Raw genomic sequence first — 519,189 nt, forward strand, 5'->3', positions numbered from 1 at the left:
GATTTCTTTAAAAAAATCCTGTTGAAAAGTATTGGGGATAAGAAAAAACATGAGATGATTTTGAAAGTTGGACACTAGAAGCAACCAGAAATTAATTACATTTAAAAAAGAAAAGACCCACTAATATATAATAAAATATTTTAATTTTGGCAAAATTCAAGAATATTTGGGAACAAATTTCTATAATTTGCTACCATTGTATTAGATAATTATATATACATTTGTAACTGTTTATTGTTTTACAAACATACTCTGTCTTATTACATTTTTAATTTTTAAGAACATGTATTTTTCTGATAATGTATATATTTTTTAACTTTTCAAAATCAACATTATAATCTCCCTTTTGCTGTTTATTTCAGAATATTTTTTAAAGTTCTTACAGCCACATGATCATGATTTGGTTTGGTTTGGTTTGGTTTCTTTTTCTTTTTTGATAATTCAAAAAAGATTGTCTACTACTATAAAATGGGTTTAAAAGAGGAGATAGAAGAGGATGCAACTGAGAATCAAACAGTTTTGGATTTGAATTTAAAAATGACAAGTTACAAGAGAAAAAATATTTTACACTGGATTTACTAATAAAACTGACTGATGCCTTAATAACTAATAGGACACACAAATAAGAGTTACTTGGACAACTTTCTTCTCTTGAACTTATAAAAGAGATGTGTTATACCATAAATCAGTTTTGAGAAAAAGCAAAATGAAAAGAAATCGATTTTTGAGACACTGTTTAAGAATAGAATAGAATAGAATAGAATAGAATAGAATAGAATAGAATTTTTATTGGCCAAGTGTGATTGGACACACAAGGAATTTGTCTTGGTGCATATGCTCTCAGTGTACATAAAAGAAAAGATACGTTCATCAAGGTACAACATTTACAACACAATTGATGGTCAGTATATCAATATAAATCATAAGGATTGCCAGCAACAAGTTACAGTCATACAGTCATAAGTGGAAAGAGATTGGTGATGGAAACTATGAGAAGATTAATAGTAGTGCAGATTCAGTAAATAGTTTGACAGTGTTGAGGGAATTATTTGTTTAGCAGAGTGATGGCCTTCGGGGAAAAAACTGTTCTTGTGTCTAGTTGTTCTGGTGTGCAGTGCTCTATAGCGTCGTTTTGAGGGTAGGAGTTGAAACAGTTTATGTCCAGGATGCGAGGGGTCTGTAAATATTTTCACGGCCCTCTTCTTGATTCGTGCAGTATACAGGTCCTCAATGGAAGGCAGGTTGGTAGCAATTATTTTTTCTGCAGTTCTAATTATCCTCTGAAGTCTGTTTTTCTTGTTGGGTTGCAGAACCGAACCAGACAGTTATAGAGGTGCAAATGACAGACTCAATAATTCCTCTGTAGAACTGAATCAGCAGCTCCTTGGGCAGTTTGAGCTTACTGAGTTGGCGCAGAAAGAACATTCTTTGTTGTCCTTTTTTGATGAAGTATTTGTTGTTAGCTGTCCATTTTAGATCTTGCGATATGATAGAACCTAGAAATTTGAAGGTTTCTACTGTTGATACTGTGTTGTCAAGTATTGTGAGAGGTGGAAGTATGGAAGGGTTTCTCCTAAAGTCTACCACCATTTCTACGGTTTTGAGTGTGTTCAGTTCCAGATTGTTTTGGTTGCACCACAAGGCTAGTCGTTCGACCTCTCGTCTATATGCGGATTCGTCATTGTCTCGAATGAGACCAATCACTGTTGTGTCATCTGCGAACTTCAGTAGCTTAACAGATGGATCATTGGAGATGCAGTCATTGGTATACAGAGAGAAGTGGGGAGAGCACACAGCCTTGGGGGGGCCCCTGTGCTAATTGTACAGGTATTTGATGTGATCTTGCTTAGCTTCACCTGCTGCTTCCTGTTTGTTAGGAAGCTTGTGATCCACTTACAAGTCTGTTCCGGTACCTGTAGCTGGTTTAGCTTAATTAGAAGAATGTCTGGAATGATGGTATTGAATGCTGAACTAAAGTCTACAAAAAGGACCCTTGCATAGGTCTTTGGAGACTCAAGACGTTGTAGGATGTAGTGCAGAGCCATATTAACAGCACATCTGTTGATCTATTTGCTCGGTATGCAAATTGCAAGGGGTGTAACAGCGGATCCGTGATGGTTTTCAGGTAGGAAAGCACTAGCCTTTCAAAGGTTTTCATGACTACAGATGTTAAAGCAACTGGTCTGTAGTCATTTAGTTCCTTGATGGTGGGCTTCTTCGGCACTGGGATAATGGTAGAGCGTTTGAAGCAAGAAGGAACATAGCACATCTCTAGTGATTTATTGAAAATATGGGTAAAGATGGGGGCCAATTGGTCAGCACAGACTTTTAAGCAAGAAGGAGTTATCTTGTCTGGGCCTGGAGCTTTTCCTGGCTTTTGTCTGTGAAATAGGTCCTGCACTTCCTTTTCTGTGATCACTAGGGGTTGTGAACCCAATGAAATGGGGTCAGTTGTAGGAGGCTTGACTGTTGTTGGTGTGTCTGAGATGGGGGTTGTGGAGATAGGTGGCTGTAGTTTCCTTTCAAACCTGCAGTAAAACTCATTCAGGTCATCTGCCAGTTGTTGATTACCTTCAGTCTGGGAAGGAGGTTTGCTATAGCCCAGGGGTGTCCAAACTACGGCCCGCGGGCCAACTGCGGCCTGCGGGTCAGTTTTTATTGGCCCGCAGCAAATTTTGAAAGTATAACTGAATATGGCCCTTTTCGGCCGCCTCCCGGTGCTTGCCCGGTGGTTCGCTGAGGCTCATGCTCCTCCCCATGGGCGGGGAATAATGAAGGGAGGGGGTGGAGGAGGAGGCGAGCGGGAAAGAGGCTGCTGGCCGTGCCCGACCCCAGCAGTTCTACCCTCGCCTTCCTCGGGCCGCCTGGTGAGGCTCCTCGCGCCTCCCCATGTCGGACACGCGTGGCGGCAGTGACAGCCATCGAGAAACAGGTGGGGGGGCGGCGGCGGAAAGAGGCTGCTGGCCGTCCCCGACCCCAGCAGTTCTACCCTCGCCTTCCTCGGGCCGCCTGGTGAGGCTCCTCGCGCCTCCCCATGTCGGACACGCGTGGCGGCAGTGACAGCCATCGAGAAACAGGTGAGGAGGCGGCGAGCGGGAAAGAGGCTGCTGGCCATGCCCGACCCCAGCAGTTCTACCCTCGCCTTCCTCGGGCCGCCTGGTGAGGCTCCTCGCGCCTCCCCATGTCGGACACGCGTGGCGGCAGTGACAGCCATCGAGAAACAGGTGAGGAGGCGGCGAGCGGGAAAGAGGCTGCTGGCCATGCCCGACCCCAGCAGTTCTACCCTCGCCTTCCTCGGGCCGCCTGGCAAGGCTCCTCGCGCCTCCACCCCTTGGGCAGGGAATAACAAAGGGAGGGGCGGAGGAGGCGGCGAGCGAGAAAGAGGCTACTGGCTGTGCCCGACCCCAGCAGTTCTACCCTCGCCTTCCTCGGGCCACCTGGCGAGGCTCCTTGCGGCTCCTCCCCATGGGCGGGGAATAACGAAGGGAGGGGGCAGAGGAGGCGGCGGCGAGCGAGAAAGAGGCTGCTGGCCGTGCCCGACCCCAGCAGTTCTACCCTCGCCTTCCTCGGGCCGCCTGGCGAGGCTCCTCGCGCCTCCACCCCTTGGGCAGGGAATAATGAAGGGAGGGGACGGAGGAGGCGGCGAGCGAGAAAGAGGCTGCTGGCCGTGCCCGACCCCAGCAGTTCTACCCTCGCCTTCCTCGGGCCGCCTGGCGAGGCTTCTCGCGCCTCCACCCCTTGGGCAGGGAATAACGAAGGGAGGGGGAGGAGGAGGAGGCGGCGAGTGAGAAAGAGGCTGCTGGCCGTGCCCGACCCCAGCAGTTCTACCCTCGCCTTCCTCGGGCCGTCTGGCGAGGCTCCTCGCGCCTCCACCCCTTGGGCAGGGAATAACTAAGGGAGGGGGCGGAGGAGGGGGGGCGAGCGAGAAAGAGGCTGCTGGCCGTGCCCGACCCCAGCAGTTCTACCCTCGCCTTCCTCGGGCCGCCTGGTGAGGCTCCTCGCGCCTCCACCCCTTGGGCAGGGAATAACGAAGGGAGTTTCAAGTTCATACCAAATACAAAACAAAGTTAAGATCAGGGTGTCCAAACCTGGTCTTTAAGACTTGTGGACTTCAATTCCCAGAGTTCCTCAGCCAGCTTTGCTGGCTGAGGGACTCTGGGAGTTGAAGTCCACAAGTCTTAAAGAGACCAAGTTTGGACACCCCTGGCCAAGATGAATGAATATGAAACATTTTCCCCCCTTAAATGAAGATGATATCCACATATTGTAAACTGCACACTTCCCTGCGCTGTCTGAAATCAAGTCTGCTTTTCCAAAGGCAGACCTTTCTGCTAAAAAGGAGAAATATGTTTCTGTAATTACATCTCTTGTGACAGAATTCAACCAGCGTTTTCAAGATTTTTCTGTCATTGAAAAACAAATCAAGCTGTTCTCGACCCCCTTCCTGGTGGATGCAGAAGAAGTGGAGGAGAGTCTGCAGTTAGAACTGATTGAAATGCAATGTGATGATTCTCTGAAGAGTCAACATCAGCTTCTCTCCCTCCCTGACTTCTATCAGAGTTTGGATCATGCCAAGTTTCCTCTGATGAGACGCCACGCAAAAAGAATGATGAGCCTGTTCGGCTCAACATACATATGTGAACAAACATTTTCTCTGTTAAATCAGAACAAAAGCAGACTGAGATCCAGAATGACTGATAGCCATCTCTGTGAAGTCCTTCGTGTCTCAACCACCAAACTTTCGTATACTTAAGCCTAAACTGTGCATAGGGACTACCCAGACGGCTGAAAAAAGTGATTTCTGACAGGTTCTCACACTTTTGACCAGTCCTCACACTTATGACCGGTCATCATTTATGCCTGTTGCAGCATTTTGTGCATAAGGACTACTCAGAGGGCTGAAAAAGTTATTTTTGACCTGTCCTCACACTTTTGACTGGTCCTCACACCTACAACTATCTTTACATTTTGCACCCTATCTTGTAACCGTGGTGAAGAGAAGCAGTTGTGAAATGAGTGATATGGTTGTTAAAAATGCTGCAATGGGCATAAATGTGAGGATGGTCATAAGTGTGAGGACTGGTCAAAAATTACTTTTTTTAGCCCTCTGAGTAGCCACATCCACTCAGTCACATGAGCAGTTAGCCACGCCCACCAGTCACATGACCACCAAGCCACACCCCAAAATAAGCCACGCCCACAGAACTGGTACGAAAAAAAATCCCCCCCCCTGTTCAATGGTGTGGCCCGGGCCTTTGCTTATTTTTCTGTATTTGGCCCTCACCAAAAAAACTTTGGACACCCCTGCTATAGCCGGTGATAAAGAGGATAAACATCAAGATTTTTAAAAGGAATGTTAAATTGGCCTATTCGATTAAGGTTAAATACATACATTATAGTTTTCTAGTAGCCCTTAATAGACTTTTCTCAGCGAGGACTGAGTGACAGAGTTTTAAAGATTTGTTTATACATTTATAAGATATGGGAATAAGGGATTTTTAATTTTATTTTTAGAGAAAATGATAGCCTACGTGTGAAAAGTAAAGGAATGTGAAACTGATTTATTTGAGTTAAAATTTATGTTATTTCCGATAAAGTTAAATGATTAGGATTGAATGACAGGGTTTTATAACTTGTTTATAGTTAAGAGGTGGGAGATGAGATGAGAGATCCTTTGTTGAAATGTTAGAGAAGGTGACAAGTTACTGATATTGTTTGTACTTGTCTTGATGAAAGGGGAGTCATTTCTTTATATATATATTATTTTTCTATGCACCTTTTTCTTTTTACATGTTATATTTTTCTTAGCTTTTAGTTTCTTTGTATTTTTAAACTTTAATAAAAATGTCATAAAATAGTTTGTAAAGTTAATTTTATAATAAGTAAAGCAGAGCATGTAAATTGCTATTAAGGAAAGAATAGCAATGCACATGGCCAGAATATTGAATAGCCGTTAAGGTGAGGGGTGAGGGGTGGGAGAAGGAATCCTACTTTCAACCAAACTCAGTTTAGAATATGATTAACTCTTAACTATTGAGAAACTAGCATGTTTGTAACTCTAATGGGAAGTTCAGTTCAGCTGTATTAATAAACCTTCATAAGCCTTTTTTGAACTGGGATAATTCACTTTCTACTATTTATTTGCTTTGTATTTAAATTATATGTAATTGTAAATTATACCATCTATTCTTCTGTAATATTCCTGATTAGAATATTAATACACAATGTGCATTTATATTTTAGCAACTAGTCTGTGAAGGCCACTTTGGAGTAGTGTTTAAGTCTCCAGGCTACAAACCAGGAGACCATGAATTCTAGTCCTGCCTTAGGCATGAAGTCAGCTGGGTGATCTTGGACAGTCACTTTCCAAGTCCTAGGAAGAAGGCAGTGGCAAATTACTCCTGAAAAATAGTGCATAAACTTGGCAGGCAGGCACCAAGTATCAACACTTGCTCAAAGGTACTCATCTCCCCCATTAAAAAACCCACTATTTTTGTACTGTTTTTATTTTGACTTGTAGACTGTTAGTTTTTTTTTTTATTGTGGGAGAAGCCCTAGGTAATGTAGAGTAAAAACACAATTAGATGAATAATTATACTTCATTTTTATGTAATTAATACATTTATATCCCACCTTTATGTTTATTCCAACACTCAAGAGGCTTACATTTTTGTAGCATAAAATATATAAAATGAAACAATTAAAATTCATTAAAAGTTGGCAAAGAATTTGTTTCTGTTTTTTCCCTATCTTCCTGAATATTGGGAGAGTGGGAGCTAAATGTACTTTCTTAAAGAGAAAAAGCACCGAAATAGATAAAGATAACTGTCAGACCAGCTCAGGAAGGTTACAGTTGGTATATTAGCATAATTCTGTAATTACAGAAATAGGGTTCATTCTTCTTGCTGCCATCTATGAATCCAGTGACAACTTAAAGTTCAAGATTACTTCCAAAGGGCAACCCTGCTCTTTCTACGGGAATTAACCACATCCAAATCAAGTTTCATCTCAATCCAATCCAGTAGTGGAATTCAATTTTTTTTAGTACCGGATTCTGTGGGCATGGCTTGGTGGGCATGGCAGGGGAAAGATACTGCAAAATCCCCATTCCCTCCCCACTCCTGGGAGAAGGATATTGCAAAATCTCCATTCCCACCCCACTCGGGGGCCAGCCAGAGGTGGTTGTTGCCGGTTCTCTGCACTATTCAAAATTTCCGCTACCGGTTCTCCAGAACCTGTCAGAACCTGCTGAATAGCACCCCTGATCCAATCCCTTTCTTATCAACAGCACTTTCACCTTTAGTTTTAGCTTGTACTCCCTCATCTGGCATTATTGAGATTAATGGCATTCAAGGGTACTAAGATTTGGGTTGCTTTAGAAATAATGAATGGATGGATCGATAGATGAATGAATGAAGAAAAATAGTTACTAGAGAGCTGAGAGATAGATTATAGCAACATGAGTCCATTATGCACAGCATCATCCCAACAGGAAAAAGCAAAACAAAATCATTCCTCCAATGCTTAACTCTGCCAGAGGGCCCAGATAAAGTGACTGATGCTACAAAAAGCTTCCAAATATAATCTCCCAGCATGACCAAATAGGTCTCAGACGAAACCCCAATTAATATGATTGCAGAAAATGTTTCATCCAGATGCAACTGCAGCTGAAAAACACCATTTTAAAAATCTCCTTATCCAAGAACAGAATATTTAACTGACCTATAATTGGAATAATGTTCTGGATGAAGGAAAAGCTTTTTCAGTAAAGGTCTTCTGTAGGACATAACACACTGCACAGGAAGATATTGATCATCACCCAACCTCACCTGACTGATTTAATCAGCCAGAAAGGGCAAGGATCGAGCAAAGTCCTTGTATCTGTCTTCTGTCTTCATCTTTCTGAGCGGCAAGTTGAAGAATATTCATATGAACCTGCCAAATGGTTACCAAGGTTACTTTTCTATGATCTATCCTAATATTGGAATCCAAATTGAGGGGAATGATAGATTTTCCAAATAACAATGAAACAGCTCAATTTTCTGGCTTCTCTCGCCCCACATCACAATGGAGGATTTCTGCCTAATACAGAAAAGTATCGCTGCTCCATTTCTGTGCAGGTGCAATGGAGACGAAGCTCAAGGCTCTAACGCTAAGACAAATTTATCTACTTATTAATAAAATAAATGTGGAGGCCCACATGACTCCACAATGACACCGTGGTTTAGAAATCCAAAAAGGCCAATATCAGAAAATAAGTTGCTAAGAGGAAAGAATAAAAACCCTCTGCCTCATAATACATCTACTCTAAAAGGGCCTGACAATCTCCAAAGGCTGGAGAAGAGCCAAGTTTCTAAGGCTCACTGAACGGCAGGCAGGATAGAGGGCATTTCAAAATTATTGAAAACTATTCTAGAATCTGATTTCCAGTAGATGACATTGTTTGGACTTGGTGCATGCCAAATGCGACCATACAGGGCAGATAAAAACCAGAGACAAGTCATTCTTCAGATAATCAGGCCCTATGCTATAGAGGGCTTTATAGATAACAAACCAGTACCTTGAATTGCACTTAGAAACCTATTGATCATCAGTGAAATCAGAAGAGGCATTATGTGAGCATTAACAAAACTTGCCCATTACAACTCACACTGCTGCTTCCATATAGCTCAGTGGTGGCTTGCTACCGGTTCGCCCCAACTTGGCAAATGGGCTGTTTCTGGCCTCCAGAGGGCCTCTGGGGAGTGAGGAAGGCCGTTTCCCACTCCCCAGACCCTCCACAGAATCCTAGAGAGGCACTGGAGGCTAGGGACAGCAAAAAATGGGCCTTATCCCACTGGAAGTTGGCAAATGGGCTGATTCTGGCCTCCGGAGGGCTTCTGGAGGGTCTCCGGAGGGCGCGAGGCCATTTTTGCCTTCCCCAGACTCCTAGAAAGGCTATGGAGGCTGGGTACAGCAAAAAACGGGCCTTCCCCACCACCACCCGAGGCCTTCCAGAGACAGGAAACAGTCTGTTTCCCTACTTCTGGTGGGCTGAGGTTGCACGCCCACTGATATGGCTATGCATGCCACTGTTCACCAACATGGATATAAAAGGTCCCCGAGAGAGCAAAGAGGACTACTCAATACCAGCATTATCAATCCACACAAATAATTCCATCTCAGGTTTATGCTCTACTTTGAAATAAAACTGAAACTTTGGATAAATTCATGCATAAAAACTGCCTGGAGATGGTTTAAAAGAAAAAAAAAGTACAGGTAAACTTTATTACAAAATATGAATCCCATTAAGTTTTGAGGAAGATTTTCATGGATATGCTGCTTTGTCTGATAAGGTAATCCTGACAGGAAGGTGAGATTCCTTTGTACCTTGAGATCTGTGTAGAGACTAGGAGGAACAAGAAGGATGTGTTAAGGCCCAGCAAGATTGTGCTTTCGTTTAAGGGTGAAACAGGATGGGTTTTTAATTACTATAAAAAAGTATGTGAGAACAGGCTTTCTGCAGGGCTCATAACTTTGAAAGGTCTCCTTTCTCTCTTTCAGAGACAGAAGAGAGATAGACATTGAAAAAAATACTCATGGTCTTTGGTATCTCTTAGCAGCAGAGATGTGATCTTACTTTCCTGTATTACCTCTTTTCAAATGAGACACTTCATTCAATGTACTTGGCTCATTTGAACACAAAATAATTACCGCTTAGTACCACTTGGCAGCAATTACAGTTGCAGAAATGCAGATGTTCAAGGCAATATATTTAAAAATGAAGTACATATGTTTAAAAGAGTTTGGGACATTTATTTTTCTAAAAAAGTATATGCAAATTGTTACATAAAAATGACTTGTTTATTTCAGTATAGGCAACAGTATAAAGATATAAAGATATATACTGTTATATACAATATATATATATATTGGAAACTTCACATATACATCATCACCAAAAAATGTTCAAACTTACAGACCTGTATTCTGAAAACCCATCAGTGTACCTATCAAACCATCATTATACAACAATAACGTGAAGATTAATTGAATTAATACAGAACAATTGTTTGAACCCACTTGTGCATTGTAACAAAATTAACACAAATGTAACAGAATGTCATTTGTTTGTTACGTGAATGAACCACGTTGGGCCTCAGCCTAAAATTTTATCAATCCATTCAAGAATCACACTGTTGTTTAATCCTGGCATGTTGTAAAGCTTCCTGAACTGAGGAATCATTGAGAACTATATCGTTAGGGTAAAACTAGAAATCTCTTCAACTACTCCACAAAAGAAAGTGGACATTAAAGTGGATGATCATAACAGTTTTCATATTAGGGTTCTCTAACATGGCTTACAACTAAGCCAGTCTTCAACCTTTCACGTGTTGGGGAAAAAACACAACTTTTCATGTGTTTCACTTATCCAAGCAAAAATTGCCACTGAATATTACAGTTTATGTATTTTAGGCAAGTCACACTAACTTTGAAGTTTGTTAGTTAAACATGAACCAGACATCTGAATTGTAATTATAATTTGCTGTAACATTGTGAAGAAAGCTTGTTTCTGTTCTTCTGGGTCATTTTTAAGATCCTCAATCGTTTTCTGAAGATATTCTGGGAGTTTCTGAAAAGTTTCAAGCTCTTTAAAATATAGATCTATTAACCAATGATTAGAAGAGTTCATATCAAGCTTATAACAGTCATCTGTCACCAGGTATGGATCTGAGAAACCAAGCTTTTTAAAGGTAATAGGAAAAGGTCTAAATAAGTCATATACAGAACAAAGATTTAACAACATCTTGCAAAATAAGTTTATCCATAATTCTTTGCGTTGATTATAGAAATTACTTTGTACTTGAGCATGAAATTCCTCAACTGTCTGTTCTGGCTTCACAATATTCAAAAGACGTTGCTTGGTTGCTGGACATTTTATGTAATCAAGTGGTAACTTTCCTTTAGAATCTTTTTGCTGTAGTAATATTAATCCTGTAGGAGACAAAACATCAGTCAGAAATTATACAGACATGTAGATAAAAAGTGCCTAAGAAAAGTCTGGACTGACTCTGAATCTTAAAGATGAGCAACACAACAAAATCAGATTTTAAAAAACTAGATAAATAACATAATTCAAATCAAGGTTAGATGATGTTTTATAATGTGATTTTATCCTGTTAAGACACTATACCATGACTATTAAAAAGTCTGTTACTGCATGATTTATATCTTTTTTTTCTGAGGGGATGCTTCATTGCACTCCCTAGAACCTCATAATCATATAACAATTGAGTCATTTTTTTCCAAAACTGAGGGCTCCTTTGTTTTAAGTGGCACACAATTTATTCCTTAAAACCCTCTAATAATGCAAATAAAACTTGTCAACAACCAGGCTTGATGCAGACTCCAGCTGGGGATCCAAGCCCCCCCCCCCAACCAAAAAAAAAACACACAAAAAAAACACAACAACTTTCCTGTTCTGAGCAAAGGTTATTTGTTGTACATAGTTGTATGTATAAAAACAGGTTACAATTCTAAGCATATTTTCAGTTGTTTGTAAAAATGTAAGCATCCTGATGGGATTGTAGTCAATGACCTGAAACAAACAAGCCTCCAATTCAACCATGTAATAATTACAAGAAAGAAAAATAATGGTTTTGGAATAGGCTTCACAGTCCTCTAAAGTTGACCATTATTGAAAGCAATCTCAAATATGTAAGGAGAACCAATAATATTTCTGTTATCAAGGTGTTCTGTTAATTTTTACTTCCATGCACCCTTTAACCAAGCAACTCATATTAGTTCAATTAAATGTCTTCTGAATAGACGTATGGAATGCAATAGGGATACAATAAGCATACACATCCAAAATTATTGTAACTTGGTTTTCATCAGCTTACATTATATTACAACAGGGTGTCCCCTGGGCAATGATGATGTCACCGGCTGACATCACCACTAAGCACTTTGGTGCTTCTTACATGTAAGTATAGTATATTACAATATAATCCATATCTCCTTGCTGGGTTTGAAATAAAAGTTCTAGAAATCCTAATTAGCAATAATCATGATAGCTAAAATTCTAGGTTATGATCTCACTAAGCTAAAGAAATTTGATTACATAGAAGGAAGTGGGGGTTTTCCTCATTTTATATGATAGGGCCTCACCCTTTTGGGTTGCTGGGAGTGATCTTGGTGTTTGTTGATTAGACTGTTGTTTACAGTTAGCTTGTCTATATTGGTGGTTCCTTCATGGGGGTACTGTTTACTTCTTGAGTGTTGCGCTAGTGTTAATTTTAGTGTTACTTTTTGCTAATCTAGGTGTTGATTCCTAATGAGAAGGTGTTTGGGTCTTTTTGTTTCCTTTTTGGATTTTTGATTGTCTCTCTTGAGTGGTTGTAGATGTTGTTAATCTTTACCAACACTGATAGAGCAAACACTAGCATATAAAATGAGAGCAAACCCCACTCCCTTGTAGTACTGACGATGTTACCTAGTTTGGTAATAAAATGTCTGCAAGAAAACAGCCAAGCTCAGAGAGCACTAAGGACCTCACAGTTCAATCCTGAGCTACAAATAGTCTCTTCTATGCGTAAATCTGATTACAGTATTCATTCTGGATGTAAGTATACGTTTAGTCTATTTTTTATTGAACTTTCTGTATGTAGCTATGATCGATGAAAAGCACATTGTCTCTACTATGTTGATTTAAAAAAAACAGCTGACAAAATTTATTCCTTTTATTCTGGAAAACAATCTGGCTCATGCTGCAGCCTAACTATGCTGTGAAAGGGATGAGTTTCTGCACTTCTATTTAATCTGGGATTCTCTCTATGCACCATGGCAACTTATGTCTGTATAGGCCAGAAATTTGGACAATGATGTAAATATCTGTAATGGCTTTCCATTATGTTCTTACTTTGTAGAAAGTCATGCAAATTACGCTAATATAAAAGCTTTTGATACGATAAAATCTCAACACAGTCAAAGAACATATGATTTTTTTTGCTTCTACATGTCTACACTGAGTAGCTTACCTAGCATGCATTTATCTTAATTCAGCAAGTATGTAGAATTTGTAGATATAAAAGTCCATATTTATCAATGTTTAAAAGCGTGCATCCAGGACTTACTAGAAAGTAAAAGGGAGTGACTGAAGTAGAGACCTCTTTTTTCTTAACAGTGATCACTGTTCATATTTTGTTTTGTTAGAATAGGGAAAAATATTACTATGTAATTCACTGCCATATAGACATTATTTTGGTTAGGGAAAACATCCCATCAATTTAGATTTTACAGGATTGCAAACCACAGAATAAGAAATACATACTTTTTGGAATTGACAAATAACATGGGTAGTCATAAAGAACCTGTTATCTACATTTAACTGGAATGCCCTTTTCTGCCTAAAAATGGTTATGCTAAAACTAATACAGTACATGGAGGTAAGAAAAACGTTGTTGGATAATCCTGGCCAAATTATCATCTTTCAAAGTACCCTGTTTAATAGAATTAGAATTTAATGAGAATTAGAAGATGTGCAGAATATGGTGCACTAAAAAGATTAATATTAGTATAACTGTGGTGAAAGTTTATAGAGATGAAATTAGCTCGAGTAGTACAGAAATGTTATTAACTCTAAAACATTGATACTGCATTGTAGTTAGTTACTTAAAAAAATAAAAGGCATATGGATGAAGAGAGTGAAAGTTTTGAATGGTTCTGAAGAAGAAGAAATGTGAGTAATTCTACCCTGAATATGCAACACAGAGTTCTTGTCAAGCTCTTGTCAAAACCTCTGACAGGCCAAAGCCTGGCAACTGACAGCGAAGATAAGTCTGAGCACACAGCCTGTAAAGTTGCCAGAAGACCTTGATGAATGAAAGAGCAAGTAGATCTTCTCCCTTAGGACAAGGGGATCATCCAGTGGCCATTCTTCATTGACACACAGGAAAAATGCACATCTGTCAGTGGAATGCCACATTCAATTGAAGACTTGGACTTGCGGTAATATTGGGTCTTGCATCACTTAGACCGATTGAAGAGAAGCCAGGTATTGGCTGGGCCTGTCATCTGCATGGTGCAGTAGATAAATAAAACACCTGGGAGATCATGTTACTGTTCTGGAAAATATACACTGAGAGGGAAGAACAGGGATATATTGATTGGGAAAGAATGTCAGACAGAGATCAAGCAAATAGCCTTTAGGGGGCAGGAGACAACTGCAAATACAAAGGAGCCTTCCAGAGCAAACAAAAAACAGCATTAATTTGTAATTTGGGGTAAGTTTAGCTAAAAAACCAGGTACAACACTTTTTTTTTACTCTATGCAACTGAGTTATATAAATCTGGAAACAAGATAAAACATGAAATCACAATGACACCATGGCATAATAAAGATAACAAACTATGCTATGCATCTACAGATATAAAATGCTCATGCAAATTTAAACAGTTATGCAATGTAAGTAAGATACAAAAGGTCATATAAATGGCATCTACAATAGTGTTTTGCTATTAAAATAAGACACCTTTTTCAGAAGAAACAACAGATATTTGTTCAACCCAAATAAAAGCACTTGGTTATTAAGGGGCACGAAGCAATCAGCTTAAGCATACTGCAGTTCATTGTAATATAATGTAAAATCAAGTTTTGGGATAGTACGAAATGCAATCTATACTATTGTTTATTAAGATAATCTTTAAAGCAAATCTGCAATTCAGCAAATATGAAAAAACAGCCACAAATAATTTAACTGACAAGATGAATGAGTATAAATATGGCAAGATACACATCAATATTTATGAAAAGCTCCAGCTTTCAAAATGACATTCCAAACAGCCTCCAATTTTAATACTCTGCAATTTTTAGAGATTCAAATTTCTCTAAGCTTATTTAGCATAAATGCACTCACCACCATGCTGAAGTAGAAGCTCAGCAATCGCTACATGTCCGTTTGACAGTGCATCATGCAAGGGAGTCACCCCATCCACTTGACTGAATAGGTTTACCTCTGGACAATGCTGCAAAATTTCACGGACGCACACTGTGCTACCATGGTTACAGGCTTCATGCAAAGGTGTCCAACCAGCATAGTCTGAATCATAAATTATGAGGAGTTTGAGGAAATAACAAAATCCATATTGGGATGTTCATAAAAATAAAAATCAAATTTCTAAAAAAATAATAAACACATTTCTACACAAATAAACTTCAGTAAAAATCACATATAATTTGGTACTTTATTTTAAAAGAGGAAACATGACTTGAGAAGAAAGATGCATTCACTGCAATTTTGCAATAATCTAAAAATAAGTTTTCCACAAAGCAGATTAATATTAATAGTATTATTAAACTAAAGATTTTTTTAGAAGTTAAAATGGGGCTGGTCTATTAGAATTTAAACAAAATTCTTATCCAGGTTATCACTTTGAATTCATAATTATAAAATGGCCAGGTAGGAGTAATTTTTAAATAATTACTGTGGTTAATTGAAAATCCCAAGAATTATACGAAACAAATGACTGGTTCAACAAGCTTTCATTCCAAACTACCACTCAAGTTTTGCTTTTAATGTATTTTTATGGGTAAGAAAATCATTGTGAAGAACGTTACAAATACATACCTTTCATAGTTATTTGGAAGGCTTATGGTATCTATTTAATGCAAAAAAAAATAATCAGCCACTTACCTTTCACATTAATATCTATTCCTTGTACAGTCAGAAGATGAATCAATTTCTTCACATTGTTGCTTTTGCAAGCAATATGCAGAGCTGTCTCCCCTAGAATGCAAAATTCATACAGTGTAAGCAAAACAGAAAATCAAGGCAATAAGCAAAGTGAAAGGAATTAGGAGTGCTATCTGTCAGAATATTTATTCATCAGAAATATATCCCCTTCCCAGTGCAAATATCTTTAAAGAACACTTTTAAAAACCACCAAGCTTCTCTTCAGTCACAGATCCAACAAGGATTGCACTAATAAAGGGTTAACTTAGGAATTATCTCTCCTCCCCCCCACCTTTAGTTGTAAAATGTTTCAGTCACATAAAAGGACCAAATGATCATGGAATACATGCACAAAATGCTTGGATTTGAAGCCGTAAAAGTTTAGAATGCAGTTGCCCTGCCTTAATTATATTCATGAACCCACATTAAGTGCATGGCTTTTTTTGATACAGCGTTTGTAGCTTAATTCAAATGAATGTTTCTGTCCAAGCACGAGTGCCTCTACACACTCAAGTATAATACGAAACTTCAAATCTGGTAACAGATGGTTTACTGTTTCTCAATAGGCTGTCTGGCTCATGTACAGTACCAGAATGAAAAGAGGGGGATGGGGGAAATGGAAGAGATTAAAACGAATGAAATGATCTTTTTTTTTCTTTAAAAACAAAACACAAAACCACACATGCAACCTCATTTAGAACTAGAAAAAGATTAAACAACAAAATCTGCCACCCTGAAATATGAATTGCAAACTTCTAGGTAGTGGTGTAATTGCAGCAGGCCAGGTAATAAAAAACTATTAATCTACAATATTTTGGTGAACTGATTACATCAGAACAAGAGCATATGAAAAACATGTTGCCCAACATAAATAATGAAACCTTTTTTAAAAACCGTTTGCGCCATTGGATTGGATCATTATTTACCTACATGTAGGAAAGATAAAGTCAAGCTGTTTATGCTGCATGTGGCTGAATCCATCATAAGCCACTTTACCAGGCCTTGCTTTGTATTCAGAACATTATATTTATGCAAAGAACATTTGGTTGTTGTTATAAGAAAGTACAATATCCTGCCTTCAAATATTTCTACATTAAATGATAATTATGTGCCAATTTATATTATGTACACTCTCATTAATCAAGAAAAAGATATAAATTGTAAGTAATTGTTTCTGACACAATTCTTGAGAAATTGGCACAGACCGAGAATAAAATATAAAAATCCACGCAAATTAATTTTTTTTTAAAAAAAATCCTTTTATTTCAGGCATATAGTATAGGAGGAAGACCATTTTAATTGCATTGCTCTTACCTTTCCTAACAAATGTCAAGCTTAAATTCATCACCATTTTATCACAGAAACCCTATCACAATTGTACTGTATTTCACTGAATTGTACACATTTCACTGAATTTGTGCTTTAAGTAGAACTTGGGTAAATTACTAAACTGATAATTTAAACCCTCAACATTTGTCTTTCGATATAATGAACAGTAAAGCCTGGGGCTGAATGCCGAGAAGAAGAAAATACTCCACATGCTTAATAAAGATATATAATACAGCATGCACTTCAGTCTTTGTTCACAAAATGTCTAGGAGTGGAGAGGAGCAAGAGAATTAGACTTTCAAATCAGAAGATAATGCTGATCCTTTCCAAGCACAGGTTGGGGTGGATTAGTGAAATAAGACAGTCAGGACCCAAATGGATTTATTTAAGGTATACTCTCAATTTAAAACTTGGTGTGTTTGGAAGACGTAGGTAAAAGAGGGGGAAATCCTGCAAAAAAAAAAAGGGGGGGGGGCATTTACTCATATATGTGACTTCCCATATTTAAGCATCTGATGATGTGCAACATGTAAAGCAGGGAAGGGATGTCTGGCTTATGTAATTATGTGACACTGCTTTATTGCAAATTCTTTTATGATTTTTCGCATTAGAAATGCACAATACCTTTAAGATTAATCTTATGGACATTCATCTGGTTCGCTGAAGAATGGCAATTTTCTTTGCCATGCAATATGGTAGGCTTGGTTTTCCGTTCGAGATTTTTTGGTAGATGAGCAGAGTTATCCTTGGTTTGTACACTGCAAATAAGCAAACATTGAAAAGAGGACATTACATGATATGCTTACCTTAAACACAACCACTGTGTATTACAATAATAAAGTATTCACAATTCTAACTGCTCGCAATTAAAACAGAAAGCAAAATTTAACCCAGCAGCACATAACTAGCCCCAAAATTCAATAAAATTAGAACAATCAGTATGTACAGTAGACTATATGTGTAGACAGAAAGATACACATACCCTTGTACAAGCACAAACATGCTCATCACTGAAACAGCAAGGCATAATAATTTGCAGATATCACAGGTCACTTAGAGTTCAAGAAATGGGTCAGGTCAAAGCAGAATCCTACTGTAGTGGTATTGTAGATGTTACTTACGGTACATCAGGCAGGACTTTGGTTTGGTTCTGCTTATCGCCACTTAGCATCAGAAATGCCCTCTGAGACTCAGAGCATGGCCATTGCCCTATTTTCTTTTTCTTCCCTTTCTCATACACTCCAGCTTGTAAAGTAGGCAGATAGCAAGAAACCTGTTGCAAGAATGACATTTTGGTCTGAGCATGTTGAAAGATTATAATAGCATTACCAGTCTCCTCTTCTTGCATCTAAAGCTAACATCTTTAAATAATATCTTTCGGATAAACATGCTCTTGAGTTTACATAGCAGTTTTTAATCATTCTTAATGCCAAAGTAATTCCCATGAAACACATTTCTTATGCTTTTATACCCATTATTGGGAATTCAAAATGGCTTCTTGCTATAGCAGAAAAATACAAGCATGAGAAATTTACAGTCCTGTCCTTCCATGACTGTGACAACATTGTACTGTATCTATATACTGTAATGTAGCCTTCGGTCTATTGCATTAAGGAATCAAAGAGGGCCGAATCTAGGCTTTTTACTGATTTTTTTCCCTACACTTTCTTCTAGAAGGAGAAAACGTGATTTAGCAACACCTAGCTTTTGAAAAATTAACATTTAAACTTTTTTTTATACTTTCAGTATTTTCTGTTCACAGGATTTTTGATTTAGTGGAGATTGATCAGATCAGGACTAAGAAAAAGGATGGTTTTTATTTCCGTCTTTCCTTCTGTAATTCTGTAATGCTTTCCTCCATGCAATTTGCCCCACAATACACACGACGTGGTGGGGAGTTGGCAGAAAAGAAGTAATTGAAAATGTTGCCTACTGTAGTCTCAATTGAACCAAAGCCTCTCCCAAGCCTTCTATTGACAGGAAGGACACAGTAGATGCAACTGAAGAAAAGAAGGAAAGCGCTCGTCTACTGATATCTTCTCCGCTGGCAGTTCTACCATGATGTTTATCTTACTGAAAGATGCCAAAACTGGGGGAGGGGGGAGGGGAAATCCTTTCACTCAAATATACAGAGTGATTATTTGCTCAGCTGGAGCAGGGAAATGCAATGTTACTTTCCTCTGCCTGCCTAAAGTCCAGGATTATTAGCAGCCCAGGTGAGCTAAACACCACTACGTCAATAATATCTGTTGGAAACTCCATCTCATATATTCTAGCTTTAAGAACAATAGTAAAAAAGGTCACTATTTTTTGACACATTAAAAATTGTGAACTATAGTTCCAAACATTCAGAGCACAATGTGAAATATGATGTCAGAAGTATGGGCATTTGCAGGAAAGGTGTCAGGCAATGACAACACGTGTGTCATGACCTGCAGTACATACTTTACTTTCGTATACATATGTAGCATATAACTGCACATAAAGAGAAAATATGTTCTCATATTTGGAGAAAGCTGTTGTGTTTACTTTGTACCATGTGTACTGAGGTTGCATTAGCACTGAGGTCACTCAGGAAATACACAGTTTGACCCGAAGTACCTAAACTTCCACATGGAACTATAATTATTTAGCCTCTTTCCAGGGGCCTCTGGTGGTTCAACAGGCTAATGCAGTCTGTTATTAACAGCAGCTGCTTGCAATTACTGCAGGTTCAAGTCCCACCAGGCCAAGGTTGACTCAGCCTTCCATCCTTTATAAGGTAGGTAAAATGAGGACCCAGATTGTTGGGGGCAATAAGTTGACTTTGTATATAATATACAAATGGATGAAGACTATTGCTTGACATAGTGTAAGCCGCCCTGAGTCTTCGGAGAAGGGTGGGATATAAATGCAAATTAAAAAAAAATGAAGGCCACAGCAAATAAGAGTATGAGCAAATAAAATGGCTTAGATAAAAAAAGATGAATAAGAAACACAAAGTCTCAGATCAGGAAATCTGAAGGTGCAACAGAACAGCTAAGTCACTAACATGGAAAGTTAAGAGATCGTAAGTTTCCTCTCGAAGTCTTTTGAATTTTTACCCCAGCCCTGCTTCCTATTTCACCAAAGGAGGTGGATCGGCCATCATCTCCTTCCAGGCATCACCTCACTAGTGCATGAGGGAAACGGATCCCGTCAACTGTGCTGCCTTTTTCATGGTTAAAAAATGTAAAAAGTATAGTAATTTCCATTGTGCAAACTCATGGCTGAGCAATTAATATAGAAACAGATGACTTGGTCTTCCTTCCCGCAACAAGCAAAATCAATCTTTATTTAAAGAGAAAGCATCATTTCCTTTTTTAATTTTATGTATTAATATACAAATAATCAGTGTTGGAACAGTGCAGACAAATGATACAGGTATCCATATCAGAATACCTGCCCTCTCAAAAGGAAAATTCCGAAAGAAAATGTGATGTTCTACTGTAGGTAGACCACAAGATGGGAATGATCTGATAGAGATACAAGGTTTTTGGGTGGAATTTTAAAACAGACACTGCAGGGATGTCAATGTATTACAAATCATAAGAATGTGAAGATATGCCAAATACAAAGATATGCAAAATGCAAATAATATTTTCATGCTCAGTTGGTTATCAGCCTTTCAATGCAGCCCAGGTCAAGATACAGACTGCACGAATAATGGAATTCTGGTTTTCTTGATATAGGGCAGGGGTCTGCAAACTTGGCTCTTTTAAGACTTGTGGACTTCAACTCCCAGAGTTCCTCAGCCAGCTTTGCTGGGAGTTGAAGTCCACAAGTCTTAAAAGAGCCAAGTTTGCACGTCCCTGATATAGGGTATAGCAACAGGATTTTGAAAGCTTGACAGCATTTTTCCTTCCCTCCCTCATACACTCAGGAGTTAAGGCAAAGCAAATTTTGAGTTTCTTTCTAGTATTCAAGAGTCTCCAAACTTGGCAATTTAATGACATGTAGACTTCAACTCCCATAATTCTCCAACCAGCAAAGGAGTTGAAATCCACAAGTCTTAAAGTTGCCAAGTTTGAGACTCCTGTGTCAAATCATCTCTAAGTATAGACTTAAATCATGCTAATAGCTAATTGCTATCATACTGTTTCTCCAAGATCGTGTTTATAGTTCTCCATACTTTGGTAGCTTCTTTATGTACTGTATATGACAGAGAGCATGTTTTCCTTGAGAAGATGGGGATTGGGGATCTTGTGGCTCCAGCCCCACCCCCGGGCCTGACCCCCTGCCAGAAAGTGACTCAGAGAGTGAGGGGGAAGGGCCATCAGGGCTCCCCTTTGCAGGGCCGGCCTCTCTGGCTCAGCTCCAGGAGCCAGAGGCAGGCCAGGTGGAGGAGGTGACAAGGCCTCTGTCTCCTGTATCTCCCCCCCGCCCAGGCAATGCTTCCAGACTTAGCTGTGGATAATCAGTCCTAGTTAGATCCCCGGTTTCTTAAACAAGAGAGGCGGGAATAACAGAAGAAGGGGTGGAGCAGGCCTAGAAAGTGCTGTGTCACGGAGCCATACCCCACAGAGTATAAAAGCAGGAGGGGCTGCTCTACTACTTCATGACGGACAAACCAAACTGACTGGAGAAAATTTGAGCTGAACTATTTGACTGAGCATTTGGCTTGGATTGCTGTTTGTTCCTGACTTCCTGGTTGCTCCGGTAATGAGCTTCTGACACGCCGGCATCAAGGAAGATAAAGAAAACCTTGGCAGACGCTTGCTGGTTTGCTGCCAGAGCTGATAGCTGCCGTGGACTAAATTGCCAGCTAATTGAGTCAGTTCACGTGCCTCGCGGACTGAGGTGTGGGGACAGAACAGGGGACTTCCACAATCCACACACTAGGACTTCTGATAATCAGGCAGATTCACAAGAAAGAAAGACAGAGATGAAGCCAACAGTAAAGGACAGGTCAAAATAAAATTAAATGAGCAAATAGCACTTACCATTTTTTGAAGAGAAAGCAGTTCATTAGAAAGAAGAGAGCTGTTCTGGAAATACAGATTTTTAAACACAGCTTCTGCGACAAACATTTCAAGCCACAGAGATGGGATAGAAGAAATGAATACTTTTAATTCCTCATATGAAAAATCTAAAAATAAGGTGAGCAAAAAAAAACATTAGTCCAGTAATCTGGAAAAAAATCCCTTGTAATATTTGCTAAGCATCACATTTTTGTAGTATTAATAAATAAATAAATAAATAATATTTTAATTATCACTCATTTAACTATCTGAAGTAAAAACTGTTTAAATTGATAAAAAGAGCAATATTTCTAACACAATTTTTAAGAATAGAATAGAACAGAATAGAATAGAATTTTATTGGCCAAGTGTGATTGGACACACAAGGAATTTGTCTTGGTGCATATGTTCTCAGTGTACATAAAAGAAAAGATATGTTCATCAAGGTACAAAATTTACAACAAATTGATGGTCAATATAGCAATATAAACCATAAGGATTGCCAGCAACAAGTTGGCAATCATACAGTCATAAGTGGAAAGAGATTGGTGATGGGAACTATGAGACGATTAATAGTAGTGCAGATTCAGTAAATAGTCTGACAGTGTTGATGGAATTATTTGTTTAGCAGAGTGATGGCCTTCGGGAAAAAACTGTTCTTGTGTCTAGTTGTTCTGGTGTGCAGTGCTCTATAGCGTCGTTTTGAGGGTAGGAGTTGAAACAGTTTTGTCCAGGATGCGAGGGATCTGCAAATATTTTCACGGCCCTCTTCTTGATTCGTGCAGTATACAGGTCCTCAATGGAAGGCAGGTTGGTAGCAATTATTTTTTCTGCAGTTCTAATTATCCTCTGAAGTCTGTCTTTCTTGTTGGGTTGCAGAACCGAACTAGACAGTTATAGAAGTGCAAATGACAGACTCAATAATTCCTCTGTAGAACTGAATCAGCAGCTCCTTGGGCAGTTTGAGCTTACTGAGTTGGCGCAGAAAGAACATTCTTTGTTGTCCTTTTTTAATGATGTTTTTGATGTTAGCTCTCCATTTGAAATCTTGCGATATGATAGAACCCAGAAATTTGAAGGTTTCTACTGTTGATACTGTGTTGTCAAGTATTGTGAGAGGTGGAAGTATGGAAGGGTTTCTCCTAAAGTCTACCACCATTTCTACGGTTTTGAGTGTGTTCAGTTCCAGATTGTTTTGGTTGCACCACAAGGCTAGTCGTTCGACCTCTCGTCTATATGGGGATTCGTCATTGTCTCGAATGAGACCGATCACTGTTGTGTCATCTGTGAACTTCAGTAGCTTAACAGATGGATCGTTGGAGATGCAGTCATTGGTATACAGAGAGAAGTGGGGAGAGCACACAGCCTTGGGGTGCCCCTGTGCTAATTGTACAGGTATTTGATGTGATCTTGCTTAGCTTCACCTGCTGCTTCCTGTTTGTTAGGAAGCTTGTGATCCACTTACAAGTCTGTTCCGGTACCTGTAGCTGGTTTAGCTTAATTAGAAGAATGTCTGGAATGATGGTATTGAATGCTGAACTAAAGTCTACAAAAAGGACCCTTGCATAGGTCTTTGGAGACTCAAGATGTTGTAGGATGTAGTGCAGAGCCATATTAACAGCATCATCTGTTGATCTATTTGCTCGGTATGCAAATTGCAAGGGGTCTAACAGCGGATCCGTGATGGTTTTCAGGTAGGAAAGCACTAGCCTTTCAAAGGTTTTCATGACTACAGATGTTAAAGCTAAATGTTTATCAAGTTTTCACGCTTAAAGTAAAAGCTACATATCTCCAAACAGAATCTGCATCTGTGCTATGTTTTAAAGTAAAACATAGATTCAGAAAAACCAATGAGTCAATTTAACATTTAAGGAAAAAAATACAAGGCAATATTCTTGCAACTAATATTGTTACAATTTTAACTACAATCTCAAAACCTGTACCAGGAGAACCATTGCCAAATGCTTCTATGTATTTAAATTTATATTATGTCTACCAAAATTTAATATATGGTATAAGCTATTAGTAATCAATACAATTTTCTACCTCCAAATCTTGGATGTAGCAGATAGTATCTGTTGTAGTTCTATATTGTCACTTTGAAGCTGATACAAGAATATAGGTCTTAATTACAAGCTCTATCATCTAATTATAGAGCATGTCATGCAAAGGTCAATTTTAAGAATTCATGACTTAAAATATTTTTAGCCTTATAGTTCACCATATACAAAAGTTCAAAATAATTCATTAGGGAAGTATGGATGAGAAGTTCATTTTTTAAACATTTTTGATGGTATATATAATCAATTTGTATTCTGCATACTATATAGCCAGGTGTAGTGGTTAGAACATGGGGCTAGAAACAAGTTGTGAGCTCTAGTACTGCCTTAGGCATAGAGTGAGCTGGTTGATCTTGGGCTAGTCACTCATTCTCAGTTCTAGGAAACCAGCAATGATAAACCATTTCTGCAATTTTGCCAAAAAAACTGCAGCCAAAAAAACTGCAGGGACTCATTCAGTCACCAGGAGTCAACATTGACTTGAAAACGAAAAACACCCGAATTAAAAATGCATACTAAGATGAAAAAAGAGGAAAGTTTATGTTCCATCAGTGTGCATATACACAGTGGCAAACTACATTCTATTTTTGTATAGTTTGCTGACCTTTGGTTAATATTAATATTAATAATACATGTGGGTTTTGTCTCCTTGGTCAATTTGTGATATTAAGGCACTCAGAATGTCTTAGAATGATAATGATTAATCTCATTTAAGTTAACAGTTACAAGTTATAGCTTTTTATAGCATCAAATTGTTTACTGTCATAGTTGGTGACTGTACCTAACTGATTTGACTGGTACTGAAAAAGGAAAGCAGGAGTAGTTCTAATTAGTACATGGGTGAAAGACCACCAGGAATCTCAGGTCTGTAAACAAGGTGAAGAAATTAAGAAAAACATCCCCCCCCCAAAACATCCAGTAATATACCATCTCCGTATGTTTTGAGGAAAACAATATTTGACAAGGGAGATTTCAGTTTACAACAACTGCTAACCAATTTGGCCTTTTTAATGGACACAGATAGTCCTTGCTAAATGAATGTTTAGTGACAGTTTGCAATTACAGCAGTGCTGAAAAAGTAACTGGTCCTCACAGTAGTCCTCACACTTACAACCGTCTCAGGATCCCCATGGATACATGATCAGCATTAAGGTATTTCACACCTGTGGGTATTATGACTGTAGCAGCATCCCCTGGCACAGTTTGTGTATTTCATAGTCACCTTTTGACAAGTAGAGTCAATGGAGAAGCCAAAAGTTAAACCATAAGTTGCGGTCACATGATGTCTTGTTTAATAAACACACAGAAGTGAGTTCTAAGTCTGTTGTGGTCAAATGAGGTCTCAATTAATGTGTTGTTTAGTATTATGGGGGAATAACCTTGGGGGGGGGGAGGGTAAGAGGTGGGAAGCCTGCAGCTACATAACAGACAGAAAAAAAATCCTCTCTATCCTATCAGGTTTTAAAAGGAGACAAAGGAAGGTTTGTACTTTCTGAAGTACTTAACAGAAACATTCTGCTAAATGCCTTACAATATATTAGAAATAACTCATTTGGTGACATTTCCTGTCTGATCTACCTTGGGAAGGCTGACAGAGAGAGTTGCTGGTCCCAACTGAGGTCATTAAATGAGAATTGCCTGTAATCAACACCTTAAAGTTACAGTATAAATGATAAAGAATTAGTGTAATGTTCCACAAATTCAAGGGACATAGCATGGGTAGCTTAACAATGTCAATCACTGGATTCCCGAGATAAAACAAAAAAAAAACCTTTGAGAAGGAACCTCAAGGAGAAAAGTTGCAGAGAATTAATAGTAGATGAAGGCTCTACTGCACATATTCAAAAAGTCAAACAGGTTTTTCATTTATATATAATATAGGCTATAAATAATAATGGGTATAATGCTTAATTCTTAATTACTAATTATTAACATTACCATCACACGAAATGGCAATATAAGAAGCAAGGTCATCAGCTACAGACGGCAACATATTTCTGTCCATTATGAAGCCTGAAATAATCCAATATTCCACAACAGCTCCCAAAACTGCATTTAATAGCTCAGCTATTTCATGTTTGAAGACCTGAAAAAGAGTACAAGTTCCATATTGTTATTATTTACTAACATATATTCATATTTATCTGTATATTATTCACTTCAATAAATAAAATGTTTTCTAAGTTGCTAGGAATAAAGAAATTACTCGTTCAAGATGATGGGCCCAATCTGAAGCTACAAAAACTGTCTGATGTGGTCCAGATTATTTCAAAGGTAGTTCAATATGATACAACCCTCTGCCCTTCAAAAGATCTATCTATCCATAATCTAGCAAGGGTAAAAAATACAAACACTTTTAAATTTATTTTTCAGCAGAATAGGATCTTTTTAAAGGGAAGTTGGAATTAATGAGTGGGCGAAGCTTACTGAGCTTCATAGAAATTGGGGGGTGGGGGTGGGAGGTTGAACCTCTTTCAAATCAGGTTGGTTGTTTTAGCAGGCTGTGGGATGACACAGAACACAATTATCATTTTTGTGAAGAATATATATGACAAAATTGAGACTGTGGGTCTTTTGTGCAAAAGAATGGGATATTCATTAGGAATAACAATTCTTTTTCCTCATGAAATGCAGGTAATTGTCAGGTTTTCATTATATCAAATTAATATAGTCGATGCATATTTTTTTTTACTTATGTATATATATATATATATTCTTCAAGATATGTTGTTTTATCTATGACAATTGTTTGTGTATACTGTTGTGACAAAAAGAAATTAAAAAAAAACATAAGGGATTACTTTGGTGTTCTTTTCCATAAAAGCTAGCTAATACAGTTAAGGGAAAAAATATCTAGGATTAGATTCCGATAACAATGAAGTAACATATATGATAAAACTAGAATGTCTCTCAGCTTTTTTTTTATTCAAAAAGTTTTACAGAAAATTTCCCCCCCCTTTCCCCCCTCCCCTCCCCCCTCCCTTCACAACCCCCCTCCCCCCCCCAACTTCCCGGAACAAGCACAAGGTATAGTTAAAAATAAAACAAACATATGCTAAAAAAAATTCGTCCCAACTTAATTATACCCCTACAATCATCAATTCCTAACTTCCCCCGAAAACAATCAAAAATAACACATCATAATCATTCAAAAACAGTCTGATAACTCTTAAGTCTGATATCTACTTTGAATATAGTCAATCCATTTTTTCCATTCCTTTAAGTATCTTTCTTGCGTATTGTCTTTCAAAAAGGCTGATATCTTCGCCATCTCAGCCAAAGTCTCTCAGCTTTTAAAGATCTTTTTATCTTTCCACATGCTGTCAAAAGGAGGCTGGTCACAAGGATCACTATGAATGGAGGATGGACCTGTCAACTGTAAAAACTATACTTGCATTAGATATGGTTAACAGCACAAGTAGCATTTGAGTTATGAAAGTTGGGACTGGGACAGCTATCACTAAGTGATGCAGTCATAAAGCAATCCAAGCAGTCCCGGTTGCTGCTGTAACCCCAAGATGCACAGGTTGTTAAATGGGAAGTCCTAAGTAAAAAAGCACAGGAATATGACAGGATGGCATGTATACAAGTGGAGGGAGACTGAGAGATGGAGGACTTGGGTGTATGTATGTTAAGTGTAGAGAGGCCAAGGGAAGGACTGGGTGCATGTGTGCGAATGCAAGGAGACTGAGGGAAGGAGGGCAGGGCATGGCGCTTAGGAAGGCAGGAAAGACTTGTCAGATCAATTTGTGGCCTTCCCTGCAGGCTATCTCACTGACTGAGAAAAAAAAAAACGGTGTGTCTGTACTGTTGTCAAGAAACAGTCGCTAGATGTATGCTTCATATGCACAGGCATTTATATAATAATCTGTCCAATGCTACAAAATATCAAGTCTGTATTACATTGAAGGTGCACAACAACAAATATTTATTAACAGAGCCTTTCTGAAAGTGGGACGTCTAAAAATATTATTTCTCCTTCTTTATATTTATATTAGGTAAATCACTTACATCAATTGTCCTGTACTTTTCTCTGTATGAATATATAACCCAGTCTATTAGAATATTTATCTGTTTGTTGAAAAGCACTGAATCGTTTCCTAACCAAAAGGTGTTCAAAAGAATAGTCTGTGGCATCACTAGTGGATTATTTGAGTCACTTCCTTCATAAAGCCTGTAAAAGAAAATTTCATTTCTGGATTTAACTACTTAATTTGTTAGACTTCAGTATACTGCATATTTTCTGTCAAAACCTGTAGAATTTAACAGTATAACAAAGAATCTATAGAATGTGTGATAAACAATGAAGTGATGTTTTAGGCTTTATTTAAGTCATATAAAATGTAGAAGCTTGCTATCTTGTCATTCAGAAGCGGCTTCTTGAAGAACAAAATATTTTAACTCATCTGTTATTTCAAACAAAGGGCTATAATAGCTGCAGTTCAATAGCTCAACCACAGCATGCAATAAATATGAGTACTAAGACTGCCTATTAGCAAAGCTGTAATATAATATTCTTCTTCATGGATTACTGCCTTGTCGTGGTGAAGGGGCTTGCGTAGCTCAATGAAGCTATGAGCTATGCCGTGCAGGGCCACACAAGATAGACAGGTCATAGCAAAGAGTTCTGACAAAACGTGATCTACTGGAGAAGAAAATGGCAACCCACTCCAGTATCTTTGCCATGAAAATGCATGGACAGTACCAAAAGGAAAAAATGATATGACGCCAGAAGATGAGCCCCTCAGGTCGGAAGGTGTCCAATATGCTACAAGGGAAGAGCGGAGGGCTAGTATTAGTAGCGCCAGAAAGAGTGAAACGACTGGGCCAAAGCTAAAAGGATGCTCAACTGTGGATGTATCTGGTGGTGAAAGGAAAGTCCGATGCTGTAAAGATTTTTTCTCCATAGGAACCTGGAATGTAAGACCCATGAATCAAGGCAAGCTGGGTGGGGTCAAACAAGAGATGACAAGACTGAACATCAACATCTTAGGAATCAGTGAACTAAAATGGACAGGAATGGGTGAATTTAATTCAGATGACCATCAGGTATATTACTGTGGGCAAGAATCCCTCAGAAGAAATGGAGTAGGCTTCATAATCAATAAAAGAGTAGGAAAAGCAATACTGGGATACAATCCCCAAAATGACAGAATGATCTCAGTTCAAATGCAAAGCAATCCATTCAATATCACAATAATCCAAGTCTATGCCCCAACCACTGGTGCTGAAGAGAATGAAATTGACCGGTTCTATGAAGCCCTACAGCACCTTATAGAATTAACACCAAAAATGATGTCCTTATCATTATGGAGGATTGGAATGCTAAAGTAGGAAGCCAAAAGCTAACCGGAATAACAGGCAAGTTTGGCCTTGGAGTACAAAATGAAGCAGGGCACAGGCTGATAGAATTCTGTCAAGATGATACGATGGTCATAGCAAACACTCTTTTCCAACAACCCAAGAGACGACTCTACACATGGACATCACCAGACGGTCAACACAGAAATCAGATTGACTATGTGCTCTGCAGCCAAAGATTGAGAAGCTCTATACAGTCAATAAAAACAAGACCAGGAGCTGACTGTGGCTCAGATCATGAGCTTCTCGTTGCAAAATTTAGGCTTAAATTGAAGAAAGTAGGGAAAAGCACTATGCCACTCAGGTATGAACTAAATCATATCCCTGATGAATATACAGTAGAGATGACAAATAGATTAAAAAAATTAGATCTGATAGACAGAATGCCTGAAGAACTATGGACGGAGGTTTGCAACATTGTACAAGAGGTAGCAACTAAAACCATCCCATAGAAAAAGAAAGGCAAGAAAGCAAAATGGTTGTCCGAGGAAGCTTTGCAAATAGCTAAGGAAAGAAGGGAAGCAAAAGGCAAGGGAGAAAGAGAAAGATACACCCAATTGAATGCAGAATTCCGGAAAATAGCTAGAAGAGATAAGAATGCATTCTTAAATGAACAGTGCAAAGAAATAGAAGAAAACAATAGAATAGGGAGGACCAGAGATCTCTTCAACAAAATTGGAGATGTGAAGGGAACGTTTAATGCAAGATGGGCATGATAAAGGACCAAAATGACAGGGACCTAACAGAGGCAGAAGAGATTAAGAAGAGGTGGCAAAATTAGACAGAAGAACTATACAAGAATTAGTTAACATCCCTGATAACCACAATGGGGTGGTCACTGACCTCAAGCCAGATATCCTAGAATGTGAAGACAAATGGGCCTTAGGAAATCTAAGCAACAAAAAAGCTAGTGGAAGAGACAGTATTCCAGCTGAGCTATTCAAAATCTTAAAAGACGATGCAGTAAAAGTGCTACACTCAATTTGCCAGCAAATTTGGAAAACTCAACAGTGGCCATAGGATTGGAAAAGGTAGTTTACATTCCAATTCCAAAGAAAGGCAATGCCAAAGAACATTCAAACTACTGCACCACTGCACTCATTTCACATGCTAGTAAGGTTATGCTTAAAATCCTACAAGCTAGGCTCCAGCAGTGTGTGGATCAAGAACTACCAGGCAGGATTTCAAAAAGGCAGATGAACTAGACTTCAAATTGCCAATATACACTGGATCATGGAGAAAGCTAGAGAGTTCCAGAAAAACATCTACTTCTGCTTCATTGACTATGCTAAAGCCTTTGATTGTGTGGATCACAACAAATTGTGGCAAGTTCTTAAAGAGATGGGACCATCTTATTTGTCTCTTGAGAAACCTACATGTGGGTCAAGAAGCAACAGTGAGAACTGGACATGGAAGCATTGATTGGTTCAAAATTGGGAAAGGAGTCCAACAAGGCTGTATACTGTCACCCTGCCTATTTAACCTATATGCAGAGCACATCACAAGAAAGGCGGGGCTAGATGAATCAAAAATTGGAATTAAGATTGCCGGAAGAAATATCAACAACCTCAGATATGAAGATGATACCACTCTAATCGCAGAAAGCGAAGAGGAACTAAAGAGCCTTTTGATGCGGGTGAAGAAGTAGAGTGCAAAAATTGGCTTGAAATTCAAAATTAAGAAAACTAAGATCATGGCATCCGGCCCTCTCAATTCCTGGCAAATAGATGGGGAAGAAATGGAGGTAGTGACAGATTTTATTTTCTTGGGCGCCAAGATCACCACAGATGGGGACTACAGCCAAAAATTAAATGATGCTTCATCCTGAGGAGGAAAGGTATGGCAAATCTAGACAGCATATTAAAAAGCAGAAATATCACCCTGCCAACAAAAGTGCGTATAGTCAAGGCTATGCTTTTCCCAGTTGCAATGTATGGCTGTGAAAGTTGAACCATAAGAAAGGCTGAGTGTCAAAGAATTGAGGCCTTTGAACTCTGGTGCTGGAGAAGACTCCTGCGAGTCCCTTGGACTGCAAGGTGATCAAACCGGTCAGTCCTAGAGGAGATCAACCTTGACTGCTCTTTAAAAGGCCAGATCCTGAAGATGAAACTGAAATACTTTGGCCACCTAATGAGAAGGAAGGACTCACTGGAGAAGAGCCTAATGCTGGGAAAGATTGAGGGCAAAAGAAGAACGGGATGATGGAGAATGAGGTGGCTGGATGGAGTCACTGAAGCAGTAGGTGTGAGCTTAAATGAACTCCAGAGGATGGTAGAGGACAGAAAGGCCTGGAGGAATGTTGTCCATGGGGTAGCAAAAGGTGAAATCAACATTAAATAACTCTTTATTGTTTAGCTAATCAAGGTTCAACAGCCATGTGCCTTTGGATACAAGACCTGTAATTCTCAAGCAACAAAGAAAATGATACAGTTAATAATTTCTGGAGGATATCAGATTTCCCATATCTGAGCTAAAGTGGACTCTCATCCCACAAATATGTCCTTAAAAGTTGTGGGAAACATTATGATTTTTATAGTAACCAAATAAAGATTATACATTTCACAGGAAAGAACTGCATTCTGGAAATTTAGACTGGCTAAATTGTAATATGTAATACCTGTCTCTTAGTTCTCCAATGCACTTTACAGTGTATTACAGCAAATTGTGACCTTTATTTGCAGGTTGTATAAAACAATTTTAATTTGCTAGTTAAAATTTCAAATAAAACAGAACACCTTCAATACTTAAAAACATTATTTTTAAAATAATTTAAATACATGTCACGAAATAATTAATTATTGTAATAGGGCTGTACACGTCATTGGATTTAAAGCAAAAAGGTGCTCTGCAGCACACATGGACAGAAATGTGGGCCCTTGCCTGCAACTCTTGAAATCAAACATGTCTTTCCTGGGTTAAATGACAATGTGCTGGGAAGCTGCACAATCCCAGGAAAAGGCATAACTGAATCCAAAGTGATGCACAGCCCTAATATTTAATGTATATATTTCTAAGTAGAACAGCCTATCTTTGAAACAGAGAACACATTTACTATAAAGCGAGATCCACTTTAAAAATATAAATAGAAAGGCTAAAAGGAAAAAAAATACCTTCTTTTTAATGCCAACACTTCAGCCTCAAACAAATTCATAACAAATGTCAGCAGTTTTTTGTGAAAGGTTCTGTCCATATTTGTAGTTTTTGGGTCCATGACTGAATGACAAATATTATTGTAATAAAGACAAGACCTGTAGAGGGGAAAAAACCCACACAATTATTAAGATTCTATCAATTTCACATATTTTCATGTACCTTTTCTATTTAGCACCCAGACATTTACATTTAAGTCCAATTCTTTGTGTTCTGAGAGAGTTCTCTTTGTGGTTATATCTTACTGGAACAGAGATCTAATTTTGCAAAACACTGCTGAGCGTGAAAAGGGGTTGCTGATAGGTATAGAAAGGACATTTCACAAGGATACTTTGAAAATAAGGAATGAACTAACTATATATAGTTTTTTATTGCACTGCTGTTCAATGTGTATTGAGAAATATATAAAATAATATCTACAGCAAAGTGTCATAACTCAGGAAAGTACAAGGTGCTTCAGAGATCATATATTTTTGATGATCTATTGCTCTACAATTACAGGCTCCACTTATTATTGTGAGGTTGTTAAAAATCCAATATTTGTCTGACAACACAGATAAGCACAGCAATAGATTTTTTTAAAAAAATAATCCTTGTATCTTTGTATACACTTGAACTATCATTTTGACAGTTTTAAATTACTTAAAAATGGTTTTGCTCATGAACCTCTTCATCTTAGAAAATGTGCATCTGATAGTAAAGCAATTAACCTTTTTGCTAGCTTTGATTGCGCTCAAAGCTTTTTAAAACTTCTTTTTCATATCTATTAATAGTAGCTGCTCAGCAGAAAAAAAATTCTTAACATTCACTTCATGAAAATCAAAAACCAAAACTCTATTTGCTGCTTCAGCAATGATGTAATAATTTCGTTAAGGTTTTACCTGACAAGCGTTTCTATCAGAGACCATGTTCCATTCTTACAAACAGGACATTGAAGAATTTCGAGGTAATACCTTAGCACAGAAGGTGATTTCCAAGGAGGATTATGTTCGAGGAGAGTATACATTATATGAAAAAACTGGACAGAAAGGGTAGGATCTGAATTACCCTGTAAGCAAGCATGAATGTGTATCAGTTTCATGTTCTTCACCAAACTTAATCTGATTATTATTTTATTTTAAAACTGAATGTCTTGAAAAATTTAAGAGTGATTTATTTCACACCCACACCCACACCCTGTATCTTTCTATATTTATCAAATAATATTCTTACTTTTGGGAATCTGTCATTTAAGCAGAATCTCTACTTCACCGCAATCCATTTTCTTTATAACAAAGTTGAAGGTAGTATTACAGATGATTTTGACAAAGTTAAAAACTCTTACCCCTAACCCAAATACCATATTCTCGGGGGGAAAATGAAGCACTGGCTTCGCTAAATGGTATTAAATTGGCCAACTGTCCCATTACAAAATCTTTCTCAAGAAAACTATATACTGTCAGCTAAGCCATCTAACATTTAGAAGGCGAAGTAATGCTGATAAGCTGTGAAAAGTTACTGGAAGATGACCAGAACTTGGGAAAGCAAAGGAAACTAACTCTCTAGACCAGGGGTGTCAAACTCGCGTTATCACAGCATCCTCATGTGACGTATCGGGACTTCCACTCCCTAAACCAGGAGTAGGTATGGCCAGGAGTAGGTGTGGCTCATCTGGTCCACGGGCCACGAGTTTGACAGCCCTGACCTAGACAATATTCATTACATATTGCCTCTTTGTTCTTTCAAAACACCACTCTCTTTGTAGTCCTGCCCTTATTATCTCATAGTTACATCCCAATAGTCTCACTGATCTCACCAAGCACATGAGATTTTATATCCAGTGAAATGTCTGTCTAATATAGCCAATCGTATATTTAGTTTAAGTCTACAAAGAGGGTGTGCAATCCCAGCTTTTTTTAAACCTCTCTTTGGATCTGCCTCTGTCAATAAACCAATTTATGCTTAATGTAACGTGTCTTAGTCTTTGGTTTAAATATACACCTAACAATTATATCACAATGTACAAAGGTACAAAGATTACCACACAATCTTAATTTTCACAATCTCAACATAAATAGTTGAGTTTCACTGTGGTTAACACTTATAATTTCAAGATGTGATTTTTTTTTATAGTAACAAGTAAGATGTTGTTCTCACCTGGAGGATAGGCTCTAAAAGAGAATGAATTAGTTTATCAGGAGGAATACAATCTTTTCCAGAGAAAAATTCTGTGATTGCAATTGGTAAAAAATGATCATCCACTAGTTCTTCCAATATATTGGATCCCCTGGAATAGGGAGCATTTTCAAGCTAAGAAGTAAAACTTTTAAGAATTATCATTAACATACTTTTTATTAGGTGTTAACAGAAATAAACAAAATCTTTCTTGATTCATAATATGAATTTGTTGACTAATCAATTATAATTCCATATGAACATAACTTAACAGCATAAATAATAACTTGAAATTTGGGTGAATGAGGAAACAGAAATTCTATTTTGACTAGCTGATAGCCGCTATCCACAATTTTACAAGAATCTTCATTAACATTTCTTTTTATCTTATACTTGATTATACAAATTAATCTAAATTTTCAGACCTAAATTGTTTTTAAGACTTCACTTTCAAAAAAAGTTATAGATATACACTATTTAGATTAAAAAATTGAAATTGTGAACAAATCTGTTGTCCAAAAAATATTCCTACAGGAGTGCTAGTACTGTAACTACAAAACATCTGAGACAAGACATTGTTGTTTGTTATCACTATGTTTAAACCAGGAATTTTCATGTTCTGTCAATATTAATTCACTGAATTATCTAATGTTATCATTAATTGCAGGAATCTCACCCTAAACAAACATTCAATTACTGTGAAACATGCATTTGTATTGAGTTATTCCTGTCAACATTTCAATAGTCATAAAAGATAAATTTACAATAGTATTCAAGCATATTTAATTACTCCACAGTAGATATTTTGAATTAAAATACAGAATTTTGTGCATTTTTTGTACATGTAGGCTCTTTAGTACTTGGGACTGCAATTATTATTACTGTTGCTGAGCATAACCAGTTCTAACCAATGAATAATTAGTTCACATTTTCATAGTAACGAAGTTTATTATTCCTTCAAGAATTTGTACATTAAACTAGTTGGTTTTTTTTAAAGTTAGGAGCAAGCAGTTGCAGTTCAATACTTGCTTAAGCAAAAACCTATGGTTCTCACTAATCTATATTATCGTATCATATATGCTTAGTATCTCTGGGTAAAAAAATCCTTCCAGAATAGCATTTATAGTGAAACAAAAGGAAAAGAAAAATATGTGAATGGATACATTTTGTGTGTCACTTTTAAAGCATTCCTTCTAACTTCATTTTTCAGAATCTTACCTCTTTGTTGCATTCCACCTTCTGGCCCATTTGAGTGTACTTGCTTAGCATTGCCTGTCAGTTAAAAACAAATTGTTCTTGTTATATTCAATTTGTTAAATGTAATGCATAGAAATATTACATGACAAATTAAATAAGCATATGGTTTATCAGTCCTGCTAATTTCTAATAAAAATACTGATAATTATAGTGAAATTCATTTAAAGGACTTTGCAGCTGATTCCTCCTAAGTCTATTTTTTTCTGATACTTTATATTAAATTTCTTGTAAAATACTTATTACGTGCATATGTATTACCTTACTGCAATTTTCTTATTTGACAAAGTTTCCAATAAGCAGACTTATTTTTAAGTGAACTGCTAAAACAGATAAAAACAGATCTATATATTTTTCCCTCTAAATGTGTAGCCTCTGATATTAGAATGTCAAATAAAGTATAATGTTATATTCATTTTAGATTAATTCTTTTTTAGATTAATTTCTATAAACACTTTTGTACAATTTTTAGCAACTTTACCCTCCAAAATAGTTCAAATTGTTCAGAAATGCCCCCAACAACCTGAAAAGACTTTGGAGTGTTCTAGAGGAGATAATGTCTTTTAGGTTTCCATTGTTTAAAATAGGTATCAAATTACCTGAAGTAACAAGTGTAAGACTGAAACAACTTTCACTATATTCAGTTCTGTCTGAAAAATACCTCAGTTGTTCTTGAATAGTATTCACACTTACTGAATAGGTTTTAATTTAAAGAACACTAGTAACTAAGTATCTTCTTTAAATACAGGCGGTTTCCAACCCCTTCCACTGGCAATCCATTTCTGGGATTTCATATCTGAGGTTTAGTAAAATCTCAGTGTAATATCTCAAGCTTCCTATGCTTAACTCTTCACCCAAGGTCATCAATGGATGTCTTTGCTCTGGTTATTTTTAAATCAGAGTTGGAAACCTTCACTAAATTGAAATTAACAATGACAGCCAAAGTATGTTAGAATAATTTTGGCTCAACTCTATTTACATAAGTTGCATTTGTCTATTTGCAGTTGCTTTTGTTCCTGTTCTTTCATACCATGACAGCAAGAGGTTTTTAAAGATTAGTGCTTACCTGTTGATAAAATATATGCTTGATAAGTGCATTTTTTATTTCATCAAATTGCGTATCAATCATTGCTTCTCTCGATTCTTGCTCATATTTAACATTTTTCTTCTGGTATTCTTCAATGTTGCTTTTAATTTCATTCTAAGCATTACATATAATACATTATATTTTGTACAAGCAAGGTGTTAGCCAGCATAATAGTATGGACTCAAAAATTATAGTTAAAATATAATTAGAGCAGAAATACACAGCTTAATATAAAATAGTACTGTTTATATTGAACCAATCTGAGGGAGTAAGTTTGAAAAGAACCTGCTTAAACAGTCAACATATACAATACGTATCAAATATCAATATTCTATATAGTAGTTTTGAATATGGGGATTGAATGAGGAAATCTAGGCATAGAAACATATATCGTACTTGTTCAAGATTAAGCCCTGATACATGAAAAAACACAGCCCATCAGAATATATTTTACCCTTCTAATTACGTATATTACAATTTCCAGAAATGAATTTATCATAACTTTCCATTTGCTAATAAACAAGCTATTCTTTGAACTAATATGCTACAAGCCAAAAGTTATGAATAAAAAACTTGATTTAAAGCTGGTTTCTAATTGTGCTGCTTCTAGAAGCAATTTGACAAAATTCTGGATTTTCTGATTTTACGATTACAGGGTTTTTATTGTTGTTGTTCATTGGTATGAATATTTTAGATTGGCTTTTTGCCAATCATTTTTTTCAAAACCATTAGTGATACTGCAGAAGGAGTTTGCCTTGTCTAAAACTGGGAAATAACTACATTCAATTAAAACATCTTTTGATTTTGCAATCTGGTCAAGTTATATTCACAGCAATTATCATTCCTGGATTATTGTTAGTATTGAAACATGTTTTGGATAATTTTGAATGCATATTTTTAAACAAACAATTAACAAATTATTAAGATTAACATGGATTAATTTAAGAGATTTAGAATAAAGAACTGGAATGCCTGACATTAACAACTTAATAGATATGAGTCAAATAGTAATAAATATATTTCATGTGATCTTATTATAAGTTTTATTCCACATTAGAATGTTCATGTTTATTGGACACATCAGAAATTCTTAGGAAAAGGCTGGTGGTCAATTTCATTATGCTCCAAGCATAAAATCACGGAGGGAATACTTACCTCTATATGGGCTTATCCTATCTAGAGAAGTATCCACAAATTTGTTAATATGGTTTTAAGAACAAAAACATGTTAATTTTGAAAGTCAGTTTGGTTTAGCAATTAGGAGAGACCAGAAGACCATGAGTTCTAGGAAGGTGTGCTGGGTATGTTCACTACCTTATTTGTAAAAATAATAAAGGTGGAATATAAATAACATTATATAAATAAACAAAATAAAGAATGTAATGTTAAATATAGTGAGCATGGAACTTTGGGGCATACCAAAGTTATTTGCTTATGACGGAAAGAGAGATCCACAATACTTAATTCAGTGGTATGTGTTCATTCTGTTGTGAGTAAAAAGATAAATAAATTTCTGAAATGATAAATTATTCCATATGATTAAGGTTTAATGCTCTGTTCAAATATTGAATTGCTTTCTCTATGTATTTTGATGTGTTTATATGCCTTTTAAAGCAAATAAAACAAGAAAAAATCATAGTCCCTAATTTGTTTGTAACAGACAACTGTGACTAAGTGTATCTTTTGAATTTATGTGCTGCTAACATGAAGGAAAATGTAAAAAAACTGTGTATGTGTATGTGTGCCAACTGTATTCACATTTAACAAGTTACTATTTAATTAGGCTGAGGCTGTAATAACTCTTCCCTCCAGTTAAGCAATTCTTGAGAGTCAGGATTGGTTAATCTCAAACATACAAAATCACAGGCATGCCCTGAATGGTGCCATATTTGATTCAACATAAGCAAAATAATGAATGTAATGATATCTAATGATTTTCACTTTAGAACCGTTATCTACTTTTTTTTATGTAAAGTTCAGAAACTATGATACAGTTGGAACTATTACACAATGACAATTTAACTTAGAAATAGTTGATCATGACTCATCAGCTATGTTTAAAGCATGAATTTTGTTTATATACTTGCCTCTAAAAGATAAGTTCCTAAATAACAAATTGGGTAGCATGGAGCCCCAAAGAGATGTTTCAGTTTTTCTTGATTTAATATTGTATTATTAGTTAAAACATGGGTAATATCCTTTGGTGTGCTTAGTGCTGTATAAATATTGGCCTCCCCAGCTTTTAGAACTCTGAAAAAAAGGGAAAGATAAATATTTCAAATGTAAATATGTTTCTATTTCAAAAGCTAAGTTTATAAAAGTAATAATTCTTTCCCATAGTCTTTCCCATAATCACAAAATGGATATGTGTACATATTGCATTTTTCCGAGTAGAAGATACATATTCGGTTGTGGGGAGGAAAACAAGAAAAAAAATTCTGCCTACCATTTGGCTAGCATCCTTGCAGCAAACAGCAAACAGCTTGGTCAGCTTCAGCACATTATCGCAGCCTGATTCAGCACAAACAGCTGATTGGCAGTTGGATCGGCCTCCTGGAATACCGCCAATCAGGTGTTCCAGCCTGTGGGGATCGCCTCTGTGCATTGTGTTTTTGGCCTCAGTGTGTTGTGTTTTCAGCCTCCACAAGTCATGTTTTCGGTCTCCACACACTCCATTTTAGATCCGTTCCAGTCTGCCAGGATCACCATAGCATATCGCTGCGATCACCGCCTCCGAGTGTCGCATTTTCAGCCTCCATGCATCGCGTTTTTGGCCTCTGCGCATCGCATTTTTGGCCAGTTCCACAGAAACCAGCCAAAAATGCGCTGCAGAGGCCAAAAACGAGGTGTGTGGCAGCCAAAAACACAACGTGTGGAGGTGGCAATGATATACTGTGGTGATCCCAGAAGCCTGGAAAGGGTCTAAAATGGAGGATGCGGAGACTGAAAACGCGACGTGGAGGCTGAAAACGGCCAAAGGGTGGGGGCTGGTGGATGGGGCTTCGGTGTGTACATGTAAGTAAATCTCTGTAATAGTGCTTCATTACCTATTACAACATTCTATCTATTCTTATTACTATAAGTGAATGTCATGAGTTCTCATTGTTCAAGCTCTATTAACTATTTCAGGTAGAAACGATGCTAAGGGAAGAAATAATACTGAAGAGTAAAACACTGAAAGCTAAATAATTAAAACAACAATAACACTCAGACATTTTCTAACGCTAAATTTAAGTGCTCTCAACCTATTCCCAAATCAACAGAAAACTATTTTGGCTTGAAATTTGCCCTCCCCATAACCAATTTCTACCCTCTCTTGCCTCTGTTTGGAATCACTGAAGTCATTTGACTTTCTTTATCAGTAATGAGTGACAAAATCAATCAGATTTTATATCTTCTTGTTGCATTTGGAATAGTATCAAAATAAATGGAAAAGTACTACTTGAATGTCAGTACATCTAAAGATAACTTACTTCTGTCTCATGGATGGCAGTGAGACAAATATATCATGGAACATGACAGGAAAATGTTGCCATGGTAAATTTGTGTCATGGTTTGATGTAAATGAGGAAAGATCCTTAAAATAAAACATTGGTATACATGCATGTGGGTTTATATACACTTGTATACCATCCTGCCTAAGATTATCATATTTACATCCTACAGCATACATTTTGCACCCTCTCCCTGACCTGCACATGTCTCACACACTGCCTCACACATCTTGCCCGCACCCCACCTCTTGCTCAAACTTCTGACTCTCCCACACACCTTTGTGCATTTCCTCTCTGTAATGGCATATGGGGATAGGATAGCTGGAAAATATGCTCAGGTAAGAGAGGGCATACTCATAGATGCATAAGGGGCAGAGGAAGACATTCAGAAAAGAACTAATTTCTCAGGATGTAAAAGAGATGGTAGATTTGTACCATCAGACTTGCAATGTAACGTTACTATAAATAAGGTTGAATTGGATTATCTGGTTATGTATCCAATCTGGTCCACTTGAGAGAGTGACACTCCCCCACCAAGCTGCAGCCACTGACTATCGCCTAGGGCTTGCAATTTCTTGCTGGCTCCCCCACCTGACTTTGGTTGCTCCAGCTACCGACTATGGGATTCACTTAACAATAGCAATTGGGACTACAGGGATTGCCATTGCTAAATAAAGCTGTCCTGCTTTATGACCACATTGCTTAGAGATTGAAACGCCAGTCCCAACTGTCATCTAAATCAAGAGCTATCTATACAGAAACAGAATTTTGTTCCATTGCTTTGTGCACTAAAATATACCCACAATTAATAATGATATGTTTAATTGCAGAGATTAACTCATATTAAGAACCTTTTATTAGATAAAGAATGCTATTACAAAAGAACTGCTATCCAGCTTAGTAACAAGAAAAAAAATACAATTATTTTCTAATGACTTAATCATTCATTAGATAAAATTTCAGCTCTTTTCCCTACCTTATCAAGGAATCCTTTCGTTTATTACCACTCATAATAAACAGAACAACATTCCATCTGCGGAAGGCTCCTGTAGCACCAGAATGACTGAGTTTTTCGCGCCATCTTTTAGGTGCAGATTGCATTTGAGGTGAATAAAGAGAATCGTTTTTAATTTTATAACCCCATTCATAAGTTGTTTCATCAAGCCATCTGCCACTTTCAGCACTATTAATTACGTAGTCCTTAGTTAGTACCCATTTTCCTGAAAAACAAATGAAGTGACAACCAACCATTTTTGTGTAAACAAACTGCTGTCAAAGGTCAAATATAAAAAAAAAGCAAAAATTCCTAAGAGAAAACAGTTAGAGATTAAATGACATTTAACATTACTATATCTAACCATTTTTTTTCTGGCCATCATTAAATCCTGATCTTAACTTAAGACCTATACATCTATTTAATAGCATATTATCATATTTAATAAATAAATACTGTAAGGCTATGGAAATATATTCAGAGGTAACACATTACCTAATTTTTCATTATTTATTCATATCTGTGGCAGCAATACCATGTATTTTACATAAAAACAAACTTTAGCTTGCTTCGTACAGCAGTTTGATGCCAATCAGTTTCATTGGCGAGCAAAGCAGATTGTGCCACTGCATAGTATATTTTACCAGATGGTATTTCTATAGGTGCTAGCTTTGGATGCCAGCAATCATCTGATGGAAAGGTACTTTCAGCCTCTTTGGGACAAGCTATTACATTATGCTATAACACAGAATGCTCTGATTGAAATATGTTATAGCATATAATGAAATAAAATTGATAAAAATAATGGTGGTGGCTTGGATGAATGAAATCATAATTATCAGATACTTAAATGCTATAACTACATCGTGCATGTTATTAAAAATGTGTACATGTTATTAAAAATTCAGAACTAATTGAGAGACATTTGCTCAATCCAGAGGGAGACATTGTGGAATAAATATATGTGGTCATCTTTAAGGGGAAGATTTTAGGAGATCTCGAATTTGTTAAATACCATGGTATTTCCCAAAAATGCTTTTTCAAAAAGCAACTGGACTTTGTTTTTTCCTTGAAGATGTTTCACTTTTCATCCAAGAATCTTCAGCTCATTTCTAATATAAGAAATTACTTCCAAAGTACATTCTGCTTCCTATCTAAACTCTGATTAGACAATTTTCTCACTAAGAGATTGTAATTTTAATATTTGAGCAGTTAATAACTATTAACAATAGAGTTGAGAAATGGAATTTGTGCTCAAGTTATTTTTGCGCAACCATGATTGGAAAAAAGTAGACGAAGTCCTTTTAAGCATGAACAACACTAATGTAAGATACTCTATTCACATATGGATAGTCAAAGACAATGTATTGGATTGCTAGAAGAAATATGAGAAACATTAAATAATGTAAATATAAACAGTAATAGCAAGGATTCCTTAGCTGAGTCACAAAAGAGAAGAACAGGAACAGGCTAGCAGATTTCAAAATATTACTAATTCACAAATCTTCTTACACAATTGGTACTTTTTAGAGTACAGGTAGTCCTCACTTAAACAGTTCATTTAGTGACCGTTCAAAATTACAATGGCACTGAAAAAAGTTATTTATGACTTTATAGATACTAGTACCCAATTTCCATTCAGAGTTGGAAAGAGTTATTTGGCTTTCCCCCAATAAGAAGATTGCATTGGTATTTAAATACCCAATTACTCCATAGATTTCTTTCATCATGAAAACGAAGGATTTTCTGACGAGTCTGAATAACAGACTCCAAATTTTGAGAAGCTGGGCAAAATAACATCAAATTATGGCATAAATGTAAATGTAAAAACTACTGGGACCATCAAGTTGAGAAGTTTTTGAAAATGAGTAGATAAGATCTTACAGGATTTTAAGGTTTAAACAGACAAGCAACTTATTCATAACATGCCTCATATAACAGTTATTGAAAAGAAGAAAATCTGGTTCATTGATGTTGATATACCAGACTATACTAGGATTAAGAAAAAACAAGTGGAAAAAATTATGAATTACCAGGACTTCAATATGGCATCAGAACTGAATATAATGAAAAATAAATCCATTGTTATACCAATCATGACTAAAGGCCTTGGAGTGATAATTAAGGGACTTGCTCGATATCTAGAAATACTGAATTTACCAGACCTCAACACCTTATTTAAAAAAAAAAAAGCCAATGCCTCTGACATAGCCAATGTTTTCTGGAGAGCTACCCAAATCTCCCTATCAGTTTAGAGGGATACATTCCTCTTACTAGGATAAACTCAATTGGAGGCAAGTCATTATGCATTTATTTTAATGGAGGTTATTAGAAATAACATTATTACACAATACATTTGGAGAAAAATAATAATAAAACAGCTTTAAAGGTAATAGAATATAAAAAGAAATAATTTCAACAGTTTTGTGTTTTCAGGTATAGAGAAAGAATATCATTGAGCTGAATACAAGTAGCCCTTGACTTACAACCATTTGTAACTGTTTGAAGTTACAACAGCACTGAAAAAAGTGATGTCACCATTTTTTACATGACCATGACTATGGTCATGGGATCAAAATTGGAATGCTTGGCAATTGGCATGTATTTATGATAGTTGCAGTATCATGGAGTCATGTGATCACCTTTTGAGATCTTCTGACAAGCAAAATCAATGGGAAAGCCAGATAGCAATAGCACTTAGCACATATACCGCTTCATAGTGCTTTTACAGCCCTCTCTAAGCAGTTTACAGAGTCAGCATATTGCCCCCAACAATCTGGGTCCTCATTTTACCCACCTCAGAAGGATGGAAGGCTGAGTCAACCTTGAGCCAGTGAGATTTGAACTGCTGAACTGCAGCTAGCAGTTAGCTGAAGTAGCCTGAAGTACTGCACTCCAACCACTGCGCCACCTTAAGAACTACTTAACAACCATGTTACTATCTTATCAACTACAGTGATTCACTTGCACCAAACTTCCTTTTGTAAGTCAAATCATAGCTCATTCTATAAAAATACAAGGTGATGTTATGTTTGGGGTGACACAAAAATTAAGCATTGGATATATTTCAATTTCTGCAGTATTAAATCATTTGGAGCAAAAGCCACTCTACAGCTGGTTCTAGGATGACCTTACTATGCATTAAGTTAACATGACATCTAACATAATACTGCCATCAACAATCCATGTTTAGGAATGGAAGTGAGAATGGTTTGAAAGCTAAGGAGAGGAATAATGAATAAGTTAACATAAACTATGTCTTGAATTTTGGTCTTTAATTCATTCAACTTAGCATTTTTACTTCCATTTCTGCACTTAATGGTGAAGAAGCACATAATGGTGCTTACTTTCAATGTATGATAATGTTGGATATATACAAAGAATAAAAGATAAAATGTATGTTAGGTTTTTGCTTTTTGTTTTACTCAGACATGTCAACTTATATTTTTCTTCGTATATAAGCAGCACAGAAATCCATGTCAAGGTCACTGCTATATTTTCATGTGCCATTCTTTTCCAAAGAATCATTATAAGCAACCGGTCACTGTACTATCTGAAATAACTACAGTATATTGTATTTACCTGCTGCACATGCTGCTAGAAACTTTTCACTCTTGCAAGGCCTTTTTGCTATAAGATGAGTACAATTTTTATACTGCTAAAGAAAAAAAAAGAATTATTAAAATGTATGTGTGTTATTTAAGGATTAGCAGGCATCTTTACTATGGATCAGCATATTCCATTAACAAGTGGGATGCACACAGTAGTATGTTGGCTGCACAGAATATTCTAGCTTGCATAAAATAGTAGGGACATGTTTGGAGTAAAACTGAGCTTTGATTGTATTTGTGGCAATGTGCCAAAATTACTACTGTATCCTTACTATTAATAAGAAATACTACCAGAGGTACAGGCATGGCTAAAACTGATAATTTAGGTTCCACCTTATCTTATTGAAAAACAATATGTGAAAACTTATAATGATCAAAATCATGATAAGAGTCATTGGCTAATGTCTATGAGTCCACTTGGTACTGTGCTTCCTTTTCTCATGCCTTAATTTCTTTTTCTTATATTCTGTAAATGATACTTATCCTGAAAGAAAATAACATATGTATATATGTATCCATTTATACTAAGACAAGAAACTGAGTTCATTTTCCAATCAGAAACTCTTTCCAATAAAACTGCTGCAGGCCCATAATTACCTTATGTATTTATCAAGTACTATCACTTACCTCACTATTAAAGAAAACACAGTCTAATTTCAGAAGCAACTGGATTAGAATCTTCTTTTCTTCATTCTTAAATCCAGTTAACTGAATCTTTGGTTTCCTTTCCATCTACTTAAAATGATTATATGAAACAAAAAAGTATGACTAAAACTTCAATTATATTGAGATCAACGAGTTTCTGTTCAAATGTTAGTAACATTATATATAGATAAAAAGGGTCAGCACTAAGGACATTGCTTCATATCTTCTAACCAGACAACATATAGTCAGTTTTGACTAGTAGACTGCAGGTATGGAATTGCAGCACATTTTCAATTTATGAGTGGCCAGAAGATTAATGGCCATCAAGTACTCCCCAAATAAGAAAGCCAACAGAAGATGTTCCCATTGGATATGAGTAGGAGGAAAACTTATTTTCATACATACCTCCAGTGTGTGTGAAATTGTGTGTGTGTGTGTAAATAACTACCCAGGGCAGGTCTGCTAAGTAGCATATCTTTGAGGTCTGGCAATTTTGCTCTTGCTAGCTGAAGGCTCCCGATAAGCAATAATCAAGGAATTCAATGCCTGCGGAGTGACATTGTTCCTAGTCAGATCCCCAATAGAAGAACTTGGGGGCAAGCAGACATCTGACTGGGAGCAAATAGTGACTGGAGGATGCAAAAATGACATGGTAGCACCTTAATTCCCCCCCCAACACTTTATCCAGATGAAAAGCTACCCACAGTGATTCTGAATGCTTTCTTCATGGTAGACAGTCAAACAACCATTCTTTGACAAAGCCCTCCGGTTCTGGTGAATGTGGTTGCTTTCACAGGACGATTAAACCAGCCCTCCCATTTAATTTCTCTGATGCCTACTCTCAATTCTTAGTAACCCATCATTACCAGATGACTGCTAATTATAGAGCTGACATAAATGCGAGCTTAACTGCCAGCACTTGTACTTTACTTTGTCAGCCTGATGGGAAGTCCTGTCTACTTTGCTATACAACTCTGTGAAAACTAAAATGCACCAAATAAGCCAGCCAGTTATGCAATAAGTAATTGCTTCATATGATGCCAGTGTTCTTTCTACAGTTACGGGAATTATGTTTATGTTCATAGTTAAAATAAATATTGGGCTGTATTCAGGCATCTCACTCAAATTAAGAGGATGAAAAAGGGTTATGCAAAACTTGACCTGCAATAATTTTGGTGTGATTACCTGAAATAAAACTAAAGCAGGACCTCAACTATTGTGACCAACAGAACAAATCTTTAATCCTATGTAAAAAATACTAAACAACAAACTCAACCTAAGCATGCACTGGACTAGATTCCAAAGCCAGTGACCATAGAAGAGCGATTAGCCAATTTGTTAATGATCTCGCTCTCCTCAAGACATTTCAAATCCAACAGCAATAACTATAGAAAGAAAGAAAAAACAGACTTCACAACATGTCTATGGAGATTCTCAGTCATCCAGGCCAGGGGTCTCAAACCTTGGCAAGTTTAAGCCTGGTGGACTTCAACTCCCAGAATTCCCTAGCCAGCAAAGCAAAGCTGGCTGGGGAATTCTGGGAGTTGAAGTCTGCCAGGCTTAAATTTGCCTAGGTTGGAGACCCCTGATCCAGGCCATGGTTGTCCCAAAGGTGCTTTTTTTTTTCAAGAGGCAATTGGACTTTCTGTTTTTTCTTTGAAGACATTTTGCTTCTCATCCAAGCAGCTTCTTCAGCTTTGACTGGAGTCTTCTATTCCCCACCATCCACTCCAGGGGTCTCCAGCCTTGGTAACTTTACGACTTGTGGACTTCAACTCCCAGAATTCGTCAGCCTGTTGAAGTCCACAAGGCATAAAGTTATAAAGGTTGGAGACCCCTGATCCAGTCAGAGCTGAAGAAGCTTCTTGGATGAGAAGTGAAACGTCTTCAAAGAAAAACTAGAAAGTCCAGTTGCCTCTTGGAAAAAAAAAAACACCTTTGGGGCAGACTTCACAACCATTTCTACCTGGAGATGGAAAGATCAGAACCTATCCGGCGGTGCCTTCAAACTTCTTCACCTTTTAAGTGCCGTTGCGTATCCCGCTACGCCAGAAGCGTAAGGGGAAAAAAAAAACACCGCTTTGGGACAGTGGGAGATACCGGGAGTTCGATATCAAGAGCCGCCGAAGTGAGGCGCATCTGCCTTCTTTAAAACGGCGATTCCTTGTGAGAAGTGAGAAGGTATTTCTCAACCGCGGGTATCGTTCGCCATCCCACCAAAGGTTCAAAAGTGGGAAACATTCTGTCCACCGAGTCCAAAAAGCCCCTGAAGGAAAAGCAGCCAATCGTTTGTTTCTTCCCCCCACCCCGCCGCCCCCAGTTATACTCAGCTCGCCGCTACGAAGTCATTACCTCGAAAAGTTCCTTCCGGGCCCCGCGAGCTTCTTCAGTCTCCACCCTCCTTCCCGCGCGCGGTTCAGGCTTCACTGGCTCCTCCCCCCCCGGATGTTTGAGCCGTTCCGGGCCGTCGCTAGTAACGCTTGTTTGGTCTCCGGGGTTACCAGGCTCGGAACGCAGGGGCGGCTGGCCTACCTGGTGAGTGACGTCGGGATGCATTTCCCTCGCAGTGCGGGGCGGGAGGTGAGGGGAGGCGTAGGTGATACGTCGGAATCTGTGGGCCGTTTACCTCCCTCTCTCCCTCGATCTCCGCTGGGTTTTCGTGAACCTCTTAGTGTTCCGCGCCCCTCCCTGAGATTCAGGTTCTTGACCTGCCGTAAAAAAAAAAAAGCGTGGCGGCATTTTGAAAACTGTCCCACCCATTAATCCTTGCGCAGGGTTTCCGTCTTCCTTCCCTGCAGCTGACGAAGTAGATCCTAATCCATGATATGTTGGGTGTTTAAAGATGTCTCGAAGATTATCGTTGCATCCGGAGTAAAAGCTACCCCTCGTGAGGGCGTATTTACATTGTGGCACAGGCCATGGACTCGCTGTTTCCCATTCTCTGCCTTCCTCCTTCATGCTTGTCAATGCATTGAATGCAACAGTTTATTTTTCAGGAGTGCACAAACTCACCTCTTTGAATAAGCCTCTATTGTAACTTTCTAGAGAAAAATGGGATAGGAGCTGCCTGTTCAATATAAGACGGGCAGCTATATAAATGTTTTGAATAAATAAAATACAGTGTAATCAAAATATACTTGGGTAGTTAGTATTGATTCACTGTTGTGCGAACTCTAGAAATAGAGGTACCATAGTTTAATACAGTGGTCACCAACTGGTGGTCCGTGAGAAAATTTTGGTGTCCCCAGAAAAATTATTTGCATTTTTTATATTGCAGTAAATCAGGGGTCCTGAAACTACAGCCCCTGGGACAGATATGTGCAATGAATGTTTGTGTTGCTGCAAGACAGTCTCCCCCTTCGAGGACTTTTGTGTGGGTCGGAGGGCGGCAGAAATTCTGACTTGGGATCTGCTTCAGACTCCTGGTGTGGGGCTGTTGGAAGAAATATCCATCTGGGTTCAGTTCCAAGTGGGGACAAAGACACTGGAAACATGGAGGCTGCTTGGAAAGATGGTTTAATGGTGGTCAGGATCACATGGCTTGAGTTCCTGAACAGAAAAGGGCTGAGATCCTGTGTGCTCCCTGGCTTTATGCTTTTTCTGAGCTTTGAACTTTCTGGGGCACAGGAAGAGTATCCTGATTGGTTGTCAGACTCCCAGGGGGTGGGGGTCTTAGCTAACAATGTAGGTTGTACCTCAAGCTTGCCTGAGCCTTGCCATGTGGTGAGTTTCTGTTGCTAAATGGGTTCTATTATGATGCAGATGATGATGGCCCATTAACAAAGGTGGGGAGAATGAGTTTCTACCTCTGACCTATTGACAAAGGTGGGGGGTGGCAGGAAGTTGCAGGGAGCTGCTTTGTCTTTAAAACATGTTTCTCCATTTCTCATCCAGGGAAATATATTCTGCCTTTTAAATATTTTCTAAAATATTTCATTCTTCTAGGAGGGGGGTGGGTGCTAAATTCCTACAGGGCTTTGGGCAAAGGCTGGGGTGGGGGGTAAGAGCTGCTGGTGGCGAAGAACCGGAGGACCTTGTTCCAGTGGGACTGCACCATGGCCTGGAACTGGCTGATCATCTCAGCTGGCTGAGCCTCCAGGCACCGGTACCTGGCCTTGCACTCCTGCAGGTCATCCCTCTGTTTGGAAAGCTTATGTTCCTAGTCCTCAGTGAGGTGCTTCTGCTGAGCCTCCTTCTCAGTCAGTTCCAATTGGAACTGAGCCAGCTGTTTTGCCAACTCTTTCTCGTGGTGGCTGCTTAGCTCCAGTAACTGCTTCCCATTGGGGCCCTAAAGAGCCTGGGCGGGCAGGCGAGGAGTAGCAAGTAGAGGCTGGCAAGGCACTCCTCGACGTTAGTGACATCAAGTTGGCTACGCCCACCCAGTCACATGACCACCTTGCCACACCCACCCAGCATTAGGCAGATTATATTAGTGGTGCACGGGATTTAAAATTATTAATTTAGTGGTCCCTGAGGTCCAAAAGGTTTAATAAACTACAGATTACATACATAACTTTTACTGATGTAAAGGTTCTCCTCGCACATATGTGCTAGTCGTTCCGGACTCTAGGGGGCGGTGGTCATCTCCGTTTCAAAGCCGAAGAGCCAGCGCTGTCCAAAGATGTGTTCGTGGTCATATGGCCGGCATGACTAAATGCCAAAGGCGCACGGAGCACTGTTACCTTCCCACCAAAAGTGGTCCCTATTTTTCTACTTGCATTTTTTACGTGCTTTCGAACTGCTAGGTTGGCAGAAGCTGGGACAAGTAACAGGAGCTCAGCCTGTTACATGGCACTAGGGATACAAAGTAAATATGAGATGCTCTTGCTTATAACTATTTTTGCTTCTTTCAACACTCATTCTTCACACTATATGCTGCCTGCTACTTTATTATCAGCATATGCACACCTTTCTTTCCCTATTCATTTTTCTAACTTTTTACTAAGATATTTACTTACTCTTTTTGTTAGTTATGTATAATTATAATAATAATAATAATTTAATTTGTATACCGCCCTTCTCCCGAAGGACTCAGGGTGGTTTACAGCCAAGTAAAAATAACAATCAATAACACAATACAAATAAAACAATAACTAAAAAACTTATTCAAATTTGGCCCCAATTTAAAAAATACATTTAAAAACCATAAAACCCAATTAAAAATTAAAACCCAATAATAACATCTAAAAATTCTATGCCAGTCCTGCGCGGAAAAATAGGTACGTCTTCAGCTCGCGACGAAAGGTCCGAAGGTCAGGGAGTTGTCGGAGTCCAGGGGGAAGTTCATTCCATAGGGTAGGAGCCCCCACAGAGAAGGCCCTTCCCCTGGGGGCCGCCAACCGACATTGCTTGGCTGACGGCACCCTAAGGAGTCCCTCCCTGTGAGAGCGCACGGGTCGGTGTGAGGCAAACGGTGGCAGTAGGCGGTCCCGTAAATAACCCGGTCCTAAGCCATGGAGCGCTTTAAAGGTGGTAACCAACACCTTGAAGTGCACCCGGAAGACCATAGGCAGCCAGTGCAGCTTGCGCAGGATTGGTGTTATATGGGAGCCACGAGCAGCTCCCTCTATCACCCACGCAGCTGCATTCTGGACCAACTGGAGCCTCCGGGTGCTCTTCAAGGGGAGCCCCATGTAGAGAGCATTGCAGTAGTCCAGGCGAGAGGTAACAAGAGCATGACCTGCAATAATTACTTACACTATTCTTTTGTTAGTTATGTACTTACTTACACTATTTTGTTATATGTATAATTTGCAATCATTCTATTTTCTTTGTCAGACAAAATTATTTAATGTCCTTAATTCTTTAATTTTAGGATTTAGACTCTTCATTGCATCATACAATCTAACATTCACTGAGTTTATTCGGGTTTTCATTCATCAGTTATACTGAAAGCTATATGTTGATTCATATCCACAACTAACATCTCTAATGTCAGCACAGCATTCCCTATATATTTATAATTATGTACTGTAAAACCACCAAGAAAGCATCATAAATTCATGTATTACCCCATACTCGATGTACAAACATCCATTAAACTTTGTTTATTCACTTGCATGCTTTTGTTTCCACCAGATGCATTTATTTATTTATTACAATCATGCCTTTATTATTTTTACAATAATTCAAAGCTGTGAATATATGCAACATGTTTTCCTCCTATTTCCCCACAACTCCATGAGGTGGGTTGGGCTGAGAGTGACTATCCCATGGCCAACATGGGACTAGAATTCACTATCTCCAGTTTCCAGCCTGATGCCTTAACTATTAAGAAGCTAATGTTATATGAAACTGGCTGTTATACATTTCAGTAATCAATGATGAATTTCAATTTGCACAAAATTTCATAATTTCAAAATTTCATAATTTCATAATTGGATTTACCGTATTTTTCGGAGTATAAGTCGCACCTTAGTTTTTGGGGAGGAAAATAAAAAAAAAGCTGATTGGCAGGTGGATTGGTCTCCCGGAATACCCCCAATCAGTTGTTCCCAGAGGTAAATTTTAGCAACAGGTTCCTTGGTTGTGAGCTCTGTGCCTTGCTTTTTTTTTTTGCTTTTTTTTCCTGCCTCTGAAACTCTGTTTCAGAAAAAACTTTTTTCTGCCTCTGAAAGCCTCCAAAACAGAACTTCAGAAAAAAAGCCTCTGAAGCTCTGTTCTGAAGCTCCATTTGGGGCTTTTTTCCTAAACTCCATTTCTGATGTTTTTTTCAGCCTCTGAAACCTCCGTTTGAGAAGCTGGGCAGAACTACATTCGGAGTATAAGACGCACCCAGATTTTCACCCTCTTTTTGGGGAGGGAAAGATGTGTCTTATACTCCAAAAAATACGGTACTTCTTTGTTTTACCTGAATCAACAAAGATAAACTTTCTCACGTTGACAGATATCTCAATGAGATATTGAAGAACATTGTAGAATATTTAAAAAAAGATATGTTACAAAAGAAAAACCATATATGGCTAAGAAACCAGGTTGACTTCTCTTTCCCCTATCCCTTCCCCTTTCCGCTATTTCTCCAATCCCAGATGTATCTGATGTTCCATCACTTCTTCAATGTTACAATTCTAACATACCTTCATATCTGACTTCTTTATCACTGTTGCTTATCTTCATCTGTGCAGAAAATATAAGCTTCACTTGCTGGCTTCTATGTGGATTGAACTGCCAGTGCCTATTTTTTCTTTTTAGGAATTGTCCTGTGGAAAGTATTTTATTTTCAAAAAATGCTGTAGCTCAGCATTGAAATGAGGGGCCTTTGGTGCTTTCTGATCTTCATTGTTTACTTGCAGACACTTCATTACCCAGATTACTGTATTTTTCGAACTATAAGACGCACTGGTGTATAAGACACACCAAGATTTCGAAGAGGTAAGTAAGAAAAAAAAAGTTTTTGCCATCCCTGGCCCTCAGGAGCACTCTGCAGGACTCCCAAACCCTCTGTGCGCCTGTTTTTCGCAAAAATGGAACAAGTGGGACTTTGGGATGGCGCCAAAAATGGCGGTATTCGGTGTATAAGACGCACTGACATTTCCACCCTCTTTTGGGGTGGGAAAGGTGTGTCTTATACTCTGAAAAATACGGTAGGTAACATTGTAAGAAATCATCATGATGATGTTATCTAGTTTGGGTAATGAAACATTTGCGAGAAAACAACCAAACTCCGAGAGCACCAAGGACCTCACAGTATTTTATTTTAATAATAATCATTATAGGGAATTCTTTATTCCAAATTAATTTATTTCCCTCAATGTACTGGCTACCGTTTAACCTTAACACAAATCTAGATTTACTGAGTCTGGAAACTATAGAAAATTCATTGTGACAATAAATTTCTAAACTGCACCTCTGCTAAGCTATCATCTGACAGTAGAAAAACCAAATACCTGGAAAGAGTAGTTAACCAGACAAATAACTTCTTCAGTCACATTTCCCCACACCTACAAATAGGCTGCCTGGACACCATCTGTATACAATGAAAGGCAAGCCAGTAAACACCAGGAAGGACAATTATGTTTGACCTGGTGACAGAGTCACATGCTAGAACCAAAACGTAGGCAACCCACACATCCCCAAGCTCACACCAATGACCAGTCCCCCTATAAAAAGTTTCAGAACCCCATTTTTCTCTAACCCCTAAGAACAAACCCCTTGTTGGAAAATAAACTGATCAATCTTCAGCAGAGTGCCTCGTGTCTTATTTGCCTATGTTCTTGGAGAAAGGGACCCAGAAAAATTCTTTTAACACTAACTTCTAGCAAAAACCTACCTGATAATGAAGGATTCAGCAAAAGGGGGAACACTAGGCAACTACAAACCAATTACCTGCTTACCATCAATTTTCAAATTGTAAACTTGTGTAGTAGCCAATGCAGTACAACAGCATCTAGTTGAAAACAAGCTCCTTCCAACTGAACAGAAATTTTGGTTGCACAAGACCAAACCTTAAGAATGCATACAAAATGCAGTAGTTATGTGGATTCCTAGAATGGTGCATGTTACGCTTTTGCTCTACAAGCTTCTCAAGATTCCAAGGTGCTGGTTTTGATCTCTTAAAGATTTCATAGGTTATTTGAAGGACATCTCTCCAAGGGGTGAAATCTACTTACCTTCCTTACCAGTTCGGAAGTGCATGCGTCATCACCAGGAAGTAATGATACCCTATCCCAATCCATCGCTACCGGATTGCCGAACCATCGGCCATGATCGCTACCGGATCGTGCAATCCGGTCCGAACCAGGAGCATTTCACTCCTGATCTCTCCCCAGTTACATCAGTGCACTCCATTAGATCTGCCAGACAATGCATGCTAGGATACCATCAGATAAGGTCTATATTTGGTGGGTCCCAGAAGATATAGTACCTTCTTTACTGTGAGGCTTGTCTTCTGGAATGTTCTTCCCTGCCAGATTATATTATCTATGTCCTTTTGATATTTCTGAAAACCCACAAGATCTTGTTAGATTAGGCTTAGATGGCTCCATTACTGAGCTGCCTATTTTTATTCCCTCTTCACCTAAAATCTGTATCTTTATTATTAATGTAATTTTTATATTTTTTTTATACCTATGGTTTTTAATATGTGGTTTTACCCACTGCTTGTTCATCATGCTGAATCACCTTGGGCAAATGGCCAACTATGTAAACTTCATTACTAAAAAAATGATAAAAATGTGCATTTTATGTATATGTTCTTTATGGTTAAATATTAAGTTCCAAAGGAAAAAATTTATTAAATATCTATATGGGAATTGCTAATAGCTAACATTTGGTGCCATTTGTTATTTAGGTCCCCATGTACTGTATGTGACAGCTTAACATCTTAGGCTTATGTCTCATAAACGGCAACATCTATATAATTGATGCTAAAGTTGGCAAGATCATGTTTTTCTTCCTCATAAGTATCTGTCTCTTCTTAAGGCAGTTAAACTGAATAATATATGTGAATCATAGGTAATAATCACAAGAATGTTGTTTTCTACCAAGTATTGTACCTTTTCTTTGATATATTTGAAAAAAATTGCTACATTTGGTGGAATCCCTGAGAATAACAGTTCTATGTAATTATGGTTTATTATCAGAAAAACATATTTCTGCTCCAAAGCCCACCTCTGAATGGGCTTAATATTGTGAATGGGAATCTTCAGAGATGCAGAACTCTGTTTGGTGAATTCCCATGTAACTGCTAAAAATACTCTAGAGTTACAGGTTAGCAGCCTGTTTTTCCTAGGTATTAACAGAATAGATGCTGCCAACCCCTCCTCCCCAAAAGAAACAACCACCACTGAGGGAAAGAAAAGAGTATTTTCATTTTTTTATTTGCTAGCAATTTTACAATCAAGTTTTTATACCTATGTCAGCAATCATAAGGAGTTGGACATTTTATTTTCTATTTTTATTTAGAAATGGAGTGGAGAGGTGATTTTTCTCTTGATTCTTTGAACTTGGATTGTTTGCTAAACACATTTCCTGGAAATCTGGAAGTTCAACAGGTACTTGGTGACATTGATGAGAAAATAAAGGAAAATACTTCACGGTAAGCTGTTTTATTTTTTCAATATTGTATATAATCCAGCGACAAGAGTTTTCTGAATGTTTTTTAATTACTGTATGCTGTTTATTCATTTATGAACTTTACATAACAGTTGTTTGAAACATGGAAGAACACAAATGATATCTCTCTTTTCAAATTGTTAGAACAACCAAATTTTTGCAAGGCTTATATGGCTGCTTCAGAAGCTTTTCCTGGTTATCTTTGCAGAACTGTGCAAGCATAGCCTTTTTGATTCAAGTCAAGAGTAGTTTTGGAAACATGACAAATTAGCATAAATGTCACAGCCCAATAAGGTAGTATTATACAAACATTATAATTAACTTTATTTATTTGAAATATGGATACTGCATTTTCTGACCTTCTGGAATGAGATCAGCCCTGGGTATGGTAGTAGTATGGTGACGCTATTCTAATCCATACAACCTTGCTATGCAAATACTTCCATATGATATTCCTAAACAAATATTACCTACATTGGTTAATGGCCAAACTGAATTCCGGGAGTTGAAATCCAGACATATTGAAAGTGCCCAAATTGGAATATAGCTAGTTGTTTCAAAAATTATAAAGCAATGACATTAGTCTTCTTTTATGACAAATTAAGTAACAAAATTATAGGGTGACATAAAATGTTGACATTCAGCAGAAAATAGGTAATTTACTAAAAATAATGAAAATACTTTTTTTTTCTTTTTTTGGTTTAGTGTGGATCAATGCCTTAAGGAACTACAACTGGAATTAAATGAAACTTGTTCTAATGAGTTGTTGCAGGACACAACGAGTTTTCTTCATTGGCTAGATAACCATGATTTCAGTTCAACCAAATTCTCTTCAACCCATCAAGGAGAATTAATCAAGTTTCTCCAAACACTGGTGAAAATGCTACTTTTTATGTTTGTGACAGAAAAGTTTTATAGCACACTTGTCTTTTTTGGGAATTTAGTTGCTATTTGCTAGTGTAAAACGCAGTGAAACTTTAAAAAATTGCAGAATTTTGTATGTTTCACAAAACACTGTGGAATTTTGGACAATAATATCTAGTTTACAAGGTTTCCAATCTTAATGGGCAAATTTTAGAGTCATGTAGATTTTTCATTTCGCTACTTAGGTCTTGAGAGTAGATCAATACTGTTTGATACAGTTGCATCCAGGCTGCACATATTTTAACTTGTTCTTAGATAAGATTAAATTTGTAATTAGTTAAAAACATAATGCTAATGATACTTAAACCTGTATGGATAAATGGCCTGTTTCACTGGTTTCATATAGAGGTAAATAGGAATGAGGAACAGAGGTGAGCCTGGGGCACCCTGTAAATCAGGCAACTTATGGCTAGATTCCACCATCCCCCACCCCCACCCGACTAGTATTAACTTTGGAGGAAGGATGAGAACCAATGAAGCATAATGCTCCTCATTCCCTAACTTCTAAACCAGTTCAGAAGTATGCTGTAATTGGCATGGAAAGCCATTATGAAATCATTAAGGGCCAGAGCTCATCATGAAGGGCTAAAACCATCATGAAATCTATCCCATCAGAGCTCATCCACAATGGCAGTTTACAATAATCCAGTAAAACATATTGTTCATTAAAATGTTCACAGTAAACATTATTAAAGTAAAAATGTATGCAATGTAGAATAATAATGAAAAAATAACTAATCAAAATACAAGAAAAGTGCAGCATATCACTTAAATTGAAGTTAAAAAACAGTGAAAGTCACCCAATGCTCCATGGACAACGTTGATCTTAATCAGTTTTTAGAATTTGATTTATTTATTATATTTTTATGTACCCATGTTACTTTATAAGTAACTCAAGGCAATAAATATTCCTTTCTCTTCCTATTTTTCCCACAACAACAGTTCTGGGAGGTGAGTTGAGTTGAGAGTGAATGACTGGCCTGAAGTTATCTACCTTCTATTCATGCCTAAAGTGGGATTAGAACTCACAGTCTCCTGGTTTCTATGCACGAGTCTTAGTTCCTAGGAGAGGACATTCCATAAAGCAGAGCACTGGTTAAAAAACATTGCCTCCTGGCTGCTATTCCCTTATCTCATGAAGGCGCAATGCAACTCAAAGAAAAGAACATACCAGAAGGGCTGATTTAGAAAGATGAGAGGAGTTTGTTTTTCTTAAAAATATGCACTGAAGAGAACCTGGAAATTTTTAATATGGAATGTATAAAATATATATACTTATGCTTGTTTGTACTGGCAAAATAAAAATGAAATGTATATATATTTGAAAAAAAATCTAGATTTTAAGAAATAATAATGAAGCTTTATTTTGTAGATAAATATTATTTACTTTAAATAGTTATCCATGTATTACATATATCATCTGTCATTTATCCTTTCATAGCAAAAGTTATTGAAGAATAAAGAAAATCAAGAAGAAACAATTCTTCAATTTCTCCTTGAACTCTCCAATCAGTGTGGTGTCTTATTTCCCTGTACCCCAAGTGGAGCATCTTTTGAATTCGTATCCAGTAGTTCCATTCATGGTATTGAAGATGATACAGCAGTGGATGTTCACTGCATTTGGGATGATATAAGATTACATCTTCGACGCTACTTAGTACATCAATTGCAAAGTAATCAAGAAACAAAAACTGGTACTTTACAACATCAACTGCAATTTAAAACTCGGTGTCTGCAGCATCTCTTATTTCTTTATCCTGAATCTGAAGTTCTAGTCAAGTATCAAAAAATGCAGAATAAATTGGTTAGTGATCTTTTGCAGAAATGTGCTCAGGGTAAGAGTGATGAAATGAATTTTGAAAAGATTGTTCATAATTACAAAAGTTCCATTCCTGCCTTCTGTGCAATGATAAAAGAAGATTTATGTATTCTAAGTGGAATTACTGATCCTTCTTCTGTACTGAAATTTATTAATGAAACTTACTTGGATACCTTCACTGAAGAAATCACTTTTGTTCTTCACATGCTTTGTGAGCTTCAACTTAAAGAAAAGGCACTACATGCTATAAAGACAAGCAAGAACTCAAAGAAAAACAGAGGCATGGTTCAAGTTGGGGGTTAGTGACATTTTCTTTATGGTCATTAATTGTTTTCTCTTTATAGTTTAATTTCTGATACACATTTTAACTGTGATTCAGCAAAAGATTTAAGTGCAGGAATGTAATGTCAGGTTATATATAGTATATTGCCATATATACCTAAAGAAATGCAGTCCTAAATTTAGAATTAGAGTTCTTCCCAACCCTGGCAAGATTCAGCAAGATAATCTTGCTTGCCTCCATTAACAAAGAAGAAACAACCTTCCAATTTTAAAGAAAAATTTAGTGGGGAGGGTGTGGAGTTATCTTTTCTTTTAAGTACAATGCATTTATTACCTGCAAAAATGTCAAAGGTATAGGTTGACAGAAATCTAATTTCTGTATTCTCTAACTGCTTTTATACATATCAAAAGACTGGGCTTATTTCGTTTTTTACCCACTAATTACATCCAAATTGAAGTAGCATATTTATTAAAATTATAATATGGATTATATTGAACTACAACATTCACTGAATTGTTTGAGCATACATAATTTGAAAAGAGCCATATGCATTTGAAATAAAAATAGAAATCTATTTCTGAAACCTGGACACATTGTTCAATATTGTTAAAGTAATTAGCATTTCTTATTAATTGCCAAAGTAATATAAACCTTTATCAAATTATCTTATTAATTCTATAATATGAGAATATGTTTGGACAGAACATGAGCTGCATAAATGTCCTGTCTCAGATTCTTATTTTTACTGCTGTCCTGCTGTTTCAAATTCCAATCTCTGTCACTACAATTGTATAATGGAAATGGCATGTGTAGAGATGCTGCTTGAGTATCTTCTTATCCCAGCACAATTGGGATCTGGCAGCTCACCAGATTACTGGTTAGTTTGTTGACAGTCCGAGTGGGGTAGATAATACAACATATTGTTTTTTTCATTTCAATCATGCATTCTCCCACATCCTGCTGACTGGCAGGGGAGACAGATTGGAGCACAAGGAAGGAAGCTTCATATTTTCTTCTTTCTGTATGCTGAGCTGTATGCCCAGATAAAGAAAGGAAAAAGAACACATCAGCTATTTTTAGGTGGAAGGATATTACTTTAAATGAATATTCAGTTGGTGCTGTTATCATATAAATGAAAAAGTTTTCCATGTGTGCTCTTGGGGAACATCATCTGTAATAATTCTAATGCGTGAAATAAACAAATCAGCAGATGATACTTCTAAATCTTTATAAGGAAAATTGGGTTCTGTTTTCTAAAAAAATGAAAGTTACAAATCAAATCAAAATAACCTTTTCAAATATATTTTACATAAGTAAACATTATTGAGTTGCAATAATTTTTGACTTATTTGTGAATTTATATAACTGAAAAAAATAAGAGAGAAATATAATCCTCTTTGTATTATAATTGTATGGCAGGAAATTTTATGTTCACTTTAATATGATTTATTCGGGGTAGGGTGAGATCTTAAGTGACTAGATGTTTGCATATATGTGTATCCTTGAGTTGTTTCTTTGAATCAATGGGGTTATACTTACAGATATAAGGTATATTGTTATAAATGGTACCTACCTATGAGCATGGATTTATAACAATTAATGAATAATCTATAATGGCTTGATCTGAACATAATCTATATTTAGGGACACAGCCAAAACATACATCCTAATATAATAAACTACTGGCAATATGGTCTCATTCTGCAGAAACAATACTAGAGCCATCAGAGGAATATCAATTATTTTCCCCTTCTCTATTTCAATAAAGAATCAATAAAAACCATTAAGCATATAGGATAATGATCATGGTTAAACTTAATAATTAGGAGGAATATAGCAGAAAATGAAAATAGGATATAAAAATCATAACTTAAAGTTATCCAAACTTAGCAATAATTTGAATCACCTTAAGCACCTTTTAGCATATTCAGCCTATTATGCTTAATAGCATTAGAATAATGAATGAATTGCATCTTGGGAGTGGTTTAGAGTAAACTAATGAATAAAGAGGAAAGAAAGAAAGCATAAAAAGTAGGAATTGAAACAGGAGCCCTGTGATGATAGATAATCACCCGAAAGGTTGGAAATTCTATGGTTGATTGCACTCTCTGTCAGTCATATATTTAGACTGGATTTTGGCATTTTTAACCACCTATTAAATCCTTCCCAAAGACTTGAGATAAGCAGATGCTGTTTGATGGTGTTAAAAGTGTCATCACAGGATGTAAACTGTTCCAAGTAAAGCAGTTGACTAATGATGATTTCGTTAATGCTGATGATGTTCAAATGATGCTCGATGTTTGGGGATTGCACCCAAGGGTTCTATTGGTACCACCTTTGCTTTCTTTTGCCATAGTTATACTACTTTTACTTGCAAGTCTTCGTATTTTGTGATTTTCTTCAGTGCCTTTTTTCCTATTTAGCTGTCTCCATATAATGCAATATCCACCATACAGGCCTCTTTGTCTTTCTTATTGGCAATTGTTAAATATGAAGTGTCATATGTCAGGTGTTTGTCTGTTTGAAGTCCCAGCGCACTTTAGCTTTTTATTTTCTATTACTTTGTCTATTTTGTAGTCCCATCAGTTCTTGTTTGCAGACAAATGGTATTTCTTGCAGATATTTTTATGCATTGTTAATAACTTTGTCATACCATAGTTTGGGGTCATTCTGTGTGATCTTCTTGCAGCAGCTAACCTGGTGGTCCACTGTGTCTTCAACTTCTTTGCATAGATGGCGCTTGCTGTCTGTTGCTGTTTTCTCAATTCAGTTTTGTGTACTTGTTCTTAAAGCTTAGTCTTTCTTAAGCACTAGTCTTAGAACTAGTCCTTCTATTGCCTTCTTCTCTCTTTCTTTAAGTTTCTTGCTTTTAACCACTGTCAGATATCCTTATTATTTGCTTTCCCTGCTATTTTTTTAAATGTGCTAGCCATGCAATGCTTTCTCTTCCCATATCACTTTTTTGTTCTTCATCTGGTTTTTCTCATAGACCAGTTTGGTCACTCAGTAAGTATTCCTGCTGTACTAGCCTTCAGTATATATTCTTCACTATCCTTCAGATATTCTTCCATTCCCCTTTTTTCTTCTTTAATTTCTGATTTACTTATAACATTCCATGCCCACTATTTTCCTTGCTAAATGTCAACATCGCTGCAAGGATGAAGGGCATGATTTAATGTCATTATTTTTCTGGTCTTCCTATCCAGAGCCTTCAGTTCTGCTTGAGTCCAGTTCACTGTTCCAGCTGTGTATCTAATGACTGGAATTGCCCAGATATTGATTGCTTGGTGGTGTTTCTTCCACTGAATTTAGATTTTAAGATATTCTTCAATCTCTTCATGTATTAGCTTCTAACCTTTTTCTTGACTACAGTTCACTTGTTGTGGTCAGTTTGAAGGATGCTCAAATATTCGTAGTGATTATCTTCATACAGAATTTTGATGGTATTTCCCTAAGACATCTTGATTCTTTTAGTTATCACTGGTTTTCCTATTTGATCATGAATGTGACACATTTCTATTGCAATATCTTGACTAGATATACAGACAGTGTGGAGCAGCGATTCTATTTCAGATGGTGTTTTTCCATACAGCTTCAAATCATCCATGTAACGGAGGTGGGCTAGCCTGGCAGATGTTTTTCAGTTTTGATAGGTCTGACCTGAATTATTCAGTTTATTAGTATTGTTGACAGAGGAGTCAGTGCCATCACAAACAGTAGAGGTGATAGTGAGCCTCCTTGAAAATTTCCTCCTTAATATTAACCTCTTCCAAACTATGACCATTGACCAATAACTGTGCCTTCCATTTTGATATCTCTTAATCTTTGTGCTAAGTGTTTCTGTGGAACAAGCTTCAATGTAGGCAATCTTATTCTGTTTTTGTGCTGTTCTAGATGCTTAATGATTCTTTGTTTCAATTTTTCTTTTTTAGTTAGAGTGTCTTGTTCTTTCTAAGGCAGAGGAGAGGGTGCCTAATTTTGCAATGAAAACTATCCTGGCATCCTTTATTGCCAACTCCCCCCGTTTTGCCTCTACAATCTGAATTACTTCTGGCTTTCTTTTCTTTTCCCTGAATAGACCTTTGCAATTCTTCCAGTTCTGCTGATTCTTCTTGGGATAGATATGTAACAACAGATCATTATTTCTTTTTTATATATCTCTGTTTATTTGCAATGGGTAAACCGGCTTCTGGCCCTGATTGCTCAGCCAACAATTTTGAGTCCTGTAGACCATTCTTGATTTGATGTCCAGGAACCTAACACAGTCTTTGGCCTTCTATGGACAATCGCCAAGCTGGAATGTGTTTCTGTAGTTAATGTCTCAGCATATTTTTTATGGGAGAGACAATCTTTGGCTGATTCCTCTGATGAGATCTATCCAGTATGATGGAACCTATGGCATAGCTCTCATTTTCCTCAGAGCACATAAGCTTGACAACCATGTAAAGGAAGTACCTCACTGAAGATGGCAATTATTATTATTCAGGATAAACTTTTTTCCTCATCTCAACATAACTGAAACTGGTTCTCCTACTTTTAACTGTTAACATAAAAGTATTGAAAGAGAGCTAATTTATTGCTAGAGAAAATATTTGCCAAAATGTTTTGACTTGGAATCAATACTCATGGAAAATGTATTGAACATTTTGGCTTCTGTTCTTGCATTTTATAGGATGTGATCTACGTATATGGGTAGTCCTTGACTTACAACAGTTTATTTAGTGACGGGTCAAAGTAACAACAGCACTGGAAAAAGTGACTTATGACTGTTGCAGCATCACCATGGTCACGTGATTTACATTCGGATGCTTGACAAGTGACTCACATATATGACAGTTGCAATGTCCTAGGGTCGTGTGATCCCCTTTTGTGACCTTCTGACCGGCAAAGAATAGAATAGAATAGAATAGAATTTTTTATTGGCCAAGTGTGATTGGACACACAAGGAATTTGTCTTGGTGCATATGCTCTCAGTGTGCATAAAAGAAAAGATACGTTCATCAAGGTACAACATTTACAACACAATTGATGGTCAATATATCAATATAAATCATAAGGATTGCCAGCAACAAAGTTACAGTCATACAGTCATAAGTGGAAGGAGATTGGTGATGGGGAATGGCCAAGCCAGATTCTCTTAACAACTGTGTTGCTAATTTAACACCAGCGGTGATTCACTTAACAACTGGGACAAGAAAGGTCGTAAAATGGGGCAAAACTCACTTAACACATTTCTCATTTAGCAACATAAATTCTAGGCTCAAATGTGATCGTAAGCCAAGGACTACTTATAGTTGATCAATCACTGTTGTTGCACTGAGTTTGCCAAGTCCCCTTCATGCATTTTTTAAGGAGAAGTTTGCCATGACCAATATTTGGTTGGAATTTTCCTTGTGGTTTAATTGTTGTTTTGTTTTTGCTTTTTGTCGTGTGTTTTAATACTACTATCTGAAAACACACAATTATTCAGGAAAATAATAAATGGCTTATAAAGATAGATGGACCTTAAACATGATCTGCTGTTTGATTTTTTTTCAGTGACCTTCAATACCTTTGACTGTAGATTGCTGATAACTCTTCCAAAACACCTGAATCAAGAGAGGCTGTACAAGTCCTGACCCAATGTCTAAATGCAGTGATGGAATGAATAAAGATCAGTAAACTGAAAATGAATCCCAACAGGCAAAGAGCAGGGCAGGTGGTTATCTGGGTTATGGGAGACAGGAGCGAGTAGGTTGCATATTCTAAATGCTATTGCATTCTTCCAGAAAGAATATTTACATATTTTGAGAGAGCTTCCCCAACTGTAACTGCCCCTGGCAATTTTAAGTGATTACAATGTCCAGGAGTGCATATTATCACTGTGCCCTTTCCTGGGCACGACAGCTACAGTTATCCATGCAGTGCTAGGTTACACTAGCTAGTGTAATGTCTTCAATGGGAACTACCTGTACTTTTCCACTTGGTGCAGAAGGTGCAAATGAGGCAGAATGTAGTATCTAGATTGCCAACAGGACACTTAACTATTCTGAAGCCACACTTCCTTTGAAATAATTACAGTGGCCAACTACCAGTGTCAAGCCAGATTCAGTTCCGCTTGTGAGAACTAAACACTTGAACAGGCTATATAACTGACTTTCTTCTCCATTGCGGTCTGGTTAATTACTGAGATCATTAGGGGAATGTACTAAGAGTTGCACAATGCCATCTGGTGGTTATTTATAAGTTGGTCTTTTCCATTGTAGTACCTTGATTCTGGAAGGCTTTTTCATCTGAAATTGCTGAGGTGCCTATTATACCTTTAGGTGCCTGTTGAAAATGCAGACCTTTCATGTACCGATGGTAGGGGAGTGGGTCTGTTGTTACTTTTTTGTCAACATTTGAATCATTATAGTTTATATTGCTATATTATTGCATGTTGTATTTTCTAAACTGAGTACGGATGTATTTGCATAGGAAGCAGTATAAAATGGGTGCAATAAAGAATGAAACAAAAGCTTCAAGGTCTTAAAAAATTAAAAATTAGAAATATTTTTCTTGATGACGCGATTAAACTTTGGGAAAAAGTTAAGGGATTAAACTTTGTAAAAAAGTAATGCCCAATCTTTCATTATTTCAATGGAAAGTTTCTGTTTCTTTATTAGAAGGGAAGGAGTTTCTCACCTTAGAAACTGACATATGCTTTGAAAATGAGAAGTGGAGAGACTTTTACAAACAGAATTGTTTGAGCTGAAGAAAATGTTTCATTATGCTCATACGATGTTGAAATGCTTGCTTCTTTTCAGCATAGAAGATAAAATGTTTTCAAAGTATTTGTGCTAAAAAATTTTTGAAAGTGATACTATGAATATCCTACTATTCAAATCGCTTATTAATGCCATTATTTGAAAAGGGAATCTTTTCATATTCAGATTTAGGACATCGGTAATCTTGGACAGGGTTACTTCATTTTTTAAAAGTTATACATAATTTATAATATATCTTATGTTTAAAAGAATTGTATTATAATTTTATTTTTTCCTACATATATTGTGCAATAATACTTTGTTAAATGTCAAATTTAATTTGCTAGGAAGATTTTCCAAACAAAACAGAATTTGGTCATTTTATCTAAATATTTCCAGTTACAAAAACTGTTTTTCATCTCAAAGCCTCTTTTGCACACCTGGGTGTTCTTCCTATGGTTAGAAAAAAAGGGTAACTCACCATGCCCCCTAATTATTGCATTTTCCTCCCAAGCATAAAAGATAAAAATGATTTAATTTTTAGTCTGATTTCTCTTGAGCGGTCTGAACTCAATATGAGATCTATGTATTAAAGTACCTTCTTTAATAGAAAAGAGTGTGACAAAGAAGTGAAGAGAGAATTATTAAGTTACGTTTTCTTAAAAACATACTGTAGTGTGTAAAGGAAACCATACATGCCTATGAGACTTAAAAGAAGAAGGACTTCTAAAAGTTCTCTTGAAGAGATTCCTAAGGCACTTACACTATTGTTTGAGCAAAAAAATGTTACATGCCTCTTTATTAGACTCTTTTCAACACATATCAACTGTCTCCTGTGCAGAACTTAATTAAGTGCTCCTTGCTGAGATACTATTAAGCTGTGTGGCATTGTGCATGCTTTCAGTAATATAAAGTTTGGTTAGCTTTAGATTTTTTTTCTTTTTTGTGAAATAACCTCATTAAAAATGGTGCACATTAAATTGGCATCTATGAGAGAGACATGTTTAAAATTTGAATATTACTTTCTGATAGTTCAGATTAAATTTTAAAACAATGGGTTTGAGGGTTCAATTCTCAGTTTCAGTTTACTATTGTCATACTGACCCAGATGTTAATTGTCTGTCTTTTACTGCAGAATAATTTATTCCTTTTTTTTTTTTGGTTAACAAAGGATCCGATCCATTTCATCTTCCCAAATCCCAATTCCCCTCCATTGTATATTCTGCTAGGTATGTTAATATGTACCTGGGCCTTTATACAAATCATGGGCTTTATGAGCTTTTCAGAAATCTGAATTGAGGGGAGGCAGACAGGCATGGATTTGTGTTTTTATTTTGAATATGTCTTATTTTGAAATATTACTAAAATGCAGAGAGTCTCTTTTTATATTGCAGTATGTTCACCAGATGTCAGTCATTGGGATAAAAACTCTATAGATTTGGAAACCTAGTATAATCAGGGTTTAGAATATTTTCATAATATTGCTCAGTCTCATAATTGAAAATAACTGTGGTTCTTTTAAACATGTTCCTGACAATGTTTCCTGAGTTTAAACAAATTATTGTATTTTGGTTTGTGTTTCTTATATTTTGTACCTTCCAGCCAATTTTAAAAAAAGTTTGCAAATTAAAAAAACAGTTTGAATATTCAGATGCACTTTTATTTATACTTTCTAACAGATCCATTTCTATAATATTTTTTTCAGTTTTCTTAATGTTTTTGTGAGCCTACTCACTATTTCTGAAAATGTACCCCAATGTATACATTTGAATAGACTTGAATAATATAAACATTTTAGTATAGTATATAGTTTACTGTAGACATGTTTGAAAACAAACTTTAAGAAGCAAAATACAATGGCCAATATATATCCATTTCTTTAATTTAGAATGTAACTTTTCTTTTATATGTGTAGATTTTATCCGTAAAGAATTTAGATTATGATTCATATATCTTGACCTATAAGTAACTGGTAAATATTAAAGATAAATTTTGGTATTGAAGTTCTGTCACAAAAGAAGCTAGGATGTGGTATAGCTTTAGGATTTATAGTTAATTAATTTTTATAGTCAGATATATTGTTGGAAATAATGGAGGACGTTGTTGGTGGAAAAAATTAAATACTTTCCTTTCATATTTATTAACATGTTCCATTCAATGATTTAACTGAAGTATTTAAAAATGTCCCAATAACATTATTTTGTAAAATTGTTTTGTTAATCTACTATTAAGGAATAGCATGCTTTTATAATACATTGTGAGTTTAACACTTATCTCTATGTTATTTTCTAAAATGGCTCTGGAAATAATTTTCACATTTTATTTCTCTTTGCCACAGAAGAGTCAGACAAGACAAACATAAAATGTATGATTGTGTTTCCTATAATTCAATTGTTTTGTACTAAAAACCTGATATTGGTGGCAGTATATCTAATATTGATATTAATAACACCAGCATCAACTTTCAAATCAATCTTTGCATTTAGAAAATTGAGTTTTATGAATCCCAGTTATAGATACTTCCCCATAATATCACAATACTTTATGCCAAATGTTTTGTTTTAAATTATAATATGGTTTTTTTATTACATTGAAGTATTCTAAATGACTGGATAGTTTACATTTCTTCCCATAAAGAAAGGCATGTCCAGTGAGATTGTATTTTCTTTAAATATAAAGCCCATATTACATAAGAACCTGCTTTTTGAAGTCCATGTGCTTCAAAACTGATTTACCATGTGGCATGGCAGCTGCTATTCAAGAAACACATGCTCAAAGCTCTCTAGTGTATGTGGAACTAATTGTACTGCTTTTTGGATCCCAGCCCATACTTTCACTCTGTTGAATTGACTTTATGGAACATGGTTTCCTAAAAATCCTTTTCAATGTGATTATATAATCTCATTGTGGGGATTTTCCATATAACAACATTCTGAATTTTCTGATTTTTTTTTTGCAGAGGTTGAAAATATTTTTCATGCGATATAGAAATATCATAGACATAAATACCTACTTACTGGTGCGAGGATAATACAGTTTTTCATTTTGAGAAGAACTAAATCTAAATAGCTCAGAATGGATTGTTTGCTCATTTTAGTCGTTATTTTTTGTCCTCTAAAGCACATTTTTAATATTAATAGGTTTCAGTGGTTCAAAAAAGAACTGAAAAGCAGCAGTATTTTAAAGTTTAAATACTATGATAATTATTTACATCAATGTTGTTTCTTTTAGCATTTTAACATTTTTTATGATTCCATCTCTTTCAATCATCAAAGAACACTTATGATTAGTATATCTGATAAACTTGTCAATGCCTGTTTAAAGCAGAATCTCCTAGTCTGCTTTATTCATCCCCCTCTCTCTTACATCATTTCAAGTATAATCTTGATAAGACAGAGATATGTCCTGGGCAGCTGTGTATAGCAAGCTCAGACGACAACTAATTTGTGAAGGAAAAAATTAAATCAGGAGGTAAATTATTTCATGATTGCTCATTCCCAACAGACCTGGGCATCATTCTGAAGAAAATATCAAATAATTGGTTTCAGACCGTGTCACACACATGCAATTCCCTTCGCTAATGGCTGTGTGAGGTAGCACTAGGCCTCAGGGGTCATGAAAGAACTGAAAATAGCTTACTGCCAGGCACAGCAATAGAGAGACAGTGCGAGTAAGAAATGAAGTGGCAATAAGTGCAATCCATAGGGGAAATGTGCTTCACTTGGAGTTTAATATATTGGTTTGGAATCTGGCAGTAAGCCATGCAACAATTGTTTACCTATTCGTCAGCATCTGCATCTGTTCTGTTTGGTAAATAGCACTTAAATCACTGCCCACAAATACCAAGATCAATACCTATTACTGGGTCTTCTTTCTTTTTCATATTTTATAACAGATGCAATCTGTGAACAATATTTGCATTAGATTAACAAAGTCAGAGAGTGAAAACACTTTGTAGTTTTATGAATAGACTGTACAGTTCAATCATTTTGTGATTCGAAACCCTGTTGCCTTTTAAAATCCAGCATCTTATAAAGATGCTAGTTTTTAAATTCTAATGATTAAAATTGATGTGAATTTTTAAACCACTACATCAAGTTATATATAGAAGACCGTTATCATTGTTCCTAGCAGTTTAGCTTGAAACAGTACCATAGCAACTATTCCAAAATATTAAATTACATAAATTATTAGGCAGCCATACATAGGTTGTTAAATCTAGTTTAAGTTGTTTGTATATATAACAAAATAATTTTAATTCTCTACCTACTCATTAACAGTATTTTTAGCTTAAAATGAATGATAGGCAAATATGATTAATATATATAAAATGAATACAGTATTTCAGAAAAAATGGGGATTAATTATAAAGATAGCTGTTTGAAATGAGTAGATTAAAAAGTGATAAATGCAAGACACAACAATAAACTTAATGGAGATTTTAGAAATTGAATTATTTTTAAAGATTTTAGAAGGCAAATAGTGGCCTTAATCATAATGCACACTGGCCACTTTGTGATGTTGAAGCATCTGGTGGGCTTCTCATGAAGGCTGCTAACGAACGACAGACTCATGGACTTCTCGGGGTGAGAGTCTAGAGAAAGTCTGGGATGAGAAGGCCCAGAGCAAATTCCAGAGCAAATTCCAGAGTGTTTAGGTAAAAATGGGTGGTTACAAAAGGTAAGCAGGGGAGGTTACATATTAGCATATATTCAACATGTGAACACGTGACTGCAAGCACATCCACAAGCCTATGATTTTGGAAGAAAGCTCGTGATTCTTGGGAGGAGTTTTGCCATGAGGTGGCTCTTTGTTCTCCGCCATGAGGTGGCTGCTCTTTGTTCTCTGCTTTTGCCTACAGCTGCATAGCAACCTACACGGGTTACAAGGACATCACTCCCACACGTGTCTAAGGCGGTCTACAGTTATACTATTCATGCTACACGTAGCAAACAGAAATATATCTTGAAACATCCTGGCTCTACATGTTAACAAATCTCATATAGTTGTATGTATAAGAAACTTCTAAGAAGCTTTGTAAAAGGAATCTTATCAGAAAAGGAATGTCCTGTGGCTATCACAAAAGTGTTGATACATTTCACACCATCATAGCGCAAACATCTTTGCAGCCTTGACGTGACTGACATAAAACAAGTTTCTGCTTATTTCTTTTGTACGTGATAAAATTAGCCAAAGTTACTTATGCTGATCTTTGCACATAAGCAATTTCTCAAAGGAGTTCATATGGCTTAATATTGCAACATTGTGAGATGTATATACTGAAAAGAATCCATATGAGTCAGAGAAGACATCAAGGTTACTTCACTCTGTCGTTTCCCAGCAGTAGAGTCCAAATCAAGGCAAATCTGATCAAATTAATGTTCAAAGAATTAGGCAAATTGATAATAAAAAGTCTCTATCTTTTCTAGCTTTCCTTCTCTATCATCTTATGGAGGAATTACTATATGGTACAGAAAATTGTTGTTGGCAAACACAATGGAGACACCGGAATAAAAAAAGGATGGAAGACTCCTGTTTTTATGTTCAAGCCACTTTCTCACAAAGGGTTCCTCCATTTGCACTCAACCCTCTACTTATCTTCTTCATTCACGTAGCTCCCCTGTAAACTGAAGTGTCCAGGTGTTCTGCCAGAGGGAAAAGGGCGTTTTCAATCAATCATGTCAATGGCTCTGGTATACCCTCCTTTCATTACAATGGCCAAGTTACAGCTTTTCCCTATATTTCCCCTGCTATAATGTTTGTTCCCAGGCCAAATTCTATTTCCCAATCTCCTGTTTTTCTAACACATTATGCAGACTAGGCAACAATTAACTGTTATTTCTGCTGTTAGGAGTTCCATTTCCCCCCAATATTTATTCATGGGGATAAACAGTTTTAGAACATAATAAAAAAATTCCTCAAATTATCTAACTTTAGTGAATTCTTCCTCACCCTCTTCATTAATTAATGCTTATTAATTGGTAATATTAAAGTAATATCAAATTCATTGCTAAATAGAATGTGTCCTTTGTTGTTGTTGTTGTTAGTTGCAAAGTCGTGTCCAACCCATCGTGACCCAACGGACAATGTTCCTCCAGGCCTTCCTGTTCTCTACCATCCTCAAATCCATTTAAGCTCATGCCTACTGCTTCAGTGACTCCATCCAGCCACCTCATTCTCTGTCGTCCCTTTCTTCTTTTGCCCTCAATCTCTTCCATCATTAGGCTCTTCTCCAGTGAGTCCTTTCTTCTCATTAGGTGGCCAAAGTATTTCAGTTTCATCTTCAGGATCTGGCCTTCTAAAGAGCAGTCAGGGATGATCTCCTCTAGGACTGACGTGTTTATTCGCTTTGCAGTTCAAGGGGCTCACAGGAGTCTTCTCCAGCCCCAGAGTTCAAAGGCCTCAATTCTTTCAGAGTTCATATAAAAAAAGCCATTTACTGTACATAGATGTTCAATACTGAGATAATGTCATTGACAGCTTACAAGTAACGAAGACATAAAATTGCAATTAGTGAGGCCAGAGTGAAAAAGGCTTAAACAGGGCTGAAAGAGTCAAGTCATATCAAGACAGAATCAAGAACAGATTCAAATAAATGTAAAAGAAGAATAATCAGTCTATATATAGTATCATTTTCAAAGGGGCAGGAAATAGTAATTTAGATAAGGATAAGACCAAAAACTAAATATACCGAGATTCCAGACAATAAATTGACATTAACATCACACAGAAATAAAGATATCTCCTTTCGTAATTTTGATTTTTGTTTTGCAAGGCATTAAAACATGATTGACAAACTCACTGCGTCACATTACCGTCGTGACATTTTGTAATGTTTTTCCCATTTGCGGAACGGGTGGGCGTGGCCTGTGCATGACGCATCCGGCCTCTGGGCCACCAGTTTGACATCCCTGCATTAGAATAATAAAGATTTTGGTTTGAAGTCTTCATTTTTACTGCTTTATATTATGTTGCTAAATGCTGTTAATATTTTTGGCATTTAAAATTGTTTTTAACATTATTTTCTCTGTTCTTACTGAATCCAGGATACACAGCAATTTAAAAATACTAACTAACATACTGTATTCAACTATGACCAAAACCTGGCATCCAATATATGAGAAAATCAGAGTTTGAATGTCCTCCAAATTATCTGTCTAATAAGGAGGCAAGCCACTATATTTTGCAATTTTTCAAGGCTGAATTCTTATAAAATGTATTTCCATAACAGCTATTCAAGAATGCTTAGTAATGGCTTATAGTTGCCATTATTATCAGTACTACTGAAAGGATGTCAGATGATACAATCAGGTGTTCTCGACACAAGATACTACTGGTTCAGTCCCTCACCTGAGTTTTAAACAGACCCTGCTGGTTGTAAATTATTATTTGTGGAAATTCAACAACAGGCATTTTTTTACCAAATGTTATCCAAAATCATTCTCTTCATCTTCTGTTGATTTTGTCTTTTTTACTAAATTAGAAAGCATCTTATATTTTTAAAATAATAAAATTAACCAGATGTTTTAATATACTATTATATTTGTAGATAAACCCTTAAAATATTGTGAATGAGCTATTAGACTTTATTGTCATAAACCTGAGAAATAGCTCTAATTTCTCAACATTCCTACATAAAATACTAAACATTTTTTCACAAATATCAGAACAGCTTTCTGTTTTATTCATATGTACATAAAACATGCACATATTCTATCTGTCATTTTAGAAATAATCAGAAAAGTTAATTGCAACATATACAATTTAATGATATAGTTGTCACATAACCCAAAAGGACTGCATTTCCACAGCCAGAGTAGCCTTTTAATCCCATGAGAAGGAAAACAATGAAAAAGATCTCACCTAAAAGTTCATCTAGAAAGCAAATGTGACACATGAATCTGATTTTCTTTCTCATTATTTATAGTTGCTGAGGAACATTCCAGGAAAGAAATGAACCAGTGTTTAACATTACATCAACTCAAGTGCCTTTCCCAGCTTATAAAATCATTTTTGTTGATGGAAGAAAATATCGAAGAGTTATCTTCAGGATTACTGTTAGTATGTAAATCTGAGAACAAAAGTATTCAAGGTAAAGTATGGTTATATTTTCCATATACTGTTTTCTTCAAATAATTGATTTGTAGAATTTCAATAGATACAACAAGAAAACAACAATAACATTCTCATCAACCTTGCAATATCAAATTATTTTTGATACAGTCCTTTGAAGTATTTTGTTCTTGATGGTTAATTTTCCTTTCTAATTGATAAAATTATTCTGCCCAAAAACATATGAGATAGACAATCATAAAAATTGTATAAATAAATAAAATGTCATGTGATTCATTGTGAAAAAATTATCTGATATGGACTTTCAAAGGAAAAACGTACCAGCAATGAACATGATGACTTAACTCATATAGACTTCACAGAAGAAAATGTTGGAAAAGCTCTTCATAACATAAAACCATCGCTATCTATTGGACCCGATGGACTATGTGCCTACTTCTTAAAAAAACTTTCCACTAATATAGCAGAACCCCTAAGCATATTCTTTGATAAAGCTTTCACTACCAGTTCCCTTCCCAAACTGTGGTCACTGGCCACAGTCATCCCTATCTTCAAAAAAGGAGACCCCAGCTTAGTCGAAAATTACAGACCAATCTTTCTATGCTGTGTCACCTGCAAAGTCATGGAATCAATCATCAACCAATCCATTACCTCACACTTAGAAGCAAACAACCTACTCTCCAATAAACAATTTGGTTTCAGGAAAAAATTATCATGCAACTTACAACTTCTCCACTGTAAAAACATATGGACTACAAATCTTGATCAAGGCAAAACAATAGATGCAATCTACATAGACTTCTGCAAAGCTTTTGACTCAGTAGTACACGATAAACTTCTCCTAAAACTAAAATCCTATGGCATTTCAGGACCCCTTCACAAATGGATATCTGCTTTTCTGTCTAACAGACAACAAGTGGTCAAAATTGGCAATGCTCTATCAAATCCTGTTCCTGTCAAGAGTGGCGTTCCTCAAGGCAGCGTCCTTGGACCAACATTCTTCATACTATACATTAATGATCTTTGTGACCATATCTCAAGTAATTATGTTCTCTTTGCTGACGATGTCAAACTATTTAACACCACTGATAATACATCTATCATTCAAAAAGACCTTGATCATCTAACCGCTTGGTCTAAAACTTGGCAACTCCAAATCTCAACCAGCAAATGCTCAGTCTTACATATAGGAAAAAAGAACCCAAACACTAAGTACTTGCTTGATGGACATTACCTTACAGATGACCCCCATCCCGTTAAAGACCTTGGAGTTTTCATGTCAAATGATCTAAGTGCCAAAGCCCACTGCAAATACATAGCAAAAAAGGCTCTAAGAGTTGTAAACCTAATCTTGCGTAGCTTCTTTTCCAAAAATACTACACTACTAACCAGAGCATATAAAACATTTGCTAGACCAATTCTAGAATACAGCTCACCTGTTTGGAACCCTCACCACATCTCTGACATCAATACAATTGAACGTGTCCAGAAATATTTTACAAGAAGAGTTCTCCATTCCTCTGTAAACAACAAAATACCTTATCCCACTAGACTTGAAATCCTGGGCTTGGAAAACTTGGAACTCCGTCGCCTTCGACAAGACCTAAGTTTAACTCATAGAATCATCTATTGTAATGTCCTTCCTGTCAAAGACTACTTCAGCTTTAATTGCAATAATACAAGAGCAACCAATAGATTTAAACTTAATGTTAACCGCTTTAATCTAGTTGCAGAAAATATGATTTCTGTAACAGAATCATCAGTGCTTGGAATACTTTACCTTACTCTGTGGTCTCTTCTCATAATCCTAAAAGCTTTAAACAAAAACTTTCTACTATTGACCTCACCCCATTCCTAAGAGGACCATAAGGGGTGTGCATAAGTGCACAAACGTGCCTACCGTTCCTGTCCTATTGTTTTTCTTTTCTTCTTCATATATATATGAGTTTGGCTTTGCTCTGATTGGACCCACACTCACTCTGATTGACCCACACTCACGAGGTCCACACAGGATGTCACCACCGCACATCCACCCAGAAAGCAGACCCAAACCCACACTGATCATGAAGCACGACCAAGGACCAGAAACCAGACCGCAGCTGCAACATTAGCCATTTCAAACCCCTCCAATCCATACATGCAGCAGACTGACACCCACTATGAAGATGTAGCACAACCACAAAGCCAAACAACAGCTATGTAGCTCACCAGCTCAAATCCCTCTGCAACACAGACTAAACTGAGCACAACCAAGCCCCCACCCAAACAGGACACACCCCCAGCCAATCAGAGCACAAAAAAACCCCCAGCCAATCAGAGCACAGCCAAATTCCCACCCAATCAGTTCAAACCCCACTAGCAGTTAAAGGAAGAAACAGCTGCGATCACACACTGCTCCCAGAAGCACGGTTGAAGCCTGAAGATGACGAATGAGACTTCAAACGTCGCCAAGACACTTCCAATTTTACACGGGAGAAAACCCGAACAACCAAAGACCTATATATATATATATATATATATATATATATATATATATATATATATATATATATATATATATATATGTATGTATGTAGGTCTTTGGTTATACCTTTATATACTATATAACCTTTCTGTATGATAGTTACATATATTGTTGTGACAAATAAATAAATAAATAAAAATAAATAAAAAAATAGCAAACTGAAGATGGCTGTGCAAAAAGCAGAGCCAACAACTGCAGCGAAGAGACAGTGAGTAGACTGGCTGTTCAGAACTTTGCTGGATAAAGACAGCCATGTGACCACTCATAAGTGCTCCAAACAATTGCTGCTTGCAAGATTGCAAGACAGTTGTCCCTGGTGGGTTTTCAGCACCAGGAGACAATCTCTTGACATGAGAATTGAAAAGATGATGCTTTATGGATTTGTCTGTAGATAAGAAGTGGGATATGGCATGAAGCAATCATTGGTTGTGTAAATAAGAGAGGGTGAAGAGTTGCAAAAATTATTTACACTTGTGATGAAAGTTGGACTTTACATATTTTTTCTCTTTCTTATTATATATTTTTCTTTTTATGTTCTACTTTGGTCTTTAGACCTTGTACTCTTTCTTTCTATTCTTCCTTTCACTTTTTATTAGATTTTACTATTGTAATTAAAATCCTTAATAGATAAATAAATGAAAAATTACCTGATATACAACATTGATTACTCAGAGAAACATGAGTTGAAAACAGGTTTTAAAAATAATCAGTCTATAGGAAAATGAAATAAAATTTTGATAGAGGACAAATGGGAATGTAAATTGGTGGTACAATAGTGGCTATTTTGATTATACCATGACATTTCTATGTATGTTTATTAAAAGATAGTAACACAATGGGTTGTTTTAAATGAGTTAATTAAATACTGATTAAAATAGAAATAGATGATAAGGAGATCTATATGGAAATTATGCTACTGGGCTGATTTTTTGCTGATTTGAGTTAAAGTTACATTTTCCTCTTCTTAAATTAGTTATGATAAAAAATTAATAAAAGAAACTTCAAACTGTTCTCTTTTCTTCTTTCTCTCTCTCTCTGCCCCCCACCCTTTTGCAAACCATTTTCCCATTTCCTCTGCCATCCCTTTTCTCTGACCAGTCCTAGGCTAATTCATAACCCAAAATGACCTATTTCTGCAGCTAGAATAAGCTTTTAAGCCTATTAGAAGGAAAACAGTGGAAAAGATCTCACCTAAAAGTTTATCTAGGAAGCAACCTCAATGAGGAAGCTTTCTTTACTAGATGAGAAATGCAAGTATGCCATTTTATAGAATAGAATAGAATAGAATAGAATAGAATAGAATAGAATACAATTTTTATTGGCCAAGTGTGATTGGACACACAAGGAATTTGTCTTGGTGCATATGCTCTCAGTGTACATAAAAGAAAAGATACGTTCATCAAGGTACAACATTTACAACACAATTGATGATCAATATATCAATATAAATCATAAGGATTTGCTTCTTTCAATATTCTATCAACACTGGAATCCTTAGCTAGGCTGTCTTGTCATGACTTTGCTTTACAATAAAAGAATACTTTTTCTTTCTGTTTAAACACTTATCTCATTGCTCAAACCATGTTCATGAATCAGATTCTTTAGAATTCCCATCTCTCAGTGCCTAAGTATATAAGAATCACTGTCTTTCTACTGTTCCAGGTCCCTCTTTTTTGGAAAGCAGGTACCCGATGATCATTGAATGAAGTCTGGCAATTTCTCTTCCGTGTTGTGCTCCTTTCTTTGACCAAAACTTCCATGACATTAGTATCAAAATAAAATGGATTGCCAAATAAAATTTTACATCACTATTGGTGATGGGATAATGCCATTTGCCAGAACTGAAAGGTAGCAGGCTATTTTTATAGACATAAGTCAACAGACAGATAGTATGATACACATAGCTCTGTCTTCCTATTGGTATTAAGGATCATTGGGCTAAGGAAGAATGTTCAGGGAACCTTTTCATATCTGTCATCTTTATGGAATTGCTTCACTGTACGTCATTTTGCTTTGTACTTCCAGTTAATTTATCAAAAAATAAAAAGAAACTGGTGTTGTTTAGCTGTTCTCTGTTTGGATTATTGTGTTAATATTTTTGGTTTGGTGTGCAAAATGTTTGTAAAATTTCATTTAAAAACCTAAAATGTTCTTTTAAAAGTTCCTTATCTTTTATTTTAGTTTTGCTAAAGTAATGTCTGGTTTTTAGCTATACCAGAAGTTTCCTTGGCCATCATTTTTCTCGAGATCAAGTGATGACAAAGAGCAATGGCTGCATAAATTGGATGTAAGAAGAACACTTAGGGTTTATTTTAAAAAAAAATCAAAGATGTCAGATCTTCTGGCAGATTGTTTGTAGTCTTAGAGGTCTTAAGAGGGGTCAGATAACTTTCAAGATTTCCTTAGCTGGATGATTATGGAACTGTATTAGGGAGGTGTACATAGTTAAGGCTAAAGTGGCTCCCAGGGTTTGTAAAGCTCATTACACTAGAACTGTAGCTGCTGTTTGGGCGGAGAGGTCGAAGGCTTCCATGTTGGAAATCTACAAGGTGACCACCTGGGCTTCTCTTCATATGTTTCCATAGTGTTATAACTTCGATGTAACCTCTTCTGCAGATTCTCTTTTGGTAAGAAGTTACTTATGAACCAGAAAGAAAGAGAGAGAACTTTGAAGAAAAGAGAGACACTTAGCGTACGCTGTTTGGAGCTACCATTAGGACAAGTTCTTTGACAGCTTGCACAGTGGAAAGCTGTGAAAATCAATTTAGATAGATGAAAATAAACGTTACAGCTCAAGCCACTAATGCTTTCTGACGGTAATCCCAACAACAAATGATACCGTTATAAGACATACGGTATGCAAAAAATATGAAAATATATATGAAATTGTATTTTTAGCTTAATAAAAATTAAATTTATTTGGTAACTTTCTATAATTTAAAACGCCTATTTCAGTTCTGTTTATTTATTTTATACCGCCCTTCTCCCGAAGGACTCAGGGCGGTGTACAGGCAAATAAAACAGACAAGACAGTATTATATAAAATGCAAGATTAAAAAACTTATTATAATTTGCCTAAAAATTTAAAAAATATAGAAACTAAAACCCCATTTAAAATTAATAATAAAAACTATAAAATCCATAAAATTTAAGCCAGCCCCGCGAATAAAAGATGTGTCTTCAGTTCGCGAAAGGTCCGAAGGTCAGGTATTTGGCGTAAACCGGGAAGTTCGTTCCAGAGTGTGGAGCCCCACAGAAGGACCTTCCTGGGGCCGCCAGCCGACATTGCTTGGCGGACGGCACCCTGAGAAGTCCCTCTCTGTGAGGCGTGCGGGTCGGTGGGAGGCATATGGTAACAGCAGGCGGTCCCGTAAGTACCCAGGCCCTAAGCCATGGGCGCTTTAAAGGTCATAACCAAAACCTTAAAGTGCACCCGGAAAGCCACAGGTAGCCAGTGCAGTCTGCGCAGGAGAGGTGTTACATGGGAGGTACGCGACACTCCCTCTATCACCCGCGCAGCTGCATTCTGGACTAACTGAAGCCTTCGAGTGCACTTCAAGGGGAGCCCCATGTAGAGAGCATTACAATAATCCAAGCGAGAGGTAACGAGTGCGTGAGTGACTGTGCACAAGGCATCCCGATCAAGGAAGGGGCGCAACTGCCGAACCAGGCGGACCTGGTGGAAGGCCCCCCTGGAGACGGCCGTCAAATGATCTTCAAACGACAGCCGCTCATCCAGGAGGACACCTAAGTTGCGCACCCTATCCTTTGGGGCCAATAACTCGCCTCCAACAGTCAGCTGCAGCTGCAGCTGACTGAATCGAGATGCCGGCATCCACAGCCACTCCGTCTTGGAGGGATTGAGCTTGAGCCTGTTTCTCCCCATCCAGACCCGTCTGACGGCTTCCAACCACCGGGACAGCACTTCAACAACTTCATTGGGGTGACCTGGGGTGGAGAAGTACAGCTGAGTGTCATCAGCGTACTGATGGTACTTCACCCCAAAGCCACTGATGATCTCACCCAACGGCTTCATGTAGATGTTGAACAGTAGAGGCGAGGGAATCGACCCTGCGGCACCCACAAGTGAGGGCCCTCGCGGTCGACCTCTGCCCCCTGTCAACACCGTCTGCGACCGGTCGGAGAGATAGGAGGAGAACCACCGATAAACGGTGCCTCCCACTCCCAATCCCCAACCGGCGCAGCAGATACCATGGTCGATGGTATCAAAAGCCGCTGAGAGGTCTAATAGGACCAGGGCAGAGGAATAACCCTGTCCCTGGCCCTCCAGAGATCATCCACCAATGCGACCAAAGCTGTCTCCGTGCTGTAACCGGGTCGGAAGCCGGACTGGAACGGGTCTAGATAGACGGATTCTTCCAGGTATTGGGGTAGCTGACGCGCCACAGCACTCTCTACAACCTTCGCAACAAAGCGAAGGTTGGAGACTAACGATAATTCCCAAAATAGCCGGTCCCAAAGATGGCTTCTTAAGGAGGTGTCTCACCACCGCCTCTTTCAAGGCGGCAGGGAAAACCCCTTCCAACAAAGAAGCATTTATAATCCTCTGGAGCCAGCCTCGTGTCACCTCCTGAGTGGCCAGCACCAGCCAGGAAGGACACGGATCCAGTAAACATGTGGTGGCGTGGAGCCTCCCCAACAACCTGTCCACGTCCTCGGGAGCCACAGGGTCAAACTCATCCCAAACCGACTCAACAAGACGTGCCTCCTCTCCCTCGCTTGGATCATCCCAATTTCGGTCCAGACCATCCCGGAGCTGAGCGATTTTGTCGTATAGATAACCACTAAACTCCTCGGCACGCCCCTGTAAAGGGTCATCCCGCACCTCCTGATGAAGGAGGGAGCGGGTCACCCGAAACAGGGCGGCCGGGCGGTTATCTGCCGACGCAATGAGGGTGGAGGCGTAGGAACGCCTCGCCTCCCTCATTGCCACTAGGTAGGTCCTAGAATAGGACCTAACTAGTGTCCGATCAGCTTCAGAACGACTGGACCTCCAAGTACTCTCTAGGCGTCTTCTCCGGCGTTTCATCTCCCTCCGCCCCTCGGAGAACCAAGGGGCCGGACGAGATCTGCGCCGGGTCAGAGGCCGCAAAGGCACGACACGGTCCAAGGCCCCAGCCGCGGCCTGTTCCCAGGCCGCAACTAGTTCCTCAGTCGTGCCGTGGGCCAGATCCTCAGGGAATGGCCCAAGCTCCGTCAGGAACCTCTCAGGGTCCATCAGGCGCCTGGGACGGAACCAACGTGTAGGTTCCGTCTCCCTGCGATGGTGGGTGGCGGTTCGGAAGTCTAGGCGAAGGAGAAAATGATCGGACCATGACATTGGTTCTGTTACTAAATCGTCTAGTATCAGATCATTTAACCACTGACCAGAGATATAAATCAGATCCAGCGTGCCTCCCCCCATGTGCGTAGGGCCATCATTTACTCGAATCAGGTCCAAGGCCGTCATGGAAGCCTGGAACTCCCGAGCTGTAGTCGATAATAAGCCAACTGATGGCAAGTTGAAATCCCCCATGACTATAAGTCTGGGGGTCTCAACTGCCACAGTGGCAAATAACTCCAGCAGCTCGGGCAGGGCTGTGGTCACGCAGCAAGGAGCCAGGTACGTGATCAGCAAGCCCAACTGATTCCTATGGCCCCACCTCACATAGAGGGATTCACAGCCGGCAATCTGAGGAACAGTGGCCTCCCTCGGCTCTAGATCTTCCTTAATGACAACCGCCACCCTCCACCCCTACCCTGGGCCTCGGCTGATGGAATGCTCGGAAACCTGGGGGCACAGTTCAACGAGGAACCCCCTCTGGCCCCAACCAGGTCTCCGTAATGCCCATAAGGTCCGCGGACTCCCCCTGAATAAGATCGCAAATCAAGGGGGCTTTATTTACCACGGACCGGGCATTACATAACATCAACCGAAGATCCAGGCTCTGAGGATCACGGCCGCCCGAGGAACGGGTAGGGACTAAGGGGCCGGAGCACGTGATCGCTTTCAGACATCGAGCACGTGCTCCCCACACTCGATACGGCCCCCCCCTATATGATGACTTAACTCATATAGACTTCACAGAAGAAAATGTTGGAAAAGCTCTTCATAACATAAAACCATCGCTATCTATTGGACCCGATGGACTATGTGCCTACTTCTTAAAAAAACTTTCCACTAATATAGCAGAACCCCTAAGCATATTCTTTGATAAAGCTTTCACTACCAGTTCCCTTCCCAAACTGTGGTCACTGGCCACAGTCATCCCTATCTTCAAAAAAGGAGACCCCAGCTTAGTCGAAAATTACAGACCAATCTTTCTATGCTGTGTCACCTGCAAAGTCATGGAATCAATCATCAACCAATCCATTACCTCACACTTAGAAGCAAACAACCTACTCTCCAATAAACAATTTGGTTTCAGGAAAAAATTATCATGCAACTTACAACTTCTCCACTGTAAAAACATATGGACTACAAATCTTGATCAAGGCAAAACAATAGATGCAATCTACATAGACTTCTGCAAAGCTTTTGACTCAGTAGTACACGATAAACTTCTCCTAAAACTAAAATCCTATGGCATTTCAGGACCGCTTCACAAATGGATATCTGCTTTTCTGTCTAACAGACAACAAGTGGTCAAAATTGGCAATGCTCTATCAAATCCTGTTCCTGTCAAGAGTGGCGTTCCTCAAGGCAGCGTCCTTGGACCAACACTCTTCATACTATACATTAATGATCTTTGTGACCATATCTCAAGTAATTATGTTCTCTTTGCTGACGATGTCAAACTATTTAACACCACTGATAATACATCTATCATTCAAAAAGACCTTGATCATCTAACCGCTTGGTCTAAAACTTGGCAACTCCAAATCTCACCCAGCAAATGCTCAGTCTTACATATAGGAAAAAAGAACCCAAACACTAAGTACTTGCTTGATGGACATTACCTTACAGATGACCCCCATCCCGTTAAAGACCTTGGAGTTTTCATGTCAAATGATCTAAGTGCCAAAGCCCACTGCAAATACATAGCAAAAAAGGCTCTAAGAGTTGTAAACCTAATCTTGCGCAGCTTGTTTTCCAAAAATACTACACTACTAACCAGAGCATATAAAACATTTGCTAGACCAATTCTAGAATACAGCTCACCTGTTTGGAATCCTCACCACATCTCTGACATCAATACAATTGAACGTGTCCAGAAATATTTTACAAGAAGAGTTCTCCATTCCTCTGTAAACAACAAAATACCTTATCCCACTAGACTTGAAATCCTGGGCTTGGAAAACTTGGAACTCCGTCGCCTTCGACAAGACCTAAGTTTAACTCATAAAATCATCTATTGTAATGTCCTTCCTGTCAAAGACTACTTCAGCTTTAATTGCAATAATACAAGAGCAACCAATAGATTTAAACTTAATGTCAACCGCTTTAATCTAGTTGCAGAAAATATGACTTCTGTAACAGAATCATCAGTGCTTGGAATACTTTACCTTACTCTGTGGTCTCTTCTCATAATCCTAAAAGCTTTAAACAAAAATTTTCTACTATTGACCTCACCCCATTCCTAAGAGGACCATAAGGGGTGTGCATAAGTGCACAAACGTGCCTACCGTTCCTGTCCTATTGTTTTTCTTTTCTTCTTCATATATATAAATATATATATGTTTTCTGAGGTTTTCACGGGTGTTTGTATGTAGGTCTTTGGTTGTTTGGGTTTTCTCCCGTGTAAAATTGGAAGTATCTTGGCGACGTTTCATTCGTCATCTTCAGGCTTCAGCTTCGTGCTTCTGGGAGCAGTGTGTGATCGCAGCTGTTTCTTCCTTTTAACTGCTAGTGGGGGTTTGAACTGATTGGGTGGGAGTTTGGCTGTGCTCTGATTGGACCCACACTCACTCTGATTGACCCACACTCACGAGGTCCACACAGGATGTCACCACCGCACATCCACCCAGAAAGCAGACCCAAACCCACACTGATCATGAAGCACGACCAAGGACCAGAAACCAGACCGCAGCTGCAACATTAGCCATTTCAAACCCCTCCAATCCATACATGCAGCAGACTGACACCCACTATGAAGATGTAGCACAACCACAAAGCCAAACAACAGCTATGCAGCTCACCAGCTCAAATCCCTCTGCAACACAGACTAAACTGAGCACAACCAAGCCCCTACCCAAACAGGACACACCCCCAGCCAATCAGAGCACAAAAAAACCCACAGCCAATCAGAGCACAGCCAAACTCCCACCCAATCAGTTCAAACCCCCACTAGCAGTTAAAAGGAAGAAACAGCTGCGATCACACACTGCTCCCAGAAGCACGAAGCTGAAGCCTGAAGATGACGAATGAGACTTCGTCGAAACGTCGCCAAGACACTTCCAATTTTACACGGGAGAAAACCCGAACAACCAAAGACCTATATATATATATATATATATATATATATATATATATATATATATATATATATATATATATATATATATATATATATATATATATATATATATATATATATATATATATATATATATATATATATATATATATATATATATATATATGTATGTAGGTCTTTGGTTATACCTTTATATACTATATATATTGTTGTGACAAATAAATAAATAAATAAAAATAAATTAAAAAATAGCAAACTGAAGATGGCTGTGCAAAAAGCAGAGCCAACAACTGCAGCGAAGAGACAGTGAGTAGACTGGCTGTTCAGAACTTTGCTGGATAAAGACAGCCATGTGACCACTCATAAGTGCTCCAAACAATTGCTGCTTGCAAGATTGCAAGACAGTTGTCCCTGGTGGGTTTTCAGCACCAGGAGACAATCTCTTGACATGAGAATTGAAAAGATGATGCTTTATGGATTTGTCTGTAGATAAGAAGTGGGATATGGCATGAAGCAATCATTGGTTGTGTAAATAAGAGAGGGTGAAGAGTTGCAAAAATTATTTACACTTGTGATGAAAGTTGGACTTTACATATTTTTTCTCTTTCTTATTATATATTTTTCTTTTTATGTTCTACTTTGGTCTTTAGACCTTGTACTCTTTCTTTCTATTCTTCCTTTCACTTTTTATTAGATTTTACTATTGTAATTAAAATCCTTAATAGATAAATAAATGAAAAATTACCTGATATACAACATTGATTACTCAGAGAAACATGAGTTGAAAACAGGTTTTAAAAATAATCAGTCTATAGGAAAATGAAATAAAATTTTGATAGAGGACAAATGGGAATGTAAATTGGTGGTACAATAGTGGCTATTTTGATTATACCATGACATTTCTATGTATGTTTATTAAAAGATAGTAACACAATGGGTTGTTTTAAATGAGTTAATTAAATACTGATTAAAATAGAAATAGATGATAAGGAGATCTATATGGAAATTATGCTACTGGGCTGATTTTTTGCTGATTTGAGTTAAAGTTACATTTTCCTCTTCTTAAATTAGTTATGATAAAAAATTAATAAAAGAAACTTCAAACTGTTCTCTTTTCTTCTTTCTCTCTCTCTGCCCCCCACCCTTTTGCAAACCATTTTCCCATTTCCTCTGCCATCCCTTTTCTCTGACCAGTCCTAGGCTAATTCATAACCCAAAATGACCTATTTCTGCAGCTAGAATAAGCTTTTAAGCCTATTAGAAGGAAAACAGTGGAAAAGATCTCACCTAAAAGTTTATCTAGGAAGCAACCTCAATGAGGAAGCTTTCTTTACTAGATGAGAAATGCAAGTATGCCATTTTATAGAATAGAATAGAATAGAATAGAATAGAATAGAATAGAATTTTTATTGGCCAAGTGTGATTGGACACACAAGGAATTTGTCTTGGTGCATATGCTCTCAGTGTACATAAAAGAAAAGATACGTTCATCAAGGTACAACATTTACAACACAATTGATGATCAATATATCAATATAAATCATAAGGATTTGCTTCTTTCAATATTCTATCAACACTGGAATCCTTAGCTAGGCTGTCTTGTCATGACTTTGCTTTACAATAAAAGAATACTTTTTCTTTCTGTTTAAACACTTATCTCATTGCTCAAACCATGTTCATGAATCAGATTCTTTAGAATTCCCATCTCTCAGTGCCTAAGTATATAAGAATCACTGTCTTTCTACTGTTCCAGGTCCCTCTTTTTTGGAAAGCAGGTACCCGATGATCATTGAATGAAGTCTGGCAATTTCTCTTCCGTGTTGTGCTCCTTTCTTTGACCAAAACTTCCATGACATTAGTATCAAAATAAATTGGATTGCCAAATAAATTTTACATCACTATTGGTGATGGGATAATGCCATTTGCCAGAACTGAAAGGTAGCAGGCTATTTTTATAGACATAAGTCAACAGACAGATAGTATGATACACATAGCTCTGTCTTCCTATTGGTATTAAGGATCATTGGGTTAAGGAAGAATGTTCAGGGAACCTTTTCATATCTGTCATCTTTATGGAATTGCTTCACTGTACGTCATTTTGCTTTGTACTTCCAGTTAATTTATCAAAAAATAAAAAGAAACTGGTGTTGTTTAGCTGTTCTCTGTTTGGATTATTGTGTTAATATTTTTGGTTTGGTGTGCAAAATGTTTGTAAAATTTCATTTAAAAACCTAAAATGTTCTTTTAAAAGTTCCTTATCTTTTATTTTAGTTTTGCTAAAGTAATGTCTGGTTTTTAGCTATACCAGAAGTTTCCTTGGCCATCATTTTTCTCGAGATCAAGTGATGACAAAGAGCAATGGCTGCATAAATTGGATGTAAGAAGAACACTTAGGGTTTATTTTAAAAAAAAATCAAAGATGTCAGATCTTCTGGCAGATTGTTTGTAGTCTTAGAGGTCTTAAGAGGGGTCAGATAACTTTCAAGATTTCCTTAGCTGGATGATTATGGAACTGTATTAGGGAGGTGTACATAGTTAAGGCTAAAGTGGCTCCCAGGGTTTGTAAAGCTCATTACACTAGAACTGTAGCTGCTGTTTGGGCGGAGAGGTCGAAGGCTTCCATGTTGGAAATCTACAAGGTGACCACCTGGGCTTCTCTTCATATGTTTCCATAGTGTTATAACTTCGATGTAACCTCTTCTGCAGATTCTCTTTTGGTAAGAAGTTACTTATGAACCAGAAAGAAAGAGAGAGAACTTTGAAGAAAAGAGAGACACTTAGCGTACGCTGTTTGGAGCTACCATTAGGACAAGTTCTTTGACAGCTTGCACAGTGGAAAGCTGTGAAAATCAATTTAGATAGATGAAAATAAACGTTACAGCTCAAGCCACTAATGCTTTCTGACGGTAATCCCAACAACAAATGATACCGTTATAAGACATACGGTATGCAAAAAATATGAAAATATATATGAAATTGTATTTTTAGCTTAATAAAAATTAAATTTATTTGGTAACTTTCTATAATTTAAAACGTCTATTTCAGTTCTGTTTATTTATTTTTTTTTTATTGAAAAAGTTTTAACAAACAAAAACATTTCCCCCCCCCCCACAAAACCCCCTTTCCCCCTCCCTTCACACACACACACACCCCCCCGGCTTCCTGGGTCAATCACAAGGTATTGTTATACATAAACCAAACATAGAATAAAATTTTCCCTTCTAATCCAATTAACCTCATCCAAGTCTTTTCATTTCCTAATCCCCCCATTATATAAAATAATACATCCTAATTATTCAAAGGCAATCTGATACCTCTTAATCTGATATCTGTTTTGTAAATAATCAATCCATTTTTTCCATTCAATTAAATATCTTTCCTGCGTATTGTCTTTCAAAAAGGCTGAGATTTTAGCCATCTCAGCCAAGTTAGTAACTTTCAATATCCATTCTTCTATTGTAGGTAACTCTTTTTTCTTCCAATATAGTCCAATCAACAGCATTGCTGCTGTTATTAAGTTCAAAATCAATTTAATCTCAGTCACTGTACAATCCGTTATAATTCCCAAAAGGAAAAATTGCGGCAGGAACTTTATCTTCTTTTTCAGGACATTTTGAATAATCCACCAAATTCTTATCCAAAAGGCCTTGATTTTCTTGCAAGTCCACCAAATATGAAAATATGTAGTGTCATCACAGTCACATCTCCAACATTTCGCTTGGATATCAGGATACATACATGATAATTTTTTGGGATCTAAGTGCCATCTATAAAACATCTTATAAAAATTTTCCCTTAAATTCTGTGCTTGTGTAAACTTAACATTTCTAACCCAGATTTTCTCCCATGTTTCCAACATTATTGGTTCCTGAATATTTTGTGCCCATTTTATCATACAGTCCTTTACCAAATCCTTTTCCGAATCTATTTCAAGCAACACATTATACAATCTCTTTATATGCTCCTGGGTCTGATTTCCAATTTGCTTTACTAAATTTTCCTCCCTTTGCATTATACCAATTTTTTGATCTTCTTTCCATCTAGCACTTATTTGCCCATATTGAAACCAAGTATAATTCCTCCCTTCTTCATTTAATACCTGTAATGATTTTAATTGCAAGCTACCTCCTTCAGCATACAAAAGTTCTTTATAAGTAATCATTTCCTGTTTCTGTTCTATATTTATATTCTCTATTGTATGTCTGGGGCTCGCCCATATAGGAATCTTATAGTCTAGTTTATAGGAATATTTTTTCCAGACCCGCAAAAGAGCACTTCTCAACACATGACTCTTAAAAGCCCTATCCACTTTTTTTTCATAAAATAAATACGCATGCCATCCATATAATAAGTCATAACCTTCTATATTCAAAATTCTTTCCTCGGTTAAATTAAACCAGTCACTTATTACTGAAAGGGCTACTGCTTCATAATATAGTTTAAAATTAGGCATTTTTAGGCCTCCTCTTTCACATAAGTCCTGAATTATTTTCATTTTAACCCTCGCCTTTTTACCTTGCCATATAAATTTATTAATCCCAATCTGCCAATCCTCCAAATTTTTATCTTTCTTAATTATTGGTATCATCTGGAACAGAAACAAAAATCTAGGTAACACATTCATTTTGATAGCCGCTATCCTCCCCAATAGCGATAGCTGCAGTTTTTTCCAGACACTCATGTCATTCTGAACTTTTTGCCATAGCAAGTCATAATTATTTTTATAAAGTTTCTTGTTCAATGAGCTAATATAAACCCCTAAGTATTTAACCTTTTTTACCACCTCAAATCCTGTTATTTCCTCTAGTTTTGTTTCTGTTGTTTAGACATATTTTTGATTATCACTTTTGTTTTATTCTGATTTATTTTAAATCCTGATACCTTTCCATATTTATCAATCGTTTCCAACAAAGATCTACTTGAATTTATAGGATTTGTTAAAGTAACCATTAAGTCGTCTGCAAAAGCTCTAACTTTGTACTCGTATTGTCTAATTTTAATTCCCTCTATTTTCGTTAACTCTCGTATTTTATCCAATAATGGTTCCAGAGTCAAAACAAACAATAGTGGTGATAAAAGACATCCCTGTCTCGTTCCTTTCGCAATCTTAATAACTTTTGTCAGACTACCATTTATTATAATCTGAGCTGTTTGCTCTCCATAAATCGCTTTAATTATTCTAACAAAGCAATCTCCAAATTGCATTTTCTCTATTAATTTAAATAAAAAATCCCAATGCAATCGATCAAAGGCTTTCTCCACATCCAAAAAAATAAGTGCTGCTGAAGTATTCTTCTTTTCCAAATATTCCAATATATTAATAATCTGTCTAAAATTATTCCTCATCTGCCTCCATTTTATAAAACCAGATTGATCAGTATGAATTCTTTGTTGTAAAACTAACATTAATCTATTTGCTATTATTTTAACAAAAATCTTATAATCATTATTTAAAAGTGAGATCGGCCTATAATTCCCGAGTTTAGAGCAATCTTGCTCCTCTTTTGGTATCAGTGAAATAAAAGATGTTTTCCACGATGGGGGTATTCCCCCTCCTAGTTGTATCTGATTAAAAAATTATTTAAGTGGGCCTAGTATTTCATCCTGTAATTTTTTATAATAACTTGCTGTAAGTCCATCTGTACCGGGGGTTTTCCCCATTTTTAATTGTTTAATTGCCTCCACTATTTCTCCAGTAGCTATCGGCCGATTCAACTCCTCCCTTTGTTCTAATGTTACAGTATTAATCTTATAATCTTTCAAATAATCATAAATGTCCCTATTCGGTATATTTCAGTTCTGTTTAGTTTAGGAGAATACCATTCAGAAAATTATTTCAGACTGTTTATTTGACTTCTGTATATTTATCTTATATTTCTAGAGTAGTTCAAAAACTACAGGCTATATTCGTGTAAAATATCAAATATGAAATTAATAAAAATATGAACAACTTTCACAACAGAAAGGTTAAAGTGGTTGTGCTGTTGGCCTAAAAACCAGGAGACTATGAGTTCTAGTCTGTCTTGGGTATGAAAAAACTGGAGGTGACTGGGCCAACTTTTCTCTCTCTGCCCAACACACCTCATAGGGTTGTTGTTGTTGGAAAAGTAGGAAAAAGGATTATTGGCTTGTTTGCTATCTTGATATATTATATTATATTATATTTATTATATTATATTATATTATATTATATTATATTATATTATATTATATTATATTATATTATTATATTATATTATATTATATTATACTATACTATACTATACTATACTATACTATACTATACTATACTATACTATACTATACTATACTATACTATACTATATACATTGCATTGCATTGCATTGCATTACACTACACTACACTAATATACAATGTGTTTCCCGGAAAATACGACCTACCCCGAAAACAAGCCCAAGCTCGATTTTAACGCCTGTTCCTAAAATAAGCCCTAACCCCCAAAATAAGGCCTAGTTAAGCCCCGCCCACCTTTTAGTTGTACTAGGCTTACCTGAAGTCCCTCCAGGCAGGCCATCAACATCCTGACAACTGCCTGGCCTTGTGGTGGTGACTTCAGAAACCCCATCCAGAACCCCACATGGTTGTCGGCCTGCTTCTCCTTGCTCAGCTCAGGAGGCTGAGCTACGCACGTGGGGTCCTGGAAGGGATTGCTGGAGCTGCTGCAAGATGAGGCAGTTGTCAGGATGTTGATGCCCTGGCTGCAGGGTGCTCAGGTAAACTGGTGTGGGGGCAGCTCTACACCCCCCCACCTTGCTTCGTTCTCCAACCCCCCGACCACCTCGCTTTGTGGCCGCTGCACTGGTGCGTCACTCAGCCTCCTGCTCCGTATTGGAGGCGAGCTAGGAGAAAAAGTGGTGAAGAACGAAAAAAAATGAAATGAGGGGGTAGGTGGGAAGACAAAACAAGGCAGTGGGTGCAGAATTGCCCCATGTGTCCTATAGCGGCTTACCTGAGGGCCCTTCAGCCAGGCCACCCATGCCAAATCTTCACACCCCACCCAACCCCAGTGCAGCCACATCACTTCACTAAACTGCTTTCCAGCTCCATTCACTGCCACCGCATGCAGGATAACAAAAGTAGTCTGTGGGACTATGGTAGAAAAAATTGTTTAGACCTTCCAACTTCGCGAGATCAAAATTAATTTGAAAAATATGATTTTTTGTAAACATGAATATGCTTGATTAGATTAATCAATGAACTTGAGAAAACAATAAAGCAGGGATATCCAAACTTGGCCCCTTGAAGAGTGGTGGACTTCAACTCCCAGAATTCCCCAGCAAGCAACTTGCTCATGTTTATAGCTCATGCTGGCTGGGGAATTCTGGGAGTTGAAGTCCACCATTCTTCAAAGGGCCAAGTTTGGACACCCCTGCAATAAAGTTTCTCAAATGCTAAGCTAGTTGATTGAATTAACAAAGTAAAAATAATTCATCTTGAAAGCAATGTCACTCAAAATTTTATATTTGTTATTTGGGCAAAGATTTGAGAGATATTTCTAAGAAAGGAAGGGTGTGTCTTGATTTCCTACCTCTGCTTTCCTAGAACTAGCAGATAATGGAAGAAAATATGACTGGTAAATCAGTTTTGGTCACTACTGAGAAGAATGCTTCTTTTATTTGCTGATTCATTGTTCTCCTAAATGTACATTGCAATTAAATTATTGGAATATTTTGTACCTAGTACAATCTTTATAATTGGTGATAAGATCCTTTGAAAGTACTTGGAACATTTTTGTAGAGATCAAGAATACTGTAAAGCAGAACATCTCTATTGAAAATGAGGGATATTTGACCAAATAATGTTTTCCTCCCTTCTAGTAGGCTTCCTCATTCCTCTGATATTTCAGAGGTCTCTTGTTAAGATTTTCAAAAACATCTAACATACTTTTCATCTCCCTCTCACCTTTTTTCCCCATTTGTTTGAGAAAGGTGAACTTTAGACAGATCTGATAATGAGCTCCAAGAATAGCTTTTTCCAGTGGAGCTCTTTGAAACCACCCTGGGCAAACTTCTCAAGACGAGTTTTCAAGCTTTGCTTCAGGAAGCTAGAAAGATTTGTAACAGTCTTTCCTTTGTAGATAAGAAGAAATCTGTTACTGTACATAAATCACTTGTTAAAAATAATGCACTTAGATATATCAATTGCTTTAGCTGAAGCCAGTTTAACATTTAGATTCTGTCTGGATCCTAAAAAGAATACTGTAGCAAATCAAAAATATTATTTTTTTAGGAAACATGGTAATAGAGGAATAAAACATTTGCTAGAATTTTGCTATATAACCAAACCATAGGAAAGAATATAGGTTTACAAGCGAGTGATCACATTATAAATTCTTATGCTTCCTGGATGCTTATTGTCTTTCTTATTTCTAAAATATCATATTCATAATTTTTTTGTTGTGGAAGAAATTTTGAGTTGAATGCCAAATAATGATAAAAACAGTGATTGGAAGATTAAACATACAGTTATAATCCTTATCAGGGCAATAGAATCATTTCTTTTAAATTTCTATGAAAAAAAAACACTATTTCAATCCAGAATGGTTATCCCTTATGTTCTTTACCCCAGGTGGGAATCATTTTTAAGCTGGGGAGATCCAATTTCTTCAGAAAAAAATATTTTGCATAATTAATTAATGATGCTGGAAAGCTGAAATTCCTATTCATTTCCTCCTGACTTTCTTTTCTACATTTGTTTTCTCCTTCAGTCTTTATTCATTTCTGTTCCTGCTGAAAATCTTGAATTAGATTGGTAGGTAGGGTGGGGAAGAAGGAACAGTTTCCATTTGTGCAAATTGTATAGAGGATTTATATTGTGTGGATGGAGGGGAGAGAACTCCAGCATCAATATCTTCTCAAACACCAATAGAATCTCCTATTGAAGAGGCTTGGGGACACTCAAGATCTACTGTTTAAGAGCCTATTTAGTATGACTTCTTTTGCCTTTGAGTGTTCATAAGCATTCATATCATGCCACATGTATTTGCTGTGAATTGGTTGATAGATGATTGATTGATTGCAAAATCCTTAGATAAATAAGTTGTAGCAAGAAACCAGATAGATAGATAAATAATAGCCAGAAACAGCAACAGAAAAGGAGAATCATGTTCTAAATGTTGCTAGTTATTTTCTTTGGACATCGGGACATGCATTAGGAAAGGGAGTGCCAGCTTGAAATCCATATTCTGGAAATATGAAATCTGCCAACTAAATTGATAGAGTTAGTCTCAAACATCAAGGATTGCCAGAAAAACCATTTTGTATCACCAGCTATCCCTGGTAACAGGGCATTTTAGAATAGAATAGAATAGAATAGAATAGAATAGAATAGAATAGAATAGAATAGAATAGAATAGATTTTTTAAAGTATTTGTTTTGCTAACAGCTTTCAATTAAATTCAAAACATCTTTATAGATATACTTATGTTTCAGAAAGTTTGTAAGTTAGAAGCTTTTTCACAAAATTAATCTTAATTTTTACTGATATTTTGCAGGAGTTCTGAAAAATACTTGTGGGGAGCTTTTTACAGGGGACAGTAGAGCAAATGAATCCAGCGAATTTCCTGAGCAAATTCTTAAGGTTAAAAAGGTGTGTAAAATAAAAATTAAAAATACTTTAATTCTGAGATATAGTTTTTTTCTGTACACATCATTATAGATTATTAACATATTCATTACAAATCACTTATATGTAGATGTTAGTATCAGCACAATAACTAATTTAAGCTTGAGTGATAATATTAATTTTGAGAATATAGAACACTTTGATGTGCCATTTTAGCCCTACTAAAACATGCAGAAATATTTTCCCATGTTTTTGTTGATTTTTAAGAAATTAACAAAAAGACTTTAAGAAGTCTGTTATTTTGTTAATTTGGGATAGTTTTTTCCTATTTGCAGTCTGTACAGCTTACTACATTTCTTGTGGTTGGCACAAAAACAAAATTCTGGTATTAGTGCTACCACAATCTAGAATTGGTAGGAAAGGGCAATTGTTTGCTCACTTTGCATGAACATGTAAAAGCTTTGGTAAAATAATGGGCCTCCCGTCAATTCCATGCACCATATTTTGGGGCCTAGGAATGACAATCTTAAAAATTTGTCATATTATATTATATTCCAAATTAACTCTGGCTTTTCCTTTCCTTCTCCAAGCCAGTCCAAAATTTATCTGAACGATATTGAGACTTGACATCTGTCAAGTTCCCAAGAATAAATTTTGTAATGGGTAGGGAAAATACAAAAGTAATTGCCTATTTTTTGCTGCTGTCATTTCCTTTCAGATAATCCAAATAGATGTTTAAAACTGTCATAGATATTCGAAACTGCACATTTGTATGTTAAATATTTATCGTATAAATTTGTATTTCAGTCTACCATGCTGGAGTTTGGATGGAGAAATGTTTTTAAAGACCTGTCCTCTTCAATAGCACACAGTTTAATAATTGCAGTTGAAGATTTTTCCGGTAAAACTCTTGAACGTGAACAAAATGAACAGTCTTCAGCTACTTATTATATGATGTGTCTTGTAAATGTACAAAACATGAATGAATCCTGGAGTGTTGTCCATGAGAAAGAGCAACCAAAACAGATTTCAAAGGCATGTATCCAAAAATATGGAGGTTTGAGGTTCTATAGGACATTATATTTGTTGGAAGTACCTCTAAAACCAATAATACTCATAAATACTATCATTGGTCTTGTTTATTTAACAATCAATTAATTGGAGTTGTAAGGTATTACTGTAAGCATCTTAGAGTATGCTGGAGATTCTGCTTGGAATGGAGTGAATTAAGATTTAAAAGATGTTTTCCTTTTAGGGCTTTGATTTTAAAGTTCCTCTTTATTTTTTATTTCCTTCACTTTAAATTAGCCACTAATTTCAAGTTGGGACTTCTTTTAAACTTTAAAATGCTTCCTTCTTACTTGTGAATTGGCCAATTACTCATCCGGTAACAATACTTCATTCAATCACTGCTCATGCTCAAGTCTTTTGTGTGGCCGCCCTGGCTTTTGACAGCTCCTAATGGCTGTCTTCCCATGCCGCTGGGTCGGAGGCTAATGCCGGTGCTCCAGGGAACTTGCAACTTCCCTGTTCGCACCAGCCTGCGCCTCCCTTCTTCACTGTCACTACTGGACAGCTATGATCCACTAGGGATCCCCTATTCGGCTGGGATATCGGCGTTTTCCCAGAGCCTTGGAATCTACGCCGTACCGCCACAATGCTGGTCACGCCTCTCCCCTGTTCTATAGCCACGGTTTTTCTTCTACTGCTGTTGAGATGTGGGAGAGCAATATGTCTGAAAATAGTTTGTGAATAAAAGAGAAAATTGTTGATATATGCAGATGCAATTAATTTTAGGTAGCAATTGTTAATTCAATTACTGAAGATTATTTTCACCTATCCCAAACCTTTTGGAATATAGGTTCTGATGCGTATGTTCTTGCATACATACACACACATACATGTATGTGGCATATATAGTCATTTGGGGAGGAGAAATTGCTAAGATTAGTTTCAAGTGGAAGTTATGGGGTTTTTTTTACAACTTTGGAGAAGCTGGCTACCGTGAAGGGTTTTTGTATGGATTTGAATATATAATTTTCTCTATCAGCTCTTTCTTTGAGAGAGAGAGAGACATACTTAAATTTGAGTTGTCTTCCTGTTTAATAAGCTTGGCATATTGCCTATTTGAATGTAATTAGTTTTGTCTGCTCAGTCATTGGAGAGAAATTAATGTATACAACAGCAGATCAGATATGTTTCCATTAAAAAAATGTCACAGGTGACAGGTTTTTTTAACATGTGCTTGATATCTACAAGATATATTCCTTCGTACTTCATCCATGCCTTTTAGTATCAGAAAATAAAATGATTTCAAAATGGATTTGTTTTATATGTCAAGTATAGATTTCAATGATACGTAGTATGCCCTGTGTTTCATTGAAAATATTTGGAATTAAAAATAACTGAATCCTAACTTTTATATTTATTAGTTTTGTTCTGATGTCATAGAAGTACTTGACATGCTGCTCCCATTGGCTCTGGCATGCACAGTTGAATTTTTCCAGGAAATTAGAGCAAACTTTATAGAGGCTTGCAGCAAAGTGGCAACAGCTCTCCTGACGAGACTGGAAGAGAGAAGTAAAGATGTTCCTACAAGAGCTCCACTTCAGAACTTATATATCATTCTTTCTACAACAGTACATGTATATCAACGTTTTAAAATGTATCAAAATGTAATGAAAGTGGACTCTGGAAAGTAAGTCTCTTTTCAGTGATAACAACGTGTTTTCATTATTATTTTTCTTTCAACTTCCTTTATGATCTATTCTGGCTAAATTTTGACCTAATTTGCTGCTAAAACTGAGGGTTGGTATTTAAATGTGAAGTATTCCTTGGTGGATATTTGAGGAACCTCCCCTTCCTAGTTACATCTACCCATTTCATCAGATCTGGCAAGAGAGGCATTTTGTAGGTCCCTTCTATTAAGGTATGTCATCTAACTTAACTCCATGTAACTGATTTTCTATGTAAAGGAAGGGCTCACTTTTGTCTTATCCAATCAATTTTTTTCTTGTAATTTCCTTTGATGTGTTAACTATAAGTGGGGCTGAAAGCTGGGTCTTGAGGTTCCATCTTTGAATGAAAGGAATCTCTTTTAATCAGAATGTGCGGAATAAATTGAAATAAAATGATTTTCCTTTCTCAGTCTGTTTCATTAGATGCTGAGGCATGAGCCTAGTAGTCATATTTTGGCTCCAAGGCTTCAGGCAGTAAAAAAATACCACCTGATAATTTCCCCCAAGTTGCTGATATTTTTAAAACTGGCATTTATTGTAACAGAATAATTTCATTATGGATGAGTTTCAATAGCAAACAGTTATTGCAGGAAATTTAGTAGTATTATAAAAGCATTCAAAATCAGAAAAATCTTGTGCCAGAAACCTACGGATGCTTGCTTTGATAAGTTTATAACAATAATATATTTAATGACATTTCAGCATTTCTTCTAGACCAATTAATTAAGGAACACAAATCGTTTTCATTCTTACAATAATAAATATAGCTCTGCTCATTCCCATTCTTGCAACCAATTGGCTGATTGGTTACTTAGTAAAGTACTACTAAGTAGTACTTAGTAAAGTACTACTTAGTAAATGATAGGAGAAATTAAAATATTCCTAGACTAGAAAAAGCAGGTATGTCAGGGACAATACTGATTTTTTAAAAAGCTTTTAATTTATTATTTTAAAAAGTTGAAGTTAAATTTTGTAGCTAGTTAAAAATTAAATTGATAATTTTGAAAAATTAAGTTAGCTATTAGTAAAAAGTAAAAGTTTCCCCTGTCCAGTTGTGCCCGACTCTAGGAGGCAATGCAATAACTAGCCTTTATGACTTCCTATCTTTGCTTAACTTTTCATATTTTTGCATTTTATATTACTTATGCTATATAGTTGAAGTTAAAAATTATTCCCATAACTTGTATGTTTATATCACATGTATGGATAGTGTGTGTTTATATACTGTATATACTTATATCACATGCATGGACATGCATTTTTCTGACAGTTAGAACAATTAATCTGTGGAACTACTTGCCTCCAGAAGTTGTGAATGCTCTAAAAGCATGGAAGTTTTAAAGAGATTGGACACAACCATTTGTCTGAAATGATATAGGGTTTTCTGCCTGAGCAGGGGGTTGGACTAGACAATCTCCAAGGTCCCTTCCAACTGTGTCATTCTGTTCTTCTGAGTGTGTGTGTGTGTGTGTGTCTGTGTGTTACAAGGCTAATATTTATTTTAATTTTAAATTCACATTAGTGTAAAACTAACATTTTGTCAGTCTGAATAAAAATGAATTATACATTAATAACCCTGTTGTTTAGAGGTTTCAGGTATAATAGTAGTATGCCTTTTAATAACAGCAAAATAAATTTCTGATTATTTAGCTAAGTATTTTTTTCTTTATTAATTCTTCTTCTAACCTTATAAATAGTATAGATTTGTAAAATTACATGTATTTTCAAAGGAGCCTATGTAATGAAAACTAGATTTTAAAGTTAATGTGGAATCAATGGTAATGGATAATTGCTTATTTAATCATCCAAACCATTTGTAGAATTATAGATTGCTGTATCTTTACAGCAGTGTTCTTAAATCGTTCTCTATGATCTTTGCACTTGAACAGGCCCTTATTTCTAGCACTTCTCCAGCGATATAAGGAATTGATCAGCATTCTTCAGTTTCAAGTTACAAACTATTGCATACAAGTGTGTGTTACAAGCATTTTACAGGATGCCGAGAGTCATTACTGGGATGACAACAAAGCTTTTTATGAGGTATGAAAGTAACTTTACTATCCTTCATTTTTATACAGATTTATTTTTGACTGATTTGAAAAACATAAATTCAGAAAAGTCAGATGGAAAACAATATGGATTTAAAATGAGGTTTTAAGAATGTATCCACCCATCTAATTGCCTGCCTGCCTGATGTATCTTTCAATGGATCTAAGACGCAAGGCCAGTAAGCTTCTTCTGATTCCCAGATATCCTGTTATATCTCTGCGTTAGGTGTGATTCCACTGTTTCTAACATAAATGTCACCAATTTAAAAAGGAAATAGTCCAGGGTAATTGGACTTAATTAAGATTACAGCAAATTGTATCCTAATTTGCTGTAAATCTTATGGATTTAATTTATATTTTAAGATCACGACTGATTAAAACAATCCCTGAAGCATTTTATCACTGAAAATGTTTATTTACAAAAAGTATAATTGCATACTGTTTATTAATCATTTCCCCAACTTAATGAATTATCTGAACCATCTAATTCATAATTCAATAATTGAAGTGGATAAGAATCCATAATCTGGAAGTGCCGTATTTTTCGCACTATAAAATGCACCGGATCATAAGACGCACATTAGCTTTAGAGGAGGAAAACAAGAAAAAAAATTGCCTCTGCCTCCCAGCATTCATCCGGTATTCATCTGGCTAGTGTCCTTGCAGCAAACAGCCTGGTCAGCTTCAGCACATTATCACAGCCCCAGCATGTGGCTTGTCAGAGTTCTGCTCCATTGTGCCCACCAACTGAGCTGAGCTGTTGCCGCTGCTGGGGAACACTGGAACCTTTGCTGCCAAGCGGCTGATTGGTGGTTTGATCGGCCTCCCGGAATACCACCAATCTGCTGTCCTAGGCGGTCGGGATTATTGCCGTCGCTGCCTATTGCTGCAGATCACCTTCGCTGCCATCGCTGATTGCCGCCATCAGCTGCTTGGCAGTGAAGGTTCCAGCTTTCCCTGGTGGTGGCGAGTGGTGGCAGCAGTGACAGGTGGCGGTGGCGAATGCTACCGCTACACCAACCCCCCTCCTCCCCGTTGTTCTATAAGATGCGCAGGCATTTCCACCCACTTTTGGGAGGAGGAAGTGCATCTTATATTGTGAAAAATACGGTAAGTGGTTTAGGGAAACTGGAGTACCTAAAGATATATTAAGTTTACTGAAAACTATTCTCAGCAACAAAAACATAAATAGGAGCAACTATCCCATAGCTTCCTACATTTTACAGGGAAATTTGCTTTCATCACTGCAGAATTGGTGTTTGGATACATTTTAATGACTAAAAATTTAGTATTGGCAATCATTTTAAATCTGGAAAAATTGTTTTATAGTAGTTCAAATTTCTGTTATTTGGATTAATGTAAAAATGTTGACTTCTAACTAATAAAACATAAGCTGTTGGGTTTTTTAAAAGTCAAAATCTGTTTTAAATATTGTGAGGAGTTTAAGTCAGCATCTTTTGTTCTTCAGCAGTTTCTTTTCAGTCTGAATACATTTTATTGAGAGAATCCAAACTGATATTGAGGAAGATAGATTTCTATTGTTTAATCTTTTGCTGTTTTGCCAGGGAGAAAGATGCTCGTTTTCTATCCATATGTGGCATTATTTCTGCTATGCTCTTCAACATGACCTATGGACTGTTCTGTCTCCTGTATTAGCTCAGGAGATTCTAACAGAAGTTCTGGAAGAATCATTAGCACTTTTGGCTTGCAGATATTTTCAGGCCCAGCCCAGTTACAAAAGGACGCCACAAATAAGGTAACAATTTAGCAAAATTATGTACTTTCAATGAAATGATAGCAACAGTAGCTTATTCTTAACCAAAAAACAGGTATTAGAAATGAAAGAGGAGTGTTACAGTTAAAATAATATTAAAATGATATTTTAAAAAATTTTAAAGGCAATTGATTTAAAGATAAAAACAAAAAGAAGACATTAAAATTCTGTTGAAATCAAAATGTATAAAGTAAAACAGCCAGATGTTTGATCATACATTTGATAGAAGATTATTTTACTTTATTTATTTCTATTTTATTAAATTCTAAGGGTGTTCAACTTGAAATGATTCTGGGTGTTTTATGTTTTATTTTTTAACATTAGAAATTGTTAAAAAATAAAGACAATTTAAAAAAAAGAAAAAGGTACAACCCCCCCCCCCAAAAACAAAAAACAATAGGGACTTAGAAGCTACCTGTTGTGGGCCACCAGCAGCTTGCGGAGCTGGCAACAGAGTTGGACAGCGATAAGACTGAGGAAGGACATGGGCCAGTCCTGGAGGCTGGGGAAGGCCCGGATGAGGGCTCTGCATTGGAGGCAGAGGTGGGGCCAGGGCCATCTTGGAGTGATGTGCGGACTCTGGAGCCTCCAGAGGCTGACAGTAGTGAGGCAGAGGAACAGGAGGAGCCTGTTCCTAATGCACACATGAGAAGAGCTGCCAGAAGGCAAGAGCAGGTAAAGCAAAGAGGATGACTAGGGAGTAGGGCCAAGAGATGATTGGCCCCTCCCATAAGGCTTAAAAGACCAGCAAAGGAGTTTGGGCTGTTTGTCAGAAAACAACGTTGATAGCCTTGCTCCTTGTCTTGCTGCATTTATTTCTTGTTGGCATCTTCTGTTATTGAACTTTTGCCAAGAAAAGCCTTTGGCAGTTTGCCTAATTAGACCAAGGTTGGTGATAAGACTGAAGAATTTGCTTTGATTTAGTTTGGACAACACTGAGAATGAGTTAATGCTCAGCTGTTCTAATAAATTCTGTTTGTTTTTGAACTGATTGCATCTACTACTACCTACTTGGGCCTGGATCACAACACTACCATTCAACCAGGCCTAGGAGTAAAGCTAAATTTTCTTTGGAACACTAACAGGGTAGGAGTTGTATGGAACTCTGTTGGATGCTATTCCAGAGAGCAGGCAGCATAACAGGGAAGATGCATTTCCATAACATGGCATTGATTAATTGAAAGGACCTGGAGCATGCCCCTATGTCTGATTATAATGGATGGCAAAAACTAGAGACAAGTGGTCCTTGACATATGAAGGGTTTTATGGGCAATAACCAGAATCTGGAATTGCATCTAGAAGGCGACTGGTAAACAGTGCAACAAATGTCGCAGTACTACAGACCTCAATCTTGATTAATACAGGTCCAGATAATCTACTTCATCCAGGGCATGCCACAGCTGCAAGCCCTCTGCCCTTTCAGCAACCTTCGCAAAACAGCAAAAGCTGGAGACTGGATGGTAGTTATCCAAATCTTACACATGGTCACTCATCCCTTAGTCACCTCCCAATTGGATTATTGCAATACACAATAAAATAAAACTGCCTTTGAAAACCAACCAGAAGCTGCAAATGGTCCAGAATGCAGCAACATGTGCAGTTGTGGGCACCCCACAGTTTGCCCAAATTACAACAGTATTATGTGAGCAGCACCAGCTCCTGTCAAGTAGAAGAAATCAGGAGTCCAGGCAGTCCAAATGAATATATACTTATTATATGCTAAAGGTGAGCAACATGATGGCCTATAAGTGAAGACACTTGCTTCCCATGCGGAAGGTTGAGAGTTCAGTCCTAGGCAGCAGCAGATGTTTCTGTATCAGGGCGCATATTACAGTACTCAGTCTTTTTAAAGAAATGATTGCAGATATGTAGTTTTGCTCTCACGTTTGCTGTTTTGAGATAAAGCCTTTGCCAGTTTTATCAGTGAGATACAGTTTGTCATCTAAGTATATGGTCTGACTGTCTTTTAATTGCCAGTTATTCTTGTGACAGCCAGAGGTAGGCATCCTAACATAGTGCTGTGTTCTATGGAGAACCAGATAACATTGAAAGAAGGAACTAGAAGAAGGAAAAAAAATCCATATGAAAATATATTTTAAAAAATGAATGCTTAAAATTGCAAAGCAAACATAGAATTAAATAATTTTAAATCTATAGGTGAAATCCATAAATATTACGTATTGTATTTATACTTAATATTGGCTTTGAAAATTTTTAAGAGGCAGTGATAAGAAATGACATCCATTACTAAACAGATTTAAAATGTAAATAAGTGTTGATTGTATTCATTGAAACAGCTTCATCTGACAACATATATGTGGAATAGGCAAGTTAAATTATATTGTTGAATGTGTTTTTAAAATAAAAACTAAATGTTACCTAATAAATGTTAGCAAATAATAATTCTGATCCAGAATTCAACATGTATACAAGAAAATTGCTTTCCTTTTCATCTTTATGGAGTGAGGTGATCCATGGGTGTAGAGCGAATATTACAAACTATATTAATTACATTTTGCTAGTGAATTGTTTGAAGTAATATGATTCTAGTTCTGTTTTTTTTCTGGGGGCATTGCTTTATAAACTGGGTCTCTTCTACTGTATTATTCTACAAATAGTCTTCAGCTTACGACCACAACTGACCCCAAAATTTCCATTGCTAAGTGAGACAGTTGTTAAGTGAGTTTTGCCAGTTACCAAACGTTTGAATTTTGATCATGTGGCCACTGGGATGTCAACATTTGTCATAATAAGCGTGAAAAACAGGCAGAAGCCACTTTTTTCAGTGCTGTTGTAACTTTGGTCACTAAACAAATGTTTGTAAGTCAAGGGCTACTTATAATCATTTACTTTTGCCTAAGAATCCTGATAATTTTAAGAGTAAAAAGTATATTTTTTGTAATATGGCAAATAAGTCATGATTATGGATTGTATTATATTGCTAGATTATTTCCAGAGTTTTTATTTTATCTCTTACAGAACAGATGTCACAGCAATACTGATGACCTGTAAAAACATGCTGTGGTCAGTTTGTGGTTCCATGCAAGAACTTTTAAATCCACATAAAGACAGAAATACTCGTATTTATAATATCCACAGATACTGTAATAATTTACTTGCAGCTGCTCTTGTTTTAACTTCACCACTAGAGAATTTGTACACGTAAGTGTGATGCTTCAAGATTAACATACATTTAGCCTATAATAGGAGTGACAATTGTCTCTCTTTGTTTAATGGCTGATTTATAATATGATAATAAAGCCCCAAAGTCCAAGCATTGATTTTTTCCATTAATTACATAATACTTTAGTAAGTGTAGTTAATTTGCATTCAGTTTTTACATCTTAATTCCTTAGTATGTGTTAATACTTGTGAATCATCTGGCAGTAATTGACTCAGCTGTTTACATTGCACATAGGGCTTAGGCTAATAGGCCTTGTATCTGCAGTCATTTAGACAAGGGCAGAACAGGTAGAACACTTCTGAAAAGGGAAAGTTTAAAAACTGAACCTACAGATAGAAAGATAAATTAAAAAAACCCAGAAAAATATAAATCCTAGAAACTTGAGATAAAGTATAAAAATATAACAAGAATTCTGTGCAAAACAAAATTATATCAACAGTAGCCAAATGTATCTGTACCATCTTTAAAAGGACATGTGACTCTCCCTCTCCCTCTCAATTATATGTTGTATGTTATGTATATGGCTTTTATGGTCCTCATCTGTTGCAGTGCAGGAAAAGATATTTTTTTCTTTTAAGTTGCATGAAACCAAGTATATGGTCTCAGAGACCAAATGGCAGCATTTCCTTTGAGACTAGGATGAACAAAATAACATACCTATTTCTAAACTTAAATCCAATGGATATTACTTTTTGGTAACTGTTACTATTGATTAATAAATACTTGCACAAATAATACATCTAACATCCTGTTACACCTGCTCTTGATAAACAGTTTCCATTCCTCAGAGAACTGAGGTATGCTTTTCCACAATCAATAAATAATGTTATGATAGCGACCAGTTTGGCTCTAATTCATTTTGAAGCCTTCAAGCTTCAGACTTTTTTTGTTATTCTTCCAGACAAAAAATTCCTTTTATTAGTAGAGTGCCATAATATACAGTAAGAAGATAAAGGAAAAGAAAATGTTAATAAATCTTTTTAAAAATTGACATACTGTACTTTGCTTAGCATTGCTATCGGGGAACATCAAATATTACCTAATAGTTAAATAATATGATTGTTCTTTTCTGACTGATAAAATACTAATAGAATTGTGTATTTACTGACTTCTGTAAAATTTTCACATCAGTTTTCTTGTGTATTCATGAATAAGTTAACTTGAATTAAAGTCTTTGTAGTTAAATACAATTCACCTGAAAATTGTATGAACATTTTGGAGGAAAGTGCCAGCCTTCTTGACCAAAATTCAGCAGAAAAATATAGCTCTCCTGACATGTTCAGTTTGTTGCCTTGGTATGACTTGATAGGAGAATTAGAGACAAAGTTCAGCTAATTTAGAATCTTTATTGTAGACAAGATGAAGGCATACAAAACAGTTGATTGTTGATGAGAAGATGGAAATATTATATCCTCAGGGATTTATACTTGCTTCTTCTGGTCACTCTTTAAATTAATAGATAATTAATATGGATATTTTGGAGCCTTAAGGAGGAGTTGCTTTATATTTAGTACAAAGAATTACTGGATTGCTTCATTTGTTCAAGTGTGAACCATTAGCTTTCAAACTTTAATTGAAAGGAATGGCACTGAATGAGCCTGTGCAACACTTTGTATATTGTAATCAACACTTTGTATATTGTAATCAAATTGGGTGTTTATATAGCCAAAGACATTCAGCATTTTCCATACAGAAATACTGCTTATTGAGTATGACATTGTTCATATTCTATTTCAATTTTTTTTTAAAGTTGGGGTATGCTTCAGGTGTTGTTTCTCAAGTTTTATTGTATTTTTGACAAAATAGGGCTCTTCCTAAATTTTAATGGTTTTTTGACACTCAATCATTAAGGATGTTGTTACAATAGAATCTTTTTCACTTAGTGATTCACAAGCTATGATGATTTGCATATGTAAATAAGCTATCTAAATTAAATGGCACCTGGGCTTTCTTGGCTTTTGCCTTGAAAAGTTTCATTTTTCATCCAAGAAGCTTCTTCAGTTCTGATTGAGAACCTCCATAGTTATCTGCATCAAATGGGTGCTGTACTGTTCTTTTTCTGTGGGAGTATTTCTTCTCATACGAAAAGAATGGGAGGATATATGAAATTGCAAGAGTTAAAATTTCTTGTGAGGTACTTGGTCAATCATAATAAAGAAACCAGCCAACACTTCAAGCAGCTACTTGGCTGCTAGTAACCCTCCAGCTGCATTTCTTCTTTCATATGACCAAATAAGGCATCAGTGTTACTAAAAATATAGAAGATAAAGAATATATGTGATCTTAATGAGTAGTAAAAGAATGTTAACAACTGAATCTCTATCCGGAAGGACATTTGTACAAAGGAAATTTATTCAGGGACAAATAGAGTAATAATAGCTAAGCAGTTGTGATCAGTTTTACTAAACTGAATTTATTACATTCCTTATTTGACCAGCTGAAAGAAGAAATGCATTTGGACAGTTACCAGCAGACAAGTAACTGCTTGAAGTGTTAGCTGATTTTGTTATCATTGACCAATACATTCATAAGAATGTTGATGATGCAATCAGTTCAATTTTGCCTGATTTCTCAGCAGTTTTATGGATCAGTTTTCTGCACATTTTCTTATATTTGTTTTAGTTCTGAAGTGAATGCTTAATTGTAATATTTTTCAAGGGTTTTTTTCTCTTTTTTCTCTTTTTCTCTTTCCACACTTTTAAGTTCCACCAAGTAAACTGAACATCAGTTTTCCAGTGTTTTGCTACAATAATCTATTGCTCTATATTAAATCAATTTCTTATGCTGCCTCAATATGTTTTAGGAAAAATGGAAGGCTAACCAATAGTAGGATTCATTGTCAATTTGGTAATTTTCCCAATTTCTTCAATTTTTTAAAGAAAGATTTCTTGGAAGTTATACTACTGTATAAGAGGAATTGTAAAAAAAAAGAATGTAAAAATCTGTGACCTCATATTTAATGTAAGGCAAGATTACCTCATCCCCACACCCTCTCAATCAAAATCGCATCATTTTCTCTCTAAGAAAAGCATTTAGCTGTTCCCTGTGCCCCAAAGTTTAAATATCAGTCTGCTAATACAGATAATCCTTAACATAGGAGCACAATTGAATCCAAAATTTCTGATGTTAAGTGAGCCATTTGTTAAGTGAGTTTTGCCCCATTTTATGACCTTTACCACACTTGTTAAGTGAATCACTGCAGTTGTTAGTTATTCAGTTGTTAAGTAAATCTTGCTTCCCCAATGACTTGTCTTGTCAGAAGGTAACAAAAGTTGATTATATGACCCCAGGACACTGCAACCGTCATAAATATGAGTCAGTTGCCAATTGGCTGAATTTTGATCACATGATCATGGGGATGCTGGAAGTGTGAAAAGCTTTCATAAGTCATTTTTTTTCAGTATTATTGTAATTTTGAGTGGTCACTAAATAGAGTGTTGTAAGTTCAGGGTTACCTATACCCTGGAACACTCGTTTTACTATAATTCACATTAAATATGATGAGGGAATTTAGGGTTTCTAAGCAGCTGTCCATTTTTACACCATTCTGCTCACCTTGCAGTCTTCCATTCATAAAATAATTTCCTTCAGAAAATTAAGCCCCCCTGCTCCAAAACACTTGGAAAACAGGATAGATAAGTGTGCCTGAAAATAGCTACTTTGCAGTATTTCTTTTAATTATTTTTTTATTTTTTTAAAAAACAAACATAAACAGTACATTTTTTTTGAATAGCATATTTGACCGAGTCATAATTTACAACTTATAACATAAGTACTTCCCAAATATAATTTATATATTTCAATTTCTGCCATAATATTCTTTTTTTTCTACTTTTTTATTTTTCAAATCTACTTAATATTTAATTTATAATCAATATTACCATCCACCCTAACCTCCAATATTAATCTTATTTCATTTCATTATCTTATTTCTCCATTTATCACATATATTTCTCAAAATCACCACATTTGTAAATTATCATCAATTTGCTCCCTCTTAATTCTTTTTTTCTATTGAAACCCTTTGATTTAAACAGTCATTTCCATCCTTAGTTTCTATTTCTTTAAATTACAGCTTAATATTCCACATTTATCTCTTAATGTTAGTTATTTTCTATGGCGGACCAATTTGTCATTTCTTATTTCCCTATTAATCATTTTACCATTTTACCAAAAACAATATATTTCTTCTGATTTGTTTTTCACACCACCTTTTTCAGATATAAACATTATCTTAATCTCTTAATCATCTTCTCTCCCAGCAGTATTTCTATATATTATTTCAAAGAAAACAAATGAGGTATCAATGAAGTCACCAGGAGTCAGGTTGAGTCAAAAGAAACTTTTTATTTAGCCTGTACTAAAGATACTAAATACAGTATCTTTCCTTTTGAAAAAAAATCAGTCTTAGTAGTTAAAAGTATTTTTGTGAGTTTTAAAAAATAGTCTAAATTCATGAACCTTGATACCATATGTAATTTAAGGAAATTTTTAATAATTTAAATTTTATGAGGCACCTATTAGATCATTATTTAGGCAATTCATAATTTCACACCAGTGCTGAAATTTACAAGATCGCTTCTCACCTTGTCACATACTACAGAAGAATAACACCATCCTAATATGGAATTTTTTCTTGATATCAGATACTTCCACAGATGCTTCCCCCAGCTTTGAGACACGAAGCAGCTGCTATAGCATATATTATATATAAAGAACATCTATTAACTAAAGTAATGCATTAACAATCAGCAGAGCAGGAAAATGAAACCAAATGAGCCAGTGAAGCACTAGAGCTGGGTATAGAAGGTGAATCCCCTAAAAGAGTCTCTCCCTTGATTTACTCATTGAGTACAGCCCCTGCTACTGGTAAATATCTAAATTCTGATCACACAGAAGTATCCTTTTTGGGATGCCCATCATCATTTGGTCTGGCTGCTGGACTCCCCGATCAGTCTAGCTGGAATGTAATGAGGGAGAAAAGAATGAAGCAAAAAATAGAGCCAGGTCTGTCTTTTTTCTGTCATTTTAGTCTGGTTATAAGAATTGCACTCAGACTTCTTCTTATGCAACAAGTATTATATCTTACTGCTATAGAGTCCTGGGGTCCATAAAAGCCATTCTTTACCTTGGTTGATCCTTTGATGTTCTACAGCATGCTGAGTGGGACAGTGGATTGAACTAAAATACAATACCATGGCAGTAAGCCAAAATATTTCCATTAAACATGAAGCTGTTGGAATTGAAATCATTTACCTATTTTCTCTTCACCGACTGTTAAAGGAATATGATAAATTCTGATTTTGAATTGCTTATTTTTTTTCCAGAACAGTTCAAAGCATTTTTGATCACTTGTCTTCAGATATTTTGGAGCAAGCTGTTTACCAACCATTGCACTGGCTATCTGGCATATCAGAGTTTTCCTCTTCATTGTTAAAGTAAGTATTTTTGTAATATAGACAAGACTCAAGCCCATGTCTGTGTTCCATATTGTTGCTTTTACTGATAAATTGAAATGAATTATACCACTTTGAAACATTTTGTTAAGATATATATTTCATTGTCTAGTTTCTTTAAAAAAACTTGTTCTTGCTTTACAAATTTTATACAGCAATTGTTTTTATATTTGTTTTTTGTACTTGATTTAACTTCGAAAAAGTAGCATTGAGAATTGGTGAAGCTACTAAAGCTTACATTTATTGCTTTGTTCGTATTTGGTATTTTTAGAAAAATGGCATGTTTAAAAGCAAATGCATAATTTTCTTGCTGTTTCAGTAAGTGTAATAACAATTTACATATGAGACATATGCTACCAGCTGTACTGCCATTTCTTTTCTAACTTTGGATCAAAGTCCTCTCACATCCATTTCAAAACCTGTTTGAGCTTCTCACGATATTTTGTGTCCCTTCCTAGTAATCTTTAATTTCTAATTAAATACTAGATTTTTTCATTCATATTATGAAAGAAAAAAGATGTTTAGCTTTATTATTCATGTTTTGTAGTTGTGATTTTTAGTTTTTTCTCTTCTGCTTTATACAATTGCATTGCTCTAAAAGGAAAACTCAGTAATTATATTATGTAGTTTAATAAAGCCCCAATTTGGGATTAGATAATTCTGGTTAGCTAAATCATCATCATCATTTTGTAAAGAATATATAGAAGATGTTGATGCTGCCAGAAGTCTGTATGTGGCACTATGAGCTACTCTTCAACTGCAACAATGTTTTATTAAGATGGATGCAAACCATAACTTTCCTCACTACAGAATTGTTTATTCATGTCATATTTTATATGTAGTGAATCTTCTGCTGTATGTGGGTGTAGCTAGTCTTACATTTGTGGCTATATGAGCTTGGAAAATGAAGTAACATATGTTTCTCCATATGACCAGTGAAAAAGTTTTCAGTAGTTTTATTAGTATTAACACAATGACTGAGTGAACATTTCAATTTGCACTGTGCTTTAAGAATCTAGAGCAATTGCTAAATACTGAAAAATAGCACCCCATCTGGTTAGGTGTAAGTTTGTATGAACTCCATGTTACAAAGATCCAGCTCTTTTCTAATTAATAATTGTACAGTCAATTTGCTGCTAAATTATATTTTATGATAGATATTGAATTATGAATAGGTGTTTAGGCATTGTTATAATGTTATGTTTTATTCATTTTTTAAATATCCAAATAAATGTATATGAAAAAGATTTTATGTATTGTGATATGAAGCTGAAGAATAAGCTGTCTAATAAATAACCTTGGTATTGAATATGTTTTGCAAGTGTGCAATATAAAACTATGTGCTAGTATAATTACACATTTAACTGTAAGACATGCTAAAAGGCTACAGTTAAGTTTTTTTTATTATATAGCACAATTTATTTCTAACCAAGAAATTAAAATCCTAAAACAAGGCCAAAAAAGCTTCATTTAAAATTGTAACCAACCATTGTATATTTTTCTTTCTTTCATTATGTGTCAGAAGAACTTACATAGGAACACAATATATTAAGAATTTCTCTTAAATAAACTTTGTTTAAATAACTTAAATTGTTTATTTGTTTTATTATAGAGAACTTATATGTGCCTTCATCCAATATTGCAGGATATATTGTAGTGGAAGATAAAATATTCCCAAATATGCTCCTTGAAGCATTCTTATTTTAGAGGCAGATGTCTATTAAATACATGTCTCTAATATTGTGTTCTAATACTGATCTTTAGGTAGAATAGATATTTTAAATCAGTACCTCTTGTTATTACTATATATATATATAGCGTGTGTGTGTGTGTGTGTGCTTATGACTTTAGACTTCATTTCAAATATTTACGGCAATAATTCTAAACATACATAACACTCAATTATACTAAAAGATTTCATATTTATATAAGCATTAAAACAATGTCTGGCTCGTGAAACAAGAGAATTAATAATCCCAATAAAGAAAGTAATTGAGGTTGCCTTGTAACTGTTATAGATGTATTATTCATTTAGCATATGTTAAATGAATTTTAAGCTTTTAGGGTGTTAAGATAAATATAATTCCTTCGCCCAATAGCATCAAGTATATAGTAAGCAGACTTGAAAGCATTCATCAAGCTGTGGGGATTTAGAGTTTAAAGGAATTAGCATTAACCTAAACTTTTAGGACTGTTGATTTCACAGGTAAATTAAATATATTATTCTGTATGTATCTTTCATTTTGAAAGGACTCCATCAGCTGGCGAAATGACAACTCAGGGTCATCTGAAGCTACTATTATCCCAGCCATATTGTAACTGGAACTTGCTTTTGCGAACACTGCTACATCATAATTGCCTCTTAGTGAAAATTTTGCTGAGAAGTTTTAGTAAGTATTAATTTTATCATGTTTCTAATAATGTAAATGTGTAAACATAATTATATTTTCAATAGTTTTAACTCTAACCCTTTAAATTATTTGAATATTAATAGGAGGACTTTATGATATTGTGGAATCAAAACAACAACTAATCAAAGCTCACTGCATTGTTTATTAGGCTGTACATACTGAAGGGGTCTCTTCTAAAATTATTGTGAAAGACCCTCCTGCAGACAAAGAGATGCATATTTATACATTTCAGAATGGAGGCAAAAATGATGCAGGCACACGTATATTGAACATAAGTAATAGATGATATAAGATACATATTCATAATGTAATAAATCTTAAGTTACTACTTACTCTTACCTACGTAAAATAATGAACTTAGTTAGAAGAAACATTTGCATTTTGAGATTCAAATACTGCTATGGGTCTAATAATAGCAGGCCACTGTACAGTAAAATTCCGTAGGTCTCAATTTATCTTAAACTATTCCATCATCTGAAAACTGATTTTTTTCACAATCCTACTCCCTCTTGAATATAAAGCATTAAATGATTTTTGAAGTAATATCAAGGCCTTCAGATCTTCCAATTCATTTTAAGAACTGCTTCCGATGATTATATTAGCATGTGTACTGATAGTGAAAAAGACAGATATCTATTGTAGTACTTCATTTCTCTCTTCCTTGCTATTTGCTTAGTTCTGAATTACTCCTACAGATTCTAAAAAATAACCTCTAATTACTAATAAGGGTTCAAAAAATTTGATCCATCCTCTGAAGTTCTGAAACACCATTATTATACTCCCTAGTTTAAGTGGCAGGGTATCAATCCTTTCCCTCTACCTTGTAAGATTTTAGATCCTATGTAAAGAAGCCTTATGAAAAAAAGTACATTGGACTAAGTCTTCAGTAGGTGGTTTGCTTGCTTGTGACTTATGTGTGATTATTCTCACACGCCAGTAGCAATATTTGTCTCACCTATGTTTCTTCAATCTGTAAAGATGCTTAGCTGTGCCCAGCCTCAGCCACTTACCTGCAAGAAGATGGACACCCTGTATTATTTGTAAAAAAAAATTCTTCTCTTTCTGCATCTTTGTGCAAATTCTTTTGTTGGGGGACACCTCCTAGAGAATAACAGAATAACAGAGTTGGAAGGGACCTTGGAGGTCTTCTAGTCCAACCTCTGGCTCAGGAAAGAAATTCTATACTATAAATAGCACTAATTGTTTTTGAGTTCTAGTCACTGGGAAGGAAGAAAAGCCATAAAGAAACGAGCCTAATTTACAACTGCATTCTCTTTGAAGATTTAAAATCATTAGAATAGTTTGGCAGCTTTTCCTTTGGGAAAAAACAGACCAATTGCTCATTTTCTTCCAGATACCAAATTTTTCGCACTATAAGATGCTCCAGACTGTAAGACACACATTAGCTTTAGAGGAGGAAAACAAGGGGAAAAAATCTTCCTCTGCCTCCCATCATCCATCCGGATTCATCTGGTTAGAATCCTTGCAGCAAACAACAAACAGCCTGGTCAGCTTTAGCACGTTATCGCAATCCCAACATATGGCTCGTCAGGGCTCCATTCCTTTGTGCCCACCACTGATCAACTGAGCTGAGCTGTTGCCGCCACCAGAGAACGCTAGAGCCTTCACTACCAAGCAGCTGATTGGTGATTGGATTTGCCTCCTGGAATACTGCCAATCAGCTGTTCTAGGCGGCAAGGATTGCCACCACCTATCACCGCCGCCTATTGCTGCCTATCGCCACCGCCCATTCGCCACTGCCCACGCAAACAGGTGGCAGAGAATGGGTGGCAGCAATAGGTGGCGATAGGCAGCGGCAGCGGTGATCCCCACCTCCCAGAACAAGTGATCAACGGTATTCCAGGAGGCCGATCCAACCACCAATCATAGCTGCTTGGCAGCAAAGGCTCCAGTGTTTCCTGGTGGCGGCGGCAGCAAATACTAGTGGTGGCGGCGGCAGCAACAACCCCCCTCCCCGCTGCAATATTTACTCTATAAGATGCACAGACATTTCCACCCACTTTGGGGGGAGGGGAAGTGCATCTTATATTGTGAAAAATACGGTAAATGAGAAGCTATAAGTATTTTTGTCTCATAAAGTGTATGTATTTTATAAGTAGCACTTGAATGAAAAAAAACATTAAGGTGATTATATATTTAACCTGAATCTTTTACATTGTGCTTACATGAATTGTTTATGTTTATGTAATCAACACATGACACCCAAGCTAATAATAGAATATTTGTCCTTTAAAAGTGAGAGATTGTTTAGCATCTGAAAAGATAGTGTTCCCAACAATGTTAAAAACAATAGTAATAAAGTGTAATATTTATTAACCATTATTTTATTAGCACAATGACTATTCATGCACTTTCATGGTTTGAAATCATTCATAGAGATCAAGAAGTTTCAATTTGGAAATATGCAAATTGACTTAAGACTCTGCAACCACTGTAAATGTGAATTAGTTGCCAAGCACCCAAATTGTAATCATGGAATCACAGACTGAAATCGGTTTAAATATTTGATTACCTTCTAGCATTTAAAGCTGTTGCCCACTGAATGTAAACTTGGTGTCCTTTTCTCCTATTCTTGTCATGATATCCTGGACATCCTGCTTTCTTGTTCTTACTGTATCTTAGGTGGCTATTAGCTACTTACATGTTCAGCATACCTGCCTTGGGAAATTTTACCTGTGTGTGTTTTCCACAGGTAACCCCATTCATTAGGCTTTGCTTACAGATCTTTAAGAAATAGTTCCTTATGTTTCGCTGTCATATACTGCTAGCTGTCATCTGAGATGTGTGTGGGAGTTGGAATGTGTGAGAGTTTCTCAGCTTTGGACATATGTTTACAGACCGCTACTGCTCTCTATTCTGCCCACTATTCCACCCAGTTGTTATGAATACCTTAACAATTATTTGGAGTATTTGCTCAGGATCTCTCTGGGTGAACATCTCATGAAAACCTTGTGAACAAACTTGCCTCTTCATTTTATAGAATTGCTTGTGGTTTATAGAATTGCTGTCTGTTTTTTCAGAACTGCCCTTTTATATCATGTTCTTCAGTTTTTGAGCAACAGTATTACCATATCAGTAAGCAAGATGCAACATATTTGTGATTTTTGTCTAAACTGGTCTCTGCACCTTTGAGATTGGTGCATCATCACTGTATTTGTGTACAACATTTCATATTTTAACAACAGACACAAACATTGCAGACATTACAAACATTATCAAGTATCATAGTACGCTATTTACATCAGACAGATGAAAATACTGTACTATGATTATATGTTCTGTTTATAATATGGAATTGTCCAGCAATTGATATTTTTGCATTGGTGGACAGTAGCAACTGCCACTGTTTTTGTGCAGGTCTGTCATCTCATGAGCTGCCTTCTTACTGAATCATATAGAACTCCTGCTTTGTGCACTCCCTATGCATCTACTTTTGATCAAGTTCTTAATTTTGTGATGAAGAATCAATAATTGGTATTTGGTTACTCCCAGGTTGCTAGCCAAATAAGTTCTTCACTCCTCTGTAAGCAGCCATTAGTCATTGTAGCTGCTTTTCACAGAATCCAGGCTTCCTAAAGGTAGACCATACTGGTTTCTAATCCCTGCATCTCACCAGTTTTCAGAATTATTGGCTGCTCTAAAGTTGCCATTACTGTTTCTTTGTTGCAAAATGGGACAAGTACATCTTTGAACATAGAGCCTTGTCTCTTATAATAGATATTTCAGTAATTGTTCTCTTTGGGATCTCTTTGGCTTGGATGTTTGTCAGTACAGATTGACTTAATTGCTATTTCAGTATTGCAATATTTTACTTTTTTTCCCTTTCATTTATTCATGAAACATTTCTTTAAAGGGTTATCTGATGTTTACTTCCCATAAAGCCTACTATACTTCATCCTTATTCCTCAATAATCCTTTTAAATCAGGATTTCATTTATGTTAAGGTGGCCTTACTGGCGGTTTCTGTTTTGGCCAGCAGGTCTAGTTTAAGCACTTTGTTGTGATCATTTATTTTCTTGAATGATGAGAAAGATATACTGTAGCAAGGTATCACCTTCATAAGGAAGATGACGTCTGATTCTCATATTAATATTTAATACTTTTACCCATTACCCAGCTATGCCATTAGAATCTTCTCTCCATGTATTGGCTGGCCATAGGACCTTATCATTTAACATCTAAAACTCAGCCCTTTTCCAAGTTACTGCTTCTATTTATTGATTGCTAGGACTGGAATAAAACCTCGCAGTCTCAATCTGTAGTATGGTTAGCATTCCTTTCAGGGGCGGGTTCCAAATCCTGTCACTACCAGTTCTCTCGTGCTTGCACATGCATGTGGCGCTTCTGTGCAGAAGCTTCTGCGCATATGCAGAAGCGGGTGGGCAAAGCCTTCCTCCCCCACCTCTACCGGTTTGCCTGATCCGGTGTGAACCATAGCAGCCACCACTGATCCCTTTCCTTGCAAAACAGCAACCTAGAGATAATCTTCCACTTTCATCCAGGAGACCAGTATTCCATTTTCATCCAAAGCTACTGACCCAGGAGGGATACCAGGTTTAGCAGGAATACCGTTTTTTTGTCTTTATGTAAAATCATACCGTTCCTTATACCTGTATGTGAATATAAGATCTTTCAATTATGTTCTCAGCCAGTCCCTAAACAGCAGGAGGCCATATGGAATTGTAACCATTTATACAGTAGTCACCTATTTCCAAGTCTCTTGATATAATAAGATTTCAAATTGTGTAAAATTGTTCATGAATCTGGGGAACATAGATCTTATCATGCAATATTCCATGACAGCAGCATTACAGAGTTTTTTTTTCCTTAGTTACTTCCTCTGTGGATGATAGAGAGTCATATAAAGCCATACTAGGGAGCAGTTAGAAGTTGTTATGGACAGTAGGCAACTCAGTAAATGTATGAGTGAGAAGTTAGATATGTAAAGATATTTTAGGTAAGTTGTCTGTCGGTTTCAGTCACTAACAGAATCAGTCCATTTGGTGCATTTGTGATGGTGCAACAAGCTCAACTGGATGTAGTCATCAACAGCTGAGGTACAAATAACATTGTTCTCTGATAAATTGGAGTAAGAAGTTTCCTATAAAGCACAAAGAGCTATTAGAGATGTTGATGAGAATACTACTTTTCAACTTGTAAAAATAAAAGACAACTATGCCTAACCCGCATGCCCATTTGAATGATTTATACATCAAAATTAGTGCATTCATTATGTGCAAATGCCCACAGTACAATTATAAAGCAGACTGAGCTTAAATTGCCCTATTCATGTAGAATTTCCCCAAATGCATGCACAACACATTGGGGATAACAATAGCCCTTCCTTGGCGACTTTAAGGTGATCTTCTACTTCTTACTTTATAGGAAAAAAGTCCTAATTGTTCTGTGGCTGCCATGAGGGATTTTTAATTATCTATCTAACTAAGGATAAATTTTCTGAATGATGGAGAGGGAATTGCCTCAGCTTTGATGTTATCAGCAGAGCCTTTCTGGCTAAAGCTTGGCCTTGAATAAGAATGGCCACTATGGATACTTGATTGTTGCCTAGCAGCCTTGCAGAGTCATTTGCTTTTATCTTGTATGCTCTTTCCATTCCACTTTATCTTTCTAGCTTCCAACAAGGAAAAAATACCAATGTCCTTGAAAACACAAAAAAGTGTTTATGGAACCTTCCCAGATAAACCCACATTCTCAAGAACATTAAGGGAAATGTGGCATATTTGAAGGTAGGGCTTGTCCTTGTAATTTTAGCATGGTTAGGTGGCCATTTGCTAAAAGAAACTCATGCCTTCTTACCTGTTTCCCCCCAAATAAGACATCCCCTGATAATAAGCCCAATCAGGCTTTTGAGCACCTGGCAATAAGGCCAAGCACTTATTTCAGGGTTCAAAAATATAAGACAGGGTCTTATTTTCGGGGAAACACAGTAGTAGCAGTATGATGCTCCTCTAGAATACTTTGTGGAGTTGCCCCACTGTTGACACTGATGAATCAGGGGACTTTCTATCATTGTAGACACAACTTGCTGTATGAGAGATTTTAAGTTACAGCTTTTAATGTTAGCCATTAAAAGTTAATCATAGATGGATATTGTTAGTGCAGTCTGGAGGCAATTATTGACTACCACATCCATATCTAAGATTTGGGATCTAATTTTATTTTCTAGTTCAAGTTATAACTTTTCCCCTATCTTCATTTGGAATGTATCTTCCAAAATAGTTAACTCTCCCAATCAAGTAAGGTATGATTACTGGTTGAATTACTGCAATTGACTTGAATTGTGGATTATTGCTGTTGCTATTGCTGTTACTAGAACACAGTAGACTTTTATGAATGAAGGTGCGTCCCAAGATAATGTTACAGCATCCAAACTGGGTCGGTCACTGGGATGAGAGGTTTTGTCTTCTGAGCTTTGGACTCCTGTTGGAGGCCATCTTCAGGGAACTTCTTTCTAGCAGAGTGTATGCTGTTATTATGTGATACTTATAGTGCCTGTTGTAAGTGGCTTTTTAGATTTGATAGGGATGTAGCTGGCTGTCGGAGGCGAGTTATTGGCCCCAAAGGATAGGGTGCGCAACTTAGGTGTCCTCCTGGATGATCGGCTGTCGTTTGAAGATCATTTGACGGCCGTCTCCAGGAGGGCTTTCCACCAGGTTCGCCTGGTTAGGCAGTTGCGCCCCTTCCTTGATCGGGATGCCTTATGCACAGTCAGTCATGCGCTCGTTACCTCTCGCTTGGATTACTGTAATGCTCTCTACATGGGGCTCCCCTTGAAGTGCACTCGGAGGCTTCAGTTAGTCCAGAATGCAGCTGCGCGGGTGATAGAGGGAGCTACGCGTAGCTCCCATGTAACACCGCTCCTGCGCAGACTGCACTGGCTGCCTGTGGCCTTCCGAGTGCACTTTAAGGTGTTGGTTACGACCTTTAAAGCGCTCCATGGCTTAGGACCTGGGTACTTACGGGACCGCCTTCTGTTACCACATGCCTCCCACCGACCCGTACGCTCCCATAGAGAGGGACTTCTCAGGGTGCCGTCCGCCAGACAATGCCGGCTGGCGGCCCCCAGGGCAAGGGCCTTCTCTGTGGGGGCTCCCACACTCTGGAACGAGCTTCCCCCGGGTTTACGTCAAATACCTGACCTTCGGACATTCCGTCGCGAACTGAAGACACATCTCTTTATCCGCGCGGGGCTGGCTTAAATTGGATTTTTAATGTGAAATTTTATGAATTTTTAAACGGGGTTTTTAGTTTATGGTAATTTTAATTTCAGGCTAATTTTAAATAAGTTTTTTAAATGGTATTTTAACCTGTATATTGTATTGTTGGTTTTATCTTGCCTGTACACCGCCCTGAGTCCTTCGGGAGAAGGGCGGTATAAAAATCAAATAAATAATAATAATAATAATGTGTTGATGTCTGGCTTTTAAGTCATTAGCTGTTGTTTGCTTCTGCTGTCCAGCCCTCACCTTCTAAAGACTTGAAAAGGCTGGTGGTAAATCAGCACTTCTGTTGATTGACCTATTTCCCAGACTTCACTCACTTCCCTGGCTGTTTGGTTTTTTTTTTTTGAATTTATATCCCGCCCTTCTCTGAAGACTCAGGGCAGCTTACAATGTTAATCATTGTGCCTGCTTGTCTTAGTAGCTGCAAAATTGAATGTGTGTCCTTGTTCATTGCAGTGTGAGGCTACCAATAAGTTCAAGTCTCTTCGTCTGACTGGTTGCTTATGTTCTTGCAATTGGGTGGTTAGCTTCGCTATCCTACATGTCACAGAGGCAATCCATGCAGAGGATTTGATACATTACATTTGAAGTATCTTCCACTTCCAAGTGATCTTTACAGTGCATAATTTGTCCTAGTATGGTAGGCTCTGGGAGGTGTGTGATGCCCATTTGCAGATCTTGGAAGCTGCATTCTACAGCTTCCGAAATGTTTTTGATGTATGGCAGGGTATGCCATGCAGTTGATCTTGTACCTTGTTTCTTCCTTTTTCTCCAGTCTTTCTGCCTGGAGGAGGTTGAGGAAAAAAGCGAATTCTGTAGTTAAACTCTCCTTTACTTGACCCTCTCATTCCCACCCACCCCAAATGGAGAGATTAGGAAAGAAGAAATTTCAAGAGAGTAAGTATTGTCCAATGCAATAATGCCAGTGGTGAGAGATGGTCAGGCAATGGAGAGATTGCCTATAGAAATTACTTGATTTTTTTTCTCCCTGACCTCCCTCACAGAGCAGAACAATAGAGACAAAGGGATTTCAAGAGAGTAAGGTATTTGCATAACTTGCCTGTGGCTCCCAACCTTGGGCTGTGGTTCAATTACATAGTTTTCAATGTGTGCAATCAGGCACTCAAGCATTTCAAACATTGGAGGAGTGGTTAAGAAGCAAACAAAACCAGAGGTGTGAAACTGGCTAGTCTTGTCTCTTTCCAACCAATAAGCACAATTGAAGCCATGTGATTTCTCATTTAATGACTGCTTTGAATAGCGGCAGAGTTGCTTCTCCCAATTGGAGCCATTAAGCAATGGCTATCTGCATCAGTTGATGCCTGTTTGTGGTACTCCTTTTTTTTAATTGCAGGCTTATTCAGATTAACTGGGAACCATACCTATGAGCCCTAGACCAATGCTTCCTGCCAAATCTGCTACAGTTTTAAAAAACCCTAATGCAAGTTTTGTGCCTAGATTTTCCTTGGCTCCTCCTCTTGTTCCCTTACCTTTTGTAATATTTCTAGACAAATTAATCAGAGAAGAAGAAATAGTAAAAGTACAATCTTACAGTACTTCAACTCTGTACACCTTAGCTACCTAAACTACGTTAAGAACTGCAAGGTGCTAGAATTGGCCAAAGCAAGAGAGAAAATTGGCCCCTTCTACCAGTTCTGAAAATGGCCCTGGAAAGGTTAAAAAAAAATCCTGTCTCAAGTGAGCAGGTAATAGGAGAGAGAATAAGTTATAGGCAGGTATTTCTAAGTGTTAAGAATTATGGGTTCAGAGAAGGCAATTCATCCATTATACAGAGAAATTATCAGAGAATGTGAAAGAAGAAAGGATATGTTTTCTCTTTTCTATGCTGACCATACTACTACCCCCTAATGATATATTAAGCTGCCTTATATCAGCTTGCTTGTTCATTTATCTGTGCTGTCTCTTCTTACTGATAGCAATTCACAAGAGTGTCAGGCAGCTACATCATCTATTATCTGATCCTTTAAAGCAGTGATAAGCAACATTTTTAGGAGACAAAAATCTGTTCCAGCATTGGATGTTGCCATTTCATGTACCTACACATGACTAAATATATTTTTTCTCTAAATTTACAGAATAGTTAGGAGTTACTTTATTTTTAAAATTGTATTATGCTTCCTTTTTGTTGGAGGGTCAAATCCAATAGCACTGATTCTTTAGCACATTATCATTTATTGACCACAAGGGAAAACTGAGTGTAGCTAAAGAATTAAGGATTTCCTATGTGTATACACTTTGTCTATCACTGTGCATGCTCTTGTCCAAGGGATTCTTAACCTGAGGTCAATTCCTTCTGCTTTTATTTCCAGACACATACCAGATTAATAACATGCTCTTTTACTCTCTCTGGTAAATACAATTGACTACATGCTAAACTTTGTATATTCATACAATATATTCTGTGGAAATAAATCTCCTTTCTGATATAGGTATTAAACCTGCCTGTTCGTTTAACCAATTTCTAAGGGCACATTTAATCCTTGGTCAGATCAGATTCCTACTCTCAAGAATGCTCAAACTGCACACACAGCACAGTTTCTGACTGTTCCTTACAGTTCCCTTACCATTTTGGGGTAATTTTTACCTCAAAATAAAATAATATATTCTCAATAATTATAGACAAACGTTTCAGGCACCTCATAAAAGAAATCTGGATATATTGTTTTTGTCTGCAACTCTTGTTACAAAATTATTAGCTGGCTCTTATTTCAGGACAACTAAAAGCTTGAACAAAACTATTTTTGTTAAGATCTAAGTATACACACATATACTCACATAAAGACACACACACACACACACACACACACACACATATGTAAGTACATAAACCACACACATGCACAAAGTATATGTATGACAACGAATGCTCACAATCTTAAACTGATTGGGTTAACAGAAGCTATTCTAATTTATTCCATTCCATATTTTTTTTTAAAATCGAGCTACTTGACATCTCCGCTTTTGAAATGGCATATACAGTATAACTATATGAGTTTACATTTTATTATTTTGTAATTTTAAACACAACACAATATACTATATAGTTTGTTTGTTTGTTTGTATTAATTTTTTATCCTGCCTTATTTTTGTTTAACTCAAGGAAGTGAGTTTAGTTTTAATTCCTAGAAACAGTCTGGCTATAGTGGTATTTGAATAGATACTGAAAAAATAAATGCGGGAGGCGGGATGCATAGAATTATGGGTGTGGGCACATGCACGCACGACACCCCCTCCCCCCACTTTTGGCACACAATGGCAAAAAGGTTAGCCATCACTGTCCTAGATTCATGACACCTGTTCAAGGAGCAGGTAGCAGTTGTGGCTAGGAGACCCTTTACAGAACTTTGTGGCTAAAATAGCCTTTTCAGAACTTTCAGAAAATTGCACCTTTTCCTGAATCCCGAGGAAATGCACTCAGTCATTCATACTGTGGTTATCCCTCATCTGGATTATTGCAATAATAATGATTCTTGGGGTTATATTTGAAGAACATTAGAAAACCCCAACTGGTCTGGAATGCAGGGATACAGCCAACTGGCAGAATCAGATTTTAAAGGTTTTATGGAAGGCCAAGAGGATGAGATGGATCTCACTTGGAAAGGTACTTTTCAGAGGGGAGAAGCCACAGCAGAAAAAGGCTTTTCTCCTGGACTCCACAGCTGGAATTCCTTGGCTGACAAGGTCTGCAGGATGCCCTTTCTGCCAGCATGAGTAGAGCAGGTGAAGCCCATCGGGGTGAGAACGTTTCTCAGGTAGCTTGGATCTATGGATCTCTTGAGTAAAAGCATTTCTTCTAAAAAGAAATTAAAGTATGCATACTGAAATTGAGACAAAATTACGATAAGTAATTAAGAATTAAGGAAGGTTTTATTGACTAGGATTTAATCCTAATTGATTGATTGATTAGGATTGAGTTGAATGGGAATGCTCCTGTGGAGTTGGGGGGGGGGCTTTCATAGTTTAGTTGTATTTCTGCAAACTTGAAAATTCCTCAAAGAGATGATATCTTGCTCTTGTTTCTTAATTACTCAATTGAGACAAAATTAAGTAATTAACTTAATTACTTAATTTTGTCTCAGTTGAGTAATTAAGAAACAAGAAAAATGGAAAGAAAAATAGGGGGTAATGGACTCTTGGATGCTTAGTGATTATTTGGATTAAATCCTAATCAACCATAGTTCTGTAGAATATATGGACATACTAGAACTTTTATTATATGCCTTTTTCTTTTTCTTTCTTTTCTTTTTCTTTTCTCTTCTTCCAGAATCTGAATTGTCTAAAAGTAATGAACAAAGTACTTGCTTAGACATGAAAGAGAACAATGAAATCAATCTAGCTGAAGCAATATTTACAGTATTATCTTATTGCACTTTATCTCCCAAATCTCTTGGTGATGCCCTTCAGAATTACATGGAAAAAGAACACATGTGGGATTTCTTACATAATATATCAGGCATGTATAATGTAATAAAATATATCTTGAATATTATATACTCAGTTTTCTTGGTTTACAAGATGTATTAAAACATAGATCTTAGATTATTCAATAATACAAGCGTTCTCTTTCCTTCCAAGATGCTATGGCAGTGATGGCGAACCTTTTCGGCACCGAGTGCCCAAACCAGAACGCGTTTGCACGTTCTTGTGCTGGAGGGCCAAAAACCCAAAGTAGCTAGCCGGTGCACGCATGCCTGTTTTCTGGCCAGTTTTCTGGCTTTTTTCAGGCCGTTTTCTGGAGCTCCGGCACCCGCAAAGACCAGCTGGCCAGCGCGCATGTGTGCGCCAAAAACCAGGAGAGCAGTTGGCAATGGTGCGCGTGCCCACAGAGAGGGTTCTGTGTGCCACCTCTGGCATGTGATCCATAGGTTCGCCATCATGGTGCTATGGTATAGTAATTAGGGCAAGGTAGTGTTTTAGACCTGAGTTGATACTGTTGAATATTACATTTGTTTTCATCAGTGAAAACAATTTGATATATAAAATATTAATTCTGCAAGAATTAATGTGGCATTTGGACAGTAACATTATTTCTCAGAACATTATTTATTTATTTATTTTATTAGATTTTTATACCGCCCTTCTCCCGAAGGACTCAGGGCGGTGTACAGCCAAATTATAAAATCACACAATATACAAATTAAAACAGAAACTTAAAACCAAGCATATTACATAAATGGCATTTAATTTCTGTCTTTGAGATATTTTGAAATACTACAGAAATTATTTCCTACTCATCTTGATATGTAGCACCCCTTGGCATTTTCAATTTGAACTTCATTTCAGGGATAAACTATATGAAACATTAATCATGTAGTTTGTCCTCAAGTGCAGGGCAGTTTTTTTCACAAATAACTGTCACAGTGGGATGGATTGGGACACTAGCAGGGGAGAACTTTAACTCTTTGTTCTTCTGCAGTTCTCTCAGATTCACCCCATGTCTGAGTTTTAACTTTTCATTTATGTCAGAGAAGCTTACATAACTTCTTTTTCAGTAAAATAGTATATTCTAGTCCCATAAGATTTGGGATTGTGAGGCTGAGAGAACAAAGTCAGTCTGGTGGTCTGGAACAAGTATCAGGTACTTTTTTTTTTTTTTTACAAATGTGCTTTATATTTAATTTTTTGAACTTTTCCTTTTTTTAGCCTCTTACCAAATATCTCAAGAGAATGACAATACGATGATGATAATAATAGACATTATTTTTCTAAATGTATGTCTACCAAAAATATTTAACAGTTGAACCAGTCATAGAAGCATTTTTAAATTTCAAACAGACAAACAAATAAGCAAACAAACTAACGAACAAACAAAAGAAGTATTGTGTTGGATGCTCGTGGTAATCATTTTTATTTTTTCCTTTAAAGTATTCTACTGAGAAAAATAAATATTTAAAGTTACAATAATTATGCCATACAGAAATTTAGTTCCGTGGGTTCTGTTTATGATAAGAATCTAGCATTAAAAACCAAATGAAACTTTATAAAAATCCTAATATTGAAATTTACTCAACCCTGAGTTTACTTGTTTCACTACCATCAATGTGTTTTGTTTCTATAGTTTCTAGTTGCAGTGAGTCAGAGCCAGAAGTTGTCAAATGTTTGAAATCGACTTTGATTAATTCAGTTAATGGAACAGTAAAGGAGGTAATCTCTTTGATGCATTCATGGGAAGCAACAGAGAAATATGGTACCTATCTGCCTAATAAAACTGTTCCTGAAAGTTTGCTGAGTACAGTTCCAAAGGAATGGAATTACATTTATAAAGATGTAAAAACAGAAGAATCTGGGAAATGTAAGTATCTTTACTTAAACCTGTCAAAATATTAATTAACCATTTAATGAGAATAAGTAAAAATTTTCGATCATGAATATCTTGGTAACCATGTTATTGTGTTTTTTTTATTTATTAATAGAATAGTTGACTTATTTTTTTTAGAAAGTTAATGGAAAAATAGGTATAATTTTAATAAAGAGGATGCAGCAAAGTAAATCATGTTCAGAGGGGAGGAAGAAAGAGTTCTTTACAACTGAATATTGTGACATTTTTCCTAGAATTCTCTGTTGTAGTTGAGCTCCATCATTTCTGGACTAAAGAACTACTTTTACTCTCAGTATGTTGAGTTGCTCTATCTGTTCTATTGTAGGAGTTAATGACAGTTATTAAATGTTTGTAATTCACTTAAATGGATGTGTTAAAAATATTGGAGAACATGCTAAACCATAAAGCACAGTTAAATAAAAGCATTTAAAATGTTTTGGGAATGTAGTGTAAAGTAGAAGCAATATGTACTCTTAGAATTAGTAATGTAATTGAATGAATGTTTGTAACTAGGTTAGACAGAATAAGAAGTATTTTTTTCAATACAATCCTTGCAGCAAATGAAATATGCCTCCAAGTACACTTATAGACTATCTTGTATTCATATTGCTGTAAGTTGCATTTGCTTCCAGGCAACCAGAAAAAGTATGTCAATGAGCTGAGTGGCTACAAAAATTTAATAAACAAATAAACTAATGATATTGGCTGTTGTGAATTTGTAACACTTTCAGCAGCACGAGATGGATACACTATTGAAAAAATATGATATGGCCTATTGAAAGGAAAGAATTTGCTTTTACAAGATTTGCACACACATGATAAAAAAATCATTAATTTTACTGTTCTGTAAATATTGTACACTGGAGCGTTATTGAAAAAAAACTACAGTAAAACGTGTCCTGTCATGAGAGCTAACTAGATAATCCAGTCTAAACATCTGAATTTATGAAGAGCAGATTAATCTTTCTAGGAAAGAATAAAATAAAAATAAAAACACATTTCAAATTGGCCTCTTGTTCACATGCAGTGCCTAGTCTATATCAGATTTTATCTGCATGGTTGAAGCAATAGTGATCAGGTTGGCTCAGTCTCATAAGCCATAAAGGACAGGTGAGTGAGAGAAATGTGTGACAGACACAATTAAATTAAATTAATTTACATTAATTTTATAGATTGTGACTCATTGTAAAATAAAACTGTTTAATCTAAATTATATCTGGCTTCATTTTTCTTTTAGGTTTCACAAGGCTTGCTGCTCAAGTTCTATCTATTGTAATCAGCAAGTTACCTTCTGTAATAGCATGTTTGCCATCCCCAATTAAATATTTCTTTTTAATATCTGATGAAAAAATAGCAGAAAATTTTATTGAATCAGAGAAATATGGTTTTCTTGTCAAGACTTTGATTATAATTATATGTCAGATATTTGAAGATGGAAACATCACAGAACTTTTAACGGGTGCAATTCTTGACAGATGGAGCAAAGAAAAGCTCAGTTTAGTTTGCATATGTTTGGAAACTATTATAGGAAAAAAGAAAAAGAATCCTAAACAAATAATTCATAAGATAATTCAGAGCATTGAACAGGAGAAGCCAAACTGGATTGAAAAGCAACTAGTAAAAGCAAAAAAACTGAGCACAGAATGGTAAGAAACATTTTTCTTTTTTGTTCTTGTTACTACTACTGCTGCTGCTGTTGCTTAAGTATAGTTCATGTTCAAATAGTTTATAATAAATAGTTAATTTTAATTAATTATAATAAAATTAATTATCATAATAATTATTGGGCCTCTGTGGCTCAGACTGGTAAGACAGTCTGTTATTAACAGCAGCTGCTTGCAATTACTGCAGGTTCAAGCCCCACTAGGCCCAAGGTTGACTCAGCCTTCCATCCTTTATAAGGTAGATAAAATGAGGACCCAGATTGTTGGGGGCAATAAGTTGACTTTGTATATAATATACAAATGGATGAAGACTATTGCTTGACATAGTGTAAGCCGCCCTGAGTCTTCGGAGAAGGGTGGGATATAAATGCAAATAAAAATAAAAATAAAATAATTTATAATAGGGTCATCTCCAGAGAGATGGGTTGCACATAAGTCCAATAAACAAACAAGCAAACAAACAAACAAAATTTGAAGTAGGTAATACTGGGTTCCAAGAAAGCCTTCTTAGAATAAATAGAAAACAAGAAAAATATTTTCCTTATTTGTCCTTTCATTACTTAGAGTTTGACCATGAATTTTGCTTTGGAGATTAGACGCCAATGGCAGTGCTTTACATAGAAGCTTTCTATTAGATTATATGATTGGTATTAATGAGAACCTTTAATATTGTAATATAAAAATAGACTTAAAGGAAAATTGAAGCATTTCAGAAAAGCATTAAAATATATATTTCACAATCAGTAGTTGGAAGATCTGTTAGCTGAATGAAGGTGAATATTTTATGCCTTTCTGACTGATGTATCTTTATCATCTACTGATGATGATTATAAGAATACATGTGGCATGTTGCATACTTTCCAGATGATACTGTATGATCCTGGAGTTCACTGTACTTTATTTCTGTATTTTTAGGGAAACCACTTTAATTTCTGAGAAAATAATACAAATTCTCTGGGGAAAAAGCATGTGGTCATTCTATTTGAGTCCTCCTAATTATTTAATGGGGTATACTCGGGCTACTTCCACTTCCAGCTATCTGTAGCCTGGACTATAGGAGATGTCATCTTTTAAACTCTCTGTGATGACCCAGGTGTGACACAAAGGCAACATAGCCAGAGAACCTATATGAGTCCCTTTATTATCACTAACTGTGCCCCCAATGTCCCTTTCAACTCTCCGGCCTGGAGAGAGCTCTTCCACCAATCTGTAATAGTCTTTGGCTGGCAATACTTCAGTCTCAAACATTGTAAGCAGAAAACTAAAAAAAAATCCAAAGGCAAGACAAGGTAATTAATCCAGCAGGGCAAGCAAAATAAGGAATTCCACAAGTAAAGTAGCACAGCAGTAAATCAAACCAGTTGGGAGGATGCCAGGATTCAAATAAACACCAGATAGCATTTGTTCCTAACAACCGCCCCTCCCATTTGCCTTTCCTTTTAAACTCCATCAGCAGCTGTGCCTTGTAAAGAGGATTGGGTCCCTTTCCTCCCTCATAAGCCACACAACCCATGTTGCTCTTTTCTCTGTTTCTCCCTGCGCTGCCTAGGATGAGGAAGGGGTGGGCCTCTCCCTTGTCCTACCTGTCCCCTGCTATGCCCAGCCTGACTTTGCACTTCCCCAGTTTCTTCCACAGCCAATGGATCCACTCTCTCACTCTCTGTCAGTGGTTCCTCTTCCCCTTCGGATTCAGACTCCGACAGGGGCATGACACTCTCTTATGTCTTTCTGGTCCCTTGAAGTAAATGTGTGTATGTGCATTGTTATGTTTCTGTATCTTTGGGTTTCTTTCTTTCTGCCAAGATGTAAATGCCATTGAGTCTCAGAGATCCAGGGGAAATTTATAATCCAGTAAATCCAGTTTCTTTTTTTGCTGATGTTCCAGACAGATTAAACTAAAAAATAGTGTTGAAAGAAATATCCATCTGATTCAGTTCTAAGCGTGGAGAAAGACACTGAAAACATGGAGGCTGATTGGAAAGATGGTTTAATGGAGCAGAACCATCAAGCACATAGTCCTGGTGCAGTTGAACACATGGAGTGGAGAGTAAGGGTTATTTATACCCTCTCTTGGGTGTTGCCCTTGAGCTTCCTGTGCAAGGGCATGCATTCTATTGGTTGCTGTCAGATTCCCATGGGGCTATGTAGAGGTCATAGCTAACTTTGTAGGTGCTGATGTAATGAAGAGGCTTGTTGTGCAATTCCTAGTGTGGCTGAAGGCTAAGCCTACCTTTGTTCAGAGCCAGACCTTGCTGTGGGCAGTAATGGATTACCAAATCTGCATTTCTAAAGCTGCCCCAGCTCAGTATCTGTTTGGGGGGCAGGGGGCAAGGAGCTGAAGTTCTCAGTTTCTGTCTCCCTTAAGATTTCTCTTTCTCTTTTAGGGAAATAGAATAGAAATAATATTCTGCCTTCTTAATATTTCTCAAAATATTTAATTTTTCTAGGAGATGGGTGAGTGCTAACTTTCTACAATAGTAAAATATAAAAAAATCAACTCACAAATTCCTCAATATGACCAGGTCTCACTTCTAAAATCCTTTTGCATTTTTTGTGTTTATTGCAATTTTCATTATACTTTTTATTTTGCAATAGGCTACTAAATTTTCCTATTAAATAATTGAGTTTTGTAGTGATATTGAAACTTTGGCTATTTCCCAAATAAATACATTGAATTCTTTCAGTTTGCTTTATATATGTGAAAGGTCTTAACTGAAGAGATTGTTGTATTAGAGATATAGGGTTAAATTCACAAAAATGTATTTTTGGTCAATGTTTAAATATCTACTGTGATTATGTATCGGGAGGTGGTTTAATATCTGAGGCACATTCCTGTTTGGTAACATAATTTAAGCTCAAATGATTCAACATGATTTACTTTCATCTTGGAGCCATAAAGCACCATTTCAAAAGTGTGTCTGATGAGGCAATGTTCTCTCACTCAGAAAAGAATCCTTGGCCTCCTGTGCTTCGGGGAAGGGCACACTGATGATGCTTATAGTTCTTGCCACATTTTTCGCAGGATAATCTGCTTGTAGGTTTTATTATAATAGCAACCCTTAGAATTCTCACCTTCCCATTTCATTCTTTTCATTCTGTTTCTTCTACTGTGGCCTCTGTGGCTGCACCACTAATTTGAAGACACACTCTTCTGTGAAGGTGAGAGAACTTAATTATAAGTTGATGGGATCTTCCATAGTACATTCAGTCACGTCAGGCTTGACATCAGTGGATTCTGCCACACTTTAAGGAAAAGTATTTTGTGTCCAAAATAAAAGCACAAGTCCTTTCTTCTGAACACTGAAAATCTCTAGAAGAAGGGAAAGGAAGTGAAGCATCCACCAAAGTTACATTTTCCCTGATATAATAGAGCTACCGGCAGTGAAATTATTAGATTAACCAATGTTGTGCCTTTTCTACTCATAGGATTGTGAACTTTGCTCTAACATTTTCTTGTATTAGTGTTAGTGTTCTACTTCAGGAAAAAAAAATTGGAGCAGTTTTGGGAGCAGTCAGTGGAATCAGTAGATGTGGTGCTTGTCTCCTTTAATCTGCTATCAGTGGGTGATTATCTGGATGGTCATCAAAGGAGTTTATTTTATTTTCTGCTGTTGTTGATACTGATTGGATATGATGATGATATCCATTCAGTTGTTTTCTGACTTTTGGTGATTCTGTAGGTTTCTCCACATCTTCCAATCTTGCACTACTTCTTTGAGTTTTTCTATGACTGATTTCAGCTTTGATGATGTCCAGCCACCGTGTTCTTTTGTGGCCTGGTTTCCTTTTACTGTTCCTACACTATGATCTACAAAGATAAAAATTAGGTTGTAGATTTAGTTACTTAATTAGATACTTGTATTTATATTCTGCCTTCCATTGGTCAATTTTTCCCACTAGAACTTTGCAGGGTAGATTGGGCTGACATATTGTGACTGGCTGCAAGTCTCTCTCTCTCACACACATACACACACACACACACACACACACACACACACATATCCATTTTTTTCTTGTATCTTTTTAAAACCATTCTTAAGCTCTACCAGATCTTGCTGGATCGGCTTCAAAATTTGTACTTGAGCCAGGATCTTTTTTAACAAGATAATTGAAGATTCCTCTTCTGCCATCTTTTCTGGCTCAGCAGATAATGACACACACAGTTGGAATTTAGCTAGGTGTTATCTATATGAGTCTCACTTAAAACAATTAATTTTTAATTTAAGTTTCATTTAAAACAAGATAATATATAATACAAAAATTTAATTACCCAGTGATCAGAGTCTTTATGCAGAGGGTCTGATAATACAGGAGTTTGAAAACCCTTAGTCAGGAAAGAAGCGAGAGACAGGCCTATAGTGCCATCTCAAAAGTGGAAGTCTAGCATTGCAATTGTGTTAGTGCAGAACTCTGTGATAATCCTGGAACTCATTGTTACTAGAGATGACGTTCAAAGAATATATTTCCTATATTACCCATTTATCCAAAGAACATAGGCAGTTGTTTTGATTTCCATTAGTGGGCATGGATAGAAAAAAGATGACTGTTAAGCAACTGTCCAATAGAAACTGGCTTGTTTAGGACTAATTTCCTCAGATTGGGAAAGTGTCTTTGGAAATAAGACACTGTGTGTTCTGGTTGGCACAACTCCATTTTGAATAAATGGCTACTTAAAAAAACGCAGTTATAGTTTTCATCTAAACCAGGAAAAATGAAGCAAAAAAAGAATGTTTGTATTTAGGATATTGCTTTTTTACTATCCTCCTGAAACATTTATTAAATTTGATTGTGTGTAATTTTATAAACTGTGTAGTATATTTTTGGATATGTTAAGAAAATTAAAGTATCAAATGTAGTTTTGATTACGGTATATTTTAAAGAATATAATCTTTGCTTAATACAATACTACAATTAACAGATATAAATTTTATATTCGTAGAAATAGTGGTCAGAGTTATGGGAAAAGTTACAGTTTTATTCATTGTCTGTCTTGTAACTATTGCTAAAATAACCTTCACTTTATTGTTACCCCCCCCAAATTATAACTTGTCAACTAAGATTGTGGAGAATACACAGTCTCAAAAGAAATGTCTGCTTTTCAATATAATTTGTTGAGTTGAACATTATTATTTTTCATTATGGTGACCCTGAGTTGCCTGACTAGGTGCATATAAAGATTAAGATGAATGCAGTTATTCCTTGGCTGAGGTCTGCCTCTTTCAGGGCACATTCTCCCTAATGACATGATTGATAGGCAGTCCCAAATCTAGAGAGGAACTCATTAATCACAACACTGACTGAATCCAATCATTTGCTTCACCTGCACAGTGATGGACAGGAAAGGATACAGTTTGTGTGCTGACACTGAAACAGTCATTTGTCAGAGGGCCTCAACTTTTTCAATGTCATCCTGTAAGCAGCTTGACATAACATTCAGCTGCACTACTATACAACTTCAAAACACTACTTTTTAATTTTACTATGCTTGTAAAGATGTAGTTCTTTGGAAACTTTTAGATCAAATATAGTGATAGCTTATATCTGTAGAATTACATTGTAGTAACTATAATTTCAAATTATTCAGTGCTTTGAGTATTCTGAAGTGATGTATTAGATTGTAATATTAATTACTGGGTTCTATGCATGTACATGCATCATGCAAATAGATTTAAATATATATACATATATATATTTATGCTATGGTCCTATGTATGTTTATCTGAGAATGGGCCTACCTGAATTTAATGAAGCTTAATTCTGAGGTGACATATACTAGAGTGCAGATTAGAATAAATACTTGGTTTTCTTTGAGAATGTTATACTATCGGCTCTACTATAATTAAAAATGTTATAATAGCTTTTGGAGTTTCTAAATTGCTAATTGAGGATGGATGCAATGTTGTGATACAGTTTGAAACTTACAATCAGATCTTAATATATTGAATAATTAATATTAGAATGGGAATAGTTAGGTAAACCAGCCCAGGGGTCACATACAAAAAGAAAGTGTAAGCTTTTAACAATTTGTTGTTTTCCCAATTGAAAATTCATATAAGATTATTCAGTGAGTAATACCTTAAAATTTTTTAAAAGATTTTAAAAACTGTAGTTAATATAGTAACTATTTGTGTGGTGTGTTAATTGGGATTTAAAATAATGTAATAAAATAAGAAACCAAGGTTACGTTACTGAAAGTGTGCTTTTTTGGTTAAGAATAATAAAAAGCATTTAATTGTCTTTCATTTTTATATTAAACATGTTTTTAATATGTTTTCTTTTTATTAGGATACTATTTCATAAAGTGAGGAGAGTTTAGCATGTTTTTAATTTGATGTATTATTTTTTCCTTTTAATGGGGTACTTGTTCATAAAGAGGACCCATATGTTTAAAAACACAAGCAGAAAAATAATTGTGAACAGTAAAAAGATACCTGCAAAGTTACATTTTTCTCTTCTTTAACTACACAGGGACTTTTGCAAAATGGTGTTTCTATCATTTTATCATATAATCACACACACTGTACAGACTGAAGAGCTCAAATCAGGAAATGTAACTATATTGGTCTTCTAGATTAAGACTCTATCTTTTGGCAATATTCATTGTTTCATATTGTAATACTTGTGCTTTCTTTTTAGTACAATTACTACTGCAAAAGATAGTAGGACCTCAGAAGAGGAAACTATTGAGCTTGAATTGACTGAGCAGAAAATAAACATGATGGCCTTGGATATCTGCCACAAACCAGGTGGCAGTGAATACCTGAGGCAAATTTATCACATCATCCAGCTCAATGAGGTAGGGAAACGGCCTTTTTTACCGAGCAATTAGGTGTGTAGTGGCCTGAGGCAGCATCTGCTGGCAGCTAAGGGTTACTCAAGGAGGTGATAATGCTTCCTAAAGTCAATACCTGAGTCAATACCTCACTGGGTTACACTATCTGCTTTAAGCTTTTCTGCATTTTTTCATAAAAGGTTATTTTAGGGCATTGTATACTTTTTATTTAGGTATATAGACTCTGTCATGCTTCATTAATTGATTTCTGATTTCTAAAACTGACACAAAAAACTTTTGTGTAAGTATGTTCAAAATCATTTTGTTTCCATTTATTTTTGTTTTGTTTTATTTCTATTTTATTTCAAGGAAAAGTAGATTAATGTAATAATTAAAAGAATATGGATGTGTACAGATCATATTTTTAAAAATATAAACTTATCAACCATAATCATTGATTTTTTTTCTTCAGTGAAAGAGAATTTGTTTCGGCTTTGTGCTGATTGTCCAATGAGTAAATCAGATACCTTTTATTTTATTGACTTCTGAAGCATTTTTTCTTTGTTACATACAATACTGTCATTGCTCAGTTACAGGCCACTACTGACTAATACATTAGATTCAGGGGTATACTTGTACTCCAAAATTATATAAATGAACAAGATTGCTAGTGTTTTAATCGTAATTTTTTTTTGTCAGCTTTACATTATATGTACTAGTTTCTGTGATCATTTCATTTAGGAGCAAAGGTTAAAAAAGGAATTTGTAACATGATTATTCACTGTAACTTTGAATACAGTTTGTTAATTGTTTGAGGAATTGCCATTTTGATTTGGGTGTAAATAGGTGGAAGTAAAAATAAAGAACCAACAATCAAGAACAATCACTCAACTCCATAAAGGACTTTTTAAAACATCACCCAGAGTCACTGATTCAATGTCTTAGTAAAATGCCTAAAGTCCAAGGATCATATCTCTAGGGATTTTCAAAAAGCAAATAAGGTTGGGCCTGACTGAATTTTAGAGAAAAGTGGTGCACAAAGCAGATGCCACTAGAGAGAAGGATACTTCTTGGGTCCCATCAGATGACATTGCTTCATTAAAAGATGTTAGAACATGCCAACTTCGTTGAATCTGGTGATCAACAAGAATTAATATTGGTCAAGCAGGTAAATCAACTCTGTGCCATAAATCAGCGGTCCCCAACTTTTCCGGCTTGGCATATCAGCGGGAGTGGAGAGGGAAAGTTTTGTGCGAGTGGCAAGTATGTGTATGAGCACGCACAACTCACCGCTCACACAAGTGGAGCTGCTTGCGTGCGCACACTTGTCTGGCAGTTGTGCAGCCTGATTCTGAATGGCAGTGGTAGTGGGCCACCACCCAAAGTTGGAGATCCCTGTCATAAAGAGCTTTACAGATGACACTCAGCACCTTGAATTCTATATGGAAATCTATTGGCAGCTCATAAAGTGGTTGTGTAAGTGCAATGGTATGTGGCTATAGCTATCCATACTGGCATATTCTCAACTAGTGCAGCTTCTGAATGATACTTAAGGACAGATCCAAGGCTGCTATCTGGTTCTTAAATAGGAGCCATAATTCGAGGAGGATTCCCAAATTATATTCCAGTCCTGCCTGGGGAAGTGGATGCCATTCTATCCAGTACTAAAGATGGAAGGTTTCTCAAAATATTGGTCCAAAAACAATTCAACCTTATTAGGGTTGAAACTAAGCCTATTTTCCCCCATCCAGATTCCCCAGAGTTTCCAGACACCAAAGAGAAACCTTGGAATCAAAAGAGGCAGAAATGTACAATTAATGACAAGGGGTAGAGATGTACAGTTAATATTACCAGAGTTCAATGACAGTTCAACTCATGGCACTTGATGACTTCACTCAGTGGTTGTATATAAAGTTTCAATAGAATTAGGAGTTTACAGCCTGAAGTAGCCTACAAAGCAAGTTCGTATGGTTTAACCTTCCTCTCCACCCAACAACTGGAACAGCCCTTTGAGGGAGGAAGAAAACTACAATATCACACCATCCCTCTAAATCAGTCCAGAAAGATAGCATGATCAATGGTAATTAAAAGCCATTGTCAAATCAAGGAGGGCCAGGCTGAGAATACCACTGACTTCCTGACTCCTCCAAGGCCATCTACAAATGCAGTCAATGCTGTCTCATAGCTATATTCAGGCCTGAATTCATTGAAGCTGAAACTCGACTACCATACCCATAATTTTTTCCCAAAGAGGAGGCTGGAAATTGATTAAAAAATATCCCGCATGACAGACCTAGTGGTGGTTTTTTGAACAGGGAAAGATTGCCCTTAATGCCTTGAGGTAATCCTTAATAAAGGCTCTTACACGTTTTGCTTTCGCCAATGGTACTTAGGCATCCCTTAGGCTATTTCATCTCCCATAGATCCTTGAAAACCAGGGGGTACCATCTGATCTGTCAGCAGCAAGGCAATGTCAGGTGCAAACCAATCTAAGACCATTGTTGCCCTCTCATTCCAAGTTGCAAGCTAGGCTTCTGTTGAGCTATGCATCAGAGCCTCAGGAATAATCCCAAACTCCCTTTGAAATATTTCATGGTGGGAGCAGTTCAGAAAAATCCAAAAGAATCAAAGAACCATGATTGGGGACTGATTTGAATTCCCCCTGTATCCAGATTGTGTTGCTATTGTCCTGAGCCAAAACCAAATTCAAGCATCCCCTCAATGGATGAATCTCAGTCTGAATCTCATCATGACGATCTTAGCAGATGTACCTTATCTGTTGCAACATGTGCCCTGTGGAACAGCTTCCCCATGGACATCCAGATGGCCCAAGCCCTGTTGGCTTTCTGGAAGGCTGTAAAAACCTGCTTTTGCCACAAGTGAGAGGGCCAGGCCATGACCTCACAAGTTATTTCTGACTCCATGCTCAAGAAAAACAAGATAAAATGCCCTCACACTATTGTGATGTAATCCACTACTAACTTTGCCACAATTTCAAGCAGCTCAAGCAGGGAAATCACTATACCTCATGATACTGTAGAGTAGCCACAATCCCATCAGTATGAATTATCTAAAAGATTTATTTTAGATACAAAAGATACAATTATTTAATTATGTTTCTGAAAAATATATAGGAGGAATTTAAATCCTTCATTCATTTACATAACAAACCTCTTTGTTCTTCTCCAATGTAATTATTACTCAGTTGGAATTCTTTTTCTAAAGGATTATTTGAATGAACAGCTATCTTATGAGGGAGCTTCTGAAGAAGACCCAGCAAACATCAGACATTTATGTCTAATGTTAAGAAGCAAAGAGCAGCCTGTTTTTGACCCTTTCCAGGTGCACCACTGGTATTGCACTAATGTGTTAAAAAAGGTTAGTCGTTATATGAAGTACCTAATGTTGTTTAATATTTAAATCTGTTAACAAAAGAAATCCAATGCCTAGTTCAGATTGCTTTTGAAAGCCTTGCAATTATAATTCTTTGGATATACATTTGCACCATTTGATAAAATTGAGGGTGCTGTATATACTTGTCTTCTTTATTTAGAAGCTATCTTTCATATGGATGCAGCGAATTTGACAGCAGTGATTGGGAGATCAAAAGAAAACCTGATTCATTATTAGGAACTTTGAAACCCAAACTTTTTGATTAGAAATAGAATTAAAACAGCCAGTTATAATTTCCCCAAAATGTACTAAGTTACTTCGCTGAGTTCTATGTCTATTATTGTTGATCTTATTGCCAGATATCTTTATTGCCCAAATGTATAGTTTTTGGAGGATGAGACAGGATGGGATGGGACGGGACAGGAAAGAAAGAAGGAAGGAAAGGAGGAAAGAAGGCAGGCAGGCAGGCAGGCAGGGAGGCAGGCAGGCAGGCAGGCAGGAATTTGCTTTCAAGTTCCTAAAATACAAAATACAAAAAGGATAGTAGTGGCATTTATCTTATACAATTAAATAAAGCTTTTCATACAGTTCCAGCACTAGGAACTAGCAGAGGAGATGTACACTGATAATCTACTGCATGCAATAATGAATCATGCTTTTAAGTGATTGGTAGAAGCAAGGATTGGTATCTGTACTGGCAAGGTTTCTCTTGTAATAGCATCTTCCTCATGTTGCCACCTCATTTCATTTCATTCTCTTTCATGTATTGTGACTGTACTCTTAAGATTTCATCCAAATACTGTAAGTTGAGTTGAGAAATAATACTGACCAGTATGGGATGGAATGAATACTTTTACTAGAAATTGCTTCCAGTTAGGTACAATATTACATGTTAATTGTTTTCTCACATAATAGCAATAGCATTTAGACTTATATACTGCTTCATAGTGCTTTACAGCTCTCTCTAAGCAGTTTACAGAGTCAGCATATTTTTTTAAAATTTACATTTATATCCCGCCCTTCTCCGAAGACTCAGGGCGGCTTACAGTGTGTAAGGCAATAGTCTCATTCTATTTGTATATTTACAAAGTCAACTTATTGGCCCCCCCCCAACAATCTGGGTCCTCATTTTACCTACCTTATAAAGGAGGAAGGCTGAGTCAACCTTGGGCCTGGTGGGATTCGAGCCTGCAGTAATTGCAGGCTGCTGTGTTTTAATAACAGGCCATCTTACAGCCTGAGCCACCACGGCCCTTGGTTTTGCCCCCAACAATCTGGGCCCTCATTTTACCAACCTCAGAAGAACGGAAGGCTGAGTCAATCTTGAGTTTGTGACATTCAAATTGCCGAACTGCTGGTAGCCAGCATTCAGCAGACGTAGCCTGCAGTACAGCATTCTAACCACTGTGCCACAATGGCTCTTATACATAAGCACATCTATAAATTGATAAAGATAATAAAGATTATTATATAGAAATTTTGAACTTGGTTCAATCATTGTATCTGATGTAAGGGTTTAAGAGCTCCTTTAATCACCACTTGTGTATTGTTCCCTAGAAGTTTGAAAGTTAAGGCTTTGGGTGTTTTATTGATTTCTAAAAATTCTTAAGAAGCCGTAGATCTTTTACCAGAATATTATTGTCTTCTTTTGCCCTTATGCCTAGAACTATACAACTTGGAACTTTTGGCAATCTTACTAGCTGGAACATCTAGATCAATCTCATCTCATGGAGAATTATCTTCTTGACTCAGAGCAATAATATAAAAAAAAGTGTAACATTCTTGGTGATATTATGGTTTCAAGTGAAATTGACATGTAGCAGATATTTGAAGTTAATATTTATGATTTACTATATGAGGCAAACAATAAATCTGTTCCCAACTTATAAAAGGATTGTATCAGAGAGGATATAATAAATCCCAAATTATTTTGGTTTCTAGAAGTAGTTAAAAAATAGATTATGGAGATGTTACCCTATGGAATGGCTGTGTGAAACCCTGCTCCTTTTTTCCAACATGAAACCCTCATTATAGTCTTACCTAAGCAACCAAATATTATCTAACAATTTGACACAAATCTCAAAGAATGGGATCCTTGCATATAAATTAATTGCCAAAATCTGTGTGAGATGGTTCTGTGGTTAAACTGATGGCCTTCCACTAATTAAGTAGGATTAATTCATTTTAGTGGTACTCATCTTGATTCTCTTTTTACTTTTGTAGAAAAATCCTCTTTGAATTTCCCCTTTTAATTAAAAAATAAAATGGTTAAGATTGTTTAACCACCGAGCCACCTGGATAACATTTTATAGTTGCCAGAAGAACCAAACAACTCAGTATTTGTGTCTCTGATTTGCAAGCATCTCCCTTCTGTTATAGAAGACAATATTAAAATATCTGAGAGGGCTGTTAAAAACCCTCCATAAATTATAGTTGCCAGGTTTTAAAATTCTATTTTCAGAAATAGCAGATTAAACTCCATGAGAAACATAAATCAACATAAACATTAGAACAAGATGGATAAATCTATTATTTGCCTGATATAATAACTCATATTGATTTCTTGAAATTTGTGTTTGAGGGGGGGTAGAAGCCACCTCAACATTCTAAAAATTCTTCTTTCAGTTTTTATTTTACAAACTCTTCAATTATGCCCTCTCCCCTGATTTCCCTCTAAATATCATGAAATCCATGAACTTTTGTTTTCTTTACCAGAAATATAAAAATCTGTCTTTTTTTGAAAATTTAGTAATTCAAATCTAGAGATCTGCTGGCCAGCAGTTGGTCAGTGTTTAGAGCTCTGATACACCTAATTGTCCATTGCAAAAGGAATTGGATTGCTATGAGCCATGCCCCAAACAGATAATCAACATTCTCTGAGTTAGTAGTACTTTTATGAGGCTCAATGGTGCACGCAGATTCTGAAGCAGCAAGAACGTTGCAATCATTGTCTCATATGCTGAATATGTTGTCTCTAGCACACAAACACACACACACACACACAAACCTTGAGGCAGCCTTGTTGTTTTGTGTGTCCAGGAAAATCATACTACAGGGTAATTAACAACAACATTATCTCTATTGCTCTATAGTGCAACTTTGTAAGATGGCCAACAAGATATACGGTATATATGTCTTAAAACTCAAAGGTTTCATATCTTGAGGGAGCCAGTATGGTCACATATGACCTTCTCTGACTTGACTTTGAGCAGCTTGTTAGGCTAACAGTAAAGCTGTGCTTGAGTGTGCTAAACCATCAGCTTGTCAGAGCCAGTAGCCTGACATACTTGCTTACATATTCAGAGCTGAATTTGACCGGAATTTATGCACAAAATTCTGTTACTTTTTTGTTAATTACTTTGCTGCAGTTGGAATTATTTATAATCCCGGTAACGGTGTGAGAGCTATTCCCCATACTGTTCTAGGAAATATTAATAGTGGTAACCTTGACAATGCATGCATGAGACATTAAGGAAGGAGAAATGATAACTTACTCCTGGGAAAGAGAAAATGTGAGAAAGAACTTAAACTGACCTCTCCTTGATTCTGTTTGGTATAAGAAGGGGCTAAGGGAAATTCTGGCAGGCTTTCAAGATTGTGTTTATTAAACCCTGTAACAATAAAGTAGCATTCCACTAAAATTTGTGGCATCTGTTTGCTCACTCATCCTGCCTCCAAAGATTGAGAGGGCAGAGGAAAGAAAATTGAAAATATTGGCAAAAATTAGTGTGAACATTTAATGAACACATATTTTTATCATATTATATATTTCTATGAAAAGTTGATAAAGGTACTTATGAATGCTGGCTAAGCTGATTAACGTTTCATTTCAGAAAAATTCAGTTCAAACTGAAGATTTGTCTTTTGGATTTTCTGCTGAATTAAATATTGCTTGACTAAATGGTTAAGTTAAGGTAGGCTTTAATTTGGAATGCGGGTAATTTTTTAGCTGTTACAACTGACTCCTCCATTCATTAATACTGTAGTACTGTAAGACCTTCAAAAGCTGACAACTCTGGGTAGAATTCAGTCACCGTGTGACAGGACTGCATTGCTCTATTAACCTGCAAGTGACAAGCAATTGTTACTGTACAATAGCTACAACTTTGGAAACCTTTGTTATACTACCTCGACTTTGCAACTAAGAGATTTTTGTAAAACATTCTTTCATTATGCTATCATATAAAAATAATCCAGTAAATTGATATTGTTAACAAGTGATCAGATTTTTCTTCAAAATATCCACATAGTTATATCATGTTTTACTACCTTTATTGGTGACTCTATGTTTTTTTTTTGTCATAAGACAGATTGCAACTAATATTTGGCCAGTTTTGGATATAATAGGTAACTTGTGCCTTATTCTACTAATGACAGTGTAAGGAAAGAGAGAGATTATTGTTGTTGTTTCTTTTTTCCCACCATACCTTTTTATATTATCTGGAATTCTTGGAAGTGTTTTCTTCACTCATTTTTTAAAGCAGGGGTCTCCAACTTTGGTCCCTTTAAGACTTGTGGACTTCAGCTCCCAGAGTTCCTCAGCCAGAATCTCAGAGGGACTCTGAGAGTTGAAGTCCACAAGTCTTAAAGGGACCAAAGTTGGAGACCTCTGTTTTAAAGGATGTGACCCAGGAAGAGTATAGTGGTATGTTTAGATCCTGAGAGATATCCGTATCCTAAACTTCTGAATATTTCTACTTTGTTTGTTAAAACAGGGATTGTGGGAAAAAAGAAAGCCTCTGCATTCGGAGCCTGAATGAGGAAATTGATTTAAATGGAAAGCATTCAATTATTGAGTATTTTGTAACTTTATCCTGTCCCTTTTTAATAAAACTTGTTAAAGAAACTCTGGAAAAATCTTGCTATCTATGGAAGTAGGATGACTAAGAATTTGATAATGGATGAGTAGGTATTCTAGAAGTAAGCTGCTGGCTATCCAGAAAGCCTTAATGAGAAATATTTCAAGATGAGGAATTCCTGCTAAGAGAGACCCCCATGGGAGCTAGGAATAATTTTTTTGGAAGGCACCATGCAAACCTGATTCAAAATGCTTTGAACTAAATTGTGTGAAGGAGGAGCCGAATCTAGAAAATAATGCAAAGCCAAGCCCTGGACAGGACAGAGAAATATACAGTGTGAAGAGACCAATACTGAGCATATAAATACAGGAAAGGATAGGCCAAGTTACATGCCCCCTAGAATCCCAGTATCTCTATAAAACAAAGAAACAGAACTAGAAATCCTAACATTGAAAGATGAACATAATTTAGTAGACATTATTGAAAACTGTTGAGATAAAATCTCATGAATAGAATGAAAAGACTGAAGAATATAACATTAAAAAAGGGTCTGGGACAGAATTAAAAAGGGGGAGAGATGAGGAAGAGAGGCAGTTTATGAGGACCCAATAGTGAATCTTAGAACGAACTGACATACCATCTTGTGGATCAGAATACTACAGAAAGAAATTGGAGCATAATTAAATATGAGGGCAACTAATTTCATCTGGTTTAGAAAAGTATTAGGTGGGATTCTTTAGACAGAAATCCTCAAAGGAACTTAGAAAGATCCTGAAAGTAAAATTACACAACATTCCAGTGAAATGAAAATGGGGGCTGCTTAGGAAATTATAGTGAATACATAGGAAGTTTTTGACTGTGCTAGAAATGTATAAGCAGTGGAAAATAGGTATATCATTATAACTTTATTGTCATTGTACGTATATACACAGTATACCCATACAATGAAATTCACATAACACCCAAAGACCAGACCCAATACACATAACAATCCCCAAACACCCCCACCCACCCACCACAAATTCCTCGCCCCTGAACCACTCAAACATCCAACAGACCAAATAATGCTTTCCAACAGCTCACTGATGGTGACCCTTTAGTTCATTGTTGAGTGTAATTATAGCTCTGGGATAAAAACTATTCAGAAAACGTGTGGTCCAAGGTTTAATTATTCTGTATCTTCTGCCAGAAGGCAACAGTCCAAAAATAATAATAAAGAAAGTATACTAGCAAAGTGCCTAGCATTTGTAGAAAGCTGGAAAGATTAAAACACAAGAAGAACTTATGCAATGAAAGTATAAAGAAACAATATAAGTAAAAGGAAGAAAAGGGAATGTTAGATCCATTATTAATAGAAGATAGAGAACAGTAAACTGGTCACAGGGAAATGGCAACAAGACATGATAGACTGTCATGTACTAAGATAGTCAATCAAAGTTGTTTCTGAAAACAGGACTGCTATAAAATAGACTGCATTGTAAAGTAGTAGACTCTTCTTCACCAGAATCAATGCACTATTCTGGATGATTGGACTTGGTTTAGGTTATGTTCAAAGATATTTTAAAAAAAATCTTCCCACTATGCAGCTGCGGGCTATGCTGTCATCTAACAGTCATCCTTAAGGCATTCCCTTGTCTCCCAAGGTCTTTCCCACATACCATTAGGAATGGTATTGTTACAGCTGAAAGATTTAATTTCAGGGACTGTTCCCATGGCCCCTATTTTATGAGAATATTACCCTGTTTTCCCCAAAATAAGACATCCCCTGATAATAAGTCCAATTGGGCTTTTGAGCATATGGCAGTAAGGCCAAGCGCTTATTTCAGGGTTCAAAAAAATATATGACGGGGTCTTATTTTCGGGGAAACACAGTATAGTGTTTGATAAAGAGCCAAAGTCTGAAAAAATAGGAGTGTATGTTTGCAGAGAAAAACTGTAGCATGAATTGTATTGTTCTTAAATTGCACAGGCATTTATGTATGTATGTATGTATGTATGTATCCATCCATTTATGTGTTTAGTAAATTTTTATTCCACATTACACTCAAATGCTCAGATTATACACTGCATTCCCTTCCATTTTCCTACAACAACCATGTGAGATACGTGGGAGCGAAAGACAGTGAAATTATCCATTAAGGTGGTTGAGAATACACTTGAATCTGAGTCTTTTTGGCCCATACTACAAAATCGTACTCGATCTCACAATGAGGTCTTAATGAGGACTGATAGGTATCACACACTCGCTGGGATTGTGCAGAGTCTGAACTTTAAGCGCTGGAACAGCTTCCTTTACAGTTCATTCTCCTTAGATTAGTGGGGGTAATGGAATTCTTGTCCCTCTGCTTCATCTTGATCACATTTCTGCCTTGCCTTGTGACATCTGCTTACCACCTTATGTTTGCCTCCTGCAGTTCTTAATCGCCCATTTTGCCCTTTGAATCCAATTTACAAATCTCTATGTTTTGACTTGATAAATTAGATTAATGACCTTGCCTTGCGTGAATTTTTGAGATGGTTTCATTAATTAATGAAAGCCAGTGGACCAGGATATTAAAGAAGCCAACCACCTTTTGAGGATCTTTTAGCATATCTGAACTTAGCAATAGCTCTTTCTAATATTTTTATATGGCCTTCCTTTTGCTGTAATTATATAAAATGGAAGCATGATTGTAATTATGTAAAATGGAAGCATGATTGTAGCTTTCTACTTCCCTCCTTAGAATCAGGATGTTTAAATCATGGCAGATAATATGCAACTTTTAGAATGGCAGTCTGAGCTGGTGTTTGTGATTAGGGCTACCTGATCTGTGATATAAAAATTTGTATGACAAGTAGATTTTTATATAGCAAAGATACATGTGTGCTATTAACTCTTTGCTGCCACTTCATGGTTGTCCAAAATTTGGAAATCTTACTTAGTTCAATCAGGTAAGTGTACTAACCATTCATATTTATGATGCAAAATGATGATCTCCCAAGAGAGATAGATGGTTCAAAAATGGGATAGATAGATTTTTTTTGTGATAGGTAGACAGACAGTCTGTCTGACAGATATAAAGATAGTTTTCAATTCAATGGTGAAAAAAATAAGGTTCTACATTTAGGCAAGAAAAACCAAATGCATAGGTACAGTATAGGTGGTACCTCACTCAATAGTAGTAATTGTGAGAGGGATCTTGGAGTCCTAGTGGACAATCACTTAAATATGAGACAGCAGTGTGCTACAGCTGCCAAAAAAGCCAACACAGTTCTAGGCTGCATAAACAGAGGGATAGAATCAAGATCACATTAATACCACTTTATAATGCCTTGGTAAGGCCACACTTTGAATTCTGCATCCAGTTTTGGGCACCATGTTGTAAAAAAAGATGTTGAGACTCTAGAAAGAGTGCAGAGAAGAGCAACAAAGATGATTAGGGGACTGGAGGCTAAAACATATAAAGAATGGTTGCTGGAATTGGGTATGTCTAGTTTAATGAAAAGAAGGAGTAGGGGTGACATGATAGCAGTGTTCCAATTTTTCCAACATTGGAAGTTTTTAAGAAGAGATTGTTCAACCATTTGTCTGAAATGGTATATAGCCACAAGCATAGTTTTATATGGTCAAGAGAAGAGAAATGGCCTTCATACCTCCATACCTAACGTAACTCCAAAGGTATTAAAATAGATGTTAAATAATGTTGGGGCCAAAATACAGCCCTGAGATTCATTCATAGGAATAACATTTTTAAAATGCCTCTTTGCGACATCTTATTTGCAGTTGATTATTTTTGTACAAGCTTTTACAAGGAATATTTACTTGTTGGATACCATTGCATTGAGTTTTTGCCAGAATTTGGGTCTAGGCATCAAATTTGGCCTTAGATCCATAAATGCAGCAAACTGTTTCCCTCCTTGAGAGACTGGAATGCTTTTCTGCAACATGAGAAAGGACCAAACAATAATCCAGAGTAACAATGATTCACAAAAGCAGTTTGGGCTTCTGCGGTTAAGAATCCTTTTGTAGAAATGATGCCAATTTATTATTTAGAAATCTAGCATGCAGTTTCCATATATTGGATAAAAATCTTAAACATCTGTAGTTTGCAGGGTTTATTGGGGATCCTATTTTGTAGATTGGGGCATTTATAACTCTGTTCCAATCCAAAGGAATTATCTTAAATTGGTAACAGCCATAAATAGTGCTACAACTAGAGGTACTTACCAAGTCAGATTTTGTCTATACTAAATCAAGGGAAACAAATTGTTGTACCAGGAAGTTTCCCTAATTTGAATTGTTGTTCAAAAAGTTTTTATTGGTCAAAAAAGGTTTATACAAATACATATCAGGTATGGTAAATTTTCATTTTTCTTATTCAAGATAAGAATTTTACTCAAATTTTTTAACACATACAACAGCCATATGGCAAGCAGGTGACACGAAGTAGATAAGTTTACAAATCTTACATACGCAATAAAGAAGGGTCAAGAATAAACAGAATATCGTACAAAAGAGAATAAGGAAAACCAACACAATACCAAATATCTTTATCACTTCCTAGTTTTGGATCTCAGAACTCTGGGTTCAGCCTGACCCAACTCCAGGGCCGCAACAGCGGCAGCCGCCTCCGCCCCATGGTCTATAACCTCCCCTTCTTCAATTCCTGGGTCATCTGATTCCAGGAGGGCTTTGTGTTCCTCCACGTAGGCCGTTGCCTCCATAATTGTACTAATTTTTTCATAATGCCCTCCCGGAAAATCATCAATCCCTCTGGCATCAGCCATCTGAAGCCTACTCCCTTCTGGTACAATTTGCTTGACAAAAAGTAATATTTCTTTCTCATTTCACGTACCTGTCTGGGAATCTGCCTCAGAATGGCTATCTCCCTGCCCCTGTAAGTCAGTGCCCCACTCCTATGTTTTCTAAGAATTTCATCTCTCGTCTCTCTTCTCACAAATTTGACATGAACCTCTCTGGGAACTGCATGCGTGCGTGCATATTGTGAATTAACTCTATAAACTCGATCCACATCCCAATTCATAAAATCAACACCTCTCCCAAGAAATTCTCCCAACAATTTAGTCACAACATCTCTCAAATCTTCTTGGTCCACTTCTTCCAAATTTTGAAACCTAAGGAAATAAGACATTTTATCCATCTGTAGTCCAAGCACAGCATTGCCTGTCGTCTCCTCTCTTTTCTGCACTGCCCGCATCTCACCCTCAGACCTTCCACTTTCTGCTTGTTTTCTGCTGAGACTTGTTGAGTATCCTTTAAATCCTTTTGGATAGTCACAATTTCTGCTCTTATTTCCGTTTGGCCTCTTTGCAAATCATCCAGTTTCTTGTCCATATTGGATAACTTTTCCAGAATTCTCTCCATCTCTCCAGCAGTTGGTCTCTGACCTTTTGCCATTAAAAAAAAAATTCAAAATCCTCAGGCAAGCACAGTATCCTTGTAATTTCCTCCGGATCCACCAGGGGGCACTCACAGGAGCAACGAGTCCAGAGTACAGTTAGTCAACCAGGAAGCCGAAGGGAAGTGATGTCATCAAAATTCTCATAGTGAAGGCGGAAGCTGGACGCCACCACTGTTCCCCAGAGGAGGGGCCTCAACCCTCCCTCCTAAATTTCTCCATCACCTCTTCTCTCCAGAGCTCCACAAAACCGGTAATCTTCTTATTTTAAGTTCTCCTCTCTCCAGAATGACTCGTGCTCCTTCCAGCCGCAGGGGAGAAAACCCCCCCCGCACTCCGGAGCACTCCACTCGCGTTTACCGATATCCCCTTCCCTTCTCCATTCCTCAATTCTTCTCCGTTCCCTGTTCACCACCAGGCTGCTGCAGTTATAAATCCAAAGCCCGGTGTCACGGGCACAGCGGCCCAGGCGACGACCAAAGTAATGGCCGTGGCCCGTGGCCTCCAAACCCCGCCGAGCCTAGGACGCGCCAGCATCGGTCCCCCCAGTCCTGTATGTCGGCTGGGAGACCCCTGGCGAGCCGTCCGTGCGGCAGGTGTCCTTTTCGGAACACCTGGCCCCTGGGGGCCTCGGCGGCGGCCGGATTCGGGCGCTGGGGGCAGGAGAAGCCTCCAGACGACCGTTGCCTCTGGACACCGGAAGTCGTCTCCCTAATTTGAATTGTTGAACAAGGGAATAGATAGCAGTTCCAGTTATAGGATCCCAAAAGGAGAATTGATAGTATTAAAATTTACATTGTCTGTGTCAAAAGTCTGTTTAAAAAACAAGGTTTTTTTAAAAAAACTGGATAGGAACATTATAAACCAATGAGTTGGAAGTTCAGGAAGATTGTTTACATCATATGAAATATTGACTTCTCTTAATTTTCTCATAAGAAAGATACACTTTTAATTAAACCAATTATCTATATACTTCATTTTGCTATTGGATTATAAATTTTAGATCTCTCAATCAATAAATCTTAATTAGAAATGACTATTTATTAGAACTATTTATAACATCTTGAGAATTCCTATCTCAATTATGATAGGTTTAACATTTAGTAGCTTATAAAGATTTAAATGAGCCAGCATAAAGTCATTTAGATCTGGTGACCATTTCGATTTGACTACTTTGTGCCCATGAAACTATTGGGTAAAATCATTTAGTTATTCTTAGGTCACATTTGAGAATTAAAAGATGTGTTCTTAGACTTAATTTTAAAAAAACCTGAACTAAACTGGTAGCATTTTGGAATGCAGGCAATAATCTATCACACTTTAATCTTTTCAGTGTCAGAAACCGCCTTTCAGTTCAAGCACTCTGTCTTTCCACCTTCTCATTATGACATTTGATTTTGCTATTACCTAATGACAGTTAATGTTGTTTAGTGACATATTGCTTTGGATGGCATTCTGTCTTCCATGAAATCATTCAACAATCTCAAGGAAAATGTTTGTGTAAAGTGGATATTACAAGAGTTAGCACTGATTATATAAGTTTTCAGAAATATCCAATAATCTAGTGAAATATGGATTATTTTATATAACAGTAGATATGTAAAGTGATACTGTAGCGGGGTGAAATGCTCCCGGTTTGCACTGGCTCACCCGATTAGGTAGCGATGGCAGCTGCTGGTTCAGAGAACCGGTAGCAAAAATCCCTGCCCCTGCCCCCCCCCCACCCCGCCTCTGCTGAGCTGCACCATCAGCAGAGTTGGTTTTTTTTTACTTTTAAAAGTTTTTCTTAGCCGAAACATGCCTTTAAAAGTAAAAAAAAAAACCTCTGATGATCGTGGGGCTGGGCAGAGATCATCAAAACCCTTTAAAAGTTTTTTTAAAAAAATCCTCTTCAGCTGAAGGGAAAAAAGAAAAAGAAAAAAACCCGAAGTTTTAAAATCCTCCTCTGGCGATCCCAGAGGAGTTTCCTGATCCTCACAGGCTTTTAAACTCATTTTTTAACAGCCCCCACTTACAAGAGCTCCCACCCATGCCCAGCCAATTCCCCCTCCTCACTTACCTATAATTACTGCTCTTTCGGGCTGGCAATGCCATGTTTTTTTCAGCTATTGAAGAAAAAAAAAACTTGCTTTGACTTCCTGCTTTGCTGAATGAGGAACTCTGAAAGTTGTAGTCCACAAACTAAATTACTAAAGTTGGAGACCCCTGTTCTAAAAAAATAAATAAAAATAATAAAATAAAATATTTGTGCAGCTTTCTGAGATTTGGTGTGTTTCTGTAGTGTTTCACTCTAACTACACAAACACACAAAATCTCACAAAGCTGTATGTGGCATTGTGTGTGTGTGTGTGTGTGTGTGAGTGAGTTGTGTTGTGTATGCGTAAAGTGTGAAAGTGTGAAAGTGTGAGGTTCCTGCTTGTTGCAGGGGCCATTTTGGGTGAAGTGCAGCTGCTTTTACATTGTGTGTGAGTCAGTTGTGTTGTATTGTATGTGTGTAAAGTGTGAAAGTTGGTTTTTGGTACCTCTTACTGTTTTGTATACCTTATTTATTATTTTTATTATTTATTGTTATTGGCCACACCCATCCAGTCATCTGACCACCAAGCCACACTCACCAATTAAGCCTCGCCCACAGAACTGGTAGGGAAAATTTTTAGATTTCACCCCTGTATTGTAGTTACACTAAAGTCTTTCTGTTGGTATAATTTATGTCAGTAAAAAGTTAATTTGCTAAAATGCATACAAAATGTATAATCTTTCAAGGAGAATGGTTTAGTAAAATGCCATTAACAACTGGAGAATTCAAAAATTGATTTATCTTTATATAAATAATGGCTACATCCCCAAATGGATTTATAAATTAATTGCTGACTTACTAGAATAAAACACTTCCTCTGTTGATAAGATTGATGTTATCTGTGTAAGTCCTTGCTCTAGCCCTCACTTCTCCTTATTTAGTTTATCACAGCTGGAGTTTTAATTTGCTGATCATATTAACTCTGATTAATAACTAAGCATACTTTCTTTTTTTTATATCAACAGTGTGCCATTAATGAGTGGAAGTGGGATTGGTCAGATCTGCTGCCAAGTTATTTGGGACAAAATAGAATCACCTTTGGGACACTGCTAGCACACAGGTATTGAAATACAGAAGGGGAAAGTTTTCTTAGAGTTTGATAAGCTTTGTGTTGTTTGATAAAGTGTGAAATGATAAAATGTGAAACAATGTAAAAAGTCATTTTAACTCATGGACTAAAAGTTTAAATATAAACATCTGTTTCTATGCTGATGCTCATTGCATGTTTTTCGCTATCTTCCTTTTTGAAAAGATACTTCTGGAAACAAGAGGTGCTACCTTATATGGAGTGTATTGTGGGAATTCTTTAAAAAACACAGAAACTGATATTCTTTCCTTACATGTGAAATTGTCTTTTAAATGCAATAAATAAACTAATAAATAAATGGCAGAATAGAAGAAGGATTCATGTGTGATACTACAAAGAAGCCACATGGAAAGAGTTTGTGTTAATTGAGTTATAAATGGTGAGAAAATGGTGAAAAGTAGGATATGTATGTATTATTTTCCTAAAGATATGACTTTTTCATGATTTTATTGGCATTAATGTTCACTTACATGAAAAGATGCCAGATTAAAAATGTTTCTAGAGAATTTCTATCATAACAAATGACCATATAATTGATTTGCTGTATGGCATGTTAAATAATGGTAATGAATACTAAAAAGAGTGGTAAGTTATGTATTAGTGAAGAGATTTTTTCCTCTCCTATGCAGTATAGTACTAAAATAGAGACATATGGGCCTCACAAAGTCTCTTGTATAAGAAGAGCTACAGCAGATTTCTGTAACAACCAGCTCATAATAAATTATGCTATTTGCAGATAAAAGAAAATTCTGATATGTTGCCCAAAGATAGCCTGAAAGAACGTTAGAGGCAACAATAACAAATGAAAAATGTTAAATTACTATGCAATATTGAAGACTTGAAAATGATTTTATTTGAGAACTACTGAAGTATCGATTTGATATTCAGGTATCCTCGACGTACAACCACAATAGAGTTCAACATTTCTGTTGCTAAGTGAGACAGCTGTTAATTGAGCTTGGCCCCATTTTACAATCTTCCTTGCCACATTTGTTAAGTGAATCACTGCAGTTGTTAAGTTAGGAACATGGTTGTTAAGTGAATCTAGCTTCCATATTGATTTTGCTTGTCAGAAGGTTGCCAAAGGGGATCACATGACCCCGGGATCCTGCAACCATCATAAATACATGCCATTTGACAAGTGACATTTGGATCACATTACCACAGGGATGCCACGACAGTCATAAGTATGAAAAATAGTCATAAGTCATTTTTTCAGTGCTGTTGTAACTTTGAATGGTCACTAAATGAACTGTTGTAAGTTGAGGACTACCTATACCTGTTGTGGCGAACCTATGGCACGCGTGCCACAGATGGCATGCAGAGCCCTCTGTGTGGGCACGCACACCATTGCCCCAGCACAGACAAAACACTGCCAGACATGCACCGAAACAAGCAATGGGCAGAACAGGGCTCTGATTAGTGGATGCGGTTTCATTTTGCGCCTCCCGTTTAAGTTGATAGACAGCCAGGGAACTGTTTGCAAATGGTCCCTGATCCTTTCCTTCTATTTCGAAAAGTCGTCCCCAGCCTTTCACTTTTTCCACCCCTGATTCTTTCCGGTAGTTGTCATTTACTTGCCTTTTTTCAAAAATTACACAGATACACAAGCAAATAACCTGTGCATTGATGAGACCTAATTGCAAAGAATGGTGTGTGTGTGTGTGTGTGTGTGTGTGTGTGTGTGTGTGTGTGTGTAAGACTAGACTAGAGGGATCTTGCACACCGCTCTCTAGCTCTGCAGCAATAACGGATCCCTCGCTGCCCACCTCCTTGTTCTGTGCTTGGTCCCCTTGATATGTTCTTTAATGGTTATATATTGCACCCAATCATCGGTAAAATGTTAGTTGTACATATTTAATATGAAATAGTATTACTATTCTTGTTTGAACTGATCAGACAAGAAGACAATGAATGGGATGGGATGGGATGGAATGGAATTCATTAATGGCCAAGTGTGATTGGACACACAAGAAATTTGTCTCCGGTGCATAAACTCACAGTGTACATATAGGCAGCAAGTAATAGGTCATAGGTCATAATGTCTGTACATATATGTCTATACATATATGTCATATATGGCTATGGATAGAAAAAATGTTAATATATTTATAATATTGCTGATTTTCTCTAGCAGCATCCTTTAAAACCTTTATTATTATGGTATGAACAATAATTTCAACAATTTTCCAAAATATATTAAATGATGTTTTTGGCACTAAGGGTATCGGCATTTAATCACGTAATATAGAAAAGAAATACAGTCTAGCTCTACTTCTTTTATCCTTTTTATAAATATTATCTTTAACAAATGATAAAGTTGTGCTATAAAAAGACTCAACTGTCATAATATTCCATGTTTGAATGTCTCATCTATTAATAGTTAAATTCTTTCATACTTTTTTCCCTCTAAATTAGAGCCTATTTGAAACTGAATGTTAGCCCTGACAACAGCCTTTCCTTTCTGTTCTATTGATCCCTTCTCTTCCAAATCTATGATGAGGTTGTGTGCATATGGGGCATACAGTTGTGACAGCAATATTTCTTTGGAAACCTAAATTGAAACCAGTTTCTTTGCATGTCGTATGCTACAGTAGAAACATATCAAATATAAAAAGTCTTGTCAATGTTCCTTGAAGCCTATAAACCTATATATATATTCAAGGACCCCATAATCTTATTTATAATTTTTTCAGGTAGTGAAAGATTAATACAGGTTTATTTATCCCCATTTAAATGCTTGGAAGCTGTTATTTAGGGAAGTATTGCCTATAATGCTTGAGGTAATATGTAGTTATTATGATTAGTAACTCTTCATAGCTGTATTCTCGTTTACAAAGGACAGTTATATTGATAGATTATATGCTCTTAATTGTTTTGACTTTTAGGAATGAGATAGTTAGTTCATCTCCAAAATGAACCAAAATTTCCCCAACCTGTCTCTTCAGAACTTTCAATAGTGCATTCATTGTCTTTATAATCAAATTTGTACACCATGCTACTGGTTGTCTTGCTTTCTCTTTCCCTCTACATTTCCCAGTATTATTGATTTCTCAAGGGAGCAAAGTCAAGGGAGCAAATAATGACTTCAAAATATGGAAATTTCAACTTGGTCATTTTTGCCTTATTTAATAATCTATTTGTTTTCTTGGTTGTGCATGGTGTGTCAGGCATCTTGTTCAACACCAGTATTCAAAAGCATCAAATACCTTTTCTATCCGGTTCATTTAGATTTATATCTATTGTCAAAGATTGAGGGGTTGTTATATTGTTCATTCATAAAATTAAGTCAGTCTGAACTAATGCTGGTGTTACATTTGTGTCTTCTACTGTTAAAACTAAAGAAGCAATATCCCATGTTTTGACTAAAACTAATTACTTTACAGGGTACTCTCAAATGAAGAAAATAAAATAATTTTGTGTTTCAGCATTCTATAATCTAATTTCATAATTAAAGTTGAATAACAACATAGTCTTCTACTATTTTTTGTGTTTGGCAAAAATAATTTATCTATCTTGGCTGCATCTTATTTTGTATAACATGGAGAAAAAAATTGCTTCCTTCTTAAGCATTTTTATAATTATAGCCTATTTTTCTTTCCTCCAAAGAGGATTTTTTGTCTTAATGAATGAATGCAATTATTTTCAGGACATTGAGCCAATTATAATTGCCTTCACACCTCATATCATATTTTGTTAAGAAAAGAGAGTTTGAAGACTACAGACAGCTCTATAAAAGGAAAAAGTTTATCTAGTTAGCCCAAAGCATTGATATTTTGGCTCATTGGGTAGTTATCTTTATTGCCTACGGATTCCTTTTGGTTGAAGCCAGTTGTTCTCCAAGGAGATATTTAAAATATTGCGATACTTATAGCGATCTGATTTGTAAAGTTGGCACTTACTTCATTGTTTCAATGTATTATTAATTGCCAGAGACATAAAAAAATGTAAATTACAAGTTCTTCAATATAATGGCAGCATATGGAAAGATTTCTCTTGAATCATGTAGCAAATTCTTGTTTTCAAATGGAAATTTCTTTGTTACAGACCTCCAGATTGTTGTGAAGAGAGACAGTGTCAATCCAAATAGTGTCAATCCAAAAGTTTGCAACATATAATATATCTCTGAGGGAGGCTTTTTAAATAAATCTTTAGGTTGACAGTTATGATACAACTGTATTCCCTTTTCTTCAATTCATTTTGTTTAATTTTACATCCTTTTTGATCTGTCTAAAAAAAAATAACATATTTTCATTTCCTTTAACCAGGTGTGGGTTTTTTTGTACAGACGCTAGCACGGTAGGATTGCAGTTGAAAGTGAATGAACCAGTGAAGCTTGGAAAGGCCATGGCCCTTCTTCAGATGGTAGCGATAAGTTGAAAGACTCATTAATCAACAGCAGAGTCACAGGTGTGGTGGCTTTCCTACAAACTGCCAGCAGACTGTGAAAGTCATATCTACCACACAATGCTGTCAAAATGGGATTGCAAACACTTCTGCCTTTTTCGCTTTCAACTTGAAAAATGCTGTTGTTTAAGTAAGGGAAATAAGCATTTGCACTAATTTTTAAAAACTGGTTCTATTTTTATCTCTAAGGACTGCAGTAATAAAATGTGACTACATCGATTTATATGCACACTAGCTTTGCTATGTACTAGTTATTGTTTTATAATCCTGAAAGGATCCAGTTGGCTTACAATAATAATTTGTAATTATTAATTACAAGCTTCATTTATAATGTTAATGAAAATTTAATGTTAGTTAAAATCTAAGCATCAGGAAATTAATTTCCATCCAAAGACTGGTTTTAATGTAGGAGCTGGTATTGAAAATGTTAGGAATGTGATATGCCAGCCATGTTAAAATGTATACAGAAAGAACATTAAAAAATCATATTTATAAGTTTACCTCTTATTAAAGAGGAGAGTTTTTTGAGGGCCAAACTAACATATTTTTCTCTCCTAAAACAGCCTGCTCTGTTTACTGTAGCAGAAAGATTTACTTTTTCATGATCTTTGCTATATCAGAGCTATTGTTATTAATATCGTGAGGAGTAAAATTGTCTTTTTCTGACCTTTATTTTTTTATACTTCTTTTTGTTATTCTTTAATTTAGTAATTGCAGCCTTTTAAGAAAATTCACAGTAAAATATCATGAATATGTACGTATTAATTGTGCTAATAAAGAACTTTTTAACCACCTGTAAAGAACTAAATCTTTGTCAGTGAGGTTTTAATAAAATTAGCAGTAAAATGATATAATTACTTCTGAAATAATTGTATAGGTTATTCAATGCTACATTTGATTAAAAAAATGAAGTCACTTCTATGCATAAAGCCAAATCTTAGTAAATGCTATATTGAATTCAATAACTTATTGTTAATGAAGTACAATGAATTCTTTTTGTATGCAGAGCAGCAGAATCTCCTTAATCAAATTTTCTTATCACCAGTCCCATTTTAAATAGCTAATGTAATACTATTCCACTTGTGGTTTTATTTTCTTTTTTTTTTACTTCTCGCTATCTCCTTTTTTGATAAAAATAAGATATAATTGAAGACAGTTCTTTTCTTAGGACTTATCCTGTATAAATATCTCAATTTTTACAGGATACTTTATATTAGCATAAGAAACTAAAGCAAACAAAAGCATATGTAATTTGTAATCTTAATTTGTAAGTTTCAATTTCTTGCATATTGCTATAATAACTTTTTAAACATCTCAGATCACTAGGGCACAATAAATGTAAAATGCCAGTCAAAGCATATAAGATAGGCTTTCAAGCACCTACCAGATATTTCTGAATCTAAAATGCCAGCAGTTTGAAATTCTAATAATTTGACCCTTCTATTTTTGGATGGATGGATAGATGAATGGACTGACCAATAGAATTTTATATTAATTCTTCATCCCCAAGAACTCTGAACTCCTAAATTAAATGACCCAATTAGGGAGGAGATGAAATATTAGAAATAAAAACATTTGGGGCTTTGCTCTTTATGGAGTGGCATGAATAAATTACAAAGTAGCTACATATTTCTTTTGATTAAATTCACTGGAAGTTACTTGAAAAACATTCCAATAGTTCATTCCAAATCTAAGAGGGTATTATCTTGTTGTACATGATAATCAAAGGCAAGTTAGACCAATGGACAAAACAGTTATGAAGCCTTGTTACCTATTAAGATCACCAAAGTTTATGATTACAGCAGAATCATATTTTCATACTTTTTTATTTTTAGCTCCAAACATTTATTATCTAGGAGTTCCAGTAAATAGTCAGCAAGCTTTATTTGTTATTCTGCCTATTATGACGCATGCAGATATATCCCTAAGACTTTTGCTTGAAACCTGATAAATATCCTTCAGTCCAGATATCCATTGTACTGCTCTTATTTGATTTGTTGCCCAAATAATTCCTTTTTCTAGAATTTGGCTTTGGAACTGGATGCAATATTCATATAATTTTTTATTATTGTAGGAGATGACCAGGCTGAGCCCAAGGGAGGGAGTCAAATGTGTCACCAATCATGAGTTCCTTCACGACTACAAGAGATCTAAGTCCAGCCCACCTTGAATTCCTTTTATTCTTATCTCCCAGTAACTTCCCTTGGCCGTTAATAGTTCAGATTCTTGTAGAGAGCTCAAGTTTACAATAAATCTTTATACACATTTGAACTATCTGGATTTACTGATTTTCCTAGTGCTTGACATGTTTCCCGGCACTTATTCTAACTTATACTCCTATTTCCAAGTCCAGAATCTCACATTCTTTTTTTAATTACTTGATTGCTTAATCATCTGTAAAAAAATCTATTTTGAATTGCCTTTTGCCCGAAACATGTTCCTCCTGAACAGATAGTTCAGTTCTACAAACTATATGGTTTCAATTTTAAATCTTAAAGGAGCCTTTTAGTCCTCTGTTACTCTGTCTTTAACTAAGATGCATGGCTTCATTTGAAATTTGACTCTAAATTGAATATTCTAGAACAGGTTCATAATTTTTTCCTTGTTTGAGAGCCACACTTTTGAAAACTTTCCAAGTGTTTGGATTTGAATGTGGTAAAAACTACATCAAACTGAAAAAATTTTGGAAAGTTTTTTGATGAAGTTCTTATGAAACTGTGAGGTCCAAACAGTCAGGAATCTTGTCCCTAACAAGAAGAGAGCCATAACGAGAGCCAGTTTGGTGTTTTGGTTACGTCACCAGGCTAGAAACCAGGAAACTGTGAGGAGGATATCTGAAAAGAATATACCAGTACTGGAAAAAACAACATCCAGAATCAGTAATAATAGAACAGAGCTAGCAGATCAATGTTGATTTATAATATAAAATATTCACACAAGCAGAATTGGAAGAACTGTGAAAGTCTATCCAGGGCAAAGAAATCAAAGCCTTGCCAGAAGTAGCTAAGGCAAACCACAGATTGTCGGCAGCAAAGGAAGGCAGCATATTATTAAATCATTTTCATTTTCAAACCAGGCATCCACTTCTCTGCCTTCTCAGAAAGAACAAATTAATTAAAAAAGAAGAATTGAGCATATAGAACAGCATCAAAACAACAGAATAAGCTTGCTTGCACTGAAGCTTGTACCAAAGAAGCAGCTAGTACAAGTATTAAAAGATGCTCGTACTGGTAATCCTCAATTTACGACCAGAAGTTATGTCATTAAGCAAGATAGTAGTTAAAAGTTACCTCCAATTTTATGAACTTTTTTGTCATGGTTGTTAATTGAATCACTGCAGTTACTAAGTGAAGCACACTGTCGTTAAGTGAATCCAGCTTCACCCATTGCTTGTCAAAAGCTGACTGGAAAGATTGCAGTTGGTAAACACATGACTCCAAGATGCTACAATCGTCATAAATATATTGCCAAGCAGTTTAACAACATGCTTCAAGAAGAGAAATTGAAGCTTGGTTAAAGAGGCAGCACCAAGCAATTACAGGCCAATTACCTGTTTATCAGCAACTTTCAAATACCTAACATGTAATTCCAGACATTAGATATATAGCTGGAATAGTGGATGGGATCCATGCAGAACTAAAAGTAAGAATATCTGGACGTGAGGGTGATCTGGCTGCAACATCTGTTACCCCATTGATCGACAGGTTGATTCAATTGATCTGGCTGGCTAGGCGGGTGTCCCCTTCCTCCCTCACCACTTCATGTGTGTCCCTCTGAAGCTGCGTGCTTGATGGAAGACGACAACCATCCCAAATAGAAGGAGTGTACCGATCTTCGGTCAAGGGTATACGATAGCTGCGCTCCCCTGCTAGAACCTCCAAACAAGCTCAAGGTCTAAAACTAAGAATATTACAAAAATAGTGATGATGATTTGAGAAGACAGCAACTGAAGAAACAACGTACCACCCACTTAGTTGCTGCAAGGAGATTGCACAGACTAAAGAGAAACAATGGCATGAATAATAACAACAATGGTCTAGAATATTGGTAAGAAATTCCAATTGTTTGCAAAACTTGTGGGATCAAAAAACTTGTAGGAAAATTAATAGAAAATGAAGAAATTAAAATGTTCTGGAAATTTTAAATTTAAACAGACAAGAGCTTCCTATATAAAATATCCCAGACTTAACAATTCTCAATAAAGTCTAGCTATGTTGCAGTTCCTAAAGACAGCAGAAGAGAAGAGAAAAAACTTGAGAGAATCACAGTATGCAAGGACCTGCAAAGTAAAACGACTATGGTAAAAGAAAGCAAAGATACTACCAATAATAATATGTGCCTTGGGTGCAATCCCAAAACATGGGGAACACCACTTGAACACCATTGGCATTGACAAAATCACCATCAGTCAGTTGTAAAAGGCAGCTTTACTTGGAACAGCTTACATCCTGTGACGATACCTTTAACACAAGTATTGCCTATCCTAGGATTTTGAGAAGGACTCAATAGATGGATAAAAATTCCAAATCCAGTCTAAACATCTAGCTGACTATATGATCAACTTAAATGCCTAATTCGGACTGAAGAAAAATCTTACAGTACTATATTAGTTACCTCAGTGAGGACTCAGGTTGTTTACTATACCATAGTAGTAAGTTAAATGAATGTTTTACTGAAAAGCTAAATTATAATGTTTTCATTATTCTTTCCCTGGAATTTTTGTCTATATGTCTTTTCTTTGATTTTTTTCTTCATCATTTTTTATTTATTGCTAGTATAATTTTCCGTACTAATGTAGCAAGTTTTCTAATGTAATCAGATTCCTATTAAAATAAAAGCTTATGTTTTCAGCCATGTATAACCTTTTATATAGAATAGAATAGAATTTATTTTATTGGCCAAGTGTGATTGGAAACACAAGGAATTTGTTTTGGTGCATATGCTGTCAGTGTACGTAAAAGAAAAAGAAAAAAGAAAAAAAATACATCAAAGGTACAACATTTACAACACAAATGATGGTCATAGGTTGCAATTTAACCCTTAATGATAGCAACAAAAAGTTACAGTCATACAGTCATAAGTGGAAAGAGATTGTTTAGCAGAGTGATGGCCTTTGGGAAAAAACTGTTCTTGTGTCTAGTTGTTCTGGTGTGCAATGCTCTGTAGCGTCGTTTTGAAGGTAGGAGTTGAAACATTTTATGTCCTGGATGTGAGGGATCTGTAAATATTTTCACGGCCCTCTTCTTGATTCGTGCAGTATACAGGTCCTCAATGGAAGGCAGGTTGGTGGCAATTATTTTTTCTGCAGTTCTAATTATCCTCTGAAGTCTGTGTCTTTCTTGTTGGGTTGCAGAACCGAACCAGACCATTATAGAGGTGCAAATGACAGACTCAATAATTCCTCTGTAGAACTGGATCAGCAGCTCCTTGGGCAGTTTGAGCTTTCTGAACAGTCTTTGTTGTCCTTTTTTGATGATGTTTTTGATGTTAACTGTCCATTTTAGATCTTGCAGTATGATAGAACCTAGAAATTTGAAGGTTTCTACTGTTGATACTGTGTTGTCAAGTATTGTGAGAGGTATATTTATATAACAAAGTTACTATAAAGTTGGTTTCAGTGTTTTCATAATATTGTGACCTTTTTGCCCATCTGAGATGTATGCCAGATATTTCTAAATAATACATACACAAGATGCTTTTCCAAGTCATAAATGTTGAATCTTAATTTACTTTTTTTCACTCTTATTTTGTATATGACATAATCTAAGAGATACCTGTTCTTTGTACTACTTTGTAAGGGCTGGAAAAAAACTGGCATGAATATTGAACTCATTGAAAAAATTCTGTAGTTCTGCTCATTATCACTGAGTTTCCATGAGCAGGTAACAAAAGTGTTCTATCCTAGTTCTGTCCTGTCTAATGACTTATTGCTTTCTTGATATGAAATGTTGGAAACATAGTTTAATGAGTTTTTGTTTTGTATTAAAAAACACAGCATATATACTGGATGTCATTAGACAACCCATTATCCACAATCAAGTTTAATGTATTTGAAAACAGAACTTTAATAATTTTACAGTATGTTCTATTATAACTTGATTTCCCTTTTGCTGAATGCAAGCATTCTTTTAAGGTTTATTTTTTTTGTTGCTATGTGTGAAAGTGAAATAATATCCTCTTTTAAGATTATTTTTGTATAAATTACTGTAATCAGACAAATTCTCTGTACTTAATATTTAAGACGATTCTGAATTAAACCCAAAAGTCTTAGATTAGTCACAATGTTTAATACACCAATAGAACTTTTTTCCAATGTGTTAGAAATAAATGTATTCTATCAGGCAAAATATATGAAAATTGGTAATAGGACGTGAATTCAAACATAATTTGATTTAATTTTATTTAATATCACTGAAACTTTATTTCAAATATTTTGGCTGAGCAGACATGTTCTTGAAACTCATATCGTAGTTTTCAAAATGCCCTTCTATTTTTCAGAAGGTTCTTAGCTGCTAATGCATTTGCCACTATCATTATTTTTCACTGTAAACATCACATATTCTTAAGTTCTGTTGGGAAAATGTTTTTTTTCTATACCTGCTTCTGTAAAATGACTATAAAAAACAGATGTTAATGATTAGTTGTTCAAGTTAGCCATATTTATTTATATTATGTTGGCATTTAGTCCATACAAGCAGTTCAAATTAAGCAGTTATACTACTACATTTAAAGAAAGGTAGAATGTGATATATAAAAGATACATTAATATCTTAAGATTTCATGTCTGTTTATTTATTATTCAGAAATTGTTAATAACAAAATGGTGCTATTAGATATTAAGACAATAATTTGAACACAAACATTCATAGATTTTATTTTCATTCTTTAGCATTTGCACTTATTGTTTTGACTGATTTTTTATAGTTTTAAATGTGTGGGAACATTTCATGAAGATCTTTTTTATATTTAAATGTGCAGGCTTTCTGTCCAGCAAGTGTCTCATTGTCGCAATGTCACTACATCTCAAGATCTGACCTTTGCACCATAAGGATTCATGATAGTCCATGTTTTTTTACAAACTAGATTGCTTTTGTCCTCCCGCTAGGGGGTATCAAAGCCTTTTGGAGAGCAAATTTCAAGTACTGATTGATTTGTAAAAACAAAAGTAATTTTTTGCATATACTTTGTACCGCCAGATGTCGCAAAGGCTTCATTCATTAAATGTTTTTAATCCAAAATATGGCACTACTAATTTAGTGTTTAAAGGGCCATAACAGGTCAGTAGATTGTCCTTCAAAGATTTGATTTACACATTCACAAATATGTCAGCATGAGAAGATAACCACAAGTCGAACCTAGATGTTACTAGCATTAAATGACTGATACAACTATTTTAATTAATATAATCTTTTTAGTTGGAACTATTGTGACCCAATTTCTCCTATCTCTATCCAAGAGAGAGAGAAAATCCTTTATAGGTTGAGGTATGACCAAAATATATAACTTTAAAAAGAAAATCTAGAATAATGAGGCATAATGTAGAATATATTTCAACTGAAATTATTTATCTGAGTACTAGTTGGCACTTCAACCACTAAAATGTGAAAACAAGAATTTGATCCTTCTTTAAGACTAACAAAATGAGAAAGGGAGATGAAATTGAAAGAAAACAGGATGTTTTTCAACGTATCTCCAGAATAAATGAGAGGCCTGTCAAAAAATTGAGCTAAACTAAAATCTTTTAAAAGATGAATTAACATAAGTATATTATTTAGTTTAGTTTATTGATGATATGCTTTGTTTTTCTGTTCAGAATATCATACACTTTAAATTGTAAAATCTAGTTTTATTCAGTTGTATTTGGGGATGTGTTTAGTAGAAACTAAAGGAATGTCAAATTTAAAAAATGACAAAAACCATATTCCACCTAACCAGATTTCACAGAACTTGAAAGGTCAATGGATAATTTTGCTATTCAATTTTGTTAATCAAAATTATTTGATTATTATTTATATCAATTTTATATGCACAAAGAGTTTCTTATGGCAAATAACATACGTTCAAATTCACTTTTTTCTGTCCAGTTATATTTAAGATTACATAACCAATTATCCTCTACTTTCCACCAATTCATCAAATTAGCCTAGATATTAATTCAATAGAACTAAAATTGTATTGCTAGTGTTCTCAGGAGATTTGCATGCATGAGTGCACATCGTGATTGTACTTTCCCACATTGTATCTATGTATCTGTGCAATAGATAAATAGATAGCTAGGAGCTATCTAATAGGTAGATACTGGCAAGTTTAGAAATCTTAACAATAACATTTTTTAATTTATCTGCCATTGTCATTTTCCTTTTTTTAAAAAAAATAAACGTTTTTTAACAAATGATTTCTACGGACATTTGCCTGATCTGAAATTTGCAATATTTTGCAGTCAAGGAACACAGTTTTTTTTTCACCAAAGATCTTAATATTTTATTATTTCATTCTTGAATTTTGTTTACTATACTTAGGGAAGTGGTATAAAGCCATTTTCAATTAAGTCATTATAATAATTGATTATGATACATTTACATTCTCTATAATTATACAGATAAATGATTATAATAATAACATAACAGATAATGAAATAGATATAAACTTATTTTTAAATAATATTAAAATATTTAGATGTACATTAAAATATTGTTTATTGTCATAGTAATTCTCAAGATTTTTAAAGGTTAAATCTAAAGGTAAGTGTTTCACTAAATCTTGAAATGTTTTTATTATAATTTTATGCCAATAAGAATTCATATCAAAACACTTTATTTTGGTGAGGAATAGGTCATGCACCTAAATACACAAAATTTATTAGTATAATAATACAAATAATACAAAACCTAAGAATAATAAAACAAATTAAAGAAAATTAGAGAAGTTTCTTTTTACCAATCAAGAGTCAGACATGTTTTTCTACTACAGGCCACTATACAGAATTTAGCTACCTTTAAATAAATAAACACATACACACACACACACACAAAATTAATTTACAAGCAAAAAATTAAAGAACACAGTATATCTCTTCAGATAGGAGGGTATCTTCTGTTCATTTGTTGATTCCCTGGGCTAAGTTCAAAGTGTAGTATCTGTTCTTATAATTTTGGCAAGAGTTATTTATCATACTTTATGTAATAGGAATGTTTAAAAAACAGACTATAGAATATAAATATCTGTGGCATTTCTTACTGGGCTTCTAAGGAATTAATATGTATAGGTACTTACTAGCATTTACTAAGCATCTTGAATTTACCATATCATTCAAATCAAATATATATAAAAGGATATATATTGGTTTACATACATAATTTATGATAGAAATTCAAAAAGTATAGAGAACATACAAGTAAGACTAAATATAATAAAGAGATACAAAGAATTTCTAGCCTATAAATTGATGTTTTGTTATTTTTTTATAACTTGTTTACAGCAGTAGGTTATCGCTATATAAATAATACACAAAACATTTTGTCAATAAATGAAATTTTCTGGATTAGGTCCAGAGATACATGAACCTGAATTTTCGGATGAATGTGGGAAAGTTGCAGTAATTTCAGCCAATTATCTGTGTAACTACTTTGTCCTCCAAAATCTGCCCTCTGAGGTCAGTTGGGCCTCTACATCAGATAGAAGTGTCTGCAATTAGGGAGGGGGTGGAGGAAGAAGAAAGGACTGGCCAAAATTATTCCCATTTCTTCCACTTAGTATTTTTGCTGCATTCAACTTCTATTTGCAATTGGATCACAGAAAAGAAGATTTGGACCCCCAAATTATTTTTATATTTATGAATACATTTATTTAAAAAGTATTGTTAATTTATAGACCTTCCATATATATTTGATTTGTCATCTTTACATCTGGCTGGGAATATATATGAGAGGAAAACTGAGATGCATAGGATTGGGTAATACAATGTTAGAACAATAGAAAAATGAATACTTTCTGAAAACCATGTATGTTTCTACTTGCTAAATCATTCCATGTATTTCTTTTAAAAGAGCATTCACTTACGTTACAAAAACACTGAGTCACATTTGGATTTGGGTTCTGTATTTGTTCTGTATTTGGACTCTCTCTCTCTCTCTGTCTCTGTCTCTGTCTGTCTGTCTGTCTCTCTTTGTGCGCGTGTGTGTATATAGTTACACACTCTGAAATTCATGATCTCTCATGATATGCTAGGGGAAAAATGAATCCATTTCAATAAATTAATAGGGATGAAAATCCCAGTCCATCCTTCTTTTCAGAGGTTCATATGCATTGTAATGAAATGCATTAGTAGTTTTGTTCACTTGAAATCCAAATGAGACCCATTTTGGCTCACACCCTTGACAATCTCTTTTATAAGCACTGTTGTCTCTTGTTCATGTGTGGGCCCAGTAAAAGGGTTTCTTTGTAAGATGTACACAGACAATATAATGCCACGAAAGACGAAGATGTCAAAACAGAAAGTTGGAGGCAATCTAACCAATACCTCCCAATTTTTGTCTTTGAAAGCTTTCTTCATTAAAACTATTTAATTGTGAAGCTTATCTGGAGGTAGAGCTGTTGCTTAATATTTTCCAGTGTCATTCCTTGGACAGTCATTTGTAACTTTTTTATATACTTTCAATCTTCATTGTTTAGTAAATTGGATGCCTTATTAGCAGGATAGTACTAAAATGACTTCTGTTTGAATTATTTGGGTGTAATGAGGTACAAATGTTTCATACTTATCCCTTCTCTTTTCCCTCTTCAAAGCTAAAAGAGCGTTATACAACATGCAAAAATTACGTATTATAAAATATATTTTAAAATATATACAGTACTTTTCAATTATCTGCTTTCTGTTTTCAATGAATTTATATTGTCACCAATAATAATATGATTAAATATACAAACATGGATAATTTCCAATATGCCCAAATATAAACACTATTCATTTATACAGTTTTCCTAGAAATATTGCATTAAAATAAAGCTTAATTGCTATTTAATATATTAATATATATTGAAATGAGCCACAGCTAATGTGCATGTTTATTTAAAAATGATCATATATTTATGGACAAATATACTTTTGCAATTTTTCAGAAAAGTAGTTGAGCCCCTATGGTTTTATTAAATTACTATTATGAATATTAATTTGGTAAAATATGTTAGAAATAGTGAATTTTTAGTGTACACATAATAAGAATGAACAGAAGCAACTCTCGCCTATGCAGCGAGTAAACTTAGTAATTGTTTTTGATAGGTGGTTTTTTTGAGTCCCATTTGTATAAAAGCTCCAGGCCCAGCTATCTCATCTGCTGGCAAACAGATTTTCCAGGTGCTGAATATTAAATTTTAATATATTATTTAAATATTAAGAGATTCATAGCTTCAGTAATTTTATTTTACAATTGTACACAAAATATACCAGAAGTAATAACTACCTAAGAAGGATATATTTGTTTGGAATAGTTTGCAACAATAAATATTTGATTTATTTTATTGTTTATGTAACATAATATATTAAAAATATTATACAATTGTTTATTCATGTAGTTCAAATTACTTCGTGAACAATTTTATGTGAACACAATGAATGAAAGCAGTAGAGTTCAAAAATACGGTCAGTAATATGCCTAATTCCATAACTGCAGTTGCACCCTGTTGCTGACTTAATGTCAGTCATTCTAGATTTCATGTTGATAGGCCTTTTTTTGGAATCAGGGAATATTTGTAGGGGGATAAGGTTTAGTTATTAGTTACGATTAAGGAGTATTTATTTATTTATTAATTAATCAAATGTATGTAGCTGCTAATCTCTTTCCAAAGGGAAGATAACTTTTTGTGCAAAGTTGCATATAATAAATTTGTAATCATTATTATTATATAAATATATATAATACTCAATTGTATCTATATACTACGGAACTAAAACTCTTGTGTCTCAAAAGGAGTAAATTACAGAATATTGGGACCTATACTCCCATGCAAATAAACTTTGTAAGTTCTTGACATTTCCATGCTACAGTACTGCTGCTGCTGAGCACTGTGGCCAAACTGCTGTAATCACATGATCCTCATTTGCAACATTCCCTGACACAAATCAATGGGGAAGCTTGGGAAGCTTGCAGGGACAAAGTCAATGGAGATTAAATGACCACAGCTGATAGTGGGAGCACAAAGGCAAGTTTGGATTTGCAACTTCCTTCCTGGGAAGCTGGCAGGAAGAAAGCCAATGACGAACCTTATGAGGAAGGTAACAAGTTCCTTGGGAAATCTCTTACACTCAAGCAATCTGTGCTCACAAATATATCTGATGAAAGGATGATCCAACAGGTCGCAGTTTGTCTAAAATTATTATTGTTTATAACATTTACTGTTATTGTTCATATAGATAATGAAGTTTGTTCATTGTATTCATTGTATGACAACATCATAGATAGATCTTATTGACTGAAATCCCATTCTCTGTATTTATTTATTATTATTTATTTATTTATTTTATTAGATTTCTAGACCGCCCTTCTCCCGAAGGACTCAGGGTGGTGTACAGCCAGGATAAAAATAAACAATGTACAATTAAAAACTTAAATTAAAAAACTTATTATACAATTTGGCCGAAAAATTAAAATATTTAAAATCTAAAAACCCCAATTTAAAACTTAAAATAAAATTTAAATTCAAAATCTAAACAGTCTAAGAAAGCCCCGCGGGAACAAACAAGTATGTTTTCAATTCGCGGCGAAAGGTCCGAAGGTCAGATATTTGGCGTAAACCAGGGGGAAGTTCATTCCAAAGAGTAGGAGCCCCCACAGAGAAGGATCTTCCCCTGGGGGCCGCCAGCCGACATTGTTTGGCGGACGGCACCCTGAGAAGTCCCTCTCTGTGCGAGCGTACGGGTCGGTGGGAGGCATAAGGTAACAGCAGGCAGTCCCGTAAGTACCCAGGCCCCAAGCCATGGAGCGCTTTAAAGGTGGTGACCAAAACCTTGAAATGCACCCGAAAGGCAACAGGTAGCCAGTGCAGTCTGCGCAGGAGAGGTGTTACATGGGAGTTACGTATATATGTATAGCTTTTTTGATATGGCTTTCAATCTGTAGAAGATTGGGAGATTCCTAGAATACTTTGGGGTTAGTGCAAGAATCTGCAGGAAAAGAGAGAATGAAAACTCCTTTAGTATAGGTATTATTAATACTTATTTAATACTTAATTTAATCCATTGTATTCAATACTAGTAGGAAAAAAGCAATTGAAAAAAACAGGTGACATTTTATCTGCAGTATTATTTCAAATTTTTATGAGTGAACAACTTCCCTCAATAAACTATCATTTTATTTTGCAAAAACATTTATTTTAAAATAATATATATGTACTAAAAGTAGTATCCATTTAAAAAAGCACTTTGAAGTAGTTGCTTCAGTCTTTCAGTAACCTGCTACATATATTAGTTACATAGCTTCTGAAATGTAACCTTAGTTCTAATCTGTGTCCCCCACTTTGAAATAGTGTAATAAACTCGTTTTTAGGATGAAAAGCAAAATATTTAGTGAGATCATTATATTTATTTGTTGGTATCAGAAAAATCACTAGCTCTGGACTCTGTTTTTAAATCTTGTGAATATTGGTCAACAAGCTTCCACTCTAGCACACAACAATAAGAAAGCAAATATTAAAATTGAAATAATATTTACACATCTTTTTTTATTAGCAGGAGTTTTTTCTATTTCTAGCAAAACAAAGGTCTATTTCCATTCTTAACCTACATCTACTTACAAACGGGACAAAAATTATTTTAAAAATAGCAACTTTAGACTGAAACAGTTGCCCACCACTATCCAAAGCTATTAGCATTTTATGAAAAAGCTGATTAATAACATTTTCACTGATATCAGGAGTATTGGACCAATCATTGTCCTCTGAAAACTGTGAAAAAATGTAAGGCCCCATGATGAATTGCTGGTAAAGACTACATCAACAATTATGTGAAACCCTAAAAGCAAGAAAAAATAAGTTTCTGTTAGGTTCCATGTGTGGGAATCTGTACAAAAAATCATTATTGGAGATATGGATGTGCAAAGGGCTGAGGTGTTTTTTTTTCCTTCAATAGTTTCTTGAAGAGTATTAATGTGTTTTAACTTAAAGAGAATAGTTTTATTTTAAATAGCATATGTTTTCTTATAAATGATAAACAGATAGACAAGATTTGCTGTACTCTTTTATTCTATATTGTCCTGGATAAAATCGCAATAGTGCTTTTTAATGCATTAAAAGATGATTTCTTACAGCAATATTGGATGTCCAAGTCTGAAAATCAAAATTTATTTATTTATTTAAACGTGCTATGACTGCTCACTTCTGCAGACTTTGGGTGGCTTACAAAATCTAAATTATATGCACCTTAATTTCACATTTTTAATTAGAAAAAGGAAGATATTTTACTCAGGAAACATTATAGATCCTAAATAAATCTTTGCAAATTTGTTACATCTGTGTATGTAACGAATTGGTCAATTGGTTGTACCAACAACTGTTAAACCCAAATCCAGTATTGTTTTTCCACCAAAGATAGTGCATCCCCCCTAGGCATTCTTCTGGCAGTATGGGAATACTTCTGTATGTGGGAATACTGGTTTTACATCACTTTCTCTGATTGTTATTAGAAGTGAAATATGAACCCAATAATTGTGGTTTATTTAATAAACCATAGTTATACTAGCTATGGTCTGTTATGGTGGTTCAATCTGACCAGTGATATTTTGCTAAGTCATAGGGTGAGGGGTTTTTTGTGCAAATGAAGATGTTCCAGTTTATTTAATACTGTAAATGTAAAGCTTATAATCATGGTTATGTTAATATCAATTCCTAATATTTTAAAGAAATATGACCTATAGAGGAGGCATTTACAGTTCAGTATCATCTATAGTATATAAATTGCTTCTTGTTCTCTATGTCGTAGAACTGTCCTCCCAGAAAATGGGATTTTCTTTCCTGCAATGTGTTAGTATATAATATTTTAAAAATGAAGAATCTAATTTCCAGGGACAATAATGGTAGTGTAGAATTTAAGATATAAATCATAGCTATCACTCCTATCAGCTAAGCTATTTTGTTTTTCAGGTTCTTTTTGCATTCAAAATGAATATAGGAATTAAAATCCTGTGTTTCAAAGATTGTTGAGGCCTACAAAACATATGTTCAAGACTATCGTTTTCCATGCTCAGCAATTAAAAAATGGCTTTGGGCTTTTTTACCCTCAGAGGTTTGCCAACTGCTATGCCTTTCAACATTTGTAAAATGATTTCTTCATTTGCTGAAATATGAAATTAATTGAATGTAAGAATGGTTTGAAACACTTTCGAAAAAGTTCATTTCAGGGGTTCTGGTTTTCTGTGCATAGAAGTTTGGTCTGTTATTTTTCAGATCACAAAGACAAAAGTCATAAGTCCTTTGTCATGGATAACAAAGAAACGATTCCTTTTTAGTATTTCTATGTTGTCACGCCAGGCTTAGGAAATTAGCCTAATTTATTATTTAAAACACTGGTGGGATTTCTAATTGCATTCATCTTTAGATATGACATGTTTAGAACCAAGAACTGTATCCAGTGAGAATTTTTCATATTGAATTTTGAAACAAAAATATTTTTCAAGAGATCCCTAGCTCTTCCTTGTTACCATGACAACAGTTCTATTTGTGTGAGAGCTCAGTCCATGGCCAATGAGAGAGCAAGCAGCATCAACTAAACATACGAATACATCAAAGACAAATTCATATACTCAATCTGATCAGCTCAATTAATGTAAGAACAGAAGCTGAAGGGGGTTAAAAGAGGGCACCCATTCATGATAGATAGAGCTCCTTTTAGCAGAATATCTACATTGGCCTTTGGGGGGAGGAATTTAGCGCACTGTCAAAAACATTATCAGAAAGGAAAGTACTAGGCCTCCTACACCTAACAGATATGAAGCTGTCAGACAAAGAATAGCACTATTCATTAAATGACACTTATTTTCTCCCACTTTACAAGAATACAGTGAACAAAACAAGCAGGGGAGCAGCTGAGAAAGACACTTTTTTCTTTTCCTAGTGATGACAGACATGCAGCAATTATGGTGATAACTAAGGAATACTAAACAAGAAGCCAGCTTCCATTCTGTTTATCACCTCAAATTTTATGTTACTAAATTTGCATGCAACTCTTGTTTTCTTTTATTATTTACGTCTGGGGGAAAATTAGATCCTTTTGTTTTTAACATGGCATTTTCAGTTTTGGTGAAGAGTTCCTCTGAACTATAGATTTGCTCTTACTTTTCCTTTTAAATGGTGATATCAGGCCTGAAGTACTTTTTGAAGTGAGGTATTTTCAAAACACAATAAAAATGCTGTTCTCAATGGCAGATGGAGGAAAGAAATAGCATTAGTGTAACGGCAGGTAAAACATAAATTTATTGTGTTAAATTTCAGCTACTCATAGTGTAAAGGAAATATAGTGAAGGTCTTATTAATTGCTGCTTTATGAATGTACAAAAAATAAAGGTATATGTGTGTGGTTGATTTTAATAGATTCATTTAAACTATCTAGAAAAAAGTCAGTAATAGAAGGTGCCAATCTTCTGTAGTTTGTAATAGGTGGAAGGAAAAGGGAGTTCCCTTTGAGTTGATAGGTTTTATGAACCTTATGTTTAAACTAAAATAGCTTGATTCCAGATGTATTATCAGTAGTCTGTTACTTATATCTGCATGATCTTGGACTGATTGAATCAAACCCTGGAGCCAAGTGCTCTATAATGTGCTGTCAGGAAAACCTGACAATTGTAATGAAAGAACAATAAATGTGGGATAGAAGTAATGTTAGGATCCAACTAGAGTGTATGAAAACTGATAGCTGGGATATTGGCTCTTATGTACTCACGTATACTAATCCCTTTGAGAATTTTTTTTTTGAATGAATTAAAATAGTCCCCTGATTCAACAAAGAAGTATGAAGAAAATCATTTAGTGAACCTGTGGCTTTTGCCACAAATCCTGTACTAAATAAATGCACACAAGCTTGCAATTCTGGGCACATGTAACATCCTTTAAAATTTTCCAAGTTGACACTTGGAAACATAATGTGTGCGTGTGTGTATGTATATATAGTATGTTTTGAAAAATGGTGAAGTTACTACTTTAGACAGAATTACTTAGACAATCATTGCTCTTCTGAATAAAGATATTTGGACTTTTTATATTCTGCTTTTGATTATTGATAGGCAGAACAAACCTATGACCCAGCTTTTACCTGTAAGCTGGAATTTGCCTAAGTGACTAATAGAGATCTTAGTATGTTAAGACTAGTAGAAAAGATAATTATAGTGATAGTTACTTATACTGCATGGATGTAAATTCTGTTGGTATTCTCACTCATATTGCCTATCTGAAATAAATACCATAGAAAGCAACAATCAATATGTGGCGGTGATTTTAAAAAAAGGGCAGTAATATTCTAAAAACATGCTATACCTTGTCATAGATACTGTACTTAACTCTTAATAGACAACTGATACAAGCTACTGAATATCCAAAGTTAAATTTGAATTCTCTGGCACCCCAGACAGAGCTAGACGTAAGGGATAAATAAATCCTTTTGACAGAGATATAGTCAGGATAGAAGAGAAAGGATGTCATTCCAATCACAACAGTCAGTCAGTGTCATGGTATAAGTGGCCTGTGCATAACATCCATAAGCAATAGGTCTCTAAGAAATGAATCTGAATCTGACTGAAGTACAAAAACACATATAATCCAAAACAAGAGTCTCATTCTACTATGTAGTCTGATGAAACCAATTTTTACTGCCTAGATTTAAAATATATTCATTCTGCTTATGATATTTTATTTTACTGGTTTTATGATGATTTATGAATTTTACTTATTGTATACAGTCTGGATCCTTAGGACACAGGTGGAATATACATAAATATAAATAAATAAATGGATGGTTGAATATGGAATCAAACATCACTGAAAAACACATGATGCTGCAGTTTTGAATCTTAATTAGAGCTTCCGAGTCAAACTTGCATTCTTAAGATTAATTGGAGTGACAGGTAGATAGACCAATGGTGTTATCCATCTAATAATACTTTGTATTAAGTGGTAGGTATTATTTGTGGGAGGAATGATTTGGCAAACGCAAGTTTAAATGTCATCATGAATCTCATTAGGTGACCATGTGCAACATTACTATATCTTGGAAGAACCAACTTATAGGCTTGTTGTGAAGAAAAATGACAAGAGTTACATCACACTGAACTAGTCAGAAGAAAATCAGGGCAATATTTATAAATAGCTAATTGCTTTATAATTTGAAGTTCTTTCCCATTATGAGCTCCATCATAAGAATAAGAATTAGGAGGCAAGTCTTTTATGTCAGTGTAAAAACAAAAGACAAGTAAGAAATATTTCTTTTGTTGAGCAGCATCAGTAATCAAAAGTCCTGTGTCTTGAAGGTTAGATGATTGACAAGTCTTCCCTATCAATTACTATCCATCAAGCATTTAAAAAGTCATAGCAGCTTTGGAAAGGAAATTATTGTATTCTTTAAAAGAGTGTCTACTGCTGCAAATCAGAAGTTAAAACCCAAAGAACCTCATTCTAAGTGTTGAAGACAGTAAAATTAATCTTATTTCAAATATTCCTTTATTGTTTTTCCTTTATATAAATATAAAGATTGTTATCTATAGTTTGAGGGGATAAAAGTAGTTTGCTGTTGTATATTATATATGCAATGACATAAACCTATTGCACACTGGAGGTCACCCTTGTTACTTAGTCTACATTTCTGCAAAATACAGAGATTGTATTTTATACATACATTGGTGAAATGTCAGTTATCTGGATTTGAATGTTACAATCACCTAATAAGTAGAGAACACTGAGAGAAATGTCTATAATTTACATTCAGTGATGATGAAAATAGCAAGTTCTTATATTATTAAAATATTAATATTGACTGCTGATTGAAAGATACTGAATTATTTGTGAATATTACATGATCTGCAATTTATCCTATGTTACTGAACAGAAATTATTTGATGCAGAAATATTTTGTGCTATGCATGGTAACATCACATGTAAGAGGCTTTCAGCTGGGGCTTTTAATGAGTAGGCTAGGCCTTCTCATGTAATTCCAGATGACATCAGAAACAAATTATAATCCTCTTGTATTTTCTGCCTATTTTCTCATTCATTGAAGGAAGAAAATAATATACCAATAGCTTTATTGGAAATGTATAGCAAAATGTATAATTCAGAACCTGCAAAAGAATTAAAGCTATTGATCAATGATGTATTTGGGATGCCCCTTTTTCTATTACTTAATATGATTTTTAGTTCTCAGTGCTACCTCATGTGGACACTGCAAATCCTTCCTCCTAACTACTGGCATTCATTGTTAATTCATCACATTGTGGCATTAGACTCCATCAATCTACACACTTCAGTAATGAGTAGAATAACTGAAAACAAAACACATTTTAAAAAAGTTTACGTGCATGGGGTCTGGATTTAGTCTTTTAAAAGTGCAATGTTATTCCTCCCTAAAAATGTCTCTAACTGAGCTGCTTCCAGGAAACATCCAGGTTCTATCTATTTCCCACAAATAAGCTTTACCTGGACAGGTGGTGTGTTGGAAAGTACAATCTTACATTAGTCAAGAGCGAAGTCATCGCATTTTATCTCATTTGTAGTTTAATTGTATTTTATAAAATTATAATTCCAATATTTAAATATTAATTAAAGATTGAAATTATAATTATATTTAATTAAATATGCTTACAATTTAAATTTAATACATTGATATGTATTATATATACATATCATTTAAATATATAGATATCTAAATATTATTTAAAACCTAATTAGAACCGTGTTGTTTATATTATTTGGGTTACATATTGTTTAGAACTTATTTTACCATCTATTTCATTTATTTCAATTTACTTGTAGTTTCCAATATGTTGTTTAGTGAGATGATTTATTCAAATAATCATATCATATTTAATAAAGAGCAGTCCAAGGCAAACAGAGCAAATGTCTTTATCCATAAGCAACCAAATGAGAAATGGATTTTTATTCAGTCAAATCTTTTTAGTCAATGAAACTGCACTTTCATGCATACTGCACACAAGTGATAATTAATATAGTCTAATTCAGGACATGATACTTGAATTGATGTACTGTCATTGATACCCCATGTTAAAATCAAACCTTGACAGGAGTTTAATACCCTGGAACAGGTCATCATATGATAATGCTTCTTTTGCTTTTCAGTATTTGCCTTCAGTCAAGCAAAGTATTACAAGATAGGTTAAAAAAAAAGAAATAATTACAAATGAAGAATGACGCAGGCTGTGAATAGAACATATGTTAGGCTAGGCAGAGGCATCAGTGAATTATATCATTTTGTGATGAAGCAGCACTGAGGCTGAACGGACCTATTTCAGACCTTGATGTATTTTATCTCTACTGTATTTGGACTGTCATCTTTAGAGAAAGACTTTGTGTAATTGAGAGTCAACTCTAATCTTCATGACTCAAGCATGAAGCATAGACTAGATGAAAGTATTATGGAAGAAAGAGAAGCATCTAATAATGTATAAATGAGTTATAACCTGTTAAACCACAAACTTTCAGTGATGTACAAAATATAATTTCCAAAGACATTAATTTCAAGTGTGATACATGTAACTCTTTAAAATTATATCAATTACAAATTTATTTTGATGTGTTAAAGTAATTTTTATATACATCTTTATAAATACTTTTGACTGAATTTCAAAGCCTGAACTACATTACTTTGATGATCAGTCAAGTCTAGAAGGTTTTAGATTGTCATATTGACTTAAAAACTATTTGATGAAAATAACAAGATTACAGTTTTAACGCTTGCAGTTATTATTATTATATACACAGCAATGTGAAATTACAGCTGCCAGTTCTTTAGCTAGTGTTAGCTGGTGTTGACCTTCATATGCCTTAAGTTCTTCCCAAGAACCTAGGATTTAGGAATGTATGGTCGTAATATATGTGCAGTGCAGGGGTAGGTTCTACTTACCCTTACTACCGATTCACAGCAGGCTCAATGGAAATGGAAATTTCCAATGGAAATTTTGTCAATGCACAGATTTTCTCAGTGCTGCCCAAGATTTTTTGGTGTGAGATCCAGGTTCACTGGGATCATCATGACTTGTTTATGCCATTATCTTTCAAATTTGATTTTCAGATCTCCATCCTTTCTGATCTTTTCCAATTCTTTGTCTTCTATTTTACTGTCCCCTGATAGTTCCATATCAATTATTTAGACTTTCTTCTTTTCAACCATAGTTAAATCTGGTGGTTTATGAACTTTTTGCATCAGTTTGCATCTGGAAATGCCACATTATTTTAATTTTGTAACAATAATTTTTATTATGGTTCATCAAGCAGTAGATGTTTTGACTGGGTTTGGCATTTTTATTCACTTATCAAGTACTTCCCAAGAACCTGGGATAGGCAGGTGTTGTTTACGGTATTAAAATTATCATTATAGGATGTAAGCTGTTCCAGGTAAAGCTGCTTTTTGCAATTGACCGTTGGTGATTTTGTCAATGCCACTGGTGTTCAAGGGTGCTCCAGATGTTTTGGGATTGCATCCAAGCACCTATTACTGTTAGTACTATCTTTGCTCCCCCCCCCCAGTTCTACTTCTATTTGCAGTTCTTCGTATTCTCTGATTTTCTTCAGTTCTTTCTTGTTTGCTGTCTCCTCGTTTTGCTATGTCCATTATCCAGATTTTTTTGTCTTTCTTATCAACAGTTGTTAAGTTTGAGGTGTTATGTAGCAGGCACTTGTTTGTCTAAACTCCAAAGTCTGAAAACATTTCAGCTTTTTTTTATTACTTTGTCTATTTTGTGGTCTTGTCAGTTCTAGCTTGCAGGTGAATGTTATTCCTTGCAAATATTCCAGTGCACTGTTGCTATTTTATCATGCCATTGTTTGTACTCAGTGATCTTTTTGCAGCAATTAATTAGATGGTCAACTTCCATTTCTTTGCAGACACGTTCAGTATCTGTTGCTATTTTTTCCATTCTGACTTTAGGGAATAACCAGTATAGGGATACTATAGGCTTATCTCATTCAGCTGGCACACTAGCTGTTGCTGGAAGAAGCACTTCTTGAAAGTAGATAGTGATACTTCTAAAATCACTCCCAGATGTTCATTTGTTCTTTCAGAGGAGGTGCAGTCTCATTCAAAGCAGTTAACATCCATCCAGTGGTATAGAAGAATGATTCTAAAAACTATTGAGAAATCATGGAAAATCAATGAGGTTGCATTGAGAAACAGTGACAAATACTTCATCAATCCTTATGCAGTCCTAAACCCAGAGTGGACATCGTTGTTGTTTTTTACAATAGCATCTTTAGCTGTTCTACCCCTGAACAATTATCTAAAATTGATTTATTGGTTAAGTGTGTGTTTGAGCAGCAGTTTCTGATCTTATATTATCTAACTGCTACAGTTATGTATATCTCCTTCCTTAGACTAGATCAGATTATCCATAAAGGCAGGTATCAAGCAGATATAAGATCAGAAACTTAACTTTAAACATCTGAGGTCCACAATTTGGACCTCAAAATCTAAGCACAAATAATATGGGAACTTGGAGCCTCAACTGTACTTGCATCAATTGTGGCATTCTACTCAGCACTTGGAAGAGGAATTTTATCCATAAAGTTATTTGCAAATGAGTCACAGCAGGTATTTTTAAGCTCCAAAATAATGTACTGTATGGCACAATAATGGATTCTCATTTGTGTTTGTTTTTTGTAGTGAGGCCTCCCTCATTTGCGTGTTGTAGACTGCCAGAGATCCTTGTAGATGGGGGGTGGAAGTGATATAATGATAGCAAACAAATGTAATTTGTATTTCTATAATCTCTTTGCCTGTTTTATTATCTCTAGGATAATCAAGGCTGTTTGCTGAGCCCATCACCAATGCAGAGATCGGGTAGTAGTCTTGACAGGCATTGGAATCATAGCTTGTTTGTTAATGGGAGCGTTTATCTTTTTTCTGTTAGTGTAGTAGGACTGACATCAGACAGATACCTATGGGGGGGGACTTCAACCTAATTGTGCCAGCAAAGCATTATTAGGAATAACATGGAAGTACACTTAGCAAGCATTGCTGTGGTAAAAACCATGTGTATGAAATTTCACTTTATCACTTCATAATGAATTTTCTGTATGAAGTATCTTGAAATGTGAAAAAATGAACTATCATAATTTATAAATGTATTTAATTTAAACTCTCTATATTAATTTTTATGAAATTTGGCAAGTTTTATGCTCTTATTAATGGATTAATTTCATCCAAATAATCCATTATTGTAAGAAACTGTAAAGGTAGAAGTATAGTTAGTTGTTTGTTTTCATCAAAACCTCTAGTTTTCCTGAGTGGGAATAAATCAGGCGTACCTACACTCCAGAACTAATATAAGTTGAGTCGAGTGCTTTCTGAGCTGATAATCAGTTTCTTTCTCTGAAGGATGCATTGGGTTCTTTTGCTCAGATAAGCTTCTTGGCTTTTATTTTGTATTGTGCTTAAAGATTGAAAACCTTGGCAAATTATATAGTTTCAGTGCAAATTATTATATGTGTAGGTTAATGCAAAAAAAAAAAAAGCATCAGGATGTGAAGATTTTAATTAGAAAACACTAGATGAAAATTGCCCTATTAAAACCTCTTGGTTGCTGGATTTGTCTTCTTTGAATAGGGTTGTAGATGGATTCTTATTCAGTTTATTATGCCATTCAGAAGAGTAATGCAGCTGGACATCTTTCTAAGTTCCTTAAAGAACTGCCTGCATGTGGTTTTTTAAACTTTGTAAAGTAATTAGATTTGTTAACCAGCATATACATATGTGTGCTGAGTGACATCTGAATTTAGTATCAATGCATAGGGAAAAAATCTGTATGGAAAATGAGACATCAGCTCAATTTGATGATATATAATATGCTGATGATACTCAGTTTATGTCTCAGCCCGCGGTGAGTTAAGTGATGCCGTGTCCTCCCTCTCACAGTGGATGGAGGTTGTTAGGTGCTGGATGGGGAGCAATGGGTTGAAATTGAACCCTGGCAAGATCGAGTGGTTATGGGTTTGGGGTTCTTTGGCCCAGGGAGAATTGTCTTGGATGGGGCGGCACGACCCCAAACATATCCTGTGCGTAATCTGGGGGTTCTCCTGGACTCGCAATTCTTGCACGAACAGCAGGTGGTGGTGGTGGTGGTGGTTGTGACCAGGAGGGCCTTTGCGCAACAGCGGGTTGTGCACCAATTACGCCCTTTCCTGGACCAACAATTTCTACTCACAGTCACTCATGCCCTAGTCGCTTCCCATCTTGACTATTGCAATATGCCCTTGTAGAGCATCCAGAAGCTCCACTTGCTGCAAAATCCAGCAGCCTGCATTGTTTCATGTAGACCTCAATGTGCACATGTATCACCTCCTGCGGGAGCTGCATTGGTTGCTAATTTGCTTCTGGGTGCAATTCAAGGTGCTGGTTGTCACCTTTAAAGCCTTTCATGGCTTGGGACCAGGTTATCTGAGGGACCATCTCTTGCTGGTCATATCTACCCGACCTACCAGAGTGGGGAGGCAAGGAATGTTGTGGGTCCCATTCCCTAGGGAGATACCTGGTGGGACTCAGAAGAAGGGCCTTCTCCATGGTGGCTTTCTCTCTCTGAACATCATTCCACCAGAAATTAGAATGGCCCCCACTCTAACACTCTTCTGGAAGGTGCTGAAGACCTGGTTCTGCCAGTGGGCCTGGGGAATGCAGAGCGGGATGGAGCCCATTAAATGGCTCGTGTGATGTGTTGTCGCCAGGGAGTAGGGGTGGGGGGTTATTTTATTATATTATTAATTTATTATATGATTATTCTCTTTTATTAGTTTTATTGTTTTATATATCAGGTTTTTATATTCCTGTAAGACACCTTGAGTCGCCATATGCATGGAAATATTGCAAGTCGTGTAGATGGCTCTGGCTACTATGCATTTAGTTGCAAGTAACTCCTTTTCGATCAAATGATTAAATTGAGAAAGCTAGCTATTGCCCAAACTATTTCACCTTCCAAGATGTTCTTACCTTGCTGGCATGTAAAGCCTATTCAAAGAAAAAAATTTTTTTCAAATAATTGGGGGTAACCAAAGTAAATACGTATTTAACAACTTCCCTCCATTTTGGCCTTTATTAAAAATTTTTTTTTGCACATTTAGTATGCAAAATGTGCAAGAAAATTAATATATTTCATAAGATTTGAATTGATTAAGTGCCATAAAGTCATTGTTGATTCTTAGTTACTACATAAATTTTCTTGCTTACAATGTCACAACGCGTTGGGCAACCCTGCTGAGATATACTCTTGGCACACATTCTCAAGATTGTTCACTCATCCCACCAAAGAGATCCCACCATCACCATTACTGCAGGATCTGGGAAGACATTAAAGAAGAAAGGGATAAATCTGAGTTTGATTTTGTTCCTGATGTGTTTGGTTTACCTCAAAGCTTTGGGATGAATATGAATCTAGATGTTTTTGTCTAGCCTTAAATAAAAACAAAACTTAGGAATTGCCACAATTTAAGACCTGTACTGTACAAGTATGTCTTTTATCCATTATGCTCGTATTACTTACTTTTTAAAACTAGAAATGTGTCATAATATGGCATTTTAAAATATAGCATATAACTATGCAGAAAACAGCAATGGATCTTATTACTTTTTACATAATTAATGTATTGTTGGATAATATAGAAAATATTTTAAACTTTTGCATATTTTTTCTGAACAACACAGAGTGTTGATGAAGTGCAACAAACTAGTTCACTATTATTCAGTTAATTACAGGATTTCCTTTCCAGATTCCAGTTTTATATAGCAGCTGGTCAAATTTAAGTTACTGTCTGTCTAATCTTTTAGCATTAAAATTAATTTTCTTCATTTTGGTGTACGAAGAACATAGAGTGCCCCCTTACCTCATTACCTCAAATTTTACAGTGGTAGCAACAGCAGTGGGACAATTTTTAGAAATCAAAAGTAGAAGCATTGGGAGTACTAACATTCATAGGCTCTGTTGATACAGCCATTTAATTTTCTAACTGTGATAATATATAATTGTTCCGTGCTAGTTTATTTTTCTGAGTAAAGCAACATGTAGTTTATGACTATTTTACTTTGTAGCTTTTCTTATATCAAGAGAAAAAATAACAGTATATATTTAAAATCTATCTCTAGTATACTAATTGATGGCCTTAGTGACCGTTTCCAGTTGGAATTCGAAATGGGACAAGTTGAAATGGGATAAGTAATTTAAATTGTTCTTTGCTGAGATGGGAAATCCCATGAAATTAAGAAGAGAAATGTTAGACAACAGATAATAATGTGGGTTGAGTAACATTAAGAAAGAAAAATATGGCTTATGAAAGATGAATTTGTGTTCATAAAAATGGATATTTACTAAATGCATCCAATACCAATACTGATTTTTCCCAAAACAAAACTTAATTTAAAATACTACATATAAGAATTCTGCTGTTTAGTTGTATTGAAAATGTTTTGGTGCAATCATATATAAGCCTAGCCTCAATGGTATCAATAATTCCATTTCACATCCTGTCAATTGTATTTGGCTCATTGAATCATTGTAAATATATAATTTGCTAGCAAATAACTAGAATTAGGCACAGAGGATGAATTCAGAATATCTGATTCCACACAAGTCTTACAGATGACAGAATTGAAAATTATTCTGGGCATTTCTAATAGCAGAATAAGAGATTTTTAAATAGCTTCCTTACGTAATCTATTCATATATCCAACATTTTTTTCAGAGGCTCTACTAAGCATTTCCTTTGCTATTTTAAACCACTATGTTAAACCTTTCTACGGGTTCATATGTCTTACCTCTTAACATAATGTGTACAATACAGTAAAAATAAAAAACGATTTATCTAAAACAAATCTGATGATTTCTCCTCATAAGCACTGCAAACTGCTCTCCCTGGTTTATTTTAAAACGAAGGTGTTAATGTGAATTCAGAATTATGTCTTTTCTATACAAAATAAGAAATTCAAACAAACTTTAATTAACAAGATGTTTTCTTTTTGGTTATTTAGATTAAATAAACTATGGTGCTAGATTCAGAGAACACAATGTTTAAAGAAACCTCATTTGAATGATTTGTAGCAGGTACCTCTTAAATGCAGGAGCCATTAGAAATGCTTGCAGTTAAAACAAAAACTGATGTGGCTATATCATGCCTATGTACCACAGGGTGTTTTCAGGGTGTCACAGAAAAAAAGTATTTTCGGTGATACTTAAGTAGAACTTTAAAAGTTTTTGAACTCTACAGATGCACACACATCTTGCTAATCCTGTCTTTAACAACAATGGTAGTAACTTTTAAACTTTTGTCAGTATTGTTCAGTGAAACTGTACATGAAAATGGCTTTCTTGCCATTAATTAAGTATAGGCAGATGGAGAATATTAGGTTTAGTTTTCTCTGGGATTGGAGCAGCTTGAAAAATTACACATATTTATTTCACGCACACGCAGACACACAGAGGGATACATGCACGCATACAGCTGAAAATAGCTTAGCTTATTTTTCAAGACAGTCCAATTTAGTATACATACAAAAGTTGGTCAGAATAAAACTAATTGGATATCATATACAAACAAAGCGAAACAAATTGGAAGCAGCTACTTCAACAATTTTTATTTTGGCAGTCAGCTTATTTTGAAACAATCTTTTTAATCAACAAAGAGTAGTGATTGTGCTACAGATTATTCCTATTAGGTAGAAAACATTTTATATAATGTAGTACTTACCCTTTGTAAACTAAGAAGAACAAAGTTGGAAGGAACCATTTAACAAGCCTCTTAGTTACTGGTGTAATCCAAATTAAAGCGTCCCAAATGGCTATCTAGTTTCCACTGGAGCATATACGATGAAAACTAGTCTACCACTTACCTGGGTAATTGATTCCACTATAGATCTACTCTTTCTATTAGGATGTTGTTTCTAACATTCATTTTTTCCAATCTACTTCATTTAACTTAAATCAATGATTTGATAATGTCATTCTGAAATGAAAAAGAACAGGGCTTAACTTTATTTTATATATTATCTTTTCAATGGTTGAAGATATTTTTACTCAATTATCTTTTCTTAGGACTAATGTATAGAATTTTTCTTCATAAGATTTGGAATACATAGAAAGGTAGTCTCCTGATCCATTTTTATTTATTTGATTTATCTTGCCTTTATTTTTTTGTGAACTCAAGGCAGCATACATACCCAGCACTCCCATCTCCTATTTTCACCACAAGAAAAACTCTGTAAGGTTGGTTCGGCTGAGAGAAAGTAATTGGCCGAGTGTCATTTAGCTGTGCTAGAGAAGACTCCTGCGAATCCCTTGGACTGCAAACCAGTCAGTCCTGGAGGAAATCAACCCTGACTGCTCTTTAGAAGACCAGATCCTAAAGATAAAACTGAAACACTTTGGTCATTTAATGAGAAGGGAAGGACTCACTGGAGAAGAGCCTAATACTGGGAACGATTGAGGGCAAAAGAAGATGGGGATGGCAGAGAATGAGGTGGCTGGATGGAGTGACTGAAGCAGTCAGTGTGAGCCTAAATGGTCTCTGGGGGATGGTAGAGGACAGGAAGGCCTGGAGGAAAGTTGTCCATGGGGTCGCGATGGGTCGGACATGACTTCGCAACTAACAACAACAACATGTTTAAGGAGGACAGCCCAACACCTTAACCACTACACCAAACTGCTTCTAATCCCCAGCTATTCCATCTATTCCAGTTTCTATGGGTTTTTTTTTGTTTTCAAGTGTGGTGGCCAGAAATAGACACAATACCTCAAGTGATGTCTGACTACAGAAAAATAAAATGGAACTATTGCTTCTATGATTTCAATATGACACTTCAGTATGCAATTTAAAATCACATTTGTCTTTTTGCAGCTATATCACACTGCTGACACATATTCAGTTTGTAGTTAATTATTATTTCAAGGTTCCATTACCAAGCTAAGAATTCTCCATCTTATTCTTGTGCATTTGATTTTTTCTTCCAACTGCATAATTCTATGTGTTTCTGTGAAATTCCATTCTGTTTCTTCCAGCTCATTTCTCCAACCCATGAAAGTCATTTGGATTTTATTTCTATCTTCTAGTATGTTACCTATTCAAACTGGGTTAGTGTTATTTACAAACGGGATAAGTCTTTTCTCCCACCTCATCATCCAAATTAATAATACTGAAAAATAGGATGATCAGGGATTGTTACTAGTGGTATCCCATTTGATACCTCCCCAACTTGATGACGAACTATTTATGAGTATTCTTTGAATATCATTTTGAAGCTACCAGGGGATCTACTAAAATGTTATATCTTTCAGCTCACATTTAAGTAGCTTGCAAGTCCACAATTTCAAATATGTTGCTGAAGTTAGGGTTTGCTATGTTAGAATAGAATAGAATAGAATAGAAATTTTTATTGGCCAAGTGTGATTGGACACACAAGGAATTTGTCTTGGTGTATATGTTCTCAGTGTACATAAAAGAAAAGATACCTTCATCAAGGTACAACATTTACAATATCAATATTGACCCCTAGGCAGCTCACTTGTGGGGTGCCACAGGGGTTGATTCTCTCACCCCTCTTGTTCAACATCTATATGAAGCCACTGGGAGAGATCATCCGTGGTTTCAGGGTGAGCTGTCAGCTGTATGCTGACGATACTCAATTGTACATCTCCACCCCGAAGACTCGGTGTCTTGAGGCTGTTCGGGTCTGGATGGGGACGAACAGGCTCCGACTCAACCCATCCAAGACAGAGTGGCTGTGGATGCCGGCGTCCCGGCACAGTCAGCTTACTCCATTGCTGACTGTGGGGGGCAAATCATTAGCCCCCAGGGAATCGGTGCGCAATTTAGGCGTTCTCCTGGATGCACGGCTGTCTTTAGAAGACCATTTGACAGCCGTCGCCAGGGGAGCTTTTCATCAGGTTCGCCTGATTCACCAATTGCGCCCTTTCCTGGACCGGGACGCGTTATGCACGGTCACTCATGCCCTCGTCACTTCCCATCTGGATTACTGCAATGCTCTCTACATGGGGCTCCCCTTGAGGAGCACCTGGAGGCTCCAACTGGTGCAGAATGTGGCTGCGCGGGGGATTGAGGGAGCTCCTCGTAGCTCCCATGTAACACCTCTCCTGCGCAGGCTGCATTGGTTGCCGGTGGTCTTCCGGGTGCGCTTCAAGGTGTTGGTTATCACCTTTAAAGCGCTCCATGGCATTGGACCGGGATATTTATGGGACCGCCTGCTGCCGACAGTTACCTCCCATTGTCCGGTACGTCCAGTGCGCTCCCACAGGGAGGGTCTTTTTAGGGTGCCGTCGGCTAGCCAATGTCGGCTGGCGGCCCCCAGGGGAAGGGCGTTCTCTGTGGGGGCCCCGGCTCTATGGAATGAGCTGCCAGTGGGACTCCGTCTCCTCCCTGATCTCCGGACCTTTAAACACGAGCTCAAGACTTTCTTCTTTCACCAAGGGGGGTGGCCTGATTGATTTTAGTATGGGGGGTTTTAGTGGGTTTTAATAGGGTTTTGTTAAGGTTTTAGTTTTGATAAATTTTAGCTAATATTTTAAGTATACAGCGATTGAATCAGTTTTTTAAACTTGATATTGTATTTTAATTTGTGAGGTTTCTTGACGTTTTATTTGCTGTACACCGCCCTGAGTCTTCGGAGAAGGGCGGTATAAAAATATGAATAAATAAATAAATAAATAAATAAATAAATAAATAAATCATAAGGATTACCAGCAACAAAGTTACAGTCATAAGTGGAAAGAGATGGGTGATGGGAACGATGAGAAGATTAATAGTAGTGCAGATTTAGTAAATAGTTTGACAGTGTTGAGGGAATTACTGGTTTAGCAGAGTGATGGCCTTCGGGAAAAAACTGTTCTTGTGTCTAGTTGTGTGCAGTGCTCTATAGCGTCGTTTTGAGGGTAGGAGTTGAAACAGTTTATGTCCTGGATGTGAGGAATCTGTAAATATTTTCACGGCCCTCTTCTTGATTCGTGCAGTATACAGGTCCTCAATGGAAGGCAGGTTGGTAGCCATTATTTTTTCTGCAGTTCTAATTATCCTCTGAAGTCTGTGTCTTTCTTGTTGGGTTGCAAAACCGAACCAGACAGTTATAGAGGTGCAAATGACAGAGTCAATAATTCCTCTGTAGAACTGAATCAGCAGCTCCTTGGGCAGTTTGAGCTTACTGAGTTGGCGCAGAAAGAACATTCTTTGTTGTCCTTTTTTGATGATGCTTTTGATGTTGATAGCATTATCCCAATGAAGAGAATAACAATATCAAAAAATGAGATAAAGTTAATCTGGCAAGATTTGCTGTTGACAAACCAAGGTAACTACTGTATTTTCAAAGACACCCTTTTATGATTTACTGTTGAACCTTTCCAGGCAATAGGTCATCACTATTGTGCAGTCATTGTTTTGTTTTTAAGTTAAAACAATGTTAAAATGCCTTGTAATTTACTCTGGGAAAAAGCTTTTATACAATGTCCTACAAAAGAAATAAAAAATTAATAATTATCCTGAAATTCAGCAGAAGTGGAGGTCAGGTGGAATATTGTAAAGAAAATACTACTCATTCTTAAAAAATTATGAACCAGATTGAGAAAGTACCTTGGGAAATATTGTATGTGTTTATGATCAAGTCACAAGTGAAGCCTTATGTCTTCAGATTGCTCCATATAGTTCTAAAATCTACTTAACTGCACATCTTGTTCCCATGTGAGGTAAAGTAGTGGCAAAGATAATATTGTAGCCTGATAATTTTGCTGATCTTGCAATTCACGTTACCACATTTATTTGTTTGTTTATTAGATCTATATTTGACTTTTCTTCCAAGAGCTCAAAGCAATGTCCATAGCGTTTTCTGAAGTATATGTAGCCAGGAAAGAGAACAATAGTAAAGATGCATCCCAGACGATCAAGCAACTTTGTTAGTATTACAGTATTGTAAGTCCTATTCTGTATGAGCTTAGGTGTTATTTGAGAGTCAAGCCAAGTAAGAAAGACACAGTCACATTTGTAGTTTATGTGTTTGTCTCAAGCACTAAAAATAAATTGCACTAAATAAATAAATAAAAATAAATAAATTCTGAGGAATGAAACAGGATGCTTGGATAACAAGAACCCAATCCTTTGCCTTCTGCATTCTACTACTGAAACATTTTTCTAATAGACAAGTTTTCTTGTATTGGAAACATTATGATAAATTCTTTTTAAAAATGCCTTAGTTCATCTTCTTTCATATCCCAATTTCAAACATGAACAGGATGAAAGCGCAAACAGCAAATCTGACTATGCTTGTCATTCTGACTCAGTGCTTAGAATATACTATACTATTTAGAAGCTATTAGAATAAGAAGTGTAAGTATGCTCAGTAAATTTTGTAAAGCCATTACAGAAAAACAGTTCACAGACTTACTAAATAATGGAATGAATAGTTTCTGTATATAATCCTAAAAAATATAGGATTATATTTTAAAAATATAGGAAAAATATATGGTATTTTTAATATATGGTACATTTTATATATGGCATTTTTTCCATATTGAGTAGTCGGTTGGTGCCAGAACAAACTTTGTTTCTTTCAGATTTGTTGAGCTTCAGTTCCTACACCTTACCAGAGAACACTGCTATATAACTCTAAAAGTTGAAGACTATAAATCTATAGAATATGTTGAGAAAAGTTGCTTTAAAATTACCATATTGCTTTTGTACATTATTACATATTCTTCAAATCTGTATCAACTCAAAGTCTCAATGAAAAAAAGAGCTATTAATTTGAAATTTGACAACTGTTGCTATAAATATGATTTACCATAATTTATGTATATTAGCATAGCATCAATATAATTCTCAGATATGACTTTTGCATTTTAGAAGACACTTCTTTGGATTTAAAGATGATAAAACATTACCTTTATGTTTATTTAAAAAGTTATTTATTAGAAAGGATTTTAGTTTATTATATCACCACCAGTAAGAGAGTTTCTTTTTACTCCCAGATATTTCCAAAGAATGGCATGATGTTTGACAGTAACAATGTCATATTGCAGAAGCTGAACATGAATAATTAATAATTTTAATACTTATTTTTATCTGGCTCTGAATTATTCTTTTTATGTTGCCTTGTTATAAGTATATTAATAATAGAAGTAATTCTTACTTTTTTAAAGTCCTTTGTTGTTACATTAAAATTCCTTTGAGTTTTCATATTACATATCTATATGTTAGTGAAAATATTTCATTTTCCTGGTATACTTCCAGAGCTGTATCATGTAGTGAAGGTTTTATAGTCAATATACAGTGCAGCAGATGTCATTCCATTTGCTTAAGTCCTGCTGACATTTGGAGATGTGGATTAATTGAGCTACAGAATGGAATTTAATTAAAACTAAATACAGACTTGGCCATTGTATCTGTTCATTTCCAGCACTCTAGTGTGTACATTTGTAGTCAGTGCCATAGTTAATTTGTTTAATCAGGATGCTATGTAGGAGAAACTGTACTTGGTTTCAAACTGAAAGACAGAAAGCATGGTAAATGCCAAGTTGAAGTGTTATCATGCTAGTCTCTGTGAAAGGTGAGACTGATTCATCTCTTGAAACCATTTGGAGGGTGTAAGATACTAATTTTCTGAGATTCTAGAAAAAAATGACTGTAATTATTATGGATTTTCTATGAAAAGGGTACTTAAAAATGTTTGTTGTAGGTCATTGGTATGTGGCAGGGTATGTAAGGATGGCATAATAGTAGAAAGTATTTTTGATAATTTTACACTAGTTCTTGGTTATTCATATTCTTTTGGCTTCAGCATTGCATGTATGGTACTGTACAAGGCATTATGCCAATCTGACAAGTATAGTAGAACAAGTTGGCCTTCTTTCTATTTAGTGGTATCTGAAGGCTTTTTTGGAGTCATGGGGTTGTCTTGTTGTTTTAAAGATATATATGTTTATAGTAAGCAATGTAATTTAACTAAAAGGCTACGTTGAGCATCAACCTGTGCAGTGAAGTATATGGGCAATAACTAATGGTAACAGAATCAGGATGATCTCCATATTGAACTGCTAAATATAGCTATTTTTTGAAAAGAATAGATTCATTCATATAATAAAATGTAAGCAAATAAGACAATAATTTAAAGAGAACTAGCTGTAATCATTCTGTTAATTTGTCAATTATTCACTTTAGTGTTTATTTATAAAGGAAACAAGAGTGCATAAAGTAATGTTTAAAAGCCAGAATTATTTTATTGTAGTGCTAGAGAAAAGCCTTTGTATAAGTACTAATTGCCGTATTAGCTTGAATATAATAACAGGATTGTAGAAAAATATACGTGGAATACAACAAATATTTAATAGAAGAGTAAAATCCATGTTGCAGATGACAATCTGACAACAAAAATTTATTGAGCAAAAGTAAATAAGTGGAGGTCCATCTTAAATTGGAATAGACTCTAAGTGATAAGCTGTAAGTCAAGGACTATCTATACACTATTAAAAACTAAAAGGCAGGTTTCTTTGAAATATATGAAAAACATGTATGTAAAATACATATCATCTAAGAAAAGGAAATCTAATCATGGACTGGCCTAAAATTCCATAGCATCAGTCCTTCGTTTTCTGAATATGTTAGCCCATTAGCTCTTTAAGTCCCCACCCCTCCATCAATCCTGAAAAAACTACCATTTTTACCCCAGACTCAGACTGATCAGTTAGTCTTTAGACTGGAGTTCCCCAACTTTTCCAGCTTTGTGGACTGGCAGGGGAGAGGGGTTGTTTTGCAAGCGGCTGGCAAGTGCATGTGTAGCTCCATTTGCGTGAGCTGTGGGTATTTGTACATGCCACTCACGCAAGTGGAGCACATGTGCAGATGCTCACCCGTTGCTCATGCAACCGGGGATGCGTGTGCACGCACATGCGCCCACCATTTCTGCACTCCAAGCACCTCATGGCCCACTATTGGGGACTCTTGCGTCAGACAGAGAAATTAATGAATAATTAGTCACTTTAGTTTCTCCAAAGGATAAATATTGTGTTTCATATAATGAGTTATATCAGATTTGATTGTTAACGATCCTCTTCTCTTTATTCATGCTGATTCCTTAGTATATTGTCACTTGATTTACTTTTACTATTTGCTAGTAGTTGAGATTCTTATTTACCAACTATTCGCACCCCATTAAATTCTGTACTGTTACTGTTATTTGCATGATAATCATTAGATGATCCATATCAACATCATTTTTGTCTATAAGAACAGCCTTGAAAACTATTTCTGCTTATAGGTCTCCTCAGCATCAGTAATGGCTGTTCATGCTTTTAACCATTCTTCTCTATTTATATTATTGAAGATTCTTTTTCTCATCTGTTTATTTTCAAGACAAATTCTGCAAAATGCTCATTTTTTCAGCCCTTGGAAAAATCAGATGGGCACAATTTGTTTTATTTTTACAGCTCATACATTCCAAAGCAAACTTCCAGACACCCTTTCACATCACTAATGGGTGAGGGCTCATTGTTATGGGATGTCCATCTGGAGCACTGATCAATCTCAGAATCAAAACTGATAAATAACAAATTCAGCATACGCATCTAGGAAGTAAAACCGAATACTTCATGTTACAAGTGAACAGGTAGTCCTTGACTTACAACCACAACTGAGTCCAGAATTTATTTTGCTAAGTGAAAAAATTGTTAAGTGAGTTTTGCCCCATTTTATGACTTTTCTTGCTACATTTGTTAAGTGAATCACTGCAGTTATTAAATTAGTAACTCAGTTGTTAAGTGAAATTGGCTTCCCTGTTGATTTTGCTTGTAGGAAAGTCACAAAAGATGATTACATGACTCCAGGACACTGCATCAGTCATAAATATGAACCAATTGTCAAGCATCCAAATGTAAATCACATGACCATGGGGATGCTGCACTGGTCATAAGTGTGAAAAATAGTCTTAAGTCATTTTTTTCAGTGCCATTGTAACTTTAAACAGTCACTAAATGAACTGTTGTAAGTGGAGGACTACCTGTATAAATTATGTAAATATTGAGTATATTTAACAAATCACATAGCTTTCTACTGAATTTTGGGAAAGAAAATATTAAGCAATATGAGTTAAAGTTTTTTGGAAAGTTCTGTAACTTGAAGATACTATTTACACGTGTGTGAATGTTATTAGAAATTAACACAGAAGCTGATGCTCAAGTAGTATGTTTTTGGACTTTCCTAAATGATAAGGATGAGACCATTTGTTAAATATAATGTTTATTATGCCAAAGAATTGAGGGCTTTGAACTCTGGTGCTGGAAAAGACTCCTGCGAGTCCCTTGGATTGCAAGGTGATCAAACCGGTCAGTCCTAGAGGAGATCAACCCTGACTGCTTTTTAGAAGGCCAGATCCTGAAATACTATGGCCACCTAATGAGAAAGAAGGACTCACTGGAGAAGAGCCTAATGCTGGGAAAGATTGAGGGCAAAAGAAGAAGGGGACGACAGAGAACGAGGTGGCTGGATGGAGTCACTGAAGCAGTAGGCTTGAGCTAAAATGGACTCCAGAGGATGGTGGAGGAATGTTGTCTATTGGGTCGCGATGGTTTGGACACGACTTTCCAACTAACAACAACAACAACAAATGTTTATTATAAAAGAATAAAGTGAAATTTTTAGTTTCGTACTTCTTGTATGATGTTGCTGGAGTACATTCTCACTGTTTTCTTATCAAATTTGTAATTAAATCTAATATAATTTGCAATATAATCTAATCTAATATAATTGCAATATAATTAACTAGCATTATATAATCCTAAACCCTAAGAGACATATAGTAAGCTGAAAACATTTTATACTGTTCATATGAATACATTAACTGCTCCCCTTCAATATCTGTTCATAACACATTTATAAATTGATTCACAAGTAGATCTAATATAGTCTACTTAGCTATGATTTGATATGATTATTTTATGGATCGCCACTTTAAGTGGTTGTCTTTTCTGATTGTATTTACTCTGTTTTATGAAAGTTCTGACTTCAGTCTTTAACTCATTTTCTTTTCTCAGTGTGTTTACAGAGTCATCAAAAATTAATGAGGTAGCATCAAGAAATTTCTCAGAAAGTCATTGACTGTTTCATTTTTTCCCTAATTAAATGTTTTTAAGTATGATAAACCATGATAACTGAAAAAGCTCACTAAAAAACTATGGGTTTATAATATAGGACTAGGTTTTTCTCTCATGTAACAACTAAAACAAAAATGGTTTTTCATTATCTTGGAATTACTTTATTGTATGATTAACACTTAGTTTAACAATAGGATTAATGTAATGGTGGGTTTCAAATTTTTTTACTACCGGTTCTGTGGGTGTGGCTTGGTGGGCATGGCATGGCTTGGTGGGTGTGACTTGGTGGGCGTGGCAGGGGAAGTATACTGTAAAATCTCCATTCCCTCCCCACTCCAGGAGAAGTCACTGCAAAATCACCATTTCCTCCCGACCAGCTGGGACTCGGGAGGCAGAGTATAGATGGGAGTGGGGCAAGTCAGAAGTGGTATTTACCAGTTCTCTGAACTACTCAAAATTTCCACTACCTGTTCTCCAAACTATTCAAAATTTCTGCTACAGGTTCTCCAGAACTGATTAGAACTTGCTGAAACCCACCTCTGGACTAACGGCAACATACCTGTATGTTAGCATTGATCTGCTAAAGTCTATTCTTGTCAGAAAAGCTATTCCTCCACCTCATTCAGGTGGATATTCAGAAATAGGTAACATTTGGATTTTGGAGGAATTTTGAGAATCCTCTTATAAAATGCTGTTATACTAGAACATGTCTTCTTCATAAAACAGCTGCTGTGATGACTGTCAGTCACAGAATATCTAGGCTGCTTGCTATCCCTTAGTTTTCATCAACACTGTTAGTTATACTTCTCTGTATCTTTCGATCTTTTCAATTTATTATTCTATTAGGGCAGGGGTGTCAAGTGGCGGCCTGCGGGCTGGATGTGTCATGCACAGGCCACACCCACCCCAGTTTCATGAAGGGGGAAAATATCACAAAACATCTAGGGATGGCAACATGGCGCTATGAGTTTGACTACTGTGCATTAGGACCATATGTTGATTCATACATTGTCATTTGTTCTTTGAACTGCTCTTCCTCTTTTTCTGAGGAACTTATTAATTCTATTCAATCATAGTTTCCCCAGGCTTCCCTTTTCTTTGAGCCAATTCACTCTTCCTTCATGTTTGTTTTGCAATTTGATTCTCACTCAAGACAACCAAATCACTGTACAGAGTCAGTCCCTTTTGCATTCAATGACTTTCATCCTACATTAATTGCTGATCTTTTGTAATTTCTTCTTACTTACTACATAGATTCTTAAGTAACATATCCCCACTGCATTCAACATGTTTGCCTATGACATAATTTACGACATCTTGCACATTCATATAAATAAAAAAGGCAGAAACATGCTCTTAGATACATTGACTTCTTTCTATAAAAAACATTTTTTGCATAAGACCACATTCTATCTACCATTTTCTACCAATATCTTAAAATTTCTCCATTTTCTATCTTTATTCAATATAATTTCAAGGTACTAATATTATTGTTCTACTTTTCCAATTGTTTTGTAACAATGCATCCTAAAAATAGTATATTCTGTGATGAAATATTCTTTGAATTTGGTTTTATTATATGATTGTGTTATTGCAAGTTGCTTTTTATTATTTTTTTACAAAAAGATTTTTTTTAAAAAAAAGAAAAAAGAAAAGTTAAGAAAATAAGATGGTTTGCAATGGTAGAAGAGAAGGAAATATTCTTGAAAATTAGGATCAATCAATATGGGTTCAGTCAAAATATTGTTCTAAAAGATACTTTTCTTTTTGCCAGAGTTTGCTCTAGAAGACACTAAAGGGATTTAATATTTTTAAAAGAGACATCAAGCCACTACAATAATATAGATACTTGTTTAGAGGAGCTCACTCTACTAATGTGAATTGTAAATATTTCTCTGTTCCAATTTTCTTATAATAAGGTACTCTAGGAAATTAGGAATTACATAATTATATCTCCAGTGGGATATTTTGTATGTTGTTGAAAGTTCAGGAATGTAGCTGAGAAACAGAAAAATTTAAAAATAATGTAAGAACCCATGCAGCTGTTTCTTAAAGCTGCTGAGTATATTTTTGAACAGTAACAAGGAGATTTTTGTATACTGTTCTTCAGAGTAGATCCAGTTTTATGTAAGAAATATATTTAAAAAGCTAATTTCTTTTCTCCTTACTCCATTGCAATCCACAAAGCATGACTAATAATAGATTTAAATTTGCTAAGTGCATATATTCCTTTGTGCCATCATAAAGAGAATCTATTACTGCAAATTGAAGCTTAGTTCCAAATTGTGCCATTATGAAGTTTTCTTCCAGCAATGTTTTGTCTCTAATACACTTCCCTCATTGTAATTCTATTGCAAACCTGATGTCTAGCATCAAGTCTCACAATAATTATTTTAAATTGCTACTAGGAACAGTAGTCCTGGTGGGATATATTACTACCATTCTAACAAGATGAATTTCAATGCACTTGTAACCATGTTATAGAGTATTGAAAGAAGTAGGATCTTTAAGTACTCAGTAGACAAGCATATAAACAACATTGAAAAATTATATCAACCTCATTTTACACACCATGTTATGTTTTATAAATTTATTTAAATATCTAAAATGATGTAGTCATATGTAATAATGCATCATAAATTCTACTGTAATATTTTCCTGTAATAATTATACGAATTAAGTGTTTCTTGTAAATTGTATTTTCATGTGCATTATTATTATTATTATTGTTGTTGTTGTTGTTGTTGTTGTTGCTATTGTTATTATAGCTGATTTTATTAATATTGAGATATTAAAAGGCTAATGGATTAGAATACGGGTGTCAAACTTGCGGCCCACAGGCCGGATGTGCTGGCCCCAGCCCCGCCTGCTTTAGCGACGCGGGGGGGAAGTCCTGATTTGTCACATGATGCCACCCTGATGCTGCGACCTTGAGATCCCTGGATTAGAGAATAAAGGAGCCAGTGATATAGTGATTAAGGCATCAAGTGACAAACCAGGTAACCATGTTCCATCCTAGGCATAAAGCCAATTCAGTGACTCTGGGCCAGTCATTCTCCTTTAGCCCAACCTGAAGCAAGCAATAGCAAACCATTTTTGAAACCTTGCCATGAGAATTACAGGGGCTAGTCCAGATGGTTGTGAGGAATCAATCAAAGGCACCCCACAAAAAAAAATATTAAAGAAAAAACCATTAAGAATTTCTAAATAATAATGGTAACTAATCTTCAGATATTTTGCAACGTATAATTTCATACTTGAACTAGTGTCATATTAACATTATAATGAAATAATACAATATATATAAATGTGTTTTCATATTTAACATCTGCTTAAAGAACAGCTGTTTTTTTTTTACAAAATATAGAAGTATTCCAGTTTCAATCATACTCATCTATAAACTAAGATATGAACCAGCATTACAAATGGAAGATTGAATATAGAAGTTCTGTATGTATAAAAGTGCCACTCATGAGGAGCATGGATATGGAATACCAATCTTATTATACCCTGTTTTTGCTATTAGCTGTTTATAAATTGAGTTGGCCTGCTTGAACAAAAACTTAAAAAGTAACATAAAAGGGTTAATTAATGAATGGATAATGTAATAGATATGGGGCATAATGCTTTGAAATGGCAATATAAAATATCTGGACCATCAACTGAAGTTCTAGTTAGCTCAATATTATTTATGTTTATGTGTAAAATATGTGTGGCCAAACATACAAATTATGGCAGTGGTGGGGCTGAGACATATTGAGGGGGCCTATGATGAGGAGAAAGTTCTTACAAAGAAAGGAACTGTAATCTTAGTAAAATATTGTTTAACGCAAGGGTGGAAAAGAAGTTACTGAACTGCAGTTCTAGACTTCTTCAAGCACCTATAATCCAACATCTGTATGGCCATGAACTCCTATATTATATATCTAATATTTACAAGATAGATAGATACCCTTCTCACGCTTACTGGTGGTATGTATCCTCATCTATTTCGGCTCTTCTACCAGATGCCTGGGAGTTTGAGGGTTTTATGCAGTACCTTAGCTGTTCTTAGCTGTCGAAGTACTGTCCCGGTGTCTGGAGGCCGTACGGGTCTGGATGGGGAGGAACAGGCTCAAACTTAATCCCTCCAAGACGGAGTGGCTGTGGATGCCGGCACCCCGGTACAGTCAGCTGCAGCCGCAGCTGTCTGTTGGGGGCGAGTCATTGGCCCCAATGGAGAGAGTGCGCAACTTGGGCGTGCTCCTGGATGGGCGGCTGTCTTTCAAAGACCATTTGACAGCCGTCTCCAGGAGAGCTTTCTATCAGGTTCGCCTGATCCGCCAGTTGCGCCCCTTCCTGGACCGGGATGCCCTATGCACAATCACTCATGCTCTCCTTACCTCTCGTCTGGACTATTGCAATGCTCTCTACATGGGGCTCCCCTTGAAGAGCACTCGGAGACTCCAGCTAGTCCAGAATGCGGCTGCGCGGGTTATTGAGGGAGCCGTTAGGAGCTCCCATGTAACACCTATCCTGCGCAGACTGCACTGGCTGCCTGTGGTCTTCCGGGTGCGCTTCAAGGTGTTAGTTACTACCTTTAAAGCGCTCCATGGCTTAGGACCGGGATACCTACGGGACCGTCTACTGCCAACGTCTATCTCCCAACGACCGGTGCGCTCCCACAGAGAGGGGCTCCTCAGGGTGCCGTCAGCCAAGCAATGTCGGCTGGCGGCCCCCAGGGGGAGGGCCTTCTCTGTGGGGGCTCCTACCCTATGGAACAAGCTTCCCCCTGGACTCAGACAAATATCTGACCTTCGGACCTTCCGCCGCGAACTCAAAACCTACTTATTTCATCTTGCTGGACTCGCTTACATTTTAAATTTTAGATTTTATATTATTAAATTGTATGGGTTTTTAAATTTTTTAGTAAATTTTAGTGGGAATATTTTTATCTATAAGTAGCCAAATTAAATAGGTTTTTTAAGAGTTGTTTTTAGTTTTGTACTGTTGTTTTCTTTCTGTATTTTACTTGTGGCTGTACACCACCCTGAGTCCTTTGGGAGAAGGGCGGTTTATAAATAAAAATATTATTATTATTATTATTATTATTATTCTAACACTGCATTCTTCTGGACAGAGAGCTCTGATATTCTCCTTGGGATCTGTTGAATCCATTTTTCCAGTTTAAGAGTCACAAGTGCTCCTGCCACCACTTTGGCCTTTATTTTCTACATCATTTCTATTTCCTCTTCAGGCCAGGGGTGAAATCTTAAAATTTTCCCTACTGGTTCTGTGGGCGTGGCTTAATTGGTGGGCCTGGCTTGGTGGTCAGATGACTGGGGGCGTGGCCAATAACAATAAATATAATAATAATAAACAAAGTATACAAAACAATAAGAGTACCAAAAACCAACTTTCACACTTTACACACACACAACACAACAAAACACGACTCAAACACACACACACACACACACACACACACAAAATGCCACATACAGCTTTGTGAGATTTTGTGTGTTTGTGTAGTTATAGTGAAAGACTACAGAAACACACCAAATCTCACAAAGCTGCACAAATATTTTATTTTATTATTTTATTTTATTTATATTTTTTTAGATCAGGGGTCTCCAACCATAACTTTAAGGTTTGTAGACTTCAATTCCCAGAGTTCCTCAGCCAGCAAAGCAGGCAGATTCAGTTGCTGACTGAGGAGATGGATTGCAGGCAGGCAGATTCAGTTGCTAGCTGATGCAACTGATGTAAAGCATGGCTTTGCCAGCCCGAAAGGAGCAGTTAATTAGGTAAGTGCCTTATCGCAGCCCAGAACCTCTTAAAAGGAGGTTTTCTACAAGTTCTTCAGCTGAAGAGCTTGTAGAAAACATGTTTTTTAAGGTTCTGGTGATGAGGAACTCAGCTGGGATCGCCAGAAGAGCCTTTTAAATCTTTTTTTTTACAACCTCTTCGGCCAAAGAGGTTGTTTAAAAAAAAGAATTTAAAGGGTTCTGATGATCGCAGCTGAGCCATGGGATCATCAAAGGCTTTTTTTTTTTTTTTTTACTTTTAAAGGCATGTTTTCGGCTGAAGAAAAACTGCTTTTAAAAGTAAAAAAAAAAACCTCTGATGATGGCACGGCTCAGCAGGGCGCAGGGCCAGGGATTTTTGCTACCAGTTCTCCGAACTACCCGCCGCCATCGCTACCGGATCGGACGAGTCGGTCCGAACTGGGAGCATTTCACCTCTGCTTCAGGCCCTGGTATTTCTCCAGCTTCTCATACTTCTTTCTGATATTGCTGTTAGTTGGCACATCTACATCTATCACCACCACTGTCTTCTGTTCGTTGTCTACTATCATGATATCTTTTTGTTGGGCTAGTACCTGCCTATCTCTCTGGATCTGGAAATTCCACAGAATCTTAGCCCTCTTATTCTCTACAATCTTCTGTTTGGATGCTAGATGATCTACCTTCACTACTCCACAGTGTGAAAATATTCCTCTGCACAATGCCAGTTACTTAGTTGTGCCATTCAGTGTGTGCTGTACCCACCTGCATCTTATATCCTGCCACTACAAGTTGGACTGCCTCTGAAGCCTGTCTGCATAGTTTACACTTTGGATCCTGTCTAGTGTTATAGATCCCTGCTTCTATGGATCTGGTGCTTAGTGTCTGTTCTTACTCTATTATGATCACTGCCTCAGTGCTGTCTTTTAAATCCAGCTCTTTCCAGCCACCGGTAGGATTTCCCAGTGTCTGTTGCCTCAGCTGTCTGTTGAAGGTGTATCCCATGAAGAGTCTTGCTTTGCCATGGCACTTCTTCTGCTTGAACTTCCCTCAGTAATTCATCTTGGGTACCATCCTACTGATGTATTCCTGGGTACTTGTCCAGGAAAGAGGCTTTGACACTCACCAGACCCAGCCTGCCCTCTTTTCATCTGATGTACAGTATCTGGGTGTTGGAGTTGGAGTAGAAACATCAGTACATTGTGAGGAGCTTCCAGGTCTTTGCATCAAGAGCTCCCATGTTTTGCTTTGGCTAACTCAGTATAGAGGCAGGGTGTCTGATGACTGGAAGGGCATAAGTATTGATGGATTGGGTCCAGTACTGGGATTTGAGTAATTTAACAACCGGTTCTCTGCCTTAATGATTTCTTCCAACAACCAGTTTGCCAGACTGCTCAGAAAGCTAAAAACCGGTTCTCCCAAAGTGGTGCGAACTGGCTGAATTCCACCACTGGTTGGGTCTTGTTTTTCCCATCTCAATTTTGATACTTGTATGCTGCTGTCTTCCTTGCTTTCTCATCATGGTTCCTATGTGACTTTTGAATACCAAAGTACTTGCAACTGTCTAAATGTCTGCTGTATGGCCTGCTGGTAGTTTCACCCCATCAGTCTTAACTACTTTCTATCCCTTGAGTATCTTCTCTGGGTACACTTCTCCAGATGATACCCCAATGTCCTCACTACAGATCTGTATCTGGTGGACCAGCAAGTCAATATCTTATTTACTATTAGCCTACAACTTGAACTTTTATGGGTGTATGTGGCTTACTTCGAGACTAGATACAGTCGATTACTATAGATAACCACTTTATAAGTGTTATTTCCATATAGCTGTTACTAGACCCAAATGTTTTTATGGTTGATCTGAACACATTGTTAAGTCAAGGCTATAGGATTCCTTTAGATAACTTCTCTGGCACATAATTAGTTCAGTTTGGGACACAAAGACTGAAGCAGTAAACTTAAATATGCCTGTGCTAAGAATCTGCTGATCTGATTCCTGATCATAACTCAGCTTACAAGCAACAATATAACTTATAGCTGTTCTCTCTGTGGTTCCACTAAGCAGAGATTTCACTTATCTACAGTATTAGTTACCTGCTTGTGCAGACAGTAGAGTTGTGGTCCAGATTCATCTTCATTAGTCTGCTATAGCTTCTAATCTACTTCTACCTATATGCCTTTGACCAACCTGACTGAAACTATGCATGCCTTCAGTTTCATGTGTAATGATTGCCAGAGGTCAAGGCCATTGACTATAACTATCAAACTTTTTAAATTTTGCTGTCCTGGAAAAAGTACTGCTCTTTTTTTACTGAAAGGATTTGAATAAGTTGTTTAGGAAGATAAATTATAAATGCCATAATAATTATTCTTATCAACCTTGTCATCATCATAATTAACTTGTTATTTTCTATTCCTGCCCTTCAGCATAAAAGTGCTTGTAGGAACAATTGCAATTTAAGCAACTAGAAGCACTGGAATTGCTTAATATTAATAAAATAAAAACACCAAGTAATGTAAATCAATACCAATTTTAAAGGTTTAAAAAGCCTGACAAAATATTTGACAAAGTAACATTAAACTACATTTAATCCAGAATGTTCTTTTAAGAAGGATAATTTTTATGGTATACATAAAACTGATTAATGCTGTGTGGGAGGGAAAGGAAGTTATTAAAATGTTAAAACTCCAAGTCCTACTTAAATTTTAAATCCTCCTAATATTTCAGCACTACAGTATATATTAATAAAGCAACTATTTTCCTTCTCATTCTAAAAGTTCCACGGTGTTTTTATTGTAAGATCTTTTCACTGTAATTTACAATTTTGACTTCTGGCTAAAACTGAAAAGAAGCGCAAAAATATAAACCTGATTTGTTTTCCTGTTCCATGTCCCATTATATTGTCCCCGTGGAAGTATTTTGAAACAAGTATGTGAGCTTTGCAAATGCTTTTAATGAGCAAGTGAGAGGGTTTTATTTGTACTACACTTCTGTGGAATGTTTTGCACAACACTATAACATAGTGAGCCAATGAAAGTTTGAAACCTGGGTGAAACTACAATTAATGAACAATATAAAAAGTTTCTTTGTAGCTAGGTAGAATATTTAGAGTATTAGAATAGAATAGAATAGAATAGAATAGAATAGAATAGAATAGAATAGAATAGAATTTTATTGGCCAAGTGTGATTGGACACACAAGGAATTTGTCTTGGTGCATATGCTCTCAGTGTACATAAAAGAAAAGATACCTTCATCAAGGTACAACATTTACAACACAATTGATGGTCAATATATCAATATAAATCATAAGGATTGCCAACAACAAGTTATAGTCATACAGTCATAAGTGGAAAGAGATCGGTGATGGGAACTATGAAACGATTAATAGTAGTGCAGATTCAGTAAATAGTCTGACAGTGTTGAGGGAATTATTTGTTTAGCAGAGTGATGGCCTTCGGGAAAAAACTGTTCTTGTGTCTAGTTGTTCTGGTGTGCAGTGCTCTATAGCGTCGTTTTGAGGGTAGGAGTTGAAACAGTTTATGTCCAGGATGCGAGGGATCTGCAAATATTTTCACGGCCAAAGTGAATTGCTTTGTATATATTGTGCATTACCTGAGGCTCTTTTTTGCTTTAATTTTAGTGGTACTAAGCAAGAGTTGCTGAAAATGAGTGATTTTACCTTTTTTAATTGCTTCAGTCCCCTCCTATGAATCAGTTTGGATCCACCATGCTGGACCAGTGCATAGTACCTCTAGTAAACGGTATTACAGACATTTGGTCTGTATTAAATAACACGATCAATAACCATCTCTTTGAGATAGATGGGAGGTTTAGGAATATAAGCAAACAAATAAATAATATCTTACTGAGTTCAGTGTTAACACAGAAGTAATGGAATTAGGATTGTAGCTCTATGACTGTAGAATCAGAATCAGATACATTTCCCATAGTGTGAAAGTAACCTGTCTTTGCATCATGACTGTTTGCCTGGAAACATTTTGATTCTCTACATGGAAAAATCATCCAGTTCATGGTTGTCCCAAAGGTGGGTTGTTGGTTTTTATTTTGTTTTTTGGATGAGAAGCAAAATGTTTTCAAAGAAAAATTCCCAAGAAAGTCCAGAAAGCAGTTCTCAGTTTGGACATTATATTGGATCTGGATCAGTGATGGGCTGCAACCAGTTTTACAACCGGTTCTGTGAGCGCGTGCCTAACACGCTTGCACACAGCATTCAAAATACAGCAATACAGCAAATACAGCAATTTGAAGCTCAGCTGCTTACCTTCTAAGGCAGCCCCAGCAAAGGCTGAAATCAGGAAAAGTCTTAAAACCTGATTATGCTGACTGGCATGTGGTCCTAAAGGAGAAGTGTTCTAAACTCTTGTGGTTTTTTTTTAGTTTGTTTTAACTTTTGTAATTTTGATTTGGTTTTATATTAATAGTTGTCAGATATCTGTATATTTATCTTTCTGTAAGCCTCTCAGAGACACGTTGAACTATGAGAGGGACGTCAAATAAATTTGATAAATAAATAATCATTGGCTTTTGTCCATTCATTCATGATACTTTTTAATCCAGTTTATTATTTTTAATTTCTTCTCTTCAGTCTGCATAACACTGCTTATGTCAAAAGGAATATATATCCATCTACATATGGATGCATGCTAAGGAAGTTAAAAATGAAAATACATGCTACTACCAAATGCACTTTTAAGTGTTAAATGTAAAAAGTCTTAAGAGTGAACTCATACCATCACCTATCACTTTCTGGGAATCATCATGCCCTTTGATTTAAAATATGAAGTAAGCCTTAATAAATAAAGTTACCATTAAGATGGTTTATTTCTTTGCATTTGCAAATGGATTTATTTGCTAGTTCATGAAACGAACAAAAAGTAGTATTGTAATATGTCAGTATGTACTTTAAACCCACAAGATATTTATATTTTTATATTTAAAAAATACGGAGTTCTAACAGAATACCTACCTATTTCAAATTCTGCAGCTTCTCGATAGATTTCCTGTTGAGAAACAAGCAAACTGAAATTTAATGGAATACTGGAGCTGGAATACTGGAAACTAACTCCATGATGTATTAACCCTAATAATAATGTTCCTGACATAGGGGAAAATGATGGAAATTAAACATCTAGTTATGCACACTGTGACTGCACAATGTGCTGCATGCACCGCATGTGTTAGAATTTCTTCTGAGATCTTTTTTTAATCTTTTATTCATAGCATTGCAGGTGATAAAAAATTTATGCTTTGAGTCTGGCACTGAAATTAAATGCAAAATGAAAACAGAAGCAGTTTATTGTAACATTTTAAATATCTTCATCTAGCATACTATTGTGCTATAAAAATCACAGAATGACACTTAAAATTTCCAAGTGCAAATATGTAAGAGTTGTGCAATAAAAAATAATGGGCAGTGTACATATTACCAATAAATGTGTATATCATTATTACTAATGGATTTAAGGGATTGTTACAATTTCCCATCTATATTATGTCCTGTATAGGCTGATCAGTGGCAAATCATATGAAAATCATAGTGACATATACATACAAATAGTGTGTATTAAACTTGATAAGCTGGATTTTTCTGTAAATCATATGAACAGCAGATCTTGAAATCTGAATATAGATACCAGACAAAGTCTAATTATTCAGGAAGTGGACTAAGTTAAAATTTTGTCACATTTAATTAAATTTTCAGCACACTTATGCTTAAGAATGTCATCTGTTGCTATTTCAGTTTACTTTAAAGCAGACTTGCATTATAAAGCAGGGGTCCCCAACCTTTCAGACCTCAGGGACCACTAAATTCATAATTTTAAATCCCATGGACCACTAATATGATCTGCTTAATGACCAGCTGGGTGGGTGTGGCTAGATGGTCATGTGACTGGGTGAGCACGACCAACTTGATATCATCACATCAAGGGGCACCTCGCCAGCCTCTACTTGCCCCTCCCCTCCTACCCACTCCTCCCCTGCCTGCCTGTCCTCCTTAGGGCTCCAACAGAAAGCAGTTGTTGGAGCTAAGCAGCCACCATGAGAAAGAGTTGGTAAAACAGCTGGCTCAGTTCAAATTGGATCTGACTGAGAAGGAGGCTCAGCAGAAGCACCTCACTGAGGACTAGGAACATAAGCTTTCCAAACAGAGGGATGACCTGCAGGAGTGCAAGGCCAGGTACCGGTGCCTGGAGGCTCAGCCAGCTGAGATGATCAGCCAGTTCCAGGCCATGGTGCAGTCCCACTGGAATAAGGTCCTCCGGCTCTTCGCCACCAGCAGCACTTCCCTCCAGCCTTTGCCCAAAGCCCTGCACCAGGAGGCTGAAGCAGACCCCAACCCATACAAAAAGACCCTGAAGGGGGAGATTCTCTGAAGCAACACAAGCGTTCATTGCACGTATTCAGTCCAGGGGCCATAGTTTGAGGAGCCCTGATTTAGTGCAATATAAAAAATGCAAATAATTTTTCTGGGTACCACCAAAATGTTCTCATGGACCACCAGTGGCCCATGGACCACCAGTTGGTGACCACTGTTATAAAGGGTTTTAGACCTACTTAAATTTTACCAAACTTGCGTTCATTAGCCAACTTATAAATTATATGGTGTTATGAAGTTTATATTGAGAATAGGTATTTAAAAAAATGACTTTTTACTCAATTGCCTTTGTTTGTGACTACATCAATTTGTTGAGAATTCTGAACGGATTTATCTATTAATATTGCTGCTTTCTTTAGTGAACTTTGTAAAGTTAAAATTACACCAATTAATAAAAGTATTTCTACAATTAAAAACTAAAGTTTTAAGTTTTTGGACCGTAATCAGATAAGCAATAAATAATTCAAAAATGAACATTAATGTATTGCCTATAATTTTACTACTACTTTATGAATTTGTATGCTTTTATATTTTCTTTATAAAATGAACATGCATTATTCTGTAGATAATGTTATACATTCATAATTGTCCTAAGACTACCTGAAAATATATTTAATTCAGTTAGTGATTCATATATTAGTGATGTTCATAGTATCAAGTTATGAGGTTAATTTGAAATATATGGGATTCTTTAAATTTTAGGGTGAGTATTATGATAATTTTATTGTTATTCATAATGAGCATTAGAGAGACAGTTAAAAGTACAAAATATTTGATAATTAGTAGCAATTTTAATTCAAATCTTTTTTTGCCTTTAATAATTTTTCAGCATTAATACTCAGAACTTCTATAATAATATTTTTTAAAATGTGCATATTTTGAAATACAAGGCATTTTACCAGAAATATTCGGCATTGTTCTGGTAACTGGATATATTGTTATTTGAAAAGTAAAAAAAGTCCACTTTGAAAGCACCTATGAGAAACAGAAACTTGTCAAGTTAAATACATTATATTGAGCTGCTTTTAGGAGCAGAAATAAGTTTGCTAATTTGTACATATACATGAATTAATATAGTCCACTGGTCTGCAGCTACTATGTTAGGTTTTCTGTGTAAATTCCTCTCATTTCCTTAATCATATACAAATTTAATATCTGCATGAATGAATCTAAATTGTTTGCTTCTTTCTTCCTAATTCCTGAAGCTGTGTAAAAGCCTATAGAGGTTTGAAATGACAGGATTACAAGCAAGGTTTTGCATTCAAGGCCTTAAGGGAAGAGCGGCTACCTTGCATCTAATAAATAAGAAAGTGAATTCATTGAATAAAAATTAAGCAGCATAAGTTGGGATAACAAGGACCAAATGAAACTTCTGATGAATGATATTTGCTTTGTGTGGAGGTATCTTGAGAAAGCTGAAACAGTGCCAAGAGAGCCTGAAAAAAAAAGATCATTAAGATATTTTTTTTGCAGAAAACAGTGAAAACACTCTTACAGAAGATGTTTTATTTTTGTTTTTAGTGGGTGCATTGCTGTTGCCTCTTGGACTATGGCATTTGTTTTATCAAATGAATCATGTCCACTAGGAAAATCACTTTTTTTAAAAAAAATTTTTAGATCTTTGGAAGTAAATTCTAGTGAATTTTAGTTTAGATAGATCATTATTATCCTATAATTAAATAAAGATGTCTAATTGGTTGAACCATACTAAGGTCATCATCTGATCATAAAATATGGCTAATCATAAAAGATAGGTAGTAGTGTCCAGCTTGTATGTGGCTTTTATATTGTTTTATTATTATTAAATTGTTGAACTGCTTTGGTATTTTTATATTGTTTTTAATTGTTTGTAAGCTGCTCAGAGTCACAAATTGAGATGGGTTAGGGTTAGGGTTAGCGCTTTGGGCACTCGGTCCAGAAAAGGTTAGCCATCACTTCCCTATACCATTTCAGATAGGTGGCTGTCCAGTCTTTTCTTAAAAACCTCCAGTGATGAAGCCCCTATAATTTCTGAAGGCAAACTGTCCACTGGTTAATTGCCCTCGCTGTTAGGAAGTTTCTCCTTAATTCCAGGTTGCTTCGCTCCTTGATTATTTTCCATCCATTATTCCTTATCTTGCCTTCTGGTGCTTTAGAAAATGAGTTGACCCCCTCTTCTTTGTGGCAGCCCCTCAAATACTGGAATATTTCTATGATATCATCCCTAGTCCTTCTTTTCTCCGGACTGGCCATTCCCAATTCCTGAAACCATTCTTCATATGTTTTTGTCTCCAGGCCTTTAATCATCTTAGCTGCTCTTATCTGCACTTTTTAAATTGTAAATGCTGTTTAGTTTATAGTGAAAATCTCTTCATGTGTCTACAGTTCATTCACAGGTATTATTTGACTGTATAATGATCAAATAGAAGTTATGAAAATAAATTCAGGTTGTGCACAGAGAACAAATTTGTCATGAAAATGCATTATTGTAACAATTTATAGCAACTTAATGAAAAATGGGATAGCAATGCTCCACTTCTTAAGTGCATTGGCTTAAAATACATTTCTCTGATGTGGAATAATAACATTTACTATTCAAATATTAGGTCAGTACCCAAAAAAAGGATGTTTAGATTTGTTATGTTTTGTTCCTTAGTACCCAGTTGAACAAAATACTGCTTTTTAAACAGTGGTGAAGATATCTGTTGACAATAGTAACAAATTTAATTGTGATGATATTAATGTGAACTATATAATGAAGATAATTTACTGAAAATTACTGTTAATATAATCTAATTTTTCAAGTAGATTAAGTTACAGAGATTAGCTGAAATACAGGTTTTGAGAATTAAAGATGAAAGCTGCTCAACTTTTTTCAGTTGTATTTTACACTTAAATATTTGTTTAATTTAATCAGAATTAAAGCACAACAGCACAGAAAAAAAAATAGATGATAGTTAAATGTAAAAAGTATGGAGTGGAGGCTTTGCATTCACAGTATATTCTCTGACTGATTTCCCTACTTTGTTTAACTTTTCTTCTTTTTTTCTCTGCATGGCCTTTGCCACAACACAGTGCAACATTCCCCATCACTATGATCCTTTTCAGTATTCTCTAGATGAATGGGATTTGATTGTAATTTGTGCATATATTATGTATTATCACACAATATGTTTGTCCATTTTGGGGCTGCTTTGTAGATTAGCAATGAAAGGCTCATTCAATGTTTCTAAATATGGTTATTTTACCTGCAGTGTCCTTTAAATTGCTTTAAACAATATTAAATATTCTTAGGATTATATTCTAAAAATATTTATTTAGAATATAAAATATTTTAGATTTACTGTATATTATAGTCAGTGGTGAAATCTGAACTTTTACTACCGGTTCACTGCGCACACATCTGGAATGCGTGCACATGTGCAGTGCACACACATGTGTAGTGTGCACGCATGCACATTGTGCAGCATGCACCAAATGAGAGATACACGCATGCACGCAGTGCATGCCAAAAGGAGGCATGGGGTAAGTAGAGCAGAGTGGGGGGGAGTGATCAGCTGTGGCACGCAATCTTTTTTTTTAACTTTTAAATTTTTTAAAAATGCTTTTAAAAGTAAAAAAAGGCTCTGACGATCGCGCAGCTCAGCTGTAATTGTTAGAGCCTTTTTTTAACCTTTTAAAAGCATTTCTTTACAGCCTATTCGCCTGGATAGGTTGTTAAAAAAATGCTTTTAAAAGGTAAAAAAAAGGCTCTAACGATCAGGCAGCTCAGCTAAAAAGAAGCAGCAAGCAGGCGACCGGGGAATTGGGTGGGCAGGGGCAGGAGGAAGGGCCCCAGGGATTTTTGTTATGGGTTCTCCGAACCACCCGACACCATCGCTACCGGATCAACCGATCCAGTCTGAACCGGGAGCATTTCACCCCTCATTGTAGTCCATATTTGTGTTCCCACTACCTTGCATCCTAGTTTAAGTAGCACCAACATTTTATTCACTTTTTTATTTGTATTTATTTCAAAATGCATTTAGTTTTTTAGATTTAATGTCAATTGGATGTTATGTAATATTTGGGAAGGCTACCATAGCATGGATATTTTTATTGTACCGTGCCCTGCTTTATGTTGAACATTGTGCAAAATATAATGAATTCCACCGATGCCGTATTTTATGACAGAAACATTATAAAGCAATCCCAAAAATATATTGTGTATTTTCTGAAACACTACCTTTTTCATTCATTTAATTACTCAGTATTTAATTATTTATTTGATTTTTTTTTACACTGCCTCAGTCATACAATGTTCAGTAGTTAAGGTTACATGATTTGTCAGGAAAAGATTTTATGTCCTAATTTAGGACGTAGGAAGCTGCCTATATAGCACAGACCACTGACCTCAATTGCTTAGCATTATCTATATGTGGACAGCCACTGTCCTAGAATTCAAATGAATTCTTCCTAGGCTTAGGTAGAGAAGCCAATATTAAGTATGAGATTTTCTGTGTGCAAATGAGAAACTCACTGTGGACTTATAGCCTTGAAACATTTATGAATGTTCTGTGTAGAGTCTGTTGCAGGGGAACATTAGGGAGAAATGGATACATTTGGCCAAAACTTTACTGTGATTGATAAGATATATACCCAATGGCATTTTTGAGAATCAATTAAAAGCTTCATCCACAATAAATAAACTCAATTTAGCTTATGAAAACCTAGGTAGTTTAGAATATTTCCTCAATAACTTATCTACCTGAAGAGAATATTTATCTGGGATTTATATTAGAATATATAAATTAATAGCAGTTCTCAGGCTGGAGAGAATGATGATATGAATATAATATTTAGGTGCCTTCCAAGGCTATAAAAAAACAATCAGGTATTCAGAAATACAGAAGGAAAAAAAGTTAAGAGTTTGGAGCATACTGTAGACCAATATCATGTTTTTGAGCTTCACTTTGCTTATTTTATTTCCTTTACTGCATGTAAATCTTCATTATTTTATGCAATAACAATTCTAAAGTATTCAAATTATGACTCAGAGACTTTTGCCAAGTTAAACCAATTGCTGAAGAAAGGTTAAGTTTCCAAAGAGTTATAATTTATTTCTGGTGTAAAGCTTGACACCAGCTGTATACTGAGTTGAAGCGAGTTACATTAAAACAAACTGCCAAGATTCAAGTATAGGTAGTTCTTGTTGTTTCAATAATGTTTCAAAGTTATGTCAGAAAAAAATATTTACAATCTGTCCTCAAAATATTGACCGTCATATCATGCCTGCAGGCTTGTGATCCAATTCAGACTTTTGGTAACTAGGTTGCATTTATGACAATTGCAGCATCTTGTAGTCATGTGATTGTAATTTGAAACATTAGCAACCAGCTTCTGCAAACCTCATTTGTTGAATCATTTAACAGCTATGTGAGTTGCTTAATGACCATGGTTAAAATGGTTATAAAATTGGGTCTGGTCACTTGATGCTCACTTAATGACTGTATTACCTAGTGAATGAAATTCTGATCCCAATTGTGGTTGTGAGTCTATGATTAACTGTAGGGACTCCCACTTGTGAAAATAAAGGGAACATCACCCTCTGGACAAGTATATCAATATGTCCATGCAACAAAAGCTGTTCCTTGCAGATTATTCTTTTTTCTAAGTGCTTATTAATGTTTCTAAAATGAAGGAAAGTACTTTAACCAAGTTGAAGGGCCTCTGCTTTGATGACAGAAAAGTCTAGTTTAATTTCAAGTTTTATGGGATTTTTTAAATTTACAAGATATTCTGTATAAGATTTTGAAGATATTTGTACAACAGAATACCTACTTATATTGACTATTGTGGTATAAGTATTGTCAATGTATTAGTAGAGTAATCAGAGTTCCTTTAGCTACAATAACATAAGTGCGTTCTTGGCTCATGAAAGAGTATGGTTTGCTTTCTCAAGCCAGCTATCCCCCTTTTGATGGTAAATGTCATTGCCTGGATTTCCCTTTGACAGTTTGTCAACCCTGAACCTCTGTTATAGTATCTATTTATTTGTCTTGTTTTGAGCTACATTAATCCATTCTGTTTTGACAAGTAGACTGATGGGTAATTGATAACTGTGATAGACACAAACAGAAGAGTTAGATGCTGAATAATTCAGCACTTTTCAATATCAATAAGAGAACAGGTTGAAAAAATTTTGTCTCTATTTACACTTAAACTGAACTAAGTCAGTCTAGACATTTGTGCTGCCAGTCTATCAGAAAATCAACAGTGTACATTGGTTTCTACCCAACAAAATGTTTTATAAGCTTGTAACAATATGTGTGAAGCTGCCAGAATAATAAATAGGTACAGCAGCCCATGCATGCTAATGTTATGTTGTAAGCAGTTTTGTTGACAAGTGCTAATACTTCTTTCATACTATCATCAAAAGCAGCTAATACAACAGCCATTATTTGCTGGCTTTCCAAGCAAGACATGATGGATTGTGACCTTAATATGGGTTAGCCAAGTTTTGAAAGTTAAACAACTTGCAATAAATCATAGAATTATTACAATGCAGTTTAATTGGTTAAGGACTGTTTATTTCCTAAACAGGGTGAAAAATTTCTGTTTCGGCACTTCTAATTTGCAAAGTGCATTTTCATTATGAATGGCAGTTTAATATTCACCTCTTTTGTCATGCAAAATATGCAACACACAGGCAATCTATTAATTGGATAAAAATGCATTGCAAGCGTAAATTATCCTTTATATCATCACTTGTGAGCTTTTACATCTATTAAATGTGCTAAATGGAACTTACTTAGAATATACAGCATACAGTTAATCCTTAAACTTAATTCAGTCTCAAAATTATTTTAATGACCTTTTTTGGCAAAGTAAAGTAATTAAGCAATTGTAAACACATAGAGCAATTACCTTTACTTAAAGCCCTTGGTGGGTATGTTTCATTGACTTGGCAGTTTAGGGATATGTATAATTTTCCAATATGTAACAAACCTGTATTGTTTTCATTCAGACAAATGTTAATATAATGTATCCATATGCGAACAGAAAATGCTCAAAATTGATGTAGGTCTGTACTATATACTATGCATAGCATCTTTTCAATCATATATAAAATATTTTGTGCATAGAATATTGTAATAAATATATTATTTCTAGTGTATCCATCTAGGCATTTCTGTGCTGTATGGTGATTCCTGTTTTATCTTAAAACTGAAATTTTTTTTGCTGCATCAGGGGTTTCTTTATATGGCCACCTAGTTCTAAATATTTTTCACAAATTGGATAAGTACTTAACTTGTTATATTTATAGTTCTCCAAACTTGTTTTCTTTTGGAAAAATACATTTATCACAACTAGAAAACAGATTTGTATTGCATGGACACTAAGTCTTAATTCCATCTTTGTTAGTTATTCATTTTTAACAGAGTTTCAAATTGCCTTTTAAATTTGTCCTAAGAAGTTACTTATTGGCATTGATAACTGAATCCTACATGTGGGGGAGAACCAGAATGGAGTACAGAACTGGATCCTGGGAAGGGGATCTTTGGAAAACTGGATCCTAAGTCTGAAGCAAGGAAGAGGGATGAATAGGGCCTTCTCTGTGGGGGCAGTGACGCTCTGGAACGAACTTCCCCCTGGCCTACGTCAAGTGCCTGATCTTCGGACCTTCCATCGTGAGCTCAAAACATATTTATTCATTCAAGCGGGACTGGCATAATATTGTTGAATTTTAATTGGGTTTTCTTAATATTTTAAAATTTTAAAACTAAATTTTTAATTATCAGCCTTTCTAATTTTCTATGTTTTAAATGTTGTCTTAATTGTATATACTCTGTTTTTTATTTTGGCTGTACACCGCCCTGAGTCCTTCGGGAGAAGGGCGGTATAAAAATTTAATAAATAATAATAATAATAATAATACTTGGACTGAAGTTGTTAAGGGTGATGGGGACAGGAAATGAGCAGGGGAACATAAAAGAAAGATTGCAATGGCTGTGCACTGGCAAGGGAGAATCACTGAAAAAATGGGAAGAGGAAAAAAACAAGAGCAGGACTTGAGAGAAAAGGAAACTGATTGTGAAGAAGACAACAGCAACATGGTTTGCAGACAAAGAAAGAACAGAAAACAGATTGGGAAATTTAGCAAAGGGGCAAGATAACTCAGAGACTGTGTCAGCCTCTTTAAAAATGAATGAGCATTCCTAGACAATTTTGCTTGTCTCTTCTAAATACTATCCTGTGAAAATTGAAAATATTTAATTGTTCTGAACAAGGATCCATCCCACCACTAAAAGATTCCAACAACAAAGAATACAATGACGAAACAGTTAAAGCTAACCTCTTCAACATTTTCTTTGGCTCAGTTTTTGTTAACAGCAATAACACATATCCGACATTCCATAAACGCACCAGCAATGAATATGATGACTTAACTCATATAGATTTCACAGAAGATAACGTTGAAAAAGCTCTTCATAACTTGAAACCATCGCTATCTATTGGACCTAATGGACTATGTGCATACTTCTTAAAAAAACTTTCCACTAATATAGCAGAACCCCTAAGCATAATCTTTGATAAAGCTTTCACTACCAGTTCCCTTCCCAAACTTTGGTCACTAGCCACAGTCATCCCTATCTTCAAAAAAGAAGACCCCAGCTTAGTTGAAAATTACAGACCGATCTCTCTGTGCTGCGTCACCTGCAAAGTCATGGAATCAATCATCAACCAAGCCATTACCTCACACTTAGAAACTAACAACCTACTCTCCAACAAACAATTTGGTTTCAGGAAAAAATTATCATGCAACTTACAACTTCTCCACTGTAAAAACATATGGACTACAAATTTTGATCAAGGCAAAACAATAGATGCAATCTACATAGACTTCTGCAAAGCTTTTGACTCAGTAGTACACGATAAACTTCTCCTAAAACTAAAATCCTATGGCATTTCAGGACCCCTTCACAAATGGATATCTGCTTTTCTGTCTAACAGACAACAAGTGATCAAAATTGGCAATGCTCTGTCAAATCCTGTTCCTGTCAAGAGTGGCATTCCTCAAGGCAGCGTCCTTGGACCAACACTCTTCATACTATACATTAATGATCTTTGTGACCATATCGCAAGTAATTGTGTTCTCTTTGCTGACGATGTCAAACTATTTAACACCACAGACAATGCATCTATCATCCAAAAAGACCTTGATCATCTAACCACTTGGTCTAAAACTTGGCAACTCCAAATCTCAACCAGCAAATGCTCAGTCTTACATATAGGAAAAAAGAACCCAAACACTAAGTACATACTTGATGGACATTACCTTACAGATGACCCCCACCCTGTTAAAGACCTTGGAGTTTTCATGTCAAATGATCTAAGTGCCAAAGCCCACTGTAACTACATAGCAAAAAAGGCTCTAAGAGTTGTTAAGCTAATCTTATAAATAAAAGAAGCTAAGCGTAGCTTCTTTTCAAAAAACACTACACTACTAACCAGAGCATATAAAACATTTGCTAGACCAATTCTAGAATACAGCTCGCCTGTTTGGAACCCTCACCACATCTCTGACATCAATACAATTGAACGAGTCCAGAAATATTTTACAAGAAGAGTTCTCCATTCCTCTGAAAACAACAAAATACCTTATCCCACCAGACTTGAAATCCTAGGCTTAGAAAACTTGGAACTCCGTCGCCTTCGACAAAACCTAAGTTTAACTCATAGAATCATCTATTGTAATGTCCTTCCTGTTAAAGACTACTTCAGCTTTAATTGCAATAATACAAGAGCAACCAACAGATTTAAACTTAATGTTAACCGCTTTAATCTAGATTGCAGAAAATATGACTTCTGTAACAGAATCATCAGTGCTTGGAATACTTTACCTGACTTTGTGGTCTCTTCCCATAATCCTAAAAGCTTTAACCAAAAACTTTCTACTATTGACCTCACCCCATTCCTAAGAGGAGCATAAGGGGCGTGCATAAGCGCACAAACGTGCCTACCGTTCCTGTCCTATTGTTGTTTTTTCTTTTCTTCTTCCTATATATATATATATATATGCTTATACCTCCTAATTTTTTTTACTCATATATATGTTTATATACTATATAATCTTTTATATGATGTTGTGACAAAATAAATAAAAAATAAAAATAAAAATAAATAAAAGGAGGAAATCTATGAGAGCCTTTGTGGTGGCGCAGTGGTTAGAATGCAATACTGCTGGCTAATTCTGCTGGCTGCTTGCAATTTGGCAGTTCGAATCTCAGTGGCTCAAGATAACAGTAACAGAGTTGTAAAGGTCCTTGGAGGTCATCTAGTCTAACCCTTGGCTCACGCAGGAGACCTATACTAGGAATTTGAACCGCCAAACTGCCGACCTTTCTTGATCAACAAGCTCAGTGTCTTAGCCACTGAGCCACCTACTCAGCCTTCCATCCTTCTGAGGTCAGTAAAAGTAAAACCTAACATATTACTGCTCATATCATTATAGAACAATAAGTGCAGGACATCGAGTCCAACCAACTGAAGAGAAATGCATTTGAAGAGCCCTTCCCAATGTGTCCTTTCTAGTTGCTAATGGACATTCCTTCCTTCTCCTTTTTTACAGGATAGGAAGGAGAACATTGGCTCAGATTTCACTGACATGGATGATATGCTAGATAAAAAAACTAAAAACAAGTTTTAAACATTATTTTAGAGGCAGGCTTAAGCCCAATACATAACATTTTCTTTCTAGAGGCCCATTCTCTGATTCTGTTTCCACCGAGGCAGAAAGTTTGAAGTAGAAGGAATTAAATGAATAAAGGAAAAACTCACTGACAATTGTATATCAGTATTGGCCTTAACTTGCCTCCATACCTGTTTTTTCCAACTGCTGATTGTCTTCCTGATTCCACTCCTTATGTACAGACCTGGGAGTCATACAAATAATATGAGCATGGCTGCTCAGATTTCAGACCAATGGATGAAACGGCTGGGACACTGAGAGGAAGTTGTTGAAGCTGTGACTGACAGCCATTATCCCCTGAGGTTCTCAGAGCTCTGAAGAGGGAATTAAGCTAAACTCTTGAAGGTTTTCAAATCCAATTGCTTAAAGAGCAGAATAATTAAGAGCTCCTAGCTGTTGATCCAAAGGTGGTAAACTCAAATCCCATACAGATTGGAATATTTTAACAAAAAGAAAAAATATGCAGAGATGGGTTGTTGTTTTTTCCTCCAGAGGTTTTTCTTGTGCTGCTATCAAAAGTATGTAAGAATTACCCTTGGGAAGGCTAATCCAGCAGAAATACCATTTGGGGACAGAGGAAAGCGACCACACTAAATTAGTCTCTTTGTCAGAAGTGACCAAACTTTGGTTGTTTTTCCCCCCTTCCCATTCTTCCTTTGAATAATTTTGAAGGCAGGGATCATAAACTGAAGGAAAATGGCCCCATAGGTCAGCAGCCCTAAACCTTCTGGCACCAGGGACCAGTTTCATAGAATACAATTTTTTCCATGGATTGAGGGCATGTGTGCATGTGCAGATGAAGCTTCGCTCACTCACCCGCTGCTTGTGCAGCCCAGTTCCTAACAGGCCATGGATCGGTATTGAGCCACAACTCAGGGGTTAGGTTAAGTTAGGTTAGGTTAGGTTAGGTTAGGTTAGGTTAGGTTAGGTTAGTTTATTGTCATTGCACATGGTACAACAAAATTAAATGCAGTCTTCAGTTTAGTTTAGTTGATGCACTTTAGTCTGCTGGCTGCCATTTTAACATGATATGATCATGAACATAGTTAGATAAGCTACACAGAGTCACCTTTTTGGGGAGGATACAAAGGCCTGCAAATAGAAATAGAATGACTGTGGCAAAAGAAAGCAAAGGCAATAGCAATAGTAATAGGCACCTTGGTTGTAATCCCAGAACAAATGCAGCATCACTTAGACAGCATCAGCATTAGCAAATTCACCATAAGTCAACTGCAAAAGGCAGCTTTACTTGAACCTGTGACGATACCCTTAACACCACAAAACCTCCACATCTGCCTACCCCAGATCCTTAGAAAGCACTCAATAGATGGATAAAAATGCCAAATCCAGTCTGATCATCTGACTGTGTGAAAATCATAATAATATAAACTTGCTGAGTTATGAATTCAGATTCTTCCTTATTAAAATTAATCTTTATGAGACACTGTAGATCTCCTCATGGTTCCCGCTGATTGCTTCCGTTCTAGTTAGAACAAATTCATTACATAAAGAAGAGTGCACAGATCTAGAAGATAAATTGGTGGAGGCAGGCATACTTAATAAATTTGGTACTGTAGCATCAACTCTTTTCATGTTTGCTGCTAATTTCTGTTGTTTCCGATGCCTTATCTATCTCCACAACCCCCATCTCAGACACACCAACAACAGCCAAGCCTCCTACAACTGACCCCATTTCATTGGGTTCACAACCCCTAGTAATCACAGAAAAGGAAGTGCAGGACCTATTTCACAGACAAAAGCCAGGAAAAGCTCCAGGCCCAGACGGGTCCTTCTTGCTTAAAAGTCTGTGCTGACCAATTGGCCCCCATCTTCACCCATATTTTCAACAAATCACTAGAGATGTGTTATGTTCCTTCTTGCTTCAAACGCTCTACCATCATCCCAGTGCCGAAGAAGCCCACCATCAAGGAACTGAATTACTACAGACCAGTTGCTTTAACATCTGCAGTCATGAAAACCTTTGAAAGGCTAGTGCTTTCCTACCTGAAAACCATCACGGATCTGCTGTTAGAGCCCTTGCAATTTGCATACCGAGCAAATAGATCAACAGATGATGCTGTTAATATGGCTCTGCACTACATCCTACAACATCTTGAGTCTCCAGAGACCTATGCAAGGGTCCTTTTTGTAGACTTTAGTTCAGCGTTCAATACCATCATTCCAGACATTCTTCTAACTAAGCTAAACCAGCTACAGGTACCGGAACAGACTTGTAAGTGGATCACAAGCTTCCTAACAAACAGGAAGCAGCAGGTGAAGCTAAGCAAGATCACATCAAATACCTGTACAATTAGCACAGGGGCCTCCCAAGGCTGTGTGCTCTCCCCACTTCTCTTCTCTCTGTATACCAATGACTGCATCTCCAATGATCCATCTGTTAAGCTACTGAAGTTCGCAGATGACACAACAGTGATTGGTCTCATTCGAGACAATGACGAATCCGCATATAGACGAGAGGTCGAACGACTAGCCTTGTGGTGCAACCAAAACAATCTGGAACTGAACACACTCAAAACCGTAGAAATGGTGGTAGACTTTAGGAGAAACCCTTCCATACTTCCACCTCTCACAATACTTGACAACACAGTATCAACAGTAGAAACCTTCAAATTTCTAGGTTCTATCATATCGCAAGATCTCAAATGGACAGCTAACATCAAAAACATCATTAAAAAAGGACAACAAAGAATGTTCTTTCTGCGCCAACTCAGTAAGCTCAAACTGCCCAAGGAGCTGCTGATTCAGTTCTACAGAGGAATTATTGAGTCTGTCATTTGCACCTCTATAACTGTCTGGTTCGGTTCTGCAACCCAACAAGAAAAACACAGACTTCAGAGGATAATTAGAACTGCAGAAAAAATAATTGCTACCAACCTGCCTTCCATTGAGGACCTGTATACTGCACGAATCAAGAAGAGGGCCGTGAAAATATTTGCAAATCCCTCGCATCCTGGACATAAACTGTTTCAACTCCCACCCTCAAAACAACGCTATAAAGCACTGCACACCAGAACAACTAGACACAAGAACAGTTTTTTCCCGAAGGCCATCACTCTGCTAAACAAATAATTCCATCAACACTGTCAGACTATTTACTGAATCTGCACTACTATTAATCATCTCATAGTTCCCATCACCAATCTCTTTCCACTTATGACTGTATGACTATAACTTGTTCCTGGCAATCCTTATGATTTATATTGATATATTGACCATCAATTGTGTTGTAAATGTTGTACCTTGATGAACATATCTTTTCTTTTATGTACACTGAGAGCATATGCATTAAGACAAATTCCTTGTGTGTCCAATCACACTTGGCCAATAAAAATTCTATTCTATTCTATTCTATTCTATTCTATTCTATTCTATTCTATTCTATTCTATTCTTACTAGAAATGTGTGGTAAGATTTCTGAGCCAAGCTCATTGGACATTCCTTATAAAAATGTATACTTTACTGTTGTCCATAATAGTGTATATTACAAAACATTAGTAAAATGATTAAACATTTCCTTGTATGTTAGAAATTATTCTGGATTCTCAGCTCTTAGTGTATATTGAGTTATTTAATTCCAATGAGCAACCCCCAAGATGAATAGGACATGATCAACAACTATTAATAATGATTCCACATATATATCTGCTTCTTTTTGAACTCCTCAGCGAGTTCTGCCACAAACTTTCCAGACATCCACACTCAGTAACACTGCTTTCTCAATGAGTTTCCCAGAGAAATTAGTGCCCTAATTGGGGAAAGTTGCTAGAAATGTCTCAGTGTCTTCCTGTTGTAAAGAGACTGCATGGTCAGGTTAGTACAGGTTACTGTAGTATGGAAAGTAAGCACAAGCAATTTACTTAGAATTGCTTAATAGTTTTCATCTGTTCATATTCTGTTGCAACGTGGTATCTAGCACCTGTGATGCTTGGGTGAGTGTAATTGTCACACAGCCACTTATTTATTGGATCATTACACCACAAAACAGGTTAGAGGTGAGTCACCACTGTAATCTTAACATAATTTCAATAAATCCTCAGATAAGAAGCAAATCTGGCCTGCCATCAGTTTATTATGGTCAGTCTGTGCTGGAAAGTAATTCCCTTCCCTTGGTACCAATTTTCACTCATGTGTCACATGGAATACCTAGCACAGCAAGAACAATTCTTTAAAATAGCTCGTTTACATTTACATTTACATACAGGTTATGTATGTAGATAGATAATCATCCTTACAACATTAAGGGCTTTGCCTAGTTGTCTTTCAGAATCATTAAGGTAGCAAAGGCTAGTGCATATTAAGGTTCTTTTTTTCTGTGCTAGCTAATTTTCAGCAACTTTTCTTTCCCCAAAAGTCTCAGCTGCTTTCCAGGGATCCTTCCTTCCTAAACTCTATTGTGCTCCAATTATTCACTGCTCTGAATTTTCTTCCAGAACTGAGTTTGTGTAGTTCTTAGTGCTCTCTGCTGATGTTTCATTACCCAACTAGATAAACTGATCAATGTGAAGTTCATATACTGTTCTTATACAGTAGTTTGCCCTGCCAATTTTGGTAGGGTGTGGTTTTCTCCTTGGTAGTTCCAAATATTTTTTCCTTGATTGTTTGCCGGATGTCAATCCCTGGTTACTTAGGTATTGGGTACTGGAAATGATGCATTTCTAGTCTTTTTGTTTCCTTCTTTTTGTCTTATTTGAATGGTAAATATGATTTATTGCAAGAACACAAGCGAGTGTTCTTGCAATAAATGTTCAGATCAGACAAGGAGCCCTGAACTCATTGGTAGCCTCACATTTCAATGAACAAGGGCATACATTTAATTTCACAGCTACTAAGATTGTTGGCTGTGAAGGTACAAAGATAGTCAGGGAAATTATTGAAGCCTGGGAAGTGGGCCCCTTGTCAGTCAACAGGAATTCTTATCAGGTATTTAGGAGCAAAGGCTTGGCAGCACAAGGAAACAACAGCCAGTCACCAACCATCCACACACCAATCAGCTAATAGGAAGGCACCACACAAATACAACTCTTAGAATAGCCCAAAGCACATATTCCAATAGAAAGAAGTTGCCTGAGGATAGACTCCAGCACAAGTCTGAAAGTTCAGAAGACTAAACCTCTGGTCCCAGCTGATCTATGATTTATTTCTGTATTTCTATTGATGACTGATTTGTCTGAATGCCAAGCTTCCAGGAATTCTATAGAGCTTTTAGATTTAGCTTCATCTAGGATAATGACAGTTTCCCAGTTGAAACTATGGTTCTGTCTGTCTATGTGTTGTGAAATAAAGGAGTTTTCATTGTGTCCTCTGATTGCTAATTCATGTTCATGGAAGCGTTCTGTAGTTTTCCGTCTATGTGTCATACAAAATGGTTGCTGCAGTCTTCACGTTGTTATAGATGACTCTTGGTTTTTCCTCTTGGCTCATTGGTCTTTCAATTTATTTATTATTTGTAGGGCTTTAGTTGATGTGCACTACAGTGATTCCATGTGGTTATAATAGTCTGTTGGTTGTCTCTAAAATGTTTTTAATGTATGGTAGTGTTATCCTTTTCATAGCTTTTATGGATTTGCTGTAGAGAGATGAGTGATCAAATACTTTGGAAAAGTTGTGTGGCTATCCATTTTGTTAGAAAACGTTGTATAATCATTCTTGTTTTCTTTCTCTGGTTTTCTGTATTGCTGCAGTGGCTCAATGGCTTAACCAAAATTATCTTTTAGCATGCAATGGGAATATTTCTAGCGGATCTGGGCACCTTTCAGGTTAGAATTTAATGGAGATTTTGTCAATGTTTTCAAAAGTAATGTTGGTTTTGGGAAGTGTTGACAAATCTCCATTAAATTCCAACTTGAAAGACATTAGCTTTTAAAATAGTTGAATTCAAATAATTTTGTAAATGTTACGGATGGCTGGATGTGTTAATGCTAAGACAGTCTTATTACAGCCTGAGCAACCACTCTACCGTAGCCTTAATCTTTTAATTTCCATTTATTGAGTTGTAGCTTTTCTAGGTCTACCTTAGAAAGAGATTGTCTGTCTGATGGATAGATGAATCTTCCACAAAGATTCCTTGCTCCAACTCTTTCAGGTCCAAGTAAATAAAAATCACAGTGAAAATGTTTACCTTGAACTATCTTGGCAATAATCAGAAATGAGGTGGAAAATGCATACAGCAACCCTCCTAAACCATGATACCATGGAAACATCTACTGTCTTCTCATTATTATTATGGAAACGTGAAAAGTATTAGTCAATTCTTATTTAGCCAAATTTGTCCAAGTGTCAAAAGCCCCTTCTTGATGACAAATTAAAGAAAATCATCTGAATGAAAAGAGATTTCTCTGTTAGCTATCCACTGGTGTCTCAGCCAAGCTGCCTGGACGTTCATGTATATATATAATTTATCTACTACCTGAAATCTGTTAGACTCTAAATGGCTTGAGATAAGATATTCTTTAATATATTCCGATGAAATGAATTTCAAATGAGAGTCTGACTTCTCAATCAGCGAGTAGTTTCTACTGGGTATTTTGGAAGCATGATCTTCTAGTAACATGTGCACTTTTGTTGTCACTTCTGGTCAGATCAGAACATGTATATTTGAATTCAAGTGTTATTAATTCAGATAATGGCTGTCAGTTATGGTAGATTAATAAAATGGAATTCTCCTGTTGTGACCACTTTCCTTGGATTACTTTGCTACCTACTGAGGCTTTCCATTCTGAGAAACATTATGATCTGCAGCTAAACTCCTTCAAGTGTATTTCTGAAAAAATAGTCTGCCAAGCAATCCTGAAGCAACCAGATAACCCAGAGGGAACACTATAAGCTGTGTGGATTTAATAGGGACAATGAAGTTTTTGCAATGTCTTGAAACCGAAATAGATCCAAGCCACTGGAGCTGCAATCCCTTAAAGCTGTGAGAATGCTATCAAATAAGCAAAGAAGAAACCCTTTAGAAACTCTCCAAGAATTTGGTCATTCTTTTGGAGGACACGCACAAAAATTATCTTGCGTAGTACAATGTTTACAGACACTCAGAAATGAAGAATGTGTTGGGAAAGTTGCAAGAAGCTTTTGGATTAATTTACTAAAAAGCATAGTTCTGTAAATGTAATAATGTCTATTGCATGTTTAGAACTGAATTGGAGAGGGATGGAGCTATGATCAGCAGGCCTTAGTGCTTAAAATTTCCCCCAAGGCCACTATAACCATAGAACACAAATAGAAGCTAGATATTGACCACATGTATCTATTGATATAGATACCGTGTTGAGCCATGTGCAATCCTCCTGAATCCTCTTTTCACAGGCTGATCAGAATATAGAGATGTTCCTCCATCAGAAATCCCCAAGAAAAAAGCCTTTGATTTTAGGGCTTCCATTAGGAATTAGTGTGAAATTTATGGAACAATTTAACTTTGGATCCAGCAAAGCTTTTACAGGAAAAGCAAGCAAAATGGAGAAAACTCTATGCTTTCTGTAATCAAAAGGTATAATCAGAACCACTGATTCTGGTTTGGTTTTATTTTTTTATATAGTTGTTTTGTTTTTAAAAGAAACAGCACAGAGAAATAATATTCTGAAATATTTTAGCTTATAATAGTTTTAGTGCTGTTCTTCAGATGTTTTTACTAATAAATTAAAACTAAATTTGGTATTTTAGAAGTTATTTTATAATCTATACTGTTTGATCCTGTAAGTTGAAAATGAAACCATGGGTATTTTGTATAAAACCAAGATCATCACTCTTTGCTACTGCTATCAAGTTATTTATGCTTAACCAAGCATTTATTTATCAGTTCTTAATGACAAAGTCTAACAAGGTTATTACACCTGAGAGAAAAATATGTAAGACAGGTTTACTAATTAATCACAAGAAGGATTCAAGAAGGTCCGGCTATGTCTGTCTATAGAACATCTTATGATGTTATGATCTTATAAAACTCCTGCTATTACATTGTTTTAAATTATTGCAGCTTTTGGGGATGGGTGTTAATGTAGTCTTTCTATATCAGAACATACAAATAAATGTACCTAGTAAATTGTGGTTATTAATTATGCTTATTAATTGTGAGTAATTATAATCACTCTTAGCTGAAAAAAAATAATATAAGAAATTAAAATTAAACTCAGACAACATGCAAAGTAGTTTTACATCAAGATACTTCAGCTTTCAAGGTTAAGACAAAAATCCCAGCTTGCATAAAACAGTGTGGGCAAGAAAGTTTGGAGTATAGCTGGGCTTCACAAGCTGCACTTGTGGTTTACTGGCAAAACGTGCCCAATCTTTTTAGTAGTGTTCTTATTCTTAGCAGTGAATTCTGTAGGACACATGGGTATAGCAAAGGCAGATAATCTGATTCTCATTTTTCCTACTTTACTGTAAAGTGTTATGTGAAATCCTTGATTGACCAAAACTATCATGAGAAATAGGAGAAATAAATATGTATGTATGGGCACAACTGGTGATGATCAAGTTTTGCAGTCTAGAGATTGGTGTGAAATAGTAGTGGTATATTAAAGAATAGAATTGAAACAAATATTTTTACTTTAATCAAATAAACGAACTTTATATTCCTTCCTTTTACTTTTAACAATCTTGATTTTTAGTACTTTCAGATGAAGTGCTAGAACTTGATTTCTTTTCATGTTTTCTTGTCCCTTCTCACAAAATTCCTCAAAATTTTAACATGTCTCTTTTGTAAACCCACTAAGGGAAAATTATCCAGGCCGCTCTCCTGGTTTGTTATTTATATATCCATTTTAATTATTAAGACATCAGCAGAGTTTCATTTGTATGTCCAGCATAGCATCTTTTTACATATCATTCTTGTAGCCTGTCATTCTTAAATCCACTTTCAGATCATGCTCAATCTTGGAAGGTTAAACTTTTTACTCTTTTATTATATCCTTTAACTGTAATCTATCTATAGAGGCAAACAGTCTTCAAAAGAAACAAGCCCATTGTTCAAAAATATCCTTCAATCTTTATTCTGTATTAGTATGTCAAATCAATTTAACTTCTTTAATTGCAATCTTTAGTTTCTTCTAATTCCTTCTAATATCCAACCTTCAAAGTCTTATCTTATCATTTTTTCTAGAGGGAATTCAAAACAAAAGCATTTTTTCCACAAGAAGACTTCTTTCAGTTAGTTCCAAAATCTTATTTAAAATCCATCTGCACCCTTAGTCTGTTTGTAACTTGCCAAAATCAGTCACCTTTTTGCTGTTTTTACTCCTCCTTCCCATTTTTTTTGGAGTCTTGAAAGCTGTATTTAAAACTTACTTTGGTAAAGATTTTTTTTGCTAAAGAGTTTTTGGTAAAAACTTATAGGTGTTTTCAGACTTGTCGATCCAAAGATTTCTAATTTATAAATAGCTGTATAAATAACTGTATATCAGTATTACTAAAACATAATCTAAATTAACAATAGATAGTATACTCTTTAAGGTTTCCCATCTGCAATGTACATTTGCAGTTTAGAGCTAAAATAGTATATCCAAATTACTGTATTCTCTTCCATAGAAACCCTACACAACTAAATCATTTTGGGGAAGGTAGAGCAATTGTCTAAGGTAGCAGTTTTGTTCCTCTGACTTCTTTAAAGTTGGCTTTTTTCACTTCAGGTGATTTTTAAAAAGCAAAGCTGACTGTTGGGGGCGAGTTATTGGCCCCGATGGAAAGGGTGCGCAACTTGGGCATTCTCCTGGATGGACGGCTGTCTTTTGAAGATCATTTGACGGCCGTCTCCAGGAGAGCTTTTTACCAGGTTCACCTGGTCCGCCAGTTGTGCCCCTTCCTAGACTAGGATGCCTTATGCACGGTCACTCATGCGCTCGCGACATCTCGCTTGGATTACTGCAACGCTCTCTACATGGGGCTCCCCTTGAAGGGCATCCGGAGGCTTCAGTTGGTTCAGAATGCAGCTGTGCGGGTGATAGAGGGAGCCCCTCGTGGCTCCCATGTTACACCACTCCTGCGTAGACTGCACTGGCTACCTGTGGCCTTTCGGGTGCGCTTCAAGGTTTTGGTAACTATCTTTAAAGCGCTCCATGGCATAGGGCCGGGTTATTTACGGGACCGCCTACTGCCACCGATCGCCTCCCACCGACCCGTATGCTCTCACAGAGAGGGACTCCTTAGGGTGCCGTCCGCCAGGCAGTGCCGACACCCAGAGGAAGGGCTTTCTCTGTGGGGGCTCCCACCCTCTGGAACGAGCTTCCCCCAGGGCTTCGACAACTTCCTGACCTCCGAACCTTCCGCCGCAAGCTTAAGACACATCTATTTATTTGCGCAGGGCTAGCCTAGGGTTTTAGTTTTAAATTTAGTTTTTAATGGGGTTGTATATTATTTTATTTTAGTGATATTTTTAATTGGGCCTAATTAATAAGTTTTTTAATAGTTGTTTTTACTTGTATTATTCACATGTTTTTATCTGGCTGTGAACCGCCCTGAGTCCTTCGGGAGATAGGGCAGTATAAAAATTCGAATAAATAAATAAATAAAATAAATAAATTAAATTATTAAGCTTTTGGTGTTTATTTCATATAGTCCATAGTGACATATTGTTTCTGTAGCTTTCAGATTGTATTGCTTGGTGTGGTGAGTTTTGGGTTATGTGCGTGGCCCACATGCATGTACTCTACTGATGCCCTTCTGCAGAGTGCAGATGCCATTGTGCAAATATATATGAACATACACACCCAGCTACTATGCAGATCACTGTGCAACTGTTCTAGAATTGGTAACTAAACATGGAATCAGGTACTGCGTCAATCTAAGAAAATACAGAATTCTGAAAGCACATTTTACATGGACTTTTATCATGGAGATTAGATTAGATTAGATTAGATTAGATTAGATTAGATTAGATTAACAGAGTTGTAAGGGACCTTGTAGGTCATCTAGTCCAACCACCTGCCCAAGTAGGAGATCTTACACCATTTCTGACAAATGGCAGTCCAATCTCTTCTTGAAATCCTCCAGTGATTAAGCTCCCACAACTTCTGAAGGCACGTTGTTCCATTGGTTGATTGTTCTGTCAGAAAATTTCTCATTTCTAGGTTGACTCTCTTCTTGATCAGTTTCCATCCATTATTACTTGTCTGGCCTTCAGGTGCCTTGGAAAATAGCTTGACCCCTTCCTCTCTGTGGCATATATATATTTTCTGTATTTTTCAGAGTATAAGACGCTCCAGACTATAAGACGCACCTACCTTTTTTTGGGAGGAAAACAAGAAAAAAAAATCTGCCCTTGCCTCTCCCTCCTAGCAATTTGCCTCCTTGAAGCAAACAGCCCGTTTCAGTTTCATTTTCAGCACAGCCTGATTAGCATAAACGCTGATTGTCGGTTGGATTGGTCTCCCGACCACAGCTGTTTCAGACTGCAAGCATTGCCATACCCTATTGCAGCCTCCCTGCGCCCCATTTTCTGCCTCTGTGCGTCTATTCTGGCCTCTGCGCACCCCATTTTCTATCCATTCCAGGCGGTGGGGATCGGAATGGGCCAAAAATGGGGTGCCCGGAGGCTAAAAACGGGGTGCCCGGAGGCTGAAAATGGGGTGTGTGGAGCCGGCAATAGGCAATGGCAATCCCTGCAGCTGGAAACAGCTGATGGTCGGGAGGCCAATCCAACCGACAATCAGCTGCTTCTGCTAATCAGGTTGTGCTAAAGCTGAAACTGAAACAGGCTGCTTGCTGTTTGCTGCAAGGAGGCAAATTGCTGAGAGGCAGAGGCCAAAGGGTGGGAGCCGGCGGGTGGGTGGGGCTACATTCGATGTATAAGATGCACCCAAATTTTCACCCTCTTTAAGGGGGGGGGATGCATCTTGTACTCCAAAAAATACAGTAACATAAAATATAAGGCTTATTACATTTTCAGAATTACTATCTACGTATATCCAGCTAAATCTTTAACTATACAGTCCATACAGATAAGAATATTGACTTGAACATCTCTTATAATTTATTTTCTATTTCTGTTTTTCACATAGTATTGCTATTTACAGTATTCACATATGTACAGCATATAGAACATGATTTTGTTCTTTAATCATAAAATAAAATAATTACAGAATGTAATTCCACCCAAACTCATGATATTTTATCTGATTCATATGAGTACAAGATTTAGGCATATGTACATTATAGGCATATGTGCCTATAAATTATGACAAAATTAATTCTACAATTTGTATGAAAATAAAATTGTCTGGGATAAATTTTCAGAGTTATGATTGTTCTTTTAATCATAAACCAAGTATTCCATATTGTCAGTAAGATTTGGACCAAATTATTACTTATTTGGACAGCAAATTTAATTTAATCTTTGAACATGCTAATATAATCCTAAATAAGGTATGTGCCAGTTATAGATTTAATAGACTTATCTGAAAGTCACATTGTTAATTTGGAATAATATAAATTGAAAGCTGGCAGTTCAACTCACAGAGCCAGGATTTTAAAATGAACAGATTCATTTAACTTGAGCTGGTATATGATCAGATTTTGCCAGCTAATGCTGCCAAAATAATGTAATATATTTTGGATATGCTAATAAAGACATTTCTGCTATGGACATCTCTGGAGCTTTCAATACTAAGTTCTGCTTTTTATGTAAATGAAAATAGCTTCTTGGCATCAGTTTCTTATATTTCTGGATTTCTTTAAACATAATAATGCAATTACATCTAAGAAGCATGCAAATTATACTTGATATGCCCCTAGGTTTTCATTTTAGAATCAAATTTTTATCACTCAAGTAGTGATAGACATTTTCAGCAAGTATAGAAAACTGCTACTGAAGATGGAGCTCTTACTGAATTGAACTCTCTTATGATTATTTATAACTGGATAAACAGCTTGTCATATAAGGAGTATCTCAGTGACATATTTGTGTTACTCAATTTCACAAATACTTAAATGTTTTATTTTATTTTTTAAATGTTTTATTTATAGTTTATGTTTTATGTAAAACAGGAAACTTATTAAGATAAATACCGTATATACTCGAATATAAGCCGATCCGAGTATAAGCCGAGGTCCCCAATTTTACCCCAAAAACTGGGGTAAACTGGGGACTCGAGTATAAGCCGAGGGTGGGAAATGAGGCACCTACCGGTTGGGGAAACCCTCCCTCAGCTGAGAAGGCTGGGGGCTCCCCGCCCGCCTCTCACTGCACCGGCAGGGCTTCAGTCCGGTAAAATGTGAAAAAAAGAAAAAAAAAAACTCGAGTATAAGCCGTATATACTCGAGTATAAGCCGAGGGGCTTAAAAAAAAACAAAACTTGAGTATAAGCCGTATAGACCCGAGTATAAGCCGAGGGGACGTTTTTCAGCACAAAAAATGTGCTGAAAAACTCGGCTTATACTCGAGTATATACGGTACTTCAAATTAAGTTTGTGATCTCAAAATATCTGAGTCATAAATTCATATTATGTTTATTAGACGTGTGCGATTCATTCTTTGTGATACAACATGGAGTAGAAAAAGAACTCTGCCTGTTAAATTAATGTATTTCATGTGAAATTATTGAAGAAGTGACATATCTGTCTGCATTTTCTGACTTTTCTTATTTGCTGCTTTTCTGCTGCACCCTTTTCTCAATTTTCATGGGCTCATTGAGCAAGTACCTCCTACTCTAAATTAACATGCAAGATATTTGTGTGAAATCTAGTTTTCATTTAATCAGATGCCCAGAGTCATTTTGTAGGGAAGATGGGAAGCATAAAAGTTTAATTTAATTTAATAAATAAATAAAATATATTTAATACATTTATTAAAATAAGTAGATACATGCACATAGTATCATTCCAAGTCTGTCCATTACCAAAACAATAGACAGGTGGAAATTGTCCATTCCATCCAAGAGGGAGCGTTACTTCAATCCCTGTACATAGAGCAGGCTTCAAAAGAGGAGCACAAGATTGAACATTGCAGTGTAAACAGAACTTGAAACAAAGCAGTCACTGAAATTATTTTGTAATGAGCTTTTTAGCTTCTTCTTCATAAATCAGAAATTATTCCATCTTGGTTCCTTTGTATTCTTCTATCTGTTCAATCCAGCTTGCCCAGGAGAAGTCTGGCAGGTTATATACAAGTATGGCTTTGTTGTTCTGCCTTGACAGCAACGAATTAAATAAGTGAGAAAATATATGCATTATTAATAAATTGGTAAAATGAGTACCCAGAAGATTATATCTCTCACAACTATGCTGGTGTAGCTAACATTGCAAAGGTCAGAAGCAAGTGAAGTCGAGCAGTGTGCAGAATAATAATGCTAAACATGGACACTTAGCTGACTCCTGTGCAGAGTTGGCTGGCTGGCTGATTCTGGAATGAGTAACCTTTGCTTAATAATGGCAACTCAGCAAAGAAATGCATGGATATAAGTTTTTTTAGTATTTATATAGCCTCCTCTCTATATTGAGACATAAGTGTCTAAGACATCTCTCCTGTCTGTAATTACTGTAGGGATAAGAGACTTCTAGTGCACAGTCAGAGATATAGAGAGCTCAGAATCTATTATGTGTTTGCTGACAGGCACCAAAACACAGAGGAACAAATTCTGCTCTATTTTGTTTACGTTCCTTTTTATAATATTTAGTAGTTGCTCTATACGCTAATAAATAGATTCAGAAGAGAACCTGAACATAATAAAATTGAGAAATTTACAGAATGAAATATTCTGAGTGTGTTTTTTTAAGTACACATCAGTGTGCTAGACTTGTAAAAAAAATAGTTGTACAAAAATATAAGAAAATTATATGCTCAGTAATAACCTAACAATTGTAATATGTTCCTATATAATAACAATATTTTTTTTATTCCAGTGTGGCTAACATAAATACCTCATATATTTAATTTCAGATGGGAGATGAAAGAGAAAGAAACTCTGAAAGAGGAAGAAAGAGCGATGGTAGAGGAATTACAAAAAAAATATCTCACACCACTTTCTCTTGCTTCAGAAGATAAGGAATAACAGAGAATTTGATAAGAATATCTTTTAGTTATGCATTATTTTTGTCAAAGAAATAGATTTTTCTGAAAGATGGCATTGCAAAAGAAACACAACCCCAACTATATAATTTGTACATTTTCTATTTTATGCAAGGAACTGCTGCATCTTATATTTTATAAATGTGTTTTGATTATTTTCTACTAATATTTTGTCAGATACAAAATGAGAAGTTTTAACAATTGTTAATATAAAGGTAAATTATATATAGTGCACAGCATAATATACTAAAATCTACAGTAGAATCCAAACATACTTTAAATCTGTTATATATACTGTTTTTGGAACATTTAGAAAGCATATCTTAAACATGAAGCCTTTCCTTGTATCTTCTATACTAACTCTTAGATAAATATTAGATAAATAAATAAATAAATAAAACTATTATATGGTTCTTTTCTGGATATTTTCTAGATAGCTGCATATGTGTTAGAAGCAAAAGTAAAAATGACAGATGAATTGCTTTGCTTGATTTACTGCCATTACCATTACAATAGCGACCAAGTGATAAAAAGTAATTTTTTGATCAATCCTCACATTTACAACCTTCACTGATCTGTAAAGCAAAGATAAAGTACAAACATAAACGCAGTTTCACTTAGGAACTGCTTCATTTAGCAACTAAGTTGCTGATCCCGCTTGTAGTTCCTAAACAAGGACTGCCAGCATAGTTACATTCACACATATAACTTCTTTCTTTTTACATATAGTCCTCAACATGCAACCATTCGTTTAAACCATTCAAAGTTGCAACTGTACTGAAAAAAGTTATTTCCAGCTGGTCTTCACTCTTATGACCATCGCAGTATCTCCATGGTCAGCTGATCAAAATTTGGTTGCTTTACAACCATTTTATTTATTTTATTTTATTTATTTATTATATTTGTATACCGCCCTTCTCCCGAAGGACTCAGGGCGGTTCACAGCCAATAAAAAACACAATACATAGAATACAAATTAAAAACTATATAAAAAACTGATTCAATAACGGCCTAAAAATTTAGATACAATTTAAAACCCCATTTAAAACCCCCAATTAAAACCCATAAATTTAAAAAACTAACCCAGTCCTGCGCAGATGAATAAATGCGTTTTAAGCTCGTGACGAAAGGTTCGGAGGTCCGGAAGTTGACGGAGTCCCGGGGGGAGTTCGTTCCAGAGGGCGGGAGCCCCCACAAATACACAGATGTATTTATAATGGTTGCAGCATCTCAGGGTCATGTGATCACCATTTGTGACCTTCCCAGATAGCTTCTAACACGGAAAGACAATGGGGATGGACAAATTCATTTAACAACCATGTGATTCACTTAACTCTAGTGATTCACTTAACAACTGCAGTGATTCACTTAACAACTGTGATAAAAAAGGGTGGTAAAGTTGACTTTGACTCAATTATGATCCTAATTGTGGTCATAAGTCAAGGACTACATCTTGTGTCTGTCTATGTGTATTTTTTCTGTATTTTTTTAAAGAAGAGCACAAAGGATAAAACTGAGAAAATATCACAAGCTACCTTTTTGTCATATTGAAGTAATATGCATTTCAGAGACTACAAGGATGTACATCTCATAATTGGAGGAAATTCTTGCTTATGGACTGTCTTTGTAGAAAGGTAGCGGCTAGACACACTTTGGTTTTATTCAAACGGAGATTTGATTTTTCTTCTTACGAGAAACCAACACTTTGGAATAATTCTTATTTGATAATGGCTACTATTGGCATTTAAGAGAATCATCAAAATCAGCTACTAAATAACAATTTTAAAACTATCAACACTCTACAAAATGTATATTATTTACATAGAAATGGCAGTTAAAACTCTACACTGCTCAGCCTTGATATCCTTCTTCCTTAGAAATTGCAGAGATTTTAAAGTTATTGGAGATGGCCTTTATGGAACTCTAAGCCAATAATTGATTATTAACTTAAATATTTCAGATATATATTCGAATAATCTCCTGGAAATTTGGAATATCAAATTGGAGTATCCTATACAACCAAATGAAAGGCTCCCAGTTTTAAAGAATATAGGTAGTCTTTGGTTAATAATGGCAATTGTGACAGGGGTTTCGATGACTAAGAAATACTGTCAATAAAGAGCGATGTCCCATGACTGCGCCACTTAGCGATGGAAATTACAGCAGTTCTATATAGGAACTGCAGCAATATTTTAGCTTCAAAAAGTTTCAAAGCAGTTGGCGCATTCTATGTGTTTCTGGATAAAAAGACTGAAATCCTCCTGAAGTCTCTTGAGCATTGGGATAATATCAGACATAAAAGTATAAATTCTCTGAATTGGGAAGCAGAAAACCCAAGTACTCAAAACAAGATTGTTATTCTATTTTGTTATTTGAATTGAACAGAATTTTTTGAAGTCCCTCAGAAATTGCACACACATCATTTTCTCAAGGTATATTTATAATGAATGTTCCCTACAGAAGTGAACCTGTGCTCCCACAGATCTCTAAAGACTTTCCAGGTTGAGATAGTATGAAACAGAATGTGCATGAAGCAATATATACATCCATTAGCCAGTTTGGAGGATGAAAATTCCCAAATAAAAACCACTTAAAGCCATAAAAAAACATGTTCTGCAGAAGATCACTTCTACAATTTGATGGGAGCAGGAGAGGGGTGCCTTTTTGAGTAACTGTTTTTAGTAACAAGGAGTGCCTTCGATTAATGTTTCTAGTTTTTTGAAGTAACCCACAAAAATATGAAATTCTGATAAAGACTGGTCCAAACTGGCCAGAGACAAGAATTACTCAGAGTTGAACTTTAATCATCTGAAAACTCACACCTACTGAATGTGTAATTGGTCATTAACAAGATCATGCTAAGAATATAATGGAATATTATATGAACTACATATAAAGTTACTGAAAAAGCACATTATATCACAGATGTGTCAAATTATGCTGACCAGTGGATGAACACATTCAAAACCCAGTATGTATGAGCAGTGATATTTTCTTTAGAAGGGGCCTCTCTTGAATCCGGGGGGGGGGATTTCTCTTTTATTTATGCAAAAATAAATATTAATATACCTTTCCAGCTCAAATCCTATTTTGGCAAAGCCACACCAAGCTAAGGACCTTTAACAAATTTTCCTAGAATTATAGCCTCTTTGCAGCCTCCGTACTTAAGATTACCAGATCTCCGGGTCAGATGGCAAAGTCATGTCATCAGAATCTTGGGAAGGCCAGGTGACTTTTCTCCTGGGTCCTGTCACATGATATTCCTTTGTGGATGGGACCCACGTCTCCATTCAGAAGGGATATGATTGGAGAGGGGTGGTCCCTCACATAACCCAGCTCATGACATGTAGGGCTTTACAGATCATTACCAGTATCTTGAATTGAACCTGGAAGCAAACTGATAGCCAAAGTAGCTTGCAGAGTAGAAGTGTAACCTTTGCTGATATACAGGCACATATAACTGCCGATGCGACTATAGTTTGTACCAGCTGAAACTTCTAGATGTTAGTAAGGCAGTAGTGTAGTATTTGTTACAGTAATCCATGTGGGAGGTGATCAGGGCATGAGTTACTGGTGTAGGAATTGATGCAACTGGTGCACAATCTGAAGTCATGCAAAGGGCAAAGACTATCTAGCCACAACTGCCATCTGCTCATTTCGTTAAGAGTCATGAGTCCAAAAGACTCTGGATTGTGCACTTCACACAATGCCTACAAAGGACCTCACCCAGCAGTCAAGTAATGTTAAATAGGAGTGGAGAAAGAACATGTGGCATCACACAACATGAAGTAACACCTCAGAACTCAGCATGTTTCATTCCTAGTTCTTTCTGAATTCATCCACTATTACTGAATCCGCTTGTCAGCTTCACTTTACACTGTATTCTGATTTGCAAGTGTTGACTATTCAATAAGCCGCGGCTATGCAAACTATGATTCGGTTTATCTAAGTCTTCTCTGATCTGGGCTGCAAAAATGCGGCTGACCGCCAGACGGCAGTAAAAAAAACCCCCAGGCCTGCCTTTGCCATTTCGCTGCCGCCTAATGCCTGACAGCGTTTCTGCAATCCCAGATTCCACAGCCCAAGATTTCGGACGCCGCGTGAACTCAGCCGAGAGGACAGCACTTCCGATCCCCGATGCATCAGTTCTACGGTCAGTCACTTTTTTTTTTTTTCCTGGGATAACGAATGGAAAGATCGAAGGCCTCATTCCGCACCTACAGAAAACACGCGTGACATTCAAACGCCACTCAGCCCCAGCCCTCCAGAGCAGGATGCTGCCGGGGAGGGGATATCCGCGCAGGGGAGGTGGGGGGGGGGGAGGGAACCGCGAGCAAGAGCGCGGAAAGCGCGAACTTTCCGACGCCCCGGCTTGATTCGGTTCGCGTCACCGGAACCGGAAGTGGGATTGGGGGAGGAACGGAAGGGGCGGGACAAGCCAAAGCCAAACAGTAAAGAGGAGAAGCGGCGGTGCGTCTCTCGGTAACAGTTTTGGCCCCGCCCCCTTTCCCGGAACTGCAGGTACGTGTAGCCGCTGCGCTTTGCTTTTTGCGTACGCCGACGGCAGGCATGGCCCCTTTCCCCTCGGCTCCGGCGACGACAAGCCCTCCCGACCCCCCCTCCTCACCCCCACCCCATTCTCAGGTGCGCGTGTTGAGAGTGAGGAGGGAGGGGCGGTGCAGGAGAAGGAACCTTCCCTCCACTCCTGCTCTGCGTCCTTGGCCTTAAACGTGCCTGGGAAGCGGAGGGCTCCCCTACCGGCGCTATCGACGGGCACGGCTCGGCTGTGGTTACCTGCCACAGGAGGAGCGGAGGGGAAACCCCTGGGGCGGGGACGGCCCCGTGTCCCTTTTTGAGGTGGGGCTGTGGGGGGGGGGTCGCCTGTCACGAACAGGAAGTACAAGCGGGCGTATCCTGGAGAACCGACGCAACTGCTTGTCCTTCCCCACTTGGCCGGGCGCCTTTTCTAGATGCTTTTTTTTTCGGGGTCTCTTGAGAGATCGAACCTGACCTCTCAGGTGCTTCCGAGGAGCGTCCTTTTTTAAAACTAGGCACTTAAAAAGAGACGACTCGGCTTGAAAAAGAAAGAAAGAAAAGCTGCCTACCTGGATTGGGGGGCGTCTGATCAATTTTTGTTGTCCTCAATACGGGCAAGCGTTGTGTTTGAAGCCGAACTGGAGGTTTCAAAAGTGCCAGAATGATCTGCGTTTCCTGCAGAATAAATAACACCTTGAGATCAGTCACTTACAAGGTTCACCGACGTGGGTTTTTGTTTTTTTTTAGTACTAGATCTCCCAAAGTCCCTCACTGAGGTCATATTCGTCAACGTAAATTAAGGATGGTGTAATAAAGTATTCTGTTCCTAATTCAGCTTGCAAAATGGTAATAAAAACTAGGGTAATTATCTTCTGCACTAATATTAGTGCTGTTGCTATGGAAACCAGTTGTAATTCTGCAGGATTAGAACAGATATGTTTACCATTGTTTACTTAATCTAATAGTTGGGATTCACAAATAATGCAGTCTGGTTGATTGACCCTATTCTAAAAGTAGGTTGTGCAAATTGAGCTGTCCATGTTGTAAAAAAAAACTATAGCTCTAAGTGGAATGTAGGTTTGAATGCATCATTGAAAACTACTGAATTATGCTTTTTTTCTTCAGTATGCCAATAGAGAACAAAGAACATTCCATTCTATAATGCCACATAATCATTTTATCTAGTACATTTTTCTCCAGCCTGGCACCCTTCATAGTTATTGGATTGTATTCTTGTGAACCCAGACATTACTTTTAGCATCTGTGATGATAACAGATCGTAGATTCCCATTATTAACTTAACAACTGCTGTGATTCATTTAACAGCTGTGTTAAGAAAGGTTGTAAAATGGGGCAAAATTCACTTAATAACTGTCTCACTTAGCAGCAAAAATTATTTGGGGTCTTAAGTCGAGGACTACCTGTATATGTGTTGTTGTAACAACAGGACACAACAGTGTAACAGCGTAAAATACAACAAAGCAAAATAAGGAAATGGAATGCTGGTGTATAAATGTTAACGCCTTTTCCTATGAGGCACTGGTAATATTAATCAGATATTGAGGAGAAGCTTTTATGTTTTTTTATAGTACAGTAATAGTATCAGGATGAATATTTACATAACTATTCTTCAGTTTCATCTTTATTGCCATCTCTTTCAAGAAGCATATCTGATGTTCTAACTCTTCCACGGTCCCCAGAGAAAATAGAGAAAAGTCTGGTACACTGGTTTCCAGTGGTATAAACCAGTTTATACCATTTTTTCCATTTGGAAAAAATAAAACTTTGCAAGGTGGAGTTCTTGCAGTCTTTCTATTTTCTTATAATGCCCCAAAGTACAAGGTGTAATGGAAAGTTACCCTACATAGATCCACATATAAGTAGCAGGGGTGCATCTTCATTGATGTTCCAATTCCTTTGGAATTGAAAAACTTAAGGATAATACACTCACTGTGCATTGGGCAGTTGCTAAAACGGTGGATCAAAGTGTGTTCCTGTAAGGCAGGGTGTCATTTGCTTATTTCTACCATGTTTCTCCAAAAAGAAGGCCACTTATTTTCTTTTGACCCCCGAAAAAACGGCTAGGCCTTCTTTTTGGAGGATTCTAATTATTGACTCATCTTGTGGCAGTGGCACTGACAGCCCCCGCCAGCAGGAGTCCGCTGCTGGCCCATTTCTTTGGCTGCTTGCTGCCACAATAAGCAATCGGGAAACAATATCAATATAAATCATAAGGATACAAGCAACAAGGTTACAGTCATTCAATCATAAGCCATCATAAGTGGAAGGAGATGGGTGGTAAAAACGATGAGAAGATTAATAGTAGTGCAGACTTAGTAAATAATTTGACAGTGTTGAGGGAATTATTTGTTTAGTGATGGCATTTGGGAAAAAACTGTTCTTGTGTCTAGTTGTTTGGTGTGCAGTGCTCTATACCGTCGTTTTGAGGGTAGGAATTGAAACAGTTTATGTCCAGGATGTGAGGGGTCTATAAATATTTTCACAGCCCTCTTTTTGACTCGTGCTGTATACAGTTCCTCAATGGAAGGCAGGTTGGTAGCAGTTGCAGTTCTAATTATCCTCTGAAGTCTGTGTCTGTCTTGTTGAGTTGCAGAACCAAATCAGACAGTTACAGATGTGCAGATGACAGACTAAGTAATTCCTCTGTAGAACTGGATCAGCAGCTCCTTGGGCAGTTTGAGCTTTCTGAGTTGGCGCAGAAAGAACATTCTTTGGATTAATGTATCTGAAATGATATACACTAATACAGTGTTATGTGAAGTTTGCTTATTCACACATACCTTTCGCTTGTACAACTTCATTAAAATTGCTCTGAATAGTCAATTAGAAGTTACCATATTAACATTCTCTAATATACTTTTCCATCTTTAATACATTGTGAAATGCATAAACATTTTCTCAGTATCTATTTATCACTTAGTATTGATGTTTAAATAGTGTATCAAAATGTAAGAAATTGTCAGCTTCCTTTTTTAGAATACATTCATTTTAAAAGCAATTCATTTTTTATCTGCCTCGAGTCGCAAAGTATATTATTGTTTTATAAAGAGTTTGTTGGAAGCCTTTAACTATAGATATGGTCATTGTTGGGTGTGATCTGACTTATTATTTATATTGTTTAAATCCTGAAACCCTTAAACAGCTTCCAGAAATTTTAATTCAAAATCTTATACACATTAAAACAACACTAATAAAATGAGAAAATAAGATGTATCTTATAATCTCATAAAAACCAAGATATAAGCATACATATACATGCATTTATAATTCAGATGAAACTTGTTGAAATTCAGTGTAACAGAGCTAAAAGAAAAGTACTGTATAATGAAGTTAGTGTTCCAGATTTTTATTCTTATTAAAATTGTTGAAATGCATATATTTGCTACAAAAATCTTAATGTTTGTTAGTACATAACAATGTGAACATTTATTTTCACTCCTGAACATAATTAAAACTTCACACAAGGCAAGATTAAAAATGAACATTTATTATCCCTACTGAAAATGTGTTATCATAAAAGCTTGAACCCAATATTGAAAAAATAGTTTCTGGCAAAAAAATGCAAAGTTTCTCACAAAGATTTTGACTCTTGTGATGGTGACATGTTTTGAAATGCACATTTATGCACATTTTTATAGGTAGCTCTTTGGTTATCACAACAGTTGGGACCTATAGTGCTGTTACTAAGCAATGTGGTTGTGAGGTGCAATATCACTTGACTGCACTGCTTAGCAATAGCAATGCCACCAGTCCCAGGTACCATCATGTCGGGACCATGGGGTTGTTAAGAGGGAAGAGCCAGGTTTAATAGTCTTTGGGAATGACCTTGGGAGATGGAGCAAAGAATGCTGTCTAGGAACAGTCAAATAATAGACAGCATAGTCGGCAACTGCATAATTTATTTATTTTATTTATTGATTGATTGATTTTGATTTTTATACCGCCCTTCTCCCGGAGGACTCAGGGCGGTGTACAGCCAAGTAAAAATTCAATATATAAACATTAAAAGAAGTTAAAAAGAAATATTATACTGTGGCCGAAATTTTAAAACCATTTAAAATCTTAAAACATAAATACCCCAATAAAATTTCAATCCAGTCCCGCTTGAATAAATAGGTGCGTTTTCAGCTCACGCCGAAAGGTCCGAAGATCAGGCAATTGACGTAAACCGGAGGGAAGTTCATTCCAGAGCGTAGGAGCTCCAACAGAGAAGGCGCTCTCTGTGTGAGCGTACGGGTCGGTGGGAGGCACAAGGTAACAGCAGGCAGTCCCGTAAGTACCCGGGTCCTAAGCCATGGAGCGCTTTAAAGGTAGAAACCAAAATCTTGAAGCGCACCCGAAAGACCACAGGAAGCCAGTGCAAGCTGCGCAGGATTGGTGTTACATGGGAGCAACGAGTTGCCCCTACTATTACCCGCAGCTGCATTCTGACTAGCTGCAGCCTCCGGTGCACTTCAAGGGCAGCCCCATGTAGAGAGCATTGCAATAGTCCAAGTGGAAGTGACAAGGGCATGAGTGACCGTGCATAAGGCATCCCAGTCAAGAAAGGCGCAACTGGCGCACCAAGCGTGCTGGTGGAAGGCCCTCTCTGTGTGAGCGCACGGGTCGGTGGGAGGCACAAGGTAACAGCAGGCAGTCCCGTAAGTACCGGGTCCTAAGCCATGGAGCGCTTTAAAGGTGGTAACCAAAATCTTGAAGCGCACCGAAGACCACAGGAAGCCAGTGCAAGCTGCGCAGGATTGGTGTTACATGGGAGCAACGAGTTCTTCAGTCGTGCCGTGGGCAAGATCCTCAGGGAACGGCCCAAGCTCCGTCCGGAACCTCTCAGGGTCCATCAGGCGCCTGGGACGGAACCAACGCATTGGCTCCGTCTCCCTGCAGTGGTGAGCGGAGGTCTGAAAGTCCAGGCGAAGGAGAAAATGATCCGACCATGACACCGTCATTCCGGTTCCGTCATTAAATCTCTAATGGGGAAAGCAAGAGGCTTCCCTAATTTCTCATGCTGTAAAAGTGATGGTGAGAGGATTGTACTTTCAGACTTGCAAGATTCTATTAACATAACTTTAGAATAAAGTAGAATTAGCTTATCTGTTTGTGTTTCCTTCCTGATTTACCTTGTGAGGTTGCTAGTAGGAGTCCTAGACTAGGAATGCGGGGTGGGGGCTGCTACAGGTGATGCTAAGAGCAGGTGGGCTAGTGAGGACTGCAGATGGGTGCTACAGAGTGAAGCTGGGCCAGCAAGGACTGTAGGTAGGTGCTGAGGAGCTGGCAAATTCTGTGGGTGGGTGGTTGCTGGTTCTCAAGGAGTATTGTAATCTAATTTGTCCTTTTTTTAAACCTTCTTTAGCCTTCCTGTTGATAGTTTTCTATTAGTATGAATGCATATTGAATTTGGGGGAGGAAGAAGATACTGGTAATCTAGATGTACCAGGAAAAGATAGCTAACATTTGAGAATAAGCACTGCAGATCTGTGGACTTAAAAATGATTGAGAATCAAGCAGATTTAATCTGATATGTCAGGAAAAGCGACTACAGAGGCAGAAAAATTACAATGATGAGTAATTTTTTTTGAAGTAGTAGGTTGTAGTAGGTTGTAGTAGGTTGTAGTAGGTTGTAGTAGGTTGTAGTAGGTTGTAGTAGGTTGTAGTAGGTTGTAGTAGGTTGTAGTAGGTTGTAGTAGGTTGTAGTAGGTTGTAGTAGGTTGTAGTAGGTTGTAGTAGGTTGTAGTAGGTTGTAGTAGGTTGTAGTAGGTTGTAGTAGGTTGTAGTAGGTTGTAGTAGGTTGTAGTAGGTTGTAGTAGGTTGTAGTAGGTTGTAGTAGGTTGTAGTAGGTTGTAGTAGGTTGTAGTAGGTTGTAGTAGGTTGTAGTAGGTTGTAGTAGGTTGTAGTAGGTTGTAGTAGGTTGTAGTAGGTTGTAGTAGGTTGTAGTAGGTTGTAGTAGGTTGTAGTAGGTTGTAGTAGGTTGTAGTAGGTTGTAGTAGGTTGTAGTAGGTTGTAGTAGGTTGTAGTAGGTTGTAGTAGGTTGTAGTAGGTTGTAGTAGGTTGTAGTAGGTTGTAGTAGGTTGTAGTAGGTTGTAGTAGGTTGTAGTAGGTTGTAGTAGGTTGTAGTAGGTTGTAGTAGGTTGTAGTAGGTTGTAGTAGGTTGTAGTAGGTTGTAGTAGGTTGTAGTAGGTTGTAGTAGGTTGTAGTAGGTTGTAGTAGGTTGTAGTAGGTTGTAGTAGGTTGTACATTTATAATTCCCCGGAGCCAGCCTCGTGTCACTTCCTGAGTAGCCAGCACCAGCCAGGAAGGACACGGGTCCAGTAAACATGTCGCATGTAGCCTCCCCAGTAACCTGTCCACGTCCTCGAGAGCCACAGTCTCAAACTCATCCCAAATAACCTCAACAAGACGTGCCTCTGCCATCCCACTTGGATCATCGCAATTTTGGTCTAGACTATCCTGAAGCTGAACGATTTTATCGTATAGATAACCATTAAACTCCTCAGCACGTCCCTGTAGGGGGTCATCCCGCCCCTCCTGATGAAGGAGGGAGCAAGTCACCCGGAACAGGGTGGCCGGGCGGTTATCTGCCGATGCAATGAGGGTGGAAACGTAGGAACGTTTCGCCTCCCTCATTGCCACTAGGTAGGTCTTAGTAAAAGATCTCACTAGTGTCCGATCAGCCTCGGAACGGCTAGACCTCCAGGTACTCTCTAGGCGTCTTCTCCGGCGTTTCATCTCCCTCAGCTCCTCAGAGAACCAAGGAGCCAAGTGAGATCAGAGGCCGCAAAGGCACGACACGGTCCAAAGCCCCCGTCGCGGCCCGCTCCCAGGCCGCAACGAGTTCTTCAGTCGTGCCGTGGGCAAGATCCTCTCAGGGTCCATCAGGCGCCTGGGACGGAACCAACGCATTGGCTCCGTCTCCCTGCGGTGGTGAGCGGCGGTCTGAAAGTCCAGGCGAAGGAGAAAATGATCCGACCATGACACCGGTTCCGTCATTAAATCTCTAATGGGGAAAGCAAGAGGCTTCCCTAATTTCTCATGCTGTAAAAGTGATGGTGAGAGGATTGTACTTTCAGACTTGCAAGATTCTATTAACATAACTTTAGAATAAAGTAGAATTAGCTTATCTGTTTGTGTTTCCTTCCTGATTTACCTTGTGAGGTTGCTAGTAGGAGTCCTAGACTAGGAATGCGGGGTGGGGGCTGCTACAGGTGATGCTAAGAGCAGGTGGGCTAGTGAGGACTGCAGATGGGTGCTACAGAGTGAAGCTGGGCCAGCAAGGACTGTAGGTAGGTGCTGAGGAGCTGGCAAATTCTGTGGGTGGGTGGTTGCTGGTTCTCAAGGAGTATTGTAATCTAATTTGTCCTTTTTTTAAACCTTCTTTAGCCTTCCTGTTGATAGTTTTCTATTAGTATGAATGCATATTGAATTTGGGGGAGGAAGAAGATACTGGTAATCTAGATGTACCAGGAAAAGATAGCTAACATTTGAGAATAAGCACTGCAGATCTGTGGACTTAAAAATGATTGAGAATCAAGCAGATTTAATCTGATATGTCAGGAAAAGCGACTACAGAGGCAGAAAAATTACAATGATGAGTAATTTTTTTTGAAGTAGTAGGTTGTAGTAGGTTGTAAATTATATTGATGTGAGAAAAATGAAAAGTGAGGTTGTAAAACTTGAAGCTGTTGTAATCCCAGTCATAGTAGACCCTCAAACTCTAGATATTAGATTACAGATTAACAATTATTTCTGTGTTACTTCTAGTATATTATATGATCATCATATTTGATTAAGAGGTTTCTTAAAAATGAATTATTTTTGAATTATGAATTAAGACCTGTGGTGGCGCAGTGATTAGAATGCAGTACTGCAGGCCACTTCTACTGATTACCAGCTGCCAGAAATTTGGCAGTTCGAATCTCACCGGCTTAAGGTTGACTCAGCCTTCCATCCTTCTGAGGTCAGTAAAATGAGGACCCAGATTGTTGGGGGCAATATGCTAACTGTAAACTGCTTAGAGAGGGCTGTAAAGCACTGTGAAGCAGTATATAAGTCTTAAGTGCTATTGCTATTGCTATTCCTATTATATGCTTAAGAAATGAAGACAGATGACCAAGGACAGAGAATTTTGGGGAATGGGATAAAAATTCATGCTGACTGTTACTGATTTTTTTGAAAAAACTGCAAAAGCTTTAGCAAATATGGAGAGCACAGGCAACTGAGTGTATTTGCAAAGCAAATTGGGAATGGAAAAGAAAGTGCAAAAGCAATCCCTTAAATTAAGAATTATTGTTAGGGAGGATATCTAGAATTATATGCCTATGAGATACATTTTATGACAGATGTTGGAAATATTTTTTCTTGAGTCATATTATTTGTTTATTTAGCAACACTTCTAGCCCATTCCATTCCATTCTAGCACCTTTTTTTCAGATAATGCTGATTTTAAAAAAACTTCGATTTCTGTAATGATTTTTCCTAGTCAGGATATTTCAGGAAAATAAATTCAGCATTTCTAATTTATATTTTTTTTTCAGGTTATCACCTCAAGATTGATGCATGTTTTCATCATTGCCTTAAGCTTGCTGAGAGTTTGGATAAACATGGCGCAACTCCAACAAGGAGGTCCTGATGAAAAAGAGAAGACTACAGCATTAAAGGGTACAAATTAATTTGGAACTTCTCCTCCATAGGCACTCCGTAGACTGTGTTCTGATGAACTATAATTTTGTGGTTAGTAAAACAGGTGAGCAAGTGCAAATGATACAACCCACATTTCTTGGCTGCAATAAACCTCTTACATATATCCATAATCCAGAATTTTTTATTCTTTGCTTCCAAAAAAGATATATCAGCATGCAACAGGATTGCTGTTAGCTGTGATAGAGATGCCAGTTGGATCCCCTTGATGGCAAAATCCTATTATGGAAAGAAAAATGCTACAACTTACGCATGTTAGTCAACACACAGAAGGAACAAAGTAGTATGCAGGAAAAGCTTTAAAAAGTAAACAAACATACCATAATTGTTTGCAAAAGTTGATACTGAATTAATGTAATAATAATTTCAAACTTATTTCTGTGGAAGGACATACAAAATTCCACAATGGCAGCCTGGTTGAATTAGATTTCTCTCCCTTTCTCTCTCTATTGGGAGGAACTGTTGCTTATTTGGTTCACTTTTAGATTTATATAACTTTTAATCTGATACAGTTTGGGATTTTGAATCCTAATCCCTGCTGAACTCTCTTCAACATGCCTGTTTTTCTTCCTCTGAACATAAACTGGAATACTATATCCCATTTTATATGCTGTTTTTAGTCTTCAGAAATAGAGTGCCATATAAACTGTCAATCAATGTATGCTATCCTGAATTATGTAGAAAACTGACAGGACACAAATATAATCAATATGCTCCTTGGAGGCAGTATTCACACGATGGCTTCAGACATTTTCACTCTGTAGGAGGCAGGACAATTGAATCTCCTCACTCTTACAATGCTGTCTTCTTTTGCACTTTCCCTCAATCAATTTAGGTGCAAGTTCTGCCTCATGTATTATTGTTATTATTACAATGGATTTGTATCACTACTGCTTATCTTTGTTTTGTCCAGAGAGAAAGAGAGTATGTATGTGTGTGTGTGTGTGTGTGTGTGTGTGTGTGTGTATGTATGTATAAAATTGAAGTTAGGTGGTAAATATTTACATAGATTTGTTTGAATAGCCTTCCAAGAATAATTCAAACGTGCTTAGTGGTTTACTCATTTAGGAAAACACATTTCTCATCTCCAAAATTACTGTGGGTGGCTTGCAAATTTAAAAAGATAAGCATTACAATGTGGGTGGGGGGGAATCATAGTTTTTGAAGGAGAGTATTCCATAACGTTGGAATGGCCATAGAAAAAATCTGTGATTCTTTTCCTAGCCAGTAGGTGTTAAATTGGGATAAAATCAATCTGTAAACACATATTTAAAGAACATCCTAACTCTTTCCCAAAAAGAGAAAAGTAATGTTTCTTAAATCAATTCAAATTTAAATGTTCAGCATAAAAGAAAGCTTTGAAAAATAACAAAAATACAGAAGTGAAAGATTTTTGCCCCAGCTCCTGCAAATCTAGCAGTTCAAAAGCATGCAAATGCAAGTAGATAAATAGGTACCACTTTGATGGAAGATGATAATGTTTTGTGTGCCTTGGCATCTAGTCATGCTGGCCACATGACCATAGAAGTGTCTTTGGAAAATGCTGGCTTCCTCAGCTAAGAAACGGAGATGAACACTGACCCCTAGAGTTGGATATGATTGGACAAGGGAAACCTTTTCCTTTATTTTTAATATTGAAGTATCTTTTATTGCTTTTGTTAGTCATAGATTCATGGATTTGTCAAGTCAGAAGGGATCTTGGAAGTATTCTAGACCAGCTTTCTGCCAAAATAGGACTCCTCAAACATCCTAGTCAAATTGTTGTTCAACCTTTGTTTGAAAATCTCCAGTTATGGCGCACTAGCAGCTTCAGATGGCTGTTATTATGTTGCTTTACAGCTATCACAATCAACAAATTCCTTAGCTTTCTCTAAAACTACCATCAGTTGTTTTTTGTAAATTGAAAATAAATCCAAACTCTCTTCCCTGTGATAACATTTCAAGAATTGGAGAACTATTATCATGTTTTCCCTTACCTTTCTTTGCTATCAGTTATTTTAACCCTTCTTCATAGAATTTATCTTCCAAGATCCTCACATTTAAGAGCATACTGTTGCTCTTCACTGTTGATTCAGCCCAAGACTGCACTTGCTCCTTTGACAGGTACAGCACAGTGCTAACTCATCCTTAATCTGTTGAAATCCTCCTAACAAGTACTACTGAGAAGTGAGGTGCTGTTTGTTCTATACATGTGCATTTTTTTTAATCTAGTTGAGTGCAAAAGTTAACATTTCTCACGATTGCATAGGATTTTGTTGAATAGGATACAATATTCAAGTCTATCAAGACCTTTTTGAACCCTGAGTGTGATGTGATCTCTGCAGATTTGCTGAGTATCCCTCCTATTTCTTCATCTAAGTCATAAAAGTATTGAAGAGCAGTGGGCCCAAGTTGAAACCTTTCCATGTACACATAAATCCATTAAGGAGCATGTATTATGCATGATTGTTTAACCAACTGTGAATCCATCTGGTAATAGGACCATTATTCCATTTTATTAAGAGGCTGTGGCCTAATCCTATCTCAACCCTTACTGAAGTTGTGAAGCTTAGGTGTATTATATCCATATAATATAATCCATATAATAATTTTTTGGTTTACTAATCTCATTACATTAATCCAAAGAGATTGTTTATTTTTCACATTTTTGAACAGCCGAGAATTCTTTGACAGGTCCTGCAATGTATCTTCCCAGCCTCACCAGTTGAAATGGGCTAATGTAAGTCACAAGCTTTGAATTGGACCCAGAAGCAAACTGGCATCCAACACAGCTCATAGAATAGAAGTGTTACAGGATCCCTTCTTAGGGTGTCTAAAATTACCTGTGTGGCCACATTTTGTACCAGCTGAAGCTTGCGAATACTTTTCAAGGTTAGCTCCATGTAAAATACATTGCACTAGTCTAAATAGGAAAGGACCAGGGTATGATTGACTAATGAAAACCTCCATATCCAGAAAAGGGCATTCAGTTTCCCATCCAGGCCGCCATAACCTCCAGGCACCATGATAAAATGTCCACTGCAAATTTTAATGCACCTGGGATGGAGACATATAACCGGCTATCATCACCATACTGATGATACTTCATCCCATAGTGATGGGGGATCTCATACAGAAGTTTCATGTAGGTGTTAAAAAGGAGTGGAGAACACAGAACCCTGTGGCACCCCACAAAACTGGATCTCCCTTTTAACATTGATTGGGACCAACCTCAGAGGAAGGAGGTGAACCAGCACATAACTGTGCCACCCACACCCAACTCCCAAAGTCAGCCAAAAAAAATACCATGGTTGATGGTAATGAAAGAAGATGCACTACCTCCACCCTGCTCCTGCCAGAGATTATCCATGAGTGTGACGATTGTTGTTTCAGTCCCATATCTGGACGTGAAACCTGACTGATAAAGGTCCAGATAATCTATTTCTTGTAGGATCCTCTGAAGGGGCAATGTCAGCATCTTCTCCACCACCTTCCCAAAAAATGGGAGATGGGAGAGTAGACAAAAATTATCCAGAATGGTAAGATTCAGCGACGGCTTCTTGAGAGGGGGCACAGCAACACTAAAGGAGCTGGAAAACTCTGTCTAACAAGGATGAATTCATCAACACTTGGATACATCCACAGGACACCTCAGGTCCAACAGAATCAAACCATTCCCAGATAACTGGGTAAATCTGCTCCCTGGGCATCTCCACAGTACTTGCACTGTGCTTCACATTCAACTGGGAATGAATCAGAGTGATTTTATCCTCCAGAAGCATGGAAAATTCTTCCACATGGCCCTTCAAATGGGCCTCTGGGCTCATTTTCCTGAGAACTGTCTGGGTAACCCAAAACAGGACCACTGGGTGGCATTCTGTGGATGCAATAACAGCGGAGAAGTATTGTGATTTGTTGAACATGATCTATTGTTAACCAAACCAAGCTGGCTTCTAATAAATATATTGTTGTTTTCAAGTACTTGCAATATTTTCTTGATTTTTTTTCCTCCAATGTATTCAAAGCACTGAGATGTTCTCTGTTCCTTGCCTGTTTTGACCTGCATTTCCCTTGTCTCCCCACCCCCAATGCTGCATCTTCTGGCAAGTTGTGCCAGTTTTTCCTTTTGCAAAAAAGACAGATGCAAAAGATGACCTTAGTGTGTGGTCATTTATTTGAAGAATAAACTCTGGCTGGTCATGAGATTGGATAAAAATGAAACTACCGTATATACTCGAATATAAGCCGATCCGAGTATAAGCCGAGGTCCCCAATTTTACCCCAAAAACTGGGGTAAACTGGGGACTCGAGTATAAGCCGAGGGTGGGAAATGAGGCACCTACCGGTTGAAACCCTCCCTCAGCTGAGAAGGCTGGCGGCTCCCCCGCCCCGCCCTCTCACTGCACCGGCAGGGCTTCCCCGCACCGTCCGGTAAAATGTGAAAAAAAGAAAAAAAAAAAAACCTCGAGTATAAGCCGTATATACTCGAGTATAAGCCGAGGGGCTTAAAAAAAAAAAAAACTCGAGTATAAGCCGTATAGACCCGAGTATAAGCCGAGGGGACGTTTTTCAGCACAAAAAACGTGCTGAAAAACTCGGCTTATACTCGAGTATATACGGTAAGTCAGGTCTCTGTAAAACTAATCATACTGGTACTACCGTAGTATATTTCTTGAAATTCCAGCATTTGTAAATATACCAAATTAAGTTTTTAATTAAGGGGAATTCTTCTAAAGTAACCCAGTAGTCTCAAAAAATTGAATGTGGGTTGAAAAAGAAAATTGGGACATTTGAATTCGCAGCCTCAAAATCTTTTTCAGTGTTGGTAGCCTGAAAAAAAACATAACTTGATGGAACTCTGTAGGAACAATATATTGTCAATATTTTTATAGTTTTATTAAACTTAAATGTTTTATGTATATGGGAAGTTGTGGAATATGTTTATGATAAACTAGCAATTCTTTTAAAATCACTATTTTTGTTAAAAGTAATAACTTTGAGGTCTACAGAAAGACTATCTTCTTCCCCACCATTTTTCCCCAGACTTGTTGTCTAGAATAGACTTGGATGAACTGATGAAAAAAGATGAACCACCTCTTGAGTTTCCTGATACTCTTGAAGGATTTGAATACACCTTTAATGAAAGTAAGTAATAGTTTCAGAAAAAAAAATCACTTAGAAATAAATATTTTTCTATACCTTATTTTTAGATCTTGATACTGATTATTCTTTTACAGCTGTATCAAATAATTAGTACAAGCAATAGTCTGAAATAAATTTTCCCTGGTTAGAAAAGTACAGATATTCACATTCTTGCTATACATGAATAAAAAAAGAATTGAAATAACATTGTGAACTATACCTTAACAACTGATCCTTAAGATACTGCAGATTTTAGTTTAACGAGATACTAAAAATAGAAATGTTACCTTCCTTTCACATGTTGCCTTTTCCAATTTTATGGAGGATTTGTTAAAAATATAATCATATATATATAGTACTTTGAATTGTCAATTACAATTACATTGTCTATGTGATCTAGAAATCCTATGAATTAATTAAGTCAGGGAGCCAAGTGAAGAAATAGAACTAAGATTACATATAAAGAAGTCAAAACTAATGACAGCAAGTGTAAAAACTACCCTTAGAATTGACAACAATGATAATGCATTAGTACATAGTCTCTAGCTTTTAGATTCAACCATTAATCATAAAGAAACCAGAAAAGTGATAGTTGCAGACCACTACTTGTTAGGGTAGCAATAAAGGCTTTGGAAAAAATATACCGTACATATGTTGTGATTTGTTTCACCTACCAAGATCACAATCATGCAGTCAATGTTTTTCCCTGTGGTACTATGGGGAAGCAAAAGATGAACATTCAAGAAACAGGATAGAAATTTTTGAAAGCTAATATTGGAGAAAGTACCTGAAAATTCCATAGATAATCAAGAAAGTGAACGAAATGGATCATAAGAAAGATCACTCTAGACTTCTTATATTACCATATTTGATACTCATGGTGCAAAGACCTAGTTGTCTTGAGAAGTCTGTAACTTTGGGAAAGGTGGAAGGAAAGAAGGAGAGGATGACATCAACAAGGTGTATGGACTCAATTACATCAGAAAATGGGTGCATTGTTGGAAGACCTGAAGGGCCAGATTGGTGACAGATGATCCTAAAGAATTTCAACCTGAAAAATTTCATTAACAATAACTTCATGACACATAAGCAATTAAAAATATAACGCTTAGCTTTTCAGTAACCCAAAGAGTTTGGAGAATATTACAAAAATCTTGCTTGTTAAGTTTTTAATTCTTTGAAACAAACAGTTCAACTATTTCAAGCAGTATTCTTCTGCCTCTTTCTAGGACTTCTCATTTAATAATGCATATTAGCTTGCTCAAAGCTAGTAACACATAAATGTTAATGAATGATGTTGAAAGGTTAAAAGTTCAACCATCCTTATGTTTGAAAGGCACTGCTATATTCTAAATAATTCTTTATTCTACATCATCCTATTGGGGCTGTTACTAGAATTTTTAATATCCTCACTCATGGTTTTGTGATTTGGAGGGAATTTTATTCTGATTTACCAAAAAAAAAAAAAATCTAGTAGATTATGACTCGATGGAAATTAAGAGCACTTCAGAATATACTGCCATTCAAAACAGTGCTCTGATTTCCTGCTTTAAAAATAAACACAAAAATTGAGCAGGGATTTAAAAAAATACATGTGCTAGAAGAAACAATTGGCATTAAGGAAGGGATATTGGAACTGGATGTGAAGTTGGAGTGGAACATTTAATTGGCAGTTGGTAAATACATTGAAATTGATAATGAATAAAAAGGCTACTGTAGAAAGAATACTTTTGCTTGATTAATATATTAACAGGCAGAAATCGGAAGATAGCATAAAGTACACACTTCATACTAGAAATTATCTTCTCAAAAGATCTTATTATCTGTTCGCTTATTTAGACAAAAATATTGAACTGTATATAAGTCAGTAAAATTTCTATGAATGTAAATTTTGCTCTTATATCTATTTGTTTTCATCAATAATTATTATGCAAAATAAATCCATACTCTATGAAAAATATTCTATGTGTGTGAGAGAGACTCCTGGTGATCACCCGAACTAGTCACTGCAGTGATTTTTGAAAATGGCTTTATAGTGAATTATCATTTTGAAAGTTGTGTTTTAAATTTAACGCTATTATTTTTCTTTATAGAAGGGCAGTTAAGGCATATAAAAACTGGAGAGCCATTTGTTTTTAACTACCGGGAGGATTTACATAGATGGAACCAAAAACGCTATGAAGCTCTTGGAGAGGTATATATTATTTACAAATAATGTAATAATCTATACAGTGTACCTGTTTTATATTTGGCTAAATAAAGGAAATAACCTTAATATTGGAAGGATAGCATAGTACTGATTAGCCTTAAGAGCAAGGAATAAATCTATCAGAAAATTACTTTAAGGGTGAACTAACTGTTCAGTGAGATGTAAATGTATATGACTAACTATAAAAAAGAATATATCATGTTCTCTGTAGTTTACAAAAACTTGCAGTTATTATGTCAGAATTTTTTGTTGCAAATTCAGGTATGAATAGGAGCAGGCAATTCCATCTATATTTATTTGTTGTATAGTTTTTAACACATTTAACCCATTTGTGTTGATTTTGAACTTGTTAATATTTTATCAATATCAAACAAACGTCAAATTCTTGTTTAAATAATGTTTTAGATTCTATTTTCATTTTGTTTTCTCATGTAAGTATCGATATATTTTGGTAGCTTGCAGTTTGTCATTTATATATTTCATTTATGAAAATTGATTTTTAGTAAGACATTAACTTTATTAAAACCAGCATTTATGCCAGGTAATGTATTGATCTTGATGACATTAACTTATAATTTTAAAAGGTCTTAAAATGTCTATATTGAACTCTAACCTTTTTCATTACTGTGATCATCAGGTTTTGTCTTGTGTACAGGTAGTCCTCACTTAACAATGTTAAGTGGGACTGGAATTTCTGTCATTAAGTGATATTGTTGTAAAATGCAACATAACATGACTGCCACATAGCAACAGAAATTACGGAATTGCTGTAGTTAAGCTGAATGTTAAGCGAGGTTGTCACATAGTCACCATTTTGCAATCTCCTGCCAACTTTCCCAACTTTGCTTGTAAGAAGCTAAGCAAAAAGATTGCAAATGGTGATCACATAACTGCAGGATTCTGCAACAATTGTAATTGGAAGCCAGTTACCAAGTCCCTGAGTTATGAACATATGGGAATACTGTGACAGCCTCTATTAGAGACCTAATTGAGTGTCCCTCATTCAATGCCATTATAAGTTCATCTGGTTGTTGAATGAGCGGCCATTAAATGAGGACCATCTGTTATGGATGATGCAAGAGAGACTATCAATTCTAGCATAGCTAGACATTTGTTAGTCTCTTATTCATTGCTTAGAGGAGTGGCAGACTGAGCAATGATAGTATGCATTGATGTTAAAAATAGCAAGTCTGATACTGAATGTAATTAATAAAAATTCAAAGGTTATGTTACCTTTTCTTTTGTTTTTGTGTTGAAAGTATGTGAGAAATAAAGAACCTCTGATGCCATCAGTTTAGTACGGCAGAAAGATTATCTGTAAGTGTGTCCATGTAGTCATTCAAGTAGGTAGGCTCTTCAAGGAGCTATGCTAGGTCTGCAAGAGGGAATACCATTGGATCTTTCAGTCAGCAGGCTCAGAAAGTACTCATGGGAGAAATAAGAAGCCTTCTTCAGGCAGCAAGTTCCAAAATGTATACAAACTCCCCCTCAAATCAAATCACACAGCCCTATTTTTCATTGGAGTAAAGTTTTCAAATAAAGCTGAAAATGTACCTTGTTTGAACATTAATATGGGAACTATAAATATCAATGAAAAAAGTTGGCTCTTGCCCTGCTGTTGATACAACTAAAACATAACAGGATATGTTATCTCATTGTAGCTTCCATAAAAGTCTGATAATCGAGATGCTGAGAAATGTTAAATTGAATCTTAATATATTTGGGGAGGGAAGAAATAAAGGATGGATGAACATAATCCATCAATTAAAGCATAAAAGTGATTTAAAAATGTAATAGAAGCATTAATTTTTGAAAATGCAGTGTTTTTCTCCTCCTATTAGGAAAAGTGCCAAGAATGAACAGATGGAGTTATCTTTTTCAGGAGAATGGACAGGATCCCTTTTATTCAAAATACTTAATACTTTACTTTTTAAGAGATTCTTGTTTTTGACTAATTTGTTATTCATAGCAAATCTCTCACCTCAGGTACTGAACTTCTCATGGCATTGGCTGTGACTTGTTTACATCTTAGCAATATGGTAGGCTGCAAATGAGCTAAAAGGTTTTCAAACTACAGGTTTCAAACTATGTTATAGATTATTCAGCATAATTTAGTACCATGCTAAAAAATTAACAATTTAAATAAGGCACTCTTTCTGTAGCAGCAGCAGCTGAAGCCTCCATAGCTTTAGGAGTGCCTGGGAGCAGAGGCATCTGGCTACAGATGGTACAGAACTAGTTGTGGAAATGGGGGAATGAAAAATAAGAAGGGGGAGAAAAGTATTTGAATTAGGCTATTCTGAGCTCTTGCACAGTTCTTCCATTATTTGACATTATGTCTTGTTTTAAAGTTCAAAACAATATAAAGCTAAAAGTACAGAAAACAAAATCACATCCCAGCTGGCAGTTGTAATCCAAATAGTGAATATCTTAAAAGATGTCCCTATCAGAAGTAGTATTGAACATGTTATAGGTCAGTCTCAGAATTAAATGCTTGTTGATCGTGTTTATTTTACCCACAAATGTTTATTTCCAGCTTTGATGCCAATCAAAGATAAAAATGGAATGTATTAGTTAAGTAAGATTTCTGGAAGTTTTTATATTGGGATAACTGCTATTTTGGTGCAGAGTGGCAGAGAAAATATAAAAATAAATAAATAAAGGAGCTGGAGCACAACCTAACTCCCCCAAATCCCTAAACACACTGAAATTATTACTGAGAACCAATTATATTTAATCTGATTTTTTTTAACTTTACAAACAAATCAGGTACGAGTCCAAACTCATGTTATCAAAATAAAATTGGGAATAGACATTTCTCATTGTTATAGAAAACATCATTTGCATATAGCAGAATCTTATACTTTGCTCCCCTACTATAATCCTTTTAATATTTTAAGAAGTTCTAACATGAGCAAAAATTTTGAATGCAAATTGAAAGGGAAATAGTGAATATTTATCACAAAAACTGAGAAGAAATGACTGTTGGAGACATACATTAATTAATTAAAACAATGTATATATAAACAATTATTAAAATATAAAGCATTTATAAAAATATTGGAATGGTCATTGCATAACTTTAAAATGAAACACATAGTAATAATGCTTGATTTAGGTTTTTAATTTTATACTTGATATAAAACAATTCAATCTAAGCTTTAAATTTTTGAGAAAATTCATATTAACTTTTGCTTACTTTGAACATCTCCAAGAAACTGTATTGAAAGCTTTCTTAACATTCAGAGAAATAAGAAACACTGGATATTAAGATTCCAGATTCTGCCTATTTTAAACAATTGTATGAAGCATCCAGTAGTATTAGAACTTAGATGATTATATGTAAATGCAGCATTTCAGCATGAAAAGCTGTTATTAAAACATTTTATTCTATCAGCAAAAATGCTATTAATAGCTAAGCATTCATATTTATCAAATAAATGTATGGATAATTGATACCAATACTAACATCCTTACTTTACTTGGGATGAAAAATGTTTGCTTCATTAAGAGATGAAAGTTGATTTAAAAAATCTTGAACTGAAATCTCCAATAGAAGATTAAAATCCAGTCTGCTTTGTTGCAGAGAACTAGAAAACTACTAGGACCAAGAGAATTTTAAACTTTCTTACAACTGATTGTAGAAACAATTCATTGAAGAGAAAGTAATAGACAGAGATTGAATGCAGTTCTAGGATAGCTGTAGAGAATGAATTTAATCTTTTGATAAAAGATTTGAATTTTACAATTTGGAACAATGCTTTCTTTAAAAAAACTATTGCTTGATTAATATAAAGTTGGTATATATTTTCCCATATATATTAGAAATTGAACATTACTTCTTGCTTAATTTGTTTAAATCTCTCGAGATAGGATAGAATAGAATAGAATAGAATAGAATAGAATAGAATAGAATAGAATAGAATAACAGAGTTTGGGACCTTGGAGGTCTTCTAGTCCAACCCCCTGCTCAGGCAGCAAACCCTATACCATTTCAGACAAATGGTTGTCCAATCTCTTCTTAAAAACTTTCAGTGTTGGAGAATTAACATCTGTTGGTGGCAAGTTATTCCACTAGTTAATTGTTCTAATTGTCAGGCAATTTCTTCTCAGTTGCTTCTCTCCTTGATTAGTTTCCATCCATTGCTTCTTGTCCTGCCTTCAGGTACTTTGGAGAATAGCTTGACTCCCTCTTTGTGGCAACCCCTGAGATATCAGAACACAGCTATCATGTCACCTCTAGTCCTTCTTTTCATTAAACTAGACATACCAAATCCAGCAACCGTTCTTTATATGATATAGCCTCCACTCCCCTAATTATCTTTGTTGCTCTTCTCTGCACTCTTTCTAGAGTCTCAACTTCTTTTTTACAACATGGTGACCAAAACTGGATGCAGAATTCCAGGTGTGACTTATCAAGGCATTATAAAATGGTATTAACATGATCTTGATTGTACCCCTCTGTTTATGCAGCCTAGAACTTTGTTGGCTTTTTTGGCAGCTGTAGCACACTGCTGGTTCATATTTAAGTGATTGTCCACTAGCACTTCAAGATCTCTCTCACAGTTACTATTATTGAGCAAGGTACCACCTATACTGTACCTGTGCACTTGGTTTTTCTTGCCTAAATGTAGAATCTTATTTTTTTCACCATTGAATTTCATTTTGTTAGACAGCACCCAATGTTCAAGTCGGTCAAGATCCTTCTGAATCTTAAGCCTATCTTCTGAACTGTTGGCTATTCCTGACAGCTTGGTGTTGTCCACAAATTTAATGAGTTTCCCATCTATCCCCTCATCCAAATAATTGATGATGATGTTGAAGAGTACTGGGCCTAAAACATACTTCCCTCCATGTAGAAGCAGTTCTATTGAGTGCGGTTGGTCAGCCAGTTACGAATCCATCGGGTGGTGATATTGTCTAACCCATACATTTTTCTATCTTACAGATACAGGACATGATTAAAATGTTAATTCTTTAACTTCTTTTACTTGAACCTTAATTTTACAGTAAATGCCTTTGTATTTTTTATATATGAATATAATGAAGAAACAGATCTCTCGTTTTAATAAAATTATTATTTTACAGCAATTATATATTTAGTCAATTATAGTTACTAACATCACAAGAGTATAGTCTGAAATATTACATATCTTAGTGTTAAATATGTTAATATGAAGTTTAAATGAAAAGTTTTATGCATGAAGAAAGGGACGTATATCGGAAGCAATTATAATGCCAGATACCTGTTAAATTATATTTGCATATAAAAAGTTGCAGAATTTATTTGTATATATCATCTTGAGACATTTCTTTAGTCAATTTATATGGCTGCCTAACTCACAGGTTATGGCCGTCCAATAATCTATATTCCAAATGTTACAGATGTCTTTATTCTGTGCTTATAACAGTTAAAAATAGCTGTTTTAATTTTTTTTAAACCAAAAAATATTTAAAAATAAAAATAATTATTTTTATTTTGCTTCAAAAATTATGCATCTAGTTTAGTTTGTACAACGTTGCCATATGAAGTATGCTGTGTCTGGCAGATACCAGACATATCATTGTTAATATGTTAAATACTGATCACTTTGGTTTAATAGCTGAAAACATGAATCAATTCTGTGTTTGGGATAGAATAATTGCTTGGAAACAAGTTTAGTTAAAATGTTTTTTTATATTTGAATGTGAAAGAGGTTCAGAAAAAAATTGTAATGGTTAGATTTTAAAACAAAAATACATATTTTTCCATAGTTATTTTCTATAGCTGTTTAATTGGTTAAGTTTAGTATCTTACAACCTGGAGACTTTTGGTTTGTGTTTGTTTAAAGTCCCAGATGTTGTAGATATTCTTATTTATATGTATGGTTAATCCATTTTGGGTTATGGTTTTCTCTTTGTGCTTTTGAGTCAGCCATATGTTCTGACGATTAAAGGGACAACTTCCTGCAATTTTCTCAGCAACACTTTCAGAAGAAGTTTGCCCTTGTCTTCTTTCCTGGGCTCAGAGATAGTGACTGGCCCAAAGTCACTTAGCTGCTTCTGTGCCTGAGGCAGGGCTAATATAACTTACAGATGAAGTGTAACAAGGGCTGCTTGGATTAAAGATATTTCAAGTAGTACTCAGCCCAAGGTTTTCATTCTCCATTGAAAAAGTGTGACATCTGGAATGTCTTTGTAAGAAAAATAATTAAAGTATCTTTTCTGTTTCTTTGTGGGATTCTTTTTTTATCTAGGCTTTCCTTCATTTGTCCCTTTTGTTACTTATTGTTCATGTGGGCCATGATTTGGATATGCCACAATAAAAAGGAATTGTTCTATGCTTATTGCAAATTGTTTGAAATAGTTTTAACAAATTAATCCAAGAGTTCTCTTTTTGCCATTAAATAGATACTTTTTTTTATCCTTAATTTTTAACAAAATTATTCACATAGCAGCAGGAAGCAAAATCCTAGATTATATATGTTTCTGGACATATTTATTGAGGCTATAAGGCAGAAATTTTTGCTTCTTAACTGGAAGATTTAAAAAAAAACATTTACTTTGCAGAATGCATTGTATTTTTCTAAACAATAGCTTGATAAACCATTTACAATTTTTACAAAACTTACAAAAAAGACCTATTTGTAAATATTATACAACCTTTTTCTCTTGTAGATCATCACTAAATATGTATATGAATTATTGGAAGAAGAATGCCATTTGAAAAAAGTATATGTTCCAGTAAGTTATATATATGCATTTTTTTCTTACAGTACATTAAATTGTAAAAACAAATGTAAGGAAATAAATTTTTATTATAACTTTCTTTGTGAGGGCATGTAAAAACCCCATTTCTTAACAATGACGTGCGAAATTATTCATGTTAAAGAACTCATTTGGTTTGAATTTTTTCTTAATTTTATGAATCTCGCTGGGAAATAATCCTTTATTTTGTTAATAACTACACAAAGAGCTATTCTGGATAGTGGTGGGAGTATAATGCAACCAATGCTTGCCTCCAATTGCTGCTTCATTTTAGCTTAGTTTGGAAAAGGAGTGGGACACAATACAAGTTAAACATGCTGTGAATTTATTCAGGTGCATGTAATACAAGTTATATTTAATTTTCGAGCATGACTTCAAAGTTAAATGCTTTATTCCAGATGTAACGTGTACAGGGTGTAATGTGTATCTATTGTCCAGATAAGTCTCCAGATTAAGTCTCAACTGTTGTGCAGATTTCATGATGGCAAGACCTATTTTCTCCTATTTGCTTTAATTCATAACCCAGCAGTGCTCCAAATGTGTTATATGTGCTTTAAATTAAAAAATTCTGAAGATAGAACACAGTCTTGAGTTTTTGAATGAAGTAAAATTTGACATTGAATCAACTACAATTAATGATCTATGCCATAAAAATCCATAATGGATATTCTCCATTAACTTGTGAATAGAAAATCTGCAGTTCATCCAAACTTCTATCTGCTTCTCTGTGATCAAAATGATGGTTTGGCTTTTGAGATCACTTGATTATCTCATTTTCTAAAATAGGTGAAGCTTCATGACGGATACTGTTGCAAATTTTATTGCAGAAAAGGAAAGATGTTTTTGACAAAACAACAATAGGTTTTATGACTGAGCACATGTCTGATATTTATATAATTATTCTTTGATTTTTTTTAAAAAAAAATTTTTTAAAAAAATCATGACCATAACAATTTGTGCCTAGTATTAGGATCATTTAAAAGAAAGGAGATTCATATCATGAAAATAAAAATTGCTAGAGACACTCTCACCAAACTAATTTAATTTGTCAATAAAGTGTGACTGTGTGCTACTACTATGACCATTTTATAGCTATAATTTAGTGAAAGTTTCATTTGATATTTGAAGACAATTTGGCTTGAAGAATTTCCAAATGTAATTAAGATTGAAGTTGTAAAGGCTGATTCTAAGCCTTGGTACATATTCACTAATTTGTTTGTACAGATAGATTAAGTAAACATTTTGTAATGCATGGATCTTTATAATAAATATTTCTCTCATAATTTTACATTTGGCTCTTCATTGGAATTTTTGTTATTACTGATATGTAAAGCTAAAAACGTCAGTCTTAAATATCTGCAGAGGGTAAGAGGAAGATAAAGAAAGATCAGCTCACAAACCTTTAAGGCAGGGGTGTCAAACTCATATCGTCATGGCATCATAATACATTGATTCACAATTGAACAAACATGATCTAAAGCTGGCTTAATTCATAACTAATATTCTTTCTTGGTTCATCAAGTCAGCTAACTTGTAGTAGAAACACTTCACATATATTTATTATTTATTCAAAAAAGGGCTTATTGGATGGTAATGAGTGTGTTGGTTTTACTGCCTTTTTATAGAGTGGAATTACTAAAGAGTTACTCCATTCCTTGGGAATCTGCAACAAATTATTAATGTAGGCAAATGCAGGTATACAGATAGAGGTCCATTGGTATCTCTAGAGAAGTGATACTCCCCAACCCAGAGCTTTCTATTGCTATTTCTAATAAATGGTTTAGCACACCATTTATTGTAGTAGTGACCTCTACTACTGCATTTTATTAAGCATGATCTGTAAACCTAGCCATTCTCTCAATCTAACTTACCTCCAGTATTCCATTCTGGGCTCTTTGAAGAAAAGATAATGTAGAAATCAAACAGCCTAATAAAAAGATGCCTACTGATAATGACTTATGGAAAATGATAGGTTTAGCCTGCTGTTTGCTATTGAGGACGGTGTGCTCTTTTTTTCTTTCTTTCTTTTGCCTTAGAATAAGGCAGTATTGGTTAGAAGTTTATTTTTATATCAATCATAAATACAGTCTGAATGGTTTGTTGCAGTCACTGTTTTCTTTTGGTAGCTGTTTGTTATGTGACCCTGTGTAATTGTTTATATTCACTAAATTTGTTCTCATTTTAGGTAGATGCAGAAGAGACTGAACCTAGGAGTTTCATCTTTATGAGTGAGGATGCACTGATAAATCCTGATAAACTGATGGTTTTAATTCAAGGCAGTGGTGTTGTCAGAGCAGGACAGTGGGCAAGAAGGCTTATTATAAATGAAGATCTGGATAGCGGCACTCAGATTCCTTATATTAAAAGAGCTATAGAGGTAAGATAATTATGGGTTTTCCTAAAACAGAGGTGCACAACTCATCCCAAACTATGTGTCATGCTTTGGTTTCTGAATGGTATATAGGTAGTCAACTTACGACCATAATTTAGCCTAAATTTTTTGTTAGTGAGACATTTGTTAAGTGAAGTTTTGTTCCATTTTATGACCTTTCTTTCCACATTTCTTAAGCACATCACTGCAGTTGATAAGTTAGTAACCTGGTTGCTAAGTGAATCTGGATTCTTGGTTGACTTTGCTTGTCAGAAGGTCACACGCAAAAGGGGATCACATGACTTTGGGACAGAGCAATAGTCATAAGTGTGAACCAGTTGCCAAGCATCTGAATTTCGATCACATGATTATGGGGATGCTACAAGCGTGGTAACTGTGAAAAATGGTTGTAAGTCTCTTTTTTCAAAGTTGTTGTAACTTTGAATGGTCACTAAATGAACTGTTGTAAGGAAAGGATTACTTATACTATATTGGAAGCCAATCTTCCCAAGTTGCTAGAGTCAAGAGAAAAATTAAACATGGTTGTTTTGAATTTAAATTGCATTTCAATTTAATATAGTAATTGTACTTGTACAAATTTAACAAGTGACCACTTGTATTACAGATTTAAATTTTACAACAACTCTTAGAATTTTCTGAGAACTGTGTATAAAGCTTTTTAAGTGAGCGTACAAGGCTCAAAGGGTTCAGGGGAACCTCTTTTTAATGGGGTAATTTGGGGGTTAGTGTATACAATTTTGGGTATTATGTTGTCTTAATGCATATCAAATGTGTATTTATTGTTTTATTTTCAAGTCATGTATGCAATTTCTGTTGTGTTTCAGAATCTTTAAATGTTGTATTGAAATTCATTGTTACATATATGGTTTAAAACAGAAATCAATTAATGATTTGTTAAATTGGATCTTTTTTAAAGAAATCATTTTACTAGCTTAAAAGGTTTAACTTCGTTCTGTCTCAATTAAAAATGTCTACCTATTATAAGAAGTTGATCCTAGAAGGCACTTAGGCTCCTATGGTTTTATAAAGAAATGCATTTAAATACAATATGTTTCTGTAAAGTATACAAGTGAACCACATGGACTGTCAGATACTTAATACTAAAATTTGCATTGCAGAGTTTTATAGTAATGTGTTGCTATTGATTTATGTAGGGCAAAAATCTGTGATTGAATTTATAATACCCCATTACAAGGGTTTTCTGATTAGTGGCAATTAAGTTTCTGATAAATTGATAATAAAACTTAATTTTCTTGAATTTTCTAAAAACCCATCCTTTGCCACACTTGTATTAACAAAATCCAGCAATAAAATTAACAGAAAAATATCAAGGCAACGCAATACTTCTCATCAAATAATAACAATTTCTAATTATTAGTATCTACCAAAAAATCAACCCATACTGACCCAATTCAACTCAAATCACTCAGAAAGAGTAGGAGATAATAGGAGGAGATAGCAATAACAGGAGGCATGAAGGTAAGATTAGATTCCCTACATACCAAGATGGAAGATTAGGGATAGGAAAATAAAATTATACCCACCCCACCTATTGTGACCATCTCAGCTAGCAACCATTTGCAAGTACATAGGTAATAAAAAAAATTCAACTAATGCATGCATTTATGACAAAATTCATGCACCTGACAACAATGAATGCTAGAGTGAGAACAATTGTGGCATAGGTGTATGAGAGAGCTTTATCTGAATAAGACTACAGCAAGCAGTGATCATTGCAGTCTCCTCTCTCTCTTCATCACATGATCACTTAGCAACCCTTTTGCTATACGACCTGGTCACTGCATTAGAACTTGATCGCTAAATAAGGATGGGTGTATAAAATATGTCTTTACGAGCAATAACTACTCCCTAAGGAAAATTTGACAAGAAGTGAAAATCCTAGAATTTAACCCTAGCAAGCAAGTATACATTGCATCAGTCACTGTACCCATATAATAGGATGGATTCTGTGGAACCCCAGGATTTTATGAGGGCTTGAATGAATTCCATGGGACTGGAGGCAGAACATTGTGCAAGGGACTAAGGGAATCAAACCCACTTCTCTCTGCAAGAAATTAAGCTTCCTTTCCCCTTTAGCTCCTTGTGGAGAATTTTTATCTTGCTTCTTCGTCACTAAGGTATAACTGAAGGGCAGAAATTGTTAGCTGACCTTTTATTGCGATAAGTATTTAATTGTACGTATAGTAGTTCATATCAATCTCATTTACATAACAACATAGAAATGAATATACATGACCAAAGGTACAATTGAAAATCGGGAAAATTAAATAAGCCATTTTAATTTGGGAGTTGCAGTTTAGATAGAGTGAAATGCCATAAACATTTACTTTTTTGCTTATCATTTTCTCCAAAGTATCTAAGTAGAATTACAATAGGTATCCTTCTAAAGATATAACAATCTTAATCTTGAATTCATTTTAATATTTATTCTATTCCTTAAATTTTTACTTATTTGTATTTTCAGTCATCAGTTACCTCTGAGGCTAGGTGATACAGCTCATAGTTTTCACATCTATTAACGAATGTTTTTCTTGAAAAAAATATTCTCAAATGTATAAGGTTCTAGAAAATAACCTTCATTTTTGCATATTTCTTTAAAAACTTTTTTGTTGATTGGCAATATATTAGATTCATTGCAGTCTATTGTATATCCAGTAAAATCTGTCATAGTATACAAGATTAGGTAAAGCATTTTGGTGATTATTAATAAGACCCGACATGTCATCTGTATAATAATAATAGTGCACGTTCAGTTCAATCCACTAGTACACTTTGAATACCAAGCTTCCAAAATCAAATTAAAACAACAGTATGTAAAGGATCCTTGACAAGTTGTATGATACATCTTAACTTGTAGTTGATAATGTAATTTGTAAGAACTTGAGCAGAAGGAATAAAATCAAGAAATAATGGGAAATTTTCTTTCTCACCATACACTCCTGAAATTTAGTCTGTACATGTTAACGCTTTCTCTAACCTAGCCATGAGTGTTATTTCAAGATCTCAGGGTGAATTGCTGAAATATATGCTAATAATTTAATATTAGATTAGAGGCTTAGTATTTCTCATAAAATCAGATTGTGCAGAATATATTATTTGTTTGATTTATTTGTATAATGCAAAGTCAATGATTCATGATACTTTACACTTGTAAAAAATATAAACTAAATCACAACATCAATAGAAAATACTGCAGTAATGCAGTATAATAGTATTAACCTGCCTTGGATCACATAGTTGTCAAAGGACCTATGGAATGATTCTGCCTTAGCAACCTTCATAAAACACACCAGAGTTGACACCAATCTGACTTCTGGGATAGGGGAACTATTATAAAAGAATATCTGCTCTAATTCTGTTCGTTCTTGTGTTTTTACCTCAATGAAATCATTCATCTTACAACGGTCTTACTTTATGTATTTACACAGAATGTCCATATAATATGGTTTGTCTTGAAGTACTCTTCTGTATACTTTTGGAGTTTTGGAGGCTTACGTTAATTTATAGTAATTGTTCTGTTATTAGTTGGGGGTAGGTAATCATTTTATGCATTGATAAATGGAGGAATATGGTCTTATTCTTGTACACAAAGATTTTCTTCTCTCTTTTCAACCCACATACGTTCTCCATTTTTATTACAGACAGATTTTGAGGATATATGAATGTTGGGGGAGTGGGGAAGAGGGGTAATGAGACTAAGAAGGAGTTCCATTGCCAGAAAAACCACTTGCATTTCAACTAGCAAGATACAAATATTAAGGAAATAAATTTTATGAAATATGCAGAGCATTAAGTGTCAATTTAATAAATACATTTTTATTAGGAATACACAGCAAGTGTCTGTGAAATTTAGATTGAATTAATGAATTTCCAAAAGACAGCTACATGGATATTTCTCACAATTGGATTTATGTTGAGAATTTGTCATAGTTTTGGGTATGCTTAGAAAAAGTGGCTCACAGAAAAGTAAGGAGAATAGTTAAATTCTCATTGACAGACTATATGAAGCCACATTGCCCCCCAAGCTAGTAGAACAAAACAATGAGATGACAGCTCTAGTGTTTGAAGAGAGGTTGTTAATGACAGCTTATTCCTTTATGATTTCAACTCTTGACAGAAGACAGGTCTGCTTGTTGCATCACGGCAGATGTATCATTACCTCCTGGCCCTGTCATGACTGAATTGGAATAAAACCACTTGCAGTTCTGAAAATCCAATTACTTTGTGGAAGTTTGGGAACACTGTCTATGATTCATGTGCAAAGTAGCATAAGTCTCATTGCAGTACTGTACTTGAATTTTAATAGTGGTGTAAAGTTTCTGATTTTGACGATAATGGGAATAAATACATGATGGTCTTTTCTCTCTATATTAGTGAATCTGTTATAATGGGATGTGATTTGTAGTATTGTTTTGTTAGTATTCCTGCACAGTCTTGATTTTTTAAAAGTATTTCTTCAGTTTTAATAACCCTCATGTTTAAATATGGAAAAAATATTCCTAGCAACTACTGATATTGTTTTAAAAATTAGATTGTATTTTCCTTAATTCATTTGGATATTAGAATTCTATATTATTAATACTTTGTAAGATACCTCATAGTGATTTTGGATATTAAAGAGAGAGGGGTGAGATATAGATTTATGTAGGTATATAAAAAGCCTTGCTGATTTAGGTATGATTAGAATTTCAAGTAAGTGAGATGAGTTTAAATGCAGAGAAAGCAAGTATAAAAACTGTATTTAATTTCTATCATATTGTTCATATTTAGGCATTCCGAAATCTTTTTCAACTCTGCTTTTCTCCCTAGCTTTGTCCTATCATATCCATGATTTGTGATCTTTCTGCACTTCATATTTTATTTTAACAGCTGGCCTCTTTTCTGTACTACTTCTGCCTTTCATATCATCTGATGTGGCTTAAATTGATGAATCAAAGCCAGTTTGGGAAGGAGACAGTGTTTAAGATTGTAAAGGAAATGAATAGGCAGAAGATAACCCTTCTTGCAGTTACAATCAATGCACTTGACACTTTCAAAGGCAAGAGAAACTATCATTTGCTCAGGGGTTAAACTTTTTAAATAACTTCCACAGGGAAATCTGCTGTCAATAAAGATGTAATAATTAATTTAACATTTTTATTAGCCTTGCCTAATATTATTTTTTTTATTTTTTAAAAAAACAATCATAAACAGTACATTTTTTCTGAATAGAGTATTGACCAAATCAAAATTTACAGCTTATAACATAAGTACTTCCCAAATATAATTTATATATTTCAATTTCTGCCATAATATTCTTTTTTTCTACTTTTTTATTTTTCATCTTTACTTAATATTTAATTTATAATCAATATTACCATCCGCCCTAACCTCCAATCTTAATCTTATTTCATTTCATTATCTTATTTCTCATCACATATATTTCTTAAAATCACCACATTTGTGAAGCTCTATATCTTTATATTTCACAATTTATATCATAATTCAAATTTTACAATACTGATATTAATACAATTCATTTGATTCTATAAATATATAGCATATTTCCTTTCCTCCTTTCCCTTGTTTTTCTCCATTCTACCGTTCATATTACACAATGTATTTTATATTGCAATCACAAAGAATAATACAGTTCACTCATAACTATAGGTATATATCATAATACCCTTCCTACTTTCCATTAATTACTCCTTTTAACCAATTTCTCTTGGTCCATCCAGCAATCCACCTCTTAAAATTTTCCATCCTTTATCCCATTCTCTCATTTTCTTTTTTTCTTTTTATAATTATTATGTCTTTTCTTCTGTATCCTTCCTTTGACTTTTAAATCCTTTACTCATCTAGTTTGCCCTAAGTTCCCATCTGATCTATTCCCATTTTCTCCTCTCACTGTTGATCTCAGTGTAATCATTAAACTTTTTTGTGCCTAATCCTTTCCCCTTTCTTTTGCTTCTTCCTAACCGCTATTTTTGCCACTGTTAATCCCAATGTAATCATTAAAAATATTTTCCTCTAGCCTTTTCCCCTTTCCTTTTCTTCCCTTAGTTTGCTTCTTTTTGTAGGTTGTTTTCTCCTATCCCTTCTTTTTTTTCATTGTTACTCCCTATGTAATCATTTAATTTTTCATCATCAATGTCTTTACCTTCAGTGCTGTTTTCTTGCTTCTTGTTCTTAGCCTCTTTATCCAATTGAATATGTTCGGACACAATTTCTCATTTTCTATCAAGATTAAACGATACATGCATCATTTTAACTATCTCAATTAGTTCCTGCCACATTTAACGTTCTGGTTTGTTTTTAACTCCAATTTAAAGTTTTGTTATTTTCTACCTCCTGTGGTTGTCGAGATCAAACAGCTTAAAAGAAAACAAATGCTTCTTCTTCACTGTCCCTACAAGACGGATCCGGTCTGAAGACCCCCCCGTCAGTGGTTTGTCTGGCTGGATTTTCACCAGGCTCAACAGAGCCTGCTATTTTCCAGCCAGTCTCGCCACGATGCTTCCGGTTCTCCTTGTTTACATTCTTAATTTTTTTAAAAAATAGAATTTTTTCTGCTGTGTGAAGTTGTAATAAAATAATCTTTATTCCTTCTGTAATCAGTACTCATGCTTTTCATACACATGGCAGAATGCATTGTCACTAAATACAATGTGGAAACTAATGCAAATTATTTTCTGCAACATTTAGCAAGATTTAAATGGATATTTGTCCTGATAAATATTAAATACAATATGGAACATGTAGAAAATATAAAAATGGGAAGGTAATCCATTTTGAAATAGCTGCTTCATTGTTTGAACATAGCCTTCTGTTTCCTTCTACATTTGACATGAAGCGTATGGTTTTCAAATTTCAGAAATACATACATTCCTCAAAATAATACCTGAAATACACTAAATATGGATTACATCATGCAAGAACTGGTGAAAGAGTCCTGCCAATCTTTATTTCTTTAATATTGCACTTTTTAGAAACTCTAAAAAAATTTCTAATGTGGTTTGAAAGAGTAACCCTGCATGTTTCAGTAGATATGCAAGATGAATATTTCATAGATTCAGAATTGATTGCTTTATCTCTGTGATGTTTTAAAACAGTTAATAAGTATACATACATTCACTGCCTTCCTGTCAAAAAGTACCCAGTGAAATGCACAGTTTCATAATTGCACAGCAACATCAGAAATAAGAACAAGATTAACAACTCAGGACAGAAAGCTAATACTAACACAGTTTCACAGTGGCAACGGTTTTCCACTGGTTAGATGACTTCACAAAGAACTGGTGGCTACATATATAGTATAGAAGCAGTGGTGGGTTGCTACTGCTTTGCCCCAGATCAGGCAAACCGGTAGCAGCAGGAGGCTCTGCCTACCTGCCCAAACGCTTCTGCACATGCGCAGAAACGTGTGCATTCGAGAGCATGCACACGCACCCACGAGTGAACTAATAGCAACAGGATTTCTATACTGTATAGAAGGTATAACAAATAATTTCCTCAACACTGTCTACACTACTATTAATCTTCTCATCGTTCCTATCACCCATCTCCTGTCACTTATGACTGTAAGACTGTAACCTTGTTGCTTGTATCCTTATGATTTATATTGACTGTTTCCTAATTTGTACCCTATGACTATTGTTGAGTGTTGTACCTTATATTCTTGATGAATGTATCTTTTCTTTTATGTACACTGAGAGCATATGCACCAAGTCAAATTCCTTGTGTGTCCAATCACACTTGGCCAATAAAGAATTATATTCTATAAAGAATTCTATTCTAGAAGGTATAACAATTTGCAGAGGATTTTGTTGTTGAGGTTGAGATTTGTGCATGCTATTAGACTCTGCTTTCCGAAGGTATGTTGGTACCTTCAGGCAGTGGCAACTAGTGCTTTCATTTTCTTTCTACAGTACTTCAGAAAGGATTTGCATTTTGGCTTTTAATGGCCAAGGCCAGTCCACAGGATGTGGTCAGAAAACTGAAGATGGCAGCTGGAACAGTGTGTTTGAAGTTTTTCTATTTTTAATATGCATTGCATGTACAAACAGTGGGAGTTTTGATCACACAGTGACAGCTTAATTTTTTTTTATCATACCCTGTGGATTCCCCTATATATAAAACTCCTAAATAATCCCCTTCTTTTATTAATTTTGGATCTGGGGAAGTCACAAGAATTTTAATGCAAATATTTTGGTAATTCACCCCCCCTCCCCATATGAAAAGTGGAAAGGAGGATTGTTTGTTGTCTTGTTCTCTATGGAACTGCATCATCTTCATTATTGCAGACCTTTTGCAAGTGTTTATTAAAATTTCTCAGAATGAATAAGCCATGAATCAGATTTCTGGCAATGAGTTTTATAAAGTTTCTTTGGCAGACCTGTAATCTGGAAGACTGTCAGTTTATAATACAATTCATTTTATTCTATATTCAAAATATTTGATAATTGGCTAATATTTCTCATAGCTGTTTAAATGCCAATCCCAATGAACCATGTTCGTAAATTCAGGATTTTCTGTAGCTACTAAAATGAAAATAAGACCATGGAATTCAATAAAGAGATAAAAATATGCTGATTGAAACCATTGAAAGTATAGCTGAAAAACATTCTTTGATCTATTAGGATATTAGTTGTGGAATAAAAATCAAGTATTTCTATCTCCCATTGCAAATTCCTTGCTGTAACTAATCACGAAATAAATCTGCTACAGGGATTCTCATACAAAAATTATGTAATATCATAATCATCTGAAAACAATGTCCTTTTAAAGATAATCTGTCATCTTTGATTTAAAAATCCTTTATAAAATCAAATAACAACAGAAGAACAAACTCTAGGTGTTGATAATTGTCTTTTTTTTCTTGAAATTACCAAATTACAACATGAAAACATTTCCAGTGAGACATGTAATAGGTCATTTGCAGCTGCAGGCATTTTTTCTCCTTCAGGATGGGCTTGTTTAGTTTCTCTCACTTTCTGCCTGTGGCACTGTATAGTGAAATTCAGATGTGTTCTTCCTCTCCAGGGAATCTCTAGAGTTGAGGATAATTTATACAAAATTAATAAAAAGTGCTGCTTTTCCATTATAAACATTCCAATGGTATTGCTATAAAATTTCTTGCAATAAAAGAACATTATCTAGAAAACATATGTTACATGAAAGCAATATCCCTGCTTTCAAATTTAGAAAGTAAAAGGGTAGCTTATGGAGAGGGAACATATGATTAAGAGACATTACAGATGATTCCAAAGCCCAGGTAGTGAAGTTCACTGAATAATAATGTTGAAAATGTAAGAAATGTGTGGACAGTAGTCATACTAAGAAAAAAATTCTCAAAATGTACTGACTTAGCAAGGTGATTACCAAATCTCAAATCTATCTATCAACTTTGGCTAAAATAAAATTTCTATTTGTATCTAAAAGCTGAATTATACTTGTCCAAATGTATTTATGAAATAAAAATTCCACAACTCCTACTATAATCACCTAAGATTTGAACCACATTGCTATGAATTGTCATAATTACTGTTAGGAAAATCTTGGCATTGAAGCATTCTGAAAAGAGTTCTGGGAACTCTTTTTCTACCAACATTCTATTTTCAGAATGGGTACTTGTTTTAATGTTAAATAAAAGGTGAACAGAAATAAATAGCTGGATCATTTGCAGTTTATATTGTAACTGTGATATTGTTGATTTCTTTGTCTAGAAAAAAAACTTCTGCTAGTAGGTTGAATTTGAAAATTTTTACGATGGCAGTTAATATTTTAAGTTGATTAAATGCCAGGTTGGTAAATAGTAAGACTGCCTTTAGTTTTCCTGGATGGGCTTGGTCATAATCAGAAATCCAGAAAATTGAGCCAAAATGTAGTCTGAATTAGTCAGAAGGGCATAGTGTTGCTGTGAAATCATCAACTGGTATGGTTTAAAATGGAGCAGAGGGCTTATGGTGAATGGAACAGTTGTTCCAAATAGGGAATTCTGGGCAGCAACAGCTCTTAAATGGAATTTGCATCAGGTACAGATAATCAAGGGGTACCTTTGCAAGAAACCTCGCAGATCTCTTCTGTTCTAGTGCTTTAGTCCTGGATCCACCCCACCCACTCCATGTACTATAGCTTCCAGGTGATGTGAATGTTTCACCCACAAACTCATGTCAATCTCTGGGAGCCTGAACCAACCACCACAAGAAAAGATCTAGCTACAGCTTTAGAAAATTCTGGAAGAAATGAACTATCTGTACTCTTCAATCATGCTGGGCCGGAGCCCTAAAACAGCATTGATTTATCTAGCATAGCAGGAATAAGGGTGGTGCAATCATCTTTTCTGTCCTCAATTTCCCAGTGGTTCTCAATATTACCGACATGGTATCCTTTTGGAATGACTGTAGGAATTGACTCTGGGGGATATGGTGTTGCATTGGATCTCCCCTTTTGTCCAAGTTTCAGTTGATATTGATGGAGAACAAATTGAACCCCAAATCCTTGATCTCTTGGTTGCCACAGAACCTGATTTTCTTGCCTCTCTATTTAACATCTATATGAAGCCACTAGGTGAACACATCTGTCAGCAAAGGAGCAGGGGCCATCAGTACACTTGTGATATCTAGCGATATATCTCAACCCAGGCTGTATGACTAATTTTGTCAGGTTATTGTTCCAGTGATAAAAGCTGGGGGTTGGGGGGAAGGAATAGGCTTAAAATCAACCCTATCAGGATTAAGTGGCTATAAACCCACTGATCCATAGAGATTCCAGTTCTAGTTTAAAACGGAGTAGCAGTTCCCCAGATGAAACTGATGTGCAGTTTGAGGGTCTTCCCAGATTTGTAGTTCCAGCTCAAAGAGGAGTTAGCAACTGAGTTGTGGAAGGTTTTGCAGAGATATTTTGTGTGCCAATTGTGCTTAATACTGGAATGAGAGCCTCTTCTCTCTGATACTGGTCAATTTCTTTGGTTTTCAATGTACTTTATACATCTCTCAAGTTGATTGGCTTTAGAAATGTCAATAGGCAATCAATCAAGGTCAGAGAATATGAATATTGGTAATGCTATATTAGGCAACACTACACACAGTGGATGCTTAAATTACTTCTTTAAGTTTCTGCAATTTTCAGGAACTTTTAATGCAACATCACAAGAATTGGCAAAATCACTTTAATTTCCCCAACAGGACAAATCATCGCAGATAATGATTTTCTAATATTCACAAAAACTTTACCCATAGTTGAAATATGTTCAGTTCCTTCAGTCTCTTTATAGGATTTGGTTTCTAGTACCTGATTATTATTAATTTTTTTATCAGAAATTGTTTCAGAGTGTTTAAATCAAATTTAAAGCAATATATCCAGAATTGGATGCAGTACCTGGACCAATATAGAATAAAGTGTAAAAAAAAAAACACTAATTCCAAGATCATGCATTCTCTTTACTCCAGTATTCCTGCTCTTTCTACTCCCTTGACTAAGTTTTCTCTACGGATTAGTATCAATTCAAGAATAGCTGATTGTTGCATGTCTTCTCTCTGAAAGACAAAGTTGTCAGCAAGACAAATAAGACATTTTCTGCAAGGACCAGGTTTGAAAGAGTTTGGCTCCCGGCAGATGAAGGGATAATTAAAGTTTCCTGTCACTGTTACTTCATACGGTACAGCATTGCTACTAAGATTTTCTGTGTTTCTTACTTCTTGATATTTACTCATTTGTTTTGAAGTCTTCCTTATGGAGAGTTGTTTTCACTGTCAGTTTCTGTTGTAGAACAAGGTTTTTTTTGGTGTGTTTTTTTAACTGATAAATCTTCCTCTGTCTCATCAGATGTGTGCTGATAATGTTTGTTACTCCAAACCTTTGTCGTTTTGTTCAAGGACTGCCACAAATTTACACTGAGTACACTGGGTACAAATAGATAGCAGGGTCTTCTCAGACAGAAAGATAAATGTGCCATGAACATTGCCAAGTCATAGCTCCTGTTTTATCTTCTCTCCTGTTTCTTAAATCATCACCAGTATATTTTTATCTTGTTCCTTTCTCAGGTTATAAACTATTTGGAAGGAAAATTGGCTGTGCATTCTGACCTATAAACATGCTCACCAACCTTCAATGGAAAATTCTTTTTAACTATTTCCTTTTATTGCTTAATATGTGGTTTAGCAAAATTGAAACACAGGATTTTAGAGACTTCATTTATTTATAATATTTATAAAATGTTTCTTTAAGAAGAAATTTGTTTTTATTATACAATAGTAGGAAAGTCAGCCAAATGCAGTTTTAAGTGGCGACTTCTTTCTAAAATAATCTCTAGAATTGGTTAAATAAAACAATCTTCCAAGATGCATAGTCCAGTAAGAAGTTGTTACATTAAAATTGTAAGAAAACCTCTAAATTATAAACATTATACGGTTCTTAGTTCATGTAATTATCATTGTTCATAGCCATGCACAAAAAAGTTGGAACATTCCTTAATCTGGTGAATTTATGATCTAAAATCAATCTTATTTTAATATTCAGTTTCACTGGAAAAATCAGTAATGTAAGAATATTAATAAATGTGCTAAATGTGGAAAAAAATTGAGTTTGGGATTCTAAATTAGAAGCTAACAATTTCTAATCTTGGATATATTTTCATGATACACTAAGTAAAGCCTGGTGCTAATATTGTGTAAATTGCTGACATATAGATGAGCAGTAGTAGCTTGCTATTCCCTTTATTTTTCACAAATGCCTCAGTTACTTTTATTTAAATTAAAAAATCCTATTATCATTGCATACAAAGTTAAGGAAGGATCCAATCTGGGTCGATCACCAGGACCACAGGTTTTGTCTTCAAAGCTTTTGGACTTGTGCTGGAGCCCGTCTTCAGGGAACTTTTCTCTAAATTAAGAAAAGCTGGTATCTTATTTTACTACAAGATGTCAACACATAAGAAAGTATGTTGAACATCTGGATAGCAAAATGGGCAGCATATAAATTAAATAAATAAATAATATTGCAGATGAAAGTAGTAGCAATCATTTTGTAGTTCTGCTTTGTTTAGATTATTTAATTCACGTTCATCAGCATTTTGGTTTTGAAATACATTTTTAAACATTAAAAATAGCTAATGATTAGAACTGAAATACTGGTTGCGAACTATATTTAGCCAGTTTTATGACAATGAATGAATGAAACTAAATTAAAATAAATATTTACAACTCAACTAATGTCATTTTCTTAAAATATTTTGAAATTTGAAAATAGTAGAAAATGTAGTAGAAATAGACCTGGATTACATGCACCTTAAATTGAAATTGATCTGTGATAGCCTGGATAGGAAAGTTTTCTGCCTGAAATATAGGCTACATTGGTGAGTGTACAGCAGAAATAGATTAAATGGACAAAGCTAATCTATTAATTTTCTAAATCTTGAATCTTCACTTATTTTTGTCTTTGGGCGTTCATGAATTTTCAGGTAAAATAAAAAGGTATATATTTCCTAAAAAGCAGTAAGAGAGATTGACTAACTTGGCAATAATCATTTTAACTATTAAAAAACTTCTAAGAAAAAAATGTAATTGAATCTGGGATTTTTAAAAAGAATATTAATAAAAAAACATTTGGAGACATAGAAATCAAGTAAACTGATTTTTGTAAAAGAATTAATTTTACTTTTAAAAAATATTTCTGATATTGTTTTATGTTAATAATCATAGGGCTTGATTTTTTATATCAAATAAAGTTCTTGTTTTAATCTTTTATTTTAATCTTTTGCCTCCCTTATATATGTAGTCATGTGGAACTTTTAAACTGAACTGTGGCAAATTTACTCTATATTGCTGAAGGCACTAAGTAGAAGAGCTCATCTACTGATTTTATATATGAAAGCTTTTCTCATTCCTATAATTTTTTTTAGCAGTTGATAAAAGAGATGCTAATTTTGGGCTTTGTGGCCTTTTTCATTGTTTTCCATACTAACGAGTTGTACTTTCAGCTATAAAGAACCATCTCCATGCTTTGACCTTTGTAACATTTTCTTTGTGTTATCTGACATTCAGGCAGTGGTAACTGAGGATTCTGCCATTCAGCTATTGGCCTATTCCTTCAGAGATGAGTTCCCTGATGTCAATCTTGTCAGTCAAGTCACTTTGTATTGGGGGAATGGTAGTTGAATGACTTTTGATATGCTTTTCAGCTGTTACCAGCAAAGTATTTACTGCTTAAACACTGAAGTAGCTTCCTTACTGTTTTATTTTGAAAGACTATAAAATTATCATAGTTAACAAGATTGGTTTAGCTTTAAAATCAAACTTATCAAAAAGTTGTATCATGGGGAAGTGCAGTTTTTAAACCAGGGAAGGTGCTTTTTTTGCAAATTTGCTGCATAGGGAAATAAACTATTCCACTAAATAAACAAAACTGTTTTATTATGCAAGAGATTTCTCGAATACAAATCATTTTTTTCCTCTTAAGAAAGTTTTAAGAATGGTGTGAAAAATCATTGAGACTGATAGTCTCAAATTTCAATCTACTTCCCAATTCCAGTTATCAAGTTGCAACACTACATAAAACTACAAGATGTTTGGGGTGTGGGGGAGGAATAGGACTCTTGATAGTTGCTGAATAGTTTTTATGCTTCAAGAAACAAAATCAATTAAATAAGAGGCAGGGAAAGGTTGTGCCTGTTCTTGATGTTTCTTAACTATTATTAAAATAACCCAGATAGATAGATAGATAGATAGATAGATAGATAGATAGATAGATAGATAGATAGATAGATAGATAGACAGACAGACAGACAGACAGACAGACAGACAGATAGACAGACAGACAGACAGACAGACAATGTTTAAGTGATGTAACTGATTACCTGTATAGCTTGTGTCAAATTATATTTAATGTAGTGATCTAGTTTTATGATTTTATTTGGCACAGGCAATCATGGTGAAAAGTAGTTCCCTATCAATGGCATATATAATTGATACAAGCATATTTAGAAAAAAAATTCCTATGAAATTGTGCTAAAAAAACAAGGTAAAACAAGAAGTGGACTACACTCAAAGACCTCACACTTACTATTTCGAATGCAAGAAGTCCCTAGTGGATGACATTCTGTCAAACTATTATTTGGCCAAGATTTTTGTTTGTGTGTATTTTTCTGGATTTTAAGAGGAGGAGTTTTTTTTTTTTCCTGTTTAACTTGGCTTCATGATTTTCACATGCAGATTTTTGGTTTGTGCTTTTGCCCAATATAAGCAGAAAATTCTGTCATTGATTTTTAACAATTACAATTTCGTAACTGTTGGCTCAGGAAAATAACTATAATTTGTTTATTCTGCTTTAATAGAATGGAATTCATATTTGAGGGAAAGAACATAAGTGCTTACTTGCATTTTTTTTACCATTTCGTTTCTGATACTCAAATCAGAATTCAAAAATCCCTGATGAATCTGGAGGTTTTATCTTACCTAGAATTTTATTTTCAACATGTTAGAAAGTAATGTATAAACTTAAAAAAATATCTAATATCTAACCACTAAGCTTGGTGAATAGGTCCAGTCAGAGACATGCAGGAAAGTTACAAATATCTAGATATTTCCCTTTGTATCTTCGATGTACAAGGCTTAATTAGGGATTGGAAAGATTGATTCAGATATTGAAATAAAATTTCTGGTGTTGTGATACTTTTAGATGACTCTTCGATATAGAATTTAAGTGTTTATAAAGTTTGTGTTCTGTATTAAGAAAAAAATAGCAAGAATTGGGGCTAGAGAACTGGCTTATGAGTTAAGGGAATTTTTATTTTAAGGACTAAGATGTATATAATTAGTGTGCTTAGTGCAGGTGCCTTTCGGCCACAATTGAGATCAGAATCACAGTCAGTAAGAGAGACACCATGTGACTCCTTCACTCAGCAACCACATTCCTGACTTTTCCAGGTGTGATTGTTAATCAGTAGCAGAAAGGGGTCTCAGGCCTCCAGAGCATAGTATGGCAGAGAAAAGGATCCAGGCCAGAGGTGGGTTTCATCAGGTTCTGACCAGTTCTGGAGAATTGGTAGCAGAAATTTTGAATAGTTCGGAGAACTGGTAATTGCCACCTCTTGACTGGCCTCGCCCCATCTATTCTCTGCCTCCCAAGTCCCAGCTGATCGGGCGGAAATGAGGATTTTGCAGTTATCTTCCCCTGGAGGGGGGAGGGAATGGAGATTTTATAGTATCCTTCCCCTGCCACGCCCACCAAGCCATGCCCACCAAGCCACACCCACAGAACCGGTAGTAAAAATTTTTGAAACCCACCACTGATCCAGGCCTTCACCTTACCCCACTTGGGAGAACAATTGCAAAAATGATGGCATTCACTAGCTTTTTACCATATTTGATATACATGCTTCCAGTGTAATAAGGGATTTTCCCTCTGGAGGAGAAATCCCTTCGTGCATTGCAGAGATGGACATTACATCTGGCAAAAATGCTAGTGAATGCTATCATTTTGGAAGTCTCAGAGCCTTAGTCTTCATTAGTAATTTCTCCTCCTCTCCAGAGGTGAAGTGAAAAATGCTAGTGAAGGCCAGTGTTCCGAACCTGTCAAAAAACTGATGTTTGGAGTGAAAATGCTAGTGAACACATCATTCTAACAGGCTCAGAATGATGTCCTTCATTAGGGTTTTAGCTAGATTTGATGTCTGTTTTTCTGGGCTGGGGAAGGACTTCCCCTCCCTGCAAGAAAAGAGGGGAAATCCCTCAGTGCACTAGGAAATGGACCTCAAATCCAGCATTCCAGGACAGCAAATGAATTAAATTCCAAATTTTTATACTACTCATATTTACTTGATGGAATTAATTACCACAAGTTACTACAGACCTAGTACCTAACAATATTAACTTAAAGAGAGAATTAGCCAGATTTGTAGAAGATACATAGCTGCTAGTTATGAAATCTGTATGTTACTATCAGTTTGAGTGGGCCTCTGAACACAAGGTGTTCACAAGGTGAGGGCTTTGGTGTTTTGCATGAACATTTTTGAAAAACTTCTGAAGCTTTACATTTGTGTAAAATGTTATTATATTTAACTAGTATATATCTCTCTTCTGACCCATGAAGGCTGTTCTTCCAATGTCATGACCAGTGATTTTTATCTTTAGAACCAAATACTGTCATTGTACTTGCAATGTGTGTAGCTCTTAATATGATTGTTCTGCAGGCTACCCCGAAAAAAAACGTAAGTCATGCTGACAGCAAACGTTATTTACTCTTTTATGCTTGTTAGTAAAGAACTTCAGTGTAGTAAACATTAATGCTCCTATAGAAAAAATAAATGATATACGGTATATTCTTGAATAAATGGTGAGACAATTCTATGTATCTATATTTATTTGTATTTGTATCTAAATATCTATAACCTTGGAATGGTGTTCTAAGGTATATGTTTTAATAGACCTTTGACCATGCAAAAAAGGTGAAATTTAGTGAGTAACTACATGTAAAAAAATCAATTAAAAATAAATGAAGTAGTTTAATGGGCACACATTCGTAATACAAAAATACTTTGTTGGGGGAAAATCAGAAAATCTTACAGAGAATCATTTAACTCATACTGAACAAAGATAATTGAATGATTAAATTAAACTTTATAAATCATAACTAGCAAATGAAGAACTTGAATTAACATCATCACACAATTATTATAGGAGCCTATCTGCAGCTATTAGCAGTTTGATCGGGCTCTTAGGAAGATAGACTTTGGACAAATTGAGGTATAAGGATACTTAAGAAAAGTGAAAAGAATTCCAATAATGTGATAATAAAAGATAATGTGTGAAATTTGAGGTTGCTGTCAGTATCTTTGAACAGTCCGTATCCCTGGAAATGTTTGGTAAAACTTAGCGACCTGTTTTGCATCTTTAAATAACCTAAACTGGTATTACAAAGTATCCTTCAAGGGATTAGAGAGAAAATCAGTACACCATATCAAGAGCAGAATTATATTTATTGAGTATTAAGTGATATCAAATAATTAGAAACACATGTGGAGAGGTAATAATGTAAACATTCAGTAAAGCGAAAATGTAGAGAAAGAAATCTGTACCAAAAATAACAAAATATTTAAAAAGATCTATTCATTTGTCTGAATTAGCTGGGGGAAAGGGTATTAGATTTTTTCATCGTTTTCAGCCTTTATTATTTTTGTAAATTACTCAAGGCAGTGAACATATCTAACATATCTTCCTCTTCCTATTTTCCCCACAACAATCCTGTGAAGTAAGTTGGACTGAGAGAGCGATTGGACTAACATTACCCAGCTATCATTCATTCTATGGCAGGATTACAATTCAGCTTCCTGGTTTATAGCCAGGTGCTTTAACCACTAGACCATTACTGGTTATTGCTTGAAATGGAAAAAGTCTTGGTTCTTTGGGATTAATTACTGGAATTTGAATTGAATGAGAACTATATAGCAGAATTTTTCCCCATAATATTTCCTTTTGGAATGTTGAAAGTTTAGATATTTTCTTTCTGTTCCCTGGTAATCTCTCTACAGGATTTTTACTTCAGAGACCCAGCTGAGCCAGTCAAAAATGGGTACCCCAAACAATCAAAAAGGGTTAAGAAATAGATCACTGCATAATTTTTTAAGTATTTTTTTCTGCCTAGTATGGTAGAGATTGTTTTTCTTAATTCTTGTTCTCTTTGGAATAGTCTGGAAAAAAGAACCAAAGGGGAACCTTACTTTGGCTAGGCAGCAGCAACATTTGTATTCTGCTTTTTGATTTTTGGCCATGTTTGAGAGAATCTTGTATTAAATGTACACAGGTCAAATCATCCAGGTCTTGAATTAATGCTTGAATTAATGCATTTGAAAGGGGCAAAAAACATTCTGCTTGTTTAATCAGCTTTTAGAGGAAAATGAAGGAAAGAAGACTTAAAAGAAAGGATATTTTGGAAATAAATGACCTTAACATGTTTGGGAAATTAACATTCAAATGAATTGCTGTTTTTTAGCATCATTGATAATCAGTCATCTGAGCTGTTGCTCTTGAGAGATTTATGCAACTTGTAAATTTATTAGAATTGATTAAATGTTGGAATGTCAATTTTTCTAAAAATCCAGCATTATGTCTGTTTAATATGTTGCTAATATGAATGTATAATTTGCTATCCATTATTTGTTATAACTCTTAATGATAGCATCCTTTTTTTACCTTCTAACAATTTGTCTATGTTATTTTATTTTCTATTAAATATGTTTTCTTTTGTGAATATAGATATGCCTATTAGACATGCAGACATTGTCCTGTTGTTTACTTATGTTGGCTAATTATTTCTCACTTATAAAACAAAAGAAAGAAAAAAAAAATAGACCAGTCAAAGTGCTCTGCTCCTAAATAGCTATTTGTAATAATTGCTGGGCTGTCCATGCATTACTGAAACATAATCTATTTTGTTTGATTGCTGTATTAAAAATCTGTATTCTGTTCTAGAAGATATGAACTCCATATCTGGAGGGGTCTTCCAGAATCAGTGATAAGGTTTTTTTTCCAGTTTAAATTAACAGCTGCTCTTTTTTTACAGGCAGATCTACTACTCTCTTGAAAGATAGCTGAACAAATGTTTAACAAGAGTTTTGTGGATTCTGGATTGTTCCAGAATCCAGTTAATGCCCAAGTAAGACCTTGTGAATCAAAAGGCATATGTTTCTGTGGAAACGTGATGTCTAGTCTCTCCTGCAATCCAAGTTGAAATGAGTTGCACCTCATAGCTGCTTGAAAAGTTTAGTCCCTGACTGCATCATCACCAAGATCATGAATGAGATGTCATAGAGTGTCTGCCAAGATGTGTTAGGAGAAGATGGAAAGTGCTACTTAACCATTAAAAGCAGTTTCTTAGGCTGCCTCCACAGTGTCTTGTGTATGAAATAAAGAATGCTTCATGAGGCTGTGTCTTCTAAAACAGCTATGAGTGTTTATTCCAAGATTAGCAAAACATGAAGATAAACAGTTTGAAAGTTAAAGGAACCAGCCGCAGCCTGAAAATGTGATGATTTCCCAAGTGTAAAATACATCCATTGGTTACATCCATTTTTCTAGGAATTTTGCAGGCAAGACTAAACATGGGTTGGTAAGACCTGCATAAAGAAATTTCACCCATGATACAAAATAAAGCCAAATATGAATCCCCAGTACCATCATCAGTAGCATGTGTCCAGGAAAACAGCTTGAAAATTTGTATCAGTAATTGGGAACATATGACCTTACAAGACATTTTTGGACTACAAAGAGTGTCCAGCCAGCATAATCTTGAAATTTCATATATTTGTATTTCATTTTATTTATTTTATATTTATTTATTTCTGAGATTAGAGGCTGCCTGACTGCAAAGAAAATAGTGATTCTGGCCGGAATCATTAGATCAAATAAGGCCAGTTAAGAACAATAACAACAAAAAGGAAGTCTCCTGTGTCTCCATCACTACCTTACCCCAAGGCCTGGGAAAACAGCCAAGTTTTTAACGTCTTCCAGAATATAATCAGGGTGAAAGCAACACAGATGGGCAGAAACTATGGGAGATAGTTAGATAACTTGGTCCTGTGCCATGAAGTACTTTACTAATAACCAGTGCCTTGAATTGCAACCAGAAGCCCACCGGCAACTAGTTTGTATTCTAGACCAGCTGTAGTACAGAGAGATTCCCAATCACTACACTATATTCTTGATCGTTTTATATTTACTTGATATTTTTCATACATTGGGCAAGTTTATGTGTCACTTCCTTTTATCCTTTTTAAAAATTTATGTTTCATTACTTACCTCAAAATTCTCTTTTAGTTTTGTTTTTAAAAAAGTTATATATTATATGCTTATTCATCTGAAGGTATGTTTTTGGTCAGTAGTGATTTCTTAATTATTAATTTGTTAAGCTGAGTATTTAATCTTTTGTCATCTCAGTTTAAGTTCTTCAGATGCCTTCCATGAAAAAGTTTGAAAATATTTCTCCTGCATTATCTACTATGAAGATAAATATATATATATTGTTTTCTTGCTCTCTCCAAGTACATCTTTAGAATAGAATAGAATAGAATAGAATAGAATAGAATAGAATAGAATAGAATAGAATAGAATTTTTATTGGCCAAGTGTGATTGGACCCACAAGGAATTTGTCTTGGTGCATATGCTCTCAGTGTACATAAAAGAAAAGATTCTTTCATCAAGGTACAACACTTACAACACTTAATGATAGTCATAGGGTACAACACATAATCATTAACACTTAATGATACAACACATAATGATAGTCATAGGCTACAATTAAGCAATCAGGAAACAATCAATTACAGTATAAATTGTAAGGATACAAGCAACAAAGTTACAGTCATAAGTGGAAGGGGATAAGTGGTGATGGGAACGATGAGAAGATTAATAGTATGCAGATTTAGTAAATAGTTTGACAATGTTGAGAGAATTATTTGTTTAGCAGAGTGATGGCGTTCAGGAAAAAAATGTTCTTGTGTCTAGTTGTTCTGGTGTGCAGTGCTCTATACCCTCATTTTGAGGGTAGTAGTTGAAACAGTTTATGTCCAGGATGTGAGGGATCTGTAAGTATTTTCATAGCCCTCTTTTTGATTCGTGCAATATACAGGTCCTCAATGGAAGGCAGGTTGGTAGCAATTATTTTTTCTGCAGTTCTAATTATCCTCTGAAGTCTGTGTCTGTCTTGTTGGATTGCAGAACCAAACCAGACAGTTATAGAAGCGAAGATGACAGACTCAATAATTCCTCTGTAGAACTGGATCAGCAGCTCCTTGGGCAGTTTGAGCTTTCTGAGTTGGTGCAGAAAGAACATTCTTTGTTGTGCTTTTTTGATGACATTTTTGATGTTAGCTGTCATTTTAGATCTTGCAACACGGTAGAACCTAGAAATTCGAAGGTTTCTACTGTTGATACTTGTTGTCTAGTATTGTGAGAGGTGGAAGTATGGAAGGGTTTCTCCTAAAGTCTACCACCATTTCTACAGTTTTGAGTGTGTTCAGTTCTAGATTGTTCTGGTCGCACCATGAAGCTAGTCATTCAACCTCCCATCTGTATGCGGATTCATCATTGTCTCAAATGAGACTGATCACTGTTGTGTCATATGCGAACTTCAGTAGTTTAACTGATGGATCATTAGAGATGCAGTCACTAGTATATAGAGAGAAGTGGGGAGAGCACACAGCCTTGTGGGGCCCCTGTGCTAATTGTACAGATATCTGATGTGATTCTGCTTAGCTTCACCTGCTGCTTCCTGTTTTGTTAGGAAGCTTGTATCACAAGTCTGTTCAGGTACCTTTAGCTGGTCTAGCTTAGTTAGAAGAGTGTCTGGAATGATGGTGTTGAACGCTGAGCTAGTCTACAAAGAGGACCGTTGCATAGGTCTTTGGAGATTCAAGTTGTTGTAGGATGTAGTGCAGAGCCATAGTAACAGCATCATCTATTGATCTATTTGCTCGGTATGCAAATTGCAAGGGGTCTCATAGTGGATTCGTGATAGTTTTCAAGTGGGACAGCACTAGCCTCTCAAAGGTTTTCATGACTACAGATGTTCGAGCAACTGGTCTTTAGTCATTCAGTTCCTTGATGGTAGGCTTCTTCAGCACTGGGATGATAGTAGAGCATTTGAAGCAAGAAGGAACATAGCACATCTCTAGTAATTTATTGAAGATATGGGTGAAGATGGGAGCCAATTGGTCAGCACAGACTTTTAAGCAAGAAGGAGTTATCTTGTCTGGGCCTGCAGCTTTTCCTGATTTTTGTCTGTGAAATAGGTCTTGCACTTCCTTCTCTGTGATCACCAGGGGTTGTGAACCTAATGGGATAGGGTCAGTTGTAGGAGGCTTGGCTGTTGTTGATGTGTCTTTATGGGGGTTGTGGCGATAAGTGGTTGTAGATTCCTTTCAAACCTGCAGTAAAACACATTAAGGTCATCTGCCAGTTGTTGATTTCCTTCAGCCTGGGAAGGAGATTTGCCGTAGCCGGTGATATTTTTAAGAGTTTTCCACATGTTTGCTGGTTCATTTGTTGAGAACTGATTCTTTAGCTTTTCAGAGTAGCTTCTTTTTCCTGCTCTGATCTCCCTTGTTAATACATTTTTGGCTTGATTGTACAGCATTTTAATCACTTTATTCAAATATCTGTTTGTCTGTCTGTCTGTCTGTCTGTCTAGTAAAATTCAACCTCGCATTCTCCTGGCAAGGTCAGAATGTTGCAGTTTATGACTTTAAATAACAGTAATTTCGATTAAATTCTTTGAGAGGCAAAGGAATTATGGGTATTGAAACTGCGTAATTTGAAATTCTGTTTTTCAGCCAACTGTTTGGTTTGGATGAAAAAAATTGGGAGTTACTGGGAAACATAGCAATTATGTATTTAAAAAAGGATTACCTGAGATTTGGATGATATGGGGTTTTTATGGTACAATAAAGTTAAGGTTAATTTAGATTTTAAAATCATGCCAGAAATGTCATACTCAAAATATGGAATAGATATTATCCCAGGCTGTGCTCAAAAATGACTTGTGGATTACAGCACCAGAAGCATTTTATTGAAAAGAAACAGCAGACAAAAAGAAATGGTTGACATATCAAGAATTGTTCGAACAAAAACATGGAGAATAAAAGATGAAGTCAATAGATCCACTGATCACAAAAGGATTTGGTTTCCAATGGTTTTCATACGTACAGCCAAGAAAAAGATTTAAAGTAGACAAGAACATTTGGAGCTGAACAACACAAGACAGAATTTGAAAGAGAACATGTAATTGCTAAAATGTATAGGTGTTTGCTGAAATTTGAAATGGAAGAACAAGTTTAAAAATGTATTATAAAATAACCTAACAATTTTGGTTATAACACACAGATAGATCAGTGGAAAAATATGTGGCTGAAAGGACTGGAATTCATATTGTTATAATTTAAAAGAGAATTCTTACAAAATGATGTATTATTGGCATATGACACTAGAAAAACTTTCTGGAATGTACAGTTTAAATCTATGTTGGACATGTGGAAAACAGGAAAGATCATTTTATTATGCTTTATAGAATTGTACAAAAGCTAGAAAACTTTGGGTTTAAATACGTGCAATGATGTAAAAAAAAGTTAAAGTTTAACATTTAACTAAAACCAGAACTTTTCGTGCTGGGACTAACAAACAAGAAAAGACTTATGAGTAATTCTTTGTGTACATGATAACTGTAGTGAAATTATTACACACAGAAACATGAAAAGACTGTAAAATATGCACAACAGATTACCAGAAAGTCTGGTTAAGAAGACAGAAGTTGCAGAGATGACAAAATTGACTTGCTTGATTAGAGAGAAAAACATTCGTTAGTGACCCTAGCCCTTTATAGCTGAGAAAATAATAAAAAAAAGAACCTATGATTTATGGTTTTGATGATTAGATAGGGTAGACTATGGAAAGAAGGGAGCTGTTTTATTTATTTATTTATTTATTTATTTAGTCAAGCATGTATAAAATAACATATAAGTATAAACATGATTATGACTACAGGAATGGATATGAATAAATGGGGACAGTAGGACAGGGATGGTAGGCACGTTGGTGCACTTATGCACGCCCCTTACAGGAATGGGGTGAGGTCAACAGTAGACAGCTATGATGTAACCTTAGAGATAAAATATGAATGCATTTATAACTGCTGTAAAGATTGGAAGTCATTACTTTATATTTATTTTACTTATTTACTTTTACTTTATTTTCTTTTTTCTTTAAATTTTTATTTTTATTTTGAAAAAAAATCATAATTTAAAAAAATTAGTAATAGTAGCATTGGATGTTGATAGAAAAGGAAAATAGACCTGACTACCATTTTCATCAAGATAGCATTCAGCTCCTGGGAGCTTCATATAGGTATTAAAGGTTTTTGAGATGGAATAGAGCACTTGATGGCTAAGTTCTTTCAAAACTACCATTTCAGACTGATGAACAAGATGGGAATGAAACCTCAAACCATGTTTTCAATATTCAGTTCTCTTATGTGGCCCAGGAAGATGACATGAACAATAGCATAAAAAGCCAATAAGTGATCTGGGGGCATAAATTAAGATATACTGTCCATCACACTCTGTCAACACATCATCCATTGTGGTGAACAAATTTGTATATATTCCATGTCTCAGCCTTAAGCCCCAAACTAGATTGAAATTGTTCTAAATAATATGTATCAGTCCAGACACATACAGATGCATATCCACAACCCAGTTGAACAACTTAGTTAGGAATTGTAAAATAGAGGTAGTCTATATCAGGGCTATCAAACTCCTGGCCTGCTGACTGGATGCATCACACACTGGCCACGCCCATGCCCGGTTTAGCAAAGGAGAAAAAAGTCCTGGTACATCACATGACATCTGCCGTGACGATGTGAGTTTGATACCCCTGGTCTATATGAATCAATATTTTTATTACCACCTTTAAAGTCCCTAGTATTACACCCTCAGTAATATCAGGGAAGATTTTAATGATATTTTCTTCCAGTATAAATCAAAATAGAAGAAATAGATAGCAGCGTAAGTTCATTCAACAACCCTTTGTATATTCTCAAGGAGAAGTAAAAAAATTGACTAGAGACTGCACTAGCATCTTTGCTATGTTCTTTGTAATTAAAACTGCCTTCAGTCTGTTTATGGATATGAGAAATGAAAAATGAAAGTTAAAATTCATTGATAATTTTTTCATTTGATGAACTAGAGTGAGCTCAAGACACAGTGAGAATTCTAATTTAGTGTCCTTTCTGGCCAGATTGGTTTTAAAAAGTGTTTATATTCAGTCATAATGCACTACATTATCTCAAAATAAATAACTTTCTAAAACTAAATACCTTCAAGAGCACATGAAAACCCTCCCCAACAGTTTGGGTCAGGTCCATGCTATCCTATTATTCTTTGGACAATTTTTATGATGGTGGAAGAAAGAAAGTCGTCTTCTCTGCTACCAAGATCATAGCATAGATCAGTGTTGGCGAACCTTTTTGGCACCAAGTGCTGAAATGGGAGTGTGCACGCACGGAAGAGCAGCTCCCTGGTGCTCATGCTCTGGAAACCAGAAGAGCAGTTCCCTGGCACAGATGCGCACGCTGGGAAGCTGAGCTTCTGGTTTCCAGCATGTGCATGCGTGCCAATCACCTGGTTGTGTACACACATGTACACAAAGACCAGTTGCCCGGTGTGCATGCATGCCAGGGAGCTGCTCTTTTGGTTTCTGGCACTCCTAAGTGCGCGAAGACCAGCTGGCCAGCACGCATGCGCATGGCAGAACCCAGAAGAACAACTGGCGATGGCTGGCATGTCCAGAGAGATGGCTCTATGTGCCACTTTCGGCATGCGTGCCATAGGTTCGCATCATGGACATAGATGTTCTAATGGCTTCTAAGCAGTGCTCAACCCACACACTAGCCATCTATCAGCCCAGTTCATTATCTCCATGACTTTGGTAAACCAAGGGTCTCTATGTATTTAGTGGGAAAGGACATTCCAGAGCCGAAGCTTAATATCTAAGGACAGCTAGATATTCTAGTCTGCTACTAAGCTTTCCAGCTATAAGGTGGTGATGTGCTTTTAAAGTTCTGAATTGTATCTCTTAAAATTAATTTTACATCATTTTCAAATTATAGGTATTTTGCCAGAGTTTAATAATTGATTATCAATTATGAGTGACTGAATTTTTTAAAGAGAATTTTTTCTTTGATTGTCTTTTCTACAATGGTCACAATAAACAGTAATGTTGTAATCACACATTCCCCCACCCTCAGCATGATACTTCCAAGTAATGAAAGTAAAGTGAGAGCAATTAAAGGATAAACACAGCCTAGTTTGACTGTAACAGTGAAAGATCAAAAATAAATTACAAAGTGAATTTGAAATTAATATGCTATTAATACTTTTTAGATTGTGGATTTCAAAAAATTGTCATTTATGAAAATTCTTTATTTTATACAAAGTTCAACAGTAAACCATAAAAAAGATGTTTTTTATTTTGAGATAATGTATTAAATTATGATTGAATGTAATACTGTTTTTTAATCTGGTCAAAAAGCACATTAAATTAGAATTCTCACTGTGTGCCTTGAAGCTTACTCTATCCAGCTCATCAAATGAAAAATTCATCAATTAATCCTCTGACAATAATGATATATAGACAAAAATCAATCTGAAATTGATTTTTTTTGAATCAAAACATGAAAACCAAGCCCTGACCTGCTCATAATTTGAAATTTCTCTTCATTTCAGTGATATCGCTGTATAGAAAAGCTGAAGTAGTTTTATGATTGATTGTTTTTTAGACTAATGCAGAAGGTATATGTTTGAATAATAGTATATAAGCTGGTGAGAGGTGCTGAATACTTTTAAATTAGTAAAGTTATTAAATACATGTAAGAATCAGAGACAAGAATTTTTCTGTAATACAGTACTGATAAAAAGAGAAATCATTAAAACTCTTGGGGACCACCCAGTATGCCTGAGAGAGAGAAAGCATGAGAGTATGTACAATTCAAAAAGATTTAAAAAGACTGTAGCTAAGGAATAGTTTTCACGTATCCATGTTGTGTGGCTTTTTCTGTTTCTTCTTTTTGCAGAGTTTTTCAAAGGTTTTTGGGAAGAATTGCATAAAATTACATATTTCAATTTGAATGTATCTTAAGTTATATAATAGAATTAAAAACAAAACAACTGTTTTAAAGAGATCACTACCCTTCTGCTTTTATAGTTGTAAAAATGGTTTTGTAGTGAATCAAAAAGATTTGTATCTGAAAATGCATGTTTTTATTCTCCTAGCAACATTTTACATAAATATATTTAAGCTTCTACTGTAGAAGTTTATTGTACTTTACTGTAGTTCATTGCTATAAGCTATACAATCAGTTTTTATTTCATAAGAAGGACCATCAGGTAGATATATTTATTGTCCTTGGATATAGGAAATACCCTGTTACATTTTATAAATTTTCTATCGATATTTTTGTGCAGATTTCTTAGGCAGTTTTTTGTGGGTTTTTTTACATTTCTGAATTTATCATTATTGTATTTGTGGCATTAAATGTTTTAAAAATATTCATATTGTTTGTCAGTAAAGTTTTTTAGTTTCATTACGTTTTTAAACCTACAATATGAGAGAAAGGATAGAATTTGAGGCCCTGAGTACAGTTTAGTTTTTTATAAACAATTATCTGTAGAACAAATTAAATATTTTGAAATTCATTTTTAATGGAGAATATACATTTTAATTAATTTGTAAGCAAAAAATATGCAATATTCATTGTTATTTGAATAATTTATTGTACAATATTGTGCTTTCCTTTCTTATGGCAACATTTTGGGGTTTTTTTGTAAATGATTCCATTAAATTATTTTTAATAGTTCAAGCAGGTGGTAGTAACTTTTAAAAAACTGAGGAAAGCAATAACGATCAGGACTCTGAAAATCATTTTAAATCTGTATTGGATTTTTCTGATTTTTAAGCTATATTCACCCCTGATTTTTTAATACTGTTAAAATTTGTTAGAATTCCTCTTTGCATAATATATTTACTGTGCTGTTAAACACAGATGATGTAAATGCTAGTATCTTAATACGCAGATAGATTTGAGCCGTTCCCTTCAAAACTTTTCCCTAGAGTATAATATAAAAGGATCTGTGAAAGCAATAAAGAGTTTTCACATTTAACAATTATTTGTTAGTCTCTTCCAATGAATAAATGGGAAAATACAATCATCTCAGTGGTACAATGCTGAGTATTTGACCCTATGAATATGGTATTTTTGAGGTGAGATTAATATCTCTAAAAATCCTTTTTTCCCCCCACGCTGCATAAGTATTATGTTCAAAGTATGTCATAGGACTCAATGAAGTGGCTATTCCGCAGGTTTTAGACACATCTTCTTAGCAGCATTCTGCTGTTCTGACAATAGCCTCTTCATTGAGTCCTATGAGGAATTTTTTCCTCACCTAACTCTTCAGCAGGAGTAGAATAAAATAAAATTCAATCACAGCATAAAAGTTAAGCAAGTTATATTGCTTAATTGGTACAACTAGCAGATACCATGCCTTGTAAAGGTAAAACTGCATAAGAACAACATGAATCTATTGATGAGAAGAGGCATGCTCTTGGCTCTCTCTGCCTGCCTCCAGAATTTGGGTGTTAAGTGTGTATATAGATTTTCCTTCTATTTAGAATCTCTGAAATAATAGTCTTTTCCCCTCAGTAATTGTGTTTATGCATTATCTGATTAAAAATTAGCCAACCAATTTCTATCTGTGAATGTTAGTTTGTGCTGTTTATGTATACATTTGCTAAATTCATATCCAATCTTTATTTAGATTTTAGATTTTTTTTATCCTGCCTTTATTATTTTTTGTAAGTAACTCAAAGCAGGGAACATATCCAACTCAAAGCAGGGAACATATCCAACTCATCATACTCAGCTGTCGTTTGAAGATCATTTGACGGCCGTCTCCAGGAGGGCCTTCCACCAGGTTCGCCTGGTTCGGCAGTTGCGCCCCTTCCTTGATCGGGATGCCTTGTGCGCTCATTACCTCTCGCTTGGATTATAGTAATGCTCTCTACATGGGGCTCCCCTTGAGGTGCACTCGGAGGCTTCAGTTAGTCCAGACTGCAGCTGCACGGGTGATAGAGGGAGCTTCGTGTAGCTCCCGCGTAACACCGCTCCTGCGCAGACTGCACTGGCTACCTGTGGCCTTTCGGGTGCTCTTTAAGGTTTTGGTCACTACCTTTAAAGCGCTCCATGGCTTAGGGCCTGGGTACTTACGGGACCGCCTGCTGTTACCGCATGCCTCCCACCGACCCGTATGCTCTCACAGAGAGGGACTTCTCAGGGTGCCGTCCACCAAGCAATGTCGGCTGGCGGCCCCCAGGGGAAGGTCCTTCTCTGTGGGGGCTCCCACACTCTGGAACGAGCTTCCCCCGGGTTTATGCCAAATACCTGACCTTTGGACCTTCCGCCGCGAACTGAAGACACATCTTTTCATTCGCGCGGGGCTGGCTTAAATTTTATTGATTTTAAATTTTCTATTATTAATTTTAAGGGGTTTTAGTTTTATATATTTTAAAGTTTTTTAGGCCAATTATAAAATAAGTTTTTTAATTTGTATTTTAATTGTATATTGTATTGTCTGTTTTTACTTTGGCTGTACATCACCCTGAGTCCTTCGGGAGAAGGGCGGTATAAAAATCGAATAAATAATAATAATAATAATAATAATAATAATAATAATAATAATAATAATAATAATAATAATAATAATAATAATCTTCTTCTTCCTCCTGTTTTCCCGAGAACAACAACCCTGTGAGCTGGATTGGGCTGAGAGAGACTGGCCCAAGGTCATCCAGCTGACCTTTAGGCAGGACTAGAACTCACAGTCTTCTGGTTTCTAGTGTGGTGGCTTAATTACTAGACCAAACTGGTTTTCTATTATGTCTGTCCTGAATGTTTAGAAATAATAACAGTAGGAATCCTTGAGCGGGTATGTGTGATAGGGTAATGCCATCTTTTAAACCACTTATCTAAATAGCCATTTTAAAGCCTGAAACTTTATTCAAAAATAAGTAAATAAATGCTAGGAGGTATTTAAACAAGGTAACATGCGGTGTGAAACATCTACACAGTGAAACATTCAATTGAAGAAGCTGTACCTTCAGCTGAGGAGATCAGCATGATTCTCCTTGGGAAAAATTCCAGATGGTATTCCTTTTGCTGAAGGAAACAGTCTGGTCTATATCCTTCACCATTTTCAATAGACCTAAAGAATCTTAATGAAGATAAAGTGAATAAGCAGACAAAGAGCAGAGGCAGATATAGCTAAAATCTTTGTTTCTGCCTAGTAGGTGCTCAGATTGTACTTCCTGTTGTGTCAGTTTTTTCCATTCATTCAACCCGGAAATTACTGAGGTGGTAATCCAGCGTATCTTGGAAGCATTTATTTAGAGAAGCTGACATTAAAGGAAAAGCAAATGAGTTATTGTTCTCTTTAAGTCAAAATTGGAACTTTACTTTGAAGAAAGCTACGCAGCATTTTACATTTGAAGGCAAAAAAAGTGGTTCAAAGTGCCTTTGTAGCTTCTCTTGTCAACATGTCTCTTCTGGCATTGCACTGCAATTACACAATCTCAGAAGAAGATACAGGGGCTTTAAGTTACTGCCAGCAGATTCTACATGAGCTTCCTTGGGTATACTGGAATACCATTTCATTTTTGAAGTGGCACACTATTCTAAAAAATTATGTTAGCAATCAAGGTGTAAGTACTGTTTTCTTTTCCAGAAATAATCTACAAACAGCAGCTGCTCAGTGCTCATACAATTTATGTAACATTTCTAAAAATGAAAGGGATTTTTGTCAAGTAAAAAGCACCATCCATATATTTCATATAACTGAAATCTGAATACTTCCTTAATATTCCTGAATATGTTCATATAATATATTTTTGAAAGTGAGACAGACCTATGTTTCTTTTTTAAATAAAACGTAATTCTTTTTGATATGCTTCTATGTCTTTTTGAACAGAATAGAAAGTTAAATTAGATATGGTTTTAATAGTTTGACACGCTATTTGTTTAACATGATTCTTTTAAATCTAAATTCTATTAACTCCATATCAGTGACAGTTAGCAGACACAAGAAAAAGGGATTATTTTTGTGCTAAAGAAAAAGAGAACTTTATTTAGGATTTATTTCTCAATCTACACTGTTACGTTTTACGCCCTTTTTTCTTATCATTTTGAACAGATACTATAATTTTGAACCCTTTGCTTTTTTGGTCTTTTATTATTCTCTTTCCCTGATCTCTATTAATGATATCTTTTAAAATTAGTGTCCAGAGAAACTTTGTTATATTTTTAATCTTTATTAATATAGTTGTTTTCAATAGAAATTGATATATTCAACTAAGTATAAGTACTTCTGTTTTCCAGTCTTAAATTATCATTGATGACTGAAATGCCCAATAATTCTGCCTGAACTGTATAGTTTTATTTTACTACTAACGTCATAACACATTCACGTTAATTTTTATTCAAAATTTCTGACTCTCTGATCAGTAATGCAACAATTGGAGTAAATAATTGAATGTCTGGGGTATGCCAATTCCTTCTTTATATGGGCTATGATGTGCCATGAACAATTTTTCATTTTTTTAGGTAGGAAATCCTTAATTGTATTTTACATTCCAAACCATGTTCAAGGTTACAAAGAAGATTTCAAAACATAATACACCTAATGTTAACAAATTCAGAAAAGAAATCATTCAATTGGGACATCCAAAAATGTTCAAACTTTAGGAAAAAACTAGGACATAAACAGCATACTAAGATGCAAATTTAAAAGCGAAATGCATAAACTTTGACAATATTCAAAAGGTAGCATTCAGTATCGATATAAGAACTGTTCCTCTAGAGGATAAATCTGCCATTCTGTAAATAAGAACAGTTATGAAGTTAGAGCTCAGCATACAGTATTAAAGTTAAATGTATAGTAGAAAAATGTATCATATTTGTAATTATTTTATAGAGCTGGCAAAAGATAAGTGAAGAAGCCTCCTCCCACCCCTCTTCTTGAAGTGTTAAACAGCTACATCCTTTGGAAGGTTTGTGCAGCTGTTTCAAATACTGACCCTTGCTTGTATTTGCACATCCAGACAACCCTTCTGCTGAAATTGCCTGAATAGTAAAGTGACTGTGCATAAACACACAAACAAGTAGACAGTTGGTTAAAACCTTTGAAGCAGTTTCATAGTCCTCCAAGTGTTAAAGCTTTAAGACTTCAGGGAGTAGCTTCAGTTGCACGAGCAGGTTTTGTGAAGTACATTTTAAATTATTGTAATTATTGTAGAACAATTTATGTCTGCAAAGTCAGACAATTTGATCTGCTTTTCTAACAGGATGTTTAACCAGTCTTTAGTTAGAACTGTAGGGATATAAATAATAAAAATATGACATCTCTATCAGTTCTAACTAACCTAATCTACATGAATGTGCAAATCCCTGTAAAACAAATTTACCTTACAATTAGAAATAATTAACATAGCTGGTAAATCTGAATCCTGTTATTGTTTTGACAGGTCCTTTGTGGCTACCTCATAACTTCTGAAGTGAAACTGATGAAAAAGGCCCTATTTAAATGTATATGGAATATCCATGAACCACTATTCTTTGCTTTGTAAATCTCTGATAGTAAATGGTGTTTAAAAACTAAGTTTTAAGTAATTTAGGAACTAACATTTTAAATGTAAGAAGCGTGTCTTATATTATCAGTAATACAGAAGGAGTAGAATATGACATAACCTGTGCTTTATTTAAAATTTTATTATGGAATACTGAATCAGCAAACGTCTAAAGTGGAGCTCTGTACGAAACAGAAAATAAAAACATTCCTTTGTATAACTCCCAAAAAGAAATCAGTCTGTCACCTTCTGTGGCTGAAAATAAATGAAATTTTGTTTACATATTTGTGGAAGATTGTACCACAGCCTGCTCACACTAATTATTAAATGAAAATTGTCTGTCTTGAGATTGCTCAAGAATTTAACCAGAATGCCAGGATTCTAAGCACTTTGCTTTTCCATGCTTCAAAATTAATGTGCTCCATAATAATACTAAATCTCTAAAACAACTGCATTTTTCTTATTTTCTCTTTTGAATAATATGATTGGCTTGATTTGGGTGAGGAGCTGACATATCATCTATTATTTATATGGCGCCATCAGTATACATGTCGCACACTGAATATAAGTGGGAAGGTCTCTGCCTCAGGGAGCTTATAATCTAAAATTTAACATGGAAATCAACAAAAGTGGAGGCAGATGTAAATAGTGAAATGATGAGCTTAGCTACAGGTTGACTAATAATGTGGCATGGACAGCAGAAAGTTATACTAAGGTTTTCATGAAAATAGATCCGTTTTAAGAAAGGATTTGGAGATTTAAGTGAAATGACATCATATAGGTGTTCAGGGAAGCAATTGCAAGTATATCTATTTAATAAGCCTTCCATCACTGAAATGCTTGTTGTCAAGATCCATTACCTAAATTATCTAAAATCTAGCCCATTCTCACATCTTAAAACTTTTATGCATGGGTGAAATGCTCCTGGTTTGGACCGGATCGTGCAATCCATTAGCGATGAGAGCGGGTAGTTCGGAGAACCGGTAGGAAAAATCCCTGCCCCCTTCCCCACTCATGCCCACCCAATCACCCTGTCCCCACTTGCCTACTTGGCAGCTTCCTGCTTCTTTCGGTCTCGCTCTCTATTCTGGCCTTGCTTCGGCTGCTGCAATCAATTGCATCAGCTAGCAACTGAATCTGCCTGCCTGCAATCCATCTCATCGGTGAGCAACTTAGTCTGCTGGCCTTTTTCCTTGAATTAGGTAAGTAAGGGGGGGGAGCTTTAAAAAAAATAGTTGAGGTTTTTTTAGTTATTGTTTTTTTAGACATAGCAATTTAAAGTTAAGGAAGTTTTAAAGTTAAGGAAGTTTTAAATTTAGCTGCTTTTATCTAAAAATATAAATAAAATAATAAAATATTTGTGCAGCTTTCTGAGATTTGGTGTGTTTCTGTAGAGTTTCACTCTAACTACACAACCACACAAAATCTCACAAAGCTGTATGTGGCATTTTGTGTGTGTGTGTGTGTGTCTGAGTCAGTTGTGTTGTATTGTGTGTGTGCGTAAAGTGTGAAAATTGGTTTTTGCTACCTCTTACTGTTTTGTGGACTTTATTATTTTTACTATTTATTGTTATTGGCCATGCCCACCCTGTCACCTGACCACCAAGCCATGGTCACCAATTAAGCCACGCCCACAGAAGTGGTAGGGGAAATTTTTAGATTTCACCCCTGCTTTTATGTAGTGTAGCTGTTGGAATTTGATGTTCGTATGATTCTTCCAAATCTATTCATTATAGAATTGATTCATGCTCTTTGATGCTGTGTCTGTTTAGCTTTAGACAGAGAAATTGAAAACAAGGATATCATGCAGGTATCTTTGCCTTTTTGTTAATATTCATGTAGCATTTCTGCCAGACATATTACACAAGCTTATATAATGAAAATTAATGATTATGAGTTTTATATCATTGCATAATGCTCTTATCTGTTGTATAAATAAATGCTTATAACTAAAGTCATAAATGCAGATAGCCCATTGGTTTTTAAATTTGCCTTTTAGGTGCCATTTTTCCTACGTTTATTTATATCTTGAAGAATACCAGTTTGTCTGTAACAAAGTCAGTTCACATAGTTTTAAATCAGGATTGTAGAGTGTTACTTTTATTTTTCTCTGAACTAAAGCACCCAAGATTGCCATTTGATTATAGAAAGAAATAAAAGAGACCAGTAAGAATTATGTATTTGCAGTAGATATAATAGATAGTGAAGCATATTTAGTATTGGGAGATCTCTAATTGTAGAATTCCTCAAAGAAAATTTGCTTTTACAAATACATTTGGAATCTAAGCAAGCAAAATGTAAAAATTGCTTTTTCAATTAAGATTTATCAGTTCTCTAGAGTTCATACTTTCTTTGTTCTTGTGTTTTATGAAACTGGAAACCATAGCCCATTGGTCATACTAGGATAAAAAATAGAATGATTTCATTTCACATTAACCCGCAGTAGGCTGACTTGCCACTTACTGGAGTACTGTCAGGTTTGATAAAAGAAAGCTATTAGCTTTCTTGAATTGTATGCAATGTAGCCACTGAATATAAGTGGGAAGGTCTCTGCCTCAGGGAGCTTATAATCTAAAATTTAACATGGAAATCAACAAAAGTGGAGGCAGATGTAAATAGTGAAATGATGAGCTTAGCTACAGGTTGACTAATAATGTGGCATGGACAGCAGAAAGTTATACTAAGGTTTTCATGAAAATAGATGCGTTTTAAGAAAGGATTTGGAGATTTAAGTGAAATGACATCATATAGGTGTTCAGGGAAGCAATTGCAAGTATATCTATTTAATAAGCCTTCCATCACTGAAATGCTTGTTGTCAAGATCCATTACCTAAATTATCTAAAATCTAGCCCATTCTCACATCTTAAAACTTTTATGCATGGGTGAAATGCTCCTGGTTTGGACCGGATCGTGCAATCCATTAGCGATGAGAGCGGGTAGTTCGGAGAACCGGTAGGAAAAATCCCTGCCCCCTTCCCCACTTATGCCCACCCAATCACCCTGTCCCCACTTGCCTACTTGGCAGCTTCCTGCTTCTTTCGGTCTCGCTCTCTATTCTGGCCTTGCTTCGGCTGCTGCAATCAATTGCATCAGCTAGCAACTGAATCTGCCTGCCTGCAATCCATCTCATCGGTGAGCAACTTAGTCTGCTGGCCTTTTTCCTTGAATTAGGTAAGTAAGGGGGGGGGGGGAGCTTTAAAAAAATAGTTGAGGTTTTTTTAGTTATTGTTTTTTTAGACATAGCAATTTAAAGTTAAGGAAGTTTTAAAGTTAAGGAAGTTTTAAATTTAGCTGCTTTTATCTAAAAATAAAATAATAAAATAAAATATTTGTGCAGCTTTCTGACATTTGGTGTATTTCTGTAGAATTTCACTCTAACTACACAAAATCTCACAAAGCTGTATGTGGCATTTTGTGTGTGTGTGTGTGTGTGTGTGTGTGTGTGTGTGTGTGTGTGTGTGTGTAAAGTGTGAAAGTTGGTTTTGCTTGTGGCTGTGTGAGGTTCCTGCTTGTTACAGGGCCATTTTGGGTGAAGTGCAGCTACTTTACAGACCAAGCCATGGCCACCAATTAAGCCACGCCCACAGAAGTGGTAGGGGAAATTTTTAGATTTCACCCCTGCTTTTATGTAGTGTAGCTGTTGGAATTTGATGTTCGTATGATTCTTCCAAATCTATTCATTATAGAATTGATTCATGCTCTTTGATGCTGTGTCTGTTTAGCTTTAGACAGAGAAATTGAAAACAAGGATATCATGCAGGTATCTTTGCCTTTTTGTTAATATTCATGTAGCATTTCTGCCAGACATATTACACAAGCATATATAATGAAAATTAATGATTATGAGTTTTATATCATTGCATAATGCTCTTATCTGTTGTATAAATAAATGCTTATAACTAAAGTCATAAATGCAGATAGCCCATTGGTTTTTAAATTTGCCTTTTAGGTGCCATTTTTCCTACGTTTATTTATATCTTGAAGAATACCAGTTTGTCTGTAACAAAGTCAGTTCACATAGTTTTAAATCAGGATTGTAGAGTGTTACTTTTATTTTTCTCTGAACTAAAGCACCCAAGATTGCCATTTGATTATAGAAAGAAATAAAAGAGACCAGTAAGAATTATGTATTTGCAGTAGATATAATAGATAGTGAAGCATATTTAGTATTGGGAGATCTCTAATTGTAGAATTCCTCAAAGAAAATTTGCTTTTACAAATACATTTGGAATCTAAGCAAGCAAAATGTAAAAATTGCTTTTTCAATTAAGATTTATCAGTTCTCTAGAGTTCATACTTTCTTTGTTCTTGTGTTTTATGAAACTGGAAACCATAGCCCATTGGTCATACTAGGATAAAAAATAGAATGATTTCATTTCACATTAACCCGCAGTAGGCTGACTTGCCACTTACTGGAGTACTGTCAGGTTTGATAAAAGAAAGCTATTAGCTTTCTTGAATTGTATGCAATGTAGCCACCTTAGAACATTGGAATTCTCTCAACATGCCCCAGTTCAGCGGTGTTAATTTTTCTCTCAAGTAGAAAACTAAGATTAAATACGATGAAATATTGTACTAACATTTGGTTTAGTTTTTACAGTAAACAAGAGGTATTATTTACTAAATCTGCACTACTATTAATCTTCTCATCGTTCCCATCACCAATCTCTTTCCACTTATGACTGTATGACTGTAACTTTGTTGCTGGCAATCCTTATGATTTATATTGATATATTGACCATCATTTGTGTTGTAAATGTTGTACCTTGATGAAGGTATCTTTTCTTTTATGTACACTGAGAGCATATGCACCAAGACAAATTCCTTGTGTGTCCAATCACACTTGGCCAATAAAAAATTCTATTCTATTCTATTCTATTCTGATATTTCAATTAAGATATTTATAGTTACATATAATAGTTTATATCTTTGTTGGATCTTTGATACATTTCCTTCCTTCCTTATGATTCTGTACTGTACTTCTGTTAGAGGAGCCCAAAGTGATTTACAAAACAAGAGGAAAAAGTTATATACAAACTTTCGCAATCAAAATAATGAATATAAAAATTAAAATCAAAGTTCATTTTCAAACAGAAAACCAAACTAAAAACAAGCAAACTTAAAGGAAGTCTAATGCTGGAGTTACCTCACAACTACTGAGCAGTATATATGTCTACAATTTCTTTTTGAAAGAAAACAGCATTAAAAAATTAAATCATAGAAATCATGGAAATTATGAATCCCCTAATATGAATGATTGCAGCGATGAAATGGATTTAGTGACCTACATGTATACCTTAGAACTAGAGATAGGAACGTTGTTTGGTATGGGAATTTCTCATGAAATTGGAGCATTGGTGATCTAAACACTTCTAATGTTTCTAGTTCTATCACCCTTTTCTAATGTGAATTCAGACAAAAAACTTAAATTCCTCAATTGCTATAGTCCACAAGGATTCTGTTTAGGAATTTCCCTATTACAGTAATGCTGGTGGAACTGTTCTGAAGACTGTATGAGTAAATATTTTTGAAGTGAATCAAGAATGTGATTAAAAGTATTAGACAATCAGTGAATAGTTTTCTATGTATATGAGTTGTATACTGTATGAGTATCAAAATCAACTTAAAATTGAAATTTAGTTTCATAATACAATGTATTATAATAATTGCATTTTTTTGACATATAAATGTATTCTCAGAGCTTTCTAACTCACATATCCCAGTAAATTTCATGTTTATCATTTTAATGATTGAAGGTTAAAACTTATGACCTCACAGTTATATCCTCCTAACAGTTGAGTTTACGTTTTTTGCTGTGTGTGGCGAGTTTGTTTATGATATCTGCTTTATTCTAACTAGATTAATAGATTGTGCATGAGTATAGAATTATGAACAATCTATTTTATTTGGTTATTGTTAAATCTAAATCATGTGTTTATAGATTTTTAATACAGACATATGTGCCTGAAACAAAAAATCTTCAGTGTTTTATGCACCTTTTTTAATGCTATATTATTTCATTTTCTTTTGCAAAAATCTAATATCTTGCTATCCATAAGCTTTCCTACCTGGGAAAAAAATCTCTTACATAGCCATGATCAAAAATGATGGCCTGAAGGTTGAAATAATTATCTCTGGTGGCCGTGCAGATCTCAATGTCAAAGCAAAGAAACATAGGGCAGCAGAATTAAAGCATGAAAACTGGCATGAACACAGACAACTGCTTGAGGCTCTTTATTACTGTTTGATACAGGAATTCTTCGTTGGAAATCTTGTTGTTGTTTTTGTCTAAAAGCAACTGTGTGTGTCTAATCTCAACTTTTCCTTTATCATTAAATCCATTTCTGTGATATTTACAAATCCAAGCAACATCACATGTGTTTATCTTGATTTATGAATTAGTGTATCTGAGGCTTTCTGCTAATCTGCAGATAGGTGGCACCGTTCATACAGATTGGAAAAGCAATGCTTTGCCTGTTCACACTATCCCATGTGTAAATTAACCTGTCACTTTATTATTTGACAAGATCTTCATTTTTATTCATCAGGACTTGGACCAGGATGGGTGCATTTATGGCCATTTGCTTTGCATGGCTCTCAGCTGAGTTTGTAGGTATTGTAAGTGAGATCCATTATCCCTGTTACAAGTGCACACAATGCAGATGCTGATCTGCGATGATGATGAGAAACCAAAGTCAGTAAAGACCACATAAGCCGCCCTTGATGAAAAGATAAATGAATGCATAAATAACATTGTGCTCTGCTGTGTTTGCTGAGATCAAGGATAGATTTTGAAGGTTTTGAGTGATCAGACATATAAAACCTGAAGAATTTTATCCTTCCTTATTTTACATTCAGCAAGCATTTTACTTTATACAGAGGGACACAAAATAACACTTTAATGTATTACTAGAAGATCAAAAATGTTTGGCCATTTCTGTGATATTTACAAATCCAAGCAACATCACATGTGTTTATAGATTTTAATACAGACATATGTGCCTGAAACAAAAATCTTCAGTGTTTTATGCACCTTTTTAATGCTATATTATTTCATTTTCTTTTGCAAAATCTAATATCTTGCTATCCATAAGCTTTCCTACCTGGGAAAAAATCTCTTACATAGCCATGATCAAAAATGTTTGGCCATTTCTGTGGGTTTTTGTTTTTTGTTTTTTAAGTGATTTCATGTATGCGTGAAAGGGAGAGAGAATTCAGACAAAAACTTAAATTCCTCAATTGCTATAGTCCACAAGGATTCTGTTTAGGAATTTCCCTATTACAGTAATGCTGGTGGAACTGTTCTGAAGACTGTATGAGTATCAAAATCAACTTAAAATAGAAATTTAGTTTCATAATACAATGTATTATAATAATTGCATTTTTTTGACATATAAATGTATTCTCAGAGCTTTCTAACTCACATATCCCAGTAAATTTCATGTTTATTATTTTAATGATTGAAAGTTAAAACTTATGACCTCACAGTTATATCCTCCTAACAGTTGAGTTTACGTTTTTTGCTGTCTGTGGCGAGTTTGTTTATGATATCTGCTTTATTCTAACTAGATTAATAGATTGTGCATGAGTATAGAATTATGAACAATCTATTTTATTTGGTTATTGTTAAATCTAAATCATGTGTTTATAGATTTTTAATACAGACATATGTGCCTGAAACAAAAAATCTTCAGTGTTTTATGCACCTTTTTTAATGCTATATTATTTCATTTTCTTTTGCAAAAATCTAATATCTTGCTATCCATAAGCTTTCCTACCTGGGAAAAAATCTCTTACATAGCCATGATCAAAAATGTTTGGCCATTGTTACTTAAATCCCATTTTATTTTTTCCCCAATAAAGGATGTCTAATTGTACTTATTACTGTGATTTGAAATATTTAGTTATGCAATCATTGCATATTGCTCTGAAGTGTTGTATATGTGTTTTGACGTTATGATCTGCCCAATCTGTGTGATTAATTCTTTCCCACTTGGTTCAAATTGGGGGCAGCTCAATGCACAAAATTGGGATGCAGGGGCTGATGTGTGTCGAATGGGCAGGTGCTGATTGTGTGAAAATGTATATGCTGACAGTATTTGTGTGTGCAAACAGTTGCTGGTATTGTTCTCTTCTCCTTCCAGTTGATCTCTACCATTGATCTCTCTTGTGGAAATGAGATTTGTAGAACAGATATCAGAAAGAAAGGAAAGAAAGCAGACTGTACAGTGTGCAACGCTAAACTTTCTGACTGTGCATTTTCTTATTCTTGTGTAGATCACACAACAGAGCAATCATATAAGAATCAGCAATGTATAACCACAAGAACATACAGCTTTGCAAATTTAAAGAAGAGTGCCTCTAGCTGGGTATATATTCTATTTGTGGAATGTTGTGTTCAAAATATAGTGGCTGAGAAAACTATACAGATACTATGTTGCATTGCCCCCAAGTCATTTAATTTTAGAATAAAGATATTAGAGGCCTGGCAATGGAACTTAACTGTTTTAGCCTTTTCTGTCAGAGAAACAGACTTTTGTTAGGCATGATGATATTGCACTATTACCTTTAAAGCTAAATTAAGATGAATGAATATCGGTTTGGAAATCAAATGCTTTCTCCCTGCTTCCAAGTAAAATAGCAGAATTTATCTCAAATGATTCCTGGTATTGTAAAATACCTATCTATTAGAAAAAGCAGAACAAGAAAAACAAGTTTTAATATTTCTATGCATGAAATATTGATTGAAAAAACAAGAATACTGCAAGAAAGAATAGATGGGAATGGCTTGATAAATCCTAAAATAGTAGCCAAATGATGTCCAGAGAAGGACATGAAATCCTTAAAAGAAGCATTTCTCCCATTAGACAGTGACACATAGTGAAAATATACTATATGTTTTGTTGTAAGGTCTAGTTATTATTTCTAATTATGAATGTAATGTGAGTCCCAAAAACCCAAAGGTGCTTTTCAAAAGACAACTGGACTTTCTTGGTTTTTTTCTTTGAAAACATTTTACTTCCCATCCAAGAAGTTTCTTCAGTCTTGAAAAGTTGCTACTGAGTTAAGAAAAGTCATATTTTAAAAAAAATAGAAGTAATAAGCATGCAAAACACTGACTCATGGAATACTTAATGTCAATTTGACAAAAAGGAAAACACAAAATATAATTGCTTGAACTGAACTGCTAAAACTTCTCAACCATATCCTGGAAAAAAAAGAGACAGTTTGGTGTGACATGGTTATGGCAGCAGGTTAGAAACCAGGAGATTGTGAGTTCTAATCCAACCTTACGCATGAGAGCCAGCTGGGTGAGTTTGGACCAATCATTATCTCTCAATCTATGACATCAGATTCATAGACAAGCTGATCGGTCAATTCCTGTTGTAACTAATGGATCAAAGCTTAGTTGATCAAAAAAGAAAAACCAGAAAATGCTAGGAAGAAATAATATCCTGCAGAAAGACTGACTGACTGTAATACTCAACATAAGTATTTGTTACAGTTTGCAATTGTCACACTAGTAAGAGAGTTTCTTTCTCAGTTATTTCAACTATCTGAAAACCCTTTCACCTATCACATATTTTTGTCATTTAGTATATATTACTTCACATATTAGAAATATACAAGTTATTCTTAGAATTCATCTAGAATTTATTTATTCCAGTCTCTGCTGGTGAATGCATGGAATCCAAAGATATTTTGTTTTTACCAAGGAAACCGTTGATAAGCTAGAAATATGAGGATGACTCTTATGTATGTTTCTATTTATGACAATGAAACACCTATATTTAAATATACGATTCTTTATAGCTTCTTTTCAGTAAAACTAGTAATATCTTATAATCCATGCAACATTTGAATTCATTGTATATCCATAAATCTATAGTCGATAGCCCTGCTGCAATATACTTAAATTTAGAAATGTGCAAGGTATTTCAAACATGAAACATTTTGAATTTAAAATAGGTTGTCCTGACCTTATTAGAAGTATTTCAACATTGTTCTGACTATTCTGGATGCTGGGAATAGTATCAGAACACATCCTTAAGGTCAAAACTGAGCTTTTTGAGCTTGAAGTGTTCAGAATTCAAGATATTTCAAACATAATATTGCTTACCTTGTTCCAAAGTTGAAGGCTGAGGCTTAAGGCTGAATGAAAAACTGTGGTTTTATGCTGACCAAAGATCAAAGTAAAGATTTTGTATTGTAATGAGCTTGTCTAAGGCCATTTTAGAAGCAATGGTAGAAGAGGTAATCAAAGTGAGGAACTTCATATTTATTGCAAGAAATATTATAAACCAATCTTTATAATAAAAGTATATTAATACTTATTAGACAATAATGTTTTCCTTGAATATCTGCTGTATTTGAGCTGTTGCTCAAAATGAGGTACTCAACATATTCTATAATGTGTAAATATGTAGCAACTTGAAATTATTTATTTATTTATTAATCAATGCATTTTTATTTTAAAATACACCATGTTTTATGTTTTTGAAACATTGTACCTCTAAATCTTCATGTTTTATAAAGCTGTACTAACTCAGCATTTTTACATCCAATTCTAAAAATGTAATAGCAGTGAGTTAAGTTGCATCATTTTATTTTGGATTCAAGTGATGTCACAGTCCCATAAAATTAAATTTCTTAATTATTACAGTAGCATGCTGTATGGTATGAGATTATTCCCATTCAAACTGACAGCATGTCATTAGTTTTATTTTGCCCATGTTATAGAAATTAAGATTAGAGTTAGCTGAAATTTATTTCTAAGACTTTAAAAAGATTCAGAATTCTCAGATCTTGTCTTTTGTATATAATATGATAATAATTCATAATAAAGCATTGTTTTTAATATGAATTTTATAGTTGTATAAATGCTGTGTCAGTATCTTACCTAAATTTTATTGTGTTTGAGAAAGTTTCATGTACTATATATATAATTTATAGCAATTTAAATGTATACATGTTTATGATAAAATAAAAAGGGAAAATAAAACCAAAACCCAGATAACTGAGACATTTAATACATTTAAGTAGTTATTAGGCACTGAAACTTTTTTTGTTTAGTTATAAATTTTCAACAGCCATTAAAAGTTAGTAACACAGCAGGTGATTGTATGGGTAAGTGCAAATGTTCTGAAATAAATAGCAGTTGGTGACCTGGAATGTCAGGGCTCTAGACAAGGGTGTGTGTTTGTCAATATATCCTACATGTTTTACAGAGTCCTTGGGGAATACGGGAAGATACAATTTCACCTTTTCTGTGCCAAAACATTTTAATTATATCTTCTTCCAAGTACTGCGGTTCAGTAACCAAGGAGCTGACATTGATGCATGTGTTGATAAAGCTGCAAACATTCAAAATGAGATTAGCAAAGATTTTGAGGAAAGGGTGACAGCTAATTTTGCACACTATTCTGCATCTAATTCAGGTCAGTGTAATGATAGAATATTTTATAACTCTTGTGTCATCCAGAAGGACTTTTATGATGCTTTGTGTTAATGAACATTTGTGGTTTTGAAGAGTATAATTTCAATACTATTTTTTATACAAATACAAAGATTTTATTATGATTCTATAGGCTATACCCAGAAAATGGAGGTGGGGAAATGTTCAACATAATTTCTTTAACTGATTTGCTTGTGATTGTTGGATATTTGTATGAAATAATCAAAACATGTAGTGATGCTGTTTATTTCCATTAAAACATCTAAATTATATGATATTTTTTTAAAAAATGAAAATATAGTTTCTTTATGTTACATAGAACATTTCTGAGCAGATTCCAGTGTGTTTTGGTTCTATTCTGTGCTTTATTTGAAGGCAGCTGACACTCTTCTTTCACTTTTCTTTTTGTTTGTGAAGTTTTCTTTCTTTTTTATCCACTCACTTCTCCATCTGCTTTCACTTTTGTTTGCTTGAGTCGTCTCTCATCCCAACTTGATAATGAGGAATGTGGTGTGACCCTGACCTCTATCAGCCCATGAATGACCTTCTGACTCCCTGTGTAACCTTTGACCTTTTCTTTGACAGCTTGATTAATTACCCTGTGTTATGATTTATGAGTAAGTGCTATGTAAAAATAATAGACAACAGGTGGTCTCCTAAAACTTTTTGTGGCATGTTTTCTTGCCTAAGTTGATGAACTATTTTAGGTTGGAAACTTTGTGGAGCAATATGAAGTTTGGCAGTAATATAGCATTTTTATACACTTGGACACAGCAGTGGAATGCAGGAGTCTAAGAGATGTGGTGTAACTGGGATGAAAATATTACAAAGTGTTAGCAGGGTGCAGTTGCCAAAATGCACATTGGGTGAAAATACAAAAAGAAGTCAACTGACATTTTAGGCATTTCAGTCTCAGGTCACGTCTTGAGAAAATTGCTCAAATAATGGAGGGGGCATTTTTCAAGCTGAGCTGCATCTCCAACAGCTATGTTTACTTTTACGCTTCACTAGTGACTTCTGATTGGTTGTCATGACCTCATCCTACTGTTGCATCTAGGTTGTTGCAACAGTGACACATAGGTACTCTTCTCATGAAAAAGATCAGAAATAAACAGATCATACATCTTTAAAAACAACAAATAGTCATTCCTATGACCATTTTAAACATATATAGATCTAGGTTACTGATCTAAACTCCTAGGATTCCTTTCCCTGCAGTTGATTCTGCTTCAAGTGTTTTAAATAGTTTTTTTTTTAAATCAGATTGATAAAGCTCAAGAAAATTATGTGTTACACATTTTTACTTACAAGCCAGAAAGATAGACATATAGATCAACATATTCCACTCTAGGCTCTGACCTCTCTGATCATATACAGCAGGCTATGCTAGTGGATTAATATGCTGTGCTGAACGCTTATAGCTCATTATTCATTTCAGCAGATTTTAAATAAACTCATATAAATTTAATGGATTTCTGCATAATTACTAAATGTTAGACAATTGTTACTTAAATCCCATTTTATTTTTTCCCCAATAAAGGATGTCTAATTGTACTTATTACTGTGATTTGAAATATTTAGTTATGCAATCATTGCATATTGCTCTGAAGTGTTGTATATGTGTTTTGACGTTATGATCTGCCCAATCTGTGTGATTAATTCTTTCCCACTTGGTTCAAATTGGGGGCAGCTCAATGCACAAAATTGGGATGCAGGGGCTGATGTGTGTCGAATGGGCAGGTGCTGATTGTGTGAAAATGTATATGCTGACAGTATTTGTGTGTGCAAACAGTTGCTGGTATTGTTCTCTTCTCCTTCCAGTTGATCTCTACCATTGATCTCTCTTGTGGAAATGAGATTTGTAGAACAGATATCAGAAAGAAAGGAAAGAAAGCAGACTGTACAGTGTGCAACGCTAAACTTTCTGACTGTGCATTTTCTTATTCTTGTGTAGATCACACAACAGAGCAATCATATAAGAATCAGCAATGTATAACCACAAGAACATACAGCTTTGCAAATTTAAAGAAGAGTGCCTCTAGCTGGGTATATATTCTATTTGTGGAATGTTGTGTTCAAAATATAGTGGCTGAGAAAACTATACAGATACTATGTTGCATTGCCCCCAAGTCATTTAATTTTAGAATAAAGATATTAGAGGCCTGGCAATGGAACTTAACTGTTTTAGCCTTTTCTGTCAGAGAAACAGACTTTGTTAGGCATGATGATATTGCACTATTACCTTTAAAGCTAAATTAAGATGAATGAATATCGGTTTGGAAATCAAATGCTTTCTCCCTGCTTCCAAGTAAAATAGCAGAATTTATCTCAAATGATTCCTGGTATTGTAAAATACCTATCTATTAGAAAAAGCAGAACAAGAAAAACAAGTTTTAATATTTCTATGCATGAAATATTGATTGAAAAAACAAGAATACTGCAAGAAAGAATAGATGGGAATGGCTTGATAAATCCTAAAATAGTAGCCAAATGATGTCCAGAGAAGGACATGAAATCCTTAAAAGAAGCATTTCTCCCATTAGACAGTGACACATAGTGAAAATATACTATATGTTTTGTTGTAAGGTCTAGTTATTATTTCTAATTATGAATGTAATGTGAGTCCCAAAACCCAAAGGTGCTTTTCAAAGACAATTGGACTTTCTTTAGTTTTTTCTTTGAAAACATTTTACTTCCCATCCAAGAAGTTTCTTCAGTCTTGAAAAGTTGCTACTGAGTTAAGAAAAGTCATATTTAAAAAAAAATAGAAGTAATAAGCATGCAAAACACTGACTCATGGAATACTTAATGTCAATTTGACAAAAAGGAAAACACAAAATATAATTGCTTGAACTGAACTGCTAAAACTTCTCAACCATATCCTGGAAAAAAGAGAGACAGTTTGGTGTGACATGGTTATGGCAGCAGGTTAGAAACCAGGAGATTGTGAGTTCTAATCCAACCTTACGCATGAGAGCCAGCTGGGTGAGTTTGGACCAATCATTATCTCTCAATCTATGACATCAGATTCATAGACAAGCTGATCGGTCAATTCCTGTTGTAACTAATGGATCAAAGCTTAGTTGATCAAAAAAGAAAAACCAGAAAATGCTAGGAAGAAATAATATCCTGCAGAAAGACTGACTGACTGTAATACTCAACATAAGTATTTGTTACAGTTTGCAATTGTCACACTAGTAAGAGAGTTTCTTTCTCAGTTATTTCAACTATCTGAAAACCCTTTCACCTATCACATATTTTTGTCATTTAGTATATATTACTTCACATATTAGAAATATACAAGTTATTCTTAGAATTCATCTAGAATTTATTTATTCCAGTCTCTGCTGGTGAATGCATGGAATCCAAAGATATTTTGTTTTTACCAAGGAAACCGTTGATAAGCTAGAAATATGAGGATGACTCTTATGTATGTTTCTATTTATGACAATGAAACACCTATATTTAAATATACGATTCTTTATAGCTTCTTTTCAGTAAAACTAGTAATATCTTATAATCCATGCAACATTTGAATTCATTGTATATCCATAAATCTATAGTCGTATAGCCCTGCTGCAATATACTTAAATTTAGAAATGTGCAAGGTATTTCAAACATGAAACATTTTGAATTTAAAATAGGTTGTCCTGACCTTATTAGAAGTATTTCAACATTGTTCTGACTATTCTGGATGCTGGGAATAGTATCAGAACACATCCTTAAGGTCAAAACTGAGCTTTTTGAGCTTGAAGTGTTCAGAATTCAAGATATTTCAAACATAATATTGCTTACCTTGTTCCAAAGTTGAAGGCTGAGGCTTAAGGCTGAATGAAAAACTGTGGTTTTATGCTGACCAAAGATCAAAGTAAAGATTTTGTATTGTAATGAGCTTGTCTAAGGCCATTTTAGAAGCAATGGTAGAAGAGGTAATCAAAGTGAGGAACTTCATATTTATTGCAAGAAATATTATAAACCAATCTTTATAATAAAAGTATATTAATACTTATTAGACAATAATGTTTTCCTTGAATATCTGCTGTATTTGAGCTGTTGCTCAAAATGAGGTACTCAACATATTCTATAATGTGTAAATATGTAGCAACTTGAAATTATTTATTTATTTATTAATCAATGCATTTTTATTTTAAAATACACCATGTTTTATGTTTTTGAAACATTGTACCTCTAAATCTTCATGTTTTATAAAGCTGTACTAACTCAGCATTTTTACATCCAATTCTAAAAATGTAATAGCAGTGAGTTAAGTTGCATCATTTTATTTTGGATCCAAGTGATGTCACAGTCCCATAAAATTAAATTTCTTAATTATTACAGTAGCATGCTGTATGGTATGAGATTATTCCCATTCAAACTGACAGCATGTCATTAGTTTTATTTTGCCCATGTTATAGAAATTAAGATTAGAGTTAGCTGAAATTTATTTCTAAGACTTTAAAAAGATTCAGAATTCTCAGATCTTGTCTTTTGTATATAATATGATAATAATTCATAATAAAGCATTGTTTTTAATATGAATTTTATAGTTGTATAAATGCTGTGTCAGTATCTTACCTAAATTTTATTGTGTTTGAGAAAGTTTCATGTACTATATATATAATTTATAGCAATTTAAATGTATACATGTTTATGATAAAATAAAAAGGGAAAATAAAACCAAATCCCAGATAACTGAGACATTTAATACATTTAAGTAGTTATTAGGCACTGAAACTTTTTTTGTTTAGTTATAAATTTTCAACAGCCATTAAAAGTTAGTAACACAGCAGGTGATTGTATGGGTAAGTGCAAATGTTCTGAAATAAATAGCAGTTGGTGACCTGGAATGTCAGGGCTCTAGACAAGGGTGTGTGTTTGTCAATATATCCTACATGTTTTACAGAGTCCTTGGGGAATACGGGAAGATACAATTTCACCTTTTCTGTGCCAAAACATTTTAATTATATCTTCTTCCAAGTACTGCGGTTCAGTAACCAAGGAGCTGACATTGATGCATGTGTTGATAAAGCTGCAAACATTCAAAATGAGATTAGCAAAGATTTTGAGGAAAGGGTGACAGCTAATTTTGCACACTATTCTGCATCTAATTCAGGTCAGTGTAATGATAGAATATTTTATAACTCTTGTGTCATCCAGAAGGACTTTTATGATGCTTTGTGTTAATGAACATTTGTGGTTTTGAAGAGTATAATTTCAATACTATTTTTTATACAAATACAAAGATTTTATTATGATTCTATAGGCTATACCCAGAAAATGGAGGTGGGGAAATGTTCAACATAATTTCTTTAACTGATTTGCTTGTGATTGTTGGATATTTGTATGAAATAATCAAAACATGTAGTGATGCTGTTTATTTCCATTAAAACATCTAAATTATATGATATTTTTTTAAAAAATGAAAATATAGTTTCTTTATGTTACATAGAACATTTCTGAGTAGATTCCAGTGTGTTTTGGTTCTATTCTGTGCTTTATTTGAAGGCAGCTGACACTCTTCTTTCACTTTTCTTTTTGTTTGTGAAGTTTTCTTTCTTTTTTATCCACTCACTTCTCCATCTGCTTTCACTTTTGTTTGCTTGAGTCGTCTCTCATCCCAACTTGATAATGAGGAATGTGGTGTGACCCTGACCTCTATCAGCCCATGAATGACCTTCTGACTCCCCTGTGTAACCTTTGACCTTTTCTTTGACAGCTTGATTAATTACCCTGTGTTATGATTTATGAGTAAGTGCTATGTAAAAATAATAGACAACAGGTGGTCTCCTAAAAACTTTTTGTGGCATGTTTTCTTTTCTTGCCTAAGTTGATGAACTATTTTAGGTTGGAAACTTTGTGGAGCAATATGAAGTTTGGCAGTAATATAGCATTTTTATACACTTGGACACAGCAGTGGAATGCAGGAGTCTAAGAGATGTGGTGTAACTGGGATGAAAATATTACAAAGTGTTAGCAGGGTGCAGTTGCCAAAATGCACATTGGGTGAAAATACAAAAAGAAGTCAACTGACATTTTAGGCATTTCAGTCTCAGGTCACGTCTTGAGAAAATTGCTCAAATAATGGAGGGGGCATTTTTCAAGCTGAGCTGCATCTCCAACAGCTATGTTTACTTTTACGCTTCACTAGTGACTTCTGATTGGTTGTCATGACCTCATCCTACTGTTGCATCTAGGTTGTTGCAACAGTGACACATAGGTACTCTTCTCATGAAAAAGATCAGAAATAAACAGATCATACATCTTTAAAAACAACAAATAGTCATTCCTATGACCATTTTAAACATATATAGATCTAGGTTACTGATCTAAACTCCTAGGATTCCTTTCCCTGCAGTTGATTCTGCTTCAAGTGTTTTAAATAGTTTTTTTTAAAAATCAGATTGATAAAGCTCAAGAAAATTATGTGTTACACATTTTTACTTACAAGCTAGAAAGATAGACATATAGATCAACATATTCCACTCTAGGCTCTGACCTCTCTGATCATATACAGCAGGCTAGGCTAGTGGATTAATATGCTGTGCTGAACGCTTATAGCTCATTATTCATTTCAGCAGACACAAGAGCCTTCTTGTGTCCCAGAATATATCTCAAATATTTTTGCTGTTGCTGTCTTTATTTTATTCTATGTGAGTTATGTATCTGTACACAGTAGTGGAAGGATCCCATAGAAGATGTTATTAGGGTTTTTTCCTTATTGATTCCATATTTTACTACCAAGCACACTCATGAATTTCCTGTGATCTATGATACAGAAAGTCTTGGTATTATAAGTACTTTTCAACATTTCTCTAAGCTTGCTTGTAATTTAATCAATATGAATAAATAAGCAGATGTACAAGATTGGAAATGAAGTCCATCCTTTAAATGGTTTCTGAAATAATTGACAAGAAGTTTAACTTGTTAGCAAAATCAAGTAGATTTTGGAATCATAAAGTTATAATGTTATAATATATAGTATAATCTTAGTGGATTGGTTTTTGGAATGGTTGAATGATATAAAATTGGTTATCCAATTGATAATTGATAATTTTGAGTTAGGACTCAAAATTTATTAAAGACTAACTTTAGTAACTTTAGTAGAGACTACTTATAAACTGTCTCATTTATTTTTTCCTAACTTGTTTGTGCAGATGAACTTGAAACTTGTTGAATAATGCATTGTACACATAGCTGAATGCTTATTCTACACCTCTCTGAAAACATTTAATTAAAAAAATGAGTAATGTATTATATTGTAGATGTATTTAATTTCAGATATATTTTTCACATTTAGTATTTCAATTATACCATTTATTTTAAAGAGAAATTATTAATTAATTGATACAGAGTTAAATAGGCATGCCCATCTGAGAAAGTGAATGTTATAAATCGTATCAGTTGTATGGTTTAATTTTGTAAAATGTATGTTACAGATTTTAAGGATTATTTTTAACAAAGTATAGATGTGTGGATGTGATGTATAGATTGTGACTGCTTAAATCTTTGTTTAAGTTGGTTTCTACATTCTGTATGTATTGATGATGTGCCAAAATTAGTTGCCTGTCATTTTGACATTAAAATTTAGTTCATTTTAAAAGTCTCATTAATAAAGACTGCAGGTTAAAATTTAAATACATTCTGATCAATTTTAAAAACATCTTAATCTTTTTAAGGTGAAAAGGAAACAAAAGGTCATATTAATTTATGATAATGCTAGGTTGGTCTCATTTTAGCAACATTGATAGAGGTTAAATTCCATTCCAGTTATATATATTATATTGTATTTCTACCTCCTTTCATCTGTTTAAGTATTGTCTATTATTCATTATATTCTTTCTTGTGCCTATTTTTCCTCATATTATTTAGGGGAAGTGACTGAAGACAAATGAGGAAAAGAGTATGACATAATGTCAACTTTCTCTTAAGTAGAACAAGGATCATAATGCACTTTTTAAAAATACCCATAAAACTTCTTATATAGATTCCTGAAATATTTCTATTTTAATTATATCTTTCCTTTAATAAATACAGTATATTAAAAAAAGTTTTTACTCATGCCAAAGGATGGCTTGTGCTATTTAAACTTAATTGGTAAAAATCCTTTAATTTATTTATGTAGTTGAGATTTTTAAATGGATTCATTTTTCATCTGTTGATGTGTCTGTGAAAAATTGACATTATGTCCTCATAAAATTGGACAAATGAGTCATGTAATTTTCAGTTACATAATCAATAACTTAGACAAATTTTACTTCTTTGATGATTTATGTGTATCTGTGGTTTTTTTGAGAGTAGCAAAAAATGAACGTGGTTTCAGTTTCACTAATACCTGTAAAATAATAACAAATACATGAATTTTACATCTTGCATTGTATAGAACATAACATGAATCAATATAAGGCCCATCTTCAAAGAAGAAGAAAAAAAAATCAAGTCACAAACGGGACCAGCAAACCAAGACACTGAATGCACAATGTACAAGTTTTTTTTAGGGTTGGGGAGCAATTAGTTAAAACAGCAAGAAAGTCTCTTCAGAAAGTTTTGTTATTATGGTAGTAATCATGAAGGCAGGAATCTGTTTTTCAATGTATTTATTATTATTATTTTTAAACTCCCAATCCTCATTTTAATATAAATTTCAATTGAGTTTTTTAATACGGAAACTAGTATAATATTAATTAATACATTAATCTTTTGTAAAAGCACACAGTGTAATATATGGGTTTTGTGCTGAGGAGAAAACTGGAGGAAAAAATGACAGGAAGAAAAAATGACAGGAGATCACTTACTCATGGTACAGAATCTAGAAGGCGGCAATTTTCTCTTTGACCTATGGTGACCTTTTTACCATGTTCCCTTATACCATAGACAGTGAACTGAATGCCTCTAATTCACCCTGCTTAACAGAGTGCAACAGTGTTCTTTAACTTAGTTTTGGTGGGAGGAGAAGGTATAGTAGAAATTTGAGAAGGGCGTGAAAACTTGTACAGGCACAAGGAAGAGTAAGAACTTTCTTCAAATGTGATTTTAATAGCTAGTCGAGTGTGTCCAACTGTAGAAAAGCACCAAGTGACAATCTGTCTACCTGACAGTTATCACAATGCATTACAAGGTTTTTGAATAGCTACACAGATTAGAATAAAGCAACACCAAATAAAGTATCTTTTGTTATTGTCAAAGATTTACTTAGCATTGATCATCTACATAGGTGGACTTCTTTTATTCAAGTGAAGATTTTATTTTAAGTAGATAGACATGTATTTTAGTATGTTTTTTCTCCCAAAAAGTTATAAAATTTTTTTGAAATAATGTTAACAACTGGATTTGGTTTATGTGAATTTGACTTCTCTTACTTTCTTTAATGAGGATTATTTTCTTTGATGCAAACAAAATATCTCAAATTTTAGATCTTATCCCTTTACATTTCTTATTGATTTATAATTTATATTCTCTGAGAAGAATCTAATATTTTTCCTTTGTCTGAAGCCTTTAAGTAAATTTTTAATTCCAATAAAAGTTCTTAAGTCTGAACTTGTAACTAATTTATTATGTTCAAAACAGTATCAAATAATCACAATTGAAATGGATTCATTGTTATTGCTGCTATCAGTTTTTAATTGAACAAATGTTTAATGGTTTAATCTCTGAAGTTTGCTAAATCCTTTTGCAATCAATAGTATTTAAGCAACTTACATGTAACAGTTTTTTATTAATTAAGCATCAAGTTGGTAATTTTGGAATCCAGTGTGGAGGAAGCCGTTTCACAATTTCTTGATGAACATAAATAAAAGTGGTCATTGTAAATTTGGACACAAAGATAAAAAATTTCAGCTACTACTTTCTTTATCATTGCTATGAAAATCACTTTAATCAGTACATTTGAACCAATAAATCTCCCCCCCCCTTTTCATCTGGAACAGGAAGGCTATGGAGTTATAGTACTGAATCCGAATGAGAACTATATTGAGGTTGAAAAGACAAAAGCTCAACAACAGCCGTCTCCAGATAGCTCAGATGAACCTGCAGAAAAAAAAGAGAGAAAAGATAAAATTCCAAAAGATACAAAGAAGCGACGAGACTTCTATGAGAAGTACCGAAATCCACAAAAAGAAAAGGAAACGACACAAGTCTATATTAGAGTAAGTTGGTCTTCTTTCTTTTGTTTTGATATTGAAGAACAGAAAACAGTTTTGTTTTTACTTATTTGCACTTTTAATTATGTTTTAAAATGTGTTAAAATAGTGATGTGAAATATAGTGTATATAATGGTTTTTTAAGTAGACATGTCTATTTAAAAATCTTTTAAAACATAGCTTTGTTTACAACTTTGCAAAGTATTATGGGAATATGTTTTTGGGGGAATAGAGTAACATAAATCTCTATATTTTAATTTATTTGTCTGGTAAACTAATAACACAGTGGACAAAATGCTGATTTTCATCTTATAAGATTATATCATTGACTTGTAATATATTGTTTCCATTTAGGCATGTCTGAAGAAAGATAAAGATAGTTACTAATAGCTTAATAAATGTTTAAGTCAGAATCGTTTAAGAACAAAGCAGTGAAGAAATTCTGTCCTTTGGCCTTGCCTTTTCTTAATCAATGAACCTTTGCAATTTGTAATACTAGCTGCATAGGATTGTTGTATCAATGCCACCCAAGAATTTTTAATTCTTCAGAGGTACAAATAATATTATTCGTGCTTTGACACATTCTGCTTTATATTCGAATGATACATTATATGTTCAGAATTCTTTACCATTGGGTAGTTGTTGAACAATGTCAATTGGGAGGGAGGAGATAATCTTTAAAGTTTTGACATGTGTTAATTATTACACAGGATGAAGTAATGTATTGAGCTAATATAGCTTAGTGGTTAATTTTACAGTGCATATTTTTTTAAATGGAGACAATATTTCTAGGAATGGATGAATGAGGATTGGAGAAAAAGCCCAAGAATGCAATATTTGCATTTAAAAATAATTGGAAAATTTTTCTTTCTTCTATTTTTGACAAACGCATTATATAATAAATTATTCACTAGTCAATTCTATTCTTAGAGAAGCTTTCGTTTTTTGAAAGGACCGTTGGGGGCTTTGTAAATTTGCCAGAAGCAATTTTCTATAGTATTAGGCCTGCCGAGAATAGGTGATATATTTAGTAGATATTAAACAATTGCTAATTTCTGTCAATTCCTACTAGATAAATATCAACCTAAGAGTTGGGCATGTCCCACAAACTTACTGGTATAATAGTTAGAAAAAAGAAAAGAAAAATAATGTATGTTAGTTAGTATATGTTTATATGACAAGGCAGTTCAAAGATTAGTCTCATGTGAGAAAAAGCTGCTTTCTAACTGTACACACTTAGCAGCTTTCATGTTCATTATTCAGAATTTCATATTAATAAAATTTCATAATCATATTTACAACCATTACGCTACAGTATACTAATGTATCTAGCAAAACTTTCTGTGAAAAGAGTATAAATAACAGATAACATATACCTTCTAAAGCTTTAAGAGCAAAGCTTGAATGATCAAAGTACTTATTGTTTCAAATCGTAACTCTTTTTAAACTATGACATAATGTACTTTGCCAATGCACCGTATACTACAACTTGTTGAAGAGATTTGGTCCTTGCAATAAACTTCATCTGACACAATATGGTAGAAAAGATTCCTTATATATTCTGTGCTAAGATATTTTGTTTGAAATATCTGCCAACTGCGTTTAGTAGCCAAAGAAAAAGTTCATAAAATTCTATGTTAGTGAAGCAAACACCTACTTCAGATATTTTCTATACAAGAAAAATATTTCACATGTGATGTTTTAACTGAGATATTATACAAGTAATATATTCATATTCATTCCTGTTCTTACGGATACATTGCTTTATTCAGACCACAAGAGGTTGCTGCTGCACATTTTGGAGAACATCTCTCCCATTCACATAGAACCCAATTTAGTAAACACTTAATGTTTTTATTCATTGCCGAACGTGAGGCAATGTGAAGATTTTCTTAGATCAAAAGGTTGTGCTCATTCTCTCTCTTTCTCTCCTTTTAAGAAATTACTTTTGTGGCAAATAGCAGATTTCTAACCCTCCTCTCTCTCAAAAATACTTTTAAAAAAGTGAATCAGCGTTAAAACTTATAGCTCAAGGATCAGCTAACATAGTTTTTTTGTATTGTAATCAAGGTTTAAATATAACATTTATTGTCAAAATACTACATAGCATGCACTTTCTTATTCTTACTCCTACTGTATTTCCTTTGCCGTCAATATCTGCTTTGGAGGTTCTTTAGAAACTGCAGTGTCCACCAAGGGTATATTAGAATTTATAAGAAGAATTTTATCAAATTATTAAACCATTGAATGATGCTGTTTAATATTTTTTTCTTTAGTTCTAATACAGGTTTTATTTAGTAATAGATTTATTGTTCAGGCATTTACAAATGTAAAATAATTTTAGGCACAAACCTTCATAGAATATTAGAAAGACATATCCAATTCATGACTTCAGGACAGCATGCAACCCTGGACAACTAGTAATATGACCCCACAAGATTATAAACTTTTAACATTATGCATATTTATATACATTATCTATATTATATATTTTATATGCAGTCCAAGATAATTCTTCACTCCATGCAACCCAGGCAAGCCAAAAGTCTTGAAGCCTTTTTATTATCTGTAGACTGCTCTCATATCTATTCTTAGCTAGTTCTTTTGCAAGATGTCCATATCCATTAATCATTCCTCCTAAGCGTGGTTTTAAATACCTTATTCTGGTATTAATCCTCTGAACGTTGTTCTCCACAATATTTTCTACAAGGTTGACTCAGCCTTCCATCTTTCTGAGGTGGGTAAAATGGGGACACAAATTGTTGGGGGCACCATGCTGTCTCTGTAAACCGCTTAGAGAGGGCTGTAAAGTGGTATATAAGTCTAAGTGCTATTGCTGTTGCTACTTCCCTGTCAAAGTGTTGTACCTGGAATCCACCATATAGTCATAAATCCAAAATCCACCACATTGTCATAAGTCCTAACCAGCACAGGATAATTATTTTCCATGATTTAAATTGATTCATGTTAGCATTTAGGCAGCTGAAGACATGTTAGACATTTTAGCTGCTGTCTTATAGCCTATAACATCAGCTTTGTCACCTTCTGATGTACATTGCCATTAAGCCAGTTCTCAACATCTCTGCACCAATACACTTGACCTGTGATTGTTAATATTACTTGTTGGAAATGGCCCAACTTATATCATAGTGTTATGTGTATTTTAATATTGGCTGTACACCGCCCTGAGTCCTTGTTCAGGCAGAAACCCTATACCATTTCAGACAAATGGTTGTCCAATCTCTTCTTTTAAACATGTGAGCAGCCTGCCAATTTTTTTTATTGAGATCAAGGCGTATTACATTCATAGCATTCCCTTAGTTTACCAAATCAGTCAATTCTGTCATGAAAAGAAATTAAGCTAATTTGGCATAATGTGTTCTTGACAAACCAAAGCTAATTCCTAGAACGATAGCATTCTTTTCAAAATTGTTGTAGACACATCTTAAATGTGACTTTAAAACAAACATATTGATAGAGAATGGGATTGTGCAATTCATTCAGAGAAGTCAATTCTTAAAGCATGTTAGCACACACAAAAAATTCTTCTTCAAAGCATTAAATGAACTACATTCTTGGAAGACTGCTTAAATTGAGCTTTAAACATGTAGTAAATATGGAAGAAACAAAAATTAAATTAAATTAAGGAAACTGGTAAAAGATTATTGTAGAGTTTAATTTGAGAGATGAGTTTTTCATGACAGATAGGTGATAATCAATTTCAGGGGGAAAATAAAATGTGAGAAAGATGAGATAAAGAAGTGCCAAAATTAAACTGTAGTGGGTATTAGTAAAGTATTGGAACTTCATGATAAAAATATATATCTACTGCATAAGGAGCTTATTTCTAGAGTTTGTAAAGATTTGCATTTAGCCACACTTGTGTTGGAGAGCCTTAAGCTGACTAAAAGCCTAGAGCCAACCCATGCCATACCAAGCATCTAGAAAATTTTGCTGAGACCTTGCCAACAAGTTTGGAAGTTATTTTCCTTCATTTTCTACTTGCTGGTTATATGCTTGATCAGGAATTAAATAATTGTAGTTTTTATGTGAATAAAATAAATATCCTTTTTCTTGGTATATTGATAAATGAAATACTGATTAATGTAAAAGCACTGGGCGGGGGGCGGCAGTCAAGAAAAATCTCTTTGTAAACTAAAGGTGACAACAGCAAAAACCTGCAAAATGAAACGGTTGCATCTCAGAAGTCCATAATGCTTCTTAAATTGTTCGATAAAATTAGGTTTTGCTCAGGGCAGCAACATAATATTTTGTTCCATAATTATAGAGGTGCCTTTGTTTATCACATTCACACAATATATTGATGTAACTATTTCATTTAATTAGCCAGATATATACTGTTTATTTATTGACAAATGAAGGTAGAGCTATGGCCAACTGGGTCTTGGATGTTGCCTATTACGGGTCTTTGAGGACCAGGAATAATTAATGTCCTTTTTAACTCACAGATAGACTTTGAAGACAATTCAGAAGGAGGACCAAATGCAGTATTAGATTAAGTCATAAACTGCTAGCTGTTCTACATATTACTAAAACTCTCCTGTTTACAGGGTACAATGGTACATTGTAGAGCAACAATTTTTGAACCAAACTACCTCAAATGGGCTAACTTTCAGAATGTATCCAAAATCCAGGATTCATGACTTCTGTGGAATTCAAATTTGACAAATTTTATAAAACATTTTATAAAACAATACCAAATCTCATAAAATATTTCCTGTGGTCAGTTTCTGATGTTTGTCTGTGTTATATAGCTCAACATTGGCTATTTTCAAGGTAGATATTTCTCTGAATATTTCCCCAAAAATTTAAGAACTTTTCCAATGAAGGCAGTATATTAGAAACTTTGCCATTGTTGAAGACATCGAGGAATCTAGTGAAGAAATTTCTCTGAAACAAAATAACCCAATAGGCCATGACTTGTCCCTAACTTTCTTGATTTTTAAGAAAGTATGTAAGGTTTTATTTTTCCATAGTAAGGTTACTAATGGCTGGAGGGATGCTTAGATATTATGAAATCTGTCTGTTTACCTACTTACCTACCTACCTGATACATGACCGCCATCTCGAATGACTCTGGGTGGCTAAGAAAATAAAAAATAAAAAGAAACATAAAAAGAAAAACCCATAACAGCCAGAAGGTTATAAAAACCAACACTTAGGATAACCAGATGGGCATGGTCTTATACCTGGGGTCCCATATTCAAGCATAAAGCCACATCTTCAGTGTCTTACTACACACCAAGAGGGATCGTTGTGCAGCCCTTGGGTCTCATACCTCGGCTGTCAGCTTTGCAGCTGATAAACTCAGCATCTTTAACCACTGCACCATCACAACCCCTTATAGCTGCCTTGAGTGCAAGGTGGTATATAGAAATATTTGTTGCATACTTGCTTCATTTGTTAGATTTCTATCTATATTTCCCCTAGCTGTCAGCATTGCAATTCCTCTACCAGTTTTTCCCCAAAAAATAAACTGAGAGTACCTGACCCAAAATCAACCAGTGAACAGGATTCAGGGCTGAAGGTGAATTTGAACTTGGGTTTCCTTAATCCTAGCCCTACATCTTAATCATTAAAAATGTATTATCTCCAGGAAAATCTATAAATTGAAATACATTTCAAAATGCAATGTAGACTTTCCCTTGAAAAAGACCATAAAAAGATAATAGCCACATAACTTGATATCAAAATTATGATCATTGAATAAAATTATTGACATTTCCTCACTGGCAGTTTGACACAAATTAATATAAATTCAGTAACTTTGTAAATGATGACATATCTATTTATTATCACAACAAATTGAGGAACAAAATTTAATTAGTTAATCTTCAGGGTTCTCTTTTTAAAAGAATCCTCTTGGTTTCTATGCCACTAGTATATGTAAAATAAAAATACCAACTATTCAGAAATTGCATAGCTATTCACTTATAATAATAATCTGTTTTTATTTTAGAATGCTTTACTATCCCCCATCTCTCACATTTTGTAATTACTTTGTGAAGACAATATGGGTTTTAATCCTGTGAGACCACTTAAACCAAAGATGGCTTATCATATTGGAAATAAATAGAAAGCTGCCACTCAGAGTTTCCTATTTCCCAGTTCTCTGTCAAGCTTAGAAATCTGTGGCTTCATTTTTGGGTAACTTGCGGATATTTACATCTTTATACTTGCTTACAGGCATTTTCTTGGCTCTAAATTACATTGCTTAGGAAAGTTTTCTTAGGAAAACTTTTAATCCTCTTTTTCCTCTTTTCATTTAAATTGATCACTTAAATAGTTGTTCACAGTGACTGTATTACTTTAGTTGACCCTCATCATATAGCTTTTTTACATAAGTGATAATGAAATTTGTTTTCATTTAAAACAATCTACTTGAGATTCATCTTGTTATATTTCCCCCAGGATTACTGAAAGAACACAAGTTATAGCAGTTAAATTTAGATCTGTGGAGGCAGACATCTATCAATGGATACCGATCCATTGGCTATTGCAAAATAATCTTCTTCTACCCGATAATACCTAAATGTACGGAAGTACAATTCCTACAATTCCCAACCTAAAATTATTTACAAAAGCCATGTTTCATTGTAAATTGCCGTTCAGGACACCAGGTTCTTAAAGAATGAAAAAATTCTGATATTATTTATTCACCAACAGAAATCCTGAATAAATAAGCCTATTTATTTACAGTTTTGTGTTAATAAATAATTCTGTTGCCTACACATTTATTTAATGTTTTCTGTATATTTTATATGTATGTCTTTGGGATTTAAATACTGTAACAAATGGCCTAGGTTTCTTCAGATTTAAAAAAATAGGCTGTTTTGAAAATGCTCCACTGTTTTTTGACTTTATTATGCATTTGTGCCTACAAGGGAGTTTCCCTGTTTAGTTTTACTGAAATTCATTTCAGAACTTTGGAAATATATAATCCATTACACTTCCCCAATAGATGGCACTGGTGGAATAAAATTACACCATAACTCAATTAAGGTTCTAGCTTAAACACATTCAGAATATGTAGTAAAATATTTTTTTCATGTTCTAAATATTTTTAATATTTTTTGTTTTAATATTTCATGTTTTAAATATTGAAAGTAAACTAATCAAAAGTGTGGTCGATATTTAGAATGTGTGTGTAGTGATATGATATCCAACCATTGGAATAGTGATAATTTAATAATAGGAAATGGAGAATTTGCTTCATTGGAGGAACATGTTTGAGCTATAATATATCATTACTACTTCAATTTAGAATGGCAAAAATGCCCCCTACTTAGCAGGATTTTATACTGAAATTTAACAAACTACTGTACCAATTAAATAAAAGATATAAAACTACTCTGAGTTTTAAGATTTGTATTAAATGACAACTGTTAAGTTGATATATAACTACGTGTTTCACAATTTTTTTTATTTACAACAGTCTTTGTAAGGGAATGTCTATCATGTTGGATAACCATTTGTCTGAAATGGTATAGGGTTTCCTGCCTGGGCAGGAGGTTGGACTAGAAGACCTCCAAGGTCCCTTCCAACTCTGTTATTATGTTATGTTATGTTATCTCTTTCTTCTACCAACTCTAAAGGTTGATAAAATACTGAGAATTGTCCATCTCTGCTTGATCTTTGTTTTCCAGAATAACAGGTTTGGAAGGGACCTTGTAGGTCTTTTAGTCTAACCCTCTGCTCAGGCAGAAACCCTATACCATTTCAAACAAATAGTTGTCTGATCTTTTCTTAAAAACCTCCAGTGTTGGAGTACCCACAACTTCTGGATGCAAGTTGTTCCACTGATTAATTGTTCTAACTTCAGGAAATTCCTTCTTAGTTCTACATTGGATGTCTCCTTGAGACATCCATTGTTTCCATCCATTGTTTCTTATCCTGCCTTCAGATACTTTGAATAATAGATTGACCCCTTCTTCTTTGTAGCAGGCGCTTAGGTATTGGAACACTGCTATCATGTCACCCCAGTCTTGTTTTTTCATTAAACTAGACCCAATTCCTGCAATGTTCTTTAGGCACAAAATAGCTTATATTTGCCTTTACTTTTTTCTTAATTTTTCCTCAGTTTTTATCTTCTTTGAGGGTAGGGGCTTGAGTTTATTTATAACAGGGGTGTCAAACTCAAAGCCCGTGGGCCAAATCCAGCCCGCAATGTTGCAAGATCTGGCCCGTGGAGCTGCCCTGGAGACAGCAAAGGACTGGCACCTGAGCCCCTGCCCAGGACAGCTAGGCACTAATCTATAACTTGATGATGGCCATCCAGGCCAGAATGTGATGAGCCTTATATCCTCGTGGCAGTCCTGGAGCTGGCAAGGAACTGCTCAATTACCTCAGCCCTGCCCCTTGGGCATTTGCCGCCTCCTGTGCGCATGCCAAGCTGGCTCCAGGGCTGGCTCGTGGATATAAGGCTCACCATGTTCCAAGCCGAATGGCCACCTTCAAGTTATAGATTAGTGCTGCGACCATCACCAGCACCTCCATGACCTGCTTGCCAGCTCAGCCTTGCAGCCCGTGCAGCTTCACTTTCACTGGGACTACCCCCACCCCATCCTGCATAGGAAAGCCACAGCTGTGGTAAGCACGGGCACCAGCAGCACTTCCTTCCTAAGTGCAGATGAAGGAACGAGATGGGAACGAGAAGGAGGAAGGCAGGGAAACAGGAAGGAGATGGGCCATGCCCACTTGGCCCCTGGAGGTCAACCACAACCCTGATACGGCCCTGAAAGAAATTGAGCTTGACAACCCTGATTTATAACCTGGCTATCTTATCAAATTAAGAAATTTAATTGCTAATTTGATTTTCAACCAATTGTTACTCAATGGTAGGACTTCATTTCTCATAGTTTGGGATGTATTCCAGAATATTTTCATGACAAATTTTACTACATTTAACTGGAATTTGAGAAACATACAGTACGTTTTGAAGTTATATAGAAACAGTTTACCAAAAGCAAAATGGATATTTATGAAGTGTCTCATGGTGCCCAAGAAGGAAAGTCGACACGACAATCCTGATAGTCATGAACGTTGGTGTTTTTGTTTTTGGTGGGGGGTTTTTCGGGGGGAGGGGCAACTTATTAAGCAAAGTGGTTGCTAAATGAAAACACTACTGTGATTTTACTTCAGCTTTGCTTTCCTTTTCAGACCTACGAAGGTAATAAGCATGAGTATTGGTTGCAGAGTTACTTTTTCACCTTTTTTTTACCTTATTTTTTAACATTCTTATAACAAAAATCAGTGGAAACAAGGCTACATTCTGGATTTTATCTTCATCAATAATAGTACTTCATCACCAAACAGCAAGATACTCTTAGATTCAGTTGACATTCCCAATATCATTCTATTGCTGTTTATGCCACAATGACATTAAAGATAATATCTTCTTGATATTGGTTCAGGTTCAAAAAAAGTATATGACAAATTTTCTTGGCAGAGTTTTAGGTGGACATAAAAACATATCCAGAGAAATATGAAAACCTATAAAATTCTACTTGGGGAATGTATAGCAAGAGGCTGAAGGATGAAGTCCAGGGTCTTATAGCTTACTAGCCTGTATATATATTGCATATATTTGATAAAAAGCCAATTTGTTTATGAAAAATATATCTGTACACAGAGGAGCCTGCAGCTGTTCTGTTAAAGAACAATGTGGGACATGACAGGAATTGATTGAGATTGTAGACATAGTTCACAACTGTAAATTATTAGATTATTAGAAAGTTGAACTCAAATAATTTTGAACACTATCACAATGTAACAGTCATTTAAGCAGCAATACTGCTTGCAAATCCCCCCCAAAAATTACCAAAAAAATTAAATGAAATAAAATACTAATCAGCAGAATTACTTGATTAATATATTATATTAATAATATATTAAAATTGTTTTTAATGATGGAGCTATATGATGCCATTAAGCATACAAAATCTGTCTTTTTCCTTCTGTACACACTGAGAACTTTGGACTGGATACAAAAAAATAGGTTCCTGTATGTTCAACCAAGAGGGATAAAAATAAGGCTTGTAGACAGTTGTGTTTTGTAGCATTATTGAAATTGACTCTCTCTTATGCCACTCATACACACTGTTTCTAACCACATCTTAGGGAGAAATGTGACTGATAGTATATTCAGAAAAATTTATTACAAAAAGAAAGTGTGCTGGTGCAGCCCCTCTTTAACCTTAATATGAATGACCAACACAGAGGTGAAATCTAAAATTTTCCCTACCTGTTCTGTGGTCGTGGCTTAATTGTGGGCATGGCTTGGTGGTCAGATGATTGGGTGGGCATGGCCAATAACAATAAATAAAAACAATAAACAAAGTATACCAAACAATAAGAGGTACCAAAAACCAACTTTCACACTTTACACACACACAACACAACACAACACAACTGACTCACACACAATGTAAAAGCAGCTACACTTCATCCAAAATGGCCCCTGCAACAAGCAGGAACCTCACACTTTCACACTTTACACACACAACACAATACAACTGACTCACACCCACACAAAATGCCACATACAGCTTTGTGAGATTTTGTGTGTTTGTGTAGTTAGAGTGAAACACTACAGAAACACACCAAATCTCAGAAAGCTGCACAAATATTTTATTTTATTTATTTATTTTTTATTTGCATTTATATCCTGCCCTTCTCTGAAGACTCAGGGTGGCTTACACTATGTTAGCAATAGTCTTCATCCTATTTGTATATTTATATATAAAGTCAACTTATTGCCCCCAACAATCTGGGTCCTCATTTTACCTACATTTTACATAAAGGATGGAAGGCTGAGTCAACCTTGGGCCTGGTGGGACTAGAACCTGCAGTAATTTTATTTTATTTTAGTATTTTATTAAAATTTAGTATTTAGTAGTATAGTATTTTATTATTTTATTATTTATTTATTTAGATCGGGTCTCCAACCTTAGTAACTTTAAGGTTTGTGGACTTCAACTCCCAGAGTTCCTCAGCCAGCAAAGCAGGCAGATTCAGTTGCTCACAAGGAGATGGATTTTAGGCAGGCAGATTCAGTTGCTAGCTGATGCAACTGATTACAGTAGCTGAAGTAAGCATGGCTTTGCCAGCCTGAAAGGAGCAGTAATTATAGGTAAGTGAGGAGGGGGCATGGGTGAGGGCTCTTGTAAGTGGGGGCTGTTAAAAATTTTAAAAGCCTGTGATGATCAGGCAACTCATCTGGGATCGCCAGAGGAAAAAAAGATTTTAAAAGCTCCTCTGACGATCCCAGCAGAAGTTCCCTCATAGCAGCCTAGAACCTCTTAAAATAATTGTTTTCACAAGCTCTTCTGCTGAAGAGCTTGTAGAAAACATGTTTTTTAAGGTTCTGGTGATGAGGAACTCAGCTGGAATTACCAGGGGAGCCTTTTAAAGCCTTTTTTTTTACAACCTCTTCGGCCAAAGAGGTTATTTAAAAAAAGAGTTTACAGGCTCCAAAGATCTCAGCTGAGCCGTGGGATCATCAAAGGCTTTTTTTAACTTTAAAACTTTTTTACTTTAAAAGTAAAAAAAACCAAACCTCTGATGATGGTGTGGCTCAGCAGAGGCAGGGGGCAGGGGCAGGGATTTTTGCTACCGGTTCTCTGAACCACCCACCGCCATCGCTACCGGATTGGGCTAGCCGGTCCGAACCAGGAGTATTTCATCCCTGGACGAACATCAGAACACAACAGTTTCATCTATGCTGACAGAGGAATTTATCCAGAACAATAAGTTACTACCAGTAGCATAAGAAAACCTGACCACCTATTTTGCTGTCAAATAATTTATAGCAAATGCAAATAAGAATGAGGTCAACCTTTTCCACTTGCGCAGTCAAGATGCAAACCAGTAACTGAATATTGACTGGAAGGGAATATGATTATATCAGAATGAAAATCTGGCATATTTTAAAAGATCCTGTACTATATACTTTCTTAGGACTACATTTAGAGAAATTGAGAAACACCTAAGCTCACAACACAGCAAATTCTCAAAGTTTGCAAACTCACATAAGACTGTTTATTAAGCTACCATTAGTAGCTTTGCCTTTGCTGTGTCTTGTGCATAATGGGCATACAGGTAGTCCTCAATTTACGACCACAATGAAGTCTGCCTATTATAGTCATAAATCATAATAGTCATAAAATGAGTCACACACATGACCAACCTGAATTTACAACCTCTTTTTTTGCAGTGGTCATCAAATGAATGCTGCCATCATAAAGTGAACCCTTTCTTCACTATGGGCCATTTTTTCCAAAAACCATAAGTAAATGTCAATTTTCAGCAAATATGTTGTAAAACATGGTCACATGACTGCAGAACATTGCAAACAGACATAGATGTGGGCTGGCTGTTAAGCAGCCAACATGTTATTTGACCATAGGGGTGGCCATCAGAACTTTGGAACCGGGTTGTAAGTATCCATGGGGGTTCTGTCATAATTTCAGGCAGTCACTAAGCAATCAATCTTAAGTCTATGATTACCTGTATCTAATTTGAAATCCTATTCATAAAAGAAAAACTGATCAGTTTTGAACAACAGCTATTCCAGAAAACTGCCCAATTAGAATGAGAGAAATGACAATTGAAAAATGCTAGAAATTATCCATAGAATGACATAACACAGATTGTGATTGTAAAATCTTTCTTTTGGCAATTAACAGACTAAATCAACTTCTAAATCAAAAGAGGAACTATGTCATACACAACAAAGGAATATTTCAGATAGTAATATAGATAGTAATATGGATAATAGGATGAAAAATGTTTTAAACGGGGCAAAATGGCGACCACCATCAGTTTTGTTAGGGGTCCTATTATCCTGTAGTGTCCAAATGATCCCACCATAATTACCATGTAATAATAGGTTTGAGCCCATAGGTTGAAAAGTTAGAGATCTCAAATTTTCTGATCTATAAATCGTCTGGATATACATTATCTTCACTATCACCTCCTGAGTAGGTATTTTGCTTGCTGCTACTCATGTCTTTCATGGGCATATCTTTACCTGAGACCTTTTCCCCCTAACTTTAGGAACTCAGAGAGATAAAGCCTATTTGAACTATTTTTATTTATTTATTTATTTATTAATCACATTTATATACCGCCCTATCTCCCGAAGGACTCAGGGCGGTTCACAGGCAAGTAAAAACATATAAATACAAATTAAAATAACAATTAAAAAACTTATTCTAAAAGGCCAAATTATTAAAAAGCAGTATAAATAATAAAACCCATTAAAAACCAATATAAATTTAAAATCTAATCCAGTCCTGCGCAGATGAATAAATGTGTTTTAAGCTCACGACGGAAGGTTCGGAGGTCCAGAAGTTGACGGAGTCCTGGGGGGAGTTCGTTCCAGAGGGTGGGAGCCCCCACAGAGAAGGCCCTTCCCCTGGGTGTCGCCAGACGACACTGCCTAGCTGACGGCACCCTGAGGAGTCCCTCTCTGTGAGAGCGCACGGGTCGGTGAGAGGTATTCGGTAGCAGTAGGCGGTCCCGTAAGTAACCCGGCCCTATGCCATGGAGCGCTTTAAAGGTGGTTACCAAAACCTTGAAGCGCACCTGGAAGGCCACAGGTAGCCAGTGCAGTCTGCGCAGGATAGGTGTCACACGGGAGCCACGAGGGGCTCCCTCTATCACCCGCGCAGCCGCATTCTGGACTAACTGCAGCCTCCGGATGCCCTTCAAGGGGAGCCCCATGTAGAGAGCATTGCAGTAATCCAGATGAGACGTCACGAGGGCGTGAGTGACCGTGCATAGGGTCTATGCATGTTATTGGACAAATACAAAAGAAAAAATAAAATTGAAATAAATTCTATACTACCATCTTCAGTACTTGAAGCATTGAGGTATAAGATCAGAGAAATCAATCCATCTCTCTCTTTGAAAGGCAATGAGAATAAGATTAATTATAAAATCAGATCTTATTTTTTGAAAAGTAGAAAAGAAAGTTAAAGTAGCCACCTAAAGCGTTCACTGGCAAAGATATAAAATTTAGAACTGCTAAATTCACAAACAACAGTTTAAAGGAATCTTCCCGAAAAACCTATATAGCACAAGATAAACATTCTAAACAGATTCAAGATGAAAAATGTGCTGCTAATGTAGAAGTCATTCTGATGTAGAAGAGCCAAATTCCATAAAAGTGTGTACAGTATATTGAGTATGAATAGAGAATGCAAGTATCAGAAACCAGTTAAACAGTAACTAGCAGAATTGGAAAAGAAATTGGACCTAATGTACTCCTTAGTTTTCCTTGGTGCCAATTTTGTAATCTGGATTTTCCTGCTTTCTACAAGTTCTATTCTAAATCTGAGATTGATAGCAGATAGCAATTTTCCCTTGTTTCAGCCTCTGGTCTAGCAACTTTTGGTTTTAGACTGAAAAAATGTTGCCCCTAGGTAGCAGAAACGGAACGGTTTGAAGGAATCTAGTCCTGTTTGAAACAAAAGACGTTGATTCTCTATCTGAGAAATAGGTGTCAATCTTGTGAATGTCAAGAAATTGATATTGACAATGTATGCTGCACTTGCATACATTGGCATTATTGAGGATGGAGAAAATGCTTCACCAAATAATCCCATCTCTTTGATTTCTGCAAAGCTAGCAAAGCAATGCAAATTGATGATCTTTTCCCAAGCAAACCTACTAACAAGGAGGCAGGAAACAAAAGGATAAAATAAATTAACCTGTCCAATATTAAGGTAGATCTCCTTTGCTCCTCAAGGACAGTAGCATTTATGATAGATCTCTCAGACTAACATTGTGCAACTCAGTGTAGTACATCCATGTGGTGGGCTAGGACTTTAAAAAAATCATATCCAGATTTGATAGTCTTCTATTTAAGGAAACTTGGTGAACCATAGGTATGGAATTTAATGGTTTTGCTTCATATGACTAAATGCTTCAGCTAATATTAAGGATGACACTGCCAAATATTGTTACCCATTGTTTATTCCTACAGGGTACAAATTGATGTGGTTGAACTTTTCCAAAACTATGATGGAAATAATTGCAGATGATAAATAGTTACAGAGTATTGCTTATCAATGTGTACCTTCTTCCACAGAAACTACAAACTCCTGCATAATAACTCAATCTCACTAAGGAAAAAAATATTATTTATTTTTTAATTATATTCTCAGAGTCTGAGCATATATTGTGTGCAAGAAATTTAATGCTAGAATGGAATTGAATGATTCTGCCTTATTTGGAACCTTCTTTCACTATCCATCTGATCTAGCCTGCCAAACTCATTACATCCCTGCCAAATGCATTATATGTGACTGTGCTGGCTTGTGTTTAGTCCAGTCGGTGAGTCAGTTGGATATTTTTGTCCTTCATAGTAATTAATTACTTTAATGTGTCATTCATTATGGGTGGGCTAAAGAGCCACTGCTATGGACTATATAATTTTCTCTCAAAGCCTACTTAATCTGATTGGTGGGTGACTAATCCCACTGTGACCACATTTTAATGGTGTTATCACTGAAATCTTTTGCCAGAAATTTAAGACAAGCTATGTTTCACCAGATTTCTCAGCAGCAAAGAGGCTGATTAATACAAAATCATTGCCTGGAATGAGCAAGCAGATTTTAGATCCTCTGACTTCAAAAAATATTCTATATCTGTTGTGGCTTTGTATTGTGATACTGTCTGCTAAACCCAGCCATTCTGGTTATGGAACAAATCAAAAGTTAGTATAATTATTGTAGATATATTTTGCTAAAACTAATCTAGGTAGAATTCAGTGGGATTTGCTCTAATGTAGATAATGTAGATAGGATCTCTCTTTTCATTAAATTTTGGTTTTATTCACAATGGTACCAACAAACTTGCTATGAGTCAGCAATCGGCTATTGTGACTTCATTCTCGTTTACAATCTAAAGTAGTTGAACTGCCAAGTTTTGCTGAGGAGTCAAGCTAAGTCATGAAGAATCAAGCGTTTAAGATTTACTATTGAGTCTGAGAGTTGTACAATGCATGATTCAATCTATGATTGCAAGGGAATACATATTTAGAAGAAGACAACACCATCTGAGGTTATTAAATGTTTTAAAATTATAAGTTGATCAGCTCATCAAAAAAATTGCAAAGGGCAAATATAAATCTGCATGTTTTTGTCAGAGATTTTCTTCAGATTAGTCTATAATTAGGGGTTTTTAATTTTTTTCTGATTGTGGAAACTTACTTAAAAAAAAATACTGGAACCCCCAATCAAGAGGCAAAGTACTAGTGATTTTAAAAAAAATTGGTAATAAAATGTTGAAATATTACAAAAACTTAATTTGTATAATGAAATGATATTTCTATCTTATTTGAATTTCACAAAAATGTATGAAAATGGATCTCCCAATTAGCATGTTGGTATTTTCACTTTTTCTGTTTTCACTTGGTGTTATGCGGACTGCAACTTTTCATATTTGTAGCCAAAGGGTTATATCTGAAATCACATTGCACTTGTGCACGAAGGCACTTCCAGGTTGAAAGAATTAGACATCACTGTTGCGGGGGTGGGGGTGGGCACCCAGTTGGGAGATGCTTTAATGTCCCTAGCAGGATCAGGAGCAAATTATGGGAACTCATTCTTCCCATAGTAGCATTCAGGTCTTGAACGCAGGCTTGCTGCTTGTCAACCCAGTGTTCTAACCACACAAGTCACCATGTTCCGCTATCTGGAATGTTCACATTACATAAACATTTATTAATCAAAACACAAAATAAACGAAATATGCCTATAATGAAAGGTGTATATCTCAGATGGGTATGACAGTTAAATATTGTGGAAATGAAAAACTGCAAGAATATTACAATTTGGGATGTCACTTAGAATTAATCCCTTATTTAGGACTGTGGATGTCCTGGATTATATAAACAAGATGCAGTATAATCATATAGTCACAAATAATGGATTAACATAGTAAAATTAGATTGGGTTTTTTCCATTGTGAATGCCTGGCTGAAGCCTCTTAAGAATCCATCTTCTGCTGCCTTCCGACCTTCCCAGACAAGTATAATTTTCATGTAAGTTTATTCCAGAGAAAATCCTACTCTGAAGTGCAAATTTGCATTGTAGCTGAACAGTGCAATCCTACATGTTTTCATTAAATCCCATACAGCTGAATGGAGTTTATTCCCATTTTACCCTTACCCTTCCTTTATTTTTTATTTTTCTTGTTTTAGTTGTTAGGAGTCATCCTGAATCTTTGAGAGTCAGGTGTCATATAAATTTATTCAATCAATAAATCTGCCAATAATAACCCTTACAGGATCCCCCCCCTTGATTATTAAGCAGACTTCTTGGGGGATACATATGCATACATGTGCATTGTCTGCAGTGTGGTAGGTGAAGAGGAAGGACAATAGCTCTTGTAGAGTTAAAATTGTTAGAATTTGTGGCAGGCAAGGAGTTGGGTTTTGTGTATGCACATGGCAAGGGAAAGGCAGCTAGTCACCTCTTGTGTGGACTCTCACAGATACTGGTGACAATGCAGCAAGTGAGGAGAAGAGCAGCACTGATGCAGAAGACAATGGTTTAGTTCATTTGAGAGGGTTTTTCCTTAATGCCTTGCAGGTGGTTTTTTTTTCTCCCTTAGTCCTGCAGAACCCATTCAAAGCCTCAAAGACTCCCTTCCCCCTTTAATACTTTCTTTCTCTTTTCTTTATTCATTACATTTGCGGTATATGGTTGCCTACTTGCAAGCAACTCTGGATGGCTATCAATTCTAAGAGTTTATTATTTCTCCTCTAAAAGGATTTCTTCTAAATTCTGTGATGAGAGCGTTTCTCTTTGGAAAGTGTAAAAAGCTGAAATGTGTAAAGTTATAATTACAGTGTGTGTAAATAATCCACTGGTTTTAGGTTGTTTATCAATATAATGTTTGGCAACTTCAATAAATATTCTCTAAAACAGAGATAGGATTATTTGATAGAACCATGTGATTTTTCTCATTTATGTTAGCTGCTGTTGGCTGGCTTTGACAGAAGTATGTAGTATCCATGTTTAATGAATAAATACACTGATGAATAAAAATACATTGTTTTAACAAAAATTCTCCACAACATGGGACAGATGTTGCTGCAAATAGCATTTGTGTACTGCAACAACATTTTTGAGATTTTCATTTAAAATTCAGGAGAATAGGTAGCATTTAATTTAAATTAGAGAAAAGATTAATCACTCATCCTTTGTGTGCTTATTCTGATCCTTTTCTGTAGTTATTGTTCTTCTAAAAATCAGGACAGTGTGTTCTTTGACCTTGTAATATATAAACATTTAAATAGAAGATAAACGATAGAGTTATGATACAATTTTGTGGATCAGGTAATGTATCACAGTGGCTGAGCTGAATGCATTTTTTATATTATAGTTTTCACTTTTACAGTGTATAATAAATAAATTTCTTACCTATTCTTGGAGCATTTTGCTATAGTATCTCTGGAATTCCTTTCCAGCTGTTCTTTAATATATAATCCAGTTCCAATAATGGCTTCCCCTCCACGTATGGTTGCCTGTGTTAGAGGATTTGCTCCCAATCTTCCAGTTAGGTCAACCAAAAAAATTAAGATATGATAGGGGGTCAGTAGAAGAAATTCATATCAAAACAACTACTCACCATGTCATTATGACAACTGGCTGTAGCAAATGTGTTTCTGTTTTAACTTACGACAATTATTTGCTTAAAGTAATTTAATCTGACAGTAGCAGGATCTTGAAAGACTTTTGAAGATGTCATAAAAGCGACCTTTCTGCCCATGTGCAGTGAAAAGCCATTTTTAACAAGAAATCTCAGAAACAGTACAACTTCTTTTGTACTTTGTTAATTAGTTATTGATTTGAAACAATGCACTAAAAAAAAAAGTTAGATTAGCCAGACACCAACAAGGTCACAGTGTGACATTGTAATCATGATAATCTTAGAGTAGGTACCTTTTTTAATATATGAACTCTTTTATTTTTCTATTATCAGGATATATTGTTATGAGGTATACCTTAACAGTGGCATATTATGCAATCTCCCCATAAATAATAAGTTTATAATTTACAAAATGTCACGTCACCTTAAAGCTATACCTAGATTTCATTCATGATGTTACAGTTCTTGTGCTATTCTTTTCTATTTACTGTATTATGTCTGCAAGTAATAATGACATTATGGTAAATTATGGCACTATATTAATTACAAATTAAATTATTACCAAAAGATTTTATAGCTAGATGTCTATGGAGATTCTCAGTCATCCAGATCGTAGTTGTCCCAAAGGTGCTTTTTCAAGAGGCAACTGCCTTGTTTTCTTTTTGAAGACGTTTCACTACTCATACAAGAAGCTTCTTCATCTCTGTCATTTTATAGCTAATTTTTAAGGACTTTGTACTGCAATTCCTTTATAGGAGAGTAAAAGTTGTATTTGTACCACTGTTAGAATTTTAAATCCAGTTCCATTTTTAGTAGTATATAATAAACAGGAGCAAAAATAATAAAGTAGCATTCTCCAATTTTCTGCTCCCCAGGTTGTGGTAAGCTTTAGCAACCAGTGTAGCTATTGACCAAGCTGGCTGGGATTTCTCAGAGTTTACATCCCAATACATTTAGTGGAAGTACTATTGATCTTTCTTTTCACTATGTTTAATAGAAAGCATTCAAAAGTAGAGATAAAATATATCATTATCAGTTCAAGACTATACATGCACTATATTTCTGCTGTAGAAGAATATGCTTTTTTACCAAACCTCATACAAAATGGAACTAGAGTTTATAATTTTTAATATGTAATGTTGACATTTTTGAATCTGAATGAAATAGTACAATTTACGTGGGGCTGTCTTCAAAGAGCATCTGTCAATTACAGTCGGTACAGAATGCAGTACCCGAGCAGTCGTGTGCTCTTCAGTCAGCACGTTACATCTTTGCTTTGCAAGCTGTACTTATCAGTATGCTTCTAGATTCAGTTCAGGGTGCTTTTTGTAATATAAAAAGCCCTTCATGGTAGGGGCCCTAGTTATTTGAGGGCTGCTTCTTCACAGTTATGTCTATAAGGTTATGTCTACCTTCCCATTTGGTCTGGCAGAAGAGGAGCTAGGTCCCATCTATTAGGCATTGCCATCTGGTAGGACTCGGGATGAGAGCCTTTTCTGTTATGGAGCCTGCTTAGGCCCAAGCATGTTGGCCTTTTACAAGACATAAAGAGATGGTTTTGTAACTAGGCCTGAAGGTTAGGAGGTTCGGCTAATGATCAGTTTGTTTTTTTACCTTGACTGTGGTTTATATGCATGTTGGCATTGCCTGATTTTATTTTTTATGCTGTTTTTAAACTATTGTCCATTACCCAGTTATGAACTTGAAGTGGATGTTCATATTAATTACATGAATGAATAATATTCCTCCCAAAGTCATATTAATCTATTTATTTAGGAGGACTGAATGAAAATGAAAAGTAATGCTTCCAACCACTAACTGCTATGATATATTCTTTAATATCTGTTCTTTCAGTTTAGTTGGCAGCAACTTGCTGTGAGAAGTGCTGTTGTTTGTCCTGTAGTGCTAGTGTTTGTGCAATGAAATCCTGCTGTGAGGTTTCATCAGTGTGCTATAAGCAATTCCCTATGATTGGGTTTTGACTGTTGAAGGAATCTCTCCAATTAAAATTCACCACTAAATGCAAGTGGTTTATAGTGATGATTGTATTGATGTGAGCACTGTGTGTTGCTGGACCAAAAAATATAAAAGTGGTGAACTGGGAAATGCTGATTTATGTACTCAAAAGCAGTAAAGTATAAGGGAGATCATACTGAAAAAAATATGCAAAAAGTGTTACCAAGGCAAATAGGAAGGCTGAAACATTTTTAAGTCCTGAAGAACAAGAAAATATTTGGAAGCAACTCAGGTAAATACCTCCTTGGTTCACTGACACGTAAGAAACAGGCAAGGAATATAGTACAATCAGAATTGCAACTGTCTAAAGTAACAGAGACAATCTCAATAAAGATATTTCTAGCCTTCCTCTGGTGTTGATTTCCTGCTCTGGTCTACATATTGGAGCTAATAACAGCAAAATGCATGACTTGGGACAGCAACCCATGAGTTTCACATGAGAAAGGTTGTTGGCAAATCACTGAAATAGCTGTCAAGCTTGGCATTTTACAGGAATGTATGGGTCACATTATTGACATTCTTCAATATTGAATGGACTTCTCACATACTAACATTAACTGAAGTTGGATCTCACCATCTTATCCCATCTAACATACATACTTGGTGCAATGCAACATCCACCTTTATTCAAAATTGAAGGGCTGACTTTCTGGCATCTGACTCGAAGAAAGAAATGGAAAGGAATGTTCCATCTGATTAAAGAAACTGTGTGTTCTTTTATGGCAGCTTTAAGAATTTTGTTCATTGTTGGTAAAAGTGTATAAGCAATGGTGATGATTATATGGAGAAGTAAATACAGCTGTTCATTTATTAAAATATCCCTATATAAACTAGAGTTATGGGATTGAAAGCATTACTGTTTGTCTAATATCTGTTAACCCAAAGTGGGAAGATAATGGGATAAGATCATAGCATTATCAATGACATGCACTACTATTAATCTTCTGATCGTTCCCATCACCTATCTCCTTCCACTTATGACTGTATGACTGTAACTTTGTTGCTTGTATCTTACGATTTATATTGATATTGATTGTTTCCTGATTGCTTATTTGTATCCTATGACTATCATTAAGTGTTGTACCTTATGATTCTTGATGAACGTATCTTTTCTTTATGTACACTGAGAGCATATACACCAAGTCCTTATGTGTCCAATCACACTTGGCCAATAAAAAAATTCTATTCTATTCTATTCTATTCTATTCTATTCTATTCTATTCTATTCTATTCTATTCTATTCTATTCTATATGCTTTACCTTCCAACATAATGAGTTGACAGCCAAACATTCTTTAGCATTCTCTGAGATATCTAATAAACATCAATTTTTGTTGTTATAAATTAAACTTACTTTATAATAAGAAACACACTCAATATTCTTCGAGATTCTTAACTACTAATTTGTTAATCTGGGGTAGTCCTACTCTTTATTCTACAAAAATCTTTTTAATAACCTTTTAATCTTGAACTATCTTAAAAGTATTAACTGGAATCTAAGTACTTATATCAATTTTGAAATGATATTAATTTTTACAATACTTTCTTAGTAAGCTCATTTTATCCCAAGATTTATATTGGGATCATTACTCAAAGATCACCAAATGAGGTGCCAACTTTAACCATACAGGAATTATGTGAGATTGATACAGTAAAATGAGTGTTCTATTAGCTTTCCAACTGTTGTACAACTTCAATACATATTTATATAGAACATTCCCATTATCACTGATGTAATATATATTCAGCATAAAATATAACAATTTCTGTTTAACTCCAACCACAGATTGGCTGACAAGAGAGGCCAATAGCTCAATGTCAAATTAAAGGAAATATGACAGTCATTTTAATGAGGCCTATAAAAATGTTTTGATAAATGAGGAGATATATTTAACGTGAGTTAGAATAGTTTATTTATTGAAATTAGTTTTTTAGAAATCCATATTTGGCCAAAACATGTTCCAAAAATTTAAACTGTACTCATATAAAAGACCCTTTGTGAATCCAAAGAAATCATTACAGTTCAAACTGAAAAAATTATTATCTCCTTCACATTTTATCTAAAAAAACTGCTTCCAAGATAAATGCAGAATACTATATGGTCTCATTTGTAGATCTTAAATATGTAATCACAATAAGGCTTGGTTTCTCTTCTAAATGGAATGAAAGCCTCAAATACAGTTTCAAATTCCAACTTGTTTTCTGCCTGCACTGAGTTAGGTTTTCTCCAGGAGGACTGATCTTGCTCAGCACTGTGAGTAATGTTTAGAAAGAGTAAATTATTTCTATGAAGCAGAAATAAGTAGGTCACTTCATTATCTACTGTACACTCTACCAACATCTATGGTCCATTTATACTAAAGTTTCAAAGTGGGTAATTCTATTTTCATGCGAATCAATCACTAGCTTACTTAAAGTTTTCATTTTCTGATCTAGAGAATCAGTCCTCCATAACAGTTTTTAATCTGTGTTCATTTATTCATTATAAAAGATTGTATCACAAGTGAGATCTTTTAAATAATAAGCAACTTTATATTACTTCATTTCTGTGTGACTATTTTTTCTTATAGATAAGGAATAACTTTAGATTTAGGCCATTCTTTTGCTTAAGTCTAAGAAACTGATTATTCCTTGAAGAAAAGGGAGATAATTCTACTTTCTCTGTTTTATGAAATGTGGATCCATATTTTTTTTTCAATTCAGAGTACTAATTTAAACAAAGACAAAAGAAGTTAACTCTTATCAATTAACCAATTTTTAAAACTCAAAAGATTAGTAGATAGCTTCTTAAACTTGCACTGAACCAATATTATAAATCAGAATGTTGCCATTTCATGAAGTCTTACGTTACTATTTTTTCCTCAGTTAAAAATTTTATTGGATTTTTTTTAGCTTTTATGAGTGGATTATTACATATAATTGTATTTACTTCTCTTAGTATAATTATTTTATTGAATTTAGGATTAGTGTTAAGTGCCTTGAATTGTCAGGAATGTAGGATATAATTTGTTAATAGTTAATAAACCTATTTGGCTTGTGATCAACCTGCTGTCATGTTAATCAGCACATAACTTTAAGTAATTTGGGAAGGCACTTTCAGAAGGAAACTGTTTTATTCATTCATAAATTGTAATTTTGGAAAATTTGTTTTAATCTGCCTAACACTATATGTGTATGCATATATGTTATTTTTGTGTAGCAAAAAAAAAAAGATTATTGTAGCATCATTTGCAGAAAAAAACAAAAAAATTAATAGAACAAAATAATAAATTCTATCCCAACTTCCTACTTTAATAATATAACTTCTAATTTGGATAGGAATATATTAAACAATATGTGTAAATATATAGATTATTACTGAATTATCAGGGAAAATATAATGTTATACATCCTTTATGGAAAAAATCTGTGTGATCTCTAGGAGTCGAAAATGATTTGATAAAAACCAGACATCCTTTACACTTCTGAAAATTAGTGTAAAGTAAATTAATTTTTATAAAGAATTATAAAGTGTGCATTTCTATATTCATCACTTTGGGTCTGCTTATTTATCTCCCAATCATTTTCTCTCTTATCTGTTCTCGGAGCAATGCAGAATTTATGTATTGCTGATTTAAATGAGTGCACAAATCATAAAGGAGCCTAACAGCTGACAATGATTATAATTGTGCAACACTTTGTGGATATTTATTTTTCTGTTTCCTTCTGTTACATCAGCAAATCCCGTCTGGACCTTACTACCTGAACAACTGCATAGAATCCTATAGTACGATTAAGAAAAATAGTCTAAAAAATGTTGCTTAGTTAAAAAGCAAACACATTTCTGAGTAGTTGTAAATTTCATTAACATTTATCCACAGAACAGTAACTGTTTAATAATGTACATTTTAAAAACGAAGTATCAGCAGACGTAACTTACAGTAATTTCAAATAACTGATTTTTGTTTGTTTAGGATATTTGTTATTTATTGTTTTGTTTTCTTGTATAATTATGTAGAATGTGTTTAATGTTACTTTAATCATGTAATAAAAGATCTTTCTCCAGCAGGGCGGGACCAGCAGCCAGGCATGGGAGTGACTCGGTCTGTATCCAATGGGATCGAGTCTGCTAGTTGAAAAGCACCTCCTCCTCCTGGTGCCTTCCAGCTTTCAGACTCGATCTGATTGGGAACAGACGCACTTCGGAGCTGCTTCCCTTTGAATTCTTCCCAAAGTAAGCTTTTCTTAAGTAATTAGGAGGGCGATTCAGCCCTATTTATTCCTTCCCAGCTGCTGGTATAGGGGTTGAGGCTCCCATTGTAGGTGAGCTCTCCCCCTCCCCAGCGAGAAAGGGCGATTCAGCCCGATACCGCTGGGGACAGCATAAGAAGCTGCTGGAAGAACGGGGAGGCTGTTAGGCCTCAATTACGCCTCCCCGTGGCTGGCAAATTCGGCGGCTGCCGAATTTAAAACACAGCCGCGTGGCGGCTTTAATTAATATTAAGTTTGGGCGCTCCCGGGTGCTTCCCGATCGCCTCGGCCTACCCATAAAAGGGTCTAGGCCGCCAGCCTGCCCTTACCTGAGCTCTGGGCGTCTTTAATCAGGCCATTGATGGGCCTATTTTCCAGTCACCGGATCTTCGTGGGCGCTCCGGGCTTCATTCCCGATCGCTTGGTGACTCAGCAGGGCCTCTGCATCGATCTTGACTGGCTCTCCGGCCACTCACTGAGGCCTTCAGTCTGTGAGTATGATTACCCTTTAGCCACCTCCGGTTTTACTAGCCACGTGGCAAAATACCTAGTAGGCCCTAGAGAATGGAAAAATTTCCCCACTGAATTTTTATTTAAATGGTAATTTAATTATAATTTGTCCTAGGTCATTTCTGTAATAGGCCTTGGCTTGGGCCTCTAAAGGCTCATAGGCCTCGCATCCAGGCCTTGTCCACGTGGGGTTTGAGGCCTAACTATCGGTTAGGCCTTTCAAGATGGCCGCCGTTCCTCCAGTCCGGCCTAGTAAAAGGAAGCAACATCAGACCAGTCCAAGCCCAGGGCCTAGTGCTTCGAGCTCTCATGCACCCACAAGGTCAGAGACACTTCAATCCTCCATTTCTAAGCCCCAAAAGGCTATTTCTAAGACTTCTGAAAGAAGGCCCTACAACGCCAGAAGGCTATGGATAGGGCCATTGCTAGGGCAGTGAGGGAATCTGCTGATACTATACAGGAACAGCAATCCACCTCCTTACCAGTTCAGCCTCCTGTGCAGTCTCCTGGGGCTCCATTAACTTTATCTCCTGATATATCTGTAGACTCATCCCAACCTCTGCCCAATTCTGATTTATTCTGTCCTATTTCTGTATCTGAAATGGAGGTTTTACCTGCAGCCCGCCAGTACTTGAGTCAGCAGAGGTTCCTTCTAGTGCCACTATTCCAATGGGGCCTGTGAGTCACCAGGCAGTTGCCCCAGTGGCTAATGACCCTGCAGTTATGGCAGAAATGATTGCAGCTGCTGTTCAGAGGGGTATTACTGCTTCCAGGCAGACAAGAACCCATTCATGGGTTTCAGAATATGTAGCATCCCAAACTAGTCACGATTTGGTGCAGGACTACTCCACACCTCAAGCTGAAGATTTCCAGGCTCATTCTCCATCTCGGGCCTCACTGGGGGATGAAGGGGACCTTAGGGATGAGAACCTCTCTGAGGATGAGGATTTGGTTCCAGACCAACCCTCCTTTGTGGGTCTCTTCAACCCACAATTATTTCGGTCTTTGCTACACAAGGCCAAGGTCACTCCCGGCTGGGAGTGGCCCGACCGGCCCCAATTCCCACCTCAGAGACCACTGATCCACCCATGGACTTGTTTTCAGTTCCGGTGGTCGAGTCAGAAGAGGTGCCTGCCCCCAAGCTCTTTGTGGAAGTAGTCGATAGGCAATGGAACACTCCTATAACTGGTCCTAATCCTAATGCCTTGGACCGTCGCTTGTATAATTTGGAACCTAACTTCCTTAAATTACTGCAAATCCCCACAGTTGATGCCCCAGTAGTTGCATTAGCAGGGCCATCTGTGGTCACAGGTCCTCCAGAGGAACCCCTCCGCCCGGAAGACAAGCGGGCCGAACAAACCCTGATTAAGAGCCACCAGGCGGCTGCCTGGGCCGTTAGGGCCTCTTCCTCGGCCTCTTTCTTTAATAGAGCGGCCCTTTTATGGTTAAAACAGTTGCGGGACCGTTTACCAGTCACTGACTCCCGGTCACATCAGGACTTAAACAAGATTATAGCTGCCATCGAATACTCAGCCGATGCCACCCTGAATGCTTCTCGATTTGCTGCCAAATCGATTGGTTCCACAGTATCCTCACGCCGCCTTCTCTGGCTTAGGCGTTGGCAAGCCGGCGCCAAAAACAAATGGAGGTTGGCCTCAGCCCCTTATTCGGGGACCTCACTCTTTGGAGCAGCCTTGGATCCTTTACTTATAGAGACCAAGGACAAGCGCAAAATCCTTCCAAGCATGTCCCGCCGTTCAGACTCCAGACCAACCCCATATTTTCGTCCCTTCAGAGCGGCTGATTCTAACTTTGGAAACTCCAGAACCCAAAGACCCTTCTCCCCCAGACAGGGTAGACAGGATAGGCAGGATAGACAGGCAGGTCAAGGTCAGAGGTTCCTTCAAGCGGCCCTTTCGGGGAGAGGTCGCCCATTCAGACGCTCACGTTGACTGCTTGCCCGTCCCTCCCATTGGGGCAGACTGGCGCTCTTCGCCAGCCAATGGGAGGAGTCCACCTCGGACTCCTGGGTCAGGAGACAATCAGGTTCGGTCTATCCTGGAATTCCTCTCCACCCCGGGCCATTTCGTCAGGTGCCCGTTATCTTGCAACCCGACGAACGGCTGCTCGTGGCATCGGCCATAAAACATCTTCTCTCAATTCAGGCCATCCAAACGGTGCCACGAGATCAGCACGGTCGGGGTTTTACTCCCGACTGTTCATAGTTCCAAAGCCCTCGGGGGGATGGAGAGCAATCCTCGACCTGAAGGCTCTGAACCGCCACATAGTCTACAGGCGGTTCAAGATGCAGTCACTCCAGTCCATCTTGGAGAGCATCAGGAGGGACTTCCTCACGTCAGTAGACCTGACGGAGGCATACTTACACGTCCCTATCCTTCCGGCTCACAGGCGATTCCTCCGCTTCTGCCACGGGGTCTCCATTACCAATATTGTGCCCTTCCATTCGGGCTCTCCTCGGCCCCAGGGTCTTCTCAAAGCTAATGGCCGCTCTCACAGCGCATCTCCGGGCTATTCAATCAGAATCCAGGCTTATCTGGACGATCTCCTTATTCAATCTCGATCAGAGACCCTGGCGGCAGCGGTTGTCCACAACCATTCAGGTTCTAGAAGCCCACGGCTTCTCGATCAACAAGGCCAAAAGTCACTTACATCCTACGAATCGAATCCAACACTTAGGGGCCATCATAGACACGATAGAGGGCCGGGTCTATCTGTCACAGGAGCGTCTCACCAATTTACAGAATCTAGTCAGGGGTAACCAAGAGACGCCTTATTCCTTTAAAGACCCTTTCCCAACTCTTGGGAAACTGGTCTCCTGCATCGGCATTGTACCTTGGGCTCGTCTCCACTGCAGGACACTGCAGTGGTTTCTACTCCCTATCAAAAGGCACACACAGCTCGTCACCAATACTTGTCCAACTTCCACAACAAGTCAGACACTCTCTTTTATGGTGGATCTCCCAGCCCTGTCAAAGGGCAGAGAGTTCAGGAACCCCAACGCCTAATCTTGACAACAGATGCCAGTCTTCATGGCTGGGCGCCCATCTGGGATCAAACATGGCTCAGGGTCAGTGGTCCCCAAGGGACCTGACCCACAACATAAACTGGTTAGAACTCAGGGCCATTCATCTGGCCTTACTATCGTTCCAGGACATTGTTCTCAATCAAGACATTCTAATATTAACGGACAATGTGGCGCAAAGGCTCATGTGAACCGCCTGGGGGGAACCCATTCTCAGCCTCTCTTGCAAGAGGCAGTGCAACTGGGTCTCTGGGCGGAGGCTCACCTGAGGTCCATACGGGCCTCTCATATATCAGGGGTGGCAAACACACAGGCCGACTGGCTCAGCCGAGTCTCAGTCGACCAGGGGGAGTGGCGACTGAATCCGGATATGTTCCTCGAGATCACACTCCGCTTCGGGAACCCGCTGGTAGACCTCTTTGCCACTCGAGACAATCGTCAACTGGATCGGTTCTTCTCAAGGTACCCAGTCCAGGGGGCGGAGGGCATAGACGCCCTGCGCAGCCCTTGGCCCCCCGGCCTCCTTTATGCCTTCCCTCCCATTCCGACAATACCCAAGGTTATCAGGAAGATGCTGAGGGAACAGGCGGAACTCATCTTGCTGGCTCCACACTGGCCTCGGCGCCCGTGGTTTGCGGACCTGGTGGCTCTCTCAGTGGCTCCCCCGTGGAAACTTCCTCAGACCAAGATCTCGCTCAGCCAAGGGCAGCTGACTCATCCGGACCCTCAGTGGTTCAAGCTGACCGCCTGGCGCTTGAGCGGAGCCTCCTGAGGAAGAGACATGTACCTGCCAACGTCGCCAACACCATCCAGGCGTCTCGTCGTAGTTCCACCATTCGCATCTACGGCTCGACGTGGCGCACCTTCTACACCTGGTGTTCAAGCAAGAACATAGACCCTACCACGCTTCTCGATCACTATCCTGATCTTCCTTCAACACGGATTGGAACAAGGTTTGGCAGCGAACACGCTTGACGACAGGTAGCTGCTCTCTCTTCTATTTTAACTTGCGGTGCTAAACGCTCCCTAGCCCACAGCCCCTCATCCGTCAATTTCTGAGGGGAGCAACCAACCTTTGTCCTCCGGTAGTCCACAGGTATCCATCTTGGGACCTCACGAAGGTTCTAACATCCCTCACCAAGGGCCCCTTCGAACCTTTGCGGGAGTGTGGCCTGCAATATTTGACATATAAGGTGGCCTTTCTAGTAGCCATTACTTCAGCTCGCAGAATTTCTGAACTTGCTGCCCTTTCCACCAGGGCGGATCTCTGCGTTTTTCACTCAGATAGGGTGGTCCTCCGGCTAGATCCTACCTTCCTGCCTAAAGTTAACTCACTGTTCCATAGATCACAAGAGCTCATTCTTCCCGACTTTTCTCCAGATCCGGTACACCGGCTGGAAAGGTCCTGGCATACCCTAGATGTCCGGAGAGCCCTCCGTATTTATATCAAGCGTACCGCCTCTCTCAGGAGGACGGAGGCTCTCTTTGTGTCCTTTCAACCAACCACCATCGGCCTTAAGGTATCTTCCTCTACCATCGGTAGATGGCTTAAGGCATGCATTGCCAGAGCATATCAGATTCAGGGAATTCCTGTTCCAAGTCGCATCACTGCGCATTCTACTAGAAGCGCGGCTACTTCAGCTGCGTGGGCCACTCAGGCTCCGTTAGAGGAAATCTGCAAAGCAGCCACATGGTCTTCTCCGAATCCATTCATACGCCATTACAAGATCGATTCCTATGCATCTGCTGATGCGGCGTTCGGCCGCAGGGTTCTCCAAAGGGTCCTAGAAGGGGGTTCTAACCCGGACCGGGCGGATCCCTCCCGATAGGACTTGCTTTGGTATGTCCCATGCCTGGCTGCTGGTCCCGCCCTGCTGGAGAATGGACATTGGTCCTACCTGAATGTCCTTTCTCTGTTGGCGGGACCAGCAGCCAGCCCCTCCCTGAACGCCCGGTTCCTGTCTTCTATAGAGGTCATTCGGGCTCTCATGGTCATATGCCGGGGGGGGGGAGGGCATAATAGCATATTCTTGCAGTTCCTGTTTTACAGCTCAGTGCGTCGGTCTGCCGCATCATCCTCGTCCGAAAGCTGGAAGGCACCAGGAGGAGGAGGTGCTTTTCAACTAGCAGACTCGATCCCATTGGATACAGACCGAGTCACTCCCATGCCTGGCTGCTGGTCCCGCCAACAGAGAAAGGACATTCAGGTAGGACCAATGTCCAGTTTAAGAAACCTAGTATATTATATAATACACTTTTAATATTATAAATGATTTATATATTTAGTTTAATAAAGCCTAATAGCAATTCATTTTTAAACACTAGCCAGTGTATATGTAATAAGGAGCAAAAAGGATTATACTAGACTATCTCATGTAATGGACCCAAACTTCAGTTCTGATTCAAGAAGAAACCCATGCCATCTATGCCACTCTGTACCACTACCGCCTTTTGTTTTTCTGCCCCTTACATCCACAGCTTACCTTTATTGTCTTCTTCCTTCTGCTGCTGACAAGGTATGAGTGACCTGACTCCTCATGAGAACTGCATGTGGCCAGCAATTGCCTTATGAAGGACTAGGTTAGGCATGCCACAACAGCAGGAGTTAGAAGACAGCAAAGGATGGCAGAAATGGTAGCGGGCAGTGTAGTAGGATTAGCAGAGCAAAGGGTAACTTGCACAGCAGAGGGGGTCAGTAAACTGCAGGGTCACCAAAAGGCCCGAAATGGAGATAGGCATAGGTGTTGTGTATACTTCATCACTGGAGGTTTTTAAGAAGAGACTGGACAGTCACTTGTCTGAATTGGCATAGGATGTGCTGCTTGAGCAGAGGGCTGGACTAGAGACCTCCAAGATCCCTTCCAGCTCTATTGTGATTGAAATTCAATTGAAGCGCACTTAGTGGTTGTAAATATGGGCAGGCTTCTGAGTGCCCAGATTTTGATCATATGAATATAGGAGCACAGCAACCACTGTAACTTTGAGAAACAGATATAAGTGTTCTGCTTCAGATATCAATCACCACACAAGATTGGTATGAAGATTAGCTATTTTACTTTGAGGCTGAAGAGGTAAATAGCGTAAACAAAACAAAACAGAAGCTTGCTTGAGTTTTTTTCAAAAGGAGTGCGCAGAAGAACATTCCATATCTAATCCAGAATTCTGAGAGCCAGGTCAGGGTTGTCAGCCAGCTCAGAGGCAGAGGTTTATCATATCTTTTCATTGTTGTAATTAAAATTCTTAATAAAAAATTATATTCCAAAACTAAGAGTTTAGAGATGGAACAAGGAGTACTTTTCTTTAAATTCTCGATTTTTTTCTTTTTCCCTGTCATATGTATTGACTTTGAGCTTCTCCCTTTGAATTTATCTAATTGTAAAACAAACATGCCCCAGCACTCTCTTTTTATTTCTTTTAATAATGTTCACCTGATCCCATACCTGAGCTAAACTGGTGTTAAAGAACTTCTTTTCTTTCTTAGCCTGGAATAGATTTTGCTATAGATATCAGCTGCTGAACTTCACTGACAATTCTTTTAGTGTGCAATCAGATGAGTTTTTCTATTGAAAGTTACAATTAGATCTACCAACCATTTATTTTTAATTCAAGTGTTTTACTTAGCATCTCTCACTAGTTCATCTCTTGTGGTGGATGCCTTTATTTATATATCTAAACCTGGATTTTACTCATTTCTACCACTTATTTATCAAGCCATTCTTGTGTTCCTTTTGTTCTGCATTGCCTTCTGTACTAGCCTATACTTGTTCCAACTTCCCAGGCTTTCTCTACAATTGTGGCAGTATGTCCTATCTGAACTGGCACTGTAACCCTCTATTATGTTTATTCTATTCTGATTCTGTGTCAAATAGGAATGAAAAACACCGGCTTAATCAATAACTTAATTACAATGAAAGCGGACTAGAGTAATGATGATTAACACATTCATCACATGTCTAAATTTAAGGGACAATCCACAGTTTAAGATTTTCAATAAATGTAATACAAGAATTATTATAATAGTAAATTACATGAGTAAAACAAAACTTAATTAAATATTCAGTGTAGTTGGATGTTGACTGCAAAGATTTAAAGAATGAATTTATTTCTGCACTCATACAATGTTAAGGTTTTAAATACATATGTTAGGCATGGTTATGAATGACCAAATGTGGCTGCTAATATATGAAAGTTCAAGCTATTACTAAGTGAAATTTCTACAGGCAAAGATACATGTGCTTAAACTAAAATTCCTTTATGATCAAATCAAAAAGGAAAACAATTTTCACAAGTCCAACATAGAATTTATTGTGTTGATGTGGTGGAATAGAATTCTATAGTTTATTATAGAGTTTATGAAGTGAATTTTCTGCAAAAATTCCCATAGCCCAGTGTTTTTTCTGGTAATTTATTAAATACAAGTGTTCCAAATATCAGTGTCCAAATGTAGGTAGTTCACCACTTACAACAGTTTATTTAGTGACCCTTCAAAGTTACAACAGCACTGAAAAAAGTGACTTATGACCATTTTTCACAACCTTTGTAGCATTCCCATGATCATGAGATCAAAATTTAGATGCTTAGCAACTGGTTCATACTTATGACCATTGCTATGTCCCAAAGTCATGTAATCACCTTTTCACAAGCAAAGTCAATGGGGAAGCCAGATTCACTTAACAACTGGATTACTAATTTATCAATTGAAGTGATTCACTTAACAACTGTGGCAAGAAAGGTAGTAAAATCGGGCAAAACTTACTTAACAAATGTCTCACTTAACAAGAGAAATTTTGGGCTCAATTGTGGTAGTAAGTTGAGGACTACCTATAGTACACTTTGAGTTCTCAGCTGTAGATGCAAATATATCCATTTAAAAGTTTTCTAAATTTAAAATGTCTTGAGTTTTAGAGCCAAATATCAGTCTCCTAAATTATGTAGAATGACCATAATGATGATGCTATTTCCTTAAATTCATTCATATGCATAACAATATTTTTGATATGCTTCATATATGAACATGCAGTAATGTATATTTCCCAAATTCATCAATGATGACTCTAAAGAGGCATGTCTACTCATGTTCAGTAGAAATTTAGGAACAGAAAAACTACCTAAGGCTCTTGGTTAATGTATTATTTGTATTTATTTATTACAATTCATTCTTTTTTTTAAAAAAACTTTTCAATATGTTAATCCACCTACATTTCTTCTTTATTTCCAAGTAATTTTTAAAACATTACCAAAATGTAGTACTGCTAGTTTTCATTTCAGTACCAAAATGCAGTCCTGCCAGTTTTTCATCCTAAAATATTGTACACTAAGCACAAGGAATAGTTTAGTTTTGAATATGGAGCAGCAAAACTTATATGACTAAAGAATTATAGAAGTTCCAAAGCTTTTTTCTTTTTCTCTGCTATAAATTTTTCTGTCATTATGACTTGTCGTCATTATCAGCCATTCAGTTTGTCCAACCTTCAGCCACTCTATGAATCAGCACTCAATGCCCCTTTGTCTCTCACTGCCTCTTTCAGATCTGCTATGCTCATCCCAGTTTATAGTGTCCAGCCAGTGGGTACTAGGGCAGCCCCTTATCCTTTTTCTGCTGATCACTCCCAGCATGATTGAGTTTTCAAGTATGTCAGCTCACATGATACGGCCAAGGTTCCAAGCGTGGACTACCTATTCAGATTTGTAGTATGAAAGTCTAAATTTTCAAAACAGTGCAGGCTTTGAAACTTGCTAGCAACAGGTTAGCTGAGCAAAAAAAACCAAAAAAACCCTCTCTGTATAATTTGGCATCAAAACACGAAATATGTGAACCTGTCACGGTAAGCAGTCTCAAAGGGCAAACTGCTTTGCTGGAGCTAATTAACCTTAGGAAATAATTACACAAATATGCAAATGTTGTTTAGATAATTCCATGTGTTATCAGCTCAGGTAGTCCATCATAACTGCAGACCTTGCAATGTCTAGGTATTAGTATCTGGTGTAGTTGATAAGGCTTTAGTTTCTGCTTGCCTTCGGCTTGGTATTTAAGAATTAATGATGGCAATATTCCATTCATGATTTTAACCTGCATTTTGAAAGCTCCAGAAAAGAGAGTATATACTATATGCAAACTGCTTATCTATGGACACTGATGGCTTTGGCAGTAATAGCTTACTGTCAAAGGATACTGTATTTGTTTTTAAAAAAAACCAGAGTAAGTTAACTGCTTAATTTGTTACATTCCAAACAGGCTTAGTAAAAACATTTCTAGAATACTTATTTGTTACACAAAGAATTTTAGTTCATTCATCTAAAGTCCAACTGATTTTTTCCCTAAAAAAATAGTTTTAATCTTAATATAATTCTTCAATTCAATGTGTATTTCTCATTGTTCTAAATAAAAACAGTCATCCATACTGCATTGGAATCAACTGTGGAAGAAATCTCAAACAGCTCAGTGCATCAGGTATAGGAAAGTTGTTCCTCAAATCTTACCCTCCGAACATGAATGAACAGTTCTCCCATTTTAAATGTCAATCTAATCAGTTTCACAAATTTTTATTGCACGAATAAATGTTGACTTTTCCTCTTCTCAGGACAATAGCCTGAAATTCTCAATCTATACTATGAAACAGGTTAGTTTGATGTTTTGTGATCCAAGGTATTTTTTCTACTTAGTCCCCAAAATAATGAAGCTTCCTGAAGGCTAATATATATTATGTCTTGCATTACAAACTATTTTACATCTTCCTCATTTTTGTGATTAGGTTTTGGAATCTAGCTGGGCTTCCTAATTAAAATATTAAATAGTGCTTTGAATGAGCAGATCAGCTTTCATTCTAATACTTCTGCTTCATTTCAGAATACATTATATTCGGATCCTTTCCTTAGCACATGATGCAGTTAAGAGATTTTACACTTGAAACAAAGCATGAAACTTCTATCATTTTAATTATTTTTAAAATGTATCATTTTTCAAATGAATTTAGATCAGCCCTCTGATCTTACCATATCAGAAGCTTCAGAAACTGATTGAATACCCACTGAAATGAGCAAGCAACACACAAGAAGAATCAGTAAAAGTTCTAACCAAGCTGTATCAGCAGATCTGGGAAATATGGCCAAACACAGCAGCCAACAGATTGGAAGGGGTTAATCTATCTTCCAAAGAGACTCTGTGCAAAGTATTATATAATATCCTTAATTTTCACATGCTGTTGTGTCTTGCCCGCCCTCAGAGCAGCCGGGGCCTTCTTACCTGCTCCCGAACACTGAGGAATGTATGCCTCCCGGCCCAAGTCCTGGCTCCATGCCCACACAAACTGCAGAAGAAGGAGCATCTCCCGGCCCCAGCCCTGACTCCATGCCCAGGCAAACGGAGCAGCTAGACCCCTCCCCCTCCTCCACAGCATGTGAGCCTGAGGAGGGTTTATTCCCAACAGCTGCTGATTGGTGTGACCCTCGCATCAGAAGGCTGGATAGGTGGAGGCAACAGAAGGAAGGGAGGGGCAGGCCTTAATGAGTGCTGAGTCATGGAGCCACACCCCATGGCCTATATAAAGGATCTGCTTTCTGGCAGTCTCTGAGTCAGGCAAAAGTCGAACTTATCTTGCTGAAGTCACTTACTGGTCTCCTGCCTGCTCTGAGGACTTTGCTAGGACTTTGGGCAGAGCTGCAGAGGCAAGCCTGATTCGGATTTCCCTGACCCGGCCGTCAGCGGAGGAGTGGGACACGACACATGCTAGCAAAATAATGCATAGAATAAAGGTAAAGGTAAAGGTAAAGGTTCCCTTCGCACAAACATGCTAGTCGTTGTCGACTCTAGGGGGCGGTGCTCATCTCTGTTTCAAAGCCAAAAAGCCAGTGCTGTCCGAAGATGTCTCCGTGGTCATGGGGCCGGCATGACTCAACGCCAAAGGCGCACGGAACGCTGTTACCTTCCCACCAAAGGTGGTCCCTATTTTTTCTACTTGCATTTTTACGTGCTTTCAAAACTGCTAGGTTGGCAGAAGCTGGGACAAGTAACGGGAGCTCACCCCATTACACGGCAGCACTAGGGATTCGAACCATTGAGCTGCTGACCTTTTGATTGACAAGCTCAACGTCCTAGCCCCTGAGCCACCATGTCCCCACAATGCATAGAATAGTCTAATGCAAATTAGTGTCCAGTATGGAAAAAGAGATGCCACATGTTCAAGCTACTTTTATAAAATACCAAGAAACCCAAAGAATTATTGCTGACACACACTGCTGAAATGATATGTGAAAATGACCTTCAGGACAGGAGAGATGCCAAGTGGACAACTGGCATGTCAAAGATGTCTTGGCCCACAAAACGGGAGATGGCATAGGAAATGTTTCAGAAGGGACCCTCCCAAGATTTCTGAAGAGTAAAAGGAAAGGAAGGAAGAATAAAGAAAGAATAAAGAAATTTTTACAGTTTTGCAAAATTATGTTAATATAACCTAACAATTAAGATAGAGCTAGTACTCCTGATTGTGCTTCTTTTCTGGACTATCTTAAAGGAATAACAACTGAATAATTGAGAATACTCAATAGCAATAGCACGTAGACTTATATACTGCTTCATAGTTCTTTACATCCCTCTCTAAGCAGTTTACAGAGTCAGCATATTGTCCCCAACAATCTGGGTCCTCATTTTACCCACCTCGGAAGGATGGAAGGATGAGTCAACCTTGAATACCAAAAAAAAAGTTACTACCGTATGTGCTTCCTTGATTATAAAATGGCCTTTCTATTGATCATATTAAGTTGTGGAATATCCACAGGAAATGGGAATATCCGAACATGTCATTGTCGTCATGAGAAACTTATGTACATATCAGGAAGCCACAGTATGGACAGAACACAATGAAAGAGACTAACTCCAAGTTGACAAAGAAGTCCAACAACTATATTCCCCTTATTTATACAGCCTATATGTGAATATATGATGAAAGTCTCCTGATAGCCAAAACTGCAAAGGGTATGCAAGCGCTAATAATAAAAGTCAAGAAGCAAAGTGAAGAAAATGGGACTAAAACAAAATATCAAGAATGCCAAAATTAATGACAATAGATATAAGAACCAGCCTTAGAAGTGATAATAAATATATTTATTTTTATCCTGCCTTTATTATTTTTATAAATAACTCAAGGTGACAGATATAGATAATATTCCTTCTTCGTCCTATTTTCCCCACAACTACAACCCTGTTAAATGGGTTGGGCTGAGAGAGAGTGATAATGAAGATATCAAAATGGTAGATAGCTTCTGCCTTTTAGAATCAACCATCAACAGTAAATGAACTAGCAGTCAAGAAATGCACCACAGACTGCCACTTGGTAGACCAACATGAAGGCCTTGGAAAAGATAAGTAAATGACATGATGTCACTCTACTTGCAAAAACAAGAATTGTGCAAGGCAAGGTCTTGGGAACAGTGACCGTCTATGTAAATAAAAATTGGATTTTTAAGAAGCAAGATAAGAAGAGTTTGATTGAAAAGATGAAAATTAAATAAGGGGTCGAAAGGATTTTTGGAATAGTTAAGACGGAGAGAGACAATGGGCTTGTTAAAATCTGTTGAAGAGAAAATAATTTTATTTTGAAACTTCAGTTTATTTCTTTTTTCTTGCACTTTTTCTCCTTTTTGTAGGAAATTCAGGTCCCAATTGCCATTGTAACTCAAGGGCTAGCTGCACCATATAACCATCCTACTATAACTTACTGCTATAGGTTTTGACTGTAATATTGATAAACAAAAGTACATTTAATCAATATCCAGACATGTCAGATAAAGACAAAACAATTATAAACATTTTACACTGCTTTTGGACTGGATTAAAAAAAAAAGAACTAGCAAGAAATTGTGTGATTAGAAGAGGAATTTCACTCACTTCACTCCCACCTATGAATTTTGAATTCAACAGTGATCATTAGATATTTTCTTCCTTTTATCAATGAAAGAGATCATTTCTGTATAAACTTTATCATTTCAAACAGATAATTAAAGCCTATTTTGTTAATTCACAATATTTACTAATGTAATGGAGTGTGGGGTTATGAATATTTTGTTTTATTTTTTTTAAAGAGCTTAGGAATTTATCATATTAAGTATGTGTGTTTTCTATAAATTATATGTAAAGAAGAAACTATTGGAAGAATACTGTAATTTTCAGTTTATAAATTTGTGTTATGGACAAAAAAAAATCTTATATTTCTAACTACAAAATTATTTTATCTTCAGAGTAATCTTTCATTTAATTTCCAGCTCAGTGGAATGACAAATGTTTTAATAATTACTGACTTATAATAAGATATATGATTCTTTCTTTTTCAGTAATATAAGAACTAAAAAATCAAAATTAAGAACAGCACTTTTTAATTTTTCATTGTGTTAAATAGTATATTGAATTCTATTAATAAAATATTTCATTTTTGAAAAGTGGCTTAATTTGTCAGATTGTGCATGAATTTTATGTTAAAAGCAGTTGGCTAGATAATGGGGAAGGAGAGGTAGAGTAGAATAGAGTAGAGTAGAGTAAAATAGAATAGAATAGAATAGAATATTCTTTATTGGCCAAGTGTGATTGGACATACAAGTCATTTGTCTCCAGTACATAAACTTTCAGTGCACATACAAATAACAAAGTTGTATCATCATAAGATACCAATAATAAGAAGGAATGATAAGGTAATAGGAAAGATGAGAACGATAATAATAATACAGCCCTACTACATGGGTAAAAATCCTTAGGCATAAAACAGGGCTGTGGGAATTAGGTGTTCAGTGGTGATGGTATGGGGTTTTTTGTGTCTAATTGTTTTGGCATGCAATGCCCTATAGCAGCGTCCTGAGGGGAGGAGTTGAAATAATTTATGTTGAGTATATTTATATGTATTAAACAATTTATTTAGAAATCAACTATTGTTGCTAACTTATTTTAACCATAAAATTAACATTACCAGCAGTTAGTCCTTTTTGTCACCAAGTCGTAATGAAAGTAAAATATATTGCTATTCAGCTTTCCACAGTTTGTCCTTTCAACTCCTTTACTGCAAAGGATTTTGATGCAATTAGAAATCTGCTTCTCAAATTTTCCGTTATAATATATCTGATTTTCTTCATTTTTCCTTTAAAGCTTTGGAATATGTCTTGTAGTTTCTTTGCCTCTACTGGAAGTAACTAGTTTTGTAAACACAAGTTTGCCAAAGTGTGTGACATAGTATTTAACAGGTTTGATGTTTTTAACCTCATTTATTAAAGTGTAATAATTATGTGAGAATAAAATTTATGTGAGAATAAGCTGAATTCTTAGTGAATTATCCAACATTGAACACATAGTAAGACAAGGATATGCAGTATCCCCATAATTGTTTAATATTTATGGATAAATGTATAAGGAATGCTTCAAATGACATTAATTTTTTTATTATAGATGTAAATGCAAATGTTCCTCTGTATAAAGAAAATGTCTTGCGGGTATCTGAAAATTGAAATAAAGTCAGCCTGGAAAAAAACCAATTGATTTAAAATTAAAATATTTGCATAACTCTGGGATAATAACCTTTCCCATTGGACTTTGGGCAAGTTGCCAAATATCTATCTCCTCAAGAAGTTAGATACTGTAGGTGGGGCAGTTTTTTACTTTGGTATGTGTTAAATTTATACAATATCTTGGCTTTCATCCAGGAGTTCATATTGATGTATATAGCATCTCCTTCTCCAGTTTCCCCCCACAAATCCCTGTGAGATAGATTGAACAGTAATAATTGTCTCAAAATCATCAAGTGGACTTTTGTGACCAAAGGAGACTACATCTTATAGCAGTGAAATGTTATAGCCAAGAAATTAATGGACCAAGATGATTTTTGAAAAGTTACCTGCTTGTACACTTGGTAATTCCTTTGACTTCGGGCACATGAAAATAGAGCATTACATATAATTATTCTGAAGCAGCCTCTATTCCCAGTACAGTTTTTAGAGCCCATGGTTTACCATATGTGTAAAATATGTATGTGAACTATAAGATGGGAAGAAGGGTACAAATCTATGTTGGGGGGGAGTGGTCCCCCCTCCTTTTTTGTTATCTTTAAAAAGATTGAAATTGAGGCATCTCAGGAATATAGGGGAGGGAGAGTTATTGAAATTGTGACACAATTATGATACAAGCATTGTGTAGCTACAGTAATTACTGCTGTCTACATAGTAGCTATTTTGAACAGTACAGAGCTCCCTCTTATAACTTTGATTGGCTATTTTGGCTTATTAATTGTATATTTCTCAGTTTATTATTGTAAATGTGAAGAGCTACGAGAATAAAGTATTTGCTGGATGAGAGATAATTTTTTTCTCTGTGTATGTAACTGTAGCACAGGGATTTTTGCGTTCATTCTTTTTTATTATGCAGTGCCGCAACAGTTTGTATTATCTATTAGAACTGAATATGATCTCTGAAAGCAATGTTTCTTAAGAGTAATTCAAGAAAATCTAGGGCTGTGATGGTGAACCTATGGCATGTGTGTCACAGGTGGCACGCGTAGCCATATCAGTGGGCACACCAGCTCAACTCCGGTGTGCATGCGTGTGCCAGGCAGCTGATTTTCAGGCCTTCTGGGCCCACCAGAAGTAGGGAAACAGGCTGTTTTCTGCCTCCGGAAGTCCTGGGGGGGAGAAGGCCCGTTTTTCTTTCTCACCTGGCTCCAGGTCCTCTCTATGCATCTAGGGAGGGTGAAAACAGCCTTCCCTAGGCCCTCTGGAGGCCCAAAATGACTCATTTCCCAACTTTTTCAGTTGGACAGGACATTTCCCAACTTTTTCAGTTGGACAGGAAGTGACGTTGTTTGCTGTCCCCAGCCTCCAGAGACTCTTAAAGAGGCTCTGGAGGCTGGGGACTGCAAAAAAGTCACTTCCTTTAAAAGTATTTTAAAAATACTTTTAAAAGCCTGTGATGATCAGGCAACTCATCTGGGATCGCCAGAGAAGCCTTTTAAAAGCTTTTTTTTAACAGCCTTTTTGGCCTAGAGGTTGTAGAAAAAATGCTTTGAAAAGGTTCTGACAATCCCAGCTGAGCCGCATGATCACAAGAGGCTTTTCTTTTTACTTTTAAAAGCATTTTTTCCGTCGAAGAAAAAATGCTTTTAAAAGTAAAAAAACCCTCTGTTGATCGCACAGCTCAGCTGGGCATGCGGGGGGAGGGGGGCAGGGATTTTTGCTACTGGTTCTCCGAACCACCCGCCGCCATCGCTACCGGATCGGGTGATCCGGTCCAAACTGGGAGCATTTCACGTCTGATCTGGAGCCAGGTGAAAAAGAAAAATGGGCCTACCAGGCCGTTGCGTGCCAGGAGCAGGGCGCAGGGCGGGGGCACATAGAATTATGGGTGTGGGCACGCGTGTGTGTGAACCTTCCCCCCCCATCCCCAGGTCCTGGCACGTGATGGCAAAAAAGTTAGCCATCACTGATCTAGGGAATCTCCTAGATGAATTCTCTAAAATCAAAATTATTTACCAGTTATTGAAGTCATTTGCGTATTTTGGAAGCAACATCACTCATCTCATTGTTTTTTTACTTGTTGTTGTAAATGTGTTAATTTTACAAAAGTCAATAAAAGAATATTCTACAAAAGCTTCAATTTTAATTATTAATATGGTAAATACTAATAAATGTAATCTATACAATCAAACACTCTTTTGGGATTCTTCATAAGTTTTAAAAGTGGGAAGGGTTTCTGAAAGGAAAAACTTTAAGAAACACTGGTTTAAAGTATAGCAGAATAAAAATAAGGAAGAATGTAATTACCTGGTGAAAATGTTGATTTTAGCATAGTAAAAAAAGCATAACATACTGTCTAAATCAAATATTTAAATGAAGTCACTATAGAACAAAATCCTTGAATCCTGAATAGTCATCCTCAAAGTTTGAATGGTGATCTTTTTTTAATGTATATCAAGAAAAGGCAAATCATTTTATGCTTGTAATATTGATATGCTAAATGGTTATGCTTGTTGAATTTTATGCTTGTACTATTGATATCCTAAATGGTAATTAATTTTGATAATATAAATATTGATAATCTTCCCATTCCCTATTTTCAATACTACAAGCTATCTAAATAATAATATGTTAATCTCTAATCATATCATACAGCAGCACTGTATACTATTTTTTAACAATATATATTTTTAGTAACTTATAAACGTTATAAAGTAAAAGTATGAGCAATCAATAGCTCCTAAGCTAGATTTTAGTGGGGTGTCTAGCTACCTCAGACTTCAGGACAGAACAAACAACATTTCCCAATGATTTATTCCTGTCCATCTCTACCAAAGACCCCTCTTTAATTTACCCAATTTGTTCTCTCAAGGAAGCTATTTTTTCTAGTAGGACACTGAAACGTAGATTAAAGAAGGGGAAGAATAGCACTGGTACCCCATCGGTTGATCCCAAAAACTGTAATTTATTTAATTTAATTTAATTTCAGTTTATTACTATGTTGTATTAATAAGATAGGCCAAAGTTAGGATCATAAAAAGCTGTCAAGAATCAGTATCCAGTATTTTTATTTTGTTTGGTTTTGTTCTGTTTTGTTTTGTTCTGAGAAAATTAGGGTAATCCTAACCTGTTGTAAGTCCCTAAAAAGCTTTTGTATCTTGAATAGGGATTAGAATTTAATATTTACTATATTATATCATATCAGAGATGTACTGGTCTTTAAACCAGGTTTGTTGTTCTCCACCACTTAAAAAAACTATTCTATTTAATTTTCACAGATGTTTACATTTTAAATTTTACATGCTATTACATAATTCTGGCTGCCTTGTATGTAATATCTTCCTTCTTGTAAACTTACATTATTTAAGTTCATTTTATGGAATGTTTTAATTGCTGGTTTTATTATGCACCTCCCACAATCACTTAGGATGGGATGGACAGCCATATAAATTTGACAAACAAAAAAAAAACACAAATGTACAACAAATTAAATGTTATTTTCCACTTTCTCCTTTTAGGAAAATGGTTCTCCTGAAGAACATACAATTTATGTATGGGACCACTTTATCTCCCAGTCATTAGCTGAAAATGTATTTGTTGTTGCTCATAGTTATGGTGGATTGGCATTTGTGGAATTGGTAAGTTATATCATTTTGTGATTCCATATATTGCTTTGAGCATATATTTGCAATAATTAGGCTTTTCTTTTTTGTTTTACAATATATATGCTTGCATCTGATTCTTTTCCATGTAGAGAGTATATTCAGTGCTTTGCTAATTAGAAAAGTGCAAGTAACTGCATAAACTGAAGATGTAAATCTTAACATTCTGCTGTGGACTTGATTTCTAAAAATACTTGTCTGGTTTATTTATTTAAGAAATGTATGTGGTCACCATCCTCAGCAAATAACGCTGGGTAGCTCACAATAAAATACAACAAAATAACATAAATACAAATAAAATACAATAAATGAAAACATGAATGAAAACAATAAAAGTAACATAAATGCAAATAAAATATAATAAGCATATGTTGAATGCAAAATACCAAAGGCATAATCCTCAATCAACATATTTATCACTATTGGGGTCTACTAAGAACCTGGCCATATGTCTGCGAGAAAAATAAAGTTTTTACAGACTTTTGGAAACCCAACAAAATTAGGCCAACTGGATCTCCAGGGGTAGGATATTTGCCAGGCTAGGTCCGCTTCTCCCAGGTCCAGGAAGATGGAACTGTCTCATTGAGTAGACCCAGAACTTATCCACTCTGCTCAGTAGATAAAAACTTATATGTAAAATGTATAAATGTCTGTTCTCTTTTCTGTTTCACTTTTATAATGCTTCATTGATCGCACTAGTTGTGTAATCTGATTTTTTTCTATGCTTCTATGCAAAAAATGAAATAAATTCTTCCACATACAATCATTTTTATATAAAACATTATAAAAGAAATATTGCATTAACAGTAGCAATCCTTTCTAAAATAATTAAGGTGTTTAGTTTAAACAACTTTGATAAGTTTAATATGTGCTATTTAATTTAAATTAAATTTAAGCTCCACTTTTAATATAGAGAAATTATTGCCATAGTTACTAATATATTAGTTATATAGATAAGAAATTAAAATACAGCTTTAAAACTCATTTCTATTAGGATGTTGGTATAAGATGCAGTTCTTTTTTTATATATGTAGAGATAATCCAGTTAAAACATTTGTGTGAAAACATTTTTTCAATTATTCTTTGATTACATAGTAAATGAGATGAGATGAAATGAGAGAACACAGAAGATTTTGCTATACTCGTTTGCTGGAATTTACTAAAGTATATATCTGGAACTACTAGGCAAGACATAGTAAAAGTTTCATTTTACAATTTTAGTTATTCAATACATATATCATTCAATAACTAGTTTTTTGTGCAATGTTCAAATCATTTAATATACTAAAACATATAAAAGTGTATATAAATACTTTGAAAGCCACCAATAAAGACTGCAGGACTAAGTTTGCTATGGCTTCCAGTGTTTGACAAAATTATCCTTTTCAAAATGTTACATGCTGTTCATATTATGAATTGTGGATAGAAAAATATTAATTATTGGATTAGTGACATAAAGATTTGGCTGACATGACTAGCTGTTTTTATGTTTACATTTCTAATAACCAGGAAACGATGCCTAATCAGTAAGCAGCTGTAATATAAACTTTTATTTAAATTTTGAATAGCATTTTAGGTGACTCATATGATTTTCAAATTTTTGTTGTAACCTTCGATTTTAGTTTAATCTTTTAAAAATAATATAAAAATCTGTAAGGAAGATGTATAAAATACAGAATGTGATTATTTATGGACTCAAGTATAAGAAATGCTTTGAATTTGCATTGCTTCTTTCATCACCATCCATCCATCCATTTGCAGCTCTTGGCTCGAGATGGCATGGCTAACAGATGACCAACGTGTCATTCCCATTTTGCTTGTTTCTCTTGTCATGCTGGTGGATATCTCTTCACTTTTGTTCTTCTTTAATATAACGCTTACAGATGTTTCAGAACACAATTTGACTTCTGACCTTGGGGCTTCTAAGGTCAGGGTACTCAGGGCCTGTGAAATTATCACAAGCAGAGCTAAAAAAAAATTCCCCATTGCAGAAAATAAGCAATAAGTAAGAAGTTAAAAAGGAGCTTTGTCAGATAGACAAGATGGTCTCAGTAAGGGTCAGCTTCTATAGTCTGCTGTCTCTGCAGGAGGCATGTGCATGGGAAGAAGAATTTAATATACAACTCTGGCACATCACGAATCTATCACAATGCAAAACTAGATCTAAAGAATAAATTTGAAAGAAGAGTAGGTTTAAAGTCTAAATATGCTATGAAAGAGGATCAATACACTTAATAGGGATTGGCAAACATTAAGCGGCAAGCATATCTGGGTTTTTTCTTTGACTTAAAAAAAACTATAGATGCTTACTGAATAAAACATATACTTAACAATGAAACTACAGTGACTATATTTTTCAGCTAAGGACAATCAATATGAAATGAACTTTTTTCTCTACATAAAACCCAAGTTTTTTTAAAAATATGGTTCTTGGATGTCAGAAATATTCCAATTCCCCTTACCAAATAATAATACTAAAACAAAAGTTTTAAGAAAGATAGTCCTTCGGGAGATAGGGCGGTATATAAATATGATTAATAAATAAATAAATAAATAAATAAATAAATATGAATTTTTTAAAAAGCAGGAAGGAAAAATGAAATCAGGCATTGAGAAAGAGTTTGTATGGTTAGCCCGGGATTTGAGATAGTACCAGGACAATTGAGTTTCAGGAAGATCCTTCTTCATATATCTCCCAAGAAAGAGAAAACAGTCTGATTCTTAATGTTTACAGGCATCAAGGAAAAGCAAAGCTACTTGATTTCAATTTTGATAATAGCTTTGTAAAATAAGAGGTTATATTCTTTACCAGAAAATTGTGAAGAGCATATGAAGGGGCCGGATGAAAGATTCAGATAGAATACCTTTTTACATTGAGTTTAAATCTCCAGCATCACATGAATTACATTTTAGGAGACTGAAGGAATTTTTTGACGAACCAGTCAAATCCCAGATGCTATCTTTAAATGTTATCCCTGTGTTTTACAAGAAAAAAAATGAGTCCAAGGAAGTATAGTCAATCTGGTGTGTGTATATATATATATATATATCTGGGAAAATTCTAGAAGATTTCATAAGCAGAGCTATAATTATCAAGTTAATTAGCAGAGGTCAGCCTGGATTTGTCAAGAACAACCTGCCAGACAAATGTTAATACAGCACATCCTTAGTAAACTATGGGAATACTTTAGATTTTGTTTTGTTTTGTTTCAACAAAGCATTTTGGCAACAAAGCATTAACAACTCTGTTACAGAAGTCATATTTTCTGCAATCAAGTTTGAAGTGATTGACATTTAGTTTGAATCTATTTTTTGCTCTTGTAATATTGCGATTGAAGCTGAAGTAGTCTTTTATAGGAAGGATATTGCAATAGATGATTTTGTGTGTTAAACATAGGTCATGTCGAAGTCGACGGAGTTGTAAGTTTTCTAATCCCAGGATTTCAAGTCTGTCGGTATTACATTAAGAGGAGTGTCACAAAATTAAGTACTCAGCTCTCTCCACTTTAATGTTTTTATAAATAACTTGGTTGAAGAGGTAGAAGAATGCTCTCAGAGATGCAAATAATACAAAATTGGAATGAAATAATACTCTGGAAGAAGGAAATAATTCAAAATGAACCTTTTTAAGTTAGAGAAAGGAGACAAAAGTAACAGAATAAAATCTAACAAAGACAAATTGAAATACACATATACCAGATTAGGATTAGCTGTGTTATTAATGAATTATGAGTCTGGGACAACTTCCCCAACTAACAAATGTTATTAAAAGGCATAGACTTTCGTTTCATTAGATGCAGAGTAGTTGAATGATGCAGGATTTAAATTGGGATGAGGTGGAGGAAATGTTTGGGGGGAGAGATGTAGATAGGTTCATTATGATTTCAGATAAAGGAGAAATTTCAGGGGTAATAGTTGTGAAAGTATTGCTTTAGGAGAGCCATCTATTTATCCATTGCTGTGTCACTGATTTGCAGGTATAGGTTATTGCCAAAGATAAAATAGTTATGGGTGACTACAAAATCACATAGATTGGTGATAAGGTATGCTATGTTTGTTTATATGTTTATTCATTTGTTTTAATTGATCTGGTGCTGCCCAATTTTAGAACAACTCTGAAATTGAGATTATCTTCCTAGCTTAAAGCCCATGTTTAATTTATTTGATTAGTTGCTACTCAACTCCAAACAATCTGTTTATGGTGTGTGTTTGGGAAAGATTGCTATGTAAAGCTTAAACATCCATGATAGCTACAAGGATGTTTGTTGTGGTAGGGGTTGCCAATGGATTTCCATTTTCTTAGTTAATAAACTGGTGTCTCCTACGTAGCTGGGAGTGTTGGTAGTATAAGGTCTGAATAGAGTCCTTGAAATGTGATATTCCAGCTGTGATGATTTTCATCCCAGAAACAATAGGGATGGCCTTGGTTTCCTGATTTGTGTATTTTGGGATGTAGATAGAAAATACCAGATTGTTGCTGTAGAATGTTTTCATTAGATACAGTTTTATATGAAGGAAATTCTTAGGAAATTCTTTTATCAAATTGTGTAGTTTTTTTGTACGTTGCACTGAAATCTGAGGATTAAATTTGATCAAACATGGTGTTAGAAAGTGGTCTCTTAACATTATGTACCTAAGTTGTGGGGGCTTCATCACGTGAGACTTTCAAGAAAAGATTGGACTGCCATTTGTCAGAAATGGTATAGGGTCTCCTGCTTGAGGGGGGAGGGTTGGACTAGATGACCTATAAAGTCCCTTCCAACTCTGTTAATCTGTTAAATCTGTTAAACCTTATTCCTAATGACAGCTTCTTTGACTATAATGTCATAATCATTCTTGTATATCATCTCCTTCTGCTCTGCCGAGATTGTTGCATAAGAGGAGTATTTATTGATGGCTGTAGTTTGAACTTGGTGAACATATTCAATATAGAAATGCAATTTATTGTTAACATCTGTTTGGAAGTGTCCACACAACTTTTAGTTTTATATGCTTTTGAAATCTATAGTTGTATGTTATTCCAGGATTGACAATGGCTGTATGTTTGCCTTGTGTCTTTTCTTGAAAGTATTCCTTAATTCTTAAGGGGAAAATATGTTTCAAAATCCTCACACAGTTGTATATTGTTTGGTGGGGAGAAACTTACTGGATTAAAAGGATAAGCCTTATGCCAGAATTGACTTTTCGCAGTGACTGAATGTGTGGTTGGATAGATTCACAATATTATGGGTCTGTGGATGGAAGTCTTAAGAGATCATGCTCTGCTCACGGCAGGATCCATTAAACATTCAGACTCCAATGAAGGAAATCTTTACCATTTTTGTCACAACCTATTTCACTGGCTGACATCTCATATAGAGAGGAAGAGCCTGCTAACATGTAGACTATATCTACCTCCTTATAGTTTTATCCTGTTGGTTCTAGTTCTACTCTGTATGACAACAAAGCATAACAAATACTTGCATATCACTATTATAGGTATTCCTTGCTTACCATTTACTCACTTTTTTATAGTCTGTTCTCCAGTATTGAAGGCAGAACTAATCTCTAATTCTCTGATCTTCCATTTTTACAAATAATATTCTGCATTATTCTTGGACTTGAGTTTCAACTTTATGTGTACTTAAGGTTAATATTATTAATTATTAAAATAATATTATAAGAGATGGTAATACCAAAATAATCCTGTGCAAATGTGTGTGTGAGAGAGCTTCTTAATTTGAACCATCACACATCAGCCATGACCTAATACAGCTTAGGTTATCACCTATACTTGTAAATAAGTAAGCAATGTTGGAGCTGCGATCCAGAAAGAGGATTGGACCTGTTAACTTCTAAACAAGGCTAATGATAGTCTTCTATATGTCATCGTTAAAACAAAAAGCAGCATGCAGAAATAAGCATGAATAATATTTAGGCTAAATAGGCTTTCTGATATTTTCTCCAGCAATATGAGTGAATTACTGTAAACTGTAGTTTTACATTGACCTTCTTGGACAAATCAAAATTAAAGTTAATCATAATTTTACCCAGTTTGCATATAAAGAGAAGTCAGAGTTAATTCAAAACAGGGAACAAATGCTTCTGATTTCTTTACAATCAGATGGGATCATTCCTGAATAGTAAAACAAGGCCTAGCACCATAACCAAATGAGGCCATGATGCTGCAATTTCATATATTATATATGTGCGGTTCTTTCTTGTTAGATTCCAATGACAGAGTCACTGAACAATCCATTTTCACTTCTTTTTTGAAGGTTCAGGAAGCCCATACAATTGTGACCAATTCCATTGCTAAATTGTTAAGTGAAACATCATGATACTGTGCTGGAAGTGTTGACCTCAATTCTGCTGCAGTCATTAAGCACTATGACCGCGACCTGTGATTTTACCGCTGGCTTCTCTGTTGATTTTGTTTGTTTGTCAGAAGCCACATTTGAAGTGTGCAAATGGCAATTGTGTCTCCATGGTTTGCTACAATTGTCATAAATGTCTGCCAATTGCAAAGTGCCCACATTTCAATCACATGATGTGGGAATGCTGTGATGGTCATGTATGTGAGGACTGGTCATAAAATTACCTTTCAGCTTTGTTGTAATTTTCAAAGGTTGCTAAACAGGGCAGTTAAGCAAGGACTATCTGCCATTGACAGGATAGCAGGTAAGCACAATGAAATGAAATGTAAACAAGGCTGCAAAAGTAATGAGAATATCAGAGAGGCAATCCAGAATTGTCACTGATTGTACGGATAAGAAATTATGCATGTACACATAGACCTAGACTCCAGATGCTTGTTAGAGAACATGGGTAATTAACTTTTTATGAAAAAGATATAATTTTAAGAAATCACTACAATAAGTGTTCCATACTGGCCCACATATAAAATATATTGGGGTTTTTTATGCCTCCCAGTCAGTGTTGACTCCTGGTGATTGTCTAGACAAGTCCCTGCAGTTTTCTTGGCAAGATTACAGAAGTAGTTTGCCATGGCTGCCTTCCTAAGGTTGAGAGAGACTGACAGGCCCAAGGTCAGCCAGCTGGCTTTGTGTCTTAAGTGGGACTAATACTCAAAATCTCCCAGCTTCTAACTTGATGCCTTAATCATTACACAAAACTGGCTCATAAAATATATCGAGAGATTAACATTTTTGCTAACCGGAGTTTTTAACTGAAATAATTAAAAAAGGTTGCCAAACTTAGTGATAGTGCAAATGCTACTTGTTATCTATCATTTAACATATAAATACATTTTTAAAAATCCTAAATGCTGGCTTGGTAAAAATGCTACATAAGCTGCCAGACAAACATATCAAATAAACAAAAATATTGTTATGATGTGTGCTTCTCTAATTTTCTTCTGAAATGTTTTTTATGTCACAGACATGGTAGAAGTTAAAATAACTTTGGCAAAAAAAAGGTTGTATTTGGTTAAAATTAAACAAAATAGAATGCCACGTGCTTAATATTATACAATAATACATCAAAGAAAAAGAGGGAACAGAGAGGTTATAGGCAGGTTTGACTTCTCTTCAAAAATCTGCATTCAGTATGGTCACTAGTTTGAATCATTTTAGAAATAGGAATATAAAGCAAATCACAATAACTAGTGTTGTTTATGTTAGTCTGTGTGTTTTTTATTTAGATTTGCAGAATTGATTTGAAAATAGGTACAAAACAAACCATGACTTCTAACCAACTGGTTTGTATATTGTTACAAATATAAACATAGCATAAAGGACTTTCTGCTGTTATTTAGCCATGCTTAACTGGTAGAAGAAATTATGTGGATGCACTAAAATAACATGCAGATGAGCAAGCATACTAACCATTCAAAGTAACTTGTGGTGGCACACATGTTTTACATGTAGGTGCACCAGACGTGGCATACCCTGGATCACTGTTGGAAGTGCTCATTTGCATTAACTGGTCCTCTCCTGAACAGTGTGTTTGGAAACAGCAGCTGGACATTTGTTTTCAGCTTACTGTGTCAGCTGCAGTATACTTTCAGGCATAACCAGCCAGGGAGCATCCCATAGTTATAGTTCCTGATAGAAGAGTGATTTTCTATGAAGTGAGCAATGATGAAGAGGACGGGATGAGGAGGAATCTGACAGACATTGGACCGACTTCCAATGTTTGAACACAATTGAGATACTAAAAATTGGTTTTTCATTATCTCCACCATTTGAATGATCTTTTGAACTACAGTGCTAGTTGCTGCCTTCTTTGCTTGAGTATATTTGTGTTGTGATGTTATATAATTTCACACCATGCTGTATAACAGCAATTCAATTACTATAAGTGTCCATTCTATGAAATTTATAAATGTTGATTCTGTGTTAAATTATTTATCCTAGGGTTTTTACCCAAATTACAATTTGAAAGTCTCTGTTCAGAAGTCTTCAAAACAAGTTTTCTTATATTACTCTTTCCCCTATTCTTTTCAATGAATTCTACATTCGAATTTATATTTCTGTAGAAATGCATATACTTTACAACTGAAAATAGAAACTAATTTGCAAACATGTTTAATAAATCATGCTGTATTTAAAAATTTAAGAAATAAACAATGTAATTTCTTGTAAGATCTTAGTGAAAAAATTCTATATAATTGAAGTTATATGGTTACTGTCCAGAGTTAAGGGAAGTACATTTCCAACAACAGAATTAAAGATTTAATTTATTTTAAATGTAGAGTATGTGTAAAAAAATCATACAATTTAAGTCTGAAACATTTTTATTTTAAACAAAGCATCTCAGCCTTGCTGAGGCCAAGAGTAATGAAAGTTCATCATTATATTTTAAAGTTTGAGTTGAACTTGCCAGATATAGATCTTTATAGTCATTTTCACCTAGCTGGGGAAAGTAAGTAGTTTAAAAGTTCAGCTAAAACGTGAAGGATTCATCATTATATATTTACTGTCTGAGGCTGGTATAGCTGTAAGGTTTTTCAGATTCCATTGATCTAGTGCGCATGTTCCCTCCCTAGGTGTAGGACGTGCTTCTATTTGCATAAGGCCCTGGGCAAGGTTCTTTCTTGCATTGATTGGCCTGTCCAAGAGAGCCTGATGTGTTCTTGCATTGATCACTTTGCCTTTTCTTGGAAGAGAGTGTTATACTGAGTTCATCTCAAATATTCTAGGGAAAAGGTAAAACTTTACTGCAGATGTCTCAATTTTATTCCAACATTCTTTTTGAGTGCAAGTTTTTTTCCCTGTTTATAGAACATCTGTCTCTCTTCTTTAGATAGCTTTCATCAGTTTAGTGTACTATATTCTTATTTAGTTTGAAAAAAAATCTATTTAGTTGTCAGGACATATACCACTTTCTCATTTCTATTTTATTTTGAAGTAATGTATTTGCCTTCTAGGGAAAAAAAGCCTGCATCCTTTTTAAACATTTAGAAACCTATATATACATATTTTTATGTTTGGGTATGAACCTAAGCTTTTAAATCCCTTGGTAACATTATTCTTCAGTTTGAAATATTACTTTAAATTGGCTTCAGCATATAGTGCTGATGTGTAAAATTCTATTGATGTCAGTAATATATGATTATAAAATAAATCAGAAAGTTAAACTTGCTAGAATAAGAAAATATTTTAAATGTTATTTTTCTATATTTAAGATTTACACTAAAATCTTACCCTAGAATTAATCGACATAACTTTTCTTGCATTCTTATTTAAATATTTACTCCAGAGTAATCCCACTATATTAGTGAAATATATTAAAACAATTCCATGAATTACTTTGTACTGTAGTGTTTTGTGTAACAACATTTAAGCAATGATATATAAAAATAATATTTGTTCAAAAGAATCGGAACTGGAGTTTTATTCGTTTTGGCACAGCAGTTCCTAATACTGAAAAAACAAGAAACTGATTTGTCGTGAAATTTGCTATGATATTATAGATTACTACACCAATATAGTAGCCATATAGTTCCCTCCTGATTATAAAATTATCTTCACATTTTTTAATCTTAAAATTATTGACGACCAGATTCCATGTTTGCCCTCAGATTTTCTTCCTAAAAATGTTTTAAAGTGTATTTAAATGTTTTAGTATCACTTAAAAGTATGTAAAAACAAAACAAACAATATAATTAATTACAGGGGCTTTTGTTTTAATTCAATAGATAATATTCATACATGTCAGAATATAGAATCCTTTGGAAAACCATTGAATTGTAAATGTGAAATAAATCCATGCCTTTTAATTTTTCTATTTATGGTGCATGATGTTTGAGATTGCTTTTTTATATTATGATTAAAATATTGTTCATATTATATCACCTAAAATTCCTCATTCAGACAAAACTGAAGACTTTTTAAATGCATACATTGAAACATGAAGAAAAGTATGTATCTAATTCTCAATTTAGAAAATACCTTATGGTTGGCTGTTTCATGCTCACAATAGGCATGAAAAGTAGGCTATAAATCTACATCAAAGAATTTATATGTCATCCATAGTCTAGTTTTGGCTCATCTTTTTGAAACAAGTAATGGATTTTATTTTAGAGGGTACCCTTTTTCAGAAATAGAAAGAATTCTCATTATTTGAATAAAAATTTGGGTAAGTGCAGTTCTGGCCTTATATGTATGATACCTTCATTATTATGCAAATACATCATGAGCATAACATTTCCCAAGATGTCATTTGGCTGTTAGGATCTTTAGAAAATGGCCTCTCAAAGTCACAATGCTCATATTCCTCAAGAAAGCAATATAATACCTAAAAAGTGCCTATCTTCTTTTCTATATGAATAATGAATGTAATAGGAAAAGCCATTATTAAAATAGGAGAATACATTGACCTGTGAGTTGTATTTGAAAACTGCATCTGCGTTTCTTATTTGTAGTAACTGCTGACAGTTCTCCTGCGCTGGTAAATGAACATGCAAGAATATTTTGCAATATTTTGTAATAGAATATAAGTAGTTTCAGGTGCCCATAAAAAGAAAAATAATCAACATATTAGAAGTATTGATCAACTCATTAGTGGTTATTATATGCCAAACATGAATAAGTAATTGGCACAATAGATTAATTTTTATTTCTCCTTATCTAATACAGTTATTCAGTATTTAATCAATGTCATGAATTAATTAAATTGGAACATGTTTTTTTCCAAAGGGAAATTTCTGTTTGAGAACAATGGTCAAGCCATACTATTATAATACAAAAAATGCAGCCAGTATTGCATTGTGACAAAACTAGGATCTCATAAATATATGGTAGGCTATGTAGTCTGCTAAGTCCCGAAGTAAAGAACAAAACCTAAATAAAATACATTAAAATAAACATTTTAAAGTATTCTGCCTTTGATGTCTGTTATCTAGATCATGCTTTGATTTGAGAAATACTTTACAATTATCTATTTGTTAAGATAAGTTAGTATTAACGTATAACTGCAGTGTTTCATATGAATATGAACTTCATATTAATATATGAATTATGTTAATATTTCATTCATTGTTTCCTGAGAACTTTCAAATTAATAAAATGCAGGTTGCATATGATACATTCAAACTAGTATATATAGAGAGAGATTGAATTTTGAATGCATTAATATTTGTCAGTTCCATATGCTACGGTAAACCTATTAATGGTGATGTTTACTACTTAACTATGGTTAAGAAGCTGGGAAAGAACTGTAGAGTCACTCTCTGTCCTTTTCCATACAAATTGCTGTAAATCACCTCTTACTAGACAATAAGTAAGAGGGTAAGAGAGATCCAATAAGTAGGGTCAAGCTTTAGTTATCATAAATATGCTAAATATAGTAGCTGTCATAATCAAGCTTGGTAACTACCTGGACATTTATTTAAGTGAATATATTCATGGTTAAAGAGCAGCTACTAGGTTACAGAAAGGAACTTTCAGGGAGAGCCCACAATTTTCTCCTCTGCTTAAAAAATAAATGAAATAAGATAAATGAAATGAAATAAACTATCCCTAGTATTATGTCTGCAGTCTCTGACGGTCCTGTTAACCTTAGAATTTAAAAAGAGTTTGTTCTTGAAGTTTTGTAACATGTTTGAAAGTTTTCTGTAGGACACATCTTTCTGCACATTGGCATAATGGGAAAAAAGTCTGTTTGAGGTATTATTAACTTAATAAAAAAGAGAGAATGTTCTGTGCCTTGCAGTCAGACAGTTGTGGCTGATTGTCTTATTGCCATAATTATGATGTTCGGTGTTTTGTATCCACTAGCAGCTGCTTTGTCAATCACATTCAATGTTAAGTCTCTTGATTAATATAAAGAGAAATATAGGGAATAGGGTTGCATGCTGTTGGTATTTTAATAACATTACAGCTAGAGTTTCATCATATATTGGATTTTTTTTTCTTGCTAAAGGGTACATTATACTTAGTTTACTTGAATTTTTATATAAATTTAGCCTAGCTTATATTTCTATATTTTAATTCAAGTTGTTTTCATATCATTAATAAAGGCATTTTAACTTTTAATTTACAGTTAATCTAAAATTTATATTTAGAGTTTCGCTGCTATGGTAAAGGGCTACCTAATACTCTATTGTATATTTATTTTAGCTAGCTATGGTTTTCACAGACTACCCATAGTAAGATACTGATACATTATAAATCTTTAAGATGGAAAATGCTACACTAGTACATTTACTTTTACCCTTTACCCATTCTAGAAATAAATTAATAACGGGCTTATTCTGTGAGAATTAATTATTTCAAGTATATGTGGATTTTAAAATAACAGAAACAATAACGGTAATGCACAAAATTAGAAGTAATAGTCTCAATTTTATATTGCTGAAATGCTGAGTTACAAGTCAAGCTTGCTTGTTAATTATGAGCGCAATATTTTGAATAAGGTAGAAACTGCTAGATAATCGTTTTACTATATGATAGTTTGTATAAAATTAATAAATGTAGTACATCCAATATATTTAAATTGTTTATATAATAATTAAAAATTATCTTATTCTAATTTTTTTACTAAATATATTACTTAGTAACTCATAGTGCTTAGAATTAAAAACTATGTAGTGTTCATATTGCTTCAAATATCTGTTCATAATTATTAGTTACATTATTTCCCATTTGCTTCCATCGTTAGTTTCGTATCTTTTTGTATAGATTTATTTGTTTTCAACACATTATGGATTATATATCTAAAATTATTTGAATGTTTAACCATAAATCATACTGTCATTTTTATAACAGCAAAAACTCATTGTTAACTTTAACACAGAAGTTGTCTTTGCATTTACCCAAAGCTGTGTTCTAATTTTAATGCATTCCAGCTGCATCCCCAGTGAAACTTTGTGTTCATAATTTTCAACAGTGCTAACTCTATTTTTCCAATGTAATATGAGCAAATTTCTCACCTCCAAATCAAAATACAACACTCTTTTATATCAAATAAATAAACTTATTTAGCCCTAAAGGGACAGTTTTCTTTTGGGGTTTAACTAACCCACATGATATATAATTAATAATCTTTGCCTGCTGTTTCATGTGTAATGTTTTATTCTTTATTAATTTCTTCTTATTATAGCTAAAAAAAATAATTACATGTATTTATCACTTGACAATCAAGCAACTTCTTAAACAAAATTGTATCAAGCCTTTATTCCCAGAATGTCCTTTTCTGTTTGTGGTACTCCCAGTACTTTAAGAAATTTAATATATGTAAATTTAGACTTATTTTGGTTTCGTAGAATTCCTCAAAGCAATAGTGGATCACAAAGCAAAAGGATGATTATGTGAGACTCCATTCAATTTCATTAAAACTAGCATGCTGAAGAAATTAGCAGTCCATTATTCTTCTGAAGGTAGAAAGAAGAGTGAGCATATATAGCTTCTTTTTTCAGCACATCTAGTTTTCTAATTCTGTTATGTAAGTATCCTTTAGCACTGTTTTTCAAGTCTGCTTTAGGATAGTAATTTCTTTACCTGGTGTTTTATAAATGGGATATAAGCAGGTAGTTTGTAAGCATGAGTTAGTAGATGGAACATAAGCTGCTTTGTGGATCACTTTATACACACATGCAATATTAAGTTAGTGATTCAAGAATTTAAGTAAAGGAATAGAATAACAAAGGTAAGTTACTACAATTTATCTTAAAAGATTAACAGAAAATACATTAGCCCTAGCTGTGGATTTTATGCAACAGAAAAAGAAAGCATAGAATTAAATTTTCTAAAAACGTATTGACTTAAAACAGTAGTAGCTAAAAATAAAATCGGTTGAAATTTTTGAACAGCTTCATGAAATATGTAGTCATATGTTTGTACTTTTTATAAAGTGTACAGTCATTGTGGAGCTGGGGTCTTTCCAGTTCCCTAGGGACACTATTTGTACAGCACATGTTTCCAAACACCTGTTTGTTGCATTTTTGAATTTCATTTTGCCAGTCTAAAGAAACTATATTTCTATAGGAAACTATAGGAAAATCGTAAAATGTGTTAAGAAATTTTCTGTTTCTTAATTATCTTTCTGCATATATACTTTTTATTTAGTGGAGATTTACAGAATATCAGCCAAGTAAAATTTCCTCCAGCATTTTAAAATAACTGTAGAATCTTAATACATAGGTATTGTCAGTCTGATCCCTCATATCTACTCTTTTAATTTCTTGCACTTAAAATGTTAAATTAAAATACACATAGAGCTAAAGGTTTATCAACATTAAAATGCAGGGCTATGAATAGATTAATTATTTACATGGAAAACAAGTTGTAAACCCATTTATAACACCTTTATTGCAGTTTTATTTACCTTACAAAGTAGAATTGGGCAGAAAATAAATTTAAATAAATAATACAACAGAAGATTTTTATTTATTGTGCTATACCTAAAACATAGTATATGCGACTTTTCATTCAGAATGTGTTTATATATATTTTTAGTCTTATCTTCTGAAATTTTCAATATATCGAAACTTGTTCCAAATTTACAGTAAAATTTGTTCATACTATTAGTTGCTTTGAGAAGATACAAAAAAGCAATATGAATCCTCCCTTGTAGTACTTTTTAAAAGTGAGCTTAAAAAGATAACTGATGAACCACAATTATAAGAATGTTGGCATCAGACCCAATAAATTAAAACTACCTTCCATTTAATAAAAGAAAAGGGAGAATCAGACATTCACCATAGGTTTAATTACAATGTATGGACCTGGTTGATTCAAACCTTTCGTGCTACCTTCAGGTCGCTCCAATTTAGTCATTCAGTCCCTGCTGCCTATATTGTGTATTCAGCAATCCCTATTAGACATCTTCACAGTGAGTGATTCTGCTGGGTTTTCTGACACCCGCTTTCATGCATGGCCTGCTATTCTGTGTGGAAATGTTTTTTTTTCTAAGCTGCCTGCAACATTAAAGACATCTTGGCCATGTCAGACTTTTTGAGAGAAAGTGTGTGGGTACAATGTTTATGGGTACTGGATATACCTACTAGGCAGTGGATATAACATAGTATAATTTGATTATTAATGTTTGTGATTAATAATTATTTACAATGTGTCTGTTGGTATATAAACATCCTTGCAGTGTATTTCTCATTAAAGAGCCTGAGATGATGCTTACTCTTATTCAGATTTGTATCTGCTGTAAATTACACTAGAGGGCACTGCTTATCCTCAGTTGTGGTTTTCTTCTGGGATTGTGGGGGAAAACTCAGCTGATTCCTGTAATCTTACTTTAATTAACAGTGGTATTCTTATTTTTAAAAATCTAGACAGTTTAATTCATTGCTTTTTTTTTTTGTTTCCAATGTACAATCTAATCTAGTGAAGACTAAATGCAGTGCTAATACAAAGGATGGCGCTATTTGCACTTAAAACAAATAGGGAATCAAATATGCCACACAAGAAATTGAATTTCTTTATTTGAAATATCATTTCTACCAAAGACAGAAGGCTAACTTTTCCTTGCTAGCAAGTGTGATTGAGTAGGTTTAGAGAACAAGTGAAAAAATATTATAGAAGAGTTACTGTAGTTTCATTGAACAAAGGTCAAGGGAATAATATCTGCATTATAAATCTTGGTGGTTTAAAACTATATATTCATCTGCATACAAATATATCAACATGTTTTCTGAACAATAGTACAATATAGCTAGAATTTGTGAAAATGACTGTAACCATTTTCAAATTGTATTTTCCAGTAAATATGCAGATTGGAGTTATGAAAATAAAATGAATTAAAATATGTTCCTGTTCTTCAGTATTAATAGTATAATAGCATTTCTCCTACTTATAAAGGCCATGGCAATTGAGTATTGACAAAATGTCAGGACGTGCCATAGCTAATGCTTTAAAGATATGTTAAGGTTAAATTTGCATATCACCACTTATATTATATCTAGATCTTATTTGTTATTAGTTATTGATGAACTGTAGTGCTCATTAAACTGCTATTCAAGATATTTCTTTTTATCTTTCCGAAAAACCATCTATAGAGTTCTGAGCCATGTACTGCTAACTTTTGCTAGCATTTATTTATTTATTATTTCAACTTGTATGACCATTTACTTTCTATATGATAGAACGCTACATTGTCCAGTAGAGAGTTTAAAAACACAGCAAACACGCAAACCTTTGGCTTGCAAATGCCACTAAGTCAAATATGATAAAGCAGGACAATTTACTGCTTACCTGAAAATGCTAAAAGTGATAATAAGTTTTTTGTGTGTGTGCAATTATACAGTGGCTAATTTATTTTGAATGTATGAATGCTTTGTCAATACAAAAGCTTCCTTGGAGAAGCTATAGAAAATTCCAAATGATTCATCAGCCTTAAGTCAATAAATTCTGATTTTGACTTTTTATGCTTATATTTTTATATCTTCAAAAATTAACTGTAATTATTTAAATTATTCATATTTTCATCCAATATAAGCAAATTGATAATACATTTTGATCAAATAATTACTTTTAAAAAACAGTTTTGTGTAGAACATACCTTCAGTCTAAATAATTTATAGAATAGCTTGTCTGTAAATTACCTGGTTGCATTAAAAGAGCCGATTTTTATTTTAATTTTCCTGTTAGCTATCTAAAAACTCTACCATATACTTATTTAAGAGTTTATTTAAAACTTCTCTCTTTTTTGCAGATACTGTATAATAAAGTATTTAGAGTAGTCATTTATCACTTAATAAAGTACAATATCATCTTTATTTTAGAAGTTAATAAGGAACACACTGATTAATCAACAGCATAAAATTACTTTATGTTACTTATTCTTAAAATATTGCCCTTGTTGCTATTACTGGAGTACAAAATATCAATATATACTCTTTCAAATCAGGCCATACTGTTTGGTCTGATTACAAAAATTAAAATAAGATCTAGAAATAATTAAGTCTGAGTTATTAGCTGCATGTATGCATCTGGGAATCCAAGCTTTTGCTGTTTTTACTCTCTTACTATCTTAACGCAAAGAGAGAAGTTATTTTTCTGCAGGCCAAAAAGCAGGGAAAGTTTTCAAGATTACTTCCTGAGACTCTTAAAAGGAATACCATTTCAGAAAAGAAAAAAAAAATAAGCATTCTCTTGTCATATGAGATCATATTCAAAACTTTGGAAATGCGTATTGCCACATTTGCACTTTACAGTGGCATAATAAAAAATCTCTGCTCTGGAATTAGAAACTTCTCCAATATTACAAATCCTTTCTGTACCTTGGAAAAACTTTATTGAGTTATCTGTTCATTGTCAGTAAGTTTGTAGTTCAATTGTAATATGATTGTGCTGTCTGGAAATGCAGACAATTCAGTATTTGCTAATTTAAGTCTACATTTTCTTTTGGTTTGACAGTAAGTGCTCTGTTAATTCTACTTCTTTATAGCAGCTCTCTAATAATCAGCAAGAGCATCATCAAAAATCATTATAAAAACATTTCTGTATAATTTTATATCAATGCATTCTTTTTAAATTAATAGGAAAAAGTAGTACTGAGACAAAACTTGAAACAGGCTAATAAGTGTGCCATTAGTGTCCTTTTAGTGCACTAAATGAAAGCTTTTGCATTGCTAAATGACTACAAAAGTTGCTTAGGTAATAAGATTCTCTCTTATCAGTAAAAATGAAAGGGGGATGGACTGCATAGCTCAAAAGATGGGTAATCAGATTACAAAGTCTTTCACTTCTAGGTCACTGGTTCAGCTCTGCCCTCTCTTTAGTACTGATGAAGAACTGTTCCCAGCTGATGGTTTTTCAGTAGTCTTTGTTAACTACATCAGTGCCTCCTGAAGTTAGAATTAGCACACATGTTGGCATGCTCATCTCATTTCTGTAAATGAGATGAAATGACCTCTTTCTGTCTAGAAAGAATTATTTCAGAAAATGATACAAAACATTGATAAGACAGTGTGAATGAAACCTGCTTTGTCATAATTAATTCTATATCTGGTTTTCAAGAGTAGAAATAATTTTTTTCTGTTATTTTTTTCTCAGAAACAACTTTATAATTGGATATAATTCAATTATATTTACGAATTAATATTCCAATAAAATAATTCCTAATTTGACATCCTAAGTATATGACATTACTCAGAAGAAAGTGCTATTAAGTGGTATTTACTGCCATTCTTATTAGAATGACTCTTTTTTCTATTTTGTATTGTGTTATAAGTTAAACACATTAGTGTTTACACATGAAGATTTCTATATGTATCCATTATTGCATTCAAATACACCAATATTGTCTGCTTCTTTCACCACAACAGATCGTTTCTAATTTATCTCCCCCAAACTTGCAAGCAACTTTTTCATCCCTCTAATTTTAACATCTTTGGTATCATTCAAAATTTGTGTCAAAAATTAGAAGCATTATAGGTAAAGGAAAAAGCCAGAAGACAAGCTGCAATAGTAATAGATTGCCAGTACAGAAAATGAAAACTGTCATTTAGCAGGGGACAAAAGCATATTGCTTTATATGGTTGAGAAATGAAAGCAAGTATTCAGCAGGCCTGACTCAATTGCATATGGACATGTCAGTGGTGGGATTCAATTTTTTTTACTACCGGTTCTGTGGGCGTGGCATGGCTTGGTGGGCGTGGCATGGTGGGTGTGGCAGGGGAAAGATACTGTAACATCTCCATTTTTTTTTAATTTGCATATATATCCCGCCCTTCTCCGAAGACTCAGGGCGGCTTACACTATGTTAGCAATAGTCTTCATTCTATTTGTATATTTATTTACAAAGTCAACTTATTGCCCCCAACAATCTGGGTCCTCATTTTACCTACCTTATAAAGGATGGAAGGCTGAGTCAACCTTGGGCCTAGTAGGACTAGAACCTGCAGTAATTGCAGGCAGCTGCTGTTAATAACAGACTGCATTAGCAGTCTGAGCCACAGAGGCCACTCCAAGGGAAGGATACTGTAAAATTTTAATTCCCTCCCCATTCCAGGGAAAGGTTACTGCAAAATCCCCATTTTCTCCTGCTCAGCTGGGACTCGGGAGGCAGAGAATAGATGGGGGTGGGGCCAGTCAGAGGTGATATTTACCGATTCTCCAAACTACTCAAAATTACTGCTACCGATTCTCCAGAACAGGCCAGAACTGCTGAATACCACCTCTGGGACATGTGATATTCTGTATTTGTATGGCAAATAAGAGCCAAGTTTAGAGGTCAGACACACAAGACATAGAGAATGAGTTAGAAAGATGTAATATTTGAGCAACAGGTTGGTATCTTAGCCAAAGAAGACTGAAGCCAAAAGGTAAGAGGTATCCTATGAACAGCTATCACATTTGCCTATAATTTTTGACAATAAACTAAGAAAAAGCAACAGTCGAGAGAAATCTCCCAGTGCATTTATTAAGTCTGAAGTGTGTTACTTGCAAGCATTTGTATACATAGAATAGATTTTATTGATCTTAAAGATGTTTCTAAGTATCCTTAGGTAAAGTAAATAATACCAACTTTTTATTTGTACAAAAATGCTATTATGTATTTTCTGTTACAACATGAGTGACTGATATAGGAAAGTACACCTGAGAGAACATCAGTATAGTAAATGTAATTTAGTGCATAAGCACTAAAACCCAGGTAGCATGGATTGAATGACTAAATTGGAATAACCAAAACATAGTGGTAAGATACTGTAATACGGTATTCACGCTGCCAAATCAGCTTGAAATAGATAATGGCTGTACAAGTAGTCCTCTGTTAACTGTGGCAATTGGAACTGGAATTGTTGTTGTTAAGTAATGAGGCTGTAAAGCATAATGTCACATGACTGAATCAACAGCAATCCCAGCACTTTCCATTGTCTTCATTAATCAAATCCCACTGGTCATTAGGTGAGGACCCTCCCTGATCCAAGCCATTCCTGACTTGGTCCTTTCCAGCCCCAAACCTTAGTAAGTTAAGGAGATGGCTCCTTTTCAGCTCACCCCACCCCACCCCTGCCTATCTCTGTCTGTCTGTCTGTCTGTCTGTCTGTCTGTCTGTCTGTCTGTCTGTCTGTCTATGTATCCTTTATTTATGTGCTTATTAATTTATCACACTTATTAACTGCCCATCTCTCTCAGAGAAGAGCTCTTTTTGCTTCCTTGCAATCTACACTTCTGCCAGCCCTGCCACCATGCATTTCACAGACTTTGCTGCCCATCTTTTTTCACCCACTGCTGATAAGGCATGCCCAGTCTGGTTCTTTACATTACAGATACTATCTGTGCTAGGCCTTCTTCCTGGGGTTACTTATGGCCTTAAATAAATCACATTTGGCTTGCAAGACTTTGAATCCTTCCACATCCTTCCAAAAAGGCTGTATTTAATTTGGACAAGATGGCAGGGCCAACAAAACCCAGGGTAGCAAAGGTAGTGAAGTGCAGGGCAGCCAAAATGGCAGAGATGGGAGAGATGGCTGGGTGGAAGGACTTAAAGTGCCCCTATGGTCATTGGTGTTGGTGGGCTAACAAGCACCCAAATTTTGATCACATGACCATGGGGACATGGCCACCATCATAACTTCAGGTACCAGGCATAACTACCCTTTGTTCAGCTCTGCTATAATTTCAAATACTTGCTGAACAAATGTTGGTTAATTGAAAATAACAGAGTTGGAAGAAACCTTGGAAATCTTTTAGTCTTCTAATCCAACCTCCTGTTTAAGCAGGAGACCCTATACCAGCGGTTCTCTTTTTTTTTTTTTTTTTAATTTTTTTATTACTTTTTTTGCAACAAACAAACAAAAAGAAAATACATTATTACACCCTTGTGCTATACATAAAAGGAAGATTTGGGTCTTCGGATATATCCTCATGATTGCCAAAATCCACGTTCTCGAGGTACAGGTATCCTACTTGATAATTTGAACTCTCCCCTCTAAACACCGCTTTCATCGCATCCCAAACAATTTCAAATTTAACCTCCCCGTTATCATTTAATCTCCAACTTTCCTCCAATTTTTTAAGTATCCATTTTTTATCCTTTTCATTTTTATACAATTTCTCGTCATATCTCCAATAGCTTCTTTTTTTCTCAAAATTAAAATCTAAGTCCACCATAACTTCTGCATGATCAGAATCTTTAAAATTCACATCTACCTTATCCACATTGTTCAACAAATCTTTAGAAAGAAAAATATAATCAATTCTAGAATATGTATTATATATCTTAGAGTAAAAAGTATATACTCTCTCAATTCCTTTAACCTCTCTCCACACATCAACCACGCCGTTTCAAAGCATCCACATATTTAAAATCCCCATTTTATTTGCTCCTCCACAGCGGGTGGGATTAGTACTGTCTATTTTATCTCTGATTAAATTAAAATCCCCAGCCACAATTACTTTCCTACACTTTCATTCTCCAAAATTTTGTTATTTTTCAAGAAATTCTCTTTGTTTTCATTCGGTAAATATAAATTAACAAGTGTCACTTTTTCCTCATTAAGATTTCCAACAATTATTACATATCTTCCATCTTCATCCAAAATTACCTTATGTTTTTCAAAGTACACCCTATCTGATATCAGTGTTGCAACTCCTCTAGCTTTTAAAGTTCCAAATGCTTTTTCATATATTTGCATACCTTTTATATACATTCTATTTGAATCTTCAGATTTCTGATGGGTTTCTTGTAAAAATAAAATTTCTGGTAAATCCCTTTTAATCTTAAGCTCCAATCTTCTTCTTTTAATCTGATTCCCTGTACCCTTCACATTCCATGACATTATTTTTATAACTCCCATTTAAAATATAAATTTTTTAATCCTAGCGGTTCTCAACCTGTGGGTCGCGACCCCGTTGGGGGTCAAATGACGATTTGCCAGGGGTCGCCTAAGACATTGGAAATATGGGAAGTATACTTGCGAGTTGAAGAATCTTGAATTCAGCTTCAGGTGCAGTGAATTTAAAAAGAGAGAAATCTTTGCTCTGATGTCTCCATCTCAAGCCAGCTGCAATCACTCCCAGTCGCTAGCCTAATCTGGCTTCAGGTGCGATAAACTTAATAGGGGAGGAGTCTCCGCTTTAATGCCTCTGTCCTCAAGGCAATCGGAAGCAGTTCAGGTCGCTAGCCAATATGGCTTCAGGCGCGATAAATTCAAAAAAAACAGTTTGCCACTTTCCCCCCCTTCTGCGGATGCTGAGGCGCGCTGAGATCGCTGCCTAAAAAAAAATAATTTTACGGTTGGGGTCATCACATCATGGGGAATTGTATTAAAGGGGTCGCAGCACTATAAAGGTTGAGAACCACTGCCCTATACCATTTCAGACAAATGGCTGTCCAGTTTCATTTTCAAGAGTGAGGAAACACCCACAACTTCTGAAGGCAAGCCATTCCACTGGTTTATAGTTCTCACTATCAGGAAATTTCACCTTAGATTGGTCCTCTCCTTGATTAGTTTCCATCCATTGCTCCATCCATTCCATCCAGTGAGGACTAACTGTGCCTTAAAATTAAGATGCAATAAAATGTCTTTCGTTTACTTTAGGTTCAATCATATCGTGTTCCTGAGCTGAATCTGCTTTGTACAAACTCCACCTAATTAAAAAGACTATAATCCTTTTTGTCTCATACTTATTTTATAATCTCAAGGCAAAGCTATTGTAATACATTCTATATGAAGCACTTATTTTAACTGCTTTATGATACCAGAACCAATTCTTTATTATCTTCCAAGCACAAGGCAGGATGCTCACCAGGATTATGTATATCCTTTGCTTTCGGCCAAACCTGAATAATTGTTTGCACAGGTGGCTGTGCCACAATGTTTTATTCATCCTTGGATGAAGTTATTGCTATTGGCTCCATTGGTAGAATCAGGCTTACAATATCAGGAAGTTTTTGGACTCAACTGGTAAGCTTTACCTTTGGTCCTTAAATGTAGTTTTTCTGTTTTCTTCCTTTGCTATTCTTAATGTAACAAATTTACAATATTTACTGTTTATTTACTGTATTATTGTTCTTTTATTTCTTTTAGCTAATTTACTTTCTTTGCCTGTTTATATATTCTTGTTTTTATTATTGCCTTGTTTCCATCATTGCTTTTGTCTCACCAGCAACTTTAAGCTTTCCTGTTAGAAATATCTATAGATACTTTACCTGCAATATTTCTTCCATTCAAAAGTAATGCCTTTCTTTTTCATCTTGTGATCTCAAGATTTTATTAGGATTCTGCTGTATGCTGCAAATATCATTTGTAGCCATTCATACACTCGTTACTTAAGCCTGTCAGGCTTTGAATTAGCATGTTTAAGCCAACTCAGTAGGATCAGTGATTTGTTCTTCTAGTGATGTTGGTGATGTACGTGATTTGATATTCTAGGTAAGCTGCTTGCAACAAGGAACCTAGTGTGATATGTGGTCATTTAATTCTATCAACCTTACAACTGCTCCTGTATTTTCACCAAAAGTATAGTAATCATCTTCATCTTTATGGAATCATATTTTATTATTGCCTTCTGTGAACCCATGTCAATCTCTTTATACTTCATTTTCTTAATACTTTCGGTCTTTGTGTCAGTCAAAGAAGTCCTGTATTTGACTATCTTTTAAGCATTGCCACTTTGCTTCATTTTGCCTTACTTCTGAAATCTTGTTCAATTCAAATAAGTAGAAAAGATTTGTGCTCGTGTCTGCGTGCACGTATCTGTGTATGCGCATTCGCTTTGGGCCCAATGCAAATCACAATGAGGTTGCACATTCCTATTGTGCATCTGTAGTACTGCTGTTGTACTGTATTACATATTGGTGCAGAAACATTTCTCAACAGAAATTTTCAGCACAGCTCTGCCATGTACTTTGTTGATCTCTGAAATAGGGAAGCAACAAGACCTCTGGACAGGATTACTTCCAAATTTTTTCCTACTTTGAAATATTCCCAATGGAGAAAAAGAATGAATGTGGGTATGTGGCTAAACACAGTGACATACCCACAAACAGGCGTATACCAGGATATTAAAAAAGTAACAAGTGATCACTTCTCAATGTTTATTGCACCTGCAGATTTGCATACAGCAGCTCATGTTAGAATTACCTGTTCCTTCCTAGAAAGAGGAAGGGGACGCAGTGGCTCAGGGGCTAGGAAGTTGAGCTTGTCGATCGAAAGGTCGGCAGCTCAGCGGTTCGAATCCCTAGTGCTGCCGTGTAATGGGGTGAGCTCCCGTTACTTGTCCCAGCTTCTGCCAACCTAGCAGTTTTGAAAGCACGTAAAAATGCAAGTAGAAAAAATAGGGACCAGCTTGGTGGGAAGGAAACAGTGTTCCGTGCGTCTTTGGCGTTGAGTCATGCTGGCCACATGACCACGGAGGCGTCTTCGGACAGTGTTGGCTCTTCGGCTTTGAAACGGAGATGAGCACTGCCCCCTAGAGTCGGCAACGACTAGCACGTATGTGCGAGAGGAACCTTTACCTTTACCTTTTCCTAGAAAGAGAAGTTTGTGAGTGTTCTCCTGTGGGACACTCTAATAGGTTTAGAAAGTTCTTTGCCTATAAAATTGATCATGCATCCTCTTTTACAAGAAATGTCTATAAGAATTTGAGAAGAATTTGGATCGGGTCAAGCGTTAGCTACTCCATCATTCTATTCCAAATAGTAACCAACCAGATACATTTGGGAACCTCAGAAGGATGCTTAGCAAATCTGACATTTAAGATATGATGCCTGTGATTTAGAAGATGGTATAAAAGTAGCCTTTGTTTGTGTGTGGACCTACCATTCAGTATTGCCTTCTGACAACTGCCTGGACATGCCCCTACAGTTTTTGTTGCAGGATTTGGGTTTGCCAGGGCCTGCTTCCCAGGGCTGAGAGTGACTGGCCAACGGTCACCCAGCTGGCTTCATACTTATAGCAGGAATTAGATTCACAATCTCCCAATTTCTAGCCTGATATCTTAACCACTACACTAAACTGATATAGCTGAAATTTAACTTCACTAAATCCTCATAAAATTTTGTAAATTTCTATTTGCCCAAACTCCCATGTTCATTGTCAAATTTGTCTGTTTTCAAAGTCCATAGGCTATTGTCCAGTTATATATTTGGAAGTGTGTCAACTTCAAATTACATATCTATAATATACACTCAGTTTTTCAGTTATGCCCAGCAGCTCAAAAATATTACCTACTTTTGCTTTAGTTCCACTGGTATATGATTTCATTTCCTCTGGTCATGAGAGTTAGAAAGCTACTTTAAAATTACTGTAGAGCTGAGTTAATAAGCTGCAGGTTATAAAATAACATCTACAACTTTACTTAATAGCTTTATTTCCCCTTTTTATCTTCAGAAATGTACCAAATGTTCATTCCTACAAAGAAAAAGTAAGGAATAAGAAAATTTGGCTGTCAAATTAAGTCTTAAAAGCACTGGATTGAAGGATTTCTAAATTATAGTGCATGCATGATTTCTCTGCACCAAAACCAGATTTTTAAACCATTACTGTTTAAGTAATAAAAATTTTGCCTTGTGTCCTGCATAATTTGTGTGCCTCATAATCTGTAACATAATCTCCAGTACAGGACTTTTCTGAGGTTACTAGGCTGATAAATATTTAAAACTGAGTGCTGGGTTAGAAAGACATTTTATTTTTAAAATGAACATCTAGTTCTTAAAATATTGGTTTAAAATATTCTTAATTATGAGGCTACTACACTCTGTCTCTTACTTTGACTGGATCAACAGTTAGTAATCATGTAGAATTATTGCACAAAATTATTATATGACTCATGTATAGTGAGGAAGCCCAGTTAAAATAAAAGCCACAGATGTCTGTTTTTAAATTTGGCAGTTACCACAAATATATCAACTACATAAACTGCTTGAATAAAATTAGTTTTTATAAGTACAGGAATTGTTGTCCAGTTAAATGGATACTTTAGTGTCATGTCTTAAAAGTAGTAGTTTAAAATTATATTTAAAATGTAGATATAGTCAGTAAAGGATAGTAATATTAAAATGCTAAGTTAGTTGAAAAGAAAAATTCAGTGATTTCTAGTGGGGGAAAAAATGAAAACTAAATATTTTTAGTGTCATACTGTCCACAATACCAGTTGTGATGCTTTGGGTTTTAATGTTATTTATTTTAGCAATCCTTCATTCTCTTATTCTTTATCTTGCATTCTAATCTTGTATTCTGCAGTGCACTGTTTTTTGGGGGGGAGGGGGTTTGGTTAATAATACATAAGCCACAATTGAAAAGATATATAGAATTGCTGTGTTATTACCACACTCATCATACTTCCTTTAGTTTAATTATTCTTTTTCTATCTCATCATGAGGAAGTTCATTAACTATAATTTAAGAATAACACTCAATAATCATAGGCATGATTTGGGATTGACATGTCACTGTTGGGAAGTACTCTTCCTGTTCTTTTTGTCTGTTTAAAAGGTCTATTAAAATGTACATGGCAAGTTAAAATACAAGTTCAAGAAGTTCAATTGCACTTTTTTATTTAAAAAAATTCTGCAATTGCTGCTACTGTATTCAATTACATTATACATTATCTCACTCTTTTATTACTTATAGATTGAATTTATTATTACAAATATCTATATTTGCATTTAAATTCCCTCGTCAACTTTTGTAATCAATGCATAGGAAAAGACCCAATTATACAGTGATTGAAAAACAAAACACTTGCATATATCTTCAGGAGTAAAATGAAGCAGGGGTGATATGGAAAGAAAAATAAATAAAATTAACTGCACTTGTTAGGAATATCTGTGACCAGTATACTCAAAATGCTGTGTCTAAACTAAACTGTGGTTTAGTGCTACATGCATATAATATTGTTTTCATCTTGTATACCTCTATATGTTTTCCAAATGAGAAGCAGTCAAAAGATATTTTAATTAATGTTTGAGTAGTAAATAATTCCAGAGTGATTCTGAGAATCTAAGAAAGTCATGTTGACCAGAAAGAGATGTGAATAAATGAAAATGAAGGCTCAGTAAGATTGTAGGATATAAATAGTGTTTTCTGCAAGGCAGAAATGAAACTTGGAAAAAGTTGTTATTGAATATTTCCCACTTTCACTGAAGTACAATATTTTGTTTTGTTAGTGAACCTGTAGATCAATGGAAGCAGTTCACTGACTATTTACATTAGATGTTTTTTCATGTTTTAATTATTTTTTGTACTTATATTTTCCACAGATGATTCAGCGAGAAATAGAAGTAAAAAATAAAGTTACTGCAGTGGCATTGACAGATTCAGTTCATAACGTGTGGCATCAAGAAGCTGATAAAATTGTTCGAGAGTGGATGCGAGAGGTGAGGCTGTATTCTGATAACCAAGTGCATAAACTGGCCAACTATCATTCTCATTATTAGGAGCAACACCTCCTTCTTCCTGCTTTTACAATTTTCCCTTATGGGGACATTAATGCCCTTGTACATAAAGACTGTTATAAAGAGACTATGAACTTTATTCAATTCATCCAGCAGAGCATAAACATTCCGTACAAACTCCAGATCATTGTTAAAATCCAATTCTGATGATCAAAGAGTTTCACTAAACATTATGTGTAAGGTATATATGCATGCATACCTAATGCAAAACATAATGCTGTTTTGCTTTGGGTTAGTTGTATTTGGAGTACAAATGATATAATTAAGAAAAGAAATGCAGAAGAGAAGAGGAAATCTAACTTAAATCTGGTTTACATTATCTATTCATTTCTTTCTAACATTGTAAACCATCTTTCTTTAAATTTTTCAGTGTTTCTGAGGATGTCAATTCCATCCAATCATAACTTTCGTCGTCTTCACCTTCTTAACCTACTTTCCATCATGTGCATGTTTTCTGGGTTCTCGTTCATTCTCCTCATAACCAAACCACTTCAACATATTTCTTTCATATAGATCACTAACTTTATGGTTTATTGTTTTGCTACTATTAATTCACTACTTTGGTATATTGTTTAGCTTTAATATTACTGGATAAAAAGAAATATAAGCCACTAAGAGTCTTTTGTGATTGGAATGGCACATTCTAGTAAATAAACAAGCATAAATTCATTTGGGAATTGGTTGATATAAATATTTCTTTAAAATATCTTCCTAACTCTTAAATATGGAAATGTTACCCTGAAAATGCAACTCAGTTCGAAATCTCACATTTACTTCGTTTTACAAGATTTTTTTCTTTATATTTCTAGTAAATACCAATAACAAAGTTTTCTGTATTTATCTTTTTTTGGCAATTGAATAAAATTCTCAAGTTGAAAAGCTTGCTGAGAAAAAGAAATATTATATTATAAAAATTCAGAACATTGAATATATGCCATCAGGAGCAAAGCATTAAAATTTACATCTCCCATTTTAATCTAATAACTAATTGTTACTGAAATACATTTAAATAAGATAATCCATTACCTGTGATTTTATTTTCAGAAACTAGTGAATTAAAATATGGATGGGATACTCAAAGAATCTCATCTAAACAGTGTTAAATTACATGAATTTTAGATGTGTTTCTAAACTTCATCATGCCATCGGGGTATATTATTACTATATTGGGTTTAGATTGAGAGATTGAATAATAATTCATTTTTTTCTCCGTTGCTTTGTACATGCAGTGGTAATTGCTGTTACCGAAAGAATGAATAGTGAACAATAGCAATTTTTCATTGCACCTATCTACTTTTATCACAGCATACATATTTTAATGCCAGTAGAAGTCCTATTTTTAAAATTTTGTTAGACATTGTGATGACTGATAAAACAAGTTTTCCATTTTTGTATCTTCAGTCTGCATTTGAGATACTTAATTCTTATAGCCAATGGCTCATTGTATATAGGATAAAGTAAGTTAATTTTGTTGAAATCTTTGGTGTTCTCTTAAATTCTCTGATGTAATGTTATATCAGTAGAAATATTAATTTTATCTATGTCAAACGTATAATAGCTCATAAAAATTCCAATTCCACTTTCAGGTGTTAATTAAAAACTGGTCTGCAAATGTTCATTTTAAAGTCTTTATGAAATACAGAAATATTACCGTCACACAATTAGGTAAAAAGATAACAAATACACTAGCCAGTTATATTTTTAAATGCTTTCCTGACTTTTTTTTTTTTGCACAGTTCAATCGTTTTACTGATCTAGTATTTCTTACAAAATATGCAATGCCTGTGAACAGTTTCTAATCTCATACAGCACCTCTTCTTTATGTTCTTCCTCCTCTGTCTGGTCCCAGAACAGTTAGATTGCCTTGACAAATCTTTTCAAAATTCATGGTTCTGACTTTATTGGCGGAGACTACTTTAGAAATTCTCTCCTCACCTAAACATAGCTGACATTTTGTTCCAGACAGAATGACTTAAGAAGCTATAATAAGACACTTGATCTACCAATCAAGAGTTTTTCCAGGATGGATTCCATAATGCACAACTGTGGCAGCAAACATTTAAAAATATACAATACATGCTTTTTTAGTATTAGGCCAATCAGCCATTATTTATCTGGGATGCATGTATTTAGTTCTTTCTTATTTCTCATGTTTTATTATAAGTATTTAATTTTAGAAAAATGAAATCAAATGTCTTCATATTTTAAAAAAAATATGGTGGATTATTTTGTTTGACCATCATTATTTATGAAAAGTAAATTGTAATAGCTTTGAAGAAAACACTATGATATTTAAATTCTGAAGTTGAAAAGTAAAAGAGGACTTAATTAGGAAATAAGCAATTAATAGATTAGTAAAATTAAGATATTTCATGCTGATTTATTATTCATAATATCATTCATATTTTATTTTCCACAATCTATTTCACCTTTCTCCCTTATATTTTATCTAAGACTTGAGTCAGTTCTAGCCCGATTAACCATATTAATTTTATATAAGTACAGAAAAAGATAGCTATCCAATTAGGATGTATTATTTGAACTAATGCATCTGTTAAGATATCTGAAGCATGGTAGACTCCCCTCAGTATTTATTTTCAAGGACAAAGTATTTCCAATTCTTTCCATCTCTTTTGACACCACTTAACTTCCAAGGCTTAGTTCATCCTTGTTCTACCTCTTCCATTTTGTATACCATCCCCTTAATAGTGTGATGTCCCAAGCTGGACACAGTATTTGAGTGAGATCTATCCAATGGAGAATAACATGAAATAATTATTCTCCATCATTTAGATGTTACTCAACTGAGTTGTCTCTCATATTAATTCCATGTATAATATATTAAATCCTTGAAGAGGAGTCATTTATTTTTTATCAATCAACTATATATAGCTGCCCATATTGGCCAATCACCTGAAGCAGCTGATCTGGGGATTTTTGAAAGGGAAAAAAGTTGTCAGATAGTTCTTATACTTTTTAATGCTACTGCCATGGTAATTTCATTGCCAGGTAAGAGGAAATATATGTGGATGTAATTGCCTCAGATGTTAGTATAATTACAAAACACAAAAGCTCTTAATTTGGTCCTGAAGGTTTATATATAGATATAATAATATTTGTAATATAGCTACTTTTCCTCTTATATGAGCTCAAGCCTCAGTATACAAGTCCAGTTTATTTTTTTGGTCTTGACATTACAATCTCTATGATTACGCTTCTACAATATGGTTAAAAAAACCTAAGGTACTTTTGTTATTCAAAGTTCTCTTTAATTTCAGAATTGCTGTAATTGGGTATCAAGTTCAGAACCTCTGGATACATCAGTAGAGTCCATGCTACCTGATTGCCCACGTGTTTCTGCAGGTATGCAATCTCTATTCCTGAAATAAGCTAGTTGTTTGCTACCAGGAGATTACTAGTTTATTGAATAGCATTTTGATGTTTTAGTATTTTAATGGGTCACCAATTCAGATCAGTGTCCTGACATCTAAGGTAAAGATAAAGGTAAAGGTTTTCCCCGTCCAGTCATGCCTTACTCTAGGGGGCAATGCTCATCACCATTTCTTAGCCAAGGGAGTCAGTGTTGTTCAAAGGCACTTCCATGGTCATATTGTCAGCATGACTATATGTGGAGACACATGGAACACTGTTACCTTCCCACCAAAGTGGTACCTATTTATCTACTTGCATTTGAATGCTTTCAAACTGTAAGATTGGCAGGAACTGGGGCAAGAACGGGAGCTGGAGATTTAAGGTATAGAAAAAGGTGAATGAGAGGGTAAGTGATTAAAGTATGTACAGTAAATACTTGCATTGATTTGATTGACTGATTATGTGCTATAACGTTGATGTTGACAATTAGTAACCCCATACATTGACTTCCCCAGGATGATATGTCTCCAACCTGGGCCTTCATGTTTTCCAGCAGTGCACTGATCACCGCTATAAATGAGTCCTATAATACACTTTTCTACTAGTCATCTGCTTCTCTTTCGCAACATTGTAGACTTCTCAAAATAAGTGGGCATTTACATAAAATGTCCAAAATATCATAATTTGAGCCTGATCATGTACTTCAGCTGACAACTAAAGTTAATTTGTCTATGATCCATGCAGACAATTTGTTTTCTTTCTTTTTAATTGGAATATCACAAGGAAAGCCATTGCCTGCACATTTCTCACCTCTATAGACATAGACACATCATGATATCTGGACATTTTTTTTCCAAAGCCTTCATTGTTCTTTAAACAAGCACTAGCTGTGGGGCATTTCTTAACTGCTGTCTTGATAGTTGATAATAAAAAGCATAGACATTGGTTTTTTTTGTATTCTTTAACTTTTTTGGTTATTTATTTATACCCCTCCTTTTCGTAAGTTTTCATAAATAACTCAAGGGAAGAAACATACCCGATATTCCCCTTCTCCTAATTTCCAACAACCTGTGAGGTGAGTTGGGGTGAGAGAGAGTGACTGACACAAAGACTTTTAAAATAAACCAAAGAAAGACATATTCAAATAGTGCATAATTAATCTGATGTGATAACCACTATGAACCTGGATAGCATTAAAAAAAAATTACTTTAATGGAGGTCAGGTTCATTAGTTTTGACAACCCTAGTAGCTAACTCAGTTGGGTATCATTGAACTGCATCATCCTGCTTCTAAATCCTTTGGAGGCTTCTGATTGTCCACTACAAGAAATAAATTGAGATTTGATCTGATTCATAAGGCTATTCATAAGTAAAGAAAACATGTAAGTAAAATTTAATTGAAATTGCATAAAGCAGGAATTTGTATAAAAAATCCTGATAAATATAATATGTTTGATACAATGCAGGAGCAGCAGTGGGTTTCAGAAATGCTTACTACCACGCTGACTTTGCACATATGTGTGCCTTCTGCATATACACCTGGCCTTCCGTGCATGCACTTTGCTCATGTGTGTGCCTTCCGCACATACGCCCAGCCTTCTGCACATGCGCTTTGCTCATGCGTGCACCTTCCGTGCATGCACCCGGGCTCAAAAACATGGCCAAGTAGAACGTCTTTACGCTTGGGCAGGTGGGCGGGGGCGGGCCATCCACAGTCGCCGCTACTGGTTCACCTGAACCGGTCTGAACTGGCTGAATACCACCTCTGTGCAGGAGGATATAATGCAGGAGGAAAATCAATAGAAAATCTTAAATATTAAAGATAAAATATTTTGTTGCTAGAATTTGACTAATGTGTGAAATATTTGTCATTCAGAAAGCAGACCATGTTTAAGTAATTTAGATGGCAGCAAAGATCTATAGAAAATTATAATTCTTTGCTGTCTGATGGAATAGATGTTTGAATTTTTTTTCTAGCCAAAATCAGAAAGTTTTAAGCTCATTCTGCTCTCCTATACTTAAGCAAATAGAAGAGATGTATTTTTTATAAGTACAATTGTACTTAAGCCTAAAAAAGCTCAAAATAATGAAAAAAATAATTATAAATTGGCTGGTCCTTCATATTCATATTCAATTTCACCCTTTTGTAAATAGTGTATATTAGTGCACAGTACTGTAAGTTTACCAGTAAATCAGAATGTAACAATTAAAACAAGGATAATATAACAGATCAATAAAGCCTATTGAAATAGTTGCATATGACAATAATTGTGGTCTCCATCAAAATATTGGTAAAAGCTCATTTACTCATTGATTAGAAAGTTCGTTGTTTACTTCAGTGCTTTCCTTATCTTAAACTCACTGAATTTGGTCGCTGAACCACTGTTCTTGAAGATATTATTATATGAATGGAGCAGTCAGATACTAGCACTTCTTTTCATTTGTTAATGGAGTATTATCTCACCATCAGTTTCTTGGAGAGAAATGAGCATATTTAGCACATTGTCAGGAAGTATATTGCTTATCCTTAATGACTATTTTTTCTACTATTTTCTATTTGTATATTCTGTATCAGTGCTATCTAGTGCTGTGAGATACCTAGAACATTGTGAGTCAAATATGTTCTCTACTATGCATGTTGTCTGTCACAAAGAAAGTGTATAACAACAAAGGCTAAAATTATCCTGTTAGATCCACCTCTTTTTTTGGGAATGGAGGCATCAGAACTGGAGCAACCCCTGTATGCAATTCATCAGGATAGTAGTAAGGATTAATTCTCACTTCATTAATGAAGTGCAAATTGCTAAGGATTAGGGGACAATTATTCCTGAGCAGCTGAGTTCACACTTCATCTGATTGTGGATTAGTGGACTTGTAAACTGCAAGTGTGAATTAGCTTTGTGTCTCTTCAGCTGCAAGAAATCTTTTTTTTTCTGTGAGTTAGGGAAACTTTCTTAGAAAGCCCAAGTGGACTTTCTGAAATTCCACATTTTAAGAATATTAAACAAAATTCTGAGAAAATAAACGCATATTATACACCAGAATTTGAAGTGAAATAAGAAGCTTGATGTCTTTTGTGAAACAGATTACAAAACTGATTATTTTTCTAACCCTGTATTATCAGCTATTCCAACTATATTAATGTTTACCTAAATTACTTGGCTTTATTTTTCTGTGGATGTACTTATGTATTACCTTTACAATGAAAAACAAAAAAAAAATTCACCCTTTTGTAAATAGTGTATATTAGTGCACAGTACTGTAAGTTTACCAGTAAATCAGAATGTAACAATTAAAACAAGGATAATATAACAGATCAATAAAGCCTATTGAAATAGTTGCATATGACAATAATTGTGGTCTCCATCAAAATATTGGTAAAAGCTCATTTACTCATTGATTAGAAAGTTCGTTGTTTACTTCAGTGCTTTCCTTATCTTAAACTCACTGAATTTGGTCGCTGAACCACTGTTCTTGAAGATATTATTATATGAATGGAGCAGTCAGATACTAGCACTTCTTTTCATTTGTTAATGGAGTATTATCTCACCATCAGTTTCTTGGAGAGAAATGAGCATATTTAGCACATTGTCAGGAAGTATATTGCTTATCCTTAATGACTATTTTTTCTACTATTTTCTATTTGTATATTCTGTATCAGTGCTATCTAGTGCTGTGAGATACCTAGAACATTGTGAGTCAAATATGTTCTCTACTATGCATGTTGTCTGTCACAAAGAAAGTGTATAACAACAAAGGCTAAAATTATCCTGTTAGATCCACCTCTTTTTTTTTGGAATGGAGGCATCAGAACTGGAGCAACCCCTGTATGCAATTCATCAGGATAGTAGTAAGGATTAATTCTCACTTCATTAATGAAGTGCAAATTGCTAAGGATTAGGGGACAATTATTCCTGAGCAGCTGAGTTCACACTTCATCTGATTGTGGATTAGTGGACTTGTAAACTGCAAGTGTGAATTAGCTTTGTGTCTCTTCAGCTGCAAGAAATCTTTTTTTTCTGTGAGTTAGGGAAACTTTCTTAGAAAGCCCAAGTGGACTTTCTGAAATTCCACATTTTAAGAATATTAAACAAAATTCTGAGAAAATAAACGCATCTTATACACCAGAATTTGAAGTGAAATAAGAAGCTTGATGTCTTTTGTGAAACAGATTACAAAACTGATTATTTTTCTAACCCTGAATTATCAGCTATTCCAACTATATTAATGTTTACCTAAATTACTTGGCTTTATTTTTCTGTGGATGTACTTATGTATTACCTTTACAATGAAAAAAACAAAGTTTACAATATCATTTTTCCCATAGGACTCCTCCATTACTGTCATTCACTGCTATTTGTGACAACATTCTTGATAACATTATTTCATACTTTTTGACATACACTTTAATGTTTTAATGTACAATTAAACACAGGTATATAGTTCTGTATAGGAAAATATATTCCTATACACCACAAAATCAAACCAGCTTCATTCATATCTATATATTACACCCTGCTCTCTTAAAAAGCCCCTTTCCATGATTCTCTTGGCAAATTGGATTGGAAACACCTGAACAACATCCAAAGTTTATTATAGAAAATTTTTTGAACTAATATCAAAGGATTCTACAATTACTTACAATTACAATTACTATTGTATTAAATGCATGTGTTATTTATTGTGAAATCAAGGTTCAACTTTTTGTACCTCTTCCAAGGTGCAGTCTGATGTAATAGCTAGAAGTCAATCTCCTTTGTCAGAAAAGTCAGCTTCTACCTGTGTTTTGTTGTGGTACTGGATAAAATAGCTGTTTGCTTGTGATTTTGTATATGCTCAGATCAGATTATATGACCTAGATCAGAAGTCTCCAACCTTGGCAACTTTAAGACAGCAAAGCAAAACTGGCTTAGTAATTCTGGGAGTTGAAGTCCACAAGTCTTAAAGTTGCCAAGGTTGAAGACCCATGACCTAGATTATTTAATCTGAATTTTATGTAATTGCCACATTTCACCAATTTAAGAGTGTGTGCACTATGCAGTGTACTGATACATATTCAGTATGCATTTTAAAAATGAGAAACTTAAAATTATTAAATTTACTTTATGGCAACCATACTTTTAACAAGTTGGTTTTGAAAAATATATGAACTTTTCAAGTTCTTTTTTTTTCCCCTAACACAAATATATTCATAGAATATATCGAATGTAAGAATTGGAAGGGATCTCAGAGGTTATGTGGCCCAACTTACTGCCTAGTGCAAGAACCCACTTCTAGTCCATCCTTGACTCAGTGCAGGATAGAAAGGAATGTTCGCAAACTTTGTCACATTGTATTGCAAAAACATTAAATCCATCATAGATGATCAAGCCATATTAAATCTACTTTGTAATATTTCTTTCCTCCTATAAATATGGTACCATATTTTCTAATGTGCAGGCCTGAACCTTGACAAATGCATGGCTTAATCTCTTGTAAGGAAAGGGAGGCAATAAATAGAATAAGGCCAGGACTCTGGATTCAGAGGGCAAAGCTAAGAAAATAAACTCAAGAGTAAATATGAATGAGTTACTGCTATGTATGTCATTATAAAAATAGGCTTTTGAATTGCAACCATAATTATCGTGGAAAATATGCCTTTCCCTCTTCCAAAATCCGCACATGTATTTAGTTCAGGTATCACCATTTAGAAAGGGTTTTTAATTGACAGAGAAGATATTTATAAATTTATCTGTTATTTAAACAACTTGATATTGCAGACTATTATTTAATAATAAAATAAAGAAGGTAATTAAGTAAATAAATGTGAATTTTAAAACTTGTAGAAAAATGTCCTATAAGATATTGATATTCAAGAAAAAGTTGAGTCACTTTTTATATTACCATAGTTAAAGTAGAGAAAGGAGTTTTATTTTCATTTTCTAGAATAGTAGCAATCTGGTTCATAGTATAACATTTTAAAAAAATTATGATATCTAATTCTTCTCTTGTGAGAAGTAAGGTTCATAACTAAAAAAATATGATACAACATATGTTGAATTGAGTGTTCTCTGTCCAATAACATAGGATAGGTTCATTTTCAAATAAAGATATGCTCAATTTTTGAGCATTTTTATCTTGCATTTAGTGGCACTTCTACTCTGTGTATATGCCTAAGTAGTGTCAGTAAGCTCTCAGCATATTCTATTAAATAGTACATATATAATATGATGCTATTAAAAATCCACGCATAATCTCAGGCCTGAATTATTACAGTGTGCTGTATGGGAGAGACAGAAGCTGCAGGTAGCACAAAATGGCATGTTTAGAGTGCTGAGATGGTAATATAATACAAACATATCTGAAGGCATTGCTTGTTTGACTACTACTATGGAAAGTGCTTGTCATGATGTACAAAACCTTATAGAACACCTTATGGCCTGGTTATTTTGCATAGCACCTATTCTCTTAAGTATCTATCAACTGAGTTGTATTGTAATGGAAGTCCACATCCACCAGTTATTACTTATGTAGTGTTCCACAAGTACTTTCTCAGTTAATTTACATTTTATGTTGATCCATATAAGCTGCTACAATCCATTTTAAGGCATTTTGGTTCACTGGTGTCATTACATTGGTGGTTTCCTCTGTGTTCATAGAGTTTTAAGAGGTATATTCTGGAGGGATCCGTGTCCCTCCTGGTTAGTACTGGCTACTCAGGAGGTGATACGAGGCTGGCTCCAGGGAATTATAAATGCTTCTTTGGTGGAAGGGGTTTTCCCCACCGCCTTGAAAGAGGCGGTGGTGAGACTCCTCCTCAAGAAGCCTTCCCTGGATCCAGCTATTTTGGGGAATTACCGTCCAGTCTCCAGCCTTCGCTTTGTGGCGAAGGTTGTAGAGAGTGTGGTTGCATTGGCAGCTACCCCAGTACCTGGATGAAGCCGTCTATCTAGACCCGTTCGAGTCCGGCTTCCGGCCCGGTCATAGTACAGAGACAGCTTTGGTCGCGTTGGTGGATGACCTCTGGAAGGCCAGGAATAGAGGTTGTTCCTCTGCCCTGGTCCTATTAGATCTCTCAGTGGCTTTCGATGCCATCGACCATGGTATCTTGCTGCACTGGTTGGAGGGGTTGGGAGTGGGAGGCACCGTTTATCGGTGGTTCTCCTCCTATCTCTCCGACCGGTCGCAGACGGTGTTGACAGGGGGGCAGAGATCGACCGCGAGGCGCCTCACTTGTGGGGTGCCGCAGGGGTCGATTCTCTCGCCTCTCCTGTTCAACATCTATATGAAGCCGTTGGGTGAGGTCATCAGTGGTTTCGGGGTGAGTTACCATCTGTACGCTGATGATACGCAGCTGTACTTTTCCACCCCGGACCACTCCAACGAAGCTGTCGAAGTGTTGTCCCGGTGTCTGGAGGCCGTACGGGTCTGGATGGGGAGAAACAGACTCAAGCTCAATCCCTCCAAGATGGAGTGGCTGTGGATGCCGGCACCCCGGTACAGCCAGCGAGTTATTGGCCCCAATGGAAAGGGTGCGCAACTTGGGCGTCCTCCTGGACGGGCAGCTGTTGTTTGACGACCACTTGGCGGCCGTCTCCAGGAGGGCTTTTCACCAAGTACGCTTGGTTCGCCAGTTGCGCCCCTTCCTTGACCGGGATGCCTTATGCACGGTCACTCACGCTCTTGTCACTTCCCGTTTGGATTATTGCAATGCTGTCTACATGGGGCTGCCCTTGAAGTGCACCCGGAGGCTGCAGCTAGTCCAGAATGCAGCTGCGCGGGTAATAGTGGGAGCAACTCGTTGCTCCCACGTAACACCGATCCTGCGCGGCTTGCACTGGCTTCCTGTGGTCTTTCGGGTGCACTTTAAGATTTTAGTTACCACCTTCAAAGCGCTCCATGGCTTAGGGCCCGGGTACTTACGGGACCGCCTGCTGTTACCTCATGCCTCCCACCGACCCGTACGCTCACACAGAGAGGGTCTTCTCAGGGTGCCGTCCACCAAACAATGTCGGCTGGCGGCCCCCAGGGGTAGGGCCTTCTCTGTGGGAGCTCCTACGCTCTGGAACGAACTTCCCCCTGATCTTGCCTGATCTTCGGACCTTTCGCCGTGAGCTGAAAACGCATTTATTTATTCAAGCAGGACTGACTTAATATTTTTAATATTTTTAAATACTTTAAAATCTTTTAACCAGGGTTTTATCATTTTAGGGTCTGTAATTTTAAATTTTTTAATTGGCCATTTTTCTAATATGCTCGGTTTTAAATTGTTGTTTTAATTGTATATTTTCTATGTTTTTTATCTTTTGGCTGTACACCGCCCTGAGTCCCTTGGGAGAAGGGCGGTATAAAAATTTAATAAATAAATAAAAATAAATTTAATATATTATTTTAAATATGCTCTTAAATGATTCCTTGTTTAATTTATTTTCTAACTGTACATTTAAAAAAATATTTTTAAATGTATTGGTAACCCTACTCTATATTTCTTAAATATCAATGAAAATGTAGGATGAAATGTATATGTCTGTATGTATAAATGATAAAAGTCTACATTTTTAGACACAGAGATGTTAAATTATATTAAAAGCAGAGAACCTGTGGGAGATGTTTTTGAGAGGCTTCAATATGGGTAGTGCTCTTACTCAACTTTTTCCACCAATTTTAAAGTGAGTTTTTCTTCATTACAGCCATCACACTGCAAAACTTCACTAGGACTCTTTGATTTGTTGTTTTGGTTAGAAGTAGAAGGAAGTAGCAGAAAACTCAAAGAAGGATCCTTGTATAAATACAAAAATAGATATATCCAATGTATCTTTATAATATGTGAGTTTCCCATAATAATTATTGGCATGCACTTGTTCTGTATCTAAACCCCTATAGGTATGATGTTTAACATAAAAGAAGTTAGTCTCAAAATTGGTGAAAAATATTTAAAACATCTGCTTTTTTAAAAAAGAAGCAATAGATTCCTTTACAGTGCCATTCTGTATTTATTTATTTAAAATTCCATTGACATATTTCTAAGCAGATATACAGTAATTGTATAAGTTAACATTATTTAAAAAAAGAATCTGACTATCTCAAATCTGAATTTTTACAGTAAGATCAGTTTGATCTGATTTAGAGATTATTTAAAGCACATACACATTTTAAAGCTTCACAGTGCTATTATTGAATAGTCTTTATATATATATATAAAGTACAAGCTCTGTTATAAACTGAGGATAGAAGCTTGTAATGTGCCTCTTGCAATTTGGCTGGAGCAGTTACTGTTTTTCTCATATACTTTCACTAGCTGGCTTTAGAAAAAAAAATGTCTGGCACCAGTATACTATTAGGCTGTAATTAGTGTAACTAACAACTAGTATGAAAGAGCAGCATAGAGGTCACTGTAAGACTTCAAAGGTCTTAACAGGTTAAGGTTGGAGGGCAATCTGTCTCTTTGCTTAATCTGTTGCCATATCTGGTGAGATTTGTTGAAATCTTCAGGGACCTCTAACCTTGAGGTGTTGCTCTCTCATAATTTACTGGTCACATGCCATATTCTTTATTCCTGTCTGTTTACATAAGCATAGGACTTAGTGAGTGGCAGCTTCATTTTAGAGTTCATGTACAATTGTGCACAGATTATCATATCTTCACTGGAAAGAAAACATTATGGGCTAACTGCTTTAACATTCTTTGTCTGCCAAAACTGGACTAACAACTGTGCAGCTTGAGTTGCATGTGACAGTTAAAAATTTGGGTAGAAGAAAATCTAATGAAGTACAGACTATAAAGGATATAAAGCTGTGTTACTTCAAATGTGTTTACATATCTTCAGCAAATTTAGTTGTGTAGAACTGAATTTGCCTGCAATAAAAGTTAATGCTTCATTTGTTAATTCAGATCCCTTTATATAAATTACAAAAAATACCAAGTTACGAATATTGTCACAAGTAAATTGTAATTATTTTTGATTACTTCTAAGACTTTTTGTCAGAACAAAAAGTTTAACCAGAAAGTTAAATATCAGCCCATTCATGTTTTATTTCACATCAGAGACATTTTCTTCTCATTTCCTTTCAGAACACAGAATAAGGTACATCTGCAAAAAAAAACCATTGTGCATCACCCCTTTTCATATTATTACTACTAATAATATGCTTTTGAATGTCTTTGAATATCATAGATCTAGCCCTACATTTATTCATAATTTAAGTATTATAGACTTCTTTTAAACTATTAGAATCAAGAAGGAAAAATCTGTGTTGAAAAAAATATAGAAGGACATTTCAAATAGTAACACTTAATATAGTGTTTGGGAAGTCTTTTCTTTCAAGACTATCTAGTGATTAAGTAAGGGAGTACTACATCAAAGCTATGTAGACTTCAAAGCTCAGAACCACTTACCACTTATAGCTTTTATTAAAATATACCACTTCACTCTGCCAACAATTCATTTTAGCAGCTTTATTGAGTTGTCCCTATCTACTACCTATCATAGAGGAGAAAAAAATGTACTATTCAATATCATTTAAAATACTAATATAAGCTTCAAAAAAGACATTAAAGCAATAAGAGGAGGAAGAATTAGAATTAAGGCCATACTATTATGACATTTGCATATATAATTTCTTCTGCTTGTCTTAAGGAACCATCCAATGATAAGTGTCAGTGCAACAATCTATTGCAAGTTAGATCTCAGAAGATATGAACCATTTGCTTTTGATAGTGTTTTATTAGATCTTTATAGAACACATACTTGCAGCACAATCGTTTACAATAATTCTTGAGACGGATGGTTGAAACTATCGGTAGTTTGAAAAGGCAATTGAACACTACTGGGATTTAATGTTGTTCTTATCTGTACATTCTTAAATAGAATGATCTCAAATATGTCATATCATAACTCCTAGCAATTTTCCATAACTTATTTTCAAAAGCCTATTCCAGAGAAGTGTCATTTCTGTAAGTACACGCATGCCCAGACAACCTCTGGAGGACTTTAAAGTATCTGTGATGAGCCTTTTCATAACTGCAGCTGCTTTATGGTTTTTCAGGGCAATCCAGAGAGCCCTGTTGAATGAATTCCACAGCCTTAGTAATAACTTATACCCACTCTGTATGAGTCTTATAATATAATTACAGTAATCATTGTTAGCTTGTTGCTACTTTTTAGAGGTGTACATATTTCAAAAGGATTCAGAAGAACTGATTTGTACCTCACAGAAGCACAGTATCTATCCACTGTAATGAACAGCAGAGCGTTACAATGCTTGTATGACATCTAAAGTACTAAATTATTTTCAAGCATGTGTGTCCTTCTTTTTTCCTTTGTAAACTGAAGCAGAATCTTGGGTTCTGGATAGAGTTATCAACAGATTACCTTAAGCTTTGGTTTTTAAATAACTTGAATCACTTTCATACATCTTTTCCAAAAATATATTTATTTACTGCTGTGACTTTTATGCCACTTCAATCTAACCAACTCTAAGTGGCTTACAAAAACCAGGGAATAGAATCAACATTATCAAAAATATAATAATAATGAATAAAGCATCACAATAACTACAACCTCATTATACTCAGAGTGCTATGTCTTACATTTAGGGCTAGCATCATTTAATTCCTTCAAGTTGGCAAAAGACTTTTGAAATAGTCAGGTCTTCACAACCTTTCTAAATATTATCAGAGAGAGGGCCAACCTGGCCTCTGAAGACAAGACACTCTGCAGGAAGAGCCCCCTTAGCAGAAAACAGTTGTTTGAGATCTTATGCACCCAATTTCCTGATAATGTTGAATTTCCACATTCATTAGGCAGATTCTACCCAATTATTGCATTAGGTAAATTTAATACATTTATATTTCAAAACATTAATGAAAAAACTTCTTTTAAGCTGAAGAAAGAGTACTTTCTTGATGGCTATGTATGGATATTCACAAGAAGCACTGCTTATTGTTAAATTTGTCACAGGGAGAATCAAGTAATACATCTTTATGATCAGCATAAAGGTAAAAGGTAAAGGTTCCCCTCATACATACATGCTAGTCATTGCCGATTCTAGGGGGCGGTGCTCATCTCCATTTCAAAGCCGAAGAGCCAGCGCTGTCCGAAGATGTCTCCGTGGTCATGTGGCCGGCATGACTCAACGCCAAAGGTGCACGGAACGCTGTTACCTTCCCACCAAGGTGGTCCCTATTTTTTCTACTTGCATTTTTACGTGCTTTCGAAACTGCTAGGTTGGCAGAAATGATGAGCATAGGACCAGGCAATTTAAGGATTCTAGAGTTTGAGCTGTGACCATCCTCACTAAAGTAGCTACACTAATAAAATATTTTTGACTTGATCTCTCATATTTATTATTTTAGTACATTTATTTATGTATATTAATGGACAAATGGCTTTATTCTTTTTATACAACAGAAAAGTTAAAATGTACCAAAAATATTTTATTGTGGTGATATTCAGCATTTAATAGCAGTACATTCTTTTATGCGGTTTTTTTATGGTTACCGTAGATGTGTTGAAATGGTATGCTACTCTTGATAGGAAATTTGTCTTGTAAAAAATACTTTAATAGAAAGTTAGGAACAAGTGAGCTTCTTTTGGTATGTTTTATAGAGCAGTTTATATAGTCGGAAGAGATCTGTGACATGCTTTCTGGAACTGTGCCATTAATCCATTTACAGCCGTTCGTTGCAATGAAGAGAAAATTACTAATGAAAGAAGTGATCATATGTTAAGTAAATGTATTTGCTTCACTTGTATTCTTTTTTTAGTTAGTAAATGCAGCTGGCACTCTAGCAAGTGTTTAAGCCAGGCCTTTTATTAAAATTGAAAGAATGTGGCAACAGTCAGCAATTTTGAGCCTCTTGGGCAGAGTCCAACTAAGCTCCTTGTTTGGCCACACTTAGTTCCCCATCACTGACTTCAGAAGGCAGAAGTAGGCCAATTCTGTGTTGACCTATTGGTCATGACCACTCCTACTTCATTTAGAGGATTTCACATCCTAATCTTGCACACAGAATGGAGGCCCGAAGCAATAAAGGAAATTTGAAGTACTGAATACTTGCTGTCTGCTAGTTAACTGTTTCAAATGAGCAATTGGGAACTGTTTCAAATGAGCAATTGGGAATAATATGTTCAACTTAAAAAATATCTTTTTTTTCCTTGTTCACAAATGAGAATGAAACAAAAAGCCTGAAAGGTTATTGTTAGATCTAAAAAGGTATATGTCAGGTACGTCTACTTTAAAAAGATTTTCTTTCCTCCTTTTCAAAAGTAAGATTTTTTTCCCCAGGCTGCCTGATTATAAAAACAAAATGTTTATAATACAATTCTCTACAATAAATTGTATGCACAATATGATAGCCGAATCAGTAAGGTTCATGAAAGGTTTTTTTAAAAAAGATGTTCCTTGTGTTTTAAACTGGAAATATTGCTGGTTTTTTTAATTAACATGGTATTATTTTTAATATCACCACTGTCTTTTAATCGATTTTTATAACTGCATAAATTTAAAAAAATGTTCCAAAAATGTTCAACAGTGCTGTTGCAGAACTCATATTTAAATGCTGCTACTCCCTAACATTTGAAATGTAGATTCCTCAAGCTTCCACTTTCACATACCTTTAAAGATCTATATTAAGTGAAATCATTTGGGAATTTCTAGTTAGTGGCACTAACTTGCCACTATTTCTTAATGTTATCAGATTAAGATTCCTGAACTAAGTACCTAGGCTAATAAATTAGAGTTTCTGTTTTTATTTCTTTGTTTATTTGATTTTTTTTTAACCTATAATACTTCATCCCCAAATTCCTGATCATTCACATTAACCAAAACAAAAATGAAATATCCATGGAACAAATTAAAATAAATAACCATAAATCATTAAAAACACAGTTACAATAATTCTTGGCATCATAAATCAGTATAATTCCTTCGTTTTTAATAGTTTCCTGAAGGTCACTATCCTTTCAACCACAGGCTTTTCCAGAATGTAGGCTATTTCACAGAAAAGCAGCAGTTATGAACTTCCATAATATGTATCTTGTGGAAAGAGATGGTGGGGGCAAAGAGACAAGTACTGATCCAGACATACTCCAGGGCCGGGATAGCTCAGGCAATAGAGAAGCCTGTTATTAGAACACAGAGCCTGCAATTACTGCAGGTTCGAGCCCGGCCCAAGGTTGACTCAGCCTTCCACCCTTTATAAGGTAAGTAAAATGAGGACCCAGATTGTTGGGGGGGCAATAAGTTGACTTTGTAAAAAAAAAAAATATACAAATAGAATGAGACTATTGCCTTATACATTGTAAGCCGCCCTGAGTCTTCGGAGAAGGGCGGGGTATAAATGTAAAAAACAAAACAAAAACAACAAACATACAATGTTCTCCTTCCAATTAAAATTATGTTTATTGTTGCAATTCAAGTAAAGTAAATAATTTATGCTTATCCTTCCAATACATATGGTTATCTTTCTCTTAAAGTTATCTTGTTTTAAGTACAAACATAGCTTAACAGTCTAATATAAACTTATTTACAGAACTTCCTTGAAGTTCCTTAATTGTTTCACTTATTCTCCTGTCTATATAGTTGCTAAATTTAAAAAATGGATGTATGCCAGATAACTTTGCTTTTACTTTTGCTTCCTGCTCCTTTTTTTAAGTTAAAGAGGAGGTAGGGAAGAAGGAAAAATCATTTTGTCCAAAGGCTTTTGAAATGCCAGTAGCTGGATCATTCTTCTCTGATCTGCTATTCATAGTCAAACTCAAGGCGCTTAGATCTGGCCCACAAGGCTGCCCTGGAAACAACAAAGGTCTGGCTGCTGTGCTTCTGCCAGTGAAAACAGAGCTTGGGAAGCTCTGTTTTCACTGGCAGAGGCCTACAGGAGGCTGTTGTGGCTAAAAACAGAGCCTGAGCAAGCCACACGCAGTCTCTCCAAGCTCCATTTTTGCTGGCAGAGGCCGTTGCGGCCAAAAATAGAGCCTCAACAAGTGATGTTGACCTGGCCACGCCACCCAGCACACCCACCATGGTCATGCCAACCTCAGCCTCCTGAGGTCAAACAACTCTGATGCAGCCCTCAAGTAAATAAAGTTTGACATCCCTGATCTAACCCTAATCCTTTAGGACCTAGTCCCCTTCCAGAACTCCTTCTGAGGTCATCCTTTGCACTTCCTCTCCTTCCTATTTCTCTCCTAGATTCTCTCCTATTTCCTTCAGTACCTTTGGTTACCTTGATATGTAAACATATAGAACCATATAGCATTAACAAACTTTTCGGCCTAACAAATCTGCCTCTTATAAATTTGGATTTAGAATATCTGTGTGTGTGTTTCAATAAAACTAAGACCTTTCTATCTGTCTTTGACAAGGAGATAAAATAGTTGTGAGACAAAATACAACCCAGTCTTAATAACAGCGTTTCACCCTACTCTAAGCAGTTTATTAGTAATTTCTACAAATAAAGATGGTGTTCCTACAAGAATTTCCGCGTCAAACAATTTAGAGCTTTAGAGGTAATAAGTAGCAGCTTGAATTGTATAATTTGAATAAAGGTGTAATGTTTTTGGTGATGAGTATCAGCAAATAAACGAATCACCATATTTTGTAATAACTGAATTTCTGGGTGTTTTCAAGATCAGCTTCATATAGAGTGTATTATAGTAATACAGACATGCAATTATGAGGGCATGAGTTATATTTTTGACGTCTTCCTGCCTCAAGTAGACTAATATAACTAAAGACTTGAATATTATGGTCATGTTTCATTTGCAGAGTGTTCAAAGTAGATCAAGGTTTTAAAAGAAGGTCAAAATAGAGTTGGAAGGTCTTCTAGTCTAACTTACTGCTCAAGCAGAAGACCCTATACCTGTGATGGCGAGCCTATGGCACGCGTGCCAGAGTTGGCACACAGAGCCCTCTCCATGGGCACGTGCACCATCACCATCTGCTTTTCTGATTTCCGGTGTGCAGAGGCCCTCCGGCCAGCAGGTCTTCGCAAGCGCCAGAGTGCTGGAAACCCAAAGAGCAGCTGGCTGGTGTGCATGCGTGTGCGGGCTAGCTCATCTTTGGGTTTCTGGCACTCAGGTGCGCACACCTGCATCGTTCTGGTTTGGGCACTCGGTGCTGAAAAGGTTCGCCATCACTGCCCTATACCATTTCTGGCCAGTCTTTTCTTAAAATCCTCCAGTGATGAAGCACCCACAACTTCTGAAGGCAAGCTGTTCCACTATTTAATTGTTCTCACTGCTAGGAAGTTTCCCCTTAATTCCATGTTGCTTCTCTCCTTGATTAGTTTCCATCCATTGCTTCTTCTCTTGCCTTCTGGTGCTTTGGAAAATAAGTTGATCCCCTCTTCCTTGTGGCAGCCCCTCAAATACTGGAATACTGATATCATGTAATCCATAGTCCTTCTTTTCTCCAGATTAGCCATACCCAATTCCTTCAACCATTCTTCATATGTATTCGTCTCCAGGCTTTTAATCATCCTAGTTGCTCTTCTTTGCACTTGTTCCAAAGTCAACATCTTTTTTGTAATGTGGTGACTAAAACTGGATGCAGTATTCCAGATGTGGTCTTACTAAGGATTTATAAAGTGGTAATAATACTTCATGTGATTTTTATTTTATGCCTCTGTTTATACAACTAAGGACTGCATTAGCTTTTTTGGCTGCTGCCGCACATTACCAGCTCATATTTAAATGATTATCCACTAGGACACCAAGTCCCTCTCACAGTTACTGTTTTTGAGCCAGGGTTCACCTAATCTGTACTTGTACCTTTGGTTTTCCCTGCCTAGGTGTAAAACCTTGTTTTTTCCACATTAAATTTCATGTTGTTGAATAGAGCCCACTGTTCAAGTCTGTCAAGATCTTTTTGGATCCTGAGCTTGTCTTTGGGGTGTTGGCTATTCCTGCCAATTTAGTGTCCTCTGCAAATTTGATGGATTTCTTATTTTTCTTTTTTACTAGTATTGTGTTGGATTGGCTTTTATGATCATATTTTTTTCTTTTCCACACTTCTTGAGGTGTGAGTTCAAATGTGAGTTTTTTACAATAGACCATAGGATATCATTTTCACTACCTCTTTGCGTGTAGGTTATTTTTCATAGAACTTAATAAAAAAATTAAAGCTGTTATTTCTTATAGGAAAATTACCTAACAGTCAAAGCAATGTATCAATTACTTAGTTGATAAAGTTTTATTCACTATGATAATCAGCCACGGGACACTCCATATGCATTCCTGTTGTAACATTAAAATTTCATTGATCCCAAGAACACGTGATAAGGTGAGGGGATGTTAAGTTATGTCAAGTATTCCACAACTAGGCTTGCTCCACTCCAATATATCCCATGCACAGTGTCTATTCAGAATATTTTGTTGCCATTTGTCAATTCCATATAATAATAGAAATATATTTAGCTTTGTTTAGGATTCATTAATTTTATGCTTAGTAGGAACATAATTACAGATCAGCCTAACCAACCAGTAGCTGAACATATCAGCCAATGAGAGCTATCCTACCTCAACCACCCCAATTTTACAATTCCTCCTTCCCACTTCTTGTTCTTTCTGAAGTCATGAACAGCATAATAGTAGCAAGAGGGAGATAATCATAAAGCATTGTATTTAGGATTCTACTGCTTTAAAACTAGAGGTGTGCAAGCAGAACCATGTCAAGCTGAAGAGATGAGATATCTCCTATAAGTAGTAGGCTTCAATGAGGGGTCTATTTTTGCCCTCTCTGGTTGGAAGATGTTTTTACAACAGACCCTATTAGTTCAAGTATGAAATGGATGGCTTTATAAAATGTCTGCCAACAACCAAATTAGCAGACATATCCTTTGCAGTCCAGTAATCAGTCGAGTGACTAGTGGTATTAATGGGTGTTTGAAGCTAAGTGTGGATGAGTCCACAGTCCAAGCTAGTGATAAGCAAACCCTTGAGTTCAACTCTTCAGTGATACATTAGAAGTAATGATGATGTTTTCTGCTTTTTGATATTTCTTTTACTTAATGTATTTTATGTCTACAATTCCTTCATTGAGTGTTTAAAGAAATATTTTTTAAAAGAAAGGCATTTAAATAGCTTTTTAAAAGCTATGGTGGGAAAAATATTTTTTCTCTATCAAATCTATCAAATCTTGATCAGGGCAAAGCAATAGATGAAATTTACATAGACTTCTGTAAAGCTTTTGACTCAGTGGTACATGACAAACTCCTCCTAAAACTAAAATCCTACAGCATCTCCGGACCCCTCCACAATTGGATAACAGCATGCCTGTCAAATAGACAACAAGTGGTCAAAATAGGCAGTGCCCTATCAAATCCTGTTCCTGTCAAGAGCGGCGTTCCCCAAGGCAGCATTCTTGGACCAACACTCTTCATATTATACATTAATGATCTCTGTGACCATATTATAAGTAATTGTGTTCTCTTCACTGACGATGTTAAACTATTTAACACTACCAACAATACAGCTACCCTTCAAAAAGACCTTGACTTTGTGTCGGAATGGTCAAAAACTTGGCAACTCCAAATCTCAACCAGCAAATGCTCTGTCTTACACATTGGAAAAAAGAATCTGAACACTAAATACAAGCTTGATGGACATTACCTTGTAGATGGCCCCGTTAAAGACCTTGGAGTTTTCATATCAAATGATCTAAGTGCCAAAGCTCACTGCAACTACATCACAAAAAAGGCTTTAAGAGTTGTAAACTTAATTTTGCATAGCTTCTTCTCCAGAAACCCTACACTACTAACCAGAGCATATAAAACATTTGCTAGACCAATTCTTGAATACATCTCGCCTGTCTGGAACCCACACCTCATTTCGGGCAGTAATACAATTGAGCGTGTCCAGAAATATTTTACAAAAAGAGTTCTCCACTCCTCTGATTACAACAAAACCTTATGCCACCAGACTTGAAATCCTGGGTTTAGAAAACTTAGAACTCCGCCGCCTTCGACATGACCTGAGTTTAACTCATAAAATCATCTGTTACAACGTCCTTCCTGTTGAAGACTACTTCAACTTCAATCACAACAATACACGAGCACACAATAGATTTAAACTTAATGTGAACCACTCCAATCTTGATTGCAGAAAATATGACTTCAGTAATAGAATTGTTAATGCCTGGAATGCACTACCAGGCTCTGTTGTCTCTTCCCAAAATCCCCAAAGCTTTAACTAAAAACTATCTACTATTGACCTCACCCCATTCCTAAGAGGTCTGTAAGAGGCGTGCATAAGAGCACCAATATGCCTACCGTTCCTGTCCTAATGTTCCCTTTGATTGTATCCAATTTCATATAGTTATTACATACTTATGATTATATTTATGCTTATATATCGTATAGTTATTTCATGCTTATGCTTATATATACTGTTGTGACAAATAAATAAATAAAATAAATAAATAAATAAATTAATGAGCATAGGCAAGTCAAAACTTATCTTTTTTTAAGGACTTCCAAGCAGTCCTCCAGAATAGTAACCACACTTAAATCTAAGTGGTTTTGGTATAAGCTGTTCAGGAAAAGCTAAACTAATTTTTTTTCCAGACCTGCCACTTCTTATTTTTTTCCCTACAAAACAGACAAGAAATAAAGGTTTAAAAATGCCAGGCAACTCTTATACACATAGTTCCATTAATGGCTGTCTTTTTTATTTATCAAGCCAGTAAATAAAGAAAATTACAAACGTGAGTTGAGGAAAATGTTTTATTTTGGGTATGTTCTGCAGCTTATTCAAAGTTCAGAGGAGAAATCCAGAAACAAATATACCTTCCTTACAAGCCTAGAAACAAGTTAAAAAAAATGTATTTACAGATATTTAGATCAAATATCATTTCATATTTATTAGTATTATTTTCCCAATAACTGATCTGACTTTCTATATCTTTGTCATTCTGATATGGAGAAGTTAGAGACCCTCCCAATGGCATGTCATCCTAAAAAATAGGCTGCTTTTCAAATCTGAAATTTTATACAGTATAAATGTTTTATTTATTTTAACAGTATACTTAGGTTGTTCTTAATTATAAATCTCATTGGATTCAGTATGGTTGTTTCTTGGAGTGTTCACATTTGCAATCAATCTCCTATCATTCAAATGGCAAGATTCATAATTTAGGCTCATTTTATACAATTGTTGTTCAGCAAATAACCATAAAGATTATTTGCATTGTGGGCCAACTATGCATTGTAATAATTATTTTTATTATTTGAAACAAAAATATTCAACAGAATTGCTCAGACACAATCTTCAACATTTTTAACCTTTCTTAAAGGTTAGATTCTCTAAACTCTACAAATTTTGACAGCAGGGATGCTTTAGAAAATGTGTGGTGATAGAACAGTCTGATTGAAGGTTTCATAAGTGCTGCTGTCCAAAATCACCAGCCATGCTTGAAAGTAGTAATTCTTGATAGAACTTAACACTCTCAATTGACTTGTAACTGCAGATGTCAGAGCCACCTGTTTTAATATCACAAATCTTTGCTTTACACTGTGAGTAGTTTTTTTTTTAATTACCAGACATTTTATGCCTTTTTTGTTGCGTTTACTCTGGAATTTATGCAACCAAATGTTACTTGGAAGCTGTTTTTATGTATAATAGATAGATAATTCCACTTTTAAATGTACAATTAAATGTAACATAATTTCAACTATTATATTCACAGTATTTTGGTCCTGATTCAGAGTCACATAGTTCTGCATGGAGGGAAGTATGCAGTGGAGTACCCCAAGGCTCTGTTTTAGGCCCAGAATTCTTCAACATCTTCATCAATGACTTGGACAAGGGGATAGATGGGGAACGCATCAAATTTGCAGATGTCACCAAGCTGGCAGGAATAGCTAATACTCCAGAACATAGGATTAAGATACAGAAGGATCTTGACAGACTTGAACATTGAGCACTATTTAACAAAATGAAATTCAGTGGTGAAAAAAATAAGATTCTACATTTAGGCAAGAAAAAAAAATGCACAGGTACAATATATGTGGTACCTTGCTCAATAGTAGTAACTGTGAGAAGGATCTTGGAGTCCTAGTGGACAACCATTTAAATATGAGCCAGCGGTATGCAACAGCTGCCAAAAAAGCCAACACAGTCCTAGGCTGCATAAACAGAGGGATAAAATCAAGATCACGTGAAATGTTAATACCACTTTATAATGCCTTGGTAAGGCCACACTTGGAATACTGCATCCAGTTTTGGTCGCCACGATGTAAAAAGGATATGGAGACTCTAGAAAGAGTGCAGAGAAGAGCAACAAAGATGATTAGGGGACTGGAGGCTAAAACATATGAAGAACGGTTGCAAGAACTCGGTATGCCTAGTTTAATGAAAGTAAGGACTAGGGGAGACATGATAACAGTATTCCAATATTTCAGGGGCTGCCACAAAGAAGAGGGAGTCAAGCTATTCTCCAAATCACCTGAGGGTAGGACAAAAAGCAATGGGTGGAAACTAATCAGGGAGAGAAGCAACTTAGAACTAAGGAGAAATTTCCTGACAGTTAGAACAATTAACCAGTGGAATTACTTGCCTCCAGAAGTTGTGAATGCTCCAACACTGGAAGTTTTTAAGAAGAGATTAGATAACCATTTGTCTGAAGTGGTGTAGGGTTTCCTGCCTAAGCAGGGAATTGGACTAGAAGACCTCCAAGGTCCCTTCCAACTCTAAATGATTCTAAATGCATGCCTCAAATCTTAAAAGCTTGAGAATCCTAAAATAAAACATTACTATTTATTCCTTGATACTGTGGCTTTTTATTATTTATATTAAATTATTATTGTTATTTTGTGTTTATAGACTGCTGAAACCCTAAGTACTCTCAGTGTTTACAGGTAAAAAACATAACAAAAGTAAATCAACCAAACCAAAGATGGAATTAAAAGCCAAATGTCCTCCAAAAGGGCAGAAGACAGTTAGGTTCCATTAGGAGGCTGTCCCAAAGAACAGTGCAATCATCGGGCCCTCATCTCCCTAAAATAGAAAATTACTAATCGTTTATCTGGAGTAGATTGAACTGGCCAGGCCAGTTTCAATGAAAAAAATGCAATTTTGTTTTGCCTCTCCTGGTAGGATTGCAGCAGGTTTTACCCTGTGAAGTTGGTGAAAGCCGCCCCCCCCTTCCCAGAAGCCATACCTCTACCAGCAGTTTTAGTAGGAGCTGTGCACTTGCTCTTCAGGAGTAATGCCATCCCATCCCAATAAATCACTGTAACAAGGAAACCTAATAGGCAAATAATTTCATCTTATCAGGATTCAATTTAAGCCTGTTCTCTTCATACAGATTTTTACAACCTCTAAGCACTGACAGGATTACAACAGCATTACCAGTCTTGCTTGGGATAGTAATATACAGCTGGGTATGATATATCAATGTTAGTGAGCTCCAAATGTCCCTGTGATTTCAGGTAAATGTCCAAATAGGTGAAGAGAACTGGTCCTTGTAGCACCCCATGTGGGAGTAGCCATTGGGATGATCTCTTATCCCACCAGCACTGACTGGAACCACCAACCAAGGAAGGAGCAGAACCACTGCAACCCAGTGCCCTTACTCCTCAACTTCTGGAAGTATCCAGAAGGATACCAGAGTCAAAATATCAAAGACTGAAGAGACCTTAAAAAGATTAGGATGCATGTACTGTTTGACATCTACTAAAATTTGTACTATCTGCATTCCATTTCTGAGTCTGAACCCTGATTGAAAACAGTTGAAATAATTAATTTGTGGCACTCTTTAGTTGACTGAGACTGATCAATAGTAGTCCAATACCTTTGGATCCAAAGTGGACCTCAAGGAGAGTATGTATCACAGCCTCCTTCAAAACTACCAAAATGATCTCTTACTGAAATAAGACATTAACCATTGTCTAGGTTCAGGGAATTACCTCCCACTAGGGAGAACTGGAGGCATTGGGATGTCAAGAATTGTGTTAGAAAAAACTCAATCCCAGACCAAAATTGACCCAGCATTTGTAAAATAGAGGTTAAAGTCCCAAAAACCAAAAGACAAGGAATCTGCATTACCAATCCAGCAACCAAGTCCAGAAGCCCATGGAGGAACCCTGCTGGAGAGAAAGATAACCAACAGAAACCCTAGCATTTTTCTGTGGTCCAACTTAATACCTAAACACTCACAACCTGCCACACTGTCACAGATAAGGTCTCCAAATAATACTACAGCCGATACTACAGCCCCCCCTAATTCTGACCTTGACCAAAAAGCCTGCTAGATAAAATTCAAAGAGAGTAATATTGCTGAGCCACATCTCACTAATATATGTTAGGTCTGCCCACTCATCCATCACCACCACCAAATCATTATGGACATAGTGTTTACCAGTAGCACTCTATAGCCCAATGCATCAGTAATCCAGCTATCTCATCAACAGGTTGTTCTTGCCAAGTCCAGAAGAATTCACCATAAGAATTATTAAAATGAATGGCTTTTAAATTGTTTATAAACAGTGCAAGTGGTCGTCAGGTTATGGTGGCAATTGGGACCAGAATTATCATCACTAAGCAATCTGGTCATAAATTACAATGTCAAATGATTGCATTCATTAGCAGTTATGGCTGTCCTGGCTGCTTTATTAAACAAGAATCATGCAAGATAACCTCATATGATCATTGACTTTGCTTCTGGGAAGCCAGCAGGAAACATTGGAAATCACATGACTGTAGCTCGCTAAAAAGTCAACACAATTACATGACCATGGGCACACTGCAATAGCCAAAACCAAAAGGACCTGTTATTAATAGCATTTTTCAATGCCACCTTAACTTTGAACAGCTGCTGAATGAATGGTTATAACCCAGGTACTACCTGTGTAATAGCCCTATACCAGGGTTCAGCAACCTTAAACACTCAGAGCCATTTGAACCCGTTTTGCACAGAAAAGAAAACACCGGGAGCAACAAAATCCTTCCCGTGCCTATTTCTTGAGCTGCCACAAAACTAGCCGGCAGGTATCGCACATTGGAGGTTGTGACCCATATTTTGAGCAACAGGAAGCCACAGCAGAGAGGTGAAAGAGCCACATGCAGCTCCAGGTTGCTGACCCCTGCCCTATGAAACAACTCTGTTAATTACATGAGGGTAAGTAGTAGAAGACTTATAAATAAGGATTAATGGAGGGTGGAGTTAGTCAGTTATTTCTTGTTCCTTTTTGTGTGTATCCACATATTATAACCCAGTGGATCTATTTCAAATTGTAAGACTCTACTTGAAACGGCATTTAGGTCTATTTGAAGGTGATCAATTTGCATTGTATTTTGGAGATAAAATGCCAACTTACATACCAATAACTATATATCAAACACTATCCAGTCTTCCAACATATATTTTGACGTATATGCAGGCCTGTTGACTGCATTTCCAAGAAGCTGAGCAAGATTTAAATAATGTATGGAGACTGACGGTGCAGAGAACCCATGGTTTAAGCCAAACAGCAAAGAGGTACTGCAGGCAGAAACACCAAGTAATCTGGATAGGCAGGTGCAGTCAGTTCTGAATGTAGTTACACTCTACATAAAAGGTCACATTTGTACCTTGAAAGTTCTTTTGACTCATTATTGCCTGTAAAAGGACAGGTAGCCTGTAAAAGGACAGGTGGGACATATTTTTCCACTTTAGTATATATAAGCTGTAATCCATTCATGAAAAAAAAATTAGATCTGGGTGTTATCATACTTATGCTAGTTATATTTAGATTAAAAGTTTTGGAAGGTATTCTATATGGGTCTTTGAAGATACTTAAGGAATTTCAACTGTTGCAAAATAAAGCTGTTTGCGTGCTTATTGGAGTAATAGCTTGCATGTACTAGTTGTATAAAGTGCCAGGACAGTTCCAGAACTCACTCAAAGCATGAAACATGTAAAGCGATTAATGATTTGATGCCAAACATTTTGAAGAATTATATGTATTCACAGAACTGCTTGTTTTTTTTAAGATAAGTATCAGAGGCATTGCTTCATCAGCTAGGTTGGTGAGCCCCAATAATATCCCACAAGTCTTTTATACTGGCACTCAAGGAATGCTTAGTTGGCTACTTTGATTGGCTTGAAAAACAAACTTGCATCAAATGAATGTATATTAGTATGCTGCTGTTTTATTGATATTTTTGGTGTTATATTGTACCATATTCATGAAGTTTTATTTCTGAATTTATATTATTATATTTTTGTCTATGTTTTTATTTTATTCATTACCTCAGATAGTCTTTGTTCCAAATGAAAGGAAGCATCAAAATTAGTGGAAAAAATAAATCTCTGGTTTTTTGACAATTAAATCATTGAGGTTCTGTAATTTTTTTTAAAAGCAAGAAATATTCAGAAATTTATTTAGCTTATGGAATAGATTGCATAGATTACAGTAGTAAAAATATATAAAAAGAGCACATAATACTGTGGTACACAGATGATGGAAATATGTACTCAATTTTGTAATGTATGAGGAATTTAAGAAGTTATATATAAGTTATAGGTTACATTTTGAGATACATTGGTCCATCAGATTGGAATAAGTATCCTATATATTAATATTTAGGCCATTTATCCAATTTATCCAATTATAACCTGTAATGAAATACCCTTTCCCAGTATAACCCTTGTGAGTATAAAAATGTTTAAGTGTTCAGTGCAGTTCCTCTCTGAAATTCAAGAATATCTACTTTAAAGCTTCATTGGTTTTTGGAAATCGGCATTGATGATGTCAGACTTATGTTTCTGTATTCATTTACAAAAAGCCTGGCTTGTTTGCTCCATTGGCTGTAAACCACCCTGAGTCCTTCGAGAGAAGGGCGGTATAGAAATTAAACTAAACTAAACTAAATTAAACATTAGAACAGGGTGTCAAACTCAATTTCATTGAGGGCTGCATCAGGATTGTGTTTGACCTTGGGGGGTTAAGGTGGGTCTGGCCAGGGTGGGCGTGGCCAGCTCAAGCTGTCTCAGATCGGGGGTTCAAGTGCTTTACCAGCAAAACAGGCTCCTCATCTCCGTTTTTGTCTGTGATGGCTCCTGCAACCATCCACAGCCGCATGTGTCTCTCCCAAGGTCCATTTTTGCTGGCAGAGGCACCACGGGCTGGTCCTTCACTGTTTCCAGGGCTGCCCCGTGGGCTGGATCTAAGCATCCTGTGGACCGGATCTGGCCCTGGGCCATGAGTTTGACACCCCTGCTTTAGAGTGTAGAAAAAAAATGGCAAATGTGACGCATGTTACAGTGGACAAAGAATAAATAAATGAAAACTTATCAAACATACCAACAGTCAGTGTTTAGGGTTGCTTCATGTCTAGTCTCCGGGTTTCCGTTATGTGATCTAGCTGTTGTAGGCTGGGTATAAGTGACTATTTGTAATTCACCAAAAAAGGCTAATGAAATGAAGTATCATTGCCCAAGATATTAGGCAAATCATTAAGGCACATGAAATCGGTTTCGTTAGAAGTGGTGGTTCATCATTTTATTTTGGGAAATAAGCCTGTCTTTGCTTACAAAAATAATCATGAATCTAACGAAAGAGACTGCAGTTCAAAAAAAGCTCAAGCCCTTGAGCTTTAAACAATTCATTAGGCTGTTCATAATTCTTCAGTAAGAGGCTATCAAGGCAATCCTTCTAGAAAGAATTCTAAATTTATCATTCTAAGGATATTTAAAGAGTCTTTTTGGTTTCAGTGAAGGTTTAAATCTTTGGCTATGAATCTATAGTAAGGACTGTTGAAGTAGCTCAGTTTTTAGACCTTTATGCTATTATTTTTATGTAAGAAGTAAATAAAAATATTTATTTATTTTATTTGTCACAACAGTATATGTAAGCATAAGCATGAAAATAACTGTATAATATATAAGCATATATATAAGCATAAGTATGTAATAACTATATTAATAGGATATAATGAAAGGAAACAATAGGACAGGAACGGTAGGCACGTTTGTGCTCTTATGCACGCCCTTTACAGACCTCTTAGGAACTTATTGGGTGGGAGACATTCAATTGTATTAATGTCTGAAATACGGTATGGGTTCCAGATAGACAAACTGTATTCAAGAATTGGTCTAGCAACTGTTTTATATGCTCTGGTTAGTAGTGTAGGGTTTCTGGAGAAGAAGCTACGTAAGATTAGGTTTACAACTCTTAAAGCCTTTTTTGCTATGTAGTTGCAGTGGGCTTTGGCACTTAGATCATTGGATATGAAAACTCCAAGGTCTTTAATAGGGTGGGGGTCATCTGTAAGGTAATGTCCATCGAGTTTGTATTTAGTGTTTAGATTCTTTTTTCCAATGTGTAAGACAGAGCATTTGCTGGTTGAGATTTGGAGTTGCCAAGTTTTTGGCCTTTCCGACACAAAGTCAAGATCTTTTTGAAGGGTAGCTGTATTTTTGGTAGTTTTAAATAGTTTGACATCGTCAGCAAAAAGAACACAATTACTTTTAATATGGTCACAGAGATCATTAATGTATAATATGAAGAGTGTTGGTCCAAGAACACTGCCTTGGGGAACGCCGCTATTAACAGGAACAGGATTTGATAGGGCACTGCCTATTTTGACCATTTGTTGTCTGTTTGACAGGAACGCTGATATCCAATTGTGGAGGGGTCCTGAGATGCCGTAGGATTTTAGTTTTAGGAGAAGTTTGTCATGTACCACTGAGTCAAAAGCTTTACAGAAGTCTATGTAAATTGCATCTATTGTTTTGCCTTGATCAAGATTTGTAGTCCATATGTTTTTGCAGTAAAGAAGTTGTAAGTTACATGATATTTTTTTTCTGAAACCAAATTGTTTATTAGAGAGTAGATTGTTTGTTTCTAGGTGGAGGATAATGGATTGGTTGATGATAGATTCCATAACTTTACAGGTGACGCAGCATAGAGAGATTGGTCTGTAATTTTCAATTAAGCTGGGGTCTCCTTTTTTGAAGATTGGGATAACCATGGCTAGTGACCAAAGTTTGGGAAGGGAACTGGTCGTGAAGAAAAAAATAACTAGTTGGTGTTTTTTTTAAAAAAAATATTCACTGTAAATACCAGTCTATTGCACAAAAAGTTTCCTTGCATGCCATTTTTGCTATTCTTTGTAATTTTACAAAGAATAGACATGAAACAGAAAATATAAAACTCCTTAAAATATGTGGGATTAGTTGGAAAATATAAACACATTTTCTTGAATTGAGTTTTAGGCCTAGTGATGGTTTCAAATCATTTACATTTCTGAAATGAAAGTCAAAGAAGCATAACAAACGAGCAAGAGAAGAATGAAATTTTGACCTCATTAGAACTGGTAAAGAAATGTTAAAATATTGAAAGTTGATCATATATAATGCAATGGATTAAGATATTTGTAAGATATGTACTTACTACTGCTCTGTGATGGACAAAGTATCTAATGTACTTTAAATAGTAAACCAGTCAATTTTTTAAAAAGATCTATAATTTTAATCAAAACTTTGTTTCACTCATTGAAATTCTGTTATTGCTGCTTACAAACATTAAAGTCAATCAAAACTTCAGTAGCTTGTGAAATCAATATTCTTAATATGTCTGCACTGCAGTGCTTCAAATTTTAGACTAATAGATCACACCCATATTGATTTCTATGAGAAATGTTACTCTTTTTATAAAATATTTTTTAAAAAAACAGCAGAGATTGTTAGTTTGGAATTTTGAAGGAGATATATAAAAATTGGTTATTGACTAAATTGCTTGGGGTGACCTTAGGCATATACAATAAACATGAATCACGGAGGTATTATTCAATACTACCTTAGTCCCTTAAACCTGGTATAAGTCAATAACCTATTATAACAATGCAAAATATGATATAAAATATATGAACACATTGGTATACATTTCTCTCCAGTCTAGGGACTATTCATAATATTCATAAATATTGAACTGTTGCTAATAATTTTCTGATTAAATGTAGAGAATTAAGTTTTCAAGCAGTGAAAACTGCTTTTTAAGTTTTACTTAAACTTTAAAAACTTAAAGTTTTTTAAGTGAAACTTAAGCAGAATATCTTGATTTTTAGAAGTTTATTTAATTGGTTGTAACTGCTTTACTTTTTTTGATGGGAGGAAAGATGTGGGGGAGAAGTGAGTTGAAAATGTGGGTACAGAATAAGGGTATAAAAATTATCCTCAAAGATGGAATAATGGGAGAGTGGGAATAAACCAATTCCTTTTTTGTAATATGGGTCCAGATGTAGAACATGATCCATGGATCCTTTTTATAAAGAAAAAGATGTTTTTTTTCAATTCTAAGGATATTGATTAAAAATAGATAACCATGACATCTAGTTTGACTCTCACTTAAATATTAAAACAATTTCAGGCTGATGTTTTTAACTTAAAAATTTAAAAACTGCAGATAAGTTATTAGAGCAGAATGAAAATATAAGACAACTAGATACGTTAGATAAAGGTCACATCAGGATAAGACCTTTCATTTCCTTGGTGGCTTAAATGTAACAATCAGTTGCAGTTAATCTTATTTAGTGAATACTAAAGCCACTATTTGTTCATTTTTTGGACTGCTGATAGGTAACCGTACCAACAAATACTTTCTCAACACTAAAAGCTCCTCCTGTTGTTTTTTTTAAAAAAAGGTCAGAATATTTTTCTTTCTTATTTTCTTATTATTTTCCATTTGCACAGCTTTGGGGTGATTCAAAATTAATTTTCCCACTTAAACTTCACAGTGTTTTGGTAATATGTGTATTAGTGACAATCATAGAAGCAAAATTGTTCTGAATCTTATTCTGTTCTGTTATTCTATCTATGATCAGATGTTTCCATCACATCAAGACCACAGGTAGTCCAGAATGATATGGGATCACCTGTCATAGGTAAAGGTTTGGATTAGAAGACCTCCAGGGTCCCTCCAACCCTATTATTCTATGTCAGGGGTATCAAACTCGATTTCATTGAGGGCTGCATCAGGGTTGTGTTTGACCTGTGGGGGGCAGGGGTATGTGGCCAGCTTGACCTCGTGTCAGGGGTGCCTGTGGTAGCCCGAGTGCTCTGCCAGCAAAAATGGGCTCCCCAGCTCCATTTTTGGTTGCAACAGTTCCTGCAACCCTCTGTCAGTGAAAATGGAACTCTGGAGGGTCACCCGTGGCCCTCTCAAGCTCCATTTTTGCTGGTAGAGGCAACTGCGGGTCGGTCCTTTGCTGTTTCCAGGGCGGTCCTTGGGCCAGATCTAAGCATCCCGCAGGCCGGATCCAGCCCCGAGACTTTGAATTTGACACGCCTATTCTATGTTCTAATTCTTATGATTGGGTAGTAATGACTGAAGGAACTCCCTTCAAAATACATCTATTTCTACTGAAATTTGGAAATGCAAAAAATAATTTTGTTTTGATTTTATAGAATAGAATTCTTTATTGGCCAAGTGTGATTGGACACGTGAGGAATTTGTCTTTGGTGCATATGCTCTCAGTGTACATAAAAAGACAAGATTCATTCATCAAGAATCACAAGGCACAATACCAGTGACAGTCATACCATACAATAAGCAATCAAATCATACTAGGAAACAATCAATATCAATATAAATCTCAAGGATGCAAGCAGCAAAGTTACAGTCATGCAGTCACAAGTGGGAGAAGGTGGGCGACAGGAATGATGAGAAGACCAATAGCAATAGTAATGCAGCCTAATGTGAATAGTTTGACAATATTGAGGGAATTATTTGTTTAGTAGAGTGATGACGTTCGGGGAAAACCTGTTCTTGTATCTAGTTGTCTTGGTGTGCAGTGCTCTATAGCGTCGTTTTGAGGGTAGGAGTTGAAACAATTTATGTCCAGGATGCAAGGGGTCTGTAAATATTTTCACAGCCCTCTTTTTGACTCGTGCAGTATACAGGTCCTCAATGGAAAGCAGATTGGTAGCAATTGATTTTTCTGCAGTTCTAATTATCCTCTGAAGTCTGTGTCTGTCTTGTTGGGTTGCAGAACCAAACCAGACAATTATAGAGGTGCAGAAGACAGACTCAATAATTCCTCTGTAGAACTGTATCAGCAGCTCCGTGGGCAGTTTGAGCTTCCTGAGTTGGTGCAGAAAGAACATTCTTTGTTGTGCTTTTTTGATGATGTTTTTGATGTTGGGTGTCCATTTTAGGTCATGATATATAGTAGAACCTAGAAATTTGAAGGTCTCTACTGTTCTACTGTACACCTCTACTGTAAAAGGTGGTAATATGGGAGGGTTTCTCCTAAAGTCTACCACCATTTCTATGGTTTTGAGTGTGTTCATTTTCAGATTATTCCAGTCATACCACGATGCTAGCTGTTCAACGTCCCATCTTTATGCGGATTCATCTTTGTCTCAAATGAGACTAATCAATGTTGTATCATCTGCAAACTTCAGTAATTTAACAGATGGATTGTTCAAGATGCAGTCATTGGTATATAGAGAGGAGAGAAGTGGAGAAAGTACACATCCTTGGGGTGGCCTTGTGCTAATTGTACAGGTATCTGATGTGATTTTGCTTAGCTTCACCAGCTTCCTGTCTGTTAGGATATAGGTTATATTGTCATACAATATAACATTTAACCCAAAGAAACATGAGAATGGGAAAAGGTAAAAAATGTTATGCTCATTTAATCAGATAAAAATTTAGCTGTATTAAGTGGGTTTTACCACTAAGTCTTAACTAAACATTCATAGGCTTCAATCTTAGCATTATTAAATACTAATGATTAAATTATCTTTATATCCTGTTAAAAAGTGTATGATTTTTTGCATAAGGCTCTTTCATGCAAGCTTAAAATACAAAATGAAATCAAATATTTATATGATCCTAATTTTCTGACAGCATTTTTTCCAATATAATTTAGGAAAATGTGAAGAAGTATTTAAAATACTGAAATATTTTAATTCTTAGATAATACCAGTTTCTCTTCACCATGCAATAACATGGTCCTAAAGGTTCTCCTTTATGTGTTTGGTTATTTATTTTAAACTATATAATAGTGTGCCATTGAATCAATGTTTACCTCTTCTGCTATTGCATTGACTACCAATGTCAGAGGTTGTAAAATATAAAAGTGATTCTTTTCGGCTTCATTTTCCATTGTATCAGTATTTCTTCTCATAATATTCTTCTCATCACCATTATCTAGTGATGAGACTCCAGACCAGCACAATCTCAGAACAGTAACTTATTTTCTTTCATCTGTCCTGTTATTAATAGGAACCAATGACGAAGTTTTAGTGCCAATATGCATCCTATGTATTTTGGAAAATGGCTATATATGTTTCCATGTTCTTATTCTAAGACACATAGATCTAGTCACACTTAAAAATTCATTACCCACATTTGAAGTCATTAATTGATTGAAAACAAGAACTGATAAACAGCTCAAACAAAACCTTTATTTTACTTATGTTCCAGAGAAAATTTGGCATTGTAGAGATCTATAGTACCCAAGGTGCATGACCAAGATGCATACAAAATGAAGTCCAATAATGTGCAGGTTTCACACATGACAATATAAATGCTACATAAAGGGAAACACATTTTCCTCATTCTAGTTTTCTTCATGGACCTTACAGACCATTTCTCCACAAAACCTCAACAGCTAACTGTAATTACTATCCATGTTTGTCCACTATGTAAATATGCAGTTCTGTTACCATTGAACTTTCTGGAGATACTAATATAGCAGAACCCCAAGCATAATCTTTGATAAAGCTTTCACTACCAGTTCCCTTCCTAAACTTTGGTCACTAGCCACAGTCATCCCAATCTTCAAAAAAGGAGACCCCAGCTTAGTCAAAAATTACAGACCAATCTCTCTGTGCTGCGTCACCTGCAAAGTCTGGAATCAATCATCAACCAATCCATCACCTCACACTTAAAAACAAACAATCTACTCTCTAATAAACAATTTGGTTTCAGGAAAAAATTATCATGCAACTTACAACATATGGACTACAAATCTTGATCAAGGCAAAACAATAGATGCAATCTACAAAGCTTTTGACTCAGTAGTACATGATAAACTTCTCCTAAAACTAAAATCCTATGGCATTTCAGGACCCCTTCACAAATGGATATCTGCTTTTCTGTCTAACAGACAACAAGTGGTCAAAATTGGCAATGCTCTATCAAATCCTGTTCCTGTCAAGAGCGGCGTTCCTCAAGGCAGCGTTCTTGGACCAACACTCTTCATACTATACATAAATGATCTTTGTGACCATATCTCAAGTAATTGTGTTCTCTTTGCTGACGATGTCAAACTATTTAACACCACAGTCAATACATCTACCATTCAAAAAGATCTTGATCATCTAACCGTTTGGTCTAAAACTTGGCAACTCCAAATCTCAACCAGCAAATGCTCAGTCTTACATATTGGAAAAAAGAACCCAAATACTAAGTACATACTTGATGGACATTACCTTGCAGATGATCCCCACCCTGTTAAAGACCTTGGAGTTTTCATGTCAAATGATCTAAGTGCCAAAGCCCACTGCAACTACATAGCAAAAAAGGCTCTAAGAGTTGTAAACCTAATCTTGCGTAGCTTCTTTTCCAAAAACACTACACTACTAACCAGAGCATATAAAACATTTGCTAGACCAATTCTAGAATACAGCTCGCCTGTCTGGAACCCTCACCACATCTCTGACATCAATACAATTGAACGTGTCCAGAAATATTTTACAAGAAGAGTTCTCCATTCCTCTGAAAACAACAAAATACCTTATCCCACCAGACTTGAAATCCTAGGCTTAGAAAACTTGGAACTCCGTCGCCTTCGACAAGACCTAAGTTTAACTCATAGAATCATCTATTGTAATGTCCTTCCTGTTAAAGACTACTTCAGCTTTAATTGCAATAATACAAGAGCAACCAATAGATTTAAACTTAATGTTAACCGCTTTAATCTAGATTGCAGAAAATATGACTTCTGTAACAGAATCATCAGTGCTTGGAATACTTTACCTGACTCTGTGGTCTCTTCCCATAATCCCAAAAGCTTTAACCAAAAACTTTCTACTATTGACCTCACCCCATTCCTAAGACGACCATAAGGGGCGTGCATAAGAGCACAAACGTGCCTACCGTTCCTGTCCTATTGTTTTTCTTTTTCTTCTTCTTATATATATATATATGCTTATTCCTCCTAATATTTACTCATATATATGTTTATACACTATATAATCTTTTTTGTATACTTATATATATTGTTGTGACAAAATAAATAAATAAATAAATAAATAAATAAATAAATAAATAAATAAATAAATATTCAAAATTCATGAGAAATAATTCAATGTATCAGCAGATATTCCAAATTCTCACAATTAATTCCTAATGAAACCTGGATATAATGAAACAAAGAAGATGATGAAGATCCAGAGAAGATGCAACAGATTCTCTTCCCCAAAATTATTTCTTATGATTGCAGAGAGTTAGATGGCATATACATTTAATAAATTACGATTTGTTGCCCAGATCAGCCAGACATTCAAACTGGATTTGGCATTTTTATCCACCTACACAGACTTTCCCAAGGACCTGGGATAGCCTATGTTGATGTTTTATGGTGTTAAACCTATTGTCACAGGCTCTGAGCTGTTATGTGGCAGGTGCCTGTCTGTTTGAATGCTAAATTCCTAGAACACTTTACCTTTTTATTCTATTACTTTCTCTATTTAATGGTCCCATCAGTTCTTGCTTGCAGAAAATTGTAGTTCTTACAGATCACCCAATGCACCATTGTTGCTACTTTTTGTCATGCCACTAATTGTAGTCAGTCTGTGCGATCTTCTTGCAGCAGCTTACCAAATGGACCAGTGTTTCTTCAGCTTCTTTGCATAGGCGGCAGTTACTATCTATTGCTGTCTTCTCAATTCTGGATTATTATTATTATTGTTGTTATTTCAATTATTCTTCTCTGAATTGTTCTAAGATTGAAGTCATCAATTGATTGGATATTTATTTTATTTTATTTTATTTATTTATTTGTCACAACAGTATATATAAGTATAAGTATGAAATAACTATACAAATTGGATACAATCAACATTAGGACAGGAATGGTAGGCACGCTGGTGCTCTTATGCACGCCCCTTACAGACCTCTTAGGAATGGGGTGAGGTCAATAGTAGATAGTCTTTGATTAAAGCTTTGGGGATTTTGGGAAGAGACCACGGAGTCAGGTAGTGCATTCCAGGCATTAATAACTCTGTTATTGAAGTCATATTTTCTACAACCAAGATTGGGGCAGTTCACTTTAAGTTTAAATCTATTGTGTGCTCGTGTATTGTTGCGATTGAAGCTGAAGTAGTCTTCAACAGGAAGGACATTGTAGCAGATGATTCTCTGAGTTAAACTCAGGTCATGCCGAAGGCAGCGGAGTTCTAAATTTTCTAAACCCAGGATTTCAAGTCTGGTGGCATAAGGTATTTTGTTGTGGTCAGAGGAGTGGAGAACTCCTTGCAAGAGTAGGTTACTAGATCTAGTGACTAGTCATTAGAAGTCTAGTGAACAAAGTTACAAGAACAAAGATAAATTGGAGAAAGTCTATTTCAGGGTTGTAGGTATTTTTGCTGAGTGTTTTCCTGTTTAAATAGTAGATGTTTGAATACAAGTAACAAAGGGTATGATATTCATTGAAAGAGTGAGCTTTTGCAGAATATTTTGAAAGGGCTCAAATATCCCAAAAGTGATTCAATTGCAAAATATCTTCCTACAGAAAATTAGATTAGCCTCATTTCTGATCATTTTCAGTAAACCGTGAAAACACTTTTAATCTATTTGGGTTTTACTGCTTTTTAATATAAAAACTATTTTAACTCCACTTTATTTTGATCTCTTGTTAAATCTAAAAGATAATTTAGATATGTTTCTATTAAACACATACATATATATGTACAGTTAGGCTAGATTTCTTTCAGTGAGTTGGAAATGGATGATTTTGTACATTCGAATGATGGACACCTAATGTGATGGAAAGAACAGTAGGAATTGGGAAGAGATGGTCTGTTAAAAGGGAAATTACAGAAAAGATAAAAAGATGAGAAAGAAACATAAAATAACCCCACGTTTCTTTTGTTTGGTATAAAATGTAATAGAGAAAAATTCTGACAGGCTTTTAGGATTCTGTTATTATACCCCACAATGATAAAAACCATTCCTGAAATTCCTCCTGCTCCGTTTGTTTGTCCTTGCATACTACAAATGGGTGGTATGGAAGTATATAAATTGTGATCCAACTAGTGTCCATAGTTAGAATTCTACTCCAGCAAAGTAGAATCACTCAAGACAAGCAAAATAATAGAGCAAGCTCGGACAAGGCAAGGTCAAATACCCTGATAATAGATCATACACTTGCTAGAACTTTTTCTGCTTGGCACTAGTGGAAAGGTCTAACTAAAATCTATGTACTGAAAGAAACATTGGTTATTATTTATTTATTTCGTATTTATTGGTTAAAACTTATTTATTTCGTATGGCTGGACTAGCCTGATTTTTATCTTTATTTGATGGGTTTTTAAAGTTTTGTGATTTTATGGGGGAGTATGTTATTTTAACATTTGGGCATTTAAATTAGTTTTTTAAGGGATGTTTTTAATTATTGTGTGTATTTGTATTTTATCTGCCTGTTTACCGCCCTGAGTCCTTCGGGAGAAGGGCGGTATACAAATTAAAATATTATTATTATTATTGTTGTTGTTGTTGTTGTTGTTGTTGTTGTTGTTTAAGAAGTTAGTTTGCTTAACAGCTATTGATGCTAGTGGCACAGGAGAAGAGATGTGATTGTACCAGGACACTTTGGCAAAAAATAAGGAGAATTCATTATCCCTTTAACTTTCCAAATTATTGACAAGTTGGATTTTTCTGGTGCTAATTCTTTGAAGAATTTGGTCTAAAAGCACTCTCCCATTGTGGTATCTTGAAATATTCCCTAAACCACAAAACTAGGAAATCAGATATTCACACATGCAATCATAGAAACTGAGATATGTGATTGGTTGATTGATGACGTGCCCTCAAGTTGATGTTGACCATTAGCAACCCCATAAATTTTCTCCATGGTGTTCTGTTCTAACCTGGTCTTTCAGGTACAGTCATTATTACTGTAACTGAAGTCATCCACCTTGCTGCTGGTCATTCTTTTCTGTTTCATTCCATCTTTCCTAGCATTACAGCCTTCTTCAGAGAGCTAGGTTTTCATGTAATGTTTCCAAAATAGGATAATTTGAGCTTAGTCATTTGTACCTTGAAAACTCTGGGATAATTTGTTTGATGATCTATTTGTTTGTTTAGTTGGCTAAACTACAATATTCTTAGGGATCTTCTCTAACACCAAAGTTCAAAAACATCACAGGAATGACTTGGTCTTTCTTTGATCTTTGTTGGTATAAACATATCATGGTATTTGAATATTTTTTCCCCAAGGCCTTTATCAAATGCTAGCTTACAACACGCTTTTTAACTGCTTGTTCCTTTACTGTTGATGGCTGGTCCTAAAACACAAAAGCTATCTTCCACTTAACTATCTTCATTATCCGTTCCAACACCAATTGTTGTTTCTGTTGCCAATGATTTGGTGTACTCTATATTTAATTTAAATCCCATTTTTTCATTTGACTTTTATTACTAGACCATGTGAATCCTTCCCATTTTTGGCTATCAGAATAGCACCATCAGCATAGTGCAGATCATTGATATTTCTTTTCCAGTTTTAAAATCATGCTCACCTTCTTCCAATAAAATTTCTTCTAATATATATTCACTATATAAGTTGAATAAATAAGGGGAGAATGCAGCCTTGTTTCACTTCTTTGCCAATTGGAGCCAGTCTGTTTAGCCTTGTTCTGCCTATACTGTGGCTTCCTGGCCTGTGTGTAGGTTGAATGAGGACAACAAGATGCTCTGGGGTTTCCCATTTTTCTAAGGATATTCCACAGCTTAATATGATCAACACAATAAAAGGCCTTTCTATAATCAATGAAGCACATACAGACTTCCTTTTCGTATTCTTTGGCTTTCTCAATTATTCCAAGTGTATCAGAAGTAATATTTTGTGTTCGCTGGTCTTTTCTAAATCCAGCTTAAACATATGGCATCTCTTTTTCTACGTAAAGCTGCATTGGATGATTCTAAACATTATTTTTCTGGCATGTGATGGTATAAGTGAAGCAGTATTTTAAAAGATACATTCTTTGGTGTCGAAAGAACATGTTTCTTGCCTGGTCCAATCATTTCAGCATTTGGTGCATATGGACAATAACACTACTTTCAGATATTGTATGTTTACTGCAAAAAGGTCTCAGCAAAACGTAGAGGCCTGGCTAATGGCAAGTAACTGTCTTAGATAGTAATCATGATGGTGACCTTGCGGTACACAGTATCCTAAAAAATAGCTTTCATTATTTCCTCTGTAGTGAAATACAGACAGTTGTAAGGTTTAATAAAGACCCAAAGCATGATGTATCTTGAACTGGCTCTTTATTACCACTTAGAGAGAACTTCTTGTGTAATTTAGATCAAATAATATTTTTCTGACCATTTTCTCTCAAGTATTTTCCATTCTACTTTCTTTCTCATATGAAGGTATGATATAAGATCTGGACTGCAAAATTTGGATGCCTACCAGATGATAGCAGAAAGTACGACTTTTCTGTATATCTCTGCTTCTATGTAATTACAATCCAGATCTTTCCTGGCAGGTAAAACAATTACCCAGTGGAACAATTTGCCTCCAGAAGTTGTGAATTCTCCAACACTGGAAGTTTTTAAGAAGAGATTGGACAACCATTTGTCTGAAATGGTATAGGGTTTCCTGCCAACAGGAGGTTGATCTAGAAGACCTCCAAGGTCCCTTCGAACTCTGTTATTCTATTCTATTCTATTCTATTCTCAGATGCTGACACCTATGAATTTCTATTTTTCATAGTTTTGCAGTGATCTCTGAGGAAATTTTTTTCATGTGATATATCTAAATTAACCAATTCTTAACTACCACTCATGTACCACATTAAAAGAGAAGAAACACCACATGGAAATATTAGATGCTCAAAATCTGTGAGTCTAATGGATGAAAGGAAAAGCAGAAAGGCCTTCAAGAAATAAATTGATAGGGCAGGAAAAAGTCATAAGGACAAAAATGGTAATTGTGACATCCCTCCCCCAAAGACTACCCAGGGTTAATATTATATCTGAGATATATCTGACAGGTGACAACCTATTAGCAGATTACCCTAAGTATCCATCTAACAAAACCTGCCTTGCCAACAGTGGTTTAGCATAACTCTCATATAGAATGAGGAGAGTCTTTGCATGAGATTATAGGCAGAGAGACATCAGAATAATAAGAAATATATTTCATTTTTCCCCCCTTTTCATGTTAGCAATATTTACTTGAATGCAAATTTTCCTTATATTCTTATAGGATTCAGTTATACCATCATAATAGATTCTTTACCTCATAAATGCCTCTAATTCTCTAAAACCTCTCAATAAAATTACATAGATGCATAATGCAGTACATCTAAAATCTGTTAGACTTAGTTGTACATGTGCTTAAAATAACATTACTAAAAGTATACATATTGGGGAGTGTCACGTGATTGTTTTTGTGATATTTATTTTCTTGTATAATGGGAAGAAATTGATTCCAAATGTGTTGTCTTGACCTCCTACTCCATACATGTTAGTGCCTAACCTTAAATGATGTTTCTCCAGTCTCGGCTGTATTTACAGTAATTATATGCATAATGTAGCATATTATTGTCTGGATTTCCTGTTTAATCAGTACAGAGCTTTTTACAAGTGCAGCTGAAAAGGGCAAACAAAATTAAAGCTTTATATACCAAAACAAGTTTGATTTGCTAAGCTCCCAGCATTCCAAAGTACACAAATTTGTTCCACTAAGTTTTCCGATGGCTTGCAGATGGGCAATGATTAATCAGAGAGCTAACTGAAGTAGTTTGCAATTAAACTGGAAAGCTCTGAAGCATGCTAATTGAATCAGAAAATTAGAGGCACTGAACAGTAATTGGCTATTTCTCATGCAGCAGGTGCCAGGCCACTCATCTGTGGAACAAGGTATTTAAGGCACATTAGCACTAGTAAAAATACTTCTTGATATGGAACAGCTAGATTTTCTGCTCATTTTCACCATGGATGCCAAAACATACAGCTGGGGTGTCTAGTGTTTCAATTCATGTTAGTTTTTGTAGCGTAAGCACATATAAAGCTTCTGTCATGCAACCTGTACAGAAACCATGAGCATTTTATAAATGACTCTAATGTACAGAAAAACAATAAGTAAGATATCTTTATTGGACCAGATTCTATTAGAAATCAAAGAATACTACAGAAATTATACAGATCCTTCACTGAATATTGTTGCAACAGAGGTTGACCTAATAAAAAAGCACAATTATTAAAATGGCCTAGTTGGAAAAGCAAGAACATATACACACCTTGAAATAACATCAAGCTACAATTTCACTTTTCAGCTCTAGGGTAGTGATTATAGGATATGTATGTCTGCTTTACTCTACTGTATAGGATTAAACAATCACGTCTCATAGCATGTCGGTAATGTTATATCCAGTTTCTTTCTATTACACAACAACTTCTGGAAGGATCTGCCAGTATGCATGCACGCACACACGTACCACAACTTCTATGCAATGCTAAAGATCCAGAAGAAATAAGAATATTAGGGAGGGAAAGTTATGATTGATTATATAAAAGTATGATGGAGTGCACAAGTTCTGTCTAATATTGCAGTTCTAAAAAGAATAGAGTTTACTTCCTTGGATTCAGTTTATCAGAATAGAAGAATTAAATTTGGTGACTTTATGCAGATCATTTGCTCTTCCATCTATAGATCAATCAATACTAGTATGTTTGTTGTTTATTTACAGAGATTTAAAAACACTCAACTCCAAATGATTCTGAGTATTCTAAATAATAAAAATCAGAACAATAGAAAAGACTAATTCAAACATAATTTATGCTCATCTCTTTAACATAAGCTGTCTTCTACTTTAAGAACCAAAATATTTTTAAATGGCTGTCTAGATAAATACACTGTATATACAACCCATAATGCACTGATGTTTAGGACAAGGCTCACTGACTGCCAGAAGTATGTAGAAATAGGATGAAGATTACAGTAATGTAGACAGACAGTATGTATTACTATACAAACTCACTGTGCAATCTACCTGAACTTTATGAAATATCACATTATATATGCTATTTTGAAGGCCTTAGCTTAGGACTTTGACATTTAACTTGCATACGTCCAACAATCTTCCCTTGAAATCAGCATAAACTTCCTTTTCAAATGCCACATCTTTAGCATTATCTTGTGACATACTCCATACAATCCTGTACAAGTATTGCCAGAAGTAAGCTTCAAGATATTCACTGGAATTTATTCCCTTGTACCTATTTAGAAATGTAACCTTATCATAATTGTAATAATACATTTCATTTTATCTGATCTTAGTGTTAGCCTTTTGAACACTAAAGTCTCATATGTGTGTCCGTGTGCTAAATGAAGATGATAGTTCGGAATCTAATGTGTACTGTATCTAACAAAAGCTTGTGTCATATGAAATTTCATAATCTTGATTCTCTGGTGTTTTTGCTGCAACAGCCTAAAGATAGTCCCCTTCTTGAAAAAGCTGATAAAATCTCTCATGCACACTCTGATTCAGTGAAAGTGAATCCTTCCTGTTTTGTAAATGCAACTCTTCTCATCAGCCCTATTGTGTTATTAGTTACCTAGAGACTGGAGTATGATATCACTCTTTGAGGATCCAGATTGTTGAGGGCAATACGCTGACTCTGTAAACCACTTAGAGAGTGCTGTAAAGCACTATGAAGCGATATATAAATCTAAGTGGTATTGTTATTGCTATCAGTATGAGATTGATAAAGCTATTTTCCATGGAAATAATGGTGTAATGCATGTGAAGCAAACAGTTCCACAAGAAGCAATGGCCCTAAATTTTATGGATCTGGTATTCAATATGTTTGGTTACACAGTTCTATTATTACACTGAAATGCTAAATATTTGCAAAAAATGTGGGGGGGAAAGTCATTCTGAATTTTTAAAAAATTAGTGAAAATATAGATTACTAAAGTATGTATTGCGAAGTTATTAAGCAATAAGATCAATTTTACTGTAGTTCAAGATAATTCTGAAATACTGAGTGGCATGGAAAGAATTAGTAGAAAATGTTAGCAATAAAAATCATACTGCTGTGAGTTCTGGAGATGCAAAATATAATTCATATGATATCTCAGCATGAGTTTATGTCTTCTAATTAGTACAACCATTTTATGGAAAGCGCATGCTATGAAAGTTTATCATGTCAACAAAAGACCAAAGGGCATATAGTAGTTGATAGAATAAGAGTTCTGTTTTGAAGAAACATAGGCTTGTAACCTAAGTGGTAAGTAATCAGGATAGAATGAAATGGAAATATGTGTAATTGTGGAGGTATTTATAAGTTATATCCATTATGTATTAAATATGGATAGTTTTGGGGGGTTCCCCCGCCACAATTAATTAGTTATAAGTGAAGCACTCTTCTTTAAAAGTGAATTACAACATTAAAAGCTCTAAAAGCTTCTATTCTGATTTTTGTAAAGTAGAATATTATGATATTCAAATGCTAATCATATCACTTAGCAGATGACTGGAAAGCAGGGTATTTCAAATAGAGACATAAATTATAAATTGTAAACAGTGCATAGGGGATAGGTTATACTTCTGTCTCATTTATAGGCAACTCTCTCCAAAGTAAATTATGTGATTTCATCAAGTTTTAAAACTCCTTCAAAATGTTTTATTAAGATCTTTTGGCAACTGTCTACAAAAATTCAAAAAATACATAGTTGAATAAAAACTTCAGCTGCAATTTAGGAGCAGATTCACATTTTCCAAAGTTATACTGTTCAGTTATCTTGTAGTAAAGGACTTCTCTAATATTTCTCCCCTAATGTATAAATACATTGGTTTTGCTTTTTAAAACCTAAAAAAAAAAAGAGAAGAAAACAAAACGGCTCAAACATTTACATGATCAATGTTTCTTGCTTGAGGGATAAAGTTTGCTCTTCCATGGACAAGTGAGAACATATTGATCATTTTATTCTATTTGCTATTTCTAAATTCAATATACCTCTTGAGTCGATAAACGAGATCGAGAGCATATTCTTTTTTGTGTGTGCCTGCTTGTAGCTTGTTCTCAAGATTCAAGATACATTTTTGATTAATCACAAATGCTCTGAGGTCATGGAGAGCAAATGTGTTTGTGGAGTGTCAGCTGATGCTGTCAGATAAATGTCTTAAGCTTAGCCAGGGTTCATGCCCCAGCTTTAGGCTGTGCCAAATGTCTCCCCTTGTTGAGGAAGATAACAGCTACACTGGAGGCGACTGAGCTGTTTGTTCACTGAAAGGACTGACCTTGCCATATGGGGCTACAGTCAGGTGAAAAAAATAGTGTATATGCTTTAATTGAAACTTTTAAGACAAACTTTAGCCACCATAATTAAATTAATTCTTAATGCAGATGGATTCATTATTTCCCATTAATATTAACTTGCTATTTTAACTTCATTTTGCAGTTTCAATATTTTAAAATCTATTTTATAAACTCACTTTTGTTCCCTTCTATATCAATGTTATTTTAATGTTGTCATTATGGTGAAAACATACACAGAATATTTAAGGGATATTGGAGAATGTTTTTATTATTTTCATGATCAGAGATTAGTGAAATCTTGCTTCAAACATGAATGAACTCTCAATAGTGTATCCCTCGCTTTTTCTAACTTTTGAAGACCTGCTTAATGAGTTTTTCCTCATCTATGACAATTTATTTTCTATTCCTAGTCAGGACATAAATAAGAAATAGGAAGGCCCAGTTTGTCTGTTAACTCCTGGAGAACTTTTGTATCAAGCCTGTCTGTTTTGTAATGCTACGGGCAAATTTCTGTATCATATGGTGATGCATAAATAAGTGAAAGCTCATTGGGCTACTTGAGGACTTTGATGTAAAAACACTTAACATCAGTGGCTCATCTTACTATGTTTTGTTCTCTGTTTCAAATACAATGATCTACTTTTTTGTCTCTTAAAATGCTCAAATTGTCATGGGTAAATATTATTTAAATATTTTATGCTGAACAGGAAAGCCTTTGAAGAAACTGTTGTATATTCTCTATCCCCAAACCAACCTCTGAGTGAGAGAAATCTTTCTTGAACAATCATTTTAAAAACTGTTTTTAAAAGCTTCATCAATTGTTCAAGACCTGCATAGTTATATATATCTATATAACTTTATATATCTGAAATATAAAATGTTCTACAACGGATCATGTATTTACAGGTATTTGATTCTTTAGTATTTTATCCACATAATGCCAATGCATAGGGAAAACATAATTTTGTATCATAAAAAAGTCTGTCCCAAAGGTGCTTTTTTCAAGAAGCAATTGGACTTTCTTGTTTTTCTTTGAAGATGTTTCGCTTCTCAACCAAGAAGCTTCTTCAGCTCTGATTGGATGGTGGGGAATGGAACCCGTCATCCAGTCAGAGCTGAAGAAGCTTCTTGGATGAAAAGAAAAACATCTCCAAAGAAAAACCAGAAAGTCCAGTAGCCTCTTCAAAAAAGCACCTTTGGGACAACCATGACCTGGATGACTGAGAAAATCTCCAGAGACATAAGAAAGTCTGCTAACAGGGAGAAAATATTCTTCCCAGTAATTTATTTTCAGTCACCATCTAAATCAAACTGAATGCAAATATTTTACACCGTAAATTAATTTGAATTGGATCTCCAGTAGCTTTTACTGCAAGATATAAAAAGCACAATTTAGTACATCTGCATTGAGACTTTTCTACAATGTGTGGTGGTTTTCCTGTTTTGAAGTTTCATAATGGCTCGGTCTGCTTAGAAGTAGTATGAGGTATGGATATTTGAATTTGTACTTGACCAATTCTAACTTTTAATACAAGCAGACCCCAAAAGACTGAAAAACAATGCTACAAGCTAGAATTATGTAAATTCCTGAAACAGGAGTTTATTATTTTCCAAGTTACCAAGTTTCCAAGTTTAGAGCATATTATCATAGACCTGTTCTTTACTGTATCTTTTAATCCTTACTAAAATGAGAAATATTCTCTAACTGGCACCTTTCTCCATCAGGATCATTCTGTCCAATCCATGCAACCATATATTTCATCTTCAACAACAGTCTTGTGGTGTTAATGTTACTCATAGTCATGCATGACTTCTGATTGTTTTATTATTTTTTCCCCTAGGACAGCTGCCAACTGCAGTTGACCCTGCTGCCTTTTTCAGCTCCAGTACATCTTACAAAATAAAGTAGTGTTGTCGTGCTGGAAACATATTTGAGACAATAATTATGACCACAGCTCACCAATCTCTAAGGGAGATTCTGTGCAGCATAAATAATACCTTTTTAGTGTGATTAAGTGGTGATACCCCAAATATTTCATAAGGGCCAATTCTTTAATTCCTTATGTAATTTTATTTTGTCATTATAATCACATTCAAATGATCTCTTGATATGATTATTCCAAAATTGGGTATCTCAATGTTCAAATTACAACATATATCTATACAGTTACATTATGACCTTTTTCTCTTTCAGTTTTGTTTTTGTTTTCCTTAGTTTTGCTGTACATTATACATTTCACAGACAAAAGGCAGGATAAACCAGTGATATTACAACTGAAGAATGATTCTTAAATTGAAATAGAGAGTAATACTCATCAGCAATATAGTCAACTTGGAGAGAAGTAACAAATATTGGTGTTTACAAATATAATTTTAAAGAATATGGGAAGGTAGAAATACAATTTTTTACTTAAATATCCATCAAAATAAGTTACAAGAGATATCTGGTTGACTCAGCAGAAGCACAAAGGAATTATATGAGCTTTTCACCTGAGACTAGTTCACGCAAAGCATTTTTTCTGTAAAACAAGAAAAGAAAAACATTTCTTTACTCAAAAGCAAGAACAAAGATAAAAAGATACATTTATATAATAAGTGAATTTTAATGTATTTAATGTATATTATAGAGATATTTATTTCTAAAGTGAATTAAAAATAATAAATTATTCCTAATTATTAGGAGGGCCCAAGGTAGGGGTGGGGGGGTGGCGGTTGTGATTAAAGAAAGTCTGGAGCCGAGGGAGTCCACTGTTCCTCAGATAGCTGGTTGTGAATCCCTCCTTGTGAAGTGGGGCCATCGGAATCAGATGGGACTGTTGATCACGTACCTGGCTCCTTGCTGCATGACTACAGCCCTACCTGAGCTACTAGAGGTGCTTGCTGGCGTGGCGGTTGAGATTCCCAGACTTATGGTCTTGGGGGATTTCAACTTGCCATCGGCCGGCTTGTCATCAACGGTGGTTCAGGAGTTCCAGGCCTCCATGACGGCCTTGGACCTGATTCAAGTAACTGATGGCCCTACACACAGCGGGGGAGGCGCGCTAGACTTGATTTTTATCTCTGGTCAGTGGGTTAATGATCTGGTTTTAGGAGATATAGTGAAGGAACCGGTGTCATGGTCAGATCATTTTCTTCTTCGCCTAGACTTTCAGACCGCCACCCACCACTGCAGGGAGACAGAACCAATGCGTTGGTTCCGTCCCAGGCGCCTGATGGACCCGGAGAGGTTCCTGACGGAGCTTGGGCCGTTTCCTGAGGATCTTACCCCTGGCACGACTGAAGAACTGGTTGCGGCCTGGGAACGGGCCGCGGCTGGGGCTTTGGACCGTGTCGTGCCTTTGCGGCCTCTGACTCGGCGTAGATCTCAATTGGCTCCCTGGTTCTCCGAGGAGCTGAGAGAGATGAAACGCCGGAGAAGACGCCTAGAGAGCACCTGGAGGTCCAGCCGTTCCGAGGCTGATCGGACATTAGTGAGGTCTTTTACTAAGACCTACCTAGTGGCAATGAAGGAGGCGAAATGTTCTTACATTTCCACCCTCATTGCATCGGCAGATAACCGCCCGGCCGCCTTGTTTCGGGTGACTCGTTCCCTCCTTCATCAAGAGGGACAGGATGACCCCTTACAGGGACGAGCTGAGGAGTTTAACGGTTATCTATACGATAAAATCGTTCAGCTTCGGGATAGTTTGGACCAAGACTGCAGCGATCCAACTGGGATGACAGAGACACGTCTTGCTGATGTTATTTGGGATGAGTTTGATTCTGTGGCTCTCGAGGACGTGGACAGGTTGCTGGGGAGGTTGCATGCAACTACATGTTTACTGGACCCGTGTCCTTCCTGGTTAGTGCTGGCTGCTCAGGAAGTGACACAAGGCTGGCTCCAGGGGATTATAAATGCTTCTTTGGTGGAAGGGGTTTTCCCCGCCACCTTGAAAGAGGCGGTGGTGAGACCCCTCCTCAAGAAGCCTTCCCTGGACCCAGCTATTTTGGGAAATTATCGTCCAGTCTCCAACCTTTGCTTTGTGGCAAAGGTTGTAGAGAGTGTGGTTGCATGGCAGCTCCCCCAGCACCTGGAGGAAACTGTCTATCTAGACCCGTTCCAGTCCGGCTTCCGACCCGGTTATAGCACGGAGACGGCTTTGGTCGCGTTGGTGGATGACCTCTGGAGGGCCAGGGACAGGGGTTGCTCCTCTGCCTTGGTCCTATTAGACCTCTCAGCGGCTTTCGATACCATCGACCATGGTATCCTGCTGCGCCAGTTGGAGGGATTGGGAGTGGGGGGCACCGTTTATCGGTGGTTCTCCTCCTATCTCTCTGACCAGTCGCAGACGGTGTTGACGGGGGGGCAGAGGTCGTCCTCGAGGCGCCTCACTTGTGGGGTGCCTCAGGGGTCGATTCTCTCGCCTACCCTGTTCAACATCTATATGAAGCCGCTGGGTGAGGTCATCAGTGGTTTCGGGGTGAGTTATCACCTGTATGCTGACGATACTCAGCTGTACCTTTCCACCCCGGACCACCCCAATGAAGCGGTCGAAGTGCTGTCCCGGTGCCTGGAAGCGTACGGGTCTGGATGGGGAGAAACAGACTCAAGCTCAATCCCGCCAAGACGGAGTGGCTGTGGATGCCGGCACGGTACAGTCAGCTGCATCCGCAGCTGACTGTTGAAGCGAGTTAGTGGCCCCAAAGGAGGTGGTTCGCAACTTGGGCGTCCTCCTGGATGGACGGCTGTCCTTTGATGAACATCTGGCGGCCGTCTCCAGGAGGGCCTCTTACCAAGTTCGCTTGGTCCGCCAGTTGCGTCCCTTCCTTGACCGGGATGCCTTATGCACGGTCACTCACGCTCTGGTTACATCTAGGTTGGATTACTGCAATGCTCTCTACATGGGGCTGCCCTTGAGGTGCACCCGGAGGCTACAGTTAGTCCAGAATGCGGGTTGCGCGAGTGGTAACGGGAGCCGCTCGTGGCTCCCACGTAACACCACTACTCCATAGCCTGCACTGGCTTCCTGTGGTTTTCCGGGTGCGCTTCAAGATTTTGGTTACCACCTTTAAAGCACTCCATGGCTTAGGACCCGGGTACTTACGAGACCGCCTGCTGTTACCTTATGCCTCCCACCGACCCGTACGCTCTCACAGAGGGTCTCCTCAGGGTGCCGTCCGCCAAACAGTGTCGGCTGGCGGCCCCCAGGAGTAGGGCCTTCTCTGTGGGGGCACCGACGCTCTGGAACAAACTTCCCCCTGGCTTACGTCAAGTGCCTGATCTTCGGACCTTCCGTCGTGAGCTAAAAACACACCTATTTATTCAAGCGGGACTGGCATAATAGTGTTAAATTTTAATTCGGGGTTTTATTAATATTTCTAAGATTTTAAAACTAAATTTTAATTATCAGCCTTTTTGTAATTTGCTAGGTTTTAAATGTTTTAATTTGTATATATTCCGTGTTTTATCTTGGCTGTACACCGCCCTGAGTCCTTCGGGAGAAGGGCGGTATAAAAATTTAATAAAATAAATAAATAAATAAATAAATAAATAAATATTAGGTCTTGGGGTGCTTAAAATTATTAAAAAGGCTGGTGTCAACTATTGAATAACCTAAAACCATCAAACATATCAGAGAGAAAGTCTTTAGATTATTTCAACAGCCATGATATTTCTTTGTCACTGAAACACCATTGTACTATCCTGATTATTCAAAACCTCTTAAGTAGATAATTAATTGAAATAAATATGATTATGTTCTTGTAATTATGAATCATAGTAATTTATTTATGAGTGAACAATAAAAAAACAAACATACTGTAGAATACCGTAGAAAGGTAAAACCTTTATTTTTGTGCTTTTTCTTCCTTTCTAGGTTATTAAAGCTGAAGAAGAATTGTCATAATTTAACAATAAAATACAACATTTGGTGATCCTGGAATGTCAAATCTGCTAGGAAAAGCTAGCAAAATGTTGGCGTGTTAGCATCCCATAGTGTGACTTTGAACTCAAATTTTGCTTGAACAAATCTACAAAATAGTCTACTTTTCTATTTTTCTTTTAACCTTGTGTACAAACTGCTAACTTTCCACTAAATTCAATAATGCAGGTAATCCTATTTTGTTTTGGGGGGTTTTGGGTTTATTTTTCCAAAACTCATAAGATCAATCAGTTCGTTTACCTTAAGTCTTTTATTCTGAGATAAGGCAATAGGACCTGATTTAGATTGATATCCCAGATAAGGGAGTTTTGTCTCCTGCTATGGGCCTGCCCCATATCCAATCTTCAAAAAGGATTCACTGATTTCTCAGACTGACCATTTGAAATTGCAGGTGCCAGCAGTTTGATCGAGCCTGGAACTATGCCAGGAAGTGGACTAGAGTCATTATGATTCTGATCCAGAGTGACTTTCTTAGGTTAACATTAGAGTTTAAATGCTTTTTTATTACTCATAGTTTAAAAATAATGTGTAGTCTGGTCAACGAATAAATTTTACTTTGTTATCATTATTTAAACCTCGACAGCTAGCTAGAACAGTTTTTCAATGGTAGATTAAAACAAAGTTTGTTGGTGTGCCCTTGAAGCTACCTTTTAAATAGCCTTTGGATCAGAGACTAATGCAGATGAAAGCAAAAAAGACTGGGGAGGAAGGAGATTCCAAGGTGTGATTGATTTTGACAATGAAGCCAGCTTTGATCCAATTCTAAACAGGGATATAGGATTCCTTCCTATCACATACACAGATACACAAACTCATTATGCCACAGGGTAAAAGAGATTATTGAAACTATGGTTGAAATAAGAGGGCAGTTTAATATTTTTACTGTAAAGCCATGAACTATGAGATTCAAGCCAATTCCAGCTGGCATTTTAGAAAGGAAGTGCAAAGATATTTTTTTCATACTGTTAGTTTACATATACCCAAAATCACATCACTAATTAAGAAGTAACGATGTCTTCATACTTGGATAAATTCAGATACAATAATGTATGCATGTCGTACATGTCAGATTTTTCTTGCTTGCTTTCTGTCATTATCTTTTCAGATGAGAAGGGATGACAGGAGTAAGAAGGTAAATGAGATATATGACAAAAGAGTGAAAAGGTAGTGGAAGGAATCAGGATAAATAGGATGGACATAAGTACAGCAAAGAATTATAAACGGACAGGAGGAGGTGGAAGAAGAAGTGACATTTGAAAAGAGATAGAGAAGAAACAAACGAAGAAAGACCAAGAATGAGCCATGTAGGACACAACAGAAGGTCTAGAGAAGCAGAGGGCAGCAAGCAGCACGGGAGCGGGTTAGGCAAAGTGAACAAATAAAGGAGGGAATGAAATGGAATTAAAGTACAGTGTAAGAAAAATAGCCAGAAATGCAATAAAAGGAAAAGAGCAGCAAGATGTTTGTTAATTAATTCAAATTGTATTCTTGTGAATGTTTTTTTAAATCCAACGTTCATCTTCAAACATATCAATAATCTCTGAATGTTAAGCATATCCCCACATAATATTAAAGATCAGATTGCCTTGCTGATATGACCCGTTTAATCATATTATATAATGTAAGATATTAGGATAGAAATCATCTGACCAAACTGCTCAGTACAGAGCTATTACTGACCAACTAGCTTCTGCATAATGTATATTTTTGAGATATGCCACAACAGCAGTGGTCTTTCTATGTAGCTTGAATAATTAGCTGTCCACTGAAGATAATAGACAGCACAAAGATAAGCTTTGTTTATGCTAGAGGATAAGAAAACTTTCAAAAGCAAAACCTTTTAGACATGTGGAATCCATAAAGAACACTCAGTTTAGTGTTATTATTTTGTCCTGCATAAGTGTCACACAAGGCTTAGAGTTATTGGACATCCTAATAGATATAGGATTGAGAAAGATAATTAAACTTTGACTTTAAACTTTGAATTATTTAATAGAATAGAATATATTTTTTATTGGCCAAGTGTGATTGGACAACAATGAATTTGTCTTGGTGCATATGCTGTCAATGTACATAAAAGAAAAGATACGTTCATCAAGAATCATAAGGTAAAACAATGATAGTCATAGGGTACAAATAAGCTATCAGGAAACAATATCAATATAAATTTTAAGGATACAAGCAACAAGGTTACAGTCATATAGTCATAAGTGGAAGGAGATGGGTGATGGGAACGATGAGAACGTTAATAGTGCAGATTTAATAAATAGTTTGACAGCGTTGAGGGAATTATTTGTTTAGCAGAGCGATGGTGTTCGGGGAAAAAACTTGTGTCTAGTTGTTCTGGTATGTGGTGCTTTATAGCATCATTTTGAAGGTAGGAGTTAAAACAGTTTATGTTCAGAATGTGAGGGGGTCTATAAATATTTTCACAGCCCTCTTTTTGACTGTGCAGTATACAGGTCTTCAATGGAAGGCAGGTTGGTAGCAATTGTTTTTTCTGCAGTTCTAATTATCCTCTGAATTCTTTATCTGTCTTATTGGGTTGCAGAACCAAACCAGACAGTTATAGAGGTGCAAATGACAGACTCAATAATTCCTCTGTAGAACTGTATCAGCAGTTCCTTGCGCAGTTTGAGCTTTCTGAGTTGGCGCAGAAAGAACATTCTTTGTTGTGCCTTTTTGATGACGTTTTTGATGTTAGCTGTCCATTTTAGATCTTGCGATATGGTAGAACCTAAAATTTTGAAGGTCTCTACTGGTGATCCGGTATTGTCTAGTATTGTAAGAGATGGTAGTAGGGGAGGATTTCTCCTAAAATCCACCACCATTTCTATGGTTTTGAGTGTGTTCAGTTCCAGATTGTTCTGGTTGCACCACGAGGCTAGTTGTTCAACCTCCCATCTATATGCGGATTCAGCATTGTCTCGAATGAGACTGGTCACTGCAATTAAGTGCAATTATAGAAATTATGAAATATGTATGCTGGTTTGTTGGCATTTTTATTAAAAATACAATAGCCAATTCAGTATAATATTTAAGGCACCAGGTTAGAAAGCAGGAGATTATGTGTTCTACTCCTGCCTTAGGCATGAAAGACAAATGGGTGACTTTCAGGCAGGATTCTCTCAGTCCAACTCACCTCAACAAGGTTATTGTTGTGCAGAAAATAGGAGAAAGAAAAGATATTAGATATGTTGGCCTCCTTGAATTGTTTGTAAAAATAATAAAAGGTGGGATTTTTTAAAAATCTCAAATAAATAATATAACTTTACATAACTGAAACAAAAGTATTCATATGCATTTTTAAAAGCACTTTCCATCCCTGGAAGATCAAAAGCTCATTCACCCCTGAAAGATATTAGCATAGTCATCTGCAATCTTTTGGAAATTAAAGTGTTTATTAGTTGTTTTCTTACAGGGACTTTAAATAATCTAGTATGCATTTCTTAGTGTAGTAATACACATTCTAGATTCCATCTATAACTTTCTACTGTTGATGTTGAATTAATTGAATTGGTAGTAATTGAATTGATTTTCACAGAGATACCATTTTTGGGAGATGCTCATTTTAACAGAAGAAAAGTTAAGTATCAATAAAAACAAAAATACCATAATCTTTATTGTATTGTCACATAAAAGTATTTAAGGGATGGAGCCACTGCTTGTCATTGTTCTTGGGACTTACCCCTTTTTGAATGTATGTTACAAAACTCAGCCTCTGCTTTGGTACTTTTGTTTACTTTGCCACTTAGAAAATACTTACATGATAATACGCCATCCCCCTATTGATATATGGCAGTGGAATAAAAATAAATTAAGTTAGAGTTAGGGTAGGGGTTTTTTGAGAACAAGGCTGGGCAACCTTTTGATGAATGGAAAGCAGATGAAACTGTATTAGTACTGTCTGTAGTTTTTTGACATATAAGTAAGGAATTTTTAAGATTCTGAAAGACTCATTGGGAAAATATTTATTTATAGATTGATTTGCTTTCTATAGCTGCTTATCTCAGCTAGTGTCTCTATATTCAATGACAGTGTTATTTATTTATTTATTTATCCATCCATCCATCGAGGTAAATAGAAACACATGGAGAAACTCAGACCACTGAAACAGCTGTTGAGATTTTATTGATCAGATTTACTGCTTTGAATATAAAGAATATATAATTCTAATGTTTTCAAATATCAAATTATAATTTAGATATGTCATCGCCTGTGCATTATCTTTATAAATAAGTCAAGCCAGTAAACATATCTAATACTTCTTCCTCCAAATGGGATAAAAATAAATAAATAAATAACAAATAAAACAGTTGCCCCATTGCTTTGTCCTAAAATAGGGGTGTCAAACTCGCATTGGCATGGCATCGTCACATGACGTATCGTGACTTTGTCCCCCTTCGCTAAACTGGGCATGGGCTTGGCCAGCGCATGATGCATCCAGGCCATGGGCTGCAAGTTTGACACCCCTGTTCTGAAACAATATGAGAGACCATAATCTCTCTCTCTCTCTCACACACACACACACACAAATATGAACTTATACATATAATTGTTTGTAGTGGATAGTTGCTAATAGAGGACTGTAACATACTGTCTGACCATCTATACCCTGTAGTAAAAATGCTGTTTCTTATCGGCTATTAGCTAGTTGGTGGACATGATTGAATTGATTCATAAAACTCTTAAATCAAAAGGTATGCGACAAATGCTTGCAGATTTTGTACCAAAAAGTAATTGAGGAGGAGGAGACTCAATTGCATACATATCCTTTCCCCCAAAATAAGACATCCCCTGATAATAAGCCCAAACAGGCTTTTGAGCACATGCAATAAGGCCAAGCACTTATTTCAGGGTTCAAAAATATATATAAGACAGGGTCTTATTTTTGGGGAAACACGGTAGGATTCCTGATTCAATTCTTGTCAATTCCCATATAAGGCTGAAAAAAGTCTGAAGAATCATTCTCAGTCAAAATTTAATACGGGGGTAAATGAACTACTGATATAATTTAGTGTAAGGTAGATTCCTATGTTCTTACAGCTTCAATATGTATAATAAATAGAATGAGGAATATAATGTAAACAATCATAAACCAATCAAAGGCTTATATAATAATTCAAGAACAGCAGCAGTAAGACCAAAACAATAAAAGCTTCATTTATTATTAATATAAATCTTCAAAAGTATTTTATTATAGAAAATAACATTTAATGTGTTCCATCATATAATGAGCTTATTTGTGGAAGAATAGCATTGATCTATGACACCCAAAATAGAATAGAATAGAATAGAATAGAATAGAATAGAATAGAATAGAATAGAATAGAATAGAATAGAATTTTTTATTGGCCAAGTGTGATTGGACACACAAGGAATTTATCTTGGTGCATATGCTCTAAGTGTACATAAAGGAAAAGATACGTTCATCAAGGTACAACATTTACAACACAAATGATGGTCAATATATCAATATAAATCATAAGGATTGCCAGCAACAAAGTTACAGTCATACAGTCACAAGTGGAAAGAGATTGGTGATGGGAACGATGAGAAGATTAATAGTAGTGCAAATTTAGTAAATAGTTTGACAGTGTTGAGGGAATTATTTGTTTAGCAGAGCGATGGTGTTCAGGAAAAAACTGTTCTTGTGTCTAGTTGTTCTGATGTGCAGTGCTCTATAGCGTCGTTTGGAGGGTAGGAGTTGAAACAGTTTATGTCCTGGATGTGAGGGATCTGTAAATATTTTCACGGCCCTCTTCTTGATTCGTGCAGTATACAGGTCTTCAATGGAAGGCAGGTTGGTAGCAATTATTTTTTCTACAGTTCTAATTATCCTCTGATGTCTGTGTCTTTCTTGTTGGGTTGCAGAACCGAACCAGACAGTTATAGACGTGCAAATGACAGACTCAATAATTCCTCTGTAGAACTGAATCAGCAGCTCCTTGGGCAGTTTGAGCTTACTGAGTTGGCGCAGAAAGAACATTCTTTGTTGTCCTTTTTTGATAGCAATAATAGCATCTTTAAGTTTATTTCTATGTCTTAATTTCTGATTAATTACTCAAGGCCTTAGTTCAGATATTATGTTGAGACTTTAATAGAAACTCTAAGGGCCAAGAATAACCAAGAACCTTTCTTCTCTGAAGGTTACAGTTTAATCCAGTATTTTTATTAAAAAAAAATTTAGGCTCTGAAAACATTTCTAATATGATATCCAGTAATCTATAGCTATTAGAAACATTAGAAATTATTTCTGGATGGCAGAAGAATTCTTAGAAAGGTTAAAAGTCTACAGAAACTTTATATATATATATGTATGTATGTATGTATGTATGTATGTGTATATGTATATGTATATGTATATGTATATGTATATATTTGTTTTCTGAGGTTTTCGCAGGTGTTTGTATGTAGGTCTTTGGTTATTAGGGTTTTCTCCCGCGTAAAATTGGAAGTGTCTTGGCGATGTTTCGACGAAGTCTCATTCGTCATCTTCAGGCTTGAGCTTTGTGCTTCTGTGAGCAATGTGTGATTGCAGCTGTTTCTTCCTTTTTAACTGCTAGTGGGGGTTTGAACTGATTGGGTGGGAGCTTGGCTGTGCTCTGATTGGATGGGGGTTTTTTTGTACTCTGATTGGCTGGGGGTGTGTGGGGTGGGGGCTTGGTTGTGCTCAGATTAGTCTTGAGTTGCAGGGGGATTTGAGCTGGTGAGCTGCATAGCTGTTGTTTGGCTTTGTGGTTGTGCTACATCTTCATAGTGGGTGTCAGTCTGCTGCATGTATGGATTGGAGGGGTTTGAAATGACTCATGTTGCAGCTGCGGTCTGGCTTCTGGTCCTTGGTCGTGCTTCATGATCAGTGTGGGTTTGGGTCTGCTTTCTGGGTGGATGTGTGGTGGTGACATCCTGTGTGGATCTCGTGAGTGTGGGTCTGGTGTCATTCCTCGTGTTAGGGACTCGTTTGTCAATAAGGGCGGGTTTCCAAATGGCTGGTAGGCGGGAGGTATCATCTCGTTTGTTCATGCTGTATCTAGATAGAAAACGCCCACACAGCCAATCAGAGCACAGCCAAGCTCCCACCCAATCAGTTCAAACCCCCACTAGCAGTTAAAAAGGAAGAAACAGCTGCAATCACACATTGCTCACAGAAGCACGAAGCTGAAGCCTGAAGATGACGAATGAGACTTCGTCGAAACATCGCCAAGACACTTCCAATTTTACGCGGGAGAAAACCCGAATAACCAAAGACCTACATATATATATATATATATATATATATATATATATTTGTTTGTTTGTTTGTTTGTTTGTTTGTTTGTTTTCTGAGGTTTTGGTTATTCGGGTTTTCTCCCGCGTAAAATTGGAAGTGTCTTCCAATTTTACGTGGAAGAAAACCCGAATAACCAAAGACCTACATATATATATATATATATGCAAAGTATTTTTATGATGCAAAATATATAAATGTAGATTTCCATTGAATTTTATGTATGAGTCAAATTATTTTCAGAACCCATTATGAAGCTGCTTTCTCTAGATGTGGAAAAGGTGGGAAAGCAGGTTATATCCCTGTACTCCTTTGTTCTGATGAATTAAATCACTTGTTTTTTGAATGCAAACTTTGAAAACAGTTTAAGAATTGGGAGATCAGTTGTTTATATAGGGGGAAAAAGTTTCATGTAACATTTGGTCCAATTGAGGTAGCTTAATCATAGACATGCTTCAAAATATGAATTTCAGCTCATAAGTAAGGCCTTCAATACCACTATACCAACAATTCAACTGTAAGTGGACAGTGGCATTAATCAAAGGGTTGACTGCCAATGTACCTTGCAGCAATCTGGAAACAGAGAAGGAAAATACAACAATCTGGGAATCTGATACGTAAATCATTAATAGTGTCACTACAAATCAAATCAGAACTTACTAAAATGTACATTAGTACTCACTAAAAATCTGCATCAATAATTTTTTTTGAATCAGTGTTAACTCCTGGTGAACACCTGCTTTTTCTTGACAAGGTTTTTCAGAAGTAATTTGCTATTGTCTCTTTCCTAGTGCTGAGAGTGAGTTACTGGGACTGCCCACTCAGCTGGTTTTATGCCTAAAACTTGACTAGAACTCACAGACTCTGATGCCTTAACCACCATACTCAAGAGTATTCAATTAGAATCCACCCAGCACTCTGTCTCTGATCTATATCAGTTTCATGAATATTCACTAATAAGTCCATTCTGATCCATTTCAGTGTCAATTTAAATTTAAACAAAATAGTCTGTATGAAATTACTGTACACTCTTTTTCTTACAGTATATGTCTAAATCTAATAACATTCATATATGCATTTTACTACATTGCTAGCTGAAATATTGATCATAACGTAAGAAAGTATAAAATCTTAACAGCAGCACAATTCCAGAACAATTCCATAATAGGTAAGAATAGTTTTATATTTATCATCTAGATGTAAATTTCTCACGATTAAAGCTGTTGACTTTTAAGTGATGTGCTGTAATTTATACTACAAAGGGCTAGGAACAGGACCAATAAACAATAAAGCAACTTAGTTCAGTTTATACAGTATTTTATTACATTTGGCATATTTTTTTGGAACTTTACAGGTTGTAATATGCCCATTATAGACAGTAAGTTATTTTTAACTATGTCCATTATGTTAAAAAAGTACCAACTGCAGTGTAACAGAAACTCTTATTTCTTGCCCTATTCCCATTGACTTTGGAGAGTTGAGGTCTCTAGAGCAGGAGTGTCAAACGGGCGGCCCACAGGCTGGATACATCACACACACAGGCCACATCCATTCCAGCTCTACGAAGGGAAAAAATGTTGCGATATGTCATATGACGGCAACGTGACGCTCCGAGTTTGACACCCGTGCCCTAGATTCTAGAGCATTTGCAAGGGAGTAATTATAAGTCACCATCTGCAAACAACATTCATTCATAAATGCATACATACATAACAGATTTTTCTTCTTATTTTTCTTGTTTCATTTTAATAACAATAGCTAGTTTTAACTGTGAACTTTTAGTAATAACCTAATATTACAAATAGCCACCAAAAAAAGGCTAATCCATGCTTTTTTTGAGTTTTTATTTTCTTCCAGAGACCACCTGGAGAAATCCCTGCCGTTTTCTTTACTAAGTTTTTCAGAGGTGGTTTGCCATTGCCTCCTTTTTAGGCCTGAGAGAAATTGAGTTGTCTAAGGTCACCCAGCTGACTTTGTGCCAAAGGCGGGATTAGAATTTGGTGTCTTCTAGTTTCTAGTTTGATTTCTTAACCAGTACATTAACAGGTTCAAAGTAATTATTATGCTGATAATAATTGATAGTTATCAAGGGTTGTATAGTTTACATATTGTTTAAAGCTACCCATTCAGATATCTTGTATAATCTTCTGACAGGACTGTATCTTCATTTTAATTTGTAAGATATTACCTATTTGAAATAAGATAAAGTCCTTTGTTACCCTCAGTCCTTTTTCGAGGTAAATATTCTCGCAGTCCTTTGTGGCTGCCATTTTTATCAGGCGTTCAGAACACACTCACTTTGCTGATCAGCCTTTTTCGAACATATCAATGTTTCACTTGTATGATTTCTGGTGAGACAAGCTTAGACTTGGCTGCTTTTCTTTCAGCAACAGAGAAAAGAAATGTCTCTGGTGCCTAGTCTGTAAAGAAAGTTCATTCATGTGTAAATTATCAGTTGGCCTTTATTTGCTTGGCCTGTGGAGAGTACACATGCAGATAAAAGATGTGGTGGGTCAGGGTTTAGTACGTGCAGTTTTCTCCAGTTGTCAGAGATTATCAGACAGACTGGGATGTTTTATTGCCATTAATTTGCAGCTTACAGAGTTAAATAAAACTTAGCAAGTAGAGTGGTTTTAAAACATATGAACATAATAATCCACATCATGGCGCTCTCTTTCTCTCTCTCTCTCTCTCTCTCTCTCTCTCTCTCTCTCTCTCTCTCTCTATATATGCTATCAATAATGTCCTTTCTTATGAGCAAGATTTATAAAAATTATATATATCAGTTTGATCGTTCTTGTTAAATTGAAATGTTATATTTTTCATTCATAAGCTGTAATATGAAATCATCTTTGCATCCTTATCAATAGTAAGCAAATATCTCATAAATCAGTTTTTATTACAATATTTTTAAAGAATTCTTTATGTACAGTTATCAGTTTAATTGTTGAAATGTTGAGATGATTTAAATATGCAGAGCTGTTTTTCTATCAGTTAAGGTATTTATTTTATAATAACCTTTTTAGCGATAGTTGTACAGACATAAGAGCTAGGTGGCAGCTGCAATCTATACAGAAGCAGTAGAAAAGGTTGTTTGATCTATAAGATCTTTGGTCTAAGTAATAGATTTGGCTGCCTTTTATTGAAACATAATCAAGAATCATTAAAGCCTATTAGCAGCTGTGTTGTAAGTACACGTTATAACACAATTTTCATAGTCTCAGTTATCCTCACTAAAGTAAAGTTATTAAGCTACAACTGTCTCTTAGTTACAGAAGGTTGATCATAAATGAGATAGGATGCTAAGCCAGTGAAATGGAAATTTCAACTCCCTGTAGGATTTGATCCATCAGGTCAGCCTCAGTTTAGACTTTTGGGACCACTTCTGCCATTGAGATGCTGATACCCAGGGTCATAGCTGAAAAGAATATTATTAACAGATCTGCATATATTTGTAATATAATATAAAACTTTTTTTTCTTATCCAGACCAATATAATTAAATCTACACACAGCGCTCCTTTTGCTTTTCCTAAAAAGTTTGTTCTTATTCTTACCAGTAATAGAATGACTATGACAAATACATAGCTACTTTTTGGCTTACTTTAAAAAAAAAAAAACTACACAACTTATGTCTTGAATTTATATTAGCTTGACAGTTGTAAACATGTTTTATTCCATTGACATTTTATTGGGTTATTTTAGGAATCTAAGCTGTTTCTTTTGGGAAAATCACAAAATACTTAATGTATCGATAAATGTCCTCATTATTAATGTTGTCACAAAATAATTTCGTGAAGATCTGAAGACAAAATAAGTGCACATATAAGAGGTGAACAAGGGAAAGCATGCAGCACATACCTTCTGGGCAGTGGTGGGATTCAAGTAATTTAACAACTGGTTCTCTGCCCTAATGATTTCTTCCAACAACCAGTTCATCAATCTGCTCAAAAAGTTAACAACCGGTTCTCCAGAAGTGGTGCAAACTGGCTGAATCCCACCACTGCTTCTGGGATTATCTTTCATTGGGACCTGGAAGGAAGAGGCAGGTGGGACTGTTTTAATAATGCCTAATATTCAGAAGAAGAATAACAGCTTCCCAGATAGCAAATTGTTTCAGGCAGGATTATTTTGCAGAGGAATGTTTATTTTAGCACATATAAAAAGAAGAAATTCCCTACAACCTCTCCAAGTGGAAAGGTTTTTGTTCATTTGAAAAATGCAGGCAGATCTCGAAAAGAAACAAGAAAGAAAACCTGACTGTTGTGAGTAAAGAATAGTGTTCTGAAACATCTGTGAAAAGATTACATTCTACAAGAAATTACAAAAGGTCTATGGGAAAGAGAAAGGGCTTGCAGCTTTATATATCAAGTAATCCTGGGAAACTGGTATAGGTTTAACTAAAAATGTTGCATTCAGTTAACTTTATTTTGGCTGTGGATGTGTTTTTAGCCACAGTGTTTACAGACTCTGAAAGCTAAATAATTTTATCTTTTTATGCAACTTGGAATCTCTGCATTTTCATTTCTCCAGTCTATAAAAATTCTCATGTATAACCTTTACCTGGGCAAAACAGAGCATCATAGGACAAAACTTTTTCAACAAAGGTACCTGAAATGGGCTAACTTGCAAAATGCATAAAAAATCTGGAACCCATGACTCCTGTGGAGTTGAAATTTGGCAAATTTTATAAAAAAATATATATGAAAAATTGTGATAAAGCGTTTTATGACGTAATTGAAAATGTCATAAAGCTTTTTCTGTTGTTAGCTGCTGATGGTTTGAATGTGCTCTAGAGATCAACATGAGCTACTTTCGAGGTAGATATATCTCTGAATATCTCCCTGAATTTTAAAGAATTTTTCCAGTGAAGCCAGTATGTTACAAGCTCTACTACTGTTATGAAAGCATTGAGGAATCTTCGTAAGAAAATATCTCTCATAAAAATGACCAAATGGATCACAGGTTGTTTAGTTTTTAATAAAGCTTTATTTAGTTTCTGACTTATGAGATAGGTCTCTTCCCACAAAACGGGATGGATGGACTGGTTTATTAGCCACATGCCTCAGTGTTACAGGAGTGGAAAGTGGCTATAGCATTTATTTTTTTCGTCTTTTTTGCCTTTACTTGCCAATCATTCATGCAGTTTGTAGAGGCCCCATCTCTCTCACACTGGGAACTTAATAAGAACAATGCCAGATGAGGCATCCTCTTGAAAAATCATGGTGAAAAGAATTATTACCAAGTCATTATACCAAGGGCTTCTGGCAGAAGAGGTTCGACACTGTGGTGGAGAAAATAAATGGAAGCTGCACACCTTTTCCTCCTTGTCTTTTGGACATGACCAGCTTGTCTTGCCTAATACTATCAAACCCAAATTGAGCCTCTCTGCTTCCAGACCAAGCACCTTGCAATCCTATCTAAATAAAAAACAATAAAAGCCTCAGTCACCAGCTCACGGTACAGGCCAAAGGCAGCCCTAATAGGTGAATTAGAACAAAAATAACAAAGTAAGAAAACCCAACATTCCATCCACAAGCAGGAATGTTCTACTGATTGCCTTTTATAATAAGTTCTGTCTATCCTTCAGCAAGGCAATTCCCTCAAAACTGAATGTGTCAAACTTGGCAGAATAGAAGCAGCTCACAAAAGAAACAAGGAATTTGAAAATGGATTAGATCCAGCAGAGAATCATGAAGAAAAATATCCAGGAAAAAAATGTATGCAGTACATCCATATGGATAGGTAAAGTAGCTGGGTAGTGGCTTGAAATGTTACTTCTTTCCTAAGCCCTATTGGTTGGAAAGAATAAAGCTAGCAATTTTCAAGAAAAGGTAGTCTAAAATTATTGGCTCAATAAAGCTAAAGCTCAGAATGAGCTAAGCTTGGTAAAGGAAGTTAAAAAGTTTTCAAAGAAAAAGAAAATAATGCCAGCTACTCAACAATGCTGGCAAAATTCTAAATGGATATCAAAAAATATTGGTCCATATTGGTTCAGTGTTCTCCAACATGAAGGTAAATGTTCTAGGTAAACCAGGAAATCTGGAAGAAAGGAACAAAGAGATAGGATTTAAACATGAGGTTGATATATTATAGTCAAAAAATCTTTATCTACTTAAAATGTTTAGGCTTTCTAGGTTGAATGAATTATATTTAAAGCACTGAATCAAGACCAAGTAATGGTCTTGCTAAACTTTAATACATTATATATGAAAAATCTTGATAATTGATACTATGCTAACAAACTGCCTAAAGGAGAGCCATTTTTTTCTTAACTTCTTATTTGACCCACCATAACTCAGCAATTTACATATCTCTATAAAAATTACAATAAAATACATATGCTATCAATACAGAAAACAATCAAACATAAATTAACCGATCAGTAATTAATAATGTCAGTTACCACTTCTAAAGGCTTTCTAAAATGATTTAGTTTTTAAAAACTTAAATCATTAGCATGGAAGGTAATCAAATAGAAGTAGGCTATTCCAAATTAGAAGCATACCAACATTTAAAAAGTACCTAAAAACTTCCATTCTCCTTATCTCATGAAAGCATGAGACCACAAGCAGATTCTTCCAAAACATTTGAGTTGGGGAGTTAATTAAATGTGAACGGTTTTATTCTCAGTTGGAGTAAGGTATTGAGTGGATTTCCATAAAGTTCAGCTCAGTAAACCTCCTCTCTAACATTTTAGTTAATTACTTGGATGAAGAGATGGAAGCAATGTTTATCAAATTTACAATAACACAAAATTAGATGGAATAGCTAATGATTTAGAACAGGGGTCTCCAACCTTGGCAACTTTAAGACTTGTGGATTTCAACGCTGTGGAGACCCCTGCTTTAGAAAACAGAAATAAAATGCAAAATACTTTCAGTAAGTTAGAGAAGAGGCTGAAAAGTCCATTTAAAAGATAAAAATAAAATGTATATAAATAAAATAAAATGGTTATATAATAGTGTTTATAAGAAAGGGTAGTAGGTTTATTGCAAAATGACTTTCTTAGTAGTGTAATATAAATAAAATAAATCCATTTCAGGTAATACTGGGATTAATGTTTCTATTTTTGTATGCATTTGTCCAATCCTACTTCCTTGCTTGCACATCACATCATTAGACAGATTCAGGCAAAGTGGAACAGGCTTAAGAAGGACAGTAAGGATCATTAGAGTTCTGGAAACTGAATCATATGAAGAGAGATTGAAATATCTATATATATTTAACCTTGTGGGGGGAAACACTGAAGGTGTATATGGTAGTACAATTCAAAGGTACAAAAGGTTTTCAAAACTAATTTTTTTTTGTTCCAGAATATACAATACTAGAATATTGGGTATAAGTTAGAAGAAGGAAGGATCTAACTGAATTTTAAAAATATATATATATCTTGAGGCAAATAAATAGTAACAAAAGGAAACAACAGGACAGGAACAGTAGGCACGCTTGTGCTCTTATGCACGCCCCTTTACAGACCTCTTAGGAATGGGGTGAGGTCAATAGTAGACAGTTTTTGGTTGAAGCTTTGGGGATTTTGAGAAGAGACCACAGAGTCTGGTAGTGCATTCCAGGCATTAACAATTCTGTTACTGAAGTTATATTTTCTGCAATCAAGATTGGAGCTGTTAACATTAAGCTTAAATCTATTGTGTGCTCATGTATTGTTGCAATTGAAGCTGAAGTAGTCTTCAACAGGAAGGACATTGTAATAGATGATTCTATGAGTTAAATTCAGGTCATGTCGAAGGCAGTGTAGTTCTAAATTTTCGAAACCCAGGATTTCAAGTCTGGTGGCATAAGGTATTTTGTTGTATTCAGATGAGTGGAGAACTCTTCTTGTAAAATATTTTTGGACACGTTCAATTGTATTGATGTCAGAAATGTGGTATGGGTTCCAGACAGTCGAGCTATATTCAAGAATTGGTCTAGCAAATGTTTTATATGCTCTGGTTAGTAGTGTAGTGTTTTTGGAGAAGAAGCGACGCAAGATTAGGTGTTCTGTTTCCCTCCCGCAATACTCCCAACAAAGAGTCAGTCAAAGGCCTTTTCTTCTAATTTAATTACATAGATAAATGTCCTGGCCACGTCTACCCACGGGCCTGCCAAGTCTCTGGAGATAACGAGGAAATTATAGATAAGGCCAGAATTACTCACGAATATATTCTTCCCTCCATTGATACAGTTTGCCCGCGCAAATTCATTGCTTTGTCCAAGACAAAAAACCAGGAAGTCCCGCCTCCTATTTATAGTCTCTGCAGATGTCACTGCATGACCATCATTCCTTGGCTTTGTCCCAATGCTTCCTCTGCTGCGCGCGCCGGTCACGTCTGCGCAGTCTTGCATCACTCCAAAACTGTTCTTGGGGCGTTGCCAAATCAGAAGAAGGCTCGGGAGAATCAAGCCTTGCCGGCCCCTCCTCCTCCCTTTGAGTGGGTGCCAGGGAGGGAGAGGGCCCAAGAGAAGCATGCCTTGCCAGGTCTTCTCCCTCACTTTCTGAATCATCCGAGTCCAGGAGTCCGGGTCCAGGAACCTGGGTCACAACATTAGGTTTACAACTCTTAAAGCCTTTTTTGCTATGTAGTTGCAGTGGGCTTTGGCACTTAGATCATTTGATATGAAAACTCCAAGGTCTTTAACAGGGTGGGGTTCATCTGTAAGGTAATGTCCATCAAGCTTGTACTTAGGTTCTTTTTTCCAATTTGTAAGACTGAGCATTTGCTGGTTGAGATTTGGAGTTGCCAAGTTTTAGACCATTCAGATACAAAGTCAAGGTCTTTTTGATCCAAATGTCCAGATAAATGGTGGGTCCCTTTCATTGTATATGTTCAAGTAGAAGCTAGCCAGCCATCTGCTGAAGATGATTTATTTTGCTTCCAACTCTGTGAGACTGACTTTTCAAAGTTTCTGTTAAAGAGGTTGGTTGTGAAGATTCCTATTGAAGGAAGTTCATTACCCTTTTGAAAAGTCTGTGTAGAAGGCAAAGAGGGCAAAATTTTCTAGCACAGAAACGATGCTAACCAACCTTTTAAAAATACTATTTGAGGGTTCAAAAAACCATTTAAAGTAAAATCCTCCCTGTAGAATACAATAGCAATACCACTTAGATTATATACCACTTTACCGCTTACAGTTCTCTCTAAGCGATTTACAGAGTCAGCATATTGCCCCCAACAATTTGGGTCCTCATTTTACCCACCTTGGAAGGATGAAACGCTGAGTCAGCCTTGAGCCTGGTGAGATTTCCAAATTACAGGCAGCCAGGAGTCAGCAGAAGTAGCCTGCAATACTGCACTCTAACCACTGCACCACCATATCTCATGCACCATGGCTCATACAGAAATACTTATATTATTATGTATAATATAGATGCTATAGTTAATTCTAAAGTTCAAAGTTCTAAATAAATGGAAGCATGAAAGTTATTTCTGAATAATAATGTAATAGATATTACTATACTGCATATATTGGTAATTTGGATTATTTTACAACCACCTACATTCTTGTTTCAAACTGGTTGTGACCACCTTAATATCATTTACATTAGTATATATTAAACTAGGAATATCTTATAAGGTATTCTGTTTGTAGCTGCTTCAATGTGATATTTCACACCCTCATTGTACCATTTGCCTCATCATGTAAATCCATATTTTGCAAACCTCTAAATAAAACAGATGGAATGTAAATTATGTATTGAAAAAGAGTATAAATCAATAAATATACAGGAAGGTCATCTTGATTCTGGGTCAATCTTAGCATGCCAATAAAGGAGAAGAATCTCAAAATAATGTAATAATTTGTTAAGATGACAAAAATTCCCAGGTTCTGAATTTTAGTATGTCAGAGAAAAGGAACCAGAGGATTTGGAAAAGAAACAAATTTTCACTCACAAGGACAACCATTATTTTTCCCATTCTTTTTTTTTTTGTTGTTGTTCTTTTGTTTCTATTTCTGGTTTATGTTTCTAAATTGGGGTTGTTCTAAATTTTGGATATTGTATTCAATAAAAAAATATTTTTTAATCACCCACTCTACTAGCTTCATAGACAAGGTTAAGGTTATTATGGGGTTTTTTTTAATTCTGGGCCAAAAGCAAGGTCCTACTGATTGAAAACATATTAATAATGGTTTTGTCCATCTGAGTTCATCCAGTTCTGCTGGAAATTACTGGCACACAAATAGAATATTAAAGCTATACCTTTTTTTGGCGGTACTAGTTGCTAGAGACTGCCTCAGAATAAACATGATCAGTTTAATTATTCTAATTAGTAATAATAATAATCTTCCATCAATTTGCCTAATGTTCTTAAGAACTATTTAAACCTAGAGTTACACTTTTGAATTCAGTTAATATTCTGTGAAAAAAATCTTCTACATTATTTCTTGAATTTTCTCCGTATTGGTTTAATGAATATGGTACGTATATGTGTGAAAAAGAATTAATTTCTAAACAAGCTCATTATCACCAATGGCATGTGTATAACTCTTTAGCTGTATTTTTTAAAATCTCAAATGGCACAGACTTTTATTCTAGAAAAGGTGTCTAGGAAATAGACTTCAGACTGAGTGTTTGTTTCTTTTTTTGTATCATGTCCTGTATATTATTCCAAAGCTGTACTTATTTGGCTGCAACACTGATATTGATAGAAAATTGATTGTGATACTTGTAATTTTCAGTTCTTTTTCTAATATTTATTTGTTTTTCTTCCTCTTCTTGCTTAAATACTAAAGCCAATATTTCATTTTTGTTTCTGACTATGTCTAGGATTTCTTTCCTGGAATCAAATAAGCTCCTTCAGCATATACATAAAATACAGGATACATACGTATATATGTGTAGTATATAAGATATGCTAAAAGTAACAAGGTAGAAGAATATCAGGTCCACAGAACAAGGAAGGAATATTTAAAGGCCTATTATCTTTCTTACTCTGTTTTTCAGTATACAAATATTAGTTTCAGAGAGGGCTGTAAAGCACTGTGAAGTGGTATATAAGTCTTAAGTGCTATTGCTATTTATGATTGTACCTGTGCATATGTTTTGTGGGGAACTGAGAAATATTTCCTTTAGTTAATGTAACCATAAATACCATAACTGGTCAAAACTCTCATTGAACACAGTGTGACTTCTCATAAACACAGCATAAAATAATGCTACTACTGGAATGCTAATTTCAATTACTCTTTTCAATTCTAATATTGAATTGAAACAATAGCAGCAGGAACATTATTTTATTACAGCCATTGATCAATCAAAATTCTAATATATCTTTAGGTCTGCTTCATATTTTTGGCAATTAGAGTTTAAAAAGGTTTGTGTTGGATTGGTGTCAGTCAGAAACTATGCAAATGATACATTACTTCTGAATATGCATTGATTTAATTCAGTGTGAAAAAGCTACAAGGTCTGTAGTTATGGATATATTAACACTGAAGCTTTAATTTAAATTTCTGATTCATCAAAAATTGCATAGAGTGTTTTAAATTTCTCAAAAATGTATTTGAAAGGATGGACATTAGTTTTTCTTTGTGAAAGAAGTAAAAATTTAAAATGGACCTATGAATTTCTGAAATAATATTTTGATGTACATTAGTAAGTATACGGATAAATCTTTAAATGTTAGTGATGTTAATGTAATGTTGAATTATATTCCTAAGTTCTGGAATCTCTGTGTGAAAATCGTGGTTTACTGTGCATTGTGTGGTTGGATAAGCTAAAAAAAAACCCAATACTGAGACATTGGAAATGTGATATTATTTTAGATATTAAGGATTGGTGTTTGGTAAAGTATAATTTATCCATCTGGAAAAGGCTTTATATTTACTAATCAAAAATTAAACAATATATTCTTCTTTGGTATAGATTTTGGTATTATGTATCTAATTATATATTTGTTTCCTTTTCTTCCTATTTTTGTTTTTTACCCTTTTTACTTTCATGGGTTGCTTTGCTTTTGATTGTGTGTGTCTATGTCTGTCTGTGTGCGTTTTGCATATATTCTGTACACCTTAAAAAGTTAAAACCTATTTCATTGGAGAGGTGTTATTACAGTTCAGGGGTGAAATGCTACCGGTTCAGACCGGTTCTCCTGAACCGGTAGTAAAAAATGGCTACTGGTCTGGGCGAACCGGTATTTCCAACGATCAGCTGGGTGATGATCAGCTGTGACACACAATTTATATTAGCTAGAATCATCAGATTTCCTGCTTTCTAACTAATCTAAATTGCGTGGCACAGCAGATTCTCCCCCTTCACTGTTCTACTTAACTTTGCTGACTCGGAATGCTTCAAAATGTTCCTTTTTAGCACTGTGCAGGCGCGCCTCAGGCGCACATACGCACACGCTCGGGAGCAGACTCACAGAACCAGTAGCAGACTTCAGAGGATTTCACCGCTGCTACAGTTCTTAAACTGTAACCAGACTCCAAAGAAATTAGTTTTATATATATCTAATATAGAAGACATATATTTCGTATATTTTTGTTTGCTTGCTTGCTTGCTTACTTAAATTTGCTACAGTTGCCAAACTTCAATGGTCTCTGGGCAGTGTACGAAATCAAAACAAAAATCAATAAAAACAAAAAATAAAATGATACAGACTAAAACAAAATACAATATAACATTAACTCTGATTATTTTATATTATCCTGGTAAATGGAAACAAGTATATTTTCAAAACTTGTTGTAATAAGGCAAATTACAGGAAAAATATGTAAAATTCTATTAGGATATGAAAAGCCTATTTTATATTGCTATCTGAAGTAATTTTTAGGATCCTGACTCTTTTGATATTAAAATAAAAGATATCTTACTTCTATAATATTGACTGTGCAATAACAAGTTGATATTTGATATTTACTACTGTGAATACAAATATGTTTTATATCTATTATTATGGTACTTAGTGTTGAAATATATATCCTTTTAGCATATTAAAAACACTTTGTGGCAAATTTCTTGCAAATATCTTTTATACATCTGTGAAAAGAGATACATTGAATAATTATATGACAAAGTAAAAATACCATAGGTAACTAGCAGATTTGTTTATATACAAAACTTTATTCACCGTGATAATTGCATTCAAATGTATGTGATTATTTATAAGCTACACTATCTTTTAGCTCTAAATTTCAGAATCTACCCTTGTAAATACTGATCCAATAGTAAGTTCTATTGAATTAAATAGGAATTATTTGAAGATATAGTGGATAGGTACTTTAAAGTATCTTGATTTCTCAGACAAAAAGAGCAACAATGCTAGACTGAATATATTATCACCATAATACTTCAAAGTGATCATAATAGCTAAAAAGCATTTTGAAATTTGTAAACTTCACAAGCCATGGAATAAAAATCTATTTTTCCAAGTAATATTTCCAAATCCTTTATGTCTCTGACATGCTATTGGTGCTATGTGTGAATACCATTAATACAAGATAGAATAGCCAGTACGGATTTTACAAACATAAGCTGATCTGAAAGCAAATGTCTGATTTAAGCTGCAATCTTATACTTACTTATTAGTGAGTAAGCCCTATTGAACACAGTGAGACTGTTGAGGAAGCATGCATAATCTCCCTACTTTGACTTTAAAATATATTAATTAAATTAAATATCTTGAAATGTATCTTAAAGTATTTTTCTTTAAGGTCTCCATTGAAGCATACGCTTTTACATACTTCTCCTGATCATTTTCTTTCAAGAAAAAATAATATTGGAATGATCTGTAGCCAGGGAAAAGCATCTTCACCCAACAGTATTGGCAGCTGCCAGAGCCACAGCATGGATGCTACAATTTGGTCCCCTTTTAAAACAAGTTATTTCAAAATTGGAGCAGCATTTTCCCTAATGCCTCCTCCCAGCATATCAAACTATATTATTTAAGACATTGTATCAATTCAAATGATGCTATTTCAACAGCTGGCACCAAGTAAATACGCTATGACCCAAGTACATATGCTATTACCCCAATTATGCTATCATCTAACAGTACTGAAAGGAGATTTTCCTAAAGCACATTCAAACCATCTTCAACTTACCTCAACGTTTGCTAGAACTGCAAGAGCCAGACAATTGTATTCTTTATCTGTTCTTGGCACAGAAGAAAAAGTACTGCAGGTAGTTCTCACTTAACAACCATCTGTTCATTGTTGAAAGTTATGATGGAGCTGAATGAATGCTAGTTATGGCCAATCCTCAAAGTTATGGCTGTGATCAAATTTCAGGCATTTGGCAACCTGCCATATTTATAATTGCAATGTGAGCTTCAATTCCCCTGCATTTCCCCTCCCCCACAATATATTTTTGGCTCTTTTGCACACTGCATTGCTGGCCCAACTGACCATTGGCATCTTTTTCCCCGCTGCTGATGAAGCATACCTGGCTATAGCAGCAGCTGTTCCTATGCAAGGCTGTGTGAGACCTATGTAAAGCCCTCCATAATACCATGCAAGGCCTCCCCAAAGACCCACATGGCCATGGGGAGGCCGTACAAAGGCCTTACAAAGAGCCAGCAACTTCCTTGCCTAGGCACACCTTATTGGCAGCGGAAAAAAGATTATAGCAGTGGAGAGCAGCCAAATGGAAAAAGATGGGGAAGGAATTAAACCAGAGGCAAGCACAGGAGGGCAGGAGTGTGAGGTCCACACCTAACAATAGCAGTCCTTGTCTAATGACCACAACTGGGACTTCCAGAACGATGTCACTAAGCAGTGCAGTCATATGATATTTTGCCTTAAACATTTGATTTAGCAATGGAAACTCTGGTCCCAGTTAGGGTAAAGCAAGAACTACATTTAAGTGGAGAAGCCTTAGTCACCAATTCATTGTCCTCATTAGCCATAACATAACATATACCATAACCTAATTCAGGTCTGACAGAATAGAAAAGTAATTTACTTTAAAATAACACGAGATGGCAATTCTAGCCAGCTATTTTAGTGCAGCATCATTTCTGTTATGGCACACCACATGATCCAAATCAAGCAATGCTGCTGTTCAGGTCCAATAACAATCTGTTTTTATGTCTCATTAAAATCAAATTTAATTTTCAGATTTTTATGATATGTAGCTAGAATAAAAAGTAAATCAGAACATATGGTATGTAATATTTAATGTTCATGTAGCATATAGTCAACGAGCAATCAAAAATAAGAACTACCATATCTCGTTGTAAAGCATCTTAATCATTTTAACCAAAAAAACCCAAGTATTGTCTTTCAGAAACACGAAGATAAATGGGAACTCTATGATCCTTCTCTTAGTCATTAGCTTTTTTTTCCAGACTTCAAAGTTATAATTGGAAAACCAAATGTTCCAAATCTAACACATTATGATTATAGCATTTAACTAAGACATAGTGCATGTTTTTGTTGAAGATCTCTTTTAACTGGTTATACTTATACAGATATAAAAGAAATATGAATCAATATAAATTGTTTATATTTTTTCTCCCTCATTCCATTATTACATGCTGGAAATGGGATGATATAATGATTATTTTTCACAAAGGAATTACATTAATAGATACTACTAGTTTTCAATTTCCTTGTGTTACTGTTGTGTTTTGTTCGATAGATTAGTATTGGTTTCCATTATTTCTCATTCACACAGCACTGTTTATTTTTTTAAAAGGTAACTAAGAAGAAAAAGGTAAATAAGAAGAAAACATTAAGTAGTGAACACTGTGAATATGGAGAGAAATGTAAATTTGTCATATTAGAACATGCTAGATAACTCATTGTCCATTGGATGACCCACCCAAAGATATTTCCTTGCCTAAATAGAGAAACAAAATGACCATCAGTGGATTGGTATTGTTTTTGTTTTAAAATTAAAGGAGAAAATATCATTTTAGTAAAGAAGAAAGATGTGTAGAAAGAAAAATATAGATGCTTTTTGTTTAATAAAGTTTTGTTTTTGATAGCAACATTTGTAGTTGATCCATCTAGCACAGTGGTGAAATGCAGCCAGTTCTATCCGGCTCAGACAAACCAGTAGTGCTGGCGGCGGGAGGCTCCACCCACCCGCCCCCGGACATCATCACGTCCCATTTTTGATGCTTTGTGCATGCGCAGAAGGTCCTGCGCATGCAGAGTTGTTGTAGGTGAAGCGCGCGCATGCGTGAGTGCTCCCATTTGCAAACCGGTAGCGAAGGTAATTGGATTTTACCCCTGATCTAGCATGGACTATCAGTTCAATGAATATTTTCACCCACATGTCTTAATTTTGATATTAGTTGTATTTGAAACAACTTCCATTTGAAATTTATTTTTGGATGGGAAATATTTTTAGTTATGTTTTAAATTGAAACAAAAAAGTAGACTGCAATCTAGGCGGAAAAACCATGTTGTGAGATTAATTTATGCATAATATGAAACTGCTGTAATTTTAGATAACAATTTCTCTACATTTTTGCACATAAAATGTATGCTACTTGTTCATTTGTTGAACTACAATTTCTACCCAGAATTTGCTCTTGACATGCTGAATTATAATAGACAGAGGTTTATTGATTAAGTTATATGGAAAATCCTTCCTATTACCTACAAATTATAAATAATGTATTTCAAAAGGCACTAAATTAGGAGAAACAATATTCTTATGAGAAACTCTCATGTAAATTTCTTAAAGTAAAGGTTATTAGCTTTATGATTATACTATTGGTGTAGTTGACCCATAGGAATGATCATTATTCATAAAATAATAGACTAGATAATTATTACTTATCTTTTCTACTAATGTTGATTAGCCAGATCACCAAAGATCTTTCTGATAAATAGAGGATTTATATTCTCAATATTCACTGTATTGATATAAATCATCTGATATACAATAAAGTTATCCTCTTCTATAACTAAAAGTAAAAGGCCAACCTAGCAGTTCGAAAGCATGCAAATGCGAGTAGATAAATAGGTACCACTTTGGTGGGAATGTAACAATGCTTCATGATATCATGCTGGCCACATGACTGTGGAAATGTCTTTGGACAGCGCTGGATCAATAAAACAGAGCTAAGCACCACCGCTTACAGTCAGCAATGATCAGCAGATTAAAATCTGCAGGGACTCCTTTACCTTTTATTTTAATAATAATAATAATAATAATAATAATAATAATAATAATAATAATAATAATAATAATAATAATAATTTAATTTTGTTAGAACAATTAGTTTAATTTTATTTCTAAAAGTCTTTGACAGCTTTCAATAAAATAAAATAGAATTTACATATATACATTGTATGTATGTATGTATGTATGTATGTATGTATGTATATATATATATATATATGTACTTAAATATTATTTGATAAATATATTAATGAACCTTGTAGACTTGAATGGTTCCCTATTTTAAAAATAGTTTTGGAAAGCAGGTACAGCTTTATTCCAGCCCTTTCTTTCCTTCCTTCCTTCCCTTCCCTTCCCTTCCCTCCCTCCAGGGGTGAAATGCTCCCGGATCGGACCGGCTAGCGCGATCCGGTAGCGATGGCAGCTGCTGGTTCAGAGGACCGGTAGCAAAAATCCCTGGCCCTGGCCCCCTGCCTCTGCTGAGCCGCACCATCAGCAGAGGGTTTTTTTTCTTTTAAAAGAAGGTTTTGCTTCAGCATGCCTTTAAAAGTAAAAAAAAAGCCTTTGAGGATCCCGCCCCTCAACTGAGATCGGCAGAGCCTTTAAACTTAAAAAAAAAATTTAAAGGCTACTCTGGGGATCTCACCTGAGTTCCTCATCAGCAGAACCTTAAAAAACATGTAGAAAAACTCCTTTTAAAAGAATCTAAGACACTTACCTGATTACTGATTACTCATGGCTTTTTTTGCAGCCGGAAAGCCCCAGTTTCGCTTTCAGCACCAGACAGCACTAATCTAAACTTAGCTAATCTATTTCATCACTGAGTGATTAATGCTGGCTGGCTTTCCTAACTGAGGAATTCTGGGAATTGAAGTCCACAAACCTTAATAATAATATAAAATATTTGTGCAGCTTTCTGAGATTTGGTGTGTTTCTGTTGTGTTTCACTCTAATTACACAAACACACAAAATCTCAGAAAGCTGTATTTGGTATTGTGTGTGTGTGTGTGTGTGTGTGTGTGTGTCAGTTGTGTTGTGTTGTGTGGTGTGTGTGTAAAGTGTGAAAGTTGGTTTTTGAGCTTTTTGTGGCTATGTGAAGTCTGAAGTGCAGCTGCTTTTACATTGTGTGTGAGTCAGTTGTGTTGTGTTGTGTTGTGTGTGTGTGTAAAGTGTGAAAGTTGGTTTTTGAGCTTTTTGTGGCTATGTGAAGTGTGAAGTGCAGCTGCTTTTACATTGTGTGTGAGTCAGTTGTGTTGTGTGTGTATAAAGTGTGAAAGTTGGTTTTTGGTATCTCTTATTGTTTTTTTATACTTTATTTTTATTATTTATTGTTATTGGCCACGCCCACCCAGTCACCTGACCACCAAGCCACGCCCACCAATTAAGCCACGCCCACAGAACCGGTAGGGAAAAATTTTAGATTTCACCCCTGCCTCCCTCCCACCCTCCCTTCCTTTCTAAAGCAAAACTGGGGAGCATAGAAGGTAACAAACCAAACAGAAGCAAACACACAACAATGACTATAAATAGAAATGTTTAAATAAGTTGCCAATTATCTTTAGGCCATCTTTTCTTTCCTTATTGAAATAACTGAGTGATCTGAAGTTAATGAAGTTTTTGGAAAGTCACCCAATTCTTGTTTCTTGAAATCTTGTTTCTTGAGGCCAGGTGTCTTATACTAACCATCTGATCAATCTCTCCTCCTCTGGTTTTCAAAGCAGCCTCAGGTAGCGCACATTGCAGGAGTCCACCTTTAGTCTAGACTGCTGTTTTCTCCTTTTTTTCTTCTCCGCTTGAACTGACCGGCCTTTCTGACCTGATTTTGGACAATGGTTAGAATTGCTCCTTTTTCATATCATTAACTGCTTGTTTATAGTCCTACATATATAAAACAGTAAATTGCATTTTCCTACAGGAGGATTTTTTTTAATGTTTTTTATTCTCTACCTAGCAGTCCAATTTATACTGATGGAGAATATATTTCCTTCCTTGGTAACAATTGTAATAGCTTTACTGACACTTGGTCAGTTTGTAATGTTTAGCTTCAAATATAAAATACATATTTAGATCAGTTAAAAGTTTATCACCTTTAACTATTGATAGTCAAAGTTACATTACGTTGAATTTTTCATAACTTTTATTCTAAATGTACTTTCTTCACAGTAAGTAGGTTTGATACAGAATGACTTTCTTAAATCTAACACTGAACTGTAGTCACTTAGGTCAGATAGATGGCACAGAAATTTAATAATAAATAGATAAAATAAACTATAGTGCTATATAGACAAAATTCAGACTTGATCAACCCCCCTGAAAGCTATTCAAGGTAGGCCTAGTCAGGAATCAGAACTGAAGGATTACCCTGTTTTATTGTAAAATAAAATAGGGCTAAAAATAATAAAGACAGAATATAAAATTGAAAAAATCTGAGTCTTGAATACCTATCAAAGTGCTTCCTCTCCTTAATACTAAACAGAATCAAAGCATAATTACCTTATTGACATTTTTTGCATCCCATCTTTGACTTATTTCTTTATACCTCTACATCTCTACTCTCTATTCTAATTTCATTGTGATTTTGAGAAGATAAACATTTTTGCTTCTGTTTTTAACTGAAGAAGTTTAGTATATATCTGAAACTAGGTTTTTTATAATAATTTATATTAACAGTAGTTTAAGTCCAGGTGTTACATTAAATATTGATTAATTTACAACAAAAGTATATGAATCACTGTATTTATAAGTCCACAGAAGAATTTGTTCAGTAGTTTCCTACTACATTCATAGAAGTCCCATTGATTTCTTGACAAGATTTCAGAAGTGGTTTGCCTGCCTGCCTGCCTGCCTTTCTACTACTGAGACAAAGTGACCGGCTCAAGGTCACCCAGCTGGCTTTGTGTCTAAGACAAGACTAGAATTCAACTAATGTCTTGGCACTACACCAAACTATCTGTGCCTCTGTTTGTCTATCTTTATATTTATGTGGATAGTCAACTAATGACAGACAACATATTTAATACTCCTGAGTCCTATTTTCCCTAGAACAACCACTTCATGAGGTGGGTTAGGCTGAGAAGGAATGACTAGCCCAAAGTCACCCAGCTGGCTTTCATTCTTAAGGAAAGCCTGGAACTCACAGCCTCCTGCTTTCTAGGCCAGCAATTTAAGTTACATCAAATTGGATCTTTAGTAGCATAATCTATGGCACTCTGGTAATCTTAAGAGAAAGTATAACAAAGGAACATGAAATTAAAAACATATTTTGCTATGTATGATGTTCACATCAAGAAAGAAAACAATAAGGGAAAATAAAAAAAATAGTGCGCTTTAAAACTTTACATAAGCCTCTGCAGAAAGCTAGTGTTTCGTCATAATCTAACAAGGAATATACTTTTAAAAGCTATACACAAATGAACTGTTTTCTTCTCACACACTTCTCAAATATACAGTCAATGCACTGATCCTTTTAATTCCACAAAAGGCAATATATCCTGAGCATCCTTGTCATTCATACTGGCATTGTTATTTTCAAAGAGAATTCTGTTCTCAAATTCAAATATTGGCATGGAGGAAAAGAAAAGAAAAACTGTTTCGAACTGTACATAATGTTTACTGTGCCTCAGATCCGTCCTTGATCTGTAAATTGCTTATGACCTTAATATTTATCACTATATTTATCTTTCAAATGATTCCCTTTGACAGGCAACATTGTGTGATGTCAAACATTCTCATTTCTGATTTATTTTATTCAGTGGTTACAATTCTGATGCTGCCTTTGATGCTATCAATTTTTATTCTGTGTGTCCCCCAAGATATCAATGGTTAATACTAGGGTTGTTGCTTTAGTTGTATCTCTGATACATATTCCATAATTCCATTTTATTGGCGAACTTTCCAAGTAAGATAACATCTTGTCTATTTAACGTACAACGAACTTGGGGCACTAATTGCCTTGTAATTCAGTTTTAACTATAACTATTTGGACATATGAAACCGTAAAATGCTTTACCAAAAATTAGACATAATGTTTGAAGACTGAATAGCTTTAGAACCAGCTGCTGAAGCTGAGCATTTCAGCTTAAAGAAAACATTGGGTTAATTGTATCTTTTAACATTTGCACAGAAGAGGAAAGTGTGTTAGTTACTATTCTCAATTAAAGAACTAGTGTAATATTATCCAAAAAGGTGCTGGATTTTCTCTATTTTAGGGAAAATAGATATCTGTTCAGAAGACTCACTATGCTTAAATCTGTACCATTGTTAGTATTCCAGTTAACTATAACATTTAGATTCAGAAATAGATAAAATCCTTATACATACATGATTCAGCAAAGGCAGATTAGATTATAATATTCCTATCTCACTTGATAGCCTGCTGGTATTACAAGTATTTTAAGGATCCAAAGCTATATCAGTAATAAATACAGGTCTATGAGGTATTAAAATATAAATCCTTCTCCAGCTTGAAACTCTGCTAGAATTTCCTAACAATAAAGATTTTTAGAACTGTAATTTCAACTGTCTTTGGAAAATAGAATATTTGGAATGCTGATATCTATAAAATATATATAAACCTTACTGTATAAGGTTTATATATTTTATATATACAATTGTTGTATATCCACATAAAAGCCATGTGTTCAAGAAAAGCATCACTTTGTAAGTTTGCCACCTTGAATTACTGATGGTTATAACAGCAGGATAATAAAATCTAATAATAAATATATGTGATATATACAATATATCGCGCATCTGTATATTTCCTAATATATTAGGAAATTTCCTAATATATTAGGAAATTAATATATTAGGAAATTCCACACAGTTGCTGGGCTATAGTGACACTATACTTAACACATGAATAAGATATCAAAAGCATTATAATCTAATTTTTTTAGTGGCAGCTCTTGTCAATTTGCATTATACAATGCATGTATTCAATCTCATGTCATAGATTACAGAAGGCATAACTGTACAGTATAATATAAGAAATAGCCGTAAGACTTTGCTGCTATGTAAAGTCCACACAGGCATTTACTTGAACAAGTAAACTTGATATTTCAAGAAACTATCTCGATAATAATTGTGGAATCTAGTTTATTCATTATTTTAAAATTAGGGAGAGAGTGATATAGACATGTTTTTATTAAATGTGCAGCTAATATTGAGGTAGGAAGCATTGTCAGTGCAGGGATGGATCAGAAAATTATGCAGAATGAATAGCTTTAGAACCAGCTGCTGAAGCTGAGCATTTCAGCTTAAAGAAAACATTGGGTTAATTGTATCTTTTAACATTTGCACAGAAGAGGAAAGTGTGTTAGTTACTATTCTCAATTAAAGAACTAGTGTAATATTATCCAAAAAGGTGCTGGATTTTCTCTATTTTAGGGAAAATAGATATCTGTTCAGAAGACTCACTATGCTTAAATCTGTACCATTGTTAGTATTCCAGTTAACTATAACATTTAGATTCAGAAATAGATAAAATCCTTATACATACATGATTCAGCAAAGGCAGATTAGATTATAATATTCCTATCTCACTTGATAGCCTGCTGGTATTACAAGTATTTTAAGGATCCAAAGCTATATCAGTAATAAATACAGGTCTATGAGGTATTAAAATATAAATCCTTCTCCAGCTTGAAACTCTGCTAGAATTTCCTAACAATAAAGATTTTTAGAACTGTAATTTCAACTGTCTTTGGAAAATAGAATATTTGGAATGCTGATATCTATAAAATATATATAAACCTTACTGTATAAGGTTTATATATTTTATATATACAATTGTTGTATATCCACATAAAAGCCATGTGTTCAAGAAAAGCATCACTTTGTAAGTTTGCCACCTTGAATTACTGATGGTTATAACAGCAGGATAATAAAATCTAATAATAAATATATGTGATATATACAATATATCGCGCATCTGTATATTTCCTAATATATTAGGAAATTTCCTAATATATTAGGAAATTAATATATTAGGAAATTCCACACAGTTGCTGGGCTATAGTGACACTATACTTAACACATGAATAAGATATCAAAAGCATTATAATCTAATTTTTTTAGTGGCAGCTCTTGTCAATTTGCATTATACAATGCATGTATTCAATCTCATGTCATAGATTACAGAAGGCATAACTGTACAGTATAATATAAGAAATAGCCGTAAGACTTTGCTGCTATGTAAAGTCCACACAGGCATTTACTTGAACAAGTAAACTTGATATTTCAAGAAACTATCTCGATAATAATTGTGGAATCTAGTTTATTCATTATTTTAAAATTAGGGAGAGAGTGATATAGACATGTTTTTATTAAATGTGCAGCTAATATTGAGGTAGGAAGCATTGTCAGTGCAGGGATGGATCAGAAAATTATGCAGAATGAAATAGATGATCTTGTGAACTGAAATAATAAAAGTAAACGAAAATTCAATGTGTGTGAGGTCATCATACATTAGGAACTGAGGGCTAATCAGGCAGAAGCTGAAGGGGAAAAGTGATATCTAGATACTAATTAGTCATAAGATGAATACAGGTGAAACTCAAAAAATTAGAATATCGTGCAAAAGTTCATTTATTTCAGTAATGCAACTTAAAAGGTGAAACTAATATATGAGATAGACTCATTACATGCAAAGCGAGATAGTTCACGTCTTGATTTGTCATAATTTTGATGATTACGGCTTACAGCTCATGAAAACCCCAAATTCACAATCTCAGAAAATTAGAATATTGTGAAAAGGTTCAATATTCTAGGCTCAAAGTGTCCCACCCTAATCAGCTAATTAAGCCATAACACCTGCAAAGAGTTCCTGAGCCTTTAAATGGTCTCCCAGTCTGGTTCAGTAGGAATCACAATCATGGGAAAGACTGCTGACCTGACAGTTGTGCAGAAAACCATCATTGACACCCTCCATAAGGAAGGAAAGCCTCAAAAGGTAATTGCAAAAGAAGTTGGATGTTCCCAAAGTGCTGTATCAAAGCACATTAGTAGAAAGTCATGTGGAAGGGAAAAGTGTGGAAGAAAAAGGTGCACAAGCAGTAGGGATGACTGCAGCCTGGAGGGGATTGTCAGGAAAAGGCCATTCAAAAGTGTTGGGGACTTTCACAAGGAGTGGACTGAGGCTGGAATCAGTGCATCAAGAGCTACCACACACAGACGGATCCTGGACATGGGCTTCAAATGCTGTATTCCTCTTGTCAAGCCCCTCCTGAACAACAAACAACATCAGGAGCGTCTTACCTGGGCTAAAGAAAAAAAGAACTGGTCTGTTGCTCAGTGGTCCAAAGTCCTCTTTTCTGATGAGAGTAACTTTTGCATCTCATTTGGAAACTAAGGACCCAGAGTCTGGAGAAAGAATGGAGAGGCACACACTGCAAGATGCTTGAAGTCCAGTGTGAAATTTCCACAGTCTGTGTTGATTTGGGGAGCCATGTCATCTGCTGGTGTTGGTCCGCTGTGCTTCTTTAAGTCCAGGGTCAACGCAGCCGTCTACCAGGAGATTTTGGAGCATTTCATGCTTCCTTCCGCAGATGAGCTTTATGGGGATGCTGACTTCATTTTCCAGCAGGACTTGGCACCTGCCCACACTGCCAAAAGTACCAAAACCTGGTTCAATGCCCATGGGATTACTGTGCTTGATTGGCCAGCAAACTCGCCTGACCTGAACCCCATAGAGAATTTATGGGGCATTGCCAAGAGAAAGATGAGAGACATGAGATCGAACAATGCAGAAGAGCAGAAGGCTGCTATTGAAGCATCCTGGTCTTCCATAACACCTCAGCAGTGCCACAGGCTGATAGCATCCATGCCACACTGCATTGAGGCAGTAATTGATGCAAAAGGGGCCCAAACCAAGTACTGAGTACATATGTATGTTTATACTTTTCAGAGGTCTGATATTGTTCTATGTATAATCCTTGTTTCATTGATTTCATGTAATATTCTAATTTTCTGAGATTGTGAATTTGGGGTTTTCATGAGCTGTCAGCCAGCGTGAACTATCTCGCTTTGCATGTAATGAGTCTAACTCATACATTAGTTTCACCTTTTAAGTTGCATTACTGAAATAAATGAACTTTTGCATGATATTCTAATTTTTTGAGTTTCACCTGTATAAGCCACCAATGTGATGCAAGTACAAAGAAGGAAGAGTCAATTCTATACAATGAGGAGACAAAGTCAGTTTTTGGATTTATTAAACAAGATATTTATAATTGGAATTGGGGTCGTGTCAATAACTTTATAACAGTCACTGAAGACCTCATCTAGAAGGCTGTCTAATGTTGGCTCCATATCAAAACCATAAATTTAAAGTAGAGTAAATAAACATAAGAGCAAATATATTAATTGCTGAAATGAATTTACTTTATGAAGAGATGAATTGAAAACTTTATTTCTTTAGTTGGAGGAGTGTGAGAGGAGCAGTAATAGCACTCTATGGATACTATTAAGGGAAATAATATTTTTAAAAGGTTATATTTTTAAAAATAGTAAATAAATAAATAATCCTAAATCATTAGATCTGAAATATGAGACAATGCCTGCCTAGTATGGGAATAACTATATGGTATATGAAATTCTAAATAGATCTACAGTTGACATAACTAATACTTACCTATGCACACACTACTAGGATCTTAATTTTTATGCCTTACTCATCTTTTCTCTGAAAAGGCAAACATTCCTTAAATTGCCACAAACAATATATATTATTCTTTTCACTAAGCAACTCTGCCAGCACTGTTTTTCATGCTATTTTATATAAACAGTAGTCCTTTAAAATTGGGTGCACATTGTCAGTTGCCACAAAATTGTAATGTTGAGATCTTGAAAAAAAATTATTAACAGTTTCTAGGTTCCCTAAAATATTGGGGCATGGGGAATCCCTTCAATTGCATCAAATCTGCTTTGCAGTTCATCAGGCAGTCATAGCTTTAGTATAACTCAGTGATTCCCAAACTGTGAGCCGCGGCTCCCCAGGGAGCCGCGCTATCGTCATGGGGGCGCCGCGGAATATCTGCGCCCGCTGGGTCCGGCGCTGATGCGCCATTTCTGGGGCGTCTGGTGCGCATGCGCAGTTGCAGGTCGGATTTCCGGGGAGCCGCGGGCGCGTCTGGTGCGCATGCGCAGTTGCAGGTCGGATTTCCGGGGGAGCCGCGGGCGAAAAAGATTGGGAACCTCTGGTATAACTTCTGCAGTCATCAAATGAATACCATAATATTTTAAAGATGGGGCTTAGAAATAAAAGGTTTCAGGAAGGAAAAGACTAGGAAGATTACAGGATACAACATAACCTACCTCTCTGCAAATTGCCAATATCACTAGTCTTTACCTCTGTAACACTCTCAAAATCATCTTCAGCAATTTATCAGCTTCCTCACATCCAAGCTGTACAGTAGATGCTTTCAAATTTGCAAGTATAGTCCTTCTACAAGTTCTGACATAAGTAATAATTTGTCTCTCTTGATGATTATTACTCAAGTAACAATAATGTTTATCTTGCAACATTTTCTGCATCTATATCAAATATAATATTTTAGTAGTAGTATTAATAGTAGTACCTGTGAGAGGGATCTTGGAGTCCTAGTGGACAACTATTTAGATATGAGCCAGCAGTGTGCAGCAGCTGCTAAAAAAGCCAACACAGGTCTGGGCTGCATAAACAGAGGGATAGAATCAAGATCACATGAAGTGTTAGTGCCACTTTATAATGCCTTGGTAAGGCCACACTTGGAATATTGCATTCAGTTTTGGTCGCCGTGATGTAAAAAAGATGCTGAGACTCTAGAAAGAGTGCAGAGAAGAGCAACAAAGATGATTAGGGGACTGGAGGCTAAAACATATGAAGAACGGTTGCAGGAACTGGGTATGTCTAGTTTAATAAAAAGAAGGACTAGGGGAGACATGATAGCAGTGTTCCAATATCTCAGGGGTTGCCACAAGGAAGAGGGAGTCGGGCTGTTCTCCAAAGCACCTGAGGGTAGAACAAGAAGCAATGGATGGAAACTGATCAAGAAAAGAAGCAACTTAGAACTAAGGAGAAATTTTCTGACAGTTAGAACAATTAATAAGTGGAACGACTTGCCTGCAGAAGTTGTGAATGCTCCAACACTGGAAATTTTTAAGAAAATGTTGTATAATCATCTGTCTGAGATGGTGTAGGGTTTCCTGCCTGGGCAGGGGGTTGGACTAGAAGGCCTCCAAGGTCCCTTCCAACTCTGCTGTTATTATTATTATTTATTGGAAATAACAAGTATCTTAAAATTTAAATGAATTCCATTGACCTGGCATTACTGAAAATGTGCATCTACAATTCTCTGTAGATTCCTATTCTCTATTGATAATGCTTACTATTTGCAAATAGCAAAACTGATACGTATCAGCCTAAAAATGTTTTTGTGTATTTGAATTTCTATAGAAAAGTGAGGTTTTTGTAATCTGAAACAAGGGTTCAATGATGATGATGATTTGTTATACTTGTATGCTTCCTGCTTCCTAACAACTCTAGGTGGCTCACAACAATCAAACAAAAAATTACAATAAAATCAGTAAAAGATTATTTATGAAAAGAGATTTTAGGCAAAGTAGATAAAGTTCTTTAGAAAGAATATTTTCTGCAGAGTCTCTGCAATTATAGGGTCTTATTCCTACTCCTCACACTAAAAGAGATTTTAGCACTAAAAGAAATACTGAGAATAATATTGGAGAAAGAAAGGAAGATTTTGTAGAACAAATTATCTTTTAAGTTTATTAAAGAATAATCTTTAAAATATTCAGAATTTAAAGTATATAATATTAAATATAAAAATCATATACAATTTTGCCTTGATACAATAACTAATTGGCAGTTTCATACAAGGCTTTGTTTTTACAGCTACATAAAAGGACAAACTCTATTCTTCAGTATCACTTTTCTTTATGTTAAACCATAGTAGATCCATTTGTCATGTATTCCTTTTTGATAAAGATTAATTTCTTTAATTTAAGTGAAAACCACTTCGAATCAGTTTAGAATAAAATCCAAAGCTGCACATGGTCAGCGTGGGATTTTCCTCAGGAGAAGCAGAAGTCATATCCTTTTTCCCATATCACTTCTTCGCTTAATACTAGAGCATCTCCGTTGAATTAATTTTATTAATAAAAAGCCATTTTCTTTTCATTTAATTTTTCTTCTACAGACTTTAACTATTTTTACCATTATATTTTGCTTGTAATACCGCTTTATAAATCAGTATCAGCTTTTGCATTTGTAGCCTGTGTCAACAGCATTGCAGGTTGCTTTGGCATTCTCCTGTACATTCATTTAAAGTACCTCTCATTGCAGCATATTTCACAGAACACTTATATTGGTTTTGCACCACTATCCCATGCACTGCTCAGTGTGCACTGAAATATTTTTATCCATTTGATAGCAATATTTCATATTGCCTTTTTTCTCTAAACAATTGTTTTTAGTTAAAACTCATACTAATGTCTTCTTTTTCTGAAGAATACATTTTAAGCCATTTCGGAACGCAATAATTTTTGTCAAAATAGTCAAAATAGCATAATGATAAAAATAAGGTTTCAGTAATGAAGGGCTTCCAAATGTATCCCAAAACTGTACAGTCCATGTCTAATGAGTTAGATGCTAAAACTTAAAAAGGAAGGAGTTCATACTATATGAATCTTCTTTTTTAGATGATAAAAAGAGAAAGAAAACACAGTAGAATATTGTACTCTATGTTCCACTTCCACCTTCTTTCCTCTGAGAAAGTTTTTTTGCATTATCCATACAAAGTCTGGTATCATCAGACAACAATAGCAAAGCAGGATTCTTGCATAAAATCGCAGTTACTTTATGGATTTATGTTTTCTGGACAAATATCTAATTTAATACACTAGCATATTGTTCCATCTTTTAATATTTATTATAACAATTGTCTAATTTCATTGTAATGAAATTATGGAATCCTACTGCTGCTTAGAGTTAGATTTTTGCCTGCAACATAGTTCATTTGAATTCTTATCACATAATTTAAAAAAAAATCAGAATCATGGTATATTATATAGCTATTGAGTTCCACAGAGTTGTGAAGATTTGGCTCTTTTCCAATGCTTTGAGCCAGAATGACATTTGAGCCCACTGTATGAAGAAGAGAGTGTGGTTATTCCTAGCCTTGGCTGTGTATAGAAACTGTTTGGGTTATTATGCTGGATTAATTTTTATATTGAATACAATAATAATTTAGAATAAATTATTATTCCAAATATTATTTCCCAGAACAATAATGAATTAGTCAGGCAGTCTTATAAAATCAATAATTTAATTAATAAACAGACAGCTTTGTAATGTAATTTTATGAATATATGATTCCTTTATTTCCTGAGAGTTTTCTGTGTACATCTTTGAGCAAAATACTATACCAAAATAATATAAAGGACTAGCACTTATACTTGACGAGAGGACTAAAATTTTACAGCAGTCCTAGTCAAGCAACAGAGCATTACAATTATAGAAACTAAAAAAAACCACTAGTGATTTTTCCACAAGGGAAATTGTTCATCCATCAGTAAGATTGTTACAAGATAAGAGACAATGAAGAGAGAGTTAAAATTGCTTTAGCCTATTGAATCTTTGGTTCCCTCTAGATTCAAAAGCCTGAATTGGTTTTGGAGAGATAGCATAAGAAGTTCCTAGTAAAAACCTTAATGGGTTGATCATAGTTTCAGTCACACTAGCAAGCATAAGTAATGTATGATATTTTCTGAGGGAAGGTGCAGCTTATATATTAAAAGAGAAAGGAATGGGTCCACTATTAATACAGAGATTTTTCCCATTATTTTCCTGTAATACATGCGTTTGAAAAAGTATTATTTGCAAAGGAAGAGGGATGCAACAAATATAATATCCAAATACACCTGCAAGTAATTTCATGTAAATAAAAGCTTGCATTTACAAATGAATGTACAGAAAGATAAGAGAAAAATTAAGAGAGCTATAGCAACAGAAAGGGTGGTGTGTATTACTGAAGGATAGAAAAAGTGTTGAAAATGTTTTCCATAACCAAGAACTCCCCTCAGTGCTAACATATATAATGGAATAGATCTCTGATTGGAAGCATTGATTGGCTATGTGTTCTGTTTAAATAATTAGAAGTGGAGCATGAAAGGGGGGGGGCAGGATGCTGATAGGATAACCTGCTTTAAAAGGAGTCGAAGTGGTTACTTATCTTTATACCGACAGTATCTATTTACTGAAATCACAAGATATAATTGTGGCCAGTGGACAAGTGACATTATCTTTACACAAGCATTATCTATATTTTATTTGGGTGACAAATAATTGTCTGGGTTCTTAAATAAGATCTCCAAGGTTGCTACATTACACTAGTTCTTTGTCTAAAAGAAAACAACCTGTCTGCAATTGTGCCTTTTATAAAAGATATCTGAGGAGGAATTATCTTCGTTTGAAGTGACCTGCCTTAAGTGTTAAAAGGATGTAGCGGAAAAGCAGACCTTTGCTGGGGTTGGTCGGGAGTACCTGCATTATTGAAGGATCTTTGTAGTGATGCCTCTGGAGAGGGTTTGCCTTTATAATTATATGCAAGTATCACACCAGTAGTGTGATCCAGGTAGGGACTCAAGATCTATTTTTACGTATCACATCTATTCCGGAGACACCAAGCTCCCCCCACCACCAGCTAGCTCTCCTTCAGGGTAGGCCAGGGTGATCATGTCCTTTATTGTTGTAACTCCCAGATTGTGATACTCTCACAAAACTGTTGCTAGGCAACAAATGTGGTTACCAGGTCTCAGCGAATAGCTGAAGGGAAAGCAAAGTGTTGCACCATTGTAGAGTAACCATAGCAATGACCTACTATTACAGAGTGGAGAATTATCATTAACAATGTTAAAGTATCATACAGAAGCCTGGGATCCTGAGACTTCCCAGCAGCATCTCTGCATAATTGCGTTATCCAGGAAAGACTCTAAACTCTTGCAGGGCACCTAGTGACTGGAGTGTTTTGCAGGAGGGATTATGATTAGATGCTGATCTACCAAATCTCACTCTTTCACTCTGAAAGCCATTTCAGAGTAGGCTTCTTGCCCTACTATGTTGGTTTTATCTAGGAGAGGGCAACGGTAAGTACTATACTTACAAGGGCAAGCAAAGAGGCACATTTAGAAAGCCCCTTCCATTCAAGACATAGCAAAATAACAACGCCACTGGGAAGAATTTGGATGTTTTCGTAGAGTAACAAGCAGCCAGCCAGGATATGTATCCTCACTAAAGAGAAAATTTTCTGTTCACAGCCTGCTGAATTTTTATCTCCATTGTCTGCCTTGGCACAACCTGTGAGAGGACACAGCTTTGGAAAGTGGCTTGAGATGAAGTCAAGAATTTTTAACAAATCTTCCCCATCCTCTTTCCTGCCCTCTCTGCTCATAATTCACCCAATTGCCTAGGGAAGACTATGACGACTGTTGCCTTCCCCGCCGCCGCGAAGGCACTTGGCTCGCAAAGAGCGCGTGTCTTCTGCACTTGTGTACGCGGGCGGGTGCGCGCTCTGGGGCTTGATGGTGGCGCTGCTGGCGCCCGCGTGTATCTCCCGCTTCCCAGCTTGACCCTTTCCAGTTTGCTGCCGAGGGCGGGGAATGCTTCTTCTCCACACATACACACACACACACACCCAGCCCCGCCGGTCTCCCGGGTTTCCCCGCAGGTAGTGACGCGGTGCTCTTTTTCTGTGTTGCAGGGACGGAGCGGCACGAGCTGACCTCCTGGAAAAGCTACCCGTCGATCTTTCGGTTCTTCCACGAGGCGATGGAGGCGAAAACCAGCTCGGGCAAAGCGGCTCCCACGCGACGGTCGCAGCGGATCCGCTACGAGGAGCTGTAAAGAGGGCGGAAGCGGCTCCCCGCTTGTCTCTGGGCAGGCGGCGCGCTGCGTTCCCAGCCTCTCATTAGATTGTTTTCTTCCTAGAGCACAGGGTCGCCGTCTATACATCTAAGTAGTGTTTTGCATTATTTCTAGATGAGTGCAACTGTCAAAGCAATATGGGTTCACTGCTTATGCTTCCTGTGGGCTGTGGCTTGGATTTCGGGCTGCCCATCAGTGCGCAGATTAAGGCTGACAGCAGCGCTGCACGGCGCAGTCTGGCGCAGCTCTAATTGCCCCGGACGCAGCCCTGCCCTGAGTTGATGGCGGGCTGCTGCTGCCGCCGCCACTGCCGCGGCTCTTCCCTGGTCCTAACGCCCGCCTTCTCCCGGGGCCGCTTGCTGGCTTCCCGCCCGCTCCTCTCTTCCCTCGCCCCCGCCACTCCAGCCGCCCAACCGTCGGTCCTCGTTTTAGACGGAATTTATTTCCGTTTCGGAACGTAGGCCCGTATGTGCTAGACGTTTTAAAGTAATTTCCCGCAAACGTCATTTGGAGATTTTTGTTTTTTAAAGGTCCCGCGTTTTATTTTTTATTTTTTTATTTTATTTAAATCGACCTGAGGGGATAAACCGCAGTGCTCCTGTGCTGGTGATCTCCAGTGATGCTTTTCTCAGTGATTGGAGTATAACTGCTTAAGACTCTCACGTAGCCACGACATATTTTTGTTGTCTTTTATGGGTAGCTCGTTTTCTTTGAATGCTGAAGAAAGCCTCTGCGCTGAACTTGCAAATGCGTTCAGTCGATACCTATTTTTTTATTTTGGGAAAAATTGAACGATTCCGAGTAGGACTGCTGTAAATCTCAATTGTGGGACCGAACTCAAACACACCCAGTTTTAGTGCTTGAGGAATGCACTTTCCAAAGGGTTTATTGTTTTGGAATACTTTAGGGTTTTCAGGGAAAATTGCTGGATCCTTTTAAAAAGTAGAAATAGCAGCAGTAGTATTTTAAAGTGTTTCTTCTGATGCTTGGTTGGCATCTTTATTTTTTATTCAAATAGATTATCTATTTTATGACAGATCAAATAGCTAATAACTTTTTTAAAATGCTGGACCAGAATTCCACAAATCTAGCCTTTTCTGAGGCAAGGCAAAGGGAGAAGCAGCAACATTTTCAGTTTGGCAAAACAGGGTCAGCATTAGAAAAGAGCAGTCCTCTCTTGTTGCTGAAGGACATCACCCATCAGTGCCCCCTCACATGGTTGAACTCCTCACGGGGAGATTCGTTTTTCCTTAGTCATTTGGCTATCACTGTGAAATATTGATGGACAAAAAAAGGGTTGGTCCTCATTTAATGATTACTTGTTCAATGACTTTGAACTTATGACAGCACTGAGCAAATGATACAACCAGTCCTCATACTTATGGCTGGAACAGTATCCCCATAATCACATGATCACCTTTGGGACCTTCCCTGCCACCTTCCCACAAGCGAAGTCATTGGGAAAACTGGCAGGAAGTCAGAAGTCACAATTGCATGAGGTCCTCACTTAACGACCTGCGCAGTCCTCACTTAATAACTGGAGACTGCCAGACCTGCCATCACTAAGCCGCACAGTCACATGACATCGTGTTTTATGACTGCATTGCTTAGTGATGGCAGCTCCAGTCCCAGTTACTGTTGTTGGACTAGTTTTACTGATGCTACTATAACTAGCATTATTATCAAAACAGTCCTAATCACTTTTAATGACTTGGGCTTAAAAAGAAGCCCATGCAGGCATGAATCCACATTTTGTCAACAAATATTTCCAATTATATGAAATGAGTCCTGCCTCATCCTTGGGCTATGACAGTGCCTACTCTAAACATCCATAGGTGTGGCCTATATCAAAATTGAGAAGCCAGCCATTTTTGCTTCTCCGGGAATTTTCTGCTAACGGCTGCCGCCTGATGCAAGAATTTAGCACACTTAGCAGGTTGATCCAAAACTGTCAGAAAGTAGACAATGTCAAGCGACCAAATTGCTCTGGGTGTCTTGAATGAGCTGGGTGTGAGAACTATGACTTTAGCCTCTTTGGAAGCACTAATTGTCATGGGCTGTAGGATGGGTGCCAACCATATAGCAGTTGAACAGCACACAATACAGTCATTTTATTCTCTCGTATGGCTTTACTTCTGATGACACTAAATCAGAATATTGATCGCCTTTCTTTCATTGTATTTATTTGACAGTTTTGAAATTGGAACCACTCTTCTTTCTACAAACACGCATTTATAGTGAAGCTTTATGATTTCAGAAGACTTCAGGAAGAATATGAAGGGCTTTTTTTTGCCCTTATGTACGCTTATGATTAAATGGCTGTCTTACTCATCTGAAAATGTATTCTCTGATATATGCCTCCCACTCAGGGCAAAAACTAGATCACTGGATTGTTCCCTTTGCTGGAAATCCACCAAAGTGATGCCCCAGGTAAAAGCCAAGACCAAGTAGCTCCCAAGGCTATCTGCTTCTATTAACTAGGGTCTCCATGGGTGTAGATGCATTTGTGCATCTGTCTACATACTGTTGCTTCCTCACCTGCATTTTTTTTAAAAATTCCCTCACATATCAATGGATATCCTTTGAGTCCTGGAAGCCATAAAAATGTGGAACTGGGATTTTTATTATTTTTTGCAGCAGATGGTTGATTGTTCCTCAGTTTTACCAACATCCAATCCAGTGGGTTGCTTATGGTTGGTTTATTTAGTTGTTTAATTTAGCTTATCATTTCTTCTTTGCCTGGTCATTTCAGTTTTTATCTTTCTTTGTCGCATCAGTGGTGGCTAGAAATCTTTTTTCCTCCTCTCCTCTCCCCATTTATGTAAATTCTGATTAAATCCTGGATGTTTCTTCTCTTGTGTGCTGATTTGTTTGCTGTTTTGTATTCCTTATAAATTGTACTGTTGGAGGTTTTTTGCCCATAGTCATAGGAAAATAAAACACCATAACCTGCAATATCTCAGTCAGGAAGCCTTTTGAGGCTCTCAAAGTGCCAAATCTGATCAAACAATCAATCCCCACCTGTTTTTAATTTTTTTAAAATATCAATCATCAATTTCTACTTCACAGTGCAGACCCACAAGCCCTAAATAATGGGGCAAAATATTGTTGCCCAGTTAGCACTCTTGCTCTTTGTGGACCAAACTGTAAGGGAAATATTAAAGATTGTCTCTTTCTATTTACACTGAACCTAGGAACAATAATAAAAATAAAGATGGTTTTATCTTCTAATATTTAACTTGTGTTGAGCCTTATTGAATAATCTTGAAAAATGCAATAACCAAGATTGTTTGTTTACTATCTGGGACCAATTAGAAGACAGGATATAGGAAATAGCCACTTTTTCTAAGGATCACTTGAGCCATTTGACCAGAAGCAATTGTTGAAAACAATCCAATCATGTTTGTGTTGGCATAGTAGTACTATAATAAGGATATGCTTTATATTGCCATAATATCATATGGGCAAGCAATAATCAGAAAACTTCTCCGCCATCTGAAGGAAATCTGGATTGTCCAATCACATGTATATTATTATTTTGTACTGTACTACAAGTTTTTAAATACTGTTTTAGCCATTCAGATCCACTGATATGAGATGCACAACAGAGGGATGGATGGACATTTTTAATAACAAAGTCCTTGTTAAAAAAGACCAGACCAGGCCTTATTCTTTTCAAAAAGGGTTGAAGGAATAGATTTACATTAACAAATTAAATAGTAATATTATACTGAATTAATGGATTTAACTAGAAGGCACAAGGCTTTTTTATAAAGAAAAAGAAAGCAATTGCTTTGTCTTGATGCTTATATCTCAAAGCTTGGTGAATTTAACAGGAATCCCAGAGCTCATTTTCATGTCCCTCTAACGTGGCACACAAATGCCCTTGTAACTTTTTATATTACATGCCTCATAATATTGCTTCAGTCTAATTCCCAGCCTGCAGCTGAAGCTGTTGCTCTTCCAGGTTCAGAGCTCTGTTTTTCTATCTTCTCTCCACACAATTTGTGTCATGGACACAATTTAGCACTCCAAATGCTTCACAGAGTCATCACCCTGCATAATGCCTAGCCGTTGCTTTTATGAGAAGCTTATCAGGTCTTCAAGTTAATTCCTTATAGAAGCAGGAATAGCAGCCTTTCGAAAGAACACTAGACCTGTGTTTAAAAGCACAGTATTAGCCCTGCACTTCACAGCAGGTTGAGTTTAACCGGGAGAGACAGATTTCCCCAGTTTTAGGTCTAGTTAGTAATCAGAAATAACAACACCATGAGATTTCCATTTCTTATGACAAGGGATTTCGCATGGGACAGCAGAATATAGTTGGTTCAAGGGCTGACGGATTGCACTTTAATCTGGACATCTGGCTTTGCCCCCAGAAAATACATAGAACAGCTTTATTCTGTAGTGGTAAAAGTGAAAAAGTTCTATGGAACCAGAGTTGATTGAAAGGTGGGTGATATAAAAAACACTCTGGTTTCAAGGACAATAGTTTTTAACTAAAGAGATATTCTATCGAAGCATTGATGTTTATGCCCAGACCCAACACCAGTTTTGCCTGTGCTCATCCAAGCTCTGATTTACACACACTCAGTGGCCGTGTGGCAGAAATGAAAATGCAAAATTCCCAATGCATTTAAATATTTTTAAACCTAAACATTTTGTTTTGTTTAAAACATGTTTAAATCTAAACATTTTGCCCAGTAAAATATGATTTCAAACAAGAATGGAAAGCAATAGGTGCTTTCATTATGCTGCTCTGCTGGCTTTGGGAGGACAGATGATAGAGGAAGAATTACAAGTGGGAGGTGTAACAGGTGGGAGGGATTCACTGCCAATACGATGCTTTTCCCCCTTGGTGATGAGGATGAATCTCATAATCACGCAATTCTATACATGCGAGTCCCATGTATGATCGCCTTGGACTGCAGGGCGATCAAACCGGTCAATCCTAGAGGAGATCAACCCTGACTGCTCTTTAGAAGGCCAGATCCTGAAGATGAAACTCAATTACTCTGGCCACCTAATGAAGGACTCACTGGACAAGTGTCTAATGCTGAGAATGATTGAAGGCAAAAGAAGAAGAGGACAACAGAGAATGAGGTGGCTGGATGGAGTCACTGAAGCAGTCAGCATGAGCCTAAATGGACTCCGGGGGATGGTAGAGGATAGGAAGGCCTGGAAGAATGTTGTCCATGGGGTCACGATGGGTAGGACACGACTTCACTTCCTTTCTCAGAAATCACTCTGTTATAGTTTTCATGTGATGTACTCCCAAATGTATATAAGCTTGCACTCCAACAGCAGTCTCTACCTCCTTAAAGTTCATGTTCCGCAGCCACAAATTCCTAGCAGTATTCTTACTTTCTTCCAATGTCATTGCAAAGGAAGGAAAAGAGTGAAGGAACCCTGCTTTCAATTTGCAAAGTATCTTCAAACAACATTGGAACTGGAGAGTAGCAACAGGGAAAGGTGGGCCCCTCCCTTCTGTTTCTATCTAATCAAGCAGAGCTTCCAACATTTTCAGCAGAGAAAAGAAAGATTCTTTCATGAGGTCATGAACGTGGGAGGCTGCTTCCTGGTTGCCTTCTCAGATTCCTTCCTTAAGCTGCCAACAGTGAATTTGAACCTAGCCATGACACTGTTAAATTGGTCCAAAGCCTATAGAGCTATTGATCCACCCCCTAGAAAAAGACTTAAAGAAAAGGCCACCTAGTCCCTAGCCAAGCCCTAGAGAAAGAGAACACGGCAGCTGATAGCTGTGATGAGAAAGAGGCACCTCATTTTGGTTACTTACCCTGAGATTCCAGGGGAATCAGCTTTTGCTGATAGACACCAAGAAGGTTGTGCCATGTCCGACCTTCATCACCAAGGCCAATTCCACACCCTTCCCTTACAAACTGCAAAGCTTGTAAGGGGAACTGAACTGTACCCTCCTCAAGTTCAATCCAGATTGCTTTAGTCCTCTCCATGAATTCAACTGATTAGGATTCTGTTTCTGACAGCAGAGTTCTTTGGCAACATCCTTGGTATCTTCTGCTATTGTGTTCCTGGAAGTACCTTGGCAGCTCCATCTCTTCCAGCCTGCCATCAGTGCAGGAGGATGGGAGAAATGCAACTTTAGACCCTAGCAGCAGGGGTGAAATCCAGCAGGTTCTGACAGGTTCTGGAGAACTGGTAGTAGTTCGGAGAACCAGCAAATACCACCTCTGGCTGGCCCCAGAGTGAGGTGGGAATGGGGATTTTGCACTATCCTTCCCCCAGGAGTGGGGTATGAATGGAGATTTTACAGTATCCTTCCCCTGCCACGCCCACCAAGCCACACCCACAGAACTGGTAGTAAAATAATTTGGATTTCACCACTGCCTAGAAGTTTTCACCAACTCTGTAAAGTGATTCCGATGCTCCCTCCATCCTTTAGTTGTAATTGAGGACTATAAGACTCCCATCAAAGAGTTCCTGCTTTTATCTTCCTTGATTGCAAGAGGTACAAAAGGCCTGGGGGGGATGGGGAGGGGCATGGAAGAGAAAGAACTTCAAAGCACACTTGGAGGGGAAATGTTGGATTAATTATGTCACTTGGATCAGCAGTTTTAGTTTCACACTGCTGGCCTGCCTGGATCATGATGTCTTCAGAAGTAGCTAAAAAATCTGGCACCTTCAGCTGAAAGGGTGCAAGAATCCCAAGGCTGCTGAAAACGCCTATAGAAGGGGAGCAAATGTGGAGTGGGGGAGGGTAGGAGTTTGAATAAGCAGTTTTTGCCACTCTCTTAGTCGGGTGTAGAAATCGGTAATCAAGAACAGAAAGCCTATACCCAATATCAATAGAACTTTCTGGGGCAAGAGGGGAGCTATTTTTAACTAGATCTTCCATTTGTCCTATATTTATTTTTTTACATCGGGGTTCTTTATTGTCCAAAATGGTTTATGGTAAGGAGGTGGAAATGGAGATCTATCATCAATTTACCACCATTTTCTGCCAGTCAGTAGGTAAAATAAGAAGCAAATTTTACAGTTATCCTAAACTTCATCCGACAAACATTTGAGAGAATGAAGTCAACCAAGTGGGTCCTAATTTACATTTTATTGAGTCCTCAGAACAGGTATCAGAACGTCTTGCTTTGTTTCTCACCTACATAAACCTTCTTTATCAGGTAACTATTCCGGGTAACCCTAAAACTTAACTCGCTATTGTCTGTTCTCCCTTACTCCCTTATTTTTGTTAGCAATTTGTGCATGGGGCACAGAGAAGAGTAAAATGGCCTAGCTATTAATTAACTCAGTTATTTCTTAACGATTTCCCATTTTTCAGGCAAACAGGAGAGACTCTGGGAGAAGCCACCGAGTCCCAATTTGCTCTGGTACAGAAAAGTTTTGGTTCTGCAAAACTCAATTTTCTTTTTTTCTTTTTGTTTATATTGTTCTCTACCATCATCTCATAAATATGTTACCATTGATTCCTAATCAACTACTTTAGGGTGTTTAAGCATTTTAATGTTTTATCGGAAGGACAGTATTTCTCCTGCTGTTCTCTTTTTAGCAGTCAGGCTGTCGTATAATTGAAAGCTGTCACAAAAATGTACCTACAGTGACGGTTATATCACAACTGAGATGAAAGAAACTGTTAATATGGGATATCTCTCTCTATCTGTCCCTTACACAGGAGTCTCCAACCTTGGCAACTTTAAGACTTGTGGACTTCAACTCCCAGGAATTCTGGGAGTTAAAGTCCACAAGTCTTAAAGTTGCCAAGGTTGGAGACCCCTGCCCTCACAGACAGATCACACGTTAATTGTTGATTTATTTGTCCAGAGGGAGGGAGGGAGGGAGGGAGGGAGATCTCACCCAAACTTTCCAAACGCTGTCATTCCGCGTAATCCCTCGCATTTCCCACTTTTCTTTCCAGTTTCAGATTGCATGTTATTTGTGAGCATTTCACCAGATCAGTGACAGCTCTCTATTTGCATAATTATATGCTCTGGTCTGAAGAGAAAACTAACCCCCAAATTTCATGGGTCACCAAACTACAACAATCAATGTTTTATCACGTATGCTAAGAAAAAGCGTGGGGTGGGGGGGGAGGCCAAGACTTATATAAAGTTTCTCGGGGAGTTTTTACTCCTCAGAAAATTAAAGATGCGACGCCCTTGAATGGGTGGACATCTTTGTAACTGAATTCTGTTTTTTCTTTTTCTTTTAAGGAAAGTAGAGATTAGTAAAGTAGCTGGAAGAGAAAGGGGAGCTCAGACCCTCAAGCGTTATTTCAAAGGACGTTGCCCAAATAAGCTCCGCTGTATTTCAACGGTTTTTCCGATCCCACTGTTGTAAAACAGCGCCATCCTAGGAGCCCTATTGAGATCAGTAGGACTAGGCTTCCAGGCAGGTGGGGGAAAGGACGCCGTTCATTTAGTTCCAAGTAAGTCCCAGTAAATTCAAAGCACTTGCTTCCAGGAAGACCGGGCCGCCTGGTGGCACCTCCGCCGAGTTTGTAAGCAGCGGCGCGGAAGAAGCAAAACTTCGCTGAGACGAAGCGCTTAGTCACTTTTCTCTGCCGGTCTCTTCTTCTAGATGCGCCCACAGACGTGAGCGCCTGTAATTTGGCATTTTCTTTTCCGGGAGGTTTTGGTTTACGAAGTCAATTCGTTTTAGGACAAAACTGTCCCTTCTTCTTCAACTGCAGGTCTACAGTCTCAAAATACAAGGTGCCACTTGCTTCCCTTCCTGTCTCAGGATCTGGCTGTCCAAATGCCCGGGGATCCCTGCCTCTTCTAAGTCACCGAATGTGGGGTTGACTCGGAAGAGTGATTTTTTTTTTCTAGACTGGTGACCGTGGCTTGATGTCAGGCTTCTCAAGGGTCTTCTTGAGAAGGTCTTTTGCAGTTAGCCTTTCCCTCCCGCCTTCTGGGGCCGTTGCTGCTTGGATTCCAGCTGCCAGCAGGGTTGGGCTTAGATCTTCTGCGCCCTATTGCCCTTCTCTTCTGCGGAGAATCCTAAAGGAAGAGGCCGAATCATCTGGAGCAGCACAGGGCTTGCAAAAGGATGCCAGCTATGGGAAGCCACCATCACCACCCGAGGCTCAAAAAAGCCGAGCCCAGAAGGCTAAGAGCTTCCCGGCTGGGCCTTGAATATCAGCCTTACAATTTCAGGAAACCGAGCTGGTTCCTCCAAAGTCTTTTTTGAGTCAAGAGGAGGCAGGCAGTGCCTCTCACCCCCACTCCGAAATCTTCCACCTGGTGAGGTCTGGAGGAGACACCGACTTTCTGGACCCAACCTGTAGCCCCTCAATCATGGCTGGAGCAGCCTCGCTTTGAGGCAGAGAGTCATTTTTCCCACATACACACCGGTTTGGTTCTTCTAATCTTTTCAGCCCACCCATTCCTGTCCTGAAAACTTCGGCTTAGGCTTTCAAATGAATGCTTGGGGCCACCATTGGCGTAGTATCTCTGAATCACGAAACTGAGCAGCTTGCCTAGATCTCCAAACTGCTACAGAACTTTTACAAACTCTCCAGCAAATTTTCTAGCGATCCCAAAAGAGATCAGTACTTTTTGCTCCAGTTCCACTGCAATGTAGAGAAGAAGAATATCAAATGATAAATGCATGTCCCCACTTCTGAAAGTCTCCCTTTGCACAAATCCACTTTTGGATGATCTGTTTTGTTCCTTTGGGGGGAGGGAGCAGTTTTGTAATTAAGTTTCTCTGCCTTTAATGAGTTTCAGAAACTGGTAGTACCCGGCTGATTTTGGGCTCAAAAACTAAAGAGGGTCAGGCCTGGCTAGTAGTATAAGTTTTAGGCAAAACTAAGAAGAAAAGCACCCTTAAAAAGGCGATGAAACTACTTCCACACTGCTGCCCACAACATTTCCATGAATGAGTCTACAAAATCAGCAAGAGCTGAGCTCACCTTTACTTGTATATTCCTTCAAGTTCATTACCTGAAAAAATGTATGCACTTATTTTATTTAATTGATCTAAAGAGAGGAAATTTGAGGGTTTAAAACTGAATAGTAAAAAATGGAGTCCATAGTTCATATTTTCCTCCAGGGATCAACAATTGCATGCTATCTCTTCCTCCCTTTTTAAATATTTATTAGTTACAACATTTGGCATCCTTGCATCTTAACTTATTCTTTTCCCCAATTCCTTTTCCCTTAAATCTCAAGTTCCTAACAATGTACCATTTCTTCAATGTTAGCTTTGTATAATAGCATTGTATCTATATGTCATATTCCTATGGGGTTAATTCAGTAAATGAAAAAAATAAAAAACCAATTTAACCCTTCCCCTTTTGTCTCCAAAACAGAATGAACATTTATTAATTGGATATTTTTTTGAGTATTAACATTTGGAAATGTTTTTACAACAAATATCCAAATAATAAATGTTCATTCTGTTTTAGAGACAAAAAGGGAAGGGTTAAATTAGTTGGGGGTTTTTTTTTACATTTACTGAAACATCTAATCGACCTGTGAACGATTATCAGCTTTTATCATGGCTGGGGTGAAGCTGTGTGCATGGGGAAGAAATACATGATATGTCCAAAAAAAAAAAAAAAAGAGTAGAGGAAATTCAGTGGGGCTGCTAGGAGGGGAAAGACTTAGTTCTTCAGCTATCCCCTAGCACCATGGACAGCGCCTCGTCTGTTGCTTCCTGTTCTCCCACACCGCTTTCCTTTCCTCCAACTGCCCTCCAAAGAGTCCCTGCCGAAAAAAAATGTAGGAGATCGGTTGCCATGCTTCCTTTCTTACCACCCAAATACTTCTGCAGTGGAAGAATAACACGTTAATTTAACTCTCCTCACCCCCACCACCCACACCCACCCCATCCCCCGCTCAATTCTTCATATTATTCACACTGGTATGATTCAAATAATATTTTCCAGACCCGTTTTGCCCGGTTTTACCCTTCACTATTTGATCTGTCGCGTTCACTGTCTTTCTCAACCACTTTCCCTGAAAAAAGAACCTAAAGCATCTTTCCCCCCCAAAGCTCGGCCTTTACTGTCTGCCTCTCTCATGGGTTGCACTGTGTCCTTGCCCTTCCCAAGTCTGTCCTCAGCCATAAGCTCTACTGGGGGAGCCAGGCTTCTCTTGAGGGGTCATAACGTAGTTTCACTCTTCTTTGATGCCCACCTACTCTGAGCACTCCAACTCCCAGACAGCTGGTTAATTACAGCCTCTGAAAGGCACCCCAGTGTTGCAACCCAAACGAAGAGCTGAAAAATTGACAGCAACTCAACTTGACAGACTTCCCTTTATCTCCATAGCTTTTCCCTCATCTCCCCTTCGCTAATGTCACCCACCCTCTGTTTCAGACCCCCAAGTTAACCTCCCTGCAACTCTCCCTTCCCAGACCCACCCACACCACCCGCTGCGATCCTCAGATCCGGCAAAGTCCCCGCCCCTGATCCTCTGCCCAACCTTTCATTCCTTTCGGCTTAGGGGAAAGAGGGAAGGGGCAAAGAACCTCTGCTTTTCTTTTGCTTTGATCACATCCTTGCCACTCCAGCAAACAACCTGGAGCCTGCTATAATAGTAAACCACACTATTTACGGGCTCACCGTTTAAATCCAACAAGACGCTCGTTGCTCATTAAAACCTTTCGCTCAGCCTTTCGGTTTTTTTAGTGATGGGGTTCTTGCCATTTGCTTCTCCAATCAAGTCAAATTTTAGAAATAGTGAACGGTTTGGGGAGTTGCAGGTTTCCGGATTTCTGTTGAATGTCCCAGTTACCATCTGAGCAACAAAGATATAAAGTTAGGAATTCCTGAGGTAGGAAAAGAATTCCAAAGAATGCCAGGAGTTTTCTTTTTAAAAAATATAACCCTGAATTCTACTAACTTGCTATTTTGGGAATATGCTTTGTAGAAATGGTTACTGAGTTCTCTGTATCAGCCCAGATTATTCTTGTTGTCATTAGGCTTTTATCGGGGAATAAAACTACTCTATGGAAGATATTTTGTATTTTATTTATGGAAATAATACTAATGGGGGGGTGGGGGAGAAATCCAGGTTGTTTTCTTTCTTTTTTTTAGCAGCAGCTTTCTGGACACAATGACCACACACACAAAAAATCTAACTTCTTTATCACTCATCATCTCCCCACCTTTTAATGAATTAAATGGCTTGGCTTATTTTTCCCCCCTTCATCTTTGGTGAGAGCAGACATCATATGCATTTTGTCTGTTACGTGAGGCAGCTTCCCAATGGAAGGTTTCCTCATAACTTTTACACTTTCTCCTGTCCTTATAAAATATTTGATAGAGCAGATTTTTTTAAAAAAATCAACAAGCAGGTTGATACAGAAGAAAGAGGATACCTTTCTTTTTGCCAAAATGAACTCCTGCTCTATGACAGGATGGACAATCTAAACCTGTTGCAATTTTCCAAAAGTTCTTAAAGACAGAGTCAATTTAAGGAAATTATTTTCAATGAATAGTCTAACTGATTTTCTTCTTACAATTGCGCCGTTCTGATAGACAATTGCTTGCTTGCATGCTTGCTTGAAATAGAAAATGAATTGGCAGCATTATAAACCTTATTATTCTGAAAATTAGGAAGCTGAAAATGTGTGTTAAAGAACTTTCAATTTTCAAATGAAATATTTTGTTCATTTCTAGATCTGTCTTGGGTTTCTACATTTTTCTATAGCACTTGCCCATTACCTAAAAAATAATTCCCTTTCTCTGTTTCACACTATGACATAGCATGCTTGTTTTACTTTTTGCCACTATTATCTAGGATGTGCCTCAGCATCTCCTAATTAACTAAGGAATCTCAATTTTAGTAATCTTAAAAATAACATTTAAGGGAAGGTAGGGGTATGTGATGGACAAAATAGTTGTGATTAAGTGTTCAACATCATGGTACTTTCTATTTTTTTCTTCTCAATTACTATAACCAATTATATTTTTTCTCCTGATTATTTTATTTTCCTGTTATTTGTGACATGTGTGTGTGTGTGGGACCACCATTCGCTCTCTCTCTTACTCCCTGCAAATCTTCAAAGTCGTTTGAAGTTCCTTTTTTTTTTGTCTTCAGGGCATTTGTCAATGTCAAAAATACCTGAGCTATTTAAAGAAACCAAGTGGTGTAGTGTACCTGACTATTCACACTTCAGGGAGTTTTCTGAAAATCATTAGACACCGATTAATATTTGAAAATGCCTACTGGACATTTCTGCAAAATAATAATAACCAAATCCAGATGTAATATTTTAGGATAAAGTTGCCAGTTAAGCATTATTTTCCTTCAAGAATAGCAGAATTTCTATCGAACATTTTAAAGAGCAATTAATTCTAGAAAATATTCAACAACCACCAGCACCTTCCACATCAATTTTTCAACAGAAATACTGTAATAATTTTTTTGCCATCTGTCTCTCTCTCCCTCCTGCTTCGTGTTGGAATGAGTAGGATTCTCTGAAGAAGCCACGAAACTTTACAGGTTTTATAACATACGCATAATTTACTTAGCTATATAATAATGAGAGAGACTTATTCCTCTTCTAAGAAAAAAATACCCCGCCTTCCCTCTCAGTCTGGGCGAACCGTGGATAAGAAGGCAAACTCAGGAAGCAGATCACATTACAATCTGGATTCGTCTTATTTATGGTTCTAATTTTGACCAGTGCCATTTGCAGTTCATTTGGCTATCTGACCTGCTAAAACGGAGCTCCTTGAAACGCCCTGTTCCTGGTATGCAAAGCTTGAGCGATTATATTATATTGCTTAGTTTTGGTGGCGAACATCTAAGTGTTAATAGTAGCACGTGCGACAATCCATTTATTCTTGGAATATTTTCCGCCTGCCCACGGAGAGCGGAAGAGAGTTGCCAGCTTCAGTATCTGGTCCTGAACTAGAAGCTACCCAGGCTACTGAAGTCACTACCAGTGCACTTTGAACTGCTTAAGGCGGTGGGAGGGAGAGAATCCGAGCGAAAGGTCTGCCGGTGCTCCAGCCACAACTAGCGCAAAAAAAAAAAAAAACCCACCAAAAAAACAGGTGGAACTGGCGGAAGGGCGAGGAATTTGCCGGCATGGGAGCCAAGAAACTGCAGCAAGAGCGACATGTTTTAACATTTCAGCTTTCATTATCCATTTCATTTTGAACCCCTTAGGTTGGGACACCTAAGCTTTGATCCAGAGCGTATGTTCGCAATAAGAGCAACGTGTTCAGCTTTGGTGGTTTGAAGCTGATCAGGTCGTAAAATGTCCGCGATCCCCCTCCAAATTACAGCCTAAACACCTGAGATTGTACAAAGGTTCTCATTAAAAGGGGAAGAGAAAGAAATGGCAGTGCCATTTGTCAATTACTACCAACCAGGCCAGACAAAGTGTCTTTCACCTTTGTAAGGTTCATCTTTTTAAAATGCATACATACATTTCTGAAAAAGTGAACCTGTTTCCTTTGGGTGTGTGTGGGTGTGTGCGTGTGGGTGGGTGGGTGGGTTGGTGAGGTGGTTTTTCAGTTATTTTAAGAATTGTAAATATACTTTTTCTATGTTTGTACATCCAAAGGAAAACTTCATTTTAATAATTTTGCTGAAACTAATGCTTAGAAATAATTTACTATGCATTGTATATACATGTTGGTACTATACTTTGAGGTTATTTTTTTCTATGAATATTTCCATAATGTGAATTGCTAATTACATAAGCAATATAGGCTTTCTGCTTAACAACACACACACACACCTTGTCTTAATAAATGAATTCATTTAGGATACAACACATAACCCTTTAAGGATACATTTAGCATTGACACAGATCATGTTTTCTCTATTCCAAAGGCAGTAAAAACCAAGACATATATACATTTATATAAATATATATTTGACTTGGGGGCATTTTGACTTTAAAATCCTCGTAACTATTTTTGACTATTCACAAAATAGTAAAAGACTAAAGTTAATATGACCATCGTCTGTTTATATTGAAGCCATGTCTCAATGTATATGATGCAACCCTGCAGCCAATAAATGATTTTACATTTTATTTTTCTTTCATTTTCTTTCATTTATTTATTTTTAGTTGGATTTTTTAAGCATAAAGCATCCTTTAAAGGGGAAACCATTCCTGACAATTCCCAAGCGGAAAAATGCCAGAGCTCATATTTCGGTCAGAGGATGTTTTCTATTTTAACCTGGATTATTCATAGAGTTTGTCCATTGTTTTATGTTATTTAATAGCGTGCCTTCTTCTTCTTCTTCTTTTTTTATTGTGGTAACTGAGATTAAAAATGTCCTTCTCAGAATGACGACTGGAAACTTTTCGGGGACCGTTATTGCAAGAGGCTCTCTTAGTGGTGAATGGGAACTAACGTCCTGAAAGACACAGCGCCATCTAGCAAACGAAAGGAGAACCAAAGGCGAGGAATGTAGGTTGCCTCTCAGCAACCCAAAGGAGGGGGGAAGAGGGGGAAGGGGGGAAGAGGGGTGATGAAACTCCTACCTCAGTTTCACCTGGACAGAACCCGCCCCCAACCCCAAATAGCACCAGAGACTCGGCCTTTGCGTCCTGCTTTCATGAAAGCAGCTCATCTCTCCTCAGCCGTGTCTAACTCACATCTTCTTTCCTTAGTGGCAACAACCAGTTCCCAGCATTTATTGACAGGGGGGGGAAAAATCCACCTGGCTGGCTCTTAATTACCTTTCCTGCTCGTTATCTTCTCTCACCGAGGTTTAAAAAGAGAAGAGAGTCACCTTGGTCCCGTAGAGGATAAATACAAGAAATCCGTTTGCTTAGATAACATTGCACTTCTTTCTGTGAGTAGCTAAAATAATTCGATGGCTCTGATGCAGGAGCTTAAACATTCTCGAAAATATGAATCTAGCCTTCCCCACCCTCTTACTTTTCAGATGAAACTTAATTTCAGGTTTTTTGTTTTTTGTTTTTTTTGGTCCAAGGGAAATGTTCCTTCTTACTAAATTGACTGTCTTTCAAAAGGCAGCAAAAACCCCCTCAAACGAGTATTTATCTTCTTTGTTGTTCTATTGGCGACAGCTTTGGCCAAAGTAGTGTTCGAATTTATTGGGCTACAGGACAGGACTCATCCTCCACACCCTGAGTTCCATGAAAGTTTCGACTTCGCTGGTTTGGAGGGTGCTGAGTTCAGAAAGCTTACATTAGAGCTTTCTTGCCCTAGTAATGAACATTAGTAATCAGGTTGGCCAGTATTATTAGTCCCCAAATACAGCATTTTTATTAGGCCAAGAGAAGTTCGCAAACTGGAAGGTTTGAGGAAGCAGAAAAAAAGCAACCACACACATCCGTACAGAGAGAGGGGAAGGAAGGAAGGAAGGAAGGAAGGGGCAAAGAGAGAAGATCCAACATTAACGGTGTTTGCAAGTCATGTTTCTATTAGCTCCGTGCAATTAAACGAAGGCAGGAAATCAGTTTTCTCCAGAGAAATTATAGCGCTTCTCACAAACAAAGCCGACCTTGGCCTTCCTGGCTGCCACCTGCCTGGCAATCGGGCCACCCCATGCCCGGCAGGCTTGCAGAGGCCCAGGGCTGAGCGGCCAACGGCCTGGCTGGGCTCAGAGCAGCGTCTTCCGCGGCCCCTTCTTGGGCCGAGGTGATCTGCAGCCGAGCCCGACAGCAAACGTCCGAGCTTCTGTTACGCGGCCCATTTTTTGGGCCGGTCATCAGCCGTCCATTTAAGTCCAATTCGGGAACTGAAACGCTTGCTTAAATCGCTGTCTTCCGGAGAGTTGAAAGAGCAGCTCCAAGTAATCTGTTTGCAGGCTGGGCAGCATCTCTAGTGAAATTTGGAAAGATAAGCCGGGGCTAACAGAGGACTCTTGGCCGAGGCAGCGCTTTAAAATGTTGCTGAACTTCGGTGGAAAACTAGGGCATCTCCGGGGTGGGAGGTGGGGGGGGGAAGAGACGCTCTTTGGAGCGTCCTTTGATGTTGCCGCTCCTCCTCCTCTTTCCTATTCCATTTTTTTTCACCCAGGTAACCTGCTCCACCGTGGGGTTTCCAGCTGCTTAAATGAACATTGATTTATTGCGTTTAAAAGTAAATTTACACACACGCCAACGCCATTCTGTTTTGTTTTCCCCAGACCCTAAGATTTATTTTCTGCTTAGCGCCGGGCTGACAAAACAATGTCTTTAACTTTATTACCCACCGATGAAGAAATCCGTCTTATTCCTTCTGCCCCCCCTCCCCTCCCCCCTCCTTCCTTTGGAATTTCCTCCCTCTCGTTACCTGCTTTGCTGGGACTGGAAAGAGGTTGGGATGGGGGATAGGAAGAAGGCTAAGGGGGAGGGGGGCGTAGAAAAATGCAACGGGAGGAAAAGAAATTTAAATTATTGTTTGGAGAACAACTTCATCCCTTCTGGACTTTTTGAAAGGGGGATCCGGGGGACAAAGAGAAAAGACAACCAAAGAGAAGGGAAAGGAAAGGACCCCGCCAAACGAGAAGGCTGAAGTAATTAATTTGTCTTATGAAGGGGAGGGTCTGTCTTCACTTGAGAGAACATCTGATGTCCTTTGCAAAGCCTCTCTGGAAACGGGTCGATGACTGAGAAGCAATCATAAAGCACAGTTTAAAAAAAAAAGGAAAAAAAATCCGGTGTCCTCCCTACCACGCTGCCTTACCTCTGCGCAGTCACCCAGTCTAGGAGGTGGCTGATCTCAGGGGACTGCTGAAGCCGCCTTTACGGTACACTTCATCTACGTTTTTTGGTTGCCTTTGGTTCTCATTAAAAGGGCCTTTTCTTCTTCTTCTTCTTCTTTTTTCCCCCCCACTTGGTAGATTGTCACGGGGTCTTCATTTCACACTCCTGAAAACGCTCTTACATCTTATCGAAGAAGGCGCTGAATCTCTTTGGGTGGGTGGGAGGTGAGGGTGGCGAAGCGGAGTGGGGGGTGCGGGGTGGGGTGGGAAGAGAGGGGGAGAAAGAAACGGCCACCACCAGGCATTTTTGAACTAATACGTGACGGGGGGGGGACGGCGGGCGTGTGGGCGCCAGCGAGAGGTTTCCCGGAGAGCCCTCGGGAGGGGGGGGGCTCTTTCGAAGGTCTTAAGGGAAACCTTGGAACGGGGCCACCCGAGGAGCGGGGTGCGGGTGTGAATGTGGCTTTTCTCCTCCACCCTCCGCAGTCCGGTTCTCATGGAGGAGCCTAGGAATCCCTGAGAGTGAAGACGCTCTCTTGGCCAGGCAGGAGGGGAAATGCGATGGGGGAGGGGAGGGAGACCCTCTCCCACAACCGCCTTGTTCGGAGGCGACCCTGCAGCAGCTCTCAAGACGGGTTCTCCTCCCCCGCCCCGCTGCCCCTTCCAATGCGGCTCCACCGCTGCTCACCCAGTTTAGGCCTTGACACTTGTTGTCCAGGCAGACCAAAACGAGGCTAAGTTTAGCATCCCTCCGGAGGATCCGGACTAGATCCTTTCCTCTGGCCTCTCCTCTAAAGGGAGATTACTTTCCAGGCGCGCCTGTCCGCGGATGCACGGACACACCGCCCCAAACGATCCCCAGGATCCTGTCTAAAATGGAGCAGGGGGAAAAAAAGGGGGAATTCTCTGAATAGCCCCCTATTCAAATTAGCAGAATTTCTTTCTGGCTGCCCTTTGACTGGGGCCTGTCACTCCAAGAGACGCCAGGGCCATTCCTTTCACCTCCTCCCTTCCCACGAGGGCCTTCAACCAACGGGGCTTCGGTGCTTTAGAGAGACCGCCAGAGATCAGAGCCGGAGCCTACGCGACCCTGGTCTCTAGTAGCCCCTCTCTGGCAGCAGGCAGACACGCCCCGAGATGAGCAAGGCTTCCCTCCACGGTCCTGCCCTCCTTGGAACTGCTGCAGCCTCAGTCCCGAGGCAACAGAGGAATTGGGCTCTCCAGGTTTCTGCCTCCCCCCTCCCCCACTCCCAGACGTGCCCTGCACAGGACTTGGTGCTGAGTGGGAGATCCAGGAAGGAGACTGTGAAATTTTGGGAGCAGATCTGACGCTCAAATCAGGATCGGCTAGAAATCTGCTGTAACTTTTAGGGATGGATCCGTGGGAACAACCAACCCGGCTCCAAACTTTTGGGTTTAGAGCAGGTACCGGTTCTTTGCGACTAGCTTCGTTCCAGTTTTGACGGACTCCCTGCAATCAGCAGAGCTAAGGAAGGGATGATCAAAGGCCCAGCAGGCTGAACAATGGACGTAGTAGGCCCAACAAGGGCAGCCTTTGGCCTTGTTTTGTGGTCTGTTTCCAAAGCCAGCGCTCTGCATGTTCAATCCTTTACTCGCGAGGAAGTTCACAGTGCTCCCTGTGAGGCTCGCTCTCCATTTGACAAAAGGAAACCCAGCGATACCCTCTGATTGATGCCCCACGCAGCCCTGTCACGCGTGCAACCGCCCCCTCCCCAGACCAGGGAGCCCCACGTTTTCTCGGGGTGGAATAGGGGGGAGAGCAAGCTGGGCCCAGTCTTGGTCCTCGCTTCCTTTACTTCCCCTGAGATAGATCAAGAGCGCTTTAAAAAAAAATCTTTGCAGAGCAAGATTCTCTCTGCTACGAAGCGACAGACCCTGCACAGCCTCGCTTTTTGTCCGCCTTCGGTTACAACCCTTGGAAGCCGAGTTCCACTCTCGATCAGCTTCGCTTTAACTAGAGGGTTGTTGTAGAGAGCTTGAGTAACGGGAGCTGGTTCGAGGCGCTGAACTTAGAGAGCGCCAGCGCGTTCAGCTGAAGAGTCCCCCGGAATCGGAGCTGGTGTTGGGCAGGTTGGAGCGGCTGACGTTCCTTGATCTCCTGGGAGCAACAGCAGCGTCCAATGGTCTTCTCGTACCCCGATGAGCGGTGGTCGCCAGCGCAAACCCGACTGCTCATTCCAAATGGGGAGCAGACCCCTGTCGAGCCCTCGACTCAAGCTCCGCGCCGGATGGCTTTTCCCGAAGAGAAACCGAACCGGTTGAAAAAAAAGTGGCTGAATAAAATACCCGTTAAAATGCTATTAAGCCCAGCAGAAGAGCAAGACTCGCGTCTCGTTCCGCCTTAATATGCAATTAAATTAAAGCCAATTCCTCGTCAATAATATCGTCCAGAATCCTCCGCTAAGTTTCAGGGATGTCTGCAGTTAAGTAGCTTTCAACCACCGGTTCTAAATGGCTTAGGAGCTACCTTTAAATTCTGCCCTTCCGCTTATAGAAATATGCTGTACGTATGAGTGCCAGTTTACCGTGACATATTTCTTTTCCAACTGAGGAAAGCCTTCACCACCATCGTGATAAAAAGCTCACTGACATATCTGAGTTTACGAAAGCAGTTAATTTCACCCGGGTCCCCCGCCCCATATCGTATTTTGCGACCAACTTTGTTGTAAAAAGAGCCAACGGATTTCTTGTTCTTTCTGCAGGAAGGCTGGTTATGGCTGGTTTAAGGCCTTGGCAGCATAGTTATAGGTAAGGTTCCTTGAGCCGTAAAATAAACTCTGTGTGTGTGCAACCACCACCACCACAGGTTTCGCCATAAAAACGGAGGAGGGAGTTTTTGTAAGGAACTTGTAGTAAAAGAAAGATCACCCGTACAGCCGAAGGAGAAAACTGCCCACAGAAGGTTTTCAAGGGTGGTGTAGGGTGGCAGAGGAGTTTGACGAAATTTGTGTTTATTAGCGATTATATGCCGGTCTATGACAGAAAATAAAGATTTGATTAATGGATTTATTTATTTGGAAAGGGGAAAAGAGACCGTACAGGTGCCAAACTTTTTTGGCCGACCAGTGGCCCACAATTTTGAGCATCCTCTCTTGAGGAATCCTTTCTTTTGCTTCAGAAAAGCAAAATAAAACAAAAAACGCACTGGATCAGAAATGTTTTATTCCAGACTTCAGCAGATCTGAATGGATGTATTCACCACGCTTAACTTTCCCTCTGTGTGATCAAAGGTAAACGTTCCCACCGTTTTCTCTCCTTCCCCCTCCCCCCTCGCTCTCTACCCCCCTCCCTCTCTTTTCGCCCCATTAACTAATATGTTTGAGAAAGCTTCGTGTTTGCACTGAGTTACAAGGGGACCAGAATACATGGGAGGGCTTAAAACACTAAGCAGAGCGTTCCCTGATATAACAATTAACTGTATGCAAGATTTATAGTTCTACAATGTTTGCCATCAGGAGAAACCAAACATAAAAACGGTAGAAGGGGAGCAACAGACATCGAGAGCCTGATCAAATAGAATGAATAAACATGCCTGATTCAGGCGCGCACCGGCGCTTCTGTGGCTCTTAAGTGGGAAGAAACGCCGACCGGCTCCTTCCTCGGGAGGAGCCTTTCTAACAAGGCTACTTCCCTCCGACTCTTCTTCATCCTCCCCCCTCCTTTTTTTTTTTTTAAATGCAAGGTCTTCCTGGCTGGCGTCACCAGGAGCCAACCTGAAAAAGTACTTGCTTCTCCCTTCCACCTTCATTCCTCCTTTTTTTTTTTCTTAATGAAAAATCAAATAGCTCAACTCCAAGTCATCTGGTCTCCTGGAGCAAGGAGGCCCGTCCCGACTTCCTCGAAGTGCCTCGCCAGCTCCCCGCAGCTCGGGGGCCCAGAGATCGGGGGGGGGGGAGACAAGGCAGGGCTCGGGGTCGCCCGGAGGAACCGCTGGAAAAGCTTATCTCGCCATCCCTCTGGCCCAAGAAAGTGCCGGGGCGAAAAGGAGCGAAAGCCCCGCCTCTTCGCTGGGATAGGCTGGCCTACGGGTTGCATCACCGCGCCGGGGGAGGTTCGGGGTCTGGGGCTTGTGAGGGGGGGGAGAGGGAGGCAGAAGGGAGGGAAGCTTGTTTGTTTCAACAGTTAGGAAGTTTCGTTTGGAGCCGCCGCCGCGGTAACCCCAGCCCCCTAATCCCCACTACGCCTTTTGTGCTTCATTTTTCCCGGTCCTTTTAGTGGGGTGTGGGGTTGGGGGTGTTCACTGCCCTCTTGAAGACCTCCTTCCCTTCTCCGCCGCCTTCTCTCCGGGATTCTGCGAGGAAAGCTCCGCGGCCGCAGCGCCCGGTCAAGAAAAAGGCGCAGAAAGTGACCCAGGCGGAGCCCGTGACCAATCGTCCCGGGCCCTTCTGCCCCGCAGGTCTCCCCTTGAGAGAAAGACTGGGCCGGGTTTTCCGGGCTCCGATTTGGGCCGTGGTGTCGATTCTCTTCCCTCTTTCCCGGCCCCTATTCCCTCCTTTGCGAATGTGTGCGGGTATTATGGGTGGGGGAAGTCCAGTTGCAAGTCAAGACCCCCCCCCTGGCCTGAATAGCAGCAGCCACTGGCTCCCCTCCCTCTCCCAAGGAGCTCAGGTAATCGCAGGCCTAGGGGCGGTCTGTCCCCAAATCGCTCCTCCATCTCTCCCTCCCCCCATCTGGTTTCACTCTCTTCGCCAGTGGCCAGGAGGGTCTATTCAGGCTCTGAAGAGCCCGGGGGCGGGGGGGGAAGGGGTTCTTCTTTGGTCGGTCGGAGCGGCGGCGGGACCAGAAGGGAGCCTTTGAGCGAGGCGCAGATTGAGACATATCAGGATCCGTATAAAAGGGTCATTTCAGGAGTGGGGGGGCTGGACACAAAGTTTAGACTCGTGACTGGCATTCCGGAGAGGCTCGCATAGTTTAAAAGCAACAAAGCCAGCCCCAAAGAAAGGGTTAGGGAGGAGGGAAGGGGGAATTGGGGAGAAGCTAGTAAATTGACAAGCATCTGTCAACAGGGACTAATTTGCTCCCTTCCTGCAAGAAACTAACGTGTGTGTGTGCGCGCGCTCGCGCGCGCCTGCGCCTACTGTATTAGGATCTTTAACCTCTACCCTCTTGAGTGAACGCCTGTGTTTAATCCTAGTACGTTTATAAATCGGGACCGAGAACCATCCAAGTAAGAAAGTTTGAATTCAAAGGTCTTTCTGGATTTCGGATTAGAGTCAAATCTTCTCTCCCTTCCCCCCCCCTAATCTTCCCTCCTCTTTGTAAAACCGTTTCAAAGGGAGTGGGCGAGACTAAACGTTTTCCAACAGCAAAAGAAGAGAAGTGGAGAGAGAGAGAGGAAAAAAAAAGAAAGGCCAAAGGGAAGGCAAGGGCGACCAAGAGCCAGCCTTCCTTTTCAGAGGTATTTGGTTTTTTATTTCGTCCTCGCAAGAAATCCCCTAAAGCTCAGAGGAGAAAGGCAGGCCCCACTGCGTGCGCGGCGCAGACGCGTCCTTCGGAGCTGTAAGGTCAGAAAAGCAACAGAAAAGCAAGTTAACTTTTTCCAGGGACAGCGGATTTGGAAAGCACACTCGGGGGAAAGGCCTGTAAAGAATGGAGAGAGGAGTTGTTGTGGGGGGGGGGAGTCCGATGGGTAGGATGGGGCTAAGGCCTGGCCGAGGGGTTGCGGAGGGATCGGGCAGCGGGGCGTTCACGGTGCGGAACCCGCGAAGAATCCCGATTCTCTCCTTAGACAGCCGTAGACAAAAGCAGAAGAGGCCTAGCGCTGGACTGGATATCTCTGTTAGTTGTCAGCTCAGGTCTGGGGCGGGCGAGGAATGCTAATCATCCTCAACAGAGCTGGGAGAAACCGCAGAATCACACAGTCACGTCATTCCACCCCCCCTCCTCTCGCAACTCCCCCACTTCCCTTCCCCTCCCCTCCCCGCGCCCAACCAGGCGGTCTCTCCTTAGAAGACTGTGATCCCAGCCAGGTTTCTAATATGCGCGCTCGTTTTCGCTTGCCCGCAGCCACCCGCCAAACTGCAGGTCCCGTTTCCTGTCTTTTCATCTAAGCTACAAGTTCCTTACTCGCCGACGGAACAGGCGCACCAATAAGCCAAGTGCACACAGTCGCCTGGTTTTCCTTCTCCCCGCTGCCGACTTATAGCCGGCTCTCCAAAAGATTCCGATGGGCGTTTCTTACCTTCGCTCTCCGACTAAATAACATTAACTGGGCTTCCAAGTTCCAGGGGCGCCCCCGACCCCCCACCTTATATGCACGCCCGCTCCTGCACGCCATTCTACTAAGCCCAGAGATCGATCGATAGCTGACCTCGAGGTTTAGCCACTGCTTTATTTCTCTGTCCAATATAAAGGTCACACGAGGCAAACGCCTCCCTAAACCTTTGGCAGCCAAGGCGAGGTCGCCCCAAGAAACTCTCTTCCTTGCGCCTCTCCTTTGAGGACAACAGCCGCGAAGCCGCGGGTGGAAGCAGGGCAGTGACCCAGGGAGGCCGCCGGCCTTCCAGACTGAGCCTTCCCTGCTTTCAGACCCGGTCGGACTGGACTCCGGGGGCTATCCGTGGTTTCCCCGAGAAGGGCAGAGGAGGAGATCCAGCTTCGCCCTTCTCCTCCCTTTCGTTGAATTTCGTTCTTCTCCTACTAACACATATATAAACCGGTTTGCTCTTTTCCGCCTTTATCAGGCAGGTGGGCGGCCGAGGAAGAGCAGATCGACAGATCTTCACCTAACCTTCAACCCCTTGCATTTTCCTTTCCCAGCCACGTGGAGGTACGTCTGATTTCCTACGCGCCTCGGTGGATCCCTGAGCTTAAGGCAGCTGCCTTTGAATTCAGCAGGGGTCTGGTTGGTGCTAGACCGACCTTGGATAAGGCCGAGTTTCTATAGTCTCCCCCCCCCCCCACCTCTGGCTTGCACCAGGCGTAGCTACTCCGGCCTTCAAAGATCGCGAATTGTTTGACCTCGCTTTGCGATTAGGGAGAAGCCCCCTCCCGACAACATCGCCGTCCCTCGTCTTTCCCCAAATTGCTTAGCTGTACCTGGCCGAAAAGGACCGAAGCAAGTCCTTTCTTCCCTCCTACCTTCCGGCCATTTCAACTCCTCTAATTGCTCTTGTCGCGGCCGCTTTTTCAACGGCGGCGTTTGGCGTCCCAATTTTGGGGCGTCGCGGCCGGCGAGGAGTTCCCACCGGCTTCCGCCAGAGTTCGTGTCCAAGAGAGGCCCGGGAAGCCCTCGGTCTCGCCCGGATTTACGTTTGAGTAAGCGGGCTTGGCACAAAGGCTCTTGGGCGGCCGACTGCTGCTTTTCTCGGAGTCAGAGAAGAAGGCCGGCGGCCAGCGCAAAACTCGGAAGGTGCCCTGGCTGGGCGCCCCATCGGCTCTTGCGGAGGCCGCTTGATCGTCTTGTCTTCCAGCTGGCATCTTCTCTGCTCGGGAAGCCCCAGATCTGCAGGGGAGAATAACTGGGGAGTGGAGGCGAAACTGTTATTTAGGGAAAATACTTCATTCCAGCATGGGCAACCCTTTCTTTTCTTCTTTCTTCTTCTCTTCTTTTTTTTTTCTTTTTGCAAAGTCACACCCCACCTTTGAAAGTGGATCCGTTGACAAGTAAGGGTAATAAATGAGGGGCGCTTTCAGATAGAGATCTCAGACGTGAAATTGCGCCCAGCTGGTTGTGTAAGCAAACAAATCGCCCCCATGTTCGAGGCTCTCGACTTGTGGCGGTGATGAATGGACGCCAGAGGTAAATGGCTCTTTAACTCATTTAGGAATAAAACTCTTTTGGCTTCCCAAGTCAAAGCGCTCAGGAACGGCCTGGATCCAACGCGAGGTTTTTTGTTATTTTTTAAACAAGAGTTTTATTGGCGTCTACTTGTGTTCCCCCCCCCATTTCTTTCTTCTAACCCCCCCTCTCCCTCCAGCACCTCCGGGAACTCTCGTCAAAACGCGGACTGGTTAGGAAGCCCCGGCAGGCCCGCCAAGCAGCGGCGCGCTCCCGGCAAGCTGGAAGACCTTGGCAAAGTCGTTAGGCTGACCGTTCGCCTTTTCCCTTAGAAACCCATTAGAAAAGATGAACCTGTTTTTCTTTTTCCACGTAATTTTCCTAGTGGACGGTGTATGTGCCTTCTTGGAGGGGTAAAAAAAAAAAGAAGCTCAAATTGTTGGCATCCAGGCTAATGACCCGGGTGGAGCGGGCGGGGGATGCAGAATATATTTCATTCTTTTTAATCTCTTTGGGTTAAGGGTGAAAATAAGATTTGAAGTCCATTGTCAGAGAGAAGATGAAGTGGTTGGGGATATATTTTACTTCTCTTTTTTGTGGAGAGTTAAGACTACCTTAAGTAAATCAAACGTCCCATTCTGACCCTAAGACCAGACACAAAACAGATTTCAACCCAAATTCTGTTCCTGGAGGAGAGTGCGTAAAGTAGGGTTCCCCCTCTCTGTCCAGGCTTGTGATATACTTGGTTTATGGGTCAGCTCTTCTAGGATTCTTAAAACAGAAGGGGTTAACCTAGCTCCCCTGGTACTACAGCAAAGTCGGATGAAGGGATACTTTTAAACTCTGATTTTTAAAAAATCCCAGCAGAGTTTAACTCTATAAGTTTTTTTCCAGGTAACTGCAGATAAATGTAAAACGCTCATCCTCTGCAAACATTTTATCTGCCAAGAAAAATAATTTGGCTTGAAGGTAAAATTCTATATTTTTTAAAAATAGAATTACTTCATGATGATGGGACTTAAAAGGGAGCAGGCTAACTAAATTTAACAGCGTGAAGAAAAGTCTTTAGCTTGAACTTCTTACAGATGTTTTCTTTGGTATATTACTGCTACTTTTTACATGGAGGAGACTGTCCAAAATACACTTGTTCATCGCCTCTTTTAAGCCTCTCTTCCTTTTATTTTTCAGTCTCTCCTTCCCCCCCCTCAGCCCGCTTTTAGTCTCTTACAAAAATAAATCTGCTTTCTTTGGTTTTAAAAAAAAAGACCACAGATAATTCTCATGTAGCAATTATGGGAGCCCAGGCATATTGTATCAATTAGGAAAAAAAGCAGCAATAACTAAACTGAATGTGGCTGAAGTCCCTTCATCATCCAAAGGCCTACAAACAAATTAAACCCAGTTGATGATTGGAATACACCAAGTGTTCACCAATCTTGGTAGCATCCATTCCCCTATCCCCCCCCATCCAAAATCTGTTTATCACTTCCTGGTTTCTTCTGATATCTTGGGTCAATATTCCCATTACCACAACTAACAAAGACCCCTGCTCCTGTTGACATGAGATGCTGGGATGTGTAGTCAATAAGATCCGTAGGGTACCAGGTTGAAAGCAGTGTTCAGCTGTCAACAAAATGCTAAGTCCCCCCCCCCTTAGGAAGATCTAACCCTTTTTCTCATGAAGGCGTAGGGACCTCTAAAGCTTGTTGTCCTTGAATACAGCAATAAATGTACAAAAAAGAGCCTGTGGTGAGTGCGTACAAAAAAAAGCGCTATTTTTGAGACAGCTTTAAATTTCAGAGATTTGGGGGGGGGGGAAAAGAGTTGTATGCTTAAAGCCATAATTTCACTTTGCAAAATGGCACACACACACACACACACAAAACATCCCTTATCAAAATTCCTGAATTTTGAACCGGCTCATTTCGGAACACCCCCAAAGTTAAGTCTGTCTGGAAAAGGTTAGATTGAAATCAAAGAGCAGGTAGAGGCCAGGCTGTTTTGGGAAGAGAAGCTGTCACTGCAGCAAAGATGAACTCAGGGCCGTAGAACTGCAGCCTAAGTGGCACCTAAGTGGCTTCAAGTGCAATTCAAGGTTTACTTGGCAACCACACCCACTTCCACAGAGGGCAGGATATACTTTGTGGATGTATTTATTTTGCTCATTGTGACTGCTAGTTTCAATACTGCCCACAGCATTTAGATAACCTTGGAAGATGGCTTTGGTTTCTAAGACCTTCCCCTCCCTTTTTTGGGCATGGCTAAAGGTATGCTGTGTGACTAGAAGCAAAAGGCTTTTTTTTTTTTTTACTAAGGCAGCTGGCCAGCTGAGATTCTGTGCACCTACTGGCCCAACGTTTCCAACAAGCATCCTTTGGTTTCTCCCTCCCTTCTTAAAGCAAACTGGGAAGGCTACATTCTAAGTATTACAGCATTGGAAATAAAAAGAAAACCCCAGTCCTATAAAACCAAGGCCTTTCCCCACACCTCAGCTAGACTTTTTCCTTCCTTCCAGTTTTAGAATACTTATTCATATTATGAATCTTAAAAAATGGGTTAGAGTGGGAGAAAAAATAATAATCTGAGAAATCATAGCCTAGTATTATGAATTGGAACCCATCTTACAATTCTGAGGATGCTTTGGGGTTTCTCAAGAACCTTCGTGGCATCAAGGGCTAGATAATGGAAGGTCAATCAAAGACTAATACATAATATATTAAAGTGTCTGATTCTAAAGGTAGGTTTCTCTGGTCCCACTCTGCAAAAATTAGAAGGACATGGCCAGTTCAGTTTTAGGCAGCACTGAAACAAATGAAAGCCAAGCTACCTTCTTCTTCCTGACAAGGGCTAGCCTTTCAGACTAGGGGCTGACAGCAGTGATTATTCAGCTGTAAATGCTCATTCGTTGAATCTCCTAGGATCTCTTGTGTTTGGAATGAGGAAGGAAGGAAGGAAGGAAGGAAGGAAGGAAGGAAGGAAGGAAGGGAGGAAGGAAGGAAGGAAGGCAGGCAGGCAGGCAGGCAGGCAAGTGAATTAAGACTAGAAAAGCTTGTTAATGAAAACAAAAAGGTGCAGGAATGCAGGCAGCCAATTAATTGGGGGAAAACCTGCCACCAATTTCTGTAGCTGAAAATCCTGCCTTATCTCAAACCCTTCCTAATTTGGAGGGCTAGGAAGAGAAGCTGAGAGGGAGAGGATGGGGGGGGGGTTTAGAGTTGCAGGAATGTTATTTTTAAAGATCCGGCTTTATTAATACGTTAAGAAAAAGCTCCCTTGGCAGCCTGGGTTCTTACAGCTCCATCTCAGATCCTATAAAACATTAATGCGCTGAAAGCTGTTACTGGGATTGGCAGAGACCAGGCTCCAAGCCCTGGGAAAGTTGTTGCCTTCAAAAGGGGTTCCGAGCCCTGAGAACTTGCTGATGCACTTGAAAGAGGGGAGGGGGGGGCGCGCGAGATGAAGCTTTCACTCCTCTGTGTTCAAATGAAGGAGAAGCCTCAAGGAGACTCCTCAATGTTTCTCCCCCATCCCCCACCTTCCACTCCAGGAAGGGCACAGGCCTGTCCTTGGGTCTGAACAGAGCACCAGACATCTGTATCTCCAGCTCTCTTTTGCTCCCATACACTCTCTGAAGACTAGATCAGGGGTCTCCAACCTTGTCAACTTTAAGCCTGGCGGACTTCAACTCCCAGAATTCCCCAGCCAGCAAAGCTCCGCCAGGCTTAAAGTTGACAAGATTGGAGACCCCTGGCACTAGATCACTTCTCTGAAAGGACCTAGAAACCTGAAGCCACACTAACAGATATTGGGGGGTACATCTGTGAGGGAGTTTAGGACCCATTAAAAAAATTATTTAACCTCCACAAAGGTAGTCCAAAGGCACTCTCCCTTCTCCCCCCCCACCACCACATACAGCATTCCCATTGGCATTGCGGATTATGCAAACAGAAGGGCTGGAAGCCACCAGCAGGCTGTTAAAGGGATTCTCCAACTTTTCCTGTTTTGTTTCCTGTTTTGTCAGCTTCAGTCACAAGCCTTGTAACATCAAACCAACGCCTAGAGACAGAGGCACCTCACTAGACACCAGGTTCAACCTGTTATCCCCCCATTCCCGCTCCTTGAAACTCTTGGGGGGAACTGCAAACCAAGGGCTGGTGTGCGGGGGAAGGGAAAGTAGGAGCCCCCCAACTCCACAGACAACCAAGTGGGGAGGGGAACACCAAGGAACACAGATTGGGGGAGGGCAGCGGGACTCCGGTGGTCCTTCAGGGTGTTCTTGCCTTTTTGTTCTTTTTGCTAAATTCTTTTATTTTTGTTTTAAATTCTCACTTCAATTTTTAATTCTTGAAGAACAGCTTCGACAACATATATCGCACTCATTATAAGAAGCAAAGGGTTATATCAAAAATTATTAGTATAGAATCACAGGAAGCCTGGTTTGGAACCAGAAAAAAATACAAAACAGATATAGATACATACACACAGAACAATTCCTTGTTTTTTTTAATAATTATTTGGAAAACGTTATTTCCCCCTCCCTAAATTTTTGTTTCTTGTGTTGGTTTTTCTTCTCTCCTTTATGCGCATAACGATGTTTTTAAATTTTACAAAAAAAGTGAAAATAAAGACTAATATTTTACAAAATGAAGAACAATGTTCGTGGTCAGTGTTTCCCTGTGGATCCCCCCCTCCCGTTCCCCCTCCCCCTCGGTTCAGTTCGGCATCAGTTCCGTTGCTTAAAACTGTTTGCTGTACAGTTGATCACCGTTTTCGGTCCGTGATCAATCCAGGAAAATCCATCTAATCCTCTTCCTCCTCTTCCTCTTTCCTCTCTTTCTCGGAGGGGGGGTGAGTGGGCGGGTGGGCAGGCAGTACAATGAGAAAAATCCCTTCGGTCTTTGCTATTATTTTTTTTTGTTCCTTCGTTTTAAAAGTCTCCCACCTCGCGGTCGCCGTTGGTTCCACACAGGCGAGCTGCCCCCCCTTTTTTTGGCCACCGCCGCCGGGCCGGAGTTGCCAGCCTCTGCCAGTCTTTCCTTCAAGACGAGGTCTCCGAGCTCCCGGCCTTGGGGAAGTGGGGCGTTTGTGGGTCCCTTTCTTTTGCTCTTTCTCTCTCCTCGGGACCTCCCCCCACTCTGGCCGCCCAGCCTCAAGGCCCGTGGCGGATCGCTTAAGCGGGGGTGGTGGTGGGTGGGGGGAGGCCAGGGGCTGCTTTAGGAACACTGGATCGACATGTAAGGCCAGTTGAAGCTGCTGCCGGAGAGCAGCATGTCTCGGATGAGCGTCTCGATGGGGGTTTTACCTACCAAGCGGACGAAGAAGAGTTGCTCGATGACCGACGAGGAGACGGTGCGCAGGGAAGGCAGCCGGAGGAGCAGCTTGCCGAAGCGGCTGGGCTGGTTGGGGTACTGGCTGCGCACATATTCCTCTAGGGCGCACTGCGATTTCTCCTGCAGGCTCTCGATGTGCGCCGCGTCCGACAGGCCACAGGCATCTGTCCGGCCATCCGGAGAAGCAGCGTGGGCGAAAGGGAAGGAGAGGGAGAGAGAGGGAGAGACAGCAGGGCAAGAGGGTTAGCGAGGGCCTGGCCATCCCGGCTAGCCGGCAGGTCGGCCCCCCCATCCCATCCCATCCCACCCCACTCCCTCCTCTCCCGACATTGAGATCCCCAGGGACTCAGGACAGCCCTCCCCGGTGTCTTCTTCACCTGACTGGCGTCTGTTTAAAAAAAAGGGGGAGGGAGGAATGAGGAGTGGGGAACCGGATTTACCCTTCTCGGCCCTGCAGCCATGCGGCTGCAGATGCCAGGAAGGACCGAGGCCTCGCTTCCTTCGCTGAGAGTTGCATCCTATTGTTAGCCGGTGGACACGCGCACTTGTCCTCCCTTGCGTAGAGAACGAGAAAGAGAGAGAGAAAGGGAGGGAGGGAGGGAGGCCGCCAGGCCCCGCCAGCTGTGCGTGAGGGGGGAAGAGTGGGGGGAGTGGGGAGGAAATCCTTCGTGGACAAGACACCCAAGGACGCCTCCGCGCCCCCCTCCTCCGGCGCCCCCTCCACACTCTGGGAAAAGGCTCCGGCCGGGGTGGGCTCAGTGGGGCCAGGCGCTGCGCAGGCAGACGAGAGAACCGAACCAGGCTAGGCTAGGATCCGAGCCCAGCTCGTAGAAAAGGCGGCCGCCTTCATTTCCGGGAGGTGGTTGTGTGTGTGTGCGCGAGGAAGGCTGAGAGAGAGCGAGCGAGAGAAGGCGAGTTAGACTAGCAGCGCGCTCGCTTTGTCTCTGGATCGAGAGGCGATCGAGCCGTTGAAATTTGGTGGCGTCTCTGGAAGCCGGATAATCATCGCCGGGAAAATGGCTCAGCTCCCAGCCTTCCCTCTCCCCCCCCCTTCACCCGCCTTGCGCTAAGAAGCTGCTTCTCCTGCAGCTGCTCTCGCTCGCGTTCACAAAGCTGCGCCGCCTGCCTGGCCCGAGCTGGGAGGCTGCAGCTAGAGCCGAGAAAGGAGGCCTCCAGAGAGTCGGGAAAGTGCCTAGCTCCAGTTTCTCTTTCGGAGGGGAAGGATACGCATTTCCCGGAGCCAGAAAACTACATAAGAGAGACCCCCCACCTATATATATATATATATTCTGCAACTCCCTCCTTCCTCGTAGGGTAAAAAAAGAGGGCCGAGGTAGCAAGCTAGCCTTCCTAGTAGCTTTCTGACTGCCGCCTTATTATTATTATTATTATTATTATTATTATTATTATTATTATTATTATTATTATTATTATTATTATTATTATTATTATTATTATTATTGTTTTAAAAACAGGTACGGCGGGAGAGAGAGAGAGAGAAAGAGAGAAAACAAGAGTCTAAGGAACAGAAGCGAGGGGGGAGGGAAGAAGCCACCTGCGCATAAGCGGCGGGTGCTTCGGGCAGGGAAGCGGGGAGCCGCTGTCGTCTGCCTTGTTCAGATTCGCAACTTGTTTTCTTCTATCAATAATAAATATTTCAAAACATCATGATCACAAGGCAGCCGTCAACTAGCAGGGCGGTTTAGCGGAGATCAAAGCAGCTTTTGAGATGGGTGTGCGTGTGTGCGCGCGCGCAGCCGCGCGTGTGTGGGAATGGTGTGTGTGTGTGTGTATGTATGTATGTATGTATGTATGTATGTATGTATGTATGTACGAATGTATTAATCTGGGGGAGGGTCCCCTAAACCGAGCTTTCAAATGTAACACCTTAGAAAAAGGCAATGAAAAATTATTTGCACAATTCTTTCTGAGGTGTTGTTTTAGCTAGTATTGCGTATTAGTTTGGCGACAAGGGATCTCCCGTTTTCAGGCCGGGCCTTTCAAACGATTGCCAGGCACCTTCATGCCCACGCTTCTGGCCTCAAGCGAAAATAGAAATAAACCAAGCTATAATTCAAACGCTTCTGAGGAAAAGACCTTCCTGACCCCAGCTACAGACTAAGGAGCGCTTAGATGTACAATTACGCACGCCCGACTGTTGTGCTAATCCATGCTTTTGCCTTAAATGCAGTGATCATTTGCAACATCTAAAATCAGGGGAGGGGGTGCAGGGAGAAAAAAGAGAGTGAGAATATGTGTGTGTGTGTGTGTGTGAGAGAGAGAGAGAGAGAGAGGAAAGGAAAGAGGGAGGGAGAGAGGGAGGGAGATTGCAATGCACAGACGTCATGCAACAGAGACCTGCCCTTATTTGTGGTCCATTATAGTGAAGAGTCACTATCTTCTTTAGCTGTGACTAAGAGATCTTCCTCCCCTTACACCCTCTAGCTTCTACTCCCCCACCCCATTTGCCACGTTGCCCTTTTCCACCAGGGTCTTCAGTTTCAGGCAACTTCTAAATAAGGCAGGATGAAAGGGTCTGGTTGCCTCAGCACATCTCTTTGGAGGCTCCCTGCCCTATTCTCTGGATTGGTGAAATATTTATTTCTGCTTCTGCTTTCTCCAGCTTGAGGCCACCACTGGGATTGTGAGAAAAGAGCATCGACAAAGCTCCCCTCCCCTTCTCCTTAATATATCCAACAGATGCTTAATAAAACATATCTTCTTCTGTTATTTCCCCCCCCCTTCTTTTTCTTCTTCTTCAAGCTGTACTCCTACCTAGTGCATGAGGGGTGGGCTTTGAATTTACTTGGCACTCCTCGCACTCAAGGTAATTCTCTCCTCCCCAGCAAACATGTCTGGATCGAGGGGATGCTTTTCGACCAGACAATCTGAAAATTAATTAAACAATCTGGGCTCTTCTGATCGATCAGCTGATGGAGCTGAGATGAAATAGTAGACCAAAGAAGGAGAGTGATGCATATTCACCCCCTTTCGCTTACTTCTTTGCGGGGAAGAGAGAAAAGAAAGGAGAGGAGACTGGGAAGACAGAAGGTGATGGACATAGAAACTGTGTTTCTCTCATTTTCTCAAGCGGTTATAATTTCCCCTGTAGTCGCTATTTCTTTCTATTTTCCTTTCCAATCAATGGCAGAGAAACGATATCAGTAAATAAAAAATGATCAGCTTTTGTTATTAGGTGGAGCATATTTTACCTAATGCACCTAGGAGCCTTAAGTGCTCAAAAAAAAAAAACCAGTTTGCAAAATGAGAAAATGAGAAACCAACGTCCTGTTAGTGCCTGGGAGATAGATTTATACATCTGACCTGCTCTGATATTTCTGTGGGTAATATTACCTATATAATTCTAAGTTGTAGAAGGATGTGCACTCCCATGTGTTAATTAAAAATACATTTGCTAAGGAAATTAGCATTTTGGTGTGAAAAATAAACATGCTGGGGTTAATTTTAAGGTGCTGTTTACTTTTTATATGGTGAACTTTTTATGGGTGAACAAAAATATTCTGAAGTCCTATTGGTAGTGATCAAATACATAAATAAATAAAATATATAAGAAATACAATGATCTCCAAGCAGGCTTCAACATTGATCTCTCATCTAAAAAACCCAATGATTTTGAAGCTAGACTTATTTTACATTTAGGATCAGATTGCTGAGTTAAGCCTCTGGGACCAGGTGGCTAAAAATGTTTTTTCCATCCATCAAAGTTTGCTTAAAAAGTTGGATGGCTTGATGAAAGATTTGCCATCAATTACCTTCTGGCCAGCAATCAAAACAAGATTAGCCCAAGTGGAAATGAGTGTATATGAAAACTGAAAGGAGGGGGTACTTGGAAGTGGGGTAATGTGGGGATGGATAGGAATGAACCATCAAAGGGGTTATGCTGGAAAATACTATTCCAGTATACCTATTGTTACTAAATGAATAATTATGAACAATTTAACATTGCTGTGAGCGCCCCCCAAAAATATAGCAAAATATCTGCTTTATTAAATCAGCCAGGTAAGCCTTGAGGATTTGAGAAATTGGACGGTGAGTGTGTGTCACACCTTTTAATCTGGGGACCATTTCAAATGAAGCCCTTTTAAGCAACCACCTTTCTTTACCTTTCTGTCTTAAAAGCTGCTATTTTAAAACTCATCTGAATATTTCTGCCCTTTGTCCAGTCCCTCCTGTCTCCAATGCAATAAATGGGTTAAGAAAAAATATGTGAGGCTGCAGTTGAAATCACCCTGAAAAATGCCAGCAGGGTCCCTTTTTGTCAGTTGTGAAAAAACACAAGTTTCCGCCACAAAAAACAACAACAACAAAACAAAAAAACAAAAAAACACCACCACCACCAGATAAGAAAAATGCGGCCCAAACAGTGTCTCTAAGGCTGCTTCGTAAATCTCCCCATTTGTTTTAAGATCTGCACTTGATCCTCTTGCAAAGAAAAGAAGTCTTCACTCCCAGCCCTGCATTTGCAGCCAGAGGAACAAGGGGGGGCAGTCACAGTCCACCTCTCTGAGCACTGCGCATACCAATGAGTCCCCATCTAAATAAATTATCCAGTGTTCAAATCAATATTAATACTACGTATGTTTGCTATATTACAGTTTTGCACAAATTTAAGAGTCCTTTGGCCACAAAGTAAATACTACTTCTCAGGCATGTGAAGCTAGAAATATTGATAGATTCTTCCTCTCAATCAGAAATGTCACCAAGTCCAGCCAATGAAATCTTTTGTGTATTGCAGATTTAAGGGGAAATATAATAGTACTAAAGCACGCAAAAAGATTTAAAAAAATAAATAAAAATAGCACAAATATTCCCATGAACTTTCAATCTCACACAACCCAATTTAGGAATATTTATTTTTGAGCAGGTGATTGTCCTGTGTAGAGTGCAAATTTAACTCACAGACAGCCATACCTTTCCAGTAAGGCCCAAAGGCCTTCTTGTATATTCTATCCATAAATCTTTGATTTTGTTGATATATGGCTCAACGGGCTTTGCAATAATAAAAAGATGCCTGAATTTTTATAGACTTCAACCAGAGCACTTCAAAGGTGAGGTTAATATCCTCTTTTGCAAAGTTAATTTGAGCCATCTATCATAAACAAAATTATGGACCAGCACATTATCCATCCCTGTTTCTAATTTAATTGGGTGGAGGATGTGGGGTGTTGCAGCTAATCTGTTAGTATTGGTTATAGAGTTGCCTTGTGTGTTTTTATGTATTTTTTTCTGGGAACCAGAGCTTGAAGATGAGAAACTACAGAAACTAGAGAAAGCAGAAATGTTTGGAGATGGGGGAGAAAGAGAATAAAAAATGGGGCTGGAACCTTGAGAAAAAGGCAAGAAAATATCTCTGCAAATCTTGGGGCGAGCACTTCTTTTTAAGCAGGAAAGGTAGGTAGGTAGGTAGGTAGGGGTGTAGGTGTGTGTGTGTATGAGTGTTTTGGCCTTCAGGTCAATTTTTACCTGCTCCTCTGATCACAGCAATTTAAATTATGAATACTTTCCAGTAAAGGGGAAGGGGGAACCACCGAGCAATAAAGCAGTAATGTGAAGGATTTATTTGTATCTCTGCCTTCCTACTCAACAAGCTCTGGTGAAAAACCTTGGCTAATGTTTTAAACTTCCCCCTCTTCTCTTTTCTCTCTTTCTCTCTCTCTCTTGCATATTTTAATTTACTCACTGCTCCGAAGCCAAACGCCAGCCAAAGCAGCCACAGCAGCAGCCCTTAAACCTTCCCTTTGCCCATTTCACGTAGAACCTAAGGAAACTGCCCAGCCCAAGACCACCAACTAGCGAGACCTGCTTGCTAGGCCCGAGAGCCAGTAGGGCTGCGCCGACCCGCCTCTGCCTTTGGCCCAAGTCTCTGGGAAAGGGCCAGCGAGGGCCTGCTTCACCTCCTCCAGCCTGCCCAGCCCAGCCCAGCCTGGCCTGGACCACTGACCTGAGGTGAAGAGGACGATGGCTTTGAGGCAGCTATATTCGGCGGAGTCCACGTGCAGGGCCTTGAGCTTCTCCACCTGCTCCTGGAAGATGCGGATGTGGTCCATGAAGGCCACCACGCGGTCGGCAGACATGGGCGAGGCGTGGAGGCCGGCGGCGGCCAGGAGCGGGGCCACGTGCAGCGGCATGGAGCACTGGGCGGCGTTGAGCACGAAGAGCTCGCTCCAGGTGAGGCGCAGCAGGGCCACCTGGTCGGTGATCTGTAGGTCCGGGAAGAAGGGGATGTTGCGGGCCCACTCGACGGCGCTGAAGAGCAGCCGCGCCGCCAGCTCACAGATGTTCTCGATGCCCATGATGTTGTTGGGCTGCATGCACTGACTGCCGTAGCGCGACGTCGGGTAAGGCTCGGCTCGCAGCAGCAGCGAGATGTAGCCCGACAGGTAGCAGTGGCCGTTCAGCGGGTCGCCGTTGGTCAGCGCGTACTGGCCCGGGTTCGGCTGACTCGGAGGCATCCTTCCTCGCTGAACCGCTGACGAAAAGAGGGAGAGAGAGAGAAAAGGAGAGGAAATGTGCATCCGGCAGCCTGGACAAACCCCAGCCCTCCAGACAGCCTTCGCCCCGCGCTAAGGCGAAAGCAGCAGCAGCAGCAGCAGCCCAAGCAACGCGCGCGCCCGCGCACACACACACTCTCACTCACAAGCGCGCTCCTTCTGACATACGCAAACACACACACACACACACACACAAATCCGAAGGTATGTGTATGGGTAATAGGGAGACACACAGACACACACGCGCACAATGTAAGCCCCCCCCTCCCGCAACCTTGCATTGTTGTGCAAATGGGGACGCCCCGATGCTCCTGCGAGGGAGGTCGCCTTTTCTCCCCCGCGAGAAGAAGATGAGGATGGGGATGGTAAGAAGAAGATGGTGCGGATAAAAGCACAAGCTTTTCAAAGCTGCCTCTGCCAAACGCTTTAAAAAACAAACAAACACGTATCAGGTCCCACCTGCAAAATGTTCCCGCTTCGTCTTTCCAGAGACCCAGTGAGACATTCTGAGTCCTCTTGAGCCTAGTCAGTGCTCAAAGTTCTTGCGATTGCAAAATACCATCCAGCCAAGCCTCCCCTTTATTTGCCAGTCCAGGAATCGCACAATAAGGCTACCAAACTGGGAAGGGGGAGGCGAGGGGGGGTGTCAGGGCTCTCCTTAGTCTTTGCAAGCTACTCTTGCCTAAACAATCAGGTCCCAGTCCCACTAAACACACACACTCACATAACACACACAGAGGCAAGCCTCTGCCCAATTTAAACGGAACGGTTCTGTATTTAAAAGGATTTGCGGGGGGGGGGGGAAGAGTTGTTACTGTTAAAAGAGGTGGGTTAAAATAAATTGTGAACTTACAGAAGCCAAACATGAGCGGCAGGGAAGAAAGGATAACACCAAGTCTTTAACTGTATGGTTCCAGAAAGCACCAACTTGCTATTGCTTTGGCCAGTGAAGACAAACATTTGCAACTGTGCAGCATGCACAACACATACATACGTACACACACACACCTGCACGTACTACTCGAATGCCATGGATGCAGTCACTGTCCTAAATGTGTGTTTGGATTTATTTAAAGCTGAACAAAGTTTGTGTATGTGTCTAAGGGCGTAAGTGTGTCGATCTACTTAATCCGAGGCCAAAAAATTCTAACTTCTTATAAAAATAAAGGTGACAAGGTGAAGAAAGGGCCTCTGGTGAATATTTGAACCCTTCCAATTAATGCTTTCTGTTTCACACCATTGCATATTCTAATCATTTTCAATCAGGGTATTTCTGTTTTGCTGTCAGAACCTCACTTCGATTTCTGTTACTATAGTTTAGATTTCCAAAGCTGCAGCTGTGCATTTCAAACACAGTTCAAAAATAGGGGCGAATTTATCTCCTTCATATATATTTGTACTGATTAATTTTTAGTTATGTTTCTTCAAGATGTGTTTCCTGACAAAAGCTGGCTGAAGCTTCAAATGAAGTCATCAGTGGACAGTTTTAAAAAAATAATCCTTTTTTGTTATGGCACAAGGGAGAAAGTATTTTAACTTTTTTTTTCAAATTTTCACTGCAGAAAATGATCTATTTGATCTATTTGACACTTAGGACATTTTTGACCAGAGCTTGCATATATTGCAATAAAGCTGGTAAAGGAAAAATAAAAAGTAGATGGAAATGTATTATAAATAAAGGGTGGGGAAGAACCTTGCCATTAGAACACTGGAAGAATTTGTGTTTGTTTTCAAACATTGACCAGCACAATCCAGAAAGAAGCTATGCCTTATGGTAACAACAACAACAGCAACAACAACAGCAACAACAAACACAGCAATCAACGACTTGGGGTGGTTTGCAACTGGTAAGTAGTACTGTGTTTAAGAGACAATGGGGAATGTCTTAGGGAAATGAAATGAAGAGCACACAGGGGGATGAGGTTGGTGAAATGACAAAAGTACAAAAAAGAAAAAAAAAGCAGAACACATTCACAAACTTTCCTCCCAAAGCACGAGAGGAAAAAGGAATCTCGCCAAAGGCCAGATGTTGGAAAACGAGGAGTAGCTAGCAGGTGAGGAAGGCGGCAGAAAGAAGCAATACAAGCGGCACAATTCACACACACAGACAGACAGACGCAGGCACAGCCTTGAAACACATTTCTTTGGGGGAGGCGAGGAAGTTTGACTCGTCTGAAGTTAGGGTTCCCACCCGCCACCCTTCCCGTTTTAACAGGAATTAGGAATAGTGAAACTGGGCAGGAGAAGCCAGCATGGAAAGAAAGGGTCCCTTTACGTGGCCCTTTCCTCCTTCCTCAGTTCCGAATTATTATTTATTATTTTAAAAAAGGCAGGCGTGGGGAAGAGAAAGAGGGAGAGGCAGAGAGCGATAGGACTAGTCGACTCATACGCTCGGTAGCCTTGGGTGCTGATATTAATAACAATAATACTAATAATCTGCGGATGGAGCGGGGAGCTGCGATGTGGGGGCGAAGGGGACGGGGGGGCAGCAGGTCTCCCCCTCCCCTCTCCGGGACCCGCTCCTCCACACACCCCGTCTGGAGTAGAATAGGGAGGAAATCATATTCACCTTCCCTCCTCATGCCCACTTTGAGGCACTTCTTCAGGCGGCAGTATTGGCACTGGTTGCGGTGGTGCTGGTCGATGGGACAGTTCCGGTTGGCCCGGCAAGTGTACGTTAAGTTCCTGCGGACGCTCCGCTTGAAGAAACTTTTGCAGCCCTCGCAGGTGAACTGCCCGTAGTGCTTCCCGCTGGATTTGTCGCCGCAGACCACGCACTCGATGTGCTGCTGTTGCTGCTGGCTCTGCCCGGAGCTTTGCTGCTGCTGGCCCTTGTCGCCCGGCGTGGACGGAGCGCCCGGCTGGCTCGGCGTTTGCGGCGTGTGGGGGGCCGCCGAGGCCCCTTGCTGCGGATCCCGGCCCGGCTGAGCTGCTCCGGTGGGGCCGCCCCCGGCCACGTCCTCTTGCGCATCTCGCCAGCTGCTAACTACCATTGCCATATCTCGGGCCCGCGGAGGAAAAAAAAAACGGGGGGGGTGGTCCGCCGGGGAAAAGGCCGGGAGAGGAGGGGGTCCGGGCTGGGTGGGGGAAGGGTGGGGTGGAGGAAAAGGCGGCTTGTCGGGCCGGGCTGGTGTGGTGGTGGTGGGGGGAAGAGCAGAAGCGAAGGATCAGGACTCCTCCTGCTTGGCTGCTGCTGCTGCTACGGCCGCCGCTGCCTGCTCTCTCGGCTGGTTGCTTTCCGCTTCTCTCCCCTGCCCTGCCCCCCGCCTGCCCTCCTTCCTGCCTCCTTCCTCCCCGCCGCCTCGCCTTCCCAGCTCCCGCGTTTTCCCTCTCCCCGCCTCGAATTCGGGGTGATTCCTCGGGAGAGGGCGATGGGATTCCCGCGAGCTTTCAAGGCTTCTCGGCGGTCTCCCCCCCAAAGGCTCGGGGGAGCGTTTCTGTGCCGCCCGGCCAGAGCCTTTCCTCCTCCTCCTCCTCCTCCTCCTCCTCCTGCTCCTGCTGCTGCTCCTCTTTCCTTCCCTCCAGAAACGCGTCCTTTTTCAAGTTGCAAAACCAAGCGGGGCGAAGCGGGCTGTCGGGAAAGGCATTCAGGAGGGTCACCCTGGGGAGGAGAGGGAGCGGGAGGAAGAGGAGGAGGAGGAAGAAGGAAAGGAGGAAGAGAAGGCGATGGGCTCGCCCGACCCAGTCCGGGCCGGCCACAGCCCCGTACCGTCCGAGCGGGCTAGCAGCTCGCCC

General features: G+C 36.6%; 4 protein-coding genes and 1 long non-coding RNA gene across 20 annotated transcripts; 2 read left to right on the forward strand and 3 right to left on the reverse strand.

Moving 5' to 3' along the window:
* Window positions 1-9,780: 9,780 nt before the first annotated feature.
* SLF1 (SMC5-SMC6 complex localization factor 1) lies at window positions 9,781-48,497 on the reverse strand. Of its 9 annotated transcripts, none has more exons than XM_058168207.1 (18): window positions 48,364-48,497; window positions 45,814-45,921; window positions 45,158-45,230; window positions 41,558-41,801; window positions 39,175-39,337; window positions 37,067-37,201; window positions 35,965-36,018; window positions 34,729-34,881; window positions 33,474-33,640; window positions 32,553-32,690; window positions 28,093-28,255; window positions 26,020-26,167; window positions 22,004-22,149; window positions 18,164-18,315; window positions 17,667-17,800; window positions 15,675-15,767; window positions 14,898-15,080; window positions 9,781-10,974 (listed from the first exon to the last, which is right to left on the reverse strand). In XM_058168207.1, exons 2-18 carry the CDS (start codon window positions 45,916-45,918, stop codon window positions 10,466-10,468), a joined length of 2,760 nt encoding a protein of 919 aa, XP_058024190.1. In that variant the 5' UTR covers window positions 45,919-45,921; window positions 48,364-48,497; the 3' UTR covers window positions 9,781-10,465. The 9 variants fall into 9 exon arrangements, with proteins under 9 accessions (XP_058024190.1, XP_058024185.1, XP_058024189.1 ...); XM_058168202.1 differs by having other exon boundaries at window positions 45,158-45,233; window positions 48,364-48,496; XM_058168206.1 differs by lacking the exon at window positions 48,364-48,497 and adding an exon at window positions 48,184-48,268.
* On the forward strand, window positions 48,268-230,620 carry KIAA0825 (KIAA0825 ortholog). 6 transcript variants are annotated; one of them, XM_058168192.1, is made up of 20 exons: window positions 48,268-48,366; window positions 55,735-55,867; window positions 56,590-56,758; window positions 58,250-58,925; window positions 73,563-73,727; window positions 94,164-94,258; window positions 95,042-95,269; window positions 96,667-96,932; window positions 98,862-99,012; window positions 100,586-100,776; window positions 103,774-103,956; window positions 109,306-109,416; window positions 111,685-111,824; window positions 123,396-123,584; window positions 125,190-125,423; window positions 126,688-127,096; window positions 133,751-133,910; window positions 137,112-137,264; window positions 150,520-150,614; window positions 230,140-230,620. In XM_058168192.1, exons 2-20 carry the CDS (start codon window positions 55,737-55,739, stop codon window positions 230,249-230,251), a joined length of 3,858 nt encoding a protein of 1,285 aa, XP_058024175.1. In that variant the 5' UTR covers window positions 48,268-48,366; window positions 55,735-55,736; the 3' UTR covers window positions 230,252-230,620. The 6 variants fall into 6 exon arrangements, with proteins under 6 accessions (XP_058024175.1, XP_058024178.1, XP_058024176.1 ...); XM_058168195.1 differs by lacking the exon at window positions 230,140-230,620 and adding an exon at window positions 157,123-157,298; XM_058168193.1 differs by lacking the exon at window positions 230,140-230,620 and adding an exon at window positions 154,910-155,774.
* On the reverse strand, window positions 229,000-234,545 carry LOC131190803 (uncharacterized). The gene is made up of 3 exons (XR_009153320.1): window positions 233,443-234,545; window positions 231,352-231,541; window positions 229,000-229,385 (listed from the first exon to the last, which is right to left on the reverse strand). It is a non-coding gene; the product is annotated as an uncharacterized LOC131190803 (long non-coding RNA).
* Window positions 234,546-234,685: 140 nt separating this feature from the next.
* Window positions 234,686-479,379, forward strand: FAM172A (family with sequence similarity 172 member A). Of its 3 annotated transcripts, XM_058168211.1 has the most exons (12): window positions 234,765-234,789; window positions 243,351-243,559; window positions 243,660-243,819; window positions 248,536-248,637; window positions 250,728-250,828; window positions 257,501-257,566; window positions 259,776-259,967; window positions 314,581-314,799; window positions 358,275-358,394; window positions 386,027-386,143; window positions 389,500-389,584; window positions 478,084-479,379. In XM_058168211.1, the coding sequence occupies exons 4-12, from the start codon at window positions 248,568-248,570 to the stop codon at window positions 478,224-478,226; spliced, it is 1,113 nt and encodes a 370-aa protein (XP_058024194.1). In that variant the 5' UTR covers window positions 234,765-234,789; window positions 243,351-243,559; window positions 243,660-243,819; window positions 248,536-248,567; the 3' UTR covers window positions 478,227-479,379. The 3 variants fall into 3 exon arrangements, with proteins under 3 accessions (XP_058024192.1, XP_058024194.1, XP_058024193.1); XM_058168209.1 differs by lacking the exon at window positions 243,660-243,819 and having other exon boundaries at window positions 234,686-234,789; window positions 243,351-243,474; XM_058168210.1 differs by lacking the exon at window positions 243,660-243,819.
* Window positions 479,380-508,080: 28,701 nt separating this feature from the next.
* NR2F1 (nuclear receptor subfamily 2 group F member 1) lies at window positions 508,081-518,818 on the reverse strand. Its single transcript, XM_058171415.1, has 3 exons — window positions 518,024-518,818; window positions 514,905-515,432; window positions 508,081-509,106 (listed from the first exon to the last, which is right to left on the reverse strand). Exons 1-3 carry the CDS (start codon window positions 518,451-518,453, stop codon window positions 508,826-508,828), a joined length of 1,239 nt encoding a protein of 412 aa, XP_058027398.1. The 5' UTR covers window positions 518,454-518,818; the 3' UTR covers window positions 508,081-508,825.
* Window positions 518,819-519,189: the final 371 nt, after the last annotated feature.

This window comes from Ahaetulla prasina, chromosome 2 (genome assembly GCF_028640845.1).
Source record: "Ahaetulla prasina isolate Xishuangbanna chromosome 2, ASM2864084v1, whole genome shotgun sequence".
Lineage (NCBI taxonomy): Eukaryota > Metazoa > Chordata > Lepidosauria > Squamata > Colubridae > Ahaetulla > Ahaetulla prasina.

Excerpts from the sequence above, each read along its gene's own strand:
- NR2F1 (XM_058171415.1), bottom strand. The coding sequence starts at position 518,453 with ATGGCAATGGTAGTTAGCAGCTGGCGAGATGCGCAAGAGGACGTGGCC. Across the intron at positions 515,433-518,023 it reads AGTGGGCATGAGGAGGGAAG|CGGTTCAGCGAGGAAGGATG; the intron begins GTGAATATGATT and ends TCTTTTCGTCAG. Across the intron at positions 509,107-514,904 it reads CATCGTCCTCTTCACCTCAG|ATGCCTGTGGCCTGTCGGAC; the intron begins GTCAGTGGTCCA and ends ATGGCCGGACAG.
- KIAA0825 (XM_058168192.1), top strand. The coding sequence starts at position 55,737 with ATGGAGTGGAGAGGTGATTTTTCTCTTGATTCTTTGAACTTGGATTGT. Across the intron at positions 111,825-123,395 it reads AATTTTGCTGAGAAGTTTTA|AATCTGAATTGTCTAAAAGT; the intron begins GTAAGTATTAAT and ends CTCTTCTTCCAG. Across the intron at positions 123,585-125,189 it reads TTTCTTACATAATATATCAG|TTTCTAGTTGCAGTGAGTCA; the intron begins GCATGTATAATG and ends TTGTTTCTATAG.
- SLF1 (XM_058168202.1), bottom strand. The coding sequence starts at position 45,918 with ATGGAAAGGAAACCAAAGATTCAGTTAACTGGATTTAAGAATGAAGAA. Across the intron at positions 36,019-37,066 it reads AGCATATATTTTATCAACAG|GCAATGCTAAGCAAGTACAC; the intron begins GTAAGCACTAAT and ends TTTAACTGACAG. Across the intron at positions 10,975-14,897 it reads GCTTCTACTTCAGCATGGTG|GATTAATATTACTACAGCAA; the intron begins GTGAGTGCATTT and ends TGTCTCCTACAG.
- FAM172A (XM_058168209.1), top strand. The coding sequence starts at position 243,369 with ATGCATGTTTTCATCATTGCCTTAAGCTTGCTGAGAGTTTGGATAAAC. Across the intron at positions 243,475-248,535 it reads GAAGACTACAGCATTAAAGG|ACTTGTTGTCTAGAATAGAC; the intron begins GTACAAATTAAT and ends ATTTTTCCCCAG. Across the intron at positions 257,567-259,775 it reads TGAAAAAAGTATATGTTCCA|GTAGATGCAGAAGAGACTGA; the intron begins GTAAGTTATATA and ends TTCTCATTTTAG.